This window comes from Rhinolophus sinicus, chromosome 11 (genome assembly GCF_057876585.1).
Source record: "Rhinolophus sinicus isolate RSI-liver-muscle chromosome 11, RSI-T2T, whole genome shotgun sequence".
In the NCBI taxonomy this organism is placed as follows: domain Eukaryota; kingdom Metazoa; phylum Chordata; class Mammalia; order Chiroptera; family Rhinolophidae; genus Rhinolophus; species Rhinolophus sinicus.
The window spans coordinates 230,186-697,850 of NC_142511.1; the positions used below are offsets into that span (position 1 = coordinate 230,186).

General features: G+C 53.1%; 16 protein-coding genes, 1 long non-coding RNA gene and 8 other non-coding genes across 67 annotated transcripts; 16 read left to right on the top strand and 9 right to left on the bottom strand.

Annotated features, from left to right (window-relative positions):
* Positions 1–4,119: 4,119 nt before the first annotated feature.
* On the top strand, positions 4,120–18,335 carry PCP4L1 (Purkinje cell protein 4 like 1). Its single transcript, XM_019712954.3, has 3 exons — positions 4,120–4,364; positions 16,277–16,331; positions 16,929–18,335. The coding sequence occupies exons 1-3, from the start codon at positions 4,356–4,358 to the stop codon at positions 17,069–17,071; spliced, it is 207 nt and encodes a 68-aa protein (XP_019568513.1). The 5' UTR covers positions 4,120–4,355; the 3' UTR covers positions 17,072–18,335.
* A 5,124-nt stretch (positions 18,336–23,459) lies between these two features.
* Positions 23,460–28,169, bottom strand: MPZ (myelin protein zero). Of its 2 annotated transcripts, none has more exons than XM_074322374.2 (6): positions 28,015–28,169; positions 25,723–25,889; positions 25,285–25,498; positions 24,935–25,070; positions 24,760–24,820; positions 23,460–24,233 (listed from the first exon to the last, which is right to left on the bottom strand). In XM_074322374.2, exons 1-6 carry the CDS (start codon positions 28,079–28,081, stop codon positions 24,177–24,179), a joined length of 702 nt encoding a protein of 233 aa, XP_074178475.2. In that variant the 5' UTR covers positions 28,082–28,169; the 3' UTR covers positions 23,460–24,176. The 2 variants fall into 2 exon arrangements, with proteins under 2 accessions (XP_074178475.2, XP_019568570.3); XM_019713011.3 differs by having other exon boundaries at positions 23,460–24,656.
* Positions 28,170–30,832: 2,663 nt separating this feature from the next.
* On the top strand, positions 30,833–51,535 carry SDHC (succinate dehydrogenase complex subunit C). The gene is made up of 6 exons (XM_019712958.3): positions 30,833–30,930; positions 36,528–36,584; positions 38,221–38,322; positions 45,819–45,880; positions 47,839–48,002; positions 50,716–51,535. Exons 1-6 carry the CDS (start codon positions 30,911–30,913, stop codon positions 50,818–50,820), a joined length of 510 nt encoding a protein of 169 aa, XP_019568517.1. The 5' UTR covers positions 30,833–30,910; the 3' UTR covers positions 50,821–51,535.
* A 1,432-nt stretch (positions 51,536–52,967) lies between these two features.
* CFAP126 (cilia and flagella associated protein 126) lies at positions 52,968–56,277 on the bottom strand. Of its 4 annotated transcripts, none has more exons than XM_074322396.2 (5): positions 55,695–56,277; positions 54,490–54,552; positions 54,235–54,339; positions 53,691–53,867; positions 52,968–53,353 (listed from the first exon to the last, which is right to left on the bottom strand). In XM_074322396.2, the coding sequence occupies exons 1-5, from the start codon at positions 55,719–55,721 to the stop codon at positions 53,132–53,134; spliced, it is 594 nt and encodes a 197-aa protein (XP_074178497.1). In that variant the 5' UTR covers positions 55,722–56,277; the 3' UTR covers positions 52,968–53,131. The 4 variants fall into 4 exon arrangements, 3 of the variants coding, with proteins under 3 accessions (XP_074178497.1, XP_019568547.1, XP_074178498.1); XM_019712988.3 differs by having other exon boundaries at positions 54,235–54,315; positions 55,695–56,276; XM_074322397.2 differs by lacking the exon at positions 55,695–56,277 and adding an exon at positions 55,551–55,688 and having other exon boundaries at positions 54,235–54,296.
* A 5,755-nt stretch (positions 56,278–62,032) lies between these two features.
* Positions 62,033–62,105, bottom strand: TRNAV-CAC (transfer RNA valine (anticodon CAC)). The gene has a single exon. It is a non-coding gene; the product is annotated as a tRNA-Val (tRNA).
* Positions 62,106–63,215: 1,110 nt separating this feature from the next.
* On the top strand, positions 63,216–79,654 carry LOC109435240 (low affinity immunoglobulin gamma Fc region receptor III-like). Of its 10 annotated transcripts, none has more exons than XM_088801523.1 (7): positions 63,216–63,382; positions 63,901–64,086; positions 72,759–72,883; positions 73,262–73,282; positions 73,603–73,860; positions 75,641–75,895; positions 77,529–79,654. In XM_088801523.1, exons 2-7 carry the CDS (start codon positions 64,058–64,060, stop codon positions 77,702–77,704), a joined length of 864 nt encoding a protein of 287 aa, XP_088657649.1. In that variant the 5' UTR covers positions 63,216–63,382; positions 63,901–64,057; the 3' UTR covers positions 77,705–79,654. The 10 variants fall into 10 exon arrangements, with proteins under 10 accessions (XP_088657649.1, XP_088657650.1, XP_088657653.1 ...); XM_088801524.1 differs by having other exon boundaries at positions 63,953–64,086; XM_088801527.1 differs by lacking the exon at positions 63,901–64,086.
* TRNAL-CAG (transfer RNA leucine (anticodon CAG)) lies at positions 64,226–64,308 on the bottom strand. The gene has a single exon. It is a non-coding gene; the product is annotated as a tRNA-Leu (tRNA).
* Positions 64,826–64,897, top strand: TRNAD-GUC (transfer RNA aspartic acid (anticodon GUC)). The gene has a single exon. It is a non-coding gene; the product is annotated as a tRNA-Asp (tRNA).
* TRNAE-CUC (transfer RNA glutamic acid (anticodon CUC)) lies at positions 65,631–65,702 on the top strand. Its single transcript has one exon. It is a non-coding gene; the product is annotated as a tRNA-Glu (tRNA).
* Positions 79,655–82,221: 2,567 nt separating the features above from the next.
* TRNAL-CAG (transfer RNA leucine (anticodon CAG)) lies at positions 82,222–82,304 on the bottom strand. The gene has a single exon. It is a non-coding gene; the product is annotated as a tRNA-Leu (tRNA).
* A 467-nt stretch (positions 82,305–82,771) lies between these two features.
* TRNAG-UCC (transfer RNA glycine (anticodon UCC)) lies at positions 82,772–82,843 on the top strand. Its single transcript has one exon. It is a non-coding gene; the product is annotated as a tRNA-Gly (tRNA).
* Positions 82,844–83,545: 702 nt separating this feature from the next.
* TRNAD-GUC (transfer RNA aspartic acid (anticodon GUC)) lies at positions 83,546–83,617 on the top strand. Its single transcript has one exon. It is a non-coding gene; the product is annotated as a tRNA-Asp (tRNA).
* A 639-nt stretch (positions 83,618–84,256) lies between these two features.
* TRNAN-GUU (transfer RNA asparagine (anticodon GUU)) lies at positions 84,257–84,330 on the top strand. Its single transcript has one exon. It is a non-coding gene; the product is annotated as a tRNA-Asn (tRNA).
* A 941-nt stretch (positions 84,331–85,271) lies between these two features.
* On the bottom strand, positions 85,272–92,316 carry LOC109435242 (low affinity immunoglobulin gamma Fc region receptor III-A). Of its 2 annotated transcripts, none has more exons than XM_019712986.3 (5): positions 92,167–92,316; positions 91,555–91,575; positions 90,963–91,220; positions 88,385–88,639; positions 85,272–86,865 (listed from the first exon to the last, which is right to left on the bottom strand). In XM_019712986.3, the coding sequence occupies exons 1-5, from the start codon at positions 92,204–92,206 to the stop codon at positions 86,690–86,692; spliced, it is 750 nt and encodes a 249-aa protein (XP_019568545.2). In that variant the 5' UTR covers positions 92,207–92,316; the 3' UTR covers positions 85,272–86,689. The 2 variants fall into 2 exon arrangements, with proteins under 2 accessions (XP_019568545.2, XP_074178496.1); XM_074322395.2 differs by having other exon boundaries at positions 90,963–91,217; positions 92,167–92,315.
* An 18,248-nt stretch (positions 92,317–110,564) lies between these two features.
* Positions 110,565–124,793, top strand: LOC109435241 (low affinity immunoglobulin gamma Fc region receptor II-b-like). The gene is made up of 8 exons (XM_019712985.3): positions 110,565–110,766; positions 114,423–114,443; positions 115,445–115,702; positions 119,784–120,038; positions 120,672–120,794; positions 122,205–122,252; positions 124,065–124,102; positions 124,256–124,793. The coding sequence occupies exons 1-8, from the start codon at positions 110,676–110,678 to the stop codon at positions 124,337–124,339; spliced, it is 918 nt and encodes a 305-aa protein (XP_019568544.2). The 5' UTR covers positions 110,565–110,675; the 3' UTR covers positions 124,340–124,793.
* A 3,880-nt stretch (positions 124,794–128,673) lies between these two features.
* Positions 128,674–134,164, top strand: FCRLA (Fc receptor like A). The gene is made up of 5 exons (XM_019712978.3): positions 128,674–128,905; positions 131,641–131,790; positions 132,078–132,344; positions 132,721–133,005; positions 133,721–134,164. Exons 1-5 carry the CDS (start codon positions 128,830–128,832, stop codon positions 134,020–134,022), a joined length of 1,080 nt encoding a protein of 359 aa, XP_019568537.3. The 5' UTR covers positions 128,674–128,829; the 3' UTR covers positions 134,023–134,164.
* A 1,424-nt stretch (positions 134,165–135,588) lies between these two features.
* FCRLB (Fc receptor like B) lies at positions 135,589–154,204 on the top strand. Of its 17 annotated transcripts, none has more exons than XM_088801537.1 (8): positions 135,589–136,238; positions 136,878–137,028; positions 137,340–137,360; positions 137,665–137,919; positions 139,331–139,597; positions 140,042–140,317; positions 140,468–140,829; positions 140,881–141,066. In XM_088801537.1, the coding sequence occupies exons 2-8, from the start codon at positions 136,956–136,958 to the stop codon at positions 140,917–140,919; spliced, it is 1,293 nt and encodes a 430-aa protein (XP_088657663.1). In that variant the 5' UTR covers positions 135,589–136,238; positions 136,878–136,955; the 3' UTR covers positions 140,920–141,066. The 17 variants fall into 17 exon arrangements, 7 of the variants coding, with proteins under 7 accessions (XP_088657663.1, XP_074178490.2, XP_074178487.2 ...); XR_016022685.1 differs by lacking the exons at positions 135,589–136,238; positions 140,468–140,829; positions 140,881–141,066 and adding exons at positions 145,536–145,676; positions 145,754–147,791; positions 148,118–148,176; positions 152,314–152,448 and having other exon boundaries at positions 136,355–137,360; XR_016022684.1 differs by lacking the exons at positions 135,589–136,238; positions 140,468–140,829; positions 140,881–141,066 and adding exons at positions 145,536–145,676; positions 145,754–147,791; positions 148,118–148,176; positions 149,848–150,787 and having other exon boundaries at positions 136,355–137,360.
* On the top strand, positions 153,089–158,655 carry DUSP12 (dual specificity phosphatase 12). The gene is given in 7 exon segments (XM_074322392.2): positions 153,089–153,342; positions 154,096–154,209; positions 154,298–154,416; positions 154,759–154,855; positions 155,173–155,359; positions 156,101–156,236; positions 156,239–158,655. Coding segments are annotated over 7 exon segments (945 nt in total). The 3' UTR covers positions 156,277–158,655.
* Positions 158,656–158,952: 297 nt separating this feature from the next.
* Positions 158,953–252,044, top strand: ATF6 (activating transcription factor 6). Of its 3 annotated transcripts, none has more exons than XM_074322377.2 (17): positions 158,955–159,141; positions 159,373–159,647; positions 161,653–161,729; positions 164,846–164,933; positions 167,048–167,154; positions 170,165–170,294; positions 171,113–171,316; positions 175,081–175,295; positions 183,926–184,111; positions 184,853–184,944; positions 194,351–194,479; positions 197,841–197,954; positions 198,914–199,013; positions 202,806–202,873; positions 204,729–204,843; positions 226,363–226,447; positions 247,678–252,044. In XM_074322377.2, exons 2-17 carry the CDS (start codon positions 159,596–159,598, stop codon positions 247,884–247,886), a joined length of 1,971 nt encoding a protein of 656 aa, XP_074178478.2. In that variant the 5' UTR covers positions 158,955–159,141; positions 159,373–159,595; the 3' UTR covers positions 247,887–252,044. The 3 variants fall into 3 exon arrangements, with proteins under 3 accessions (XP_074178481.2, XP_074178478.2, XP_074178480.2); XM_074322379.2 differs by having other exon boundaries at positions 158,955–159,048; XM_074322380.2 differs by lacking the exon at positions 247,678–252,044 and adding an exon at positions 230,834–231,549 and having other exon boundaries at positions 158,953–159,647.
* A 7,099-nt stretch (positions 252,045–259,143) lies between these two features.
* Positions 259,144–278,754, bottom strand: OLFML2B (olfactomedin like 2B). 3 transcript variants are annotated; one of them, XM_088801530.1, is made up of 9 exons: positions 278,112–278,754; positions 276,003–276,266; positions 274,296–274,403; positions 270,384–270,557; positions 265,776–265,983; positions 263,844–264,341; positions 260,594–260,770; positions 259,604–260,175; positions 259,144–259,416 (listed from the first exon to the last, which is right to left on the bottom strand). In XM_088801530.1, exons 1-9 carry the CDS (start codon positions 278,280–278,282, stop codon positions 259,357–259,359), a joined length of 2,232 nt encoding a protein of 743 aa, XP_088657656.1. In that variant the 5' UTR covers positions 278,283–278,754; the 3' UTR covers positions 259,144–259,356. The 3 variants fall into 3 exon arrangements, with proteins under 3 accessions (XP_088657656.1, XP_019568550.3, XP_019568548.3); XM_019712991.3 differs by having other exon boundaries at positions 259,144–260,175; positions 263,844–264,338; XM_019712989.3 differs by having other exon boundaries at positions 259,144–260,175; positions 278,112–278,751.
* Positions 278,755–278,775: 21 nt separating this feature from the next.
* On the top strand, positions 278,776–292,878 carry LOC148756599 (uncharacterized). The gene is made up of 3 exons (XR_016022688.1): positions 278,776–282,655; positions 285,503–285,628; positions 287,090–292,878. It is a non-coding gene; the product is annotated as an uncharacterized LOC148756599 (long non-coding RNA).
* A 206-nt stretch (positions 292,879–293,084) lies between these two features.
* On the top strand, positions 293,085–406,964 carry LOC109435251 (carboxyl-terminal PDZ ligand of neuronal nitric oxide synthase protein). 9 transcript variants are annotated; one of them, XR_012492939.2, is made up of 14 exons: positions 293,086–294,328; positions 331,494–331,565; positions 373,679–373,771; positions 376,873–376,946; positions 380,975–381,083; positions 383,205–383,346; positions 385,608–385,774; positions 386,731–386,910; positions 390,056–390,100; positions 392,380–392,545; positions 393,781–393,912; positions 403,372–403,669; positions 404,199–405,339; positions 405,511–406,964. XR_012492939.2 is itself a non-coding variant. In XM_088801531.1 (13 exons), the coding sequence occupies exons 1-13, from the start codon at positions 294,224–294,226 to the stop codon at positions 404,647–404,649; spliced, it is 2,034 nt and encodes a 677-aa protein (XP_088657657.1). In that variant the 5' UTR covers positions 293,086–294,223; the 3' UTR covers positions 404,650–406,964. The 9 variants fall into 9 exon arrangements, 8 of the variants coding, with proteins under 8 accessions (XP_074178482.2, XP_088657657.1, XP_088657659.1 ...); XM_088801531.1 differs by having other exon boundaries at positions 404,199–406,964; XM_088801532.1 differs by having other exon boundaries at positions 293,088–294,328; positions 376,888–376,946; positions 404,199–406,964.
* Positions 394,511–399,996, bottom strand: SPATA46 (spermatogenesis associated 46). The gene is made up of 5 exons (XM_088801823.1): positions 399,894–399,996; positions 398,731–398,844; positions 397,689–398,226; positions 394,882–394,990; positions 394,511–394,546 (listed from the first exon to the last, which is right to left on the bottom strand). The coding sequence occupies exons 1-5, from the start codon at positions 399,994–399,996 to the stop codon at positions 394,511–394,513; spliced, it is 900 nt and encodes a 299-aa protein (XP_088657949.1).
* Positions 406,965–413,864: 6,900 nt separating the features above from the next.
* On the bottom strand, positions 413,865–427,223 carry SH2D1B (SH2 domain containing 1B). The gene is made up of 4 exons (XM_019747333.3): positions 424,637–427,223; positions 418,293–418,356; positions 416,333–416,498; positions 413,865–415,258 (listed from the first exon to the last, which is right to left on the bottom strand). Exons 1-4 carry the CDS (start codon positions 424,768–424,770, stop codon positions 415,221–415,223), a joined length of 402 nt encoding a protein of 133 aa, XP_019602892.1. The 5' UTR covers positions 424,771–427,223; the 3' UTR covers positions 413,865–415,220.
* Positions 427,224–432,312: 5,089 nt separating this feature from the next.
* Positions 432,313–453,381, top strand: UHMK1 (U2AF homology motif kinase 1). The gene is made up of 8 exons (XM_074322299.2): positions 432,313–432,741; positions 433,748–434,040; positions 434,599–434,790; positions 436,523–436,617; positions 441,516–441,592; positions 441,734–441,832; positions 444,357–444,445; positions 447,025–453,381. Exons 1-8 carry the CDS (start codon positions 432,474–432,476, stop codon positions 447,169–447,171), a joined length of 1,260 nt encoding a protein of 419 aa, XP_074178400.1. The 5' UTR covers positions 432,313–432,473; the 3' UTR covers positions 447,172–453,381.
* Positions 453,382–467,665: the final 14,284 nt, after the last annotated feature.

Below are 467,665 nucleotides of genomic sequence, written 5' to 3' on the forward strand. Positions count from 1 at the left end.
CTCTAGTCACGCTCAAGCATTTAGGGTTTCCTGGACGCCTGGGCTCACTCACCTTGAAACATCTGCCCTTGGCGTCCTGTCTGCTTGGAAGCACCACACATCGCCTCCCCCAGCCTCCTGCTCCTCTGGGACCTTCAGGCCTGAGCACAGGGTCCCCGCTGGGGGCCTGGGAGCCAGAGCTGGACCTCAGCGCCCACCACACTGCAGAGAACTTGTCTTTCTGCCTTTGTCAATCAACTGAATAGTCGAAGTCAAGCACTGCCTTTGTTTTGGATCCTTAGGGTCTCGTATACTCCAGGCACATGTAATAAATGATTGTGGAGTGAATAAATGGGCTAGGACGTGAATGAAGGTCTGATCCCAAACACATGCTTTTCCCATGTGGCATCACGTTATTATTTGTGAATGCTTTCACTCATTCCTCAAATATTTAACGGGTATCTGCTTTGTGTCAGGCCTTTTCCAGCCGCGTGGGTTCCGTGCTGTCACCTGGACCCATCCCTGTGCCCCTTTAGCGGCTGTCTTTCCTACCTGATTACCCTTTGCTGTCCTGACTCTGCTCACTCATCAGTCTTCTAGTCTGATTCCTGACTCCTTTCTGAACCGTTGCTACCTGCCATGTTTACATTTGACGTGCAGCCGACCTCGCTCAGGTGTCCCCTGAGCCAAATTTCCAGTCTGGGCCTGCTCTCTCCTGGTTGGCCCCCCAGGTTCTGGCACAGACACTACTCTGAAGGGCTCAGGTCACCTCTTTTCCTTTGCACCGTGTAGTCTGGTTTATTCTTTGGTGTCTCCATTCACCAGTGCTCTCCCGTGGCCCGTCACATTCCGTGTGTTTCCTCTGTTTCTCCGTCCTCCTTCCTGCTGCTTTTGCCTGCCTGACAACAAAACCGTCTTCTTGGAGACTCTTTTTCACTGGCCTCTGTGATGTTATGCATTCCTGCTTCTCCACCTCTGTTTCTAACCACTCTTTTTGCTTTCTCTTTTATTAGACTCTGCTTTTTCCCTAAACCTATGGGTTAGGAAAAACGATGGGCTTCTCTCTAAGGCTCGATTTTAACCTCCCTACCTTTCGTTGTCTGTGTTCCTCCCTAATAGTTTATCTGTTCACAAGGCTCTGGTAAAATACAAAAATAGCTCATGTTTTGACACTGCAGTTGACAGCGCACCTTATATTCCCGACCTCAGTTATCCCCAACCCAGCATGTGAGTCGGCGTCCCCAGTTCCGTGGGCTCTTCTATTCTTAGTAGCTTCTTCTGATGCCTTTCAGGTTAAATCTCTTTCTCGTCCTTTCTCTGGGCGCCCACTGTACTTGCCCGGATTTATCACAGCACCTGTAACCATATTGCCCTTTTGTGTTCATATGACCGTCTCTCCCCTACTGGACTGTCAGCTCTATGTCATGTGGGCCTTCTTCCCCCAAAACCAGCATAGGTTCTGGCCATGATATGTGCTTAATAGCCAACAAATAATTGAAGAACTTTCCCAATTTCCTGGTCCCGAAATCCAAGAGTCACTTTGAGTTCTCCTAAATCTTGTTAGTCACTAAGTCTTAGTGGTTCTTTATGCCGTATGTGTCTTGATGTTGTCCCTTTTCTTCTGTCACTGTCACTACACACTCAGACTCTTGTACTTTGTACAACTGCAGTATCCTCAAGCTGTTCTCCCTGCCCTGACTATCTTGTCAAATCAGTCCTGTGTTTCCCCCCGCAAGAATAATCTAAATATGCAGTTCGTATGAGGGTCACGTTTAAATTCCTTGTTCTGATAATCAAGGCCCATACATATTTGCGACTTCCCCATTCATAAACCTGTCTTCTTTCATCATTGTTCTCTCATCACCCAGATGCCAGATAGACCCAGCCTTTCCTCCTCCTTCCCTTCCACATCCTACCCAAATCCCATTTCCCCCAGGAAGCTTTTGACGCTTTTGGTCCTTCTTTGACCTAGTAGTATTTATTACTATACACTTTACTGTTGTAATGTACCTGGCCATTTAATCATCTATGGCAGGGGTTGGCAGTTTATGGCCTGTTAGCCAAATCTGGCCTGCTTCCTGTTTTGTACAACCTTTGAGCTAATAGTGGTTTCTAAATTAAAATTTTGAAAGAAGAAGAAGAATATTTCATAGGACGTGAAAATTATACAAAATTCACACTTTCGTGTCCACAAATAGTTTTATTAGCACTATCTGTTTACATATTGTCCAGGACTGCTTTCCAATTATAATGGGAGACGTGGAGTTTCAACAGAGAGTATAAGGCCCCCAACGCCGAAAATACTTTCTCTCTGGCTGTTACAGAAAAAGCTTGCTGACCTCTAATCTCGGATCTTGAATTCCGTTCACAATCTTTGCAGAGCTGTTGAAGAAATTTGGAGAGGTTGTTTCGCTAAAGACAACGTGTTCAGTGCTAATTAGCTCGTCATTAAAAAGGTGGGGGCGGGGGAGCCAGAGAAGGAGGCTGTGAGAGAGCAGGAGCTACCTAGACACTTAGTAACGTAGGCAACCACATTCCCATCGGAAAGTAAGAGTCAGAGGCTCTCAGTGGGGTGGGAGAAAAGACGCGGTGTTTTCCCCATCTTCTCTGTTTCTGACCTGGCAGAGAAAACATACAAACACGGAGGGTGTAGCTAGAGAAAGGGTATTTGAGGTCTTAACCTGAATCTGTTGCTGAGAAGAAATGAGTGGTTGCTGAGAGAAGTTCAGCCATTAAGGACTCAAGCTATTACAGGCCATACAAGAAACGATCAAAAGGGCATAACAGCTAAACTGAACGTGTTTGGCTTTGGCTGACTGAAGCTGTAAGTAGGCTAAGAGGTTTTACAATGTTGGAAGTCAGGGCAAGAGAATGGAAAGGATTGCCTTAAAATAGAAAGGAAAGCTAGATATTTAGATAAACAGGAATCACAGCTGAAGTCATTAGAACGTTCGTGACATTTACCTAGATGTTCTATTTCTTTTCATCTTGCTCTAACCATATTTTTCTTCCCTCGGAACTTTAGGATGCTTTATTATCAAGGTTTTTTTCAATTTGGTTGAAGTTTTTGCTGCTCTTCTTGCAATCTTACCATAATTATTCTTAACAGTTTAGTTGGTAGTTATTAGTTAACCCTGTACCTGTTATTTTTTTCTTTTTCTTAAAACTTATACAACACAGTAACTATTCAGTGAAGTTCCATCTTATTAAAAAATAATCTGTATAGACTGGACAGTGGGTGGGCCTTATCTTTCACATCTGGTCCCTACACCTGGGCAGACTCCACTTGGCTAGTTTTGGTCTTCAAACACGCACCAGTGGGTTGCTACCTGAATTGCAGGAAGAAACCAGCTAGACTAGGAACCAGAACTTGCATGCTGAAATCCATTTTAATGGCAACAGTACGTGCAAGTTCGTAAGTGTGTCTGTCTCCTTTTTTTATAGCTTCAACACCAGGCCTGGCACACTGGAGGCCCCCGGTCAGATTGAAGTGGAACAAAGAAGCTGGGGGGAGGAGCTCATTAGCTGTTTAGGTGGACGCTAGGGGATCGTTATTTTGTTGGGCAGGGTGTTTTTTTGTTTGTTTGTTTTCTTTTCATTATGTGAGTTAGGGTTGATAAATCCTACATGCCTTTCAACTCCCACGATTTATGGTCTTCCAAATCAAGTACTTCACAAGTCTCCTGTTCTTTGCCACAGAACACTGTCCACTTGTCTGTCTGTCTGTCTGTCTCTCCTTCCCTTCCTCCTTTGCGCCCTTCTCGCGCAGACTGCCATCCTATCACTAAATCTTAATCTGCAGTGTCTCTTGGCTTACCCCTTTCGTTCATTGTTTCCTGCATCCCATGTGCCCTCTTGATTTCCTTCCAGCTCTTCTTTCTTTGCTTTCTCAGACTCACTCGCTCCTCCCTGCCGTCTCCCTCCTCCTCCTCCTTTGCTCCCCTACTTCAGGTTCCAGGCTCTCATCCCCCGACAGTCGCCCCTCCTTCCCGCGCTCTGACTGTCTTACCCTAGTTGGAAATGCAGCAGACCTCCGAGCCTGCCTCCATTGGATGCGAGGGACTGTCAGTCGGCGGCAAGAGGAGCTCCTATTGGTCAGGCTGGAGGCGGGGCCCGAGCTGACTATAAAGAGCGGGGCCCGAGGCGGCGCGCGGAGCGGCTGACTGGACGGGCTCTGACGGGACCCGCGGAGCGGACGCCGGGCGGTGAGCGAGCGCCGAGGGCCGGGCGCCGGCTCGGAGCAGCGGCTCCCGGCACTGCTTCCCCTCGTCTGGTCAGGCGGCGCCACCACAGAGCCCGGCCCGTCGCCGCGGTCGCCGCGCAGCCCCCAGGGCCCCGCCTCCCGCACTTGCCGCCCGCTCCGTCCCGCCGCCGCGATGAGCGAGGTGAGCGGCGCCGCCCGGCCCCACCGCTCGGGTCCCGGGGGGCCAGGGGTGCGGCTCCGGTCCCAGGGGGCAGGGCGAGGGGGCCGTGCAGTCCGGAGTCTCCGGGAAGCGACGGGAAGCGGGAGGCTTTACGTCCCCGCTGCGGGTGGTGCTTTGTGGGGGCCGCGGTCGCAGGTGGTGAGTCGCCTCCCGGGGCGCTGCTCCCCTCCACGCCCCGGCTGTGGCCCCGTCTGGCCCCGGTGCTGCTCTTGCGCGCCTGCATCCTACGGGGACTGCAGCCCCCTGCCCTGCGGGGGCGTCCTCCCCTCCATCCTCCAGTCCGGAAGCAACCGCTGCAGGGGCCGTCTGGCATTCGGGACCGGCAGGGCCGGCTCCTGGGGACATGTCCCCTTGCAGAGTGGACCTCCCGCCTCAGTGCTTCTGACCTCCTCGGCCTTTGTCCGGCTCCGTGGTGTCCGTCTCAGCCGGGCCCAGCCCACTGACTGGGGTGTCCTCTTTCCATAGGACGCTGCTCATGGGAGGGGGTCACAGCAGAACTGGGAAGGACCCCGCCCATTGTCCGACTGTATTTGTAGCACCGGCTCATGTTCAGCAACGTGCATCTTCCTTCCCGCTGAACGCAAGCTTGCTCTCTGCGACCCCTTTCCTAGTACTGAGGGTCTCATGTCAAGTCTGACTGCTCAGCTGTCTGCCAGATGCCAGCTCTGAACCCATATACTTACCAGCTGCGTGGTCTTAAGCGAGCTAGTAAACCTTTCTGTGCTTCAGCTTTTTATCTGTAAAACGAGGATAACTGGTGTCCTAATGATTCAATGAGATTGTATAGGAAGGTACTTAGAACAGTAGCTGGCACAGGGCAGGCACTCCATCTCTGTTGGCCGTTCTTATCTCCGTTTCTTTTTCAGTGTCACAGAAATTCTCAAGGATAGCAAGAGCTCGGTGAAGGCATAGGGCCCTGGATCCTAGGTCTGTTTAGTTCGTCATCTTTCGTCGGAGCTCTGCAGGCTCCCACTGAAAGTTGTCGTCCGAGGAGCCAATTCGTGCCAACTGCTATATTGTCCTGGTTGCCATGTCCACAGGGCGTATCCTGGGAAATTCAGCGAGTCTGGAGGCTGCAGATGGCAAAGTGGTTTCTAGTCCCTCAGCTAGTTGTGACCCCGACCATGGCAGCCTTTCAAAAAGAAAAGAAAAAAAAAGTTCACTTTGCTTTCCTCTTGCTTCTTTCAGACCTAATATGAGAAGAGAGTTTTTCTTTGCCCTCTTTTCACTGAGGTCTAGAGTTCAATGCCCCCCCCCCCTTGTGTTTCTAAATCTGAAAGTTGCAAGTCAAGCCTCCCCTGGGAGTTTGTGATCTGAAGGCTATGCCAACGTGAAGATGCGTGGTTAGTCTGAGCTTTTTTGGGGGAAGTGCACGGCCTCCCTGCAGGACACACTACAGGGGCTGACATTTAGGGTGCTATTTGGTGGAGTGACAAAGCTGTTTCAGTGGCAAGGAAAACAATCTGGTGTTTCATGGGAGAGTCAAGTCTTGATGTAGCAGCTGAACTTGGGAGAACGATGGGAGTGGGACGGGGATGGAGACTTGCTGTCAGTGTGTGCGGGGCTGCCCAGCCTCAGGTGGTCAGAGGAACTCGTTCCAACCAGCGATCACCTCCAGAGCCACCTCCTAATCAGAGCTGAGCCTGGCTTCGGGATGCGTATTTGTAAAATCCAGAAGCAGCCACCTGGGTGAACACAGAGACCAGCTGTCTGAACCAGATCCCCAAAGGGTCTCTGCTTCCCTAGAGGCCAGGAGCCAGCCTGTTTTCTTCCTCTTGTGAAAGTGTGATGAAAAGCGGAAGTGTTGCCCAGAGCTCTGGAGCTCCAGGGAGACGCTAGACTCAGGTCTCAGTCCAGCCCCAGGGGTCTCCTATTCCAGGTTGAAGAGCCTGGCTCAGGAAAGCGCTGTGCACCCAGACTCTTCTATAAGCCTCACATCTCCACCTGCTTATTTCCTTACTTGAGAAAATGCATGAACTGAGAGGACTTCGTATCTCTTTAAAGATTCCCATTTCAACAGAACAGAAGCTGGAGAGGACTCCAGACCCAGAACCAGTGAAAGCGCAGGGATTCCGGTGGGGCTGCTGGGGAGGCTTTGGGCTCCACTGGGCCTCGGTGGCCATGCTGCCCCTCGGCACTGCAGCGGGCCATGCCCTGCGTGTGCGTGTGGAGGACGAGCTGCAGGGCACCAGCTGTCTGCACTCGCCGCTGCAGCAGGACTCCAGGGCTGTGGGTCGCAGGCCGCCCTCCCGCTGAGGGGCTCCCTCTGGCTCCCCCACGCCTGGGAGGTGCAGTCAGTCCCTGAGAGCTCTTGCCTGTAACCTCTTGTCGCGGACGTAGCTTAACGCTGTGACCCTCTTGCATGTCTCAGCTGGGAGGAGCCCTGCTGGAGGGATCCTCTGGTCCAGCGGTCACTCTGTTGAAATGGGGGTCACGGACAAGTGGTCACTGTCCTCACGGTATCTGTGCTTTGGCTGCAGGGGCTGGAGCAAGGGACAGGTCAGTAGACTTGTCACTGGGGGAGAGCTTAGAAGTGGTACCCCTCCTTTGTTACTCTGCTTCTGTCCTCCTGGGTCAGAGGAATGGGGTATCACACTTCTGGGGGCAATTTCTCTTTCCTGTGCTTATCTTTCTGGCTTCAGGCTTCCCCATGATGGAAGTTTGTGTTATGTCTTCTGTGAGCCAGGCAGGTAGGGATTTGGAGGGAATCCAGGTTTCTCATTCTCATTGGTATTTCGTTATTATTACGGTTATATTCACATATAAAATCAAAGGACTAGCTACTGGATACCGGAATGCCTTCCACCTCTGGAAATATCTGTCTTCTGAAGGAAACTAGAACTTGGTTCTAGAACTTGCTCTTCCGTTTCTTAGGCAGCCACCCAGGTTGTTGGCTTAGCTGCCTGAGCAGGAGCCTCTGGCTGGTACAAGTGGATGATTTTGTCATCCTGTGACCCGGGAATAGGGACAACTGTTTTCCTGAGCCACAGCTGTGATCAGTCACCTCTTAGAGTGTCGAGTGTTTCTAGGGGAAGACGGCCGTACATAACATGGCTGGAATCCACAACACAAATCTGATGCATCGTTGGTGTCTGTCTGTGGAGGGTCTTAACTGATGAAAGTGAGGCGACAGGGCTTCAGAGGGAGGGGAGGAAGAAGGATCAGGTCAGTAACCGTCTTTTCCAGGTAGTGGTTCTATGAATGCCTCCCCCTGTTTTCTTTCTATTTGTCTACAGTTCCATATTGTCTTTCAAAATTCTATTTTGAAAAACAAAAAACAAACCAACTTAAGTTGGTGTACATTCTTCAAGATACAAACACAGGTGTCTTTCACCAAGAAAATTTCGAATAATATATCAAAACATTTTAGTGATGTAATTTCCAAGTTGCTAAGGGGAGCTCTCAGTCATCTGGAGCAATCTTCCCACTTTACGTGTGAGGAAACTGAGGCCCAAACCTTAGCTGAGTCTCCACAGTCCTAGAACCAGGACGAGGGCACAGACTGCGGACTTCTTGTCCCAGAAGACCTTTCCGTAAGACGACTCCCACATGTCCCCTAGTGAATACGGAATGATTGAATTAACATGCGACTTCTAAGGAATATATTACAAGTAGTTTCCATAGGCAATCTAAGCAGTGCGATTTAATAAATGCTGCGCGAGTGGACAGAGACAGAGAGAAGAGGGACTGACCTGGATGATATTTATCAACCGGGTGCATTTTGGCAGAACACCAGGCGGGCCAAGTCTACCCCTTTGTACAGGGTCACGTGCGGTGACTGCCAGGGTGGGGTAGGCCAGTGAGTGGGCGCGAGGGAAAGCGGAAGCCTGGGGGCCCCCTCTCCACGGGGTCTTAGTGTCCATCACCGATTCGCACAACTGCAGAGCATCGGAGACCAGAGGAAGCACGGAAACGAGAGCACCCTCGGACCAAAAGCGTCTGACGTGGAGGGCGCAGCGCAGGAAGGCGGGCGTCTGTCTACCGACGGCGCTGCGCCCTCTGAGCAGACAGGCAGCGGCGTGGAGTCCTCCCTTTAGCCACTTGACTTCCAAGGAGAGGACACAGGCTCTGGGAGGAGAAGTGTAGGAAGGAGGAAAAGACGAATGAAGTCGGCTGGCAAAGTGAGCGCCGACAGTCTCCTGGGATCCCGGAATCCCACGTGCATGATTTTCTAAATCCATCCGCCAGATCCCGCTGCTCGAAATGGCTCGACTTGCCCCAGAATTGTTTTACCTGCCAGAGTGAGCCCGGTCAGCTCAGGTCTCCAACCCCTCTTTCCAAGAGCTCTGCATCCGGTGAACAGTCGTGTGCCCCCCACCCCCACCCCGCGGATTGCTGCTTCTGCCCAGGCTGACTCCCAGGCACGCCCACGGAGGTTTCCCAGCCCCCACCCGGGAAAGGGGCCACGTTCTGTGGTCCTGGCGCTGCCTCCCTCCCACACAATGCCCTGCGGTTGAGTGTTTGCTGTGTAGGCTGCGGGGGGTATTAATGCATTTATTTTGGGACATTAACGCCATGGGTGGGATGCACATTGAAGATTATAGTAATAAAAGATGCTTTGTCAGCTCCCCCAGCCTAGTATGGGGTGAAGACAGCTGCAAGCTGTATGCAGAGCACCACGAAGACCCACTCTTTGCACTGCGGAAGCCCATGCTGGGGTGCCTGCCGGGGCCTTGACTCATGAACACCTGGGGGGAGGCAAGGGGCTCTGCCTCTGAGTTCAGTGGGGGTGCGGCTGTTCAGGAAAAGGGGTGCGGGGGGGGGGGCTGCAGGGAGAGCGACACACCCGGGTGTGGAGCTCTGCTCCTTTTGGCATGTGGGATATAAGGCATTCGGGTTATACTCCATGTATTAGGAGGAGGACGTGTGTATGCGGAACCTGGAGTAAGGATTCCTAGTTCTATTTCTGTTAGTATCTTGAGGGTGACCTTGAACAAGTCTTTCTGAAGCTGTTTGAAGACTGCAGCTGGTTGCTGCACTGAAAGAATTGAAACAGTTCCAACCCGGCTCCCAAAACAGCCGGTCTAGGGTCTCTCAGGGGCTGCAGGAGATGCGAGGCCTCTGCGGCCCTCTGGCAGTGACCTTCACTTGCCATTGAGGGAGAGTGTGTCAGCAGGGAGAGAGGCGCCCCTGGGGGGCTGAAGCCTCTGTCTCCACTTGGAAGCAGATGCAATAACTCCTGTCTCCCTCACTTTCTGTGCCTCGGAAGCAAACAGAGAGCTTACAAAGCCTAGGATTTATGTCAAGACAAAGGCAAGAAAGAGGTCTTTGGAGCTCATATTTAGGATTTTTAGGATTCAGGCCCTTTTTTGGTTTCCCTGCCCTGGTCTGTGGGACAGGATCCGAGTGCCCGATCAGCAGAACGGCTAGGACGTGCATAATCTGTTTTCACTGCCCAGCATCCAGGAGAGCGGAGCCCATGCAGGGCGCATGCTGGCAGGTGTGACGGCCCCTTCACCCCTGTTGATTGCTGATAATCTGTGAGCCCTTTTTAAAGGCTGAGGATGGGGAAATCTTGGTAGTTTACCCTTCCCAAGGTTAGTTCTGACTTCCTGCTTGGAGCAGAGGGGGAGACACTGTCTTGCCCCTTCTGGTGACAATGGTTGCTGTGTTGCTGTGGCAACATCATTACAGATGAAAGAAACAAAGAAAGTAAGAACCACAGCTAGAGAAGGGGGCAGGGTAAGTGGGGCCCAGAGTTATTGGGAACCGGCTCCCAGTAGTGGCCGTGGGCAGTGTCGTCTAAGGTGCTCCCGCTTGGCCTGTTCTTAGGTGCTTTGCCAAAACAGTGTCCTTCCGAGCCAGCCGCAGCCCACGCGCTCGGCTGTGTGAGACAAAGCCCTAAGGACGCCAGGTTTTTGTGCTCCTGAGCACTTGTCTCAGCTCCCTGTGGTCCACACCTCAAAAAAATGCCTCAGGTTCTTTGAAATGAAACGTGAACATTTACAGAGGTTGTGCTAGAGGGCCCCTCCTGTGCCCCCTCACCTGGGAGAGCTGCCGGTGCCCCAGGGCTGCAGGCCAGGCACTGGCTTACAGAGTATAATCTCCGTCCAAGCAAACCATTGTGGGGCCCTTACCAGAGGTGGAGAGCCACTGCCAGCATTTTGGGGGGGGCTAGACATTGGGAAGACAGGGACATTGTGATTTCGGATGTGGTTTAGAGTAAAAAGAGGCCAGTCCTGAGACTTCTGTGCCAAGGGTCCTTCGAGCCATCCCACGCACACACTCCCACTTAGTGACACGAACTTGTCCAGCTGTTTGACTCCAGGTGACTCCAGGGGGAGTCAGACAGACGTGGGTGTATCCTGCATGAGCGTGGACTCAGTTCGACCGGCGCCACCACTCCTGGTGTGTGACATTGGGGAAACCACAGCCTTGCTGTGCTCGGGCCTCCCATCTGCAGAAGACACACAACATCTACTTGACGGTGAAAGAAAAGAGCTAGAGAAAATATATATGAAATACCTGCATGTACTAACATAGTTGTTATTTTGAAGGACTGCGCCTCGGGTTGAATAGAAGAACAGGTCAAGTTACAAGACCATTCACCATGTTGCTTCTCCCAGCAGTTTCAGGCTTGAGAAAATTTTAATTCACATAAACAAATATCTATTGAGTACCTACTATGTGCAGTATAGAGGTTGCAGTTAATGTGACACAGATAAATGGAAACTAGGGAATCGGATGGGTGGGGGTGGGTGGTAGGACAGATACACAATGGCTGTGCCACAGGTAACCTGAACTAACACTCTTGGGTAGGCCTTGCCCTGCCCTCTCTGCTCGTTTCCAGGCCCATGTGCTGAAGAGAGGAAAAGTGCTAAGCTGGCTCCTGGCACCTTCTCACGGCCTCTGAACTGGCCTCGCAGGCGCGCCCCTCAGCCGTCTGCACTCACGCTGGTTTCAGAAACCTAGATGAGGTGGTGAATAGAGTGCAGCAGGAGTGGTGTCATTCATTCAACAGATGCTGAGTGTCTGTCGCGTGCAGAGGCAAGTGCTAGACCCTGGGGCTACAGTAGTGGTGAGACAGGCACCACCCCACCCTCACGGGAACCCACGTGCAAACGGAGGACACAGCCATTCAGTAGCGAATTCCCAAATTATTTTTTAGTGGTGTAGGGAGCAGCATGGGTGCTGTGACTGGTAATGGGGGCCCTAGTCTAGTCTGGGGAGCTAAGGAGAGCTTCCTCCAGGACAGCTCTGAAGGGTGATTCACCACATAAAAGGGAAGCTGGGGTAAGAGAACCATGAGCCGAGGTCCGGAGGTGGGAAGGGGCGTGGCCTATTCCTGAGATGAGGTCATTGAGTGATCAGAGGTGGCCCAGACCATAGTAGGAATTTTATTCTTCCTCCTCAGAGCCTTGGTGCCCACGTGGGCTCTCGCAGTGATCTCTGTACACACAGCTGTCAGGGTGACATAAAGTGAACGGGCCTCGTACTGACCTGGGCACGCAGTGCGAAGCAAGGAAAGGTGTGGAGAGGGCGATTTCCAGGTTCCTGGCCCGCACGCCTGGACGAGGAGGCACTGTCAGGAGCAGGTCGGGCAGGTGGGGCTGACACCCGCGGGGCCTGCGTTCCTGCGCAGTGTGCACGTGAATGGAGACTGAGCTCAAAGGAGACGTGGGGCGTGGATACCGCCTTCTGAGCCCTCGGCGGGCTGTGATGCCCAGTGTGGTGCCTACCTGCCACAGGAAGCTCTTGGCCTTCCTGACTAAGGAGCAGCCTATTAACTAAAATTCAGCACAAGTATAGGCTTTCTTCCTCAGTGGCGCCGGCCACATTTCAAAGTACTCGATACCACTCATGCTTAGTGGACACATGTAGGATGGCATGGGATAGGACACTTGTTTCACTGCAGAGAGCTCTGTCACGGGGTCTGCCGAGCTGTCTGTAAGGGGCCACATGGTGAGTGATTTGGGCTTTGTGGGCCATGTGTCTGTTGCAACTACGACACCGCTGTTGTCCTGCCGAAGTGGCCCCAGATGATGGCAGTGGGCATGGCTGTGTTCCAGCCAAACCTTGTTTACAAAAACAGGCTGCAGACCAGATCTGGCTGTGGCTATAATTAGCCCACCTCTGTCCTATTGGTCGGCGCTGGGAGAGATGATAACTGGAGTGGTAGGGACAGGTAAGATGGTCGGGAAGAGAGAACACAGGAGAGCCCCACCCTCAGCCTTAAGAGCCTCCATACTAAAGGTTGGGCAGATGTGTCCAGAAAGATAGGTGAGAACCCAGGAACACCGTGGTGTCCCAGGAGCCACGGAAAGGTGAAATGCCTGAGAGGTGAATGCTTCAGGAGGTCAAGCCAGGTGCAGCTGACCTTTGTATTTGATCTAGCAACTTCGAGAGCATTGGGCACCTAAAGAAGAGCAGGAGCCGCAGAGGAGTACAAGCTAGGGTGACGTGGGTTGGAGAGGGTGTGGGAGGTAGGAGATGGAGACGGAGAGTTCTGGAAGTCTAGCTATGAGAAGGAGAGAGACGTATGAGAGGCCTGGCCCCCACCCTCACCCCAGTCATCTTTCTAATTGCTCCTTCTCAGTCTTTGCCGGCTTGTTGACCGCTCCTTAACCCTTTTTCCCTATTTAGGAAATTCAGGTACAATTTACATGCAGTAAATATACCCTTATCAGTATATCGTTCTACGAATTTTGACAACTGTATACGGTCAGGTAACATGTATCTATGCAATCAACATACAGAGCGGTGCCTTCGTCCCTAAATTCCCTTTGTAGTCACTCCTGCCATGACTCAGCCCTTAGCAGCCACTACTCTGTCTGCTGTCCTGAGAGTTTGGCCTTTACCAGAAATGTCGTGTAACTGGAATTTTACAATGTATGTGTGACCTTAGGGTCTGGCTTCTCTCATTGATCGAATGCATTTGAGCTTCATCCACAGTGTCGTGTCAGCAGTTCATTCCTTGTTTGAATCGCTGGTTGGTGTTCCGTCCTATGGCGTCCCCAGTTTGTTCATCCTCAGCTGACGGGCATTTAGGGAATTTCCAAGTGCTGGTGATTTCGAGTAAAGCTGTTATACACATTCACTTACCGCTTTATGTGTAGACGTAAGTATTCATTTCACTTGATACCTAGGAGAGGGAGTGCTGGGTTGTATGACAAACGGATGCTGAAGAAACTGCCCAAGTAGCTGTTTCCACCAGTGATGGACGAGAGTTCCAGATAACTCCCTGTCTTGCCCAGCGTATGGTGCTGTCATTTGACAAAACCGTTTTCACAGCTGTGTAATGGTATCTCCTTGTTTTCACTTGAATTTTCACAGTGACTAATGTTACACATCTTTGCCTGTGTTGATTTGCTGTTCATGTATCTTCTCTGGTGAAGTGTCCAAATACAGTTCTTGCCCATTTTTACAAACTGTATTCACATTATCGAGATTCGAACGTTCTTTATGTAGTCTGAATGCAAGTCCTTTATCAGATACGTGATTTGCAAATACTTTCCTCCAGTCTGTAGCTTGTCTCTACATTCTCTCAGAAGTGTCTTTCAAACAGCAGTGCTTAATTTTAGTGAAGTTCAATTAAAATTTTTTTCTTTTATGGGTTGTGCTTTTGGTGTATCTCCGAAATCTTTGCTTACCCCAAAGTTGCAAAGAATTATTTTCCCTATATTTTCTTGTAGAAGTTTTATAGTTTTAGGTTTTATACCTGTTTTGAGTTAATTTTTGTATGGGTGCGAGGTGTGGATTGAGGACTTTTGTTACGCTTTTTTGTTTTTGCATATGGCTGTCCAGTCATTCCAGCACGATTTTTTCAAATGATCCCCCTAACCTTGTAATATTGAGTTCCTCAAGGCTTGGCCCTAGACCCAGTTCTTCTCATTCTGGTGTTGTCTGGAGAAGGAATTCAGATTGAAACAGCCTGTTTGTTTGTTTTTAAGCGAGGGAGAGGTTTTACCTACAAGACAGTGAAGGGGCTGATGGTGAAGAGCCCGGGAAGCGCAAAGGGGAGCGGGGTCTAGAGCTGGATGGAAGGACAGACATCACCTGAATGCTGACAAGTGCCAGGGAGGAGGTGTGGGCAGAGAAGGGGGACTGCTGTGTCACATCCCTCTCTGCGGTCTCAAAGCCCGAAGGAAACAGACCCCTGAGGCAGCAGGCCTCTCCCCACGAGAAGGGAGGCACACAGCTGTGAGGTGCAGAGGAAACAAAGTACTCGTGGGGAGTTGGCAGACACCGGAGATGAGATGACGGCAGGGAACACTGGGGTCGTCGGGCCCAGAGGTGAGGATGAAAGGAAGGGAGGAAGGTTGGCAAGGAAAGCAACTGGGGCCCTTTGGGGAGGCAAGAGCTGTGTGCCTCCCAGTTGCTAATGCGCGTTTGGTGGTGTTGAGAGCTGAGAGACTGGCCCCCTGTGGGGGCAGAGGCTGAACGGAATGAAGCGCCAGGCTCAGTGGAAACTTGGAATAGCAGCCTGAAGGAACACGAGGGGCTCCGAATGGAAGCAGTGGGATGAACTTGTACTTGGAGTTCTCAGGCTGTGCTGGGAAAGGGGATGTGGCTGTGTCAGAGCCCCCCCTGCTCGCACGTGGCCCCCCTCGCGCACACACACAGCGCTCAGCCTGGGGGGTGTCAGGAGGCCAGCGAGCAAAGGTCAGGGGAAAGCCAGAGTCGGGTGGTCAGGACAACAGGCAGAGCTGGCAGCCGAGTCAGTCAGCCTGGTCTGGGGTCAGGTTCTCACAGATCACGTAGGATTTCCCCTTAACGGAGGGCAGGACCCTGCTCCTGGGCTCCCTGTAGGGTGTCTGGGGACAAAGTGGTGGGGACGGTGGGCTGAGAGACTGGCCCTGAAATCCAGCTACCTGACTGGGCGAAAGGAAATCAGGTCCCTGGGACTGTCCTTCCGACCTGGAGCTGCTCCGCGTGGGGGAAGTTGTCCAGTTAACTCAGCCTCACGTTGGACATGCTCCTCAGGTGTGTGCACACTCACGCTTGCACACACACATTATTACATACACACGCACACACATGCACAAATGCACACACACGACCACATGTGCACACACGATCGTGCCTTTGGCTGGAGATTAAGAAATGGCAGCCAAGTGTTAAAGAGCGTGAACTCTGGAGTCAGATTGTTCTGATTCAAATCCTGGCTTTGCTACTTCTTAGCTGTGTGACCTTAGGCGAGTTCACCTCCCCAGCTCATTTTCTCTCTGGAACAGGAGAGTAGTAGCAAGACCTGCCTTACGGGCTGTTACAGGGATGCAGTGTGTTGATGTGTATAAAGTGCAGAGAAAAGGGGCTGACACATAGTCGGCGTTCTGTCTGTGACTACTTGTAAGACCAGGTGAGGGGCACGGTGCACCCCAGTTATCGCTGATCCACCACCCCACCCCACCCCCGCCTTCCCTTCCCTTCCCGCGCCAGCTGCATCAATCTTGCCAGTCCTCAAACAGGCTGCTCACTCCTCCACGACAGGGCCCTGAAAGCTCTGGCCTGGACACGCACCTCTGCCAGCTCTCAGCTCAGGTGCCGGCTTCCAGAGGCACTTTCCGGGCCCCTCTGTGAGCTGTGCGTCTCCATATCTACCCCAGCACTCACTGCCTTCCTCCTTCCCTGTCTCTCCTCTGTAGCATTTAACAGGATAATCATTTTGTTTGTTCATTTGCCTATACCCTAGAATGCAAACCCCACGAGGACAAGGCTTTTGTCTGTTTTGTCCTCTGCACTTTCCCTAGGGCCAATAAAGACTTGGCGGGTGAATTCTGATGACTTTTCTCCCCCCCTCTGGTCCCAAGATGCACAGCTTCGACTATGGCACGTACCTGGTAATAGGAGGGCTTGGAAGTGACGATGGTGAGTCTAAGGGGTGGCACCGTCAGCTGCCTTGAATGGCTGATGTTCTGACTTTCATTTTCCAGCTTAACACCAAAACATCCCCAGCGACCAAGCAGGCACCTGGGCCGGAGGAAAAGGGTGAGTCGGCTTGGGCGAGGCGGTCTGTAGAGCAGGTGAGTGACACCTGGACATAAGGACAAGTAGGGCTGTCAGTCTGGAAGCCCTGAAAGTCAGGTGTAGCCGGAACGTGGGTGAGTGAAACGAAGCACTGGGTTAGAACGACTACCTGGGGGCTGCCTTCCACTGTTTCCTAAGAAGCACACCTGCCAGTACTGACACTGGGTTTGCAAAACTGGCTCTGGAGTGGCTGGAGACAGGCACACGATAGGAGGAAACTCATCGGTGATCCCAGCCACTGTCTCAATCAGAAATTGAGGGCAAGCTGGGGAGACAGCGTGTGCCCTAGGGCTTCTGTAGGATTCTGGAAGTGGTGAGAGGACATCTGGCAGCTTGGTGGATAGTAGCAAAGCCCCCAAGTAACTCTAGCTAATTTTCAGCTGAGGGGCCCTGATGCGACTTCCAGGGGAGTTACTGGGCAGGCATTCTCAGGGCTAGCAAAGATGGGGGGCTCACAGCGTTCTGCAGGAAGTGGACTTCAGCCCCTGCGTTCGGGGCCTGGAGAGACGGGCGGGCCCGCCCGGAGCACGTGTTCACAGATTTCGGAACCACCTGCAGGCAAAGCCGGCAGTGCCAAGAAGGCCGAGGAGGATGAGGAGATCGACATCGATCTGACGGCACCGGAAACGGAGAAGGCGGCCCTTGCTATTCAGGGCAAGTTCCGGCGGTTCCAGAAGAGGAAAAAGGACGCCAGCTCTTGAGTCGCCAGCCTTGCAGTCCCCTGCTCCTTTCCCCTCGCCACAGCCTGACTCCATGTGTCTTTGTTCCTCTAGCCTGTCGTTGAGGCGAGTTCAACCCTTATGTGTTGTGTTGTGTGGCCCCTGGAGCCATCACAGCATTAGGGGCACAAGGAGCAGAGGGAATGTGAGGGATTCGGAAGCTGCCACTTGCCTAACGGAGGACCAGCCTCTCCCTGGGACGGGCCTGCCTCCCAAGGCTTGGGGGCTGAGAGGAGGGCCCCTGGCAGGGTGGGGGCGGGGAAAGGTGGTCACAGCAGTCCCCCTTCAGGTAACAGCCCCTTCATACCCTCCTGCAGCACCACCTCCAACTTCCCCGCTCCGAGCTCGGCCACAGTGGGGACCGGGTCCCCCTTCCCCGGGCAGACCTGACTCAGGCAGCCTCCAGTTCATGCATGCTGAGTACATGAGCTGCAGGGGATGTCTCTGGGGCTGGTAGCGGCCCCCCAAACTGGGCTTTCTCATCTGGGCTGGGAGCATAGGGCAGAGGCAGGGAAATCGGGGCTCAGGCAGGTGTGGGGAGGAAAGAAGAGTGAAGGGGGATCTCTGAAGACACAGCGACCGCCAGGAAAGCGTGTTATGTGAAGGATTCTTGGGGCTCTGCTAACCTGCCTACCTCTGAGCCCCGACGTCTAACTGTCCCCAGAGGCCACCCAAACCAGCGACCCTGTAGCTCCCACCTGCCCCACTGTGGAGTCAGGACAGGAGAGGAATAGCCACTCTGTGTGATTTTAGCATGTTGCATAATTATATAAAAAACCCTCAAGTGGGGTCATGTAACCTCTACTTCTGTTTTTCCTGGGAGGAGTATGAGTGTTGGCCTGAGCTGGCCTCTGGGGCGGGTGGGGGCGGGTGTGGGGGCAGCTGCATGGACTCCGTGGTGGGAAAGGGGACAGCACTGCCTGACCACGTCCACACAGGCCACGCTGTCTTCGTCTGCTGTGTCACCATCGCCGGCTGCACACCTGCTGGATGGAGCCTGATCCCTTCTGTCCCCGTTCCCTTCTGTCCCCGCCTGGCTAAGGGCGCATGTGGTGTGTATCCCTCTGAGGACAAACCCAGTTTTCCTTGCTCCCTGTCCCCAAATGACTATCCTAGCCGTCCCTGCTGCTTTGTCTCCCCCCTACCCCCCCACACCTGTTTTTCACACTTAGGGGCAAGAGAAGGTGACTCGGTCTCACTGAAGGCTTTAAACCACAAATTAAATAAAATGATGGCTTTCAAGTGAGTTTACATTGCTGAGAAATGACGTCCATGCACTGAAACCAGAGCCAAATGCTTGAAGATCAAGCAAAGAATGCTGTCTCCCCAACTCTCCTCCCTTCCTCGTACTCACCCTCCTTTCTTGAATCAAGAATACAGAAGTCGAAGCCGAGTGGCCGCTAGTGTAGGGAGCCGGGGACCACGTCCCAGAGCTTCTCCACGCCCAGCGAGCCCGTGGCTCCAGGGCATCAGGAGGATGAGCAGTGATTCACGGGAAGGCCTATGTCACAGGAAGTAGCTCCTGATGCCCGAGGAAGGAAGGAGCTTACCCTGGGGTCTGTTCTGAGTGCAGTCTCGTGTTGGTAGTGGCTTTCTGTCCTGGCCTCATGGGCAAATGGGAGGGCAGCTCGTTGCCACACCTGGTGTGTGGCCTGTAACGCAGGAGCATTCCTGTCCCCTCGACCCATGGACATGCCGTGGGGATCGCTGGTCTGGCCTGTGCACGCAGGCAAAGCAGTGCTCCCTGCTCCCGCCCCTGGGGGCTCCCCCATGTACGGTGTCTGCTGACTGTTCCTGCCACAGACCTGGAATATGGTGCTGACATGATTTTTCCCTTTATCATCGCTTGCTCCAAAAGTCGTATACTTGTCCTCAAACATTTTTTTTTACATTCCATATCATTTTATATTAATTTCAGGTGTGCAGCATAGTGGTGAGACACATATAATTTAAGATGTGACCCCCCTGACTAGTCTAACACCTACCTGGCACTATACATGCTTATTACCATGTCATTGACTATATTCCCTGTGCTTTACTTTATATCCCATGACTATTTTGTAAGTACCAGTTTGTATGTCTTAATCCCTTCACCTTTTTTGCCCCCAAACCCCCTCCTGTCTGGCAACCATCAAAATGTTCCCTGTGTCTATGAGTCTGTTTCCGTTTTGTTTGTTTGTTCTTAGATTCCACATATAAGTGGAATCTCATTGCATCTGCCTTTCTCTGTCTGACACACTCCACTCAGCAAAATACCCTCCAAGTCCATCCATGTCCCCACAGATGGCGAGAACGCATTCCCTTCCCTGGCTGAGCAATAGTCCACTGTATATATGTACCACCTCCTCTTTATCCATTCTTCCTGCGATGGACACCCAGGCTGCTTCCACATCTCAGCCATTGTAAACAGTGCTGCAGTGAACGTATGGATGCACATCCCCTTGAAGTAGTATTTGGGTTTCTTCAGATAAATACCCAGAAGTGGGACTCCTGGGTCTTTCTTTGTCTCCTGTTATAGCCTTTGTTTCAGTCTATTTTGTCTGGTATAAGTATTGCTATGCTAGATTTTTTTGTTTGATTCTATTTTCATGAGATACCTTTTTCCAACCCTTTACATTCAGTCTACGTGTGTCTTTCAATCTGAAATGAGTCTCATACACAGCATATGTAAGGGTCTTGTTTTCTTTTCCATTCAGCCCTCCTATGTCTTTTGCTTAGAGTGTTTAATCCATTTGCATTGAAAGTAATTGTTGATAGATATGTAGTTATTGCCATTTGATTCATAATTTTGATATATATTTTTTTCCATCTTGAAGTCCCTCTAACATTCCTTGTAATAACAATTTGGTGGTGAATTCATTTAGCTTTGTCTTGTCTGGGAAGTTCTTTACCCGTACTTTGATTTTAAATGCTAGCCTTGCTGGGTAGAGTAATCTTGGTTGTAGGTCCTTGCTTCTCATCACTTTGAATATTTTGTGCCAATCCCTTTTGGCCTGCAAAGTATCTGTTGAGAATTCAGCTGACAATTTTGTGGGAGGTCCCTTATAAGTTACTACTGTGTTTCCCCGAAAATAAGACCTAGCTGGACCATCAGTTCTAGTGTGTCTTTTGGAACAAAAATTAATATAAAACCCAGTATTATATTATATTACATTAAATTATATTATTATATTAAAGACCCGGTCTTATAGTAAAATAAAACTGGGTCTTATATTAATTTTTGCTCCAAAAGACACATTAGAGCTGATTGTCCTGTTAGGTCTTATTTTCGGGGAAACACGGTAGTTGCCTTTCTCTTGCTGCTTTTAGGATTCTCTCTTTGTCTTTAACCTTTGGCATTTTAATTATAATGTGTCTAGGTGTGGGCCTGTTTGGGTTCATCTTGTTTGGGACTCTGTGCTACCTGGGCTTGTATACCTATTTCCTTCACCAGGTTAGGAAAGTTTTCAGTTGTTATTTCTTTAAATAGGTTCTCAAGCCCTTGCTTTCTCCTTCTGGTGCCCCTATGATGCGAATGTGGGTGTACTTGATGTTGTCCCTGAGGTCTCTTAAACTATCCTCATTTTTCTTTTTTCTTTTTGCTGTCTGATTAGGTGTTTTCTGCTATGTTATCTTCCAAATTGCTGATTTGATGCTCTGCTTCATCTAGTCTGCTGGTGATTCCTTCTAGTGCATTCTTCCTTTCAGTTATTGTATTCTTCATTTCTGACTGGTTCTTTTTTATGGTTTCTATGTCTTCTTTTTTTTTTTTTTTATGCTTGCCATCTCTTTGTTGAAGTTCTCACTGAGTTCCTTGAGCATCCTCATAACCATTGTTTTGAACTCTGTATCTGGTAGGTTGCTGGCCTCCATTTTGTTTAGTTCTTTTTCTGGAGTTTTCTCCTGTTCTTTTTTTTTTGGGGGGGGGGCATGCATTTTTTTGTTTCCTCATTTTTGCTGCCTCCCAGTGTTTGTTTCTATGTATTAGGTAGATCTGCTACGTCCCCCAGTCTTGGCCAGTGGCCTCACATAGTAGGTGCCCTATGGGGCCCTGGCATAGTCTCCCTGGTCACCTGCTCCAGGTGCTCCAGGGGTATCCCTTGTGTATGTTGTGTGTGCCCTCCTGTTATAGTTGAGCTGTGATTGCTGTTGGCACCTCAGTGGGTGGGAATGACCCTCAGCCTGACTGGCTGTGGGGTTTGGCCACTTCCACAGCTTACAGGCTTCTGTGGAGGGGTTACCTCACTGAGTGGATTTGCCCCAGTGGGTTCTGGTGCATATTGAGGCCACCCTTTGTGTATGCCATTTGTGGGATTAATTGGGTGGTGCTCTGCTGTGGTCTGAAGCTAACCTCCATCTATGTTGGTTTGGGGGCCTTTTGGGAGGGGCTCTGGTGCAGGCCCAGGTCACCCACCGCCTGTGACCATCTCAGGACTACCCGGTAGGAGCTACAAAGTGATCCGTGGTTGGTTGCTGCCTGTGCTAAAGTTGGAGGCCCAGGAGAAAGGCTATGCTGTGAACTCTGGATGGCTGACTCCAGTACCAGGCCTGGGGTCACCCCACAAAAAGCCAGGACACCCCAAGGCCTGCTGCCACCTGCCAGCTCCCGTAAGGTTCAGCTGCTGATAAAGTATGCAAACGATGAAGCAGGGTCTTGGAGTTACTAGAGTAGGAAGCGTTGTGGTCACCAGGTTAATGTACACTCTGGTTTGGTGCCAGTGCTGCGCCTGGAGCGACTCAGCAAAAGTCTCAGAGCAACTGAGGCCAGTCACTGCCCACCTGGGGCCTGTGGACTCTGATTGTGTTTCCAGAAACAGTGCAATTTGGGCGGGGCTGTTGCAGAGAAAGTTCCTCCTGCTTAGGCGGAGTTGGGTGGTGTGGGATCCCAGCAGAGTCAGCAAGGCGGAGCTTCAGAGCTCACCAGGCCAATCAGATTCAGATTTGTCCGCAAGCATAGAGGGCGGGCTCAACACAGGAAAGATGGCGACTGCCTGCCGGCTGCACAGGGAAAGGACCCCTCACAGGGGAAATGGTGACTGTTCCTCGGTCCTTGTCACACTCCTCAGTCTGCCCCCCATACGCCTCTGATGCTCTCCAAGTCACCATCCCCACGCCGGAGCCCCGGAGAAGTGCCTGTGAGTGAGTGAGTCTGTGAGCAGGCCCCTTAAGAGGGCGGCTGGGTTTCCCACCACCTTCCATCCCAGCTGGATGGTCTGAATCCCCACTGTCTTTCACAGCCAGATATTGTAGAGGCTCCTCTTCCCGGCACCAGTACTCCAGGCTGGGGAGACTGGTGTGGGGCTGGAGGTCCCGTGCTCCTCCGTGGGGAAGCTCTTATGGCTGAGACATCCCTCCAAGTTCTCAACCGCCACACGCAGATGTGGGGCCTGCAGGTATGGGACGCGTCTATTTTGCATTTCTGCCACTTCTATCAGTCTCGGCACTGCCTCTTCTTTATATCCTTAGTTATAAAACTTCTATTCAGCTAGACTTCAGACGGTTCTCCAGGTTGAATGTCCTATCATTTAGTTGTAATTTTATTATGTTCATGGAAGGGAGCAGGCCCAGTGCTTATCTCCTCCACCATCTTGGATCTCCATCCTTATACATATTTAAAGGAAGGGCCCAGTAGCCAAAACAGGCTGTAGCTTTGAGAAAGACAGTCCTCCTGGGAAGAAGCGTTTAGGCATCTGCAGAACCACTGGTCGTTCTCGGTGAGGGTTCTGGAACCCCCTCTTCTCCGACCAGCTGCTTGCTTCCACTGCCGGGCACTCGAGCCTCCTCTCTGCATGCCTGCAACTCCTCCTGGGGCCCTGGAGCCCCACTTCTCTCCCCTGTCCCTCTAGTTCCTACTGCTGGGGGGTCGGGGGGGACACGGTACTGAATACTGACCACCAAGGAATTGCTCTTGAGTGCTTTGTTTCATGAGCAAAAACTGCAAGTCTTCAGGGGACTGGTGAACTCTCTGTACTAAGTGGTCTGGCAGAAGACACAGGCAAGAAAGTCATGGAAGAAAGCACATGCAGCTATCACATCTGTGTCACGTGTCACTCTCTTGGGGCTTTTCCACCCATTAAGTTGAAAAAGCTGCGCTGGGAGTGCAGCCCTGACAGATGTGGAGCAGTCTGGTGATCTGAGCAGGGAGTACTTGGACTGTCCCCAAAGCCCAAACCGGAAGATGGAGATCTTAGGGGACTTCAGGCAGCTAAAGGTACAGGACCCTGCTTCCCTGACAGCCCGCTGCCGGGGACTTGGTGCAGTTGACCTCTCCTTGACCTTGCCCCAATATAGAGCCAGCTTTCCCACTTGGGTCCTTTCCATCTCTTAACTCTTGCACTTAACCCTTGAAAATGCCCATAAAAATTAGGCAATGGGAGATGGAGGCAGCAGCTTCTGGAAATGTCAGTGTTTATTAAACATTTAAGGACATTTGGGGGTTTGAGAAGAAATATACAGAATGTAGAAAAACACTAAGAACCCTATGGCTGGGGGTACAGCCTCTTCCCTTCCCCCAATTTCCCATTGGTTTTCTCTCCTTTCTGTTTGCTTGTTTAAAAGGCATTTATTTCTAAGGCTCCTTGCCCCCTCCACCCCCGACCTGTGAGGATCCATTGTCTCTCCTTCCCCGTGACCTTGAGTCCCAGAACAGCGCTCCACAGTGGTCAGGGGCACCAATTCTGCAGCTGAGGTTTGAGGGTCAGGGCCCCTCTGCTTGGGCTGGCTCTCCGTTAAGGATTTAATGGGGGTGGCAAAAACCACATGACGTCATCAGTACTCAGTCATGGGGGGAGGGCAGAGCAAGGGCACAGGTAAACAAACAAACAGGAATGGATTAAAAAATAAAAAATAACAGCCTAAATAAACCCTGGAGGACAGTCTGATCTGGATGGTCCGGGTGTTAGCTGGGAGGACACAGTGTGGAGCTGGACCACCTGATGGAGGGCAGGGAGGGTCAGAGAAGAAAGGGGCAGAGGGACAGGCTGGGGGGTGCAGGGGTGGGGATGCAGGTGGCCTGGAGTCGAGGCGCGGGGTATCAAGGTCCCTTTCTTCTCGGTGCCGGAGGGACAGGCACCAAACACACAGTCCTTGGGGCCGGTGCAGGGTAGGATCAGGCCCTGGGCTCCCAGAAAGCCAGGGGGTGAAGGTGGGGGAGGATATGACGTGCCTGGGGAATGAATTTTGGAAAGAAACTTACATCTCGTAGGGATGAGGGCAGGGCAGGGCTGGGAGCTAAGGAGAAGCACCTAGACAGGTGGGAGGAGCCTAGGGCCCCCGCTCAGGCAGGGCCTGGGGGTCACTTGTCGGAGTCCAGGCGCATCATGTTCTTGAGGGCGTTCTTGAGGCTGGTTCTGCTGGGGGACTTGACAGCAGGCCGGAGCTCCGGGCTCTGCTCGTCCTTCCGGAGCTCCATCTCGATGACCACCACCTGAGCGCCTTTGGAGGACTCCGCCCCTGGCCCCCGAGCCCCCGCCCGGCCCGCTAACCGCTATTTCTTATCCTTGCGAGACTCCCCCAGCCCCTTGGACTTCTTCTCACTGGCCGCTTTGGTGCTCCTGCTGTGGTCCAGCATGGCATACAGCACCGGCGTCTGGGGAGGGGCGCGCACGTCAGTCACCCGGCCCACCCCTCGCTCTGCCCGGCGGCTCCCAGGGCTCTCCTCCCCAGCTGTCCAGGCCCTGAGTCCCGCTAACCTGCCGGCCGCGCTTGGACGAGTCCTTCCCAGGCTTGTGGAATCGCCCCTTCTCCATGGCGCTGCAGGGAAAGCGGGGCTGTGGGTGTGGCCCCGCCAGAGCCCCCAGCAGGGCGGCCGCAGCCTCCCCTCGCCTGGCGCCTCCCCGCCCTGCAGCGGGCCCTCCCGCCGCTCACCTGAGCCTCCTCTGCAGGGCCGCCTGCCTGCGGAGCCAGCAGTACCGGACCAGGTAGAAGAGCAGCAGCAGCAGCAGCACCCCGCCCAGAACGCCCCCGATGATGGCGCCCAGCACCACCCCGTAGCGAGTGGGCACTGTGAGGGGAGGGGCACGAGTGAGGGCCGAGCAGGGGCCGTGCCCCGCACCTCCTGCCGCCAGAGGCTGCCTTCCGCCCACCCTCCCAGAACCCGAGGGGCAGTAGGGCTGGCATCTGGCCCCCTCCCCCAGCCGCGCCGCCCTTCCTGACCCCTCCCTGTCCCACTTCCCAGACACCCGCCCCCTGCCCCCCAGTCCCGTGTCCCCTCGCACCTTTTTCAAAGACGTAGAGCGTGACCTTCGAGGTCTTGCCCACTATGTCTGGTGGGTTTTTCACGTCACAGGTGAAAGTACCGTTGTCGCTGTAGTCCAGATTGTGTATGACAATGGAGCCGTCCTTCCAGCGGGGGTCCCCCACCCACTGGATGCGCTCTTTGAAGGTGCCCACCTCATCGATGTAGGGTTGTCCTTTGGCGTAGTGGAAGATCTATGAGTAATGAGGGAAGCATGCAGCTATCGCTGCAGGAGGGGGGTCCTGGGCCGAAGAGGGTAGTGCTGGGGGGGGGGGAACACAAAGATCGACACTTCCTTGGCCAAAGCTGGGGTGGTGGCTTATACAGCATCTCCCCCTCCTTAGCCCAGCCTCTCTTCTCTGTTGCTCTGTGATGCTCCCTTTCTGTCCTCCAGTCCGAGGACCGCCCCAGCACTCACCGAGATGGCGTCGCGGCCCCCTTCGGGCTGGTAGCGCCAGGTGAAGGAGATGTCATCTGAGACCCACTCGCTGGACCAGAAGGAGCAGTACAGGGTCACTCGGGAGCCCACAGCGCCGTGGACCTCCCTGTCCGTGTAAACCACAATGGCCTGGGCCGGGCAGAGCACTGCAAGCAGGGCAGGGGAGGGGGGCACAAGGACCCGGGAGGAGAGGTCAGTGGCGGTCTGGGACCGAGCAGAGGCCATAGCAAAGACGGAGGCAGAAATGACGAGGCCCAGATCTTGGATGAGCTGGGTAGCTGAGTGCAAATGCTGTGTGGGTCCCAGCTCGGCAGATGTTCACAGAGCACATGAGACCTCTGGACGATTTCCAGAAGTTGGACTTTGTCCCCAAGTCTCACTTTCCCTTGGGGTCAGTATCTAACTCTTCACTACCCCTTAGATCTAAGCAGGCTTTACAATTTTTAAATCTTATTATTATAAATTATACAGGTAAGACATGTCACATTCTTCTTACAAACTGTTCAAGCAATGGAGGTAAAAGCTAAAGTCTGTCTTAGTGCCCCCCACCAGCTCCTTTCCTGTCTTCCCCTCCCAGCTAGAACCACAGCTATCACTTTAATGTGTGTGTTTTTTTTTCTGTGAATCAAGCTCAATATAAGCTTAACAAACTCAAGCTATACAGGTACTTGCAAGGAATAGTTTCGTGGCGCTTTCTTTTTTGGCTCACATTGCATTATGTTCTACTACTTGCTGCCTCAGGAGTCTGTCTGGAGGAGCCTCCATGTGGCTTCGTGGGGCTCAATCTTGTCCTGAACAGCTGCATAGTATTTCACAGCACAGCAAACTCAACTTTCTTACAGAAAAAGCATGACGAAACTAGAGAATGTCAGGCTTCTCCCCGGCCCAGCCATCTTCAGTGCTGAACCCCTGGTGGTCATCCAGCTTGCTCTTGACTGGGGATGGGCGGGGAGGACGTCATACAATCCCCAGGGGAAGCCGGGTGCAGAGCAAGACCCCAAGCCAGAGCGCCGAGGACTGTGCGTGGCAGCCCTCTGTCCTTCACCTCTTCTCACCCTCCTCTTGGCCATTCTGGCCCAGTGCCACTCCCGAGACTCACCCACACATGCAAGGCCATTCCAGGCAGATTATGTGTGTGGGCTGGCCCCGGGTGGGGGCAACTGTAGACCCTTTTGTTCTACCGGAGGGGGGGCAAGCAGCCAAACAAACAGAGACCCATTGTCTGAGCAATGTTGGGGGCTCATGGCACCCCACTGCCCCATAGACCTGAATCTCCCACCTCAGCCTGCAGTGTCATTGACCCAGCACCTGATTCCTCAGCCTTAGTGCCTTCTCAGGAATGTTCCAGATGTCACAAGGAAGGTTCTGCACTGGGTCTACCTTCTATTCCTCCTGCTCGAACACCGGCTCTGCCCAGTGGTCCTGTTATTGGCACAGAACTGTCTCCCTTGAATCCCAAGATGCCCTCCCCCCACTCCCTTCGCCATGCCCTTCCCCAGCTCCCTACCCTTCACTTGCTTCCAAGGACTCTAGAATAGTTCACCACAGACGAGATGAGTCCAGGTTTGGGACTCAAGAAGCCGACAGCAGAGCAACCTTGGACATTCAGAGCAGCCCCCCTCCCCAATTTGCCTATCACTCCAGCACAGTGCGGAGAAGGGAAGGGGCCGTTCACGTACCCTGCTCTGACCTTCTCTTGCCTACCCAGCCTCTGCCATAGACAAGGAAGTGGTCGGTCCACGTACGAAGGAAGACAGCTTTAGATAGACAGAATCCTAGAATCTCATAGCCCTCCCGCCTGCTCCTTTCACCCACATAATAGATAATCAATCCACAGAGAGAAACTGAGGCACCAGGAGGCACAGGACCCGAGGAGCTGGGACACAGACCTGGGCCCTCTCCTCAGGTCACAGTCTCTGATTTTTCTCTAAGGTCAGGTGCCTCCTGCAGGTCTAAGGGTGAGGAGGTACCAGCACCAGGTGTGTGATCCAGGTCCTTACCTCGCTCTGACGTTGCTTCCCCCGGGCCCTCAGCGTGGTCTGGGCCAGGTTACCGGGTTCCCACCTGGGTTCAGTCAGGTCCCCTCAGGGAAGCTCTCCATGCCCTAGTCTTCCTCCTTCCTTCACAGAATACCTTTACTGCCTCCCTCCTGACTCTGTTTTGCCCTGCGTATCATGTCACCTTCCCACTGCTGCTTACTCTTGGGTTGTATGGGAAGGTCGCTGAGGACAACAGGAGCCCCAGGGGCCAGGCTGGGGTGGCTCCACTTACCCAAAGAGAAGAAGAGCAGCACAGCCAGAACAGGGCTGGGGCTGGACCACGGAGCCCCAGGAGCCATAGCTGGGGCAGGGCTAGGGCCCAGATCGTCTGCGGGGTTGGAGAGTGGGGCACAAGGAACTGAGCGGGGGTTCCTGGAACCCGCTTAAAATCCCCCAGGGCCCCAGGATGAGGGGGCTGTCCTGAGCCAGTAACCAATTGCAGCCTGGCATGTGCAGTTGAGAGGTGGGGGGGGGGCAGAGTGCAGGGAGCAGAAGGGTCATTGTGTCCTCTGGGTGGAGGGGTGGGGGGACACATACCACCCCATACACAGAGGGCTTTGTATCTGCTGGCTTCCCCCTGCCCTAGGCTGGAATGTAGAAGGGGTGTGGGGGTGGGGGGGGAGGTCAGGAGAGGGACAGAAAAAGGGACCCAAACACACTTCTCTGAGGGGCAGATGGGCAGGGGAATCTGAATCCTAAGGCCATGGAAAGGGATCCCTCCCCGGTCTCCTGAGGTGGTTCCCTCAGAACCCCATGAGCTAGAGGCAGAGATACCCCAGGGAACGTTGAAAACAGGATGTCCTTTGTTACCTTGATGGCCATAGGCTGCATTACAGGCTTCTTGAGGTGACCAGCTCCTTTGCGAGTGTTGCCCCCGCCATTACTCTGATGTAGGATTCTTGTGTCCGGTGCCTCACACACTGGAAGAATGGGGACGTGGACCCAGAGAGGTAAATTGGAGCAGTTTATGGTTTTATTGCAAAAGTGCAAAGCACAAGAGTACAGCTCTCCAAGGAGAGATCCGAGCGGAATACCCCACAGACTAAGCAGAGCGGGAGAGTCAGCTTGAGTCTGTGATCTTTAGGTTGTTTAGTAGGAGCTGGTTGGGCTCCCTCTACCCATCCCCTTCCTGCACCTGGGCTGGTACCTTGGCTGACTCTGCGGTCTGAGGCGGTAGCCCCTCCAGCCTAGTAGTTCCCTTTTCTACATTTCTTTTTCTGTCAGCTGCTGTTCTCTTTGGCCTTGAGGCCCTCTGCTGTGCGTCCCTGACTACCCACGACTTTCCCGTCTCATTTTGAGACTGTTTGTCTGGGTCTTGAGGCCCTGCCCTGTCCCTAACTGTCCATGGTTTTCCTCTCAACTCTGCTTCCTGGGTGATTCTTCCCAGGTAGAAGCTTTGCTCCACTGGAAAATATCCGGGGAAGAATGCCGTAACCTGTACCTTGTCAGGAAATGCTTCGATGCTTCATGCTGCAGTGGAAACCCATTTCAGTTTGGAGCAAGTCAACCAAGCTGTACTGAGGGCCGGCTCCATGTGAAGTGCGGTATGCATGGGACAGAGAGGAGGAAATGAAGTCCCTCTATGAAGGAGTTCAAAGTCTAGTTGGGGAGGCAGAGAGGGGAGAACCAGAGGACAGACCTGCCAACAGCCAACTATAACATTAACCAACTATAATATTAACCAACTATATCATTAACCAACTACAATAAATCGTGACACTTGCGATAGTAGAATGATGAACAAAGTGCGGGGGGTGCCACGGGGGGCCCACAGCTGTACCATCAGGGGCATTGAGTGAGTTAAATAGCAGATTAAAAACAAAACTAAATTTCATGTACTAAGTGAAGTTCTGAGGAAGGGGCATCATATCTTGAAGCAACGTTAGCTGTGGGCTAATCGTGAAGGGTGCTGCCCTTTTGAAAGGGAGGAATGGGGTGTGAGGGTCTAGGGCAGGTAGGAAGAAAAGCAAGGAGAACGTGTGTGTTGGATTGAAGCTGGGTTTGACAGCCCTTAAAATAGACTGAAGAGGGCGGATTTAATTGATATCATAAGAATTTCCTGAAGGTTGTGGGGTAGTGTTTGAGGTTCAAGGTGGGAAAGTCTACATGGTCAGAGCGGAATTTTAAGACCAATCGCACCAGAAAAATCATTGGGACCAGAGCTCTCCTGATTGCTGCCTCCTTCCCTTCCCTGGAATCGTCTGGAATGTTTTGCCTCTCTCGTCCCCTCCTTTCTCTCACCGCAGGCTGTGGCTACGTGCTGCCTCTCCCTCCTGCTCATAAAGTGCAGGAGGGCTAAACATACCTAGGATGTTCTACTGCAGCTGGGGGGTTGCTGCGGCCTGTCTCCTTCACCCCTCCTCTCCCCCAAACAGACTCAGAACTTGTGCCGTCTTCTCACTTGCCTATTTCCCCCCTTAGGTCCTAAGTGCTCTGGAAGCAGGGCTGTGCTTGGGTTCCTCAAAACTGTGCATATACATATATATTTATACACACAAATGAAAGCGCGTTCTCCCCGCCCCCACAGGTTCTTCTGGCCGTGGGTGTCACCCACATCGCCCTGAAACAAGGAACAAGGGAGCGTTGTCTTCGCTCGGTGGGCGTCCAGCTCCCGGAGCAGCTCCAGCCCAGGAATTGCGGGGCGCGAGGCGATCGCGATCGCGCGGGGACAGACGGCTGGGTCCTGGGAGCGGTGGTCTGCGAGCTCGCCTCCCCCACGGCCCATTCTCACACTCCCTCCCAATGGGTCCCAACTGGTGTGTCTCTCATTGGTGACGCCTCAGAGTAGGACGGGAGGGTGTCCGCCGGCCTACAGGACGGCTCAGCCCCACCTTGGGGGTAGACTGACCGAGAAGTCCGCTGTGCAATGGTTCGAGTCCAAGTGAGCATGTGCGCGGGAGAAACGGACCCTGCAGAGCTCCAGCCCGCGGCATTTCGGCCGCAACTCGGGCAGACGCTGGCAGAAGTCACGTCAAGGTGTGAGGACGGGGGTCAGCACGTGATTGGACTCAGCTGCGCTGTTGAGGCTCCCAGCCTTTTATAGAGCCCGACGTCACGTGACAGACCCCGCCCCGCCGCCGTGAGGGGCGGGGCCGCGGGCGTCACTTCCGTCCAGGCCGGAACCCAAGATGGCTGCGCTCCTGCTGAGGTGACTTTCGTGTGGGGCTGGGAGTCGGTGCCGAAGGCCCGCGGGAGAGCCGCGGTGGCCCCCGACGACCTGCTGACGACCGTTTAGCCTGCGCCCGGGCAGGGGAAGGGCCGCGGGTGTGGCGCCGCGCCCGGGGTCGCAGGCCCCCTGCCCTGCCGCTCCGGGCGCTCCGAGGCCTTGGGGTCACGGGCCCGTTATCGCGTCCTCACTTCCTGCGGAGGGTCGCGCGGCTCTGCCCCCTTGTCCTGGCGCGCCCGTCGGCTGGGTCCCAGCTCCCTCCCCGCCGCTCCCGGAGCCAAGCTCGGGGAAGAGAAATGCAGGCGCCCCTCGGAGATCCTGCGCGTTCACTTTCAGACCGCAGTCAAACGAGTATCGGGTGTCGCAGTAAAGCCAGTAGTCATCTTTTTGCTGGTGAAGGGGCTTGCCTTTAATTTGTTAAAAAAAGAGGGGAAAAACCAAAAAAAGGGAAAAAAACAAAACAAACGTCGGTGAAGTGCAATAAGCGGGCGCAATAGAGCGCGGTCTGCCTGCAGGTCTGCGGGGGGCGACACAGGCTCTTGACGGGCTGGGCCCGGTGCGGGGAGCCCGCGACGGGCTGGGCCTTCGCCTCGGACGCCTGCGGACGCCGCTGCTGGCCGTGAGCGGGCTTTGTCCGAGTTCCTCACGGCCCCTGGCCCGGCTGCAGGAGGCCTGGACCCCTTCGGGCCGGCCGATGGCAGTGGCGCCCGGAGCGGTTGCTCTGCTGCCCCGGAGCCACCCAGGGGATTCGGGACTGGATGGCCCAGTTTTTCTCTTCAATGTCAGTTCACCGTCCAGAGAAATAACCTAGATTTTCTTCCATTCTGAACTGCCCACTGCGTAGGCCTCAAGCTCTACTCAGAGCCTCTCTAGCAGAACGATTTCGGTGACTTTTGACACTCCTGGTACAAATCCCAGCCTAGTTTTGTGCCAGCCTTATTTTTGGAAACTATTTGTTATGGAAAGTTAGGTTTAATGCTGTTGAGATTTAATTCCTGATTTCCCCAATGTCGTCTCATTCCTCTTTCCACTTAGGTCACCCAGTATAAAAATAGAGGGACTGTATTTAGTTTTTCTCTGTGACAGAATGATTCCCTTTGGAGTTGAGATCAGGAATGGCTTATCTCACTCCTTCATGTTTCTCCCTGCCTCTCATTTCCAAGTGCGTCTCGTTTTCTAAGGTGCCACAGCCAGTCTTGCCAGAACTGCCTCCTTTATTCCAGTTAGTTTGACCGTAATTGAATGCTTTTGGATCCTTTGATACGTCATATTTTGGTAGTGGTTAAGGGCTTTTGGTGGAATTAACATTTGGCTTGAAGTGATTATATGGGTTCTAAACAATTCTTTTTAGGAGTTTCAAGCTTAACGTTTGGAAGCTGACCGTCATTATACTCATTAAGTAGACAGCATTATTTTGAGTCGAGAAGGACTGTCACCACCAGGATTCAGTGCCAAGAAATAGACTCTTCCATTAGTGTAATCTGAAGCTCTTGTGGGAAGGGCACCTCTCTGTTCATTTCTCAGAGGAGCTTTTATAGGAGAGCTTTTAAAAATAAAATAAATGTCCTGTGAATTTCCAGGTCTAGTTCATTTCACTAGAGGTATTCGGAACTGTCTATAATGTGTGTGTTTAACCTCAAAGGGAACTACCTTCTAAGAAATTCAAGTTCTGGTAGCGGCATTAATTCCATTTATTTTCAGCAAGTCAAGGTCATTGATTCCCTGATTGTAGATTTCTCATTTGTGAATGAAACGAGTAATAACTGGGGCCCCCTTTATCAGAGTGTTGTGTGGCATGGCTCTGAATACTGCTCGTATACTCCCTAAACAGTTCCCGGGTTAGCCAGCAATGGATAACCAGCTGAGGAACGCAAACTCCATTGACAAATGACAAAAGCCAAGACACAGACTGTGTTTCCCCGAAAATAATACCTGGCTGGACCATCAGATCTAATGGGTCTTTTGGAGCAAAAATTAATGTAAGACACGGTCTTATTTTACCGTATAATATAGGACCGGGTCTTATATAATATAATATGACATAATAAAAAATACAATACCGAGTATAACATAAAACTGGGTCTTATATAATATGATGTAAGACCTGGTCTTATATTAATTTTTGCTCCAAAAGACGCATCAGAGCTGATGGTCTGGCTAGGTCTTATTTTTGGGGAAACACGGTAGGGAACTGAGCTGAGAGCAGCCAGGCTGGGATGTTCGTGCTGTTTGAGCACAAAGTCACTGAGAATCACTGACCTCTGGACATTGCTCATCGTATTAAAGCTACGTGAAGCACCTCTAACATAAGTTGTAACTGAATTCATAAGGCTGCTTTTTAAAGTCAGCCTACTCATCCACACCATTTTCTTGAGCCTCTTCTGTGTGTCAGACATCATTACAGGTGCTGTAGGTGCAGAGTATCCCAGCCTATCGTTGAGCTCAAAGTCTAGCAGAGGAGATAAAGAAATGATTATTAAGCGACATAATACATGTTGACATGGAGATATGAACAAGTGGTGTGGGTCATGGCAGGTGCAGCAAGTGAGGCTAAAGAAACGGTGATGATGTGGTCCGGGAGTATTTGGGCTTGAGGGCTGAGTGTATGAGGCTGTGAGGCAGGTTCCAGTCAGGGAACAGCATGGACGGAGGCATGTGGCCCCAAGAAGGCTTGCTCCTCTGGAGTGTAGTGTAGCACCTTGTGTAGATGGGGGGGGGGGCAGAAGGGGACTTGCTGGAAAGTCCGTCCAGAGAGTCGGCCCGGGCAGTGCTGAGAAGGGCCTTGTTTGGCTGCGGTCTGAACCTTACCTCGAAGCAGTGGGGGAGCCAGTAAAGCCTTCTGGGCAGAAGAGTGGTGAAGTCAGTGTTGCTGTTCAGTACGTTAGCTCTGGTCATGTTGAGCGATGGGGAGCGGCTGGTGCTGGGACATCAGTTCATGGGGAAATGAAGAGGGTGTGGACCAAATGCCTGCAGTTGCTAGACTGTACTGGTAGCGTTGGGTGATGCCTTGCATGATGTGGGCAGTGCGAGAAAAGAAGAATCAGGGATGACTTACGTTGTAGCTTAGGCGTTAGCAGGGGCTAATAACCGTCGATCAGAACTTTCACATAAGTGATTGATTGTTCTTCATCGTGCCCTTCAAGGTTATACGTCTGTTTTAGTGTTGCTGCTATCCAGACGGTTATGAAACTTGTTGGCATACCATCAGATTAAGTTTAGAGGTCACATAAGAGAAATTCATTATATTACAGTCACATCTTGTTTCGAACCCGAAATGGTTTTACTCAGTTTGATGATCACATAGACTTGGCTTTGAATAACTTACTGTTTCCAAAAGTCAAATCCATTTTCAGCAGATGAGTATTTTTTTTTAATCACCACTGAGGTTTTTAAAAAGAATGTGATGCGAATTCTAAAGACCTTGGGGGAGGATCGCTTCTCGGCCTTTTGGCTAAGATCAGTGAAGACCTTGGGGACACCAATGAAACGTCAGCAGTGTCTTACATGTATGCGGTGTGTTGCAGTTTAGAGAGTGCTCTCCTGTACGTTTTCTCAGGTCATCTCGGCAGCCAGCAAGGCAGCTGATACTGATCCCGTTTCCTGATTGTGGAGGCTGCAGCTCTGACGCCCCAGTTGCGCGTCTCCTGCAGGGCTGGGACTGCAGTCTGCGTTCTTACTTGGTCTGCTGCTCTTTCTGCATTAAATTTCCAGTCCAGAGACATTTCAGAAACGGAGCAAAGGTTATAGTTTTGGGGAGATGTGATGCATAGTGAAGTGGTCAACACTAACTAGACATTGTAAGTTCTGGCTTGTTAATTAAAAGTAAAATAATGCTGTTACTTTGTAGCTACAACACATAAAGCACTGTTTCAGGGTTGGAAAAGGATGTTTCAGAGCGCCTGGTTTCTCGTGAAAAGGCAAGACCATACCTGCTTCTGTCTGTCACATTTCACTGGAGGTTGTGGACTTTGGGCCGCGGGTGTCTGTGGGGAGTTTCCATTGGTATTTGTCTGGGACGGTTGCACCAGACAGCGCTGTACATTCCAGCCCACGTGTGCACACGGCCGGGGGCTGAGTGACGGCCGGGCCTGCTGCTGGGAGGAATGCGAGCCCCGCAACTCAGAATCACAATGGCTCCAATTGAGTTAAAGAGGTTTGTTCCCACTTCTTTCTTTCTGGGAGCCTTGGGTACACAATGTCTGCATTCACCTCTTGTTCCAAAGCTGGGAAGAGGGAAGAGCTGAAGGAAGTGATGGTCGGATTAGCTTTCCTTCACATTGTGGGCCCTTCCCGTGTCCTAGTGTAAAGCAAAGGGTTCTTGAAATGGTTGTGCGTCTAATAGCAATGGGGTGAGGTACATCCTGGGACCTGGTGAGGTCCGTGTTCCCACAGTGCAGTGCGCGTAGCGGAGACACAGGAAACTTGTAGAATCGGTGTGTTTTAATTTTAGTCCCAGGGATTCATTCTGATAACTTTCTTAAGTGCTTCTGGAAAGAGGATAGAATGTGAGTAAAGGAGTGTGGTGGTCCAGCTGCTGTGTGAACTCGGCCTCAGGTAACGTCTCTTCACATAGGACGTCGGGGCACTTCTCAGTCTTAGACCCGAGCAGCAGGTCTGGTGATGGTGGATACATTCAAAGGAGTTGAAAACTTGTGTGTCCTCTTCAAGTACCTGTTCACGTGGATAGTAAGGAGGTCTTTGGGTCCTCACGTTTTTCACACGACTATAGGAGAGACTTTTTAACTGGAAGTTCCTCCAGGTTGTTTGCAACGTGATGGCAGCTCCTAAAACGAGAGCTTAGTATTTAGGGTCCCCCCTCCACAGACACCCTGTTCTTCACCCTTTCATTCCTCCAGCTGCCACAGGTGTCTGCTGAAGCTCAGCTGTGTACTTGGAATTGCTGGCGGCTTATTCTCTTGTTTTTTTTTAAACTTGTTTTTTTTAACCATCACCTCCTTTAAAACCTAGCTTTAAAATGTCACTTTCTTAGAAAGAAGAAATATAAAATTTCTCGAAGATAGTGTTAAATTAAAAATAGGTGCAAATATATGTCTAGTATTCACCTTTTGTGTAAAAGAAAGAGGAAATAAAAATAGTTATTTGTGCTTGTTTATTTACATGAAAGAACTCTGCAAAACTAAAATATTCAGAAACTAAAATATTCAGTTACTAATAAAGGAAGAAGTAATAGGAAGATTGGGGACATGTGGGAGGGAAATTTTTATATATATAAAATGTTTGAATATATTCCTTTTCAGAATATTAAAGTAAGAAAACAAAAACAAAACAAAACAAAAGTCACTTTCTTTACTTCTCTGTTGAACATTACCAACTCTGATTATTCCTTTACCTTATTTGTGTTCAGCCAAAATTTTATTTTGCATTTGTGGGTAATATTTGTGATTATTCTCAAGGTATTTAAAGTTGTAGCTCTCCAACTAGAAAATGATCTCAAGGACACGATACTGTCATTGCTTCCGTCTTATCCCTCATTCCCCTCCACCCCTAAGTCTGAGACAGACAGAACAGAGAAGTTGGTCTCTAAATGTGTGCTGACTCTTCACTGTGTTGCTTTGCAGACATGTTGGCCGACGTTGCCTCCGTGCCCACCTTGGTCCTCAGCTCTGTGTGAGAAAGTAAGTTTCTAACTCTGCGGGGTTATTATTACCGGACGTTTTTTCCTCAGGGAAGAGCAGTAGGTTGTTGGCTTAGATTTTGGGGGGACGTACGCAAGTGAGTCGTTGTAGGCGGTTGGCGGAAGCCACAGTGACCACGGTCACCACTTACTGGCGGTTGAAGAAGGAAGGACGGAATATTTCTTTGGTCTTTTCCTGATTTTCCTCACTCTCAGCCTTTCATTGATTTACTCCAGTTCTTGATTCCTTCCTTGAGGTTTAATTTTCTTCTCTCCTTTCTGTTTAGTCTTTCTTCCTTTAATGCTTTTACTCCTTGTAACCTTTAATTTGGGGCAGCTCTCAGGAATTAGCCTTTAAAAATATTTCTTCCTGCTATCTTCATTTCCAGCCTATTGACTTCAACATTGGCCTCCGTGCTGTTTTTTTTTTTACTTTTGGTTTTGGAACTATTTTACACATTCATAAAAGTTGGAAGAATAATGCATTGAAGTTCTGCCTATCTCTCACCTAGATTCATCAGTTGTTCACATCTGCTGTGTCTACTTACCGTTTCATGTAGTTTAGGTTGTGCCATAGAAAGTTGGTGTTTCTGTAGGTCTACATGGTCTAGTACTGGCAGCTTAATGTGCTTCAGCCTGATATACATGTAATCACTGTTATTACTTTCTCTGAATTCTTTGAGATTAAACTGCAGACATCATGACATTTCCTTCTAAATACTTCACCTAAGATCACGAACATTATATTATAGAACACAGTAAACTTCTACAAACTCAATTATCAAATTCAGGACATTCATTGATATACTTTTATCCGACATATAGTCGATTTTCAGATTTTCTGTTTGTCCCAAATAATGTACTTTACAGAACTACAGTCGTCCTCTTCCCATTCAGGATCTAGTTAGGCTCACACATTGTGTTTAATTGTCATATTTCTTTAGGATCCTTCCATCTGGAACTGTTTCTTAACCTTCGTTTGTCTTTTATGGCGTTGACGGCCAGTTGTTTTGTAGAGTGTCTGTCACGTTGGGTTTGTCTGTTTCCTAAAGATTAGATTCAGGCTATCAGTTTTGGGCAGGAGTAATACATGAATGATGGATATTTTTTGGAGGGGGATGGAATCATGTTTAATGCAGGCACATAATAAATTGTTGAGCATAGCTGCTTCACAACTGGCTTCAGCCTAGCCCCGTGATGAGGGACACCAAGACACTAGGCAGACATACTGAGTGGAATGCAGTTCTTGATTTTTGAGAATCTGAAAGGGAGACTTGACGAGCCAGAGGCATGTGAGATGGCACGTGTGGCCTGGGAGGAGGGTTGTCCATTCGTGTAAACCATTTGAGGTGTTGTAGTTGCTGGTGCCCAGCGAGACAAGTCGCGCTTGCCTTGGTGGACCTGTGCATTGGGGGGTGGGAAGAAGTTACGCTCTGATATACATCGCTGGGTGACTGAGGTTATATTCATAAATAGCTGACTCAAACTTGGCATAGAACTAAGGTGAGTGGACGAGTGTGCTTTCCTTTCTCAGTGGGTTCATCCAGCACAGCTCTCATTATTTTAACTTTTTCTTACATAAAAATTTAAACCAAGTTTACTTTTAATCATTTTAATGCCTTCTGGTTTTATTTTAGTGCTGTTCCTTTGGGAACCACAGCCAAGGAGGAGATGGAGAGGTTCTGGAGTAAGAACACTGGTTCCAACCGTCCTTTGTCTCCACATATCACTATCTACAGGTAAGGCTCTGGGACCGGGGAGTCTAGAAGTAGTGGCTGGGGGTTCTGGAGACTGGCCCCCGCTCTCCCTGATTATCCCCCAGATATCTTCTAAGAAGGTGACTAAATTTTGTCTTGTGGCCTTAAAGGGTAATCTCTCGTTCAAAGCTACCATTTGGAAAATTCTGGTAAGTCAAAATGCTATTAATTTAAAAACAGTACTTTGAAGCAATTGCAGATTTGTGCGGATGTTGCAGAAACAGCACACAGAGTTCCCGATTACCTTCATGCAGATTCTCGACTTGTCAGCATGTGGGGATGGCCTAAGAGCAAGTGGAGCGATGACAGTGCCCGTTACTCCTGCCTTAGCTTTCTACTCTGTCTGCAGCGAGTGATCACAAACTTGGTGGCTAAGCACAACCCATTTCTTAGCTTACAGCTCTGGAGGCCAGAAGGCTGACAAGGGCTCAGTGGGCAGAAGTTGGTGTCGGCAGGGCTCTGTCCCGTCTGGGGGCTCCGGGGAGAGACTGGGCTTCCTTGGCCTTCCCACCTCCTAGAGGTGCTCTGACTTCCTTGGCTTGTGGCTTCTTTCCTCCATCTTCAGAACCAGCAGTGATGGGTCAAGTTCGTCTCCCATCTCATGACTTTGACCCATTGTCATATTTCTTCTCTGACCTGCTCTTCTGCCAGCCTCTTTTAAGGACCCTTGTGATTCCATCGTGCCCATCCAGGTCATGCAGGATGGACTGCTTGTCTTCAGGTGAGCTTATTAGCAATCCGATTCCCCGTTGCCACGTGAGGTCCCAGGGATCAGAACGCACACAGCTTTAGGGTGGCCCTTACTCTGCCGACCACTGTCCCCTAATACTTGAGCGTGTGTCTCCAGAATTCAAGGGTGTTCGTAGGTCAGCTCTCACAGTCAGGAAGCTGACATTGGTTCGTGCTCCCATCTGGTCCTCGGGTCCCACTCAGATGTTGCCAGGTGTGCTTCAGAGGTCCAGGACCCCACCCAGGCTGATGTATTGCGTTTAGCGGTGTCTAACCTCCATCAGTAGGGAACACTTTTCAGTTGTCCCTTATCTCTTATGACCTTGCCAGTTTTAGGATGTTCCTCAGTTTGGGTTTGCCTGAGGTTTCCCTGTGATTTTTGCGTTTTGGGCGGGAATGCCTCTGAAGCTTTGCGGTGCTCTTCTCAGTGTGTTGTATCTGGGTGGTTTAGTCCGTTGCTGGCGGTGTAAGTCTTTGTCACTGTTAAGGTGCGTCTGCTACTTTGTGTTTATTAGTTAATACGGATTGTGTGGGGAGACTGAGACTATAAGTACGTCATTTCTCGTCATACTTTTACCCACCAGCATCTGTTGATAGTACTTGCCTGAATCAGCTATCACTGTGATGGTTGCCAAATTGTGCTTTTTCTAATTCCATCATACCTTCCAGATTTATTTCTTACTATAGGGTAAAGTTTTCTTTATCAGTATAGACTCAAGGATTCCTGAAAGGAAAAATCATTTCTCCTCTACTCTTGCGATACCAACTGAGGGAAAAACACCACCATTTCCCCCTCCACTCAATACTTCTGACACCAAAGGTGTAGGGGTTTTTCCCACACCAACTGGGTGTCCACACTTCTGTTCTGGCACTAACTTCCGGAAGACCTCACAGATTAGTGGCTCAGTTCTACAAGACGGCACCACTCAGATGACAGCCCCAAGTCCCAGCTATAAATCAGGGGTTCCCGTGACCCTTCCTTGGGTACAGTGATTTGGGCTCACAGAATTTGGAAACACTTAGACTCGCATTAACTGGTTATTATAAAGGGTATTCCAGGTGACCGATGAGCAGCCAGCTGCCTCTGTGTGTCCGGAACGGCCCTGAGCACAGCAGCTTCTTTCCCCATGGGTTGGGGTGCTCCGCCCTCCTGACATGTGGATCTAGTTACCAACTGAAATACTGTCTGAACCCCATACTTTTGGGATTTTTATGGAGGCTTGCTCACATGGGCATGAACAGTTAACGGTCTCCAGCCCCTGTCCCCTCCCTGGAAGAAGGTGGGGGTGGGGCTGAAAGGTCCAAGCTTCTGACCGTGGTTTGGTCTTTCTGGTACAGGCCCCATCCAGAGTCACCTCAATAGGACAAAGGAGGCTCTTACCACCCAGGAAGTTCCAATGGCTTTAGGAACTGTGTCAGGAAGTGGGGCCAAATACCAAATGTTAGAGCTAAGATGCTCCTAGCACCCCTGTCACTCAGGAGATCATACGGGTTTTAGGAGCTCTGCTTCAGGACCTGGAAACAGAGAGAGAGAGAGAGACTGATTTCTTACTGTTTTGCCCAAAGGCTTCCAGTGTTATTCTCATCTATTTGGATGTTCAGATTGTCCTAGATTTGGCTACTGGGAGTTCCTCAAGATGGCTCCTGAGAAATCAAGGTCTGGGTGCGAATGTGCTTGTTGCGACCAGGGTGTCATGGCTTCTAGGCCCTTCCAGTAGAAGGAGCCAGGGTACACAGGTGTGCGGACCCTGGCACGTGCGGAAGTGGGTATCTGTTACCCCCTCAGAAGTAGCTCTGACGGCTGTTATGCTGGTGTCTTCCCCCAAAAATCCTTTGGATCTGCTCTTTTTTAGCTAACCCAGCAAAGTAGCTTGAGCTCTGCTACGCTCTTTCCTTGGATTACTGCCAGGGAGGCCGGCCCTTCCCCGCCTCCACAAATACCACAACCCTTGAGATTTTTTCCAAGCTGGATTCCAGAAATAATTCTGAGTGCAGAAATTGGACATTCTACTGAAACAGAAGGATACTAATAAGTGATCTCAGTCCTTGCTACTTTTTGTTAAGAGAAGAAAGATTTGGGGGAGGATTGCAATGGGGAAGAACTTGCCAGATCATTCTGAGTCTGTACTTACAGCCATGGCCTCTCACGGGCTGTACACAGACAGTCGTGACCTGGTGAGGTGGGTCTTTCACTGCCTATCTGCTCTTCCAGTTTTGAAACTCTAGACATCCTTGTGGGAGAAAACAAGTAGCGGGGAAACATGGGGCTGTGTCCACCGTGACGTGTCTGAGGAAGAAGCTATCTGGGATCCTGTTTTCTGATACTGACTTTCAGAGTTGTTTGGAGGGGGCATGGAAGTAAGTGGTTAAGTCAGCAGTTTCTGAAGCGCTTTTTATCTCTGAATAAATTGAGTCAGCTTATCAAAGCAAAAGTGTATCCAGAGATTAAGTTATCAGGAGAACAAGAGTTTTTCAAAATGATATTAGAAAAAGTTTTTAAACGCTTAAGCATTGGAAGCATTTGAGATTTTAATCTGATCACCAGCCCCATTGGTTCTGAGTGCCACTTGGCACTCTGGGCCTCCCGCTGAGCTTCTGTGGGCACTTTTGAGGGGCTGGCCCTGCAGACTGCACTGTGGCAACAAAGCAGCTGTGCTTTGATCTGTTTTATATGCTGGGTTTTTGCATCTGAAGAAAGGGTGCTGCTCAAAAAAAAAAAAGCTTTAAAAGCCAGTATTGTCCCTAACGAGTGAATTTCCTCTGCAGTATTTTCACAAACGGTTGCCTGCCTATGTTTGAACACCTCCAATGGCAAGGAACTCACTAGCACCCTTTTCCAATGTGGGAATTTCACTTATCAGAAAGACCCTTATTTTCTTTAATTCACTACAACTTACATCTTCTCTCCAGTGGCTCTAGTTCTACCTTGAACTATGTAAAATAGATCTAAGCCCATTTTTCCCCCTCACAACCTTTTGTTGATTTTGATTTTTTTTCATGTGCTTATTGGCACATGTGGTGCTTATTTGTATTAGGGTGGTACAAAAGTCATTGCGGTTTTTGCGGTTATTAACCTTTTAAACTGCAATTACTTTTGCACCAACCTATATATCTTTGGAAAAATGTATATTCAAGTTCTATGCTCTTTTTTAAATTGGGCTGTCTTTTTTTTTTTTTTTAAACTTTATTTTATTGATTGATTAATTGGTTAAGCGTGAAGGAGTTTATTACATTAATGCTGGGAACCCAGATTTGTTGTGATGGGACCAGGTTTGAAGGTGACCTTAGAATCCTGCCTGGGACTGTTTTAAAGAGAAAACTGCCACCACCACCACCGCTACGTCTTGTGAGTCACATCTGTGCTGCTGCTTCTGTGTGGGTGTGGCCTTTCTGTAACTTACTGTAACTTACTGGAGGGTCACTTTTTTTGTTGTGGGTGAGTACACGGAACACGAATTTGCTGTACAGTTCAGTGGCGTTAAGTACACGCGCACTGTCGCACAGGCATCCCCACTGTCCGCTCGTCTTTCCAGACTCTCCCGTAAACAGTTGTTCACAACACTCCTGTCCCCAGCCTCTGGCAGCCCCCACTCAGCTTCATGTCTTTGAAATCTGACCACTCTAGGACCTCAGAAAGTAGTCGCACAACGTTTGTTGTTCTGAGTCCGGCTTATTTCACTGAGCATAATGTCTTCACGGTTCCTCCAGGTTGTACGTGTGTCAGAATCCGACTCTCTCTAAAGCTGAACAGTACTGCATTGTGCCGAGGACACAGTGGTGACCGTGACACGGTGGCTTCTGCCTTTGGCCGTCGTGGGTGGCGCTGCTGCGAACGTGGAGGTGCAGATGTCTCTTTGCATCTCTGCTTTCAGCTCCTCTGGGAAAATCCCAGAATTGGAGTTGCTGATCATATGGGGATTCTGTGTAATTTTTTGTGGAGCCGCATGCTGTTCCCACGGGCTGCACCAGTGTGCCTTCCCTCCAGCATGAGGAAGCTTCCAGTTTCTTCACACCCTTGCCATGAGTTTTTTTTTTTAATCATAAATGCCCTAATGGGTGTGAAGAGGCATCTCACTGTGGCTTTGATTTCTGTTTCTGTGATGACTAGTGACGGGCAGCACGTTTCCATGTGTCAGTTGGCCATTTGTGAGTCTCCTTTTGGTTCTTGATGGTACTTGCAGCACGATTGGTAGATCAGTTGCCGAAATTCATATATCCTGTGTCTCTAGCTTTCTTTGATTACCATTCTACTCAGAGTCAGAAAAGGAAATAGAATGAACACACTGCAAATCAGTCGCTATTTGCAGATGCTCTGAGTGTGCTTGTGTCTTAGGAGTTGGAAATACAAAGGTGAATGAAAATCTGTGTGCAAAGGAGCTCGGTGGTGTTCCCTGAAAGACATCTTTCTTAAGAGAAATCATGCTGTGCCTAGTGATCACCTTTTCTCTACGTGAGTTAAAAGAATCTTGATTTTCTGTACTAGACTCTCACCTAGTGTGCGAACAGGAAATAGTGGAGACAACTTCGTAGCTTTGCTTTGTGACATCTGAGGCCTCAGCGAGGAAACACGGGCTGGGCTGAGTCGCTCTGCACATACTGACTCGCATGTCTGGGGTTGGTGTTGGCTGTCGGGGCCTCCTTTTCTGTCCCCCTGGGCCTTTGCATAGGACTCTGGGCTTCATCACAGAGTGAGGGGCAGAGGGAAGGGGATCTGGGAGCAGGCAGTGTCGGCACTGTGTTTCTGGAGGCAGTCTGTCATGGCACCCTGCCTGGGTTCGAGGTGCCAAATACCTGCCTGATGGCACAAGGAGTGACAAGATTCTGGAAGATCATGTGGGACTGGAAATCATTGCGTGGTTGTTTGGAAAATACAACCTCCCTCGCCTACTCAGCACTAGGTTCACCAGGCCACGGTTTTATCCATTTTAGGAAATTAGGGTAACATTTGGCTTCAAAAGTTTCTCACATCACACAAGATCTCGGGATAGTGCCTGTATTTCATGGTGGCTCTTTCGGTAGCGGATTTAACCGTCTGGCCAGGAGCCCTAGTGTGTTTGGAATACTAAGCGATGTCTTCCAGTTTCCCCACCTCTCTCTTTTTTTTTTTTCCTGTTCTCTCAAATCAATATTTGTTCTTTTTCAGTGTGATAATCATTCTCTTTGATAATAGTTGAGCAATCTACTTTGCACTCTGTCATCCATTAACATAAAGCTGCCCACCCAGTTGGGAGGCCTGCTTCCCCCAGGACAATTTTAAAAGCCCCTTTTTGTTGTCCTTGACATGTTTGCACGCCTCAGCTCATTCTGGGTTTTAGTCTCCGGATTTTTCTAGCCAAATCATGTCATTGTTCTCTGCTTGTCCTTTGTTATGTGGCTCTTCTTCTGCCTTTTATTTTTATCGTGTTAAATCGGTGTTAATCAGAGTGGTGTCTAGTCAGTTGTTTGGTTTCTTTGGACATTACTCCTTTCTTCTTGTGACCGTTTTCACTCTACCGTCACGATTGCTTTTCGAGACCTTTTTAACCCACTTGCGTCGCGTCCCTTCAGTGCTAAGCCTGCGGTCTGCTGAGCTGCAGCATCTGTGTCTAAGCAGACTTTCCAGGATGGGGAGACTCCTGTCCTCCCCCTGAGGGGGAGAACTGGGTGTGGGACGTGGTGGTGTGGGAACTCTTTGGCAGATCAGTAATTTGGAACATGATTTCAAAAGCAGTTTGATGACAGAGTATTTCAAAACTACTGTGCGTTAAGAAACATATACTAAATCCAGCAAAATTGGATTTAAAAATCTGGACTAGGTGATTTATTAAAGAATAGATAGTATGTTCAATTTGGATCTTTTGGGGTATGTAATAAAAGGGAGTTTCATGGATGCAGAGAACAAACTGATGGTCACCAGATGGGAGGGGGTGGGGGGCTGGGCGAAAAGGTGAAGGGATTAAGAAGTACAAATTGGTCGTTACAAAATAGTCCTGGGGGTGTAAAGTACAGTATGGGGAATAGAGTCAACCATATGGTAATAACTGCGTGTGGTGTCAGGTGGGTACTAGACTAGTCGGGGATCGCTTCGTTAATTATATAAATGTCTAACCATTGTGCTTTACACCTGAAACTGATACGATATTTTGTATCAGCTGTAATTGAAAAGTAAGTGTAAAAACAACACAAAGGAGAGTTGAGGGACGACTGCATGTTATATGAAACAGTGAATAAATAAAACTCACGTAGGTTTTTTTCTAGTTCAGTTTTATGATGGGAGAAACGGAAGGACCCAGTGGGTTGTATTCAGGTGATTATTTTCTCACCGTGTACAACTTGAAGTGCGTCTTTGACCCATGTTGTTTCCAAGAGGAGGAGTGTGGGTTATAACTGCTCTGTGCTCTCAGCCCTGCCAGTGGTGCAGTCTGGTACAAGGGAAGGATGCTTCTGAAACAAATCAGCGTTCTTATTTTCAGACTAGAAAGTGGAAACACACGAATGTGAAAGCTGTTTGTTTTTGTGTGTAAATACCGTGTTTCCCCGAAAATAAGACCTCACTGGAAAATAAGCCCTAGCATGATTTTTCAGGATGACATCCCCTGGACATAAGCCCTAAAGCAGCTTTTGGAGCAAAAATTAATACAAGACTTAGCCTTATTTTCGGAGAAACCACGGTAGTGCCTCTCTCTGAGGTGGTTTGATTCTCTTTGCCAAAGTGGACACTCAGAGTATCACCTTCTTCTTTTTAATGGCCTTCGTGTGTTTCTTTGCAGTTGGTCTCTTCCCATGGCGATGTCCATTTGCCACCGTGGCACTGGTGTGGCCTTGAGCGCAGGTATGTCTGTGTGTGTTTATGAACACGCACGCACGCAACACACACACACGCACACACTTCTTTGAAGAACTTGGCTGTTTCTTTGGCGCTAGGCACTGCTCCTTTGCAGCTCAGCAGCTTGGTTTAGAGAGCGACTTGACTTGGGCAGCTTAGTTTATTCTCTAAGCCTCAGTTTACTCCTCCTGACATGGGCATGCTCATGATGACCATCCCAGAATTGATGTGGTCTCAAGAAACTACTCTGGATGCTGACTTCCAGAAACAGGGATGAGAAGCATGACACATTTAGTAGCAACGGTCTCTTAGAAGCTGCTGTGCACTGGGCCAAATGGCAGAGTCGGGTCGTTCAGCCTGAAGCGAAGTTGGTCCTGGCAGCTGGGCCTTTGCCTTCTGGTGGCGCTCCTGCAATCTGTTTTTCACACAACAGCAAGACAAGGAAAACCTTTTGAAAACAAATTGAAGCATGTCACACTTAGAGTCTTCCTTAGATTAAAATTCTGGTCTCCGCCAAGGCCTAAGACGCCTGACTCATCCTGGCCGTGCTCCCTGGCTCCTCTGCTCCAGCCACACTGGTCTTTGCAGCCGTGGCTCGGGCCGTCGTGCATCTCAGCCTGACCTGAAGTGTCCACCCCTGCTGTGCGTGGTTCCTTCCTCCCCTTAGATCTCAACAACATTGTCAGTTCAGAGAGCACTTTGCTGCCATATCTAAGGTAGTAGCTTCTGTTCCTAGTTCTGTTGTCAACTTTCTTGTTAATTTTCTATTTCACACTATTCCTTCACAGTTCTTTTTGCACTGGTGGTTTCTTTCATAGTTTTTACATAATTTGCAATTATTTTGTTTGCTTAATTTTTATAAATCTGTCTCTTTTACTAGACTAAACTCTTAGAGAATGGGGGCTGCGTCTATCCATTTTCCATTCATACCCTCTAGTGCTCAGTAGGTGCTTAGGAAATCTTTCCTCACTAGTGAATACACCCATGTGAACCAGTTTGCTTCTGGTGGGCATTTCAGAAAGAACAGTTCACTCCTCCTACCTTCTAATTAATCCCCTGATGTGCGCTGGGAATTGGGTAGTGACAATAATAGCCTCTACCCTCAAGAGTCGGGGAGTCGACAGAGTAAAACAAGTAAATATTTATAATGCACTGTGGTTACTTTTTAATAGAGATATGAGATCCCAGAGGAGAGACCAGCTGAAGGAGTTGGAGCGCTTGAGAAGGATGAGTAGGAAGTTCATGCAGGAGGCAGAGGAGGGCGTTCCCACGAGACGGCCTCGGGCACGGGCACAGCTGGCTGTGTCGTCTGAGAGCAGTGGCTCATGGGAAGTGGGAAGTGCCCAGACAGTGCAGGACCGCCGGCCATGCTGCGAAGTCGGGCCTGGGTCCTCTAGGCCATGGGAAGTCATGAAGGTGCCTGTCCTCATTTGCTCCTGTCATAGGACAAGCTGGCCTAGACGAAGCCCTGGTGAGGGATCTACTCGGCCTGCCCAGATGGGGTGGCCAGTGAGAAATTGAAAAGGCATGATGACACTAGTGTGACTTTCAAAGAGAATTTATTGAAAAAGAACTTTGCAAGCAGTCCTTTAAAGGATGGAAAGAGATGGCTAGTACCACTCTTGCGCTGCTTAGGTTCTGTAGGGAGTAAAATACTCATGATTTTTCATAGTGACAGATGGTATAAAATCGAGGTGAGATTAGGTCAACTCAGTATGAATGAGACGGGGGAAGGGTAACCGACAAGATGCAGCATCCAGCCATGGAAAGGGCATCAGAACCCGGAGCTGGGATGATGCCAGACGACGGGTGTCAGAGGAAGGCCCCTGCCCGTGGAGTGTGCTGTTGGCAGAATGGGTCCCGAGTGGCCCTGCACGTTTTGGACCTTCCTGGAGCCCCAGTCCTCATGCTGTTAGTGGTCGCTGGAGGGCAGCTGTGACGGGCTTGCTTCTTTATCTCCTCAGGGGTCTCTCTTTTTGGCTTGTCGGCCCTGGTGCTACCCGGGAACTTTGAGTCTTACTTGGAACTCGTGAAGTCGCTGTGTCTGGGGCCGGCACTGATCCACACGGCCAAGTTTGCTCTCGTCTTCCCTCTCATGTATCACACCTGGAATGGTATCCGACACTTGGTAAGTCCACTGAGGTCTGTACCTTTCCCGGGTGAGGGGATCGACAGGCTGCGAGGACTCTGCCCCACTGTCTGCGTTAGTGCCATTCTCAAGGTCGGCTGTGCTGGGCCTCTGTCCAGGGGCCCTTGGGGAAAGCCAGACGAGACCCCGTGCTGCCGATGCAGCTGGGCCTGTGTGGGCCTGGCAGAGACTCACCGGCTCTCAGTCCGAGCACTTCCCGTTTCAGGAGGGATGTTACAAAAACAGGGCCCTGAAGCCAGGTCATAGCCTGGCATAGAAGGCGGGTTTATTAGGCAGATAATTGGTACCTGTTGCGTCAGGCTCTGTTCTGGACACGGTTCAGGTTGCTTTCAGTCCCACACTCCTGTCAGCCCAGAGGGATGAGCTGGGCTTGAGTCAGAGATCCTGACCTCTGTTACCTTGACATTGGGTTATATCAACTGTTTTGTCCTTTGTTTCCAGCTTTTGGAGACAATGGGGCCAACTTGAACAGAAACGGGTTGCCTCTGGTCTCAGACTTTAAGGCTGGCTTTAGGAATCTTTTGATGCCTCCCACGTGACCTTGGGGTCAGTCGGACTGGTGTCCCCTCCTCTCTATGAAGGGGATTAGCCCCTCCTCCAGCCCTCAGATGTCCTGGTCTGTGGTCTCCCTCCCTGGTCTTGCTTCCTCTCTCCGAAGATGAATACGAGCCCCTTCTTGCTGATTTTCCGTTACAGCCTGAGCCACCTCTCACATGGATGCTTTTGCCTTAGTTTGACCTTGTATAACTTCCTCATTAGCCTAGAGACAAGTACTTTCTGAATTTCAGTCCGGTCCGCTGGGCAGTTTAATGGAATCGGAGGAGTGAGAGATCCATGGCCTGTGAGACTAAGCGCATCTACCAGCTGTCCCCTGGGGCAGGGTTCCCTTTGACCCCTGATAACTTGACCTCTCTGAGGGGAGGGCGTTTCCATCACAGCCTTGTCCCACAGAGCCAAGCTCTGCTGAGAACCACTGCTCAGCTTCCTCTGTCACATCCTGGCTCAGGCAGGGGCTCGACCTGGGGAAGGAAGGCGAAGAGGTTTTGCAGAGTCTCAGAACTAAGTTAGGGCTTTTCTTAAGCCCTTAAATATGCCTTAGTTTTTGCTTCTGGCAGGTACTGGTTCTGAGTGTGGGTCAGTGTTGTATCTGTTCTCTGGGACAATTGGAGATTTTGCTCCCTGAGCTTGACAGCCACCTTGCCAGAAGCTCTGGTGGGGGCGTGGAGAAGTGGTGCATCTCGGGCATTCTAGAGCACGTTCCCGTCACCACCAGCCAGCCAGTGGGACTTAAGTTTTGTAAAACACTTGGCCCTAGATAAACAGCTTTCTGTGGAATCTGCTCGACTCCTCATCTGAAGTGGGTGGAAACTCTTTGGGGCTGAGCTGGGGCATCTTCTCATCCGGCCTTTTTCCTGGGCTCTCACTTTTCTCTGAAGTACTGCTAGTTGAGTCAGTTCCACAGACTGGGCGTGGCGGGGGCAGTGATGTATGGGAAGGGGGGAACCTGAAGAGTCTGCTGTTACCACAGGACCTGTCAGCACCTTGAGCACAGTGTGTTACCATCCCTGGGCCACAGGAGTCTAGATCAGGGTTTTTAAAATTGTGGTTTTTGACCCAGTGGGTGGAAAATCAATCGAGCGGGTTGCTGCCAACAAAAAAAGAAATTTAAATAGAATATCACGTGTGGAAGGTAGCACACACAGTACTGGTAAATATTGTTCATCATTCCATGAACTTCTGTACATATGTTAAAAAACAACATTCAACTGAATAAATGGTAAAAATCTTACTGGCTTTATTAAGCAATGCATGAGTCTGGCAGAAAGATCGGAACTTCGAGGGTTGTACAAAATTGAAGGTTTTTATAGGAAAAAGGTGGAGCAAGGGAGCGACTAACAAAAGAAAGAAGTATTTTGGGGCCTGGACACCTTTTCTTTGGGTGAAGGGATCGCCTCCTCTTCTGTGGGGATGTGATGGGATGACCTCACTGGTGCTTGGCCAGAACGTTCCCGACTGGTTAAGATGAGGTTTCTGGGAGAGCTGACACTCAGGTAGATCAGGTGTTACTTCTGGGCCTGGCTTCATGGGCTTGAGCACAAGTGACGCAGTGTTGGGCCTGTGGTTTTCTCTTTAACACGTATGTATACGGGGTACTAACTAAAAAGTTACTTCTTAGTGGGGGTCACAGTCAAAACAAAGTCGAGGGGTAGTTGTGGATCCCAGAGTTCTTCAGAGCACTGGTCCTGTGCTGGATGAGAGGACGGGCTGCCCCAGGAAGTCGCGTGTATCATACCCGCGGTTTGGAGAGTCAGTGTACATGAGTGAATTGTTTGACAAGTCTTGCTGTTAAATGTTTACCATGTTTATCTGACCACAGAACTTTGTTAGCCCGTGTAACGCTTTCGGCATACTGAGGAGCTAGTTTGTGCAGGAACATGCTTTAGGATACAGTGACCTGGCTTTGTCGTCAGGAGGGAAGTGATGTGTTCAGTCTGGAAGTTTCGGTGGAGGCTGAGGATGCCTCTCTGTCACATGCTGAGTGGGTGTGTTGAAGGTGAAGGTGGCCTTTGGGGGCTCTCTAGACTCACCTGAGAGGCATCTCCTGGTCCTTTAGGTGGGGTTGCTTTCTGGGAAGGGAGCTGTGATGGTGCCCAGGGCCCTGATCGCTGCGAGTTGTTTTCTTTCTCTGCAGATGTGGGACCTAGGAAAAGGCCTGAAGATCCCGCAGCTGTACCAGTCGGGTGTGCTCGTCTTGGTTCTTACCGTGCTGACCTCTGCCGGGCTGGCCGCCATGTGAAGAGGTGAAGCTCCCAGCAGCATCTTCAGATCATCCGCTCACCTGTCTTCCTGTTGGGCTCTTACCTCCCCCCCCCCCCCCCGGCGAAGTCCTCCTGATTTGTGTAGACCCTTCTGTGCTTGCACAGCCCCTGCAGCTCAGCATTACAGTACCTTCTAGAACCACAGCAATGGGGAAGGCTCTGCTTTCCCCTTGTTTCTAAAGACGGAAAGACAGCAGAATTCCCCTTCCTGCCCCGCCCCTGTGCAGCCCACTCTGGGCCCCAGGAGTCCTCATTCTCTCTCCGTATTGGATCTTAATTTGTGCTGAGGGTCAGCTTTGGCTCCTTCCTGAGACGGTAGAAACAATGCCAGCTCTGTGGCTGTGCGGTGGGGACTGGGGCGGGAGGGACAGTGGGTGCCACTGCCTGTGGGCTGCTGGCTTAAAGGACCACTCTGTTCATTGGTCAGAGCCCCGGTCTTCAGTGCCCACACAGTGTGACTGAAAGAAGGGGGGTAGGGTGGAGGAAAGCAGCCTGTCCCGCCAGAGGGCAAGGTGGTTTTGGGGGCAGGTACGTTGAGGGGAAGATGCAAAAGGGAGATGCAGAAATGAACGTTGAGAGTTGTTCATTTTCCGTGCATTTCCGGAAAAATAAGCCTCTTATTGTCATGTTTTCTAACCCAAATTCATGTGACATCTTTTTCTGAAACAATTAAAATGATCATTTTGTCTTTGACTTGCCTTGAAACCTGGAAGGACCGAGCGTGGCGGTTGAGAGAAGCCAGTTACCCCTCCCTCTGGTCTCAGGCATTTTCTCCCCCATTTGGACCTTTCTCAGGAGAGAAATGGTTTATTCTACAACTGGGAAAATTTTTAGGGTGTTAGATGCAAGTAGCAAGGATTTACTATCACGTGGAAGCCTCAGAACAGGAAGGAGTGAGAGCAGGAAGTAAGTGCGTGGAGCGCTTGTGGGCTGTGAAAGGATCCAGACCCCACAGAGAGCTGTTTCTAAGCGCCGTGGTACAGCTCAGCCAGCTGTGATCCAGTGAGGGAGCCAGAGGACTGGCGCAGGTGACAGCTAAGGGACCATGAGCTAAGGATGCAGGGTAGCAGAGAGGAGAGATTGAAAAAGCAGGGATTGTGAAAACCTGGCAGACATTTACGGTGAGGAAACTTGCTGCCTTTATCCATAAAGGCCAGGCTTTTGGGTCCTCAACTCCCTTGGCAGCAGTGGTGTGTTGACAGTCTCTGGAAAGTCTGGGTGACAGAACTGTCTTGTCTGCCACTCCGGTGGTGGCCCACCAGTTCAAGCTGTGGGTGGAGAGGAGTCGCAGCGACATCATTGTTTTCCATTGCAGAGGAGACCTTCCATGTGACGCAGGGGTCCCAGGTCCCAGGGTCTCGGGCTCCAAGTGATGATCAGTCTCCCCTTTTGCTAGACTGGCCCTGGGCCGTCTTTGTGGGCGTCCTCAGGCCCAAACCATATGTCCTCTGTGCTTGTCCTTGGAGTGAGGGACCAGTGTTCGCGAAGGGACCCTTTGGCATTGGAGCTGGGAATCTTGGGCAAGGGCCCTGAACGTCACTGCCAGTGGCAGGAAGATGCAGGATGGGGGCGCTGCTGAGCAGGAGTCAGAGGCTGGGAGTGGACAGGGCACTTGTTGCCCGTTTTGGTGGCTTCTCACCATTCGGGTGATTGGGGCCGGGAGTGGCAGAGTGGTCCTCACATTTGTATTCTGTCCTAAATGTCTGCTTACCTTCTCCTCAATGGTTTTCGTCTGTGTCTTCCAATCACTCTGTAGATCTTCAGTTTTCAAACTATTATTTGTGCTTCTGCTTGAGTTTTTCTTTTGTAACTGTTTTCCCCCTGTGCTGTCATCGGACATGATGTCTCAGACAGGACAGTGTCTGCAGCTCTGGCTTTCCAGACCTTTCCTTCCCCACCTGGTCCAAACACATGCAGATGCCCAGCTGACGACTGTACCTGTGCCCTTGGCGGTGGTGTGTGCGCTCAGGAGGAGAAACGAGGGTGAGGGTGATTTTACTCAGGCCTTGTAAAAACGTCTCCTTCCCCAAGCCTCTGCCTCTTCTCCCTGCTGTTTCCCCAGCCCTCCTCCAGGTTATGGGTCAGAAGGGGCAGCCATAGCGGGAGGGAAAAAACCAAAGCAGTGAAAGATTCAACAAGCGATTTTTATTTTCCAAATTTGCCTTTATTCCCATCCCATAATTTCCCTGACTGGGGCTCTTGCTTACTTCCCTCAACCTCCAGACAGGTCTCCTCAGTGTGGTCCCTCGGTCCCTTCTGGAACCCCAGGTTTGTATTTCTGGGCCTCAGCTAGATTCGGACCTGCCCGTGTGCTAGCGTGAGGGCTTCCGGGGGTGTTAGGACATGTGGCTTCCGGGACCTGGATGGAGTGTGACCCGCAGAGGGGTGTGGGCTGCGCAGCTGATCGGGGGAATTGAGGTTTGAGCCTGGGGCGCTTAGAAGTGCGGCCGGCGGACTTGGTGCTTGCTGTGCGGACTCCCTGGGTTTCTTCTGACTGTCTGGACCGTGTGGCTGTAGGACAGAAAGGAGTCGGTCAGGCCTAGGTCGGTCCCAGGGCATCTCGGAATTCTACATTTCTTTCTCCGTGTGCGTGGACAGAAGGTCAGATTCACAGAAGAAGTTCACTTAGGTTCCGCCAACCTCCGCTGAGATCAGATCGTTTTGTACTGTGCTGGGTAAGATGCCGGGAGCTCATCCCTTTGGATCTCAGGAGGTGCTAAGGGCAGACAGGGCCCGGCAGAATCACTTCGGCGTCCCCCTGCTGGACCAGCCCTGCTATAACGAGGGTCATGAGGTGGAAAAGAAATGGAGACAATAGGACTGGAGGTGAGGTGGGAGGAATGCAGACCTTGCCAGTGATTTCGGGGCGCAGCCCATTGGAGGCCTTCAATAACTCGGGATTTTTCTGTATCCATCTGGTGAGGGAGGCAGCGCCAGCAGCTGTACGGGCAGTCAGGGTCGCCCGAGCAGGGGGCACCTTCAGAGGCATCTGCCACGTGCCCATGAAGGAACCCCAAGGGTTTGCCTAAAAGGGGAAACAGGTTTCCTGAAGGGTGCTGCCTGCCAGTGAGCGACCAGTTCCCTCCTCTGCCTGTGGGGATGCACAGTAAAGAGACGAGTCGAAAGGTGTACCCCCCCCATTACCCGAAGTCTCCACCTCTGCTCCTACGGCTGGGTTTGGTGTTGTCACCTGAGGGCATTCGTTTCGTTCAGGTCCATTTAGGGAGTGCTGGCTGCTAAGTTCCACCCCGGCTGCTGGGTGGACTGGAAGTTTGGGGCGCTCGTGTTGTGTGAATCGGCCTGACGGTGGCCACAGGGCCGGCTAGTCTGCCCCCCCCCCCACCCCGCTCCAGTGCGTAGCCGCCTTCATGGAATGGAGATGAGCATCTCACCTTGGAACGGGGCACTGAAGGCAGCAGGTGACCACGGTCGTTGGCGATAATCTGAGTGTAGCCTTCGTGGGAAGAGATGGCCTGGGGAGCGATGTGGGGAGAACGCTCGGGAAAGGAGTGGGAAAGAGGGAGAAGGTATCTGGGGGCTAAGGGCTACGTGGGTTCAAAGAAGGCTGCAGGAGTTAGGGGCCTGAGTTACAGAGCAGGATGGGAAGCACCACAAGGTGGCCTCGGGGGACGTGGGGCGGGTGGTACCTGTTTTGTCGGCTTGGCGGGAGACCAGTTCTGCAGAAACCTGGGTGAGAAAGCTTTTTCGTACTGTGGATAGAAGGGTGAGAACCCTCAGGCTCAGCAGCCCCGAACCCAGGAAGTGAAGGCTCACTCTTCACGTTTGAGGGGCGTGAGTCACCTGCCAGGCTCTTGGGCTGCCCAGCGTTGAGCCACTAGCCACACGTGGCTGAGGAGCTCTGTAAACATGACTGACCAGTCTGGGCTGAGGGGCTTTGCCAGTTTAAATCCATGGGATTTGGAGACTTAGTACAAAAAAGGACGCAAGACATCTGATTGTAGCTTAAAATATTAAATGTCGAAACAGTATTTTGGATTTATTGGGCTAAGTATATTATTAAAATTAACTGTTTCTTTAAAATTTGTTATGTAGCTACTAGAAAGTTTAAAATGACATTTGTGATTCGCATTATGTTTTTATTAGCGCAGGCCTAGGCCAGTGGTCAGCAAACTGGCCCGGGGGCCGGACCCATCCTACTGCCCATTTGCGGATGGCCCGGCCAAACTCAGGATGGCTCTTCCCCTCCCCCCTTCTGCCACCTCCCCCCCAACTCTGGTTCAAGCCGTTGTTTCTCAGTCTAGTTGTGTAGGACACAGCTCCCTGGCCCATGCGGGTATTGTGAGCTTTGCGCTCCCCCGGCTGAAGCAGTCGGTTGCCGGTCATTGGTCGGCTGCTCACAGCAGCTCACGGCGGCCCCAGGACGGCTCTTGTAGGTGAACATTTGCACTTGACTTGATAAAAGGGGACACCAACTTTGTATCCTGCTAGAAGGATTCCATTCTTTTCAGTTGTAGTATAAAAAATTACACTCAGTTGTTATATTTTGAATTTTGTCAAAATATTATAGAGAAATGTTCTCTCTCCTTATGTAAATACCTATATAATATGTGTGATTTTTGTCACTTGGCTCACAGAGCCTAAAATATTTACTCTCTGGCCCTTTACAGAAAAGATTTGCTGGCCTCTGGTTTAGACCGTACACACTGAACCCAGAGCCGCCTTGGGCTTCCCCCTGCACCCTCCCTACCTCGAGGAGCTGAGGAGTGACAAACACACATCACCCCACTCGCAACGGTCTATTCAGTGGTCAGAATCCCGCAGGAGGCATCAATCCAAAGGCAGAGTCTTGGAAGGCGAAATTAAACGTTAGAGAGACGGAGAAAGAACTTACCTGGTTGGCACTGTAGTTAGTGGCCATAATCCTGCAGCTCTGCTGTTTACCTTTGTTGCCTGGCAACTGCAGAAGGCGGACCTTCCAGACAACTTCCCAATGAGCAGGCGGCCTTTTCTTTGTTACTCCCTTTCAGGGATGACACTGCCTCTCGGCTTTTTCCTGGAAGCTTAGGTTTATTTTCATTTCATTTTAGGGGCGGAGTGAGTACACGTGAGAAAAGCAGCTGAATAATGCCCTCTCTGTTTTCTAACATAATTTACCCTGCTTCAAACCTCCCAGGTTGTCTGTGACTGGGGCCTGTAGCCACTGTCACCAACCATGGAACACCAAGGGCTAGCTGTATGCGTCGGGCAGTGTGGTGTAATGTGCCACGGCCCTTAGAGCCAGGCGCTTACCGTGGGAACATAGGAGCTGTGTGATGTTGAGCACTCGGCTTCTGTTCCGTCAAGTTGTGTAGCCTCCTTTGCACTGGGATGCTAGAGCCTGCCTCGACCAGTAAGAAGGGTCTAGGTAAGCTCAGCGCTGCAGGTCCTGAGAGCCGCTGAGACCCCCATTACAGGGTCCTCTACTTCATCCTCTCAGGCAGAATAACAAAGGAATCGTTTTACAATCGACTGACTCAGATTTGTCCATGTTGTGTCCTCGGTCCTAAGTGGTCAGAGGCCAAATATCGGAGCAAAAGATGCTTTTATTAACTAGGAAATTACAAATCCTATGTAAATATATGTGAAAATCTACATTATGGATTATTGTGTATAAAAACACAATTTAACAAAATTGACCCCTGTGGAGAAAGAAAGTCTAAACAGACCATTTAACATAAAAGAACTGGAGAAACTAGTTAGAGTACCCCACAAAACAAATCGGGCCCAGATGGTTTCACTGGAGGAGTCTATCAAACTTTGAAAAATAAAATTTAACTTACTAACTATTCTAGAGCATGGCAAAAGAAGGAAAACTCCCAAATTCGTGTTATGAAGGAAATGTAACATTGATGCCCAAATCTGAATTTTTGGGACCACGACAAAGACAAAGACTAACAAAAAGAACACTATATAGAGCAATTTTTCTTATTACTATTGATGCAAAAATCATATATAAAACATGAGAAAGCAGAATCCACCAGCACATTAAAACCATTTTATCGTGGGAACACCTAGCTGCTAGGTGGGATGCTGCCCGATTCATGAATTGCTTAATAAAGGCAATCAGATCTTCAAATTAGAAACAGATTCTCATGACCAAGTAAGTGATGAATGCAAGGGTGGATAGTCAAGTTGGGAAATCCATTAATCTATCATATTAATTGATCCAAGGTGAGAAAAATGTATGGCTATCTCCATAGATGCATATGAATACGTTTTAATACGTAACAAAAAGCAAAAATGATAACAGAAAAATAAGTTATAAATTATATTACAAAGGGTTGATACTCATTAAAAAAAAAACTTCTAAAAATACAGAAGGAAAAAAACTAATAACCCTACAGAAAACTGGGCGAGATATAATCAGACATATCAGAGAGAAAGAAATACAAATTGCTGTTAACCATATGGAAAGATGTTCCACATCACTTATGATTTTTTAAAAATGCACATTAAAACTACACGGAGACACCATATGTCACTCCCGAGACTGGCGTATTCCAAAACATCGGTGACCTCCGGTTGGCTAGGCTTTGAGGAAACTGGCACCAATACTTTGAGTGTGGAAATGCAAAATGGTAGGACCTCCACGATGGGGAATTTGGCGGTATCCAGCACAATTAGCGATCCATGCCTTTTGGTTAAGCAACCCCACTTCTAGAAATCTACAAATGCTCTGGCAACAATATGGAAAGAAGCGTGCAGCATTGTGACAGCTACAGACTGGAAATCACGCAGTGACTGTGTCGGTAAAAGACCATGGAACCCACACAGCCGAACACTGTGCAGCTGTGAAAGGCAGGGAGGGATGCGCCGCTCTGGAGCGACCACGGGGGGATACTTTCAAGTGAATAAAGCGAGGCGTTAGGACATACGAATAGTAGGCTATAAAAGGAGATGCAAATACACGTATTTGTAATTATTAACAGTGGTGGGAAAATAAGTGGTATAACAAAGACCAGCTTTAGGGCGAGAGAAGAGATGAGGTGGAAAGGGCGGGGGTAGAAGAACTCTGAATACACCTTGTTTTGCAGAGTTCGTTTTCGAACTATATTTTACATAATCATAAAATTAAATTAAAAACAAAAGCAATTCCTAAAATTAAAAAAAAATGACTTCTCATTATTTTCACAACTAAGTTTTTTTTAAAGAGATCGTTGGCTACAATACAAAAACTAAAGAGATCGTTGGCTACAATAAAGAAGGTGACACCTCCTTCCTCTCCGTGACACCTCTTCTCTCTTTCTTGAGCCTAAGTCGCCCTCTAGCGGAGACGAGTTTCACAGCTTGTTGCCCACACCTGCAGCACAAAGGAAACCTTCGCTGCCCACTGTCAGATGCCTCCTTATTATCCTTAGATGACGCAGGTGTGTTAGAGTCACCAGGAGGAAGTGGGGAGAGGGAGACACAAGAGGCCCTAAGGACCAAGAAGATTTGGGTTCAACGCAGCATCGGGAAGCCAGTTCAGCTTCCTCTCCTGGCTGGAGAGGTGATGAGTGAGCCCAGGCACTAACTCCCCGCCAGGGAGAAGCCCATTAATGCTGATGGGGACGAGGAGGGCCAATCCAGGCGTCTCTCTGTCCCTCAGGACTCTCCCAGAGTCTCACCACTGAGGTCAGCTGGTGGTGGCCGAAAGTGCTGGCACAGCTCTTCAGTTCCGGGTAGGGAGGGCCCAGACCAGTGCACGTGGGGAGTGGCCTCCAGGGGGATGATGGTAGGGCCATTGTGTCCTGGCTCCCCCAGGTCTCATCTGGCCCCAGTAGTGGGAGACCCCCCTCAGCGGAGGCCTGTGCAGTGGACCCTCCTAAAAGGATGTGCCCTTCTTCCTTATTCTGTCGCACTGGTCTCGCCCTCTGTTGAGGACGTTTGAGGGGTGCCACCTGAGTGAGTATCTCTGATCTCCGTTAGTTTTCAGTAAGAATACAAAAAGAACACTAAAAATAGTCTAGTTTCCTATATTCATTTTCTGGTCCTATAAAATCTAACTCCTTATACAGTGAGACCGTATGGTATTTGTCTTAGACTTCTTTCACTCAGCATAATGCCCTCAAGTTCTGTCCATGCTGTTGCAAACGGGGAGACTATTATTTTTGATGGCTGAATAGTATTCTATTTGTGTGTGAGAGTGTGTGTGTACCACATCTTTTTTATCCATTCATCTTTCGATGGGCACTTAGGTTGTATCCATATCTTGGCTATTGTAAATAATGCTGCAGTGAACATAGGGGTTCATATACCTTTTTGAATTAGTGCTTTGGATTTCTTTGGATATATACCCAGAAGTGGAATTGCTGGGTTGTGTGGTAATTTTTTTGAGGAGCTCCATACTGTTTTCCATACTGCACCATCTTACATCCCCACCAGCAGTGCACAAGGGCTCTCTTTCCTCCACACCCTCACCAGCACTTGTCATCTCTTGTCTTTTTGATAATAGCCACTCTGACAGGAGTGAGGCGACATCTCACTGTGGGTTTGCTTTCTGTTTCCCTGATGACTAGTGACGGTGAGGACCTTTCCTTGTACCTGCTGGCCAGCTGTGTGTCCTCTTTGGAGAAATGTCCCTTCAGATTCACTACCCATTTTGTAATTGGAGTGTTTGTTTTATTGGTGTTTCACTGGAATATTTGGGGGTGTCCTGCAAGGGGTGTAGGGAGGAGCAGCTGCATTTCATGCAGCAGGAAGGGCAGCCGGCACCTCCACCCGTTCTGGGCGTAGTTTCCCCATTGCCTCACCCTGAGGTCAAAAGGCTGGCCTCCTCCGTGGTGGGGTGGGGATCCCATTCCCGCGTTGGCCTTGGCGTTGGCCCTCACAGCTGCCCCTCCGAGGACTCCAAGACAAAGTGCGCTCTTTGTAGGACTGGTTTCCAGAGATGCTCCAATTTAAAAAGGGATTTTTGAACAATCAGTATAAACGACCTGGGCTTGGGTCTAGCTCCATCACTACAATGGGGCTCAGCCGTGTCTTTTCAACTTTGTTCCTCTGTGACATTTTTATGATTATTTCAGAAGATTGTTAACATGATTAAATGACATCGTAAATTACTTAGTCTGATACAAAGTAATTGAAGACAAATGTTAGTCATTATGACTAGAAAATGTATATTAGCAACTCGAAGATTCCGCGAGCTATTTCATTAGAGACGCGCTTAACTTGGTGAACGAGCACTTCCTAGGTGCGTTCGTCCACAGAACCTCGTAAACAGCACACGTGTAACTGGGACGCGAGGCTTAGGGCGGAGCCCGCGCGACACGCCCACGCAGGACGCGTGGGTCTGGGCCTAAGAGGCCGCCCGGGCCTGGCGAGAAGGGCAGGCGGCCTCTGCAGCTCCTGCGCCGCGCGCCTGGCTCCCCACCCGCCCGCCACTCCTCGCGCGCGGCTCCGCGTCCCTCCCACAGGCGTGTTGCTGGCACCGCGTCATCCTGCCCTCAGCGTCCGGAGCCCACATCAGCCCTTGCTCGCTTCCGGGCCTGACTACGGCGGGACTGACCCGTGGGCTCCGGACCGCACCGCCCAGCACAGAGCGGGGGCGTGGCCGGGGCGACGGGGCGTGGCCCGAGGCGTGGCCAGGGCGGGGGGGCGGGGAAAGGCGGAGCGGGTGTCGGCGCAGCCTGGACGCTTTCGGGAATTTGAAAACGAAAGCACCAGACGACGAATTAATTTTGCGGAAAATGCGCGTTACCGTGTCCATATTTTGTCTTTGTGACGAAAATTTACTCAACAGCTCACGTTTGCCTAAACAGCCTGGGCTCTGCTGACAGCAGCGAAGGGAGCAGGGTGGGAAGACCACCTGTGCCCTTAGGGAGACGCTGACTAAGCGCGGGGCCAGTGCTGGCTAAAACCTACGGCCTTCGTGGGAAGCCGTGGTCTTGTTTACTCTCGCAAACAGGGCCTGTCTCCCTCCCTGCCCGTGCATTTCCCCCTTGGGCCCCACCAAGGGTCAGACTCTGGAAGACCTTGGCCGGTCTGGGTGGTGCAGGCCTGTCCCTCTACTAGTTCCTTGTATTGTCCATTCTGCCCTGAGATATTCTGATCCACGGGACGGGCTCTTTTCAAGGCCGCCGAAGCTCAGGAATTTGCCCTTCCTCTTCCTCCCTTACCGCCCCTGGTTTCTGGCATCTGTTTAGAAAGCAGCCAGTGCAGTGGTTAAGCTAGGGGTGCTGAGCGTGGGAAGGGTGAGGGGGAGGAAGCAGGCACTTGGGGCTCGGGATGGGGAAGACCGCAGGGTCTCCCCGGGAGCTGTGGCCGTCCCTTGCTTGCTGCGTTCGGCTGGAGGCCTCTCCCACACCATCGCTAAGCCCCAGTTCACCACCTGTGCTGGTTATTTGCACTTTCTCTCCCAGATCCATTCTCTGTCCCACTCCTGCCCTGTTCTGCAGGCAGGGAAACGCATTTCCCAGGCTCCTGTTTCACTCACCTTTCTTTACCTGCAAGGTCTCTGCCTCCCCTAGTTCCTTCTGACCTAGCTCCACTGGCCTTTCTGCTATTTCTGGAATATGACAGCTAACTCCTGCCACAGGACCCAGGCACTTGCTGCCCCTCGGCCTGGAACCTTGTCCCCCAGATATGTACAGGGCTAGTTCTCCCTCTTCTTTCAGGTTTTAATTCAAAGTCACTTTCTCAGGGGCTTTCACTTTCCCTTCCTTGGCCACACTATCAAAAACTTCAACCCGCACCCCGCTTCCAGACCCTTTATTTCTCCTTAGTACTTACCACCAAAGAACATACTACAGTCCACGTTTTACCTTGTCCGCTTATCCACCAGAACGTCATCCAGGCGGGAGTTGGTTCTTGAGGTTAGAGGCAGAGGTTAGAACAGTGTCTTACAGCAGGCGTTGTATAAATGTTTGTTTAATAAGGAGTATATGATGGCATTGTTTGTCACAGCAGGGAGTGGGTGATGACCTGGTATCCATCTTGGGGGAAAGAAAAGTAAAATGGGTGCGTGTCCACTAAGAAATTATTTGCAACAGTTAGAAACCAGACTAAATGGTACACAGCCGTATGGCAGACCCTAAAGGCACAGAGCTGAATGAAAACATGCATCGTTTCCGCCTGACTTAGAACCAGGGGCCTTAGGGTTCGGGGCGGGGCGAGACGAGGGCCGGAGGGAGGCAGTGTCCACACAGACGGCTGTGTCACCCGCGGTGCTCGCTCAGCCGCCGCAGCCCAGCTGGCAAAAAGCTAACATCCTGTTTCCGCCCGGTTTCGAACCGGGGACCTTTCGCGTGTGAGGCGAACGTGATAACCACTACACTACGGAAACCGCTGGCAGCTGCTGCTGCCAAACCGCCCTGGAAGCGCCGCGTCCCTGCGTCCCTCAGGGGGCGGCCCCGCAGCGCCTGCGCTGCTCGTGTGCTGTCGCCCCAGAACTGCAGGGCGGAGACCCGGGCGGGGAGCGCGCGTCCCCAGGGTCGGGCGCCGCTGGCCCGTAGCGCCCCTGTGCGGGACTGCAGGCGGCAGGAGACCTGGGGGGCTGGGCCACGGCGGGGCCCGCGGCTGCGATACACTCGCGTTTGCCAGAGCTAGTGTAGGGGGCACGTGCAGGGGAAACGCACTCGGCGCCTTCCCGCGTCTTTCTCTCCTTACTGCGCACACACTGACTTCCGGGCCCCCAGTGTCTGCTGGCTCCTCCCACAGCGGCACGACGCCCGCCAGTGTCTCGGAGCACTGCTTGGTGTGCGGGAACACCTCCGCACACGCGGGGGCGGCGTGTGACGTCCCCTGTGAGAGTCAGGGACAGTCCCCGGGACGGGAATGGCACGGGACTGGGTTTCTGGCGGAGGGTCCCCCTTTTCTGCACTTTCACACTCTCGCATTTAATTAGTTTCCCTAACACCGCTGTGCGGGAACTGTCACAGATGCTCAGAATGTGCCAAGACGGAGAGACTGAACTAAATTAGTTTGACTTGCTTAAGCCGGGACAGCCAATTAGCGCATGAAGGCTCTGCGACCCTGATAATCCCAGGTCCTGGCTGGCTTTAGGGGAAGTGTACTGTACAATCCCAGGTCCTGTCTGGCCTTACCGGAAGTGCACCCTATAATCCCAGGTGCTGTCTGGCCTTACCGGAAGTGTACTGTACAATCCCAGGTCCTGTCTGGCCTTACCGGAAGTGCACCCTATAATCCCAGGTCCTGTCTGGCCTTACCGGAAGTGTACCCTGATAATCCCAGGTCCTGGCTGGCTTTACGGGAAGTGCACCCTATAATCCCAGGTCCTGTCTGGCCTTACCGGAAGTGTACCCTATAATCCCAGGTCCTGGCTGGCTTTACGGGAAGTGCACCCTATAATCCCAGGTTCTGTCTGGCCTTACCGGAAGTGTACCCTGATAATCCCAGGTCCTGGCTGGCTTTACGGGAAGTGCACCCTATAATCCCAGGTCCTGTCTGGCCTTACCGGAAGTGCACCCTATAATCCCAGGTGCTGGCTGGCCTTACCGGAAGTGTGCCTTACAATCTCAGGAAGCGGGAAAGAGAGTGGACACGTAAAGCCTATGGAAGCTGCAGTGAAGGCTACGCTCAGAGGGAAACTGTGGACGCAAGGTAGGACCCCAAAAACTGCCTGTAAATGGCAGCCGAGGTCAAATGACCCCACTTTCTCAAAGGTGTGAAATTGGGGAGGCAGGGAGTGAAGACTGGGGACGAACATGGGAGAAAGGCAATGGGGGGCTGGGAGGCGGAGGCTGAGAGAATTACCGCCGCTGCGGGGCACAGTGGCCTATTGTGGGCGGGTCCGTGCGCCTAGGACATCGAAGGCACCGTGGTGGCTGCCGCTCCAGGAGCTCCATTCCCGCCAGAGCCTAGAGGAGAAAGGGCTGTTCGGGGTGGGGAACAGCAGGGCCAGAGCAGCGGGGGAGCAGCTGACGTCGGGCCGCTGCGCAGAACGGCGGGTGCGCCGGCCTGTCCGTGGGCGGTGGGAGCCCATCAGTGAGCGGCTCTGACACAAGCTCGTAACTTTACTTAAACAACGAAGGGGAGGTATTAGGTCCCGCACGGTCCTGGTCGGGCTGGCCGCACACAGGCCCCAAACTCTCTGCTTCCGGTTGCTCCTTCTTCCTCAGTGTGGACTCCATTCCGAGGGAGGCTGTCTACTCATGTTCTCAAAATGCCCAGGTCAGAACTTGGACTAAGGACCCGCTGCTGGACCCTCCAGCAGGGAACAGCGTGACTTCCGACCAGACTCATTGCTGACCAGTAGTTGCACTGAAGACGCGGGGCATGAAGCCAACTCGCGGCTCCTGGCAAGTGTAGGGGTAGGAATAACCCTGCTCACACTCTACGGCTGACAAAGGGCACGTCTAAGAGGGAAATGGAAGGTGGGAAAGGCTGCCACGGGTGTCACTGAGGCTGGGGACACTTATTGGAGGGGTCAAAAGGTTGCGCCAGTGTCAGGAGTGGGATTCGAACCCACGCCTCCAGGGGAGACTGCGACCTGAACGCAGCGCCTTGGACCGCTCGGCCATCCTGACCGTGGGCTGGGGCACTTCGCTGCTCCTTGGGCAGGGTTCCCACACGACACCTGTGTCCCTGGCCCCGCGCCGCGGTGGGCAGGCGGCCGAGTGAGCCACGCACCGCGCGTCCCTAGACAGGGCGCCAGGCTCCGCCGCGCACGCCCCTCGCCCCTCGCGGGTCGCGTCCCCAGCCTCTGCCGCCGGCCGCCACCGCAGGCTGCCTGGCGTCGTTGGTCGCGCGGCGCGACGCGCGCCCACCGCCTCCTCCCCGCAGCCTCACTTGGCCCTCGGGCCCCTTCCTGCCGGCGCGGCCCCAGCGTTGGAGACAAAGGGCAGCGGGTTCTGAGTTTTCAGCGCCAGCCGGTTCGAGTCCGGGTCCGGGTCTGTCTCGCAGGCGGCTTTGTCGGCGGACACGCTTGGTTTGGTGTCGTGGGGTCGGGCACGTGCCAGTCCCGTGATGGAGCAGAGCGGGTACCGCGGTCAGGGGCAGGTGTTGGGAGCCACGGAACGGTCGGGGCGGGCGGTTGCCCCGCGGTCCTCGTTAGTATAGTGGTGAGTATCCCCGCCTGTCACGCGGGAGACCGGGGTTCGATTCCCCGACGGGGAGACGCGTGTACTTTTTTGGTCGCTGGTACCGTCCTCTGTCCCGCCGCTCGCTCCCAGGAGCCCGTCTGCTCGTCCCTCTGCCCTGCCCCGAGGGTCCCCCCACCCCAACCTGCCGTCTGGCCGGCCCCAAATAGCGGGTGGAACGGGCTCCCCGGGACCTGCCCCAGCCGCCCGGGCGGGAGGCGGGTGGGGATCCAGTGAGTGCGGCGGTGCAGCGGCCCGGCCGGCACCGCTGGGGAAGGGCTTTGGCGGGCGAGCCAGGGCTGGAGCGCGTGCCCGGGCAGCCGCGGCGTGGGGCGGAGGGAGCAGGGGCAGCCGGGCAGCGAGGGCGCCTCCGAGGCGGTCGGGCTGGCGCAGGTGGGGCGCGTGGAGGCCGTGGGAGGGCCAGCGACGGCGATCGCGCGGGTGCGAGCCCGGTGGGCGTCCCGGGAGCCCGGCCGCGGGCGCGGGCGGTGCAGTGGTGAGCAGAGCTGCCTGCCGAGCGGTTGACCTGGCTTCGACTTCCGCCAACGCGGTGGGCTGACCCTTTGCGGGACTCCAGGGCCCTGGTGCCCGGGTGCGTGCGGGAGCCCGTGAGGGAGGGGCGGGCAGAACGAAGGCGCGGGCGCGCGGCCTGGCGGGGGCGCCGAGCGAGCGATGGACGCGGAGAGGCAGCGGGCGGTCGCCGCGGGTGACGTCACTCGGCGGCCCGGCGCTGCGAGCAGGAGGCGGAGGCCCGGCACTCAGCCTGCAGGTCCCTGGTGGTCTAGTGGTTAGGATTCGGCGCTCTCACCGCCGCGGCCCGGGTTCGATTCCCGGTCAGGGAAGCCTTTCTTTCTTGTTCTCCCGAAGCGCATCCGCCCCCCTTTTTAGCCGGCACCACGGTCCTGCAGGCCCCGTTCGTGCCAGGAGCTCACTGTTGTAGCTTTTCCTTTTTGGTAGCAGTCCTGGTGAGGGAGCTACTGGCACATCCATGTTCGGGGCCTTCCCAGCGTGGAGCCCTCGGCTCGCTCAGCACGTGGGGCCGGAGGTGCTGGATGGAGCACGGGTGGTGACTGAGCCCTAAGCCCGGGGACGCCGGCTTGAGCGCCTTTGCGATGTGCTCGCAGATCCTCCGTTAGGCCCTAGGGCCCCCCACCTGGGTGCACCCCCGTCTCTAGACAGTCGAGGTGGCAGGGCCTGCGTGGGGGCCACTGTGGGGTCAGCGTCACTGTCGCGCTTGTCCCACGATGACACTGAAATTCTTGCAGCCTTCCAGTGGCCTTACCTTCAGCCCACTATTGTTTATCTGAGAAGAACAGGCGCTGCCCATGCCGTGTCCCTCATCACCCTGTTGGTGACCTCGCGGCCGCCATGTCAGTGTGTCGCTATCCATGCAGGTGCGGACTGAGTTTAGGTTCTGAGCATCAGGGTGCATTTCGGACAGGTTGTCTTTTGCTTTCTTCATGACGATTATTGACAGGTTCCCTCCCTGGCTGTCCCCAAGTGGGTACAAATGTGGTGTTGGCATCTGTCACCTATGTGGTGGGTGATCCGATTTCTAGTTTGTTGTGTGAATTCTAACCTTTCACATATTTTAAAAGAATCATAGTTATCGTCTATTTCCTAGTTTCCTAGATCTGTCTTTTGCAGTAGCTGGTATCATATTAAATATGTGCATATGTTTTTGTATGTGGCTGGTATATTTCTCTTTTGATGTTTTGACAGTGGAACACTGTTTCTGGTTACTCAGTTGCTTTTCAAACTGGTTCTCTCGGATTATGGGAGTTTTCGGCCCACTGTTTCTTCATTTCCTCTCTACACCTCAATACACTTGTGATGGGTCAAATATTTAAACCTACATATTTCAAACCATGGTACCAGAGCGACTACACTATTGATGTGGGTAGATTACTTCTTCCTATGATCAAAGTCACATGTTTTTAAATGAAAACCATTTAACTGGTTAGAATCCCCATATACAGGGTCAAGTGACAAAAAAATGAAACCACAGAAATGTTTGCAATATTTGAACCAGGGAAACCAGTTGTATTCTCACTCATGTTTTCTCAGAAATCAACAAGAAAAGGAGAGCAGGACAGTTGAAAACATATGCAAGTCCCTAGGGTGTTCATAGAAGAATTTCAGTAGACAAGCCCTATGTGACCATGTCCCATTTCACTGGTAACCTGTGAAATAAGTGCTGATTGAGACAAGCATGTGATGTTTTAAATAGCCCTCTGTTTTAGTAAGAACACTTTCATACTATGCTCGTGTAGTGACTTGAGCGTGTGTGCCTGAGATTCACGTGGAGCCTCCGTCTGTAACCGGGTAGGGAATACTATCTCTGCACATGTAATTAGTTGAGGATATCAAGATAAAATCATTCTGGGTTGGGGGGGGCTAAATCTAACAACTGGTGTCCCTATAAAAGGAGGAGAGGACACACAGAGACACACAGAGAGAGGGCATGTAAGATGGCAATGGAGGCAGAGATTGGCATTATGCTACCACAAGCCAGGAACCGTCAGAAGCCGGGACAGAGGCTGGGAACAGACCCTTCCTTTTGCTTTCCGAGGGAGGGAGGGAGGTGCGGTTCCTTGGTCTGACTCCTGGCCTCTGAAGTGTGAGACAATCCATTCCCGTTGTTTAAGCCATTCAGTGTGGGCTACTTTGTTATGCAAACTTAGAAAACTAATGTATCGGGTTAAATTAAATATTAATTTTACCTTTTTTTTTTTACACCCCCTCTGGAAGAGGCCCCTACGGGACAGGTGCATGAGTTTCCCAAAAAGCGTGCAATCCCATTTTAAACAAAACAAGAGCATATTCCTTAGCATGTGGCATGGCGGCTAAGGTGGTGTGGACCCACACGGGAGACCTTCCACGCCAGCTCCCCACACCTGGAAGGAAGGGATACTTTTCCTGCCCTCATAGCTCCCAGGGTTTGTGAGGAAGACGTCATGGTCAAGAATGACAGGGGACCTGGACAGTGGCCCGAAAATCTGGGAGAGTCAGTCCTTGACTTTGTCTTTGAAATTTTTTGTTTTTTGTTTGAGGAAGAAAATAGCGTAGGTAATCCTCTTTTGTTTAGGCAAATATCAAAAGGCACGAGAGGAACCGTCAGCAAAGTCGTGCAGTGAAACGCCTTTTGTTCTTTCGTTTCCTGTGGTCACACAGCAGCCTCGCCGTGAAGAAGGTGTGGAACGGTGCCTCTCTGGGATGGAGGTTATAATATCCTGGGTCTCTCCATTTGGGCTTCAAGAGAAGGGTTTGTGGTCAAAGACGAGTAAGATTCCTCGAGGGAGGGACAACTCACGCCAGACGGGTCGTAGAGACCCCAGTGAGCTGTTATAAGAAATAATAGGAGGGAGCCCTGCCCCTCCTTCCTCTGGTTCTTGTGGGAAGCTGCTGCTGGCCCCTGCCACTCCCTCTCACCTTGTTGTGAGAGAGGCCCATGAGAGCGATAAGATCTAGCTCTTTCTGCTCAGCTCGTGGGACAGTTTCACCGCGAGAGACTCTCTCCCCCAGGGTGGTGCATACCGCACCTTAGTCATCTTGGGACGACATGCTTCGGCTGCTTTGGGACAAATAATTGGGTATTGAAATCATTGTTTTGAAATGGTGTAAGAGTTTCACAGACCCTGCCTCTAATCATGTGATGCTCATTGTTTGTAATCAATAAATACTGTCAGTGACCCGATTCGGGGCTCCAGTCTCTTGAGGCTGCGAGTCCCTTGGTCCTCTGTGATTTAACTGTATATGAGTCGCTGTCTCTTTATTATAGTTTAACCCTCACCGCTTCCCTCTCCTGCCCAGGCTTGTGTTATACAGGTCGCAACAGTTTCCCTCCTTCCAACCCCCCTCAGAGCACCACCCCCCCCCCCCGCCCCCCACCCCACTACTTCCTCTCCTGAAGCTACCAGCCTGAGCAGCTGATTCTCTCCAACGTGTGAGTCACTGGGTCCTCAACCAAAGAAAAACGTGGATTGCAGGAAAACAAAATGCACTCCAACTAGACTAAATAAAGAAGGTTGATTGTAAGCACGTAAGAGGAAACCTGAAAGACATTCAAAGACAGGAAACATAGCAAGCCACGAGCTGGCTGGGAGACAGGAAGGGAAACTGAAACTGATTTTGTGGGAAGCCAGAGCTGGGGACATGACTACTCTCTACTTCCCATTTCCATCAGTCACGTCTCTCCCTCTCTCACTCCCCTTCCCCCTTCTCCCCCTCCCTCTCCCAGACGCTTGCTTTACTCCCCGCCTGACTCTACCTGATCTTTCAATTAAGTACCTGCCATCATCCAACTACAGTCTCTGCACCTTAATTGCTAAAGACAGAGTCCGATTAGTCACTGGTCATTGTAACGTTCCTTGGGCAGTAATGGGACCTGGCCTGAAGAGAGCGGGGAATAGTGAAGAAATCAGTCCTTCCAGCCCGGAGCAGGCACGGGAATGCAATGGAGGGTGAATGCCAGGTGCCTACTGACCACAGAGCTCAACATTACCTATTTTTAACCCATATTGTGGCTGTTGTATCTGGATACATAACACAAAGTAATATGAAGTTTGTACACTTGTAATTTTATAAGTGCCAGAGAATGATCAGGTAAGGGGTGATTTGTTTGCTTTCAGTGTCTGTATTTTTTACTTTTAAAAAGATGGCTCCTAGAAAACTGGCCTTTCAAGGTGTGGTGGCCAGCACATGTCTGTGGGACAGCTCTGCTCTGGAGGACACCTAGCCACACGTGAATCCTGTCAGGGGTGCCAGGAAGCTGCTTCCTGTTCTCCAGGCCCTCTTCTGGCGAAGAGTGTCTACCACACACTCCCCTAATTAATAGGGAAAGTCAGTCTCCAATCAGCAAACCATCGCCATCTGATGCATCCCCCTAAAACATTCTCCCGCTTATCTGTAACCCAGCTATCAAACCTCCAGGCCTCTCAACCTGTTTGGAAGAATTCCCTGCCTTTGACACTTAATACTGTTTCCAGAACACAGTTCTTAATTTGTACTTTCAATCCATGAACCTCCAGCCATAGATATGTTTGCTGTCGACATAGCAACAGCCATCCATCTGTCCTGATCCCATGGGAACCCCATCTGTTGGGCTGGCCTGCCTGATTTTGCTAGTAGGGAGGAAAACTGAACAGATGCTATTTTATAGTGTCTGACAATCAACGGGAACATTGACAGTGTTCTTTGAGGTAGGAAGCATCTTAGTAGCAAGTACTTTGATGGTTTTCTAGGTAAATGTTATCTTGACTGTACTCAGTGGTGTTAAATTTCAGGGACTAAAGTTGAAGTTCATTTGTAAATTGGTGCAGATACAGACGTGCTCTACAAGTGATGTCCGCCAGCCGTCAGGCAAGGTCTTCCTCTTCCTGTCTCCTAAGGAAACAAAACAACTAAATTTCAGGGAACTATTTCCCTCCAAGACACCATCTTAGAGAAGCTGACATGGCTTCCTTTCTGATAATTACGAGAGAGGAGAGTCAGTACCAGAGGCCACTCACATATACTGTAGCACTTAAGAGAGGTACATCCGGCAACTCACAGCTCTTGTCTGGGCCATGGTTCCTCATTTATAAAAACAAGGGGTTTGGACTCCAGCCTTCTTTTCCTGTAATTCTGTAAATGAATCTTCTGCCCTTAAGTTCTGGTGTCAGCAGCTTGAATCAGCTGTTATCAGATGTCACACTTCACTTTTTTTTCTTTCTTCTTTGCAAAGCAGAACCTACAATTTATCGTAAGTTCAAATTCTGAAACAAGGTGCACAGGCTCCCGTGCCCTTGCTTCCCACGTGAATGGGAATGTTCTGGTGATGATTTAGCCATTGCGAATTTGAACCACTGAGATCCAACGGTAACAATTTCAGTATCATAAGTGGTGAGCACAGCTGTTAGAGGGGTTGTGATCATGCTGAGTCAACAGTTCAGGTTATGCTACTGAGACAGTCGACAAGGATGTTAGAAGCAAAGCTGGATGAGGACGTTTTGAGACGCTGTGGAGAGCCCAGCTGTACTTGTAGAAGTGACAGCTACAACTGTGACGGGGACTTTGTGCCCGAAGTTGTGCCTGCACAGCAGCCTGGAGAGGAGTAAAGGCACTCGGGCTGGGGCCTCCCAGAGGCCGGAAAGTTCCAGGATGATCTCTGACTCTGAGACAGAGAGAAACGAAATCACATGGAGAAGGACAGTAGTGCTTCCAGAAAAATCCAGAGGTTAAAATCTTTGGTACCATTCACAAGAATAAAAGCTACTTTTCACTGAACATTTATTAGGTACCAGACAGTGTCCACCCTACGGATGGGGAAACTGGAGTTAGAGAGGTGAAGTACCTTGTCCGAAACCCCGTGGTCTGACGTAAGAACTCTTTTCGTAACTGCCTGAAAAACCCCACGTAACATATAATTTGCCACCTTCACCGTCGTACACGTACAGTCAGTAATGTGAAGTCTGTTCACACTGTGGGTTGGGACACAGGTCTCAAGAACGCCTTCATCTTGAAAAACTGGAGCTCTGCACCCCTCAACACTGCCCTCCCCGCCCCTCCCCTGGCAACCACCATGCTGCTTTCTGTTTCTGTGAGTTTGACTGCTTTAGACCCTTCATATGCAGTACCTGCTTTCTGTGACCGGCTTGTCTCACGGAGCAGGATACCCCCAGGTTCATCCACGTTGGAGCACACGGCAGGATCTCGTTTCAAGGCCCAGGAACGTCCCATTCACGGTGTGTGCAGACCACGTCTTGTTTACCCTTTCATCTGTCGGGCCATCTGGGCTGCTCCTGCCTGTTGGCTGCTGTGAATCGTGCTGCAGTGAACACAAGTGTGCAAATATCTGTTTGAGATCTTGCTCCGAATTCTTCTGGGTAAATATCCAGAAGTGGAATTGCTGGATCACATGGCAATTCTGTTTTTAATTTTTTGAGGAACCTCCATACTGCCTTCCATGGACACTCGCACCAGCAGTGCATGAGGGGTCCACTTCTCTACATCTTCTCAAATACTTGTTATTTTGTTTTGTTTTCTGATAGTGGCCATTATGAGGTGCTATCTTGTGGTTTTGATTTACATTTCCTCTAACAATTAATGTTGCATGTTGGCTGTTTATCTGTCTTCTTTGGAGAAATGTCTCTTCAGGTCTTTTGCCCATTTTAAAAATCAGGTTATTTTTGTTGTTGTTGCTGTTGAGTTGTAGGAATTCTTTATATATTCTGGATATTAGCTCCTTATCAGATAATGATTTGCAACTGTATTCTCCCATTCTGTAGGTTATATTTTCACTCTGTTGATGAATGTGCAGACGTTTTAAGTTTGATGTACTTCTGTTTGTGAGTTTTTGCTATGACTTTTAGCCGCTGTAACCATTCTTCATGGCCTTAACCCTGTCATGCTACACAGAATATGTAGCCTTTGAAATGACTTCGTGGCTTTCTTAACAAAACTAGTCCTTGCACTTGAAAACTTTCTCTTCTGTTTGGAGGATTGAGGGAGTCGGGGGGTGTGAAGGGCAGGTGAAGGGAGGAAACACAGTTTTTCATGTGATGTAGTCAGAGTGTTTGTTGAGTGTTTCCCACTGATAACGACTATTTTGTTGTGGCTGATTGCAGATATAACTGTGTCTGGGGCAATACTCATTTAGAACTTGTGCCCTGGGAGTGTCATGGGTGGGCAGTGCACGGACAAGCCGTGACAAGGGCTGCACCCCCAGCTTCGTCACCAGCACAGTAACGCCGACGAGGGTTTTCACAAGTACAAAACAAGCTGCCAGGAAAGAGAGTTGGTCTGTAAAGCAGGCTTGTAGGTTGATTTGTTACTGCTGATTCCTCAGTAGAAATAGAATCTGGTGACAGTTGAAAGCTGTGTGACAGCTTGAGACAATTTCCTTCCTCTTTCCTCAGTTCATCTCCTAAGCCCCACGGGATTGACGCCCAGCTCTGGGCTGACTGTGGAGACCAAATGCTGCACAGTGTACGTCCTAGGAGCCTGTGGCTGCTTCAAGCACTGACTGTTTTGCTGCTGCTGGGTGAGTAGGGGTCGCCTGGGACGGGGGTCCAGCCACTGCGACCCAGCAGGGACCAGGAGCAGGCCTGGGCCCTGGAAGCCGGGGACAGATTGAAAACAGAGGGAGAACGCTGAGTTCTTACGGTTCCACTGGTCCCAAGGTCAAAGTGCAGAGGTCCTGTCACAGTCTCTGCTCAGGACAGTGTGTTTACATCATAGCCTTGTGGAGACAGGCATGAGAGGAGGGCCTCGGAAAGGGGTCCTCTTACGGGGGATGAATGGGAAACGGGCTTTTGGGATGGGGCCTGGGAAGAGAGGGAAGTCCATCTCACCTCCCCAGCCCTCTGCACACCCACGTAGCCTGTGTCCTCCCGCGCTGACCGGCTCTCTTCTCTTACAGCTTCTGCAGACAGGGGAGCTGGTGAGTGTGCCGTGCCCTTGAACTCATAGCATCACTGCCTCATATTGTGACTCTCTATTTACTGTGTAGGGATATCTTTGTTCCACCAAGAACCGGGCTTGTGGTCAGCATGGGTGGTTCCCCCACTTTAGTGGTGCTTGGGGTTTGATTTTTGATAAGGTTCCTGCTAGCTCCGCTGACGACCCGAAGACGCCAAGGAAATGAGTCTGCTGCAAGCCCACTGCTCTTTAGCTGGGTCTACAGTAGATCCCTGGGAGCTCCTTTGAAACCCCTGGTCCTTCCAAGGTTATTCCCATCCCTTCCTGCCGTCTGCCCCTCAGCAGCTCTCCCGAAGGCAGTGCTCAGCCTCCAGCCCCCGTGGATCAACCTGCTCCAGGAGGACAACGTGACTCTGAGCTGCCAGGGGCCCCACTCCCTTGGGAACAGCCCCACCCGCTGGTTCCACAACGGGAACCCCATCCCGGCCCAGGTCCAGCCCAGCTACCACCTCCAGGTCAGCAGCAATGACAGTGGGAACTACAGCTGCCAGTCGGACCAGACCAGCCTCAGTGACCCCGTGCATCTGGACGTGATTTCTGGTCAGTGGAGCAAGGCCCCGGGAGGTGTGGGGGGGCGAGGAGAGATGCCAGCTGCTGACATGGCCAGGCTTTCAGGGAAGGGGTGGCTGTTCACTGGGAAGCACGGCTGTGAGCTGTTTGAAGTGGTCGTTTCCCCTTTCACCCCTGCACCTCTTTCTGCGTGGGGTGGGGTGGCAGTGCCTTGGTGTATGTTGGGCTGTTTTGCCTCAGTCCTCATTGAGCAAGAAGGTGGTGACAAGGCCACAAACAGGCCGCCTGGTGTGAGAGAAGCAGAAGGAAATCTTTGCTGTGGAAAGCCATCCTGTCCTCTTGGCAATGTGGCAAACACATGGCTGGAGGCCAGCAGGAGGTGATGGCCCGGCCCTGTCCCTTCAGTGGGCGCAGGTGAGCTGGTTCCACCCAGGATGCAGGGGGCCAGAGGAAGCCACGGGGATCCCTGAGATGAGGTCATAGTGGAGGAGGGCCAGGGAGGTGCAGGGCGGGGCAGGGGAGGCTCTGGTCTGGCGCAGCAGCTTTACCTTTTACTCCTGAATGAGGTGACAATTCGTTAGTGTTGACTAAGGGAGTCCCATGATGTCACTTAGGTGTATGTGCATCTCTGAGGGTTCAGTGTAAGAAATTCACATTTGCGTCTTGAAGTCACAACAGCAGTTTCTGGCCTTCTGTGTACAAGATGTGGTTTTCTTAAATGAGGTTTCATTTAAATAAGATATAATGAATTCTACTATTTCTTTTTATAGTAATTAGAGCAATTGGAATTTTTTTCTAGGCAGTTGTTTTGGAACCTTCTTTAGAGACTTGTTCTCCAAGGCAGCAGAATTTTGGAATCTGATTACTCTGCCCTCAATGAAGGGAGTGGGGAAGGTTGTAGGCTGGGCAGGGAAAGTGATTTTACACTTAAAAGCTGTTTTTAATGCCGCTCTTGTTCAGAGTCACAGTTGCATACCGAATTCAAAAGGCCATACATTTTCATTTCTGTTGTGGATGGAAGATTCTATCCAGGGCGGGTGAGGCATTCATTATTGGGCCCCACTTGTTGCTAATACAGTCAATGGCTGCCACCCTCGCTTCCCAAAATTTGTTCAAAAGTTACCATTAAATTAGTCATCCGCAGACCACAAATGCTGTATCCACACAAATGGAAGGTTTTAGGTCCTGTTCAGGAGCCTCTGCAGTTTCTGAAATGCAGACACTCTGCTCTCCAGTTAGGGTTTGAATTCCTCCAACTCACAGGCCCAGGACCGGGCTCCTTCTCTTCCTGTTTGGAACTTCTGAACACCTCTGTGTTTCAGGGGCCCAGACTCACAGGTAAAGTCACACTGTGCCTGTAAGACAATTGCTCACACCTGCCAGGAAGAACCTTCCAGTCTTCTGCCCACATCCTTCCACATTCTCTGAGTCACACCCCCAGCGCGAGGCTGCCAGGGCCTTGGTATCCAGCCTCAGAAACTGTCCTTTCCGTGGTGTCCTTCTGTGGCTGCAGCCACCTCCTCCCAGGACAGGAAAGAGAAGACCAGCACATCCTGAGCACCTACTGTGTGCCAGGAACTACTGTGCGTGGTATGTCTATGTCCATCTTCACAGATGAGGACACCGAGGCCCAGGAGAGTCACATGACTGCCCCTGACTCCAGAGTTCACGGACGGGCGCCAGAAGAGAGGCCAGGCCCATCTGGTTCCAGACTCAAGCTCTTCCCTCCACACCTCGTGCCCCAGCCATCAGGATGGTCTGGGTCCGAGTCGACTCACCTCCCGGGTCCTGTGCTCCCTTTGTCTTTCAGACTGGCTGCTGCTCCAGACCCCTCGCCTGGTGTTCCAGGCCGGGGAGCCCATCAAGCTGAGGTGCCACAGCTGGAGGAACAGGCCTCTGCACAAGATCACCTTCTACCATAATGGAAAATCCAAGATGTTTTCCCACCAGAATTCCAGCTTCTCCATCCCACAAGCCAACGCCAGCCACAGTGGCGAGTACCATTGCTTGGGAATCATAGGGCACACGCAACACATGTCACAACCTGTGACTATCACCATCCAAGGTGGGGACCAAGACCACCTCAAGGAGCTCCAGGCCTTGGAGGGGTGGGGAGGGCGGGGATTACTGATGTGTTTAGGTCGTCAGTCCCTGCATTCTGTATGTGAGTGTGTGTGTGAGTGTGTGTGTGTCAGTTTCAGGTGTACAAAACAACGTGATAGACATTTACACCCCTCATAAAGTGATACCCCCTCCCCCAACCCGCATTCTCTTTGACCTTAGGGGGACCCTCAAAGCCCTGGCTGACATGCCCTGTGCACATGCAGCCCTGTCCTATAGAAACGGTGTTGTTCTCTCAGAGTTTTAATTCTCAGGGGACAGAGCCAACGCTTCGTCCTCCCCAGTCCGTCTCCAGACACCACCACCCGCCCTCTTTTCCACCACATTCAGACCACTTCCCTTTGTCACATGCCCATCTCTCGCTAGGATTCTCAGGCTTGCTTGTGTTTCCCCACGGACCCCCTCGGCCTGGGCTCAAGTCTGGGCGTGGGGCAGCCACCGTGGCATGAGATTCTCTCCCCACATCCCGAAAACTAGGCCTCCATCTGTTCTTGGGGAAGTGTAGTGTAACACCCAGGTGCCCTCTCAGGAAGCGTGGCGAGCTCCCAGGCCAGTATTGTTCAGCGCCCACCAGGGCTGAGCGGAGCTGGCGAGTGCAGCATGGCTGTGCTCTGTGGGTTCCCTAGTTCAGGGCTCCCCAAAGGAGGTGCCCGGGCCACATACTTGAGAGGCTGTTCAGAATGAAGGGCTCTGTGCTCGTCTCCGTGCAGATTTGTCGTCCTCCATTCGTGATGCTCATTAAAGGCTCCAGGAAACCCCGTTGAATGAGATGTTGAAAGACTTTAACTGAGTTTTCTAAGGCACTTGCCAAACCTATGTGACTGCCACCCCTTTTCCTCTGTAACTTTGTGGGGAGTAAGAAATGTGCTCTACCCTTCTAGCTTCTTTCCTCTGGTCTAATAATTAAATTGACATGAACTGATTAACCAGAGAAAATGAGCAAACTTAATTATACACGTATGTATGGGACAGACACAAGAGAGTCAGAGACCCTACGGACAGACAGGAAACAGGAGGGATGTGTGACATTGTGAGCTAAGGATGAGGTGAGGTGCCTGGGGCTTCACAGGAGAGGAGGTCGCTGCAGCACATTAAGAGCAGACGCTCAGTGATGGGAAGCTTGTGCTGCCCTGTGCACAGGTCATAAGAGTTATTTCTGGTGACAGCTCTTCCTCTGTGCAAGGCCCCTCATTTAAATTCTTTAAGGGAGAGATGAGAGTTTCTCGTGAGCCTGTTGGGTCTCCATTGCCTTCAGCTCAAATTATCCATGTGCCAAAGTAGCACAGCTCAGGGAGGCCTGGTCTGAGCGCCTGCAACGTCTGTTAATACCAATGTCCCTATAAACACTTGTGCCCAGGTCCCCCTAGGAGATGCTGAGCGTTGCTTTCTTCAGGAAGGCACAGAGATGAAGACATGCTCTGAAGACTTCACACCTGTCTGCTCTTGACCTGGGCGGTTGCCCCTGGCTTGGGTGATGTCACAGAAGGTCCCCACTGGGGGCCTGGCTGTGGATTCCTCATCTGTGCCTTAGCCACTGCCATTGCCTCACCCTCTGCCTCTCCTCTTTGATCCGGCAGTTCCAGCCGTCTCTCCATTCTTCCTACTGTGGCAGATCGCATTCTGCCTGGTGATGGGACTACTGTTTGCAGTGGACACGGCGCTGTACTTCGCTGCGCAGAGAGCACTTCGAAGCTCACTGAGGAAGGGGGGAAATGACAATGTCACATGGAGCAGGAGCCCTCAGGATAAGTGACCGCATCCGCGATGTAACAGCAGCCGCAGCACCTTTCCTCCTGCTCCCAGCCCCTCCCCTGACAGCCACCTGGGCTACGGAAGAGCCTGTGATCTGCAGAGCCGGCCGTCGGGCTGGCCTCGCCGAGTTCCTGAGGGCACAGACACAGCCCACCCAGCTGTGCGAGGACAAGGAGCCATAGCGAGAGTGTTGATAGACCCTCGATGGAGGCGCCTCAGATACAAAAAACAGCAAATCCTGCGTCCGCTTTCAGACTATAGCCAGCGTGCTGACCACTTCTTAGTACTGTCCCGCTGCCAGCACCTCGGTCCGAGCCGCCACCGTCCCTTGCTGAGCTGACTGGACAGCCTCCTGACCGGTCCCTACACATCCCCTTGTGCCCTGCAGTGCAGTCTCAGCACACGGCCGAGCGGCCTTGCTAAAGTGGGTGTTGAGGCGCTCACCTGGGTCCTTTGCAGGCTTTGCAGGCACCTCGTGACCTTGATCCTCGCTGCTTCTGGCCTCATCTGCTGCTGCTCCTTGCTTCCTTGAACACACTAGTTGTACTTCTGCTCAGAGGTCATGCTATTTCCTGTTTCTGGAATGTTCTTTCTGACAGATGTCACATCATGGTCTTTACTCAAATGTCACCTTGTTACAGCAGACTCAAGGGGCCCGCTTGCCTGCACTTATCCAAGCCAATATAAAATATGAGCAGGAGTTTGCTGCAGAGAAAGACAAGGTTTATTTAAGGAGTTGGCGCCAAGCCCGAGACGCAGGTGAGCTATTGCTCTCAAAGACCTGGCTCCCCAATGGCTCTAGCAGCCAGGTTACAGGAGGGAACATCATTAATCGTGGTCTCTATGGGAGTGGGGGTCGTGGGCTCCACTAATTGGTCGGGGCCAAAGCAGAGAGCAGTTGGTCATGGCTACGGGTCCTGGTGTCAGTCATGGCCTTGTTTGGTCCAGTTCGCAGGGGATGCGGCTTGTGGGGCTGATGCGCTTTCATGAGTCCAGAGCTGAAACATAACTGAGGCCAAGGTGTTATCTCTGAGTCAAACCTTGTTCTAGTTGGAGGTTTGGTGGTTGTAGCTTGGTCATGATTGATAGACCTGACGCTTTATTCTTAAGTGAATTTGGTGTTGACCATAACCCAGTGTCCTGAGTTCAGTGATTAAAAGGAGTGGACATACAGTGTATGTACAGGTAGGGGGTCTGGGGAAAGAATGCAGGTTACAGTTCTAGAAGGATGAACAAAGCTGGCTTGGATGGAAGCAGAATGCACACTACAGAAATGGCGTTCACGTGCGGTTACACCTTACCAGGGAGGCCTCCTCGATCATTCAGTACAGCCCCACTGCCCACCGTCTCCTAAGTCCCCGCTGCTGCTTTCTTTCCTCCACTGTGCTTATTACTGACTGATGGGCGTTTGTTCACCTGTTTGTTGTCTGACCCCCAGGAGAGCAGGGCCTGTGTCTTGTTCACTACTATGTACGTTGAGTTCAGGTCGGTGTCTGGCACACGGTAAAGATTGCAGTAATATTTGTGGAACGAGTGAATTCTTTGGTCAATTTACCAAAGAATTCTAAACCTCAAGAGTTCTAAACCTCGATAATCCTTAGAAATGATGTAGTCTAATTTCCTCATTTTAAAATTCAGGCAGCTGCAGGCCAGGTGGTTGCAATGACTTGTTCAAGGGTATACAAATAGCTGGTGTCCCCGCCTTTATGTCCAGTTTCACAGGACACGTTTGATTCTATAACTTGCTTTTTGTACTCAGTTTGCGTCATGAGCCAACCCCCCAGCTCACAATGTTTATTTAAGTCAGCACTTTAATGCCTGTTCTGCTTTTCAAGATACTCAAACTAAGTTACTAAACGTGAGTGGAGAAGTTGAAGTGTGTGTAGAAAGCAAGCTTCTCTATCCCAGAGCCTCTTTGAATGAACAAGTAAAGCAGTGAACGACACTGGAACGCCCGTGTGATGCTGTGCTTAGTGTCCAGCTACGCAGGTGCCGGCTTTCGGGCTACACCTGGAACTCCGGGGGTGGGCGGTGGGGTTCTGAGGCTCCCAGGGCTGGGAGGGAGGGTCGGAGGAGCTTTGGCAAGGCAGACCCTCAGCAGGCAGGGGTACCTTTCCCTTCTGAGTTGTGACCCTTGTCTTGCAGGCCCTTGGCTAAAATGTCCCGACTCTGACACCCAGACCTGTTCTCTGAGAGTGAGTTTAAAGTTGGCAGCTTAAAAAAAAAAAAAAAAACTGAGGGATGACGGTCCTGCGCTCTGTGTGGGGAGGCCCTGGGTCTCCCTAGGCCCCGCAGCTTTCCGGAGGGTTTTGAACCATCACAGGAGAAAAGAGTCACTTACGGAGCGAGGGGTTTCAGCTTCTCTTTACGGAAGTAGTAGTTTCCTTTGAATCAGGCAAATTACAAAGGGCACATAAAAGTCAATGTCCAGTGCCTTTAATTACTAGGGTTTTACAACGTATCCCGTGGATAGAGAGCTCGGGGTCCAGGTGTGCGGCCCGCCTGCTGGGAGCCGGGTTCGAGGCCCAGCAGGGACGTCACGGGCGCTGTGCCGCTGACCACCTCTGCCACCTCCACCCGCAACACTGTAATTCAAATGGGACTCTCTGGGCTCAGGCCAGTGAGCCCGAGGCCTCAGGCCTGCTGGGACCTCGCATGGCCCTGTTGGCAGAGCGTGCCCCTGGCGCCCGCCGGAGCCACTCCCAACCGGGGCTCGGCAGCAGTGGGACAGGACCCCACAGCTCTCGGGAAAAGGACTTGGGAGTGGCCACGGCGTCAGGAGCTCGCGTATTTCAGGGTCCTGAGTCCTGCAGTGGGAGAAGCCTGAATTAGGCCCCGGGCTGGAGGAAAAGCAGGGGTTGCATTGGCAGGGAACCGAGCCCGGACTGCAGGTGTGAGAATTCTACCACTGAACCATTAATATTCGTGGTGGCACCTGCTTTGCGGCGCGTCCCTTCACCTCACTGCGGTCTCTGGTTCCATCCACACGGAACCCCGCTGCCTTTTTCAGTGCTAATTTCGAAAATTGCCGTTATGTTTCAAGACGAAACAGTGTTAAGACTTTAAAAGACAGTGATTTAAACTCCTGGTGCGAGGCCACAGCTCTGTTCCACGGTAACAAGCTTCCGGAGCCTTGGGGTTCCGACCAGCCTGTGCAGCCAACCAGGGGGTCCCCTTGGGCCACCGCCCTGGGGCTGGCGGGACCCGCGGACCCTCCTCGGTAGCTACTGGACCAGACTGGCTGATGTTCTTTCTTGATCAGACAGGTGTTTGGGGAAGAAGTCCGCAGGGTGAGTGAGAGCCAGTCTCATGCATTACATCGTGGGCTTTTGGACCCCTGTCACTCACCACTGGTGACGTTAACGTCAACCACGTGGTCCAGGCCCAGCCTTGCTTACTTTTTACGTGTCTCCTGTGAGCCCACGGTCATCCTCATTCCTTCACACACAGTTCCGTCATTTCACTTTGTGTCCTCTGCTCTAAGCACAGTGTCTGACACATTCTAGGTGCTCAAATGATAGCAAAAGGGGGCCTGGTGAGAAGCAGGGAAAGGATAGTCCAAGCTCAACAACCTGCACAAAGATAATTAGCTGGACCGGTGCTTCCCGCAGTCCCGTGCGCGCGGGTCACCTGGGGATGCGCATTCCGGAGCTCTGGAGTCTGCATTTCCATGTGCTCCCAGCTTGTCGCACTACCTCGCACAGTAGTTCTACCTCCATTTTCCTACAAGCAAACCAAGGCTCAGCAAAGTCAAAGGTATTTCCCAAGGCCATAGTCTAGTAACTAACAAAGAGCGCAGTCTGGCAAACTTTTAGTAATGAACCTAAAGGTCCTTCCATCCTCACACTTCCAGACGTCACACATTCAACCTCTTCCCAAAAGGACAAGATTTCTCCATAACCAGCTCCTCCCAACAGAAAGCGGCTTATTTGAGATATTCATGGAAAAGGAGTTCTGGAAACAAGCATCTCCGAGTTACCTTTCCTCTCTGTGAGTCCTCCCCCACCCGCCAACTCCGTCTGTGGCGTTCTCCTGGCCCTTGGCCACTGGGCAAACCTGCTGAATTAGAACGGATGGTGGGTGGTGGCAGTGGCTTGGGGACCGAGGCTTAACAGAGTTGGACAGCACTGCCTGAGCGTTCAGAGACTCAGGCCACGGACAGCAAATTGAGGGACCTGGGTTGAGGCCTTTGCCTTGTGGTCAGGGGAGTCGTGGGTATCTGCCTGCACTAGTGTGTTTGGCACGGAGTAGAAAGAGTTCAATGCATCCTTGTCGGATAAAGCATTGGATAAACAGGCCCTGAGAAGTTGGAGTGTAAAGGGAAGAAAAATGGTTTTCATAGGGGTAGATCTCAACTGCTTCCTGATTTGGGACCAGTCTCCCACCAGTAAGACAAAAAAGAATAGACCCAGTTCCATATTCACAACCTTCGCATGTAGATATGCAGAATACAAACGTAGCGATTGGTTCTTTCTCCACGAATTCAATTCTACTTGGAAAGAAGCAAAAAACACATCTTGTCAGGAGTGGGATTCGAACCCACGCCTCCAGGGGAGACTGCGACCTGAACGCAGCGCCTTAGACCGCTCGGCCATCCTGACACAAGAAACAGGGCTTTTCTCATTTCCTTTTAAGATTGTCACATAGTGTTCTATCACGACGTCAGGTTATAGCTGTGCTGTGTTTATTTAGGGTTTTAAATAAAGTTAGAACTCTCCTTGGACGCCTCCGCCAAGCAGGGACAATGAAGCTGCCTGCAGCCCCTTTCCTGTTCTGTTCTGCCTCATCCTCCTTAACAGTAAAGCCCCGTTTTACTGTTAAGGGGTCTCTGGAGGCGCCGGGCCACGCCGGGTGTACCTCTGTCCGGCCAGTGTCGCTGGGCCCTTTGTCCCAGTCGCCGTTCGGGTCTGACGCCCGGTGGACCCAGTGTTGGGGCGCCGCGCGGCGGGCCGGCCGGCCGGGGGGGAGAGGGCGGGATGCCTCCGTCCCTTCGCGGCGCCGGGGGCACACGGGCAAGTGCCGGGCTTTGCTGGCCTCATGTACGGCGAGCGGCGGCCCCGCGTGTGCGGCGTTGGTGGTATAGTGGTGAGCATAGCTGCCTTCCAAGCAGTTGACCCGGGTTCGATTCCCGGCCAACGCATCCTTTTCCTCCCGCCGGCATCGCGGGCCCAGCGCTCACGCCGCCGCCGCCCGCGCGCTCGGACTCCGGCGCTTTCGTCTTTGCTCTCGTGCCTTTTAAACCCTGAGCTCGGAGCGGCCGCAGTCTGTCCGCGACGCTCGCGGGGCCACCGGTCAGGCACCGCGGTCGCCCAGCGTCCGAGGAAGCGCAGTTTATGCATTGAAATCAACAAATGGAAAATCGTACTCGGACCCGCAGTTCAGCTGCTGGGGACGTTTAATCTCATTAGGAGCAACTCGGGTGAATGACCTCACTTTTTCCGTTGTCAGTGTATGAAATCTAAGCACTGACCACGTTTTTCCCGTGAAAGTAACGTCCCAGCTGAAACGTGCTTTGTGTGAGTGTGACGTCACGCCGCTGTCACACAAGTACGGGGGAAAATCCAGTGTTTCTCTAAGTTACATGTTGAAATAATAGTTTGCATATATGGGGTTAAGTAAGATAACTACGTAAGTTATCACCTTTTTCTGATTACTTTTTAATGTTACTTCTTTTAGAAAATTTAAATTTCTGTAGCGTTCCCATTACGTTCGAGTTGTCGCGCGCCGGTCTAGACGGCGACGGTGCGACCTTGCCAGCAGCCAGCACCTGTCACCGCGTGAAGCGCTGCGGAGCCTCGGAGCAGCTTCCTAGGCGGCGGTTTCGGCGTCGCCAGCGCGGTCGTCCTCGTTAGTATAGTGGTGAGTATCCCCGCCTGTCACGCGGGAGACCGGGGTTCGATTCCCCGACGGGGAGACGCGTGCTCAACCTTTTCCTTCTCCCTCCTTTGGCCCTTATGCTCGAACAAGTTTTCTTACACGACCAGCTTCTCTCCAACCGCGGCTCTCGCGTGAGCGTTCCGCGGTCGGTGGGCGGCCGCTGCGGTGGGTGCGGGTTGACCGGGCTTCTGCGTGACGCGCGTTGTGGGATCGTTAGCGCCGCAGGCGAGCGGCCCGGGACCTGCTCCCCGGCCGGAACCGAGGGTCCGGCCGACCGGGAATGGACAGACTGGACGTCGGTACCGGGGAGGGCGGGGCAGCGCGCCCTGGGCGCACAGAGACGTGGCCGGCCGCGTGGCACAGCCCTGCGTGTTCACCATAGTAAGTTTACTGTGAGTTGCTAGTCGCGCGTGTGCACATGCAGACACGCGTGTGGCCGTAGAGCCGGGTGGTCCCCGAGCCCGCCGGGCGCACTGGCCTTGGCCGCCGGCTCCGCGAGCCTGTCCCGGGGGCAGCGGGTGTGCGGCACCCCCGCCGGTGCCAGCGCGGAGGACGCTGCCGGGCCGGGGCCGCAGCCGCCCGGGTTCCCGCGCCGCCGCCCCCGCCGCCGCGCGGGGACGGAGCGCTGACTTCACTCCTCAGTGAAAGGACTTGGCAGCGGCCCTGCCCACCGCCTGTCTCTGTGGCGCAATCGGTTAGCGCGTTCGGCTGTTAACCGAAAGGTTGGTGGTTCGAGCCCACCCAGGGACGGGGGTGAGCGTTTTGTGCACCGGCGGCCACTGCGGGGCTGCGCTCCGCCGGGAGGAGGGAAACTTTTAGCTGCTCCGAGATGGCGTCTCACCGACCCCGCGCCTGCCTCCTCTTTCGCGGGGGTCTCCGGACTCCTGAAGCCGGTGCTTAGTGGTCCTGCGCGTCCCCAGGGTCACCAAGCTATGGAGCATCGGCCTCCTATGGCCTTACAGGAGGCGCCCTGTCCCCAGCCTGCTGCCTGGGTCACTGCTGGCCTGGCCTGGCCGCCTGTCCTCTGCAAGCAGCTGCAGAGAAGCTCCGAACCCCAGTGGCTCGCAGGCTCCGGACAGTGTCCTCCTGGAAGGCAATGCCCGTCAGCACCGGCCCCAGCCCCCTCCGCGCCCCACTCTTAGACCAAGCGGACTTCTTGCGCCCCTGCTCTGGCGCAGCCTTTCTCCTTTCGATGGCAAACCCCCATCATCCTTGACCACCACCCCCAAATTAAGCTTCTTCTCTGCAGCCCTTTACTCACGCTCTCCTTTACAGGTTTTCTCACTGGAAGCAAAGCCCCCCTCCCCCCCAGGGACCCTGCGTTGTTCCTCTTGATATCTTCAGCACCTGAGCTCAAGCTTGGCACCCACGTTGTGTCCAGGGTGTCCTGGTGCACTGGTCCCTGCCTGGGTCCCACGCAATAGTCACACACTAAGATGGAGTGAGCCTGGCTTGAAACTCACCGTGCCAGCGGGCCCTGCTGCCTCCACACCTGTGCCTCCTCCTACCTGTCCCACCTCCCCAACTACCTGTTCCCACCCCTACTCCACCCCCACACCTGTAAAAGCGCCTGCGCACACGTGTCTCACACTCAAATTAGCAAGCTGACCAATTCATGGGAGTCACCATGAGATGGTTGCTGGTGGCGAGGGGTTCCCACCAGCCCAGACTGACAGCTTCGGACAACGGGAGAAGAGGATTTTGTCATTCAGATTTTATTGCGATAGCTTTTCCACCTTCTGTCTGGGAGTAGCATGCACGATCTTGTAAAATGCTCTACTGGAATCAACAAGCGTTGTTTAAAGTGCCTGAAGCGGAACGGGATAGCTAAGCTTCCTTCCACAAGCAGCAGCTGCTTCTCCTTCCCCACTCCCCTCCCCCTGCCTGCCCAGGGCTTTGAAGGGGTCCCAGTTTCACTCTGCAGGTTGAATACTTTTAGTGTGGCTTTCAACCTGTGTCTGACGAATGACGGGGACCAAGCCACCGACCGCTAATCAGAGAGTGAAGCTGAAAAGCTGGGTGTAGTCCCTGCCCCGCCTCTAGTTCTTACTATCCTGGCCCACGAAAGTGTCCTCACCTGCCCACTCCTTCCTGGCGGTTGTGGCTGGCTCTCACTTGTCCCACTTTCCCAGTGTGGACGTGGAAATCTCTGTCCGCTGAGCTTAATCTGGGACAGCAAAGCCACTCTCTTCCCTGTGGGCACAGAGCTGGTCCTGTGCTTTCTTCTACCCCACCCCCACCCCCCTTGCTGGGACCATTTTCTACTCACACATCAAGAGGGTTCATCATTACATACGTGTAGACCATCCTAATTCTGGCAGGGCTCCCCTGAAAACCTCGATCCTCCATCACCTGTGTGATTTTTCTGTTACCCCCCCTCCATGGCTCACGTTCCAGGGAGCCAGTCCTGGCGGGGTCTCCTCTGGTCTGTCCTGACCCTCCTGCTATTTCTCAGGTTTTGCTGTCGCCCCCAGCCCCCAGTTGTCCCCAGTCAGTCTGAAGGGCGCCCTGCAGCAACAGGCAGGTGCCGACCACCACCAGCTGCCCCTCAACCATTGTTTCTCCTATCAGGTTGGTGAAAAAGAAATTGTGGTTTTGCAATTTTAACCTTTGAAACCATAATTCCTTTTGCACCAACCTAATACCTAGCCAGTTATTGAAGAACAGCGTTCATACATCACGGGTCACCATCTAAGGTCTGTACTGTTGCTTTGCTGGGCTGGATGATTGGCACAGAGACACTGTCTGTGGAGCTCTGAGGCTCCAGTTCCCATGGAGGCTTCACTGTTGGCCCTCGGAGATGGCAGGCCCTTTGTTGGCTTTGTAAGTCACGTAAATGTTGAATTGGTGCACTGTGTACCTGACACTCATGTAACATTACATGCCAACTCTAAAAATACATTTTAAAAACCAGATTGAGCAATAAAAAATGATAAGTTAAAAGAAAAAAATAAAATCACAGGCCCTTTCTTTCTCCTGGAGACGAAGTGAGAACAGAGCCCCAACTCTGAGCTATAGTTTTCCTGCTGCTCCCAGAGGTGCGTGCTAGGCTGATGGGGGTGACCCCAGAGACAGGTTCCCAGACGCAGCATTTACTGCCCCCTTTGTCCTAAGGGTTCTTGCCACATGTGACTTTGTCATTTCTCTTTTTCCTCAGTGAGCTTCGAAGTTCCTTCTGCACAGAGAAGTACAGCCTCGTGTCCACTGCAAACAGTAATCCCATCACCAGGCAGAATGCCATCTGCCACAGTAGCAAGAATGGCGAGACGGCTGGAACTGCCACACCTAAGAGGAGAGGCAGAGGGTGAGGCAATGGCAGTGGCTAAGGCACAGATGAGGAATCCACAGCCAGGCCCCCAGTGGGGAGCCTTTCTGACACCTGCCAAGAGCCAGGCCCTGAGGGTCGTGGGGAGTCGTTGGAAAGCTTCCTCCCGCCGCACCCCATCTCAGCTCTACCAGAGCCCAGCGCAGCTCACCCACCCCTCGGAGACGGCGCACCCTCGTGTCTGGTGGAGGACTGCGAACCAAGCTTGCTGAGCAAGGTAGGCTGTTGGGTTTTTGTGAAATTATGAAAGTTGTCAACATTTAGGTTGATGTGAGAAGTTGTTTCTTAATTCAGAAACTTTATCTTGTGTCTCAAAATTTGACTCATTGTTTTCATCCGTGTTGTTCATTGTCACTAACGAAAACCTGACAAAAAGGGAACCATTGAAATTTGCTACTTATGAGCAGAAAAGTGGTACTGTTTCTTTACCAAGGTTCAGTAACTAAGGACTCGAAAGGGAAAGAGGTGAAATTTGTTGGTTCTCACCCTCTCGGCCCTTGACAGTGTTATTTGCTGTTGTCTGTAAACTGGTAACATTACACAGAGTGGATTTTTAGTGTCAATTTTTTTAACTCTTAATTTTGATGTAATTTCAAACTTTAAAAAAGTTGCCGGAATAGTATAAATAACTCTCATCTATTCTTTACCTAGATTTACTAGTTGTTGCATTTTTCCTCGTGTGCGTCATCATTTGCTCTGTTTCCCTAACCAGCTGAGTGTTTACTTTCAATTTAAATTGTAATGAAATTTTTTATACAAATTCTGGCACTTTTGTTAAAGTCTCAAAACGTGTGTGTCTATCTCGCTGTCTTTCCACATGTGAGCTGCTTACAAGGTGGTTTTGGTGTGGTTACAGGTAGAAGTTTTGTGACAGTAGCAAATCCAGGAGCACCTTGGGGGGTGTCGCTGACCCCGGGGGGTTCACCACAGAAACGAGCTGTCGTCTAGGTGACAAGATTCTATACTGGACGTTGGTGCCTGTCCAGTTGTTTCCTTTCATCGAGTGGTTAAATGGATAGGCTTTGAATCTTTGATGTGACCTTAGGGGCAAATTAATGACCCCCTTTTCTTCCCCTCAGTTGCTTCCCTGTGCATTAGTGTCAGTGTTGCCCATGTCACCACGTTGTTGTGAGGAGACCCTGTGGCAGTGACACGAGGGACCTGGAAAGAGGCACTTGGCACACTGCCCAGCATGCTGCCGGGAGCCCAGGCATGTCAGCTGGTCTTTGTCACAGAACAAGAAATGGAGGCTCAGGGACTAAGTGGCTTAGCAGGGAGAGGTGGGCCAGCGTGGCAGTGATACGCCACCCTGTGGGTGCGGTTTGAGGGGTGAGGAGAGGTGGCGTCTGCTCCTGCTGTCACCGCAGACCCCATGTGAGGGAGCCTGTGGGACAGTCAGGCGTCAGTCCCAGGTGGCAGTGTGACCCAGGTGGCAGTGTGACCCGGGTGGCAGTGTGACGTGGGCCCGCGCCTGCTCACCTTGAACAGTGACGTTCACAGCCTCTGAAGACACATTCTGTTTCCCGATGATCCCCCTGCAGAAGTAGGAGCCGCTGTGTGCGCGCTTCGTGTACTGGATGTGGAATTCGGAATTCTTATGGGAAAACTGCTGGCCTCTGCCGTTCCGGAAATACTGCACCTTCCCCACACGGATGTTCTTCCAGCTGTGGCACCTCAGCTGCAGGGGCTCACCCTCCTGCAATACCCAGCGAGCCGCCTGGAGCACCAGCCAGTCTGCAAGCACAGAGCACAGCCGGGCCCAGCGGTCAGTGCCAGGGGACATGCCCCCCAGGCACTGCTCCTTATTGCGGAAAGCAGAATGGGCCCTGCATGAGGGACTCGAGTGACACCAAGACCCTCTGTCTAGTGGGGAAGAGGGACAGACACATGATGAAGAAGCAGGTTAGAGCACAGGGACCCCTGTCAGGTAGGTGACACGTGGGTCTGCTGAGGCAAGTGACAGGAAGCACAGTATGTTCTAGATCAAACAGTGAAAATGGCATTTGAAAATGATGAGTTGCCCCATTAAAGGAAAGGTAGGCTTCAGACGGCGTAGACGTTGTAGGAACAGATAGGCTCGCAGCCAGTCAGGACTCAGGCCCCTGGGCGGCCACAGCAATGGCTGCAGCTACCGTGAAGGACCCCTCCGTGCTAAGTCAGAGGAGAAAGACAGGCGAGGCCGGTGGCTCTCGGGGGACAGGGATGGTGCTTCCTGGAGGGCGGCACCGCCTCACATCCCTGAGCACAGCCTTCAAGGGAGAAAAGTCTTGTGTCACCAGGAAACTCTTCCCACAACTGTCTCCACACAGAGGACAGGACCTGAAGCATGAAAAACGACATAGCAGACAAATTCTAAAATGACACGAGAAGGATTCATGAGACAGTGTTCAGTTAAAAGGACAGAACGCCCACAGCATGTACGCACAGGAAACAAAAAAGAAGGGACATGCACTTAAATATTAACAGCTTTTCTCTGGTGCTGGAGCTACAGCGTCTTTTACTTTTCTCCCTCTTACTTTCATATATTTTTGAAATTGAACCTGAAAAACAAAACAATAAAACTTACTATCGTTAAAAAATCGACCACCTTATGCTAAACAAATGGGCAGAACATGAAAAATCTGTACGAGGAAAGCCTGCCAAATAAAAGACACCCTTCATTGCTTATTAAGAGAGATTTACCCGAAAGGCCATATGCCTGTGCATCCACTCGTTGTTTGGCAGAGACATGAGCCTTATAAGCATAATGTGACGCTCGTAAGGTCACATGTGTACATACGCAGTCTGCCTGCTTGGGGGACACTCGTCCCAGTGTGTCCTGTGCTGGGCGCGGTGAATGTCCACGTGTACGTTCATTTGACGCATTGTTGTGACTGTACCCCAGTTGTGCAGACTGGGCATCCAGACCAAGGCAGGCCGTCCCTAACCTCAAAGGACGTGTAGGGTGGACTCAGAAATCAGCACAGCGCAATGGCAAGGGCACCACAGACTGAGAGCCAAGCTGCAGGGTATGGAACCGAGACCTTCTGCCAGAAGAACGCAAAGCAGAGGAAAGCCCGAGAAGACGGAGGCACCTCCATTTAATACCTGCTCATTGACTGGAACTCCGAAGCCGGTTTCTAGAGCCAAGTTCAAGGCAAACACATCATTCCCAGACTTGATTTTTCTACTGAATTACCTGGTGGTGGCCCCCCAGTTTTATTTGGTTTGAGTGGCATCTCTCACTAGCTGCATATCAGACGTCCATTCCTCCTCGTAGCTCTGTGGTGTGAGGCCCGTGTCCGCTAAGGGGCACAGCCGGATGCAAAGGAATCCCAGGAATTAGCTTCCGAGGCCTGAGTCCATGGGTGTCTGTCGCAGTCCCATGTCCCTTAGGCCTGCTGCTTCTCCAGCTTGTCCCGCCTGTGTCCCTCCCACAATGGGGCAGCTGTGGAGTCGTGTCAGGCTTAGAAGATGACACTGTGGGTTCCAGGCACGTGGGACACCAGGAAAGATTCCCACCTCCAAACACCCTCCTACCTGCCTCTGGCACCTGGATTCTGTTAACAACACAAAGACTTCCCTTCCATGATGAATGTGTGGGCTGCACGTGTAGATACCTCTAATAGGAGGGAGATCACGTTGCTGCCGTGTAAGTCTGAGTGTGGCATGATAGGAGTGAGAGGCAGGTATGACGCATCAGGGGTGGTGGGGGCAGCTTAGGGCTCTGTGTGTTGAGAGTGGGAAGGAGACTGTGGTCCTAAGAACAGACTCGTTCATCTATGCAGTAAGTACTATTGAGCCTCAAGGTCATGCCCTGACCTTCAGACACCACCGCCGTGTTGGCTGTATTCTCTGAACGTTGCTCCTGGAACCGGGCACGGCTGCAGGTCTGTGCCTATTACGTGCCAGGTTTGACAGGGGCCACGGCCCACTGTGGCGAGGACTACAATGCAGAAATAACCCAGGGGGACCACAGAACGTCTCGTCTTCATTCTAAGCCCCTGCTCATCCTCTCTGGCCCCTCCCACCTCTCTCCTGGCCTCTCGTCTCACGCTCGTCCCCTTCGCCCACTCACCAGCGTGGACCTTGAGCTGCACGGGGTCACTGAGTGTGAAGGAGGCTGTCTGGCAGCTGTAGTTGCCACTGTCCTTCACTCGGGCGTCCGCGATGACATAGGTGGAGCTCTGGCCTGGGAGGGGTTTCCCGTTGTGAAGCCACCGTGTGGAGTTGTCCTCCTTGGGGTAGGCCCCCCGGCACTGCAGTGTCACATTGTCCTTCTCGAGCAACCTGTCCCACTTGGGGTCCAGGGACACCACGGCCTTTGGGAGGTCTGCTGAGGAGACGGGAATGTGGGTGAGGCAGGGGACGCGCAGGGAGGCTCAGAGCCAGAGCCAGCCACTGCGAAGCCACCGTTGATGACGTGGCCTTGGTCTGTCCCTCGAATTTGGAGCAGCCCCGCTTGCAGGCAATCGGCCCCGTTTTTGGCCTCTCTTTATCTTGAGGCAAATGGACCAGAGAAGCCCAGGGCCGAGCCCCGTGTTGTGGCCTTGGCCCCGCTAACCCCCCACCAGCAGCTTTTCACACGACAGACAGACGTTTGCCACGCATGGGCTATTATGCTCTCACGTGCTTCCCTCAGCCAGTCCAACACTACAAGGCAAACTCACCAGCTCTCGTGTCAGCTGAAGCTGCAAGAAAAAAGAGTGAAACATGTCCTGAGCAGAAGCAGAGTGTGTATTGAGCTGCGCCCCCACCCAGGCCACCCATGACCCCAGCAACCGAGATGCAGAGAACGGGCAGCTGCCCCCGCCTGCACGCCGGCCCCACTGTCGCCTGAATCCGTGTTTGCAACACCCTCCTCTTACGCCTTGCTCCCTGTTAAACGCCTAAATCGAGGCTGCAAATTAAATTTCCACAAACCATATCCTAGAAACAACCTCAGCCCAAGTCTCCTGGAAAGGTATAGATGAGCAGTCTCAGAGGGAGCCCTGGAGTGTCACAGTGGAAGAGACAGACCTTGGGGCTCCGTTAGTTCGTACTCTTCAGCCTGCACAATGGGAAGCTGAGAGCCAGAGGAGTGATGTAATGCAGCCTCATAGGCCCTGTTAGCCCTGACGGTGCCCTGATCCCAGGCAGCCTTCTCCTCATCTCTAGGCCCCAAATGGGTTTTAGTATCTAAATCTAGGGCTATAGACACAGTGAGGGGTCCCTCGCCGGCCTGGAAGGGTCTGTGCTGAGCCGGGCATCCTAGCTTCCCCTCCATCGCGACTCTGACTTACTGAGAAGTAGCAGGGCCACGGGCGGCAGCAGCCGGCACATGCTGGGTGTGACAGTGGACAAGTCACCACGGACGTCTGGATCCCTAAAGTGGCCTTGCTGGACTGAGAGAGGAAGTGATCCGCTTTCCCCTACACCCAGCCTGCTGTTTACCAAGTTCCTTTTCCGGAGCTTCATTGATTCCTGGGTCTGAAAGGGCGGGAGATGGGGGAAGAGCCTGGGGCACACGCTGAGGTGGGTGTGGCCTTTTGCCAGGGCAGGTCTGCACCAAGCAGCTGGGGGTGTGTCAGGGGCACACTCAGAGGTCTCAGGGCTGTGCCCCAGGTCCTGGGTTGGGGGCCACCCAGCGCTAAGAAGGGGACAGCAGGACCTTGTGGACGGCACTCGCGAGGGAGGGCGTTTCCCCTCAGACCTGCTCACTCCTGCCTGGCCCTGACCCGCGCCCACGCAGCCAGCCTGTCCACAGGCAGTGAGCAGTCACTACATCCTCACCCACTGGACGTGGCCCTCACCCCAGAATGAGCTCCACCAACATTTTCTTTCAAAATTCAAAACGCATAGAGAATACAGTCAATAATGTTGCAGCAACTATGTGTGGTGCCAGGTGGGGACTAGACTAATTGGGGGACCACTGCATAAATCATTTAAATTCTGATCACTGTACTGTACACCTGAAACTGGTGTAAAGTCACATTGAATGTTACCTGTAACTGAAAATAAAATCAAAATGCATAAGCCCCTGGGGCCTGCAGTCCACAGGAGCTTCTAAGTTCTTAGTGTGAATTTGATCAAGAGATTCACACCCTCTGTTAAAAGAAACTGCCAGCAGTGGGAGAGAAGTGGGCCGTGGGAAAGGTGGGAAGGAACCAGAGAAGGTGTTGGGCGGTGGCCTGGAAGTGGCAAGACTGTAGCCTCTGCTCTGTGCCCTGGGCCCCCAGCCGGGACGTAGACATGTACCCCTCGCCCCAGTCAAGGCCTGAGACAGAATCACACAGCTCTGCTGGGCAGGCCCACGTTCCCAGTGGGTTTCTGGACTCCGGGGGCAGGTCTCATTGGCAGATGCCCAGGAGGGGGGCAGCAGGCAGATGTGGACGAGGGCAGGGCTGGCACAGGGCTGCTGACACGGCAGGCCAGACAGCTGTGGCTCCTCACGTTTCCATTTTGGTTTGGCTGCTGTCAGAGTTCGCCGACCTTCCTCTGTTCCTATCCTTCTGCCCCCACACATCTGGCAGCCGCCCTTCACCCACAGGCCCTCAGACAAGGTGTCGGATTAACACGGACCAGACTGGCATCTATCAGACATGCGTTTGGCCCCGAAAGCAGAAAGAGCCTCCCAGGGCCACCTCGGGCTTCTGAGGTGGGAGGGGCTCCCCCTAGGCTCTTGTTCGTCGTCTTGGTCTCTTGAGTGCCTTTCTGCCACGTGACTGACCTGGCGGCAAGGCTGGCACAAAGGTTTCCTTCTTGGAGGTTTAATTTCTTCTCTGACTCATCTTTGACGGTGGCCGTCAATGGGGGAGGACGGCTGAGCGGGGAGGACAGAGCCACTGAGGACTGTTCTCACTGAACGGTCCTCGCATTGGGTGTTGCTGGGCTTGGAAGGCTTACTTTTGCAGTGAAGGGTAAAATTTGCAAGGAGGAAGAGGCTTTTGGGCTGTCTTGCCCTGGAGTGTTTCCTATCTGGGATCCCCAACCTCCCTTCCCTTCCCTTCCCTGCGCTGCCCTGCCCTGCCCTGCAGCATTGGAGTGGCATGCATGGCACGCGGGTCTGCCATTACCCAGGGCCAGCGTTGTCGTCCCCTGGGACTTATAGTTTCTTAGGGGGCTGCCAGAGGAGTGTCGTGACACTGTGTGCACCAAGAGGGCAGGGGTTAGTTCTGTGTGGGCGGGAGTCCACGTGGACATGAGAACTCTTTAGTTACATCACAGAGAAAATTGTGTGTTCATCAGGGAGGTTTTGAGGGATACGGGCATTGCAGGCAAATGAAGCGGCATGAGCAATGATTTGGGGTGTCTGTGAGCTGGGCATCGTCCCCCAAGATTAGTGAGTGCCTTGTGGGGAAGCACAGTGCCTGAAAGGTTAAGAGGGCTGCATTTCAGCTGAGTCTGGCATGGGAGCCCAGCCCCTCCACTTATCCCTTCCAGGCCTCAGTTTCTGCATCTGTGAAATGGGGCCGACAGTGACATGCTAACCCTGGGGAGTTGTTGTGAGGCTCAAATGAGAGGCCCATTGATCCCTATTGGAAGTGCCGTGTGGGTGGTTGGGGCCTCCCCGGTTTTGTGAATCAAGTCGGGACACTGTCCCCTGACCTCCTGCAGGCCCTGGCCCCTGCCGATTCTCACCATGTCTGGACTGGGAGGTCCCTGAGGGCAGGCAGTGGGCTTCCTGGTCCCCGCCGTGTCCGGGCTTCAGCACAGAGTGGGACGCACTAAGCCCTGGGATGAACATGAAGGATTTTGCACGTCATGTGAAGGACAGTGACAGGCCAGCAGCGAACGTTGTGTGAAATGTAAAACAGATCATCAAGGTTTTAGGCCAGGGAATGACATGGTCAGCTTTACATTGTATTAAAATTTTTCTGATTCCGGCCAAGCAATAGGTTGCATGGAGGGGAGAGAGACTGAAGGTGGAGGGGAAGTTGTTTCCACCATCCAGCCAACAGATTCTTGGGTAAAGAGCTGGAAATGCTAAGGAGAGGCGTGAGGAAGGGGGATCGGGCAGGCCTGGGGAGACCCGCTGGCCGTGAGGCTGCTGGGAAGGAGGGTCTGAGTGACGCTAAGCCTTCTGACTTGGGTGACCAGGACGATGGTCCATTTTGTGGACACAGAGGGAGGAAGAAGCGCCAGCTTTGGTGGGGAGACAATGAGCTCAGCTGTGGCGCAACTGATGGGACGTGGTTGGGGTGATTTCAGGTGCACATGTGGCCCTGGGACTCAGCAGACAGGTCTGGACAAAAGACAAGAGTTAGGAGGAGCCGACATGGTTGATGTTTTAAACTCTTGATAAAAGCCTGAGGCCCTCTCCCTAGAAAATCATGCAAATCATACACCATTTCCCCGCTGCCTTAAGAAGCTCCCTGTGAAGCCCCCCAGAATCTTAGTTAAGATAAAATATGGATGAGATGCCTCTGAGTATAAGAGTGTCAAGTGAGAAAAAAGGGGAACAGTGAGGGAAAGGGAGGGGAAGGGAGAGGACCAGTGACAGAAACTTGGCACAGAGCAGCTTTGACAGATGTGTCCAAACAAAGACTTGCTGACAGAGCATCTTGGGAGGAGGGACCAAGGAGGAGAGAACAAGGAAGTGCAGAAGTCACTTGACGGGGCTGCAGGACAGTCAGGGAGGCTATCCCGGAACTCGGCGGCCCCTTTGCCAGAGCTCGTCCAGGCTGGGGTGAGGGTCAGCAGCGCGATAACTTGTGTTTGGAGGCTGAGGGGAGATAACAGAGTGTTTAGTGAACTGCTACTCCTTTTAAGAATCTGTCACGAGGACAGTGAGCCTTTGTCGTCCCCCCCCCCCCCGCCCCCATCTCGTCGTCCCTGTGAGTCCTGGGAATAGAAAGTGGTGCTGCTCACTCCTACAGAAACCTCAGGCCCACACCCATTCCCACCTGGGCTGGTGTTATGTAAATGGCGTGTCCCCGCCATGTATGTGCTGCTGTCCTAACCCCCAGGGCCACGGAATGTGACTGTATTTGGACACACGGCCTTTGAAGGCTGATTAAGCCAAGATGTGGACAGACATTAAGGTGACCCTAAGCCAGTATGACTGGGGCCTTATTGGACGAGGAGGTTAGGAAAGGAAACTGCCAGAATCAAAGAACAGGGAGGGAAAGGCTGAGAGCGAGACACTGAGACATCAAATGGGGGCAGGAGGTAGGGAAGAGCCATGGGGGGGGGACTGGGAGACACACAGGTCCTGGCAAAGTGAAAACCACTGAGTGCTCAGGTGGGCAGATGATACTGAGTCCCAGACACAGATGGAGCCACGTCCCCAGAGGCACGGAGACAGACACACCTGAGACGTAAAGGCAGCCACGGCGATGACAGAGCCGGTCCAGAAGCAGGAAGAGGTGGATAGACGCAAGGGACAAAAACCACAGGGGCTTGAAATCGATTCTGTGTGTGGCCCTAAGCCCCAGCCTGTTCCCTTTGGCTGGAGTCACTAAAATAATACAGGCTGTTGACATAGAGGAGCTTTCCAGAAGCTCGGTGCTATCTGCTGGCCGACTTCCAAATGCCCTGCCCTGTTATCTTACAACAGGACACACTGAGACCCACCCTCCCCCTGCCCCCCTCAAAAAAATCTGAAATTGTAAAGTTTCAAAACAGCAGTGTTGGTGATGTGTCGTGAGAAAAATAGTGTTCGAGGGGGAAGGAAATCCAGGTTTTGGTTTCAGTCTGACAGTTGCTCTCTGTGAAGCCACTGCTCTTCCCTAAACACGTTTCCTCATCTGTAAGGGAGGTGACAGGGCTACATCGTGTCCACCTCGTTCAGTGTCACACGCTCTATACCTCTGAATGCTGGCTTTCAGTGGAAATTTCCAGGCATTGCCGAACCGAGTAGCTTTTGTCTTCTACAAATCCCAGTGAAGGCCATTGCGTGACTTCTGGGAGCTAAAGGAACTTTCTAGCAGAGCTGGCACATGCATACCTCTAAGATTTCGTTACTTATAAAAACTGCACTCATGCTTTCAGTCACGCGTGAACTCCTCAGACCCTCTGAGGAAGGTAAAAGGCAGCGGCACAGAGAGGCCTGAAGAGTTTTGAGAAGGAAATGGAAAGACTGTTTTTTTTGTTTTTTGCGGGGGCCGTCCCTTTCGGGAGCACCCGTGGGGGTCTGCACAGAGCCCAGAACTGGAATTAGATTCGGTCCTCGTCTCTTCTCCAAGGTTTTGTTGTTGCTGTTGCTTAAACAATTTTTGTTTGAAAAGACACACATGATCGATAATCTGTTCCTGCTGTTAAATAAGTGAAGAGATTCAGAAATAAATAAAATAAAAGTGAAAGGGACATGAAATGACGTTCCTCCCCAACGTGCAGCCCCTCCTCCGGGGTAACCGTGGAGAAGTGTCTTGTGTGGCCCAGAGCCTTGCCTACACGCCCATGTTCACGGGAGCACCTATCTCCCTATACAATGTGTAGCTTGCTCATTTTTTGTTGTCTATGTTTATATATTATATGACTTTTCAGCAACTTGAGTTTTTACAAGAATTCCATATACACATAGGCACACAAATGCACACACCACTCAAAAAATTTATTTGTTCTAAATAGAGAAAAAGTGCTAAGAATTCTTTGGAGGAAAGTGTGAGAAGGAAGGGCCAGTGTCACTGTTTTGTCTTTCTTGCCCCTTAGAAAACTCAGGCCATTATCAGCCCTGGGGCAGGGACCTTCTGCTGGGAGGTGGCTTCCATGCAGCCTTTGCCTCCGTCCTCGCTGATGGGGCCTGATTCTGTTCAGACATTGGGTGGCCATGAGCTCCCGGGACGGCAGGCCTCCTCCCAGCTCTGGGGAGACTTCGGTTAGTCTGTCAGTGGTTCTCCAATTTGAGCTGCCAGAATCACCTGGAAGGCTTGTTAGACATGGTTTGGAGGTGCCAGCGGACGCTCGTGCTGCTGGCCCAAGGACCACACTTTGAGGACCCGTTTGCTTGTTGGGACTGACTTGGGACTGAGCAGTGATACCATTTTGGACAGTCTGCTGCAGGGGTTCTGGGGCCCAGCAAGTGACGAATTCTCTGCCAGTGTTTGGACATAATGTTTAAGGATGTGATGCTCAGAGCTACTGCAGCCGTCTTCCTCCGTGAGGGAAGTGGCTGACACGCTAATGACCAGAAGGCAGAGAGAGGGAAGAATCCGGTTTCTGATGACATCGCTGACTTACAGATTGCCCAGCCTGGAACCGCAACTTGACAGATGAGATAATGAAAGACTTCTTCTTATCCAAGCCATCTGAGTGGCATTTTCTGGCACTTGCTGCAGAAAGTCACCTAACTGATACATACATCTCTCTCTGGGTGCCCAGGAGACTCCAGCTGATGTGGCCACAGGGCAATCTCCCTAAAGCCAGATTTTGGACGTTTTTAGGTTCATTCTAATTTTCATTATTTTCAGTAGTGCTACAAAGGTCAGAGTATTTAAAAAAAATACATTTTGGCATATTTCCCAAGGCCATTTTCCCAGAAGTGAAATTACAATGCCATAAGTATGTACATTTCTAAGCTTTTGATAGTATTTCCACGTTTCTTTCCAAAAGAATTGTTTGAATTCACTCTCCATCCTGAAGTCTGTGAGCATCCATTTGTCACACTCTCAGTCCAGGTAACCGAGTAGAGGAGAAACTGGGTCTCGCGTTTCAATTTGCATTTCTTTGATTACTACTGTGTCGGAGGATTTCCAGGTACTTGTTCACTGGTTGCGTTTCCTCTTTTGTATTCCCATCAGGTGGAGAGTGCAGTGTCTGCACACTTAGTGTTTGTTTAACCAGATGTTTCTGGATGTCTTTGTAGATATCCTGGCCCTTGCCTATTTGTCAGGACTCTACATTTTTTCTCATTAATTTCTCGTATGATAAAAACACCTCTTTTGGGGGGTAACTTACAAAAAATTTGTTTTTCCAGTTTGCAGTTTGCATTGGTTTGATTTTAGTTTTGTATTATTCAGAAATGTCAAAGCTTGATGAGGACCTTTTCCCCCCAAAGCTTAGAAATCTTTCTTCCTTCAGAGAATTTGACACTCGGTTCTGTTATGTTCTGGGCTTTCTGTGGCGGGTTCTCACGGCTCCCTCGGTGATCCTTCTGACTAGTTTCTGCATTCAGACGTGCTGTCTGCCCACCAGTTTCCTGTTATGTGAACAACACATCATGCTAAATTTTCCGTCTTAACAGTTTTTAAGTGTAGTCAGTAGTAAGAAGTCTGTTCACACTGCTGGGTAGGACTCAGATCTCCAGAGTGTCTTCCTCTTGCAAAACTGGAGCTCTGCACCCCTCAACACTGCCCCCCAGCCCCACTCCCTGCCCCTGGCAACCACCAAGTGCCTTCTGCTTCCGCGAGTTTGACACTTGAGACACTTGCTGCGGGTGCAGTCATGCACTTTTGTCCTCTCGTGACTGGCTTATTTTGCTCAGTGTGAGCCTTTGGGGTTCACAGGGGCCTGGGAGAGGAGCTCCTCTTTGTTAAGGCTGCGTAGTCCACTGTGTGCGTCCATGACCCGTTCCTTACCCAGTCAGCGGGTGATGGACACTTGGGTTGTTTCCAAACCTCTGCTGCTGTGAACATGGGGGTATGACATCCCTTTGAAACCCAGCTTGGTGTTCTTTCATGAAGGCGATGGTGGTGGGGTAGAGACGTTAGCAAAGGACACTGGGAACACCGGGTGTGGGCTATGAAAGGGACGAAGGCGACCGTGAGGACCGCAGGTTTCTGGCTCAGGGGGTGCGGTGCGCCCCTGAGGGGGGCCGTGGGATGGGAAGAAGTTTAGCGGGGAGAAGTGACAAGTCCAGGTTTTCTGAGTGTGAGGTGCCCGTGGGACCTACCAGGGGAGTGGTCAGGGTCAAGGTCTGGGCTGGAGCTGGGGACACGGACTGGGCCTGACTTGTGCCCTAGGAAACTGACCGGATGTCGTAGGACTGGCCCCTTTACTCGCCTTCAGGTACATCTGCCGACAGTCTGGAACCGCTCAGCGCCTCCTTTACAACCTTCAAAGTCCTTGTCAAATGGGACGCTGCCCCAGGGGCTTCGGCCTCCGCAGAAGCAGTTTCCGGAGCTGTCCCGCGTTTGTCCTAGGATGGGTCCCCGGCCTCAGTGCCGGGCGACCCCGCACGGGCACCTAGAGGGCAGGGCATGCGAGGGGGCGGCTGCGAGCTGCGCAGCCTGCGCGCTGGGGTCTGACTCCCGGGTTCTACGCGCATGTCACTGCCAAGGGCCCGAAGCCCGTGCACCGGAGTGAAGCAGGTCTCAGCGGCCGCACGCCGCGCACGGAGGTCGAGAGTCACTCCGGCGGACCTTTCGGCCAGAGTGACCCCCGCCGGCCGGCGCTGCTTGCGCTGAACAGCTCAGACCTTCCGTTTCCTTGGACAGACAGTGAGATGCGCGCTCCGCTTTGTTTCAACAGAGGGCGGTAGAGAGCCGCAGACAGCGCGCGTTGGTTTCCAAGCCCGAGAAACCAAAACCAGTGTCTACAACGGTAGCCCAACGCCAAGGTACCAGACACGTCCCCTTCACGCTCATGAACGCGACAGGTCTCTGTGGCCGCAGGGCAGCCCCGGGATCACGACTCAGATTCCCGCGCGTCCTGCACAAGAGCTGAGCGGTGTGCAGTTGATGGAAGGCCTGACAGGGAAGGAGTTTGGTCTTGAAGGACGAGTTTGAGTTCAAGACGCTCTGTTTGCAGACATCAGCGTGGCGAACACACAGCATCCGGGGGAACAGCAAGAGATGTGGTCCGGGGAGCATAGGATAGGGTGGGCACGGCCGTGATATACACTCCGGATGTCCAGATGCTACACGACATCCTGAGGGGCGTACGTGTCACCTTGAGGGACTGAAGAGCGTGCTGAAGGCACTGGCAGTGGCTGAAGGATTCTGAGCAGGGCAGTGATCCCACCTGGCATGCAAGTCTGGGTTTTGGGTTTTGTTTTTAATTGAGGTGTAGTTTGATATTGCCAATCTTTTTAATTTTAGCTATCAGGTAGGTGTTGTAGGGGAGGAAAAATGTTCCCTTTTCGGTTCTGTGGCTGCTGTAATTATTGAATTGACGTAGACAGATTAACAGGAAAAAAACAAATTGAACATTGTACATACTCATGTCCCACAGAGACGTCAGACTCAAAGACGTGACCAGAGAGGGGAGCTTTTAGACCTTTCAGACAAAGAAACGATGAATTTGTGAAGCATTGACGAGACAGAGGGGTTTGGGCTGAGGGTGGATTGATGGTGAAGAATTAAGGTGGTTTGTTTACACAGCCTTCGTGGCCTGAAATTACCCATCAGTGTTTATCAGGACGTCTGCCTTCCTCCTGGCACAGGGAGATTTATCTTCTGCTTCCAGAGAAGAGGGTGAGGTGGGGGAAGTCAGAGTGACCTTTCTGCTTCTGCCATTTTCTCCAAACTCCTTTAGTTTAAAATAGTCAACACGCCACGGTGCCATATTTTGGGACAGTGTGTCCTGAATGTTTTTAGTGACCAGTGATAACTCATTGTTTCTAACTTGCATTTCCTTGATAAATAATGAAGTTGAGTGTCGTTCCTTGTGCTTATTTGGTCATTTAGATATCCTCTCTTGTGCAGTGTCTGTTTACATCTTTTGGTCATTTTTTAATTGGGTTGTCTGTCTTATTGACTTGTCGGTGTTCTTTATGTATTTTAGATACGAATCCTTTGTTGGCTTTGTATTTTTCCCCTCAAGATTGTTTTGGCTATTTGGCTATTTGACTACTTGTTCTTTTTCTAGTTCCTTGAGGTGTAGAGTTAGGATGTTTATTTGAGATGTTTCTAATTTTTCAATATATGCATTTATTGCTATAAATTTTCCTCTCAGAACTGCTTGTGCTGCATCCCATAGGTTTGATATGATGTATTTCCATTTTCATTTATTTCAAGATAATTTTTTAATTTTCCTTTTGCCTCATTGGTTGTTCAGAAGTATGTTGTTTAGTCTCCACATATATGTAGATTTTCCAGCTTTCCTCAGTTGTTGATTTCTAGTTTAAGACCACTGTGGTCAGAAAAGATAGTTGGTATGATTTCAATCTTCTTAAATGTTCTAAGGTTTGTTCTATGTCCTGTCATGTGATCTATCCTGGAGAATGTTCTGTGGGCCCTGGAGAAGAATGTAAATTCTGCTGCTGTTGGATAAAATGTTCTATATGTGTTTGTTCAGCCCATTCAATCTAGGTTATAGGTCAATTCCAAGCTTTCATTGTTGACTTTTGGTCTGGATGACCTGTCCATTGCTACCAATGGGGTATTAAAGTACATACTATTATTACGTTACTGTTGATTTCTTCCTTTAGATCCATTAGTATTTGCTTAATATATTTCAGTGCTCTGATGTTGAGTGTGTATGTATTTACAATTATTGTATTTTCTTGATGGATTGACCCTTTTATTGCTATATAATGACCTTCTTTGTGTCTTGTTACCATTTTTCGCTTGAAGTCTATTATTTTCTGATATAAGTATGGTGACACCCACTTTCCTTTGGTCTCCACTTGCTTGGAATATTCTCTCCCATCCCTTCACTTCGAGCCTATGCGAATCTTGAGAGCTGAAATGAGTCTCCCGTAGGTAGCATAGAGTTGGGTCTTGTTTTTTATAATCCGTCCAGCCACTCTGTGCCTTTTGATTGGTAAATTCAATTCATTTATATTTAGAGTGATTACTGATGTGTAGAGACTTACTACTGTCATCTTATTATTTGCCTTCTGGTTGCTGTGTGTCTCCAGTGTTACCTTTCCCTTTTGGGTCTGTCTAAAATGATGTGTTTCAGAAGTGGCTAAGGGTTGGGCCCCAGTTATGACTATGAAGCAGGAGCCATGCTGTGGTGGGGAGCTCTGCTAGACCTTCTTTCCACTAGTTCAGTTTGAAATCTCCCCTTGGACTAAGCTCTCACCGGTGCATGATACTGGTGTTTCTCTTCTTGAGTCTGTGTTGTTTGGAATACAAACATGGTTTTAATTTGATGACTGTCCTAGCTCTTTGGGGTGCACACTCGCCTTTCTTAGCTCCTGTGTTCTTCAGTGTTTTCTCACAGTTGTGTTATGAGGGCTTGGAACTCAGGCCTCCCTTGTCGCTAACTTGCAGGTGTGTCTGAAATCAAAGCCCTATCGATTACTTTGTCTTTATCATCAACATTCATGTTTTCTGACACACTTTTCCTCAAGTTTGAATCCCAGTCCCGGTTGCACAGCTCTTTTCTGCTTTGCTAATACAAGTGGAACATAGGGTGTGTGTGTGCTGTTGTCACATCTGTCCCCTGCATCTCTCCACTTGCTTGGAGAAGATGCACCCATCTTCTCCATGACAGTGAGAGCTCCTCTGGGCAGACTTCTGTCTCTTCTGTTTCCTCATCGCTCCTCCACCCACGCCCATCCCCTTTAGCAGCATAGAGTTATACAGGGTCAGAGCTCTGAGTGGTGACTGAGTCGCTCAGTCTCTGGCCGCCCCCGTCGCCTTGTGCAAGTTCTCCCTTGCCCAGCATTGGGTGCCCTGCAGCCTCAGTATCAATTTCCTCCAGCGCTTCCACAAAACTTAGCTTCACTTCTGCAATTCTGCCAAGGCCCAGATTTGCTCCAGTCTGCTCCCCTACTCTGCACCCATGCCAGAGGCATCTTCTTCTGGGGCCTCCACCGAGGTTGGCGGCCGCAGTGCTAAGCTGGGACTCCCACTGTCTTCTGTACAGAAGAACTTTTCCTGTTTCTAGACGGACAAACTGAGGCCCCATTGAGCTCCTCAACCAGTCACAGCGCTATCTTTCCTATTTGTGACTTTACTCAACTGCAATGGTCAGAGGTCTCCTTTATGGACTTGCCTGTCCTTTTAGGGTCTGTTTTGTCCAGCAATCTACCAGTCAATGTACAAGAGGAATGCCTGGTGGGAACTTGGTGTTGACAAGATTTGTTCCACGCTGCGTCTGGGCCCACACTTCCGTCTGTCTCTGACTCCTGGCCCTCCAGTGTTTCTCTGGACACCTGATTCACAGGCTCTCTGGCTCCTGACTCTTCTGCTTTCTCTCCGGGTGATGGCATACCTCTCCCCTCCCAGCACAACACCTGTTTAGGATAGCATTTGTGGTGACCCAGCAATTTGTCCCCACCCCTCTGGGCATTGCCCTAGAGAGCAGCATGCCCGGGTGTGACCTAGTTGTGACCTTGTCTTGTCCCTGACAGGTTGTGGGAGACTAGTCACCCTCAGCCTGGAATGATTGTTGAGAGAAAGTAGTCTGGGCCTGAGCTGGGTCAAATTGGAAGCAAGTCAGTGCTCTCTTCATTAACATGTAGGGTCATGAGCAGGAAGAGCTGGTTAGAGCAGAAAGAGCTCTTAAAGCACGTCTGGTTTTCGTCAAAGAACCAACAAATAAGTCAACGGAATACAAACAAAAAAAAGCAAAGGTAACACAAGGGAGGAAGCACTGTCTTCAACAGATGGTGCTGGAGACACTGGACACCCACATGCACGCACAGAAAAACGACTCACCGACCTCACACCCCTCACAAAAATTAACTCAAAATGGATCATAGACTCAAATGTAAAACACAAAACTACGAAAGTCCTAGAAGACAACAAGGGAGAAAAATCTATGTGATGATGGCTTTTGGCATACAACACCAAAAGGATGAGTCGTGAAAGAAATAACTGATAAGCTGGACTTTGTTAAAATTAAAAACTTCTGCTCTACAAACGGCACTGTCAAGAACGTGAGAAGACAGGCTACAGACTGGGAGAAAATATGTGCAAATGTCATGTCTGAGAAAGGTTGTCCTGTTCAAACCCCTGACTTTGCTGAGGTCCAGAGAAGCAGTGTGCCCAGGACCACACGATGGCAAAGTGGGGTCTAAAGGCACATGTGTAGGTGTCTGTCGTAGACAAGTGAAGAAAGAAGATGTCTTACACACATACAACACAAGGTTACGCAGCAGTAAAAAAGAATGAAATCTTGTCATTTGCGACAACGTGGATGGACCTAGCGGGCTTTATGCTGAGTGATGTAAGTCAGACGGAAAAAGACAGATACAATATGGTTTCACTTACATGTGAAAACAAACAAAAAAATATACCAACCAAACCAAACCAAACCAAAACAGACTCATAGAAACAGAAATCAAAGGGATGGTTGTCAGAAGGGAAGGGGTTAGGGCTGGGCAAACAAAGGGGAAGGGGCCTCTAGTCAATAATGTGGTAAGTGTGCATGGTGACAGATGGGTGACAGGTAGGTGATGGATGGGTACTAGACTTAGTGGGGTGATCACACTGTAAGGTATAAAAATGTCAAATCACTGCATTATATACCTGAAACTAATGTAACTAATATAATATTGTGTACCAACTATACTTAAATTAAATTAAAAAAAAAATAATAAAATACATAACTAAGTAAGTAACCTAACCTAGGTCCTCAGAGATAAATGGCCCCTTGTTGTCTAAGCCCCTCCGTTGGACATGGATCTTTGCTTCTTGAGAAATAGCCCTTCTCTCGTATTATTTCTTTCTCCTCTCATCAGAATTCTTCTGCACTCTCCAGTTCTGAAAAAGAGTGATTGGTGAACAAATTCACACTCTGAAGTTAATGTCCGTGTGGCCTAGAGTGTTTGCATTTCTCAATGGTTGTTGAAGATGAGGATGCTTGAACGCAGAGCTATGGATTCCCAGAGGCAGTTTCCAGGCTGGCCTGGTGAGCGGCAAGTAGAGGGCGAGAGTCCTCAGCCAGAACTTCCTCTGTCCTTTCTCCTTCTTCCCCTCTGTGGTTGGTTTCCCCCCAAACTTCCTCCTTCTTCGGGGTCAGCAGTTGATTGTAGTGTAGGCGGTAGGCTCAGTTCTTGAGGAAGTGGCTGCAAGGAGGAAATCCTAGAGAGGACTGATAGCGCAATCACGGGAATCATTGAGATGGGACGATGCTCAGCGTATCAGGAGGAAGGGAAACAAAAGCCAGCCCAGAAGAAAGCACACGGCAGCACCTGTGGGTCAGAAGCTGGACTCAGTGTCTAGAGGTGGAGCCGCTCCGCTGCCCTCCCCAATGGGTCCATAAACACCAGTCCCCATGGGAGCAGTGGGCTAGATTGTTCCAGTCTTTAATGATAATAAAGACTACATGTGGATGCCAGGTTGTGTTGAGCATTGTTAAAAAAAAAGACAGCAGGCCCAAAATGGAGTCCCCTGTGCTAAGCCCCACGTCACCAAACCCAGACTTAATTACAGTCTTGGCTGTCTCAGAAATGGGATCTGACACCAGCCCATCTGGAATCGCCTGAGGAACACTAGCAGGGCTCTGCCGTCCTTTCAGGGAAAGCGGCCTTGGCATGGCACTCTTACTGGCCTCATGTAGCTTCCGTGTCCCCACTCCCTTCTGCCTAGAAGTCTCCTTGTGCACAGATCCCCGGAGCTCCGGTCTGGCTGCTGGATGGGAGGCTGCCCGATTCCTGAATCACTGAATACAGCCAATGAGATCTTTCAGATTTCCTCAGCTCGTTTTGTTCTTAACAGCACTACTCGTGAGTTTCGTCATTTGATCTTCACACAACGCTATGGGCTGAGTGCTGATGTAGTCACCACCTTACGATGAGGCCGCAAAGCTTATGTAGGAAGAGGAAAACATCCAAGATGGTAGAGTGGGTCAGGGCAGAGGCCGTTGGCGGGACTTCACCTCCGAACTCCATGGGCACTTCTGATGTTTGAATCATTTATCTCTTTGCTATTTCCCAATGTTTACATTTTAAATCAAGCCGTCCCTTTCAAAGAATTCTCCTGTTCATGGGCATGTTTGGGTTTTGCATAAATAGTGTGCCCTGTGTGTGTAACCATTTTCTTGTAGAAACATGTCCTTGTATCTTACTCTAGTTTACTCTTTGTTTAGACTTTTCCCAGCTGTGATGGGAAGGAGACACTCCCAGCTCTGTTTTGGTTTTGCAGGGAGGACAAATATTTTCCCTCTACCCGTCTAGGGTCTTGGCAGAGACCCCTCCCCCCCAATAGAAGACAAATTGAAAAATAAACAGTTTCAATAACATGTATTCCTGGGGGAAACCCAGGAAAACTGGGTGGCTCCACCAGTGGCCAAAGCTCTCACCTTAAATACTATCTCCAGCTAAAGACAAAAGAAAGGGTGTTTTTTTTTGGGGGGGGTCCAGTTTCGGGGGATTATCAGGAAAAGCACAGTAAAGGGTGAGACTGTTAGGCAAATTGACATCTGTGCTGTCTCCAAAGACAAGAGCTTGTGATTTAGACGCCTCCTTCTCACGCTGGTACAGAAAGGAAGGCCTTACACATGGAGATTTCCCTTATACAAAAGTGAGCCTCACAGAAAGGAAACTGCTGCTTGGTTTTCAGAGCTTCTCCTGTGTCTGCTGTTTCTTAAAAATAATCAGCTCAAAATAATCGTTATGCGAAAGAGGAATATTTTGGGATGGCGTAGTCTGCTCCCCTTCTCAGCCAATCACAAACAGCCAACTAGACTTTTCCAAAGAGTGCCAATGCTTACGGCAGAGGCAGAGCCGATGACACGGTTTCCGTTTGCTTCCCTTCTCCCCACAGAAGTCTTTCCCAGGCTTCTGCAGCTGGAGGGCTCCGAACTAATTCCGGTCTGGCATCGCTCTATTGCAATTCATTTTGTTCGAACTCTGAAAACTTGTAACAGACCTCGATTCAGCTTCACTTTCTTAATGTGCAAATGAGGATGCCATAATTTACCTTCTGCCGTTGTTAGAGGTACTGCATGTAAAATGCCTCGTCAGAGTACGCATTTGTGTGCTTACACAGTAACTATTAATTAACTGTATGTTGCTCTAGGCTTGTGCTTTGTCACATGACTGAAGAAGTAAGGAATGGTGTGATGTCTTTTATTCAAGTACCAGTCACCTGTGGACTGGAGGGTACAGTGCCTCGCAGGCAGGGAACCTTCTTCCCCGGGGACTTGGGGCAAGAGCGAGCTTTACAGAACCGGAAGGGGCAGCTGGGACGGAGGCAGGACTGGCCGGGAGGGGCCTCCCTGGTAAGGCCAGCAGGTCCTGTTTTCTAGGGCCAGGTGAGCTGACTAAGGCCGAGTGACAACTGGGCTTGGGTACATCAGGACCCTGACAGGTGCGTCCAGTAAGTGCAGGCTGTGACGTGCGCCCAGCCCTGGGGCTACCTCCACTCTGTGGGTCCTGATTTACTGTCTGAATTAACTTTATCACCCTCCCCTCCCTTTGATCCAAATGTAAGGTCTAAGCACCACTCTGGGCCTTCTTCTTGTTGCTGTTGGAGTTGGGCTGGATCTCCGACTGGAAAACACGGGTCAGGGCAGCGAGGTCTTGGTCCCTTAGTTGACTGTTCTAGGCAAAGGGAGGTCACTTGTCTGGGACATCATTTGTCGGGTCCCCAGCAGCTGCACATGAGCACTGAAAGCATCTGAGAGTGCAACGCACCAGGGAGACCGCGGAATGGCTGAGCAGGATGACACCAGTGTCCGGAGGGCACGTCACACACAGCCACGGTCCCCACGACCCAAACTGACAGATCACATAATCCAAGAAAGACAGACTCGGGCTCCGTGGCCTGATGTGCTGGGTGCCGACCCCTGAAGGGCTCATCCGAGGGCAGCAGGGGTCACCACAGACTTTTCCCTACTCAGCAACGGGACTGACCTCAGCCAGGGAGTCTAGGGACTGTTGGGGGCACCTCTTGCTTTCTTTAGTCCCAGCCAAGGGAGCAGGGAACTGCCAAAGGAAGTGAGTAGTGAGGTTGAGTCTCCACTGCAGGCCAAGAGCTGCACCCAGCGTGAACCTGGTGTGGCTGTGGGCAGTTGGAGACGTGAATACGTAGCTCAGACGCCAGCTCCCCACCACTCCGTCTGTAGTCAGACACTAGCTGCCCACACCCGAGGGGCACTGGTCCTGCACAGGTGTAGGCCAACCCAGGCTGTGCCACCCAAACAACTGTCCTGTGCTGGAGGCTACTGGCCTAGGGGTGTAGGGTGGTCAGCCATGGCTCAGAACTGGGGGGTGACAGCCTGGAGCTCAGGAAGACGTAAGGGCCTGGCGGCTATACAGGCAGTACGTTCTGCGTCCTCTTGTTAGTGGGCTGGAGGCAGGGGGCTGACTTGCAGGGTTGGAGTGATGGCTGGCACGGCAGGGAGGGGCTTCCTTTGGTCCTGAGAAATGGAGGCTCTGGAAATCAGGGAGACGTTTGTGACAGGCAGAACTGCAGGGCCCTCAGCACCATGACCCAGCAGGGTCTTCGGTGGCAAAACCAGTCAGTGGACAGGCTTCCTCCTTTGCACGAGCCTCAGAAATAAAGATGGTCGTATTCTGTCTCCAAGCAGCAGAAAGAGAAAGGAGGAACGGCGAAGCAGGTGCACGACGGGAAGGAGCCAGGATTTGTGCTGCAAGGTCATGTGCGGAAGCCGCCTACTTCATGGTACCAGCAGCTTCGCCTGCTCAGCTTGACTTTGAGGTCTCCTTTGTTTGTAGGGGACCAGATGTCAGTGGAGCCTTCATCAGCTGTGACAGTGTGAATCCAAGGCTCCACACCTTGTAATTTGACACCTGTGACAGTGGTTGGGAGTTCTCCCCAGGGTCCTTTCCATGAGTCTCAATTTTGCAGAAGCACCAGAATAAAGCAATAACTGTCTGTCAATGACAAAAGACTTAAAAATGACCACAGATAAAGATCTGGCCTTCTCACCTAAAAACCCATAAGGGCTGGAGGTAGATTGGGGCCGGTAGTAAAAACCTGCAGCCAAGGGGTGGGAGCTGTCGAGGCTTTTGAAGATCACAGGTTTTAATGTCATTTCCTTGTACCACAGTGTGCTTCCTGAGAGGGCATTTGCAAAAGAGGCCCCAGGAGAAGGTCCCAAGAGGGGTGCCAGAAGGCCCCAGTTCTGGGGGTGCTCAGGATATGGACAGAAAGCAAGAGGAAGAAATTAGCGTTTGCTGGATACCCATGCCATATGAGGTGCTTTGCTGGCATACAAAAGCCCCAGGGCCATTGGCAAACCGAGGGGACGTTTGCTGATGTTGAGACATTTTAATTTTCACAGCTAGTGGGTGCCCCTGGCATGAGAGGCCAGCGGTGCTGCCAAGCGTCTGACATGTACAGGACAGGTCCTCACAGCAGGACTTATTAGGCCCCAAATGTCAGTGGTACTGAGGCTGAGAAATCCTGCTTGAAAGGTATGCATGCTGGTCTTCACTGATACGGACCAGGGGCCCCGACTCTGCTCTTTCTTCCGCCATCGAGCTGAGAACAGGGCAGGAATGAGGGGCAGAGCTAGAGAAGCAGGTCATGAGTGAACGAGGGGGGGGAACTGAGAAGGAGTGTGGCCGTCCTCCTGCCAGCAGACACACCTCCTCGTCTCTGGTCCACACCCAAACGGGAGTCAGGGACCCTAACAGAGGCCACCACCTGCTGCCGGGGGCACTCCCAGGGTCCGGACCCAGCAGCTGGAGCTGACCGTCCCGCCCCCACCCTCTCTGGAGAGATAGAGTGGGGCTCAGAGCTGCGTGTGGGTGACTGTCCCCTCTTCTCTTCCTCGCAGGCCGAGCCCAGCTGTGGCCCCAGAGGAAGAGCAGGAAGTTGTTCCTCAGTTTATAAAATTTTGGTGAATTTGGAGTCCGGCTGGGTCAGATTCATTCTGGGAAGGCCAAGTCTTCAGGGAGGGGCAGTTCAGAGGAAAGCGGGTGGAGGGCGGAGCCCGTGATAAAAAGACGCTGCTTCTCACTTCCCCTTTTGGGCTCCAGACTTGGTCTGCCCTCTGGGGTACAACTGTCCAGCGTCCAGAGAAGCCCGTGCTTGCCGTGCTGGTGCTGTCGGAGGCCAGGGTGATGGGGGCCCCCTCATTGAGACACCGGGCTGACCACATGTCCTGCCATCCTTTGGGCCACATGCTGCTGTGGACAGCTCTCCTGTTTGTGGGTGAGTCACGGTCCCCAGGAGGGACAGAGGAAGAGGAACAAAGCCAGGCGTGCTTTCCTGATTCAGCTATGTCACCTGGGTTGGGGCTGAGCTTGGGTGAGCTAGTAGGTAGCGTGCAAAGCATGTCAAAAAAACCTGGAGGGTAACGGTAGGCTGAGGGAGACCAAACTCGGACACCCCTGCTGGCCTTGGCAAATAGTGAAATTGGCAGGGTTGGGGGTTTTCAGTGTCTCTTGCTGAATCCTACTAGGCACCAAGGTCCTTGCCACTCTGCCACCCGCACATGAGAATATGCTCTGAGGAAGGTGCCATGATCTGGACTTGGGTGGCCAGGCTGTTTTCTTTCCTTAGAGGTCTGTGTTTCACAGGGAGCGAATGTTAGGCCGGAGGCTAGCACTGTCTGGGGGTGTGTGTGGGGGGGGCAAACAGGGGGCAGTGACTCTTCTCTGCACCCCTGAATCCACTCCGGGCAGCAAAAGCCTCTTCTCCTGCCCTGGGGAGAAGCAGAGAGGGCCTGGGTTTCCCAGGTATGCGTGGCTCAGAGAATGTGCCACCTGGGCAATTCTGGAACCACCAAGTGTGGGACCAAGACATGGTGTGTGTTTGCTCACACCGCATAGCTACGGGCATAGGTCAGGGCGAAAGCCAGGGTCCTGGGCCAGGACGGATGGCTTACCATGTTGTCAGCTGGGGCCTGGGCCCGAGGCTGATGGTGCTGGTTGCAGGAACGGTCCAGGGCAGGTCACCGAGGGGAGCCCTGGGGCCACGACTGACTCCCAAGCTCACATGGACCTCAGGACGGCCCAGAGGAAGACATGCAGTACCACCCCCACCAGGTTACATGCATGACTGACAGTCAAACCTGGTCAACGCTGGGTGGTGTGGACGGGGCTGCAGGAGAGGAAGCCAGCAGCCCGCGAGCAGATAGGCCATCTCACTGTTCTCTCGGGGACGCGCAGGCCTGCAGAGGCGGCCAGCCCCTCTGCCTCTGCCAATGGTGCTCCCAGGGTGCCAGCCACTGGGCAGGGCTGCCACGCAGACTGGGCACTTTCTTTCATTGGCCCCTTTGCTACGCCACCAAGGCTATGCCCCATCTCTTCCATTCCCATCTGGGCCACCATGTTTGGCTGTTCGTCACTAGATGACTCAGTTCTGACATAGCCTGTGTCTTCTTCCCCGAATCCAGGCTGCACCCTGAGGTCATGACATCTTCGGGCCGTGGCTGAGTCACTGGCCCTCATGCGTGGCTCGGGGCCGTGCCTTCGCCCACTAAAGAAAGCTCCAGGTCTCCCCCACTGGCCTGCCCCTGTGGGTCTCCCCTGCAGCAGGCGCTGTGGGCACTGCCCCTTCTGCTTCCACAGGCACCACAAGTGCCTGGCTGAAGCTTTAAGTAAATGCCGTGTGCGGGCGCCTCTGTGGGACACGAGAGCTGCCACACGGCTGCCGTCTCCCTCCCCACACTCATGACTGTTTGTCGAATGAATACACGATCTCTGGCTTCTCCCCACCTTCTCATCTCTTCTGATCGCTTGTCCTCCTCAGTCTCTCTTCTTTGCCCAGCCTCCTGCCTCGCTGTCGCCCTTGCCGGGCCTGCACCCTCTGCTGTGCAGCTGTCACTTCTGTGTCAGTGACTTCCAAAGCCACCCCTCTCGCTGTGTCAAGTACAGTTTCATATTTCCACCTGCTGCTCGGACACCCCAGGTGGGTTCACCAGCTCAGGAAAAAAAAGCCATTCAAGACCCAACTTATTACTTCCCGCGAGCAGATGCTCTCCTCCTGCTAACGTCTCTGCCTGTGTGCACACACTGACCTTCCTAATCACCCACTTATGTCACCCCCACACCTCCTCACGTGCCGGTCCTCGGTTCTCTCGCTTAGATTTTTCTCGTGCCTGCGTCTTCCTCTGCTGCCTACCGTCAGCACCCTGTCAGGGCCCCTTATCTCCCTCCGAGACTCAGGGATTGTTTCCGGAACATGGGCGAATAAAAGTTGTTGTGGGTCCTGCCCTCTTGGAGCTTCCATTCTGCAGAGAGAGAGAAACAATGAACGAACAAACACAAAAGCATAAATATAAACCGCAAAGGGCTACGAAGAGAAAACAGGATACTCTGATAAGAAATGTTGCCGCGGAGCCGAGAGAGCAGCCTACTTAAACAGGAGGATATGGAAAGTTTCCTGAGGAAGTGACATCTAAGCTGAGACCTTAGGCGCCACAAGGACTTGGCCCCTGGAACATACAAAGGAAGCAGGTTTCCAGAGAGGGCCAGCACACAAAGCCCCACATTTGTGGGATTTAAGGAGGGCTGGTTTTACTGGAGCTCAGTGAGTGGATAAGAGGGCTCGAGACAGATGGGGCTGGAAAGGTGAGCAGGCCCCGTGCCAGCCGTTGTCTTGTCAACACGCGTATTTACATTTTAAGAGCAAAGGAGGGGTGGCCAGTTAGTTAGAGCGCGGTGCTCTTAACAACAAGGCTACCGGTTCGATCCCCACATGAGCCACTGTGAGCTGCGCCCTCCACAACTAGATTGGAACAACTACTTGACTTGGAGCTGATGGGTCCTGGAAAAACATTTAAAATAAATAAAAATTTAACAACAATAAAAAAAGGAGCAAAGGAAGCCACCAAGGGCTGGTGAGCAGGGAGTGATGTTATCTAATTTGGTATTTTCAAAGTAAGTCTAGCTTCTCTGTGGGAGACTGACTGTGGGCAGCACAAAAGAAGTGGGGAGACAAGTTAGGAGGCGGGAGGAAGCTGGCCGTGACCCAAGCTAGAATGGTGGCCATGGCCATGGACAGAAGTCGGTGAGCCAAGATCTACTGTTGTGAAGGGGGCTGGGGTTCGGGAGAGAGAAAGAGAAAGAGAGAGGAATAAAAGGTGGGTTGGCTTCCAGGCCCCAGAAACGGGGCGATGGTGAAGAGACACTTACTGGGAGGACGGGGACAGATGTGTCCACCTGACAGGTTTTGATGTTCGGGAAGGCAGAGAGTGAAAGCTACTGGGAGGACCAGTACAGGAAACAAATGGAGAAATCTGGTATGAAACGGGGAGGAGAAATAATTTTGGAATTATACGTGGAGTCAAGCGAGAGTTTTTCTTTTTATGAAAAATCCTGGAGTATTTTATGTGGGTGGGAAAGATCCAGCTGCGAAGGAGAAACTGGTGATGCCGGACAGAAGGGGAATGACAGAGGGTGACAGGGACGGCCCAGGACAGAACATGAGCACAAGCAGGAGACACCATCCCCGGTGAAAAGCCACAGAGGGAGCCGTAGAGATGACAGCTTACGGGGAAGACGTGAGAGTTCCACGAAGCAGGAAGGAAGGCATGGCCTTTACATGCGAGGGGCTGGCGGCCAGGGCAGGGAGTGTGGGGAGTGAGGAGACATGAGTGTCACTCCCCAGACAAGGCAGCAGGAGCGTTTACTAGAGAAATGTGTCAGAATGACAGCTCAGTATCCTTCAGGGACACCAACCCGCCTGCCCACGCGGTCGTTTCAGTAACACGTGGCTGAACAAGTGAAGGTGTGGACAATATGGGTGACTTAATGGGGACGGAGAAGGGCCAGGGAGTCAGGAGGCTTTGCTAGGAGGGCATGATTTGTAGAGTCAGCGTCGTTGCCTGCCAGCTCTGGACTCATTTTGCTCTCTCCCTACAGCTCCTGGTGCCGGGACACCTGGTAAGTGGCCCCATCCTCTCCGTCCCCCAGCTGCCCTCTGCCTCTGCTCCCAGCGCCGTGCCTGGGGCTGGTCCAACCCCAAGCTCCCAGGTAGAGCCAGGAAGGACAGTTGCCCCCACGGGGGGCCTGGCTCCCTGCCCCTCTGCCCTCCCTCCCAGGGACGCAGGATGGGCACCTTGGTACAGAGGTGCTCCCACATTTCTGTCCTGTTACGCTGGCTGACGTGTGGCCGTGTCGCAGTTGTTGTCACAGAAGAGAAGGCTGCCCCTTCTGTCTGTCAGTCTCCTTCCTCTCCCTACACGCAGTCAGTTTTCCCCAAAAAGAGCCCAGTTATAGTCTTGGCTGCGTGGAAATTGCTGGTCTGCTCTGCTGCCCCCACGTGTCGGTGGGTCTTCTGCTGGGCCTGTATGTGAGCGCCTCGGGCCAGGCAGACACAGAAGGAGGTGGCGGCTTCCCCCTGGCCCTCTGGCCTCCACTCCAGGGCAGCGGGGCGGGGATTCTCCGGGGCCCTGAGCCCAGGCCCCTGCTCGCCCGCCCGCCAGCCTTTCTCCCCCTTTGTTTCATTCTCCTTGGGCGTCACAGGGGCTCCTCTGTGCTTGGTGCGAGGACAGGCCCGTGCTGGGGGATGAAGGGGAGGGACGCAGTCAGGAGGGACCTGCCTTCAGGCCTCACAGCTCCACTGCCTGCCTTCTTCCACTAGTGTCCAAGTGCCTCAGTTCACAGGGGAGGAAAATGAGAGCCCCGAGTGGGGTGTGCGTGTGGGGGGGCCTGCATCCGGCGCCCTCAGTGAGAGCACGTTCCTCCTAGGGTGTGTGCTTCGTCCGACCCCTTTCCACGACCTCTTTCCTGTCCTTCTGAGGGGTCGTCAAATGCCCTAGGGGACTTGGTACCTGGGTCCTGGGGGGTGTTATGTGGAAGAGGAATCGCCCTCAGTGACAAACAGTTCTGGGGCCTGGGGTGGGGGCCCTTTCCTCATGCTGCCTGTGCCGTCTGCCCCTCAGCAACTCTCCCGAAGGCGGTGCTCAGCCTCCAGCCCCCGTGGATCAACCTGCTCCAGGAGGACAACGTGACTCTGAGCTGCCAGGGGCCCCAGGCCCCTGGGAACAGCCCCACCCGCTGGTTCCACAACGGGAACCCCATCCCGGCCCAGGTCCAGCCCAGCTACCACCTCCAGGTCAGCAGCAGTGACAGTGGGAACTACAGCTGCCAGACGGACCAGACCAGCCTCAGTGACCCCGTGCATCTGGACGTGGTTTCCGGTCAGTGGAGCAAGGCCCCGGGAGGCGTGAGGGGGCGAGGAGAGATGCCAGCTGCTGACATGGCCAGGCTTTCAGGGAAGGGGTGGCCGTTCGCTGGGAAGCACGGCTGTGAGCTGTTTGAAGTGGTTGTTTCCCTTTTCACCCCTGCACCTCTTTCTGCGTGGGGTGGGGTGGCAGTGCCTTGGTGTATGTTGGGCTGTTTTGCCTCAGTCCTCATTGAGCAAGAAGGTGGTGCCAAGGCCACAAACAGGCCGCCTGGTGTGAGAGAAGCAGAAGGAAACTGTGGCTTTTATGGCATGAATGGAACACAGCAGAGTTCTAGCCCTAGTACTTGCTGTCTGTAGAAACCCGTGAGCTCCGTCTGTCTCAGTCCCCTGCTCAGTGGGGTACCCAAGCCTTCTCGGCACACAGGTCCGTGAGTGGCAGCACTTCACTGCCCCCACCCTCTAGCAACTTCAATCAAAAGCTTTGCATTTCCAGTCCTGACACAGGGCAGGGCTCAAAAGTGTTTGCTGATGTCACAAAGCTCCTGAGAAAAGCTACGATGTGATGGTGCTGCCAGTGTTTCTCCACTCGGTGCCCTTCCCTCAGCTGATGCCCAAAACTTCCTCGGAAGTTCCGGGTGGGCCAGGTGGGTGTGCACCCCCTCACCCAGCAGGAAGTGACAGGCCTCGAGGGAAGGCCTGCTGTCCCTGCCACTCGGCAAGGGGAGGAGGTGTGGGGACGCCTGGTGATGGACGGACGGACAAATACTTGAGATGGATGCCTCCCTGGAGGACTTGGGTCAGAGCCCCAGCCTTGGTGCCCGGGGCCCCCGTCACGGAGACTGGGAGCCAACAGAATTGTGGCTCCCCTGATGGAGTCCCCAAGGCAGGGGCAGCTGGCTTGTCACTGAGGACAGCGGGCAAGGTGGCTTCTGAGGTGGCACTTTCCCCGCTTGCGCTCCAGCAGCAGCTGAGGTCGCGGACCACCAGCTCATCAGCCGGGGCCAGAGTGAGACACAATTCAGGGTCTTGGGACCGCCACCTCCCCACCCCAACCAGCCCCAGGCCTGCCTGGATCTACAGACCCCGGGCGGGAATGCCTCAGCCTCCCGTTCACCCCGATGCCTGCCAGACGGTGGCCACAGTCCAGCGGGATGTGCCAGCTGCTTGGGGTCCTGGACGCAGAGCAGACAGAGCAGGTGCAGAACTTGGCCGCGAGGGGCCACAGGCCTCAGCGCAAGGCTCCACATAGAGCCCCTTCCCCTGCCTTCAGTCCCCTGTCACTGGACAGGCCATGGCCGTGCCTCTGGTTTCCTCTGGGGCCTCCATCAGCCCTGCAACCTGAGTCAAGCTGAAGGCACAGTGGGACCGCACCCCAGGCTCCATGAGTCCGGCTGGAGGTGGCCTACGCCCAGGCATTTGGGTCAGTTGCCGTCCTCAGGAGCCGCTGCTCTTGGGAGCTGGCCCAGGAGAGCTGGAGCCCCGGCCTGCGGCCCACAGCAACCGTGACAGCAACCCTGAGCCAGAGCAGCCTGTCCGAGGCACAAGGCAGAAGCCGATGGGAACGGCTGCAAGGTGTGCCCGTGACCCTGCCATAGACCCTCATTATCTCTGCCACCCACACAGGTCCCATTTCCAGACTCAGCACCAGTCACCACCTGAGGAGAAACAGGTGGGGATCAGTAGCAGCAGCGTCCCGTCCAGGGACAGTGCCAGCACCGCCGGGCCCAGCATGGCATGTAGCTCGCTGCCCCTCTGTCAGCAGCCAGGTCCCTGCTGCCTCTGCACTGGCCAGCAAACCCCAACGTTGACTGTCAGACGTGAGGCTGAGTCCCAAGAGGAGACACGGTGTCTCCACCCGGGTGCATCCTGCTGAGGGGTCTCCAGGGGCTGGAGGACAGTGGTCTTGGGGAGAAAGCTGGCCCAGGCACTGGCGGGCAGCTAACAGCCGAGCTCCTCCCCTATGACAGCAATGGTGTCCAGAGAAGTGGGTGACTCAGAGCCCCACAGGCTACGGTGATGGCCCAACTGCCACCCACGTCACTGAGGGCCTTGGTGCACAGGAAGTCAGCAGAACCGGAGATGGGGAAGCCGCCGCAGACCGGGCTCTGGCAGAGCTGAGTGAGAATCAGTCAGGGGGCCTTCGGGCGAGGGTAGCGTGTGCCAAGTGGACAGAAGGCGCGTGTCCTGCTAGGGGGGCGGTGGGCCCTGCACAGCAGTGAGCCCTGCACAGCAGTGAGCCCTGCACAGCAGTGAGCCCTGCACAGCAGTGAGCAGAGAGGCTCTGCTTCATGAGCGGCACTAGGAGCGTGATGTGAGCTGGAGCTGCCATTTCTGGCTGAAGAGGAAATGGTGCAGAGCCATTCAAGAAGCCACTGTGCCCATTCACCACCACAGCTGACATCACCGGTGTCCAGACCAGGGCTGCCACCGGGATGATAGGATCCCAGCCAGCATTCAGAGAGCGCCGGGTGTGATGGAGCCCTATCTCCTGGGACACAGAGACCCTGGGGACCCTCCACATGGCCCCGCCTACAGCAGGGTCCCGCTGCACCACCCTGCGTCTCCTGGGAAGCCCAGCCCAAAAAGTGGGGACATGCGGGAGTTCACTGCTTCTCTCTGGGTTTCCCGGAGACGACAGAGGACCTTTGTTCCCAGGGGGTTGATGGAAAGGCCCTTTGATTACTGAGAGAAGGACATCTCATGAGTGCCATGAACCTGCAGCTGGGCCCTGCCCCCAAGGTCTGCACCAAGACAAGCGTCCTCAAGGAGCCCTTGGCTGGCCCTCGGCACAGACCAGCCTCAGGCCGACCCTCCCACTGTCCGTATTCTCACCTGGCACCAGCAGAGACTCTGCAGGGCACAGAGGTGCTCCAGTGAAGTCTGTCTCTGCAGAGCCGTCCCCCAGAGGGACAGGGATGAGAAGTGACAGAATGAGTTGCTGATGCTACATGGTGACAGCTTAGACAGTTTCTTGGGGCTCTACTCCATTTTAAGAAATCTACAGTTCTCAGCATCCCCACCTATAATCCAGTCTTCCTGAAAGAGGCAGTCTGGAGAACCAGGACCACTCAGCCTTCCCCTGGACTGGGGTGTCCGGCCAGGGTCACCCTTCTCCAGGAGGAGAAACGTGCAGGGTGGGAAGGCCAGGGCCAGGTGACGTAGGTGTTCTAGTTTTGTGACACCAGTGGCAGGATCGGGTGATCCCCACTGCTCCCTCTGGATTGTCCCATGGTGGCTGGGGCCGACTCTTCTCTTTGTTGTCACTCACCCCCTTGGTGCTGAGCCCTCCACCTGCCTTCTGGGCAGGCTCACGCTGCTGGCCTGGGTCTGCTGTGCTGCCAGTGTCTGTGTGGCCGCATGTGGCTCTTGCCAAGTCTCTGTTGTCTCCTACCTGCTTTCCAGTCCCTAGTCTGCTCTGTCCCAGAGCTTCAGGACAGAGGTGCATGGCTGAGGCCAGGAGTCTACCCACCTGAGGCTCTATTCCTCAACAACAAAAATGTTAAATATTTTTTCTTCCTCAGTAAAAGGATGAAAGTTGGGGGGAAATTATACAGCAGACTAGTGACCGCCCGCCGTGGCACTGCTGCTCTCAGACAAAGACCCCTCTGAAGAGCGTTCCACATTCCTCACATTTATCAAATGAGTTGATATTTGTTGGGTGTCCGTGGCTTTCTACTGTCCCCAAAGACACGTGTCTCCTGTCAGACTGTATCCTCCTTCCTCCCCCAGGGGAGGGACTGCACTGGGGTCTCTTGTGACCTTCCCGCAGAGGCCTGTGGGGCAGGACGCGGCTGCAGCCACCTCCTCCCAGGACAGGAAAGAGAAGACCAGCACATCCTGAGCACCTACTGTGTGCCAGGAACTACTGTGCGTGGTATGTCTATGTCCATCTTCACAGATGAGGACACCGAGGCCCAGGAGAGTCACATGACTGCCCCTGACTCCAGAGTTCACGGACGGGCACCAGAATAGAGGCCAGGCCCATCTGGTTCCAGACTCAAGCTCTTCCCTCCACACCTCGTGCCCCAGCCATCAGGATGGTCTGGGTCCGAGTCGACTCACCTCCCGGGTCCTGTGCTCCCTTTGTCTTTCAGACTGGCTGCTGCTCCAGACCCCTCGCCTGGTGTTCCAGGCCGGCGAGTCCATCAAGCTGAGGTGCCACAGCTGGAGGAACAGGCCTCTGCACAAGATCACCTTCTACCATAATGGAAAATCCAAGATGTTTTCCTACCAGAATTCCAGCTTCTCCATCCCACAAGCCAACGCCAGCCACAGTGGCGATTACCACTGCTTGGGAATCATAGGGCGCACGCAACACATGTCACAGCCTGTGACTATCACCATCCAAGGTGGGGTCACTGTCCATGTGGAAGGAGGGGAGGAGAGGGATGGACAGTCAGGACCAAGGTCATTGGACCCACATGACCACCTGCAAAGGGCCACAGCAGCAGAACTGGCCATAGGGAGGAGAGACTGGCTGGGGGGCAGAAGTGGGGGCCAGAGCTCAGAGCTCTCAGCTTCCAGATTCAGAGACTGTGGTGTCCTGTTAAGATGCAGGCCCCTCCCCCAGGGCAGTGGCGATCGCACCTCCCTCTTTGGTGCAGGCTCCCTAAGCTCCTGGACCTTCCTGAGAACTGACGTTCTCCTCGTGTCTTCTTAGTTGTCATGTCGGTGCTGCCCATTTGCTCTCCAAAGCGTGGCCTGGGCTGGACAGCTCAAGGCAGTGGTGGTGCATGGTGTTGCACGGTGGTGCTTCCTGGTATGGGGGCTTCAGGCCCCCCCATATCCCTGAGGAACTCTCCCCTCTGTTCTGCACTCAGTAGCACACCTGAGATCAGTGCAGAGACCTGGGGTGGGGGACAGTGTGTGGTGCCCCTGTGTGTGGCCCAGACACAACAGCTCCAGGGGCTGTGCTCTGGGCGATTGGCTGGGGAGGGAGCGGTCAGGGGGCGCCTGCCCATCCTGAGGTCTGTGTTCCTCAGGGCCCAGCTCTGGCAACACTTTCCTGGTGATGCTCGTGGTGTTTGTGATGGTCGGCATCGCTTCTGTGGCAGCCATCACGGCCATGGTGGTCTGCTTCCGCCGGCGGCTACGGCATAGTTCAGGTTTGTGCTTCCTCTTGGTCCCTCTTGTTCTCTGCTTCTCCCTGACCAAGGCCCTAACCCCAAGCATTGCCAGAACCCGTATCTTTGGGCTAGAGAATCCTGACGTTCAGATGTGGCCCCGTGTTTTATTTCTTCATTCATGTTCATTCATTCATTCAACAAGGTTTGAACAGACTCGCGTATGTGTCGCACGAGCACTGTGCTACACTCTGGGTGACACAGGAGTTGAGTCTGGGCCCTCAAAGAGCGCACAGCATGGTAGGGAAGACAGAATGCGAGTCCATCATCATCATCAGAGGGGCTGGAGCAGTGACAGAGGCGAAGGCCCTGGGTGCAGACGAGCCTGCATAGCCACGTGGCTGGGCGCTACAGAAACTTTCACGGGAGGCAGTGTGGTATGTGACTGCAGGCACCGGTGCTGGCCCGGACTGCCACGTGCCACCTCAGTTCCACAGCTCACCGCTGTGTGACCTTTGGTCAGTCACTCGACTTCTCTGTGCCTCAGTTTCTCCATCTGCAAAAGAGGGCATGAGCAGAAGCTGCCTGACAGATGGTCCTGATGAATGAGGCGGAAGCTCTCACAGCGGCATGTAAGGGTGGGGTGTTATCCCCACGGAGAGCATCAGCCAGGCAGAGAGGACTGGGGGGCCTTCCAGGCATGGAGCCATGGAGATGAGGCGTGGCGTGGCCAGGATGGGGCTTGGAGGAGCCGTGAGGAGGGTGCTGTTGAAGTCATGTATTGAGAGGCAGAAAAAAGGATAGACGGGCAGGGGCCAGGTCGTCTTCGCTGCGGACCAGTGGAAGACGTAGGCCCCTTGTCCCTCTCTTTCCCCCAGCACCCAGTGCGGGGGCGACCACTGACTGGGCAGTCAGGAAGCGAGGAGCTTCAGTTCTGGGAACCGGTTTATGGCTAATGAGTGCAGAGAACTGAGAGGGGGAAGGCCCTAGAAATCCAATAAGCATATCGTCCCAACACATCGCCCTGAAAAGCACTAGGGCCACCCTGACACGGAGTCACCACTCAGGAGGAACAAGCACTGCTAACACCTCCCCAAGCACTAACACCTCCCGTCGGTCAGGTCACAGCCAGGACCCCAGTTCCCAAAGAGCAACTGCAGTGACTCAGAGAGACGGGAACGTGGTGCTTTTCAAAGGCAGAGGGGGCCTCAGAAGACCAATGGAGTGGCCTCTGAGAGTCCAGTGTCCCACAGTTGGCGTAGGGACGCCTGTGTCTCTAGACCAGCCTGTTTACGGTCTGGGGCAGTTCCCTGGGCAAGAGAGCTGGCACTGGGGAGGGGAAGGGTCTGTGTTGGTTCTAGGGCGATCCTGTCTCCGGTCCTCGGCCCCGAGGACTCAGGCCTCACCCCATAATCCTACTAACCCCCTGTGTGCCCCTCCTGACCCTCCCAGGAAGCCCTGAACGCAGGGAAAAGGGACAGGCCGCACCTGAGAAACCAGGTGAGTGTGGCCCCTGGGGGGGCTACCGCTGCGTCTGCTCACGGAATGGCTTGTGTGGGTTCAGCTGGGGGCACAGGAGAGGGAGGAGGGCAGGGGCTCAAATCGCTTGGTCAGCTCTGAGGCTCACTCCTGGGCCTGAAGAGGACGTCTCTGGAGACGGGGAGAAGAGGGACCCCTGTGCCGGGTAGAGCAGGGAGGGCTGTGTCCAGGTTTCTGGGACCAGGGCTGCTGGGGGCATTTCCAGAGCAGGAAATGAGAGACATTTGGGTCTTTCTGTGGGGCGTTGGCAGAGCTGGCACAGGACAGAGGCTAGAAGTTGTAAGATGGAGGCAAATAGGATTGAGGGGGAAGATTGTAAGAGGAAAGAAGGAGGCCGAGGGGAAAACCCTGGGTCACTGGACTCTGGCTGTGTGCAGTGACGCCGAGGGGGTCGGGCTCGGCTCTCAGGGACACGGGAAGTCCTGGGGTCTGGAGGCACGAGTGGGCTTTGTGGGCAAAGCCGGGTTCCAGGCTTATTGCGTGTGGGCCTGGCCCGTGCTCTGTCACCCTTGTGCGGGGGGAGCTTTAACAAGTCCTTCCCCCTCGGGGGTTCGGCCGCTCACTGAGGAAATGAGCCCTGAGCCCCTGCAGGTCTGACACGAGTCAGTGACATCCTGCTCTGGCCAGGTGGGAGTGTGGGAGGAGCAGGAGTGTCCCAGGCGACTCCCTGACTAGTTAGAGCCAGAGCATGAAGGACCCGGAATGTTCTCCAGCCGGTCTCCCAGGCAGCAGAGCAGGGCAGGAGAAGAGGCCCTCAGGGGCCTCTGACGGTGGGGGTGACTCAGAGCTGAGCAACAGATTTGAGAGCTTGAGCACGTGGCGCTGTATGGCTGCACTTGGAGCAGGGCGGCCCTGTATCCCTGGGCCAGACCAAGTGGGGGGGGGACTGGGCCCGAGTCCACACGGGCCAGCCCAGGTCTGGAAAGAAACCCACATGCCGCAGGACCAGCCACTCCGGTGTTTGGTTCTGTCTCCATTGGCCTAAATACACTTCGCAGCCAGGACGGGGCTGAGGCTCGCGGGAAGGCATAGCCGCCCGCCCGCGGGGGGTGGCAGGGGGGGGGGCGGTTAGAAAGAGCAGTGAGGATGGGCTTGTGCCAAGGCATAGCCGCCCGCCCGCGGGGGGTGGCAGGGGGGGGGCGGTTAGAAAGAGCAGTGAGGATGGGCTTGTGCCGGAAGGTGGAGCCTGGAAAAAGGGTGCTTGGCACAGGGGAGAGCACACATGCTGGGTGTGTCGCCTCAGACCCCTGCCCTCCCCGCACGGCACGCACTGAGGCTGCTTCCCGCTGGCAAAGCCTGAGGGAAGTCACCAGAAAAGGACTCGCTCAATCGCTTTCTTTTTAATGTCATCGCGGAAACAGCTTCTTCCAAGTTCCAACAAAGATGCACTTGCCCCAGCCACAGTGCGCGTGGCCCTCAGGGTTCTCTGGTGAATTCTGTGGCTGCAAAACTCCAGACCTGCCCTCAAGCTGACACTGAGCAACCCTCCCCACCCCCCATCCCAGGAGCCACCTGCTTCACTGCTGGGAAAACTCAGCTGTCCCTGAAAAGCAAAAACTAAAGCATGGGGCCCAAATGGCTGCCATGTGGCCAGTGGGGCCCAGACTGGGGCTCCAGAGTGGGGTGGGCCATGCATTCACTCATTGGGTTTGGGCTTTGCTGGCGTTGGGTTTGGGCTTTGCTGGCGTTGGGTTTGGGCTTTGCTTGGCAGCTGCCACCTTGGCAGTAGGCGCCAGCAGTAGTGCCCCAGCTGACCTGTTCTTTTGCCCATAGCCAACGTCACTAATGCTGAAGAGGCTGCCGAAAAGGAGGTGAGCCACTGCCATCCCCGACTCAATCACTCGCTCCTCCCCCACCGGCCCCTCCCCCTCCATCACCTGCCCCTCCCCCACCATTGCCTGCCCCTCCCTCAGCCCCCCTCCCCGCTTCCTGTCCAGGGATCCAAGCTGCCTCTCTCTCCGCAGGAGAACACAATCACCTACTCACTCCTGCTGCATCCAGAGGCTCAGGAGCAAGATCCGGAGCCCAATGATTACCAGAACATGTAGCCAGCCTCCCCACCCTCACCTGGACGACTGCGACATGCAGGGCAGCCAGAGGGGCCAGGCTGCCCTCCGGGAGGGGGAGGAGGAGGCTGCGGTGCTTCCAAAGGACGAGGACTCGTCCACACTGATCCCTGTACATCCTGAGGCCCCCTGTCCTGACAGTGCACACGACGCGTCCCAGGTGACTGGCGGGCTGACCCCTGGGCCTCAGCACTTCTCACCATCAAGCCTCCACTGTCACATCCTGATTCCTCTGTAGCCGCACAGGAAATGCTCACGTTACAGGTCGCACAAGAAAAATTGTGTAAATAGACGTGATTGCAGAAATGCTGCAGCCCACTAACCCTTCCCGTTACAGTGGCTGTTTCAGGGGGCGGGCTCTGCTGCTCTTTTCTGTCTTCACCTTTCGTGTACAGACCATGTGTTGCTTTTATAATAAAACTCTGTGATGACAACATTCCCACTATGTCTTAAGGCTCTGTTGCTGGAATGTAGGCTGGTTTGGGGGCTGTTTCTCGTCAGTGGTAAGGTTCTTGGGAAGGTAATGGAGGGAAGCAGATGGGGAGGGAAGGTGGGCTTGTAGGGTGAGTCCCTCTGCCTGAAATTTGCATCCTTCTTTCCTTGCCTTCTCCCCCCCTCCCGCCCCCACAAATAAAACCATCACTTTGTTTTGCAACTCCTGTTCTCAGGAAACCTGTTTCAGGTGTGTCCTCAGTGGAGAGTGCTGATGTCCTGCCGCTCAGTTCTCCTGTCGGTGGCCAGAAGGATATGTGGCCTCAGAGAAGCCGTCCCAGCAGGTTAGACTCATGACTGACAGCTTCCTGGAGGGTTCATGGGTGCCCTTGGAGAGGCCTCTTTTCCGGGACCCTAATACGGCTTCTGGGTACAACATTGTTGCATCCAGGATTTAGCTGCTGCCCTGGCTGGGTAGTCTCCCTGGCTGTCTATGGTATGTTTCATATTTACTCCACACATACTGTTACAATAATGAACAACAGTAATTACAGTGGCCAGGTTACTGGGGGCCTTGCTTTATGCTAAACTCTGTTTTAGAATTAGAGAATTTAAGACTATTAGCCATTTCTATTTCTGCTTTTGTGACTTTCCCGTTCACATTCTCTTGGCCATTTTTCTGGTAACAGTGTATATATCCTTTTATTTATAAATTACATAGTGACAACCTATTTTCTTTGATTCATATGTAAATTTTTTACTGCACTGATGTTTTTTATAAAATTAAAATACAGGTAAATGAAAAAGATAATTAAGATCACCTATATACCCACAAACCAGAAAGAATCAATGCTACCATTTAAAGGATGTCAGTCCATGTTCCTGCCTCGAGCAGCACGTGTTAAGGATACATAGTTTTAGAATTGGATCACATTATATTTTCACATGTCCATAAATACACATAGGCAAGAATTCATGCTCATTGTAAGCACATAAGCTCAAACAATGCAGAAATAGAAAGAGTAAAGATGAAATTCCCCTTTGTCCTTACCCCCCAGTCCTGTTCCCCTTTCTGTGGATAACTGGGGTTGAACATGTAATATGTAATTCTGGATTGGGGGGATGTGCATCTAATACATGGTTATAGTTTTCTAAGACTGTAAATGGGGCCGTGCTGCACCTATGCTTGTGCAGGCCGCTTATTTTGATGAAGAGCGTATTGGGGAGCGCATTCCTTGGAAATGTTTTCTTTTTGAGGATTGTATAGTATTCCAGAGTATAAGCACAATATACCATATTTTATTTAACCAACATTTTCAATGTTTCCAGTATTCATTGTAATCCACACTGTGAGGCTGTAACAAACTACATTGTTGGATGATATTTTGGACTGCATGCATGAGTATTTCTGCAGCATCAATGCCTAGAGTAGAGCCACGGGCTCAAAGGATATTCTCATCTTCTCTTTGAAACAGCAGTTCACACATCCTCCCAAAGTACGTTAGGGCACTGACCCCCGCCAGTGTTGGGCGTTTTTCACTCCTGCCAGTCTGATTATCATGGACTGTCCCTACCTGTGAGCTCCCCCTGATCCTGCCACAGAGCCCCGTTTGGCTTTGGCAGAAGAGCTCTACCCCCCTCTTAGTTGTGTGGGCAGGCGGCCCATCTTTACCCTGATCAGAGGAGAGCTGCACCCCAGGCTGGGCCGGGCGGCCGCTGTTCCTGGGGAGTCGCCTCTTGAGGAGAGTGACACTGTGACAGCAGGCACAGCCCCTCCATCCTAAAGGCCCTGCCCAGATGACACCAGCGTCCTCCCTTCCTGAACACCCCGTTTCTTGTAGCTTCTCCCCCTTAGTGAGCATTAGTGAGTTTAGATTTGGTAGAAACATCCTGGACTAGCGTATGGGCTTGAGGCCTCTGTGAGGATCGCTCTCTAACAAACACGTTTTCTGCCGTTATTGGTCTGACCAGGCTTTGCTCTTTCTTTTGGAGTCAATTTGGAAAAACTTGACTTTCCTAGGAAAGCAGCCATTTTATCAGCATGCAGTTGGACGCTGTATTCTCTTCTAGTTTTTTGGTGATAATTTATGTGTCTGTCCTTACGTCCCCCCTCTCAAACCCGGCTCTTAGGTTTTCTTTTATCAGTTAGGGAGACTTTTACTGGAAATAACAGGAAGTCATGATTCAAATGTGCTTAAACTATAAGGAAATGTATTATCTCGCGTAACAAAAAGTCCAGAGACAGGGTGTCTCCAGCAGGTCAGGTCACTGGTCCACTGCTCTGAACTTCTCTGGGCACTGCCCTCAGGTGGTGGGAAGATGGTGACAGCACTTCTACACATCATGCCCAGACATCTAAAGAAAGAAGGGGGGGCCGGCCCGAGGGCTCAGGTGATTGGAGCGCTGTGCTCTTAATACCGAGGTCGCTGGTTCGATTCCGTGAGATGTGTCTCTTTCTTAAGAGTGAGGAAACCCTTCTCTCGTATCGTTGGTCAGCTCTGCCATAGCTTACTCAGCTCTGTTGGTCCGAGTGCAGTGATCATTGGGGGGCCAGCCACCTTCATCACCACATTTATCTTAATCAGACCTGACAAAGCTTTGTCGGTGTTGTTAGTCTTGTCACAGCTTTTGACTCCATGATCAAGTCTTTGCCTCTGTTTGTCTGCTAACGTATTCTCTCTTCTGCTTTATTGAGACTTACTACGTTATGCATTTATTTCTAAACTTCTGTTTTTAAACAAATTCACAAAAGGATACTTTTCATGACGCATGAGACTTGGGGGTTAGTGGTGGAGGCCATCGGAATGCGTCTCTTTTGCTCCGTCTCTTGAGGGCTGGCCAACCCTTGTGTTCCTCTTCTGGGGCCACTGGGTCTCGTCACCTCAGCTGCAAGGCTCACTGCCTCAGTGCCTCCCCCACACTCGCACTCACCCGCCCTGGATTCCCTGGGGCCTCCTGCACAAACACACAGCCTCTCAGATGATGGAAAATTTATTCTAAGTGCTTATTTTAGATCGAGAAACGCCTGCCCTCTCCGGCCACGCCCCATGCTTGTCTGCTTTGATCTGAGGTTTTGTGCAGTGGGGGGGTCGCACCAGCCCTCCCTGTCCTCCAGCAGCTCTGCCTCCCCCATTCCCGACGGCTCGTCTCATCCCCACATAACCACTGGGGGTCTGGTGGTGCGATGATGGGAGGGCAGAGAGGCTGGCCCCCGTGACAAGGGAGCCAAATCAGCAGCTGACATACAGAGGCAGGGACAGTGGGTCCCCCGAGGCCACCTGGAGCTGAGGGAGCTGCTGTGGCCTCCATGCTGCCCCCTTCCTGGTTCTTCTCAGGTTTCTCAGGCTATCAGATGCCTCCTGCATCTACCCGTAGGGGCAGAGCGGCTGGGCCTGACCCGAGGCAATCTCCTGGTCCTTGGGCAGCCGTGTTCTTTTTCCCTCGACTGTTTCCCTGGGGACTGTCTCTGCCTCGTGCTTAGTTCCCCCTGACACCACACAGCCTCCTGGTACCACAAATGCATGTGCAAACGTGGTCAGAGCCTGTGTGGGATGAGTCCGGTCTGCTTTGGTGTCGTTCCACCTTCTTCCCTGTCTTGCCCCGGTCTGGTCGTCAGAAACATGAAAGGCAGGAGACTGACACCCACTGTCGCTCCCCCAGTGGCTTCCGTGCAGCCTCCAGGCCAGTCCTCGCCTCCTTCCCCAGCAGTCTCACCAGTGACACGGACAGCTGTTGCCCTGAGCGCTCCCGTGTGTCTGTGAAGGCCACTGGGGGGTCAGACAACGACCTGCTGTGGAAGCTCTCTGAGCTCCATGGGGAAATTGGACCACTGGACCACTGTCATCTCACCCCGAGGATGATGAGGGCGCTGGGACCAACCTGGCCGGACCTGAATGACGAAAGCCAATCAGAGTTGAAGATAGGCCCCAGAAGCGAGGCGATGAGACAGTTAGACTTACTTCCTCTTTTCTAATTTGAGAGGTTTCGTGTTGAAGCTGATCAGGGTGTCTGAGGCGGCACGAGAACTACTCACGGCCACCATGGATCTGGGCTGTGTCCTGGCGGCCAGGGCCCCCTTCTCCCCTGCTGTGCTCTGGGCAGCCCAGATGCTCCTGGGTAAGTGAGTGCCTGGATGTTGCCATGGGGACGGGCTGGGCCTGACTGGGGAAGGACCCAAAGGGAAGCAGCCTGGGCAGCCTCTCGCCCTCCATGTGGGGCAGGAAGCTAGACACGGGACGTGTGTGTGCAGGACTGAAGGGCTCTGAGTGTCAAAGTCTTCCAGGCTTTTCCACCCCAAGAGTCCCCTTTACTGTGATGCTCTCTGTCGTGACAACGTCCACCCTTTCCTTCCTTTTTGCAGTTTAGCAGTACTCTGCGCTTGCTCCCTCCCCCTCCTCACTTGTGCTTGCGGTCTGGCTACCACGGGGTCACCTTTGCCCAGGCGATGACCTCTGTGCTGGCGAGGCCTTCACCCGCTTTGCCTTCTTATCCTGTGGGAGGTTGCGCGGTGCGGGCGCCGCCGGTCGCTTACCCGTCCTGGCGCCCTCCACCCCGCTCCCCACGTCGCCACTCCACCCACCTGTAGGTCCCTCTGGCCGGCTTCTCCCCGCGTCCCCTCACATGCTGTGTTTCTGCCGTTGCCTTCGCCTCCCTGCTCTCCTTTCTTTACGCGCTCTCCCTAGTGAGTTTATTTGTCAGTGTCATGTCGCCATTACACCTGCAAATCAGCCTAAATCACACCTGCAACATGGCTCATGCTTTCCGGCTGCAGCTTCACACAGGACACATCCACCTGCACGTGTCACAGGTGTGGCCGCACAACGTGACCGGAGCCGAACCCATCTGGCCCCTTGGCCCCGCCTCTCCCCTCCCCCTCTCTGATCTCAGGGGTGTCCACCCAGACGCACTCGCTCTGCATCTGATCCTTCACCAAGCTGGGCAAAGTTGACCTTCGGCATTGTCCCTGGAGCCAGTCCCTTCCCTGAAACATAAGGACTGTGAGCTCGTTGCTCACTCGGGCCGGCCTGGTGACTTCCTACTCACCCCTGTGTCCTGTACTCTGCAGCCGGTGACTTCTGTGATTCCCTTCTGCCAGTCCACGCTCCGTACCCAGCCCCTGTTTAACCTCTGCAGCCTCTGCTGTCCCCTGAGCCCAGCCCGCTAGAATCACACGTTCACTCCAGACTCCTGCTGGTCCGCAAGTTTTGCTCATGCTGCTCCCTCTGCTGAAATGACCTGTGCATGACTCCTGCCTCCTCTCACACACACACTTCCAGGCAACCCTAAGCCCTCAGCCTCGGCCACCTTCATCAGGACGCCTTCCCTGAACCTTCTTCTCCCTTTCTTGTCACTTTCCTCCTCGTGCTGAAATAATGTCGTCATGTGTCTGAGCCGTCCACTAAACTAGGCGGGGCGAGGCCTTTTGCTCTTGTTTTTAGCCTTGTCTCATCCTGTCTCATCCTGTTGAATTCTCAGGCACAGTGATTTTGTTGTGTTTTTACTGAGCTCACAGCGGCAGGACGGGGTGGCTGTATGAAGACGCAGCACGTGTGTGACAGGGCACAGACAGAACGGGAGACTCTGCTTCCAACCCCTTCTTTTCTTTTTTACCAGCAGCTCTGTGTCCCTTTGGAAAAGTCACTTTTTATACCTGTAGATTTGGCTTTGTGATTCATAAAGTGAGCGTACTGATAACCTACCACAGTTTTTTCAGTGTAAGCGCCGGGTTTTATTGTCAAAAAGGAAAGGAGTCTGTGTCCAGCTGACCGACAGTGGAGGAACTGAAAAGGATGGTGACAGGGCTGAGAGAGCATCTCGTGAAAGCACCTGGTGCCGACGACAGAGAATTAGGAAGCAGCCAGCAACCTGGCTGAGGGAGGCCACAGGGGCAGGAAGAGGACGGGGCAGGAAGGGGAGGGAGGAACTGAGACATGTGAGTGGCTGTGGGGCTGGAAGGGGGGGTGGGGGGCGGTCAGGAGGGATAGGAGCCTCGTGGAGACATGGAATCACGCTGCCTGGGGCAACCATGGAGCCAAGAGTCTGAGGAGAAGTGGTGGGAAATGCACAACGCTACGTCCCAACCAGAAGCAAAGAAGGAACTGTTCCATCCTTACCAGTATAGGCTGGGAGTAGAGGGTCAGGGCAGAGAGGACACAGAAAGGGCTCTGCCATCATCAGGGAACGTTCCAGGGACAGTGGCTGAAAGGTGAAGACGTGACACGGGGAGCAGGAAGCAGGTCCCAAAGCAGTTTGGTTGATACCAGTCAGTGACGAAGAGCCAAGTGGAGTCTGGGAAATGAAAACATGGACGAAAGTCCCCGAGGACTGACGTGTCTGAACGGCGACGTGGAGCCTGCACGCACCTGGGTCCCTGTCCCTTCCCAACTCTCTTTTTAAACTTTGGGCAAGTTAATTGAGTTTTCTCAGCCTGTCTCTTAAGGGGTTATGAAGCAGGGGTGAGGGCACGTGCCTGGAAGCCTTGGGATGATGAACTAATCGCCAAAGTGCATAGCCGCGTGGCCGGGGGCCAGCACCCAGTGGACGTTAGAATCTGACCGTGTCCCGTCCCTGCTGCCCTCTGTCCATCGGCGCTGGGTCTGGCCTCTGGTTTCCTGTGCAGCAGCTGGATGTCATGCTGGTGAACCCCCTCCTGCCACCTCTCCCCACCCTCCTCCCCAAACCACAGTGTTCCCTGAGCATGTGGAACCCAGTGAGGCCAGGCCCGTGCGGGTCTCCCACTGAAAACAACGCTGCACCAGGGGAGGGCGGACGCCCTCTGGAGGGCCGTGTCCTGTCCTCCGTCTCCAAGACTCAGCCCCCTTTTCTCGGTCCACCCCCCCCCCCCCCCACAGTGGCCAGTTCTGAGACGCTTCAGTGCCAGGGACCCGTCAGCACCCGGGACAGCAGCTGCCACACCGGTGCCTTGGAGAACTCAAGGGAAAAGGACTTCCAGGTGAAGGGTTACACCTTCAGCAAGCCCTTCCATCTGATCGTGTCCTACGGTGAGGCCCTGGGGCTGACCAGGGCAGGCCTACTCCCATTGCCCAAATCTCTGCTTTTGGCCCCACAGTGCCCAGGAAACTGGCCATAGATGCGATCCCCCCTTTCCCATCTTCAGCCAGAAACCAGGGTGCCCTCAGTCCCGGGCCCCAGAGAAGTTGTTACACTCGCCCAACCAGTGAGAGTTACCTGGACCCTCAGAGAAAGTTTGGGGGCCTGTTGTGGGCAGCACTGGGGGAGCTGCCAAGGAGGGCAGTCAATGACACTCAGCTCTTGTTTTGGGTCGCAGACTGGTTGGTCCTCCAGGGTCCAGCCATGCCGGTGTTTGAAGGGGACCCACTGGTCCTGCGCTGCCAGGCCTGGCAAGGCTGGCCGCTGACCCAGGTCACCTTCTACCGAGATGGCTCACCTCTGGGTCCCCCTGGACCTCACTGGGAATTCTCCATTGCTGCGGTGCGAGAGGCAGACAGCGGGCAGTACCACTGCAGTGCTGCCTTCAGGAGCCTGGGTCCTGGGAACCCAGAGACGGCAGCTTCCGTGGCCATCACCGTCCAAGGTGAGTGCAGGAGGCAGGTGGGGTGGCAGCGGCAGGGTGGGGGTGGCAGAGCAGGCGGGGGTGGCAGAGTAGGTGGGGAGTGACAGGAGCCTGCTCGCCTTCCCTGAGGTGACGAGGTCACTGAAGCCCAAGGAGCAGGTTGCTGCCTTTTCAAGTCACTGGACCCGTCAGTCCCGATACCCATCCCGCAGACCCACGTGTGTTTTGCCAGTGGGATGACTGTCAGGGTCTTTCCTAGCTCTGCCCACACGATGACAGATTCAGATAGAACTTTCCTGAGAGCTCATTCCTGCTGGGAAGCGTGCCTGGGCCCTTGGTGTGTTGTGTGTCCCCGACGCATGGCCTGACTTGTCCTTCTCGCCTGCCTCTTGCCCAGAACTCTTTCCAGTCCCAGTGCTGAGAGCCACACCCTCAGCCGAGGCCCAGGAGGGGGACGCGGTGACCCTGATCTGTCAGACGAAGCTGCCCCCGCAGAGGTCAGCCACCCACCTCCTCTTCTCCTTCCACAAGGACGGTCGGACAGTGTGTGACAGGGCCCTGTCCCCAGAGCTGCAGATCCCCGCGGTCTCTGCGGCCCACGCTGGGTCCTACTGGTGTGAAGCCACCACCGAGGACAGCCAGGTCTGGAAACAGAGCCCGAGGCTGGAGGTCAGGGTGCAGGGTGAGTTCGCATGAGTGAAAGGGGGGGCAGGATGGCTGGCCCCTGAGCTGGGCTTCTGTGTCAGCGGGGTCACAAGGACAATGGGCCAGGGGCCCTGGTGACGGCAGGGCACACATAGGGGACTTCTCCCTCAGACCGTGGCGACTCCTCACCACACCAAGGCCTGACCCCGCTCCACAGCTGCTGCCCTGGGCCTTGCGCTCCCAGAGTGAGTCCTGGGCTCTTGTGCGAATCCGGCCTCCAGACAAGGACGAGGGAGCTGAGTGTGCGCTCAGCTCTGGGAGCCCGTTCAGGCCGCCCGGGCCCTGGCGTCCACCCGAGGGGGTGTGCAGGGGACTGAGGGGCTTGGGACCATGTCGTCAGACAAATAATGGAAGGGACAGGAGTGGCTCCACCTAAAGAGGAGGTGACTCGGGCCTGCAGAGGTGTCTGCAAACGCTGGTGGCTGCACAGGGAGGGGCATGACACCAGTGTGACGGCCGTGAAGAGGCTGGCCTGGGACAGCTGCCACATGCCTGGCAGGGAACTAGAGTCTCCCTGCGAATGTCCACAGCTCTCCAGTGGCGAGGCCTCATGCAGAGGTAGCCAGGCTTCAGGTCCTGCTGTGGACGCAGCCTCTGCTGCCCTGGGCCCGTGGAGCGAGGAAGGCTGAGCGGGAGTGTGAGGGCAGGGCCGGCCACACTTCACTGGTGCATGTCTCCTGCCCCCCACCCAGGTCCCCCCAGCCCTGCTGCACCCCCCGCCCTGAGCCCAGCTCCTCAGGAATCAGCCGCTCCAGGAACAACGGCTACAGACCCCTCGGAGCCTCCGCCTGCATCACCCCCACTGTCCTCTGAGGGCCCGGGCCAGCCCTGTCCACTGCAGGCCCCGGACCCCCACCTGCACCACCAGATGGGCCTTCTTCTCAAACAAATGCAAGACATGACTGCTCTGCTTGGTCACCTGGTCGTGGAGCTGAGGGACTTGTCTGGCCGCCTGAAGCTTCAGACCTCGAAAGGTCGTGCCAAATATGAGTGAACAGTTCACCTTCAGCATTGCCCCCCACCCAGAATCCAGCTCTTTCTCATTTCCCTTTCATGCATAAAGAGCTCTGCAGGTTGCCCCGGGCCTTGTTAGAGGAGCAGAGATGGGCGAGTATAAATAAATTTGTACAGCTGCAGCTGTATACTTGTGCAGTCTCTCCTGACGTGACAACATACCCTGCTCTCTCTCCACCAGGAATTGGCTTGTGTTGCCCAGACCCGAGTCTGGTGATTGAAGAGAAGCAATGAGATTGAGTTCACACAGCTGTCTCTACGGGGACAATCCCCTCGCCCCCCTCCCCCCAGGGGATATTTGGCAATGTCTGGAGAGTTTTGGTTGTCACATTGTGGGGGTGCTACTGGCATCTATCCAGTGAGTAGAAAACAGGGGAGCTGCTAAACATCCTCCAATACTCAGGACAGCCCTCCCACAACAAAGGGTTACCTGGCCCCCTCCTAATGGAGGCAGTGCTGGACTGGGGGGGGCTTTGCCTTTGAATGAGCTCCCCCTCCCAGCCTCACCAGCGACGGTCATTTACACGCTGGCACCTGACTGGCCTCTGCTACTGCCCGAGTTTATAATGTACTAGGTACACACTGCGTCAGTGTCTGTGTCAGCAGACCCCCCCCTCACCCCATGAAACAGCTAAAGGAGGGTGGGAAGCTTCCCACGGGGTCCTCTGGATGCAGAATCTGTGTGGAGGATGGTGCCGCTGGAGCCACAATTACTTAATTAGGTGTCTCTGAACTATTTTTCTCACAAATATTCATTAACCTATTTCGGCACCATAATAATGCCTCTCTCTGTGTGTGGACAGCTGATGTGCGTTCTCAGCGAGAGCCAGCCTGACGGACCCCACAGGGGCCGCTGGTCACTGAGCTGGTACGTGATGTGGGAACTATCCCAGCAAGGCTGTCCTGAATCATGCCACGTCCCCCACGGGGCCCTTTCTTTGTGTGAGTTATTCTGTGCGCAGTTTTGACCCACAATGGTTTACAAAAGATGTGTATGTGGCCGTCGCAGACATGCCACAAGGAAACAGAGGAGTAGGGTCACCCTGGAGGTCACGCTGCGAGTGTTGTGTAGGAAGCCGTGTGTGTGAGGCACGTGGCCGGGCGCTGTCACACCGGGGCACTCAGTGACAGCGAGCTGCCATCCCTGTCTTCATCATCCCTGAGGACAGTTCCTTGCAGAATTCTTGTCAGATGGTGGCACATCTTGTCCAGAAATTGTCGTGACAGGTAGGCTTCAGCGAATTGCTCAGGTATCGAATGACAGTGGCTAAGTGTCGTGTGGTAAAGGGGCGAGCAGTCGGAAGGTCTGTGGGGAGAAATCCGTGACGGAGGAAAAGATGCCTCTTGGGGAGAATGTAGACAGAAGCTGAGGATAGAGATGTGGGGTGAGAGAATCGTCCGGCCAGTTCTGAGCGCTGCACGCCGCACGCCCTGCCGCCAACTGTGGGGTTTTCAGGGCACTTTGTGACTTTTGGTGGAGTCAGTGTTCTCGTGGGGTCTGGTGAAGAGGCTCAGACCTGTGTCCTGTGACGAGAAGCCAAGTAGAGTCAGTGGGTGTGGACTGGGGGGGCTGCTGGGGGTCTCGCCAAGCTCATCACAGAGCTGGCGCCTGGGAGGAGGGGAGACCTCGGGGCCGCTGTGGGTGATGTGGGCCCCCCCTCAGCTGTCAGGGTGTGGGGGTGCACTCCTGAAGCAGGCAGTCTGTGACCGCCCCTCCCAGGCTCTCATTCTCTCCCTCCCCCACTCCCGAACGCGTTAGCAATTCCAGACCCATGTGACCCTCTCTCGTATCAAAAGCTGCTCTCAAAACGGTCTGAAGGAGCAGCGTACGTTAGGTGGCCGAGCACATTGTCCTAAGAGGCACGTGTGTTTCTAACAAGCAGTGGCCCATTTGGAGAAGCTACGGCAGAATTCCTGGAGTGGAGCTGGGGGCGTCCGGAAGCCAGAGGGGGAGGGGCTGTCTTTAGGAGAAGGGTCTGTCTGGTGCTGTCCTTCCTGCCAGGGTTCCCAGGGAAGGCGGTGCCGCAGGTGGGGCAGGAGACATCCAAGGAGACATACTATCAGGCTGGAAACTTCATTAACTATTGACAGGTGGTTTGGGCTCCGCACTGCTCAGCGCTGGTTACCTGACAGTGGGGCTGGGAAGCAGATCGCAGAGGCTTCTGTGGGGCTGAGGCAGGGACTTCTCTGCCACAGGTGAGGCGTGTGGGCGTGACTGCGGCGTGGGGACAGATGGAAGGAAGGGAGGAAGGGAGGAAGGGAGGAAGGAAGGAAGGAAGGAAGGAAGGAAGAAAGGGAGGAAGGAAAGAAGGGAGGAAGAGAGGGAGGGAGGCACAGTGAGTGGGGTGCACAGGCTGAGGTCACTGGGTGGGCAGGAAAGAAGGGTGTTCCAGTTTCTGAGGGTTTAGGGCTTTGGGAAAGGAGAAAGAAGGGGAGACGTGACATGTCTGTCCATGGTTGGGACACTGGAGTCTGTCTTCCCGCCTGCTCATCTGTGGGAGGGTGTGAGCATGGCTGCAGGGAACCTGCGTCAACCTCACTAGGCCTCGCCCCAATGAAGTGGGCAGGGAGTGGGCAGAACAAAGGCCCTGGGGGGACCTTGAGGACGTGAGGATGTGGCTTCCTCTGTGAGACTCACAGGGGCCCCTGGGCTGGGAGGGGCCCCCGCAGATCCATGTGGGTGTCAGGAGGCACAGGCTCTGCTCAGCAGGCCTCTGCGGCCGTCGGGCTGGTCGGAGAAGTAAGGTTGCTTTCGGGTGGTAAGTGGGACAGCGGGTGCTTGGGACGCCTGACGGCTGACACATAGCCAGCTGTCCCCTGCTCTGTCCCCTGCAGCGTCTTCAGGAATCAGAAGCAGCAGTGTCCATCAGTCCTCAGTGGTCAGCACTGGCCACGTCCTCTGTCCTCCGTCCCATGCAGCGTCCCCATCGTCCTGCAGCTGCCAGCAAGCCCACCATGTGGGTGCTGGCAGCCCTCTTGCTCCTGGGTGAGTCCTCGAGGAGGTGACGGGGCATGAGGACTGCGGACGTGTGGAGGCATGTGGGCACGTGTGTGCCTGTGTGGTCACACGTGTGTGCATGTGTGTGTGCGCGCATATGCTGGGCGATGGGCAACCTCAACGCCAAGCAGTTCTGTGTCTCGGAGACCTAAGGAGGAAGGGGCTTCTCAGGCTGGAAAACAAGGCAGAGGGAGCGCAGGACCGGATGCCTGTTGAGCCTTTCTGGTGCTCAAGAGAGGCCCTTCCTTCCCGTCGTCTCCAACATTCTCCTCCTTCCTCCTTTAATTCTTGTTTCACAGTTCCAAGCAGTGGACACGCTGGTGAGTCTTATGCTCCCCTCATCCCACCCCGCCCACGCCACCCCGAGTGACCTGCTTGTGTCCCCCACCTCTTGGCTGTCCCCTCCTCTGCCAGTCCTGTGACTCAGTCTGTCCATACGCACTTAGCAGCGGGCGCTAGTGGAGGGACTCGGTGTCCAGCCCATGTGGCCTCTCCCCCTGCGGGGATGGGTGTCGCGGGCTGGGTCCTGGAAGCAGGAGTTTCCTGAGACTGCCCCCCCCAGAACAATCTCTGCGCCCCTCACCGTGATCCCCTTTTCCACGTCGTCCCCTCCACACGCCGCAGCTGCGCTGGAGAAGCCCACGCTGTCTGTGCATCCGCCCTGGACCACCATCTTCAAGGGGGAGCGTGTGACCCTGCGGTGTGATGGGTACCACCCGCTGGTCGTGGCGCTCCGGCCCATCAGCACGCTCTGGTACCTGGGCCACCTGCTGCTGCCCTCGCACAGGAGAAGCATCGAGGTGCAGACTCCGGGGGTGTATCGGTGCCAGACACGGGGAGCACTCGTCAGTGACCCCGTCCATTTGTCTGTGTCCAATGGTGAGTGTCTGCGGGGGAGGGGCAGTGTGCCACTCCTCACGTGGCGCTGGCTCCGGTGCGAGGGGCCACTGGGCCACTGCCATCCAGGCAGGAGAACGGGGCTCTCTTGCATCTCTGGAGCAGGTGGGGGCTGCGTGGCCCTTCGTGAGAGGTGCAGTCAAGTTTGCCTGAGCCCGAAGGCTCCCTCCCCTCCTGCCGCAGCAGATACACATTTCTGTTTGTTTATGAGACTAGTTCTGAAGAGCAGAGGCTGTGAGGACCTGGGACACTGACAGATAATTGTGGGGTGAGGGGGTGGGGGGGCGAGCAAAGCAGGAAGAGTGAGGGTCCCTGGGCAGGCTGCTGCAGCTGTGAAGATCCTCTAGGCTGAGGCTTCTCTGAGCCTATCAGAAGGTGGGTTCTGTCATTGTCCCAATAGTAGGACCGACCTCTGCTTGTCGTGGAGATCAGGACTGAATGACCGCATGTCATTAAAGGAAAGAGCAGCAGCTGAACAGAGCACTTAGTCAAAATTCTGTTACAAACATGTGCACCTGTGTCCTTAGGGGTCAATTAAGTCCCCCCCCGCCCCCCCCCCCCCCCCCCCCGCGTACTTAAGGCTTTGACACAGGATAGAGAGATAACAGTGCTCTTCCTGGGGCATAGGACTGGCTGCTGGGTGGGGGTGTGATGTCGTCGTCCGCCGCTGCTTGTGCTCAGAATTTAAAGGCCCTTACTCAGTGCTCAGACTAGCACTTACACACACATCATAGCCACACTCTGCGGTTTTTGGTTGGGCACAGACAGTGCGTGCCGATGAGACGTGGCCACAGGAGACAGTGGGCGCTGCTCGCAGCCCGGGGAGTGCCTCCCGGCTCTGGCTGGTCCCTGCAGAAGTCTTCCTGGGTGTGACACCTGTGATGGCACCGAGGGCAGGCTAGTGCTATGTCAGCGTCCTGTGATGCCCGTGGTGATGTGTAGATGTGGGGTCGTGCCAGGCACCTGGGGCTCCCCCCGGGGGGCGTGTCAGGGAACTTTTCTGGGGGAGATATAGTCTAAGCCTAGGCCTGCAGGACGCGGTGAAGGGGTCTTCCTGGCTGAGGAAACAGCAGGTACAAGGGTCTGGGCTCCCAGCACGGCTCCCTAGGCAGGACTTGGCCTGTACAGGAGTGGAAGGTGTGTGTGTGGGGGTCAAGGATAGGAGGGGCAGAGGCTGAGACATGCTGGAAGGTAACGGGGCGGGTCTGGAAGGCCCTGAGCCGTCCTCAGCTGTTTAACCTGGATTCTGGTGGGCATTTGCCTTAGAGGCTGGGCCCACGTCTCCGCACCTTTGCCCCCCAGGGAGGGGAAGGAGAGCAGCTGGGCAGAGGAGACTGGGGGACCCAGGGCTGGACCTGCTCCTGGAGCCCTGCCGTCTGTGGTGACTGTCTAGATTGGCTCATCCTCCAAGTCCCCTACGCCGCGGTGTTCGAGGGCGACCCGCTGGTCCTGCGCTGCCGCGGCTGGTACGACAAGGCGGTCTACAAGCTGCACTACTACCGCGACGGCCAGGCCCTGCGCTACTTCCCCTCCAGCGCCAACTACACGGTGGCGCAGGCGCGCGCCAGCGACAGCGGGCTCTACCAGTGCTCCGGCACCATGCGCATCCCGGTGGAGAGCGCGCCCATGTTCTCCGCCAAGGTGGCGGTGACCGTGCAAGGTGGGGGAGGCCCAGGGCCCGGGGGGGCGGCGAAGAGCCTTGGGATTCTAGGTCGGGAGCCAGGTGGGGAAAGGGGGCGGAGGGTCACGTGGCGGATTCCTCTGCCAGACCACCCACAGACATCCCTGCTTCTTACTCTGTGGGGAACCCGGTTAGGGGGCAGCAGCAATGGTGGGGATCGATGTGGGACTGGGGCGAGGCCGGCGCAGCGACCCCCTAGGTGGAGAACCCAAGCTGGGTGTCGGGCGGGCTGTGGTCCGGTGCCGCCCCTTTTAAGCCTTCCCTCCCTCGTGGCCCCGTTGCCCCGTTTCAGGAGCCTTTCCTCCTCCGCAGTTTTGGTCTCCTGGTGTCAAGGGGCCCGGCCGGCACCTTGGACAGCGGGTCGGGCTCCTGGGCCCCTGGCGCCGGCCTCACGTGCGTCCTCCGCCCCGCCCCTCCCCGCAGAGCTGTTCCCGGCGCCGGTGCTGAAGGTGGCGGGCCGCGCGGAGGCGGGCGGGGTGGTGGTGCGCTGCGACACGCGTGTGCACCCGCGCAAGCGCGCGGCGCCGCTGCAGTTCTCTTTCTACAAGTACAGCCGCGCCGTGCGCCGCTTCGACTGGGGCGCCGAGTACACGGTCCCCGCGCCCGAGGTCGACGAGCTGGAGTCGCACTGGTGCGAAGCGGCCACCGCCTCCCGCAGCGTTCGGAAACGCAGCGCGTGGCTGCAGTTCCGGGAGCCCGGTGAGTGCCCGCGCGCCCCGGGCTGCGCCCCTCCACCCGGTTCTCCCCGCCCTGCCTTCCCGGCCCTCCTCGCTCCCTCCCGGCCAGCCCGCCCCCAGCGCCCCCGAAGCGGTGGGACGACGCCTCCAGCCGCGCGCCCGGTGTTCGCAGGCTCGCCCACTGCCGCCTCCGGCCCGCAGGCCGCAGCCTTGGCGCCCGGGAACAGGCAGCTTTCCTTTCAAAAATCTCTGGTGTCCACGTCGGGCCTGTCGGTCACTTCCGTCCCTAACGCCACCTCAGTGGGGCTGCGGGTCCCCACCGGCAGAGTCGCCTCCGCAGCGCCAGCCGCCTGCGCTCCGCGGACGCCCCTGGAACAATCCCCGGGGTCCTTGAAACCCGACGTGGACCAGCTGCTCCGAGAAATGCGGCTGCTCAAGGGCCTTCTGAGCCGGGTACTCCTGGAGCTGAGGGACCCGCAGGCCTTCCCCGAGCGCGAGGCGACCCTCCACACCCCCCTTGCGCGCTCGGCTGAGGTCCCGGGAGCGGCGGAGACCCTGCAGACCCCCTCTGCGCGCTCGGCTGAGGTCCCGGGAGCCGCGGAGACCTCCGCTGCGGGGAGCTGAGCGGTGGCCCCCATGCCCTCTCCAGGCCTACGCGTCACCCAGGGCTCTCCCTCCGTATCACCCATACCTGGCAAAGCCATCTGCTTGCGGCCCTTTGTTCTGCTGTGGTTTTTCAGAAGCACATAAAGTGTGGCGGCGGGGATTTCAGTCTCGGCAGCATATTTGAGCAGCTTGTAACCGCAAGGCCTCCCCGGTCGCTTCCTTCCCCTCACAGAATTCAGGACAGAAGTGGGAAACTGTTATTGACTGCTTGGAGGTTTATGTTTGGAGGTTAGTTTAGTCATCCTTAGCGATTCAGGTGACCCCTCCCCCCCCAGGACAGCCTGCGGCACAGGCCAGGTTTGGGTACTTACGGTCATTAAGGAAACTGAGCCCTTTGGGACATTTAATATCAAGTTGTAATTATTAAGAATGAATTTCATGCTAATTTTAAAAAGGCTTTTAGTTTTAGAAACTAAAACAGTTCTATTTCTGTTGAGTTTATACCCTGGAAGTGCTGAGTTTGACTTAGTTTTAGAAGCGGAACGTGTTAGTCGGGCTTCCCATACCCCAGCCTGTAAGGGTCAGAGTTGGGTTAGTTCCTCCCCCCCCTCCGTGGGCCTCCGCCCCAGGCAGCAGCAGGCAGCCGTGCTCACTTTAGCCATAAACAAGTGGCACCATCTGCATCCAGAAATCTCTTTGAAGCAAGTTTAAGGCAAATCCTCAAAATTGCTAAGTTGTAGTTTTTCGCAGTTATTTTGCTCCCTGAGGAGCCATTCCAGCACTAGCACACCAAGACGCACATGTGCACTGAGCCATGTCTCACCCTGCGTGGGGACTTGACTGTCACCTGAAGGAGAAAAGCAAGAGGCCACGTCGCCTGCAGTTCCAGGCATGTGCTCCCTGCAGGGTCCATTTCCATGAGTGCCCCTGCCTTCTGGCACCCGGGTTCCCTGCAGGGCTGGTGCAACTGCTCCCCAGGGGTGTGGTTCTTCCTGGGCCGTGCCCTTTGTCAGCCCAGCTCCGAGTCCAGGCTGCCAGCGGCCAGCAACTCTGCCCTCCTCACTTGATGGATGGGGGGTCACAACACAGTTTCCCAATTCTGTGCTGCCGGCCTCGTTCCTCATATTCTCCTCAGCGTTGCTGCTCACCGTCCCACAGAGTCATGAAACTCACAGGGAGGCCGGTGGGCACCATGCACATCACAGAGCCATGTGGCAGGTGCTCCAGGGAACACCACAGGGCCCAGGAAAGGCAGGCGGATCTGATCGGGAGGGGCGCGTCACAGTCCCCGAGTGGACATGTGCAGAGGGCCGAGCGACCGGGCGTGGAGGCTGGGGACGCAGATGTGTTTGTGGAGATGTGAGGGCCGCTGCATGTATGTAGAGCTGCATGTAAGTGGTGTGGCTGGAGAGCTGTGTGTGTTTTGAGGTGGGAGGGGGGTATCGTGGGAGAAAGTAGCAGGATGCCAACACGTGGCAGCACGAAAGGACCAGAAACGGAAGCCTTGTTAAGAAGTCCTCTAACCTGTTGGATGCCTGGGTGGATGCCCCTTTCCTGGGGCATTGATGAGCCTTCCTGGGGGAGATACTCATTTAAAATTAGAAAAGGAAATAAAATAAGCTGATTTCAGGGTACGCTTGCTTATTCCCCAGAAGGTCTGTCCAGGCCCTTGTGGTCTGGGACTTTGTGGCTTTGACTAACAGCTCCCAGCTCAGCCCATTTCTGAGAACGCTCCACCCAGTGAGCCCTCTGTGCTGAGCCCACTCTACTCCCTCCTCCTGCTCTGTTCCCCTGGGGCTCCAACCACCCCTGATCTACACAGGAAGTGACTAGCATTAGTGCCAAGAGGTTTAGCGATCAAAGGATCTCAAATTTAAAAAAAAATCAGTCGATCATTTTGTAAGAGAGCAAAAAAATGAAGTAGATTCTCACGGGAGAGCTGGTGTGGCTGCCCGTCCTCCACGCACACCCTGGCCGCTCGCCTTCCTCTGTCCCGCCTCCCGGCTCCTTTACCGCAGGAGATGTGGGTGGGACGATAAGGACCTATGTGCAAATCATTCATGACTCAGCTCTTCCTGTGCGTGTGTGCGCAGGTGTGTGTGGGGGGGCGGGGGGAGGATGTTGACTTTTATGTCCTCTAGACTGTTGGGTGTTTAAGGCCCCAGCTTTCACAGATAATGACCTCCCAGGAAGGCCTGCCCGAAGGAAATACCAGGAACCACCAGGCAGGCAGCTTGCTGGCCGTGCTGCTTTGGGGGAAAGGTGCTCATCCAGCTTCGCTCTGAGGTTCCAGCACACACTCAGGAAAGGGAAGGCGAGGAGCCCAGGCTGCTGAGAAGAGGCTTGGGCTCATTTCCCAGCAGCAAAGGGAACCAGGAGGAAGCTGCTTCTATCTGGTTCTCTGATCAGTTGTGTCTCAGACCCCAAAGCTGAGGGTGTGGGTACCAGACAGCAGACAAGCACCCCAGAGAGAAGATGGGCCGGGCAAGTCCCATTCAGGCTCAGTGTCACTCCCTCGTGTGCTCTCTGGGCCTCAGTTTCTCATCTTGCCTTTACTGGATGGGAAGACGGAGTTCTGTGAGTTAGTTCTACTCTAGGACTTTCCCCCCGGAGGTTGGCTCAATCCTGTGGACAAAGTCCAGGTTCCCTGTCGCTGCAGCCACCCGGGCCCTTGCCCGCCCCCAGCACACAGTCTGTCCCATGTCTGTGTGCCTCCTCTTCTGTAGGGGGCTCCTGAGGGAACGACAGACACATAAGCAGATTCTTTCTTTACTAGAGGGTTTAAGACAGGGCTGCTGAGGTGCTTAGAAGCACATAGGAAGCCCAACGTGGGGGCTCAGAGATCACTTCCTGGAGAGACGACATCTGCCAGTCCCTACTGATGGAGATGACACTGTTTCTAAGCCTTTGCTAGTTCAAATTATGCTGCAATGAATATCCTATACCTACATCCATACATATGTGTGAGAGCATATCTGTGGGATAAACTCCTAGAAGTAGAATTGCTGTATCAGAGGATATGAGTCTTTTTATTTTAATAATTGTGGTCAAATTACCCCTCCAAGAGGTTGTATCAATGTGCACGTCCGCTAATTACACAGGAGAGAGCTGGTCTCAAGCACCCAGTCAGGAGAGCACCTCCTCACTTTGCTTAATTAGACCAGGGAACCTCTTGACCCTTCATGCACTGCTGAGCGCCCCCTGCTGGATCCTGGTGGCACGACAACCTCGCCAAGCCCCAGCCCAGCCCCACAACACCCCCTGCTACCCACTATTGCAGTGCTAACCCATCTTTCCGAGTGCCTGGCCAGCTGGTCCTCAGTTTACTAGGGGAAATGCACTCCTGCCTACAATTCCTTATTAAACGCCGACTTTGGCCAAGCAGAGCTCTTATTCTGCTCCAGATTATTCGAGTTCTTCACCAAATTTTCAGCACGTACTACAGTTGGCAGGTAGGGACTCAGCTTGTTCCGTAGTCACGACACCTGCAAAGACCGTGGTCTCAGTGCTTGCATCCTGTTCATAACCGTCAGGGTGCAGCTCACCTCCGAGGGGGAGACGTGGTGCCCCCATGTTAGGCGTTTCCAGTGTAGAGGCGCCAGTGTCATTACAGGGACGTGGGAAGTGGCCATTGTGCCGTGTCACAGTAAGCTTGCGTGCAGCCCCAGCTGGAACAGCCACACTGAGTTGCTTTGCACCTAGAGGTGGCAGGAGTCAATAGTCTTGGGCTCCAATGTCACCTCGTACTTAGCAGCTGTGCAGGCTTGAGCAGGACACTGTCTCTGAAGCTGTTTCCTCATTGTAGGATTGTAGGGACGCCCCGTTGCAGAGCACACTAAGAAAGGAAAAGCATGACCAGGTAACCACACAACGTCTTTCAGGCTTAATTAGAAATAGAATTTTTAAAAAACCACCAATCACATTTACATATGCATAAAAAAGGAAAATATAAGGAATTACGCTGGGTAAGGCATTCCTGTTGTCTCTCGAAGTTTCTTCCAGCTGCTCACACCCATGCTGTAAATTGTGATGCTGGCACGTTAGTGTTCACGCTTCTGTAAGCAGTGAAAACTGCCACAGACAATGATAATATGCATCCTGAGCGCAGAGATGTTAAAACGTAGCTTGGAAAAAATGTGTTAGAATTAATAAAATTCTAACACCCAAAAGGCACCCTGAAAATGAATCTAGGAAAGCAAATTTCAAAATGTTCAGAAAAAAAACGGGGAGCCAGGGACTAAAGGTGGACATCTTTCAAGATGAATGGGAGGTCCTCACAAATCAGAAGGGACTTGAAAGGCTGTTTCTTTCAACCAAGAAGCCACCTCAGGAGACCTTGCTGAGCTCCGGCCGTGGGGCCACGCAGCCATTGGGCTTGACTTCTTGTGAGGACGGGGCCTCCCCAGAGCCCGAGGGAAGCCCACTCGATGTCTGGGCGGCTCTGCCACCCTGGAAGGTCCTCCTTGCAGATAATCAGCTAAGCGAGCTCGGTTTAACCTCTACCCACTGTACCTCCTGGGTGGGCGGGGCAAATCTCCCCGTGCCCTGCTTGGCCCTTCAGATATTTAAAGACCACGCTTAGGTCGTGCTTAGGTTTTGTTAAAGGTCAACTTTACTTTTAACTGTTTTTTCAGTGTTTTCAACTCTTCTGATCCTGAGTTCCTTCTCTATCCTGGCTGTTCTGAGCGCATCGCCAGTGGCTGCATAGTTGGTTTAGGATGTGGGACCCACAACTGACGGCCGTTCCTCGGACGGGTGTGTCCGGGGACAATAAGGTAGGATCTTAGTTTTGTTTTTTACAACCAAGCAGTTGCCCTTGTGACAGGCTGTCCAGAGTGATGTTTCACTACAGAAGAGACACAGAACTCTGAGGCGGGGTCGTGGACTGCAGAGGAAACGGGGGAGGGCCTGGCCCTTGCCATTCAGACTCTGAAGTCACATGGAGGAGGTAAAAAGGGGTCAGGGTGGAGAGGAGAGAAGGTCTGAGAAGAGGAGTCCCCTTCACAGTTCTTCCTCCGAGGGCGGAGGGGCCTCAGGAGTGGGGCGAAGGCTGACTGGCGTTCCCTGCTTTCGGGGGACATGGAACTGGGCCTGACTCATGCCTGCGGACGCTGCGGTGAGCTGTGGCTGTGGGACAGAAGGGCCTGCGTTGGGATCAGCCTGAACTACAGAATATCCTTGGGCAAAGCCATGGGTGTGTGTATTTTTGTGGCCCATGAGAGATGGCATGGGGTTGTCTCGGTCCCTGAACTGCAAGGCCCCGAGGGTGGGTAGCCAGGGGCCCCGAGGAGCTGGAGGAGAGTCTGGACTCCTGAGGGCTGAGGGAGGAGGTGCAAGTGAACACCTTGGAGAGAGTGTGGGGCCAGAGTAGAACAGCCCAGGGGCAAACACCTCCCAGTGCCACACATGCCCACCTGACGGTGGGAGAGAGCGTGGCCTGCCCGTCTCAGAGCAGGAGGGCACCGCAGTAAGGACTTCCTGTCCCCTTCCCTGGCCTCCCTCCCTTCCTTCTTCCTTCCTTCCTACTTAGGTTTAGGTGGGGAGCAAAGGAAACAGATGCAAGTGAGGGGGGAGGAGATGTGGGGAGACAGGGAGAGAGGGACAGAGAGACGGAGAGAGGGACAGACACACAGAGAGACTCAAACTCCTTCCTCAAGCCAGGACCTGAGCTGCGTAAGGAGGACGACAAAGATTTGCCTTGAATGAACACTGGGCATCTGCTTCCCACCCAGGACTGGGCCTGCTAATGTATAAATGAAAGCGATGCTTGTGGCTTAAAACCATTACAGGACTAGCCATTACGAAGAAAAGCAGGGAAAATCGCAGGCCACGTGAAACTTGAACGCACCGAATCACCCAGAACTCGTCTGCAAACAAAGGCAGGCTGTCATTGCGTGGGTCTGGGGTGGGGACTGAGATTCTGCGTTTCTACCAACTTGCCAGTGCTGCTGCTCTGGGGACCACACTGTGAGTAGCAAGGTGCTGGGAGCCGGGGAGATGACCCCGCTGAATAAGGTTTAAATGGATTGTGAAAGATAAAAAAGCGGCATTTTGATCACGCCATGAATTGTGCTTTCAACATGCAAGTTGCCTACTTTATTTAAATTTTTAACCATAGCATTATTAATGAGTATAGTGTTATTAAATAAATATAACTGTATATATAAATACAACATATAAATATAAACATGGCATTACTATTTGGGAAACGTCATAGTACATAGGAAAATGTCTGAGTCTGTTCAGCTGCTGTCCCACCCACTAGTGATTATAGACGTAACCACTGGTTAACAGTTTGCTGTTCACTCTTCTAGGCTTTTTATAAAAAATAACTTTAGAAGTATATTGTTACATTGACCAGGATTCAATTCTCTGAAGAACAGAATCCAGCTAGGAAGGAATTTACTGCATGGTATTTAGTGGCTTACAGAACAGTTGGGAGAGATGAAGAAACAGATTCTAGTTGGAGTTTTCAGCAACGTCTCCCAGTATTAGGCCACTAAGGGAATCGCAGTCTCTTCTGTGCTCAGAAAATCACCAGTTGAGGGCCACACAGCCACTTCTATGAGGGGACAGCCTTGGTAGGAAGGAAGCTGCCTTGTCTGCTTGGGTCCCAGAAACAGATGCTTGGGACCGGCATCTCAGCACACAGAGCCAGTGCCTGCATATGGGGACCTCTGCTGTCGCTGCTGCAGAAAAACCAACAGTCTTCTCAACCCGCTTTCCAGAGGACAGCCTCTGCTTCTCTGTCGCCCCCCATGTGCTGTCCAGGGCTTCAGAGTGGCCGAGCTGCGTGACACCCAGCCCCGGCTGCAGGTGTGCAAGCCCTTTAGATCTGCAGTCCAGTGGGCAGGTGAAGTGGACGCTGACACCTCCATAGACAGTGACGGGTAAGTCCTAAAGTCGACTGCGGTAACAGACCTAGGGGTTTTGACCAGCTTGTCAGTTTTAGAGGTCAGGAGGTGGAGAGCCAGAGGCCAGATGACCAGTTGGTGGTGGGATGGAAATAGAACTGGGCGTGGAGGTCTGTGTGGCTCAGGGGCAGCCGCTTCCCCAGGACTCCAGCCGCGTCCATCGAGCCCATTGCCTGCAAACCCACCGAGAGATTGTTCACATCTAAGGCACGTCTGCACCCCGAACTTATATATTTATGGAGTTCGTTGGGGGACCGAAGCACATAGCCTTATATCTGTCTTTTGAATTTTGTCTTTGCTAGCTTAACAAGGCAATTTGGAGCCCAGTGCCCCTCTCCCAGCTGTAACACCTGCTAATTAGGTAAGCGTGTCTTCTGTGCCCTAATCCAAATGACTAGAAGAAAAGTTGAATAAAACAGATTAAAGAAATCTGGGGGATGGCTGTCTCTCTTGGCTGCCGTTGGCCCACTTCTCACCTTTTCGGTGCAACTGCTTCACCAGTTACAACCACTCTATGGCACTAAGATCCAGCCCGTATTTGGTACATTGTCCACAGGGCGATCTGTCCACCTGCCTGGGAAGTAAGAGTCAGTGTTTAATTCCCCCTCACCCCCCACACTCCAACTGCCCCTATGGTCATGTCAGAAAAGAACAGGCTATCAGGGCCTCTTCTTAGTAGCTCATGCTGGCCCCTAGTGGACGCTGACGCCACTGCTTTTTAAACTGAGATACAATTGACATGTAACATTATGTCAGTTTTGGGTATACAATGTAATGATTCAATATTTATTTTGATTAATATAGATTCAATATATATTTTGATTAATCAGCACAATAAGTTTAATTAACAACCATCACCACACGGTTACAAAAAATGTTTTTTCTTATGGTGAAAACTTTTAGGATTTACTCGCCTAGGAACTTTCAAATATGCAAAACGGTGTTATTAATTATAGTCACCCAACAGCCAACACATAGTTAGTACAGCGGCTTCTTTGCACAAGCACTTACAAGCCTTTTGTGCCGTTACCTGCTCTAGAATTTCATTTTGGGCTGGAGGAACCCTACTGGTTTGATAGCTGGAAGGTAGAGAAGCATCTGGGGCTTATCCACTCTGTACCCAGTGTCCCCACGGAGGGATTCTGAGACCCTCTGTGAGAGGGGCTGGAAACATGAGGGCTGTGAGGGCCGTCAGAGCCTCGTCCCTCCCAGGCTGTGACTGTGTGCCCGCTGTCAGGACTGGATGTGGCTGGTGGGACTGCACGTTGCCCCCGGACAGTTGTGACGTCTCAGAACAAATTGCCCCTTTGGTTAGACACATTGGTTGCTTTTAGTGAAACCATGTCGTGTCTTAGCCCTCATGCCATCTCCCCACCACCTTTCCAGCCCTTTCCCCTCGTCTCCTTCACCTGTGGGAAAGACCCAGCTAAATGCCACCTCTTGGAGAATTTCTCCCAGTTTCCTCCAGCCCAAATGAATGATTTTTTGTCTGAGTTCCCAACGTTTTGTTTGTACCATCAGTTAAACACATGGCTCGGGTAGCCGTACCCTTGCCCCTGTGTTGGAAACTTGACCCTCATCTCATTCTGTGTTGTACCCCTAGCGCTGAGAAAGAACTAGGAAACAGATAAAATTCAGGGGGTTAATTATGTAATTAAAAACTGAATCCCTTCGGGACCATATTGAACATCGAAACCTGGTGTTTTTCTCTTATGGGGGGCAGTTTCCTCCTGCCAACTTGAATGTATGTAAATGGCCATGTCTATTTTCAGTTCTCATGGCTGGAGATGAGTAAATCACCTGTAGGAGTGGGCAAAGAATTACTGGGAGAGGGGAGATAGCAAATCTGAAACGTGTACAAGAAGCAGCAGAGTACACTTGAGGGGAAGGGGGGGCAACGAACAGCATTCTGAAGGATTTGGAAATATTCTGTGGACTGACCAGAAGTTAATGGCATTTCTGATTTTTATGGCTTAAAGTCCCTTAGGGGAATGTCCGAGCAGGCATTAACCAGCCTTGTCTTTTTTGGAAGCTGAAGTGCAGAGGCCTTACCTGCCTTGGTCAAGTCTCCAACATACACGGCAGAACCAAAGCCTAAGAGGAGGGTGCGTGCGTTCAGGTCGGCCGCTCCTTCCATGACAATACCCTGGACATGTTTGGGCAGTGAACTTGGGGAGGGGGCCTGCATTCGTGTCGGTGGAAGAATGGCGGGGCAGGGGCTGTGCAGCTGTGACCATGCGACCCCTGGCATGGACTAGGGGGCATCCCGGTGTCCTTTGCCCCATTCATCTGACTCTCTGTTTACCAGTTTCCCCTCAAGTCAAAAAAGGAACTGAGAGTACAAGCCACAAATCACAGCCTGTTCCTGTATTTCTCAGAAGGCCAGCAGCAAAATGTGATGGTGTGCCAGTTGTTGGGGCGTGGCTGGGTCAGTGGACTAAGCTGTCCCTGCACGACTCCTTCCCCTTGGGCATCTAGTCCGAGTGTTTGTGGAGCTGACGTTATTTCCTCAGAATCTTGATAAAGTCGCAGACTCTCAATCAATGAGTGGACTTAGGGGTGGGCTTGTAGCAGCGCAGGTGGTGGGATCCATTTCCCCCTCAGTGTCACGCTCAGTGCCACCTCTGCTCAGCAGCTTCCTGAGCAGGGCCACCCAGCAGCTGTCCCCCGTGCTCGGGGGGTTCCGCTGAGGATGTCTGTCCATAAGTCACGTCTCCCTAGTTCTCTGTACCTTGGCTGTAGTTGCTCCCACTGTGCAGACGAAGAAACGGAGTCCTACAGAAACCACATGACATCTAAAGGCGTGGGGTCACAGCTCGGTAGGTGCTTTGAATTCAGACCTAGGTTTTCTCTGGCTTCAGGCTGTGCCCATCAAGGCAGTGCCACACGTGAACTCCTCACTCTCCAGGCACCCACCTTCTGCTCACAAACGGACATAATAGTAATAGAATTATGTTATGATCACTCATTTATATCTTTGTCCAATATTTTTATTTGGGGGCCTCAAAGTACGTTTCATGTGTATCTTAGTAACTGTCCTACATCTTCTGTCCCAAACATTTACTGGTGACTCATTGGGTGTGGGAGGGCTTGGGCAACTCGCTGAGGACAGAAAGAAGGAACTTGTTTGGGGGCCATGGTCGGGAGGTGATGGGACAGAATAGGGGAAATTTCCCTGATATTGCTCAGCAAGTATTTTAAAAGATGAAAATGATAGTCGTACACGTGACTGCCAAGTTTCTGAGAAACAACCAGAGTGGGGCACCTAGGAGATGGTCAGGCCGTGTTACATAAGTGGGTGTCTTCTCAAAATGCAATTCACCACGTACTTGATGATCTCTTAGTAATTATAAGAATTTTTGCTTAATACATATTTATCAAGGTTGCAGGTTTGCTGGTGATAAAATGAACAGATAAATTGTACGCACGTGCACGCGTGCGTGTGTGTGCTAATCTTAGAACAGAGAGCCCTTCTCGTCTTGACGGAAAGCAACCCAGATCGCTCTCTAAAGTCAGCAACCCTTCGCTAGGCCTAATGTCCTGCGTATCTTACAGGCCAGATTCATTTTCCCCTACATCCCAAGGGCGGTGCAGAAAAGACACTGTCTCCCCGGGAAGGCAAATGGTGCCACCTAGTGGCTAATAGTGCAAACACAGAAGCTGGAAAATGCGCTTCAGCCTCAGGAATGCAGGTGTTTTCATTGCCCAGCTGTTGATCTTGACTGAGCCAGGCAGGCTCCGAGCGTGCTCAGTAGCAACCAGACGTGTCGTCTACTCCCATCCTTGAAGGAGCTTAGCCATTTTAGGGATCTGAGGAAGGAAGCTCACTTCCAACAGAAAACCAATAAAGCCGAGGGAACGCTTAGGGTATTTAAAAAAAATGTCTAGGACATGACCCCTCAATAGTTTTTTCTCCTTTTTCCAGAATGTAAATATCTATAATTTCTAACAGTGAATAACTTTAATAATACTGCTTAAAAGAAGATAAAAACTACACGGAAAGCGTATAAAGCGTATCTGTCTCATGCAAGCCCCCAGGGACAACCACTGCTAAGAGTTGGATAAATATCCCGCAGGAGCTTTCATTTTGCCAAACAGGAAGCTCACGCAAGCGTTGGGGTGCAGGGTTTTGATTGGGGGCCAGTCACAGAGCCATGCATGACCTGCGACAACTCGGCCTGCAGCCTCCAGAGGCCTGAGGGATCAGCGCGGCCCAGGCCTCTTACCAGGCAGCAGCGGTGGGCGTCTCCCGGCCCCGGTGCAGCCACAGGCTGGGCCTCCTGGAAGCCGCCTGCTCTGGGACGTGCAGAGGCGCCCACCAGGGCCTGCTGGGCGGACCTCGCTGCACAGAAGCCTTTTATACGTGTGGCCGGGACACGGCCCAGGCTGACCGGGCCTTGGCTGTCTGTTCCCACCGGGCAGCTTTCTCGTGTATGTTCCACGCTTCTCAGGCAGACTTGCTTCAAACTAACTATTCTTCTCAAATCTCTGTCTTCAGCATGTAGACTGGACTCTTCACCCAGAAGACAGAAGCCATCAGAAGAGAGAGCCTTTCGCTTCCTGCCGCCTCGCCCCCCACCCTTTCTCCCCCTTTCCTCTGGTTGGGGCGGAAAAGGCTAATTCTCCGGTTCACTCAAGGCCCCTTTCTTCTCCCCCTCTGCGGGGACTTCCCTGTATCGAAAAGAGCCAGAAGGGACACGACGTGTCCCTCAGCTCCGCGTTCCCCTCTGGCTCCGCCCCATCTTTCTTGCAAAGACATTAGTATCTTCAAAACACATAGAACAGTGTATGTGAACAAGGGAAGGATTCCCGTACCAATAAGGAACCGGGCAAAGGGGAAAAGAAAGGAGAAAGTCCCAGGAGAGGACCTGCAAGGGCTCCCTAAGCATTGCAAGAAATGTTTGGCTTCAGACGGATCAAGCTGGGCGGCTGGTTCCGTTGGTGGGACCATCGTTTGGGATCTGAGTTCCGCTGCTCCTGCGGGAAGCCCACAAAGTCTCAACACTAAAAGCCGAGAAACTGCGTTTGGGGCGCGGGCGGGACGCGGGGGGCAAAGGCCGCTCTGAACCCCGCGGAGCTGAGCGCGGCGGCGGCCGCAACAGCACTTTCCCGAAAGCCCGCATTCCGCGGTCCGCCGGGTCCTCCGGGGGCGCTGCTACGCGTCCCGGGGAGGCCGCTCTAGCCGGGCCACTCGATGGCAGGCGCGGCCGCCGGCCCCTGGGCGCCGCCATGTTGGGAGCTGGGGGCTGCGAGCGCCCCGCCCGCCGCCGGGGATGCTGCAGGTGCGGCCCGGGCTGTACCTGGGCGGAGCCGCGGCCGTCGCGGAGCCGGGCCGCCTGCAGCGGGCGGGCATCACGGCCGTGCTTACGGTGGACTCGGAGGAGCCCGACCTCCAGCTCGAGGGCCTGCGGAGGCTCTTCGTGCCCGTGCTGGACAAGCCCGAGACCGACCTGCTGAGCCACCTGGACCGGTGCGTGGCCTTCGTGGGCCAGGCCCGCGCCGAGGGCCGCGCGGTGCTGGTGCACTGGTGAGTGGCCGCGGGAGGCGGGGGGCCCGGCGGGCGGGGGGCGCGGAGGGGGTTGTTAGGTAAGTGACGGGGTCCGCGCCCCCGAGGAGCTGAAAGGCCGGCGCGAACCCGCGGACTGCAGGGCCGACCCGGATGCGAGGCGCCGCCGAGGGGCCCGGCCTCGGGCAGGGGGTTTTCGGCGCTGGGTCGGGGGCGGGGTGCGCCGAGGACGCGGGGAGGCGGGGAGGGAAACGCCAGCACGTGCGGGGCCCCGAGCTCGCCCCCGGGGGAGGCCCGGCAGGTCGTAGCCCTGGCGCAAAGCTGGGCCATCGTGGTGGGTATTTGGGAATTCGCAACAAGTGCCCTTCGGCTGGATCGTGGTGTCCTAACAGCTGACATTCATCGTCGGCCCTTTCACTGTGTGCCAGCACTTGTTCTGAATACTCACGTCAAGGACGGAGGTAGAAAGTGCAAGGAGCTCTAGGACCGCGTCTTAATGCACGAGCGAAGGAGTTTAGATGGGTTCCGAAGCCGTCATAAAATTTAAAAAAAAGGTATAATTGTATTTGAATGGCTCATACATTCACATGGTTCAGAATTCAAAAGGAATAAGGAAATAAAGCGATACTTCTTTTGTACCGTGTGGTGTTTCAGAGGCAAAGCGTTTGAGTGGAAGCAGCAGACGGGTGGACCTGAACCTTACCATTCATAGAGACTGGGGTTTTGTTTTAATTGTTGCTATTTGCTATTTTATTTTAAAGGTCTCTTTTTCAGTCACGCAGGAGTCAGTCGAAGTGTGGCTGTAATGACAGCTTTTATCATGAAGACGGACCAACTTACCTTTGAAAAAGCCTATGAAAACCTCCAGACTATAAAACCAGAGGCTAAGTGAGTTCTTTGTTAGAATAATAATTCTGCTTTTGTGGCGTGACTTTATTTATTTACAGAAAACCTAACTTTGTATTTGTCTTTACAGGATGAATGAGGGGTTTGAGTGGCAACTGAAATTATACCAGGCCATGGGGTATGAAGTAGACACCTCTAGTGCAGTTTATAAGCAGTATCGTTTACAAAAGCTTACAGAGAAGTATCCAGGTAAATAATAATTGCTAGGAGGGCTTTGGGCCTTTTCCAGGTGCTGTTTATATTCTGACATTAAACACTGCAGGTGTATTATCTCGCTTTCCCTTGAGACAGGTGCTGTTATTTCCTTTTGAAACTGTGGTTTAGCAAGAAGTAGCTTGTTCAAGGTCACAGAGATTGTGAGGGGTGGGCTAGGATTTGAACTCAGGCTGTCTGTGCCCAGAACCCAAGGGCTCCCTCACCATGCTGTCCCGCCTCATCCTGATTTCTCAGCACTAGAGACTTTTGTTCTTGATTTTGTCTGAAAATGCAGAGTTGATTCCAACTAATGGATACATTTTAATTGTCATGTAGAACTGCAGAACTTACCTCAAGAGCTCCTTGCTGTTGACCCAACCACCTTTTCACAAGGATTGAAAGATGAAGTTCTCTACAAATGTAGAAAATGCAGGTAAAATATTCTGTATCTTCTGGAGATTTAATCTTGTCTCAGTAGAGCTGAAAAGCACTGAAAGTTTCAGTTTCTTAAATCTCTGTAGGAAGAATTTATTTAATTGAAAAATATAGACATTTCAAATTCAAATCTGCTTTCAAAAAGAATGTAAATTCTTAGAAGTAAAAGCAATCAGGTTACTTGTAGAGATGATGGAAAATTACAGTAGCAGAACCAATGTTGTATTATTTTGTCCTCTAAGAAGTACTGCACGTTTTATCGATTTTTTTCATTTTTGGAAGTCATTCATGTTTTTGTTTGTTTGGGGGTTGCAGGCGGTCTCTATTTCGAAGTTCTAGCATTTTGGATCACAGTGAGGGAAGTGGTCCTGCAGCCTTTGCCCACAAGAGGATGGCAGCGCCCCTCATGCCGGTCACAGGGAGCCAGGCCCAGTGTACGTCCTATTTCATTGAACCTGTACAGTGGATGGGATCCGCCTTGTTGGGGGTGATGGATGGACAGGTGAGGGCACATTCTGTTTTCTATGGTTTCATTAAATCATCTCTTGTCTGTTCCTTCTTGCATTTTAAACCATATTTTAACTAGTGTTTCCTCCACCTTAACTACTTTCTTTCTGAAGAGTCTGTCTTTCTAGTGTAGACAAGAATCCATCAAACATTATTAAACAAAAACCAGCTGATATAAATAGTAAACCACTTTTGGTTGAGAGCTGTTGGTCTAAGTTAATTCTTTTTAGTGCTATAAATACATCGGAAGAAAATACATTTGTTAAGCATTTTTGGATTTATCTATTTTTACTGGAGTATGTTTGTTTGTTTGTTTTTACATAGGCAGGAATCAGTTAATGTCAGTTAATAATAGAACATGAGAGTCCTAACATGTTTTCTTACCCTTTAGCCATGATGGATTTTAGTTTGAAATCTTACCTTGCAGACTGATTTAAAGGCCAATATGTATGCGCGTCCATGAAACCTCTGTTTCATGTCTCAGGCTTCACCTTTCTCCCCTCGTGCTGGAATTAGTGTCCCTCCTCTAGCCTTCCAGGGTACAGCATATCTCGCTCACATTACTGCATTCCACCATCTGTTACAGTAAATTGCCATTCCGTTTTATCTCACCATTAGCTAGCTCATAGACTTTTTGAGGGTACGAGCCCCGCCCTGCTTTTATATCCTGTACTGCCAAAGGAAATTGTTTGGTACAAAAGTGAATGAATGAAGTAACACATTTGCTTTGTTTCAGCTTCTTTGCCCCAAATGCAGCGCCAAGTTGGGTTCTTTCAATTGGTACGGTGAGCAGTGCTCCTGTGGTAGGTGGATTACACCTGCTTTTCAAATCCATAAGAACAGAGTGGATGAGATGAAAATGCTTCCGCTTTGGGATCACAAACAAGAAAAATAGGAACTTGTGACCTTTGACAGCTCAGAAAGCAACTTGCTGGTGATACCTTAGTTTCTTGTCATTCACGGTAGAGTGTCTAGTTGTTAGACCATCAGCATTTCATTTGCAAGGTGGGAAGATACCATCACTTGATGTGACTGGGAAACTGTTCAGGTGGAATACTCAATATGGAAATCAAAACTTTGTAATCATGTAAATTATACTTTATTTGATATAAATCTTCTATGACTCAGATACTTTGTTTCATATTTTAAAGAATTCTGATTTTTGGAATGTTAGTTACGTGATCTTGAGGTCTGGATGGACAAAAGTGTGTACAAAAATTGGAAACTATCATGTTTAAATAGGTATTCTTTTATTTTTAGAAATGTAAAGTAGACTTGTTTGGATATATTTTGATGTTTGTTTCTCTTTCTCGCTTCTAAGAAACATTAATCTGCGTGTATCTGGATCTTTCTTGGAAATGTGGAAGGAAAGACCATTAGAAAACAATGACTAAGATTTGGTTTTCCTATTACTGTTCAGGAATCCCAGTTACCTAAATTTTTATAAAAGAGTATTCAAGGTATCTTTTAAAGTAATCCACTTGAAGAAATGTATTAATGTGAAGTTGTTTCCAATGATAAAGAAAATAAGTGTGGAGTAATTACATGCAACTGCCTTTTAAGCCTGCTATATTAGAGTGCTGGAAAAGGTAAGATGTCCAGATTAGCTTTTTTAACACCATCTCTGGAAACTGGAATGTATTTTACTCGATACCAATGGTTAGAATTGGACCTAATTAGATACCTGAACACTTACATGAGATCAGCATTAGGCAATAAAGAGAAATATTTTAAGACATATTGCATATTTACACATGTATCTATTGTATATAGACACCAAAATGGGCATTATTTTAAATGCAAAAAAAGTGTGAAAATGATCCTCTTAAAAAACTGCCTCATTTAATTTTTGAAATGTGTGGGAGTGTTACAGATGATTCGTGAGACTCAACATGGCCTGAAGCCTTTGGCAACTGTCATGATTTTTTATGAGAAAAACTTTCTCCATTTCTTAGCTGTCACAGTATCTGTTCACCTTTTTGCTTCATTATACGTTATCTAGAAAGCTTTTTAAAATAATTGGGTTGAGCCCATGTGAAATTGCTGCCTTTGTAGGTAAAATGCAGCTGTTACAGCAGTTCATGTGGCTCACATTAATACATAACATCACATACAAGCATCTAGCAGAGAAAATTACTTAGCTTTTATTTGAATTTACATTTGTCAATTCAGTAAATGCTTACTGAACACCTATTGTGTGCATAGTGCTAGGTGATACTGTGAACAAACTAGATAAAACCCTTGTAATTTATATTTGACTTAGGAGAAATAGACAAAATAATACGTTTTGAAAGATAGTTGGTATGTGCCAGTGAAGAATGATTTGGGGGAAACTTGTCTTTATGTAAATTTTGAAATTTTATGAAACATCCACCATGCAAAATTTTCAGATTTAAAGTCCTTTACTGTTTTCATAAAAAAAAAAAAAAAAAGAAGAAAAGAAAATGTGTAAAACAAAACTATAAAACAATGAAAAAATATCTTAATGACCTCAGGAGCCAGAAGGATTTCTTTGGCAAGATACAAATAGCAGAGATCACCAATAAAAGATTGATATATTTGACTACATTGAAATGAAAACTTAGAGGACAAGCCACCACCCCATAGTCAAGTGTCAACCTGGGAGAAGGTATTTGCAACATATGTACCAGTTAAAGGAGCAGCAAGCTAGTGTTGGTGAGAATGAGGAGCTGAGGGAACATCACTGCCAGAAAGGGTGCAAACGGGCATAATTTGGCAAATAGTGACTGTCCTACCCTGAGCCAGCATATGTCTCCCAGGCACTTGCCTGTGTGTGCGAGGAGATTCATACAAGCACGTGCTTTATGTAACAGTAAGAACGGAAACAATTCAAATGTCCGTAGGGAAATGAAAAGAGAAATTGTGATATAAAGGTATATTCGAGGAAATACCATATGACCGTTCAAACACGGATAGGTCATCAAAAAATGAGAAAAGTGATTTGGAGGACAATATACCTTTATGTGAATTTTAAAAACCTCAAACAGCACTAAATGTATGCCTCTGTAAACATGGTAAAAGTGAAAATGGACTTGAATGATGCCTGTAGTATTCATAATAGAAGTTGCTTCTGTGGAGGGAGGGAAATGAAGGAGAGCGCAGGAAAAGCAGTTCAACTTTATCTGTAATGTTTAATTTCTTACGAAAAATCTGAAGCGAAAATGCAAAATGTTAATGCTTCTTACTGTCTGGTGATAGGTAGACAAATGCATGTTTCGTAGTTATCAGCACTTTTTGAATAAAAGACAATTCATGAGAATAAAAAAAAAACCTCCCTGGAGTTCAGTCATGGTGATTTTTAAAAAGACTAAGGTGTCTGGTGGATCGAGAATCGACGACTCTTGCTGGTTTTATTTTAGTTTTTATGTCAGTGTTTGAATTTGCAGTGAGGTGAGAATAAAAGTTATAAATTCACCCCGGTGAACACCGTTGAATGGCGTTGGAAGGACTCCGGCTCGGGGACCGGGCATCTGGGGGGCCCTTTGTGGGCGGGGTCCAGGGCGGCTGTGCGTCGCGGGTGACGTCACGTGGGAGCCGCCCAGCCGGGGCGCGGAGGGTTCTGGGAAGCGTCTGGGTTCCGTAACCATGGGAAAGGCCGCCCTGGGCGCCGAGGGACACGTGTGCTTAAGGCAGAGAGTTTTAAATGTCCCTCGTGACCGGGCGGTGCGTAAACACACCGCCTGCTGCCGCGGTCGCCGAGCCGTCGGGCCCAGCCCAGCTCAGCGGTCGGCGGAGGTCGGGGGGCGCGGGCGTGTGGTGAGCGAGGCGGCACCTGCGGCCGGAGTCCCGGCGAGTGGGGACGCGTGCGGCGGGGCGTGCGGCCGCCTCTGCCCGTCCCGCTCGGAAGGCGAGCCGAAGCCCCGGGCGGGCCGCCGCTCGTTGCGCCGCCCGGCGGGGCAGCAGGGCGCTCGGGGCCGGCGTGGACGCGGACGGGCTACCGGCCCTTCTGTCGCCACTGACGTGTCCCGCTTTCTCCCTTTGGGACAGCGGGACGGGGAGTGCGGCGACCCCGGAGCGGGAGCCCTGCGCCTGGCCCCGTCGGAGCCCCCGGCCTCGGGCGCCGGCCCAGCTCGCGAGCGACCCCCGCGCGGGAGGCAGTTTGTCCGCCTTCGGCCACCGTCCCGGCCGCGTTGCGGCGCGTTTCGTGTGCCGGCCGCCGCCGCCCGGACATTAGTCACCGAGTTCCGGGGCCGGTGGCGTCGCCGGCACCATGGAGTCGCCCTTCAGCCCCGGACTCTCTCAGCGGCCGGATGAGGACTGGGGTGAGTGGGACGCGAGGCCGGGCCGGTGTCCTGCGTGGCGCCCGGACGCCGCGCGCGGGGTCGGCCCTCAGCTCCGCCGGGCTCCGGGGGCCTGGGCCGGGCGGGCGGGCGGGCGGGGAGCCGTGTGGCGGCAGCGAGCCCGGAGCCTTCCTGCCCCTCGCTCGCCACACGCCCGCTCACAGCCTCCGGGCGTCAGTGCGGACTGGGGGCGGCGCGGGCCCCGCTCCTCGGCGTCGCGGCCGGGGACCCCGGGCGCCGCCCTCGTTTCCCGTGGGACCCTCACTCTCAGCAGCCAGAGCGCCATCCCGGCTCCACTGCGTGGCCTGCAGCCCTCGCTGCTTTTCCGAGGGCACGGCTGCTGGTTCGCCGACGCCGCTCAGGTGCGGCCCTGCCCCCGGGAACGGGCCCGGCCTCCCCCTTGGATCCGCTGACGCGCCTGGTCGACCCCCTTTAGTTCTGATAACGTAGGTGCTCAGCGAGGGGGGACTTCGCAGGCGCCGGAATGAAACGCTACGGCCTTCTCAGTGGAATGTGGATTCTTTTTTGACAGTTGCTATTTTGAATGTTCAAGGACTTCACCGATTTGATTTTTTTTCAATATTAGAAGTTCGCCAGTTAAATTTAAAAGTCAAATTATGTAATAGTGTTTCTTGTGACTCTAACAACTTTGAATAATTTAACTGAATTGACTAGCTCAGAACAGCCTGCGATGGGACGTGCTTTTTCTCTTTACCTTGGGTAGTGAAATTTAGAGCCGGGTCGCAAACGTTTTCTGGGACGGTCCAGATAGTAGACATTTCAGGCTTGTGGTCCTGTGGTCTCGGTTGCAACTACTGGACTCTGCGGTTGTGGTACCACAGCCATCGTGACATTGTCCTCTATCCTCCCTGCAGACACCCAGGTTTAGAGCTCCCCTGGCTGTAACATCCTGTCTCTGCCTCCCTGTTACAGTTGTCCGCTGATTCCTGGTTCACTCTTCTCAGCTTGTGGAAAATTCTAGCTCCCAGCTTCCTGTCACTTTCTCTGATTCTTGGGTGACTCCAGTGTCCTCAGGGCGGCCCTTCCGCCGCCCTGAGCTCCGTGGTCTTGGCTTGCACCCTGTCTCAGCCATTCCCTCCCTGAGGACGAGCCCAAACCTTGTCATGACCAACAGCACACGCTCAGGCCAGATGTGCCCTCGGACCTCCACCTCCTGTCTCACCAGCGGCCCTTTGCTGTTCCAGTGGCGAGGGCCCCTTCTCTCCAGCTGAGACTCGGCTCTCCCTCCCTGTGTCTCACTTCCCCTCGCGCAGTGGATGGTCCTGGACAGTCACGGTGACCATTCCGTCATGCTCTCAGCGCCTGTCTCTCTTGCACAGACCGCAGCCGTGGTTGAATCCAGTCTTCCTGCTCCGCGCCTGCACTCCTCGCTGAATGTGGCTGCAAAAACACCTGGCCATGCTGACTGGTCTCCCTTTAAATCTACGGTCCTGACCTGAAATAGGCCTTTACCTGGTGTTATCTGGAGGGTCACATTTGCTGGGTCCTCTCACTCTCCCACTCCGATGATTCTTTGATAGAGTTTCTTCTCTCTTCAGCCCCCCTACACCTCCTCCCCCAGCCTCTGAGGCAGAGGCGCTCCCCCACGGTCTCCCACCCCCTCACCTACGGACCTGCCAGCACATTTGCTTCTCTGGTGCTGGGAGTGGTGGCCTCTTGCTCTCGCCTGAGCCTCTCATCCGTGGGTGCTTGAGACCCCGCCCGCTTTCTTGCAGAATGCTGCTCCACCTCCTCTGGCCCTGCCTCCTGCATCACTTCCCTCTCCACCCGGGCATCTCTGTCAGCTGACACACTGGGGTTGCTTCTCCTTTGCAGCAGCTTTGCATTGGTTGTCATAAACACTGCTGGAGTTTGTCAGTAATAGTAGCGGCTAGTGAGAAACCATAATAGCGCTGGCGTAGGGCCACCGTGCGTACTTGTTGTCAAATGGCGAATTGACACTTCATCTCTATTCTTTTGTCCACAGATTCTGCTCTGTTTGCTGAACTTGGCTATTTCACAGACACCGACGAGCTGCAGCTGGACGCAGCAAGTGAGACTTACGTACGTATTTACTGGAGGAGGAATACTGACTAATGTGGGATTTCATGTGTACCCTAAGGATTGCTAGAAGGCTTCAGGATAACAGGTTCAGGCCAGTTACTTAAATTTAAATAACTTAGCACCAAGGAGGAAAGTTAGTAGCCATTTTGCAGTCAGTAAACTCAGGATTGTACAAACTGCTCTGGTCTTGGTGTGAGAAGACTTGTCTTCTAAGACCACCTTGGGCTCAGGTGGGTGACTTTGGAGGAGTCACTTAACTGCCTGCTGTCGCTTTTGTAGAGAACTTTGCTGCATATGGGCCACGGTGCTGTGGGGTTCACATGAGTCACAGACCCCGGCAGATAGAACTGAGCAGCTTCCTTTTTCAAAGTTACGTATCCTTAGTGTAGAATGCTCTGTACCTCAGCTGTGTGCTTACTTTTTGCCTTTGCGTGGAGAGGAGTCGGTGTAAAAGCAATTGTAATATGCTGAGTCCTCAAAACCATCTGAGCTTTTCTTTTCTGTTGGTGCATACGTGTTGGTCCCTAGTGCACTGGCCTGCAGAGCTCTTATGTGTCACCTTTCATGGACGAGGTGCTTTTCCAGGTGGGCAGTACCATGTTTCCCCAAAAACAAGATCAAGCCAGACAATCAGCTCTCAGCTCTAATGCGTCTTTTGGAGCAAAAATTAATATAAGACGTGGTCTTATATGATAGTAAAATAAGACCTGGTCTTATATTATCTAATTGTTCAGCTAGGTCTTATTTTCGGGGAAACACGGTAATAACAAGTGGACAGTGGTTTTATGTGCATATCAGTCAGACTGGTGGTTACCACTTATTTTTTAAGCCCTTAGTAACCAGAGTGTAAAAATGTGTAGTGCCTATTCAGTGAGTTTCTTAGACATTTCTCAAAGAATGATTCAGCAGTTGTTTTACTATGAAACAAAAGAAGAGAGTAAAAACACGGTATATTTTTTTAATTAGTGCATGGGATTTCAGTGGTTTTTATTACTTTCATGAGATGCTTTAGAATGTGGTCTGTTGATTAAATTGACTTTTATTATTGGCTGGTTGCTTGAGCATCTGATATTCTTTAAAACCATCAAGAACAGAATAGTAAATTTGAAAGATTCAGGGAAATGTCCTGATTTTATAACTAACATTCTTACCTTACACAAGTCACTCGCTCTTGCAGTTCCTTAGTTTTTCCAGTATTTGGAGTGGGTGGTTTCTGAGGGCCCTTTCTAGCTTTAAATTGCGTTGTTTGTCCACATGGTAGCAGGTAGCAGGGTTTCCCAGGAAAAGTCGCTGAAGAGCCAGAGTCTATAAGTACCAGTATATTTCACTTTTCGGGGCATGGACCTGTTACATTTCTAACCAGATGCAATTCTTTTTCCTTTTTTTTTTTTTCAATGAAAGTTTATTGAGGTGACAATTGTTAGTAAAGTTACATAGATTTCAGGTGTACAATTCTGTATTACATCATCTATATATCACATTGTGTGTTTACCACCCAGAGTCAGTCCTCCTTCCATCACCATATATCTGATCCCCTTTACCCTCATCTCCCACCCCCCACCCCCCTTACCCTCTGGTAACCACTAAACTATTGTCTGTATCTATGAGTTTTTGTGTCTCATTTGTTTGTCTTGTTCTTTTGTTGTTTTGGTTTATATACCACATATCAGTGAAATCACATGGTTCTCTGCTTTTTCTGTCTGACTTATTTCGCTTAGCAAAGATGCAGTTCTTATGCTGTGAAAAGTATTTGACTTTCTGGCTGAAGACTGAGTGAGAATCTTTGTAGGTCATTGCTCACTATTGCACCCGTTAAAAATATCGCTAGCACTCAGACGAGCCTCAGTTTACTTAGGCTGGAAAAGTGTAAGGAGTTTTTGGTGGCTGAAATTTCAGGGCTGCAGAACTTTTTGATGCGTGGATTCAAATAAGAGGAAAAAGGCAAAGGAGATCGATTTAAAAAGTGGCTCTTTTATGATCTAAGTAGTTTTTTTTCATGTGAACTTCCACACATTGTCTTTATATAACATGCTGGTATTTACTCAGGTAAAGGGCAGTACGATAAGAAAACAGTTTGCCTTCTTTCTTTCTGTTACATTCCTAATGAAAATAAACCACGTGATAGACGTTTCAAAATGCTAATGTTGTTCTAGAAATTATTACCACATGGTTGTTAATAATCACCAGACTAAGCTTTACTTTTTGCCTGAGACGTACTTTCTGTATTGTCGCTGTTTTATTGTCTGTCACATTAAGTTGCTATTGATTGCCTTTCGACTTTGTTGTCCTGTTTATATATCAAGTTTACTTCTGTTTTTGTCTCCGTAACCCTGGACGCTTAAAATGGTAGTGGTGCTACCTTGGGCTCCAGCTCACAGGGGGGCTCTGACGTCATGTGGTACGTCTTCATTTACGTGGTTACGGTGTAAGATGGTCATCCAGACGGCTCAGAATATGCTTACGTTTAAGTAAATGACCATCTAAATGAAAAGATTCCCTCTAAGAGGGCTGTTGACCTCTGTTTGAGAAACTTAATTTTGTCTTCTGGGATTAAAATGTTTTCGTAAGTTTGATCTTAGAAATTTGAAAAGCAAGGACAGCACAGCAGAGAAGAAAGTGGTCCGTCCCCCTGTGGGTGGTCGCTTCCTCCCAGTGCAACCGCTTTGCTGCTCGGGGAACTTGAACGTTCAGCCCAAGTCTCTGCTTCCTGCTTGGCTTTGCCCGCGTCTGTGCGCCTTCCGTGGCCCACAGAGGTGATGTTGTAAACAGGCATTTGCTTTCCTGTGTTTTCCTTAATGGCAATGGGAAAACTTACTTTGCTGGGTCTCCCTATGGCAACAGACTTATCTTTGTGACCCGTCCTAGTGGTCTGTTCCCATTGAGAAGAATGAGAGCAAAGGACTCTTTTAAATGTGACCTTCGCTCCTTCCTGGTCGTTACTGCTGTGCCTTAGACAACACGTGGTTTGTCTCCAGGATGAACCTGCTGACTTAGGAATTACGTTTACTGGGTTGGGTGACAGCAATTGTGTTTCTCGTGGCAAATTACATCTGGCAGCCTGACTTCTAGACGTATTATTTTATTGTAATATTCTCTTGCTGATTTGAACCCCACAGGAAAACAACTTTGACAGCCTTGCCTTTGATTTGGATTTGATGCCTTGGGAGACGGGCATTTGGGACCTTAACAGCCAGCCCTGTGCAGGTAATGACACGTTTCCTCGGAACAGGCCTGAGACGGGTCCACGTCGTGTGTAGTGTGGTAACAGTCAACGTAGCTGGGGTTATTGGGCTACTTTGATGCATAGAACTTCCAGGGACTGTTACCGTACTTCTGGCGGGACAGTGCTCGCATCAGTTTCTTGCCGTAGGGACGCAAAGAGCTTCATAGTTAGGTTTCAGTCACATATGGGAGTAAAGAACTCCTTCCAGAAATGCCGCTTTTGAATTACATACGATGTCTCCACAAGAGATTAACCTGAGAACCGTACAGAACTTGGGGAGCCAGAGGGAGGAAGTCTGGAGTCAACAGAACTTGGGAACTTGGTGTAGAGACCCCCTGCGTGTGGTGTACGTACTCTGAGGAGGCGGCACTGCCTGGCCGTGGAGGTGGGTTTGGGGGTGCTGCCAAAGCTGGAACCTGCAGCAAACTGTGACCTCTGCGATGAAGCCGGTGGGAGGATGAAGAAAGCCCTTTCCCCTTCTCCGGCCTTTCAGCATCTTTCTCGTGCCCCCTGGTGACGGGCTCCAGGCGGGAGCCAGCGGGCAGGCAGCGATAATTTGCATCTCAGACTGCAGGAGGTGGGCTTGGAGCTGAGAGCGATGGGTGAACAAATAACCAGCACCCCCTAGACATCCGGTCCTCCCCACCCACACTTCCTGTGGCTTCATTTGCTTAAAATAAATGTTTAAATGTCGTGCTCCATGCCTGTCTCCCTCAGAACAGGGACTGCACAGACAAGTGTTCTGTCACTGTTGTGTCATAAACGACCCTAAAACTTAGTGACACAAACAGCCACCATTGTGTTGAGCTCTCAGGATCTGTGGGTCAGGAATTTGGAAGGTGTACCTGCAACGGCTGGTCTCTGCTCCATCATGTGTCGACCTCAGCGGGGAAACCGCAGGCGGGTTGTGTGACGTCTGGGGCAAAGTCCTCTTAAGGTTTCTGCCCTCTCCTGTCTGATTCCTGGTCTGCGATGACCTGGAGGTGACGACTGCCACTCGAGCGCCTGCTGCACGGGCCCTTCTGTGTGGCTTTCTGACAGCGTGCTGCCATGGTGGTCTGGCTGCAGAGGTCCCGGCGGCAGTGCTCCAGGCACAAGCAAGATTCGCTGAGCGTTACTTCCATAATCTGCGGATCGAAGGACTCATGAGCCACGTAGATGCAGACCGACGGGAAACACTCCCTGCTTGATGGGAAGTGGCAGGGTCACAGTCCAGATCACGAGGGATCACGAGTTCTTTCGCAGGCTGAGCTGGAAGACAGTCTGCCACAGACCCCCCACCCCCCGTTATAAATGTGACACCTCGGAGGCTTGCCTGGGCCACGGTTGCTCAATAAATTATTGTAAATACGTTAATAGTTCCAAAGGTAGAAACAGTTTTGTGAGTTTTAATTGTATTGTCAAAAATGCTTTTCAAAATAATTCTTTCCGGTTTCTTGTATTTTAAAAAAATTACATATTGGGGAATCTATAATTTTTTGCATATGGTATAATATTCAGAAAGTGTGTGGAGAAGATAAACGTCTCCTTCCGCTCTTGTTCCTCAGCCACCAAGTTGTGCTCCCCAGAGAGGTCCCATTAGCGATTTCTTTTCTTTTTTTTCCCCTTCTTCCACCCCTCCCCTCCCCCGCTCCAGTTCAAGCCGTTGTTTGAATGGCCACTCATTGCAGCTCACTGGCCCATGCGGGAATCGAACCTGCGACCTCTGCATTAGGAGCACGGCGCTCCAACCCCCTGAGCCCCCGGGCTGGCCCTCATTAGCGATTTCTTATGTTTATCCTTCCAGAGCATTAGAGCAGCTGCGAGTAGGTGTGTCCGTATCCATGTGCACACCTCATCTCACCGGTGGAGGCCTCGCTGGACTCTTTTCTGTAGCTTGAATTGTCACTTGATGACCGTAGCTTGGTGACCGTAGCTTGATGACCGTAGCCTGGTGACCGTAGCTTGATCGCCGTAGCTTGGTGACCGTGGCTCGGTGGCCGTGGCTCGGTGGCCGTGGCTTGGTGACTGTAGCTTCCACATGATTGAATTGTAAGAGTAGGCTTTACCGTCTTTCTTGTTCACTGTGTTGGACATTTTTATGCGTGTTTTGCAGTTGGAGATATTAAGGCAGAACCGCAGCCGCTTTCCCCAGCCTGCTCCAGTGGCTCCGTCTCGTCTCCCCAGTCAGTGGATTCTTACTCTTCAACCCAGCATGTTCCTGTAAGTAGCCAGCCTTTTACGGCGGTTTGGTTGTGATGCTGTCTGGACAGTACGTACGTGGGGAGGCCGGTGACATTTAATCCCGAGGAAACTGAGTCCCGAGGAGGGGCCTCGGGGGAGCTAGAACGTTGTCAGCCTCTGGGTTTTGCCTTCCTGCCTAGGTGCTTGCCTTCGTCATTTCGTTGCTCCTTTGTTTCACTGCCCTTTTCCCCGTAGCCAGTGTTTCTGGTTGTTGGCTTCTTGTCTTTTCTCCCTGCCGCCCTCTCCTCCTTGTCAGATGGACATGCTCTGAGGCCACGGAGGACTAAGGCGTCTGTCGGGCGGTCCTGAGCCGCACAGCCTGACGGCCTCCGGGCAGCACCGCCTGCGGTACCTGCTGTGTGGCTGACAGGTTTGCAAAAGTCTGGTAGCTCCTTAAAGACTCTGCTCTCCATTCAGGTGGAAGGTCTGGGTCCAGGAAAGGAAGTCCCAGAGGATTTAGGTGCTTCTTGTGGTTAGGAAATGGAAAACCTAAGAAGACAAGTTCAGGTTAATATTTCCATGCGTTGTATCTGGCAGGCCTTACATGTGGTCCGTTGGGAAACCCCAACGGGTCTGTCGTCTTATGTCTCTGCCCCTGTCAGGCCATCGTCACCTCACCTGCATTAAGTCAGTAGGACTTCAGCTGGTCTCTGTCCCCCACTCCCCAAACCTCATTAGCAGAGGGGTCTTCAGGGAGGACTCTTTCAGAATCACAAATTGGGAATGTCAGCCCTTTGCTGGGAACCTTGAGTGCCCTCCTCACCTTTCCACTGGTGAGGTCACACCCCCAGTGTGCCGGCTTCCGGGCCTGGCTCCTGCTTACCTTGTCAGCCCTGTTTCTCACTGCTGCTTCCTACCTGCACCCCCACCTTTGCTGGAGCCCCATGAGAGTTCCAGCCTGACAGCTCGTGCAGCGCCGAGTACGTGTGACGCTGCCGGTTTGTCCACATTTCCCTCCCCAGGGGTGGACGGTGTGACTTGTCAGCAGCAGCATGTGAGACGCTGCTCTGCCCGTCGTCCCTCCCACACAGCACATTTGGTTTCCTGTTTCCTTTATTACGAGTGTGGTTGCGCATCTTGTCATATGTTTCATATGCGTGAGGCCTCCTTGCATGTCCTTCATGAGAGGTCAGTTCAGCTTCTGGTCCACTTTTCCCCGGGACTGTGGTCATCACTTTCTCCTCAGTTCTGAACGTGCCTGATTGCACATCATCCAAGTGTTTTTTTCCTCCAATCGGTCATTTGTCTTTAACTTTTATTCCTGGTGTTTATTTTTTCCAGGAATACTTTTTTGTAATAGCCACATTATCGATCTTTTATTGCATTTTTTTGTAACTCAGAGGAAACTTTTCACCACTCAGATGTTACACTAGTTTTATTGTTTTCTTGCTTAGATTAATTTTTTATTTGGAACAATCGCAAGCTCACAGAAATGTTAGAAGTAAATTACAAAGAACTTCTTTCCCTGAGCCATTTGGGAGTCCGTTGCTAACCTGATGCCGTCACCCCTAACCCCATACTTTAGTGTCTACTTGCCAACAAGGCTATGACTTCATAGCCACAGTACAGCCACCCAAATCAAGAAGTAAGCGTTCCTGCATTGCTGTCACCTAACCCTCCACCCTCTGAGGTTGGGCCGCTCGTCCCAGACTTGTCCCCTAGACTAACGGGAGGGTGTGGCGTAGGGTCACGCAGGGCAGAGCTGTCTTATCTCTTTAATCTCCTTCAGTTGCGTCAGTTCTTTGTTCCTCGACTTTCATCACTTGGTCACTTTTGGAGATTAAAGACTAGTTACTTTGCAGAGTGTCCCTCAGTTGGGTTTGTGTGGTGTTTCCTCAGGGACAGTCAGGGTTTGAGTCCATGGCAGGGGTGTCACAGACGTGACACACTGTCTGCTTTTCTGTCTCACTGTTCGGTGTGTCCTGACTCACTGACGGCGTTCGCTGTGCTCCCACATGGCGAGGGCACAGCTGCCAGGCTCGTCCTTGGTGAAGCCGCTGTCCCTTCACTGTGATAGGTACCCTGGGAGCAAGTACCTGCCAGCGTCAAAATGCCTTTTCCCAGCACACTTCAGATTTGTTTCTTTGTTTGTTTTCATCATTTTGGACTCACGGTCTCCCATTTTATGACAGTTATAATCCATCACTTTGTTTATCCTGTTATCTTTTAACTTTATGCTCTATTTTTTATTATAAAACATTTTCATTATTGTCCAAATATGTGTCTTCTTCCTTTATGGTTTCTGGGTCTTTTGACTTAAGGGGGCCTATGTCATGCTGAGAGTAAACAAATCGTCTCTTAAATTTTCTTTGAATAATCTCATAGATTATTTTGAGGAGGGCGTGATGTCGGGACTCCGCCCACTCCATTGTTCCGTGTAGACACCTTTCCTCAGGTTAGAGATCCTGATTTATGTTAGCTTTCTGGATTCTAACAAAGCATGATAGATCCAGTGAATGTTAAAAGACTTCTGGCAAATACTATCTTTGTACAGCACGTCTTCGTATTAGCAGCGTCCTCATTCAATAAAATAGCCCTGCTCCCTGCAGTGTGTGTCCTTCTTACAAAGCACGTGGGACAGACGACAGTGTTAATAATTGAAAAGGGTAAAAATAGTAAGAATTGTTTGTGTTTGAGATTTTTGTGAGACTGAACGGGAGATTGTGGGGAAAGGCTACTGGCCTTTAAGCGGAAGCCCTGCGACAGGTGTGCGTCTGTGACTAGACTCCACGTAGGCCGTGCAGGCTGTGGGGAGATGCAGACGCAGGTGGTGTTCGTGACCCCCTGCGTTCTGAGTGTGTTCCTGTGGGGCGCCCACGTGCCCAGTGTCCTGGCACCTAACACAGCACGTTCCCAGGAAGCACACCTGTGCGTTGCTGTGGCCTGGCGTGTTTCCCTATTTAGATGTTGGTCTCGCCTCTCTTTCTACATGATTATCTGCGCGAGGGTTGTATTCCTCTGCATGACTTTGTGTTTTATTTTGCTGCAGGAGGAGTTGGATGTGTGTCCTGCCTCCCAGATGTCGCCCCTCTCCTTGTATGGGGAGAGCTCTCCTGGTCCCTGCTCGGCAGAGCCACTGAGGGAAGACAAGCCTGGCACTGGTCCTAGGAGCAAAGCCGGTACCGCTCTGTCTCTGACTCGTCCTTTCTGTTGTAGCCTGAGCTTCGCTCCCTTTCTGAGAAGACAGTGTGGGATGGACTGGGTTTCTAATTTGGTGGCATCTTGTTTGTTACGGGTAGCTGATGTGGGGAGGAGGGGTCGGCATCTGCGTGGTGGTCTCTGTCGTCAGAGGTGAAAGCCACTTAGCAGTGGCGCAGGTGCCGTCATCTTCAGGAGAGAATTCAGTTTTTCAGTTAAAGACCTGGAATGTCAGCCATTTGGCGGTGACGTTTGGTAGCACTTTAAGCTCCAGGCTTTTCCAGCAGTCTTAGTGCCCTCGTCCCCCAGTCCGTGGAGCCCCTTCCCAGAGCCGCAGCCCAGCTCGTTCCCGTTCCCATTGTAACATGAACATGAGTGAGTGGCGAAGTGCTGGACAGGTGGTGACTGTAGCTGATACGAGCTGCTGTCTTGCATATTTAAAGTTACTAAGAGCAAGTTTTCATGGCAGGAAAAATAACTGTAACTGTTGACGGAAGTTCGCTGGACTTACCCTGGTGATCATTTTGTGATACAGTATCAAATCATTCTTTTGCACCCCGAAACTATAACAGAATGTTGTATATAAGTTATACCTCAGTAAAAGCAAAGAACGTCCTTACATTAAGGACTTTTCTCGGTCCATAAGGTGTAGAGGAGCGCTGCTTAAACTCTAGGAAAAGACAGTTGCTCAGAGGTCAAAATAACCTACGTCCAAGGTTAAGGTGTAGAATAGAATCTGTTTTCCAAGCTTTGCTTAACTGCCTTCAGATTGATTTGTGGTTTGTTGGTTTTTCTACAGAAAATGGACTGACTCCAAAGAAAAAACTTCAAGTGAATTTAAAACCTTCAATTCAGCCCAAGCCTTTATTACTCCCGGCAGCACCCAAGACTCAGACAAACCCCAGCGTCCCGGCGAAAGCCATCATTATTCAGACACTGCCGACGCTTCTGCCGTTGGCCAAGCAGCCGCCCGTCATCAGTATCCATCCTGCACCCACTGAAGGTACCCGACTGGAATTGGAGGCTGCGTGTGAGCGGTGGCCAGCAGGCCTGGGCCACGCTGTGTGTTATTCAGGTTGTGGGCTCTGAGCATGTGCCAGGTGTAGGGACTTGTTCTGCTAGGAGGTTGCAGAGACGACTAACAGGAGAGCTGGCTCTCTGGATCACTTATCCCCGATGCTGCTTTTTGCTTCCAGTTTAATTATGAAAACACCTGCCTGGAAGAGTGTGGTTTACACAGCCACGTGTAATGAAGAAGAAAATCTGGGAAACTTTCTAGGTGCCATTTTATTCTGAGGTTTTTGTGTCTGTGAACGTTTTTGTTTGTAAGGAGAGGCCAGTATTTAAAATGCTGTAGTCCATTTCAGGACTCATAGGTGTTTTGGCGACAGAGTCAAACTGTTAATCTCTGAGGGGGCGGCACTGGGTCCTACGCAGGCATTCCGAGCTGACCAGAACGGGTGTCTGCAGCTCCGGAGGGCGTGTGTGTTTCCACATTCTGTCCACCAGGTGGCCTCACATACTTGATTCTCCAAGGAGTTGAGGTCAGTGTTGAAAGTTCAAGTTTGAGGCTTTGGTTCTGTTCAGGTTTAGGGCTTGGAGATCGCCAGGGCAGATGACTCATTGTCGTATGTGGGCCGATATGTGTGCACAGAGTAAAGGGAGGCTGTCAAGCCATTTTCCCCAGTTAGCTGGTCGGCTCCCAGTAGGACTGTTAGTGGGGTTTGGGCTGTAAATAAACAGTGACGTTACATTTGCTGTTCTGGCTCTGGTTCCAGCTAAGGCCTGTGAGCGCATTTCTTTGGAGCATGGTTTTAATGAGGGCAAGGTCATGAATTTGAATCCAGGTAGCTTTGTTCTATTTCATGGTCTTAGACAGTAGGAACTTAATAAAAAGAAGAGTAGGTAAGAGATTGGACGGACCGCTGAAAGCCCATCAGCCAATCCCGACCAACCCCAAACAAACCTGAAGTACCTGCCTTCTCAGTACAGGGTCACTGTGCTTTGTTGGCTAAAAGAATCCTGGCATGTGGTCCTTGTCCCAGGAATTCTGTCCAGTTGGGCCTTTAGCCAACTTACACTGGCAGTTAAATAACAGTCAGTGTGAGCACTAAGGAGTTACTAACCCGTGCAGGGCCCTGTGGAAGCGATTACCCGGAAGGAGGAGGAGGATGGCGGCGGCGGCGGCTCACGTGTCAGCCTGGCCGTGTGCCGGACGCTGCTCTCCGTGCCTCCGTGTGCTGCCACCCTAGTTAATCCTCCCAGTGGCTCTGTGCGGGGGCTGCTGTCACTCTCCCCATAGCAGAGATGAGAAAGTTAGGACACAGAAGGCACGCTGCTGTCCTGGGCCTTCAGAAACTGTTTGGTACATTGTGTGAAACCTTCTTAGCTGGTTGGAGAGGAAGGACTCAGTCAGCGACCCCCATGGGCCGTGGCACCCGACATGGCATCCAGCCGCCTCCATCGGGATTAGCACGTGACACCCAAGAGGCCTGGGGTGTGGCGGAGTGGATGACAGCCCTGCTGTGTGCCGCCTGTTTCCACAGGGGCAGCTCTCGCTGTGGAAGGCCCGTGGCATGCCCTGCAGTGCAGCTGGGCTCAGGGCACACTTCACAGGTCACTGTAGGGTGGGCCCCGGGCGTTGTCAGTCTCTCCTTGAACACACTGTGACAGAAGTTCAGTTTCTCCCTGTTCCGGCTTGAACCCGAATGTGCCTATGTTAGAGGCTCCTGGAGTTAGGTGCAGGCACTCAGGGAGGGGAGGGGGGTGAGCAGGGAGGAGGAGGGCAGGTGGCCCACAGACCGTGCCTGGCAGTGGCTACACGTGGATCAGTTTCCTAACTTAGTTTTAAGAAATAGTACAAAGCGCCCTGGCTGTGTCATCTGCCAATGCTGTGGACCTGTGACTCGAGCTGGAAGTAGGACCCTGTCTTAGAAATGACTGGATTCTTTATGTTGACCACACCTTGTAATCTTTGGAATAGTCCCCAAATTTATGGAACGGTGTTTAGTTTGGGGGGACATTTTATCGTAATTTCTAAACTCAGAAGACCTGGAGCACTGCTGCTGATAGTGCTGTCCTCGAAGTGTTGGTTTCAGTCGCTGGTCTGGGCCTGTGGACGTGACCCTGGGGGTGGGTGGTAGGCGTCGGAGCCAGCGCGGCTACAAACCCTGTCAGGCGGCGTCTGTGGTTGTCTCGGGCACCGCTAGTGCTGTTTCCAGATTCTGTGGCTACACTTCTGATTAGTAAAGTATAGATTCATTTTAAAGCATTACTAAGCTCACAATAGCCTTCTCAATGCACGTATCTTCTCAGTCAAAGAAACGGAAAGGACAGTCATGATCGTCGCGGGTGACGTGGTATTTGTGACATGAGAGAGGAGCACTTGTGTTCAGGGCAGGAGCTTTATGCTGAGTCTCTCTCTCTCTCTTGTACCAGGTTGGCTGTAAGGTCTTAGTAATGTTGTTAAAAGCCTAACATGTGGTCATAGGCTATGTATTGTATTTATTAATCATTTTTACTTGTATGTTTGGCATAAGCATATTTGTATCAGCCTCTGAGTCACTTCCTCATTTTACATGCTTTTGTTTCGTAGAATAAGTTATTCCAAAGGAAAATGAGAAGACGAAATATTTAGTCATCGTTTACGCCCAAGTAAATTGTACATGTTACAAACCTATGAAATTATTTTTAGATCTTTCTTACTAATTTGCTAATTTATCTGAGACAAAATACTATTAAATTCTGCTACTTTTAGCATGTTTTTTTTTGAGGCCATGTGAAACTGTCTTTTGATTTTATAGAAGTGATTTTTTTTTTAAGCTAAGACAGATGTTCTTAAACGGGTGTTCTGAAGCATTACTTTTTCAGTTTCCCTTGATCCTTTGAAACACAGTGCTGAGTTTCACATGGGTCATGTTACAGTATCTGAAAGTAGAATGCTTATTTTCCCCTTAAAGAAGAATTATAAATATATATGAGATGTCAGTTGCTGGTTCCTGCAGCACCTTTCTTTGTAGGCTCCCGCAGCTGTGGGCCTTTCAGCACCTTATAAAAACTGGCCAGATCCGAAAGGGGTGCTCAGCAAGTCGGGGTTTAACAGACCACAGTTAGGGGTTACGTGAGTCTTCGCAGATGAGCAGAACTTTAAAACAATGCTACATGTCAGGACTAAGAAACGATTAGGCCATTTTGGGGGGAAGGGAGTTGCTGTTAGCTACAGACTATTTTGAATTGCAGGTTTGTTTCCTGTGCTTGTTAGCTAAGAATTCATCACAAATGGGGTTAACTTTTTTGTGTTTTATAGCCCCTTATTATTCTCCCAAGCATTGAGTTAAGGAATCTCTGTTCATCTGTCTTTGGTGTGGTGTGTGTTTCTAAATGCATTCACGTGACACGTGTGGTTCTCCGTGTTCACTGTGAAGGTTTGCTCTTCATAATATGAAAAATCCTTTTAGCACCAATCAGTTTCAGAGGTCCACACTTACGGACATCTGTGTATAACTTAGCACACTGGGCGTGCGCATGTGTCGCTGGGAAAGTGTATGCAAATACCCTGTTGGTAACTTCAAAGGGAACAAATTCAGATGGTGTCGTTAAGAGCGTGACATGCTGCCGCCGCCCCCAGGGATGATGAGTGTGCCGCTGGGTTGCGTTTGAGTTGGTGGTGGTTCCGGCTCCCTGCGTGGTCTTGCCTCCTGCACGTCTGTCAGCTTCTCCTGCCCAGGAGCTGTGCCCTCTGATCCCACATCGTTTTTCTCCCCACAGCTCAGACTGTGCTGCTGTCTCAGCCTGCGGTGGTGCAGCTGCCGGCGCCTGGAGCCCTGCCGTCTCCTCAGCCCGTCCTCGCCGTCGCCAGGGGTGCCGCACAGCTCCCTAGTCACGTGCTGAACGTGGTCCCTGCCCCCGTGGCCGGCGGCCCTGCGACCGGAAAACTGGCTGTCACCAAACCGGCCCTGCCGAGTGCCATGAGGAGCTCAGATGTGAGTGTGACGCTCAGGGCAAGAGCACGACACTTCTGCTTCCGTTGCCTGGGTTTTGGTTTTGAAAGGGTCGCGGTTTGTGGGTCAGGGTGCTGACACCGCACATCCAGGCTGTGGTGGCTGATGCGGGGCAGCTGTGTTCTGTCCGCAGGCTCAGTCTGCAGTGGTTTGATGTGTGTGTCCGGGCGCCCCTCTTCCTTGGGGCCTGCTCACCCCTCCCATCCCGTCCTCTTCATATTTTACAGGGTCCTAGATGGTTCCTGATGGAAATACTTTTTTGGGGTTTTGTACTTAGCATCTCTCCTGACTGTGGAAGGGTCCTCACCACCGAGCAATGACTCGCACGCTCAGGAAATCTCTCTCGGTGATTGTTGGGTACTTTCCCATCTCTGCAAACCTTCCGATTTTCTAGCACGCTGTAGGGATTTTTTATCATTTATAAATCTCAGCAGATTCTCTAAGACCGGCCTGTCCCTACACACAGTCTCAGCTCCTGCCACTAGCTCTTGCTGTCTTTAAAAGGGGCGCAGAGAACCTCATGGTACCTGTTAAGCGGTACTTGAGCGTCGTGGGTCTCCAGTGTGATGAAAGGGCAAGTCCGACTGTCAGCCCAGCAGGGGCTTCTCTCAGATGGGTGGAAAGCAAACCCTGCACGTTTTCTTTAAAATAAAGCCAGTATTACTGGTTATTAGTGTTGCTATTCTACTTTTCTTCGGTATTGAGAGTACTTTTAAAATCCTGTGACTGATGTGAGGTTGTTTATCAGACTACGGCTGGTTGTGTCCCAGATTGGATCCCAGCGTGTCAGCAGCCCGCGTGGTCGTGGAGTCGCCCCACTGTTGCCCAAACAGCAGTAGCAGCCTCAGTCCACGGCAGTGCTCTGAAGACCCTGGAAGGACTGTTGTCTGATGGAAGTACAGGGCCCTGTCAGCCGCATGTGCCGCGTCATGAGAGGGGACCCTTAGTGTCGCCTAAGAACAGACACGGTCGTGTGGGATTAGGCCTGGTCTGTGTGTTAGTGTGTTCTGAGGCCACGACAAGGCGCATACCAGGCACTGCACCTCGTGTGTGTGTCAGCTGAAGAGGGCCTGATGGTGGGATTTGCTTGAAAACACTGTGGGGCGGTGATGGGCGCAGGAGCCAGGCCCAGGCCCAATGTTGATAGACGTTGAAGGTGGGTGTAAGCGTTCTCTCCTTTTGGTATTTGGGAAGATTTCTACAGTAAGTGAACCACAGTAACAAAAGTCTGAACATACTCCATCATATTTTCAATTCAAAAGTTGTACAACCAATAAAGAATATGCTTTCACAGGATACTGAGAAGGTTCAGAATGATGAAAGAGGATTTAAAAGAAATGATCCTTTAAATGTCCTTTTAGTACTCTTTAAATTATGAATTTCAGTGTTTCTCGTGTAATAGTCCCAAATAGAAGTAGCGATGGGAAGTAGTCAAAGCTGTTTTTATGTAACGTTTTAGGATGTTTAAGGACGTTAAGGATGTTTAGGACATTTGCTATGAAATATCTTAGACATGAGAAAAAATAAAGAAGGTTTAAAAACTATAGGTCAGCCGTCTACCACAGCTTTTAAAAAGTGTAAGTTCATGTCAGTCTGCGCTACTGGAGATACCGCCTCCGACCACGGCGCAGAGCAGGGAAGAGCCCGGACGGGGGCTGTCCAGAACCCGCGTCGCAGGAGGAGACTGGCGCAGGGGGATTGGGTCAGTGAGGAGGCGAAGGCTGGAGACAGAGCCATCGTCCCGGATGTGACGGTTGTCCTGCGACAGAGAGGCTCCTGGCCCTGCGCTGTCCCCGAGGACACCGAGAACGGCCATAAGTCCAGTCCTGAGACTCGTCGATACGGTCGCTGTGTGGAAACCAGAAGGGGCTTCCTTCTTCTCTGAGGTTTCTCTGGTATCGAACAGTGAGCATCTTGATGTCAGCAGTTGTCGTTGGATGCTGAGGTCTCTAAACGTTTCCGTGAATTACTGGCTGGTGTCTGAGCCCGCCGTCCTTTGTAAGTCGGTGTGAAAGACCATGTCTGCTCTGCTTTTGCCCTCGGGAGGGCAGTCCGAGAACATGGTCGTTTCCTGATGACGACTCTCAGTGCTGAGAGGCTGGGGGCGTGTGAGACGAGGGGTCCAGACTCAGCACTCACGAGCTTTTCTTGTTGAGTAGTATTGATTGGCTAGCGTTCTTGTTACTCTTGAGAAGTTAGTTGACAGGATTGCGAGAGGAAGGCTGAAGTAGTGCGTGGCCTGGCAGGAGCCTGGCCACCCCGAGTGCAGTGCCGCTCGCCTGCCCTGGGGTTTCCCTGGCCAGCCCGGCAGCGCTTCAGGGCGAGCTTTGGCTTCAGGTTTATTTCATGTGAAGAAACACCAGTCTGTCCTGTCAGCCGGTCAGGCCACTCGGGGACCCAAAGTGGTCTGTTCCAGAAGCAGCTGCAGAGGACGAGGGCGTTGGACTGCCTATCTTAGACCTGGGTTGGTCTGCGTAGTGCACGCATCTCCTGGGCTCACGTCCTGTTCAGTTAGATAAATTGGAATGAACATACGTTCCTGATTCAAAATGGCCCAAAAGACAAACTTTCATTCTGTGCTTTCAAACAAAAAAAATGTGAAAAAGTTGTAATTCAGCTAAAAGGAAAAAAGCGTATCAGTCTTTTGTGGCTTTGAAATGCTGACATGGCTTCTTCTTTCTACCTTTTTGTTCTTTTGTTTGGCTGGGCTCACTCTCGGGAGGCCTGCTCCTGCCATCAGCGGTGTGTTCAGCGCCGTGACTGCAAACTGCATTAAGGGCCGCGTTTTCTCTGTGAAACACTTGGCCTGGTTCAGATTAGCATCTCACCCTTCCTGCCTTTTGCTGGTAAATCTTTGAGTCTGGAAACCGCACCTAAGTTTTCAAGAAGTATGGTTTGATTTTGGCTCTGATTCTGATGGAAAAAATGAGCACGGCTCTCGTTCAGTGCAGCTGTCTTATGTGCTCGCCTCGTCGTAAGTGGCACTCTTGGACCTGCTCAGATGCCATCGCAGGACAGCATGCTGCTCTGTCTTCAAAGGCTCTGGAATGTTGCCAGACTGCAAACCAGGGGCGTGAAGACAAGTAGCCTGTTGAAATTGGCAGTGCGCTTACCACCTACCCGTCATAATCCGTGACGGTAGTGAAACGTCGCGGCCCCAGTTTCAAGGTCATGGAGTTACATTGTTTTGGTTATAGGGACAGAAGACCAGGGAAAAAAGACGTGGTGAAATTATATTCTACGTCTTCCACAGAGGGCAGAGGTGGAGCAAAACCCCCTCATGGAAACCAGTCAGTGGGAACAATGGACAGGATGATCCGGAGCTGGGTCGGCACCGGAAGCGGCTCAGGTGGCAGCCGGTGGGGGCACAGGCTGTGGTGAGCGGCCTCCCTCTCCACCCATGCTCCCCGCTGAGCGTTTCCCAAACTCTTTCTGCCCTGCACCCTTTTCTGATTCTGTACTTCGTGGCTTTGGCCCCTTCCATCCCAGTCTCTCCCCTGTGCTTTCCCTGCGCTGGGTCACTAGAGCCATCGTGAGAAGCTGGGGGTGGCGAGGGGGCCTTTCCACTGCCTGCATCTCTTAGAAATGGTGTGAAGGGATTGATTCCCCTGGCATAGCACATGCGAACTTTGCTTCTCGTTTCCTGGAGACAGTGTTATACAGTCAAGTTCAAGATTTCAAGTGTCGTGGAGGTGGCCCCGATGGGTGTTGTGAGTGTTCCTTTGTTGTGTGGACGGACGCTGAACTTTGGGAATCTCCTACTTGTATAGGAAGCAGTGACCAAGCCGCCTCATTGTCCAGAGGGAGACGGTACCTCGTCTCATGGGTTCTGGCTGGAAACAGCCTGAGAAATGGCCTCGTCACAGTGGCCAGAGCCTTGTATTCTCACTGGACCCAGGAGGACTTGGCAGGAGCGTGACTCGCCAGAGACCCCCCACATTTTCTTTCAAGAAAAATGTGAACCTAAAATAATCTGTTTACAATGCAGAGAAGCTCCTAGAAAAAAGGAGAGTGCCTATTTTCCATTTCAGAAACAAAGCACAGCTTCTGACATTTAAGCTGCTTGTTTTATTTGTAAGATCCAAGACTAGGTCCTGTGTTAGGTCAGAGTGAGCCGAGTATCCTTAAATCCTGTGGCTGGCTTAGATCTAAGGAGATAATTACTGAATAGTACTTTTCAGTGACTGAATTCTTTAACTACAAAGATTTTGAGACCATGATATTTCTCCACGCTGGAAAGCAGAGGGGTCCATCAGAACAAATGCATCCGGAGGGATGTGGCGATCTGAAAAGCTGTCCAGATTTTAGTAAAAAATTACTTCTTTGTGGCTTTCCTACTACCAGCGACTCTGCAAGTAAAAGAAAAACATGTTTTGTTAAAATATTTGTAGTTTCTCTTTCGATGGAGGTGTGGGGCTTCTAAAATTTGATCTTGAATAAAATTTTTGGCAAGTGATTTCATTTGTGGTTACAGTAGCTTTGGAAAGGGACGTGAACAGAGGTGTTCCGCCCCCCCCCCCCCGATATATTACATTAGGTTAGATTTATGTTGTGGTAACTTCCACATTCTTCTGTATTTTTTAGTTTGGCATCTTGATAAGGTTAAAAAAATAATTATTTTTTAGAAGGATGCTGGTTCATATAAATAACTAACTATGTCTGTCTCTCTCTGTTCTCTGATCTCCCTCCTGCAACGTGCCCTTGGGGACTCGGCAGGAGACAGGCCTTCCACACTGGTGGAAGGTGCTTTCCAGCCACTCGGGTCCCCTGCCCAGAAGCAGTCCTTGGCACTAGTGTTTTGTGTGTCCTTCTTGAGACAGTTCTTGAGTGTATACGTGCTTACAGTTGTACCTATTTACTGTTCTGCAGAAATGGTATACGCTGTACGTAGCCGCCCTGCACCGTGCTTTTCTCAGGGAACGTCTCGTAGCGTCCTGTATCTGCATGTAAAAACCTTTCCTAGTCTTTTAATTGCTGGGTGGTAGTCTGTATCATAGGGGTTCCGTAATTGTTTCAGGTGTTGCAGTCCTTTCTAAACATTCCACCTTGAGGAATGTGGTCTTTGTTCTGTTCACGTACAAGTACACCTGGAGGAGTTTCCCAGAGCCGGAGAGTCAGAAGGTAGATGTCAGCCAGGCGCCCTCCGGCGGGGTCGTTCTAGCTGATTCTTCCTCTTTCAGGTGTGAGAGTGCCAGTCGGGGCTTCTGAAAGGAATGCACGACGGGCCTCAGTGTCCCGTGCACAGGTCCCCGGTCCTCACGTTGCCCTGCACTCGCGTGGTTGTCTGTCAGACTTTGTGTGCACGTGTGTCTGGGGAGAGAGTCCATAGCTTCCCACACAGTCTTTTGTTGTTGGTATTTTTTTAATAGCTTCATTGAGGTAAAATTCACTCACCCTTTGAAAGTACGATTTCGTGGTGTTTCGTGTATTCACAGAGTAGTGCCACCATCACTTCTGATGAATCCCAGACTCTCATTCTCCAAAAAGAAGCTCCGCAGACATGAGCAGTCATCCCCACCCTTCTCCCAGCGCCTGGCAGCCACCAGTCTGCTGTCTGTCTGTACGAGTGGCCTGTCTCGGACATTTTGTGTCAGTGGAGTTAGACCCGGTGTGGCCTTCTGTGAATGAGTTCTCACCCAGCATCATGCCTGTGGTAGCCGAGTGCGGTCAGCACGGGCTCCTGTCACCGCCAAATCTTTCTCCATTGTTTGGACAGACCACATTTTGTTTATCCGTTCATCAGCTAATGGACATTTGGATGGTTTCCACTTCTTGGCTATTACGAATAATGCTGATTTGAACTTACATGTATAAGTTCCATAGTTTCCACAATCAGATGGACAAAATACTATGTGAATAGATAATTGACAAAGAAGAATAGCAAATTTGTCCAATGAAAGTATCAATGGCTATATATTCTTGAAGGGCTTGCCCTCTGAAAGGTTATGATTTTACAAATATGTGAAGGAATATTAGTTGTTAATAGAAGATAAATTTTGATAGGTTAAAGCTAGTTAAAGACTGATTTTCAAGGACTAAAAGTGTTACCCTGTCTCCTCAAAAATAGGACCTAGCTGGACAATCAGCTCTAATGCGTCTTTTGGAGCAAACATTAACATAATACCCAGCCTCATATTATATTATGATATTATATTACAGCTGGTCTTACATAACACCTGGTATTATATTATATCTGGTCATATATTACATTGTATAAGATCTGGTCTTATAGTAAAATAAGACCAGGTCTTATATTAATTTTTGCTCCAAAAGATGCATTAGAGCTGATTGTCTGGCTAGGTCTTATTTTCAGGGAAACATGGGAGGTTAAAATTTTCTGAGGCTCTTATGCCCCTGATCATGAGTTCTAAAGGACATGTGTTTATGTCTTTTTATAACTCCCGAGTGTTATGTGCTTACTGTCGCCGTGTGTGTGTGTGGTGTTTAGTCTGCACATTGTACTTTTTTTTTGTCTAGGAAGTACAGAATACTTTAAATGTTATATATTCAGAGAGCTGAAGGTAGCTTGCTGAGCTATAAAGTTGCAACTCTGTTTCGTGATTCCTGTGGGTTTCATTTATTTTTATTGTCTTTATCCTTTGTATTTATTGGTAGCTTTGAGGATTGACTTTATTTTCAGAACTATTATATCTTTTTCCACGGAAGAAATGAATGTTTGGCCACAGGTGGTTTTCATTTTTTTAGCGTGAGGCATGTGCACTGACAGCCTTTGAAGCTTTAACGCTGTATAACATGCAGGTGCCTTCTTTGTTTATAGACATCCCTAATCCTTGCTTGAAATTGGGTAAACGGTGCGCCGTCTGTAAGCCTCCTGACATTCCCCAGATGAATGAGCCTCCAAAGTGAGGGTCGCCTTTTATGTTGTTTCCATGTAAACGCTTGCCCGGGTTGCCCGTGATGGGCTTGCCCAGTGCCCTGTGCACTCTGTCACTCTACTGTGCAGTGTGTCACGGACTCGGCACTGTCGTGATGGTGACGCCCACAGAGGGACCTGCAGGAAGCAGAGTGGCCTTGTCCACGGACGGGTCTGACACCGCGCACGGTCCCTGGCTTTGCTCAGCGCGTGTGCGTGCGTGTGTGCTTGTGTAGCATCAGGGGAGAGTGGGCAGTTACTACACAGGGAGATTTTATAGGTGAAGGTTGCGTAAGGCAGCACCCTTGTAACAATGTTTCTACTAAAAAAGGATACAAAGGAAAAACTCCCTTGTCCGCCACCTCACGTAGTGTTTTTTTTACTCGTGGGCTCTGATTGGAAGGTTGTTGACAGTGTTTTGCTCAGGGACCACTTGGTGGGCTTCCGAATACCTGTTTCTGAGAAACGTAGTGTGGGCTGGGGGTGTGCTGTTCTGGAAGGAGTCAGTATTTGTTTCATTTCATTTACTGGTCTCATTAAGAGTTACTGAATACCCCACAGTAGAATGTTTATATTTTAAAGTCCATTACAAAACTTAGGTGTCAGTAATTCAGTCATTTGTGTAGTTACAATAATCGATTTAACATTATTTGGTGCTTTTTATGGACTGAATTTTGCTCCCTCTCCCCCTCCCCCGAATAAGTGAGACGAATGCTGTAACAAATAGGTTCCATACTGAGTGTAGAAAACACGAGAAAAGTAATTTTGCTCAGTAAGTTTCGACTATGGTAGGTCTTGTGGGTAGTAAACAAAAAAATAGGGTTACATGGTTTTGGTCTAAATCGAGGTGGAGAGAGAGATAACATTCATGAAACCGGCGAGACCGCGGGAGTGTTTAGGTGCATCTTCCACATTGTAAGGGCCCAGCAAGTTCAGAGGAAACAAGACTCCGAGTGGTTTAGCAGAATTAGAGCTGGGAGGGTCCTTAGAATTACGGCAGCGGAGGAGACAGCATTCCAGGTGGGAATGAATGGTGTGGATAAAGGAACGGGTTAGGCCTGTGTGGCCATCAGGTCAGGCTGTGGTTTGAGTAGTTGTGGAGTTAGCGCCGTCACATGACAGACAGAGGCCTGCAGTGGGTGCTAGGACGCAGGACTAGCTTGTTTTGCCGTAGCAGAGCAACATAAAAGTGATTTGGTGGGAAGGTTTTCTTAGAAATGGTGGATGGGGAGACCGATGACGATGACGGGTAAAATTGTTAGGCGCCTGCTGTGGTGGCCCCGGGCTGAGTTAATGAGAGTCTGCACAGGAGGGGGGCGGGAACAGGAGACGGGGGGGGGGGGGGGGGGGCCGAGACGCACCTTCCCTGGGCAGCAGCGAGTCTTGAGTCCATCTGTAGACCCTGAAGTTGAAATGATAGTGACGTTATAGTACAGGTGGCCTTACGAGTGATTGGGTGTGTGCTTCTGGAAAGCTCTTCAGGGCCTGAGATACCATCAGGTTCTCGGTACACGTAACGTCTATACGTCAGACACTTGCTGAGCCTCTAAGGGGAACTGGAAGAGTAGCGCACAAGCCTTAGAAAGCGCCAGAAGGAATCAGTTCCCAGAAGGTCTCGTTTAATCATTTGATTTTACTGTACTTTGAGTAATAGTTTTCAAAACAATGTATGTTTGAATAATCTGTTTAAAAATAACTGTAAAAATGAGACCCCGCTGAGCAGTGTGACTTTCCCTAGATGGCTGTGCTGAGGAGGCAGCAGCGCATGATCAAGAACCGGGAGTCGGCGTGTCAGTCGCGCAGGAAGAAGAAAGAGTACATGCAGGGGCTGGAGGCCCGGCTCAAGGCGGCCCTCTCGGAGAACCAGCGGCTGAGGGAGGAGAACGGGGCGCTGAAGCGGCAGCTGGACGAGGTGGTGTCAGAGGTGAGTGCTGATGCTGGGAGGGGCGCCGGGCGCCATTCCTCCTCTGTGAGTCAGCAGGGATGTGACAGTGTCAGTTCAGCTGTATGAAGCCAGGGTGCTGGGCCAGAGGGCACACTGAGCCCTGGACAGACGAGCCTGGAGCGAGCGTCTGGTCTGCGCCCCCTCCTTGGTCCCCTCACTCTTTTCTCACTAAACTCAGCAGCCCTCTGAAAAAGAAACAGTGCCAAAAAATTGAATCCTGTCTCTTTCCCCCTGGCCTCCATTCTGCTTCCAACTTTGTTGCCACGCTGGCCAGTGAGGCCCATCCTCCCAGTCCTGCTCATGAAGTATGTGCCCTGCAGGACCCTGCGCAGCTCTGAACCACGAGTCACATGCCCCTGCAGGCTTCCCTCGGCCCCCGGCTGCCCCGACAGCTGTTGTGTTTCTGCGGACAGTGGGCTAAGGGACAGGGCACTCACCACAGAAGCGTCTCAGAAGTTTCTGAGCACCCCTTAGAATGTGCAGTAGTTGAATTCCTTCCTTTCGAGTGAAAAGGCTGCTGTGTTTCTTCGCCACCTTTCTCTCTTTGCCGAGAAGGGAGTTTGGATGGGTCTGCTGTCATCTCGGGAAAGCTCTGCTTCCTGACCTTGAGTTGGGTTTGGTTAAACCTTCACAGGATGGTGAGGGGCGCGTTCCTGTCTCAGGAGCTGCTTTTTGTGAGGTTGAGGTTTCATTGTTTTTCGTGTGGTCATTCTCTTCTAGAATCACCGGCTTAAAGTCCCCAGTCCGAAGCGCAGAGCCGTCTGTGTGATGGTCCTGTTGGCGCTTATCATACTGAACTGTGGCCCCATGAGGTGAGTGAGTCGATACGTGTTTCGATACTAATGCGAAGCCTTTAAATGCTCACCAGTTCTGGTCAGAAGCTAGAGAAGAGCAGACTTGTTTCATTCTTCTCAGAGGTGAGGGGGGCAGAGTGCGGCTCCCCTTCCGTGTTCTCCAGCTGGGTCTGCAGGGTCCATGCTTCCTAGTGTAGGAGCTTCGATCACAAAATGGGTCCCTGCTGGGCGGAGCGAAGAGCAGGGTTCCAGGGCCTGGAGTCCATGTCCCAGCTCCCCCTGAGGTGCCTTGTCTCAGGCGCGTCCCAGCGCTTGCCTTTCCTGTGGGTGTGCATGAGCCCCGCCTCAGTGGTGCATGAGCACCGTGAGGCAGCGGGGTCGTCCTCCCAAGCTGGAAAGCAGCTGCGCTCGTGACTGTTTCTGATGCACAAGGTTCATAAAGACAGTCAAGAATCTCGGTATCTGTGAACGTTCCCCCCCCCCCCCCCCCCCCGTTGATTCTGATGCAGGTTTGTGGCTAAGCACACCTAGAGGGGTGCCGCTTTAGGGGATCACCGAGTACTAGAATTCAGAGGGGTCTCCGAGGACCTCTTTCAGGTTCCCACTCTCCATGCACAGGCAGCGCACAGACACGTTAGCGTCCTAGACCCTGGTGTCGCAGGTGCCGTGACCACTGGGAGGGGAGCCATGTGCAAACATGGCTGCAGGCATGTGACGGGTGTGCTGTGCGGAGGGACCGAGCCCTGAAGGTCAGGTCCTCCGGGAGAAGGTCCATCGTACGGAGAGGCTCAGGCATTTCTGTCGAATGACAGAGTGATAAGGGAAATCCCCGCAGAGGAAGCTGAACCTTGACGTGGGATGACGGTTTGCCAGGTGGAAAGGACGGGAAAGGCACAACAGGCAGAGGGAATAGCGTGCTAATAGGCACAGTTATGCAGTGCCCTGACACTGCCAGCAAACAGTGACAGCTCCGGTGTCTGCTGCGTGAGGGACATGTGGTTGGAGGTATCAGTGGGGCCAGGTCGCGAGGGCCCCGTATCTGCTGTGCCACCACACCTGGGTTCCCAGCAGGGGCCGACACAGTCAGCTCTGTGTGTTCCGAAGGTGGCTCTGAGGGAGGCCTTGAGAAGGGCGTGAATGAGGAGAAATTTCTGGCAGGGTCTTCATGTTTGTCATTCCCACTACCTGGAATGCTTCCCCCAGAGAGTCCCCCGTCAAGGGTTCGCTCACAGGCACCCTCAGGGACGCGTCCCTGACCACCTTCTCGAAATTGCCCCCCGCCCCCACTTCCTCCTGACACTTCTCCGTAGCACGTCTTACATTCCACTTGACTGTGTAATTTACTTGTTTATTTTACTTCTTTCCCCGCAGAGATTTCTCTCTTTGGTTTTCACTGTTAGAACAGTGCCTGGCACACAGGAGTCCCATCGGTAGATACCTGTGCTCTGAGTGAATGAGTTGCCCACAGTTCGCAGTAAGCTGCTACATTTCCTCCTGTCTTCAGCTAGTTACATTCCCCTTTCAAAGGCCCTTCCCTTTGGCCTGAGTTGCTGTCGTGACGCGCGGGTCTGGTCCCTGACGGACGACCTGCTGAGCTCACTCCGCTGCCCTTTACCCACGTCTGCTGCTGGGCCTTGACGCACAGCAAGCATCCCCAGCCTGGAAGAACTTCCTTCTCTCTTCAGCTCATAGTTTTAATTTGGTGGTGATTTTAAGAAAGCTCTGGCTTTCTTCAGCCTCTTCTCACCAGTTACACAGTCTGTCACAGACATTTTCTTCCAGTGTTGAAGTTGGGCTTTATGCTATTACTGTTTCTCATGCGTATTTTATCACAGCTAATATTTCAGGTCGCGTTGTCTGCTTCTTCAGTTCTGTCCTGTAAAGACAACTGTTCCCCCCAGAACAGATCCAGTGTGTTTGTATGTGTTTATTTGCTGTTTCTCAAAACCGGTGTGCTCACAAGCCCTCAGTTCTTACCCAGGAGGTAGTCATGCATTGATTCAGTCAGACACACCGACTGTTTGCCAGCTACTGAGCAGGGAGCCAGGGCTGCAAACATGAATCAAAGTCTCGTGAGAGACACACACGTGTGAACAGCTGTGGTGTGCAGGAGAGTGAGTAGACGTCACGTGAAGATGCGGCCGGTCTCCTGAAGGAGCACGCGACTCAGGTGACAGTGGCCTTCACAGAGGCTCCGCGACAGCGTCGACGGGCACGTGAGACGATGGACCCGCTGCAGGACGCGAGGGTGGTACTGCGAAACGTGTTGCCGCTGAAGCCCTCGTGAGTCGATAGGGATTTGGAAGAAAAGTCAGGAACAGCGGATTTTAATGACTTTGGCAATGGTCACCGCTGTTGAGGTGAAGGGCACGGCACGTGTGGGGCTGGATGTCACTTCCATGGGCAGTAGATGGGTCCATTGTGACAGGAGGAGATGCTGGTTCTGTTTTACCAGCAAAGTTTTGTTTTCAAGAAGTTCGATGGATGGTATAAACTGGAATTAAGAATGGGAACAGTTTAAATACTTGAAAATCCTGAGGAACTGCCAGAGAAGATCTGTGAAGGCTTTAGGAACTAAAAGCCAAGAAGTAGGGGGAGTTTTAGGAACTGTTCAAATTAAAAAAACAAAAAAAAACAAACCACGTTAAAAGGCTTAGACAAAAGAAGAGCAGCACAGAACAGAGCTGGAAGCAGTGAAGTGATATGAGAGCATCTGAGCAAGCTGGATGCCTCAGGCCCCACGAGGGACACCGGAAAGAGACTGCATGGAATTCCGAGCACCAGGAACTGCTGCTTCAGAGAGAACCTGGCGTAGCAGGGGGAGGGCAGAGCCCTGAGTGCAGCAGTGGTGCGGACGCTGTGGCCTCCCCACCCCCGACCTCTGTGGGTGCAGCTGCCCCGTGTCTGTTGTGCAGAAGCCTTTCTTGGTTGCCCCCATCACCCAGGACGGAGGACCTTCTCAGGCTGGCAGGCGGCCAGAAGAGTGGGGACTCTGCAGTTAAACAGCATGAGTGCCAGTTGGAAGATAATTATTGGCCCTCTTGAAGAAGTGTTGTTGTGTTTCAATTGGTCTGGAAACTCTGTAGGCTTCTGAAAAACAGGTAGTGAGTTCTCCATGAACTTTTCTCAGGCACCACAAAACTCAGTGTGGCCAAACAGACATTTCAATCAGAGATTTCCAGAGCATTGTATGTTTAGGAACCTCAGCTATCAGAGCAGATCATGTTACCGCAATAAAGCTGTTAAGGTCTCAGAGGGTCGGTGTAGATGGGGCTTTGGTTCCTTGTTGCTACGGGGCCAGGTGAGAACATATGTACGCACAGGTCAGCCAAATGCACCTCTGCCCTAGGGCGATTTTCCCGAAGGCATGCGGTGGTGCCTGTAAATACATCTCACATCTGAAGGAGGAGAGTTTGGTCAGGGTTGTGCCGCCAAACTGGCCAGTTTGAAGAGTTTTGGGTCACTGAGTAGTTATCACACAGACAAAGGAGATAAGCAGCCTTTAGAAGGTTAATTGTGCTGACTGTTGATGTCATGTGGCTGGTAAACAAGGCACCCAGCTATTTTTGGCGCAGGATTCCAGCATCTGGCCCATAATAATAGTGACTGTAGAGGCAGGGGCCACGTGGTCCGAAACCCTTTTTCCTGACTACCCATTGGGGTTGGTGCTACGAGTTTTAGTCATACTTTATAGTTGAAAAACCTGAGATTTAATCCAGGTTTCTCTTTAAAAAATAGAGTGAAAAATTCTGCCTTCTTTGCTATATCACGAGGTGTTTTTCTTCCCCCCATTGCCCAAGAGATCTTAAGGACTGCTGTTCTGCAACCTGGCAGCTGGAGGCACAGAGCCCTTTGCAGTCCCTACACCACACAGTGGTGGTCGGAAACACATTCTCAGAACTCTTACTCAATGGCTGAACTGAGGACAGAAGAAGGACTTCTCAGAGGCCAGAAATACTAAGATAATATGAATCCATATGGTCAGCTAGCGCTGGAAGTGGTGTTTGTTCTGGGCTTACTTCCTATCCTTTTGGCCTAGAGTTTGGTGACAGGAAAGAAAGTTCTGGAACCAAGCAAGGTAGGAAGTCACAATTGAGGCCTCCTTCTCCTCCTGCCAGATAGACAGTGACATTCTTGGTTGCTAAAAGAGAAAAAGGAGCTTGCGTACTGCATAGGGACTGTTGATAAGTCCCTACCTTGTACTGGCTTCCCAGGCAGTTCGTTTCCACAGCCCCCACTTGTGCCGGTTGGAGCCTGAATGTACATCCTGGTGATGCCCCTAAAAGCCCAGAACGAAAATGTAGTGTGAGTGGCCCTGTGTCGGTGGTACCGCTGGGCTTCTGGCAGAAGCAAGCCCTTGTCAGTGGGAAGCCCTGAAAACACAGTCGCAGGTGCAGTTCCAGCTGTGCATGCGTCCAGCCCCCTCTCATCCCCAGGTCACTAAACGCACCAGGAAACAACCAGCCATGGGCAAGACTTAGAGGAAGTGACAACTGCAGGGTCAGACTCTGAAAGACTGTAGATACTTGAAATAACACATACAAAATGGAAAATAAAAATGTTAAAGAGGGAGTTAATGACAGAGAAAAAAAGTGCTATCGGAATGAAGACATTTTGGAAAAAAAACACCTGCAAATGTGATCATTAATAGTTAAAATGAGAAAAACAGTGCTCAGCTTAAAACAAAATAGGCACATTTGAAGAAATAAATAGTGAATGGGAAGATGGGTCTGAAGAAATTGTGCAGAATGTAACACAGAGACAAAGAAATGGAAACATGAGAGACGCCAAGAGAGACAAGGGTACATCAGGATGACATCCCCAGTCAGGACGCACGCTGACGCCTTGGACCTTCCAGAGGGTGCGCTGATGGGCACGAGGTCACTTACGCCAAGTGCATAACCTGAATTTATCATGAACCAGAGTGAGGGGGCATCCTACAAAATAAGGACCCTGCAATCTTAAACAGAAGGAAAATAACCTCAGAAGAAGGTTTGAGATGCAGAAATGAATGGGCAGCAACAAAAGCAACAAAAGTAACAAGTGTGGATGAAGCTTTAACAAAGTTGCTGAAAGAGAACAGTGAGTCTGTCCGGTTTGTAAGGTTTAATGCAGCGGATGGGAGTGATTTCCGGTGGTGCTGCCTGAGGGCACATTGGAAGGCGTGTATTTGAAGTTAGTGCACTCAGTTGCTATTCCTTTGGGGAAGTAGGCAAAAATATTATTAAATTACATCGGCATTTAGAAAAAATTTCAGTAACCCCTAACAAAACATAATTAGAGCGTATCATTTCCAACTCTAGTAGAAGAACGATCATGGGATGAGGTGACAGACTCGTCCACAAGAAGGAAGGGGCAAGGGGGGGAAAGACGCCACTGGACACAGAAGCTCCAAGTGCAACAGCAGAAATGAGTCTGGGATGATAACTCGAGATCACCGCAAGTGGAAATGGACGGAATGCTGCTCTTAGAAGGCAGAGGTTGCCAGCCTGCAGGGCGGAAACACAAAATTCACCTTTGTGCTGTTTACAAGAGAAATACCCACATGCATAAAGCTACAGAAGAGCTGAAAGTCAAAGGATGGAAAAAGCAAATAGTAGCGAAAAGAAAGCTGGAGTTGCTCTATCAGGCAAACATACTGTAAGAAGAAAAGCGTCATTAGACATAGTCACGACACAGTGACTAAAAAGTGGAGTTGACCAGAAAGGGACAGTAATGCTAAACCAGCACATACCTAATAATATGTCTTGAAAACAGCTGACAGAAGGACGGGGGGAACTTGACATTCCACTGCCATCGCAGGAGGTTTTAGTGAACCTGCCGCTCCATAGACCATAGACCAGAAGATCTGCAAGGCTATTGAAGATTTGCGTGTTAGCATTAGCAGATATGATCTAACGGCCGTGTAAGTAAACACTGCATTTATCAGTGCATAGACTTTTAGAACCATATATGAAAATGTTAAAAAATCAGTCTGTACTAGGTCATGAGACAGGTGTCAACAAGCTTCAAAGACAGAGAGATGCATTCACGGTCAGTGCCGCTAAGCCACGAATCAGCAACAGAAAGGTGTCAGCTAAGAGCTGTCTGACTAAAATGAAAAAGCACAGTGTAAATAACCCACAGATCAACGAGGAAATCACAACGAAATTATCACTGAGTGGTGTTAAAAGTGCTGCTTACAGACCTCGTAGGAAGTACCATATTGTGTGGGAAAAGCAGACTAACTTAGAGTGTGGTTACATGTGTGCCGAGTTCAGACCAGAGCTCTGCGTCATGGGTGTGTGTGTAGGTGGGGGAGCGGTAAAGAGAAGCAAGGGACTCGTGATTGCAGGGTGGCGTGAGCAAGTTCAGCTTGCCCCCAGGCGGGGCTAAGTGTTTCTTCCTGGTGCCCCCAATTACCCCGTTTGCACACCCAGAACTCACACCTGTTACTGGTCGTCGGCTGCTGGGGCTGTGTTCACCACTGTAGACGCTTATGCGGTTTTAAGAACAGAAGCTCCGCCATGTTCTTTGTTTACATCCGCAGCCTCTCGCACAGCGTGTGTAGCACGTGCATGGTGGACAGTCAGAAAGTGTAGCCCCGAGTTGCTCAGAAAGAAGGGTTTTGTCGGGCTGACCGGGGAGCAGGGCATCCAGGCAGAGGGAGCACCCTGGACAGGTGTTTACAGAGGTGGGAGAGGGTGGCTGGAAGTCACAGTTCTTGTCATGCGTTTTCCAGACCTTTGGGGAACTCGAAATGACCTGCCGTGTTTGTTCACCTGCTCCCTTCAGGCCCACAGGCACATACAGTGGTCCAGGTGTATTGGTGGAAGGTTATTTTGTGCCTTGTGGTAGCAAGAAGGAGAAGCATGCTTCTGATTGTAAGAGACACAGGGCCTTGTATTTTCTTGGTGTTTATTAGCTTATTTGAAAGTACTGAGTAGAACCTGATGTCAGCTAATCATGGAAGGAGTTGGATTAGTCTGCTTGCTCATGTTGGGAGCTGTGGTCTGACATGTGCGGTCAGCATCCTCCCCTCCCTGTGACTCTGCGTCCTCGCTTTTCCTCACTGGACATCGAATGATGACGAAACACTCAGGCTGCCAGTCTAAAGGTTCGCGTCAGCAGTGACTTTGTCACAGTCTTTCATACATTTGTCCATTACAAGGCCTGTCAACCTCCTTCCTTAGTATCTGTGGTGTCACAATTGTGCTGAGACAATCTTGAATTCTGGCAGTGAAATAAAGCTGTTGTATGTCTTTCAGATATTAAAAACAAGGGAAACAAATCTGTAGTTATTCAGACGCTTAAAATTAGTTTATGTAGATCATTTTGTAGGGTTCAAGCATTTATAGTTTTTTGAGCTGAATTGGACAGTCAGCTTGTCTGTAACTTAGCTTAAGAGAAATTTCATTTTCATACTTAAAATCTACAGGGAGAGGAGGCCAAATGACAAGAAGAATTTAAAACAATAAGTGAACAACTTTTAAAGATTCTTTATAGAATTTCTTAATATGCTCCCTTTTCAAAATACCTCCTGGGCCAATGGGTAGATAATAAAATTGAGACTCAGAGGCTCTTTGGATCCTGACGTTTGCCTCGTCACTGACGCGCTGCCTGGCTTGACGTGCTTTGTAGACTGTGTGACGGAAAGTGCTGGAAAGGTCATGTTTTTAAGTCCACTAAATGAGGTCGAGTGAGCCCTTCACCTAAGAGTCAAGTTTCTGAAGTAGCCATGCTTACCACAGCTGTCGTCACACTGTGGTAATCTCTAGCAGCGTGGCCGTTGGGGACAATAGTGATCCAGAGCAGTCAGTGTCCAAACTGATGTCTGGCCGGTGTAGCCGAGAAGTGAGAACAGGTGGAGCCCACTGAGCTGACAGTGAAACTCAGGGCATCTGCGTGTCGCAGCCATGAGCTGTGAGCCGAAAGGCCAGTCGTCATGGTGCCGGTAAATCGGGGGAAGGACAAGAACAGTCGGAGGGCTCTTTGGAAACTTCCAAGTAGGAATAATCCCGAGCTGGTTTAACTGACAGGTCATTGGTCAGCCGTACAGGTGGCCACTTTTGGTCGGCCCTCGCCCAGGTCTGAGGGCACAGGACTGCCCCCGGGAGAACCTTCCTTTGAGAGCCACCTGGCTACAGGGGCCCTCTGCTCACCTCAGCCACCTGCTCCCGGTCACACTCTGCGTAGAATCTGGGCTCCCTCTGCCGTGCTGCCCTCAGCAGGTCCCCTTTGTGTTCAATTTCAAGATTATAACTGGTGTAAATTGTGTGCGTGATGTCATAAAACAGTGCACACACACAATCCATGGTACAGACCTCTACGCCCAGGACTAATGAGTTAAAAGTGTTAAAGAACTATTGTGGTCTTTCATGTGTGCGTGTGTGTGTGCGTGTATGCGTGTGTGTGTGTGTGTGCTTGCCCCAAACTACTTATGTCCATCAAGAGGACATACACTGATGAATCAAGGTATTAGAGAGTGGAGCAAAAGAAGTAAAGAGGACATTTTTACATGTAAATAAAAATAGAAGTATTTTTATAATAATTTTTTGTTTGCTTTTTTTGATGCCTGCCCTCTGGGACTATGAAAGGCTAATTAATGTGACTGTTGCTAAACAGAGCAATTCCCATTGCATCTGAGGTACTTCCTTATTGGAAATACCAGCCTGCAGTATCAGGAGACCTTCTTTCAGTTATTATCAGAGTTTAAAATTTGTTTAGGGCCAGCCCGGTGGCTCAGGTGGTTAGAGCTCCGTGCTCCTAACTCCGAAGGCTACCGGTTCGATTCCCACATGGGCCAGTGGGCTCTCAATCACAATGTTGCCAGTTCAATTCCTTGCGGTCCTGAAAGGGATGGTGGGCTCCGCCCCCTGCAACTAATATTAAACACGGCACCTTGAGCTGAGCTGCCTCCCGGATGGCTCAGTTGGTTGGAGCGCATCCTCTCAACCACAAGGTTGCTGGTTCGACTCCCGCAAGGGATGGTGGGCTGCACCCCCTGCAACTAGAAACGGCAACTGGACCTGGAGCTGAGCTGCGCCCTCCACAACTAAGACTGAAAGGGCAATGACTTGACTTGGAAAAAAGTCCTGGAAGTACACACTGTTCCCCAATAAAAAAAATCTAAAAAAAGGAATTTTGTTTATGTGCGCACTGTACTTATTTCTGCTTTATACCCATATATAACAATGTTTTTTAAAAGATACAGAATGCCAACGTTGTTCAACAGTTTGTGAGTAAGGGGTTGGCATACTTGTAACTGTGTTCTCTGAATCATCCCGTGCACAGATGCCGGGCTGTGGGCCGGCCGCACCAGTGTGCTGTGTTGTCCTGCTCTGCCCCTGGACCTACCCAGAAACTCGGGGTTGCGTCAGAGCTACACAGAGCAGGTGGGACACAGTTTTGTTTCACTTACTGTTTTGCATTTTTACACTTTCAGCATTTTGGAACAGGATTCCAGGAGAATGAACCCTGGTGTAAACCCTGCACTTCAGAGACGGCGTCTTCTGGGATTTTCTGCCAAAGAAGCGCGAGACACACCAGACGGTTCCCAGGAAAACAGCTACAGGTAGAGGGCTGTGTGCTCAGCTGGCGTGTAGGGGCTGACTGAGCGTTCTGTCGGGCAGCTTACGTCCCAATTGTTTAGTTGCAGTTGCTAAGTAGTAAACAGACAGGTTCCCGACGCTGTCAGTAGTTTCCTGTTATGATCACTTTTGAGAAGAAATTTCCTTTCGGAGACCTTTCCCAGTGTTAGAATTCCTGTAGAGGTGTGATCTTAAAATCTCAGTTTATACGCACTGACAGACATCTTGAAACACACACAATATATACACATTTGAGTAGGTATCAGCCCGTTAATTTGACGCTCTTGCTTTTTTCATTACAACTGCCGAGTAAGAGACACCAAACAAGTTTGTGCCACATTTGAAAGCACTAAATGTACATTCGTTTTGAACTGAGTTTTAGGCGATTTATTTATATTCTGCCATGACACTTGTAGTTGTTTCTTAATGCAGTCTATTTTATATTATGTTTCATTTTTTAGGAGAGTTGTGAGAACTCGTTCAAATAAAAAGGAAGGAGATTCCAGTCTCATGATTTATAATACTGCATTTGCCTGTCATTTAATAACTAACTGCATGTATTTTTCAGTCTTAGAAGTGGATGGTGTATAATGAGACAACCGTGTAATTTGTTGAGCACATTGGGACATTTCTGAGAGTGGAAGGTGGCCTCGTGGTCCACACTGCCGTGGGCAGACGGGCAGGGAGGTCACGTGTGTGTAGGAGTTCTTCCTGGCACTGTCCTGCTTCAGCGCTTTATGTGCTGAGGTCTTACTCCGAGTGGGTTACTGGCAGCCTGGCACCCGGGCCGTGGCAGGGTCGGCGCAGACCTGAGCTTCCGCAGGTCGTGTGTTGGCGTAGAGTCTCCCTTTTCTTCCCCAGTACCACCCACTCGCTCTCTTTCCTGGTATTTCTGTCAGATTCTTTCTCTCTTCCAAAGAATAGCTTTGGCCTGTAGAACAAAGCCAGCCAGCACAGATGTGCAGAAACCATTACTAGAGTTTATCACATGGAAATAAAATCATAAATCTGAAACGTATTTTCAAAAGCAGCATGGACTTTTCTGAGGGACTGCAGCGCTTGTGTGTTTGTACGTTTGAGATCTGACTTTTAAAACAACGTGGATGAGACACGTCTGCTGGTGGGTTTGCAGTGTGGCCAGCAGCATCTTCCTAGAGGCATCCAGGATTCCGCAAGGACCAGGCAGATTTCTTCCTTCTCCTGAGCGTGGAGGTTTAGCTGATCTGCTCCCGTGTGTGGCCATTGCCTGTGTTGTTACTGGGAGGCGTCGCCTCTGCTCTTTGTCCCACGCAACCTGACCCCACAGGCCACAGGCAGGACATGGAGACGTGTCTGCGTGAGGTGCAGGGAGGAAGTCTGTGTACTTTTAGCAGGTGCTGTTTTTTCCTCGTGTGTGTCACGCGTAGAAGTCTCTTTTACCTCAAGTTAGTTTCCCCACTGTGCCAAATGATTTTGTCAAGGGGCCAGTGATCTCGGTGTTGCCAGAATCAGTGGAAACGCCTGTCTCCATCCTACGTGATCGTCCCTCCGCAGTCGGCTCCTTGAAACTTTCTGCATCTCGCTACGTGTTCTGTTTTCTTCCTTTTTCCGCTGCTGCTTTACCACCTTTGTGGGCGTGGCCTCTGGCCCAGGATTTGGAACTGCGAACCCTTGTTCTCTTCCCTCTACGTGACTCATCGTAATGGAGCACACAGCCCACGTCTCTGTGCCCCCGACTCCCAACTTTATTTCCTGTCCAGACTTGCAAGTCTCTAGACTCACCCAGCCGCCGGTTCCCGTGACGTCTGTACTTGACGTTTCCACCCGGATGCTCACACGGGGAGCACTCGCTCCCGCTCCCCGGTCTGGCCCCGAGCAGTCTGGCAGCCGTCTTCCTCTTCTCTGTTGCTTAAGCTGGACGCCCGGTGGTCCTTCCGACGGGGCCGTCGACACTTTCCCAGAGACCTGAACCAGCGCCCGTGGCCCTGCTGCCCCAGCTCTGGCCTGGGTCACCGTGCTGCTCCTGCCGGGCCTCCCACTTGCCCTCGGCCTCCACGGATCCGTCGGTGTGACGGACGGCACGGTGTGAACGAGCACAGAAATAAGGCCCTTCTCATTACGTGCAGGAGTTCCGTATCATCGCGTGCTTCCCTCACTTGCTCACAGCTCCTTGGCTGGTCAGCGGTCTCTCTAAGTTCCCTGAACCTGCCCTTTCCACCCTCCCTCTCTCTAGAACATTCCTTCCCAGTTGCTTCTTGTCATCCTTCAGGCCCTGGCTGAGATGCCGTCTGCTTCTCAGACCTGTGTAGAGTAGCTGCTGCTGTCAGTTTCCTAGTTGAGCCGTTTATTTATTTCTCCCATAGCTCTTGCCACAGTTTGGGTTTATTCTGTGTGTATTCTCTCACGTCTTTCGTCCATCTCGTACTCTAAGGTCCTGAGGGCACAGCCGTCACTTCTCGGGTTCTCTGCTGGGCTCCCCGCACAGAGCACAGTGCCTGGCACACAGTCGGTGTTCAGTAAATATTTGTTGAATAAATTAATGAAAAGCGTGAATCAAGCCATGTCCAATTTTACATGTTAACGTTTTTTTCCTTCTGGGCTTTAGCTTATCTAATTTTCAAAATCCAGAGCATTGTGTATAAAGAAATTCGAGACATCTAAGATTTCTTAGTGGGAAAGCTTAAAGTAGCAGGTGGAAGAGAATAAACAGCAGCGGTGCCCCAGCTCCACTGCTGATTTCCAGTGAGGTTCTGCCTCCTGCATCGAGCCTGGTGTGAGCTCACATCACGTGGGTCGTGCGGTGGTTAGGAAAGTGTGTTTTGTCAGCTAGTAAGTAACTGGTTCAAGTCACCTCGTGTTTTACGTCCTAGTGATTCAGGTTCCTCCATAGTCCACGTTTCCTATTCAGCTTTTCGCACTTTCATTTTTCTCCTGCCAAGGATTTTGTTCCCCTCCCCACATTTTAAGGAGATGTTTGGTTTTGTTATCACAGAACTGTGAACGACCGCACTGCTTTCGTCTGTCACGTGACACCATTTTTCCTAGCTCGGGGGACTTCCCCAGGTCCCCACCTGGGTCACCTCCTTGTCCCAGCAGCACTGTGTGCGCCTTGAGCTCGTTGAAGACATGCGCCACGTGTGACTGGCAGCTTCTTGTGCAGAAAAACTGCTCCATCACGGGGGCTGGACCCGCGGGTGGTGTGAGGGGAGCTGGAAACCAGAGTGTGACGGTGTGCGGTGTGGGCTGTTCCTGGCTTCTCTTGCACTAGGCTCAGGCTGTGTTTCACCTCCGTAAGGAGCTGATGCCAGCACTGGCTGGCTGAGGAACTGGGGACGCAGGAGACACGTGTGTGCATGTGTGTTTCAGAGCCGACCACGCGGTGTCACGTGACAAGGCCCTGATGGTGCTGAGCGAGGACCCGCTGCTCTTCGTGCCCTCACCTCCATGCCGGCCCCTCATCAACACCACCGAGTCCCTCAGGTGCGTGGGGCGCGTGGTCTGTCTGGGGGGTCCCTGCACAGGTGTCGGGACTGGGAGCATGTGTGTTCAGCCGGTCCAAGCAGCTGAGGACTCGTTAGGTAACAAAGTGCAGGGGTTGATGTCCGGTCCCCACCAGCCGGTAGAGACGGGAATGGCTCTGCTTCGTGCACTGGTTTTGGGGTCGCGTACCTACATACACCTTGTTTGAAAACTCCAGAATGACATCAACATAAAAACTCAGGTGCATGTTAGACTTGCTGGTGGTGACATTCATAGTGGAAGGTGGCTTTTTCTTCAAATTATGGAAGATAGTAATTCTGGAGACACTTGCCCAGTAGAGCACCTTTTCGTATCTAGTTTTCCCTTGAATTTTTTCTTGTGATTTTGGATCCTATCCTTGAACCTCAAAAACTGCTGAGTTACAACTGCTTCACAACTGCTCTAAAAAGTAAACAAAATAAAAGGAAGTTATATGTGGACTAGGCTTTTTTAAATTTCTGGTATTGGAGACTTTGGATTATAGTGCGTTGGAATTTCCTTTCTTTCTCGAGCATGGGAGTTCATTCTTTTCCTTTTCACAAAGGAATGATTTTCAAAGGCTGTGACGCACAGTTGTTGGTGGGTCATGTGCCCCAGCATCTCCGCTGCTGGTGTGTATGCAGCCGAGAGACAGCAGACACGTCGTGTGGAAAGCCTTCGCACCCAGGCTTACACTGGCCAGCTGTGTGGCTCTGGTTTTCTGCAAATTCTGAGCTCGGGATTGAGGAGGCTGCCGTAGGAAAGGTCGCGTCTTCCTGACATGAACTTGACATTCAGTGTCTTAGTTTTTTCAGCCCAAAACGCAGCACTGATCCTCAGGCCCCTGGCACTCTTTGGGGCCTGTACGATGTGGGTAATTCCTTTTACCAGGTGGGACTTATTTCCATGTAGTTTGTCTCATTAATAAAGCTGTTTTACAGGTTAAACCACGAGCTTCGAGGGTGGGTTCAGAGGCACGAGGTGGAAAGGACCAAGTCGAGGAGGATGACGCGCGATGACCAGAATACACGCATCCTGCAGGTCTGTCTCTGTTCATGTCCCAGCGGGGAACACACTCGGTGTCTGTGCCGGAAGCTTCCTCCAGCCGGGCTGCTCTCGCCCCCGGAGGACGTGGGATGCGGGAGCCTGAACTGCAGCACGCCCCCCCCCGCCCCCCGCCCTCCCGCTGCTTCCGCAGAGCTGTCAGGCCAGCCCCCCGCCCCGTTTAGCGCTAGGGCTCCCTGCTCTCCTCAGACTGGCTTTCAAGCCAGGGCTTCCGGGCGTGGGCATCCAGGTGTCTAGGTAGAGTATTGGGCACACATGGTAGAACACACGATGCTGGCGATCTGTGTTCTCAGAGCTCTTCAGAAAGCACGTGTGGAAACTCAGGACCCGTGTCCACGGAGGGCGTTCCTGTATTCAGACATGTAGCTCTGCAGATTAATGACAGCTCTCATTCAGCACCTGCTTAATTGGACTTCCATTGCTGTTTGCCACCAAGCCCCGTTTCTTGTCATTCCGTCATTCGACAAATATGTGTTACTATGAAGCACTTAGCGTGGCAGCTGGCACGCTGCAGGCTCCCAGCGGCTGTCACTGTGGTGGTGACAGTAAGCCAGGTCGTGCTCCAGACCCTGGGGACGTGATGGCGAGGATGAGAAAATCCTCGCCTTACGGGCCTTACGTTCTGGTGGAAGGACAAACAGTAAACAGTATTATCTCAGTTTGCCCAAGAGAATGCTGAGGTCTCTACGGAAGCAGCAGGGAATGGGGAGCTGTGTGGCTCCCAGACATTGCGGTGCGGGGGCTTCTCTGCAGACTGCACTCGGGGAACACACGGTCGTTGCCACAGCTGCCCCCGATTCTCAGTAGCTTGATGGAATCTCAGCGTGCCCCCACCCCTGCCCCCCAGTCTGGTCCAGCTGTCCAGGATGGCTTTCCTCCACACAGTGGCTGAGGAGCCAGGTGGGGAGGACACTGGCTCTGAAGCTCGCACACTTTGACTACCTGCCATGCGCCTCTCTGGGCCCCTCCTCCGCCCTATGTCATGTGTCACGGCAGCTGTACTGGCAGGTAGGACTGACTGCTGGAGGCTGCAGGCAGTCATTGCCAATGTCACAGGTGCCACGGAGCACAGCCCTGCGGAGACGCGTGTCTGCCAGAGCCTCCATGGCAGATGGAGAAGGGGTCTGTCTCTCTCTACTCCCCAAATCTGGTGCAAGCCAGCACATCCTACTGGCAGGACCTGGTGGTAGAAAGTGGGGGTGTCCAGTGTAGGCCCGACCCTGTCAGGGGAGGGGCACAGCTGCTGTGATGGCCTCATGGAGACGGCTTACAGCCTCAGCCTCAGTCACTTTCTTCGCCTTAGCTTCTGATGCTCTCTCATGTAATTTTGTCCTGGTCGTTAGCTAAAGAAACGGAGAGCTCACTGTGTGTAAGTGGTGGTCGCTCTTCCTTAATCGTGAAGGAATTTTAATGCAATGAAAATAATTTGTTTTAATTTCACAGCTTTGGAACATTTGGCAGAGATTGGGAGTTTCAAGTCTTTTGCCTTTCTCTGCTGCTCTGGGGGCATATCTTTGTGTAGTGAGCATAGGTGATGGTCACAAACGTGGGACTCCCAGCTGATACAGGGAGAGGAAGGGCAGGGGGGTGTGTCCCAGGAAGGGGAAGTTCTGCCCAGTCGCAGGGAGGAGGAAGACCACTGAGCCTGCATGGCTGTCGGTACAGAGCTTGTGCACAGCCCGCCTGTCCCGCAGAAGGAGCTGGACGCAGCCCCGCCCAGTCCCCAGCTGGTGCTCCGCTTAGGTGGCCTTCCCTCACTTCCCCCTTTTCTTTCTTTCACGTGGTCTGGGGACCCAACAGTAGAAGGATGTGTCCCGTGGAACGGAGGGAATTCTGGTCGGTTCTCAGCACTATGAACCTGATTGGGCCATTTCACACGTCGACCTTCTTCCTAGACTGAGTTATTAGAAAAGATAAAGGGTCAGATTAGGGAAAGTGTTCTTCAAAGTGAAATCAAAATAAAGACATTGCCAGACAGACAGAAACTGCAGTAATTTGTCTGCAAAAGAAATAATACTCAAGAGGTTGTTTAGATGAAAGGAAATGGTTATCAGATAGGAGCCCAGATAGCACAAAGGAACGGCACAAGAATTGGAAAAATAAATGCCCCCCCCCTTTTAGTATCCTTATTTTGTGTTTGTGTGTATGTACATGTCTTTAAAAGACTTGTTTTTTTTTTTTTTTTAGCTAAAACTCAGAACAGTTTGTTGTGGGGTTTCCCGGTTACGTAGAAGTAAAACGTAAGATGGCAAGAACAGGAGGTACAGAGGCGGTAAATGGAATATACGCTCAGGAAGTTTTCTTACTGTTCAAATAATATTTCAGGGTAGGCTGTGGTAACTTCTAGATCAAAGTGTGGCTCTCTAGAGCAGTCAGTAAAAACCAGCATGAAGAAGTACAGCTAAAAGCCAGTACAGTAAATGAGGGTGGAATACGAAAAAAATATATTTCAACAAAAACAAGGCAGCAAAAGGACCAACAAAGGACAAAAAGGATAAATAGAAAACATAAACTGAGGTAGTAGACTTAAGCCCAGCTGCATTAGTGATAGAATTTAATGGGCTAATAATAAGCACAGCAGTTTGAAGGGAGAAATTGTCAAACTAGATTTTTAAAAAGACGAGACCCAACTATATGCTGTTCATAAAAAATAACTTTAAATATTAATATTTATATTTAAATGTTAAATATAAAGACATTCAGATGGAAAATAAATGGGTGCTAACGAGTGGATGCTACGCAAACATTAGGCGTTAGAAAGCTGGTGTATCTGTATTAGTCAGGCAAGGTAGACTTCCAGACGGAGAATGTTACGAGACTAAGGAGATCTCATAGTAAAAGGGCAGTAAGTCAAGAAGACATAATGTCAAATGTATAGGCTCCTGATAACAAAGCTTCAAAGTATGTAAAGTGAAAATGTGACAGAACTAACGGGAAGAATAGGCAAATAAATCTACAGCTGGGCTGGGGATTTTCAGTCCCTCTCGTTCCGTGTAGCTGCCTCCCTGACAGTTTTGCTGATTACGACCTTTTGCTAAATCCATGTAGTTACAAGTCCTAAAGCTCATTGCCAGTTTTTCAGAGGTTCGTTTGTTCATTGGTATGAATCTTAGGTAGGGAAGTAGCACATCCAATTTCTGTTTCCTTGTGTCTCTGTAACTCATTGTTTTTTTTTGTTGTTGTTTTTTTAATTTATTTTTTAAATTTATTGGGGTGACAATTGTTAGTATAACTCATTGTTTTTAAAGCCTACTCCTTTCTGAGTCTGGGGGAAGAGGGCTTGTTTCTTTGATGACATCTCTTAAATGATGGCTTAGTCCATAGGCGGATGCAGGCGTGGAGACTTTTGTGTTGAACTCAGCAAGCAGTAGGCTCCGGCTTCACATGGCCCTCTCATGCTTCAGGAACTTTTCATTTGGGAAGTCGTTATTTTAGGCCAGCCCAAGTTGTTACGTCTTTAGTAATACATGTACGACTTGGCCGTAAAACTTGGGGAGCTTGCACTGAGCTTTGGGGCTATTTTTTTAAAGCTTTATGGGAAGTGTCTTAAATGTCTTCATCTGCATAAGACACATCTGTCAGCCCAGGACGTGGGCAGAGGAGCTCTGATTTCTATGTTGGTGTTCAGTCGTGTAAACTTACTGTCAGAACACCCACGAGAGAACCCGGAATGCTTTCCTGAGTTTAGTCCACGGCGTGTAGACGGAGTCCCTGGGGGACGGTCTTCATGTCATTCCCTGTGTCACCACCTCCTTCTTGTCCTTGCAGGGTGCTCTGGACCAGGGCTCCGACTCCCAGCTCCTGGCCGTCCAGTACACAGAAACCCCCAGGATCAGGTGAGACGTGTGCGTGCTGTTGGCCAGGAAACTGGACGTGACTTAGGCCGGCCAGCCCTCGTCCCTGTTCGTATCTGGCCCGCCTGCTTTCTGAAGTTGGCTTGTAACCCCAGGCGTGGCCATGTGCAGACACGTGTGGACTCTCCCAGGCGAGGTGTCCGAAGGTAGCGCTGCCTTCTGTTCCAGATCCCCTCCCGTAAACAGTGTCCTTTACCCAGTGTATTTAGTTTAGGGCCATGTTTTTCACATTTTTGTGCTTTTGGTGGCCCCTGAGTGTAGTGCCCATGTGCCACCTGTGTTGACAGCACCAGAAGGCTGGGATGGGCCTGATGGGGAAAGGACGTGTGTCACGTAAGCTTCCTGCAGGCCCAAGTTCCAGCGGGACTTCACCCGGGGGCTCACAGGAGACCCTGTTTTCCCTTGGGAGCATGGCTCAGAATTGCTGACTCAGTGTTTGCACTGGCTTTACAAGCTGCAGCTGCCGTGAGTAGGGAGACTTGGCCATGTGTTGAGAATATTATAGCCTAGTGAGCAAATGGAAGCATTTCCAAGGAGGTTCTATGACTCACTTACAATTTCCTTTTTGGCCACTCTTTTTCTCCTCTTAAGTTAATAAAGATTTTTTTAAAAATAGTTTTTTAGTTTTCAATTACCATTGACATACAGTATTCTATTGGTTTCAGGTGTATAGCATAGTGATTAGACATTTACATACCTTACGATGTGATCCCCCGATGAGTTCCCTTCTGACCCCACACAGTTGTCACCATGTCACTTCCTGCAACTATTCTGTAACGACCAATTTGTCCTTAATCCCTTCCCCCTTTTCCCCAGCCCCCCACCCCTTCCCATCTGGCAACCATCAAAATGTTCTGTGTATCTATGAATTTGTTTTGTTTGTTTACTTATTTTGTTTTTTAAATTCTACATATAAGTGAAGCATATGGTATTTGTCTTTCCCTGACTTATTTCACTTAGCAAATTAATAAAGATTGATTGAAAACATAACGATTGAAAACACAAAGAAGGACATACATGTTTTCTTTTTGGAGAAAAATGAGCATTATTTCTGTAACTCTCTTTTAGCTCATGAGTGTTGGCTTATTGTGCTAAACAGTAAAAGACCCTGGTTAAGAACTATACTAATAAATGGGAGTGAGTCTTTGGGCTGAGGTGAGGTTTGCGGCTTTATGAGGCGCTGCCCCCTCCTTTTAGTAACTTCCGCCAGCGGCTGTGGAGGGCTCCTGTGGAACAGGGTCCACGTGTGCTGCTGCCAAAGGGTCCAGCGTCTCTGCGGAGCCTGCCAGGTCCTGCCAGACCCTTTCAGTTGTGCTCATTCCACTGATTAGGAGACGCAGCCAGCAGTGAGGCTGGCTCCTGCAGGGACACCCAGCTGAGGAGAGCAGGACTCCAGGGCCCGTGGCTTTGTTCCCAGATCCGAGGCTCTTCCCACCGTCACACCGGTGGCCTGACAGGCGCCCACATGTGTCTTCACAGGCCTCGCAGAGCCGTGAAAAATACCTTCCTCAGACTGAATTTTTGTTACCCCAAATTTTGACATCATGCAAACCAGTGCAGAGACAATTTTCTGGTGCTTTCATTACCATTATGTGCTTTGCAATGCACTTGACTGGGGTACATTTTAGAGCCTTGGTTCAGAAATGAGAGTTGCAGCCTAGTGAATTGAATTTTACAGTTCTCCTGACCTTGGGCTTTCCAAAATGTTCTTAGAAAAAACGACCAAAATGCTCCTAATTCTTGGTGGAGATTCTTGTGATTTGGGCGAGCCTTAGGAGGGGGTGTCTGAGTGGGCGTGGGGTTCTGTGTCTGACCCACTGTGCCTCTTCCCCGGCAGTGGGCCCACGGGCAGCGAGCTGCAGGTGTACTACGCGTCGGCTGGTGGCTACCGGGACTTCTTCGATGCCATCCGCAGGAGGGGCGACACATTCTACGTGGTGTCCTTCCGAAGGGTAAGTGCACTGGAAAGAGCAGAGGACAAGCTCTCAGCCCCTGCTCGGTGCAGTAGCGGCGAGCTGGGGGCGGCCTCCATGCGGGGGACCTCGTGCCCTGCGCTCCGCGGTAGGAAGGTGAGCACGGATTGATGTCGGCCGGGAGTTCGGAGTCAGAAAAGACCAAGTCCTCATTGATGTTTTCCGTTATACTGTTCATTATAACCAAAGGAGAAGTGAAAACATAAACATTCCTGTTCAGGCTGGTGGTGGGGTTCCCGTTGGTATTGAGAAGTCGCTCTCCCAGCTGTGGGGTCAGGGTGCACCGTGCGCTCTGTGGATCCTGCTCCCCAGCTGTGTGAGCCCTCCAGTGTTGGTCTTCCAGCAAACGTTTGCTCCCGTGCTGAAGGTGTGCTAGCTGCCCGTGAGGTTATGCAAAGGAAATGTTGATGCACGCACTTTGGAATGTTACGGATGTTAGACTGAGAGGGAAAAAATGCACAGCTATTTACATCGATCTGTTCTTCCTCTGCAGTGAAAATACTTTCTTCAGAGAGGGCCCTTCTGAATAGCTGTGTTTGTGTGAACCCAGGGCACAGAGTGAGTTAGGGTTCCTCGTTGGTTTGCAGCCTGATTTCTCAGTTTTTGAAGAAGGTGGAGGGGCTGTGGTTACAGCTAAGCACATACTAACAAGAGCAACCCGTCCGTCCTCTGATTATTGTCGCCGCTCACAACCACTGCAGTTCTCAGTGAACTCAAGTCTTTCGCTAAGGTCTAAATAGCTAGGAGCTCAGAATTTCAGTACCAGAGAGCTTTGACACTAGAAGATGAGGGAAATCGGACCTTTCACATATTTTGGTTATCAGTCAGATATGCTGGGGGAGCTGGGATGCCCTCGAGGTGGCCTCTCATGGTTTCTGCCTCTTTCACACACCCGCTGTGCTCGCCTGCGCTCAGACCTACGGGTGTGTTTCTGGGCCGCTCCAGCTCACAGTTCACTTTCAGCAGCAAGGGGGCAGCTGGGACCAGGGTTCCCGGAGCCTCCAGCTGCTGGTGATGGGAACAGAGTGTTTGCTGTAGTGTTGGCAGAGTTAGGCTTAAAGTGGGAAGAAAGTAAATGTTTAAAAGTGGAATCCAGCACCACGAAGAAGCGGGTCGACAGATGTGAGAAGGGACATGTTGGAGTGTGTGCCGTGGGATTTACCAGAAGGATGTGTTTAACAATCGAATAGCCGAATACTTCTCTTAGCTCCAGGGTAGTTTCTCTATTGTTTGATCAAAAGAATACAGTATATGTTAGAAGTAGCAGCTGTCAAGCCGTGGGTTGGTTCCTGGGTAGTTGGGGTTTTCTAGGGAAGAGAACAAGTATTTGTCACAGAGAAAGTAACCTCAGCTTTAAAGGGACTGTTTTTACAGAGGAAGATGAATGGTGCTCTTTTGTAAATATATGCATCACATTTCTTGCATTTGTAAAAGCTAGTTCTCATTAGTTTGCTGTGAAAAGTGCTGCTGGAAAAAGACACCCCCCCCACCCCCATACTTCGATATTTGGCAGGAACATTTTGGAGTGGGTTCTTGGTAGTCCCCACTGCTTTCTTTTTGAAGAAGGGATGGTGTCCAGTGTCCACACAGATTCTAGCAGCCTGAGCCAGAAACTTGAAACGTGGCCTCAGGGTAGGAAGGCTGTCATTGGTGCCCAAAGGTTGACTGGTGGTTTTACTGGTTCAAACAGTGTTTCCCATGGAGGGCCACCTACAGGAATGTCACAGAAGCGCAATGACGTTTCCTAAATGAATGCCTAGACTTAGAGCTAATACACGCTTAGAAGAGTGGCCTCGTTTCGTAACATGTGCTCTCTGTTTCTTGGGAGTTTCTGTGTAGCACCTGTAATTGTCTGTAGGCCCTTCAGACGAGAGGCGTGTCCCTGTCGTCAGAGGAAGTCGTTTTCTAAAGTCTGCTTCCCAGGGGACGCGCCGCCTCTGGTTTTGGGTTTACAGCTGGAACGTGCACCTGGGTCCTGGAGTTGGGCCAGTTTCTTATCTGCATTTTCAAGGCCTTTTTGCCAAATTCTTTCTCTAGCTGGAAAAAAATGGGAATGTATGAGTTTGGAAAGATAACTTGCTTTTAAAAAAAAGTATTATCTCAGAAGAGAGACTTTTAAAAGACTTTTAGAAGGCTTTTTAAAAATCAGTTTGTAACTCACTTTGAAACGCACTCGCATTCAGGTCTAAAATACATTACGAAAAATAGAATAGATTGTCTGAGCATCCAGGTAACCCAGGTAACCTGTGCTGACGTCAGTAACATTCTCTACATCCATTTCTGTTTTATTTCAGTTATATTCAAATGCTGACACCTTAATGTATATAATGTGATTCACCAACCTCTTTCACATACGTAATCTTGTTATTTCCTTACACATGATAAAGTAGGTATTCCTAGTCCTATTTACAGACCAAAAAAAAAAAAAAAAAAGAGGCAAAGAGAGGTTCAGTGGGGTATCTGAGGACCCCAAAATGGTAAGCAGTAGAACTAGGGCAATAATTGAAGTGTTCTGATTTTCCCTTTACTTTCTGGTGCTGCATTTAAGATCATTGTGGAATATGTAAATAGAAAATTTACCTGTTCCTCCCAAGCCAACCATGTTTCACTGGCACATGTACTGGCAGCTTTGCTGGAGTTCTGGCAGAACAACTCAGTTAGTTCTGTTTGTTAATTACCTGATTGTAGGTTAAGCACTTAATTAGGTTACACTTTCATTGATGGTAAAGAATAACTTAGTGGTCTGAAATAATACATGTTTGTGTTTCAAACCAGGGAATAGACTAAATAGGCTTTAAGAGTTTCTAGTTTCCTTTGAAAGCAATTGGAAAGAATATCTTTGCTGTTTCTTGAAAAGGAAGTAGTTTAGTCAAAGTAGACGCTACTGTGACAATCGGTACTCCAGAGCTCCTCACAGAGAAGTGTGGTTTTGTGCGTGTGCAAGTGCATTTTACTGTGGATCCTGTGTATGGCATGCCAGCTCCCTGAGATCAGAAACATTTGATCTCAGACGCCTTGTTAAATGACTTACTGCTGTGCTTTCAGGGGCTGAGTCATTTGTTCCTTGGCTCTGGAACAGATTGCTAGCTAACATAAAAAAAATTCTATTATTTGGACTTGTCAGTTGCAAACTCTAAAATAACTTGTTTTGTGTTTGAAAAATGATTGCTCAGTAGTCTCTGTAGCCAGACCTGTGTATAGAATATCCATGGGCACAAAGAGCCTGCCGCTCGTAATAATCGGAAGTCTTCAAAACTCGCAGGAAGGTGGGCCCGTCCCTGAGTCAGGACAGTTTTCTATCCGTTCATCATTTGTGTGCTCTCGTGGTCTTCATCTTCTAATGTCTTTTTCATGTGCATTTGTTTAACCTCCCTTTTAGTTGGCGTAGTTTCTTTGGGCATGGATAAAGTCTGCTCATTCTGTTTCGTCTTTCTACAAGGTCTGTTGCAATTCACTGCAGACAGCAGAGCAAGTCCCACATAAGTGTTCGCAGCTCCAACTGTTGTTTATTTGTGCCTTTTAACCTTATTTTTTATGCCTACCATTCAAAAGATTGCTAGAGGTGGGGATTGCAGAAACAAAACGAAGGACATTTTTCTCAATAGATGTTTAAAATCACTTTTATAATTCAAATAACCATGACAACTTAAAAAATACTTGGTCTCCTTTGATGTGGACCTTTAGCTGTGGAATAGACGCGTTCCTGAGAGACTGCCGAGTCCCCCTGAACGAAGGTGGGGTTTAGTAGCTGCGAGCTTCAAGTTTTGGTAGTTTCCTTCTCATCAAATTTCAGATTTTTCATCACAAGGAAAGGAAACATTTCCTGAAAGCAAAACTGCATTCTAAGAAAGAATACTTCTCCACATCATGAAAATGTGAGGGAAACGTTTCCTCAGCAGTTCGTCACGCAGCCCTCCCACGTGCCTTCTAGCCCCGACGCTGTCCTGGTCTTGCACAGACCACGGCCTGGTCTGTCCTGAGGGTCCGCATCTGTAAAATGATCTCCTTACAGTAGACGTGCACTTGGCTTCCAGCTCCAGAAATCTGTGCTGCTTCTAATTGTGCGTGCATGTGGGGGGGGTATCGTGTGTGTGTGTGTGTGTGTGTGTGTGTGTGTGTGTGTGTGACCACTGTCCTCTTAGAAATCTATAACATTGTGTTGAATTACTAAAGTGATTCAGTCTACTGGAGTTAGTGCATTTTAAGGGTTTTGAAAAACAAACATTAAAAAACAGCAAAAGGTCAAGTTACAAGGTAGGCTCATATATTAATGACTGAGTTTTTAAAGCTGGTATCTCAGAATTTATTTAATAATCACTTTAATAAAAGTGCTTACAATATGCCAGTCTTCAATCCTCAGAATGTCCTACGAGGTAGGTACATCTGGGGAACCTGAGGCCCAGAGAGGTGAATTTCTGGGTGAATTACCAACGCGATGCCATTTGGAAGTGACAGAGCCAGAATGTGGCCCAGAAAGTCTGGCTCCGAGGCCTGTATTTCTCTGATCACTTCCCTGCATTGCCTTTCCAGAACTTTTAGCCCCAAATGTCTCAGCTTTCTAAGTGGTCACCTTGGAGTTTAATTCCATTGATTTCTCTGTTCAGAACATACTTGGAGTTGCTTCAGGTTCGTTTTCCAAGGAGAATAAGAGCAAAGCCAAAGCCCCTTGGAAAACCAGCCACACACTAAAGGGACCGTGTGGGAGGGACAAGTGCCCACAGGGAGCCTGAGGGAGCGGGTAGAGACACAGAAGGAGACCTGCAGCCCATGAGGGCAAACCTGACTTGTTTATTTTATTTGAAAACATGGAGGTCAAGGAAAAAGCTCAGAAAGGAGGTGGTCAGCAGTGTCAGATGTTATAGGGCTTGTGAAGGGTCAGAGATGCGCAAACCCACCTGCTGAATAAACATGGAAGTCACTGGTGACTGGAGATGACAGTGATGGAAGAGTAATCAGAACAGAATCCAGACCCGAGGCAGTTGGGAGGCAGCGTGAAGGAGTAAAGCGGGGCTTTGGTAACTTTGGCATCGGAGGGAAGAGGGGACAGCCTGGAGGGGACAGCCTGGAGGGGACAGCCTGGATATAGAACTATGAGAGGAGAACCGTGTGTGTGTGTGTGTGTGTGTGAAAGACAGGAGGCGTATAAAGGTCAAGTATAAGGTAAATAGAGACTGTTGTGTTCATTTATAGCCATATGAATGTAAGGATGTAGCATATATTTTATTTTTGACATGCTTTAAAGGAAAAGAAACAATTCAGTGTTTGTTCCTCATCTGTATTAATGTTTTCTGTTTAAAGCGAAGCATGGAGAAAGTTGAAAACAATTTTTGTTTGTTTTGTTGCAGTAGGACTACAAAAAATAAAACAAAAGAGAGTATGGAATTAAAACCAGATTAAAAAAAATAGAATCATATTTAAAGTATTGCTTGAGACATCAGAAGTCTTACAAATCTTAAAAAGGAGGTAGTTTTTAATAATGGTTAAGAGTTTTAAAAATAAAAAGTTGACAACTATTTCCAATTTAATTTATATAGAGATGTCTTGGAGTTGTTCCTCACATAAAGTCATAAAACTAGAAAGTAGTCTGTTAACTCGCTTTGTGTCTAAACAGAGTTTGGTGCAAGTTTTTTGATGATGTCACACACTTAATTATGGGACCGTGATCATTGTCGTTAGGAAAAGTTGGTGATTTACGATGTGACTCAGGATTAAGGTCTGAAACCCTTGTGTCATTTTCCTCCCCTTCTCCACACGTGCTGATTTGCTCATTTGGGCTCCGATTTGTTTGGCTTTGACACTGTCAGCAAGCTGAGCACTGACACTTATTTGGTGTTTCCTGAAAACTAAGGCTAAGAGCTGTGTGCCGTTTATTCCCAGGCATCAATGCTAATCTGTAAGGAGCCTGTGGTGGGTGGGCTTGGAGGAAGCACACTGGCAGCCAGAGGGATGGACGACCGGCCGAGACTGGGCATATTGGACCTGTCCCGTAAATAGCTGTGTGGGCATCGCGTAGCGTTTTCCTCCTGCCAGGCCTGCAGCACCCCGAGGGCAAGAGCCACCTCTGTCTCTCCTGGTCCCCAGCGCAGACCCAGGCATGCAGCAGGCAGCCCGTGATTACTGAGTGAACACGCGGGCGAGCTGGGTAGTCCGTCAGGCTGACACCATGTTCTAAATTCATACTATCACCATAACGTGATAGAGAATTTGTAACAGACAAGCTCTTGAGTATTTTTCTCAGGGACATCTGTGTGGCGTGGTAAATCTAGAGATCAGTCTTTGAAACGCAGTGAATTCAGATGCGTTTTGAAAAGGCTCAGTTGGTGCCATTTGCATTAGCTCTGCACCTAGTAACACCTCTGTGTTGCAGAGTTGAAGCACTGACCTTGGGTGTGCTCAGACAGAGAAGAGTAGTTTCCAGTTAGGACGCTAAACAGACCGTGGTGTCATTTTAAGATCTAGAGTGAATCAGCCGCACACTAAGTCTGTATTTACAGAAGCCTTTCTGTAACGTGTGTCTGTGCTGGCCTAAAAGGATGGGTAATGCTAGAATTGTATCCCTCGCACAGTGTTTATTTTGAATATGGAAGGTGTTCAAGAAAAGCTTGTCAACTTCAGTGGTTTTAATCTTCCGTAGTCTATAGTTTGAATAATTTCAGTCGTCTATGTCTGATTATCATACACTTAGAAATAAATCTTAAAAATGAAACTAAAATGTATTGTACAGAATAAACAGGCCTCTGTTATTTAGTTTAAATTTTATAGCAAGTTTCTTCTGATTCCACTTGTTATTGAATAGAAAGTCAGTGACTTTTATTCTGTTAAGAGCAGCCTGCCTTGGAGGGGGTGTCAGGTGCTCACTTTGTAGCTCCTGAAGGAGACTGGCTGTGTTTCTAAATGTGCTTCAAGACAGTGAGTTCATTTCCTGCAGATAAATACCCAGAATGGGATTGCAGTGTCATATGGTGGTTCTACTTTCAATTTTGTGAGGACCCTTCATACTGTTTTCCACGGTGGAATAGTTTTTTTTTAATAGCTTCATTGAGGTACAATTGACATAAGAGAAACTACACGTATTTAAGAGCACTTTTAGAAGATTTGGCATATATTTATATCTGTGACATCATCACATGGTCAAGATGAGCAGCTTGCCCATCATTCCCGAAAGTTTTAAGGTTCCCCTGCCCCTTTGTAATTTCTCCCCACTCACTCGTTCCCGTCATCAGGCGACCACTGATATTTCTGTTACTATAAATTAGTTCACACTTAAAAAATAATTTATATGAAGGAATTCTACATTATGTACATTTTTTCCAGCATAATTATTGTGATATTTCTCCACATTGTTGCTGGATCAGTAGTTCATCTCTCTGCTGCGGGTGACCCACCACAGGGTGGGGGGGGAAGGGGCAGGGTGGGCTGTGTGTGTGGGGGGTCCCACCGTGGGTGGCGACACCACTTGTTCACCTTCCACGTTTGGCTCCTGTGGATATCTGTACAAGTGTTTGTGGGGCACGTGCTCTCACTCCTCTGTGTGAACACCTAGGAGGAGACCGCTTGCTTATACGGCAGCTGTACGTTTAGCTTGGTAAGAAACTGACAAACTGTTTTCCAAAGTGGCTGCATCATTTTACACCCGCCAGCGATGTGAGAGTCCAGTTCCCATGTGTCCTCACCAACACTGGATGTGGCTAGTCTTTTAATTCTAGCCATTCTAGATGGTGTAGTGCTAGCTCATGGCTTTAATTTGCGTTTTCCTGATGACTAATACTTTTAACCATTTTCCCATGTGCTTATTTGTCATCTGTATATCTTCTTTGGTGAAGTGTGTGCTCAAATCTTTTGCCCATTTTTAATTGGGTGGTTTGTTTTCTTATAATTGACTTCAGAGTTCTTTATATATTGTGGATACAAGTCCTTTATCAGATAATGTGATTTGGATATATTTGTTCCCACTCTGTTGCTTGTCTGTTCAATTTCTTGTCAGTGTTTTTCAAAGAACAGAAGTTTTAATTTTAATGAAGACCAGTTTATCTGCTTTTCCTTTTATGGATGATGTTTTCGTTGTCCTAAAACTCTTTGCCTAACCAAAGGTCATAAAGATTTTCTCACGTTTTCTTCTGAAATTTGTATAGTTTTAGGTTTTACGTGTGGGTCTATGATCCATTTTGAGATAATTTTTGTATACGGTGCAAGGAGGGATCAAAATGTGTTTTTTACATATGGCTATCCAGTATGTATGATAGTCAGTGCTATGTTTTCATCCAGTAACTTTAATGGAAGAGTTAAAGCAAAGCCAAGTTTAAAAGGTGTACGAGGCTGTGAGGTTTTTGTATGTTGTCCTTCACTTTCTTGTTAGGTTGTACATTTTGCTGAAACTTCTTAAAACAGTATCCTGTGATTGAACTTCAACCTCAACTTTCCAGTCTTTATACTTAACCAATGAAATGTTATTTATATACTCTTTGGAAACATAACATATACTGTAGATAATTACAGCAAAAGTGTAACGGGTAGAAGAAGATATTGCCAAACCAAGATTCTGGAGACCAGATGAAATAAACACATAGCATGTGTCTGTATGGATCTTAGTGCTAGGAAATACACAGAGAAATAAGTAAAAGAGGAATAAAAAAGTTCTTATGAGAACTTTCTGCTACTTTTGGTCTAATTTGCTAGTGTTTTTCTCTTTATTTAGTAAAAGAGAATTAGACTAGAACTAACCTTTTTAAAATGCATGTGTTACATGTGTGTGTGTTTATACATATATACACATACACATGCTTTAGGCATTAGCTTAAAGGGCAGAAAACGAGCACAGACTAGAGATCATTTATCCTGTAGCGTTGTGCAGTCTTATTCAGAAATTTAGAAAATAAAAAGTGTTTCCACTCAGCTGTGAGTCACTGCTTTTTGGTTTAGTGGAGAAAATAACTCTGGGGGGCTGACACAGCATTTTTTGGTAGGCTCATGTAGGTTGGGCTGTGGAGTCAATGAATCTGGATCCCAACCAGCTTTGTTCTGCTGCTTCCGGACTCAGAAGACTTGAGGGAAGTGTTTCCCACAGCCTCTGGGTCCTTGTCTCTCGTGGGCACTATCAGAGTAGCTCCCTCATCCTAGTGGAGAACTTTCAATGAGATAATAAATCAAGGACTAGCGCAGTGCGTAGCACATAGTAGGTGTTCAGTATGTGTCCATTTCTCTCTCATAGGGGTTGACCTCAGACGCATGTGACTACAGTTTCAAGAACCCGTAGTGGCTAGGATGGGGAGAGAGCTCGTTTTTCATCAGATGTAGCACAACCATCCATGATTCCTCCCCCACCTCCCCAGCTCTCCATAAAGATTCATTGCAATACTGTTACTTTCCTTATCATCCACCAACAGACAGAAAATGAGCACATTTGGGAAGAGTATGAAATCTGCAAGATTTTACAACAGTAGCTTTTACGTTACTGCCCATTATCTAACTAGGTTTATGAAGGCTTCATTTAGATCACTTAGGCCTACGCTTTTTGTCCTTTTGGGAGAAAGGGAATCATAAATTTGAAAAGAGGGACCCTTGCAAGCAGAATCTCCCTTGGTAATCTATAACCTCTTACAGTCGCCTTTAAAAAAGTGGTTTTTGAGTTTTTTGAAACATTCCTATATTGACTCTAATTCAGGGTTCGTTTAACATAATGTCCACAGAAACTCTAGAGACTTAGATTACATACAGAAAACTGAGTAGCAGCAGATACCAGGTTTGCGGTGGTTTTTAGGGCTTATTCAAATTAACGGTACAGAGTATTCCTTTTGATGGAGTCAGTGACGGCACCAGTTGATAATTGAAGAGAAACTATGTGTCTGTAATCTGACCTTTCCACATCAGTCTCAGATTGGAGCCATGGGACTATGTCGTGCTCATCAGGAAGACATAGTGACATCACTTTAATCTGTAGCACAAAGCCAGTCTTGTTTGCATATAAGTATGAACAACATGCACACATAACCGTACACAGATTCTGAAACAATCACATTGGCCTCAGTTTAGGAATTGTTAGTAGATGTCACTGCTCAAGGTTGCGATTCCTTGTTTTCAGATGAAACCTGTTACCTGACATTTTTATTTATAATAGAAGTTATATATAGGTTATTAAGATCAAAATTGAATGATAAAATAGTTTGAATTCAGATTATAAAATAGTTCAGATCTATTCTGATGAAACAACTTTACTTAAGTCTGAGGCTTTGGGAGTCAGTTTTTTAGTTATAAAATACATCTTGCTTATTTTTCAGTAAAAATGTAAGGTCACATAATCCTCTCCCATACTAAAGAAGTGGTCAGCCTCATTTCTGTGTGTATATATATGATCAGTGATTGTTTGAAAGCTATCATCCTCCTAGGATTAGTTTACCAATTTTATGTTCAGCTTAGATTAAGGAGAATATAGTATTTTCTTAAGCAGAATACTTATTAATTAGGGTTGAAACAAGTCCAGACTCAATTGCTTTTATTAGTATTTTTTGGATTTTACTATATTTTTATGTAGTTGACATGAGTTTAAAGTATAAATGTAAGAAGGCACGTTTTCCGTCTACCACCGTGGGAATCTTAATTTCATTTTGAAACAAAAAGTTCTATATTAAGGTAAATGGTAGTAGCAAATACCAAAAATCCCCAAATTTTAAAACTAGTGGTGCCTTTTTTGTCGCTGTCTAAGGGAAAATATAAATATGAGATATCTTCAGAGCATAAAAGGTTTCTTTCTTCATACCTTTTAAGAATTGATTGTATTATCCAAAAACCCATATTCCTGCCAGGTTGTGACTATTTGAATAATTGCTTTTGTAATTATAAGAAATTCTTCCAAATGCAGCTATCCTCAAAGAATTACTGTTTAATCAAGAGATTTAACCAATCTTTCTGTCATTCATCCAAAAACATAGTTGAGTAGCCATTATGTTCCAGGCTGTTCTTACTGCAAAAAATCCAGCAATAAGCAAAACAAACCGAGCCTTTTATGTTCCAGAGACAGATACAACAAATACGCATAAACATATAAGAGAATTTCATTTTGTGATAAGGGCTAAGAAGGAAAATCCAGAAGACACATTAATTTTAAATGAACATTGAGAAAGTACATTTTTTCAGGGTGAAGTATATAAATTCTTTGGCTTTTTTTGTTGTAAAAATTATTTAGAGGAATTAGAAACTCATCATACATATTTTGATTCTAATCTCAAAATTTAGCCCCAACTAGTGAATGTAGCATTTGTAAGTGGAAGTGTCTGTGGAGGAATACAATCCTTAGTTCGCTGCCACTTCACTTTCAGCAGTAAAGTCTGCAGCTCATGAAATCTGTAATTCTGGAGCGTGTTGGGCTTGCGGCAGCCCCTGGGGGGCCTGGTGACACAGCACTGAGGTGGGGATTATTGTTCATCTGTTGAAGTTTTATGCGTAGGCATTTGCTTACATCTTCCTCTCTGTCAGTTGAAATCCTGTATTTGCCAAATAAAACGAATCCCATAGTAACAAGAAGCTATGAGTAAGCAGCAGGAGCATGGGGTAGAGCCAGCGTCACCCTCACTCTGCGGGTGTACCTCGTGGGGCTTCTGACGGGCTCACTGCGCAGACTCGGGGCCCTGATGCTGCTCACCGCTTGTGTCACCTTAGTGAGCGCTCGTTTGGAGAACTAAGCAGCCCTGTTACTACTAGACTGGCTGTTACCACAGTCAAAAGCAGCATGTGAAACTCTGCATCCTGTTCCTGGGAGGAAACCTTTCTTGTGTAAATCTCCAAAAGTTCCATCCAGAAGACTGCTCTTCTGTCTCCAAAATGGATTTTTATAGGATGTAGCATAGTTCAGCAATTTTCAGGGGGAAAAGAAAAAGATAAGTTGCTTGAGAGTCCCATCTCTTCTGCTAGTCAGGTCCTGTCTGATAAACTTTATCCTTTTTGCTTCGTTAATTCGTTGATTCATTCAGTATGTGTTCATTGAACATTTACTATTACCAGGTACTATGCTACCACAGAATATGTTAAAATGAATAAGCTAAAATCCTTGTCCTCAAGGAATTTTTTATAGTATAGAAAAGTGACTTGCCAATCAAAAATTGCAACACTCTGATAGGAACTATAAAAGAATATGCAGAATGCGCTGAGATTACCAAAAAAACACACCTATTCCTATTTATGAAGAATTTACAGTTCTGTTTTATATGTTATCTCATTGAATCCTTCACCAGTTTTATGAGGTAGGTATTATTACCCTCTGTGACTTGTGCTGGGAACACTAACTTCATTTAGGAAGGAGAAGGTGGTGTCGGGAATGTTTTCCAGAAAACAGTTCTTGAGTTGATTATAGAAGGATGAGTGAGGAGGGTAGAGGGTGGGAGGAAGATGAGGCAGTGTGGCATTCCACAGAGAGATGAATATGTGAAAGCAGAGTACGTGTGAGGGAACTGTTCTTGGAATGTAGAGTAGGGTCTGGGAAATAAAAGATGGCAGGATTCCGATCAGGAGGGAACCTGTGGACCATGCTTAAGGAATTTGGTCCGTCCCCTGTAGAAGATAGAAATATGATCAGACGTGCTGAATTTCAGGAAGATAACTGTAATTGTTTTGCACAAGGCATCAGAAGAGTATTTTTTACTTTTAAAGGAAGAAATTCTCCAGCATTGATTTATGTTTATTAAATACATATAAACATAAAACTCGAAACATCTTATACTTCTACTTTTAGCTACAAAACCAAAGTAAATATATAAATTAAATATAAATAATATTACAAAGGTAAAACTCAAGTGAACAACATGAACTTATGTAGCAGGTCATGTTTTTGTGAAAGTCATTTCTGACAAGTGAAGGCGACACTGACTCTCCTGCTGCTGGTCCTTTCTGTTCTTAATTAAGTGTTTCCATATTGTTGAGTACTCTGTGATAACTTAATTCTCCCTCCAGTCTTCTCTGTTTGAACCACTAAGAAAAGCTTTGTTCTGTCTGATTAACAGTTAGTTGGGAGAAGGAGAAAAGGGATAATTGTACCCAATAGGCGCCTCTCTCTCATCAATTAAAGAAGTGGTACTCGGTGCCACCTGAATCGTAAAAAAAAAAATGTAGTGGCAGGCCCCTGAGATTGCATGGCAGTTACAGTATGACCCAGCGTATGCTTATATCAGTTATTTTATCAAAATGAATACACACATAATTATAGGGAACTGATGGACTCCAGTTTGAGAAATGCATCTCTAGAGGATTCATTGCTCATCCAGTATATTATTCATCCAGGAATTTTGTAAAAAGGGAAGCCCTCAGTGTCTTGGGTGTAGAGTCATTGGCCAAAGCATCTTAAAAAGTCAAGAATTTAGGACCCAGAGATCAGTAGATTTTGTTAAAATCAGTGATCATAAGGACCCTTGAGAGTACACAGCATTGTTTCCAAACTACGTGTACCAATTATGTAATTTGTAAGATAAAATAATGTGAATTTGATGAAGTCATGGCTATTGCCAGAAGGGGTTCTGCTCAGAAATGCGCTTTTCAACCAAGGTGGCCAGTAAACTTGACGCTTACTGCACCTGTGCCCTCTGTGATACGCCGTCTAACTGAACACCGATGACTTCAGAAATTCAAGCCGGTTTTTTTTGTTAGTACTTATATTCAACTCTGTAGTGTGGTCAGTCATCACTGCTAAGTAACAAGATAGTGAACAAGAAAATTGTATCTCAGTTTATTCGTGTGGAATTCACAGTTCGCTATTTAAGGGTGAAGGGTGGATGGAAAGACTGTCCTTCAGGGGTGGCTAACATTGAGCAGTTAGTGTGCAGGGCGCCGCGCTGAGCTCTTCACGTGTATTAACCAACTTGATCCTCCAAACAGCTTTCATGAGACAGCCGTTCTTATGACGTCCTTCTACAGATGAAGACAGTGACGCACAGCGCGGCCGACCACTCGGCCGGGGCCACACGGCCACACGCGGCACGGCCGTTACCGAACGCGGCGGCCCCGCGTGCGGCCTTCACGACGATGCTTGACCGCCCCCTTCATGGAAAGGCGCGCACAGGCCGGATTTGGAGATGGACTCGGGACGCTGACAGGGGCCCTGCAGCGAGTGCCTGTCCCGGTTTGCGTCCGCGGCCTCGCGGGCGGCCGCCCGGGGCAGGAAGGGCGGGGCCGCAGGCGCGCCAGCCCCGAGGTCACTGGGTTGTACCGCTAAGCGTAAGTGGTAAACTAAGCCACCGACCTGGATAACAGGACCCACTGCAGCCTAGAGATGAGTAATTTTATAAACACAGGTGGATAAATACTACCACCCGCCAGTCTGCATATTATCTAGACTCAGGCCCATTGGTTCTGTTCCTCCTAACGTCTACACACAGAAATCAGTGAAGAAAGGTACTTTGAAGGATGAAGTTCCAACCCGTATCTCCAGGTGACATACATGTCCAGTAGCTGACACGACAGTCGCTTGGACTAGTTTTACTGTGGCTGCGGCCCTTTCCACCGCGCAGGCAGCCTGGACCCCTGGGTGACGTCACTTCCGGCGCAGCGCTGTGCGTTGCGCGTGGTCTGTTGGGAGTTGGCGGCGCCGGAAGCCCGGCCGCCCGCCATGGAGCGCAACGCGGATGGTGCTGCGCCTGCGCGGGTGGTGCTGCGCCTGCGCGGTCGGCGCCCTCCGCGGCCACGGCTGTGACGCTGCAGCCGATGTGCATGCAGACTGGACTCTAAAAGCTGCCGCGAAAACATTTCCTGTTGAACAGCAAGAATTGTGTAAGATGTCAGAGCTGTTTTGCATATTTACAGAAAAAGAAATATTTCTGAGATTGAACTGCACCCATTACTGGTGGGTGGTTTTGTTTTTCTAAAGCGGTGGTGATGCCGCTTGGGTTTCTCTGAGGTGGTGCCGTTGTCTGTCCAGCACGAGCCTAATGGTTCCCGGCGTTTCTTTCGCGTTTTCGTTTTCCTTGTCTGTCTGGCCTGAAGCCGCGTGAAGACTGTGTTTCTCCGTGGAAAAGGTGAATGCACTGGAGGCACACGATGCTGTTTCAGTCACCGTTGTGTTTTACTTGTATAGTTCTAGCTAGAAGTCCGTGCTTGCTTAGTTTTCATCCACAGTTAATCATCCAAGGTGTAAAGTATCTTCTGAACATAACATGACCATCATCTTTTTGCTTGTTCCTGTTTCTCTTAAGCTGTCAAACCCTGTGTCAGACTGAAATAAATTGTCCCTGATACCCAGGCAGCGTTTGACTGAGACTGTGCCTGTCCTGTGTAGTTCACGATGTTGGGTATTAGCATTTTCTCCGTGTTCTAACACTATTATCGAACTAAACTGGAGCTGGAATGCTTTTATAAAGTCCCTACTTCTGCAAAAATTAAACCCGTTGTGATTTTCTCCTTTCTTGCAAATGGTTGCAAAATCTTTTCTAATAAACCTATCTTAGGAACTGTGTCAAAACATGGTATTTGATATAATTCATTTGCCTATTATTAGTACTTAAATCCCCTTTTTTAAAAAAACTTTATGGAACTCTTACAATAGTGCTTTCTATGTGTCAGTCGCTATTCCAGCTGCTTTACGGTAACTAAGTTGCTGAATCTTTCGACATGACCCGTGCACTCAGTCTTATCACCATCCTAGTTGGCCGGTGGGGAAACAAGGGGACAGACACATGGAGGAACTCGCTTGATCCTGCTGCGGGAAGTCAGGGGGCAGAGGCGGGGCTCCCAGCCTGGCGGTCTGGCTGTGGTCAGTGTAGCCGTGCCGGCCGGTGCTCGTGGTCGCAGTGTCCTGGGCTGTGTGCGTCGGCGTCCCAGGCATCCTTGTTAGATGCTTTGGCTCAGCTCGGGCTGGCCGCATCAGGATTGTTTTCAGGGGTGGGCGCCCTGTGGGGCTTCCTCGTACAGTCTGCAGGCGGCCGTGCTGCGTGTCCTTGGTTCAAAACGTCTCTTTGAGAAGGACCTGCTGTATCACCATGTCCACTTCTGATCTTGGCTTCCTTTGTAGATTTAAATGCGTTCCGAAGGTACCAAATTATTACAGAACTTAAAATTAATGCTGTTATATCTTAGTTTGCCATTTAAACCATTACCACCTGAAATTTAGTTGAAATTTTTTCTAGAACAATATTTGACCCAACAATGAAAACAAAAACTTTAGTCATTGTCCACAAATGCATTTATCACAAAAATTCCCTTTAAAATTTAGTGGAAGCCGCAACTTGCTGTTGCACTCATGATGAGAGTGAAGAGAAGTGTGTGGAGTTCCGGAAAGCACCCTAAGAGACACGAGGAGAGAACTCACTGGGTGGTACCACCTCTTTGCAGCCGGTAGTAAAGCTCTGTTCCCAATGGAAGCATTTTTCACTTCAGCTATTTTGCTAACCCCTGATCCCAAGACAAAATTTGTCCACTAAGGTAGGTAAGTCAGATTACTGCAGCTTATGGTTAAAATTATAAGGGCATTAGAAGAAATTTAAGGAACACGCTTTTTCCCACCACTTTGTAGTTTGCCCTGTCAAGACCAACCTTTCCTAAAATGTACTTTAGGCATATTTCACAGTTCTGCCAATTTCTTCCTGTGAAACCGAAATCAAAATTGCTTTGGAAGGAAAAGGATCAGGACATTTGATGAAGACCGGGCAGTGTCCAGACCCTGACTCATGCGAGCAGAGAGAGCTTCAGAAATGGCAAGGAAGTAGGAGCCCTCTTCCCCCCCCCACCTTCACAAAGGTATGGGATCGTTGCTGTGAAGGAGTCAGCTAGAATAGTATCTTCGTGTTCCCTTCGCACCCTGCCGTGCCGCACACACTCACACACGCACACAACACGCACGTGAGGCTGCTCTTGCACACGTTTACCTCATTCCTACAGTGTCTGCCTAGAACCTTAAAAAATAATTTTTTCCCAACCCAGCATTTTCCCCATTTTTTCCAACAAAAAGTAAAATAACTCCCTGAGATGTCTATATTTAACTTTTCCGTGAGGTTTTGCCCAGAGCTCTCCTCGGAACCCTTGCTGACTCCATTCGCTGCAGCCCCGCCTGCCTTTCCCTTGGTTTGCTTTGGGAGCATGTCTGCAGGATGCAATTTCATCGTCAGGAAATTCACTTCCTACCAGTAGTCCTGAGTGAAGTGATTTCTAAAATGAAACATCTTGTAAACATTATGTTTGACAAACTCATGTGGTCAAACTCTATGCATGGAGTGCTTGATCCTTTCTGTTAATGAGACACTCTCTGAATTGTCACACTATTGGCATCTGACAGACGATGATGAGACAAGTCCCAGGGTCCTCATTTATTTCCTCAGTCACACACCGTCCAGCCTTTGGCAAAGCTCTGTGTGGGAGCTGACGGTGTTCTGAACTCTGAGTAGCTCAGGTTGGCGATGAAGTCACAGGAAGTACCGGGTCAGAGCTTTCCTGGGCCTTGAGCTGTCCAAAGCATGTATGTGTTTTGATGTGATTTCACTATATTATGTAAACGTGCCTTTATCTGCTGGGTTTCAGGGCGGGTCCAGTACCTTTTCCTTGAGTCCAGACCCACGAGAGTTCCTGGGCGCCTTTCTTGTGTAAACTACACTCGGTGCATTAACCATAATTTCCCGTATCAGTTACAGTTTCTTTAAATCAGGATAAGAACTTAAAGATGCTTGTTAAGCAATCTGAGTGCAGACTGTTAGGATTTTGTTCCCAGTCTTTTATGGCTGTTTTGCAATGAGGGAAAATTTTTTTAACCTATTCACTTCTATTAAGTCTTGCTGTCTCTTCACACTGTATTGTATTGGTTTAAATAATATTTTGTTAAGTTACACAATTACCGAATACACATAGCAAGAATAATTTTGGGAAAAAACCCAGCTCAGCTAGTCATGGATATTCAGTGTGCTGTGGGCATTGGTCAGTAAGGGTTGGGGGTGTGAGGGGTCATGTAATCTAGCAGGTCAGTATAAATTGAGGTCAGTTTCTACTGCTCTGCTCGATGGGTAGAATCGGCATTTTGCAGCGCTAAGTGGGCTTCACGTGTTCTGTGAGTCACCTTCACCACCGTCAGCAGAGCCAGTGGGGTTCTGGTCTGTCCCCATGCTGGTCTCCAGAGGGCAGGAGCAGGCTGGCGTCAGCTGTGCGCCGTGTCTGTTCTTTCTGATGCAGGGCTGGGGGGGCGGGGGGGGTCGCTGGGGATGGCGTGCAGATAGCGGCCTTGCATAACATGGGAAGACCCATGCTTTGTTCTCAGTGCATGTTCTGGTGTTTCCCCACCGGTGCTTGTTTCTCTCACATCTGAGACTGGTCCCCATGGCTTCCTCCCTGGACGGACCCCGAAGTGCCGCCGTCCCCTGAAGCCTTTTCAGGAGTCCGTCTGCAGATGTCTTAAAATGAGTGACATTGTTTGGAATGACAGGGCCAGAGTCATTAATCTCTATGGTAACGTCCTTTTCCTTTTTATTTTTAAGTAGCTTCACTGTTGTTGCAGCTGGATTATTTTCACTGACTTAATAGGAAGGAAAGAGTTTTGCTCAAATTCATCCCATTATATCTCTGCTTTTCTAGGATGTAATTTCCTCTACGGGCTCTTTATTAAGTAAGTAAAAATGGGGTGGGGGGACGCCGACAAAGGAGGCAAAATAATAAATACAGTGTTTTACGCTGTTAAGAAAGAGGGACACTTGTCTCTGGTTGCTTGAACCATTCGTTATTCAGATCCCTCTTAACTAAAGACCTTCAGGAGTGTCTCACAGATTGTTACTGTAACTAGTAATTAGGCTTAGGTAGAGCTACGAGTGACAGAAACCCAAAATAATGGTGGCCTAGACAAAACAGGATTCCATGTCTCTGTCCCGGGTCGGTCCGAGCGGTCTTGTGGCAGCTGCTGGAGCATCCGGACGCCTGGTGCCTTCTGTCTGCTGTCACCCTGATGGCACATCGCAGCTGCCACACTGTGTCCGAGGCCCTTCCCCAGGCCCAGCAGTCAGCGGACGGGGGGCACGGTGGAGGCATCGCCACCGCGAGGACCTGCAGACGCCATTTCTCCTTGCAGCCCACTGACCTGAACTCGAGTTCACGGTCACACGTGACGTCAGGAGGCTCAGGAATAGTCTGTGTCCTGCTCATCTGCGCCCAACTCAGCCTACGCTCCTGTTGTTCTTCTGAGGCTGTGGGGGAGAGCAGATCCGGCCACAAATGGCTGTTTCTGCCACAATTAGCATTGTTCCCCAACAAAATAAAAGCTGGAAGAGACCCTCTGTGGCACAGGGCTGAGTACATGTACCGCTGTGCCCAGTGAGTTTGCTTCATGAATGGTAAGAAGGCAGTAAGTGGTTGTTGGTTGAGGAACTAAAGCTCCTGGTTTCTGAAGATGTCACTCATAGAAGAATGTATGCTGATAAAGGAGATGAAAAGTGGAGAGAACAAACGATTCACAGGAGATGAACACAGTGGAGAGAACAGACGATTCAAGATTCATTGTTGGGGAAAGGAACATTTAAGCTGAGGAAGTGAAGGTAGACGTTAAATGAAGCAACTGCACTGTCCCAGGCGTGTGTGTGCGTGTGTGGATTACTTTTAGTATCTGATGAGCACTGTTAGGGTTTGTGGTGCACCAGCTCTGATGCCCTGCGCTCCTGGTTGTTAGGCCTCTTACAAACACTTTAGATTATAGCCCCCCACCCATCCCCGGTTGGAAACCTTTAATTATTAGAGGTAAGGCAGGTTTACTAATTTCATACATTCAGGTGTGATTCTTCTCTTTCATAAATAATTGTTTTTTGGCTTTCTGCTGCAAAAGTAACTACTTGGTTTGAAATTAAATGAAGAAAGAAAGTAGGAGATACTGTGTTCAGAAAGTTCTGTTCAGAACGATGCTTGGTGTGGCATCCAGATCTTAGCAGGAAGTGCAGATACAAATTGGAGCCCAACCTTAACCCGTCGCCATGGAATCTAAGTGTGTTTATTTTTACAGTAGCCTTAATTTGGGGCTTGCAAGTTTGTTGGTTTGTTTTCTTATTCAATTTGGGGGATGCTGAAGTAGTATTTTAATTACAGGGATTAAGCTGTTTATGTTCCGTGGTATAAAGATGAGCAGATTGTGTTTTTCTCTTGGCTGTCACGTGTCACCGTCCTCTCGGAAATGTGTGAGCTCTGTGTCTAGCAATGCATTTAAGAATGTCCCATGCTGCGATGCTGGAATTCTCACAGACCAGCCACACTCTCTCCCCCTTTTAAAAGAACACATTCTCACGGAAATGTTGCCTTGAACGAGACAAAGCACAGTTTCTGGAGATGTTTTCGGTGCAGCTCTGTTCACGTACGTGGATTTCAGCTTGTTCACCTTCTAGGTGTTTTTCTTAGCTTTACTGAGTACCTTCCATAATCACATCGACATTGAAGTTGCTTGCATTGGATTTTGATCCCTCTCAGCTGTGTCCAATCTGACTTTTTGATGCGTCCTTCATACAGAGATTTTGTTGAATGAATGAATGATGAAACAGATGAACAAAGGAATAAGAAAGCAGGCGGGGTTCAACTCAGGTCCCAGTTTTCTGCATGTAATCGTGCTCCTTTAAATGGCAACACTAATGTGTATTTGTTTCTCTTTTTGTTCCTTTTGCTGCGACTATTCCTGTTTCTGTTAGGGAAAAGGGGTTACTGAGAACAGCAGTTAATAAAGTCCTGAGTCACGTACAGTCGCTTTGGCATACCCACAGATGTACACACGTGTCCCCAAAACACTCCTACGCCCCTTTGGAGCCACAGTCCTCTGGGCCCAGTGATGCAGTGTGTGTGGTTGGGGACCAGCAGCTTCGGAGGCCCTGGGCAGCTGACAGGCCATCACGAGTTGGCAGTATTAGATTTCGACCTGTGTAGGTGTGCTAGGCGCGCGTTGACAGTTTTCTGATCGTTGCTGCCAAGCTGCACACCTGCTCTAGCACACAGGTTCCTGTTGCTTACAAAGGAGGTCGAGTGCTGTGGCTGCTCCCTGCAGAGGGAGACGGCAGGCTAAGTGGGGGAGGAGGCTTCAGTCAGGGTCTCGTAATAGCGATAACTTGGGATCAACATTTTGGGGAAAAATGTCCCTCTTCTTTAAGAAAAGGTTTGAAAATGACTCTTGATAGATAACTGCAGTGTCTGTGACATTCTGTAGTCTAGCCCCCTCATTTTACAGGACTGGGAATAGACGCAGTTCATACAGCTCGTCCGTGACAGAACTAGAACGGAAAGCTCTCCTTTTTTTTCCAACTGCCCGGTGGCCTTGGAGCGCACCGGTGTGTCACCAGAGCCCGGGAGTAGTACAGGAGTACGCAGAATCCCCCTGGTAACGACAGGCACCCAGTACCTGTCTACTGCATTGTGAAAGGAACCATGAGGTGGCTTGTGTTGTAGTGCCCCGAAGCCAAGTTCCAGTAAAAACCGTCCCTTTTTATGATCCCAGTGGAATGTTGGCATCTTAGAGACCCTGAATTTCGCCTGTTGCAGGACTGAGCCAATTGTTGCGTGTAACTGATTTTTCATTGTTAATCTTAGGACCACCTGCTGCTGCCAGCGACCACGCATAACAAGACCACCAGGCCCAAGATGTCCATTGTCCTGCCAGCGATAAACGTGAACGGTGAGTTGCAGTTTTGGTTTGTGAACAACCTGAGATAGCCTTGTTTAACCAAGGTTCTCTGGATCTAGTAAAAGACGTTTCAGATATTCCCTTGGTCAGGTATGTATTCACACATTGATTTTGAAATATTTTCCCACTGTTTTCACAAATACTGTTTTAAAATTGTTATACTCGTTTTTAAAAATTACTCGTTTGAAAACTAACAGGTTTTAAATTCCCTTTAAAATTACTGTATTTTAAAAAGAAAGATTCTCTTTTATTTACAAAGCTGGAAAGTTAGCATCTTGATTGCTGTATGACTTGTTGTCTAGGCTTTCCTGCTTTTACATGCCAGATGTGTTCTGAGATGGGGTTGGCTGTGAGTTAGGGGTTTGGAACTCAGAGCAGCGTCCTGCATTGCAGAAATGGTGGCACGATTCCCAGCCCAGACACCGAAGGCCATTCGTATTTAATCAGAGCACTGAGGACTTGCTCTTGGTAGTATTTTCCCGTTAGTGCTGGGTCTTAAATAAAATACAAATAAGGCTGTAATACTTTGAGACCATCCAAAGGGGTGAAGACATAGTGTACTTGCTGGTAGTCGAGAAGGGAAAATAAGACCAGCTCAGAAATCACTACTCTAAAAGACAGGTCCCGGAGGCATTTACAAAGTACTGAAGACGTTTAGCAAAGGCGAGACTGCTCCCACCCGGGTTCTCCGTGGAAAAAAGAGCATCTCAGCCCAGCGCCGCCGTGTGGTAAGTGGGCACATGGTGGTGCTCACAGATTGCCTTCTCTGGGTATCGTACGAGGCTCTGATGAAAGGTGACGGGGTCGTGCCCTCGGGCTGTTTGGCTGTGTCGTGGGACCGCCAGTAAATTCTCTGTCCGGTAGCGAGAAGCTCACAGTGTGTGAGTAAGATAAAAACGAAGGGCCGTTTGAACCGACCTGCTGTTGACCCAGTCCGTATGCTCAGAGATGACCATAATTAAACCACAAGTACATAACCAAACGCTGGGCTCCTAGGTAAATTTCAATAAAATTAGAGAACACGTATTAGATATTCAGTGTACATTTTAAGACCAGAGAGGACTACGTTTTCAGTGAGCTGTTTACAGACAGCTTATTAGAAGTGCTTAGGAGGCAACTTGAAAGACATAAACAATTTTTTGATCCAGCATAAAAGAATTACGACACTTTCTTCGTCTTACGAAGACATTTAAACAATTAAAACAGCCACCCTGACGAGAACTGTCCCCGTTCGTCTTCCAGGAGCCCATATACTGGGGACTCTGGGACAGTGTGTTCCAAAGTGCCCGCTTTTCTCCCCAGAGCGCACGTTCAGGAAACAGCCTTCATTCTCTTTCCACAGGTGCCCAGGGTTCTCTGCGTGAATTCAATAGATTTAACTTCAGGTCACCTGTGGCTCTGAAAGACTCTTGTCTTACTCTTCGACAAGGCAGAACACACTTAGTTTTGTTGTTCTGACATTAGGTTCTTATGTAAGAGGACGCCTGGTTAGAAGAGTGGGCTGTCCATTTTTATGAAGCCAAAAACAATAAGATGCTGTTTGACTCTGTTTATCTTGGCCAGGGAACTAATTTTTGACAATGAGCCTTTCATAGATTTGAAAAACACAATCTTAGAGGATCATTTCTTTTTTAATCTGGCTTGGATTTCTTTGTAAATAGTTTTGTCTTTTTCCTTCTTAGGATAAAATATAGTAACTACTGGAAAAGTTCAGATTCAGACTCGAGAAATACTCATGGAGTATGTTCCCTGCTCTATCCACAGCCTCTTTTCTGAACAGTCCCTTGGCCTTCTCGCTTTAATTGGGGGAACTTGTTGCCCTAGAGCAGGGGTGTCAAAACTGCGGCCCGCGGACCAACTGCGGTCTGCAATCCATTGTTAATTGGCCCGCAGCAAATTCCAAAAATATATTTAGTTTACTTAAATAAACCAGGTGAGGCAATACATACTTCGCCTCGAGTGAGTGGCCCTGCTGTTTGTGTATTTTACTGCATATGGCCCTTGGTGAAAAACGTTGAAAAAAGTTTGGACACCCCTGCCCTAGAGCCTGGTGGTCTTCCCGCCTCGTGGGCAGAGCCTGCAGGGGGCGGGTCCGTGCTCCCAGCTCCTTGCACATCATGTCCCCTCCTTTCTCCTTCCGTCTCCCACACACCTTTCAGTGTGTGACGCCTCTTTCCGTCTTTGTTGGTGTCTCCTGCCCCACTCACTGGTGACTGCACTGCCTTTGTCATGTCTCTACACCTGCATCGCCCAGGTGGAGGACCTGCCAGCACCCTGGCCTCTGTGGCCAGTTGCCTTTACTCAGCACCACCTTGGCCTCCATCGTCACAGTGGCACTGAGCCCTCATCACCACCAGCCGTGGCCCGGCCCTGAAATCTCCTCTTGAAGCCCTCCTCCCTTCCCCGCCGCTGCCCCCACCCTGTCATTCCCGCACTCCAGCTGCTCTCTGACCTCACAGCCTCCTGTCCTCTGACCCCACCCCCTCTTCTGTGCCCATCACGACCTCCTGCCCTTGCACCCCTCCTTAGCTGGCCTACTTCCCTCTCTTGCAAACCGCCTTACTCCCGGGCTCCTTTCTCTCAGGTCCCACCCTAGCTAAGCTCAGCCATGCTGTGTATGGAGCTGGGAATGTCGTCCAGTCAGGACAAGCAGATTCACCTCATCACGAGCACCCACTCCGGAGGGGCATCCGTGCTCCCGGCCCCGCTGGTACAGCCACTTCCTTTTCCAGTTTCCACACCCCCTCTCCCTCCCCCCATGAACTCACCAAGTGGTCAGATGGTGCCCGTCCCCTTCCACTGCCAGCAGCCAGCTGCACCTGTGCCCACAGCCCTGCCCCTCTGCCCGGGGAGGCGTCCCACTCCCGCTGTGCTGCTTGTCCCGTGTGTCGTCGGGCCAGGCACGGCTGCCTCGTGTAAAGGGTGGTGTGCGTAGCACATTCCTCTTGGAGTTGCATGAGAATTAAGTGAGGACACATGCTGTCAGCAGTGCCCTGGCATTTCCAGGTTAGAGGCTGTAGTCCCACCTTCGTCACTGCTGTCACAGTCATCGTCATCATCATCTGAGGTGACTCCTTCCTCGTGGACCCTGCACCCCAACCCTCTCACAGTTTCAATGTCCTGGCTGCCGCGTTTACGCCTTTTCTGTCCTGCTGACTGGCTTCTCTGTGGCTCATTCCGCCAGTGTGCAGAGTGTCACCATGACCTGGTGGCAGGGACACTCTTGCTCTACGTCCTGTTCCTCTGCTCCCCTTCCTGGCCAGTCTGCTGGAAGACTCACTGGACTCGTCACCTCTTTTTCTCACCCCCTGTTCTCCCCGCTGCCCACTCTGGATCATGACCCCTCTCGGCAGGCTGATGTGGTTGACCACGCCCTCCTTTCCTTGGTCCTCAGTGTTTGTTTTTAAAATTTTCAGATCCACAGAAAAGTCAAAAGATGAGTAGTGATTATCTGGAGACTCTACGTAGCTTTCACTGATGGTTAATTTTGCACATTTTCTTCACCTTTATTTATCTATCTACCTGCATATGCTTTTCTCCTGAGCCATTCTAGAGTAAGCTGTGATATTTTTTTCTACCCCCAAATACAGGAATACGTGTCTCCTAAGAAGGGGCTATGCTCCTACATACGCAAAATAAAGTGCCCATACGCACAATAAAACTTTTTGTACATACGCACAATAAAACATACGCACAATAAAACTTTTAAAAAGTTCGGCATTGATACAGTATAGTTTAGTATGTGGCCACATTCAGATAGTCCCATTTGTTGTGGGGGGAGGGGTTCAGAATCCAGAGATTGGACGTCACACCTGCTTGTCACTCCTCTTCAGTCTCTTGCATCTAAACAGGTCCTGTCCTTTTTGTTGTCTTTCCTGACAAATACATTTTTAGAAATAGTTTACTGAAGTATAATGTCCATGCAGTAAAAATCGCCAACTTTGTGTGTGTTGGGACCTGTGTAAACAGTTGTGATGCAAAGGTTTTCTTTACCTCAGAAACTTCCTCGCACCCTTTGCTGTCGCTCCTCTCAAGTGCATTTCTGAACACTTGATGGTGTGGGTTCTCGTGAGTGCACAGCTGGTCTGGTTGTGCTCCTGGGCATCTCACCGGTCAGCTCAGCCCGCTCCCTCCTCTCTGAGGACAGGGCTCTTGGTTGCCGTGTCTGCCACTTACAACCCAGAGCAGTGCCTGACACGGGACACACTGCACCCTGAGGCACTGTGATGTCTGAACTCGTGTCGTGCTCAGTCTCTTCATTCGACGGATGAAGACAGTAGAGCTTGAGAAAGTAATCGTATCATTTACCCAACTGCTATGTAACAGCTAGGATTCACGTTGTATAGATATAGTCTGATTATCACGTTGTGATTTCAGTATTCGACAGACGAGCAAATACTGAAAATATCTGGGACTCCAGAATTAAAGACAGACGTTTATGCCACTGCCCTGTGTATAGGCTGTGCAGTTCACGAGAGCCATTCCAGAGAGACGATAGATGAAAGAGGAGAAATGAGATGCGATGAGAAAGGAGAGATAAGAGACCAGAGATAGGAGAGAAGTCGGCTTCCTCAGGGCTGCACATGCGTGACTCTGGTCATCAGTGAGTCGGGCGTGGCTTTCGCTCTGAAACAGGAAACAGCACCAAGCACTGTGTGAAGACTTAATCTGCCGGAGGTCTGTCAGTGGAAGAAAGTTTGGAGGGAACACGAGCCGGGAGGCAGGGAGCAGCTTTGCAGCTGTCGAGATGAGCCAAGAGACGTGGCAGCAGACGGGGCGGGGGCGCCAAGGCCTGGAATGGAGAGAAGGGGAACGGCCAAAGACGTTTCAGAGGGAACATCTCTAGCGCCTTGCAGCAGCAGGAGGAGGGGGGTGCGAGAGCTGCGTCCAGGACGCTGACACTCGGCTCTGAGGCTGCTTCTGCCCCTCCCCCATTTTCTCTGGTTGACTTTCCCTTTTGTTCCTTGAAGTCATGGCTGTCCGTTTTTCAGTCCTCCCGAGCCATGAGGTTGTCCCCACTTAGCCTAGCCTCTTCTGGGCCCTCTTCTGCAAAGCAAACCTGAAAATAAATTTGTCAAGTGAGAGCGGCTGAATGGTAGGTCTGCCTTTGTGGATACGTGCAGTCACCTTGTTGGAAGGATTATCACTTCGGTGATTTATTGGCAATGGCACAGATAGTTTTTTCCATGAGAACTTTGTCTCTTTGTATCTGACTTACGAATAAGCTCTTTAGTCTATAGTAGGAACGCTCACCAGACTCACTCAGGAGGTGTTAGATCAGCTGGCGCCTTGAGCCAAAGGAGCCGGCTGCCGGGGACCGCACCTGAGTGCCCTCGAGTCCCGTTGGCTTTCAGTGACATCACTTTCACTTCTCCCTTGTGGTAAAATCTGTTTCTACTCAAACAGATGGTTTAGCTTTCAAGTAATAAAAACTAGCGATCAGCATCTGTTTAAGCCAACAGAATTGATTTGAGCCTCCTGCTAAGTGTCCAGAATCGGGGTTGTTTCTCTGTTTTATCCATATGAAGCTCCTCCGAACGGGTTTTTCTTTGTACTGGAAAATCAGGAACCTTGTAGTGAGGGCGAGAAAGTGAGCCAGTGGGGGACAGCACCTAAGACAGAAGCCCGTCTTCTGAACCTGTTCACGAGGTGACATGCTGTCCCTCCTGCCCGTTCTGTTGGTCACACAGACTGACCCTGGCACGTGGTGGGCGGGACTGCAGAGCGTGTGACTGCGGGAGGTCGCTGGGGGCCGTCTGCGATGGGAGGCTGCGCACCGTGCCGGCTCGTCAGTGCGTGCAGAGCAGCTCTGGAAGTCAGGAATGTTCTGGAGAAGGGAAGAGGACAGAGCACCTCACATGCGAGGTCTGACAGTGAAGTTCCCGAACTTGTGACGAGGTTGCTAACCTGTTTTGATACCACAGGGATTATTCATTATGAATTTGTATCAACTGGACCAACAGTTAACCACGTTTACTATTTGGAAGTGCTGAAAAGGCTGCGTGAAAAAGTTAGATGAAAACAACCTGAACTTTTCGCCAATAATTCATGGCTCTTGCATCACGACAATGCACCAGCTCACACGGTACTGACTGTGAGGGAGTTTTTAGCCAGTAAACAAATAACTGTACTGGATCACCCTCCCTGCTCACCTGATCTGGCCCCCATATGACTTCTTTCTTTACCCAAAGATCAAGGAAATACTGAAAGGAAGACATTTGGATGACATTCAGGGCATCATGGGTAATATGACGAGAGTTCTGATGGCCATTCCAGAAAAAGAGTTCCACAATTGCTTTGAAGGGTGGACTAGGTGCTGGGGTTGGTGCATAGCTTCCTAAGGGGAGTACTTCGAAGGTGACCATAGTGATATTCAGCAAAGAGGTATGTAGCACTTTTTCTAGGATGAGATCAGACTTTAATTGTCCGACCTCGTAGAAACTGTCCCACCAGTCATTTCTCCGGCCCCCACCCTCTGGAGCTGTGAAAGGAAGTGCTAGCTGACCAAAGGAAGGGCTAGACAGTTAAGACCCCCTGGGATGTAAACAGCCGTTGCTTTGCCGATGCTGAGTTTCACACTATCAGGTGTGACGCCCTGGCTCCAGATGTGCTTTCACAGTGAGAGGCAATTGCAGTGCAGATGTGCACGTGTTCACTGCCAGCACTGCAGACCTCAGAGCTCCGAATCGTCAGGAGGCAGGATGTGTGTCGATCATGGAGGGTCTCAGGCTGGAAGAAAACTGCGGGACAGTCTCGCAGAGCGGCCTCCGGACCAGGTAGGGAGCTGGCCTGGGGAGGCCCCGGCTGAGCCAGCCCGGCCGTGGTGGGGCTGCGACCAGAGCCTGGCACTTACACATGCAATTTCTAGTAGGTAAACGTTGGTCATTTCCCTAAACTAGCCTGTCCCAAAACACAGATTGGTTCTATATTCAAAACAAAACCTATCCTTTAATAGTAAAAATAAACATTCTTCTCACTAATGAATGCGCTGTCCACATTTCTGTAGTTGTGGCCACGTGTTTCCCAGGAGAAGGGACTCACTCAGGCTCAGTGTGCGAGGCCGTTAGAGCCCGGCTGCAGATGTGAGAAGTCTGCCCACTCTGTTCCCACGTGTTCTAGCAACGTCTGTCCCGTTGCCGCCGCTCTCCCTCCTGTCCCAGGAAGCCCCGTTCAGCTGCTGAATCAGTTACTGGTCAGCACACACTCAGCTGATCAGTAACAGTAGCTTTGGAAACAGCCAGTTTCCTGCCACATCATAGGACCTACTAAGTGCTGAGAGGCTGTCTTATGTGAAAACTTGATGTAGTCCCAGAGAGACTCACACTGTAGTAGATCCCCTCTTTTTTTAAGTTTTTTTTTTTTTAAACTTTTAGCTGCTTATATCTATGGGTTTTCTTAGTTTCAAGTAACAGAATTTAACTCTGGATAACTTAAGCAGAATCTCTAGGACAGCCACAGAATCAGACATAGAGGGAGGTCCCTTAAACAAAACCACAGCCCCACCTTCTACCACAGAGCTGCCTTAGGCCTAGTTGGCACCACCAGTGTCCCTGACGCCACCCTGCTTCCAGCACCAATGCATGGCTGGCTCATAACCCAGATACTGCTGCTTCCAGGGCTAGCGTCATCACAGCCAGGGCCTCACTGCACTGGGGGGGCGGTACCGGGTCACATCCTGCTCCCCGTCACCAGGAAGTCTGGGAAACGCAGCGCCTGGCACCGCACTGGACAAACCCGGGTTGCTCCTTGCTGCCTGGGCTTTCTCCTTTCATACCACACAGAGCAGTCACATTTCTGGTCATGATACCAGCTGGCTGTCCTACAACTTCCCTCACTTCTGACTGTGAACCTAGAAAAAGTGTCAGGTCCCACAGGTGAAGGGCTCAGGCCCTCAGCACTGCCCCCCTGCCCACTTCAGGTGCCAGTCACAGGTCCAGATTGTCACCTGTGCTTCTGACCAACTCGGACATCTCCTCAGGTTCGATTCACTTGCTGGAGTGGCTCACAGAACTTGGAGACACTGGCGGTCAGCAGTTCATTAAGGGACGTGGTAAAGGAGATAGGTGAGCAGCCAGGTGAAGTGACTCAGCGGGTGCATCCCCCCGGCACGGGGATGTGTTCACCAACAGGGAAGCTCCCCAAACCCCTCCCTGTCAGGATTTCATGGAGCTCCCTGTGTCTGCGTGACAGGCCAGTAAGTCCATTTCTAGCCCTTTTTCCTTCGCAAGAAACTGGGAGCAGGGCTGGAAATTCCAGGCTTCTAATCATGGCCTGGGTTTTGTGGGGACCAGCCCTCAGCCAGGGGCCACCAGAGCCCCCTCATTAGAACCAGAGATCTCCTAGCACTTGTGTCACTTAGGAATTCACGAGGGTTTCGGGAGCCCTGGACCAGGACCCGGGCAGAGACCAGGCGCTTAACCTCACGCCGGGAGGTGCACTGCGCCTCTTTCGAGGGGCGACTGAACCTAGGAAGACAGTGAGATGCGCAGTGGCCCAAATCTTGTCTGCAGCATTTTGAATATCAGAGAAGCTGAAGCATAGGTGAGGGGGATGAAACAGAGGCAGTGAGTTTGGCCTGAGTGCCACTAACGGAAGTCAACTGTCTGCTTTCCTAAAGCGTCTGATAAGCTCAGTGAGTGGAAGGCTGTGTGGGAGCTGATCGTCCTGGGAGTGAGTGAGGTCCTGCGGCATGTCGTCACCTCTGGGAAGGGTTGTCCCAGCAGGACGTCCAGGAAAACGGCCCACTCTGGGAGTCAGCCCCTCTCACCCTACTCAGCCTTCATCCCACGGGTGGTCTGTGTGGCCAGTAAGCAGGGGCTTCAGCTCAGCGTCCTTGTGTGAAGAAAGGGGGGAGGGCGGTGACCTCTCCAGGGCCCTGGCAGGCTAATGACAACGTATTCCTGTACTTCCACTGATCGTAGGTTTTGGAAAAGCAAATAATTGTGAGCTTATTTTTTGATGACAGTAAACTTCCATAAGCTAAAAGAAGTAAATCCCCACCTCCCACTTAGTTGTGTGTGTTTTTGAACAATGGCATTTTCCCACACAGTGCAGTTCAGACATTCAAGTTACAGCAGGGGAAATACTCACTGAATTTGTCATCGTTATTCTTGGCTTGCGTTTCTGTGAGAGCCTTTCAGTTTCCCCCTTTCAATACTCTGATTTCTCCAGTAGATGTTAGGCCATAACGTACCTTATTTAACATTTGTGGATTAAGTTACGCGTATGGTTATGAATTTGAATGTTATGTTTCATTCAAAAATAGCTGTCTCAATATGGAATACGAGATTCTGCACATTTACTATAAAGTGGAGACTTTTGGGGATACTCTGTAGCCACTGATTAGCTCTTTTCCTGTTTCGATTCAGTTGATTCGGTGATGGAAATGGTAGCAGATTGTGCATTTCACATAAAGTGAATCAACTGAAGAAACGCCAGCCGCGGTCCCCACTGCTGCACCTGCTGCGTCCCCAGCGTCCCCCCCCCTTCTCGACAGCATGTCCTACTGGCTGTGTTGGCTGTAGCTGTCGTCTCTGGTGTGCGCTGGTGTCCGTGTGGCTTTGCTGTGCGTTTACCGGAGGCTGATATTGTTGAGCATCTTCTCGTGTTTAGTGGCCATTGTATGTCTTTTGTAGAGAACTGTCCTGTCAGGTCATTCGCCCATTTAAAAATTTGATTGTTTGTCATCTTCTAGTAGACTGTAAGAGTTCCCTATGTATTCTAGACACAAGTTCCTTATCTGATGGGTGATTGGCAGGTATTGTCACTGTTGTATGGGTTTGTCTTTTCCTTTCTTGAGCAAGTCTGATTCTTATCTCAGGTGAAATACTGGATTCCTGGACCTTCTGCTTAATTTTACTAGTGGTCTCAAGTTGTGAAGTAACTGATATTCCCTGATAGTAGAGCTGGACTCTGAGACGTCACAGCAAATGGGCATCGTTAGCGGGACAAACGTTTGGTGCTTTCCCATGCGCCAGGTGTCATGCTCACGCAGGCCGGAGAGGCTGGGCGAGCTGTGCAGGCCACAGAACACCGGCCGCACTGTAGCTTTGTCTTTACTCCCCAGTGTCCTGCTTTTCAAAACAGCTTTGCTTTGAAGGCTTCACTTTCCATCCATTCATAGCCCCTATATTTTCCTCAGGTAAACTGGAGCCCAGCCATTCACTTCTGCTTAGATTTCGGTCTCTCTGAAACTGGAATGCCTTAGTTTGTGACCAGATCTTTTCACTAATAAAAACCTTTTGATTTTTTTTAACTATCCCTTCCAAATTGGCCCTTCCAAACTGACTGTGATACTGTTTTTAGTCAGTGTCGTGAAAACACTGTAAAGGTGAACCTGCGATTACAAGATGATCAAAAGTATGTATTTCAGCCATTTTCAATGACTTTGGGACTGGCCACTCCTGAGAGCTGAGCTGACACCTTCTCCACTGACACGTGTTCACTGCCTCCCAGCTGCAGTGGGTCAGGGACCGGCAGCAGCGCAGCGGGGCCTCTGGCTCCAGGTCCCTCATGGGGCTGCAGGCAGCCTGTCAGCGGGAGGCCCAGTGCAGAGGGACACGTCCACATCCGCTCACTGGCTCCCCGAGGCCTCCCTCAGTTCCTGGCTTCTCGGCACAACAGCTCACCGCATGGCCCCTGGCTGGTCGCAACAAGCAGGCGGGTGTGCCCGAGATGGGAGCCCCAGCGACCCTGTCACCTGCCCAGAGCTGTGGCCCATCCCTGTTACCAGGTGCTACTCAGTCATTTCGGCTGCTCCTGGGAGGGTGCGGAGGTGTGGACCCTGAGGGGTTCCCTGTGGGGGGTCTCGGCGCTGCCTGTCCCACTCGGTCGGGGAACACCCACAGGCCTGTGCCCCACAATGGAGCAGCGGCGTGTAATCCTGTCAGAGAAGGCTGGTGTACGGAGGCCACTCCAGCCCTATACACGCTCAGGTGTGCACACAGAGACACAGCAGCATCTTAACTGCGCGTGTCTGCTAACCGCTGGTCGGTGCACCTTCGTCCACAGAAGGCATTTAAGTTGAGACACAATAGAAAAGAAATGTTTCTGTTACTTCATTTTCCCCTTAACTTAGAGAGGTTGCCCTGCCCTCCTTCACTTTTAGTAACGGAAAACTTTGGCCGAAGTAAAGACGATTTTAGTAGAAACATGTCAACGTGCAAAGACTTTCCTTCCTCTTAAACCACACTGTAGGCCTCAGTCCTAACTGAACAAAACAAGTTCTGAGTGGACCTTAGTGAGTCATTTGTCCAGCGAAGCTCGTGAGTTACCCTCACAACTGACGAAGTCCGTGCTTCTAGCTGTGGCCCCACAGCTCAGCTGACCCGTCCACACGTCCAGCTTTATGTCCTCTGTCACCGGCCCCTCGTTCCCCGCTCTCCAGCATGCAGACCTCGCTCCTCCTCACCCTGACTGCTCCCTCGTGCCACAGGCTCTTCCATCTTTCCGGAAACCTCTCACCCTAGGTTGCCCTTGGCTCCATCCGTCACCCCATGTCGTCCTCTGCTGCAGCGTCACCATCAGAGGCAGCATAATAGGTCCACCACCCGTCCCAGCACAGCCAGGCCCAGCAGAGGCCACGTGTGACGAGATGAGTCTGCTGACGGTGTACAAGTGACTTGTCTGCAGAAGAGGCTGGACAGCGTGGATGAGCAGAGGCCACTTCCGCATGCACTCAGGTGTGACTGGCTGTGACCTGAGCTGTGATGTGAGGAGGGTGTTTTCTCAGGCAGAGCACGAGAAGCTGAGCACGTGGCAGGTGACCCTTCCAAACCGCGTGACCTTCTTCACTGCTCAGTCGGCCTCGTGTAAATGGACTCTGCCAGCTGTCTGCATTCGGCTTTGCCCATTGGACAGCCTTTGCCTTGGAGGCTTGTTCATGAGACGTGCTTCCTCCTGAACACAGGTGTTGTGCCACTGGAAGACAGTGGGATGTCCGTGGTTCCTGTGTCAGGTCTGTCCTGCAGGGGAGGCAGCTCTCTCATGTGCTGTGAGCCTTTCTGTCACCTGTCGGGACGACAGGGCCAGCGTCCCTGATTGGCAGCCCTGTCGTGTGACACTGCAGACGCTGTTCCTATGCTGCCTAGAGGACAGCGACCTCCTGTGTGTCCAGAGTCCACACCGGGCACTCGGGGCTGGTGGTCGCCGGGGCTGGCTCCCTGCCTGTCGACAGCCTGCCTGAAGCTGACCGACTCCTGGTATTGGTGTTTCCTGGAATGTAGTGAGGTTTTCTTCACACACACGTTTTCCTCAGCCAGCTGTGCCGAGGCTGTCAGGCTGCAGAGGTGTGGTGGTGGCTGAGGAGGGCAGCTGGCAAAGAGCCTTTCTGTTCCCTAAACTGATGCGTTAGGCAGCCTCAGATTCCAAGCAGTTGATCCTGTCATGAGAATAACTAGGAGAGACGCCGCGGCTCAGGTGGAAGGAGCTGTGGCCGCTGGGCGCTCACTGAGGCTTGTCCCGCACTCCCGCCCTCGTTGGGGACACAAGCCCCTGACATAGCTCCAGGGCGCAGTCGGGGTGCGAAACATGTAAGACTGACTCGTCCGCTGCTTCTGGTCTCCATTCCTCCCCGGACCTCCTGCCCACAGCGCCGTGAGTGACCATTCCCAAAGAACACTGACTGACCCCGTTCCTCACTTCCTGAAAAGTCCTTGCTGGCTCCCCACTGCCGCTGGGGACAGTGCTGGACACTGTCTGCTTGTCCCCTCCGACCTCTCCAGCCCTGTACCCCCACGTCTTGTGTCACCTGCGTGGAGTCCCGCCCCCTGACTGCGTGCACGCCAACGCTTCCCGCTTTGTAGAACTTCTGCACCTCAAACCTGGCCACAGGACCCTCAAGTTCAGGGCGAGGAGGTGTCACCTCCTCGCCCCCAGGCTGGGGAAGGCACCCTTCTCTCTTCCCATCATACCACGCGCGGCCCAAACGCCACCAAGAGAGCGTTACCTGTTTACATAGCTGCCTCCTTACGAGGCGGTAAATCCTTGATCGGGCGCCAGGCCTCACTCATCTGTGTCCCCAGCACCCAGCACAGGGCCAGCACGGAACAGCTGCTAAGTAAATATTTACGGAATTGGGTCATATTGATGGTAGGAGCAGACCCCCCTGGGCCGTCTGTCCTGCCCCGTGTACTGAGGGAAGCCCTGTTTATTACACTCTGCTGGTTGGGAGCTGCTGTGCCACAGAGTAAATTGGCTATTTCAGCCTGGCTTCAAAACTAAAGTTAATTGAGCATATTCACAGCTCTGTTGAGATTCCATTGTGCCTGTTAATGCAGAAGCATGTGGTGACGACACTTTATGGCTGTTGGGATCTGTGGTCCCAGCTGCAGCCCAGGGTAGCTTTCTGTGCTGGGGGTGTTTCGACTGGGTGACCTGAGAGTGTGAAAGAAACAGGTCACTGTCCTGTGGAAGAGGATGGGTGGCCAGACTTCTCCGTTTTAAAGTCTTGGTTTTTAAAAAAATCCCAAGAAAGTAGTTTTTTTTTTAAGAACGTTTATGGCCTGTATTTTTTAAGTCATAAACCAACCTTGTTTTCCGCCCCCCAGCCTGGCTCCCCGAGGGGCTGGCGGTGACCCATACTCACCAGCTGCTGGTCCCCCATCCCAGGCTGGGGGTGGGGATGGGGTGGGAGAGTAGGATTATGGCCGAGGAAGCCCAGAAGTGGGTTCTGGTGCGAAATGCCCATCCAAGGAGTTGATTGGGATAACTTACCTTACAAGTGAGAGAGGAGACCTCGCCAGGTGTTCTAGCATTTTCTTAGCGTCCACAGAGGAGTTCCGCGTTCTGCTCGCCACCTGTCCCCTCCCCCTGCTTTGTGCACTAAGTCGGGGCTCTGGGTGAGGTTTGCAGGGTAAACAGAGAACCCACGTTGTTCCCAGCAGCCTCCTCTGGTCCCTTCACGGTCGGCAGGAGTCGAGGTTGCACTTGTACCAGCAGTGACTGTAGTTTGTCATCATCGCTCCTGTCGCCGTGCCAGCCAGTGTTTGCGTTCTGTAAATGCGTCTTCCAGCTTCCAAACAGCATCCCATCCCTACTGCGTTTGTGCTCGAGTGACTTCACTGGGAGAAATTACGACTACCCTTCCCAGCAGATGTACAAACAGGATCCTGATAGCAGGTCTGGCGAGTGTGCGTTCGGCACACGTAATACTGTTTTCCTGTAATTCTGTCTCCTGAACCGTTACCACTGCTCCTCCTGTTGCCTCGCCAACTTGACTGTAAACTGTTCGCAAGCAGAATACTTGCCAGTCCTGTGAAGGAGCAGAGGCCCTCGGGGATTTGCTCGGATAGCTCGGCCAAGCGCAGCTCCTGCCCTGATGCCACCCTGGGTCCCCCGAGACCCTGGCCACTTCTGTGAGCCCTGTGTGTCCCCCAACGTGTTTGCACAGGTGCCCAGGTGGCCAACCCCACAGCTGCAGCCCCTTTAACCTGGGACAAGAGTTAGGAGGGACCTGCCGGAAAGCCTCGTCCACTGTACCCGAGACTGATGCCTGTGAGGGCACCGGGTCCTCTCAGATGGTCACATTTCTGCTGTGCCAGTGATGCCTACTAGCAGTTGTCCCCTGAGAGATTCTGTGCACTTGAAAAAATCAGAAAGACGTCCTTGACACAGACATCCATGGTTTGAGGATCGCAGTGAAGGAACCTGGTCTCGGAGCCCGTGTGGCATGCCCGGATTCTGCTCTTCAGTGTTGTCTGTCATCGTCACCGCTGAATGGGACACTGGAATGTGACGTGTGCTCAGGCGGCCCGCTTTCCATTCAGCAGTCATCATTTTCAGTGTGGCAGGTCTTACCTTCAACAAACGCTTCCTCCTTTGCTGTTGTGAGTTTAGTTTGTAAAACAAATGCAAGTAGGAGACCTCTGTCTACTGGCCATCACTCTGTGTGTCCCTCACGCTCACTGACTCTTCTCGGCACATCACGTGCATTCATTCTAGAGCCAGTTCGCTGTTAACGTTGCTGAATGCCACTTGTCTTCTTGTTAAAGAGCTGTTGTACTGGGACTGTGTATGATGAGTGCGGCTGCCTCCGTTTTCTGAGAGAAATACAGGTTGGACTGAGAGAAATTACTTTTTGTGGCTCAGAGAATAACAGTATAACCGTAGCAAGAGATGGTCTGTCTGCCCCGCTTTGTAACGTTCAGAGCCATGGTTAATTCCTGGGAAAGAAGCGTGTGCTGTGAGAGTCATGCATGGAGCTGCCTGCAGACTTACGTGTGGGGTGTCTGGACTCGGGACTGGAGAGTCGCTCAGAGCAGAGCGGCGTGTTCCGGAGATTCTGTGTTACGCAAACCAAAACTACCCCACAGCCCGTAAGCCACTTCTCCTGAGCGCTTGAGAGAAGGGTGGCAGCCAGCTGGTCCCTAATTCTTTTGCTTGGGGACATGAGTTCACAGTGCAGTGTCCTCTGTTCAGTCACGTCCCCTAGTCCTTCCCCAAGTAATGATCATCTAGATGGGGGTCTGGTAGTAGCAAAAGGGAAAATCCTTCCTTCCGCGTTTTCCAGAATGAATGTTTTCTGATGACTTCACCTGTAAGTGAAGGGAACACGGACAGTGCCAGGTGAGCTCTGACCTTCCCAGGACTGCCTCAGCGAGGCCGCCAGCACTTCTTTCCCAAGGTGGTATTTCCTGCCAGTAGTAGGTGCATTCGCCTCTTAGCTCAGATCTTTTTAAACCCAGCTTGTTGCCAAGGCCTCCTAGGCCTAAAAGATAAACTTAAAAATGGTGAAATCTTTTGAAAAGCCAACGCTCAGCAGTTGCTTAGACCTCAGCAAAAGGTTGGATTGGGAGGGTTCCTTCCTGCTCCCAAGTTCTGCTCGCAGCTGAGCCATCTCATCGTGACAGCAGAGAGGTTGCCCGGGAGCCCTCATGACGCCTGAGAACGTGCAAGTCCCATACTCTGGCTTTAAATGCAGTGAAAGAGGCCTCAGTCGCCTGCAGGGTACTTACTCCGTGGGTTCTGGAGTTTGTAGGGAAGTGCTTCCGGCATCGGTTGTTTTCATGGGTCTTGACTCAGATTGTGCAGCTTAACAACAGTTTTCTAGTACTTGGTGCCAGTAATGTAATTATTGGAAGCAAGGCGGTTACTGGCCATACCTAGGGTTGGGCCCCAGACCTCAGGCAAGAACTGCAAACCGAGCCTTAGGGCAGCAGATCAGGTCCCAGGGCAGTTTGTTTTCAGTTTCTGAGGCGCTGGTTGAAATTCTGTAATAAGACGTCAATTTTGTAGTCTAGAAACTCAGTTTGAAGAAATGAGTAATACGTTTGTTAGTCATTTCCTGTTTAATGGTCTTCCGGGGCAGATGGAAATCAACGAAATGTAACTGTTTCTACGAAGCTAATAAAAAACTCCACACTTGTGGGCAGCATTCTCCGGCGAAGAGTAGGCAGTTCCCGGGAAAAGCCAATCTGGAACCATTCGTCTTTGAACAATTATGGGATTAGCCAGATTTCCTGAAAACATCCCAGGAAACCACAGAAGCCCTAGAGGAGCTGCACTTGAGCAGAAGTAGGAACTTGGCCACGTAGCAGCACAGGCCCTTGACGTTCCTGGGGGTAGATTCCAGCTGGTCACCTCTGAAGGAGCCATTGCTGATGGTTATGAATTCAAAATACACACTTGAAGTTGGAGAGAAGTGCCCTTGGCCGCGTTTAGAGATGAGGCCTTAGCAGGACTGCTTCTGTGTCTGAGGACGTTAGAGCCCTGTGTTGCCACCACATTCTGGAATGTTCCAGGATGGCGCTTTCTCAAGTGGGGCCCAGACGGTAGGACGTTCAGGCAGTGGGGAGCCACCTGACGACGTGCCGGGGGGGTGAGAGGACAGCCTGCTGAACACGGGGTGTCCTGTGTTTCTCACTGCCTGCTGGGCGCACGAAGGCCCGTGGTTTGCACATGCACTCTTCTAGGCCCACACACTTTTGGTGTGAAATCCTTCTAGATCTTCCAACTCGATGAACTCTCTCAGCCGACCCCATGGCTCGGCGTCCCTCACCCCGTGGTGTAGGTAACAGACCAGACTTGTCTTACGTGTGTGATGTCCCGCCCTCCTTCGCCTGCCTTTGGCCACTCAGCCCACATCTCTCCCCAGCAGAGAAACTCTGGTTTTAATTTCTTCCAGCAAAGGGCGGACGTGGTGGTTGCTAGGAGCTCCCTGAGTCTCCAGAAAGAGTCCCAAGTGAGCAGCACGTGTGTCCGTCCATAGTGTGACCAATTGTCATTCACTTGGTGCTCTTCCTGGTGTGAGGGCGGGGGGACTGGTTCTCCCCACCCCCCAGAGATGCCAGATGTTTCTTAAAGGAGCCTGATCTCTTTCCTGTAAGTTCTTTAACACGAGTCTACAAAATGGAACATTTATATATTGGTTATAAAAAACATCAGTATGGAGTTTTCCCGGAAGGTTCTCTGGAGCGGGACTTGAAGTGGGCCTTAAAGGGTTAACAGCGTTCGCCAGATGCAGAAAATCTGAAGGGGTGCAGCCCCGCAGAAGGGCTCTCCCAAGCAGAGACATAAGTGCCGTGTGTTGCAATGGTCCAAACCAGGACTCGGGTGGAAAATCAGACCAGGTGAGATTGTCCAGGCACAGTGGGGTCAGCTTGTGCAAGTTGTAGAAAGTTACCTGCAGACATGACAGTTCAGTCCCACCTTCCTTTCCCTCTTGCTACTTTTGTGTCCCCTTCCTTACCCTTTTGGGTTACTTCCCGTAATTTTCCATTTGTCCGTTTTTGTTGAAGGTATCTCTTGTAATGTGGGAATGGGTGGTTTTTATCTGCCTTGCATGCGCCCCCCCGCCATGATTCCAGCACAGATACCACAGCCTGTCACTGCCTGTCACCAGCCCAGCTCTCACAGAGCAAACTACCTCTTATTAGGATTAGTGTCTGGTTCTGAAAAAATCTGTTAGATCATAGATGCTGGTTTGCAAAAAGCACAGCTGAAGTCTTGTCACTTTCCTATGAAACCCTCTGTAAGATTCGGGGTATTTAATTCTGTTGCTGGTCAGGGTGCTGGTTTGTGTGTGAGTCCTCTCCAGCCGGCAGCCTCTTGGCAGCCCTTCTGAATTCCGATAGCGTGCGTTTGCAGGCTCCTGGGAACCCCACGGCGCCGAGTTTCTCCGCCTCCGTGTCCAGGCCCTTTCTCCCAGGGTCACACTAGTGCTGAGTTTTGCAGGCTTTCGTCTTCCTTCCTTTTTATCTGCCTGATTCCTTTGGAATGTGAAGCACTCCTGTTTCACACCTTTTTCCTGACTCACGTCAGTGTTTCTTCTCATTCTATTTGCTGACAGAAGAGGGAGAGGGAGCCTTAACATTTCTCTCCATCCTCTTCCTTTTGGTCCCGTTTGTCCCAAACAGTCATGGCCTTTTTCCATTGAGGAAACAAAAGTGGTTTCGCAGTCTCCGCTCTGCTCCCACCCTCCTGGTAGGCCTGGAGCTTTCCTGGTTTCTCTTCGGTGGGCGCTGCTGTTAGACGGTGAGTGCACATCCTCAGGCTGGCACCTGCCCAGCACCACCTGCCCGAGGTGCAAACTGCAGGCAGCACTTGGGAGTGTGCCGTCCAGGGCTGGCCCGTGCGAAGCGGCTCCCGGCCTCAGCCCCGAGGGTGAAGGCGCGTCGTGCGCCACCCGGACAGGCGCCACAGCCCATGCAGGGGCCGGAGGAAATCATGCTCGTCAGCAGCGTCCCACTCTGGCCTGTAATTAAAATAATTAGAACCTCCTTGGCAGTACTGAGACCGCTTCCCCGACTCCCCGAGGGATGTCGTCTGTCACAAGGTCCCGCGCGGTGGCCCGACAGCAATGCCGTGGTCCCTTTGACTGCTTTTCGAGGTGTCAGGTAACTTGGGGCTCCTCAGGGCGTATCAGTCCAAACCCGGAAGGGGCTTCCTGAGTCCAGCTGAAGGCTCTCACGTCCCCTCAGGTAACGCTGGTAGTTTGCTCAGCCCAGAAGTTGCTACCTTCAGAAAAGAGGCTGTCTCAAAGCCACCTGGTCCATACCTCGCCTGAGTGTCCTCGTGCACGGGTTGTGGGTGACAACTGCCATCTCAGCCATGGCTGGGGACTCCTGGGCTTTGGGATCAGGTCTCAGCTTCAGTTTCCCCTCAGAGCATCGGAGCTCATGTTCCCAGGTCTTCCATCTCTTCCTGACATTTAAGGTATTAAATAAGGACTCCATGGTCTGCATTAGCCGTCACGGGCACGCGGGCTCCAGCGACTGGTGCAGGTGGTCGGTCTGTACAAAGCGCGTTGCACACGCGCACACATACCCCCTTCAGTTTTCCTAAAGTACAGAGGGAACCATGGTTCCAAAAGATAACTGGCATCTTGAAACGGGGACCCAGCCCCATGTTCTGAATGAACAGGTTGCACACACATCACTGGCTGTCTTTCTGTTTGGAAAGAAAACACTTTGATAGGAACACATTCGCCCATTTATAGGCATTCGGATGTAATTCTCCAAAGATAAGGAAAGGCTGTGCCGGCTCTTGCAGAGTGGCAGGACTTGTACAGTTGGAGTTAAGGTTTCGTAGCGGTCGCCCTAAAGAGCAGGTGGGTTCACACAGCTGCACGTCATCTCCAGTAGGGCTGAGAGACAAGGGGACTTGCTCCAACCATGACACAAGACGTTTGTGAGGCTTGTAATGGGAAATTCATCATCAGCGAGGCTATTTTAAAAATTGGAACAGATAAGCAGCCAGTAGAAGCGGAGAAATGATGTCTTCTCTTGGCTTTAAACTAGAATGTCTGCTCGAAACACTTAAAATTGATCGATTATTAGCTCTAATAGTTTTAACTTTTGGGTGTTTATAGACTCTGATGGAGTCCCTCTCCAGAAAAACACGCACACAAAGAAAACTTTGCATGCATTTCGGGGAACTTACAGACCTCTTGAAGTCCCCGTGTTGGACCCTGACTTAAGACCCCTGGACCAGAGGGGCCCAGCGTCATTGCTGCCCTTGTGAGTGACGGCTCCATGGCTCCATTTCCTAAACATATGGGAAGGTGAAGGTCAGATGGCAAACTCTGGGTTTTCTTCCTCCAGATTTATAATATTTGGCATGTGCAATGTCTAAGTAAAAAAAAGGTAATGGAGTAGAAAGATTTCTACTTTTAAATTTAATTTTTTGTCCCAGAGAAGCCACATGTTTAATTTTAGCATCCAGCTGGCCTGTGTCGTCCTCGTAACCAGGCAGCCCTGGCCCAGGCTGTGGCTGGGAGCTGCCGTCCTCAGTCCCCACAGCCAGCTTTGGAGTCACAGGTGAGACAGAGGCCACGTTGGTGCCCAGCTCGCGTCCAGGTCCACACATGCGACTGCATTGCTATGAGTGTCCAGCTGGGCCTGAAAGACACTATGTGTTTATAATCCATTTCTTATCCAAGTTTCACTGACTACAAGTTGGCAACTGACCCCCCAGAATTGCAAATCAGGCAGTGATTTGGCGCTTCCTTGTCGGACGTGAGTGTAGCACGGGTTTGCACGCACCAAACCCGTGTACTTAGTACCCAGGCCTGTGCGGCATGGCTCCGTGTGGCTTTCCTGTTCCTTCTGCAAACAGCCTCTAGTTCACCTGCAAGTCCTGCAGCTCTTCTCTTATCCCAGACTGGAAATGTGGCCGGAATCCAGACCTCTGGCATTCTGGAATGAAAGGTTGCCTTCGTATGGAGGGGAGGTGGCCGTGATCGCTGGGAAAGAGCGTAATGGTCACATCTGGAACTTGCTGTCAGTCTCTAAGGCCAACCCTCCCACCTGTCACCAGGGCCATCCTGATGAGTTAGTTAGGACTCTCACTGATGGACGGGGCAGCGGCCTTGGACAGGGGCCCCCGGCGTCCACATGGTATGTCAGCCCTTGGACAGTGGCTCCTCCCCATTGTTGAAGGGGGAGGGGTGCTTGTGAGCTCTTTCCCTGCCCCCACTGAGATCTCCTGGGGTCCCAGCTGCTCCAGCCATGTGGCTGATACGCTGCGTGGAAAGCAGACAGGACCTGACGTCTGGACAGATGCTCCGTGGCACTGACGGGGAAGGTCGTCTGGGAAGCAGAACTGAGGCGAAGAAAGGCCTGTCGGGCTCCCAGCCCCGCTGTGGCTCTGCTTAGTGACAGAGTCCCCTGTCCCTGAGCAATGCACTGCCACCCCCCTCAGGCTCATGCGTATCTTGGTGGGACTGGGCTCATGGCGGAGGTGGGCATGGCTGGGTACTCACTGCGTCCGTCTCCTCTCCGCAGAGAACGTGATCAACGGGCAGGATTACGAGGTGATGATGCAGATCGACTGTCAGGTGACCGACACCAGGACCCTGCACATCAAAAGCTCCTCCGTCCCTCCTCACCTCCGAGACCAGCAGAGGAATCAGACGCGCACCTTCTTCGGTTCCCCGCCCGCGGCCACAGAGGCAGCGCGTGTGGTCAGCACTGTCCCGGAGTCGCTGCAGTAGCCCCGGCCACGCAGTTGGGGACTGCCCAAGAGGAGGGCTCTGCCGCCATCTGTCCCCGACAATGACACTTCAGGGACGCAGATGGAGAGAAGGCGCTGCGTGTCCTCCTGGAAAGCGCTGGACCTGCGGACGGACAGCCCGCCCGTGGCAGCTCCCTCCCGGCTTTCCTGTGTGTGTTGTGTCCAGTCACCACAGCCTTCCCCCCGAGGCCGCTGTGGCACTGCCAGTCACTTTCCGGCACAGTGAGGACCGTCTGCAGCGCAACAGCGAGTCCCCGGCCTCTGATTAGACTGTTGGTCGGTTACTACAAACCCGTTGTGGGTACTGTGCTTCCTGGAAACAGACCTCAAACCGAGAGCAGCCAAGTGTCCCCCAAAGCGTGGAAACCATTGGGAGCATTAGGTGAGGGGGAACCCCCGTCTGGTGGTTTGTCTGTACTGGGATCTGTGTTCACACCTGACCCTGCACGGGAGTCCATGTGGGGGCAGGTCTGAGGTAGAAGGGAAGGGCCGCAGGTGGCCCTGGCACACACGCTCGAGCACGGAAGCTCGGATGTAGTTGCGGTTTGTAGTCGGCCAAGCACCGCCCACTGGGGTCCAGGCCGCTGGCCAGCAGGCCGTGCCGCCTTCTCACCAGCCTGGCGCAGACCCCCCCGGCTCGGGCAAACCCTCCACCTTTCCTGGGAGCCCCCCACCCCGACCCCACACCCCATGACGATACGATGGCCCTGAGTCAGCTGAGGAACTCGATCTCGAGAGTGACAGCATGTTTCTTCCCTGTGACTGCAAACAGCCTGGCTCTTGCCAATAATAGGCCGTGTTTCCAGCCTCCAGTGAAAAGTCAGTGAAGGCCGTCGTGCTTGTGTCCTCCGGTGAAAACAACAAAACTGCTGGAGGTGCTGAGCTCACTTCCGTTTCCATGTGTGTGGGCTGCGTCCCTCTGCTCCTCTCGTCCCCTCTGCTCTGCTCAGATCCCCCCTCCCGCCGCCCCGCCCCGCCCCCCGCAGCCTCTCAGGTTCTCATAGACCCATTTGCAGACCCCACTTCTTACCCTCCTTTCTTGCGTCGCGGTTTTCGCCTTCCACCCCACACTGTGCTGGCTGCGTCCTCCTAAGACACAGAAGGAGCAACTCTGTCACCTGCTCTGGGATGCCATGTGGCCTGACAGCGCCCTGCCTGTGGGGTGAGGCTCGGCTGCACATGGTTTGAAGAACCACTGCCCCTCTGCTCAGTGCTTCCACTTAAGCCTGTCACAAGCCCATGCGGCACGCCCTCTGGCCCGGCGTCCTGAATGACGTTCAGACCCATTTTCCGGGGGGCCCGCTGTGACTGACGGTGCCACACGCATAGGGAAGTTAGGCTACAGGCAGTGTCCTCAGGGAGTGCCCTCCTGGGCCTGCTCCTGGCCCTGTGTCTGTGAATTGGCTGCACAGGAGGCTGGGACCCTGGCTGACGGGCAGTGGTGGCACGGCCACTGCCCAGCCGCTAACCTGCTGGGCCGCCCTCGTTACCGCTGATACAGGCAGCGCGTGCTGGCCCCACCGAGGGGGGCCTGTGAACTGTGAGTTCCCGGCCTGTCCTGTGTTCATCCGCCAGCGCCCACAGCACCTCCCTTGGGTAATGAGAGCAGGCGAGTGTCAGAAGGGCCGCAGCCTCACGGCCTGCGAGGTGACCATCACATGCCGTGTGGGAGCCCCGCTTCTCTGCCCGCTGCCCCTCAGCTCCTGTCCACCTGGACTGGTCTCTGAGACCAAGGAGCAGGGTTCCCTCGGGGGGAGCTTCAGGAAGATAGGGGGTGTCCCTGCTGTCACTGTCACCCCCCCGGCAGCACAGGGCCTCCGGGGAGCTGGGGCAGCTGCACCTCAGGGGCTAATTACGCTGGTGTTTGGCTTAATTTCTAGGTGAGACTGCTGTTTAGAGATTGCAGCCGGGATTATGGGGGATATGAATGTATCTGGGTTATTTTTTTAATTTATCAAGTTCTTACATGGGATTTCACAAGCTTGTGAGAAAATTAGCTCGCGGAGTACTTGTCACTTGTTACTGGACGACCCTTCGGGCGCCACTGCTGCCGTGCTGGGAGATGGGGGCTGCTGGGAACCCGTCCCCGCCTGGTGGCAAGTCCCAGGTGTCTAGGCTTGATGGACTGGACGTTCCTGATCTAACGCCGTAAGAGGTCAGGAACTCTGCCCCCGGGGCCCCCATCAGACTGGGCGCAGCTCCCCTGTAGTGTGGGCTGTTTGGGGAGGCCCCCCACCCCGAGCTCAGGGTCTGTGAAAGGAGCCGTCTCAAAGCCACTGCACTGCTGGTCATGCTCATGGTTATAAACTTCCATTAGGTTACTGGGTGGGGTTTGTGTCTTCACAAGTCAGTGGCCCCCGATTACAACTGCAGAGCAGCTTCTGGTCTGTGAATGCCCACAGGCCCCAGCACGGTGCTGGCCTCTCTGTGCCTCTCGTGTTAGTGAGAGTGGACGAGGGGGCTTGAAAGCAGCAGCGTTACGTGAGTCATCCTAGGACGTCCTGGATAAACGTGGCTGAGACACAGACGAGGAGCTCGGGCTTCAAGCGGATTCTATGCCGTTTTCAAAGAGACCCTGGCCTGCTCAGACCTCGTGACCCAACTCTTCCTCCTTCCTGGACATGTGTCTGCAGTGGTCACAGCAGTGCCACTGGGAAGATGCTTCTGCTGAGGCACTTGGCACGATTAGAGCTGGAGGACTCGCAGCGCCGTTTTCTGATTGTCACCATTTCACTGAAGTTCAGTTGTGAAATGTGACAGAACACCACCCGGGGAGAACTTGTCGCCGTGTTTGATTCCTGACACGCTGAGGCGTTTCCAGGTGGGTCCACCCTCAAGTGCCTGTTGGAGACGACCACTGACCACTGTCCCTGAAGAGCCAGAGGGAGACCCGCGCCCCTTCCGTCTGCTGGAACGTTCTACCCGGGAAGCGACGCCAGGCCCAGCTTCACGTGAGGCTTGCAGGCTCGGGGCCGTATCTTGTGCGTCAGCCTCTCAGCACACGCTGGGGCCTTACGACGGCCTGTGGCCCCGCCTCCTACCAGCCTGGCTCCTTCTAACGCACAGAAGGGAAGGCCCTTTGCTGCTAAGACGAAGACTGATTGTAACTGTTCCCTTGAAACCAGGGTGAGGCCCAGAAGAAGAGGAAGTGTGAGGAGCCTTCATTCCTTCCTGCCCCTGATGACAGTTGAGAGGGGCAGCCCCCCCCCCCACCCCCACCCCCCCGGTTGTGGCTGGTGTGTGATTCTCTGGGAAACGCACCGAGGTGTTGAGCACCGGCAGAGCTGTGCACAGGAGGCACCGTGGGTTCTGCTGCCTGAGGACAGACGTCAGTGAGTCCTGCTGACGACGCTGGTGGTCGCTGCGCTTGAGCAGTCGGCTCTGGGTAACCTCGGCCTGGCAGCCGGTGTCCCGGTACCTGTGCTGCCAGGTTTCCTGCCAGGATCCCGCGAAGAATGAGGATGGTGTCTTGGTCAGGAGAGGTAGTCTTGGGTGTGGATCGGGCCGTGGCCTCTGTCTCCGCCCTGGCTCGCTGATGTGGAGCGTTAGAGATTTAGCACATTGAAGTAAAGACTGCTGGTGACACCGGGTTGGGGAGCCCAGGGATAAATGAATTGTAGTCCGTCGTTCTTCGAGCTCAGCAAACACCACCGTTTTGCTGCCTCCAATGAAGCTGGAGGAAGCCAGGAGGCCTGGCATGTCCCCTGGTGTGGCGATCGTCGATGGAGAGCAGCAGCTGACCTTCTCTGGACAGTCTGACTCCCAACCAGCCCTATTTCTAGGCCAGTCGTTTGGACAAGAGGTAGGGTGTGGACGGAGCTTCAGGGGGGCACCGTCCCCAGGCCTTGGAGCCACCAGCCACTTGTTCTTCCCACGCTGGCGAGTGTGGTCGGGCTGAGACCTGAGAGCTGCAGGTCAGAGCTGCCCTTTCCCCAGGATTTTCCGCCTACGCTCGGATCCACACTAAGGCAGAAATGGGGGTGGGGCAGCTCTGACCTCTCAGCACTCAGGCTCTGCCGTCCCTTCATATTTGTGGTTGTTTATGCTACATGAGGAAACAGTGACGACTACTAAGTGCTTTCAGACAACCTTCATGCTGTTCTGTGTTTAAAGTTCAAATAAAGAGTTTTAAACTTGCCTTGCTTTGTTTTCTGCACAGAAAGAGCAAAAAGACCCAGATGGACCTTCAGTGTTAAGTGATCAGTAACGAGAAGGGGGCCCAAAACCGCTGTCCAGATGAGTTATAAGTTATTGAATTCTTCTCTCCCCCCTCCCCCTCCGCTTGCTGAAGTAAAAGTTTCCTTTATTGTGTCCAGATATTTGAACTACAATCCCATCAAAGAAAGAAATTGTCTAAAAGCTCATACTTGATGCTTCTACCTCAGGAAACTGGATTACTCAGGCACACCGAGGGCCCCCTCCCCGCGTGGAATGACAGATGGTCCCGTGGCGGAGGAGTTAGGCAGCATTCACCGGGCCCCACATAAACCGCAGACACCGCTCGCTGCGAGTCCTTTAGCTACCTGGGCGTTCAGTGCTCGCCACAGCCCGTTTCCTGGGACCGTCGCCTCCTAGGAAGCGGTAGGACCAGTGTTTGGACCCAGGCAGTGGGTCCCTAACCACAGCCTACGAGCCAGACACAGAATATGCAAGGTTACAAGGCCAGGCTTCTCCTAGAGCCACAGCCGCGTCTGTTTCCAAAGATGCCGCCATCACAGGGTGCTGTAGGAAGCGAGACCCCAAGGGGCCCTCATTGGCAGGTGGGGGGCTGAGGAGCAGGCACGGGCAAGTGGGACCCAGTGGCGTGGCCTCGGGCTGCAGCCACAGAGGGGTGCTCAGCCGACGGTGGTGATGGCGGGAGGCGAACCCTCCACTGTCCCAACTCTGCAGGGAAAGCTTTGTATCAGCTGTTTGGGGGAGTGAAGTGATGGGGTGGGACTTGGGTGCAACGAGGAAAGAAAAAGGCAGGAAGATGGAAGCGTGTGGTTTATCACCGCAAAGTCAGCGAGGCAGCCGATGAACGGGACTGAGTGTCCCCGCCCCGCCCAGCTCCCCGGTCCTTCCCGCAGTGCCCTCCGGGATGCCCCACCATGTGTGGGGACGGTTCTGGCAAATCTGGGCATCTCAAAGGATAAGCACAGCTGACATTGGGTTACATGATGCGTGGTGCCATAAACAGAGCGCTGTCCCAGCACCTGCCCTGTAATTTACCTGACTGTCCTCTGTTGTCCGCGTCGAGCCCACTAGCTATGTTTGCTGACCACAGAAATCCACAGCCACTCCAGCCGTGACACCGGCGGGTCCTCCACGTGCTGGGGTGGGGTGGGGGGGCGCCTGCCAGGTGCACCGGACACTGCCGAGCACCTGCATGTGTTGGTTCATCAGCATCGCAGCCACCTGTGCTCAGATGTGATCACCCGCGTGGTACACAAGGGTGGAGAAGTGGCCCGTATACAGCTGCTCTTAGAGCCACGTTCTTTCCACTGCACTGCGTAGCCACCATCCTTTAAAGACAGAAAGGAGACCAGGAGGCAAAGGGGAAGAAAGAAGCACATGTCGTGGGCAAGCAGGGTGCCACACACAGCGCAGCGAGAGTAGTGGGGCGACCCCTCAGGTGAGCTCCCCAGGGGGTGCAGCACGCTGCTGCTCCCGTTACCGAAGGCCCCATTCTGCTCCAAGAGTGACATTCAGCCCTGTCCCCAGGGCATACACACAGTTCTGCTGTCCTGAGAGAACTTGCAGAATGAACTTCTGGTGTGGACGCTGAGCTCCAGGTCCCAGACTGAAATGCTTGGTCCGGAAGTGAAGGACGTGTCCTGAAGTGCATGCAACAGCACCTCAAGGGATGGGTCGTCTTGTAAGTTGAGCTGTCACGCCTACAAGCTGCTCTTGTAGGGCAAACCAAAAAGACCACTTCCAGTTACAGGCACAGCTCTATTTCTGCCAACATCCACTGGCTACAAAGGGCCCGTGACAGCCGCAGGAGCCATCCCTGGCTGTCACTTTCTAGGTGTCCTGTTTGACTTCTGGAGCCCCGGGTTTTCGGGGTTGACCTGGAGGGACTGGGTTCTGGGCTGCATTTATGCGTGGACAGTGGGCTGGAGGTCTCTGCACAGACGCTAAGTGCTGGACCAACCTCGGACATGCAGCTGACCTGTGGGAAGCATGGCAGAGGGACCAGACAACACCCTGTCCTCAGACACGTGACTGATGTCTCTTCCACGGGTCTGTGTGGTCACCGGTCTGTTCCCACAGAAGACTCAAGATCGTTTTCTGGACAGGATAAGATTTCTGGTCAACCCCAGAGATTGGCCTGGACACAAGCTGCTCTTGGGAGCCTTGCGATGGACGACGCATCGGCCAGTGTCTTGGTCATGGCCGCAGGGCTCACCCGTTCACTTGGCCCCTGCTTCTGGGACACACATGATGTGTTTTGCCATGTTTCTGGTTTCCTGGGGATGCTGGGGTTCTGTGCTGAGTGCCTTATTCACACGAGGCGACACATTGTCCCCTCCAGCCTGGCAGCCTCGAGGAAGACGAGTTCCAGCACTCCCTCCCCCGCACCACCAGCCGGCTGTTTCCATCAAATACTCAGCTGGAAGGAACCGGAAATCCATCTTAATTTGAACAGTGTGAGCAGAGAAGACGCTGGAACACCCACACTCTGGCTTTCGGAGGCTCCGGGTCACCCTCAGGAGTCTGCCCCCCCGCCCTAGGTCCCGCGATTTCTGATCTGGTACAAGTAGCACCTTCCCTCCTTTGCAGACTCTCAGCTCTGCGGTTGCTTGTTTGGTACCTGTCACCCCGCGCGGCAGGAAGCTCCAGAGGGCAGGAACCTGTCGGTGTCTAGATCACGGTGTCGTCCCCAGGATGGAGTGACAGTGTGCTCAGGTTGTGGCACATGTTAGGCTGAGTCAGGATTGTTCATTGAGTTGAATTAGCGAACATTTAGTAAGCCGCAGACGGCATTGTCTTTGTAGGCGTGTATGTGACCGACTGGTGTCTGTCCTCGTGCGTGCCTGCAGCAGCCAGGTCACCATGTGCAGACAGGTGGGCACACCGTGGCTCTGGAAAGAAGCTGTTGCCTGGCCTCCTGCACTCAGAGTTCACGGGGGTGGGGTGTGACCTGGCCCCAGGAGGGCCAGCGCTGGCACAGGGGACTCTGCTGGGCAGAGAGGCGTTTGGGAACCTTGGAGGCCCAGCCCGAGGTCACGTTCTGCTGTTTAGGGAGCAGCACAGTCCTGGAGGTGGAGGGCGGGGCAGCGTTCTGGGGATGAGAGAAGTGTCTGAATCCTCAGAGGCAGGACTTAGCAAGGAGCTGGTGAAGTGGAGCCTCGTGGGGGTTGGGCGGAGGCTGGACTCGCTGCTGCAGATGACGTCAGACGTTCCTCGCAGGGTTAGCACCGGGAAACGTGTGCAAAGGACCGTGGCCGAGACAATGGAACTTTCTGTGAAATGGGAGCTGGGGCGGGAGGTCAGGCGGAGATCAGGCTCCAGGCTTCTGGAGACCAGGGAAGACATGCCGGGGAGGAGAGGGCTTGAGTTGGCAGACGATGGGGTGCGAGAGCATGCTGTGTGCTCAGAAGCAGGCAGCGGAAGAAGCCAAGCCGGAGGGAAAGGGGACCCGCCCCACCCAGCCCGCGGGGCGCCCGCCAGGTGGCGAGTTCCCTGGGGAGGCTGAGTGGACAGCTCACAGCTGTCCCTGGGGCAGGGACGAGACACACTGGGCAGGGTGCCCTTTCCTTCCCCCTGGGGCTCCTGGCCTTGCCTGAGCCTCCCCTTTGGGCTGAGTCCTGAGTGTGGCCTCCGAACTCAGCCGAGCCCCAGCCCTGGGTCCTAGCTGTGCCCTGTCGGCCTGCCCCAGGGACAGCAGCCAGATACTAAGTCACAGGCCAAACCGAGAAACGCTGCCTGGGCCCTCATTCCTGGGGGACAGATTGTCCATCTACTTGGTGTGGCGTCAGGAGCCCCTCCTGACTGGTTGTGACCACAGCCCACATGCTCAGGATGAGCCATTGCCACAGTGGCCCAGCCTCGTCACTCGGCGTGCCCTGGAGGCTCGGCTCGTCCTGTCAGGCCAGCAGGCGGTCCCGTCTTCACCAGGGAGGTGGCACAGGACGCTGTGGGCTTGGAGCATGAAGTCCCCACCCTGGGATCATCGGAGCTGCTTTCCCGAGGGGCTCAAGGTGTTCACGCCCTGGGAACCACGGGGCTCTTGGTGACAAATGTCACCCCAAGTGCTTCGAGACGCTGAATGCCATGTGCCAGCCAGCTCTCCCCCAACCACCCAGCCGTCAGCCCCTGCCCAACACCTCCCTCAGGTCCCCCGCTGTGGTGCTCTGAGCCCTACAGCCGGGCTGCCCAGAGCACTGGAGTGTCCGGCCAGTGGTCCCCACAGGAGCGCAGCCCAGGGCAGGCCTCCCCTGTGCTCGGCCTCTGCCTGTCCTGCCCACGCCTGGCCTCACCAAGGAACAAAACGTAGACTGGCTGCCTCAGAGGTAAGCCTGGGCCACTGGCTCAGGGGTAGGACAGTCTGCCCTGCAGGAGTGCCACACCCCAAGGGTGTCCCTGTGACATACACAGAGAGGGTAGTGCCATTGTGAGATCATAGGCAGGGGGCTGGAAGGGGAGGGTCGTCAGCCTCTGTGTGACCAGGCCTGAGCTCTGGTGGCAGCCCAAAGGCCAGCACATCAGTCCGCCTTCTCTGAGCTGGGCCCTGGCTGAGCTCTGATAGGGAGGGAATCAGATGTCCCCCAACCATGGCTGCGCTGGGGAAGAAAATGGGCGGCACAGCAATTCGGGGTGCCCAGGTTGGCGTATGCTCAAACAGGAGGAGAGGGGGTGCTACCCAGGCAAGCCAGGAAGCCTTCCTGCAGGAGGTGGGCTAAGGGTACGGCCTTAGGGAAGGGAGAATTCAGTCAGGCAGGGAGTGGCTTGGGGATACCCGTCTGGACACTCCAGTGGAGGAATGTGCACGTGGCCAGTGGGCCTGGCCTGTTGGAGGCCGTGCTGCCCAGGGAGGCAAGGCTCTGGCTGGCAGGTGACTTTCTGTATCTCAAAGCACCACTTTGGTGCTGAGATCGGTTTCAAACGATCCCAAGTGGTTTCTTGAATGTGGATGCCTCTGTCTCAGGAGAGTCATGCTCTGAGGAGTTCCCTTGGTGGGGACGCAGGCGCCATCACAGGCACCCAGGACATCTCCAGGTCCTCAGCAGCCTGAGGCCCGTGGCCCTGAGCACAGGAGTTCCTAACCAGCACCCCTGACAGAGCCCCTCTGTCCCACGAAGGTCGAAGCGGTCCCCATGGCCCTTTGACGGGGAGCAAGCCAGTGTCGACACCCTCCAGTGGAGTTACCTCACTGTGCCCTCCTATGGGGCCAGCTCCTCCCGGCCATGGTGGGCTGGACGCAGTCCATCCACATGTCTAGCGGACACATGAGCTGGCCAGTCATGGAGTCTGGACAAGGAGCCACGGGGCAGCCAGCTGTGGGTACTCGAGCTCAGAGAGCACATAGGGGCGCTTTGTACAGTCGAGGCCGCCATGCTGGGCCATGAGCAAGACGAGTGACAGAAGCAGAATGACAGGTCTCTGAGGGACAGGGAGGGTTGACCGTTCCTGCGTGTCCTCCCGGTCACTGAGATGGTGACACCTCGTTGGGTATCTGCAGGAGTCCTCACAACGGTCTTCCATCTGCGGAGCCTCAGTGGGCCACTGATCTCCATGCCCGCGGGTCCTGAGCACAGCCCCCACCTCTGGGCCTCCGGGCTGGCCGAGCAGCAGGGTGGAGTTGGGTTCTTCCGAGGGCAGCAGGCACACCTCCCGTCCCTCTCTCTCCAAACCCCAAGCTGCTGTGCGGCTCCGGGAAGTTCACCAGAGTGTCCGGCCCCTTCCTGGCATAGCCGCTGTGGGCTGCACTCTGACACCCCCACCCCCCTGCCCCGGGCACGCTAGCCAGCATCTCCTGCGAGCTCAGCTGAGGTCACATGGAAAATAACCGGGGACCAGGGCCCTGCCCCAGGCTGCCGGCCAGCTTCCCTTTGTGCTCCCTCCCTCCCTCTTGCACTCGCGGTCTCTCCCCTTTGCCCGCCCCCCCCAACTCTGTGTTACCACAGGTCAGATGGCACCCCCTGAACCCAGGCGTGCTGTGCAGGAAAATTCACACCTACCAACTGGGAAAGCTTTAGAAGCCGGGAAGTCCCGGGACACTGTGCCTGGTGTGGACACCACAGCGTGGCAGCCCTTCCAGGCGGAAACGCACGGGGCAGATGGGCCTCGCTTCACACCACAGCACGTTCCCAAACAGTCCCAGACGATCTGCTTGTCTATGGTCTGCCTTGTTCCAGGAAAGGAAACAGAAAAACAAGGATGGCACACACCAGGATGTAAATCAGAGAGAAAGAAAAGGAACATCAGAAATGCAAACTGGAACCAGGAGAGGCAGGCAGCGTGGAGTGCGACAACCCTGCGTGCCTCCCATGCGTGAGACTCGGTTTAGCCGTGGGCTCTCCAGCAGCTAGTGTGAGAGACGTGATGGGTCACACAAAGCATGTGGAAACTGAACTCGGGAAGACGGAGTCCTACTTTAGATCCATTAGTGAGGGGTGTGGGGGGCACGCCAGGCAGCGGCTGCTCCCTACATGGGTGGGGGCAGGAGGACAGTGTGGCTGCCCACAGGAGTCATTTTGTGTCCCCCGTCTGGTGTGGTGTGGAGGACGGGGCTGGGCCATGCTCGGGAGGGGCTGTGGTCTCCCCGGCCTGTCCAGGACCGGCCCTTCCTGGAGGGGAAGTGGAAGGCCAGCCTGGCTGCGTGAATGTCCAGGGGAGGAGAGGATCGTGGGGACAGAGGCTGATGGATCGCTAGGTTGGTGGCAAGCGTCAGGAGGGGCGGGGACTAGGTCACATCACTCAGCTTTGCGTGTCAGCAGTGCTGAGTGCCAGGCAGCTTGAAGGAGCCTCCCACATCTTGGGTAAAATGACCAGAGAAAAGCCAAGCGGCAGGGAGGCTGGTGTGACAGCGGGAGAGGAGTGAAGAGACCAGGGCTGCCAAGTCAGTGAGCAGTTCAGGCTCAGCCCCCCACACACACAAGAAGGCCTCCCCCAGCCCCCAACCCCCAGGAGGGACGGGAGCCCTTTGGGCAGAGGTCAGGGCCACACGGTTCTGTGCAGCACAGACCACGCCCATTCCTGGCCGGGGTCCAGCTCTGGCCAGATCAGCGCCACGCAAAAAAGCATGTGGGTGATTTTAAATTTCTTCTTTATTAAAAAAGCATTTTTCTGGGTTTTTAAAACTTCTCCAGCACATCATTTTTCCCTGCCCCTTAGCTTTCCTTCTTGCCTCCTTCAGCCCTGCTCCCTGTGCCTCTGCCGGGTGGAAACCTTTGCTGCGCGCAGACCCGGGGGCCGAGGGCACCAGGCTGGGGGGAAGGTGGTCACTGGTCAAGAGGACAAGTTCATTTGCACAAAAAGACAGACCGTGGAGGATGAACCAGCACATACACGTACGGGTTGATCTACAACCCACATAAAAAAAATAGACCCAGTTGTCCTTTTACATTATACAAAATAATATAGATTTTCTGGACAGCACGCACCCATCCGCACACGCACACGCACGCACACGCACGCACACGCGGTGCCGGGCCCCTCGCACGTCCGCGCGCGCCGGCGTCAGTAGGCGAAGATGACGTGGTAGGTGACCTGGTGGCCGTTGTCCCAGGCGTACAGCAGCCGGTCCCTGGGGTTGTAGTCCACCTGCGTGGTGTAGGCGTACTCGCTCTCGAACAGCAGGCGCGGCACGATCTGCGTGTGCGTGTGCGTGTCGAAGGCGTAGGCGATGCTGGCGTTGCGCTGGCTGCGGCTGTCCACCGCGTACAGGACGCCGCAGATGACGAAGCCGTTGCCGTACAGGCGCCGCCGCAGCCCCGTGCGCCACGTGGTCTCCTTGCGCGTGCTCAGGTCGGCGGCGTTGAGCTTGCTCAGCACCATGACCTCCTGGCTGAAGCCCGCGTCGTCCAGGGCCGCGTAGATGAGCCACAGGCCGTTCTCGTCCACGGCGAAGTCCACGTCCGAGCGGCCCTGCCAGCTCCAGGGCGCGGCCTCCTCGTAGGCCGCGTCGTGCAGCGTGGCCCAGGCGGCCACGTAGCGCTGGCGCAGGTCGTACTTGATGATGTCGCGGGTGAAGGCGCGGTTGTAGTAGAAGGCGCCGCCGTGCACCACGTGGCCCGTGCCCACCCAGCTGTAGGGCAGCTTGTAGGAGTTGCTCCACCGGCCTGCGGGGTGACAAGGGGCAGCCCCGGTGCTCAGGCCCGCCGTCCGCAGCCCGCGTCTGCCTCCGGGCTCCCCCACTTTCTGCACCCAGCATCCTCGCCTGTCACATAGAAATAACCCCTCCCACTCGCCCCACGGAGCTGCCCCAAGGACACAGGGGCTACCCCACGTGAGCCGTCAGGACCACGGGAAAGGGACCGGTTCCCTACAGTCTCGGGTCCAACTCCAGGCCATCGCACGTCCCCGGGCTGGGAAGCGGGGCAGAGCTCAGAGATGGGAGAGCAGACCATGTGAGGGGGTGTGGACGGTGGGTGTCCTGCTCCAGGGAACGTCCTGTCACCACCCAGAGACCTGGCCGTGACTAGGGCAGAGGACAGTGGGGAGGGAAGGACGGACGGCCCCGGGGACCCACACACGCACCCTGTTTGAAGTTCTCCAGGTTCCGGAACTCCACCAGGGTGTTGCCATAGTAATAATTGGTGACATAGATCCGTTCGTCCTTGGCCAGGGCGTCCTTCATCCAGGCGCCTTCGTTCCGCCCGTAGGTGTTCTGGGTGGTGGGCCCGGTGATGGTGGAGAGGGTGTCTTTGCATCTTCCTGAGGGAAAGGGGGGTGGAGAGGTTGGGATGATGGAAGAAGTACCCCCAGGTCTCTGCTGGCTCCCCCACCTGGAGACTGAACTCCTGGGCAGGTCCAACAGCCCCGTGAAACCTGAGCCCAGACATGTCTCAGCATTGGTGCTGCCTCTCATCCATCCTACACTCGGCTCCATCCTGACGCCGTCCTGAGCCACCGTCACCACCATGCTTTGCTCCTCCTGCCTCTGACTTCCCAACCCTACTGACCTGTCCCCACGGATCACAGCTCCGATTCCTTTTCTGACATCACATCCAGCTCCCACCGTGAATGCTCCCGCTATGAATGCACTTTCTTACAGGACACTTCCTCTTCCATCTCCGCATTGCCAGCCCCCACACCGAGGCACAAGCAGAACTTCTGAAACTGGGTATGACCAGAGGTGAGGACGCTGCAGGTGTGACCAGGAACTTGGAGCTCCACCAGCTCCTGAGGGGCCCCGAGGGGCTTGGTCCAGGCTGTCTGGGGCCCACGCCACTCACGGAGACCAGCCCTGACTGAGCAGTGAGTATTCATGCCCCCGAGGCCAGCTGCCAGGTCCTAGAGAGCTGTCTTCAAGGCTGTGTCCCCATGACTGCTGTCAGCAGGATGTCAGGGCCCCGTCTGGGGAACTGGAGGAGCAGGGAGCTTGCTCTGGCTGTGGGCACCTCCTTCTAAGGTCAAGTCTGCCTTAGTGGCACCGAACTCAGCAGTGTCCTGCGTGCTCTTGGCGAGACCTGCTGCCAGCAGGTTGGGCTCTAGGCCAGGTCGAAAGCCTGCAATGCTTATATGCAAAGTTTTCATTGCACAGGGCCCTGAATGACATTGAAACCACGCGTGACCTCAGGGCACGTGCCCTTCCTGTCTTGCATTAGTGGGTTTTGGAGGAGGGGAGAAGCGAATGGAGGGGGCAGTGGAATCCAGCTCTTACAGCTCCAACGCCCCTCCTGGTGACTGGCACCAGCGCAATGCCCCCCACCTGCCACCAAGCCTGGGGCACAGACGGGCGAGAGTGAGCAAAATGATTGGTCCCTGACATTCACCCACCACTGAGGAACGGGGGCCTTCAGCCCAGATTTGGGGTTCTCTAAATTCCAGGCCACCCCATTTCCAGATTGTTTTCATCTGTTGGCATCTGTTCTCTCCCCCACCCATCAGTGGTGTAGGAAGGAGCCCAAGCTGGCAGAGGGATGGACATGGTTTCGCTGGCAGGCCCCCGTCAGGTGCAGTTGGCAGGGTCCTGGTAGCTCTGTGGAGTTGACTAGGTCCTGGTCTGTAGTGGGGAGGGATTGGGACTGTAAGATACAACAGAAGCTGCCAGTCAAAGCCCCCTCCCCCGCCTGCGCTCTGCAGGAAAACCTGTCATTCCTGGAGCTGAGGCGAGCCCTGCGTGCCATCCCCAGCAAGGGACGTTTCTAATGTGCCCCTTCACCTGGCACAGAGGCACCCCCAGCTGTGCGCTATACTCCTGGTGTCTTGTGGGCTCTGGTCCTTCTCATGCAAGGACACCTCCTTTCTTGGCCCCAACTAATTGTTCTTCCCCCTTCGAGACAGCGAGGTCAGTGTCTTTCCAGAGGGGAGTCTGTCTGACCCCGAGCTGAAGTGACGCTCACATGTCACATAGGAGCTTGCGCTCAGTCCTGTCCTTCACCTGACACCCGAATGTTGTTCCTTCTTGGGACACTCTTGCGCCTTTCAGAATTCAGTCCCGACAGTCATCCCCTCCACCAGGCGCCTGGCTCCGTACCCCCCACCACGTGTCCCAGTGTGTGTCCCCCCGGCCACCCCGACTCCTGCTGTCGGCCCTGCCTGGGGCGTCCTCGCTGCCCCGGGAGCTGGTGACCTCACACATCCGCCACCCTTGGCCTGTGCTCGGCCACCTCAGCACCCCCTGACCCCCTCATCTTGCATTACTGAAGGCCCCAGAGGTTTGGGAGCACTGGGGCGGGGAGGCTGCCTGTCGAGTGACTCAGGGTGTGACGGGGACAGTTCCTGGTCCTGAGTCTGGGCGCTGTGGAGACTCTGGCCAGCACTGCCCGTGACAGCAGCCCTGACACGCCACACAGCCGGCAGGCCACCCCAGGCCCATAGCCCTGCCCCGCCGGGTGCTTTGTGGAGAGACATTCTTCCCAGGTGGCGGTATCTCCTGGCTTCAGCTGTGACAGGGGCTCTCCCTGCTGTTGCCATGCTGACTGTCCCCTGCCTGCGCCTCCCCACCCCCGCCCGACCCCACCAGCCCTTCTAAACCACAGCAGGAACTGCCACCTTGCACATCTGGGACTCCTCGGATGTGTGGCACAGCTGCTGGTCTCAGGAGCGTGTTGTGGGGAGCTGGCTGCCATCACTGCCGGCATCTACCCTCACCCCTGGCCCAGAGCTAGGCTTCAGCCAAGCACTGTTCAAACAACCAAAAGGTACTTCTGATTGACCTTTTTCTGGACTCTTTCTGAGGATAATGGTGCACACCTGGGGAGACGTTTAGAACCGTGGGGTAGGCTGTTCCTTCTAAAAGGAGCCCCCTTAAAACCATGTCTCAATTGCCACAGTCAAACTGCCAGATTCATTAAGCAGCAAGCGAGCTTACGGGCAGTGCACCAGGGCCGTGTCCATTTCAGCCAAACGACCGTTACTGACCTGACGACGGTGACCTGGCCACTCCCCTGCTCCCCTCTTCTGTCCTGGGGTTTCCCCCAAGAGGAGCTCCTTTGATTTTGTGACCTGGCAAACTTGCTGCAGAGGACGTAACTCGGTCAGCACCGTGTACCCACCCCCATGGAGAAGCCGGGCGCCGTCAGTCAAATGCCCGTGACACTGACGAGCGAAGAGGAGGTCTCAGCTCTGTGGATTCATAACATTTTAGAAGGTGCTTCCCACTCTTGTCACTGGCACATTTTGAAAACAGAAACCCTGGACGTTAAAACTGACCACTGGTCAAAGGCGGAACTCCACTTGCCTGTGAAGACGTCTGCCCAAGCCCCTCCGTCTCCCTCAGTGTTTCCATTCTCAGCCCTTTACCTGCGCAGACCGGAGGCCAGGCCAGGTACAGTGCACTCACCTATGACGTTCCGGATGCCATCTTCCTCCTCGGGGCTCAGGGTGGGGCTGGTGGGGGCTGTGCCCCGCCTGGCAGTGGCGTCTGTGCTGACTGTGGTGGGGGGCACTGGGGCCAAGTGTGCGCTCTCCAGAAATGTGTCCTCAGGAGCCACTGGCAGAGAAGCTGGGGTGGGAGGTGGCTGGGCCGCCCTGGTGGCCACAGTGGTGGCTGGTGCCTGAGGGGCAGCTGTAAGGTCTGCCTCCCCCAGGGGCTCTGGAATCAGGGTTGGCAGTGGTGTTGGCGATTGTTCAACTGAGGTGGAGACAGTCGGGGTGGGGGTACGGGGGGCCGAGGGAGAGGCCTCCGGCTGTGCTGAGGGCAGGGCTGTGGCCTCGGTGCCCACGTCTGTGGTCACAGCAGCGCCATGGCGGGTGGCACTGGTCAGCAGGTCGTTGTGTCTCAGGAGCTGATCTTCAATCAACAAATCCACTCCGCTGTCGCCGCTGAAAAACTCGTCTTCTGGGGAACAAGCACAGGGCCGTGTGTGGCTCGGGGACAACAGCCTTTAGATGACCCAGAGCAGGCGATTCATTGCGGGCTCGTTCCCCTGTGGGATGCCTGACTCAGACATGGAGCCCGGCTCGGGTTAGACCAGGGTGGAGGGGCACGGAGGGAGGAAAGCTCCCAGGAGCCACTGCTTCGCCCCACTGGGGACTCGGGCCACTGGGGTCTGCGGCCCTAGGCTTGGGAGCCTGGGAAGAGGTCAGTCACCGTCCACCCATCACTGAGCAGAAATTAGGGAGCAGGCTCAGTGTGAGCAAAGCAAAGATGGCCTCACGGCACGTCTGTCAAGAGGTGGAGACACTGACAGCACAGACGGGGGTGACGGACGCCGTGGTCAGGGCGGACTGGGGGGTGGTGGTGCAGACATGCAAAGGCTGAAGGCGCTGAGGGACTTGGCCAAGCGGCTATGGAAGGGTGTCGGGGAGACAGACAGCAGCCGTGCAGAGGCCCTGAGGTGGGAACGTGCCCGTCGGGCTGAGGGCAGCGAGGCCGGTGTGGACGGAGCGCAGGGTGCGAGGGGAGAGTGACAGGTGAGGGCAGAGGGAGCATGGGAGCTGGTCGTGGGGGGCGTGGCGCTGAGCGTGGGCTTCCCTTTTTATTCTGCGTGAAAGGGGGTGAAGTTGGGGGTCAGAGAAGGAAAATGAGGAAGCAGTGATTTCCTAGAGCAGACACAGAGGTCCAGCCACAGAAGAACTAATAGGGAAATTGGTAAATTCCATCTGCTCGGCAAAGACACCTCAAAGGAACTGAAAACGCAGACCACAGGCCGGGAGAAAGTGTCGGCCACACGCGTGACTGACAGGCACGCAATGAATGGCCCTAGAACGTGCAGGAAGCCTCCCACAAACCAAAGGCGAGAAAAGACAATGGACATGGTTGGGTTACGGATGGGCAGAGGGATTCTGGCAGCGACGGGGTGGGCCTGACTTAGGAGGCCGAGGGGGAGGGCCGGGGAGGGGAGCCGGCTTTCTGGGGTGCTGGCAGGGGTGTGGAGGGAGAGATGAAGCAGCGGTGGGGGCATCTCTGCCAAGTCACGAAAATGGGGAGGGGTGGTGAGTCTCGGTCAAGAGGCCCAGGAGTGAAGGGACAGCTGGAGGCACCCGTGAGCTGCCCCCACCCAAGCCTCAGTTTCTTCGTCTGCCCGGAGAGCCCTCGGGTCCCCCAGCTCTGTCGGGTGGCCTTCTGCAAGCCCAGAGAGGCCAGGGACCTGGCCCAGGCCACTCAGCAAGTGGGGAGGAAATGCAGCAAAACCTGGTGATGGCGTCTCAGGGAAGTCTCAGGTGACAGCGGTGGGCGTCACAGCAGTGAGCACACTGCAGGGGGCCTGTGGTCACCGCTCAGCAGTGGCTGCCCCCACCCGCCCCTGGGAGGCACCGAGACCCCACTCACGCTGCTCTTCCGTGTCGTCCTCCTCAGGATCCTTGGCTTTGTAGTAGGTGACACCCCGAATGACGGTGGGTTGGGAGGCTGGCCGGCCCCTCAGGTGGACCTGTCTGTGCAGCGGCCGCAGCGGTTTCAGCACGGCGGGCGGCGCCAGGGGCCCAAGGGAGCGGACGCCCTGGGACTCGGTCTCCTCCTGTAGAAGTCGCTCCTCATACTGCTCAGAGGGGACAGAGGCGGAGGCAGGTCACCCTCCGAGAGGCCAGGCAGGCCACACAGGGACAGGCCATCCCAGGGCACCTCCTCGGGGCCAGGCAGCTTCTGTGGCCTTACATGTGCTCACTGATTTAACCTCGTCCCGGCCACGGGGGAGGAGACCAAGCCACAGAGGGCGTACAAATTGCCTGAGGCCCCACAGCGGGTCAGTGGTAGACACAGGGTTTGAACCCCGTCAGTCGGGCCAGAATCTGCAGGTCCCCTCTCAGCCCTGGCCTAGTGATGCTGGGTGACAGGTCTGGTGGTCGCCAGCGTGGTCAGGCTGGGACACGAAACCTGGGGACCAAGACACATAGCCTGAAAGAAGCACTTCCGCCATCAGAAGGGACTGTCCCAACCCGCCCCTGCATCCAGAAGTAAGCCCCACGTCCTTGGCCTGGCGCTGTGGGCCCGGCTGGCACCTTCCACCCTGTCCTGCCTGCCCAGTCCCCCATCTCGTCACGGGTCTCCTGCCTCTTGCCGTCTTGAACTCTGGGCCAGGCTCCGACCTCTCTGTCTGGAAGGCCACTCTGTCTCCCCAGGCGACTGCTGTTGAAATCTCCCCGCTTATCCAGGCCGAGGACACGCTCCCCACCGTCTCGCTCAGAACTGCACTCCTGCCCCCCTCACGCTGTGCTGTGTGGCACTGCTCACGGGCCACCCAAGTCCCATCTCCGTCTCCTCACTGGTGGGAAAGTGGTTTGTGGCAGTGCTCGGGGCACCGAGTTCTGGCCAGCGGTGGGGACAGCTTTTGGACAAGGTCCTTACAGGGGGGCTGACTCAGTGGAAGGCGTCTTGCTCTCTTTCTCATTTCTCTGGCCTGAGATGTGGACAAGAGGGCTGGAGCTGAGCAGCCACCATGTGACCTGAGGGCACTCAGGGTGGAGCTCACTAGGGAGTTCTTGCCGCTAACGACACCCACCCTGGACCAATCCACCAGAGCTCCGGGAGAAGGAACAGCCGCCCCGCTTGTGCACACTGGACCCCACTCACTGCCGAACACGCCTGATGGATACAGGTCTGCACGCATCACAGCCCCTCCCCCGCCTGCCTCCCACGGGCATCATGTAAGGATGTTGTCTGGACTGTGACCCCCTAGGGCGGCAGAGACCCCCTTCGTTGATCTCTGATCCCCTGGGTGGATGTTCCTCGTATCTGTTAAGTTTTGAATCATAACAATTCTCCAGGAGCTGTCTGCATCTGTGACTGGCTCCGACATCCTGTCAGATCAAACGATGCCCCTTGGAAAGAAAGCCTCTGTCCCCAGATGCCTGGTGCCCTGAGGGGCACAGCAAGACCTCTGCGGTCACTAAATGCTCGCTGGCAGGGACCCAGCCACCGTGGCCAGCTTTGCACAGGAAGAAGCACGTCAGGCTCCAGGGGTGACCTTTAAAGTCTGGCCTGGAGGAAACACGGAGCCCTCGTTCCCAACCAGCCACACCCCCGAGTCTGCTCTGGTTTTCCCGTGACGAGAGACTTTATCCAGATGGCACAACAGACATGCGTTCCTGGCACCCAGCTCACAATGGAGACTGAGACCTGGAAGGCAGGGGACACCTTTCTGCCAGCGTCCCCTGGCTGGGGCCTGTGAGCCGCCCAGAAGAACCCAGTAGACGTGCCCTGGGCACCCGTCCCCACTCCTGCCGCCCTTCCCGTTTCTAGCTGGTGAGGTGACCTTCGGCTGGTGGTGGTGATGCTGCGGCAAGCACCCATTAAAGTCAGACATGTCCCTTTATACTGTTTCAACCCCTGCAACACCGGGCAAGGTCGACACTATCCACATTTCCTAGATGAGGAGAGAGGCTCAGAGTCATGGAGCAATTTGGTTGAAGGGCAGTTGATTTAAGTGGCTGGACGGGCACTTAGGAAGTCGCAGGGCCATTACGTAGGCCCAGGGCTGCCCGCCTTCGGAGGCTGTGCTCTTCCTGACGGTCAGCCGTGGAGCCCACAGCTGTGACCACGGGACTGGCTCGTGCCCCATCCAAAACCTCGTCGACATGCCCTGGTCTGCAGGGCCGTGGTCTGGCTGCTGCCCAGCAGGCCTGGGGACCCCTCATTTCCCGCTGGAAAGAGCTGCCTGGGAGGCTGACAAGATGCCCCGCCCTCGACTCAGACGCCATCTAACTGCTGGACGCTGGTGTTCCTCTGTTTTGCCACAGCAGCTTGTCATTTCTTCATGGCAAACCCCAGGAACTGTCTTTAATCCCAGGCTCTCAGGGATGGGCGGGGCTCAGCTCTTCCTCAGCCAAGGGGGTGGGGGAGGACAGCACTCAGCCCGTGCCCGAGAACTCACCTCACCAGGGACAGCTGTGTGGGCGGCAGTGGCCCCACAAGCTTTGATCCTCTGTTAGGCCTAGGGTCTGTTGTTTGACGTCCACTCCTGGCTCCCACTGTCCCCACTCCCAGCCTGCCCCCAGAGCCCCTTGCCAACCCTCCAGGCAAGGACCTTCTGGGGGAGAGGCCTCTAGCAACTGCCACCCACCATTCTGAGAAACCTTGGTACCACCTACAAGAACCCTGAAAACAACCAAACCCAGATGCCCCCTTTGCCCCCTGTCATCGTGGGGTTCCCTCCAGGGACAGAGGGACAACAGGGAGGGGAAGAGCCCAGCCTTGGGCCCCTTCTGGGCCTGGCTCTGCCCCCCACCCTGGGCTGGGAGATTCTGCTAATGTCAGCAGTGTGACAACTGGGGACCTCAGAGGGAAAGGGCTTTGCTGAGCAAGGAGAACAAGATTGGTTTGGTTTGCTGTTAGCCCTCGGAAATCTGAGCTGGGAAGTTTGAGCTGAACACACCACATAATGTGTCATTGAGACGAGGGTGGCGCTCAAGCCAGAGGGCAGGGAGCACGGGTGCCACTGGATGGGCTGCGACGGGGCCGTTCGGCCCCTGTGGGATGCGTGGGGCTTCCAGGTCCCCTGCAGCCCGAGTGACTGTGGCTCTTTGGTGTATCCGCCCTGCTCAGGGGTGGCCCACCAAGGAGACTAAACACATGCCCAGTAGCTGGCACATGAGGACACTCAAAATGGGAACACACACTCTTTGAAGGAATGTGTTTCCCAAAGCATAAAAGTAGCCATCACGGGGAAGGCCAGACAATGACTGGCCATCCTTGTGTGGGGTTTCTGGTTGTGGACCGGTTTGCTGGGCAGGTGCTAGCATCACACTGTCTTCAGCAGACCGGCTTGCTGTCCTGCCTCCGGGTCCCAGCGGCCCCCAGACTGCAGCGCCATCACCTGCGGAGCATGTCTGCCCAGAACCAGGCCACGTGCTTCTTCACTGACCCCAGGTCTCAGTGACGGAGGCCAGACTCCCATGGGGCAATGCCATCACCCCTTTCCACAGCTGCCGCACAACAGTTGCAGGGCCCTGGCTGTCCCTGTCCTAGGCCCTGCCCCACGAATCCCTGCGCACTGCTCCAGGGCAGGGGAACCCTGGGGCCCACCTGGACTCTGCCCACCACCCCCCGTGGGGCCTCCTCACTGCTGCCCCCTGGTGGCCAGGCGCCGTCACCACCACCTGCACACCTGCTCGCTGGTGTGTCCGCGTTCTTGCAAGTCCTGCCACCAAAAGTACCGTTTCCCCCACTCCTGGGCTAGCTCCCAAATTAACGCTAGTTTCTTGGACATCGACTTAGGGGATAATCCAACAGGTAGAATCGTAACACACTGAACTATCGGCGCATAAACGCAACTTAGTAACTGGAGCCAAAGGAAACGGGCGCCAAATGGGGAGGTACTTTGAAGCACGTAGGTGTTTTGGCCTCGCTCCAGCCCCATTAGACACTGGCCGGTTCACGCACGGTGACGTCGTGCTCGGGACGCAGCGGGGTTGGAGAGTCCCTGCCACCACGTCCCGGCGGCCGAGCAAGGGCGACCGCGAGCGTGCCTGCGTCTGTCTGCTCATCTGCGAAGGGAGGTACCGGCCTCTGCCCGCACCCTGGCGCCGTCCGCGTGGGTAGTGACCACAGCGCAGTGCGCTCTAAACTCCCTGTAAATAGGCCACGTGGCTCACCCACCGTTTCCAGACTGGGGCACTTTTGAGGGCGGACGGGCTGTGAATAATTATGCCCGGACAGTGGGAGTGAGCAGGACGGTCCCTTACAGGTGACCACGTGTCCTCCTTCCAAGCGCCTGGGGTGCTCACTGAGGCGGGACGAGAGGAACGGAAACACCGGGCCGGAGTGCAGTGCCGGCGTCACACCTGCTCCCTGACCTCAGTGTTGGGTCAAGGGGTCAGCCTCACCCCATGAAACCCCAGGTGACCCGCGCAGGTGTCCCACGCATGAGGTGGGGCCAGGCCAGGGAGGGGCTCGGAGCCGGGGCTGGGGGCGAGCGCGGTGCGGTGCGGGGCCGGGCGGTACCTGTCGGTGCGCGTAAGCGGCCGCCGCGTCCCTCTGCAGGGCCGCGCGCATGTCCGGGGCGCCGTCCGCGCTGCGGGAGCAGTTCTCTCTGCCTCGCTTGCTCATCTCAGTTCGAATTTCCTCCATGTCCTCTTTGATTCGCTCGTTTTCCTTGGTGAGGTTTTTAGAAACTTCCTGAGAAGAGAAAAAAAATTAAGAAGAGGACCCAGTAAGGGGCTCTGAAGAGAAGCAGATGGCAGCCCCGCCGGACAGGCCGAGACTCCGGCCACGAAGCGACTGGGGTGTGTCTGGCCCTGTGCTGAGGACGGGTCCCGGGTCCCAGGTCCTCTGGGCAGCGTGGCTCCAGCGTGTCCCCCTGCTGGAAGCACTGCCCACCACCACCCAGTTTTCCCGATAACCTGTGTGTCTAAGGTTGAACGTGGCCGAAATGAAGGCCCTAAATATGCCTGGGCTTCTGGTCCTGGGGCGGGGAGATGACAGCTGTCGGGGGAGGGCCCGCACTGCAGGACAAAGGTGACTGGCCACGCCAGGTTCTGTGAGTGGCACCTATGAGGCTTCCTGAGCTCAGAGTGAGGGCATGGACTTGGGCACAGAGGTGGCGTCCTGCAGAAGGGGAACGCCGTGTGGGGTCTGTCGGCCAGCTCAGTGGAGCCCTTTCTCCTCAAGTAATTTTTGAGATGTTTGCTATTCTGAGATCTAACATCGTCCGGCGTTGGCTCCGTCCCAGGGTTTCTGACTTTACATGCCATGCTCCCTCTGGGTCCTGTTTAGGAGGGTGGTGGGCAGCAGGGGGGTCAGGGCCAGGTGCCTCTGCTTTCCATCTTTAATGGACAGACAGGAAGTGGAGCCGCTCGGAGGCTGCCAGGCATAGCCCACAGCCTGGCAAGATGCTGCTACGTCCTGCGTCCTAGACGGGAGCCCCGATGACTCAGAGCTGGGGGTATGCATATGTCCAGGCTGGCGGTGACACCGGACGCTGCGGCTCTGGTGCCCACAGAGCCCCCTCGGTCTTGTTAGAGCACTGGTTCCAGGCTCCAGAACCGCTGGCTGTGCCCCTTCATCGCACTGGGCAGGCTGGGCGTGTCCCGTGGCCTCAGGCCGTGCCAGCCTGTCCAGATCGCAGAGTTAACTGTGAGAACTGAAGCCCATGCCAGAGACATCTCAGGACGGCCCAGACGAGCGGTCACTCCTGACGGTTCTCGGGAGCAGCCAAGTGCCAGCGTTAGGAGCAGGGATTCTGGGGATGGTTTGTTTCATATCCCAGTGCTGCTCTTGCAAGATCTGTGACCTTGGGCAAGTCACTAAGTCCCTGTGCCTCAGTGTGCCCACGTGTGAAATGGGGACAATACCAGCACCCTCCCTGTGGGTCGTTATGGGGAGTAAAGGGGTTCATGTGAGAGGACGTGCAGGGCACAGGCTAAGTGGCTGGGAGTTTTCACAGGAGACAGCTGGAATGGGCCCGGAACTCGCGTCTCGCCTTTCACTTCACAGATGAGGGAACTGAGGCCCAGGGCAAGGCTGTGACTGGCTCACGGTCATTTAGATCAACTGGCAGGGCTGAACCCGGCCTGTGCTTCCTGAGTGCACTAGCCATGGCTCTCCAGCTGCAGCCAGGACGTCAGAGGGGACAGGGCATGCACATAGGAAGGCATGGAGACGTCAGAGCCCTGCAAAACCTGCCGGCCGCTCAGTGTGGGCTGAGGCCAGCAGGAGCTGGTGAGACATGCAGGAGCTCAGGCCCCACCCGGACCTGTGGGTGAGCTGCCTTTAACAAGACCCAGGTGAGCCCCAGGTGATCTGCGTGTGTGGGGCGGAGCGTCTGATGCGCAGGAAGTGGGAGTGGCTTCAGGAGAGGCCATGGGAGTGAGAGGCTGCTTTACAGGCGCCGGGGCTTTCGGGGGCCCTGGCGGGACCCAGCGCTTCTGTGGGTCCCTGAGCAGCTGCTGAGAACCGCGGCCCAGCGTCCCCCTGGTTCGAAGTGTTCCTTCGCTACTAATGCATTCAGTTCAGGGGCCAGTTGGAAGCCAGGCCGACAAGGACCCTTCTGTGGTGATGACCAGCCTCCATGAGGAGACGTCAGCGAGAAACGAGGAATGAGACAGCATCTGCCAGTGACAAGTGCTGTGGAGGAGGTGAGTCAGGCTGCGTGACAGGTGCAGGGGCTGCCCTCAGCACGGTGCGTGACGTAGCTCGGGGGCCTGGGGTGTGTCCACTTCCGCTGCCCAGCAGACCCAGGCCTGCACTCTGGGTGACCCAGTGGCCTGGCCTAAGTAGCCTTATTACCCAAACAAGGCCCACCCAGTTCCTGAGTGGCTTGAAGGAGTTGGCACTGGCTGCGAGGCCCCTGGTGCGGGCAGCTCACGTAATCTGAGACCTTTTTGGGGTCTCCGAGGAGCCAGTGTTTTGGGTTTGCACAGAGGAGGGCAGGAGGCAGGCCCGGCGAGAGCCCTGAGTAAACACCAGGCTGGCGGGGCATCACCCACCGGCCGCCATGTGCTCCCGTCCTTGGGCCCCACTCACCCGCACCCTGGGGGCAGGCCTTGCAGGCCCCCCCTCACACCGAGGGCCTTTGCAGGCACTTCTCAGGGGCACAGAGGATGCCGCCCCCCCACCCCCCAGGCACTCTCCAGGGGCAGAAGGGCAAATCCTGTGACCTCATGCCTCAGGCTCGGCTCGGGACAGCTGCCGCAGTGGCAATACAGCCGGAAGGGCAAGTGCACACAGAGGAGGGAGAGAGGGAAATGGGGCAGCCACGGCGGTTGGAGACCTGGGGACTCTGTCATGAGTCCCTGGGGGAGGCTGGGCCAGGGGACCGAGAGGTGTTCACAGAGCAGGTGTCACGCGCTGGAGGGGCCTGCGCTGGGCATGGGGTTGCTGAGAGCAAGCCCACGATGCCAGATGGGGTCAGGGCCATAGGCACACGCAGGCGCCAGAGGGCTCGCTGGCTGGGGAGCCAGGCTTAGGAGGTTGGGGCACAACTTGAACGGGCCAGTGGGGGCAAGTGGGTGAAGCTGTCCCCTGGGTCCTGACTGCATCTGTACCGCGTCCAGCTGCTGTGTGTGCCTGGGTGAGAGTAAGCCAGAGACATTGGGGCCTGGGAAAGGTGACCAGGGTACAGAGCTTGGCAACCCTCAGTGGTCTTGTGTGTCCAGCTGGAGCAGGGGTGGGGTGTGGGGGGCCGTGCTGCTCAGAGACACTCAGACACCTGCAGGCGGAGACCACGCTAGCTGTAGCTGGACCAAACCACAGCCCCAGCCATGCGGCAGGCGTGGGCCCCACGTGACCTGTGGGCAGAGGGAGCAGACTTCCTGTGAGAGTGACACAAGCAAGTGTGGGGTCACTGGACCCAGTGGGATGGCTGGAGTCCAGCAGCTCGCCTCACCCTTCCCTCCTCCAAGCTCCCAGGACACAAGGACCAGGTGGCCGGGGACAGCTGACAGCTGTCTCCAGCCGGAAGCAGCTGGTGCTTAGGCGATCGGACAGGCTGACAGAACAGGCCACAGCTGACAGAGACGGGCCGGCCTGGTGTGGGGGCTGCCAGCTGCCACGTTCAGTCGCTCCCTCCCACAAATAGCCACTGAGCTCTAGCCCACATCAGTGCTGGCTGAGACCTGGGCAACAAGGTGACTTAGCCCCAGACCTCCGGTGAGGAAGGCCCACGGCACGGGGCTCAGCGCGTTGTTGTGTGGTTGGTTCTGTGTGGAAATAGAAGGTATTTACACTTACATTTCACTGACTCCCTTTGTCATCAACAGTTTACCTGCTTTTGGATGAGTGTTTCGTGTACATTTTTTCTTTCCAAAGAGCAGAATGGGTTACCTCTACTCAAGATACGTGCTTTCTGAAGAAGTATTGCGATGCACTCTGGGGCTCGAGCAAGAGAAAGACATGGAAAGCCCGCCCCGCCCTTACCTCCTCCAGCTGTCCCACCCGCCCCACCAGCCTGGTGGTGACGGAGTGCAGCTTCAGGAGGTCCAGGCCGTACAGCGCCCCTTCCAGCATGTCGATGACGGTGGAGAGCTGCGGGACAAGGGCAGGGTTAGTCCAGGGCTGACGACCGGGGCCGCCAGGAGGCCACCAGCCAGGGCCCGAGCAAGTGGGAGAACCTGCGAGAACAAGTGACGCTGTTTACACCGCTGATTAAGTCTGTCCCTTGCATGCACGTCTGTCTTCCCCACTGGACTGTGAGTCCCTTGAAAGCAGTGCCTACTTCGTCCCCATTTGTCAGCGTAGCACCTGCCCACAGCACGTGGTCTCTCCGTGCTCAGCAAGTGGCTTGTGAGCTTCAACGCCAGGCGGAAATGCTTCTGAACACTCAGCTCCATTGTCTACTGGAGGCCTGGGAGACATCACGTTTCCCCTTAGCGCCGAAAGCTAAACTGACCCCCGGGGAAAGGAGACCAGTGACCATGTCTGAGGTGGCACCCACCGCTCAGTTGCCCCAGTACGTCCTTCCTGCCAGTACGGAGCCGCTGGGACGAGGGTGGCTGTGGGGGTATCCGGGGCTGGCCGGGTACAGGCACTGTGGGCAGGTGACAGATGCCGAAACTGAGCTCCCTGCTGAGGGCCCATCCCAGCACAGTCTGCTGGGCACACTTCCCCTTCTCTGTCCCCCCCCACTCCTGGCCTTGCTGTCACGTGGAGGGTCCAGCTGTGAAACATGTGTTTGGAAGGTCTCTCCCTGGCTGGCGGAGGCAGCTGAACCCTGGGTAGGGGACACGGAAGGGTGTCTGGTCAGCATGCAGTGTGACGACATGCCGGTTCCTAGGACATGGTTCTGCCTGCCTGTTCCAGGAGCCCCAAGGGCCCGACCCTGTGACCCATGATAGAAAGTAGTTTCAGGCAGACCTGCGTCTCCGGGGGTGGCTGAGTCCCGGGACACTCACTGTCCACTTAAACACCAGTCTGCTGAAAGGGGTGTCGGTGACCACCAGTGGTGAGGGCGTGCCAGGCGCCAGCACACAGCAGCGCCTTCCACGGTCACTCATGGAGCCCCGAGCCTGGGTCAGCCATTGTCCTAGAGGGTCCTGCATACTGGCATCTCGGAGCAGCACAGGTAGATGTGACTCTGCACCTTCCAACGGGACTGAGGCCGGAAAGTTCAACATGTGGCAAGCAGTGCAGAGCTCGATTAGAACCCAAGTCTGACTCAGACCAAGCTGGTCCTACTGCCCCACGCTGCATGGGAAGGGGGACAGCAGGGCTCAGATGAGGCCCTGGCCACCTGCGGGGCCTCCCCACTTGTGCACCCCGCTCACAGGGTCACAGCGTGATGACTGTACCCCAGGCCCCACCTCCCGGGCTGAGGGGCTCCCTGCTCTGGCCCTCGCCTTGTTGGGTGCACATGGGGCCCTGGTTCTCCTGGAGAAGGGTGGCCCCAGGCCCATAAGGAGAGGTGGGTGCACTGGGCATCTCCCTCACACATCAGAGCTGAAGCGACCGGTTTGTCAGCTCATCAGCCGGGACCCACACACAGTCCTGGGGCCCGGGGCCCGACCTCCTCTAAAGGCCACAGCAGGTCCACCTGCTCCCGGCCCGCGACCCCAGCCCTGTTAGCCCATGTCCCTCGGGCACCCCTCCCGCATGGTGCTGCCCCTTCCCCCCCCGCCCAGGGCCCACCTTCAGGTCCCGGCTGTCGGCCTCCCGAAGCTTCTGGAGCCTGAAGTCCCCCTCACAGGGGTTGAGGGCAGATGGCGGAGCGATGCAGGCGCATTTGCAGGACGGCCCGGACGTGACTGTCTCCACCGTGTAGAAATCCTCCTTCCTGGCAGCCCCCTCGTTGACCCTCTGGCAGGCGTCTCGGCCCAGGGGCCTCACCACACACTTGCACTGGCAGTCGGAGCCCTCTGACACGGCCTTGACCTTGTCATAGTCTCCCAGCAACTGGACAGACAGAGAGGATGGTGGGCGTGTGAACATGGCCCCAGGGAAACGCTCCACCCACGGATGGAGCCCTCAGTGGCCTGAAGAGGCCATCACAGCACAGCCTGCCGACCGTGACATTCCTGAAGGCACCGCTTGTCTTAGGAAGCCGTGTACTCCTCTGGGCCCCAGCACCCTTCCAACGGTCCTGCCCACCCCAGAACCCAGGTGTAGACTAAAGGAGGAGAGAAAGGTGCCACTGCAGTGACCAATGCCACGGACAGAGCGCACCAGCCGGGCACCAGGCGGACTTCTCGGAGGAGGTGGTGTTTGATCTGGGCCTCGAAGGATGGGTTAGATTCGGGGAAAGGGAGCTGGGCGCACACAGGCCCAGAAATCAGGAAGGATCACTGAGATTAAGGCTTCATTTGGCTCCTCGAGCGGCTTCTGCACCTGAACCCCAGGCCCAAGCTAGGAGTGCGACCTGGCACACGTGCTGCAGTGTGAACCATCTCCCCCTGAGCCCTGCCTCCCAGCCCCCCGGGCAGGAAACACGGACGGCAGGCTTCCTGCAGCCACCCCTGGGCACTGGCTGCTTCCTCCTGTCCGACAGACCCTGACCCACCCCAAGCCTCAGTACGGACACGATTCCCTCCCACCATCCTGTCCTGACCCGGCAGGCAGGTACTGAGCATGTTGCCATGGAAACGTTCCTGGGATGCTGTCTGGGGGGAAAGAAGGCTTGTTGTGTTTTTCTGGCAAAAGTTGGGTTTCTTCTAACATTAATGGTGGTTTTAGGGCTGTTGTCAAACACAGAATGGCTCAGTGGACAAAGGTGTGGTGGTTTGGGGTGACTGACACGGCTGTCTGCCCCCCAAGGCTCGCCCCAAATCCCACCTGCCTGCGCTGAGGCCCGCTGGAGCCCTTCCTTCAGAGGTGCGGCTCTGGGAAGCTCTTGCTGACGGCTCTGGTGGGAGGTTGCAGGGGGTGCAGGGCGTGTATTGGCACAGTTATGAAGGGGGGGCCGAGGAGACTGGTGGCTGATAAGTGTCAAGTGGAGCCGGAAGGAGCCCTGTGCCACAGCTTGGCAGAGGTGCCGGCAGCGTGACACTGCGGGGACCTTGCTCAGCCATGCCCCTTCCTCAGTCTCATGGGGACAGCAGCGCACAGCATCGCGCCGGCTCTGGGGAGCACTAGACACTGTCCCTGATGGCCTCGGGGTCAGGGCTGAGCCTCGTCAGAAAGCCGGGCGCTGCCCACCCCCAGCGCCAGCTGTTCCAATCCCGTGTCCTTAACTGTAGCACTGGAATAGGGTGCACGAGGGTTGTCAGATAAACAAGTCTTTTGTAAAGGGACACTTTACAGAGCTGTCCCTGTCAGCTGTCACTCGCCCCCTGCTGACCATCAGCCAGACCTGGTGGACCCACATGTCCACTCTTCCTCCCCAATCAGGGGGTCTTGTCCCCAGCCCCTCTGGTCGGCGTCCCGTCACATTCACCCCGTGCTTCTCCTGGGAGGCTCACTGCTGCCATGAACCTCTTCCCATGGGGCGCACCATCCTCCCCCCCCCATCCTGCCAGCGTTAACGTCCCATTCTGACAGCCACACACACCAGAGATGGCCCTACTTTCCACAGCCCTGAACCAAAACTCTTTGAGTATTTCCCATTTCGTCTCTGCTTTCTCCTGATTCCATCAGCTGGAAAGACCTGGTGCCTGAGAGGACGGTTCATGTCCCTTCCCCTAAGAAAACGCTCCAATAAGTGAAAAGCCAGCGAGTGCCCTTCCCTCGGGCGCTGTCGGCGAAAGCCACCTCTCCTCTGGCCCCCACCCGGATGGGCGGCGGGCGGCGGGGACCTCAGCCTACCTGAGATAACACATTCTCCTGGTTGTCCGCCTCGTTCTGCAGCGTCTCGTCCGTAGGAGCGCCGGTCTGCGTGCCCGGGGTCTCGCTGGTCCCTTTGGGGTCAAGGCCAGACACGCAGCCGGGAGCCACACCCAGAGCCAGGCACAGAACCAGCAGCAGGAGCCTGGCCATGAGGGCGCGACAAGAGGGGTCTCTGCCCCCTGGGAGAACGGCAGGGGTCGGCAGGGTCCCGTCCGGGCAAAGAGTGAGGCGAGGGGGAGTCTCGGCCTGAGCCCGAGGGTGGCCGCTCAGAACGCCGTCTCCCGCTGGGCGCGGCCGAGCGAGGCAGGCGGGTGCGCCCCGGGGACCCTGGTCATCTCCTTCCCGGCGTGAGCAGCCCTGACTGTGGGCCAGCGGAAGGAGGAGGTGGCACGGCCGCCGAGCGCGCTGTCCTCCGCAGAAGGCTCTGGTGGAAGCAGGGGGTCCGGCAGAAGTGGTGGTGCGCGTCGGGCTGGCGGGTGGTGGGGCGCCTGCGGCCGCCCGGGGAGCCTGGGGCTCAGGGCGCACGGGACGGGCTCGGGCTGCTGGGCGCGGGCGCAGCCGAGCGCTTGCAGAGGGAGGGCGGAGCCTCTATTGTGCCGGCCGCCGAGGTGCAGCCAGTGACAGCGCGGAGGAGGGAGCAGCCGGGGAGCGTGTGGGGGGAGGACTCCGAAGCGCCGCCCCACCCCACCCCCGCCTCAGGGCGGTGCACACCCGCGGGGTGGCGAGGAGAGGGTGCCCCTTTCCTTCTTCTGACTGCAAATAAAGGAGAGAAGTGACCCTGAGCCAGGTGCCTGAGTTTTGGGGTCCCCTGTGGCCACTGTCACGGAGAGGAGTCAGTTTCCTGCACAGGAGGCAGGCGCGAGCCGCTGGGTGCTGGACGCCCCCATGCGCTGACCTGGGAGGGACAGAGCTTCTGCTCCAGGCGTCTCCCCAACCTGGCCCGCAGCTTTGAACTTGGCGCCTCAGTGGTTTTCTGGCCAGCCCCGCTCTGGAACCTGCTAACACCTCCCCCCAGAGGACAGCTGTTGAACTCCCAGCTGGAATGCGCCCCAAATTGTGTGAAGAGTGAGTACTGAGACAGCGGCTTTGTCAGTAAACCTGTGACACTGCGTGTCCCTGTGGGTGAGCTACTGCACAAGAATCAAATGATGGGCAAAGGGAATAGCTCTTACTATCCTCGTGGTTTGTGATAAGGTTCAGGGGCTGTCACTACATCTAGTAGACGGCCAAGAAGACATCCATTTTCAACAGTGATTCTGTTACCATGTCCCTTAGTTAGTGTCCCTTTTATAAACCTACCGTGAACCTTAACAGTGTGTGAATTTAAGGAAAGTGCCTTTGGAGACAACTGTCACCCTGGAAATACTGAATAGAGCCAGACCCCTTCAAAGATGGGAGTCCTTGGGAAATTCAAACACCTGCCTCTTATGCTAAAAAATAAGGGTTGTGATGACTGAAACTAAGGAGATTTCAGCTCAAATAAATGATCATAATTGACAGAAGTATAAAAATAATAACCATTATTAATGTATTTTAATTTTTTTTTTTAAATCCCAGCCTCTGGACAAAAATCCAAGATCTGGGTGTCGGGGCAATGGAAATGTCACACACACACACACACACGCACACCTCCATGTACGCTACAGAATCTTTTCTGAAAGTAGATGGGAGTAAACCTCTGTACAATATAACTTTAAATTCAATTAAGTGTTAAACATTGGCTAAGTGAAAGCAGCATGCTAGTTGCTCGACGTTTAATGAGAAGATGAGATAGTCCATGTCTTCCAGGAGGGATGGGTCGGCATGAACAGTAAGCAGATCAAGCACTCACGTTGTAAGGCAGGGTAAGAGCATTTCCCAAGGGGCTTGAAGGAGGAATAGGTCGCTTCTAGTTGAAAGGTCAGGATTTCACGACTAGTGACACTTGTGGATCTTGAGATGGAATATGTTTGCCAAGAAGGACTCTTTGTGGTTATAACTGGGCCCAAATTCATAAGGAAAGTCTAGCAGCCACTGCTAACAGGCCTCTCACGCAAGCTGAATTTCAGGGGAAAGCTGAACACTGACCTGCCAGCCTCCTGCAGGCTGAGCCAACTCTTACAAAAGAATTTCTGGAGTTGTATTTTGACCAATGGGCTGAGACCTGCCCTTCCAATCAGAGCTGCACAGCTATATCCTCATTTGCATCTTTTGTTAAAGATCAGAATGTGCAGTTCTGACCAGTCAAGACAGTGCTATTGGGACCAATCAGATGATGCAAATTTGGTTTCTTAATTTGCATAAAAATGGACCAATCAGGGACCAAGGCAGACACTCTATATAAGCAGGCCTCCCCTTTGTCTCAGGTTTTCACTGGAGGCTGCGTTTCCCCAGTTTACAAACTGTTTACCTGAACAAAGTCGCCCCTTTTACTGCACCTCAGATTGGGGATGCCTGTTGGCAATGGATTGGTGGCAGTGACCTTTTGTTGACAATCCATATAGTCTCTCTCAATGATACTTCTTTCCATTCAATGAGGTGCACGGATGTTGTGGACACTGAGAAAGAAGACACCTACCAAGAAGGGCTCCTGGTGGCTAACTGGGCTCAAATATAAAAGCAGAGCATAGCTGCTGTTTCTAAACAGGCCTGTCGTGCAAGCCATGTTTCAGGGACAGGCCTGCACTGAACTGCCTGCCTGCACTGTTCCTGCCAGCTGAGCCAGCCCTTATAAAGGACTTCCTGAAATCGTATTTCAACCAATAGGACTGAGACTTTTCCCATCCAGTCAGAACTGTGCAACTGTATCCCTATCAGCATCTTCATCGACCAATCAGAGTGGCTCCATTCTGACCAATCAGGACAGCACCTTTTGGACCAATTAAACTTTGAGGATTTGCAGTCCTCATTTGCATGAGGATGGACCAATCAGGGACCAAGGTTGGGGCCTTCTCTCTGGATAAGTCAGCTTCACTTTCCCTTTCCATCAAAGACCCTTTCACTGGCTGAAGCTGAGACACCAAAGAGAAAATGCAGAAGCCGTCTCGCTGGACCAGACTGGAGCAGGTGGAGCAGATCAGAGCAGAGCTGTCTAGCAGGACAGGGGCCTTGTCCCAGGGCTGCCCCACAGCTGTGCTGCTTCAGAGCTGAGCTGTTTCCTTCTTCACTGCACCCCAAATTAGGGATTCCCATTGGCGTCGAATTGGAGGAAACAAACATCAGTTGACAATGTCATTTAATGTTAGTCTCATCCGGCAGCCTGGAGCCACGGGGGAGCCTGGGCTTTGGGGTCAGACAGATGGGCTTTGGGATCTGGCTTTACCATATTTCCTGTTGACCTTGGGTGAGTCACTTGACCTCTGGGAGCCTTGGTCTCTTCATGCCAACATGGGGGCCACGAGAATACCGTCCTCTGTGCTGCGTGCTCACCACGAGTTCTTTACCATTCCAGGCATGAAGCCCACCCCCAACTCTGAGGCTAGAAATAATGGGACTACAAAGATCATGAAAGTCTTAGGAAAGGGTAAGAGGGATTTTGCCTCGAGACACTGATACAAAGGTGAAGGTTACTTGGGGGCAGGAGAGATGATTCTAGTCCGAGCTTTGTGGTCCTGTGCTCTCATCTGGTTCTGTCACGGTGGGTGGTCTTGGACAAGCGTTTCTCCTCTCGCCTTGGTTTTCTAACATTGCGAGCCTGTTGTGGAGATTTGGGATGTGGAAGAACTGCCCGTTGCCTCCCACACTCACAAATATTTGCTGAATGTTGAATGATAAGGTAGTGATCAGTTATTAAAGGGGGATATCTCTCTGTGCCTCAACTTCCTTATCTGAAAAAGGAAATTACCATTTTTGATTCTGTGTTCTTTGTGATTTAGGTAAACAGGTTTTATTCCTTTTTGGCGTTTGCTGTGTTCCAGGGACTAAACTTTAAGAAGGGAACTCTACAGCTTGAGCCGGTTCTGAGGCGTTCACAGAGGCTGGGCCTTGGCAGCTGCCAGCCCCCAGCTTTTGTTGGCAGAGCAGCCCAGGCACGTCCTGCCCAGGGAGGTGCCGCCTGAATGGGGTGGGGGAAGGGGCTTCTCCGGGAGGACAGATGGCAGTCCTTGGCCTGACACTGACTCCTGAGCGAAAACCCCAGGGACACCTCACTCCAGACAGGAGGAAACCCAGCTATGTGCTCTGAGAGCCAACGCACTGTCCAAGGACACACCCAAAATAGTGGCCACGTGACAGAGGCCCCGCCCCAGGGAGCCAGCTGCTGCCGACATTCCTCCCCTCCTCTGAAACCTACTTTTTTCTGTTTGAAAACCCGACTCCTGCTTGTTCCAGGCAGCCTCGGGAGCTGTGCCACCTAACCTCCCTTCACCTCACTGATGTCACCCGTTTCCCTCTTATTCTCCCTTCCTCTCTTCCTTCTTGTAAGGAGAAGACCATTTGGAGCTGTCACCTGAAAGTGACAGGCGAGGTTCCTGAACAACCATGGACTGTTCGGTTTCTGCTCCTCAGGAGGTTTCCGGAGCTACACTTCTCTTAGACCTAGAAGGGTACGTCCCGTAACACACTGCCTCTGCATGAGTCCAGGAGACCACGTCATGTAAATGGGGTCCCCTGGGGCTGTGGGCAGCTGGAGCCCCTGCCACGGCCAGTGCCAGCGTCTCACGTGGTCCTGCAGTGCAGGGGTTGTTGCCCTCAGGCCGCAGGTGAGGAAGCTGAAGGAGAGACCAACCAGTGTATCCAGGGACAAAACTGCAGGACCTACAAGTGGCAGGCCAGCTTCGCTCTCCGTCCGCCTGATGCCCAGCTCACGCTGTCTGTCACACCCCATCCTCCAAGGTTTGACTTTTAAAACCCAACTTCAGCCCCTCACCCACATGCCATCTCCGACCACGTGTGTGCAAAGTGGCACGCCTGCGGAAAATTAACCGCCGCCTCCGGCACAAGCCATGGCAGTAGATGTCCCATCTGGGAGACCTGGCATCTAGTCCCCACGCTGCCACTCCAGCTGTGTGTGTGATATTGGGAGTCGCTGCCTGTCTGGGAAGTCACAGGCCTCCGCGTTGCCTGTTTGCCAAGAGAACTGGTTGGCCTAAGTGATTTCCAGGGTGGTCCCTTCAGCCCCAACCTTCTCAATGCTTTGGGCCAAGCAGCTTGATTTATTGATCTGTCTGTAGTGTGTTCCAGAACACAGCTGGCTGGGGTGTAGCTGCCCACAGAAAAGAGTTGTGCTGTGTGTGTCTGGAAGGCCAGCAGTTGCTGGAAAGCATTGAGTAGTTGAGATATGAGGAGTGTAGACACACCGTGCTTTGCGTGCCTCGTGCCTCCTGCGTTTCCTCAGCTATGACACGGTGACCATACAGCCATCGTGTGCAGTGTACACCTGGAAGGTAGTGGGAGCAGAGGCGGGGGAGGGCTGCAGGGCCGCCCGGATGGTTCGGCCCATCTGGTCCAAAGCGGTGGTCCCTGATCCTGCGAGCACGCTGGCGGCAGCTGAGGCTGCCTCCGTTCTATCGAGGAGAAGACAGAAACTCAGAAAGTGTCATAACTGGGCCACAGTCACAGAGTCTGGCTGGGAGCCCGGGCCCGGCCTTTGCGTGCTGGGTACTCTGGGGGCGCTGGGAACATTTTAGGTGGTGGCCCGGTGTTCACTAGGTTTAATGGTTATGTTTTTTGACAGCATGTTAGGAAAACATAACACATAAAACTTGCTCTTTCGTAGCTATTGCTTTGGAAGGGTCTAAATACACAAGTGAATTGATCTCAGTTCTATTTAAACAAAAGGCTTAAGTTGGTCCAGGTGAAATGGCAAAAATCGTGAAGGTGGGACCATCACAGATGCCTGAGGTGTGGGGACACCGAGAGACGATGCAGCCATGTCTACAGAGTCCATGGGGACAGCAGGACTGGCTCCGAGCCTCCAGCGCCATGTGTCTGGCTCTGGGCCCCTGGAGCCCAGTGAATGTGAGGAGCCGACCCACCTGCCCACCCCCACCTGTCTGCTCGTCCTAGCAGACGGGTGGCTGCAGTGTTTCCCTTAGGCCAAGGCAATGCATGTCTTTAATCTCTGGGTGTCATGTCTTCAGGGAGGGCTCTCCCTCTGCCACTGTTGGGACTCCAGGTCCATGTCCCCTGGTTTACGGCCTGGCCTTCCCCAAGGTCAAGCCCTCAGAAGTCCATAGCCTGGTCCTCAGTGGCGTCAGAGCCCAGAGCTCCCACTGCAGGACGGTTCTGTGCCAGCCCACAGGGGACAGGAGGTCAGGACGTGCTGTGGCACAGCTTTTCATGGTCCTTTGGTGGCTCAGTGGCTGCTTTGCGATGTTCAGACTGAGAGTAGAGTGACACCTGGTGTCTGGTGTGGTTCTGGGAACCCGGGGATTCCGGGTCTGAGCTCATCTGTCCTCCCGAAACCAGCTTCCCCTCCTTGCACGCCCCTGTCCAGGTGCAGGCCACCAGGCTGGCGTCACCAGTCACTTCCCTCGCTTCTCCTGCAGCCCAGTCTGCCCCAAGGCGGTCAGTGTGACTTGCGTTGATTTTAGAATCTTGCCTCTTGTTGGCTCATATTCACTCTCCTGGTGTCCTCACGTCTCTGTCGGGTTAATGTTCTCACAGCACAGGGCCGAGGCCTGGCCCTTCCTCCCCAGCTCCCCGCAGCCTGCCCGTGACGGGCCCAGGAGCCCCATGGCAGCCCCATCCTCCAATCATACTCTGGGCTTCCTGCAGCTTCCGCCCGCGTGGGCTACTGTCTCGGAGAAGTAGAGAGAGACAAATAATAGGAGAGGTGATCCTGAGAGGGACAGAAGTGCCCCGAGGGGATGAAAGGCAGAGGTGAAGGAGCCTGTGCCAGGAGGCGTGACAAGCTCTGCGCCCACTGGACACCTTGGTTTACCAGGAACCACTCCCTCCCTCACCAGCTTCACAAATAGGTGCCATCACTGTTCCCATGTTACAGTCAGGGACACTGAGGCCCAGAGGGGGATGGGCTCATGTCACAGCCAGGAGGCCGGATCACCTGAAGCCTGCTCCGTAGCCGCTCCACCAGGCAGGGCCAGCAGGGGTCGTCCAGCGCCCTGCGGGAGGCAGGGTGCACCTGGCTCACGGACGGGAGAGGGAAGCTGGAAGTGACCCTGGCGACAGACCAGGGGCAGCATAGGAAGTGTCTGTCTCGTCATCATCAGCTCCCTTTCCATCTCCCGAGAGTCAGCCTGAGGGCACCTGGGTCTCCCGCTCCTCTATTTGCAACCCTGGAACGTGCTGGTGGCCCCAAGGGGGCCCTGGGGGACAGCGAAACTGGGGTTACACCTGCTAACACACTCCCCAGGGACAGGCTGCTTTCTAGGTTTTGCAGAATAAACTATGTATCAGTCAAACAATCATTCTTTTTATTTCTCTGGCAGCCGTGCGGCCAGAGACCCCAGGTCTCAGCTTTGAGGGCACTTGGCAGGGGCCGTGTGACATCCTCCCCGAAGACCTTAGGCAGAGGTGATGGGGTGTCACCTCCGGCTGAGCTGGCTGAGTTCCAGGTAGGTGACCGTTCATCTGCCTGTCACCTGGCTGCAGGCAGAGCGTCCAGTGGAGGTGACAGGAGGAGCCTGGTCCTGAGTCACCCGTTTAGAAGACAGTGGCTGCCCAGAGGAGCTGCTTGGCCAGAAACATCCACTTCAAATTTGTATGAGTGAGAAACCAGCTTTGCCTGTGCTCGGTTACCAACATCAGGGCTGTTACCGCGGCTCCCAGCTGCCCTGGCTCAGCCAGTCTTTTCCTTAGCGCAAGAGACACGGGGTAACCAGGGACAGCCCATTGGTCACCCACGTGACACAAACCCCGAGGCCCGAATCCCACACCTCACACGTGGGATCAGATCAGCGTCTCCAGGGGCCCTGCGTGGACGCGTGGCCCAGAGCTGGCGACACATGACAGCCTGGCCGTGCAGTCAGGTGCGGCGTCCCTTCCTCCATGGGTGTCAGCTGGCCTACAGGGTGTGAGCCTCACATATGACGCAGGACACCGCACAGGGCTGTGGGGACAGATAATACAGCAGCTCTGTGTTTGTCAGTGGCTGGCCAAGAAAGGCCACAGTTTCTGGATGTCTCTCGGGGACAAACATGACGGCACCCGGTCTTCTGGCTCTCAGGTAGCAGTGAAGCCGGCGGTGCAGGCGTCCCTGCTGTCACTGGTGCTCAGGGGCTCCCAGTGTCCTGACTCTTCCTCCAGGGCTCCCTCCATCCAGGTCCCCCCCTGCCGACCCCTCCCCCCAGCCCCTCTGCTCTAGGGAGGCACCTTCGTCCTGGTCCTTGCTGAGCACTGTGTCCTGAACACGTGTCCTCTCTGGTCCTTGGACGGGAAGGCAGCCCTGGGGCTCCTAGGAACTCGAGGGAGGGAACCCGCCGTGTGTCACCTGGCCACTCTGCTCTGCTCCCACATTCAAGTTCAGGTTCTGGAGAGGCCCCTGGGAGCAGTCCCTTGGCAGGCCCTGTGTGTCCCCAGCTGTCCCAGGGCCCGGGCCTGACTTGGTCTTTGCTTCTGAGAGAGTCAGGGGTACTTGTGTTGAGATGAATTACATATGTGCCATGTTTCACGATCTTTAAAACAAATGGAAAGCTCAATTACTCTGCCCATTGGGGTGTGGGTGGCTGGGGGTTCATGGATGTCAGCAGGTCGCCACTACTCAGTTAGGCCACTAGAGGGCACCAGAGACAGCTTTGCAGCCTGGAGAACAGAGGCTGAAGGGGAACCAGACAGGTCCTGGGACCAGGCGGCCGGTCATCAGCACGGCCCTGCTGAATCCTGCGAGGCCGCTGGCCAGTAGCCAGGTTGCTGGGGTCAGGCCAGGACCTGGAAGTCTGAGTTTCAGCTCCAGCTGGCTGTGTGGCCTTTCAAAGGTCACTTAACATCTCTGGGCTTTAGTTTCCTTTATGTGGAAGGATCCTCCTTGATGGATCGTGAGTCCCTGAGAACGGATGAAACGGTTCCATCTATTTCAGGGCCATTCACAGGACTCCCAGTCAGCAACCAGGAAACGTCTGGTGAATGGAAGGTGGCGCAGAGTACACACTCGGGAAGTGCACACGGAATGAAAGCACAGCCGTCTCCAGCAGCCGGGACATGTGACAGTCCCTCCCCACCCTGGATGTTCAGATGGAAGCCAGTCACATAATCCTCTGAGTTCTGAAACCTGTGGAAACTTCCATGCAAATTACTGTAAAAGCTGCCGTGCGGTAGCATGTAACATGGTCTCAAATGTCTTTCCACGCATTCTAACATCCCAGAGTGTGTCTTTTTGGGGCTGTTTAATATCCCAACTGGCCTCCAGAAGAAGCTAAGTCTTCTGAAGTAGAGCACGTGTGTGATGACATAAGACCATCCCATTAGGACGTCTGATCACCCAGAATTTTCCCACCTGCCAACAGAAGGACCCTTGGTATTTGTAGCAGTGACCCTCTACTTCCACTAGAAACCCAAACGCCTCCTTTAAAGAAGTGTTACAATATCTTCAGAAACATGCTTTTTGAAAACCATTTAAAAACGTCTAGTTCAGCAGCGTTTGGTGCATTCACCCGATTGTACAACCATCCCCGCCATCCGTCCCCAGAAGTTTCTCATCGTCCCAAACAGACACTCTGTGCCACCAGACACTCCTGCGTCGGCCCCTGGAGACCTCCAGGGCACTGCCCGTCTCCATGGCTCTGCCCCCTGGGGGCATCCACAGAAACGAAGCACAGTGTCCTTCTGTGACTGCTCAGTGCCCCCAAGCTCCCTCCGTGCCATGACAGTGTTGGAATCTCGCTTTTTAAGGCTGAATCACATTCCATTGTCCGAATGGACCACGTCTGTTTGCCCATCACCTGTCCATCGACATTGAGCTGTTCTCACCTTTTTGGCAGCTGGGAACACAGGTGTATAACACCAGGTAGAAATATGCTTTCTGTCATACACTCGTTCTCACCAGGAAACCTGACATCAACGGTAACTGTCCCCGAAGCCGACTTGACTCACCAGAAAACTGCATTCTGCTCTAGCTTGGCCAGCATTTTTCTAGGACGATGTGGGGGCGCACAGCAGACAGTGACAGGGAATGATGCGTCCCTTTCACAGATGGATGTGCCACCAGGAGGCAGACACCAGACCCCAGGAGAACTTTGGTGACGTGCCAGCACGTTGGTGTGGACGGTCAGATTTGCGTCGTGAGGGAATCCCATCCCCTCCCCACTGTTCTCGCTGTTAGACCGGTCTGTTATCGTGTGGATGGAGCTCGGATTACAGGGGCTGCCCTGAGCTTGTGAATGGCCGAGCACGGCTGCTCAGACAGGTGGAAAATTCTGGGGCCCTGTGCACCTTTTCGGGGAAAAATGCTCCGAGTGGCATGGAGAGGGGCCAGCCGGTGATGTCAAGGCATTTATAACAGAGATTTCAAGCCCTTTTAAGGGAATGAGGCAGTTGCTAATGAGAGCAGCTAACGCTGGGTCTGGAGGAAGCTAGTTACCTTTAAATGCTTGTACCTCTTAAAAAAAAACACGCTTGTGCCACTCCCTTTGTGTGTGGTTCAAAAGACAACAGAGGGCGTGTGGAGAAGATCCTGTTATGCTAATCAGTCTGGGTTTTAACTGAAACTGGGCTCTTCCAGCCCACGGAGCCCGGAGTGGTTGACCCAGGGCCTGGGCTGGACATTCGAGGGCCAAACACACCCGGTGCGTGGCACCTCTCTCCCTTTTCTTTTCTTTTCCTACCTTTCCTTTTCTTTTCTTTCTTCCCTCCCTCCCTCCTTCTTTCCTTCCTTCTTTCCTCCCTTCCTTCCTCTCTCTCTCTCTCTCTCCCCTCTCTTTCTTCCTTGATTTTTTAAGCACACTAGTGGGGGGTCTGAAGACAGCTTTATTTTTTAAGCAGCTACAAAGCTGCTTGAAAGCTTTACACCTTCAGAGAGAGGTCTGAAAATAAAATATTTTGCATTTCCAAGCATTTCCATCATCTTCACAGCCCTCCCATTACATTGTCTTAGGAATGTGGGCTTTATAAGGAGGAACCAAGACCCATTACCCTGACAGGCCAGGTCTGGCGGAGGGGACAAGCTCCAGCATTAAGGGCTGGGCTTGCTGTGGCTTTTGTTCTGATTTAGGAATAGAGACCTATGCTGGGAGGTGGAAAGTAAAGATCCCGGAGGCAGTTTCGAGCGGAGCAGCTCACTCTCCCCAGGTTCTCTTCGGAATCACAGAACACTGAAACAAAAAACAAGCCAAACCAAGGACCAGGTCACTAACACTCAAATTGTCACCCAATGAGATGGCCTGGAGCTGAAGAGGGATGGAAGCAAGAATGGAAACGCACCCAGAAGTGAGTGCGTGGAGGTACTTTGGGACCAGACCCTGAGGTGTGGCTGGTGGCAGCGTCATGGGGCCATCACTCTGAGCAGGGGGCAGACACTGCCGGGGCGACCAGGCACCCCTACGATGTGCAGCGTCCGAGGGCTGCGTGGGAGCAAGGCGTTTCTCAGCTGAAGCTTGGCGAGCAGGTCAGAGAAACACGTTTTCTTTTTCTCTCCGTGGGGTCACTTCTCAGTAGTGCGGTCATCTCAGCCCTTCATCATCTCAGCTGAGGAAGCCGCCCTTCTGCCTCGACTCCTGCTGGCCTGTCTGTCACCAGCTGGGCTCCGGGAGGCGCTCTCCATCCTGTGAGCTTATCTCTGTCCCCTGACGACACTGTGCAGATGAGGGGCCCCAGGGACCTGTGCCCACTCCTTCTGCCCCCTCCTCTGTGCCCTTTATTAAACCCTTGCCCTGTTTCAGGGCACACTGCAGCCTCACGTCCTTCTTGAAGCCTTCCCTGAGCAAGAGTCTTGTCCTCCCCCCGGGACGCTGAGAGCCTGTCCGGCCTCTGGTTTTCATCCTTGGAGCTCACGTCTCCCTCTGCACTTCAGTGACTCATGATGGGCGTGGACCACTTACCCCTGCAAACCCCCGCCCCCAGGAAACTCTCAGAGCAGGAATGCTCATTAAAAATGATTTTATTGCCTTGGACCAAAGGGCTTTTGAGCAAATGCTGTTGAATCAATAAGTATTTCTCACCTGGAGTATTAAGCAGTGCCGCGGAACTCAGTGGTTAACTTGAACTCAAAAAAGAACCTTCAGAATTGGAAAAGCAGGGGTGGTTCCACCACTCAGGAGAGATTCCTGGAAGAATCTACACAAGAAAAGGCATCAAACACAGCAGAAACCCAGCCTTTTTCCCTCAGCGAGTTCTGCAGACCTGGCTCCTTTCTCCAGATCCAATTCCCCAGTGTCCAAGAGAAAGAATTTTTGGGGCAGCCTGCAGACCCTCCAAAACGGCACGGCCTTCGATACTCATTTCTTCTGGTCCAGGGAGGGGGGCCGCCCCGCCACAGAAGGACACAGCTCCCCACTCAGCTTGCCCTCCTGTCTCCTCTGACTTCGCCAGCTGTGCAGGGAAGCTTGGAACCCCAGAGGCCTTTCGTCTGCAAGTCGATTGAAAGAGTGTTCAATTTATGAAAACATCATATGTATAACTTTGTAGAAAGAAAGACACCTTTAAAACAGAAATAAATGCCTCCATAGGAAATGCGGCTTGCCCTCGGGAGGGGGGTGTAGGGGGTGGGGGTGTATGTTGGGGGGGCAGCATCAGTTTCAATTAAGGGGAATAAACATGTAGATCAGCATCGGAATATAGAATACCTTTTAGTACAATCTTTCTTATGGGGAGAACATCCCAAATTATTGCTTCCGCAATAAAAGATTATGGTCAACCAAATGCAGAGTAGAGACCATTAGTGAGACAGGGTGCTCTCATCTATGCGGAGAAATCACTTAGTATCGTTACTGTCACCTTCTAACACTAGCTCATGGCTGTGTGTCCCCAGGGAGATATTGTCAGGTAAAGATGGTGCCATGAAAAAAAGCCTTTGAATTCTTTTGAGCTGTGTGTTACCTAAGGGGAGGGCATCATTACCGGTTGTTAATCTTTAATATTACTGTTTATAAAGATCTTGTGGGTTCTCCCGTGTGTGCCTCTGAGCAGTACGGAGTAAGCTGGCACTCTTTGTTCTTTGGCAGTTACACTCATGGCAGGATTCCTAGGACTTGTTGCTCTAACCTACAGACGTTACGTCCCTCTTGGCCTCGGTTCCCTCATCTGTGAAATGGGCGCACTGATAGTACCTACCTCATACGGTCAGTGACATAACACATAGGAAGTGCTTGGCATTGCGAAGCAGGTATTTTATGTTCAAAAATGAATTCATTTTCTCAGTTCCAAATATGGACTAAAAATAAAATTTGCTGTCAACCAATTTATAACTCACTGTTGTGTGATGAGGGAATTAGGAGATCCAGTCTATAGTGACAGTGGGCAAATTACTTAATTTCTCCGGGTTTCTGTTTCTTGCCTTAATAATGAAGGAGCTGGGTTAGAGGATCTCTGAGTGACTTCCAGTTCTAAAGGCCTTATGATTTAGGATGTTTTCACTTTATTTTAAACAAAGTTTTAATAAGATTTAACATAGGAAGTATTGTACACTTTAGCAATTTATATTTTAATTATATAAACTTCAGGTTAAAATTGTATTATGCAAAGTTTAAAATACAGAAGGACATGGAAAGTTAAATATGTATATATATATGTCATTCACGTTGAGATAAAACTTGATTCATTTTTTTCATAAATTTGAAAATGCTGTGGGTGAAACTCAATTATCAATTATATTTAAAGGTGCAAAAACAAGATTGGACTCACTGCTAAAGAAAAGGAAATGAATTTCGATGCCCATTGTTTCTGGAAGTACAAGGGAGTTCCTGTGCCTGCATGGCTCTGACGTTTCGGCAGGTGGAAGCCGAAGCAGACAACACGCCTCTCCTCTGGGGAACATGTCATCTAACTGAAGTGGAATGAACATAACTAAGCAACAACATGCACCTAAATAAAACATGGACTCTGAATTTGATATGCATCTCATTTGCAATAAGAAGCGTTTCAGGCCAGGAGGGAAACACCTCTTGACATAATTGGATTCAAATTCTGGGTCCTTTCCTTTCTAGGTGTGTGACCTTGGGCAAGTTATGTAATGCTCCTGGGCTCAGTTTCTTAAACAAAATGGGGCTACCCTTAGAGTTGTTGTGAGTGTGAATGGAGAAAATACATGAAAGACTCTAAGAACAGTGCCGGCCACAGACAGAGAGCAGGAGCCTATCAGCTGCTGTCACGATTCGATCCCATAACCACTCACTGGTTATGTCTACTAGGTAATGGTCTCTGTACTGGACTCTGAACTACATTTGGGCTTCAGCTTTTGTGTCTGGTCTACAGTGTGTCACAGCGTTAGGTATGAAATTCTGGCAGTCCAGTCCAGGGGGACCCACGTTAGTCTGGAAAAAGGCTGTTAGGCGTCAGAGGACTTCTTCGATCCAGGAAGGAATATGAGATGTAAGTGAAGCCGGTGCTGACGGTCTTGCCTCTAAGTGTTCAGTTCCTGTGCCAGGTTTTCGGGAGTGCATTACGATGCATATTAAAGCCACTGTGACATTCAGAGTTCAGCATGCCTGACGAGGCTCTCGTGTCCTGTGTTTATAAAAAGGTTGGTTAATGGTGTATTTCCTCTGTGCAACTTATTTTTGGCCCTTACTAATATTTATGAATACAGTGAAATCTATACAGTCTAATGCATGAGGTTAATTTGTTCCGGTAATCAGCTTGCTTTTATTTAAGGAGAGCTATTCCAGAAGATGCCACCTCTTGACCACTGATTTCAGCAGACTGAGAGCAGGCAACATATGGGAAAGGACAAAGTGAGACATCTAATTCTGGCGACAGCACTTTCTTCTATAAGTTGATCATGCACATGGTGTGGGAAGACGTGCCCTTTGCAAGTCATTTCATTATGAAGCTTCCTGTGACCCCGTCTTGTCTATTCAACCGGCAATGTCGGGTTCACAGGCCGCCTTGGCTGGATGTGTCCACAGGGCAGCAAAAGCTGCTTCCAGATGGTGACCATTCGGTCGCAGTGACCTCAGCTGGGACTGGCTTTGTCACCGGCTGCAATGGTTGTGTTTTGGTGATTTTGGGTAATACTAAGCCTTATAAACGACAACTATCCTGTACCTGTGCCCATGGGGTTTTGGCAGACACTGGATATTTGGTCCCTGACTCCTGTGGCCCTGCATTTGCACATATGGCAAAGACTCTTGATGTAAAGAGAGAAGAGAAGGGGCGTCAACAACAGGCGCGTTAGCTCCAGGCTTCCTGCGATGCGAGGAGCCCGGAACAGCCAGAAGCCGCCTGGAGGGTTTTTGTCCGGACGGCACAGAGGGGTTTGCTACGAAGGACAGCGGTGGGCGTCGTGGAGTCCCTGGTCCATAGCACCCATTTCCGAAAGGCTGATGGCTTTTACACGTGCTCCCCCAGGACACACGTCAGACAAAGCGCCGGTGACCGTCCACATTCAGGCGGTCTCGAGTCTCCGGAGAAAGGGGACTCAGAATTAATGATTTGGTTCTCTTTGGCCTCCCTGGTGAAACCCAGAAACAAACCAACAAACACCGCCCCTCCCCCTCTCGCAAAACAAAACAAAAACGAAGATCCCAGGCGCTGGCTGCCGCGGCTTTGGCTGCCGGGCCCGAATCTGACCGCGAAACCCAGGAGCGGGATGCGGCCTGGGCTCCCGCGACCCGCCGCCCGCGGTGGACCGAGTGCCGCGTCGGGCCGCAGGGGGGCGCTCCCGGGACTCGCACCTGCTGGGCCGGCGGCGGGAGGAGCCTCGGCTGGGGGCGGGGCCTCGGGAGGAGCCTCGGGGCGGGGGCGGGGCCTCGGCGGCGGGAGGAGGAGCCGCCCCGCGCCGAGCCGGCGTCTCCGTGACAGGCGCCCTCCGCCTTTTCTTCCCGGTCCCGGGCCGCCCGCGCCCGGTCCCGCCTCGGGCCGCGCCCCCGCCGCCTCCCCGCCGCCCGCCTTCCTCGCGGCAGGAACTGCGCGGCCACAGCGCCGCCCGCCTCGGCGCCGCTCCGGCCCCCGGCCCCCGGCGCCCTCGGCCCGCGCCCTCGGCCCGCTCGCCGCCGTCCCCGGGTCTCGCAGCCCTTCCCGCCGCCCGGTCGCCCCGGAGGGGCCGGCGCCCCGCGGGCACTATGCCCAGCAAGACCAAGTACAACCTTGTGGACGACGGGCACGACCTGCGGATCCCGCTGCACAACGAGGACGCCTTCCAGCACGGCATCTGCTTCGAGGCCAAGGTGAGGCCGGCGCTGCGGGCGGCACCGGGCGGCGGGCGCTCGCAGCCGCACCGGGGGGGTGCGCGGGCTGACGGGGCCTTTCTGCCGGAGGGGCCCCCCCGTGTGCGTCCGCGGCCCTGCCGGAGCTGCGGGAGCGCCAGCAAAGTTTGGGCGGTATTGCTGCCCCCACCCGCAGACCCCGTCCTCCCCCTCCCACCTGCAGACCCTCAACCTCCCCTCCCACCTGCAGACCCTGTCCTGACCCTCCCCCCACTTGCAGACCCTCAACCTCCCCTCCCACCTGCAGACCCTCAACCTCCCCCTCCCACCTGCAGACCCTGTCCTGACCCTCCCCCCACCTGCAGACCCCGTCCTCCCCCTCCCACCTGCAGACCCTCAACCTCCCCCTCCCACCTGCAGACCCTCAACCTCCCCTCCCACCTGCAGACCCTGTCCTGACCCTCCCCCCACCTGCAGACCCTGTCCTGACCCTCCCCCCACCCGCAGACCCCCATCCTCATTGGCCCAGGGCTGATGGAGTTATAATACTTCCCAGACCCTCGTCCTGAGGACCAGCCGGTAGGTGAATGAAGCCTGGACACCTGGTGCTTTAGAATTGTTTTAGGGAAGCTCTGGTGTTATTTACCTGCTGGGATCCCATGGGAGAGGTGCTTTCAGGAAGGTCTTTCAAATGGGGATGGCTGCTTCCTGATTGAGGAAAATAATACAGGGTGTATTTTAGATTCCTGGTGACCAGGTCCAGGCGTCAGTCACCAAATGCCTGGTTTGCCACGACTCCTTTGCAAGTCCCAGTCGTCGTGGAAAGGCGGGGGTGGGGTGTGAGAGCCACTCTGGATAGCTTCGTGGTGCAATGTTAAGTTTCAGCAGCTGGCATGGGGCCGCTGGTGGAGAATTTAGGGGGATGACGAATTCTCAGTGCTGGGGTGAGAGAGCCCAGGCCTGTCCTTGGGGAGGGGCGGGTGGAAGCCTCCGTTCTGGACCCTCATGTGTGCACAGCTGCCCCCCACCCCACCCCACGTGCTTCCCGGAGTGAGGAGCCTGGTTTCTGAAATTCCAGCCGGGGTTCCCACTGCCATCACCTGGGAAGAGCGCTTCTCTGTGGAAAAGGTGGCGTTTTTGGTGTGGAGACAGTGGTCCTCTTCGCCGGCCTTTTCTCCTTTGTGACTTTGTAGATGCAGCATCTTCCGTCAGCTGTCTGTGTCCTCCCATTTGTGAACCATCTTTCTGGTGCGTGTGCCCAAAGCCCTTGGTTACCTTGAGATTGTTCCTTCTGTTGGAGATGTGTGAACTGGTTTCGAGATTCAAAAAAAGAATCTTGCCTCTTTTTTCTTTCCCCGAGTAATCTTTCCCCCAACCATCTTGGCTAGAGCAGGGAGGACACCCACTGCCCTCCAGACGTCGACCCTTGCGGTGGAATGCACAGCTGAATTACTGGGTAAGGCTGGGACCAGAGTGGGGCTGCAGCCAAGATCTTATCTCGCTTCTCTCAGAATAGATCTGGTCGGTCTGAGATGGGAGGTTTGGGTTAATTTTTGTCCAGGCCTGTTGCTTTGGTGAGCAGGCTTTTTATTTTAAAGCCTGAGTTTTCAACATAGTCATGACTTCATTTTCTTGGACGTACATAAGCTGGGAACTTGGCTTTTGTCTTGTTTGGTTCACTAGTGCTCTGTTTCACATGAAGAAGGGTGAGGAGAAAGAGAAGAATTGAAATGTTTTTAAGTCATTTATTCCTTTCTCACAATCTCTGCATTTGATCCCAACTAGATCTCAAAACCTAGCATGCCTAGAATCATCATGTGAAGGTATTAGAAATCCGGTGCTTGCAACCCCCAATTCTAACTTGACACACCTTGGGGAAGCAGGACTGTGGACCTTTAACGAGTGTTCCACATGATCTGATGCAGGCGATTGGGACCGGACTTTGGGAACCACTGGACTCGACACTTGCCTGCAGCTCGCTGGGTCTTCCCTGAGTACTTCTCTAACCAAATGTCTGGGACTGCATGAGCTGGTTCCCATAGTCCCTTCCCTGGACTCACATGGTGGTGCTCCGTGAGGAGGGGCTACAGGTGGTGCCAGCTGTGTTCCCAGTGCAGATCTGGGCACAGGGGACCACCGTCCTGCTCTGAGAATGGACAGCAGAGAGGAAAGGACAGGGCTTATTGTCTGGATTGGGTCCTAGCTCCCAGCTCTGTAATCGAAACTAGACAGCCGCACATTCAAGCCATGTCACCAGAGTAGAGGTGGCAGCAGAGGCTTTCCTGTCCCCTGTGCATCTGGCAAGCGCCGCGTCTCGGTGGGTCCATGTCCCTCCAGAGCAGGGTCCAGGGAGCTGCACGGTCACTTCGATTTCAGGGTTAAATGAGCGGCACACTGTCCTTTGTTCTGGAAAAGCGAAGGCTGCAAAATGTATTGTTGCTGCCCCATCAGGTACCCTGGAAGACGAGCCCGGGTCTTTCTCTCCCACGGGCTGGCAGATTTTCAGCAGTAACACTGGATGCGGCCTCTGGCTTTCAGGGCTCTGCAGAGACTGGAAGGTGGTGGCCAGGGCCAAATGCTTCTGGGCGTCACTTCAGAAAAACACACCGTGTGTTTAGTTGTCCAACAGAAGCCAAGATGTTTTCACCAGCAGGGCTTCCTGTGCTTCTCTGTGTCCCTAGAGGCGGGTCCCCTCAGCCTTATAAACAAGGACACAGGCTCAGGGAGGTTGTCATTTGCTTCAGTGACATAGCTGCGAACGCCAATGCCGGGACATAGACCCAGAGCACTGACTTCAGACTCCCAGATCCAGTGCTCAGGCCTCCGTAGTGATTGTGGTGTGTGCACTGCATGCCGGGTGGGGGCGTCCTGGCTCACCCGGGTGTCCTCCACTTGCCTGGCTCTCAGGCTGTGTAGGGAGTTTTCCAAACCTGTAAGGCAGGGCTGGATGCTGTAGGGGCACCGTGTGGGGCCCCTGTACTTGCCGCTGCTCCCTCTCCCCATGCTTTCCTGGTGGCCAGGGCCGACCACCAACCGTCTCCACTTGCCGGACCCCACCTGCAGACGTGTAATGACGATGGTGCAAAGGGTCCTGGAAGTTACGCCTACGTTTGTAGGTGGTTTTTGATTTGCACGGGACTTTCACATAAAAAGAATTTTCCTTGTGGGGAAACAGAAACGTTAGTGTTACCTGAGCATTTTCAGAGGAAAGAAAACAAACAAACGGGGATCAGAGAGATTAACTTGTCGGGAGTCACAGCGCCAATGAGATGAGGAAGTAATGACTGGCTGACACCCAGCGAGCCCTGACTGCGAGCGTGCATGCGCTGGGTGCAGCCTCCTTCCAGTCTCACCCCGTGGCACTCTGACACCTGCCTGGCCCTGGCTCTGTCCCCTGACACGGAAGTATTTGCTCCTCCATACGTGGCACTCGCTGCCCAGGCCCCTGCAGGTATCCACAGGTATGGAACAGGCTGTGGGGACTGGAGAGCATCTTAGCTTGCCTGGTATGACCTCCCATTTTACAGAGGGGGAGACTGCGGCCCAGGGGGGAAACCTTTGGCACAGAACACAGCTCACTAAGGGCAGAACAAGGACTCACCCTAGTTCCTTGGCCTCAGGCTGGTTTCCGTTACCTGTTGCTGCTTGACACATGGCCTCCAAGCCCAGTGGCTCAGAACAGCACCGGCTTAATTGCTCTGATTTGTGGGTCAGGAGTTCAGGCTGGGCTGCGCTGGTCTGTTCTTCTGTTGCCTGTGCTGTGGACGGATCACTCAGGTGGCTGCATTCGGCTGTGGCAAGGCTGGGGCGGAAGGCCCTGGAGTCATTGGTCACATGCCCGGCCTCCACGGGGTGTTCTCACGAGGTCGCATGGTGGCCCTTTCATTGGGCAGCTGGCTTCAGCAGGGAGTGTCCCAAGCAATGGAGGCAGAAGCGCTTAGGGCCTCCAAAGTTGCACAGGCTCACTTCTCCTGCACGTGGAGGTCATGTCAGCCCGTCAGCCAGCTCAGACTCCAGGGTGGAGAAGTGGGCTGCACTTCCCGACAGACGGGGTCCAAGTCGCATTGCACAGGTATACGTGTGACGGGCCTTCTTGCCGGCGCTGTGCTGGGATCACAGTGTGCCACTGAACTTTATGTCCCTTCCATGACACTGAGTGTCCTTGGAGGACTGTTGTGCTTCTGGGTAGAACCCCTGCCTCACATCAGGTCCGTATTTGTCAAGTGGAAGAACCGACCGACTGTGGAAAGTCTGAAAGCAGTAACTGTATTATAGTATTGCTGAGTGAGCTCGTCGTATTGTTTCAGTGATCTTCTGAAGGCCTCGACTCGATCCTATAAACGTCTGCTCTGCTAGTTTTCCTGAAGCATGATTGTTATTCTCCAACTGAAAAACACTAGAAGTTTCTAAGCCTACTAGGAGAGCCAAAATTCTCAGCATGACATTCAGGGCTGTCTGTTTGAACGATTCCCTTTGATCACCGCGCTTCAGTCCAGTAGAACCAATCACTAAACCTGACCCCCTCCCTGTGATGCCCCCCCATCTCTCAGGCCCAGTGCCCTTCACTCAGTGAAGTGGATATTACCAGTCCCTCCTCTGTATCGAAGGGACTGACCAGACCCTGCTAGGATTAGAGCTGCTCGCCATCTGATCGCTTCCCCCATTGTCATTGTCAGGCTCCCTGTCACTGGGCCCCGTGGTTTCTGCGGTGCTGAGTGTATAGAGTGTATTTTGAATGAATGAATGAATCTCTAAGTGCTTCCTGCCAGGGCTCCAGGGCCCCGCCCCGACCCATGTTGCCCAAGACCGGGCGGTGCCTCGCTGCCTCGCTGGCTTGTCTCCTCCCTCCTGCCGGCTGCTTCTCTTGCTTTAGGTCTGCACCTCTCAGTCCCCAGGGAACCTGAGGGACTCCCTGGTGTCCCAAGAGGTAGCCCCACCCCCACCTCACAGTGTGCCACTTCCACAGGAAGTGCTGAGGAAGCATTTTCCCCAAAATGAATGGAATTCCAGTGATGGACGTGCATGCAATGAGACTCTTTGGTTATAGAACATGTGGCCAATTTCAGGAGGAGGAAATTGTCATTTTTGGTAGAAACATATTTCCAAACTGTTGTGTTCTTATTAATGAAGTGATGCCCTTCTCCCAATTCATTGTTTCATTTCCTTTAACTTGCAATATTATAATTTTTATGATGTGAATTTGGTTGACAGCACAGCATAGCATGGGCTCAGGAGCCAAAATGTGTTTGAGCCCAACTCCTGCTCTGCCCTCGCTTGCTGTGTGGCCTTGTGCAGGTCACCTAACTCTCCCATAGTGTCCTCATCTGTAAAAAGTGGGTACAAGTATCACACACCGCAGACGGTCAGAGAGGAGTAAATGAATTATAGGTGTGCGTGCCTCGCAACGTGCCTGCCAAACACTTGGCCGTTTTTGTTGTTACTTAGTCCTACAAATTGCAATTTAAGTTTCACCTGTGCATGGTTTCGATCTTGGAATTGCGATGCACTCTGTTCTTTTATAAGTCAGGGGTCTAGTAGTGTATTAGCTTCACTTTACATGCCTGCTTAACATGGCTAGTAGCTGCAGTGTTACTCTGATTCCTCAAGTTGCAAATCAGCACGTGTGACTGCTCTGTGGACTTAAAGTAGCTGTGAGCTTCCTTGGGAAGGAATGAAAAGGGGGTAACTAGCTTCCGGTGCATGCCCCCACCACATTGGTCCTGCCTTCCAATCCTAGGTAGGATTCAAAATCACAGAAGCTTAAGTACGGTGTGTCTCTCTTCACGGTTGCTCTCTGAATTTCTTGGATAAATATTTCTTTAAGCAGAGGTGATCTGAGCAGAAGGAGCCTTGCATCACGGGATTAATTAATACCTTGTGATGCTTACATTTCCCTTTTAGTTTTTGTATCCAGCATCGTGCTTCCTTTGAAGCACTACAACAGCTGGCTGTAAAAGTTACTTAAAATGGCACTTCCACAGGTCCTGGGCCCAGACTGTTGGAGCACATTGGAACTCCATTCCCCTACCCCTCCGTGTGACCCAGTCGGTTTTCTGCAGCATTTCGGTGACACTTGGTGTCTTACACCCTTCCAGTCCATGCGGGAGAACTGAAGCCAGCGCCACTCCCCCCTTTATTCTGGAAGCTGCAGTGCTCTCCAGGAGAACTGTTGAAATGATCAGCCTTGGGAGTTGAAAGAGACCTGGGGCGCTCACCAAGGGGTGGGCAAGATGGGGGCACTTGCCACCCAGCGCGCTCTGTGTTCAGAACGTTCTGGGTGTGTGCACATTAGAGAGAAGTGCTGTCGTGCGGGGAGGCCTGCGGGGTCTCTGCTCCCGCTCCCCATACAAGAACGCAGGATATGGTGAGGCCAAAAAGGAACACCCACGGAGCCATAGGTAGGGGAGTCATACCACTATATTCTCTCTGGCGGCACTATACTCTCACTGGAGGCTGGATCCACACTGTCCGCAAACCGCCATCCACATTTGCCAGCCCAGCCGCCATCTTCTTGCTAGCCCCCATTCTTCTCTTCTCTCCCTCTCTCCCTCCTCGTAGCCACAGCAGTTATATTGTGGCCAATGGCTCACTGGTTACAGCTGACGGCCAACTAGCCACAGCTGATGGCCATGCAATCACAGTTGGCCATTTACTACCTGAGCCAGCACCTGTCTATGTGAGGCCGAGAGCCTGGAAACTACTCTCTGAGGCTCCGCCCCCACACTCCACCCCTACAGGCTCTCGCCTCACAATCTACGCGACAAGCGTCTTCCGCGAGGGGACCTGTGCGAGGAGCCTGGGGGTGAATGCAATATCCTGGACACAGCCAGGCTCTCTGGGCACAGCCAGGGTTTCTCAGGGCACCACCAGTGCTTCTGGGCACGGCCAGACTTCCTGGACTTCTTAGGGTACCACCTGTCTTCCCAGACACAGCCAGGGTTTCTCAGGGCACCACCAGTACTCCTGGGCACAGCCAGACTTCCTGGACTTCTTAGGGTACTACCTGTCTTCCCGGACACAGCCAGGGTTTCTCAGGGCACCACCAGTACTCCTGGGCACTGCCAGACTTCCTGGACTTCTTAGGGTACCACCTGTCTTCCCGGACACAGCCAGGGTTTCTCAGGGCACCACCAGTACTCCTGGGCACAGCCAGACTTCCTGGACTTCTTAGGGTACCACCTGTCTTCCCGGACACAGCCAGGGTTTCTCAGGGCACCACCAGTACTCCTGGGCACGGCCAGACTTCCTGGACTTCTTAGGGTACCACTAGTTTCCCCGGGCACAGCTAGGATTTCTCAGGGCGCTGCCACTTTCTCTGGGAACAGCCACACTTCCTGGACACAGCCAGGGCTCTCAGGGCACTGCCACTCTCTCTGGGAACAGCCCGACTTCCTGGGCACAGCCAGGGTATCTTCAGGGCTCAGCCAAACTTCCTGGACTCAGCCAGGGCTCTCAGGGCACTGCCACAGCCACACTTCCTGGACACAGCCAGGGCTCTCAGGGCACTGCCACTCTCTGGGAACAGCCCAACTTCCTGGGCACAGCCAGGGTACCTTCAGGGCTCAGCCAGACTTCCTGGACTCAGCCAGGGCTCTCAGGGCACTGCCACTCTCTCTGTGCCTCTCAGGGTACCCTGCTGGAACAACAGCGACTCACAATCAAGGTGCTTACATATTCTCAATGGCGGCCAGTCAAGAGACAAAAGCAAATATCCCCCAGTTCCACTAACAACAGTTCCCAAACAAACAGTCAAGTGGTCCATTAAATTAGGGATGGAAGGCAATTCCCCATAGTCCATAGTCATTCACCAGGGCTGTCCTGGGGGTGAGGGACGACCTTGACCTCACCCTCATCTCCCACGGAGGACTCAGCAAGCGTTACCTCCTGGGACTATAAGTCCTGCATCCGGGCTGCCTGAGCAGGAACTTCCCGGCCCACAGGGCTGCAACGACCTTCGCTTTCTCCGGCCTGTGCTGGTTGGGGAACCGTCCACATCTTTCCACCTCTCCACGGGGCTCCATCTCTTCAGCAGCTGCATGGCTTTTCCTGTGCTGGTGGGAGAACCGTCCACATCTTTCCACCTCTCCACGGGGCTCCATCTCTCCAGCAGCTGCATGGCTTTTCCTGTGCTGGTGGGAGAACCGTCCACGTCCTCCCACCCCTCCACGAGGGTCCAGCTCTCCGGCAGCTGCTCCTCCTGGTCTTCCTCAGACTGAGTGTTCATACACACAAACTGCTCCACCGTCTTTTGGAGAGCTTTGGCTGGCACCATATCCTGCCGACTACGCCATGTGTCATGCGGGAGACCCTGCTCGCTGCGCCATTTGTCGTGCGGGGAGGCCTGCGGGGTCTCTGCTCCCGCTCCCCATACAAGAACGCAGGATATGGTGAGGCCAAAAAGGAACACCCACGGAGCCATAGGTAGGGGAGTCATACCACTATATTCTCTCTGGCGGCACTATACTCTCACTGGAGGCTGGATCCACACTGTCCGCAAACCGCCATCCACATTTGCCAGCCCAGCCGCCATCTTCTTGCTAGCCCCCATTCTTCTCTTCTCTCCCTCTCTCCCTCCTCGTAGCCACAGCAGTTATATTGTGGCCAATGGCTCACTGGTTACAGCTGACGGCCAACTAGCCACAGCTGATGGCCATGCAATCACAGTTGGCCATTTACTACCTGAGCCAGCACCTGTCTATGTGAGGCCGAGAGCCTGGAAACTACTCTCTGAGGCTCCGCCCCCACAAGTGCCCTGTGCATGCTTGCGGGATTGCCACGCACCCCTTGTTCTGGGCGTCTCTTCCCTTCCAGCTCCATCTGTGCATTTCTTGTCTCATCTACAAGCTCCTCAAGGGCCAGGGGGACTCCCCGCACGCCTGCCTCGTGTTATCCACATCACGGAAGAATCACTATCATTTTAAAAGCACTTACTATGTTCCAGGCACTATGCCAAGCTCTTCCTATGAAATGATCACCCTGCCAAACAGCCGTGTGAGTTAAGGTAGTCCTGTCACCAGAGGTTTACAGGTGGGGAAGCTGCAGCACAGAAAGGCGGAGTAGCTGGCTCACAATCCACGTTTAGTAAAGGACAGATTCGCCCAGGGGAACCCAGGCAGTCCAGCTCCGGCAAACACTGTTAACAGCTGTGCAGTACCTTTCAAAATACCGAGAGTGAATGTTTATCGGGTACTCACCACTCTCAGCAGGTTACATATGTTAACTAATTTCATCTTGACAGTGGCCCCATGAGGGTGGGTGTTGTTCCCATTTTGCAGTAGAGGAAACTGAGGCCCATCTTTCTAGGTTGGATAGAAGAGGTACATGGCGTATTGAAAGTGGTGGTCTCAGCCCCCTCCCCATCACGGTTACGCCTGGGACCCAGGGGCTGGTCGGCTGCTGTGTGTCCGAGGCAACAGAAAGGAGCCCTCTGGTGAGCCCCGTTGTTGATCTGCAGATACGGAAATGAGACGTGAGTTAGTAAGTGGGAGAGCTGAGTGGGGACCGGGCAGGAGACAAGCTTCCGACGTCCTCGTTCCTGGAGACGCTGTTCCTTGCTGGTCTCCTGCCCTGCACTTCCGGCCCGCGCACTTCCGGTGCAGTGGTGGCATTCTGCTCATCCTCTTCAGCTTCCAGGCCCTTCCCTGGCCTCTCCCAGCTCCGATCCTGAGGGCCGGTTCTCTCGCTCAGAGCCCCAGGCTCCCACCAGGAGAGGCCGTAAATGCTGAGAAACGTCCAGCCCAGGAGATGTTGCCTTTTGTTGGAAATAAGCCCCCACGCACAATGGAAAAGCTCCTGGGTTGTGTCCTTTTTACTTGAGTATAAACTCTTCCCTTTCTGTTTTGGTCTCTCTGGTGGGAAGAGGCACTCATGTGGAAGCATTTTCTTTTTCTGCCAAAAGGAAGATGAATGTCTCCTGTGGGCCAAGTGACAGGTAACGAATTCCCTTGCTCCCTGCTCTTTTCCATAAACACACACAACCTGCCCTGTAAGTACATTTTCACGCTGGCCTCAAGGCCTGTGGGTTTTCTTTTCTCAAATTTGGCAGCTGGATCAAACACGTTATATCCTCAGCACCCACAGCTCAGTAAGGTTGAAACTTCTTTTTAAAACTATGATTGAAAGTTTACCTTTTGCTTCAAGGTCACTGAAATGCACCTTTTTCCTCATTCAGGTCAAGAATTTTGCAGCCAAAATGAGGGGAGTCACCTGAAAATTTCTTTGGGAAAGCAGAAGTGGTGAAACTTGGTGTCTATCAGAATCACCTAGACACTAATAAAAATACAGAGTCCCAGGCTTGTTGAAGGGGCCGAGGGCCTGGGTCTCCGTCTTTGTCGGGTTTCTGGGTGATTCTGACAGACACCTTAGTTGGAGAACCATGGAGCTGGAGCGCTGGTCCTCAAACGTGGCTGCTCATTAGACTCTCCAGGGAGCTAAACAAAATTACTGCTGGCTGAATCCTCTGAGCGATTTTAATTCAGTTAGTATGGGGCGCAGCCTTTGTGTCGCGACTTTTGTCTTCTCTTTGCCGAGACCCTTTCTACATTTGTTTCAAGCATATTCACAATTGCTTGCTGAGGTGTTTTGTGAAAGTTGCTTTGAAATCCTTGTCAGATAATTCTAATATATCTCCAGCCTTAGTGTTGGCAGCTGTTGCTTGTCTTTTCTCATTTATGTTGAGATTTTCCTGGAATGATGAATGATTTTTGATTGAAACCTGGACATCTTGGGTATTATGCCAGGAGATTCTGGATCTTAATTAGGTCTTCTGTTTTAGCAAGACCCCTCTGGCAGTGGGGCTCATTTTCCTTCTGACGGTGTGCTAGCCTGTGGCCTGAAGCTGGATTTGTGGTTGTGGACCTGCCACGACTGCGTCATCTCTGTACCTGTCTTATAAGGCTTAGCTCATCAAACACTCATTTCTACTGTCTCCCAGTGCTACGTGCACTATTCCTTGAGTTGCCAGAGCACCGTTTGGTGTATCGTCTTAGCATTATTTGTCGGCTTGGATTCACATAGGCTCCGTAAAAGGTGGTTGAACTTGTGTATTTTCTGCGGTACTGGCAGAGGGCCTGCACCTCGTAGCTGCTCAGCACCTAGTAGCTGCTCAGCCCAGGAAGGGCAGCGAGCGTGTGGAACATGAGTGAGAGGCCGCACCCTCAGGCCCTGGGCTGTCTGTTAGGTGCCTCATGGCAGTGATGCCTTTGAACAATCCTTTATTTCCTCTTTCCAGCAGTAGCGTGATTGTTTTTCATAAGAAATATGTCTGAAGCACACACTTGAGGCTGCTGACTCACCCCTTCTGAGGGAAGTCTTGATGCATTGGACGCGCTGCGGGCGGTGCCATCACTCTGTCACCTCCACATTCCACTGGGTTCTTTTCTCCCTGACAGTCTGTTCACTCTGCACTCAGCAGGGAGGACCCGTCCAAGACTCTGGAACGAGGTGTGGAGTTCTGGCCTGGACGCACGCCCAGCCCTACCCTCCATGGGCTCAGCAAGTCACTTTCATCTTCGCATCCCAGCCCCCTCGTCAGTAAAGTAGGGAGTTGACTTAGAAGGTAAATCTTAGGTGACCCGAGGTCCCTTCCAACGTGAATGCTCAGGTCCTGTGTCTTAATCTTCCCACATCTTCTGTAGACCATGTCCCTGTCCCCAGTGAAGTCACATCCCAGTTATGTAGCCCTCACTGGTTGACAGATCCATCAGAGCCAACAGCCAGCATGTGCCCGCACATGGTGCTGACATGTCCCCACTGTGTGCGTGTCCTGGTGCTCTGAGGCCTGGGATGAGGGGACTTGTGCGCTTTCTTCCCTGGGCTGCTCGTCAATGTGTTGCTCAAGCACAACACCATTGAAGCATCACTCAGCCCCTGTTCTCAGATATTTACAACTTTGGCTGCTCTGTGAAAAATGAAACAAAACAAAACATTTAAAATCTCAGCCAGCAATTTACCTTATTGAAGTGAAAGTAAAAATACGATACCCTCATTCTGGAACAATGGCCACAGCACAATTATTGGGACTTCTGAAATCCCTACAAAAATCACAGAGCAGCTAAACAGCACAGTGAAAAACTCATGGACAGCAGACAGCAAAATTGGGTGACAAGCCCCAGAATCCATGCAGATGAGGGCAGTTCGCCAATAGCCAGCCTGATACTGGTGTCTGTGAGGGAGAAAACAGGCAGCAATGGGGCACGTGGTGAATGTGAAAGAAGAGAACCCCACACTTCACTGCAAAGCACAGTGGGGAAGCTCGAGGCCTGCATCGGGGACCCCGAGCGCAAGGCCAGCATGAGGTCAGCCTTGTGAGCTCTTGGCATGGACCCCCCAGGACAGGAGTCCACACACCGTGCAGACCCCTGGGAATAGCATCCGAATTGAGCAGGAAGCAGGGTAGGCAACAGAGACCAAGAAAAGAGAAGGTTCAGGTAAGAGTGGAGGAGAAATAGCCCCCACAGTTTTCAAATCTAGATGGAAACAACAGAAGAGGAGCCGTGAAGTTAGGAAGACTTCTGAGCTTATCATCATTTAAAAATTCAGGAAGACAAGTTCACATAAAAATTGACAACAGAGAAGCATCGAGGTCAAATACATAGAGATTTCTATGAGAAGCAGCAGCAAGATACCATCTTTGGAGATGCGTGACAACGGAAGCATGCCAAAGGCATATATTCAAAACACAGATACAAATATAACATTATTTCTAAATGAGCTAAAAATGTTTTAAATTATGCAAGATGTGAAAGAACATAAATGATAATTATGAAAATTCAGAAATAAAGTGACAGAATTCAAGAATCAGAAATAAAGTTATTTTAGAAATGAAAACTAAAGTAGAAGGAATACAAGGAAAAATAAACCTAACAAATGCCTAAAGAGTCGGGAATGTTTTACAACGACAAAGAAACACCGTAAGAGGTAAAATGGATTTGAAACTGACAAATATTAAAGATAGTCAAAGAAGAGCTAACATACGGTTAAGAGAGTTTCTTGAAAAACAAAACCAAAGCAAGGAAACAGAATTCTAAAAACAGTAACTTGTGAAACTTTCCCAAAGAAGAAAAATCTCTGAAACCTCATGTTGGAAGAACATATTGTATACTTGAGAAAACTGACACAGAACAGTCGATTTCAAGACACAGTCTAGTAAAATCATCAGACTTCAAAGAAAAAGATCACTTGGGCATCTAAGGAAAAAAGTACGTGAATTATAAGGGAAAGGAAAGTTAGACGATCAGGCTTACAACAAGCTTTATACCAGAGGAAAATGGAGTAACATTTAAGACAGAGACCGTGAACCAAGGATTGTGAAACCAGCAGTTTTGACTAAAGGTCACTAACACGTAAAAAAATCAGGGAGTATTGTTCCCTGAGTCCTAGAGAATGAACTTCCGATGACCAAAATGACTAGAGACGTGGATGTAAATATTGGTAGAACGAAATAGGAGTTGTTAAGGGACTTAGTGAAGGTTAAAAAGGAGATTGTGTGTAATGGGTACTGGTTGTATTAGTTTCCTCAGCTGCTGTAACAAATTACCACAGTGCTGGTGGCTAAAAAAACAGACATATCCTCTCACAGTTCTGGAGGCCAGAAGTCCAAGTCAGTTTCGTTGGCCTGAAATCAAGGAGCTGGCAGGCTGCCTTCCCCTGGTGGCTCCAGGGGACCACCCGGCCTTGCCCATCCAGCTTCTGGTGGCCGCCAGCCTGCCCAGGCTTGTGGCCGCGTTCTGCCTCCTCCTCACAAGGACATCTGTGGTGGCATTTGGGGCCCAGGACAGCCTCCCCGTCTCCAGACCCTTAATCGCATCGATGACGTCTTTGCCATGACACAGTAGCATTCGCAGGTTCTAGACACCTGGACTCCTTCTGACAGGCTGCTATCATCTAATACGACCATGTTTTAAATGGTGGAGGAGAGGGATGGTGCATGCAAAAAAAAGTGTTCGTGCTGTTTCCAGCCTTATAATTGACGCTGTTGGTATTGTTATTCTCACGCTGCTGAGTGTGTGTTTTGGGATAAGCAAATGAGTAATTGTGGGACATTTAATGCTGTCACCCCCTGTGTACTTGAACACCAGAATGCCACGTGGAAGAAAGAACAGGCGAGTAGAAAAGGTTAAGTAAAAACCGCGCAGTCTTGTGTCTAATAGGAATTACCAGCGTGAACTCACGCGTGTGTCTTCTGTCCATTTCATTCCTTCCCACCTTCTCTGTGTGTAGTTTCCCAACCAACGCTGTCCCCTGAGGGAGCTCTAAAAACCACGGTGCCCAGATGGTGGTCTTGAAATACCGTTTTGCATTAAAAGGTACCAGGTCTTCCTGGAGAAATGGCTGATTCCAGGTCTGAGGCAGAAAATATCCCAGGAGAGGGAGAGAGAAGACCTTCCAGGCCCCAAAGAGAGGCCAGGTACCAGACATGTGTGATCACGAAGGTAAAGGCAGGATGACAGGAAGAGGAAGAAGCCACCACTCAGTCCCGACGTAGGCACACATGACACACACAGGCAGCTGCTGGCAGCGCCCAGCCAGCTGCTCGGAGGGCGGGAGAGGTTTGACCCAGACTTTGCCTGCTCTGACCTCCCTGGGCAGAGCATCCCTGTCCCACCCACTTGGCCTGCTGCCATCACCTGTTCCCAGCCAAACTTCTGATGGAGCATGACACCCTCGCCTGCCTTACCTGCAGGGCGGTGAGTGTGGGTTTTGTGCACTTCTTACCTCATTCAGTCACTCATTCAGCTCCACGTCATTGGAAGTCCACAGAAAGGCATCTGGCCTAAGATCAGGCTTGTGCACCTGGGTCTTCTCCTGAGTCCCCCTTCCCGCACGTCAGCAGTTCTCCTGGCTGCGCTGCAGTCACGGGAGCCCTTACAGTTCCAGTGATGGTGGGACCCCAGCCCAGACATGAAGCAAGAACCCCCGGGGGCAGTGGGCACCGGGCACCCCACTGTGCAGCTGGGCTGCAGAGCGCTGTTGTAATGGGAGGTTATGTGTCTGAGGCAGCAAAGCCAAGGCCGGTGCCTGAGCCCTGGGCGTGAACGCTGCCCTGCGGCCGAGTGTACAGGCGTCTTCCGGCCGCGATGGCAGCTCAGTCCTTTCCTCCCATGCTTTCCTGCGGGGTTTCACCCTGTCGGGCCTGTGCTTTCCACAGCTCTTCTCTTTTGGCTTCAGTAGAGACAAATTGATGACTCAGTCCTAGAAGAATTTTTCACAGAGCAGCCGGAGGTGTGAACAGAAGTCGTGCTGCGAAGACATGAAGCGTCATTCCCGTGCGTGCACCCAACAAGCTCACAGGCAGAGACCAGCAGGCACCGGGATGGCACAGAGGGGCGGCCACACGTGTGTGCCTCCTATGGAGCCCTGCCAAGAAAACGGGCCCTCACCTCGGCCAGCCTGCAGATTTAGCAACTATTTTCTAACAATTCATGGGGGGCAGACGAATGTGTTAAACAGAAGTGTGGGAATGTAATCAGCAAGATCTAGACGGTAGGGAACCCCGTAGGAAAACAACCTAGGTCTTAAAAATAATTACTAGTAATTATAAGTTATGAGAAAAAAGATGGTGGATAAATCTGTAAGTTAAAATAGACATTAACCAGTTGCCATGTTTGGACCTTATTTGTATGTTAATTAGAACAAACTTAATTTTTTTGAGACAACCAGGGAAGAGTTGAACACTGACTGGCTATTTGATGAAAGAAATTGTGATTTTTTTTCAGGTGAGATGATAGTGTTACGTTATGTTTGAAGAAAGGTCTTATATCTTTAAAATGCACACTGAGTTATTTAGTGCTGGAATACTGTGACGGCTGGGCTTTGCTTTCAAATAAAGAGCTGGTGAAGAGGTGGTGGCTGGGGGGGAAACCAAGTGGCCCTGAGTTGGTGGCGACTGAAACTGGGTAGTGAGGTGGGGGGGGGGGTGTCATTTATTGTACCATTGTCTCCACTTCGGTGCGTGTAAGGTTTTCAGTGGAAAAGCTTTAAATGAAAATGGAATTATTAGCATTACTGTCACTCAGAAGAGGTGGTTTCTGAAAGGTCGTATGTAAAATGCGACGCTGTGTTGCAGCTCGTTTCATGTTGTCTTTGTACATTCGCGATAAATCCCAGGAGGGAAACAGCACACACGGGGTGTCTGGAACTTGTCTGGGTTCCAGTTGGGTGATTCAGCTGCTCCCCACGCCCCCCGAGCCCACGCATGCCGAGGGCAGCAGCCAGGTTTGCTCCCAGAAGACCTTTGGCCCCAGGACCCCTGGGTGGATTTTGACTCGCCTTTGATCTGGCTCTGTCTTCTCTCAGCGTCACCTCCAGCCACCTGCAAACTGGAGTGTCTCTGGGGACTGAACAGAGTCTGTTTCACGTCTCCCAAGTGTTCCAGGAACGTCTGGAAAGCCAGCAACTGGAATCGCTCTGTGACCGCCCAGAGTCACCAGGCAGTTAGGGGGACAGCTGGGACGTCCACGGCCCTGTGCTCTGTGTGTTGCTCGTGTCCCACAAGTTAAATGCTCTGTGTTCCCCACGTGAGGAGAGGTGCGTGTTCTTCTTACTTAAGCTCGGGTGTGCTGTTTGGAGGGAAGAAAACTGGAGGCCGGCAGTGGAGGCTGTGCTGATGTTGGTTTCGGTGGGGGAAGCACGGTCATGGGCGCCGGGCTGGGGCACTGGGGCAGTTCCGGCCTGACCCGGTTGGCAGGACACCTCTGCACAAGCCAACGGGAGTGTCTGGGGTCCCAGCGGAGTCCCGCCAGCCCACAGTGGGGTGTGGTGTGGCGCCCAGGCTGCTTCCGGTCCTGTTCGTCCTCACCCGGGAGCACCCACCCACGTGGGAGAATTTAAAATGTTTTTATTGCTAAAGCTAACATCATCATAGAGCGTTTGGAAAGCCAGGGCCACACACAGGAAGGCCTGACAGTGAGCGGGAGATGCCAGTGGTGAGTGGTCAGTACGGTTTCCGGTCTGCGTCTATCGGTAGCTTGGGGGCACCGTGCCCAGCACGCAGAGAGCTCCTTAATTTGAGCGGAAAGACTGGGCCGTCCACCATGAACTCCAGTGTTGGGCGTGGCCATGTGGCCCTCCATCACGACATGGTCCCCTGCTTTGCTGGACTATGGCCTGGGTTCCACCTGAGAAGCAGACCAGCAGGAAGGAGATAGGTACACGAGGAGGTTTAGTGTGACGACCTGGTTTTGGTGATGGTGGGGGCTGCCAGGCAAGTCCGAGAGCCATGGGGCAGGCTGCAAGGCTGGGATGCTGGCACAGACAAGCTGCTGCCACAGGCAGGACAGCCCTCTCAGGGAGGCTCTGCTGCGCCCTCAGGACTGTCCCCCGAGCCAGTCAGGCCCACACGTGGTCCAGGCCCATCTCCCTCACCTAAGGTGGAACGATTGCGGATTTTCGTCACATCTCCAAAGCACCTTCTCAGGTGATGATGGAATGACCGGGGCCTCGACATATTAAAAACATCATGCCTGGTAAAGCACGTCGACATATTAAAAACATCATGCCTGGTAAACCATCCTGTGTGAAAATTAATCTGGGGGGTGGGTGCGTCACCACCGTGGTGGCCCCACCCCTCCCTCTCCCCCTCCGTGTCCGACGTGCTTACAGGTCTGCAGGAGACGCCTGAGCCTGGTCATGCTCAGTGTGGACTCGTTCTGTCCTGCTGCACTTCTGCGTAGGTTGGCCCTTGTGTGCCCGTGGCCTGTCCCAGGGCTAAGCTGGAGGCCCTGGCAGGGACGGGATGGCATCTTCTGTTGCGCTTGTCTGTCTGTCTGGCCGTCTGGTCTGAATCTACGCTGTGGCGCCGTGAGTGGCCTCGGTGAGCAGTGACGGTGGCTGAAGTCCAGGTCCCAGAAGGCCAGGTTCCTGTTACAGCTCCTCACAGAAGAGCAAACAACTTGGTATTTTGTTTGTTTGCTTTTATTCATCCAACACACATTTCCAAGAGCCCACTGTGAGCTGGAGGTTGTCCCAGGGACGGAGGACACAGCAATGGAGACCTCGCCGTCATCTGGCATTTACCCTGGCCTCAGGATGGGGTGCAGACGGCATTTTGTGTTTTTCTAAGTTCACTAAATCCTAGCGCTTCTTATTAATAAGTGAACCCCCACCCCCAGGGGAGATACTGCCTTTGTCACGCAGCTCATCTCCACGCCACCTGGGGAGTTTGTGCCTTATATTTGGCGTGGGGTTTCGGGACATAGTCATTCAGCTGAATTGTTATTCATTTCCGTTCACTCAGCAATCGCTTCTCCTGTGGTTTCATTCTAATCACGAACTATTCATTCCTTGTACATATTTACAGAAAGGTCATCATACCGGAATGAAATATGCAAAGTTATTTTAAATAGCGATCGTTTTCTTCATCAGTACCCAGTATCCCTGAATGGAAACGCCTCAAAAAACGCTTGTATTCCAAACAAGTTTGTTTGTAACCTTATTTCTGTACGAGGGTATTTGCTATGTAGGAGATTTAAGCGGCAGAATGTAACCTGTGAGTTGTACAAGTGGGAAACACTTGTTGTCCACTCAGCCCCTCCTTCCCTGTATTATTTGAGGGTGTCTGTTTAAGCTGAGGCGTTCCTGGGCCACGACGCCCGCCTGGGACCTCCCCGCCAGCTGATTAGTCGGGTGGTGGCTGTTGAGTCACTTAAGAGGGTCCTGATGCAGCCGCTGCTTCTTTTTACCAGTCTCAGGAGATTCTCATTTGTCCCTTGTAGCCCTGGCAGCTTTGACCCTTCACTCTGCACACAGGGGTTCACGGGGACTCGCAGGTGCCAGTGTGCTGCCTTTGGGGGTGTCCTTGTTACCTGCCAGGGGCTTTCAGGTGGTCAGCTCAGCTTCTCTGACTGTGCTGTCTTCGCTTCTCAGGATGTGCCTGCTTCAGTTTTAGCTGCAGTGTGGCCTCCCGTGAGCTTGCCTTCCTCAGAATTCTGTCCTCTCATCTGGCCATGGTCCCACGTGCCTGCGATAACTGTTTCCTCTGGGTCTCCGCCCCCTAATTGAGTAAGCTGGGCCCTTGTCATCTGACCTCATTTTTCAGTGGCCATTATTGCTCAACGGCCCACAGACCGGGCCCCCTGGCGTGTGCAGCGTCCTGTGCCTTCCTACCACTATGTCCTCGCTTCTTGTCCCTGCCGGGAACGTCCTCTCTTTCCACGTGTGTATTGATTTATCCCACTATCTCAGCTCAAATGACACAGGCTCCGAAGCTGGCCCTGACCTCTGCGTCGTTAGCAAACTGTGCAGCCCCCGTAGAACCCTTCACACGTTAGTGCCGGTCTGCACGGGCCGTGAGCGCCTGGAGGGTGGCGACGCCGTTTCGGTCACCTGCTGTGTCCCTTGGTGAGCCTGTGCTGGGCCCCTCGCAGACACGCACTGTGTGTAGAAGAATGCGTGAACGCCAGCCTGTCCTGGCCACCAGGCCCGCGAGTCCCGCCCCCGACCCCGAGGACTCTGACCGTCCTCACGACACAGGTGGTGTTTAGAGACCTCGTGATGCAGCTGAGCTCAGTGTCATCCTGCACATGTGGTCTGTGATGTGATTTATGCGTGTTCCCTTTTCCCACCGAAACTGGAAGTCTCTTGAGGACAGGGACCTCCGTCACTCTACAGGAGTGAGAACTCGTATCAATTTCTTGAGCGTAACAGATTTACTTGTGGCCACGTGTTTGCGTATCAGCCTTTCAGTCGGGGAGATGCTGTGTTAGACTTTGTCTCTTTCTTGTTCTGTCCTGTAACTCAGCAATAACAAAATAACCCCTGCTACCTTTCATTGAGTGCTCTCAGGAGGGACAGCCAGTGTGTGAGGCCGTCTCTCCGTGGCTTACAGCAGGGTACAGTGTTGTCCATGGTGGGTGGCTGGCAGAGGCCACCTTCTTACGGAGCAGGAGCCGGGGCCTCCGAGACATCGTCTAGTCTGCAAACCTCTCCCAGGCTCTGTGGTCTGTGTCACAAGACGGGTGCCACGTCGGAGCTATTAGAGTAAGGCCAGCGCCTGCACGGCAAGTATAAGCCGGGATTTGTCGGATGGATGGGTTGCTGGTTGTCAGACTCACCTGAGGGACTGAAAAAACAACACTGATTGTCAGGACCACGGGGGTTCAGTGGGTCTCATAGTCCAGGCCTGGCACCTACAAATTTACCCTCCTCCATCTTTCTACAGGTGAAAGAAAAATGAGACCTAGGGCAATGAATTTGGAAAAAAGGCTTAGTCATGAGAGAGGCAGAAACGTTTTCCCATTTTCTTACTGCTTTTGCACCCACAGGCGTTTCCCCTGCAGGTTTCTGTGCTGGAGGAAGCTTGTGCCTTCAGACGGGTGTGTATTTTGTGTTTGATCAAATGTTTGTTTGATGCTTGGTCCATGCCAGGTGCGGGGTGTGGGGATGCAGGAGGCCTTTGGTCTTGGGGGCCCTGGATGCAGTGAGAAGCCCGTAGATTAGCACATAACTTCATTGACATGCTGCTGGTTTCGTGACAAGTGACAGCAGGGCCTAAGGGAAGCCCCGCAGAGATATTAGCGTCTTCGTTGTATTAGCCGCTGAGGTAGGTGGGCCAGGAACAGGTAAGTCTGTGACGTCCCATGGTGATGGGTGGCTGGTTAACAGGCTGAGCCCAAGTACCATGTCCTTGCAGGATGTTTCCGGGAGGTTGGAAAGAACGCAGGGTGACCTGACTCAGCCGCTGTCACACTCAGCAGAACAGCCCTTTTATGGGCCTCTTGGAGATCCCTGGGCGCCAGCGTTAACCGGTAGCATCTCTGTGTGATTGTGATTAAGATAAAGAGGCAAGAAAGCAGCAGGCAGGGAGTGAGGAGCTGTGGCTGGGAGAGTTTGGGCCGGTGCCTGCGTTCTCCCGTCCTCGGGCTCGTCACCTGTAAAGAGCGGTAACAGCGTTGTCGGCTCGTGTTGTCAGATTAGTACAGGATCAAATGACATAACGTGGGAAACACTTTGGAAACTGTCAGCTGCGCAGTGCAGTGCCGAGTGTGGTGGCAGTGGCACATGTGTGTCCCAGACACGTTGCCCCCAAGGTTGGCAGAAACCTCCTCACCCTGGTGGGGGTTGTGGGACTTGTGAGGCAGTCCCTGGGGGGTGGAGGTGCTGCATTGGGCACTGTCCTTCTGGCAGAACGTGGTCCTCACACGTGTGTCCCCAAACACAGGAGTCCGTGGGGCGCTCGGGGTGGGGGACCGGCTCCTGGGTGGGGAGCCTGGGGTGGGGGCTCGGCTCCGTCTGCCTGCTCAGGTCAGAGGAGCGGTGACCTTGGTAGAGAGGAAGTCAAGGACATGTAGGTCCGTCCCTGAGCCTCAGGTGTCGTGGAACGGGGAGGCCTGCTTTGGACAGTCCTCCGATGAGACAAGGCGTCGTTACCGTGACTCCAGTAATAGCACGAACCGTTGCTCCGCTTCCTGTCAGCTCCTTAAGGCAGCTGGGAAGTCCTGGTCACGTGCTCGGAAGCTGGCGGTGGGGTCACATACTGTGTTTCCCCGAAAATAAGCCCCAGTTAAGATCGTCAGCCAGACGGACGCATTTGGTACGTTATGACGATGTTTCAGAAGAAGATGACATGACTGTATTAGAATAAATGTAGATTGTTGTACATGAAAAAATAAGACATCCCCTGAAAATAAGCCCTAATGCGTCTTTTGGAGCAACAATTAATATAAGACCCGGTCCTACTTTCGGGGAAACACAGCCTCTGCCGGTAACAGAAGGGGAGCCGGGAGCCTCCCAGGCCGCGGTCCCCACACCAAGCTCTTCGGGCTGTAGCCGTGATGGCCTCCCACGTCCGGGGCCTGGGCCGTCACCAGTGCACAGACCTGCTTCCCAAAAGCCCAGCTTGCTTCTTGCCAAGGTTCTGGCTTCACCTAAACGTGCCCAGTTTACTGTTGGCTCCGGTGGTTTTCTCTGAGCCGCAGGCGTTCTCGTCTCTTCCTTTGTGGCTCCTTTGACTTGGCGCCTACTTGAAACTTTGGTATCGACAGGAGCTGGTGATGGGAGTGAACCAGGTATCAGGGGTCACGTGTTGGCCGCGATTTTGGGGCCCATCGCTGTAGTTCCGCCTGAGCTCGTTCTCCAGCGGCCGTTTGCCTGGAAGCTTCTCCGGCTGTGAGCGTTCTGTGTCAGTTGCCAACTTAGTCTGTGTCCTTTCTGTCTGAAGTTAGACTCTCGGAACTGAATTCTGACAGCAAGGGCGAGGCGGGGCTTCCTGCGGTGCCCTGCCCTGGTCGCCTTCTAACATGCACCGCAGGCCTTTCCACCTCCCGAGCGCTGCGTCACAGCCGAGCCCGCAGCCACCCTCTCATTGTCCCACCCGTTCTTGATGGAAACCAGGCCAGTGGGTTTCCTGCCTCTTGCTCGCCACTGCCTGACCCCAGAGACCATGTGCCGTCTTCTCCAACAGTCTGCACGCGGGGTCGGGCTGTGCTGCTGGTTCATGGTTCTAACAGTGGGATGTTTTACATGAACCAGATGCAGAATGCTCTCTCCTTTCATGATCTGGCAACGGTAGGAATTACTGATACATATTCTTCTATCTCTTTTATGGGATAGATGAATCTACTTGGTTTTAGCTCTCGAGGGACCCGTTAACGTTCTGCTGTGGCACTGGGTGGCCTTTAGCATTTTATTGCACTGTCATGTAAAACAGCACCCAAAAATATGTTGGAACTGGTACCGAGTGTCTTAATCTTGCTGTCTGCGCTGAGAAGTCCTGGCTAAGTGTTTGCTCAGTGTCTCCTTAATTGCAGTGCGGTTAATTCCTCGCTACTACAGGAAGCCAAGGTATTTATAGACTGTTGTTATTATTTCTGTGGCCGGGAGAATAAGTGGCATTCACCGAGTGCCAGGACCCTGGCAGGTCTAGTTCCTGCCCCATGAACTCGGTGCGAGAGGAGCTGGCCTGGGAGGAGGGAAGGCAGACAAGACATTTCCACAAAACTGTACCTAGTCTAAAAGGGAGAGAAAATGAATTCAGTTCAAAAGGACACCGTAGGAATTCAATTAAATGGGATAACACAGATGACAGCCATCACGACAGCATTTGTGCTAAATTACACAGCTGAGCAGTGAGTCATGGCGAGCACAGATAGAGGGGACGGATAACAGGTCTCAAAGCAGAGACGGTGTAAGGGGTGGGGGTTAAAAAGGGGAGATGCAGTCGGTTAAAGGTCAAAGGAAGGCTGACGGCATCCCAGGGCCCATCCTCAGTGCTCTCCCTCCCTGACTGGCTGCATCTCGTGACCTTCCAAGGCCTGCCCCTCCCGCCTCTGATGTCCCGCCATCCTGTCCCCAGCTCTACTGCTCTGGTCCTGGTCCTTCTTACCTCTCACTGGTCTCGTGTCTTGCCCTCAGTCCATAATGCATGAGGCTGCCACACGAACCTGCCCAGAGCTGCGCAAAACCCTTAGATCCGGGCGTGAGGCCGCAGCATGTGACTGGCCTGTGGGCCATGCCGAGCCCTCTGTCTGCATCCCCTCGTGTTCTGTGTCCTGCAAGCCTCTCTGGCTGCGCTGGCCGACTCAGGAGCACGTCCCTCTTGCTTGCATCCCAGGCCTTGTTGAGGCGCATACCTGTGGGTGATGTGTGCTCGTAGCTCCTAGGTGACAGGCGTGCCTTCTGTTTTTATCTCCGCGGTGGTCGCGGCTGCCGGCTGAGTGATGGGCCGGCCGTGCCGTCAGGCTGCAACCCCCCAAGGACAGCATGCGTGCTGGGTATCTGCAAAGGTGTTTGACTTTCATCTACAGCAAGGGGAAGACAGGCTCTTGGAGTCGTGGGAAGATGCATTTCTTCCTTGTTCTGGAAGGTTTCCAGCACCGGAGGACAGGGACAGCTGGTGTGATCGCCCTGAATTTGTGGATATGGTCTTGGTGGGGGACACCTGTTCTGTTTGCAGAACTGGCGTTTACTTTGGACTCTGAGAAGCAAAAGCCTTGTCCATTTCCCAAGGGGACGGGCAGGTCTGTGCAGGGAGCTGGCAGAGACCTGTTTACTTTGCAGCTTGGCAGTTCCCATCACCATCTGGGGATCTGCCTGACAGCGTGAGGGTGGCTGGGCCCCTTGTGACCTCTGTGGAAACTCAGGGAGGACGGCTGAATTTCAAGACCAGCAGTGACAGACGGGCAGACCTGCTTTCTGGAATGGCATAGGCCTCACCCTGCACGGACTCTGTGCATTTGGGGGGCTACCAGTCACTCGATTTCTGCATGTTACCGAAATTTGTCCCAGAGATGGAACGTTGTAAATTGGCTTTCTCTTGAAGTGGGCACTCTAAACATTTTTTTAAAAATGTGCTCAAAGCCTGTTTGACGTTGAGCCCCCAGTGTGTGTCTGACTGCCATTATGGGTTATGTCGTGTTATGGGATGTGACTTAGGCACGTCCTACCACCCAGGGTCCCGAGATGGGAGAGTCTGGTGAAAGCTGCTAGACGGCAAGTGGAAACATTCCTACAGCCCCAGTTAGTGCTGTGACGATGGTGTCGCTGGGAGCCACAGGTCCCACGAGGGGACTGCTGGGCCGTGTGGTCAGCACCACACAGCTGTGACCTGAGGCTGGGGCGGAGCCCAGTGCTGAGTCCAGCGGGGAAGCCTGTGCACCCAGCCAAGCGGACGGGCCTTCCTTGATGTTTGCAGGTCATGGTGGCGCCTTGACCCACCCCCACCACAGCTCCACACTGGGACGTTTGGGACCCCGCGCCTCATGGCTCCTGAGGGGGTCGGCCAGCAGGGGCCTGGGCTCGGCCGGGCTGGCCCGTCTCGCGCTGTCCCACTGCTCTCTCCGTGGGCACCTTCCTTTCCCCACCTGCAGAGGTCGGCGTGGCGGCTCCTTACCTGGGCAAGTGGGAAGGGGGCTGGTTCTAGGCCATCACTTGGGGACCCAGACCTTTTCTGGGATCTCGTCCCCCCCCTCACCCCAGGGTCCCCATTCATCCGGAGATGAGACAGGCAGCAAGGGTTTCCTGTGGGACTTTTCATAGCAGGCGTGGAGGTCGTGGACATCACTTCCATTCACATCCATTGGCCGGAACTCACAGGATGTCACGAGGGAGGTGGAAAGTGGTGGCAACTGCTCAGGCGGAATGGACATTGGCCTTGGGGTCCTGCCACGTCTCAGAGTCTCACAGACCTGGGATGAAGGCTGTCATTCCACAGGGGAAAGCACTGGCAAGTGGCCGGCTCTGCCGGTGGCAGTGGGTCAGCGTCCCCTTGTGTCCCCTTGCATCCACCATGCGGGTGGCAGGGCTGCAGGACCAGGCAGGCTAGGAAGCCACGCTGCCTGACGTTCCTGCGACTTCCCAGCCCTTCTCCACAGGAAGCGTCCACCCTCCACTCAGTGATGGTGCCCGCTCTGCCCCACACGTGTCGTCCTGCTGACCTTCCACACCACACCCGCCACTTAGATTCACGTCTGTTCTGCAGAGGACACTGAGGATCAGCGAGGATTGGGGCGTCCCCGACACCCCACAGCCACATGTGGTGGTGCTGAAATCGAGACCCTTTGTGCTCCGCCCGCTGCCCCGAGCCCCTGGAGGTGCCGGCTCCCAGTCTGGTGATGCTTCTCTGTGACAGACTTGCCCTGGCCTCCTGAGAACCACCTCTGTCCCTTTCCAGGGGCCAGGTGGTGTCCGAAGACCATCCCCAGCCTGTCCCATTGTCCTGCACTCTGGGGCCACGTGTCCTATTACAGCAGTCACCTCGTGTCCCTGTAGGGCTTTGTGTTTTTTCAATATACGTTCATGTCCAACCACTGGTTTGAGCCTGGCAGACCCCTCAGACGGCAGGAAGAACAGCTGCGCTTACACTTGGGAGGCTGAAGCCTGGAGAGGTCAGTGTGCCCTCCTGGTGGGCAGTGGGGCAGTGCTGATGACGGCTGCGTGGTTTTCCTTTGGTTTGGCTTCAAATGTGGGAAGAGTGGCCCCAGAGGATAAGGCTCTGTGGTGCTGGATGGGGTTACAGTTCTTGGAATCTATACAGAAATACACACGCTGATATTAATGTGCGGTTATTAATAATTGCATTGTGCTCTCAAGCAGTATTTTGTCCACTGGGCCCTGATCCATCCTGGGCGGATGACGGAGGCAGAGCCTGGCATGGCTGAGCGCCAGTTTGCAGAGGGCGTCCCTGTAACCCATCAGGATGGGGCCGAGCCTGGGAGACGTCCCCAGGGGCTGCTCTTGCTCTCCCAGCACCTGCTCCTTCTTTCCTTTCCTACGACTGTGAGAGAGCTTGTGCTTAGCGCCACAGCTGCCAGCGCCTGCAGCACCACCGTGGGTCAGGTCACCAGTGAGACTCGGGTGCAGGGAGGGGACACCACCCGGCAACCAGCCAGCACGGGGTTCGCCCAGGACACGGACCTCTCAGGAGAAACACAGGACAGCTCGAGGCAGACGGGGCGGCCGGTCATCCCGACCACTTCTAAAGACGCTTCTGGCGGGCCCTCCCCCCTCCCACCCTGGCTCCTGCTTCCTGCACCCAAGGCTCCACATGGCTATGGCAGGTGAGCCGCTGGAGAAGGCGGCGTCATGGAGGGGCCCTGGCTCAGGACATGCCACCGCATTTTGCCCAGTGGCTGCCCCTTGTCCTGCCCTGGCTTTGGCCCCATCCTCCCTGTGTCCATGTCTCTGAAGCTCCCAGAACTGCAGGGATGAGGTGGCCGGGACCAGAGGTGTCTGTGTGGGAGCCCCCCTGTCTCCCCCCAGGACAAGACCAGACGAGTCTGTCAGGGGCTCACAGACGTTCATTCAATGGACATGAGCAGCGTGTGGCTACAGGGGCTCAGCAGACTGCAGTGCTGAGGAGGGGCGGGTGCTGCTGTGGGGACGCACGGGGACAGTGGGACGGCCTCGAGTGTGAGCAGAGAGCCGGAGCAGGCTGCCCGTGTGGACGGATGAGGGTGTCCAGCGCACCGCTTGTGTAGCTCTGTGGTGTGCAACGCGACTTTCCCCCCTCTCCACGAAAGTCTTTATTGAAATACCAATTTCTCTTTAAGAAAATCCTTGACAGATGAATAAGAACCCTTGACGTGTCTCAGGACGGGCGGCAAACGGTGCGACTTGAGGTTCAGTTGTTAGGCAGGTGGGGCGCAGTCTTACTCTGTGTCCTAAAGCATTTCCTCGTGCCCCAGACACCAGCCTGCCCCCCCCCTCCAGCTTCTCCCCCCGGCCTGTGCTCCAGGCAGCGGCTCCCAAACCCCGCTCTGAGGAGAAGGCGCGGGCGGCCTCACCATTTTCCCTCTCGCCATCTCGTCTCGTCTCTTCTTCTCGCCTCCCTGAGTTTTGGCAAATAGAAAGCGCTCTGTCATTTTTCATAAAGAAAGCTGATGAAATGCAGTGCACTGTCCCACATGGTCCCCTCTCCCAGGTGACGAGGAGGCTGGCCAGCCGGCCCACGTGTATAGAGCAGCTTCAAAGTGGCAGGGCTGGGACTGGGCCTGCCGGCCGCTTCGTTTGACTCTGTCACTCTGTTAGCTTTAGAGATTGGCTTGGAAGTCAGGACACCTGTGTCATAGGCTCACCTTGACCCAGCACAGCGGCGACAATGAGCAGGTCCCCAGTTACTGCAGGCTAGTTGACTAATGTAGGGGACATTGACTAGTGTAGGGATCAGACAGACATAAACTCAGCCCTGCTAGTGACTCCACGTGTGGTGTGAGAACGGGCTAAGAGGGAGCTGAGAGGAGAGGCAGGCGTGGAGCCGGCTGCAGGCACCGTCTTTTCACCCTCCCAGGCTGGGCGTCTTCCTCTGTCCCGCTGCTGCCCCTCAGTCTGCGCCCCCAGCCTCTGACTGCACAGGGCCGTCCCCTGCCCTCGGGCAGAACAGATGGAAGCTTCCTTGTTGAGACTGGAAGGTATCTCTGTGTCCAGGTGTCACTCTGGTGACCTGACGCTCTGTGCTGGGACGTGCTGCCTGGTGACCAGCCTCTGAGTGCTGGGTCTCCATGAGGGGCTGTCATGCCAAGTGTGTCATGGCCGGGCTGGCGAATGAGGACGTTTGCTGCCACTGTTGTCCCAACACGGCTAGTTGTCTGATTGATCAGTTGTGTGGGATGGAGAGAGCTGAGGGCGTGGAACCCAGGACAGGGCAGTCCTGGTGGGGACGGAGGGGTGGGCCACACGGGGGGAGGGGTGGGCACAGGGGACCTGGAAAGGACAGGAGCGGCCACATGGGAGAGCTGACAGGTCACCAGAGACAGACTTGGCCTCCGCTAGTCCGGTTAACAACCGGTCTGTGTCAGCATCATGTGCCCCGTCGGACACACAGTGTGTATCGTGTTATTTTCCTGACTTGTGTGGGAAGGAAGGAGCCGGTATCTGTTGTGACTGCTGCACACAGTGCAGCCTGGTGTCTGAGCCAAGGAGACAGGCTCGCGTCCCCACCTGCGGGTCTGGAACCCGCTGCTGCTCTGGGCTGAGTCCCTGCCTGGGGGCGCCCCCTGCTGTCTCTCAGCTCTGTCCCTTCTCCCGCTCATTTGCTTGGCTCCTCTGCGCGTCCCCTTTTTTAATCTGCCTGTCCTTGTGCCTGAGCCAGGGCCCTCACGGTGACACTTGGCCTGGCGGGGGCACTTGAGATGCCTCTCTGGGGAGAAGAATGAAGTTTCTCCATAGCGTTGTCTGCGCTGCAAAGATGAGAAGGGAAGGCCTGGGGCTGCGGCAACGAGAGGCTCCTTGAGGAGAGTCGAGTCTGACTCCTCGTGGAGACCAGTTTTCTTCCTTCAGGGAGATGCTCCTAACAGAGCTGTCATCTGAGGTGGTGACCTGTCAGCGCTGGTATGTAAGCGCAGCTGGTTGACCTCGTGGCGGGACTTAGGGAAGACATTATAATTTCAGGTCTAAGCCTGGAGGGTGTCAGGTGACACGGTCCGCTTTGTGGTTTTTCAGCCCTGAAAGTCGGTTTCCTTAGTTTAATCCCCCATGATGTGACCTGCTCTTTTTTCCCTTTCAGTCATAGTCTTTGAATGTTGGAATTTTTAAGTTGGAAAATGTATAATGTATTGTTTTACCGTTTGTTTTTTTCTTGCTGCGTCTTTAAAAATATATCCCTGCCTGGACGGTCGGTACTGTCTCTGTGGGGTGGCCCAGGCCGTTGCAGTCGGGCGGTGTCTGGACTGTCTGCTCTGGAAGGGGCAGCATGCTGCAGACACTGCCTGTTCCCTGAGCGTCTGGCTCACTTTGCTGCATTAGAGAGTGGGAGGGAGTATGAAGTGGGTTTCTGTGCTCTTACAACGAAGAAAAAACTCAGATCCTTGAGGGGACGGAAATGTGTCTTATAGAACTAGAGTTAAAATTCAGTAGCTACGTCTCACTTCCCCAGGGATTTGTTATGTGACGAACGCCAGCATCAGACGTCAGCCAGCAGCAGAAGGGCACAGAAGGGAGGTCTGAGCAGCTCGGCCGGTGCCCGGGCTCGTCGCTGACCCAAGGGCAGCGTGTTAGAAGCTCATCACAGCTCAGCTTGGAGCCACTTGCCCTGTCTGTCCACGGCAGACCAAAGGGGACAGTTATTTCAGGAGCAGTAACAGCTCTGCTGCGATCTAACTCGCACACCATGGGATTCCCGTCAGGTGTGTGCAGCTGTGGTTGTTAGTGCACTGCTGTGCGTGCAGCTGTGCGGCCGTGACCACTGGGTCCCCTCGAATCCCTGGATCCACGAACGCACTGTCTGTGTCTATGGCTGTGCCTGTTCTGGACGTTTCCAATAAGTGGAAACATAACGTGTGGCTTTTTGTGACTGGCTTCCTTCGCTTAGCGTAGTATTTTCCAGGTTCGTCCCTATCGTAGCACGTCGTTACTTTGCACTGACAAACACCGTCACACTGTCTGGATATGCCCTTTGCTTTATCCGTCCATCCAGAGGGACAGTTGCGTTGTTTCCATGTTTTGGCTTTTCTGCGTAATGCGGCTGCAAACGTTCACATGCAGATTTCTGTGTGGCCACGCGCCTGCGTGAGAACTGCTCCAGCCACGGAGCTGCTGGGTCGTATGGTAACGCTGCTTAACTTGGTGAGAACCTGACAGACTTTCCCAAAGCATCGCACTATTTCCTACAGTAACGTGCAGATTCCAGTGTCTGTATCCTGCTCAACACTAGTTATTGTCTGTTTTATTTTAGCCTCCCAGTGGGCGTGGAGTGTATCTCATGGCGACTTGGGTTTCCCTGATGACTGATGAGCGGGACTCGCTCCCTGCACTTACTGCCGTCTGTGCACAGTACACCCTCACTTAACATCCTTCATAGGTTCTGTGACTTTAGGTGAAAGGACATCGAAAGACACCAGTTTCACTGTAGATTAATCGACATAAACAGAGTTAAGTTCCTAAGGGATCTCACCAATGCTACAAAGAAATGACGTTATTTGAGGGCCTGATGTGTCGTCTTTGGAGAAATGATACTTGTTGCTTTTGCCCATTGCTTACTTGGGTTTGTCTCTTATTGAGCCGTAAGAGTTATATTCCGGATGAAAGTCCCTTATCAGATGTGACTTGTGAATGTGTTTTCCCATCCTGTGGGTTGTCTTTTCGCTTCTTGGTATTTTTTGAACACACGTTCTGCCCTCTCGACTCCCCACTCCAGAATGAACGCCCCGGCCCGGGTCGGACCTCTGGCCTGCATCACAGGCGCAGGTGTGGGACAGTTCACGGCCGCATCCTGGCAGGGATGCTGGTGTGGCCAGCAGGCTGCTTCTCCCCGGGAAAAACCAGGGAAGGGGGAGCCTAAGGTGCAGTGAGAAGCCACGAGAAACACTGACCAGAGCTACACGTAATGACACCGTCGCCTGTGGGACAACCAGGAACCCAGGGCTGGAGAGACGCGCGAAGGGGCTGTGAACGCCCCGGAAGCCTGGCAGTCTCTCCAGGTCATCGCAGGCAGGAGCACCGGCCAGGCCCACCGTCCGCGTGGGGACAGCCTGCGCACGCGTCCACTGCCCCTCTGTCCGCCCTCTGTCCCTTCACAGACGTGCATGGTGTTAGCATAAAGACAAGTCAGCACGAGAACCTGGCGCCCGCCCTGAGCACTGAGGAGCAGGGAGGGCTCTGTGACCTCACGGAGCGCAATCAGTAGTCACGCCGTCGCATCCGATGGCCTCAGGAGCACTGCTGTTTGGAGCGGCCGGGGAGGAAGACAGGGAAGCGTCTCGTTCCTTAGACGACAGACACACAGAGACGGGTGTGCAGCTGCTTTCCAAGCATCTGGGAAGCTTTTCTGGTGTGTCTGAGTGTGCGTGTTGTGTGTGAATGTGTGTGTGTGAATGTGTGTGTGTAGTGTGTGTGTGAGTGTGTATATGTGTGTAGAGAGGGTGGGGCCGGCGGGGTGAGGACACTGCTAAATGTCACAGGCCGTCCTGCGTCCCCATGGCCCCTCCCGCACACCTCAGCCCCGGGACCCCAGGGGCCCTCAGCCGTGGGCAGGGGGGGCCTGGGCACCATTTGTCCTTCCCCTCCCCCAGGGCACTTAGCCGAGTGAGTGGCCTAGAACCTGGGCTGCGGTGGCCGCTGCAGTTAATGCTGCTTGTTTGATGCTGAATGAGGCGAGAGCGTTGGCCCAGCTCAGAGTCCTGCTCAGAGGAACGCTGCACTGTGCCCAGGGGCGGCTTCTGCAGGAAGAGCTGCTGTCCAGACACTGACTGCGTCCTGGCTCGGGTCCCTTAGCCTCGGTGGTGCATTCGCCCTCATTTAATCAGCACTGTGACCGGCGCTGTTCTGAGGGCTGAGAGGACAGAAAGGAGCCGGGCAAGGTCCCAGCCCCCAGGAGCCCCCACTGCTGGGGAGGCAGTTGGTGACACGTGAGGGAGGAGAGCCTAGTGCAGACCCAGGGAATGCTGGGAAGGGACCCTGTGGGGGCACCTTCAGATGGCTGCGTGCACTCAGCAAGCCCTGGTGGGGAGGTGACAGCCCCACATGAGTCTGCTGTCCTCTACTGAAGAGACAGGTCCTGCTTTCGTGTCTGGTCTGCCTTTGGGGGGCAGGCAGCTGCCCCTTGTGTGGACTCCCAGGAGCCACCTGCACTTGTGCACTTTGGGGCGTTCCCCGGGCCTGGGCGGGTGGACAGCGGGGGCGCCCCGTGTGACAGCCTGTTGTGCTGGTTTCTGCTTCACTTTCACGTTCCTCGGCTGCCCAGCCTCTCGTGTCGCCCCCCAGGCCGGCTGAGTGAGCCATTCGCTCTCGAGCGCCAGCTGGCTTGAGGGTGGGGGCTGCGCTGGGCAAACACACGTCTCACTGGCTGCAGCCCTGTGTTTCTGGGCTGCGTCCCCGCCAGTCTCTGCCTGCTCAGGTGCCTCTCAGGTGCCTCTCCAGCGCCTTCAGGGTTTCTGCCATTTCAGTTAATAGCCTTTGTCTTCCAGAGGCTGTTAGGGCCAAGGAAAGCCGTGGCGAGGACACAGCCCACGTTCCCTCCCAGTGGCCCGTCACTGGCCTCTTGCCTCAGTGTGGCGCGTGTGTCATCAGGGAGCCCAAAGTGACACTGGTGTTAACTGAGCACCACAGTTCGTGTCCCAGGCCACTCGCGTGTGGCGCACATGCTGCCGAGCAGTTTTGCATCTTCCAGGCTTCACGTTTGCTGTTTGATGCAGGTCAAGTCTGATGACACGGTTTGTCCGACTTCTCAGATGCATTTGGTTGTGATTCGTACATAAGCTTTTTTCTGGTCTCTGGACACATTTGACAGAAATCCTGTAAGTGAAGGGACTTCCCTGAGGGCGGCGGTGGCAGGCAGTCTGACAGGTTGATGACACTGGTGATTGTCAGGCTGCTGCCCGCCGCTTCGTGTTGTGAGCTCTGCATCAGGAGACAGCACAGGTCACTTTAGCACTGTCTTCAGGAGTGAATGCCCAGGCACCAGGTGAGAGAGGCACATGCAGAGCCTCGTGAGGTTTTCAAGGCCCCAGGAGGCTGGGGTTGTCCAGAAACCGCCGGAATGCCTGGAATCCTCCGGGAACCTCTTGGCTGTGAGCGCCTCTTATCTGGAAGATGAAGCCACAGATAAAACTGACCAGACAGGGTCACGTCCTGACCGCCCAGCACAGCCGCTCCGTCCTTCTGGGTTTGCTTTCTAGGTGCTGATGAAAAAGCAGCAGGCCTGACAGCTTTAAACTGCTTCCCCTGCCCCCCTCAAGCTGTGTGTGGGTGTTCTGAGTGGACGCCCTGCCATATGTCACAGCAGGGACACTGCAGGTGGCGGAACCCCCTCTCCGAGTTCTTACAGAGTAGAACGGTGGGCGGTTACAAGTCCACGACAGGGAGGTGGCTGTGCCGTCAGTTCTGGGTAAGCCAGAAATTGGAGGTGCCAGTGTCAGGGCATCTGGCTTAGGTCCAGGCAGGTGGCTGGGCGAGTCAGGTGAGTTTAGAGTCACTGAGGACTATGGGGGGGGGTGGTGTGGCCCGCACACAGGCAGGACCCAGCACTGAGGCCCCCGTGCCCTTCCCCAGAGTGGGCCTGTCCCACAAGCACTTGGGATGGACATGTGTTTGGTCGTGGAAGAGTGCAGTCAGGTGTGTGGAGGGTCTCCTGTGCCTGCACCTGTATGAGGTCCGGTCAGTCAGGAAACAATGCATCATGTGCTTAGCCACGTATGTGCCACGAGGGAGCGCTGAGCGTGTTACAGCATCTCAGCTTCCCTGGGGGCAGCGGGAGGCTGGAGAGGGGAGGCAGAGAGCTGCAGGGTTGCAGAAGCTGGGGGACTGCAGAGAGGGTGTGAGGAGCGGTACTCCAGGCGCAGGGAGGGGACGTGCTGTGTCCCAGGACCTTCTGCATGACAGAGAGGCTGCTGGGGCAAGCTGCAGCTGGCCTGCGGGCTGTGCTGGCCACGCTGGGGGCTTTGATTGTCATCTCCAGAGCGCTGACAGCAAGCATGGCACGTCTTAGGAGAGGGGCCAACACTGGAAAGAGGTGACCCTGGCCTCCTGGGGAGGCTGGTTTGGAGCGGGCCTGGAGTGGAGGGGAGACGGCAGAGTGTCTGTTGTGTGGAAGTGGCACCTCCCTTCCCCAGGAGCTGAGCCGGAGCCCAGCCAGGGGCCTGCAGAGGAGGCAGAAAGGGTCACCGGCCCGGGCATCAGCCTTTGCAGGCAGGGTGCTGGCTTTGCCTGGTCCCTGTGGGAGGTGACAGAAGCCCAGCAGGTAGACGAGGTTCAGGACTGGGAGTGGGAGGTGCCATCCCAGGCTCGCGTGACCAGTGAAGTCGTGGGTGATGGGCCACCGTGCAGCCCTGGCTCTGGTCTCAGGCTGCCTTACGCTTCCTCTGGCTCAAGATGGAGCCTCGAGAGGGACTGAAGCTCGTCATGCAGGTGGTGACAGTTGGTTATAGAGATGCTCTTGTGGCGGGTTAGACACGTACCCCCAGTGTGTACACACACACACACACACACACACACACACAGATACACACGCATGCATACACACACATACACACACTCACACACTCACACTCACACACACAGAGATACACACAGATACACACGCATGCATACACACATGCACATACATACACTCACACAGACACACACACATTCACACACACATACACACACACTCACACTCACACATACACATACACTCACACACACACATACACATACACACACGCTCGCTCACACACTCACACACACTCACACTCACACACTCACACTCACACACACAGAGATACACACAGATACACACGCATGCATACACACATGCACATACACACACTCACACAGACACACACACACTCACACATTCACACACTCACACACACTCACACTCACACACACACACATACTCACACACGCACTCACACACTCACACACACATACACACATACACACACTCACACACACTCACACGCACACCCCCCGCCGTGCCGTCTGGCTGGCCCTGAGCAGTAGGCTTTCCCACCCTGCCCAGCTCCTGGCACTGGTCTGCTCTCTGACTCACGCCGTCAGTCTGGGGGGTTGGCGCTGGGTGGCGACGCAGACCTGAGCCCCACTCCGCTCCTCTCAGTGTCTTCGAAAGACCCTAAGGTGCCACCGCAGTGCCACTGGGTCACCTGCTCCAGACTCACTCTCAGGGGCAGGCTTGTGATTTCCTTCCCATGACTGAGAAGGAGGACGCGAGTGTGTGATGAGTGAGTGTGCAGGGCGGCCGTGTGCGTGCTCTGTGGGGGGAGGTGAGTCACACGTGTGCACTGCGTGTGCATGTGTGTGAAGGTGCAGCTGACGGAGAGAAGGAGGCCCCACAGGGTGCAGGCGATGGACGTCCTCGGGTGACCTTCCCATGCAGAGTTGGCTCTCACTAGGACACCTGTCCAAAGCCAGGCCGCCTCCTCTCCTGTGTTGCTTCTGTCCCCGGTGCCCCGCACCCATGTTTGCTGACTGCTTGGGGGTCTCAGTCCAGCGGCACTTGTCCTGAGGACGGAGAGCCCCGCCGGGCGGGGGGGCAGGAGGGGTGGGTCCGGTCTGGGCAGCTGGGGTCTCCTGGAAGCAGGCCGTTTCCCGAGGTGGCAGGGATCGTGTGGGAGGACTGTCCAGCCCCCAGGCTCCCCTGTCATGGTGACCTGGCTCGGTCGTGACGTCCTGCTGCTCACACGATGGCCGAGGGGACGTGAGCCAAGTCAGTCCCTCCTGCACGGGCTCAGGGCAGCAACCTTCGGCGAGCAGCTTCCAGGGCAGGCGTGTGCGGACCGCCCTGGCTGCAGGGCCTTGGAGGTTGGGCGGTCACAAGCCGGGCCTCGCATCATTCCTGGCTGTGCAGGCCCCTGACACGGTGACATGCCGCAGGGCTCCACAGTTCAGTCTGCCACACTCGTAGATCGATCTAGCAGCCTCGCTTACCTGAGCGAGTGCCCAGGTGCTTCCCCAGCAGGCACGCGGCCCGGCCGTCCTGGTGAGGCTCCTGCGTGGGCCTGGACCCGGCCGCTCGGAACCACGTTCCCCGTGTTTGGCACAAGCGGTGGGCCCATACTCGGGGACTTGTTGTGCACTGTTTAGGTTTTGAAGCCCTGCTCACTGGGGCCAGTCCTGGTCCAGATTTCAGGAAGAACCTGCTGTTTCCGTTGAGCACAGGAAATGGGCGTCCTGCACAGACAGCCGCCCTCTTCTCAGCCCTGATTAGTGTGCTCTTGCATGGGTGCTGGGGCGCTGAAGGTCAGGGTGCCCCTGGGCTGGAGAGGAGAGGTGGCCCCAGGGGTCTGTGTGGGAGGGGTGGCGCTGCCGCGTGCGGCTGGCCTCCGCGTGTCTTGCCCCATCCCGCTGAGGGGCGAGTCTAGACTTCTGACCCAGCAGCCCTGCAGCAGGAACCCAGCCTGGAGAGCTGCTTGGAGGAGGGCTGTGCTCGTGACGTAGGGTGCGTGTTGTTCAGTGGGGGCCATCGTGGCATGTGACAGAGCTGGGAGCGTGGGGAGAAAGGTGCCCGAGCTTTCAGAAGGTGTCTAAAGTAAAAGCCGGGCTGTAAGACGATGTGAATACGATGGGCCTTTCCACGTAACATAAACACCGCGGTGTCTGTGAGCACATAGGTCTGTCAGCACACGGAGACGGACGGCAGTGTGACAGTGGCCGCTGTGTCCTTTTGCTCTGCATGTTTCCACATTACCTGAATAACCTGCAGTGAGGAAGTCCTGATACGCTAAACATTAACTTGCGTTATTTGGTTTTTAAAATAAAAATAGAATCAGGTTAAATTTTTAAATAAATTACAAGCAGTCCATTCCTTTCATCCAATTAGGAGCTCATTCAAGTGTGTTCCCTCTGCTATCTAGGGCTAACTGAATGAGCTGCTGTTAATTAAAAAAAAAATTTTTTTTTTAGTATTTTACTGTGCTCAAGGCACATTTGTCTAAGAGCCTCATAGCCCGACTCATTTGGTCTTTACTGAAGCCCCGCTTTACAGATGAGGAGACTGACACAAAGAAAGGCAGGTGTCCTGCAGGGAAGGGGTGGGAGATGGGAACCCGGGCCTCCGGGTCGCGGCCTGCGGGGTTACACGCGTGCTGGCCGCGCCTCTGCTTCAGAACATGGGGCGGAAGCAGTAACTAACCTCCTTCAGTCGGTTTTTACAAATAAAGTTAGAAATCGGTCCCCTACAACACACCTTTTGGCTGTTGGTCATGCCCCTCTGTGAAATGGGGAGATGACCTGAGTGACCTCCAAAGGCCCTCGCAGCGCTTACACGCTGACGAGGCCCCTCACTACGCCTCTGACCCGGCGTTTGCTTCCCCTGCAGTACGTCGGGAGCCTGGACGTGCCGCGGCCCAACAGCAGACTGGAGATCGTGGCTGCCATGCGTCGGATCCGGGTGAGTGCGGCGCGGGCGTGGGCGGGAGGAGGCTGCGCGGGGTGGAGTCTGCTGGGGGGCTGGGGGGGCTGCGTGGGCGTGGGGCTTAGTGGGGCCACGGCTGTGCTGGGCCGGATGCAGGCTCTTAGCTGCTGCCCCTTGGAAAACCCCAGGGCCGTGGCCCGCGCTGCAGGGAAGCTGTTCTGACTTGGTGTCGCCCTTGGTGAAGGGCCCCGGTTGGAATGGATGTGATGGCTGGAGGGTGCAGTCGTCGCCGGGCCCTGACCTGCTCCTCGCGCTGATGCCTGGAGCACGTGTGCACGGGACAGAGAAGAGTCTTTCTGTTCAAAGACTTTAGTAAAAAAGGTTTGACAGTTGGCTGTTAATTACTCAAGACGTTAAAAAAGTAAAGCCGTTTACTGTGATGTGAGCAAGGTGGACTTGCGTTTTTAAGAGCAAGTGTGGGATTTCCACAGGTTTTCTTCGGCTGGGGAAGCCGTGCAGGGCACTCTGGGAGCTCAGTCCATTCCCACCATCGCTTTCCCACTGGTCCACGCAGCAGAGTGAGCAGAAGCAGCTGTGTGCTGAGCATGGCACATGCCCTCGTGAGGGAGCTGCTCCAGGGCGCGCGTTTGGAGGGCGGGGTGGGGGGTCAGGTGGACCGTGAGGACACTGCTGGCCGGGCTCTGTCCTGAGAAGAATCAGCCGTGTGGCCCTGTGACCTGCTTCCAACGAGCAGCTCATTAGATCAGAGATGAAGTTAACTGGCCAGCAAGCTGTTTGGGCTGCTGTCCAGTCGCTTGTTTGCACTGGCCAGCATTAACGGCAAGAACTCGGGGTGCGGTTTCCTCCAACCCCCCAATTCACTGCGAGGTCGGGCTGCTGTTTTCTTTTCTTCTCTCCCTTTCAAAGCTGTTTTGGCTGCAGTTACGGTTGTGAAGAACAAGGGCCTGCGATTCCGTGGAAAGGACTGTTCCCACTCTGCCCTTTGATGTTGGGGGGGCGGGGCTAACGCTGGGCAGGACGGTGGTGGGGGAGGCCTTCGGGCTCCTGGGTGCTCGGTGGACTCCGGACGCAGGCCTCCCAGCCTGGCCAGGGCAGTGCTGGCCTAGCCCCGATCAGCAGAGTGACGAGAAGGGTCACAGTTCTTATCTGTAGTGCGTCATTGTGCTCTGCCAGCCCTTTGTGTGGCTGCTGCTGTGCGAGGGCAGTGGGTGGGCGGTGCAGACGGAAGCCCAGGAGAAGCTGGCTCACCGTCTGGGGTGGGGTGGGGGGCCCTGCTTGCCTTTCGCTCCCCTGTGCACTCTGAGCTGAAGATGGAGGCTTGTGGGTTCGCGGGCTGGTCATCCATCGCGGGCTCTGTGCACAGGGCTTCATGTCACCTGATCCATGTGGTATGAATGTCACCCCATTTCACAGATGAGGAAATTGTGGCACAGACAGTTCAGTAACTTGGCGTAGGTCACAGAGCTGGCAAGCGATATCTGGGGTTCAGTCCAGAGCTCGCAGCTGGGACGGAGCCCACGCAGGGCTGTGGTCTGCTTGCCCCTGGCTCAGAGAGCCCCAAGAACATGCCGACGGCTGCCCGGGCAGCGGCATCTGTGTCCCCGATGGTGCCTGCCTCCAGTCTGGGAAGGCTGCCAGCACTGGATGTAAATAAGGCCGGCACTTGATTTTCATAAACTTCATGTAGAGTCTGAGGCTGGCGTACCCTGGGAGACACCCCCTTTGGATGTCCCAAAGGTACCTTGAGTTCGTTACGTCGGGAACCGAATTCATCATTTCCACGGCCTCCTGCCGGCTCGGAACCCTGGGCCCTGTGTTTTTCTTCTGATGGCTCCTTGTCTCACTGAAGGGTGTCGTGTCCTTGTGGGGACGTAAGCTGGGGACCTCGAGGTGCCGTAGACGCCTCCCTCAGCGGCCCCACATCAGTCACCTTACGGGTTTTGCTCCTAAGAGTTTCTCAGGTGTGTGTCGCTGTTCCTACCTGGGGAGGCCCATGTCATCCTCCGCGTGGCCCTGCAGACTGCAGTGCACCCTCGGCCTGTCCCCCGGCCCCGCTGCCCACCACCACGCTGCTGCCTGGCTCATGTGTCTGACGGCGTCTGCTTTGGGCCGTTTGGGGGTGGGTTGTCACCTCCAGGCTGGAGTCTGAGCTCTGGGCAAGGCACGTGGGGTCCCGTGGGGTCCCAGGCCTCCTGTGCTCAGTGCCCTGCATGGCCTGGGGCCTCCATGCCTGGGAAGCTCCCCCTTCTCAGTGTGGCCCAAGTCTGTGTCCTCAGCTATCCTCACGAGTCTTTGGACTTTCTTCCCTTCTGGAAGCTTCCCTCTAGAGACCTGTTTCTGCATTTATCATGTCGTCGAGGATAACAGACAGAAGACAGGCTCCGAGCCTCCAGAAAGGGCCTCCTTTGGATGGTGTAGAGAACGGCTCCTTACTGAGCAGCAGGCATACGGCACTGAGGCCACAAGGGTGGGTCACGTCGGCTGGGTTCAGTCCTGGAGCCTAGGCCAGGCCTGCTTTGGGCCGGGTTGTCGCCACCCAGAGATTCCCTCCCACTTGGGCCGTGGGGCTGGGCAGCCTTCTAAGCACGGACTTGGAGGGCACAATACACAGTGGGTTCTCCTGGCCGGGTTCCTGAAGGAATGACGGATGGGACGGCCGAGCAGGACGCTCGCGTGGCTCCAGGCCAGGCTCTGCCTTTCCTGCCCGGGACCCACCGAGCCAGGGCCCCTTGTCCTTTGTCCTCAGCACCTGCCGCCTTCTGATATCCCCCCCCCACCCAGGTTTCTCTGTCACAGAAATCCTTTCTTCAAACTGGATCCGACCTCTGCGTTGGCTTGCACATCTGGTCTTTGTTTAGCAGGATGACACTTAGTTTAAGTAAGACTTTGGCTGCCTTTAAACTAAACAACTGTGCCCTGCTGAGGGGACCAGGAGGGCGTCAGTAGCCAGATTGTTTATTGAAAGAGCTCATACTGATTTATGATTTTCACTTAGATCCTTTCCCAGACACCCCTGCATTTAATGCACGGCTGGGCACTCAGCTAAGAATCCGGCTCCCTCGCCCCTGCACACAGGGCCCTGTATGCACGTGACGTGGGTCCCTCCGACCTCACAGAGCTGGAGGGCTCCTCCCAGCCTGGTCACTGCTCCTGGGCAGCATGAGGCCAGTCACCCCTCTGCTCTAAAACCTTCAGCAAGTCCCCATCGCCTGGGAATGAAACACGCAGTTCTCGGGGCTGGCAGGGGCCTCCCCAGCCTGGCTGCTCTGTGCCTGTCATGTCCATCATTGCACAATTCTATGGCCAAACTGAGTTTCTTCCTTTTTTAAAATTTTTTATTTTTAGAAAAATAAGCTTTTTTTTTCTTTCTAAATTTTATTGGGGAATATTGGGGGACAGTGTGTTTCTCCAGAGCCCATCAGCTCCAAGTCATTGTCCTTCAATCTAGTTGTGGAGGGCGCAGCTCAGCTCCAAGTCCAGTCACCGTTTTCAATCTTTAGTTGTAGGGGGCACAGCCCACCATCCCATGCGGGAATTGAACCGGTGACCTTGTTGTTGAGAGCTCGCGCTGTAACCTACTGAGCCATCTGGCCGACCCAGAAAAATAACCTTTTTAAAAGACGTGTTGGACTGACAGAGTTGTCGCTAAGGTAGACAGAGAGTTCTGTTCAGCCCACACCCCTTTCCCCCTTCTTGACGTCTCACTGCTGTGGCACATTTGTTACAATTGATGAAGCCAGGCTGATACGTTCTTGCTACCCAAACCCACCCTTTGCACAGCTGTGCTTGGCTGTTGCCGGGGCCTGTGTAACACACCACATGACGCACAATCCCTCCCCGGCCTGTGGTGGTTTCCCAGGTGACCTGACCACTCTGACGGGCACCCATCGTCGTGTAGACTGAGCCTCGGGTGCGGTTTGTTGGCTGCTTTTCTCCTGCCCAGAGTGGGACTGTGTGTTTCGCAGAGGACGAGCAGACAGGTGACGCCCTTCTCAGCATCATGTCACGTCATCAGTGTGCCTGACGCTGCTGGTGCCGACCTGGCGCGTGTGACGTGTGTGCCAAGCTCTTCTTTCTTCTTCCACACCGTCCTCTTGGGAAGACGGGCACGCTGTGTGGCCGTAGGATTCGGGGTCGAAGGCAACACAAAACTATGCATGCACATTCTGGAGAGAATGCATGCGTAGCCCCTCCCTTCTCTGGAGTCAGATTTTAGTCCTGAACCTTGGCTGCCACCTCCTGTCTCCCCTTCCAGGAGACCCTGAGGTTCTCGGCTGCTCCTCACACCCCCGGGAGCCCAGAAGGGCTGCGCGTGATGAGCAGCTGCTGCCTGGGGGCCAGAAAAGCAAAGTCCTTCCTCCTCCTCCTCCTGCTTTCCCGGTTGCGTTGCCACCTGTGGATTTATGTTCGTATTTGCAGACGGGAGCCCTTGTAATTACAGCATCAAGATAGGGCAGCCCTGCCGGGGTGCGTGTGTGTCCAGCTCTGTCGTTCAAGGCCTCAGCGAGTCACGCTGAGCTGAGGTCTGGCTGGTTCCCTGCCATCCCGCACGTCCTGGGCTCTTGGCTCTCAGATGAGGAACCGTCCCCACAGACGAGCTTAAGGCCTGTGACGTGTTCCCACAGGGCACCAAATTATTTTTAAATAATAACTTCTCTTTTCTTTAATATAAAGCCTGATTCACATTTATTGTATAAAAGCTTTTAAAAAGAAGAAGAAAAGAAAACAGGACTTCCCAGTACCCCATGGCCAGAAGTAGCCGCTGGAAAGCCTTTAGCATCTGCCTCCTAGGCTGTAATTTTAGCAGAAATGGAATATTTTTAACAAAAATGAGATCTTGCCGTGGAGAAGCTTTTGTAATCTTTCTTTTTCACTTAATACTTTATAAGATCACTTGGTGACATTAAATAATTCCCTCCGGCATTGTTCTTAATGGCTGAATATATTTACATTCTATTAAGTGGATGTAGCATAATTGATTTAAGCAGTCCTGTTGTGTGACACTGAGCTTGTTCCCAGTTTCTCACAGCTCTCCGTCAGCACTGGGTACATTCGGAATTATCCCCTCAGAACACATTATTCAGTGGGATTGTTGCATTTGAGGGGGGTAGAATTCTAAGGCTTTTGATACATATGTTGCCAAATGGCGTAGGCGCAGATGTCGAGCAGTCTGAGTGTCAGGTGTGTGGGGTCCTGTGTGTGCCCCTCCTTTCTGCAGAGGTGTGTACAGACCTGTGAAGGCGCTGGAGTAGAGGACGCTGGGGACATTTCGCGGAAGCACAGGTCACTGGCCAACAGGGCACATTCCTGCCGTGTGGGGTCAGGTTCAGACCGGCCGTGCAGCTGCAGCCGGCGTCCAGGCCCACGCCCACCTGGCTGCTGCCGTCAGAGATTTGAAACTCCCCAAGGTCCGAGCTGCCAGGTGACGTGCTGGGCTGATGCCAGGCTGTGTGCCTGGGCCCGATTCGGCTGCACTCATGCAGCTATGTGCTGATCGGAAATGAGAAAGCGTTTGGAGGTGTTCCCAGGGCCACATAAATGTGGTGGTGTGACATCGTGTTGTCAGCGTCCCTGATGTGCCGTTCTTGCTGTGGGAGAGCGAGCAGCAGCCCGAAGCCAGGACCAAGCTAGACTGTCCTGTCTGCCTGGGGGAGCCGGGCTGCCTCGCAGGTCCTGGACCTCAGCAGAACGGGCCTCTGGGCTCTGGCCAGCGGGAGTCCCAGAGAAAGGTGCTCTGTGCATAAGCCAGTGGTGCTTTGGAACTGCTGGGGGCCTGCTGGGGGCGGGCTCAGTATGCAGTCCCTCCGACTCATTGCGAGAGCTGGGCTCCTGTTTTCCTGTGGCTGCAGCTGGGCGTGCGCAGTCTGATCACGGGCCGCGTCCCAGAGCTCGATGGTGTCCTTGTTCGCGTCCCTCTGAGGCCTGGGCCACTTGCTTTATTGAAACGGGCTTTTCAGGGAGCAGGGCAGCACTCACGTTTGTCACACGGCCTAAGGCCAACTCTCACTCACCGGGAACTGCCAGAGCGACTTCAGCTAGGGCACGAGAGAGTGAGGGGCTGGCTACCGTCAGTCTTCGGGGAAAGCGCCGGAGGTGGGTGAACACAGCGTCGCGATCACGGGCGTCCTCGGACTCCGTGACAGACATTCCCGTTTCCTTCTTGCAGCTGTGAGCGCTAGGGTGGTATTAACGTTCTGTGAGTATCTTCCACAAGTGCAGTTTGGATTTGCATCATAGGATGTGTGCTGCGATGTCTTTATCATGTCTTTTTACCTTACGACGGAAGGGCTCAGAACGGTCTTTTCCTGCTGAACATTTTAACTGTGAACACGCAGAACGTGTCCCAGAACTGCCGCTGTAGAAAAGCCGGAATGGCATCCCTGTCGAGGCCGCCTCCATCTAGTCGAAACATGGAAAAAGTTTACGGCCCTCAAGAGCTTCTGCTTGTGATTTAGTCTAGATAAACTGGGGTATTTCTGTCAGTGGTCTGTTAATTCTTATTTAAGCAAGTGAGTTTTCTGTAATTCAGGTGCAAAAGACCCCACCGTTGCATAGTCAGATTTCTGATCCGTCACCAGGTATCCGTCTCTGACCACATTCTGGGCTCTGGGGACGGGTGGGCGAGTATCTCTTCTCATGGACCTTGTGTTCACATGCGGAAGACCAGTCACAGTTCAGCTGTGTAATAACTGAGGTAATGTCAGCTGCTGGTACGTCCTGTGAGGACACGGGGTGAAGGACCCCAGAGTGGTGGGGGTGGGGGGCGGTGGGCCACTTCCGTGGGCTGGGCAGCCCTCTGGAGCAGGTGGCGTCTGGGCAGAGCCTCAGAGCTGACCAGGAAGCAGCCTCGCTGAGACCGGTTGGTGGCTGAGGGCTCGCGGGGACGGGACGGGCAGGAATGAGAATGGAAGTGAGTGCATGTGGGTGTCGTGGGTGGTGACCTGGCCTGAGTGAGGTCGGAGAGGAGGGCAGGCCCAGGTCCTGGAGGGTGGGCCTCCAGCGCTTCCCACTGTTTAAAACCCAGGCCTGTAAATTGGCAGCTACTGAGATTTGGTGACCTTTACTTTTTGTAGGTGGCATTACAAGGATCATGTGACTTTTACAGCACCCGCCCTCTGGCCCTTCCTACAGGATCTGCCTCACCCCCCTTTCCCATGGTGGCCCCTCAGATGCCTGTTCCCCAGTTGGTCACTCACTAACTTTCTCCTCTCTGAACACATTTTCTTGACCTGAGAACTTCAGGAATTGGAAAAATGCTGGTGCTGAGGAGGGCAATAAAAGAGGGGTGAGACCCTGGGGCGAGCAGCGTCCATTCCCCGCAGCGAGGGGTCCTCCTTCTGCTCTTTCCTGGAGAGCTCAGTGAGGGGGGGCCTGCGCTGGGACCCCTCTGGCAGAACCTGGCAGTTGTTCCCCACCTGAAGCGGGAGCCGCCCGTATGGGGCGTTTGCAGCGGCTCTCCTCTTGGCCTCCGTCTGATTTTCCCTTAGCGTTTCCCTGGCCCCACATGCCGACCGCACTTTCCCAGGACCCACCACGCTCAGGGCGGGCGGCCCCGACTTAGTGGCAGGCACGGCTCCGGCTCTCCTGGCCTGGCCTGTGCCGGGCTGACTGGCGTCTTCCCAGGCTCCTCCTCACCCTTCTCTGAGCACTTTTCCTGGCTCCGTCCTGCTTTCTGCAGAACGCACGCTCATGCAGCGGCCCCCTGGGCAGCCCCCAGTCCCTCCGTGTCCTCCTCACAGCCCAGGCCTGCTCCTGGCCCAGCGGAGGTGAAGTGGGAGAGGCCGCCGTCCCCACACTCCCGGGGTGTGTTCCTGGACTTCCTGAGCTGCTTGAGGATCTGTGTTTGGGCTGGCAGAGGAAGATAAGGGATTCCAGAAATTCTTGCTGCTTTCTCCCAGATGGCTGCGAAATTCCCTTCTTCCTCCTCCCCCATTAAGGAGGGGGGCGGGGGGGGGCAAGAGGGATGAGAGCCTGGCCGATCCTGTAATTGACCTTTGTGTTTGTCACTGACTTTTGATCCCTCTGGTCAAGATGATTTATTGGCCCATTAATTATGATGATGATAATAATGATTACTGCAGCACTGCAGTTACCCCATTCATTTAGCGTTGGCAGTTTCCCGATCACTCAGAACAGAGACCAGAGGCCCCTGGCGTGTGGCTGGTGCCCAGCTAACGGGTGCACTGCTGCTCAGCTAGGGGGTGACTGTCCCCATGAAATGAAGGGCATTGTTTGGGGTTTTCTGTCAGCGATGGCATCTCCGTCTTCAGCCTCCCAACCCTCTGCCCTGGATTACTCGGGTGGTCTAGGCCAGAGGCTCGCAAGTCGTGGTCCCCAGACCTGAGGACGCAGAGTCTCAGGTCCCACCCAAGACCTGCTGGCCCGGAAACTGGGGTTGGGGCCCAGGAGGAAGCCTCCAGGCGATTCTGGTGTGTGTCCAGTCTGAGAACTGCTGGTCTGGGCCGTCCACCTGGCCTCTGAGGTTTTTCAGGATGTGCCTCAGACACCAGCGTGAAAGTTTTGCTGTTAAGCTGGTTCTGTTGAACGCAAAAGGCCTCAGCAGAGGTTCTCAGAAGAGTGTGAGGTTTCGTCCGGTGATGAGCTGGCGGGAAGGAAGGCCCTTTGCGCGTGAGACCTGGTGAGGCAGGCTTGGGTTGAGGTGGGATGATTAGCGGAAGGGCCGTTGGGTTTGCAAATTCAGAGCAAGGGGCACAAGTGACACTTGTGTTAGGGAACCAGGCCCAGGGGTGTGGGCTGCTGAGAAGCAACCCTGGGAGAGCTAAGCGGGAGTGGCCCGGGGCTCAGGCAGCTGGACCAGCACCCAGGCTGAGCAGCGGGAGGAGAGCGTGTCCCCGGAGACGTGCCCACCTGGGTCTCCTGTTCCTCTCGGCCGCTTCCTACGTGTTGGTCTGCTTTGCTGAATAGCAGCCCAAAGACCGACCTCTCTCGGCTTCCCTCTGCATTCAGCTGCGTTGTCTGTTCCCTTCCCTGACAAGTCCCTGGGAAACCTCCCGATTGCAGAGGGGCCAGGGAAAGGGGCGCCTCTCAGAAATGAGGCCCATCTGTCCTGCTTCTTCCTGACCCTTTTCCCAAAGCGCTTCTTTCTCACCGCTGCCCCCAGCCTGTAATATCACAAGATTCTAGTTTCCATTTCTAGATGGATGTTTCTTTCCTTCTTTTTCATTAAGAGATCATCTTCCCATCTGAGCTATTGGCAAGTATTTGCAAGAAGGTCTGAGGCAAAGCTGCCAGCCTGCTGGGGGAGGCGCCCACAGGGCCACCCGGCTCCGCTCCGCAGGGGTGCAGCTGGCACGTCAGCGAGGGCTGTACAGGGACACGGTGCACACGCAGCCCCCAGCACAGCCTCCAACACGCGTGCCAGCTGGTCTGCCTGTGGCCACCTCCACTCCCTTCTCCACCTGCATCTGTTGCTGAAACATGACTTCCCAGCATTGCCTCCACACCTCCCAGGCCCTGCACGTCCCATTTCCCCAGGAAAATGAAGCCCCTTCTCCACGGCACCTTCTCTCCTTCAGTGGGCAGACGGACCGGTTGGCAGGCTGCTTGGCCCGGGCCGGCCCGGCGGGCTGCGAGACCCTGCTGCTCCACCTGTCGGCTGGGCTCACCGAGGACAGGCCCCCAGGCTGAACGAAGCAGGGCCACTGTGCCCTTTTGTTTCAAGAGCTTTCCTCAAGGGCACTGCAGCCCCTATTTCCTTGTGAAGCTCTGTGTCTGTGCAGAGGTCTCTGGAAGCTTTCAAGGCGCGCCCTCGGTTCCAAGGGGGAATGAAAACGGCCTTCTGTCTGAAGCAATCCCACCATCAAAAGGAGCACATAACACGCGGGGCTGGTGAGATCCCAGTGTCCTCACCGTGGTCCAGGCCCACGGGTCCGAGACAGTCTCATCGGCAGCTCTTGGCCGACCTTTGGGCCTGGGCTGGAGAGCCACGAGGGGAGGTGGGGGGTGGTAATGCTTTGAGAAGTGTGACTTCTTTGTTACCCGGGGACAGGCATTTGTAATGGGGTTGAGACACTGAGGTCTGGAAAAGGGAGCTTGCGGGAGCTGGAGTGTCATTCCGGCGTTATCTTGGGGGCTTGGCCAGCGGCTGTCTGGCTGTGTTGCCCGATCTGTGCCCGGACGCTTGTCTGCACTGGACTTGCTCGTGTCTAGTAGAGGAATTGCCAGAGCTGGTGTTCTCTGAACAGGCTGCCACTCAGTAGTTCTGGACTCTTTGTCAAATTTGCTTCCTTCCTCTCTGGTTGAAGTGGGTGGTGGGGGTACTAGAAGGTTCTCTGAGGAGGAAATGAGTGCTTAGCCTAGTGCCTGGCATGTAGTAACTTCAGGAAGTGGCAGCTGCCATTAGGGTAGCAATGTTGGTGACTGTTAACATTAATGCCAGAGTTACTGTTTCTCTTAACAGCGTGAAGCCGGCGCCCCAGCTTTCCTGCCTCACGAGCGCCTTATGCTCACAGCACTCACCACTTTGTCCTTTGGTTGCCACTGTCCTTGCTGTCTGTCTGGGACCTGTGTGCCCCAGTCCTTGGAAACACTGTCGTGCTTACACGACACCCCTGTGCGTCTAGCGCCCGGCACACAGGACGGGCTGTGTGTCCATGTTGAGTGCGTGAATGAATAAACTCCTCAAACGGACTTTTCTTTTCCAGTTTGTCTCAGACTGCACATTCCTCTACTCCTCAAGTGTCACCCTGGACGTCACGCAGATGGGCACCTACCTGAACCCTCCCGCTTCCCCCGTGACCATGATGTGACCGCGACCGTCTCCTTTCCTTTTGTCATGCCTCCCTCTCATTTTGAAACGCTGCTCACCTTTCTCGGGGCCGCTCCCCATTCCTGGCCCTTCTCTCCACGCTGCGCCCCATCCACTCCGGCCAGATCCGCCCCAGTCATTCAGTCCTGTTATTCTAGCCCATAAGCCCTCGTTGGTTTTGGATTGGATTTTGCTGATAGTTTGATATGTCCAGCTCAATGGTCAGCTTCTTGACAGCAGCCCCATGCGACCCACTGTGTGCGCCGAGGTCAGACCAGGGACACGAGGTGAGCTGTCGTCAGAATAAGTGAGTGAATAGACAGCGGGGCTAAGGGGTATGAGGTTGGACTGTGTTTGCGGGTGGGGCCGATGGTGTGCGAGTCGGGCTTGGAGGCCAGCTGGCAGCACCCACGTGTGGAGATTTGGGCGGCCTGCTCTCTTCCCAGGTCTGATCCCGCGTTTCCCGGGCAGCTCTTGTCCTGAGTGTTCCTTCGGGGTGTCCTCTAAGCATTCCCCTGCACTCGTGGTATTTCGCTCTTTGTCACGGAGCGGAGCCTGGCTCTCGTTTGGTCGTGCTGCGGTGTCGCAGGACTGAGTGTGGGGAGGACCTGGGTCGTCTCTCAGGCTTACGGCCTTGTCGTCTGGCTTGGGTGCCGGACCTTCCCTTCTGTACTCTGGATTATTTTTATACTGTGTGAAGCGTTCACAGGTCTTTAAAGATGTGAGGGGAAATGTGGTAAATTGGAAATCTGTCACCTGCCTGTGGGGAGGAAGTCAACCTATTTGGTGGCGATAATGGAAACGGGGACGGCAAATGGGAGCATGGAGGCCACTCGGGCTTCCTTTACCCCGTGCCCCATTCATTCTTCCGCAGGTTGCTTGGTGCCGAGCTTTTGTGTGTTGCACTGTGGTGAGTTCATTCACTCAGCGTATTCGGGGCCTCAGCCTAGCGGAGAACTCCGTGTGTTCTGGGGATTTCAGGAGGGGCAGTGCACAGCACACAGTAGGTGCTTTGTGACTACCTGCGATGAATGATGAATGCACATGGAAAACATGCCATGCAGGATTGTCCAGACGGGTTTGGGGCTGCAGTGAAGCAGCAGTGTGAGGCCGGGGACGAGGGGAACAGGACAGAAGGAAGGAGGCCTGTCCCCATTGGGAGGAGACAAGGGCGAATGGAAACAATGCAACATAGTATTCCATGGTGATAGATACATAGTATTCCATGGTGATAGATACATAGTATTCCATGGTGATAGATACATAGTATTCCATGGTGATAGATACATAGTATTCCATGGTGATAGATACATAGTATTCCATGGAGATAGATACATAGTATTTCATGGTGATAGATACATAGTATTATTCTGTGGTGATAGATACCTTTGTAAGGAATAGTAAATTTTATAGCTCATGGTGGAGGAGACAAGTGGGAACAGACACAATTCAGCATAGTATTCTATGGTACCAGAGACCTAAGGGCTGCCTGGGAGAGCAGACCGGCTGAAGTTAGCCAGGGCTGGTCCGAAAACCGAGTGGATGAATCCAGGGAGAGGGGCTGGAGGCCCCAGGACCTTTGTCCCTCTTCTTTTTTTTCACGCCCAACCCTTCTGCTGGTTCAGGCAGCAGCTTTTCATTTCCAACCGTAACTAGATTAGAAATTGCAAAGCGTGGTTAAAACAGTTCACTGGTGATTCTCCTTTCGTCTTCCCGTTCCCTTGTGGGTTAGCAAGGCCACGTCCTGCGTGCTCATTTACTGGCAAGTGCACAGGACACACGTTTTTCAGGGCAGAGTACATGTCTTTGAGTAATAATTAACTGCGAATGGCATCGTCCTGGGTGCTGTATAGTAAGTAATGAAGAAATACTCGGTCTCTCTTCAATGAGTTTTCAGGCCAGTGTAGAGACCACACACAGGCAAACCTGAAAGGTGGTGTTTTGACTGAATAGAAGCAGAAACAAAAGGGGGAAGTCCTGCTGGTTTTGTGTTGTGTTTAATTGCATGATGGTATCATTTCCCTTGGATTTCTTCTTGTCCGGTGGAGGGTGCCGGAAAGGGAAGGTGTCCTACCATCTTGGGGTTTGCGCCTTGTCTCCCCAGCTAGATAGTAAGCTTCTGGGAGGGTGGGGGGTGGTGATCATGTTTATCCCTCAGCATAATGTCCTGTGAGTAGAGCCACTCAGCAAACAGGGATGGATGACGAACTGCAGCAAAGACACCCCACAGCTGCTCCCAGGTGTCTTGCTGTGTCATCACCGGTAGGTTCCAGCCCCTGTGTCACCAGATCCCCCACCTCAGCTCGAATGCATTTGGCCATCAGATCTCCTAGAGTCTGCTTCTGGAATTCTGTGGAACCTGAGGCAGGAGGGTGCTGGATGGAGGCTTCACCCTCCTCATAGCGTCTTACAAAGATGTCCTGCGATGGTGGGCGGAGAGCACAGCACGTTCGTGGGCGCTGCTGCCACGTGCTGGCTGCTTCTCCACATGCCCACATTGTAGCAAACCCCTAAACCGCTGTGAGGGGCAGTGCATGGCGTGACCCCATTTGCTGAGTGTAAACGGCACACTGACAGAGCTGGCCAGAGCCTGTGTCCCCCAGCCTGTCTCCCCACCCTTCTGGGAGGAGTACAGGGAGGGGCATCATGAACTTTGAGTGGTGGTAGTGCTTTCTGTAAACAAGAAGCATCCCGGAAACTGGAACTCCTGGAAACCCCTTTCTGATCCTGGAGAACAGAGCATGGGTTGCCTGTGACGTGTGATGTGTGTGTGTGAATCCTTGCAAATTCTCCTGCAGGGCCAGTGAGCTCGGATAAACCACCAACGTTAACAGCCAGCCCCCAGCCACACCTATGCTGAGGTACAATTGAATAGACTGGTTTTAACATTTAAGAAATTTGTAGCTAAAACACATAACTCTGGGTTGCAGGACAATTGCAGTAGACTGGCCTAATTGCTTGATTTACCCACTTGAAATGAAGAACTGTGACTTCTGTATGCAAATGAAAGTTAAGTGGGAAGCATGTTACGGCTTTGGCCCTGGAGTCCCGAGGGTGGCTGACGCAGTTAGCTTGTGAGAGGAGGCAGTGGCTGCAGTAGAAGCCACACGTCTGTACACAGAGCCGATTGGCACTGGGGCGCGTCACCATGTGGGACCTTAGGAAACCCGTTTCGTGTCCTCGGCTTCAGTTCTTCCATCTGTGAATTGGGAGAAAAATATTCTTGGCCCTTGCTGTCCCTTTCCCAGTGCCCCTCTGGAAGGGGGTTTCCTATGGGCCAGACGGGAAAGCCTGCCTCTGAGTGTGTGTACCCAGGTAGCTGCTTGTGACTGTTTGGTGGTTTCCACCCTGGTGGCCTTTCTGTGACTCATTCCACCAGGCCTAGAATTCAGCTTTCCAATCCTTTCCCAGAAGGTCACTCCTGTATGATGACGCAGAAAGCACACTGAGCCATGCCGCCTCCCCTCCCACAAGGCTGTGCGTGTTCTGAGGTGTGGAGAGGGGCTCCCTGGGACTCTGCAGGCTGTGGCTACCCCCTTGCCCTGGGCCCACGCAAAGAGGTTGAGTAGAGCTCTGGCCCATGGGCCGTGTGTGTGTGAGGCCCTGCGGCCTGGCACTGGGGCAACAGGCTGTTCTGCAGAGCTTTGAAGCACAGGGCTTCTGCGGTGTCTTCCTGGGCCTCCAGCCCCTGGGGCTTAGAAAGTGCTGGGCTTGATTTTGAGTGAAGTTCAGAGTGATAGCGCCCCTGAGGAATTCTTGGAGTGGGGATGACTTTTGGAGAGTCAGGAGTTCCCCACAGAAAATTCCATCTGTCTCAGGACTTGGGCTGCTCTGTTCACTCTGTCCTGAGCTGGAAGGAACTGGGGAGTCAGGCCACATTAATAGAGATGCTGTATGCAGAACAAGGGAAGTGAGAACCCAGGCCCTGGGCACTGGCTATCAGACCACACCTGGGACAATTGGCATGAGCTCAGAACAGCACGTTTCCAGTGGGATACAGACGCCCTGGAATGGATTCACGAATTGACGAGCCCACTCTGGTCTGTGGGGATGGCTGGGAAACAGGGGCTCTAATCTGGAAAGGGCAAAACTCAGGTTTTGACTGTGTTTTCATATCTGAAAGGCTGTCCGGGGCGCCCATGTGTGCTCCAGTACGTCCTCCTCACGTCGGAACCACAGAACTCCTGTGTGAAGCCTTTAAGGAGAGAGATTCTGTCCAATATGATGAAGAAAGAATTTAATTTTGGGGTATAGTTTTACTGTTTTTTTTTCCTTAACCATCAAAGTGATATGTTCATTGTAGAGCATTTGAAGAGGAGAGAAATCCATGAAATATCTGTAATGCCCTATTCAGAGGCAGCCACTGTTAGCATTTGGCTCATTCTCTTCTAGTGTTTTTGTGAATTTTCATTTTCGTTACACAGTTGAAATCATACTGCATAAACAATTTGAATCTTAATTTTTAAGTAATGTTGCAGGTGAAACATTTAACCTTACATTTAATAACTTGGTAAACATACTATTATAGCGGTTTCATAACATTCTATCCTGAAGAAACGATGTGGTGTGATTTTATCTAACATTTCCTCTAACGTGGGCCGTTCAGTTTATTTCCTAGCTTGTGCTTTTATAGTAAACATCATTATGCATAAATCTTTGCATGTGTTTCGGATTATCTGCTTGGGTTAGGTTCCTAGAAATGAAGCTGTCAGGTCAAAGTATAGGAACAGGATTAGACTATTGACACATATTGTTACGTGGTTCATAGAAATGTTACACCAGTTTATACTCAGTATCAGCTCAGGTGCTTTTGTTGCAAGTGATCAGAAAACTTAATCTCAAGAGCCTTGAGTTGAAAAGTCTTATCTCGTGTCAGTGAGGGCCCCCGAGGGACGGAGCTCTGTCCTCTCTGGTGCAGCGCTGGACAGGGGTTTGGTCAGACGTGTGAGTGTGAGCTCGTGCAGACCCGACTCAGTGTGTGTGGCTCCTTCCTCACCCGCTGCCACCACAGGCCTGGCTCACATCGCTGCCCCCGGCCCCCCTGTATCCTGTGGGGACGCTCGCCCTCCTCCAGCCCTGCTCCTGGGTGATGCGACACCGCTGTCACCTGCCCGAGGGGCACATAGGAGTTTTATGACCCAGTTTATTGTCCACGCACCCCCTCCTCCGTTCCCGCCTCACAGTGGGGCTTCCTTCAGGCCCCGGGCTGGCCCTGGCCCTCGGACTGTCCCACGGTGGCGCGTTCCCTCAGCCACATCCCCACGCCTTTAATCATCTTCCAGATTCCAGCTCATGTGTCTCTGCCTCCAGTTTTGTCCATGTTTTCATTGGGAGACTGAAGAGCTAGTCAGATGCTGGAGGGTGTGAAACGGCTTGTGTGTGTGTTCCCTCTGCCTGGCAGGGGTGGCTGGGTAGGGGACCCACGGGCGTGGTGCTGAGGGGACAGCGGGAGCCGAGAGGGGCTCTGTGGCCTCTGGCCCCTTTGGTGTCACCGTGAGCACGGCTGCTTTGAGCACGTCTGTGTTGGTATCTTGCCACGTGCAGCAGGCTCCAGCTTTCCATCTGTGCAGCTGCTTGCAGCTATTGGGGTGTTTGCAGAAAGGAGTGGGATGGGGGAATGTAGATGGCAAGGCCAGACTTCTCCCCTTCCTGGAAATCATTATGAATCTGAACCACGGGCTGGTGCTGCCCTTATCAGGAGAGTGGCTGTGGGCGCCTGGACGGGTGGGGCGAGGGGGACTGGGCAGCTTCACATGGAGCTGCTAACATTTACCCCAGACTTTGCCGGGTTGGATAAGAAGATATCCGGGTTCCATGTACGCGTAAACCTCCACGAGGCTGAGTGACACAGGCACCGAAACTGGTCCCTGACACTTTACTTCCACGAGCGCACTGCAGGCATCATGTTGTTTGTTAGACCGCTGGTCTGGAGGCAAAACAGCCGATGCCTGGATTCCTGAGGCTGAGGGGTGCGGAGCCCTGAGCACCCGCCGGAAGCTGCTTCCCGGGAGCTCTGTTGCTTACTGAGCTTTCACTGATTCCTGTGTGTTAGGCTTGTGCTGCGTACGCCTTCCCTCACTCCTTCTCATGATTCCGGAATCAGTTTGAGTTTTATTTTAGGGGTTTTTAAGAAGTCTCTAGAATGTGGTTTAGGCGTGTGGAGGTGGGCTGACTCGTGCTCCGTGACTGCAGGACGAAGCGTTTAACACGTGCTCGGCCCCCGCCCTCCCTGCCAGCCACTGTTTTCTTTGGCAGAGGGTAGCTCTTGAGTGGGTGGTGACCAGAGAAATGCACTTACGCAAGATGCTTCTTGAACATGGGATTCAGAGTTACAGGGTTCTCTCGCCTGTCTCTCAGCTGCTGTGTGCTGCCTCCCCCAGGCTCCCACTGTGTTTTTCCTTCAGAACAAGACTTCTCCAGGGAGTAGTCTGGCGTCATGGCTGTCAGTCTCTTCCCTAAGGAAGGCTGTAGGTGTGTGAGAAGGCGACTGGCAGGGAATTACAGGTGTGGGCACTGGCGCTGTCTTGTTGGAGGTCTGCTCTGCGGGTGGGGCAGCCACCCTGCGGGCGCCCTGGCTCTGAGTGAGCGGGGCTTGGGGACCTTTGGGTGGCTCTGTATTCCTCTTAGAAGTCTCCACGTAGTATTGTCATGGCCAGTTTCTCCCCCACTTTGAGTCGATCACGTCCGACTGTGTGACCTGCGTGTTAGCCAGGGGTCAGGGGTCAGCTGTGTCCTTTTGGTCACCTCAGGGCCAGTGCTCATCCCGGTCACGTGAGACCACTGCAAGGGGCCAGGACCGACCGCTTACATTTTGAAAGGCAGATGGTCTAAAGCCTCCGAAGGGAGTGTCATTTGGGACAGGGAATCCAGCGGGTGGGGAGGCGGCGTGCCTGGGCGAGGAGCGACCAAGGGTCTTTATTCAGGGCATCAGGAAAGGGACACGGACGGTCAGAGGCATTTGAAGCTTATTTCCTGAAAATAAAAGAAACGGTGTCATGTTTTCCTGACATAATTTGCCGGAGATTTGACTGCTGTGGGTTGGTCGCGTGGATCTAAGGGGGCTGGGGGTGCTCAGGCCGCAGATGAGTTCTCCAGCGTGGGACACACAGCCCGGAGGCCTGAACAGCAGGCATCACGTCTCACAGTCTGGAGGCTGGACATCCCAACCAGCGTGCTGCCAGGCCAGCCTCTCGTCCTGGCTTGGAGACAGCCTCCTCACTCTGTCCCCACTCTGTCCACGCTCCTGGGTCTCTTCCCGTAAGGACACAGCCCTGCTGGATGATGCCCCACCCCCACCATGGTCTCATCTGGCCTCCTTGCCTTGCTCCATACCCAGCACGTGGAGGCTGGGGCCACAGATGAGCCCACAGGGGCGGCAGGGCCTTGCTGTCACTGGACAGGTTTCGGACACTTCACTGGGGGTGCAGGCCACACCCCTTCATGTGGACAGCGCGTGCGGCTGCCTCTGCTCCACGGGAGAGCTGAGTGTGGCGACAGGCTGTCCTGTGAAGCCGGAGGTGTCTGCTGTGTGGCCTTGTACAGAAAGGGGGCACCCGCCCCGACATTGGCTGAGCCTCGTTCTGTGGGAGAAGGGAGTTGTCAGGTTCTGTATCACAGTGGTTTTTACTGACACGCAGCTCGGCATTCTTTTTAGTGTTTACAAATCAAACAGGAAAGGAAAGGAGAGGGGGAATTGCCCCATGGCCAAGGGGCCCTGCCACGTGGCTGGCACACATCGGGGTCCCCAGAAAGGGCAGCTGGGGTCAGAGACCTTGCTGTGTGACCACGGCAATTTACTTCATGTCTCTGAGCCTGTGAAGTGGAGATTAGCTGAGCTGCATTGTGACGATGAATGGAGGCCGGGAGCGCCCTGTGCTTGGGGGTGGCCGTGTGCTTGGATTGGTTACTAGGTGCCCATCTGTGCGTGCAGCTGAGGCCCATGCCTCGGATACCGCCCGCTGCCCCACGGGGGGTGCTGACGGCCGCTGGGGTTGCCAGCAGGGTCTTCACAGCATGTCAGATGTGCTGCTGAAAAGGGGCCGCTCTATGCAGCCGCTGGTTCGCGTGGATGGGGTCTGGGGCCCTTTCCCAGGGTGTCCTGGCACAGCGCCCTGCTCCGTTCTCGCTGGGCAGCAGGAACTGGGAGGTCCTGGCATGGAGCAGAGCCACAGTGGCCGCAGGACACTTGTCAGATGACCGTGTGCCCACTGGACAGCTCTGCTTTGCTCACCTCGTGTGCACACGTCCTGAAGGGGCAGCGGGACCGGGAGACCCAGGTCAGGAAGCGGCGAGCAGAGCTGCTCCTGCCACTGTGGACACGCGTGTCCATATCCCGTCATTCCGTCACTCGGTTTCCTCGTCGTGTGTACTTTCCAGGGTCATGGGGAGGCGTGGAAGACACACGGCTGACAGCGTGTCAGGGCGTGTAGGTCCGAGGGCCACGTGCTTCGTGCATGTCAGGCCAGCCTCCTCCCACTGAGAGCAGCACAGCTGCTGCCAGCCCTTAGCTCGGCCGGTCATCTGCAGGAGCGCCTGCAGCCAGCCTGGCCAGATGTCATCGGTCCCCCAGCCCAAGCCCGGACCCACCTTCTCCGGGACGCCGGCCACCCAGAAGCGCTGACTCAGCTGGTTCCCTTGGGACCGCGCCCCACCTTGCATTTTCTTAATTGCTTCATGGAGCCTTGAGAGGGGAGTCACTTTACTCTCTCTCATTCCCAAATGCTTTTAATGGTGCCTGGCACGCGCACGTGCTGGCAAAACGCTGAATTGGGTGGATTCCAACTCGATGGAACCATCGCGTGTCGAGCACCTGCCTTAGGGTCCCGATCGCGTCCCTGCTGATGTTTTGGACTCTGTTGTGGGGCCCCCCGAGCACTGTCAATGGTCAGCAGCGTCCCTGCGCCCTGTCCCCGGATGCCAGTAGACCGCCCTCCGATGGTGATAACCAGAAATTTCACAGACGTTGCTGCATGCCCCTGAAGCACACGTCGGCCTGGTCAAGAGCCGCTGCTGTGTTCTAGACCCTGCAGGCGGCTGAGAGCTGGGAACGCTGTCCCTACCCTGGAGGCTGCTCCGGGGTCGGTGTGGGATGTGTTCGCTCACTGCGTCTGCTCAGCTCCCTTTCCGGCTGCGCCACCGGAGAACGGCGCCTCGGAGGCCACATTCGTCATCCTCAGTTAGCATGCGTCAAATACACGCAAGCAGAAGTCACCTTGTCCCCGCCACCTTCTGTCTGTCTCCATGGCTGGCTCGGCTGTGACTGAGAGCCTTTCTCTGGAAATTATTTCTTTCGGGCCCTTGACTGTCATGTCTCTGTGCTCTCTCTGTGAAGTCTTGCTGTCCACGAGGACGTCACTACAGAGCTCCGTGGAGTGCCAGCTCCACCTTCACTGGCCAGACATGTGTATGCCCCTTGCAGTTCCCTGGAGGTGACTGTCCACTGAGGCCCCGGCTGGGCTCCCTTGGGCACCACACCTCACTGCCTGCGGAGCGTAATGGCCGATCATTGGACAGAAGGGGGACAGTGCTGTCCCCAGGACACAGCCCTCCTCTTGCACTGGCTGCCTGTGATGAACGTGGGAGCCCAGGTTTCTCTTCTAGGTACTGACTTCATTTCCTGTGGGTGCACCCAGGACAGGGAACGGGGGGTCATATGCTGGTTTTATTTTTAGTTCTTTGAGGAACCTTCATACTGCTTTCCACAGTGGCTGCACCACTTTACATTCCCACAAACACTGAACCCCTTTTTTCACATCCTCACCAACACTTAACTCTTTTTTCTGTTTTGTTTTTAGATAATAGCCACTCTGACAGGTGTGAGGTGACATCTCACTGTGGGTTTGCTTTCTGTTTCCCTGATGACTAGTGACGGTGAGGACCTTTCCTGTACCTGCTGGCCAGCTGTGTGTCCTCTTTGGAGAAATGTCTGTTCAGAGTCACTGCCCATTTTTAATTGGATTATTTTTTCTATCGAATTATATGAGTTCTTTATATATTTTGGATATTAGCCCCTTACTAGATGGTTTGCAAACATTTTCTCCCAATTCATAGGTTGCCTTTTTACTTGTTGATGATTTCCTTCGCTGTGCAGTTTTATAGATTGATGGAGTCCCATTTGTTTGCTTATTTGTTTGTTTGGTTTTGCTTTTGCTGCCGAAGCTTTTGGTGTCATAGCCAAAAAAATCATTGCCAAAGCCAATACCTAGGACTTTTTTCCCTAATTTTTTCTTCTTGGACTTTTATGGTTTCAGGTCTTGTAGTTAAGCCTTTAATCTATTTTCAGTTGATTTTTGTGTGGGGGGTAAGATATGGGTCCAGTTTTATTCTTTGCATGTGTCTGTCTGGTTTTCCTGGATGGACAGCCTTAGCGAGGAGAGTGTTGTGTCCTCATCGCGTGTTCCTGACATCCTTGTTGAAAATTAGCTGACCATGTCTGTTTGGATTTATTTCTGGGCTCTCTGTTCTGTTCCATTGGTCTGTGTGTCTCCTTTTATGCCAGTTCCATCCTGTTTCAATGACTGTAACTTTGTAATATAGTTTGAAATCAGGAAGTGTGATGTCTCCAGCTTTGTTCTTCTTTCTCAAGATTGCTGTGACTCTTGGGGTCGCTTGTGGTTCCCAATGAATTTTAGAGTTGTTTTTCCTGCTTCCGTGAACATTGGGCTTCTGGACTCTCCATGGAGTGGTCCACAGTGCAGTGGGCAGTGTTGACAAGCTCAGCTGTGCGTGGAGGTGCCACTTGTCAGGTGATCCTGGAAACTGTCCCTGGAAAGTCTGTTCCATGACTACGTTGAGTTCGAGTGACCTGCTGCCAATTCTGGCTCGTGTAACTGTCTCTGACTCTGCTGGGTGATGTGGGTGGAGTGGGGGGCTGTGTCTGTGGGGCTTCAGGCCTGGCTGGCTGCCTCCCTCCCAACTGTGAGGCATCTAAGTCCAGGTGGGGGTCTGGAGCTACCTGGAAACCCTGGCATGTTTCCTTAGCAAGGACCTGAATTTCTGGTCATGACCGCTTTTGTCCCATGCATATTCCAGGCCCTGACCCGCTTTCTGCAGCAGCCCAGGCTGCGAGGACAGCTGCCTTTCCCATGTCAGATCTTCCTGCTCTGACAACCAGCCCTTTGTCTTGCCCCTTGAGCCTGGTGGTAGTTGTCCTGGGAGTTGCCTGCTAGGAATTTCTGCATTTAGGGAGGTGACCCTCCCACTGATCCTGTGTGGGCATTTTTGCTGACAGGTCACTGTGGCTGGAGGTGCCGCACCCCAGACGCTGAGACCTTCCACCTTCACTTGGGTCACATGCTTTGAGGAAAGAGGGATGTGCCCACCGCCCTCTGTGTCTCCAACTTCCTGTCGTCACTGTTTATTATGGGTGACATTCAATTTCCCATCTGCAGTCATACCTGACTAATTGGATTGGTTTTAAATTCTCCTCTGGATGAATTACGAGCTTTCCTGACTTTGGTCAGGCTTCCTGGAGTGAGGCCCAGCTGGCAGGTGTGGTGCCAGCTCCCCGGGCAGGGGCCTGTGCAGCGTGTTTTACTGTTGACCCCTGTGCTCCCTGGGAAATACCACGCCCGGAGCCCTGGGGCCGGCGCTGCCACCACCCAAACGGCTCTGAATGGCCTCCTTGTGCTGGGCAGGAAGGCCTGACGGGCAGCCAACCTTTCTCCTGCATTAGAACCTTGGCCATGGACGTAACTCCACGTGTGTCAGCTCATCTGCTCCATTCAAGCCTGTCTGGTGGTCTCTGTGTAAGACCCAAACTCCAGCGCTGAGCAGGCCTCGCTGTGCCAGGGGGGCCTGGTCCTTCAGGACCCAAGGCTTCTTGGTGGGCATGGCACACACACTCGGAAGCAGTGCCGAGGGTACGGACGGGCGGGAGCGCCTCCTGTGTCTCCTGGCTTTGCTGCCCGAACTTTGCATGTCCTGTAGAGCAGGGCTCAGCCATGATATCAGCTCCCTGGGCGGGGCGGATAAGGGAAGCTTCTGGGCAAGGTGAGTGTGCCAACAGAATTTCAGAGCACTCAAGTAAAACCACGTCCGTGAAAGGCAGGCAGCCAACTCCTCAAACAAGAGAGTCCAGACCCACAGGCAGGCGCAAAGGAACATTCTGGAAAGGCCCTTAAACGTGTGTGTTTACAATCACAGAGATACAGCAGGGGTCGTGTTTCCAGGATGAAGGTTGGAGTCTGTCAAGCAGTGAGTGAAAGGATCCAGGTGGAGATCTCAGATGAGAAGCACCGGGCCCTAAGAAGTGTGTCCGCAGTGGACTAGACATTGTCACACAAGTGAGAAAGTGGGAAGGAGGTGGCCCAGGCACGGGAGGGCTAGAGAGTTTGAAATGCAAAAAGCACAGAGGTTAGGCTGAGAAGCTCGAGCACGCAATCAGTAACTTTTCCTGGGCTGCTTCTGGTTTTGTCCGAGTGGTTTGCTGCACTCATCGTCCCAGCGTGAGAACTAGGGAAGCGAATGTGTGCACGTCGTGCGTGGGTGTAAACATGGAGGGCGCTGAGCAGTGTGGCGGGGGAGGGTCACAGGTGCCACTTCCGTCTGCGCGTCTGCCAGTGTGTGCGTGGCAGCGAGCAGGGTAAATGTGGACAGAGCCTGCGGCAGCCTCAGAGCTGGGCAGACGCATGGCTGGTCGGGGCTCAGCTGGGAGGGTCCAGGTGAGCAGCCACCTTCCCGTTTGGACCTGGAGCGGGTGTCTCCTGGAAGGCAGGGCCGAGTGCACACAGACCCGCTTGCTTGGGGCAGGTGCCTTTTCTCTCTCCACCTGCCCTGGGAGAAACACCAGTCACCTCTGGAGGAAGCAGCGTCATTCAGAGCCTCAGGCCTACTCACTAGGTTTTCACAGGCTGCGCGTGACGGGACACCGTGCTTGACGTGTGGTCAGACGCAGTGCCTGAGAAACAAGAGAAACACATGCACGTAGACGTGCCCAGGGGCGCCACACACTGGTCATCGTGTGGCCTCCGAAGAACTGGTCACCAAGAGCAAGGATCAGGTGACAAGACAGAATTCTGGCAGAGAACTGGGATCTTTTACAAAGAATCATAGAAATTCTACCACTGACATTTCCCGGGAGCAGGCCAAATCCTTCCCCTTTTATTAGAGGCGGGTTGGGTTGGGCTGTCAGTCCTGACTGGTGACAGGGAGCTGCCTCATGGCTCAGGGTTGTCCCCAGGCCGTCCCATCCCTGTCACCGGAGCTGGCCTGCGGCTTGGGAAGGAGGCAGAGGCGAGTGGGAGAATCGGAAGCTGACCGTGCGGTAGCCCCCGAGCTGCTGCTGTCAGCAGAACCTCCGTGTAACAGCCGGTCGGTGCCTAGAGGGGCTCGGGGACCCTGCCGGGAGCACAGACTCACAAAAAACTCTTTCTGTTTTTTCTCTCTATTTTTCTGGGGCCACTAGGGTGTAGCTGCTGCTTTTGTTTTGTTTTTTATGTTGTGTTATTTCCTGTTACATGATAGTGATTTGTCCCTTGCTTTATTTTATTGCTAGGCTGTCAGGTACCAGAAGGCAGTTTCTGTTTCACCTGTTTGCCTCTCTTTTGTGTGTGACCTTTCCGCCCATCCCTTCACCGCTCTCCACCCCCTGCCCAGGCGTTACCGACAGAACAGGAGCTAAGCAAATATTTGGTGAGTGAGCAGAAGGCAGGGCTCTCACTGACTGACGTGGAGTCTGAGCTCCCTGGAGACCATCTCGGGGTGGTGGGGAGTGGACGTTTCTGTTTTAGGGAAGAGACCACAGGGAAGGGGGACACAGTGCCTGAGGAGACAGGGAAGCTGCTCGGGCCCTGTGGACCCCCAGACACTGAGTTTCTTCATTTCTAACTGTACCCAGCAGGTCGAGTCAGGAGACAGGGCACCCATAGTGAGCATGGAAAATTCAGTGGAAAGAATTCCTAACTAGTAAATGAGAACGAGGTTTATAGAGAACTTGAAAGAATTCAAGAGCAGCCCTAGGGCTGAGGGAGCGTACCCGTGGAAAGAGGGTCCCCCAAAGACCTAGGCCTCCTGGGAAGGTGTGTCGGGACCCAGGGCTTGGTGGAGAAGTCCTGGAGTGGCAGCATGACGGGGTGGAGGCCACATGCCACCAGCAGGGAGCTGTGTGCTGTGTCCTAGGAGCCTGGACAAAGCCCCGGTACCCGGAAGAGAACCCCCTCCGGTGTCCTCCGAGCTCCCTCTACTGGCAAGACAGCTGGCAAAGCATCGTGGATTTGGAGCAGCTCCGTCCAACAGAAATACAAAGAAGGTCACAGACGTCATGTAAAATTCCTAGTAGCCACATTCAGGAAGTCGAAAGAGCCAGGTCGCATTAATTTTAGCAAAGCCTTCATTTAACCCAGTGCATCCAAGCATTATTTCAATGTGTAACGAAGATAAAATTCTTGAGGTATTTTTCATCCTTGAATCGGGTGAGTTCTCCACAGCTCACGTCTCCAGTCATGCTGGTCCTTCAGGCGCTCAGCCACTGTGGCTGGTGGCACCGTGTGGCCGGTGCCAGTGTCCCCGAGGTCAGAGCAGCACGGGGCCAGCACATGCTGTCAGTTATGTCACCACAGAATAGAATGTCACATATGATTAGAAGTGAGGTTCTAAAACGTTGCAGGAATTTTGGAGAAAGGCTTATCTTATGTTAAGTCAAATAGCATTGAGAGTGGTGTATAAATACACTATCAATTTTGTAACAACAGCAAAACTTATTTAAAAATATAGAAAGACACCAAAATATTAACGGTGATTCTCTTTGGAGAGTGGTACAGGACTGTTTGGTTTCCCCTCCCTGCATTTACTTACTTTCCAATTCTCTTTAATGAGCACATATAATTCACGTGAAGTCCATGCTCGCAGCTCGAGGTACCCTATCTGTGTGGGGACAGGCCCTTGAGCCTCGGTTGGTGGCAGTTTGAGAAATGGGTGTGGTGGGTGGGGGTAGACTGACTCCTGTGACTGTGGGACCCTCGCTGTGTAAGGCGCAGGGCACTTGCCGTCGTACATTTGAACGTCATGACTGGGAGTCGTAGCAGGAAAACTACTCCCCAAGCTCGTGGAGAAGAGACGTGGTTTTTGCAGTTTCTGTTGGAAGCTGCTTGGTGATGCCTGCGGTTGGAAGGCTTGAAGCTGCGCATTTCCTCCGTCCCTCCCAGCCATCAGGGATTAAAAGGCTGCTGTTGGAATTGGCTTCTTTTGCCGCTTGTAAATAGAGTGTTTTATCCCCTCTGCTCTGTCATAAAAGGGGGGGGGGGGTTCTTTTCCTCTGGGAAGCTGAAAATGGGGAAGGCTGTGGTCTTTTGTGCCCCATGTGTGTGCCTTATGTGTGGTGGGGGGGATCTGCTGACACGGCTACAGGACAGCCTGCCCCTTCTAGGACCCTGGTGCCAGGATTCTGGCACCTGCCTCGGCTTTGTGCTGGGTTGGCCTAGAAAGGCTGCAGGTCCATGAGGCGAAGCCAAAATCTGACCTGAAAACTTTAAAGAATCAAATCCTGCTGTCTGCATTCTGCTCCAGGCCGGTGAGTTCCTGCTGTGAATGATTCATCCAGGGGTCAGAAGGGGCCTCCCACGGGACAGGCACCTGGCCAGGGAAGGAGGAGGCAGAATTTGGGTCCACAGTCGAGCTCCAGCGTCTACACTGCGAAATCAAGCCGTGGCCCTCACCTGAGTGGCCTGTGGGCCTCCTGAGGCCGGCGTGCTGGGCCTGCCCGCAGGTGTGGGGTGGGGCCGAGAGCTGGCCGCCTGCTAAGGTCCCCGGAGCTGGTGCCAGTGGGGGTGCCACCTGAGCACCCGGCCGGCTCGTCCTCACCGCCAAGCAGGCCTCAGGAGGCAGCTGCCCACGGTGTCCTGCAGGCGGCGGCTGGAAGGGCCGGGGGCTGGGCCTGAGTCCCATTGCAGGGTCAGGCCCTGACCTGGCCATTTCCCGGGTGCCCTCAGAATGAGGTGCTGTCATTTGATGTATTTCTTTAAAAATAACTTCCGTTCTGCAGTTTACACATTTAAAGCGTGTAACTCAGTGGCTTGTAGTATGTTCAGAGTTGTGCTCCCGGCACAGTTAAAGGATGTCGCGTCATAGCAGCAAGACACCCTGTCCCTGTAAGCCATCACGTCACTTCCCCGAGTCCCCCAGCCACAGGCGAGCTTCCAGAGCCCTGTGGCCCGTCCCACAGAGCGGTGTGAGTCTCGGCTTGGACTTGGGACAGAGCTTTGAAAGCACGTGCTGTGCTTTCCAGGAGCTCTGCGTGTGGCCAGGTCCTGTGCTGAGCATGTACCAGCCAGCTGTGACCCTCCCCAGGCTCACGCACTCTCGGGGACGCGGGCGGTTCAGAAGGGGCGCGAGTATCCGTTTTCCCTTAAACTCAGCAGTTGGTGGGTCGCTGCACTCACCTTTGTGAAGGAGGCGCCATGGCCGCTGTTGGGACAAGACATGGTGTCTGCCCCCAGGCATTGCAAGTCTGAGGGAAAGACGCACGTGCACAGAGCGCTCCTACCTCAGGCAGGTGTGCAGAGGGCCGAGGGGCGCACGTGGTTCCTGGAGAAGGTGGCATCGTCTGGGCCCTGGGCGTTGGTGGTGGGTGACGGTGGCGAAGTGCCAGGCTGTGGACGTGGGAAACGCAGCACGTGGAATTCTAGCCATAAGTGAGTGTGGGGTCCTGACGTGAGGGGTTCTCGGAGCAAGGGCGGGAAGCTTCCTGCCTTAGGCCTGGGGGGCCCCGCCAGAGAGCGTGCGTCCTACACCATGGATGGGGCGGCCAGTCGTCTAGGACAGGGTGATGGCGTCAGAGCTGAGCTCCAGGACTCTCCTCCACGAAAGTCTCTCTTGTGAAGTAGGCGGATCATTTCGGCATCTTCTCTCCAAAGCTACCCCCGGTCTCCAGCGTCTAAACCAAGGGCGTCCAAACTGCGGCCCACAATCTGTTTTTTATTGGCCCGCAGCAAATTCTAAAAATATATTTAGTTTACTTAAATAAACCAGGTGAGGCAATACGTACTTCACCTCGAGAGTGGCCTGGGTGTTTGTGTATTTTACCGCATATGGCCCTTGGTGAAAAATGTTAAAAAAAGTTTGGAAACCCCTGGTCTGAACCCTCCCAAGGGGCGCCTGGTGTCCTCTGTGTGGCCTGTGTCACTTTCCGTACCGTCCTCCCGGATCACTTCCTCCCTTAGAGTGTGGCTGCTCTGCCGTCCGACCCAAGATACTCACGTGGTGGGGCGTGTTTTACCTCGGGGGCGGGCTGTACCTCTCCAGGTGGGGGACTCTGCGCCTTCCAGGGGCCCCTACACCATCGGGGTCCTCTCTGCTGCCCTCTCCCCAGCCTCTGCACCTTTGGGGGCCCACCAGGAGCTTTGTCAAGGCTGAACTGCCAAAGGAAGCCCCTGGCTTATGTTTCAGACTCTGGAGCATGGTCAGCAGTGCAGAAACGTGCCCCACGGGGAGATCAAAGCTTGGGGCCGATGCAGTCACTGCTCGGCCTAATTAGAACCGGGCCTGTGTGCGTGGCCTGTGATTACAGGAAAAGAGCCTGAACGGAAGGCGGTGGCGGGTGTTGCCGGCTCCCACTGCTGGTCCCTGGGGCTGCTGTGCAAGGAGAACGCGCCGTCTCACCCACGCCTGACACGAGCACGTTTCCCTGTGCACCCTGTGCACACACTCACATGCGTGTGGTCAGATCAGCTGAAGGAAGGATAGAAACAGGCTGTGAGAGCAGGAAGGGACACAGAGGTCATTTAGTGCTGTCGCTTAGAGACAAGAAACGGAGGCCAGAAGGACTCGCAGGGCTGGTGAGGAGCAGAGGCGACGTTTCATGTCACGGGGTTTCAGTAACCCACGTGGAGGGGGGAGGAGAGCAGGGGTAGCACTCTGCGGGGGGGCGGGGGGCGCGTTCAGGCTGCAGGTCTGTCCCCACGCTGCCTCTCTGGGGAGAGCCTCCTTGGGCGACCAGGCACAGGAGAGATGGTGACAGCTGTCATGTCGACAGGAGGGTAAGCGGTCTGTGGGCAGGGAGACGGCCATCTGGGCCACCTGTAGCCACACCTTTTCAGCAGCATCCTTCCTCCTAAGGTCTCTCGTCAGTCCTAACCCCAGGCTCATGAGAGGTGAACATGGTGGCCGCGCTGTAGCAGTGGGAACAGGGAGGCTCGGGGAAGTACGTGACCGTCTCAGTAATTAGCGCCTCACTCGGGCGCCCATTGGTCTTCCGTTCATCTGTTCATCCCGCGTCCATTTCCTGGGCACCTGTGTGCCAACACTCTGCTGGGCGTGACCATCCAGTGGTGAACGAGGCACCCTGGCCTCCAGCCGGGGGTGGGGTAACGTTGGAACGGGCCAGTGTGGGCATTTGAAAACATGCCTGCAAACTCACTGGTCTCGCGCCAGTGGGGGTGGCGGCCTGTGACAAGTCCCCGTGGGTCTGGGACCTGCAGGGTCTCTGGCGGCTCTTGGGGCACCTCTGAGGGGCAGGGCCACGCTGGCCCGTCTTCCTTCATTAATGTTTCTAACTTTCAGTCCGTTTGAACCGAAAGAACTGTCCCCTGGGCTGCCCGGCACGTTGGCTGATTGTCCAGGGGCCCATCGGACTCGTTTCCAACCTCATTTAACCTGAAAACAGCTGTTGCGAGAACCGTCTTCCCCCGGGCGCCTGAGTGGCAGGCTGGTCAGGGTCCTGCTTGCGTTGCCGGGGCTGCAGTGAGCCTGTGGTGGTGAGCCCAGGTCCCTTAGGGGCTGATTTTCCTTCCATCGGAGCTCCGTCTGGATTTGCAAAGCTGCCATTGGCACCACCTGCCCTCGGAGCGGGAGCCTGGCTCTGCCTGGCACAGCCCGGAAGGGCTGCACCTGCTATGCTGGGAAGGCACGTTGGCACCTGGGCCATGTTTCCATCGTTGAGCTGAGCGGGTCAGTGGCCTGCAGGACCCAGCTCGGCAGGACCCGTGTGGGGAGCCCGTCTGTCTCCCCCTGGTTGGGGTCAGCAGTGCGTCCCCACCCTCCTTTATGACACACGTTCTCAGGGATTCTTCCCTTGGACCCAGCAAACTGCGGAAGCATGGGGGACCCGGGTCATTTTCATGCCTTCCAAGCCTGTGTGGTTTAGAGTAATGGGTCGCAGGACTGTATCTTTGCACCTGGAGGGACACGTGGCGGTGACGTAGGGTTGTCCTCGCATTTCACAGTGACACACGGTCTGGGCGCTGAGTGCACTTGTCAGTGACAGAGCGAGGAGGGCAGTTTTCCTGGCTCTTCAACGAGCATTTCTAATCCACGTCACGTCATATAAAACAGTCCCTGCAATCGCACTGACAGCAGCGTTTCCATGTAACTCTCTGGCATATCCAGAATGTATAAAGGACCCTGAAAATTCAATAATAAGAAAACAAACAACGCAATTTAAAAAGTAGGCAAAAGATTTGAACCATCGCTTCACGAAAGAGATACGAGTACACAGATAGCAGACAGGCACGTGAAAAGTCATCAGGAAAATGCAAATTAAAGCCACCAGGAGCTACGGCTCGTGACTAAGAATGGCTGACACAGGGAAGACGGGTCACAGTGGCTGTGGGGGAGGGTGTGGGTTCGGCCTCCCTGCTGGAGGGGCTGTGAACCGTGTGGCCGCTTTGGGGGGGCGGGCAGCTCTTCACGTCGACCACTCACCTTCCTACGGTCCTCGCACCCCGCGTCCAGGTATGTGTACCCAGGCGGCCATTAGCAACTGCTCCTGAGACATCGCTCTGTGAATGGGACGTTGTCAGACCCTGGCAGGCAGAGCAGGTTTGGTAGGAAACGGTCAAACCGGGAGCCTGTGTTTAGGCCCAATACTGGGTGCTTGTGAGTGTCAGAGTGTCACTGGCGTGAGTGTGTGCTGACCCTTTTCTCTGGTCCCCATTGGGCTGTTTTAATGACGGAGGTGATGGATTCTTTAAACCTCACTCCAACCACTCGCTCCATTAAGGAGTTTCATTTATACCAACATTAAAACATTTCGGGGTAAAGATGTCATTGGTTGCTGTGACCTGTCTTCAAGATGACAGGCCAGATGCCCTTGTGGCCAGAATTCTTTCCAAAGAGTCAAGAGCGGGAGCCAAGAAAAGCAGTTGCTTCCAGGGAGGGCGGCGTGGTCAAAACAGGCAGGATTTCTGTGATGTGTGAATAGACTGACTTGCTGCAGAATCTGTTTTTATTTAACTTTTGTGTTTTGAGCCACACGGGAAACAAGACACATCAGGCCCCTCCTGAGGCGTGAGGGGGGCCATCAGGAAAGGCTCCGCCTCCTCCCAGGTCTTAGCTTGGTGCTGGCCGTCCAGCACAAGTGCCCAGACTTGTGCGGAAAAGAGACGATTCTTGCTGTCTGGGCGATTTCAGTCCACCGAGGACACGAAGTTGATGTGTGTGGGACCGAGCGCCCGCGGGCGCTGGAGGGTGGGTGGTGAGGGGAGAGGCGGACCTGCTCCCGCTCGGCTCTTGCCTCGGGCAGCGCACTGCTGGGCACGACCTCAGGCATCTCAACTCGAAGGTGAGAAGACTGATGCCAGCGTGTGGCCTGTGGGTGGCCGGGGAGACTGGGGCAGAAGGAGCCATGCTCCCTGGCTGGACAGACCTGTGTCAGGGCCGCAGAGAAGCGCCTCGGAGGGGACATGACAGCCACGTGGAGTCTGCCGGCATGAGAGGCGGGGCTTGGAAGGTTCTGGAAGTCACTTTGTGGGAATCGTGTTTACAGCATACTGCGTGTCCCCTGGGGCATCGAGGGCATTACTCCTCAGCCGCTGCCCCCCAGGGGCCCTTCCTTCTTGGTTGCGTGGCCTTGACCAGGTGCTGAGTCCCAACGGCTGTCACAGCAGTGAGGACACCGGGCATGTTTTCCATCGTCCTGGTCCCTTTCCTCCTGGCACATAGGACCAGCCAGTGCTGCCCACCCATGGCAGGGACGGCACCTGCTGTCCTCACCTCTCTCCTTAACCCCTCCTGTCTGACATGCCAGGCAGATGCTCGTGGCCTAAGAGTCCCAGCAACGACAGCAGTGTTGTTTGACAGGAAACCATGAACGGGACCTTGTGGGGACCACAGGACTGGATGGCATTTCCTTTCCTCTGCCGGGTCCGTCTGTCCGTCAGCGCGTGGAGGCCCCCTCTGTGTGGCTGTGCAGTACCCAGGCCTGACGTGGGGGACGGCGGTGCTGCCTGGCAGCCTTGCGAGTCTGGCTTTGGCAGGCTAGCTTCAGACTGTTTCTTACGAAGGCCGTGAAGGCCGTGAAGGCTTTCTGGACTGGTAGCAGTGGTGGTAATCTCTACTCTTTTCTTTCCCCTCTGGATCTTTCCCCACTCCCGGGCTCTCCCCTCAGTTCCCTGTGCCAGGTTGGCCATTTGCTTGCTTTCTCCCAAACGGCATCCGCTTTCCACCCTTGCTGTCCAGAGCACTCCTGTCACGTCGGCATCTCAGTCCCAATTGAAACTGAACTTCCCAACACTCCTTGGGGAAAAGGCAGGTCTGATTGTCAGCCTTGGGGCCTGCACATTGTCTGATGGCCTAGATAAGAGAGTAACCAGGAGGCATGGGACATATTCCATCTCGTCACCCGTAATGTTGACGTCGTAGTAATTGGTTGGGTACCAGCTACTTTCCAAACAGAGAGTTGGGTGACACACAAGGATTCACGGCAGCCCCGCTGGGACTCACTGGAGTCGAAGCCTCTGCTAGAACAGGTGTGGTTTCAGGTAAGCGGCACCTGGTGCTGACACAGCAGAGCCAACTCCTCGGAGGGACTGACGCCATGGTTGCGTGGGCCGGCAGTCGCTGTCCCCACAGGAAGACACCACGGCACCGGGCAGGTGTGTGCCACAGTCATGCATGTACCTGCTGATGGCACTGACCTTCACATCTCACCTTCAGACCTGACGCCAAGGCCAGTACGTCTTCCATGACCCGCGTGCGTTTCTGCATGTTGGTTATTTATGGAACTTTCCTAACTAGCCCACGGCTGCTCTCACTGGGTTAAATAAGCGGACACTTGGTTGGTGTGGGTGTTGCGAGGCAGTAGCAGAAAGTCAGGGACTTGTCACTTGCTCCTCTCTTACCGGGGGCAGGCGGGGAGAGACACTGACCTTGGCTCCTTGTGGCCCAGCAGCTTGGCATGGCCCTCACTCCCACCCGAGCGTTTTCTCGGGAGAGCCTCGAGGGCACAGGACCCCGCAGATGGGTGGAGGGCACTGTGTGTGCCCTGTGACTCCCCTCAACCCCACCCTCACGAGTGACAAAGCAGCACTCGCCCCGAGTCACTTCGTGTGCACGTTGGAGGCTTGTGATGGACACCCCACCAGTCTTTAGAGGACACACCCCAACGTGTTTTCCATGTTGCTGTGAATCCAATTCTTCCAGTTTCCTTGTCCTACAGCCCCCCTGCCACTTCCCGCCGCCTTTCTGCGGAGCGCTGATGGACAATGGGTGGTGGCAACAGTTGCTATGGTAGCAGCATCAGAGTGATCGCCTTGGAAACCTGCACAAAGGCCTTGGACCCCAGGCCAGCTCAGTGCAGCGGAGGCCTTTGTCCCCCTCAATGCATCCGCATGGGGCGCGAGCTCTCGGGGTTTGGCCGCCGCCGCTTCCTTTGGGCGCCTTTGGCGCCCGCCCGGCACCCGCGCACTTTGGTACAGAGTTGGATTCGACCAGAGATGGGGGTTGCGGGAGCTGGAGGGCTTTCCCCAGCCAGTCTCGGGGCCGACACCAGGCCCAGAGGAGCGGGACATCGCAGTGTGGTCATGGGGAGGATGCCGTGACAGGACCGTGGGGTAGCGTGGGAGGCCTTTCTGCGTGGGGTCTGCAGATGCAGTCTTGTGCCGTAAACGATGGATTCCAGCAGCGAGAGAGTTAATTCTGGTCCGCGTCCCACCAAACGGCGCTCACAGGCCCTCCTATCGCGCTGTCTGCGCTCGTTCCTGCTCCTGCTTCACATCCAGGAGGCTCTCTGGGCCCATGTCACTGAGGACGTCCCGTGATGTTGTCAAGTCCCTTTAAAAATCTCCAAGTTCCAGGAACAGTACAGACGCGCGTGCTCATCAGTTAAACACAACACATCTGGCTGTGGCTGTGGGTCCGCAGGGTTAATCCGCACCTGTCAGGTGGTCCTAATGTACTAGGAAGGGCTCAAGGTGACCTTGAAGAGCATTTTGAGGTGGCTCCCAGTTTGCATTGTAGATTCGTCTCTTTGCTCCTCTGCAGGAACTGCTGAGACGGTGACTCTGTCCCGGGAAGCTGGGAGCAGCCCCTTGTCTGCGCAGGCCTGCCCCAGCGGGCCCTGGCCTCCGTCCGCACCCTGGCCTTCCCACACACTTCTCTTCTCCCTTGGCCCCCGACTGGTTCAGGCCGGGGGACATGGTGGGTGACCCAGGGCAGGGACTCAGACGTGGGTAATTTAAGGTTGGAGGGTTTTTTACGGGGCAAGCAATGCACTGCTCTGATTTCCTCTTTCGTGGCCTCCCGCTGCTGTGTGGGGTGCTGAGGGCAGGGGTCCAGCCATGGTGACAGCCGTGATCCGTGGCTGTGGAACAAGCCAGGCCTGATGCATCCCGTGGAGAAAGACCTCTGCAGCATCTGAAGTCACTGCATGCCTGTCACCTCACAAACGGGAAGTGTGACAGACTGTGGCCTTGCTTATTTCCTGTGTGGGCCAGACGTCGGGAAGAAGAAGGTGAGAGAGAATTGAGCAGGTTGGAAGAGAGGTAACGACAGGGGACAAGCAGCGTGGACTGTCACGGCCCGCCCGTGGGATTGCGTCTGGCGTCCTGACTGACTGTCCGCCCATCTGCTTTGCTCTGCTGTCTTCTGGGGGCTCGGTGAGCGTCCCTGCTGCTCTCACCCTGCTGTTCTGGGCTGAATTTCATCTTCGAGTGGCTTCGTTCTCCTCCCAAAGTCTTGTTTCCATTCTAACGTCTGGGAGCCCTTGGGGTTGTTGGCTGGTGGCCGGACGGCTACCCCAGTGCAGACGCCAATTTGGTCTGTCCTTTCTGACCTTGCGGTCCATCAGCCATGTGTCAGCGCCAGCATTGCACATGGCATTCTGCCACATTTGCCCTCAGCTCATGGTGTCCTTCCTCCTCGCTTAGACACACACCTGTACGTGCATACCTACATGTGCACACATGTACGTACACATACACACATGCACACACATGCATGCACACATGCACACGTGCACACACGCAAATACATGCACGTACACATGCACACATACATACATGCGCACACATGCACACGTGCCCACACATGCCCACACACATGCACGCACACCTGCACACACACACATGTGGCGTTTATGGGGAATAGCAGTGTCTCTTAAGAACCGAGCTGTTGATGAAACAAAAGTCATTTCTTGTGGAGTTTTGGGTCCTTGTGCGTCTGGTCTGAGTCCAGGACCTGACTTCCCGCCCTGTCACCTAGAGCCGGACGCAGCTGCCTGTGAACGAGCCCTGATGTGGGAAGCAGCTTGTTCTAGGTCCTCTCTGCGCGTCCGGGCCTTTCGGCCACTGCCACCTGCTCAGACCCGGCACTTACCGAGCATCCCCTCCTTGTCCATGGTGCTCTTCAGTGACAGGCTTGTGTTCCCAGCCATCCCTAATATTGGCTGTTAGAGGTGAAGGGGCCCCATGGGAGGGGAGAGAAAGCAGAGTAGGTGGAGCACGCAGGGTGATAACAGCTTAGCTTGTCACATGGCCACCCACAGCAGGCCGTGGCTCCGTAACAGAACCTTCCGGTTGGGGGGTGTTGAGAAGGGACTCCAGCAGGGACCCGTCCGAATCCAGGGAGCTGACACGTGGAGGACAGAGGATGGGAAAGTGGGCTCTCCGTTCACACCTGTGTGTGATTCCTGGCAGCACGTGGGCAGGAAGAAACCAGGGTCAAATCTGATTCAGAGATAAAAACGGTCACAGGCGACCTGGCAGTGATGGGGGAGGGGCGGCCACCCACTGCGCCTGCAGGACCCGCTGCCATGGTCATGTGACTACCCTTCGTCTCTTCAGACTTTCTCTGCTGGCCATACGCGTTTCTCTTTTGTATCCAGATTTCAGCGAGGGTGCTTGTCTTTTAAGCAACTCCACTGTGTCCCAGATTTAAGGCCTTGTTCTGATTATTTAAACAATTGGCTGCCAACTGCCCTTCGGCTGCATTTCCTGCCTTGATTCTAACCACTCCTGGCTCATTTCCTCCCAGCCTGTCTGGTCCCGAGGCCGGCGGCCGTGCCCATTCCCAGTGTCCGTGTCTCAGGCGCTCCCCGCCCCCCGCACCCTTCTGGTCCTCCTTCCACTTTATCACATGGTGTTTATGACACTGAATCAGAATTGCCAGACACCTGCCTTTCCTCACTTGTCTGTGAGATACTTTTGTGCGCCCTGTGCCGAAGCAGTGCCACCTGACTGCCATGCGTCACACGAGGAGCAGGTGGGAGGAGGGGAGAAGTGAGCACAGGTGACTGCCCCCCGCCTCCACCCGCTCTCTAGCCTCTTCCCCACCAGGTCTGCCTCCACCTGCCTCAGTGCACCTTTCCTGCTGGCTCCTGTCCATGTCTGAGCGGTCAGGACTGGGCGATATGCTGCTGCCGGCGGCCACTCTCCATCTGCATTTCTTCATGCTGGTCCCTACGTGCGAGTTCTCGGGGCCGGGGGGAGGTGCCCACAAACAAGTCTACCAGGGGGACAAGTGGGACTCGTCACGTACGGAGCTCAGGTGCCTCCCAAGCCTGCTGGGTTTGGCAAAGGTCAGTGACAGAGGCACCGACGCGCGTTGGTGAGTGTGCAGGTGACCTTTGGGGGCTCCCTGGGGACCCTTCCCTCGGCCTGCCAGCTTTGTGGTTTACAGACAACCTCTGAGCTCTGAGATTCTCACTGTGTGGGACAGGAGCTCGCGGGTTTGTACACACGTGTGCTCCGAGACACACCCCGTTGAATGCCCATCTTTTCTGAGTTGGGTTGCTTTGCGGTGACTGATTTGGGCAACGTTTTCAGTCTTTCAAAAGACCGTCCCTCATCCAGAAAGGCATTCATTCCTAAGATGTTTCTGGAATCAGACCATTAATTATAAACACTTGAAAGAATGCCGTCTCGTAAGCACAACGGGCGGTTTCTACCAACACCATAAGCAGGAGGGCACCAGTGTCTGCCTGCCTTCTGCATGAATTGCCATTTGCGTGATTGCTTTGGAAATGTTTGGTTCACATTTTATACAATCCTTGGACTTTGCCGTTCTTTGCACTCAGCTTCACGTAGCCCCATCGTTTGGTGTCCACACAACTGTGACGTGGTTCTCAGAGTTTTTTGTGGAATTTGAGTGCCTGTGAGATTTCTTTCTTTGTTGAGCTGCCAAAAATTACTCATATTTACTTTCAATTACGTTAAGTTCACAGCATATAAATACATGAAGTCAAAACGCATTTTAAAAGTTTTAGATGTTTTTAGAAGCATTAAAACATTAACATGCACATTTAATAGGGTTACGAGTCTTATTTTGAGAAGAGTAAATTTCTTAGCTTAAATCTGGCTTGCGCAAAGTAGAATGGTTACATTTTAGAAAGAAACGTAGCACGTGTATTTCCTACTAGTTGCATTTCTCCCCGTTTATTTGTAACTTTTTAAATCTGTACTTTGGGTTGTATTTTTTTCTAAAGCAGCCTGTCAGCTCACAGCTCGCGTATTCCAACTGCGTTGTTTGGGTTTTGTCTCCTTCAGAACCCTTTGAAAATGTGGTGACATTTTTTTCTACGGGGATGGTGACGTCATGGGTGTGAGTGGGGCTCAGTAACCACTGAGAGCACCAGGCCGCTGATGGAGCCCTGTTGTCAGCACCGTGACACATTTCTGACTGGGAGGAAGCTGGGTGGCACGCGGTTGTGGACAGCCCGCGTGGGTGTCGGTAAAAGAAATCCCGCTTCCCCGTCTGACTTGACAACCTGGGTTCCCAGGCTGTGGGTAGGAACCTACGAAATCAAGGCCCCACCACCTATGGAAGGAATGAGGGAGAAGTATGTGTCTCCAGAGCTGGTACCCAGCTATCTGTCAGCATTAATACAAACAGGAGCTTTGTGACACGTGGGACCCCTGGTCATCGTGCGAGGAGACGCATAGACCAGTGTAACCTGCAGGCATTTAATGCTCTCTAAATGGAAGTGGCAGGTGATGAGTAAGACATACAGGCTGTCACCCTGGTCAGAGCCGGCTGCACTCAGCAGCGGCCCCTAACTTACACACGCAGAGTGTGGTTCTGTCCAGAGGGGTCACCTGCAAAGGCTGCCTTCTTACGGCAGCGACCTCTCCCGCTCTTTCTTCTGCTTTTCATTTTTGCTCTTCTCGTTTGGAACTGCACCCAGATCTTACCTCTCACTCTTGACTATTACCAGGATCCGTGACACCTGATGCAGAACCGTGTTACTATGTTGCCTGTCCTGATAAGTCACCTTATTGCTACTCCATTTAAAAAGTGAGGTGTGCTTGCAAAATAATGAGATTCATAAGAGGTCGTTTACATATTGGTGCTAAAGTATCTTCTCAAAATGAGAGTTCCGCAAATTTTTATTCATCAGAACTTACGTTCCCAAGGTGACTGCTGAGAGGGTTCACACTTCTTTGGACGTGTAAGTCCAGGTAGACCCGACAGAAAGAAATCTCTCTGACAAACACTGTCTTGGTCGGTTTGGGCTGCTCTAGCAGAATGCCATGGGCTGGGTGGCTTGTTCTCGCAGGAAGTCCCAGGACAAGGTGCCCCGTGGTCAGGCTGTGGTGAAGGCCGTCCTCCGGGTACAGGCGGCCGTTTTCTCATTGTGTCCTCATGGGGTGGAGAGGGCGGGGAGCGCTCTGGGGTCCTTTGACAAGGGCACTCATCCCACTCGTGAGGGCGCCACCCTCATGAAGCAGCCCACGGAGGTTAGGGTTTCGCACATGGATTTGGAGCTATGCAAACAAGGGGTCATAGCACAGAGTAAATCTCACTTGGCAGAGGAATGAGATTTTCCATGGAGTGAAATTTCCTGGTAACTCCAGCTTCCCCCGTAAGCGTCAGTTCTATCTGTCAAAATTGATAGTTACTCATTGGCTATTTCATGGTCTGTCATGCCCCTTCTTAAAGCAAACTTGGCAGGATGACACTTAACTTTTTCTCATGACTCCAAGTCACTGTTTTGAAGTCTGTTTGTAAACGTGGAGCGAAACCGAGAGCTGCGCTCAGAGTCCTGAGCACACGGTGCTGGCTCCTTCCCAGCTCATGTGACACGGGTCACCCCCCTTTTCGCTGTTTATTTTCAGTTCTCTACTTTCCATCTTTTTCTGTTTTTTCCATTGCTTTTAGGTCTCTGGCCATTGCTCTTGTGCAGCTGTCAGTGTGCCTGCCTGTGCTAGACTGAGTGCCGGCCCCGGAGGTGTCCATGTCCCTGTGTGACCTTACATGACAAAAGGGACTTGGTGGATGTGATTAAGTTAAGGCTGTCCGCTGGGAGGTTGTCCTGGTTTATCCAGGTGGCCAAGTAGAACCACCAGGGTCCTTAGGAGAGAGATTCGAAGGTACTACCCGCTGGCCTCAATGACGACAAAAGGGGCCACACACCAGCCAAGGAATGCAGGTGGCCTCTGGAAGCTAGAGAAGCGGAGAAAACAGATTGTGCAGGACACGAGCAGCCCTGCAGACGCCTCAGCCTCGTGACCTCCAGGACTATAAGAGATGAAATCAGTGGGCTTTTTTGCCACTAAATTTGTGGTAATTTGTTACAGCAGCTAGAGGAAGGTCGTACCACTCCTCACTGTCTCCCTCCTAATGCAAAGCATTAAATCAGATGACTGGATTTCTTAGAAACACACCTTCTGTTGCTCAACAGGCATTTGTTAGCAATTATGTGTCAGGTGTTCAGAGTGAAGTAAGACGCAGTGTGTCCCCCTCTCAGCTGTGCTATGCACGCAGCCCAGTGGGAGACGGCTGGGAAAGGCCACTGAGGACATCCCTGCAAGCTGCCGTGTGACAGGCTGCAGCCGTGTGGGAACAGAGGGCTGGGCGTCCAGACGGAGGGCCTCTTCCTGGGGGATCCAGAATGTTCGGGCTTCGTAGAATGAATAGAGGTGTGTTTGGGGGGCAGGGGAGTGTGTAAGAGGTGACTTGCCTGATAGAGAATGTGGTAGAAGGACAGGCCCCATGGGAAGCGCAAATCACTCCCGTGGGGTCTCATGGATTCTCGTAGGGGAGGAAGTGAAGACCCCTCAGGGGCCCACACCTGGCGAGCTTTCTGAGGTCCCCTTGCCTTTCATCCTGCGTGGCGGCTGGACACGTGGTCCTTCAAGCTGCAAAATTTCACCTGTGGATAAGAGAAGCATCAGTTACGATACATATAAACCGAGGGAGCACCCAACCCGTGGCTGGTGTACTTTCTGGAACATTCCAGAAGCCCTCCTTCTATCACCGACCGCAGCACCGAGCAGATCCTGAGAGGATGAGATCCTGAGAAGATGAGACGTTGTCGGAGGTGGTCTGTGACCACGGGTCACCTGCTGAGAAAACCATTCACTTTCTATGTCGCTTGTCATCTTTCTGATGGTGGCAGCCCCTGATGTCACTGAACTTGCCAGCACTCCAAGCTGGTCACGGGAGGGCTGCTCTTTGTCTCTGGTTCCGGGCATTTCCTCCGCACTGAGTCTTAAATCAGTTCTTTCGTCGTCGTCGGAGCCGGGACCGACCAGAGGGCGGGCTGCCTTCGTATCCTGGAAGAGCTCCGTGCGCCCCTCTGTTGGCTGCAGGTTCCTTGCTGGCCCTGAGAGGAGAACCTATTGGTCATTAGAACGTTTCACCAGGATGTGTATCATTCTGCCCTTCTGTCCTTTCCCCCAGAGGATACAGATCCCCATAGTGAGCCCGGGCATGTGAGGCCTCAGTTGCATTGTTGGTAAAGTGACGTCTTAGGAAGGCACGTGGGGAGGGAGGCTCGTTCTAAGTTCCTGCAGACGGGGCCAGGGCCTGCGCGTGGCAGCTCCCTCTCCTGTGGGGGCCCATGCACGTGTCTGTGTGCTCCTGTCCATGTGTTGGTGGCCGTGGTCAGACAAATACAAACACGATAATGACATGTAAGGAGTAACTGTTGGGATTTCTGACACGGGCAATAAAGAGAAATGTGTGCTAGGCCTGGAGTAAGTGAAACTAGCATAGATTCAGAGCCGTGCCTGCTCCTGAAATGATAGCCCCTCCCCAGCTGATGTGTGAAGGGAGAAGAGGCTGCCCTGGGGGAGTCTGGGCGTCACTAAAGCTACACCAGGAAGACCCCCCCCAGAGGGCCTGCGGGTTAGGGAACGGCTGAGAAACCTGCTGGCTTCATCTGTTCTCCCTCCCAAAGCCTCACTGAAGAGCCATTAGGACAAAGAGCAGGAAACAGTCAATAAAGACCCCAAGGACTTCTTAACACACAGGATTTGTGTGAGCAGCTTCAGATGACACATAAGTTGACTGACGTGGGAAAATTCTGGAAAGGCTCATGCCATGAAGGCAATGTTGCAACAGCTGGGGAGGGCTCACGACACAAAAAGACCTTAAGTGGGGCCGGCTTCCTCCGTGCTGCTGGAACGTGGACTGGGAGACTTCTCTCTGGAGACACTGGATGAGCCCCAAGCAAAGGTCCAGGTCTGATGTTTGCAGGTTGCTGCAACTGAACGGCCAGGTTTTGTCCTGATCCGCGAAGCTCACGTGTGTGCTACCAGTTAGAGGGGGTCTGGACGTTAGAGGGATGGATGCAGCCAGTCAGGGTCGGGGTTATTCGTCTGGGCTGTCCACGCACCCCCATTTCTGTTTCCACTTCAAGGCAAGGCTCTGACTGATGTGCGCTCAGCGGGCTGAAAGCAGCTGCTGACCTGACTTCACAAGTCACCCCTCCAGGCCCTGAGTCCCTCGGGTGGTGGTTCAGTCCCCACGCCAACCCAAGGCTGTCCGAGTGCCCCTGTGACACCACCTGCCTCTGCAGCCCGGTGACCATGTGCCCAGGAGCCACGCCTGCCCGGCCATAGCAGCAGGGCTGCAGGCGCTCTGACCTGCCAATGGTGCCCCCGTTCTCTGACCTGCCAATGGCGCCCTGTTCTCTACCTGCCAGTGGCGCCCTGTTCTCTGACCTGCCGGTGGCGCCCTGTTCTCTGACCTGCCGGTGGCGCCCTGTTCTCTGACCTGCCAATGGCGCCCTGTCTCTGACCTGCCAATGGCGCCCTGTTCTCTGACCTGCCAATGGCGCCCTGTTCTCTGACCTGCCAATGGCGCCCTGTTCTCTGACCTGCCAATGGCGCCCTGTTCTCTGACCTGCCAATGGCGCCCTGTTCTCTGACCTGCCGGTGGCGCCCTGTCTCTGACCTGCCGGTGGCACCCTGTTCTCTCTCCCTTGCAGTACGAGTTTAAGGCCAAGAACATCAAGAAGAAGAAAGTGAGCGTCATGGTCTCAGTGGACGGTGTGAAGGTGATTCTGAAGAAGAAGAAGAAGGTAGGTGGGTCTGAACCGGAAGCTGGTGACGCGCACGGGACAGCCCTCCCCTTCCGCCAAGTGGCCTGCTCTGACCAGCGTTGTTGGACAGGCTGCCCTGGAGCCGAGAGTGAGGCGGGCCAGGGCCCTGGTGTCCCGCGGGTGGCAGGGTCATCTCCTGTCATCCTTCATTCACCACCACCTCTCCCCACACACACTTTAATACCTTCACCTTTGAGTCTCAATCTTGGGAAATATGTTAAGTTCCAGTGATGACAAGTCTCAGTGGATGAGAGAAGCCTCCCTCAGCACTGTCCCCTGTCTGAGGTGGCAGCCAGCTCCAGGGGGCGTCCTTGTGTCCTGCTGTCACAGGTGTACTGCTTCAGCCCATCTGCTGAAACGGCCCTCAAGGCCCGGCCACCCCGTGTTCCGTGCGGGAGAGCCGGTGAGGCCTGCCCCCCGTTGGGGTGACAGCAGTGAGTGCCTGTGGTGGGAACACTCGGCTGTTTCGTGTTAGTTGTGTGTGTTGGGGGGACGGTGAAGGACAGCCCCCGGGAAAGGTTAGATGTGCTCAGTCGTGGGCTGGGAGCAGCGCCTGCACACACAGTGGTGAATTTCAGAAGACGGAGCTGGGGCCTTGGTTAGTGAAACTAACCAAGGATAGTTTGGTCCTGGGGGGTCTGCAAGGTACATTCTTGGGACACAGCTTCCTTGCTTGTTGCACAAGAGTTTGGCTCATTTATGGAGCAGGCCTCCCTTCGCGTTAAGCTCCTCTCTGAACCTCACTGACTTTCTAAAGTGCCACGGAATAAGGACTTTGTAGAAAGAGAGACAGAGAAAGAGGAGGGGCGGGGACTGGGGGTGGCTCTGTCGACCGCACACGCCAGCCGTGAGGCATCGGGGAGCCTGGCCTGGCACTGCGGCCGGGGGTCATGAGGCACGGGCCACGGCTGAGGAGGGGGCCACACGCGGACAGCAGCGGACATGTGTCCCCTCTGAGCCCCAGTGGGAGCGAAGCCCCTCCCCTCCCAGCAGCCAGGAGCCCCGTCCCACAGGTGTCAACAGGCCGAGAGGGACATGGCCTGGCAGTAACTAGGTGACGTCATCCCCCGCTGAGCATTGTCACAGGAAGGCAGTTACAACAGAGTTGAAATAAAATCTAGACTCTTATAATACTCAGAATGTCTAGGTTTCAACTGAAAATCACTCCTCTTATCAGAAATGAGGAAAATTGCAACTTCAATGGAAAAACAGTCAACAGATGCCAATACCAAGAGCATCTAATCTAATGCTGGAATTATTCCACAAAGATTTAAAGCAGCGTCATAAAAATACCCCCCTGAGCTGTTCCAGACACGCCTGAGACCGGGGAAGAACTGGAAAGTCTCAGCAGAAATGGGAGCGAGAAGGGAGAGCCCAGTGGAGCTAGGAGAACTAAACACAGTCGCTGGAATAAAATCTCGGAGGGCGAGCTCGGCAGCCGAGGGGGTGCTGGGCAAACATTCAGGCCGAGCTAACTGCACGTTCACAGGTGCAGACGCGGCTTGTCTAATATCATTTAACATTCCCCGTACAAGCTGTGTGCCCCCAAATTGAGCCATTTAAAGAATCCCTGTGGTGAACAATTATATGTGGGTTTAAAGGGCCCGGGTGTGTGAGCTTTTCCTCCGACAAACCCTCGGGTGTCGGTTGGAGCACATGTGCAGTAAGGTCGTGAGGTTCCTGCCAGGACTCGCGGGGCAAAGTGGGCTCGTTCAGAGGCAGGTGAGCACCAGGTCCTGAGGGGAGGGGACGCTGACAAGTGTACTGAGGGGAGGGGACGCTGACAAGTGCACTGAGGGGAGGGGACGCTGACAAGTGTACTGAGGGGAGGGGACGCTGACAAGTGTACTGTGCACAGAGAGAGTGAACCGGTGTAGTGAGGGGTCCAGAAACCTGACAGGCGAGGCCTCTGCAAAACCTGGGACATTTCCTACACAGAAGAGGTTCTGGTGGGGCCGTGTTTAGCTCTCTGGAGGGCTCGCACATAAAGGAAGGTTCGGTCTCCTTGTTTCCGCCTTTGCTCCAAATGGGTCAAAACCCACAGGGCGGTGAGTGATTCTAGGAAGGCAACGTTTGCAAAGATGTCAGTCTTAGTTGGAGCTGAGTTTTGTTGTCTGTGAATCAACATTTGGTGTTACTTGCTTGTAAGGTGGTTGAAATCTAGCTCTGTGGCTGGACTGGTATGGAATGAAACTCCAGGGATTAAATGGCATATGTGTGTGCGTGTGCGTGTGCGCGTGTGTGTGCAGGCCAGGTGTGCACAGTGTGTTCCAGTCAAGCTCCTGACGCACCTAAGGCCTGGATGTGGCCTCCCCTGGTCCCTGGTGGGGTCCCCCCGTGTCCATACCCGCTCGGCTGTGACCTTGGCGTCTCTGAGGTGAATGCAGAGCCGGACACCCTCACTGGACAGTTACCCAGCATGCACCTGCTCGCCTTTCCCCGTCTTCTTTCCTGGAGAGACCAGGGCACCTCCCTAGCTGTCCTGGACAGCCCTGCCTGTGACCGTGGCCAGCGAGGGTGGGGGCAGGCACCTGGGAGCATGTGGCAGCTGCCGGCCCCGGTGTCCCCACAGCACACTGGGTGCTGCCCACCTCATCAAGCATCTGGGGTCCCCAGTACTGCCCTGCAGTGCTCGGTCCCCACCTGTCACCCACTCCTGTGCTCGTCCCCACTGCTCAGGGCACTGCGTCAGGTTCCGAGCCAGGAGGAACCTCCTGTGTGGGTGACTGATGATGGGCCCGTTACCACCCCACCTTTGAGGGAGGGAAAGCCGGGCTCCCTTCTCCCACTCCTCTCTCTGGACAGGCGCGTGCTCTTTTGTTCCCTTAATGCTGGAGTCTGCAGTGCTGGCCTGGGCCGCCTTGGCGCCAGCTGCCCTCCACGCCCTGGGGAGACACTCCTGAAGTGTTGGAGGGCCCGAGGGGACGGGACACATGACATTTCTGCTGTCCTTTCGTGCTGTCAGTTCCAGGCCTCTCAGAGGGCAAGTCGGCCAGGACAGACGCGCGTGTTTCACAGGCCTCCCGGGGTCCGTGTGCCCGGGCCTGTGGTCAGCACCAGCCTGACTGATGCATCTACAGCTTCTCTTGTTGCAGAAGAAGGAGTGGACGTGGGACGAGAGCAAAATGGTGGTGATGCAGGACCCCATCTACAGGTGAGTGTGGCCGGGGCTGGGGGGGTGCTGCCCCCTGCTGTCCCCTGGGGCCACACAAACCAAACACAGTTCTGCGGCGCTTCTCTCCTGAGACTTGTTTCTGCAGCTGTAAGTACAATAAGCAACGTAACGCATCTTTAACTCTGAGAGGAAAAGTCTTCCTGTGCTGCTTTGCGCGGGGGGAATGGGAAGGATTCCTGCTTTTGTCTTTGAGGCCTTTTCATTTTGTGTTAGTTGTGTCCTGACTGACATTTCGTAATCGCATGTGTGTTGATCAGAAGGAGCAAACCCGGTTCCCACCCCCCTCTGCTCACAAGCGCTGCAGCTGTTTGTCTGCTCGTCTGCCTGCCCTTCAGAGGCTGAGCTCAGAGGGCCTTGCGACCATTTGGGAAGCAGAGTCACACATACCCACCCCAGAAATCCCCTGTGGTGACACTGGCGTGAGTCCTGCAGAGGAGCTGGCCCACCCGTGTGCACTCTCCGGGCGGGGGGACCCAGGCTGAAACACCCCTCCGCACCCCTCCGCTCCCCACCTCGCCTCCTTCCCGGGAGAATGGCATTAGCTGTCCCTCTGGGATCCACGGGCCGTGGCTCTGAGCTAGGATCTTGTCTGCTCTCCACGTACTCGCCTGGGCTGACAAAGTGGATTAGGTTGGAACCTGACTGCATGGCTGGCAGCTGGGGGCCCGCCTTCCGGTCAAAGGAGACGCCTGTGAAGCGGGATTTTCATTCCTCCCAAAAGACACACAGAAGGGAATTTGTGCCGCTGGCCGGTGCTGGGGGGGCCGAGATCACTGACATGAGTGGGTCACAGGCCCGTTCTCGGGGAGCTCGAGGCCCGTGGGGAGATGCGGTGCTGAGGCAGCCACGCCTGGACAGCGGGTGACACGAGCTGTCCTCTGTGTCCTGGCGTACTTCCTAACGGCCGCTGCGGTGGCTGTGATCGGACATTCCTATGACTGCAGCGGCCCTGGGGGAACGGTGCCCAACCCGCTTTGCGTTTCTGGCACTGAACTAGCGTCTGGCCCATTTGATGCATTTAATAACCGTGAGGAAGGCAGACGGGCCAAAGCACTGAATTCATATCTGGAAATGAAATAAATCGTATCTGATGGACTCACAGAGGCGAGGAAAGGCTTCAGGAAACAGACGGCATCGGAGCAGAGCCTGACAGTGTGAAAGGACAAGCCCTGCTTGTAAAAGAAAGGGTTTTTTGGTTTGTTTGTTGTTTTTCTCACAAGGCACCTTGTCCATAAAAGAGTGACCTCTCTGAGCTTGGTCATCAGGACCTGAATCTCGCCTTTCATTGGTTGAAAGAAAGGACTTCCCCAAAGTTTTAGCACGCCTCAAACAAGCTGTTGATTTTGATTATTTTTATAACAACTTTGTTGAGGTATGATTGACGTACAAAAATTGAGCACAGTTCAAGAGGGTGGTTGGGTAAGTTCTGACGTGTGTGCACACTTGGAAACCATCACCGCAGTCGAGACGATGAGCATAGCTGTGTCCCCCGGAAGGTCCCCTGTGCCCTGTGGCAACCTTCCCTTCCGCCCTCTGCTGAGTCCCGCCTTCCTGCCTCCACATCTGGCAGCTACCCAGTCCCCCCTGGTATCACACACGAGTGTGTGTCCTTGAATTCTGTGTAGATACGAGCGCACGTTGTATCCCCTTTGGGGCCTGGCTGCTTTCGTTCCGCGTAACTGTCCTGAGAGCCGGCGCTTGTCACTGTGTGTGTCTCGGCAGCTTAGCCCCGTGTTACCGGACAGTGTTCCCTTGTGTGAGTGACACGGTTTGCTTACCATGTACCTGGTGACATGGTTTGGGTGGTTTCTGGCTTTCAGCTGCTGCATTGAAGCTCTAAGGCTGCTCACGTACCGGTCCTGTGAGCACACTTTTGTTCCCCTGGGCGAGCTCCCAGGGCCAGAACACCCGGTCATTCTGTGGGCGGCTGTGTGATCGTTCACGAGCTGCCAACCTGTTTCCCCAAGTGGTCCCTCCGCTCGGGCGCCCTCACCACCATCAGGCTGTGAATTTCAGCTCTTCCAATGGGTGTCAGTTAGCACCTCCCGCGGTTCTGTTATGTTGGCGCAAAAGACATTGTAGCTTAAAAGGTTAAAAAAAAAAAATTATAAAACCACAATGACTTTTGCACCAACCTAATAATTTGCATTTTTCTCATGACTAATAGCGTGAGCATCTTTGCATCAAACATGCCATTCGTATGTCTTTTGTGAAGCGTCTGGTCACATCTCTCGCCCTTTTTTCATTGGGGTGTTTTGTTTTCTTATTATTGAATTTTGAGAGTTCTTTATACATTTTGGCTACATGTCCTTTATCAGATACATGATTTGCAAATATTTTCTCCAAGTCTGGCTTGTCTTTTCTCTTAATAGTGTCTTTTGAAGAGCAGAAGTTTGAATTTTGATGAAGTCCAAACTGTCAGTTTTTAAATGTACGGGTTGTGCTTTGAGTGTAAGGAATTTTTAACTCAGGCCTTCTTTTGTGCTCTCTCCTGAAAGCATTACAGTTTTAGGCTTTATGTGTGTGATCTGCTTTGATTCAGGCTTTTATATGGTATGAGGGACACATCCAAGTTCCTTTTTCTCTTTTTTCTTTTTTCTGCAAATGGATGTCCAGTTGTTCCAGCCTCATTTGTTGCACAGACTGTTCTTTGTCCACTGAGGTCATTCTGTGGGACGTCCATTACCTCTGAATTGTGTGGTTTATTTTAGGACTATTTTCTGTTCTGTGCGTCTAACTCTCTCTGACTCCAAGTACTCAGCGTCTTGATCACTGTAGCTTCATAATAATCCTTGCAAGCAGGACAGCTCCTGGTCGTCCAACTTTGTTCTTTTCAAAGGTTTCATTAGTGTTGGTGTGTATCTTTCTCCATCCATTCACTTTTAAGGAGAAACATGTCTTTTGGTGGGGGGCAGAAAACATCAACGGAATCTTAGTTTAAAGTGAAGTTTTTTTGGCCAATGCCTCTCCCCCAGAAAAAAAACAAACACACCCCAAGCAGCAGACTTTCTGAGGTAGGTGTCTGGCGGATCTCTTCCTGAGGTATCAGAAGTGAGTAGCCTGTCTCTGTGAACAAAGGAGTGAGGTTTAGCCAGTGCTGTTCCAGTCTCCTAGATATTTTTCCCTCGTGTTCGGTTGTGTTTTGGGTCTCTGTGCGTGTGAGCGTGTGTACCAGTGTACTGTGCGCAGGTAAAGAGGGCTCTTTCTACACTGTGTATGTCCCCTGCCGTCCTCAGTGCGAGCATTCAGCGTGGTGATGACATACTAGCACTGACAGATGAGCCTTCCTGGGGCACTTACTTTCCGGCCCTCGGGGAACCACTCTGGCGTGCTGCTGAAGGGTACATCATTTCAGTTTTTATGAAATTCTGGGTTAGTGCAGCGTTCACTTCAGGAAACTTGTTTATGGTGAAATACATTCTTCCAATCAAAAGAGATGCCTGACCACCTCAGCAATGCAGGTTTTGTTTTTTTAGGAAGTCTAATTTTAAATTTAAGTCTTTTGTATCTCTCACGGAATAACAGAATCATGTTTCTTTTATCGTGATGAAACATATAACATAAAGTTTGCCATTTTGCCCACTTTTAAGTGTGCAGAGCAGTGGGTTAATTACACTGCCGGTGTTGTGCAGCCGTCACCACATCTGTCTCCAGAACTGTCCATCACTCTCAGCGGGCACTTGGCACCCGTCAGGCACAAGCCCCGAATTCACCTCCCTGAGCCCGGGGAGCGTCTGTCCTCACAGGAAACTAAGAGGCCAAAGCACTGGTGACATTGGGCCTGGTCCCTTCCAGTATAGGACCCACTGTGTGTCCAGAGCTGGAGGTCACTCACCAGAGTGTCAGTGTCACCTGTTGACAGCGCCGCTGGCTTGTGGCTTTTGGGAAGAAGACCCTCCCAGGACCTGCGTGTAGCGAGCCCTGCCCCAGTGTCCGGAAACAGAGCTTTCCTGGTCAGGTGCTGGCCTGATGGCGTCTTTAGTGCGTTCCCTTTGCTCTTCCTGTAGGATCTTCTACGTGTCTCACGACTCCCAGGACCTGAAGATCTTCAGCTACATCGCTCGAGATGGCGCCAGCAACGTCTTCCGGTGCAATGTCTTCAAGTCCAAGAAGAAGGTAGGGGCAGCCATCAGTCACCCGTCCTTTTCCTCAGATGGACACAGAGTGCCCCCAGCACTGACCTGTCTCCCTGGTGACAGGCAAGATCGGGGGAGGTGGCTGTTGTAACATGAGCTGTGGGGCCTGTCTCAGCAATCCGCCACCGCGCCTGTGTAGTGAGACTGGTTTCTTCTGACCCTCGTGTGGGCGACGGGCCAGCAGCTGGGCAGATCTGCCACCGGCTCAGTGCTCTGAAGGGCAGCGAGTAGACTTCTGCCCTCGGTGTGCGGTAGGAAAGAAGCACTGCCACTTGCCGAGGTGGCCCTTCCTCGTCATTGTGTGCAGTGACCAGGGGTTGCGAGTCAGGGTGTGTGCAGTGGGGCTGAGGTGTACTGTGTGACACTGATGGTCCTGGGTGCTCATGTCTGGGCAGTAACCTTGACCTTGAGTGTGTGCAGCTTTGGCACTGGTGTGGGGCCGGCTTCCTCGCTCCCCCTCCAGGAGTCTAACACGAAACCTGTTTCAAAAACCCGGGATCTCGCCCTGCTTCTGCCCTGGAACCCTGTGTGGTGGTCTGCGGGCCACTGTCTGGGGCTCTGAGCTTCCTCACCTATAAAACCAGGAGGAGCGTCGAAGCCAGCAGCATTTCCTGAGCATGTAGCACCCCGAGTGTTCCGTGTTCAAATGTGCTGGGAGCCCTAGAGTTGGAGAAACCCCTTTAAACTTCGTGTGGCCCAGCATTTCTCAAACCGACGTGGCCATGGGACCATATTTTTTCTGGGTTATGTGTGTTGGTATCCTGGGAACTGTCTGCTAAGAGATTTTGAAAGCACGCTGCTTAGCCTCTGAGGTCCCCAGCCTGCGTCCCAGGCACTGCCCACACGCCTGGCCTTGTGTGGAGGCTGCTTCCAGTTGCCGCTGTGTGCTCCCCCGATGCTGTGTGGCCTCAGGCATCTTCCATAGGCTGTGGGTACCTTGTCAGGTGGGCATAAGAATCATACACGACAGGGTCAGCATCTACTAACATCTGTGTCCCGTGCCACCCAGCCCCACAAACAGTGACACTTTGCGGATTTAGCCTGGTCCCCTCAGGAGATTTGTGCGCTGAGCACCTGCCCCACGCTCTGTAATGCAAATCGCGGACCCCATGGAAAATGCAAGGGGATGAGCACGTGCGAGACCTACTTCTCCATCCAACGAGTGTGTGGGGGCAGAGCTACGCACAGAAGACCCCCCCAGAAAGGGGCAGAAGCGGGGGCTGCGTGAGCTCCGTGTTTCAGGGGCTGGAGGCTGGTGTGACCCTGGGAGGGGCCCGGGAGGGAGGGAGAGCAGGGCGTCCTGAGGCAGTGGGTGCTGCCCAACAGGGGTGACGAGGGTGCCCCGAGCGCTCGGCTGTACATCTGACTGTCGTGTTAGCTCCCCAAGCTTACCGCGGCCCTGGCCTCTGCCTTTGTGCCTCACCAGCCGGTAAACCGCGTGTGTGCTGGGAGGAGGTCTGGGGGCTCTGGGATCAGGGAGCATGTGCCAGCCACCTGCCTGCACACTGAGCTCGTGTTAGTCTTGGGAAGAGCGAGAGCAGACTCACCCAGCCGTTCAGTCTGTGGCTGCCATGGCCACCATGCCCAACCCGCACATGCGGCCTCCTCCAGCCTGTGCGGGTTCTGAGACGCAGACTGCCCTGCTGTCCCCCATTGTCCCTCCGAGTTAAGCAGCAGAGTTCTAGGCACTGCCCGGGTCAGATTCGATCCTCGGGCTGTTTGAGGAAGAAGGGGAGGGAGGAAGTAGCCACAGAAGGGACCCTAGTGGGCGACGCCTCTGCAGCAAGGTGGGGAGGGCTCACCAGAGGCTCCCTTCACTGTTTGTCTCAGCCCTTGTCACCGCAGCCCTGGGCGCGTGGACCGAGCGTGCCTGTCATGCTTGGCAGGGGGGCTGTCCAAGGCGGAAGGGTCCCCTTGCTCTGTCCCTTCTGTCGGCTGGCTGTCAGAACCATGGTGACATGTCTCTCTTCTCCGTGAATGTGTGCTCATCTGGACACCTTAGGTTTCCCGTCTCTTTCTGTGGCTGTTTCCTGGTTCCTCTCCTCCTGCATCCTGGCCCAGGGTCCCTGGTCCCTCACCGTGTCCCCTCTGTCCCTCCCAGAGCCAGGCTATGCGGATCGTGCGCACAGTGGGGCAGGCCTTCGAGGTGTGCCACAAGCTGAGCCTGCAGCACACACAGCAGAGCGCGGACGGCCAGGAGGACGGGGACAGTGAGAGGAAGAGCAGCGGCTCCGGGGACCCAGGTAGGCCCTCAGTGTGCAGACGGAGCCTCTGGGGACTCCTAGCGCCTGAGCTGCTGGCTGCCAGCCCTCGGGTTTCAGCAGTGCTCAGGGCTCCTGTCCCTTCCCCACTGTCCCTGGTCCCTCCCCGGGGAGATTTATGTTCCATGTGTCTCGGCCGCAGCTGCCCCGGCCAGTCCTGGGCTCGGACCAGGTGAGGCCGGCTTGCCCTGTGTGCTTTGACGCCTGGAGGGGGGTTCCTGGAAGAGACGACCCCCCCACCCCCACCCCGGGGCAGACAGCCGCCCTGGGAAGAACAGAGCGTCTTAACAATGAAAGTCTCACCACGCGTCTGAGCATTGGGTTTAGGGGTGTGAACCTTTACACCAGCCGGCGGGATGTCCAGCTCACTCAGAGCAGCCCCACACCGCCCGCCTCCTGCCACCTGCCCGTGTGTCCTTGGTTCCAGCGCCTTCCTTCACCCGGCAGATGGGTGTCAGTTTCTCGACTGGGTAGAGGGGACACCAAACAAGACAAGTGGGGAGCTCACATTCAGAGTCGGGGTGCAAACAAATGACACATCCATCATTTTAGGGACTGTGAACACTAAAGCCACTCAGCCCTGAGAGGCCACGCCCACCCGCAATGCGTCCCCATCACAGCGGGGCCCTGTCAGCAGTCCCTCTGCTCGTCCCCAGCTCCGTCTCTTGTCCAAGGTCAGCCCTTTCACCTGCCGCTGCCCTGCACCCTCCTGCTGTCACCTGTCTCACGCGCCTGAATCATCACCTGCACCTCCCCCCCGTGCTAGCTCTGCCCTGCAGACAGAGCAGCTCAAGTCTTAACAAAAGGGATGGAAACTTCCTGCACCGCCAGCCTTGTCCCTTCCCTCTCCTCACAGCCACGCTTCTGGCCAGACTGGTCTGCAGCCACGCGTCCACTTCCTTGCCCCTCCCCCGCTGGCACTGCCGCCTCCGGACGTGTGTGTGTGTGTGTGTGTCTGCTGCCCGTCCCGAGCAGACCGGGCAGGGTCACTGAAGGGCCCCTCTGCCGCCTCCTCGTCCTACTCCTGCGAGTCCCTGGCCTTCCAGGTCCCAGCGGATGTGTCCTCCAGGCCGCCCTTTTCCCTGAACCCTCCGTGGTGTCCCCAGCAGCCTGAGACGCCTCCACCTGCCTGTGGCAGACTCTTCTGTGACGGCAGCTTTACCCTGAGCTGCTCCTCTTCCCCGACGTTTCCCTCAGTCACCTGCACAGATTTCAAAGCCCCTCCTACAGGTGCAGCGTTCCTGTCCCCCCCCCCCCGCCCCGCCATGCACGTGTCCCCACACACAGCTGGGCACAGGCCCTGTGACGTCTGTCCCTGTCCTGTGTGTTGTGCCCCCTCAGCTGAAGCCTCGTAGTTCCCACCCTTGTGCCGTCTACATCTGTCCTCCACGTCACCTCTGGGGGGACATTTGAAAGAACGGACCTCTTTCCATATTACTCAGCTGCTTCGAATCCTTCAAGATAAAACCCACTCCTCCCGGTGGCGTCCCTCCCATGGAGCGTGTGCCCTGCATCCCGGGCCCGCCTGCTGCCTGCCCTGCCTGAGCTGGGCCTCCCCCTGCCCAGGTGTGGCTCGTGGCTTCTAGTGACTGTCCTGTGCCCCGGGTACAAGTAGTTAAACGTGCAGGTCAGGCTTCCCCCACCTCCCTTCCCGCTCTGTCTGTCCACCCAAGCGCTTTCTGAACTGCCTCCTGCCCCCGGCCCCTACCTGCTTCTGCTCTTGGAGCCAAGGTCAGAGTCAGGCTCAGGGGTGGGGCACTGGTGCTGTGTCGGACGGGGCCTCAGCCCCCTCGTGCTGTTCTGACGCCCTGCGCCCTCCTCGCCCGTCCAGGTCAGCCTCCAATCTCGTGGTTGGAACTGAGGCCCCGGGAGTCAGGGGGTTCACTGACAGCCCCCCAGGGGCGTGGCTGGGGATCCCCATGTCCCCCGGCCCAGGTCAGGGCTCTGCCCCTGGGCTAATTTCACTCCTGAGCTGGGCTGAGGTTGAGATGACTGTCACCCCTCCAGCCAGGTTCCCCACACCAGGCCGGAGGAAATGTCATCTTTGTTTCTGGACTTTAAAAAGATGCTGAAATGGGAGCATCATATTGGATTGGAACTGTAACGGACTGGAGTGGAGACATAGGTGATAATGCTAGGGAGCCAGTGGCCTTCCCTGGTGTGACACAGTGGCCCTGCTGTGGCAGGAGAGGACAGTGTTCTGTGGTCCCACCCCGTCCCCTCCCTCTGTGCTGTCCCTGCAGGCCGCCAGCTCACTGGAGCCGAGAGGACCTGTGTGGTCACCACGGAGGAGACCGACATTGACGCCGTGGAGGCCCCGCTTCCCGGGGGTGACAGCCTGGAATTCAGCCGAGGGGTCACCGACCTCGACGCCGTCGGGAAGGACGGCGGCTCCCACACAGACTCCAAGGTGGGCAGGAGGAGCCCAGCCAGGTGTCCACACGTGGCCACCTCCTGGGACAGCCTGCGTCACAGGCTCAGCTGCCATCAGTCACCTGCCACCCTTGATGGCGTCCCCCCTGCACAGAACCTGTCCTCAGACCTGTGCAGGCCAGTCCTGGCACACGGCACTGGGGGAGGGGCCGGGCCTCTGACGGGCAGAGCAGCGGGCGCCCTGAGGCTGCGGTCAGGGCGCTGGTGCTGGAGAACTGCGAGACCACCAACCTCACAGCTTATGGAGGTGGAGGTGCCGGACATAACAGACTGAGAAACAGAACCCGAGGCCAAATTCCAACCTGAAGACAAATGAAACCCCAGCAGGCGAATCCTGACGCTGCCCCTGGGAGGCTGGGGTGGCTCTGCGGGGTCAGGGGCTGCCTCACACGCTCTGTTCATGGTGGCCTTAGGGCAGTTCTGTCCCCAGTTGTGTGACACCCTCAGCGAGGGCCATAGCCTGTCCCTAGGCGTCTGCCCCGTAGACATCGGGGTGGGGCCAGCAGCAGGAAGGCCAGGAACAGCTCTCTGGCTCACAGGAGCCATCGTAGCGACACTGTCCCCTCCAGGAAGGGCAGCAGGGAAGGCCCGAGACCACTTCCCACCGACAGGAGCTGTGAGCGGGGCAGGGGCGGGAGCAGCGTTCTAGCTGCCTCCTGGCCAGGCCGGAGGGGACCCGGTCGTGGGAGGAGCTGTGTCCACGCCCAGCACCTCCGGGAGCTCACACGGCTGGTTACTGAGCTGTCCCAGCAGCCTTTGCTGCCTGCAGACCCAGCCTGGTCACAGCACCTCTGCCCTGGGGCCGCCACCCTTCCCTTGGGGACACCACATCTCTAGCCCTCGGCTGACTGGGCCGTTGGGCCACATGTCAGAGCCGGTGAGTCAGCCAACGTTGCTGCTGCCGGGTCATGACCTGGCTTCTCTGCTCCTCAGGTGCCGCCCCCGGAGCCCATGCTGACCAGCGCGCCGGGGACGCTGCTTCCACCACCACTGCTGTCCTCGCAGGCCCCGGGCGTGGGGGTGGGGACGCCGCTGTCCTCCCAGCACCAGGTGCAGCTCCTGCAGCAGCTCCTTCAGCAGCAGACGCAGCAGACGCAAGTGGCTGTGGCACAGGTTCTCCTCAGCCCCTCCCCCAGGGCCCAGGGCAGGATCAAGTGGGGGCTGTGGGGCCGTCGCACTTGTGGGGTGTTGCTTATTGGGGCGGGGGAGACAGTGGCTCCTGGGGTCCATGCTCGGCTGGGCTTGGCTGGCTTGTCTGGCTGCGCTGGGGGCCCGGGAAGCAGGTGCAGCCCCCAGAGTTGGCTGGGGGCAGAGGCCAGTGTTAAGGAGCTTCGTGTGCGAGCTTACACCTAACGCCCTGCAGAGACCGGCACGTGGCTCTGACCACCTGTCCACACAGGTGCCCACGCCTTCAGTGGCCGTGATTCTGTGACGCCAGCCTGGCCTGGAATCCATCAGAACGGGATGTGACTTGTGGGACTTGGGTGCAGTGTTTGAGGCATGATGACAAAACCTGGCTTACGCTCTGGAGCTGTTTCCTTTGAGCTCCAGAGATGTGTTGGGGGGGCTGCTACTTTGCAAAGGACGGTGAGCGAGTCGCGCTGCTTCCTCTGCTGAGGCCCCTGGCTCTCCAGTCGCGCCCCGTCTTCACTCTGGCAGTTGGGCAGTGGTGAGGACACGCTCACGAGGGCCACGGAAAGGCTGACTCCCGCGGTCTGACCAGACATGGCGGGACCGGACTGGGTGGGTGAGGACAGTGAGGAGGGTCCTTCATGGTGTGACCAGACTGAGCTGTCTGGCTTCTCGCGCTCGAGAGCGGCAGGGCGCAGACTTCTCCAGGGGCACTTGTGCTCCCAGGTTTCTTCTGCTGACTCTTCTCAGGACTTGTGGGCCGGGCGAACCTCCCGGACAGGGCGGTCCTTTCCAATGTGCCGCTTGAGGAAGCATCGGGCAGCCTCACCACAACTGGCTCTGTCTCAACCTGGGTCTTGGAAAGACCTTGAAACACCTGAGTCTCGCACCGACCTGGGCCTGCCGCCTCATGGTACCTGTGGCAGCCAGGCTTCCCGATGGTGGAGTCAGAGGGCACTGCTCCCAAGTGAGCTGAGCCTTTTGAAGATTTTGACCATGAGCAAAAGTGTGTGTGCTGGTGCTAGGAGGGTTCACAGGTGTCCCCAAGATAGTCACAATGGAGGGGTGTCATTAATGCTTCTTATGTTTGGGGAGAATCATTGCTCTTTGTCCAGGAACAGAACTCACCTCTAGTTAATGCCGTGTGGCTGTCTGGGGAACCCCACCTCCCTGGCTGGTGCTGACAGCAGCACAGTCGTCCCACCCACACAGTCTCCACGCGTCCCCACTGACTGCAGATTCATCCTGCAGCCATCACGCAGTTCTCTTTCGGCAGATGAATTGCCACGTGATTATTATCTACCCAAGAAAGGGCTTGATACATATTCATGATGAATATTATCAGAGACACATTTGAATTTAAGTCACTGCTCAGTACTAAAGGGAAACTATTTGCAATGTGTCATCTACACAGGAAGTGCTGTGGCGGCCATTCGGTCTGCAAAGCTGGGGACCTGGGATGAGACCCTGAGAGTGTGTCAGTGGATGTCACTGCCCTGGCGCTGTCCTGGAAGACAGTGAGCCTAGGGTTGGGGGCGTGCTTTCCTGGGCCCTTCATGGGCCTCAGGCCGGCCACGCCCACGGGCCAGACACCCTGAGCCTGTGACTCGAGTCTGTTGGTCATAGTTGTGCTGCCCTGGTTGACCAGTCGGACAGTGAATGACGTGATTGAAAAGCCACCGCAGTGCGTGGTGTCCCTGCATTGGTGAGGACTCTGGGTCAGGCCGCAGGCTTCCCGTCTTCATTCAGGTCGGAGAGCCCCTCAGGGTCATCAGGCAGCTTCCTGACCAGCTCCTCGAGCCTCCCTGCCATCCCGAGAGCGGCCTCCGGCCACCATCACTGTGTCTTCCTTTGCTGCTGAGAGGGCAGCGGGGGTGTCCTTGCACCACAACCAGCACTCAGCTCATCTGTCCTGCAGATGATTCGGTCCTGACCTGCCCTTCCGCCACCCCTGTCCCATCCGAGGGCCTTGTGTCGGGGTCCATATCTCGGGGAATGGCGGTTGCACAGCCATGTAGGTGGGTTAGTAGGTGGAGCTTCTTGGCACCTTTCACACATTTAAAACAGACGGAACTTGTTGTGCGTGGGGTCTCTGCACGGTGGGCTTGGTCTCGTGTCTTGTTCTGTCGGACTCTGTTGCCACCAAACTGCAACATTTCTCTCTCTTCATTGACACCTGGTCCCAGAACTGCAGTGGGTGGTGCGGTGACGTCACACTCCAGGTGGGCACACACTTCCCTTTGCTCTGGAAGCATCTGTGCCCCACCCCCCACCCCCAATGGCTCCTGGGAAGAGCTGAGGATAAAGACAGTTTCTTGTAAACACATGCACTCCTGGGGTCCCTTGTTGCCTTATGTACACCGCCCCCCATTTACCCTGCCTCACCAGCCAGTCTGGTCCCTCTGTTGTCAGGCCCCTGTCAGGCTGTCCTGATTTGGTCTCACAGCCTGGGCTCTCCCTAAATTGGCTCAGGACTGGTCTAGAAGGGCCACCCTGGCCTTGAAGGGACTCTGCAAAGGTGCTGTCCAGCAGCTCCCCACGTTTATAGGGTGGGCCCCATGTGCACAGTGGACATCAACCCCCCACTGCCTTCCCGCGCAGCATGGGGCTGGCCTGGCTGCACTAGCTTCCTGCTTCTAGGTGGACCAGATGTTCAAGGGTGTGGCTGCGGGTACAGCCACGCCTTAGCCGGACGCTGGGAGGTCGCGGGCACCTGCATGGCCATGGCAGGACCCCGTAGCGCCAGGCTGCTCTGGGCCCTGCGGCTGGGGGGCTGCAGTTCAGTCCGGCCCATTCCGTCACGCTGCCCATTCCTGGCCTAGCTCGCGAGGAAAACACTAGCGCCGCTTGGTGTCACTGCTATTTCAAGCTTCCTCCACCCACTGCCTTTGCGGTTCTTCCAAAATAAGTGCAATCGCGTGTGCTGTGCTCAGTTGGAGGACCAGCGCTGAAACCCCCACCCCCACCCCGCACCCCCGCGTGCCCTGGACCCAGCCCGTCAGCCCCGCCCCCCCAGCACGCGGAGCCACGCTGCCAGCCTCTGCCTGCGTGTCGGGCGCAGGGGCACAAACCGCTCTGGTTCTCTCCACTGCCATTTGTTTCCATGTGCTGGCCTCCCCAACGTCAGCCTGGCCCTGCCCCCACTTCCCGTGGAGGAGGAGCTGGAGTCCAGGCAAGTGGGCCGCGAGCCAGTGGGCCGGGGTCTGGGGTGGGGCGGGTTGAGGGCGGGAGCCCGTCCGGGGGCGGCGTGGACTCGGAGGGCGCAGGGTGGACCTTGGGCTTGCAGGGCTGGGGCGCTGAGCTGGACACGGCGTTCCAGGCGTGGCCACCCCGCCAGTCTGTGAGCTGGTCAGTCGCTGCCGAGACCACGCAGCTCCGGTTGGAGAGGCCCCCTCGCACCTTCCCGGACATTCCTATATGGCCGACGTTTGTGCCCAGTGCTTGACATTCCGTAAGAAAAGTGTGTGCTGCGTACAAACAGTTGTCCGTGTGCAGGGAGGTGAGCACAATGCGGCCGTGGCTGCCCGCCCACGCAGGACGCAGGGCTCCTGGAGGCACCCTGTATGCCCTTGGCTTGGTGTGGGTCCCTGTGGCAGGAGGGCTGCAGCCCCGCGTGGGCCTGACGCCACTGAGGCAGAGCCTTTCAGGGCCGCTTTCAGTCTGCGGCAGGCGTGTGCTTCCGCGTCCTTGGGTCTGAAAACACCTGGGATGTCACCACCTGCGTTTTCAGGCCTGCAGTCTCACTTCACCTGATTGCACGAGCTGGTCTTGAGGCAGTGCCTGTGCGTTTGAGATGCAGTCTTTGACTCAGGACTGTCGCATGTGTTGACGGTCACCAGCCACTGGCACTTGGTTACCTGCAGAAGAAGCTTCTGCCTCCTCTTTTCCCCTTCCGGGGGTACTGAGCACTGCGTCCACTGGACGTGGAGTCATAGGCTGCCCTCCGTCCAGAGGTGGAGACAGTGAGGTCCAGGTAGAAGAATCAGCCACAGCTGCAGAGGAGTTCCCACAGACTGGCCGTGAGGCCAACCCCCCTTCCGGTGCCCCTCCCCCCACCGGTGCCCCTCCCCCCACCGGTGCCCCTCCCCCCTACGGCCTGCTCTGACCGGATGTTCAGATGTGGGTGTGTGTGCACAGAGCCCACAGGCGCAGTTAGTGGTGTGCAGACTTCTCCCCTGTGCACACGCACGGCCGTGTGCTCCACAGAAAACCGAGTCTGTCAGCTCAGTAGGGCCCTTTCCACGACACGCTGGGGGTTGAGTTACCTTAGTTGCAGATGGCAGGTTCAGGCTGGCCTTTCCTCCGGGGCACTTCCCACAGCACCCGCCCTGTTCCTGAGAACCAGCAGGGCCAGGGACTCTCAGGAAATATCTGCGTGCCTCAGTTTCCAAGGAAGATAAAGCCTTCGTGGTCACACAGCTGCTGACATCTCTCCATGCTCTCACCCCGTCTCGGTCTCCCTCCGTTTATGTGACAGCCCGTGACGCTGATGTCTGACCAGCATCAGGTCTGTCCACTGCGGCACCTGCAGAGGACAGACTTACTCCAGACTGCGTAGGCCCACCTTGTGCAGCCACAGATGGAAAGTGGCTGCTAATCCCATTCGAGGCCCTGCTTAGAGGCCAACTGCCAGGTCAGGTGCCGAAAACTAGCAGGAGTGCAACAGCAGCCCCTCCCGAGCTGCTTGGAGGGGCGGGGGTGTCTTTTACTTCCGGTACAACATGCATTTTTCTGGAGTGTTTGTGGCCGAGTGGGATTCAGGTCCTCCCGGGCTCTCCCACCCTCACTGCTCACCCCTGCCCCACCCTGGCTCTGGCTGCCTGACGCTGGGTCTTTAGCCACACCATGTTTTCAGCCCAAGAAAACCCTCTTTTCCACCGCTGGCTTGGTGCTAGTCACCAAGTTTGTTAGCTCCCTTTCTTCAGGGACCTTCTGGAACCCTCCACAGAGACCCCTCTGAGCACTTTTCAGGACACACACGTGTGAACGTGGTCATTGCCTGTGGCTCAGCTTCTTCAGGCCAGGGTCCTCCCCCGAGTTTATCCCCCACCTGATTGCACACCAAGACCTGACAGAGGTCACAGCAGGCAGGAAGCCCAGCCCTACGTGCCATGGCAGTCAGGGGGCGACGCTGACACCACAGACGGGAGAGACAGGCTTTGTTAGGCCCACCAGGCTGGTTCAGAAAGGGCATGTGGGGCTTCCACTTTCTTGGTGTGTTTGGTTGCGAGGAAAGGGAGAGGAAGGGCGGTGCAGGATTTGCTGTCACACTGTTCCTCGCTGGCGTGGCAGCGTGTCAGGTTCTGGTGCTGCCTGGTCACAGGCCCACGCGCCTGTTTTATCCAGGCTGGCACGCGGGAGGCATCAGTGGTCCTGCGCCTGCGACAGTTACTTGCACTCACTTGCACTCAGGGCCTCTCTTCTGTCTGTCCTGCCCCACGCCCTCCACAGGTGCACCTGCTGAAGGACCAGCTGGCAGCCGAGGCAGCGGCCCGTCTGGAGGCGCAGGCCCGTGTGCACCAGCTCCTGCTGCAGAACCGGGACGCGCTGCAGCACATCGCCCTGCTGGTCAGACAGGTGCAGGAGCTAGAGCTGAAGCTGTCAGGACAGAACGCCAGTAAGCCGGGGCCCGCCCCCCGCACGCCCCGCCCCACCTCCCCACGCCCGCCTCCCCACGCCCCGCCCCGCCCCCACACGCCCCGCCCCCCCACGCCCCGCCCCACGCCCCGCCCCCCGGGCCCAGCTCAGCAGCTGCCCGTCCCCAAAGCTTTTGGGGCTGCTCTGTGGCACCGTACCTGCCCCGCCCCGGTGTTCCCGTCCCGTCCATGCACTCCTTGAAATTACAAGTGGCCGGAAGGCGTTCTCAGTTGCCTTCTTGTCCCTGCCCACAGTGGACCTTGAATGTCACTGTCACAGGTTCCCTGCTGGGTCTCTGCCAGCCGTGCCATCCCCTAGGCAGCTCCTGACTTCCTCAGAGGGCTTTTCCCATGGGTCGTGCTCACACGTGGCGATGCCTGGCTGTTTATGGTTTCACCATGCGTTTCACGACTGCAGCATGAGAAAGGCTGGTGCCTTCTTAATGACCTTTCTGACGCACAGGCAGAGGCGCAACTGGCCAGATGCTGTGCTGCTGAGTGGCACGGGGTGCCTGGCTCCCGGCCTCTGCCCAGCTGCCTCCAGGCTGGCTGGGAAGCACCAGAGGGCAGCACCTGTCCTCTGGCAGCACCTATCGGTCCTGCCCTCCTCTGGTGATGCTATGCTCAGTATGGGCTGTGGTCAGCTCTTGTGTCCACTGGTCAGCTCTTGTGGCAGAGACGGCGACAGGACTTCACACGTATTACCTCGCTTAACCCCTGTTGTGGGAGGTGCTGTGCCCATTTCAGAGATGAGGGAGCCCACGCAGAGGGGAAGGATAAGACGATGTAGGACTGAGTCAAATCCGGTCTAACTGCAAACCTGATGCTGTCCCTGACACCAGCAGTCCCCCCACGCTGTGCCATATGCTTTTTAAAACATGCAGATACCCAGGTCTCGCCCTGGGAACTGGACGTCAGTAGGTCCGGGCAGGGCAGGGACTCTACTTGTACAGCGGCAGGGAGGCCTGGATTGGGGACCGCTGCACGCCACAGCCTGGAAGCCTGTCCGGATTGGTACTCTGTGTACTGAGGCGTCACAGGTCACACTGAAGTTCCCGCGTGCTGTGCACACCCTGCGCGAGGCCTGCCTGGGCCGCGCGCCCTGAGCGCCCTGCAGCGCGGCGGCGGGGGTGGGAGTGGGGGGGTGGGGGCCGAGGCGCGAGTGGTGCGCCCCCAGCCGCCCCTGCTGACGCCTGTCCCGCTTGTCTCCCTGCAGTGGGCTCCCAGGACAGCTTGCTGGAAATCACCTTCCGCTCCGGAGCCCTGCCGGTGCTGTGCGACCCCACCACGCCCAAGCCGGAGGAGCTGCCCTCGCCGCCCCCGGCCCACCCGGCCGGCAGCCCGTTAGGTAGGCGCGACTGCTTGGTGAAGCTCGAGTGCTTCCGCTTCCCCGCCGCGGGGCAGGGCCCGCCGCTGCTGGGCGGCCTGGAGCTGCTCAAATTCAGGGAGTCGGGCATCGCCTCGGAATCCGAGTCGGCCACCGAGAGCGACGAGGACCTGCCCCGCCTGCAGCACGTGCGGCGGCGCCAGGCGCTGGGCGACAGCCTGGACGACGGCATCGCGGTGTAGGCGCCAGCGCGGGCGGAGGTGCTGGTTCCAGACCTGAATTAGGCTTTGGCTTCGGAGGGACAGTGGGAGGAACTGGGTTCCCAGAGGCGGCAGGAGGGGCGGAGCGTCCGTCAGAGGGTCGCGCTGGCTGTCGCCGGCCTGACGCCCAGCGGCCCGGGCGCCCCGTCTCCGTGTCGGGCTGGGAAAGGGCCCGGCTCGTGCTCAGCTGCTCTGTCTGCATATTCAGGGCGCGCCAGCTGCCTAACCCGCCCCCACTGCGCTCGCTCTGGGCCGGAACAGGCAGGGTGGGCCCTTCCGTGAGTGTGACTTGGGATGTGTCGCGTTGACGGCAGAGGAATTGGATCCAGACGTTTTCTGTAGCCGGATGTTAGGTGGTCTCACAGGGAGCCTGCGTGTTTGACGTCCTTCAGGCCCTGGGGAGAGCGGCCTCTGCTGTCACCAGTCCTGTCGGTGTGACGCCCCCTCCTGCCCACCTCCCTCCTGCAAGCCCAGCCGTGCACATGCGGCGGGAAGCTGCCCCTCTCCTCTGTGTCCGGCCTGGGGCTGTGCCAGCTGAAGCTTTCAGAGGCGAAAGGCTCAGAGCCCCAGCCCCAGCTCCCCACCGGTCGCCTCCCTGCGCAGCAGTGGTCAGCTCTCACTGCAGGAAAACAAACGAGCTTATGTCTGCTCTTCAAATCACTGCCACTTAGGGCAGGGGCCACCGCATGTCACCCTCGACCCGTCTCTGTGGACCCTGCAGTTCTTTTACCGTCTGGACCTTGACCACAGATCCCGCTCGGTCCCGTGGGCTGGCGGGCAGTGTGGACAAGCTGCTTTGGTCTAGCGAGGTCTGAGTGCTGTGGACAGATGCCAGGTGCCTGTGGAGGACTGGCACATGCCGGGGTCATGTGTTCAGGGAAGTAGGTCTTTATCCCGACGACAAGCTGCAGACCAGGTGGCCGTGCCCTTGGGGGGTCAGTGGTGAGGAGGGATTGCCCCAGAATAGAGCTCTTGAACCCTAACATTGCTTTGTAACCCACACGAATGCAAGCGAGTGCAAATGAATGACAGTGATGCAGGTACATTAGTCCACCCTGGTGCACCGGGGCCCCATGGGGATAGGGCGTGTGTGTGTGTGCACGTGGGCGTGGGAGCCGGATGGAGAGCGCACAGCACATGTCCAGGGTCTGAGTCACAGCAGGGACCTGTTCTTTTCCTAACGTGCATTCGTGCATTTGGCTGGAGAGGCCAGTTCCGCTTGTTTTCTAATTCCCCATTGGAAGTAGGTGCAGGTACAGGGAGAGGCGGAAGCAGGCATGTGAGATCCAGGAAACAGGGAGGGTTGTCAGGAGGCCGGCCTGGCCGAGACTGGCGGTGCACGAGTGGCTCCTAAGTGAGTCCCCTCAAGTCACTGGCGTTGGCAACTTCAGGGAGTGGAGGTCTGGCTTTGGGGCCCGCTGCCCGCAAGCTGGAGCTGAGGGCCCAGGCCCAGGCCAGTGGCTCGGGTGTGGATGTGGTAGGACAGGCCTTTGGCGGATGGGTGAGGAGTGGGTGGGAAGACAGTTCCTAAAAGGGTCATGACAAACTCGAGAAGGGAGAGAAGACAGGTGGAGGAGGGATGAAAGGGCTGGACCGCTGACCCGGCCACTCAAGACGCTTGCCCTGAGTGCTCCGTCGGGGTTCCAGAGCCCTGCCTCCATCCCAGCCTTGCTGTCAGGCCCCCGGAGCGCCCTCCCCAGGGTGACCCAAACCAGCACGCACCGAAGGGCTGAGGATGGCAGACAAGGGACAGATGTAGGAGCTTTGAAGTGTCGCCTGGTGAGCAGCAACGGGCGTGCTGCAGACCTCACTTCCCAGCCTTGTCCCCTGTTCGCCTCCCTCCTCGCTTCTGGCCCTGCTAGCTCAGCTCTGCCTGTGAGGACAAGTGGACACAGGGGTCCCTGCCCTGTTGGTGCTGCCGAGCGCTCCGGACTGTCTGTGGGTGGAAACGCTTCTTACTGTCCCGCTGACGTCAGTGCTGTCTGCAAAGCCTCTGCTCGCTTGCAGCCTCCCGCTTCCAGCTGCTCTTGTGTGGGAGCGCTGTCCCTTCTGTTTCCTCTTTGCCCGACCGCTCCCCTCCCTCCCCCCACCCTTCTGCTTCCTAACACCGTGTGTCACTAACTCTGTTGGGTCAGCTCTCTGGGAAAACGATCTGTCCATGTAAGTGCACTTACTCCCTGGATGTTGTCACTAGTCTAGTGGCCTTTGCTAATAAACCTTTCTGATTTCTGAAAGCTTCTCTCTGGTCTTTTCTTGCTCTTCTGCTCCTTCTCCCCTCACTTCTGTCCCCTCCCCACGCCGGGCACCTCAGCTGCTTGACTCAGGGCTCTGGAGCCTGTTAGAAAGGCAGGAAGGTGATGCCTCCAGCTGAGGCTTGTAAGACCCGCCTGGGGATCAGGCTGTGTGAATAGTTCTTGGCTGGGGTGACTTTGCTTTCCTAGGGCACACATGACGATGTCTGCAGACGGTTTTGGTGTAACAAGTGGGGGAGGGATGATGGTGGCAGGTAGCGGGTGCACCGGAGGCGTCTGGGGGACCTCCTCCCCACCTGTTGGCCAACCAGAGGGAGGGCTGGTGCCAGGGACCCTGAGCGCAAATGCACACCTTGGTGGGAGGGCCCACTGAGTCACAGCGAGGTGAAGTGACAGGTGCACAGGCCTAGTGACATGATTAAGCACTCAGCTCCTTTTTTTTTTTTTTTTTTTACCACATAATGGGCAAAACGGATGTCCTCCCTGCATCCCTGATGCTCAGAGTTGGCAGTGAGTCTGCCTGGAAATGGAACAAGGCTCACGCTGTCTGCGGGGACATTGCTTGGTAATAGGAAGCAATCTTTTCTCGTGTTCACCTGCCCGTTGTCATGACGCCACACAGAGTGTAGAGAGATACGCTCTGTTCTGTTCTGCTTCAGCCAGAGAAGCCCTTCTCCACAAAGGCTTGGTGTGTCTGTGGTGGGGGTGGCCCAGCCTGGCGGTGTCTGTAGTGGGGGTGGCCCTGCCCTTTTGGCCAATTCTCTGCCTCATAAGTAGGGGGGACATAGCGGCCTCCGCATGCCGCTCCTCAGAAGACCTTACATCCTACAAGCTTTCAAACTGCAGAGGTTCTGCCAGTGGCACCTCCCCCACGCCAACCCTGTCTGCTCAGTGCGAGCTCCCCTATGGGGGAGGCAAGGCGTGGCCTCACACCTGAGCTCGGACAGTCTCCCTCGGGCTGCTTAGAACACAGGGTCCTGGGCCCGCCCCCCAGTTTCTGATTCCGTAGGTCTGAGAATTTCATTCCTAATCGTTCCCAGGGGGTGCCAGCACTGCTGGTCCGGGCGCCTTACTTTGAGAACCAATATCTTAGGGCTGTGCTGTCGTGAGAGACTCAGAGCGGGAGGGAGGGAAGGAGAGAGGCGAGGGCCTGGTGTTGCTAGGCAACTTGGCCCAATGGGCTGGGCTGGGCTGTGAAGGGCAGCAGGTGGTACAGGCTGACCTCAGACTCCAGGAGGCTGTGACTGACTGGCTGGTTTACTGGCCTCTCTCTAGAGGCATTTACCTGGCCGTGGGGCTACGTGCAGGCCTGGCCGCTGCCCGCGGAGAGCCTGTCCCGGGCTGCGGCCTCTGCGCCCTGCCCCAGAGGGCCTTGAGCCTGCGGTAGTACAGCTTGCAGCTGAAGCCTTCCCTGGAGCCGCCCTGGATGTGGCTCTCGAGGGAATGCAGGCTGGGGTACATGCGGCAGCAGGACGCGCACTTGTGGCCGCTCTGCTGGGCCGGCTGCCACCTGGAAGCCGTCAGGATGTCCTGGGTCGTGATGCAGTCTGTGGCGTCCAGGCCGGGCCCGGGTTTCTGGGGGGCCTCTCGGGGGCAGGTGTTCTCCAGGGAGGAGGAAGAGGAGCCAGTGCTGTCGGCCTTGTCCGCGGGAAGGCAGCTGTCCGCCCGGCCCTCATCCCGCTGCGCCTCTGGGAAGCTGTGGGTCCCCAGGTGACCCTCTCTGTCTGCGCACGTGAAGTAGCTGTAAGGGGAGAACCAGGGCCGGTAGATGGTGCACTTCCGCCTCAGCTGCGCCCCGCTCTGGGGGTCCCCCAGGATGCGGTCTGTGAAGGAAAGGGCTGGTCTGAGCCTGGGCCGTGGGTCGTCAGCCTGGCGTGGCTGGAGGCCGAGGGAGCAGCCGTCAGGCGTGACCTCCGGCGCCTCTGCCCCACCTGCCCGCAGCTGTGACTGCCCACTGTGGGCAGCGGCGTGAGGCATTCTTCCCGCGCCTCCTTTGTCTCGGCACGAATGGCAGTTTGGTCTCTGGGCAGAGGCTGCCCGCGCGGTCACAGGCCCCGGCCCCCCTCAGGTGCCTCCTCTAAGCACCGACCCAGACAGGTGCAGTGGGCCTCCTGCAGCCCTTCTTCCTGCCACCAACCCCACTGTCTGTCTTCCCTCAACAGCCCACTCAGGCAGACACGGCTGCTCCACCAGCTTAGGGGTCGGGGTGAGGGCGAAGTAGGGGGGTCCTGCTGGAGGACCAGAGAGGAGACGGCAGGAAAGGCAGCACGCAGGCACTTCGCCTGGGTCCCCCCAACTTTTCCCATGTGCCATGGGAGAGGCCTCACCTGGAGAGAGCTGTGCGCTGTGAGCCCCAAGCCAGAGGGTGCTGCTCAGGTACCGGGAGGGCCAGGCCTGAGCTGGGCTGGCTTCCTCTGTGGGGAGCGCAGTCTTGGTGATGTCTGGGGAGCAGAAGGGGCTGGTGAGCTAAGCCAGGCTGGGAGTCTGCTTCCTGCACCCCCCTCCACAACCCCCCGAAGTACCCAGGGCTCAGCCTCAGTACTTCACAGCAAAATGGAAGTAACGGGCCTCGCCTGCCCCAGAGGCGGGCCATCCTGGGAGCCGTGCTGGGGACTCCAAGTGGGCCACTTCACTGAGACCACGGAGAGGTCCTTCCAGAGGACAGGGACCAGAGGACAGCTCCTGCCTGGGCCGCACTTCTCACTCTGCCTGCGTCTCAGTGCACGTATGTGCACGTGTGTGCGCGTGTGTGTGCGTGTGCACTGTGTGAATGTACATGTTGCACGCGTGTGTGTGCGTGTGCACTGTGTGTGAATGTACGTGTTGCACGTGTGTGTGTGTGTGTGCACTGTGTGCAGTGGCCATGCTCACTTTGGGCGGAGACCTAGCAGGGTCTCCTGTGCAGGCCGTGGGCGTCTGGGAGGGGTCCCGCGTGCACAGGCACTGTCTGGATGGCCGGTTGGGACACCAGCTCTGGCTCTGTGGGTCTGTGGCCAGCGGCCGGAGCCTCAGCGTTTCTAACCAGCTCCAGGCAGCGCCCACCCTCATGCCGCGAGGGCCCTCAGCCACCCTCCCCCGAGCCTCCTGCTCATGGACTGACAGGTCTAGACCTTCCCAGGTGTCAAAACAGGGCTAGACTAGCACGTGCTCCACACAGACAGTCTGTCAGCTTGTGATTTCATGCGGGTCAAGAGGAAAAATCTTAGACAACAAATGTCTGCCCGTCGTTCCCTTGCCACAGACGGCTAAACAGTGGGAACCACTTACCATGAGTTCAGCATTGAACAAGTTTCTCCCATGTGTAATTTGCCTTTCTTACTAAATCGCGGTCCCGCACATGCCCTGGCATAGCACTCAAAGGCCAAGGGAGCAGCAGTCAGGTGTGACCACAGGGCGCCTCCGCCCCACCTGCCCGCAGCTCTGAGCGTGGGCAGCGGCGTGAGGCATCCTTCCTGCAGCCTCCTTTGTCTCGGGACAAATGGCAGTTTACCTGGCAAGCTGGTGGCACGTGAGGACATAATGTCAGGAAAAGTGCTTAGGGCCGAGGAAGACAGCTGAGGCCCCGAAATGCTGAGCAGTGAGAAGCCCTCCATGGTCTGACTGACACAGGGCTTCAGCTCCCAGAGGCGCACGTCACCCAGACGACGCGCATTGTGAGTGTGGTGACATCACAATGAGGCCACGTGATTCCATCACTGGCTGGGCCCCCCCCCTTTCAGAGCCGGGTGGGTCGCTGCAAGCGGGATTGACACCTGTGAGCTGTCCCTGACTTGTCACTCCCGGGTGGCCTGCTGCGGTTGGGAATCCCCAGGGAGAAGACCGCGTCGCTTGCGCACTTGGTTCTTTAGTGTAACTTTGAGGTGTCACTCCCAACCCCCAGCTCTGGGACCTCTGTCCTCTCTGAATCCCCTCCTTGCTGTCTTCCCCCTCATCTGCCACCACGTGTTCCTGTTGTTGGCCTTAGGTGCTGGTTTTTGGTTTGGGGCACATTTTTCACCTTTTCTTTGGAAATAATTTCAAAGTTATAGAAAGTTACAAAAATGAGTATAAAGAACATCCTTCTAGCCTGCATCCAGCTTCCTATGTTAACGTTGTAGCCCCTTTTCACAATCCCCGCCCTCCCTCCCTCTGTGGATACGTAGTTTATTTCCCTGGGCTGTTTGAAGGTAAGTTACAAACATAAAATCCCTTTATACCTAAATACCTCAATGTGTGTTCCCTAAGATTAGGGACCAGAGATTTTGTTATGTGGTTGGTGCCATCTGTTTTTAACAAATGACTGAAATATGACTGGGTGACTTACTCAACACCCTTTTGCTCACTATAAGCAATTTGCTGGTGACACTGGACTCGGGAGTGGTAAGGTTGCCCTTTCTGTTTGCTTCACTTTTGTCATAACAGCCTGGCACATGCGGGAGGGTGGGGGGTGGAATCAGGGTAAGAGGTGATGGTGCCACTTTGGAGGTCAGCGGAAGGCACCGCATTCTAGGTAATCACGACAGGTGTCAACTAGGTATGCCCCATGCTTCAGACCTGACAGCATACATCCCTGCCACGTGGAACACTCCGGCCCACTCCATGCATGGCGTGGTGCGAGGTAGCTGAGCCTGCGTGTGTGATGGCCCGGACTTGTCCTCCTGGCAGTTCGTGCCCAGACTTAAGCACCTGCAGCACCTTGGGGAGAACACGAGTTCTGTGCCCCCTGCCCCCACCAGCTTTGGAAACTTGGAATGAGCTGGAATGTGAGGGGACTACGTGCCCCTCAGCAGTTTCACTGGGCCTGGGACCAGCATGTCAGCTGTCACCCCCACCCCACCCCTGGCCCACCATTAGCTCCCGGTGTGGCCCTGGGCACTCTGCCCTTTGGCTTTCCCGCCATGCTCACTTACACAGTTGGCGTGGACGACCGCCTTCCTGGTCTGGAATCTGGCAATTTACGCGCAGGAAAGAGCGCCGTAATGAGTGATGCACATGGGACGAGGGCCCATTGCGTTCCTCGCGCCGCACATACTCAATGTGAGGGGCTCAGATAACTGGAGGGAAATACGGGGGCCCGAGCAGCGCGACTCTTCAGGTTTAGTTGTTGAAAAGCTCATGGGAACCTGTCCTCCAGGGTGTCACACGGCTGGGAGCAGGGCCCCTATCTTGCATGGGGTGTCTTCTTGGCATGCGGTTGCTGGTGACGCAGGCAGGAGGTGACACTCTCTAAGTGGCCGGTCACTACATAAACTGTGTCTCTCTCTTGTTTGTTCCCCACCTGCTTTCCGAGCCCCTTTCTCAGACAGGTAAGCCACCGTCTTTCTTATGGATGACTTACGTCCCCAGATGTCTGCTCCACTGGGGAGCGTGCATGTTGGGGGGTGGGGTGTGGGAGGGCTGCCCAGCTGGAGTCCCACCTTCGCCATTGTTTTCTGAATAACCAAGTCTCTAGTCCTGAGGAAGTGGGGGCAGAGTGTGGGGGTGACTGGTGCCACCCACAGGGAAGGGGCACATCCCTCAGATGTGGAGGGTGAAGGGAGCCCCAGCCGGACCCCAGGAGCCCCTGCAGACCACTCCTGGGGGGTGGGGGCTGTGTGGCTTTTGTAAATGGAAAATGGCTTGGGAAGAGGGTCTCTACAATGCCAGCCCATAGTGCAGTTTCATGTATTCATATCAAAGGTCAATTCAGCTGAAGGAACTTATTAAACAGCTGTGACTTGCGGCTCTGGGCCGAGCCCTTAGGTCCCCTCGAGGGGCTTAGCAGTTCTCACAGGAACAACATGGACTTACCAGGGTCTTTGGGACTGTTGTTAATAGTCCCTATTGGTGGGCTATCTGTAATTACCTGAGAATTCCGCATGTACGTCCCGAAGCATAGTGAGAAATACAGGATATTCAAAATGGTGTGCAACCCAAAAGTTACTTGTATTTCCTAGAAATTGTTTTGCAAAATAATGGGCTCGCCATTTGCAAACCCCTTTGACATGTGTTTTCAATATTTGCACTTTTAGAAATGGGGACTTGCCCTGTCAGACGTTCCACCCCTGAACATTTGCTCTGGTCCCGTTGACCCCAGCACCTCCTGGTTGGGGGGAAACTAGTTAAATGCCCTCGTTTCCCAGGGCTAGTGTGCAGATTTCATGATTAAAGAAGAATTAGAGGGATGGGGGACGTGATAGGCAAATTATGCAAAAGAGTGACAGGCGAGCTGCAATCTTAGAAGAGCCAGGAGGTGACAAGCCTGTTGTGGGGGGGGGGGTGCCGGGTCTCCGCCCAGAGCCCAGCCAGCCTGAACCCCTCAGCTGTACCTGTTCCCCAGGGATGCTTCCTCCACACGTCCCCAGGAGCAGTGACGGGTGAAGGCAGTGGGGTCCGTCCATGGGCGTCTCCACTCCCTTTCCCATAGCTCCCTGCGCTTGTTGCGCCACGTGCGTCACTTGTAAGCAGCGATCTCACCGTGTCCGCCTCACGAGGCCGTCCTGCGAGGGAAGCCCGGGTGCAGCGGGCTGGGTTATCAGGCCCTCCTGCCTCGTTGGCACCAGCACTTGTCGCCTGGTGTGAGCTGCTTCCGAACCACTTAGCACCTGTGTGCAGGTGGCTGGGACGTGTGTGTGGGGGGTGAACCAGCTCAGGCCTCAGACTTGCCCTCCGTCCACCAGCTTCTGTCCCAGGCCTGAGTTGGAGGGCTTAACACGTGCTCAGGGCAGTGTAAAGATACCCTCATCTCTTCTCCAAAGGGCTCGGTGACCCCAAGGTGTGGGGCACACCATGAGTCAAGCAGGCAGTTGTAAAGGGAGAGTTAGCTTTTTTTTATGGCTGGAGTTCATCACTGATTAACTAGACGTCCTGGTACCCCGTCCCGTCAGAGGCTGACCACAGGGTTCGGGGTGTCTTCCTGGCTCTGGGTTTCCAAAGCCGCGTGCGTCCTGGGCCTGGGCGCGCTGCGGTCCACGCCCTCACTCACCATCTGTCTCCCTCTTCGTCCGTAGTCGACTACAGCATGTTTGAGAACTTGAACACGGCCCTCACACCGAGGCTGCAGTCCAGCCGTTCCGTCCCCCACCTGTGCAGGCCAGCAGATGCCCTGGGGCCAGCGGAGCCTGGTGGGCCCGGCCTCTGGGTGGGCAGCAGCCAGCACCTCAAGAACCTGGGCAGAGCCGTGGGGGCCAAAGTGAATGACTTCCTGCGCAGGAGAGAGCCCTGGGGCCCGGGCACTGTGGGCGCCATGGCCATCAACAGGACCGCGGAGGCCCAGCTGGCCGGCGGGACCGGTGGGGAGGACGACAGGTGAGTCTTCTCTACCGGCCGGTTCCCGCAGTTCTGCGGACACTCGGGGGTCCAGGGACAAGCTAGTGTGTCCAGGACAGAATGTCCCTGGGGAGGGGGGAGGGTGCCGTGTGAAGCGAGGCCCACTCGTGGGTTACAGCATCCCCGCCTTGCTGGTCAGCACTTGGGGAGGGACCACAGCCGCTTGAGGCTGCAGTTAGTGACCAGCCCAGCGGATGGCACTGGTGTGGCCCAGAAGCCGCCTGAACTGCCCCAACTGGGGTGGAGAAGCCGCTGGGCAGCCATCCCTCCTCCTTCCCGGCCTGTGTGACCCGCCTCTGTGACATGCCTGTGCCCTGGGGTGCTGGCCTTCGCAAGGCTCACCGCCCAGGTGCAATGTCAGAGGCCAAAGCCTGTACTCTGGCCGCTGAGACCACACGCAGGCCCAGGAGGGCCGGCGAGGTCGAGGTGCTGTGTGGACCTAGAGGCCAGCGTGCGGCGGGACAGGTGGCCACCAAACACACTCCCGTCGACTTTGTCACCTTTGCAGGTTGGCCCGAGAAGCGGTCCCCCGACTGGACCCCCCGCCTCCCGTAACCCGGAAGCGAACCCCTCGGGCCCTGAAGACAACCCAGGACATGCTCATCTCGTCCCAGCCTGTCCTGAGCTGTCTGGAATGTGGGACGGAGCCGTCCCCTGCTCAGCCTGGCCCAGCAGACGCCTCACAGCCCGAGACCACTGTGGGAATGGTGGATGGCAGCGAGGCCGTGCCCAATGGCGAGCTGTCCCTGTCCGTCCCTGACCTAATCCACCAGGACAGCCAGGACGAGCCCAGGCTGCAGACCACGGCGAGCGGGAGGGCCTCCCCCAGCCCCATCGCCACAAACAGCCGCAAAGTCAGCCTGGCTGAGCCGCCAGAGGACAGCGGCCCCCGTCCGCAGGCGCGGACCTCCAGCCTGGACAACGAGGGCCCGCACCCCGACCTGCTGTCCTTTGAGTAGAGCCCATGCCCCCCTCTCCTCCACTCCCGGCCCAGCCTGTGCCCGTCGCTCACGTTACCTGAAGCCCCGTGGTCCTGGGTAGAGGGCCTGGGCCGCGTGGCAAACGGCGGGGCCGTCGTGCCCCTCGTCTCCTGCGAGCCCAGGCTGGATGTGCTCCCGGCTCTGCTGGAGCTTAGAGGGGTCCCCCCACCACCCCACCTCTGCTCTTCCCTCCTCCTGCCTCGGGCATGAGGGGCCCAGAGCCCGAGAGCCGCACGTGACCGCTGCTCAGCGGGGCGGCACCTGGTGGTTACCAGCCTTTGTCCCCGTGGGCGTGCTCCCCAAGCCTGAGGGCCTGAGGCAGCCTTGTCACCAGGCTCTCGGGATGCCCCCACCTGGAAGATGCAGGGCGCAGTGAGCTCTCCCTGGGCCTGCCCGGCACTGCCCATCTGGGAGCGGCCCTCAGGGAAGCCATGACCAGTTCCCCATATTCTGATCTGGTCTGGGGAGCAGCCAGGACCTGGGCGTTCAGGGCGCTGGTCCCAGAGAACACAGAGCAGACAGGAGGGCAGTGAAAGCACAACGAGGACAGAGACAGAGCTGGCACTGGGGACCACGGTGGCTGTCAGGGCAGCCAGGAGCGATGCTCTGAGGTCCCAGCCGGGGCGTGACAGCAGGGTGCAGGCCGCGGAGCTGGAGTGCAAACCACTCGTAAGTCAGGGGCAGCTGTTTGCTGGCACCCAGCCTGCAGCCCCCCAGCCCTGGGTCTCCCTCCAGGCCTCTGCCTCCAGTGTCCCCTCTGCTCCTGCCGACAGGGCCCGTGTCACCCTGACTGGGCCCTGGCCTCCTGGGGTAACCAGTCTGTGTTCCTGTCTCCACCAGGGGTCCTGTTCTGCTGTCTTCCTGTGGCCGGGAGGCCCTGTTGGGGGTTGATCCCTGCACTGGGGGCCTTTGCAGCCAGAAGAGAGCGTCCCTTCCCTTGAGCGGGGGCTCGTTCCCCAGGAGGAGGCTGTAGCGGCCCATCCAGCCGGCGGGCTTTCACTGTGGGCCTCCCGAGACCTCTGCACCCCCTTCTCTGCTCACTGTCCAGCTCACTTCCCGCCTCATGTCACCACTGGCCCCTGCCCCCTCCCCACCACCTCAGCCCACTGCCACCAACCTGGGGCCCTGCCTTTCTCCTGTCCTGTCTCCTGTTGCTCCAAAGCAAGGCTTCACCCCAAGTGCATAGTGAGGTCTCATTGGCCCTTCCCCACGAGGGTTCGTGCATGCTGGGACCTGAGCAGACCCTGCCTTACTGCAACGACGTCACCAGGATGTGACACCTGGCTTGACGCAGACGCTCTCAGGACTTGCTTTGGGGCCTGTGAGTTCTCCCAGAATGGCGTGGGTTTTGTACAGAACACAGAGCTGGGGGCAGAGAACCTAAGTGCACGTGTGGGGAGTGAGCCCAGCTTCCTCGGGGCCCCCACACCAGGGGCTTGTGCGCTTTTCTGATGTGGAACTTGGCTCCTCCCAGGGACCAGTGTGGCTCTGGCCAGGTGACGTGGTGGCCATGGGACAGAGCTGCCTGCTGTCCACGCCCTGGCCCTCAGAGCCAGATCAGCACACGGCTCCTTGCGTGGTGACCCTGGGTCTCTCAGGCTCGTGTCTGACACCAGATAGAGGCTGTGGGGCCTGTTCTAGCTCCATCTGGCCTCTGTGTGACCCCAGCTCACCCCCTGCAGCAAAGTGGTGCTGCTACCTGGGGGGAGGGGCTGAAATCGGCTCCTAGATGCAGGTGGTGCCGGGTGCCAGGGCCGAGTGCCAACAGGTAGCAGGACAAGGCGTTCGATCCTGCTGAGGCCCCAACTCAGACCACCTCCCAAAACGCCGCCTGGTGTCCCGTGTCCATCTCCAGCCTGATTGTCCTGTGACTGCAGCATGGCAGCCCCCTGGCACACACACACACACACACACACACATGCACACACGCGTGCACAGCCCTCATAGTCCAGCGTCTGGGAGCTTGGCCTTCGGTGGCCCGATCCGTGAAGGGGACAGATGGAGGACCTGCCTGCTGGGGCCACACAGCAGTTTCTCTCCCCGCTACACCCCCAAGCCCACTGTACCCCTGAATGCGGCACATGGCTTCATCCTGGCAACACAGGTGAGCCTGCCTGTCACGTGTGTGGATGACATTAAGACACACATGTAACCCACTGGCTTTTGAAGGACGAAGAGGTTGGCCTGGGGTTGGGGGAGGAAGATTACAGAGCGGAGTATTTTCTAGAGATTTTATATTTATACTTTTGGTGATTTTCTGGTAGAAGACGGCACAATAAAATGATTTGTTTGGTTTTGCTGGTTTGGTTTCCTCCTGACGGGGGGGAAGGTGAGGGGTTGGGGGGAGTGGTTGCTCCTCCGATTCTGATTGCCGGGCCCACAGCTTTGGTTTCGTGGGGCCTGGGCGAGCAACGCCCGAGGCCCGAGGCCAGGGGACCTGGACCGTGAGGAGAGGCCAAAGCAGATGGACCACCAGCCTCAGGCCCGTGGGGGGCGAGCGAGTGTCCCTTCTCTGACCCTGACCCGACTTTGGCTGTTGCAGGCGTCAGCGTGATGTGTGCAGGTAAGACGCTTCTCAGGGGGCTGGGAAGGGATGCAGGTGACCGGTCGTCCTCTGGCCCAATGACTCTTTCTTAAGTTAAATTTATTGAGGTGACATTGGTTAATAGCATTGTATAATTTCCAGGTGTACAAGGTTAGCACTTGACGTCTGTGTGCCCCATGGTGGGGTCCCCAACCCTGTCCTCTGGGCACCACTCTTCTGTTGTCTGTGAGCTTGTTTTTGTTTCGAAAGTTTTATGTCCCACGTATGAGTGAAATCGTTCGGTTTTTGTCCTTTTCCATCTGACCTATTTCACTTAGCACGATGCTCTCAAGGTCCATCCATGTTGTTGCAAATGGCAGGAGTGCACCTTTTTTATGGCTGCTGTTCCATTGTGTGTATGTATCACATTCATCTGTTCGTCCGTCAGCGGACACTTAGGTGGCTTCCATGTCGTGGCTGTTGTGAATAACCCTGCAGTGAATGTGGGGGTGCGTGTATCTTTTTGAGTTAGAGTTTTCATTTTCTTTGGATATGTACCCAGACATGGAATTGCTGGGTCACAAGTTAGCTCTATTTTTAACGTTCTGAGGAAGCGCGTATGGTTTCCCAGAATGGGTGTGCCCGTGTGCACCCCACGTATGGGGCACAAGAGTTCCCTCTGCGCCATGTCCCCGCCTGCACTTGTCTCTCGTCTTTTTCCTAAGAGCCTTTCTGAGGGTGCGAGGTGGTTTTGGTTTGCATTTCCCTGGTTCCAGAGCCCTCCTCCACCAAGGAAGGGATAGAGCTGTGTGTGTGGACAATCTCAGGGGGCGATTGGCCCAGAGCTGCTCACTTGTGGGCTCCCCTGTCCTGGGACAGCCTGGTGCTTGCTCATTCAGAGATCGTGCTTGGAGCAGAGCTGGCCTGCGGGTCAGCGTCAGGTCCAGGGGCCCAGAGGACTCACAGCTGAGAGTCTGCCAGGCGTCTAACCTCCTTAAACGGGAAGGGAAACAGTGGGCCTCTGCCCAGCCGTGTCATCCGCCCCCGTGACCATGCCAGGGCTTGGGGTCTGCCATTGAGCACTTAGGGGACCCTGGCTCCACGTCAAGTGTCTTGTGCACAAGGCCAACGCTCTAGCCTTTTCTGTGTCAGATCTAGCCGTCCCCTGACGAGGCCAGTGTGGCGGGCAGGCGTGGCACACTGTCCTGGGAAGGCAGAGTGACGATGGTGTCCTTCATGGTCACTCTTCCTTACGCTAAGCGCGGGCTGCGCCCTCTCCCCCCAGAGGGCTTCAGGGTGGGCTTCTGCCGTCTTCAGGTGTGAACTGTGCCTTTGACATGCTGTCCTCTCCCGCTGCCATGCAGATTAAGTTATTTTTGGCTAAGATCATATATGAAAAATTGCAGTGTAAAAATAAAATCAAGGAAATTTGTAAGTGTAACAGTGGATGCACGTATGTCATGTTTTTAATACTCTGCTCCTAAGCTGAGCCGTCGGTGTGGAAGCTGGGGTGCAAAGACGTATTTGTTCACACACTGCACCCCAGCTGGCACCATGGGCTCGTGCTGTCCAGGGTGCATTGGGATGCTGGTGGCAAAGGGTGCCTGTTCTGTCTCATGTGTGATCGTGGGTGAGGACGCCCTCCTGTTCCGCTGACAGGCTGTGACACGGGATGTGAAAACACAATGGAAGCACAAAGCAATGCCAGCTGAGTGAGTCCCTGTCCTCTGAGCTTGACCTGCCTACAGCAGCTGCTACAGAACGGCAGAGGCCACTGGAGACCCACTTGGTTCCCAGAGTCTGCATGTGCCGGGATACCCGGTTGGTGTTCAGAACTAACGATGGGCTAGCCCACAGCGGCACCCCAGACACTGTCCCAAACTCAGAGAATCCTTCTTGGTCAATTTACTCCGCTCTCAGACTTTAGAATCCCTTTGATGGCAGTGGGTTCTGGGAGTGTTCTAGAACTTTCTATGCCTCAGCTCTCTGTCCTCTTCACCCCCTTTCCACCTGCAGCACTCCCCTGTCTAGCCAGTGGTGCTGGTGGTAATGCACGATGGCGTCTTTCTGAGATTTTGGCCCTCAGGGTCCCCTGGCATCACTCAGCAGCACCCCCTATGAGTTTGGGGTGCCCTGTCTGGAGCTCGCACTGTGGCTCCCCTGTGAATGGGAACAAGAAATTAATCCACATGAAGAAATGTGGTTGTCGTGGCTGAGCGCCCACCTCCCACTGGACAGAAGGGCACGGGACGTCGTCGTTCATCTGCCCCGCGAAGTCCACTCGGCACACGGCGCTGTCCGCTGAAAGCGTCTCCGAGCGCTTCGCCCTCCAGGCCCCTCCTCCATGCTGCCCCTGGCACGGGGGCGCACGGTGAGAGCCGGGCCCCCCACAGACTCCCAGCTAATGAGAAAATTCCTCCACTCTCCGTATCCAGGACCCGACCTCCCGAGACAAACCCTTTTGTGTCCAGCTTATCCCCAGCTGCTGCCATGAGGCACCGTCCAACTCGAGACCCTGGGGAAGCCTGCCTCCCAAACGGACCACTAGGTTATTGGCCCGAAGCCGGGAGGCCAGCAGAGGAAATACGAAGACAGCGGCTACTTTCTCTCTGGGAGGCGCCCGAGGAATCTGTCGGTCACAGAGCAAGAAACTGCCATGTCTCCTCCTGGAACGGACAAAAGGAAGAAAAAGTCCCCCAAACTAAAAGCGCCCTCCCAACAGACTGCAACTTCTTTTTGTTCTGATTGTTCTGTTTGTTCTGTTACTATTTAACCAGGGCCGCCCGCTTCGTACCTGCTGCCCCACGCAGCCCCCCTGTCTGCCCTCGGTCCCGTCCCACACGTGTTCAGTACGTGACTCCAGTCAGTGTGGGCTGGTGTTTGAGCCGAATGTTCACCTGCTTCGCGGCCACTCGCCACCGGCCCCTGTGGCCACCGCGGGAGGGCTCGGGCTGCTGCAGGCTGCCCTGTGCAGGAAGGAGCAGCCTGGCCTCTGAGATGGAGGGGAGTGGACTCCATCGGCCTGAAGGGCTGGCCGCTCCCACCAGTGGACGAGCTGCCTCTTCACCCTGTGCCCACAACGGACGAGCCCAATCGCCCTCAGCACAAGTCTTGATGGACCAACTTGTACTGCCTTCCCGCAGGCTCTGGCATCCAGCAAATTCTGTTCCTGCCAACCGTCCTTGCTCAGTTAAATCCCGGGTCCTCTGTGTCAGGGATTGTCAGAAATCTTTGCAGCAGACCTGGAAGGTGTGATATTTCCAGGAGTCGGGTCAGCTGGAGAGGCCGTGTGGGCCACCTGGGAAGGGTCCCCATGTGTCCCGACGCTGAAGGGTGAGGCAGTGGTCGTGGTCAGGCCTCTGCCCTAGTGGCCCTTCTCACCACTCAGCCGTCAGTAGGTGTGTGTCTGGGACTGGGCTGGGCTCTCAGTGCCCTGTGTCGTCCACAGCCCAGCCCCCTGCCTCCGTGCTCCGACCCCGGTCCCCAAACTCCACACAAGAGGAAACAGCGAAGACGGCATTTTCCAGGGTCACCTGTGCCCACGACGAGCCTTTGCAGGAAGAATCCCCACTTTCTAGAGGGGCCTGGCCAGAGGCGTAGGGAGCCTCAGTAACTTGCTCAAAGTCACTCGACTGGCCAGGGACACAGCTGACGGTGCCTCTTGAGCAATTTCGTTCTTGGGGGTCTGGGTTGGACCCGTCCTATGAGTGGCTGCAATGCCCCCAGGGGAGTGCAGATTCCAGGGAGCCAGGCTCACACCCTGGCCCGTGGCCACCCTGAGCCTGGCACAGCCGAGCTCTGCTAGAACAGAAGCTCAGCGCCTGCTTTCTTGGTGGTCGTCTGACCCCGTGTGGCTGGTTCAGGCATTGTCATTTCTGGTGGCTAATTTCTGCGAAAGGCCGCTTTTCACCATAAAAGTAAGGAGTGTCTGTTTGTGAGGTCAACACTGTCTCCCTTTTAGAGAGGCTGTGGTTTTCCTAAGATCATTCCAGAAATAGTATGTGGCAGAAGAAATAAAAGAGATGACACTTCTTAACTAGGAATTCCAGTAGGAGAAAGGAGAGGGGAGGAAATCTTTGAAAAAAGAATGAGAATTCCCCAGAAGTACAGAAAGATTAACATCGTAAGAATGAGACGGCACACCTACACACATTACTGCGAAATACAAGATCACACAGACAGACTGTCAAAGTGTCAAGGAAGCAAAGGTCGGCTGTGAATGAGAATCAGGGTCAGGACACAGATACCGGCTTGATGTTCTGTTGTTGAGAGAAAAGACCTTTGTATTCAGTTCAGTCATCATTTAAATGAGTGTAAAACACATATAATATGAGGCAGGCAAGACTGTAAAAGGTTTACTGTTCAAAGACCATCTTTGAAAATCCGTGTTTGGAAAAATAGAAGAAGGAAAGACGAGTAATTGACTCTGTAAAGTTTGTTATTTAAATGACAAAGGGCCCAAAGGAGGGGACAATAATTCAAATTTGATGGACCAGAAAAGGAAGTGGGATTGATGACAGTGACAGAAGGGAAATGAACAAGCTTACTTGTAACAAATATCATAGAAAATAGCAAAAATACAGCTCTCAGTAAACTATGAGTAACCACCAAAAATGTTTTTTTAAAAACAGAGCTTTCAGATCAGCAGAAGTAAATTTGATCTATCAAACGGAAAGCAGAGCAAGGGGGAAAGAAAGGAAACAAAATGTATATAGCGAATGGAAAGACGGGAATGACGTTTCGTTAGCTCGGCTGCTGTGATGAAATGCCACAGGCTGCGTGGCTTTAACAGCAGACGTTTGCTTCTCACACTTTGGGTGGATGGGGTCCCGAGATCAGGGTGCCAGGAGATTCGGCGTCTGCTGCAGCCACTTCCTGGGGTGTGTCCTCACAGGCCTGTCTTCCTGCTCGCACAGGAGAGAACTCTCTGGTTCATCTTCTGGATCCAAGGACCCTGGACCCCCCCTCCGCCCCCGGGACCCCACCCTCATGGCTTCCTCTGAGACCCATCACCTCCCAAAAGCCAAACCCCATCCCGCAGAGACAAGAGCTCCAGCATATGACGTAGGGGTCCACAAATACTCAGCCCTTAACAACGGCAGAAAGAAATGTCGATGAACAAATTAAAATAGTGAAACAAAGTAAAATTGTTTAGTGAACTCACTAAACAAAAACAGAACCTTAAATTTGAAAAAAAAGTACATCCAGCAATATTTTATTTACAGAGGACAACATAAAAGATATGGGGAGGGGAGGAAACAAAGGCCTGGGAAATTATATACTGCAAAAGTGTAAATAAAAAGAAAGCCAAGCTAGCAATTTTAATGTGATGTAAAATATAATTAAAGGGAAAGAAAATCTTAAGAGACAAAGAAAAACATTTCATAAAATTAAAGAAACAGATCAAGATAGTAAAATATTTATAAAAAGACATACATCTAAAATATAACCTCAAAATAGCTAAAGCAAGAATGGCAGGACTGAGGACAAACCGTTGCACCAACTATCGTTATTGGAAAGCGAAACTCTATTACAGATTGCGTTAAAACAAGGGACGTAGCTCTCTGACTCTGATAGATCAAATGGATGAAAAACAAGAAAACCTTTAACACTCTTTGTTTTACGTGATCTAGTATCATGACTGCATTGAGGGGTGGTGAACGGAATGAGCTTAAAACAAATAGAAGAAACGATTCTTTCCAAACAAATGAAATAGTCACAGATATTCGCAGGTACCAGGTCTGCAAGGAAGCCCCAGGAATCAAGTTAAACTGTGCTGTCTGACCCTAATGCTACATAGTGTGGGAGCTGTGCTAGAAGGAAAACCGAAATACGTGTTTGAAAACAAGTACAAATTGCTGACTAGGCCTTGGATAGACAAGGACACTTCACAGGCATTAAAAGTACTTGGACCCGAACAGCAGTAAACACCGTTCACTCAGTGTTTGGGACACACTGAACGTAGTCTACGGTAGGGGCTGAAGTCGTGGCTTTAAGCACGTTTATTAGAAAACAGTAAACACTGAAAGCCAGCCAGGTAAGCTCATAACATGGAAGTAAGCTCAAAAACATGAAACTACGTATCTATGAAATAGAGAATAACAACCTAGAAACGATAACAGCAAAGGTCCACAAATCCGAAAGCTGGCTTTGAAAGGACTATTACGATGGATTGAATCGGTTAATAAAAAAGTGAGATGCAAATGAGCTATGGGGCAAAGGGGTGACTATAGTTAAAATAAGAGAAGAATATTGTGAACTACGTGCCAATTATTGAGAGAACAGGCAAAATGGATAAATTCCTGGAAAAACAAAGAATGCCAAAATTGGCAAACTAATTGAATAAGTTAATGAGAAGGATCTAAACAGTTACCTCCTCCCCTCACCACAGCCTCAAACTTAGTTTCACAAAAATACTAACAAATTTTAAAGGAACAAATCATCTTACCTTACAAAGTTGTGACAGAAAACAGACGAAGGAGAAAGCGTCATTCATTTTATACTAATATCGTGAGTGAGTCAGTTACAGTTCCATTTAGTTTATGAGTTTTAAGCAGACATCTTAAATGCAATGTTAATTCACCAAATCCAATGGTTTATAAAAAGTAATACGAGAGAGAGTGAAGCAGTGCAAGGCTGATGTAACACCGGCAGTTTCATCAGTGTCACGTCCGTCTGATGCCGGAGGAGAAGGGACAGAAGACACTCAGACACTTGAAATGGCTGTCGTTTATCCCTCGTCCAGACCTCTCAGCCGTCCTTCACCTGATGCGTCCAGTCCCTGACACATGTCAGGGACACGCAGTGTGACATACACATCAGCTTGTAAGTGGCCTGCTGGCTTGGGACATGCTGGGGCCCCAGTGGAGACCGGGCAGCATTGCGGTGCCCGTGCCAGGTGCGGTGCGCAGGGAGACGGAGGTGGCTTTCATGAGCGCCGCACTGAAAGCTCTTGCTCTTACGAGGAGTCTCGTTCGTGCTGCCGGGGTTTGGAGTGTAACGCTCAGGCAAGTGTCTGCCACCAGCAGTGGCCACATTTTATATTGATTCAGTCCGCCATTGAGTCCAGAAACAGCCGCTGAATATGTTTTCTGTGCCAAGCTTTGCTGTGGGCTCTGGGTATGTGCTTCTCTGTAGCACGGAGAGAGAATCAAAGACTGGCTTCCGGTGCCCTTCACGGAACCAAGCAGAAGGGTCTGGCTCTCTCTGCTCCCTGGATGTGGCTCTAGTTGGTGGCAGCTACGCTCGCTGTGCCCCAAGAACTCAGAGTGGCTCACACTTTGGGTTCTAGCCACAGTGTCTGTTCACATTGTTTGGAATTCTGGGGTCCTCTCCTTACAGCTTTGAAAGGTCAGGCCAGCGGGTGAAGTGTGTAAGAAATGGGCATAGAATTTGGTGCGTCCCACACTAATCAGGTCTTAAAACTCGGAGCCAGCAGGAAAGCTCAAAGGCACTTAGAACCAAGCCTGCAAGTCGTGAGGATGTACTTCTAGCCCATCCAGTCTAGGAGCTGCTGCGCCCAGAGGGGGACATAGGGACACAGGCCATGCTCTGGGGGACGTAATGCCTACCTGGGAACAGGAGCCACCCAGGCTCCTTAAAAGTGCCTGCAGGCGTCACTGTTCAGAGCCGCAGCCACACTGCTGAGTGGGTGGGGCGCAAATGGAATAGGAAAAGTCGGGGAGAGAGTGTCCAGGGACATTTGGCAGGAAGACCCAGATTGGAAAGCAGAAAGCTGGGTCACCCAGGCTGGGGGGAGAAGGCCCCTCCAGGGAGCTGCCCCTCTGGCTGCCTGTTCCTGGTGCAAGGAGGGTGTCACCGAGACGCCTGGTCGTGTCTCTAGCGAGTCAGGGAGGGGGTTCAGGCTGCCCTGCAGAGAAGCGTTTGGAGCTGACGCGGGTGCACAGAGCACCCAGTCTCCAGACCAGGACAGCCTCCTGAGGGCTCAGCTTTCCAGACAGACCTGCGTGTGCAGGAGAAGAGGCTCACCCCGTCGTCTCTAATGGCTTCTTCTGTCTCCTTATCTTCAAGGCAAGACCTGCACGTAGTCACTGCTGTAGTTCTCTGGGGGAAGCAGAGAGCAGTCATGAGCTCAGCACCCAGGACGCAGCCTGCCCACCCGCTCAGGGAGAGGCGGTTCGGATGCCACAGCCAGGTGACATCCGTCGTCAAGGGCAGGGGTACCACATGGAGCCCTCCTGGCAAAACCGGGGTGTCCTGGTGAGTCGGGCGTCAGTGCTCCCGGCTCCAGCAGAGCGCCCGGGCCTGCCCAGGGAAGGACACCTGAAGTTTGTTCTGAAGAGACAAAGGGCAGAGGACACGGCAGGGCTGGTGGGGGGGCAAGCAGGGACGTCGGAGTGGTGGCACTCCCGCCCCGTTCTCAGACCTGTAAGCGTCCTTCTCTGGGAGCTGTGATCATCTGTGAGGCAGTGCTGCCACCCCACCCTCAGCGGCCCGTCTGCCTTTAGCGGCAGCGGTGGCACGGGGACTTCTGGGTTTGTGGCTCTGCCCCCTTTTAGGCTTTTTCCTTCCAAGTCTTGGTGGAAGATGGCCAGGCGACCACACTTGCAGCTGAGCCCACAGGAAGGGACTCTGTGGCGCGGGGGGACCCACGCCCTTCTCCTTCATGAGCACACCAGCTCGACACAGTCCCCTACTCACAGATAATTGTAATCTCTCGTGGGGGTAAACCATACGTCCAACCAAGAGAGAGCAGGCTCACCCAGGACCATCTCAGGAGTCTGAGTTCAGACTACACTGTGGCTGGCGCTTGTCGCATGCTTTTCTGAGAGTGACTTTCCGGTGGCCTGTGGCCTGGAGGCGCCTGACCCCTCATTGGCCCAGCAGCTTTAGGGGGTGTCCTGGGCACTAGACAAAGTGACCCTTAGCAAATACTTAGCAAAATGAGCGGGAAGAGCCCCAGGGACAGTGCCACTGGGAAGTTCTGCCTCTTTGTCCACGTGTCCCCAAGGAAAGGTGACAAGGAGGTCAGCTGCCCAGAACCACAGCACAGGGGCTGTGGGTGTCAGCCACCTCGGGGCCACCTCAGCAGAAAAGGACATTTGTGTGCTGTCTGCAGTGTGCACTGCTGGCGGTGGTATGAAGGTTCCTTTTGACCCACAGAGTGACAGCTTTTACCGTAAGTGCCGTCCAGCTCGATCGTTGACCTTCGCCACCTCAAGCAGGGCCTGCTTCTCTCGACTGCCTTCAAAAGGGGAACCACCAGCCCTTGGTTTGGCTTCTCAAATGTGGAGATTAGTTCCTTTAGGTTTGGAAACACCAGTTTTTGAGTGCCTTCCGCAGTCTGCAAAACACAAACAAAACATGGCTGGTCACTGGCAGTTGTGAGTGACGTGACAGTCCCCAGAGCAGTGGTTTCAGGACGGCCCCTGAGCAGACAAACTTAACACAAGGCGGCAGCTCAGGCCCCTGCTGGTGCCAGTGTGTGAGGCGCCTGTCACCTGGCTCTGTGCTCAAGGTGCAGTGACAGCTGGTGTCACACTGTGCCTCGCAGCCAGGCTCGGTGCTTGGGGACCGACAGAGTGGCCTGCGGACGGGAGCTGCACATAGGCACTCAACCTACTGGGTGAGTTCAGAGCCTCCGGGACCGGCGGCAAGACAGGGAAGGCCCAGTTGAAATTGAAATCGGCATGGCACCGTGGTACGCAACCAACAGCTGTTTTCTGGTCCCCAGCTGCAAAGCAAGGACAATTTCTGACAGAACCTTCTAAAAGTCATTCACAGATGAAAGGAGCTGGTTTCCTCTGCTCTTTCCTTGGTGTGTGTGGGGGTGGGGTGCAGACCTGCAGGGTGGGTCACCCCTCCCCCAGTGGCGGTCAGGGTGACACTGAAGTCGTGCAGGAGGCCCCACACGAGAGTCACGTCCCTGCAGCCCTGATGCGTCCCTGTGTCTGAGCTCGCTGATCCGCACGCAGACGAGACAAAACAGGGTGGAAGGAATGTCCAGAATTTCCCAACGTGTGCACAACAGAGCAATGAATGTTTTAAAATGCGTTACTCTTCAGACAACACTGTATTCTGAAATAATTTCTAACTTGAAGAAAAGTTGCAAAAATATTTTTAAAATTTCCATCTATATCCTTCACCCACACCCCAAATGTTAACATTTTATTATGTTTGCTTTTTATTCTTTGTCAATATATATACATATGTGTGTACATATAGACATATATATTCTTCAAAAATTTTCGAGTAAGCTGCAGACATGACATCGCTTTAACCTATGTACTTCAGTATTTCCTAAAAAGGAGGGAGTGACTTATCCACACTGCAGTTCAAATGAGGGAATTAATGTTGATGCACTCTGACTATTTGCTAATCCACAGACCTTATTCAAGTGTGTCAGTTGTCCCAATAATGTCCTTTTATAGCAAAAGGAAAACTGTGTATGTGTGTCACTGTATATCGTAGTCTCTTTCAGACACACTCAGTGAACACTGACTAGCGTACGGAAGGTTCTGAGAAACCCTGCAGTAAAGTTTGCCTAACCTTGTATGCAATGTTTCAGAAACACTGTTTCAAGATTATTTCTGTTGGTAAATAAAGATCCAGTTATGTTGATTATACTCTACTTCCTAAGCCAGAGAAATAAATTCAGAAGACGCAAAAAGTTCATCTGTGTAGGTCTCAGTAAACCCGAAAATGTGAAGCCATCCATGCGACAGCTTGTTGACTGCTCTTCTCTCTATATTCTCACACCGCTGGGGAGTCCACCCGACTTTCGGAACCTTCAGACCTGCCCACTTTCCCTTACTCCCCCGTCCCGGTCATCGTTTAGTCTTCTAGTCAGCAGTGGCCGTACCTGGAGTCCAGGCTGGTGCAGCTGACCGCTGGGGAATCCCAGCATCCGTCCTTCTGCACTTTGAGAAACAGCCTGGATGACTCAAAGATGGGACCAGATCTGGTGCCCTCCCATTTCTCTCCGAGAAAGGCAAGGTTAGCTATTGATGTGACTCTGCTCTGCCTGGGGCCCCCCTTTTTAGAATGCCTCCACATGGCCAGGTCTCAGGTCGAGAGATGACCTGGGATCTCCCCAACCTTTAGTTGTTGTTGTTGAGGAGTTCTGGGATGTTCTTACCTGTATGCTGTAACACCCGTGTTTCTCTTTGAAGATGCGGTATGTGTAGACGAAACGTTTAAACCTGTGGAAAGAGGACTGCGTGAGTCGTACCGTTCTCATATGCAAACCCAGGTAACATCTGCCATTATGTTTTGTGTGCAAAGCCTTTGTCAGCCTTGGATCCCAAAAGGAAACTGATCATTTTCAGACCTTCTCATCTGTGGGAATTGGAAAGGGACCAAGGTTTGGAAATGGGGACCTTGTGTGATGGTGGGAGTCTGGGCCGCAGCAAAAGGGAGCAGGAGAGAGGATTCAGCCTCCTTAGTCTCCGTCCGCCTGTCTGGTCTTCACTCAGCTCTGAGCAGGTGCAGAGTATTGTTTAGAAAATGATGGGGCGTTGTCCTCATGACAGGTGCTAGTGTAGCTAACAGAGAAGGATGGAATTTTGTCCAAGAAAGTGATGTATTGTGCCCTGGTCCTTCATTGGAACAGGGACCATCGGCTAAGTAATTCAACCAGAGTTTAGATAACAGACCCAACCTAGCAACTTCCAAAGCAAGAAATAGCGTGCAGTACCATGTGCCTCTAGTTCCAAGATGTCATCAGTCATAAGATACAGTATTAATTTCATAATAGCTTTCAAAGAGAAAAAGACACACATTAAATGTTTATTGGCTCTTAAATGGATTCAGATCCCACAGAAATATTAACATGTAAAAAATGACAATCAAAGACATTGACTCCATGAGGTTCCAGGGATCCGACGGACCCCATACTAGTCCCTGTGCCAAAGAATCAACTGGCCGGTGACCTGACAGGATGAGGCCATCAGACAGCTGGTCACAGCCGTACGGACAGGGGGCCTTGTCACTGACCAGAGGTTTTGCATTGGCTTCAAACCTCAGGCCTGTCTGTGGGGTCTCCTGCGGCCAGAATGAGCCAGGGGTGTCCCCAAATCACATGGCAAGCCACAAAAAGGTTCCCGCGAGTCCTCCTCATGTGGCAAATGAAGGTATCCCACAGTCTGGAAAGAGGTCTCAGGAATGCCTTTTCACAGAAGTATTGTTCAAATCAGGGACCGAACAAGGTTCACACCTTGCATTTGGTTGGTCACATGGCTTTTTGAAACCCAACTACCACATGGCTTATGTTAGATTCTTAAGTAAGTGACTTTATTTTTACCCCAGGTACCAAAATTAAATCAAAATGGGCTACATGAAATGAAATGTGCAACCTAAAACTATAAAATGCTAGGAAAAAATAGGAGAAAATCTCTGTGGATTGAATTAGACTAGGACTTATTAGATACAACCCTAAAATCATGATCCATAAAAGAAAAAAATTGATGAGTTGGGCTTCATTAAAACTGAGAACCTCTGTTCTTTGAAATACACTGTTAAGAGGATGAAAAGACAAGTCACAAAATAGGACACAGTATTTGCGAACCATCTGTCATAAAGAACCTGCATCCAAAATATGTAATGAATCACCAAGACTCAGTAAGAAAATAAATAAAAGAAAATAAAAATCTTAAATGGTCACTTTGAATGGACACTTCATCAAAGAACATATATGGATGGGAAATCACCACCTGAGAAAATGCTCAGTATTGTTAGTCATTCACAAGACGTGAATTAAAACCATAGCGTGAGTCCACCGCACACTTGTTAATGTGGCTAAAATGAAAAGAACGGGCCGTGGCACCGTCTGTGAGGAGGTGGAGCCGTCAGAACCCGTGTCGTGCTGGTGGGAATGGCGGTTGCTTTGGAAAACAGATGGATTGTTCTTTAAAAGTATCAGCCTGCACGGAACATGTGACTGAGCCCTAGTTATGTGGCCAGGGGAAATGAAAACGCGTCCCCAAGACCCGGTCAGAGACGTCGGTCGCAGCTTTGGCTGTGATGGCTGTGGATGAGGAAAGGAATCGTGACGTGTCTCTGGAATGAGACTCTGCTCACTCGGCAGGATCCCAAGGCAGTGACTCTGGGTGAAAGCACTCAGAGAGGACTGTCTTTGGAGTTCCGAGTTGTGTCGCACGCTGGGTTTACATGACGCTGCGTCAGTGTGTAGTGCCCAGAAGCTGATGGTGGCAGCTGGGGTGGGAAGGGGCTCGGGAAGCTCGGGGGGCTGTGCGCGTCCAGTGTCTTGGCCGTGCGGATGGCTTCACGGATGCAGACAAATGTCAAAATCCACCCCACAGTACACTTTTTGCCTTAGGTCAGTTATAGCTCTGTAAAGCTGTGACCATCATCGTGACATAAAACGTATGTGGATGAATGGATTTTTGCCCCAATACACAAACTGAGTTTAAGTGCATTTTGCATACATGGCCCTTGCAGTTTCCGTGGTTGGTCTCTGGCCTTAGAGCAAATGCTTCCTGTAGCTGCTGTTCGGTCCTGGCCTGACGCCCAGTGTGGGAGTGGCCACCGTGGAGGACAGTTGTGGGTGCGACAACAAGAAATGCAGTCCACTAGTCATTTGGTCATTTCTAAGGTTTCTACTGCTTGCTGCATTGAAATGCCTCCGTTTTTGGTTGTTCTGTGGAGATCTCCCATTTAAGCCGTGGGACATGCACAGGGCAGTAAGGACCGTTTTCACCTCTTCAGCGTTACGTTTTCAGTTGAGACTTGAAAAGGCTAGAATACAGATCTTCTGAGTTTCTCTTTGCAACAGACGTGTGTAGCCTGGTGAACAGAGGTGAACGGCGGGGTCGGCGGTGCCGTCCCAGGGTCTGTGAGCTCTGGTCAGGAACGGCCTGAACATTAGCGCTGCTCTCACGCAGTGACCAAGGTTGGAGGGAAACTTGTTTATGTTCAAGTTGCAGCGTGATTTTAACCAAACTTCGAAGGTTAGTTGAAGGAAATGGAATTGTGTCCCCGGATGTCAGGCCTGTGTCTGCCTGTTTCTGGGCCACCACAGTGGGGAACCCAAGTCAGTCAAGGGCGTTCCAAGGCCTCTGATTCTGGCCTTCTCACGGACCTTAACTGGCTTGTGCCTCGTACAGCCTTTTATTGTGCTAGTTTGTCAACATGGGCAAAGTTTTAAAACAGCCAGGCTTTTATCCTAAGGAGAGAGTCGGGCAAACTTTCAGAGACGTGCTTGTGAAAATGCTAATAGTCTCAAGTTCCCTTGGGTCCGTTGGAAATAACCCGAGGGAATGATTATGTGTAAGTTATGATATACCTGGTCAGTAAAACACTGAGCATCGAGACAGGATGAATTGTCGGCTGTCTTTCATGTGGAAAGGGGGCCTAAAACCCTGAAAGGAGCAGGTTGCAGACGGTCGTGTAGAATGAACACTACGTACACGTTTCCTTCTGTGTGCACCCGCGTGGAGCGGGGTCTGCAGACGTGTGTGTGCCCAGACCAGACACACTCATTTCTCAGTACGGAAAACTCAGGTCATTTCTGCTCTTTTTCACACCTTTCTCCACATTGGAGTTTTAGAAACAACCAAATGGTTTGCATTATTTTTTCCTTTCTGAACTCGAGTCTAAAGAGCTAAGAATCTGAAAGCTGGAAGGAACTCCCAGGGTCTCTCCCTCTCATCCTTTGCATTGCTGTCGTCCCCTCAGTGAGGCCACGTGCCAAGTCGGCTCAGGTGGGGTTCTCCTCACTGCAGCCTTCCCGTGGCTGCAGAAAGCTGTCACCACAGCCCGTTCCTCACCAGCGCCTGCCATCACCTGCCTTCAGTACATGCTCCAGATTCCAGTTCCTAGAACTCAGCACCAGTCTTGACACATCCCTGCTCAGAAACCATCCATGTTCCCCGTTGTCTACGGAATCCTCCTGTTAAGCCCCCAAAATAATATCCCAAATCTACTTTTCCAAAAGTTGGTTTCCAAACTACCTTCCCAGAACCCTGCACGAGTCACCGGTGCCTTAAAGTACCCACCTTCTAGACCCATCCCTGTGGCCCGCCACCCCAGAGTCCCTTCCACCCCATTTCCAGGTCACCGAATCTTACCCAGTCAAGCCCCAGCTCATCACACCTCCTCTAGAGGCTTTTCTGCTCATCTCTGTCCTTGAATTTGAACACAACTGTCTGTTTTGGAATTTATACTTGACCTTGCTCTGTTTGTTTAGAACGTGTCGGACTCTCCTGAGACTCTGCCCAGGCCCTAGCACAGGGCTGGAATAGGCAGTAGAATTCACTGCATTTTTATAAACATTTTTTGAAATTACAAAAGTAACCCATGCACATAAAACATTCAAACAGTGGAAAGAAGTCATCACATGAAAAGAATAACGCCACACCCTTTTCCCCACTCACTCCTCCTCGATGTCCCAGCTGTACCCACGATGGTAAGTTATATACCTTCTAGAAATTATATATGAATATTCAAGGAGAGAGGCATCCTTTTTTTCAAAACAAAAAAAACAAACAAATGGAATCATACTTCGCATCTTGCCTTTTTTCACATAACAATAGATCGTGGCGGCTTTTCATACCGGGTATGGATTTACCCAGTCTTGTCAGTGTCGATTTGCACATACTTGTGTGATCCTAACCTGGAGAGAATCGGGAGGGTGTCTGGGAGGGGACCCCTCTCCCTGTCATCATAAGGGCCCTGCAGGAACACTGTGCTGACCAGGGAGCTTGTGGTTCTGGCCCCTCCCCTGAGCGTCCTGTCCCCCGAGTGTCCCCTCTGTAAAGGCCTTCTCCATCTCCCCAGCAGAAACCTCACCTGACGTGCACCGGGCTGCAATCCTTTCTTTTCCCTGAATAAATCCTTTTTGTTGATGGAATACCTAGTGGATTTTGTTTTGCAGTGGACACTAACTAGGAGATAGGTTTTTATTAGTGAAATTTGGGGCCAAAGGTTTGATCCAGGCATTTTATGCTTTGGCTACGTGACCGCCGAGATGCTCTCCCCACTCTGACTTCCTCGGGCGTTTCCATAGTTTTGATTCTTGCCCATTGAGCGTGAAAAGGGTGTCCTGTTATTCTGTTCATTTGTACTTCTTTACTTCTCAGCAAGACCTGGCAATTTCTCATGTCTTCTCCACACTTGTGTTTCAGATAATTGCCTCCTCTTATACTTTACCTAGTTTTCTACTGATTTTTTTTAAAACTCTAATTAATAAACTCTAAACTAACAATTTTCCTGGCAGGGAACCATCCTTGATGGCTTAGATTGGACCATACTTGAGCATAATGCATTTTACATGTTACTGGCTTCAATTTGATTAGTAGGTTATTGAAAATTAATACTAAATGAAATTGAAATTGGTCTGTAGTTGTCGTTTATGCATCTGTCCTTTTGGCAAAAAAATGTTTTACCTTCATACATAGAAACTGGAAATAAATCGGTAAAACAGAAGACAGACAACCAAAGCTAAAAGAGGGGAAGGGATGTGATTGCACAAATCTCAAAAGAAGAATTACCCTCTTTTGAGTAAGAAAATTTGACGAAATCGCTGTCAGTATTACCCGTAGCTTGAAAATGGAAACTGCTAGCACCTGAGGGCTGCGTTTCTCATGCCTGTGTCGCAGTGTATAAAGAGGGGGTGCCCCCGACCCCCACCTGTTCTGTCACTTCTGTCCTAACTCCCTCGTCCTGAGAAACACCGGAGCACCCATGCATGCACTGGGTTTTCATTCCTATAACGAGCAGAAGAAGTTCAGTGCCCCCCCCCCCCCAATGCGGAGAGTACTGGAAGGTATGAGACCCCGCTGACACCTCTGGGGTGCTATTTCTCGGGGTGATCAGGTGCCTTCACAGGGCCCTGGGCTGACTCTGGCCTGGAACTTCACCCTGAAGCCAGCCAGACTCTGGAACCGCCGGGTGAATCTGAACACAAACAAGCCAAGTGAGGAACCCACGTCTCTGATTCTCCATCTGTACACGGTGCCAGACTGTGCTGCTTCAGCAGACAAGATGGTGAGAAGGAACGGCGTAAGCGCAGCCATTTACCAATCTAACAGAATTGAACTGTTATTAGCATTTTAAGGATTGCAAGTGGAGCCCGCAGAATCCGTGTAAAAACGGTCTCTCAGGTAGACTTTTCACAAAGGACCCCTGGCCTTTTTCTTAACCAAATAAACAGACTCTGCAAGAGAGGACCTTGGTTGCAAGGCTACCTTCGGGGTGTCCCCTCACCTCCCAGGCTTCCTGCAGGTTCCCTAGCACCCCACTTCTGCGGCCCCACACAGTCTGCCCGTGTGGCCGTGGCACCAGGGAGAGCAGGGCATACTGAGGACGGGAACAGTTGCGACCCTCCCCGCCGCCCTGGGTCCCCCTCGCCTCCCTCTGCTCGCGGGGCTGCAACCTCAGAGTGAAATATGGCTTCCTTTCTGTTTGGTTATCATTACTACACTCATGTAAGGTTTGAAATGTGTGGCAGGCGAGGCTACTTACGAGACGCAGAGGCACAGAACCCCGGGAACCGACTCGCTGTCCCGTAGCAGGAAATTGCCGTCCACCCCTTTGCTGAGCAGCAAACTCTCGCAGTCAGTCTTGGACAGAGGGCCGTGGTAGTAAGGCAGATCCATAGGGACGCGTCCTGTGTCCCTGGGACTCAGGCCGAAGTCAGGGGCGGCTCTGAGGAGAGATGCAGAGGCAGCTAGCCAAATGGAGATACCCCTTCCTGCTCCAGCCAGTGGGCGTGACTTGAGGCTGGTCTGTGGACTCCACGCATCTCACTAGAGCAGGAAGTGCGAAGGGTGGAGGTGGTATGTGACCAAGCCATTTTGGCTGCACGCAGGCCCAAGTGTGACTTATGACTGTGGGCAACAGTGTACTTGAGACGCGAGAGAACCTGAAGCCCCCCTGGGACTGCCATGGGGCAGTCACGCTCCCCAGAGCCTGCGGCAGCACCCAGAGTCACGCGGTGTCACCTGCTCTGGCTCCTGGTGGCCCTTCCGGGGACACAGCACTGCTCATGCTCTAAAGGATGCCATTTTCTGCTGGAGCTGCTGGTCTGTGCTCAGCTTAGAACGGGTGCTCAGAAAGTGTTCAGAGGGTGCGAGGGCCCAGATACGTGCAGACTCACTGGGACAGATAAGGCTAGGACTCCCACGGGTCAAAGGTCACGAGGAATGGAAGACATCATTGGGGGAGGATGCAGTGGGACTCCATGGGGCGACAGCCCACCCCTGCCTCAGGCTCCTTGCCACAGGTGAACAAGGCCAGTTTCAGCGTCCTCAGCTTTGCGCTTTGGGGACAAGTAGCAGGTGCAGGTGGGAGGGACACCTGGGTGTGCAAAGCAGTGACGTGTCCCCGTGAAGAGAGACCAGGAAGCACCTGTCGGGCCAGAGACACTTGACCCCATTTAGACACACTGGTGTTGATGAGGAAATCCCTTTCCACCTTGATCGGCTGATACTGTTACCTGAGGGTCAGAGTGGCCTGAGGGTAATTTCTCAGGCCTTCCCCCAGCTCGGCTGAGACTAATCGACGTGTAAGGTTGTGTAGTTCAAGGCGTACGGCCTGATAACTCGATCTCCCACCGCAGGCCAGCGAACGCTCCAACATGTCCCGTAATTGCCATTTCGTGCTGTGGGGGGACACACGGAGTCCTACCCACTCGGCAACTCTCAAGCAGCAGGACAGTGCTGACTAGTCGCCACGCAGGACACGACACCCCAGCGCGTTCTCGTCTGGCCGCTGGAGCTTATGCCCTTTCACCCATGTTTCCCCATTTCCTCTGAGCAACCAAACCATCCTACAGACGATTGAGTCATTAATCAACGGTTAATTAATTTCAGATAAATAAGCCATGTAAGCATATCTGTAATCCAGTGTCAGCTGGTATAAATGGAATGGAATTTCTCTCCCTGTCCAGCTGCCTTAGTCACATATCTGTGGGAATGGCTCCGTATCTCAGGTGCGTCCCATGGCAATTCAAACCTGTGCTCATGGCCGGTCCTTACTTTAGCCGAGGCGACGGTGTCAGCTGCCCTGACTGCCACCGTGAAGTCTGGCTGCCACTGCACTTCCTTGCAGCACACTGGTGTTCTCCAGGGGAAGTCCCCCTGCTCTGCCTTTGGTGTCATGGAGTGGCATGCAGTGACACAATCAAGAGAGATGCTTTCAAATCTCAATTTCTCTCAAGCAGCCTGGGGCAATTTGCTACCTCATTTCTTGGGAATAAAGGCAGCCGAGGAGAGAACGTTTAATGCTGAAAGAGGGAACTTGCTTGAGTGCCACGCTTGGTGTGAGGCGACTGGTTACAGAAAGGAGGAAGTAATTGGGGGTCTGTTCGTCTGTATCATCGCAGGGGTTTTCCTGCCGTTTTGTACATTTAAAAACCTACCCGCCTCTCCTCACTCATCGTGAGTGATGCACATTGATTCCGCTCTGAGATAACCTCTCTCACCTATCACATTGGTGAAAATCAAAAGTTTGGAAACAGTGGGTTGGCCATGCTGGGGTGAACTAGGATAATGACGTCTTGCTCGTCGATTGGAGTCTAAAATGGTGACACTGGGAAGGAGGACAGTCTAGCAAAGTGACGTGTTTACCCACTGACAGAACCATCTCAAGCCCATGTTGCAATACCTCCTGAAATGAATAATTCGGGCAAAAATAATCAGTGGGTGAAAACTTTAGGCAAGTTTGATAATGACCTTTACAAGTGAGAGGTCAAACTGTCACCACCTGAACCCTCTGATCAGACTTAGCCTGTCCCAGAGGGGGACAGCCAGACTGGGATGCAGCAGGAAGCACAGAGGACCCCTCTGAAGTGGACCCCACACAGCAGGACCAGAAATGAGTCAAGGCCGTACCACTAACTCTTATGGGACTGTCACGAGACAGACAGACACGTCCAGCACTGGGTCATTCAGTAGGACGTGTGTGAGCCGGTGCTCAAATCCCACTGTTCTAAAGACACACCTTGAAATAGTAATGTCCCAAATGGAACGTTCTGGGAGGTCAAGGGTAGGCCCTGACCCAAGATGAGCTCATCAGAGACCCTTCCCGAGGAATTGGGAGGAAATGAGGAAAAGAAAGAGAGGGCACGGGGCCTGGGGCGGGAGTAGGGAAGATGAATGGAGGCGAGTTCTCTGGGAATGGCTGTAAACAGGTGTGTTTTTGTGCTGTGAACTGGTGGCCATAACCTGCCCAACAGCCGGGAGAAGGGCGAGAACTTGTCCATAAAATGAAGAATGCAGGTGACTCATGGAGAGAAACGTCAGGAAACATCCTGCTAAGGCCGCCTACAGAGTGGGCGAGCTGTTTGCGAACCACATCTGATGAGAGGTTAATGTCCACATGTGTAAAGACACGCCACTCACTAGCAAAACAACCCCAAAGAATCCAATTTTAAAATGGGGAAAGGACCTGAATAGACATATTTGCAAACAAGATATACAGATGGACAACAGACAGATAGAAACCTGCTCAACGTGCTTAGGTCTCAGGGAAATGCAGTGAAAACCACAAAGAGGTGTCAGCTCACATCTTCAGAAGGGCTGTCATCAAAAAGACGGAAGGTAACAAGTGCCGGAGAGGCTGTGGAGAAAAAGTAGTCTGTGCACTGTTGGTGGGAATGTGAACTGGTGCAGCCGCTATGGAAAACAGCACAGAGGTTACTCAATTAAAAAATGATCGTCTCCGCTCCTGGGTATTTACCCGAGAAAACCCATGACACTGATTTGAAAATATATATTTGCATCCATGCTCTCATGGAGATTAAAAAAAACAAAACAAAACAAAAAAACGAAAGAAAGGGTCTGGGGATACCAAGAAAAGGACACACTCCTGCCCAGCACATACACACACATGCATGCACACACACATGCACACACACGCATACACACACGCATGCTTGCACCCGCAAGGCTCACAGATCAAGAGACGATTGCCATTCCTCACAGGGGTGTGTGACTGACACAGCTTAGGGTGGGACCCCCCCACCCCCAGCACTTGAGTCAGGAAAAGTCACCTCACCCTCCACAGAACATTTTAAGTGTATTGTCTGTGAAATGTGCAATCACACTGTGGGTCCATGTGGCCATGAACTTGAAGGGGCTGCAGCTGGCCCCACACTGGGGACTGCTCAATGCTAACTGTGGGAAGCCAGCTGGGAAAGACACACGATCCCACCTGCGTGAAGTTCAGATGTGGACACAACTGACTGTGGCGTTGGGGGGGGCACCTGGTTACCTTTGTGGGGGGAGCGCGTGTTTCGTTGGGAGGGGGTCCACTGCTGGTGACTTCCACTTCCTGGCTGAGCCTGGGTGATGCGAATGGACTCACTTTCCAGTGATTTGTATATTCATGATGTGACACAAGCGAGGAAACCCAAGTCCGTAAGGAACACTTTAAAAAAATTCCATCTGGTAAATTGGCACAGTGTTTGGAGGGCAGGATAAGTTTTTATAAATGCATGTCAAGGTTTTAAATGTACAGGTTTTTGACCAAACAATGCTATTTTTAGGAATTTAACATAAAGAGATAGTGGGCAAATTTTCAAAAATATAAGTATGAAAATTTTTATTGTCACATTGCTGAGAAAAACTTACACTATACTTTAATGTAAATTGATGTGTACACTCAGTAGAAGACTAGGCAATCATACAAGGGTTGTGAGTATCTCCTTTTATGGGTGTGGAAAGATGCCCGTGATATGTTTTTGAGTTATAAGAGGTTGCCGATCAGCAAATCAGACAGTTCCACCTGTGCACGTGTGTGATTGTGTGTTTGTAAGTGTGCAGTGCTTGTGTGTGTATGTCAATGCACAGGGAGAAGCCTAGAAAGAATTTTGCTGAAATAGTCCTGAGGATCACTTATGAGTGGCATGAGTTTAGAGGGCTTCTGCTTTCTTCTGTGTGGCTCTGGATTTTGTTTCAGTTTTCCACAGTGACCTTGTATGAAATGTAAGTCTCATTTTCTAGAATCTGGAGACTTTCCAAAGACCTCGTAGGGCCTCTGTCACTGACTTCTTCAGTTGCCACGGTCCCCTCAGTGAGGCCACGTGCCAAGTTGGCTCAGGTGGGGTTCTCCTCACTGCAGCCTTCCGGTGGCTGTAGAAAGCCCCCTCCCTCACCCTGCCCGTGGACCCCTTATAAACCCTAATGTCGCCTCCACTCTGACTCAACTGGCTGTAAAGGCAGAGCGTCTGCCACGCACGAGTCCCACCGCAGTGTTTTGCCTGCTGTTTTCCGGATGCTCTATCAGGCTGTACGATCCGCTACCATTTCCTGTCCAGGCCACCACATGCCTTTTCTCTCTGTGACTTCCTTTATTTCTGACCTTGCCCATAGCAGTCTGATTTAGGTCTGTGAAAGCATGGAAGTGGAAAGCATTCTCACACAGCAAAGACGTAGCGGCTTCAGATGACAAGATTCCCCAAATCAGGAGCCATGGCCATGCCCACAGTCCCTTGTTTGGGCATGCTGTAACGCGGTCCTACGGTGACCACCTCGGAGTTACTTCAGTGGGACGGGGACATTGGTGAGAAAGGGAACGTAACATGTTGGCAGTTTGGGCTCAGACAGGTTATTCAATAAGAAGCTCCAGTGTCTTTTCCCACCAAACAGGGACATGTCACCTGCTGCAAATGGCTTTGCAGAGGATCCATGGGACAATGGAGGTGACATACCTGAATGTCGCAGAGGTCCTTAGAATCAGTGTGCCCCAAACAGAGTCTGTTCTCTTTCCTCTGCCTGTCTAGGCCTCTTTGCACCACTGCCATCCACCTTGCTTCCCACAAACTCTGCACTCATTTGAAACTGCCGCTGTATCACCTCCCACAACTGACCCAACCTGTGAGTGCTGGGACCAACTGGGTAGCTTGGGTTGAGGGAGGGTGTCAGGGTCAGTTTTATAGCTGTTTCCTTCTGTGTTTACAGGGAACCTGGTTCCACAAACCAGCTTAGACCTACTGAGGGTGAATGGGGTGCTGGGGGAGTCGGTAACGCTTCCCCTGGAGTTTCCTACAGAAGACAAGTTCCAGACCAGCACCTGGCTTCATGATGGGACATCTGTCATCTTCATTCAGCCAAAGGAGGCGCCAATCCAGGTGGCTGACCCAAAGCTGGGTGAAAGTCACCGAGTCCTCCTTGCAGACAGACAAGCTCATGAGGCAGGCACAGGTCCGTGCCATGTCCACGTAACCACACTGCCCTCCTCCAAGGTCTCCAGTCAGGGCCCGAGGAGCTCCAGTGGATGGGGGCATGGCAGACGGGTCCCCACTGCTCAGGGTGAACAGAGCCTCCTCCAAGCCTGGGCTGGGGGTGGGGTGACCCGTGGAGAAGAGTCCCTGAGTGTCACTCTGAAGAGTTCAGAGCCTCTGAGCAGACCTTCCTGTACCCTTTCTCACTTGTCCTCTCCAGTCACCGGCAGATGCTGTGGCGCTGGCTGCACAGCGTCACCCAACTCGCTGCTTCCTCTGTTCTGCCTCTCGGGGGCTGGGCATGGAACTCAGGGGTCTTGTTCTCTCCCCTTTGTCCCCTGATTCTGGTCCCCCTGGATGGCCTAGTAAGGGCCTTTATTGCTATTTGTCTCTCTTGAAACTATTGTTTCAGGGAGAGCGGCCACCAGGATTCCATCATCTCTGAGAACAGGGCCAGTAGTGGACCTACAGTGCCACCTTGAGGTGTTGTGTGGAGGAAGGAGGAGAGACCGTGACCGAGGGTTGGTCACCAGTGGGGACGGGCTGCTGTGTCCCAGAAAGGCTCCATCCTCTGACTCCCGGAGCCTTGATGACCTGGAATGGAGCCACACCTGCACAGCTATGAATCCTGTTAGAAAAGCACCTGCAGCCTCATCCTTTCTCACATTGCTGTTTGCATCCATCCCTCTTCAAAAGATCATGAGGAAAAACCTATGAAAAGATACAGTATTAAAATCTATAGCACCCGTACCACACTAGGATGTGGTAACTTAGCTAGGATCAGTAGCTCAGTACCACACGTGAAACCATGAAACACAAAGGACTTATAGAAACTTGTTAGGTGTAGGAGTCAGGACAATAATTCATAAGTAGAGGCTCCCTGAGATGGTATTTGGGAAACAAGGTAACAAGGAGGGGTTCTGTGGTCTCGTGCTCTGGTGCAGGGGTGGTGTCCTGAGGGGGCTGGAAAAGGAGAGGACTCTGACATTTCAAAGGCATGTTATCCCAGGTGCACAGACAATGGACGATTTCAAAGGTAAAGAACATTTGCCAAGGAAGCTGCAGGCCTGGGATGTGACTACCCACCACGACCCGCCTGGCTAGGAAGTTTTATGTTCAGACCATCCTGTGTGGCTACTTTCAGTCACAGAGTGAGTGGGGTCGGTCATGCTGGCGGGCCCTGAGCTTGTCAGGTTAGTTCATTCACAGACCTTAGATAAAATCTGAGGAAAAGGAGAGGGGGGCAAATTAAGACCAAGTTGGGCTGCTTTATCTGAATGGAGCTTGAAACAGAAAAAGTGGAATTATACACATAAAAACAGGGACGGCTACTCTGATTATACCCCCTTGGTTATGGACTAAGATTTCTACGGGAGACCTCCGTTACTCAGTGTGGGCACAGAGCCCCAGAGAGCAGTTTCCAGGCTCTCGGCCTCACGTGGAAAGGTGCTGGCTCGGGTAGTAGATGGCCATCAGCTGTGACTAGTTGGCCATTGGCTGTTACTGGTTAGCCGTTAGCCACTGATATAACTGCCGTGGTTAAGCCAGCAAGGTGTGGTGTGGCGTGGCGTGGCGTGGCAGAGTGTGGATTGCAGGTTGCAGAGAGGCAGATTGCAGCTAGCAAGTGAGGTTGGTTGGCAGAGACAAGTGGACGGCAGGTTGTGGATCGTGTGGCTCCAGCTTCCCGTGTCTCCAACCCAGCCGCCAGCGAGACTACAGTGGTATGACTCCCCTATCTATGGCTCCGTGGGTGTTCCTTTTCATCCTAGGCACATCCTGGGTTCTTGTGCAGGGGGTGGGACCAGAGACCCCGCATGACACCCTGCATGATACTCAGCAAACGTTTGTGGAAGGCGCAGTAAGCGCTCCGCAGGGCCACCCTGCCCCGCCCACCTCCCTGCGAGCCCCGCCCACCTCCCCATGCAAAGCCCCGCCCACCAGAGACCCTGGGCCCGCTTCCTTCCGCCCGCCGGAAGTGCTGGGCCTCCGCTTCCGGCTTCTGGTGTCATGGCGGCCTGAGCCCGCGGTGGCGGCCCCTCCCTGCGGAGCCGCTGTCCCGCGGCGGGGATGTGACCGTGGGCGCTGCCGGCTGCCCGGGCGTCGCGTCAGCTCCGGTGTCGCCCTCAGTCCGCGCCCATGGCGGGGTCCGGCTGCGCGTGGGGCGCCGAGCCGCCGCGGTTCCTGGAGGCCTTCGGGCGGCTGTGGCAGGTGCAGAGCCGCCTGGGCAGCGGCTCGTCGGCCTCCGTGTACCGGGTGCGCTGCTGCGGCACCCCCGGCTCGCCCCCCGGCGCGCTCAAGCAGTTCCTGCCGCCGGGCAGCACGGGCGCCGCGGCCTCGGCCGCCGAGTACGGCTTCCGCAAGGAGAGGGCGGCGCTGGAGCAGCTGCAGGGGCACCGGAACATCGGTGAGTGGGGCCGCCCGGCCCTGCGCTGCCCGGCCGCCTGCACCCCCGGCCCCGCCGCGCGCTCCTGCCGCCGGCCCAGGCCCGCCCGCGCCCTCCCCGGCTGCTGTGTCCGGCGGCGGCACCGGGACGCGCGCTGAGCTCCGGGTCCCCGGCGCCGCCGCCCTGTTAGCGCAGCGGGTGCCCTGCTGGCGGCGGGAGGCGCGGTTCTGCTGCATCGCCATGTCTTGCGTGGGCATTTTTGAGTATTTGCATAGCAGTGAAAAAAGGGAGGCATTTGTTCCCAGGACTTGTGATGTTAGTGCTAGTAAGTCACGTAGACGTTACTTGGCTCTTGGATTTGGGAGCAATGACTCGGTATTGCACAGGGTCCATAGACAAGTCTAATAAGTGACTTCCTTCTTGCCAAGGGGACCTTTCTATGTTACCCTTTTGGAGAAGAATGAACACTAGGTTTGCTTGTTTTTTCTTGTTTGCTGCGTGGTGTACGTACCATGGTAATTGCGCAGTTTTCCAGGGCCTGAGGACTTGCTGACTCGGCAAGATTAGGTTAAAGTGGCATCTTGAAAGGCTAATCTCTTCTTTTAGTATTTAGATTATAGAGAGCTGTTTTCGGTCAAGAACCAATCTTCAATTTTGTTTTTGCACAGTGTGACATTCATCTTAAGAGTAGTACCTAATGTTTGGATTTTTACTTACGATCATTTTTGCTTGGCACCCTAAGTGCATATTCACCCACCACCGAGTGCTTGGTGAAACACAATTGGAATCACTGTGCCATATTTAATGTCTCTGAATAGTAATCAGTTGTTGAAGATTGTCTCATAATTGTTAAAATAACCCAGTTGCCCCAAAATCTACTCATGGGTAAGATTAATTACAGAGGAAGCTTGCTTGCTCTTTAATGTTATCATTACCTGGACTATCCCAGATTTGCACAGTCCTCTACCTTATAGTAACTTTCCCTGAGTCTGATGGTTAAAGTCCTGTAATTTGTCTCTTTTCCTAGTGACTTTATATGGAGTCTTTACAATCCACTTCTCTCCAAATGTGCCGTCACGCTGTCTGTTGCTTGAACTCCTGGACGTCAGTGTTTCGGAATTGCTCTTATACTCCAGTCACCAGGGTTGTTCCATGTGGATGATACAGCACTGTGCCCGAGACGTTCTGGAGGCCCTTGCTTTTCTCCATCACGAGGGTTATGTCCACGCAGACCTCAAACCCCGTAACATACTGTGGAGCGCAGAGAATGAATGTTTTAAACTCATCGACTTTGGGCTTAGCTTCAAAGAAGGCAATCAGGTAAGAAATACTGCCCCCTCCATCAGTGTCTAAGCCAAACGTACTTAAATGACAGAAATGGGTTACTAGAGCCTTCAGAGGCACCTCTCTATGATACTGAAATACCTGGGGATGAAGCGGGAAGAGTTTCACTGCCACCATGTAAAAGAGCGTACGTGTTTGGGTCAGGTCAGGGCACCATTGAGATCCAGGTGGAGCTCTTAGGAGTACTTCACCCACACAGACTGCTTTTTATTCTTTGCACCGTTGGATACTTGCTGAATTACTGCTACTGGTGTCTTCAGTCGGGGCTCATGGGAAAACGCGTGTCAGTTATGGCAAACCCTCCATTCGCACAGTGTCCTATTTATCAGCCGTACTTGACAGGCAGGAGACTGTCTAAGGGAACGAGTGCTGTCTGGAAAGAGAGCAGCTAGCCTGGGAGAGCTGCCTGGTTAAGGAACAAAGGGTTGTGATGGCCGGGGACTAAAGGCTTTGGCGTTCAGCTTGGCGGGAAATGCGCTGGAGGAGAAAGGGAGCAGTTTTCACTGGTCGTTAACATCTACTCATCTTCTTTAGGATGTAAAGTATATTCAGACAGACGGGTATCGCGCTCCAGAAGCAGAACTGCAGAACTGCTTGGCGCAGGCGGGCCTGCAGAGTGACGCAGAGTGCACCTCAGCCGTTGACCTGTGGAGTCTCGGGATCATTCTGCTGGAAATGTTCTCAGGAATGAAACTGAAACACACAGTCCGATCTCAGGAGTGGAAGGTACCTCGCGGAGCGTGGCGTGGGGGTCAGTGCTCAGCTCACAGGGCTTCTGGCCGAGGGTCCTGCCTTGGCCTCCACGCCCCTGTCCCTGCACATCGGGTTCCTCACCCCACAGGTGCAGGTGTGCTAGTAGTGAGCATTGCACGCTCACTGTCGCTAGCCCGTGGCCTGACGTGGAGTGAATGCTCGATAAAGTATTCCAGTGACTGCCTTTTCCTGAAGAAGCAAAAGCGATTGCTTTTGTTCAGTTATTAGTTATACTACATTCTAAAATATTAGTAATAATGTAGTGCAAGTCACGTGATGTTCTTTCCATCAGCTTTCCAGTTCATGCTTCACAGTTAAGGCATTTTAATGCACAGTCTCAGTGAATTCGAACAATTCTGGGAGCATCGTGAGAATGGGTGTTGTTTAACCTGTTCCGAATGAACAGCTGGAGGGAGGCATGGACCCTACAGCTGGATGTCACGGGCCTGTCCCCGAGTGTGGAGGCACGGACCCTACACCTGAGTGTCACGGCCTGTCCCCGGGTGTGGAGGCACGGACCCTACACCTGAGTGTCACGGCCTGTCCCCGGGTGTGGAGGCACGGACCCTACACCTGAGTGTCACGGCTTGTCCCCGGGTGTGGAGGCACAGACCCTACACCTGAGTGTCACAGCCTGTCCCCGGGTGTCGAGGCACGGACCCTACACCTGAGTGTCATGGCCTGTCCCCGGTGGTCCTGTCCACAGGCCCGCACTGCTCCGGATTTATCCATGTCCACATGTGACTTTGCTGGTAGAGTGAGTGCTGCTCATGACACTGTTTCTGAGGGAACCTGGGTTCTTAGTTTCCAGCCTCTGACATAGGAAGGAATGGACTTGTATGTTCATAAGTTAGGAATTAACTATGTAACGTTTTCAAACAGATCGTGAGCCTGTAACGTCATGATGGTACTAGTGCCCTTTAGGCTAGAGGATTGATAAACAATACAACTTGGGAATTATTATTGGTTTCGTATGAAGTATTTGTTTGAGCATCTAATACGTAGTTAGTGTGTGGCTCTTATACTTTGCAGAGTTTTATTTCTTTTAAGCCCCGTCATCAATTTTGTGGTGTGGCAGTTCCTGGAGGGAATGCTTTAATAGCCTACTGGGTGTACCTAATGCTTACTTTTGGCGAAAAAAAAAAAATGCAGCCACGTGAGTAAAACCAGTGTCATTCTTTGTCATTGGTACTCCCACCAGTCAGGAGGCCAGTGTCCTCTCTAATGTCGTACAATTACGGACCGATTCCATCCAGCATCATTGAGCCCTTTGCACTGTTTCTGCTTGGGCCAGAGCCGATCAGAATAATAGAACGTGGTTTTAAAGTACTGCCTTATCTCTTTGATAGTTCATTTCTGTCTGAAAACCAGTTGAACACCCATCACTGAGACCCTGCCTCTCCTAGCACACATTCATTTTCTCACTTCGCATTAAGCTACGTTTTGACGTGGTTGCTTTGGTACTTGTTTCTCATTCGTTCAGGTAGTGTATGTTCCTAAATCGCCAGGTGCTGAGAGCAGAGGAAGAACATTCTATTCCCTAGAAGCATCCAGGTCTGTGCATCGTGTCCCACTAAGACCAAAGCTCTCCGAGGAGGATGCTTTCTGTCACATTTTACTTCCCAAACGGGACGTGCGTGTGCCTGGTGCTAAGTAAATGTCCCTGACTTGCATAACCAAAGGAAGACCGTTCTCCCTCTTTCAGGCGAACAGTTCTGCTATCATTGACCACATATTTGCCAGTAAAGCAGTCGTGAATGCCGCCATCCCAGCCTATCACCTCAGAGACCTTATCAAAAGGTAATTGCGGGTGCTTTCAATTTCTGTTTTTACCAGATAGATTTGGATTATTTATGGTTTGCTTGATCGGGTAGACTTTTTGCCCCCTTAGAAATAAAAATCTTACTGTAGACCTTCTATAAAAACCAAGTGACTTGAGTCATTTTACTAAATTTATTTTCAAAGGAATGGTCTTTTGTTCCTGATGAATACCAGGTGTTAGGCCCTTCCTGGAAGCTGTTACTCAGCGGAAGTTGGGTGATGGGCCGCTGTACCTTTGGCCTCTCGTAACTCGGGCAGTTTTACACACTTGATGGAAAGTAGGTTTTGAAAGAGAGTCTTTATTAACTAACGACCAAGTTGGCTTTGGACTAGCAAGAAAAGTTTCGAAAAAGGTAGTTATGTATTAGGTTGGTACAAAAGTAATTGCAGTTTCTGCAGTAATTTTTAACCTTTTAAACCAATTACTTTAGCACCAGCCTAATATCATACTTTAAATAATTGCCATTGAAAACTCAGGACAGATACAGTGTTTCTGATTTCTGAGTAGATGCAATCACAATAGATGTTTTAAAATAAGAAATAATGTAATTATCCAGTAGTTGATTTTTCACATTTCTAGCGTTGTGGGCCAGAAATGAAGAAAAGTAATTAGTATGTTGCAAAAGGGTGGGTCTTTTGATCAAATCAGAGTATTATTGTTTCTTTGGAATATTGACCCTATAAATCTTCCAATTAGGGTTTTTTTTTTTCTTTTTTTTTTGGATAATTATAGCTTCACAGGAACTTGCAAAATGTTGCAGAGAGGTCTGTGTCCTTTCCCCAGTTTGTCCAATGGTGACATCGCACATAACTGTAGGACATCACAACCCATGGAACTTACTCAGCTCTCATCAATTTCACTTGCACTCGTGTGTGTGAGTGTGTGTGTGTGTGTGACAATTAGTTTTGAATAGCTGTTAGTATCTGATTGATAGTAGATACCCCATGTTGCATTTTACATTGAAAAGAGGCAGTGTAAACTTACCTAATGGATTCTAGTATGATTGAAACTAGTATGACATTGAAACTAGTATATTATATGCCAACTCTAATTTAAAAAATGGGAAAAAGTGTTACGGATTCTTGTTTGGAAGTCAAATGAACTGATTTCTAGTATTGACTAACAGCTTTTTTTTCTTATTGCACAACTAATTCTAAATGCTAATACTACAGAAAACTGTGTTGAGGAAAATAAAAATTCTAAACACAGTTTCTAGTGTTAGCACTTGATTTATTTCCTTTCAGTATTTTTCTGTGTATTTTCTTGTGTGTGCAAGCACATTATTTGAACTTTTTTTATTGTGGACTAAACACAGACCCTGAGAACAAACATGCAGCTCAGTGACGCCTTGGGAATGTCTGTGTCCACCATTCAGGTCGAGAAGCACAGCGGTGCAGTGCCCGGAAGACGGTCGCTGTGCCTCCGTCCCACACTCAGGCTGCTTCTTGCCCCTGAAAGTAACCCCTGCCCTGTCTTTATGCTGATTACTTCTTCTTTTTCATTATCGCTTATTACCCACGTGTGCATCCTTAAACACTGTGGTTTAGTGTTCTAAAAAAAAAAAATTTGTTTTTAATTACTTTTAAAAACATCTCTCTCAATCTAAAAATCCCCTCTCCACCTTTTCCTCTCCTCTCCCTGTTGATCGTTGAACAGCCGGGCTGTTGGCTCAGGGTTGTCCACAGTCTGTCCACAGACATTTGCAGACTGTGTTAGCCTGGTGTCGTTTAACATATTTGTCTGTTTGTGTCTTGTAAACTGGTAGTTGCATCTAGAGGGATTTTTTAAAAGGTGGTTGTTTGTAGGACTGTTGATGGTATTATGTTCTTTCACGAGAAGGCACATAATGTAGCCGTCTTTCTTTGCTGTGTTAGCAGCTGTTACTACTCAGTTCCTAGAGCCATTACCCTGCTTATTCTGTCATTTGTTCTCCATTTGGTTCACCACAGACAAAGGCAGTGCTTGATTCTCTGCTAGTTTTCAGTTTCCCCGTCATCCTCCCAAGGGGATCATCCCCTTCCTGAAAGTTCAAAGTGTCATTATTAACTAATGGATTTGAATATATTTGATATACATGTGATATATTTTAGTACATTGTTCTTTTTATCCTGGTTGAAGCTGAACGTGTCCTCTCTGTGATGAATCTGAGCCTCTGCCAGTTGGTTCTGGCAGACCTCTTGCCTTCGATGACTTCCTTGCTGTCTGGTGTGACAGGCGGTTGCCAGTTCACCTTAGGCGTTTCCTGCCCCAGGCCTGGGAGTATCCATATTCCCCAGGAAGCATGGTTTCTTTTAGGGAAATGGTATTTTTAAGTCACAGTCTTAGGAATACTTCCTGCTACTGTGTGGTCATTGTCTCTAGGCCTGTCAGGTGGACAGAGGTCATCCTGATACTTCCAGTTCAAATTCAAGACCACTGGCAACTTCTTTTTTACCTCTCTGCCTGTCCTCTATGTCAGTAATTCTGGCTGTAAGGCTAGAGGGAATGCCAGAATTAGAATTTTCATAATCACGCATTTGCTTTATTCCACATTACACTGAAACAGCCTCAGAATAATAGTACTCGTAAGGTTACTGAAAGCAGTTATATTTGCATATGCTTTTCCCATTTTCCCCCCATTTGAAAAAGAGTTGTATGTGCATCACCGGGTCGTGTGGCCGTTACGTCCTGTGTGCTCTGTGTTGTTCTCATCTGACCTCCTCTGTGCACGTAGCTGGAAACGGGGGTTCATGCTGCTCCTCGTGCAGCATCTCCTCATGTGAGGTGCTAAGGCGGTTCTCTGGGGCGCAGGAGTGCTACTCGAGAGCTCTTGCACGTCAGTCGTAGTTTACGTCTGCTTTCTGTGCTCTAGGGTCTGTTTATCTGGGTATAAAAATCCTGGGCCTGCAGTTTTCATTTCTTGAGTGTCTTGAACATGTTAACTTTCTTTCCTTCTCGCACGTAGTGTTGCTGTGGAAATGTCAGATGGAATCTAGTGGTCTTTATATTGAAAATCACTGGTCTTTTTATCTAGATGCTCAAAGGATTTCATTTTTTTCTTAAAAGTCTAGTGATTTTACCTGAATACTGGGGGGCCAAAAAAAATGTACACAAGTGGACACTTTGGTCAAAGTTGCTCAAGCAGTATTTTGCCGCAATCAGAAGTGTCTGGACGCTAATGGGAACCACTTTGACCACCTCTTGTAATTGCAGAAGTCAGCTGTGACTTGTATTCATCTTTTATTATCAGTATATATTGAGTATGACAATTTTAATACAGTTTTCCTTTCTTAAGATGTGTGTACATTTTTTTGGCACCCTCTGTATCCTGATTTTGGTTGTTTTGGTTGTTTCAATAGTCTCAGGAAAATGCGTAGTTTCAGATCTTCTTGTTTGTTTTTGAATTACAGTTTTTAGTGTTTATTCTGTTCCCTGCTTAGCTGTTCTTTAGGCTGTCCTGCTTTATATTTACTTGGATAGGGTTTTCTTTGAGTGTATTCAGGACTGTCACTTTCTCTTGAATCTTTTGTCTCTTTCATTCTTCCTTTTTGATTTTTAAAGATTGTCTTTCTGCCTTCTGTTTATTTGTAGGACATCATCTCCTGTGTTTCACCATGTTTGTATTTCTTCTAGTTATTTTATGAAATGATTTTTTCTTTTCTAATTCTTTCCCGGGTCCTATTACCTTATTTTTGAGGTTTTCTAATTTTGATTTGCATTGCTCTTTTATGTCTCGTATCATTTAAAAAAATATCTTCAGCTCATTTTGAAATGGTGGGTTATAGTGTTCATCTGTGTTGTGGTCGTATCTTTCTGACATGCACTGATTGTCTGAAGGACGTTATTTTGCAGTTCTCGTCTTTCTATAAGAGCTGTGTTAGAATAGTTTTATGTAGCTCATTGTTATTTTTGGAAGATCCAATTCGCTTTATTAAGAGATTCATGAATTGGGCAGCATCCCATCTAGCAGCTAGGGGCTCGTTTTTATGTGAAATTCATGTTCCTACACTTACAGAAGAAGGTGTAGTTGACATATCTTTCCTAATTACACAGGGCTCCTTCTTGTGTTGTTTTTGTGTAATGTTAAAAAAATGTTGCTTTTTTCCTGAGAGCTCCTGTTTCTTCCCCACCCCTACTTTTTCCTGCCCTTTCTTCCTCTCCCCCCATCCTACTCAGTTTGGATTCTGTTCCCAAGATTTCTTTCCTCCGCAGGACTGTGCCGGGAACGGAGCCTCAGCAGGTTAGTCCTAGAACCTGGAGGATTCCACCCATTCAGACCTTGTGGCTGCGACTGCTTCTCTGCAGTCGGGTGCCTTGCCTGCCAGCAAGTACTTGTTGGCTCTTCTGGGTTGTTCTTTTCTCTGATCCATCAAGGCAACTGTTGCTTTTCTCTGCTTCCTTCCACATGGATGCTGACAAGCTGCAGGTCTTACTCCTGGGGGTGGTCTGTCCCCCACCTCTTGCGTTTTGGCATTTATTGGTGTGACCTAGCCTTGTTGACACGTTGTCCATGGAGTTTGATTTTGCTGTCAGGTTTCTCTGCTATTGCTCTGAAGTTGTTCTATTTTGACAAGATTCAAAAATCATCTCACCACTGTCTTTTTCTGTTTTTCAGTTGGGTTAATCTATCTAGCTTTTTTCACTTAATGTTATAAAATGTGGATCACTGTGTCAAAAACATGATTTTAAATTAGAATATAGTATGCCCTCGGTATGCATCATCATTTATTGCAGCGTTTGCTCATAAATAGCTCTTAGATTTTTTGTAGATGGCTGATTCAGAAAGTCACGGCCGCATAATTCTTGCGGTGACGGACACTGAGTTCTCTTTTCTTTCCTGGCTGCGTTTTCAAAAGTCTGGGTGGTCACTGTCAAACTCACTGTTCTTGTGCTTCAGCATGCTTCACGACGACCCGAGCAGAAGAGTCCCCGCCGAAATGGCGCTGTGCAGCCCGTTCTTCAGCATTCCTTTCGGTGAGTCGTGTGCGGCTTTCTTGGTTCCTGCTCACTGACAGTCGGATGGGACAGGAGAGCTCGTCTAGCTCCCCAGCCCCTGACGGCCGTGCGTCCGTCTCTTTGGGGGCTTATGTCTAACTGTCGGCATGCGCCCCACAGCCCCTCACCTGGAAGACCTGGTGGTGCTCCCCACCCCAGTGCTGAGGCTGCTCAATGTGCTGGACGGCGAGTATCTTGAGAACGAAGAGGACTACGAAGGTCAGTGCCCTCAACTGTGTCTCGTGTGTCTTTCCTACCGAGTCTGCAGGATGCGTATAGTTCATGAGATTCTATTTCCCGACTTATCAGTGAGGTTGTTGAGCTCCACGAGCTCTAAAATCCTCTCCCTTTCTTTCCTGCTGTCGATTACTTTCCCCCAAATCCACATGGCAAAGCCCTGCTCCCCAGTATGGTGGTATTTGGAGGCGGGTGGAGCCTCTAGGAGGCCATGGGTTAGATGAGGCCATGCGGTGGGGCCTCATCATGGAATCAGTGCCTGTAGGAGGAGGAGGCGGGGCGGCCGCGTGGTCAGTCGGCTAGAGCGCGGTGCTGATAACACCAAGGTTGTCCGTTCAATCCCTGCGTGGGCCACTGTGAGCTGCGCCTGCCTTAAAAAGAAAAGAAAAAGAGGACATAGGAGAGCTTTCTCTGCCTCGTGAGGACATGGCTGGAAGGCAGCTGCCACACCACACACGAATCTGCCGACACCTGACGTTGGATTCCAGCCTCCAGGCTGAGAAATAAACGCCTGCTGCTTAAGGCACTTGGTCTGTGGCATTTGGTTAACGCAGCCCCAGCCTAGGTCCTCTCAGTCTTCTACGCCTCGTAAGCCTTCACCAAATCAATAGGTTCATCTTCCCAGCAACTTCTTTCTCTCTGTTTATACTCGTCCTGTCCTATGCTTTTATCTCTCCTTTTAGCTCTTTTTTGCTTGTAACAACTTACTCATTTAAGACGTATTTACTGTACTTGCCACGGGGGCATTGTTTCCTGTCTTTAGTGTGTAGGGGAAACAGTATGTAAACAGAGTTTTGCTAAATCTGAAGGTGGTAATACACGGAGAGGGAGCGGGGAAGGTTACGTGAGCAGCCTCTACAGAGCTGGTGCCCGAGCTCTGTCAGCAGTTGGGTGGCTTGGGACACTGAGGGGTCGGGAGGGAGCAGCACAAGGCCTGTGATGAGAGCAGGTGGGGCTTGTTCACCCCGTCATCTCTACTGGGGGTCAGTCAGGTGACTGTACCTACTCTTTTCTTGGTATCTTGTGTGTAACACTCTTATTTTTCTTTTTTGCTCCAAATACACTGAGTGTTTAAATGTCGTCTAAATGTAGTTACGAAATCTTAGTGTTTAAGAATCTCACATGAACAGTTCAAGAGATGATATAGTACCATTAAATACCTCTGTTGGTTGTGATTAGCAAGGTCATCGGCAAATAACACCGAGATACTGTAGGTAAGTTTGCTTAGTTAGAAATCGTGTGTGGGAATAACTGCCTTGTAGCCTTGGTGGGTGGGGAGGGGGGAGAAAGTTAGATTCAGACTTTCCACTTTGGACCCAGATAAACTTGCAGTCAAGTACAGATTACAATATTGAAAAATAAAACAAAAAACAAAGAAGAGAGGGAATAAAACAAAGACGGAAGAAAGAAAGATGGGAATAAAAGAAAAAAGTTTTAACTTAAAAAAAATCATGGGAGATTTTTAAAAATGATATTCCTGGAGCAGGAAAGGCCTTTTACAAGTTTGGCACAAAACTCAGAAGCAGTAAAATGATAGATAATTCAACAAATTTTACATTGACAAAAACCACCATGAGAAAGATTAAGACAGATGACAGTCTAGGAAAAAATACTCAGCTCTTACCATGAACAGAGGCCCTCTAAATGAGCGCAGGAGAGAGCGAGTGAAGGGTACATACACCATTTATAGGCAAGGATGTTCCAGAGTCTCACACAAATTTCATTCTCATTTATTGAAATGCTAATTAAAAGCATCACGTTGACAGTAAAGAAAATATTTGAGAACCCTCTACAGGTAGGGTATGGAGAGTTTAAATTGGTGAGCCTTCTGCAAAAGAAACAGGTAATGCTGACAAAACTATAAATCCGTATCAGCTTGACCCAGCGATTCCATCTCTAGGAAGCCAACTTAGAGCGACACAAATGAAACGAGATACGTACAAGCTTATCTAGTGCAGTGTCGCTCATAAGGGCAAAAAGCTTGGGAATAGTTTAATTATTCAGCAGTGGGGGAAATACCAGAGAATTTATTGATCATTCGGAGAGTGAAATATTACACAGCTGTAAAAACAAATGAGAAAATTTCATGTGATGCTATTGAAGGATCTTAAGAATACAGTTACTGAAAAGCAAAGGTGGGATGTTTTCCTACAGCATATGTGGTCATACTTGCTCGTATAAGCTTATGACGTTGATGGCGGGACACTGGAGAAGCAGGGATTGCTGTCTCTGGGAAGGAGAATGGAAGCTGGGAGCGGGAGGAGGGCTGGTTTGGGTTTTCAGTCACGGGGATGCTGTTCCAAACGTTACATTTAAAGTATAAAGAGAAAACTGGTGAACATAAACATGGACTTATGTTATACTTACGCTTGATTTTAGAAGCTATAGAACATGCCGTCATTACTTAGATACGGATTTCTGGATTCTCTGATGATTTAAAGTTTTAAAATAAGGAAGGCTTGTTAATTGCATCAAAGTGATTACTGTTGTATCTTTTAATGACCAGATGTTGTGGAAGACGTGAAAGAGGAATGTCAGAAATACGGACCAGTGGTGTCTCTGCTTGTCCCCAAGGAAAACCCAGGCAGAGGACAAGTACGTGGACGTTTTCATAATCTCAGGGGATAAAATTCCGCGCTGGGTGTGCTCGTCTGGGGGAAGATGGACCCAGGAATGTTAGGGATCGCGACCTTCTCATTCTGGACGCTTTTATTGTCTTATGCTCTTGTTTCCAAAAGTTCTGTAAAATGCATGCATGTTTAATCATTATTGGTTTTTTAAAAAGTTTGAGCCTACTTTTGAGCCATTCGTAACTAGTAATGCCAACTGAATCGTGCTAATTTAGGGCAGGTTCAGCTACAGAAATGTTTTGGCCTGACTCTGTTCTAATTAAGTGGAGTTAGACACCATTTAGGTCACTGGCATTCTGATGATGACGGAGTCACCAGCGATAATGTAAAGAAGGAAGGTGCACTGGACTGGGAGGTCTTGTGTTGAGTTCCGTTCTCGACGCGAGTAGCTTTGTGCCGACTCGGTTTTTCCATCTCTAAAATGTATGGGAAAACTAGGATCACAGAGTTTTCTTTAGAAACTCTGCAGTTAGAAATTAAATTGGGTGACCAAGAAGATAAGAGAAATCTTCCTTTTGTGTGTCGTATTGTCATTTTTCGCGAAACAGAATATTGTTTTACTCTGTCTCAAGGCTTCCCAGCCTCCACACAGTTGGGCTTAGCCCTGGGGCGGGACCCTCCCTGCTGCTGTCATGTGCCTCAGAGGATGGTCAGCAGCTCCCGGCCTCCCCACTAGTTGGCTCCCACCTGCCCCTCCTCAGTGTGACAACCACAATGTCTCTGGACAGTGCCAACTGTCCCTGGCGGGCAAAGTCATCTCTGATTGTTAGGGATTGTGGTTTTAGCTGATGACTGTGTTGTGAAAATCCTCGGCAACTGAAAAATGTGAAAGGAGTTTCACTGTCGTCTTAGTGAAAAGTTATTGCCAACCTGGTGATGACAGCAGTTACCTCATTCAGCGGGAGGAGCTGATGGTGTGTGCCTGCTGCTCGCTTTCCCACCGTGCTTAGGGAGACCACTGGGTGCTGGTGGGGATGGCGGTGCAAGCGGACGAAGGAAGGCAGGTGACCGGTGCTGAGGAGACAAGGCCAGGCAGGGGCTGTCGTGGGGGTGGGGGGCAGGGACAGGCCAGGCTCCGTGTGGAGGAGTCAGGGTGGCTGCAGAGGCTGGGCAGCGGACCTGAGGCCACAGGGAGGGCACGGGGCCAGTTCAGGAGCTTGCTCTGCATGAGAAGGTTTGGGACTAAGGACCAACGTGAACTGACTCAGTGGTCAAGTGCGAGGGACACAGAATAGCAAAGCAGGACGAATATTTTCAGGGCAAGTAGTAGCCAGCTTTCAGGTGACAGGAAAAGTAAGTCTTCGTCTGGGAGAGGAAATCTGCTACGTTAAGAAGCATTTGAAGGGCAGTGAAAGCCTTTGATGCCTCTGGGGTCCTAGGTTAACTTCCTTTGGTTATTGGAAATGGCTGTTTCTCCTGGGCAAAGCTTGTCTTCATTTGCATTTTCAGTCCAAATGAACATAGCATGGTTTTTAAGGAATATGATATGGAAAATAAGTTAGGGAATGCATCTTATAAAAAGTCATCAAGATTGAAATGAAACAGCTCTAATACAGTTGTTTAATTTCGTAATAATTATAAAAATGAGATGCTTTTCTCTTATTTAGTTGGGAGTGATGTAATGTGTAAGATGGTAAGTCACCTGTGTGATGGGATACATGGCACATGTAACTGTCTGCTTCGTCACTGCACTTTGCTGTGTGGATTTGGGAGTTAAGAGTCAGGTTAGGAAACTCAGACAGCTTCCTTATTCTCATTGGACGTCATCTAATTTTTCTCGTGTACTGATGAAAAAGTGCATGTTGCTAGAAATGAACTGGCCCTACACCTAACATAAACTTTTATTTTTGTAGAAAAGGAGATATAAAATATTAAGCATTTCTGAGATGAATAAAACGAGTATTCGCTGATTTGATTATGTGTTTCATGATGTAATTTGGTAATATGGGTCTTAACCAGCTTATACGAGGTACACCGGCTCCAAAAGAAATCACACACAATTGAATTGGTACTGTCTTCCCATGCTGTTAGATGGAAAATATACAGCCTGGCTGACTGTGTTGCTTTGGCCATTTGGAGGTGCTTTTATTTCCAGTTGCTGACACGGTTTAGAGATAGGTTTTCAGAGGGCTGAAAAGCACCCCTGACCTTCCTATGTGTAAAGGTGGTTTCTCGTGCTGCATGGTCTCTGTCGTTAGGAGTAACGCACAGCTCACAAGTTGTCCTGGGAGGAAAGGCCCAGTCTCCCACTCTGGACTTCACAGTCTCTGAGCTCAGAAAGTCCCGTCACAGGCCGGGTGCCCTGGGCCTAATGGCCTGCATTAGCCTTAATACGAGGCGGGCAGTGACCAGTCACAGGCCGGGACCCATGCTTTGTTTACCTTGTAAAACGTGCTTTGCAGTCACGGCCTCGTAATGAGCACTGCTGCTTTGTTCGACCACACACCTTCCCGCTGTGGTCCCGTCGGACCCTCGTGGAGCAGAGGGGCGGTTCTAGACCAGTGCGGGTGGAAATGAAGTTCCGTGTGCTCTGTGCCCTTACAGGTCTTCGTGGAGTATGCGAATGCCGGCGACTCGAAAGCTGCCCAGAGGTTACTGACGGGCAGGATGTTTGATGGGAAGTTCGTCGTGGCTACTTTCTACCCGCTGACCGCCTACAAGAGGGGGTACCTGTACCAGACCTTGCTTTAACCGGTGCCCCTCGGACTGCGTCCTGTCTCGTCTTCTACGTCCGAATGCAGAAGTGCCCCTTCCCATCAGGAGGGCACGCCTTGTCCATGTTTCATCCTGCTACTGTGCGGCCACTGCTGACCCTGGGCGCTGGGCAGGGCCACACCTGCCAGCCGCACGGCGAGGCGTCCCCGTGGACACCTTCCTCGTGGGGGCAGGTGCTGCTCTCCAGCTGGAACCCAACAATTACCCCATGTGACCCTGAAGCAAGGTGGAGTCCCCGTGGCCCAATGACCATGAGCGCGTTTGTCAGCACGGAGACATCACTTACATGCGGCCCCTTTATGTTGTTGGGTGGCTCTTCCTCACCATGGTGGGCTGCGTGCTCCCAGTGACGCTGACTGATAGTGGGGCGGCAGTCACCCACTGTGTTGTCACCCTGAGTGCTGAGGGCTCCAGGGAGCACGGGAGTCCGGAGCCTTCCGTTCAGGGTGCGCAGTGAGCCAGTCTGTCTGCAGCGTTTGAAGTGACGGCTTTGAAAATGGCAAACCGAAGCCTGATCTTGCACAACTTGTGTGTCTGGTGTGTTTGCTTGAGCGGTGAAGGTGTGAAAGAGAACAATGGAGCCGGTGCACTTTTGTGGGAGCCTGCTAAGCGGGTGCAGTGTGTACTCTCCTTTCCCTGCTTGTCTCACACCTGCAGGATGGAGGGTGTCTGTTTTGGAGAGTTGCTCTGTCTGATGGAGAGACAATAGAAAATTGCTCCTTCCTGAGAGGTCCCGAGCAGGCGCGTCGACCCGTGGCTGTGTCCCAGGGGCGCACTGCTGCACAGGGTGGGGGGGCCATTCTTCGTCGGCTTGAGGGCCTGAATTTCCTTGATCACTGCCTGATTTCTCAAGGCATGGCTCTGCCTGCTGTGATGGAAAATCGAGGTGGGTCAGAAAAGGTAGAGATGTCAGCGAAAGGAAAGAAAGAAGAGTCGGCAGGGGTGGGTGGTGACCAAGGATTCTCCTGTTCCCGCTTTCTCTCGCTCGTCCCCCTCCCCGTTCTCTGCCTCGGCCTTCAGCTGGAGAGAAGCTAGAGGAACGGTGTCCCATGTGGTCTAGCTTTTGAAGGCAAGCACGTCAGGGAAGGTGGAGCTGTAAGAAGGAGGTAGAAGGGAAGAAAGACTCGGGAAGAAGTCTTCAGTCTGATGGGCCACGTCGAGGACACTGGTGTCGTGAGGTCCTGGGCCCGGGCTGACCCCATGATTCCTCCCACTTCGTGGCCGGTTGTCTAAGGGTTTAAAGCTTAGGAACCTTGATTAGCACTGATTACACACAAAAAGTTGTATACAGATGATGATTTTTGTCTCGATTCCTTACCTGAGTAAGATTTCTATTTATTTATTTTTTTCCTAAAGGAAAAGTCCTTTGTACCTTTGTCTGCTGGAAACCACGTCGCGCATCGTGTGCCCCGCCCCCCACCGTGAGCCGTGCAGATCACGGAGCCAGAGGAAACCTGCCTTTTAGAGAGGGGGGTACCTTACCCTGTCCAGCAATTACTGCTCGACACCTTAGTCATCAGATGATTAGGAATTCCTTCATACTTATTGTGAAGCCCAGTTTGGTGCCAGGGGACTGATTTATGAATTGCCGAGAGCCCTGTGACGTGGTCACCAAAGGAAAATTCATGGGAAGCTTCTCATATGTGTCCTCAGAAAGAAGAATGTTAGTGTTCATTTTGGCCCTTTCAGAGGTTGGTTAGCTGGTTTGTTTTCAAATAAAAATCCCAGAGACCATAAGCAGTGTGGTGGAGACCTAGGCTTTCCTGACACCGGGTTCCTACGGTCACAGCTTCATGGCCTTTGGAAAGACCAGGCCCTTCCACGTGTGCTCACAGACGCAGACCATAGATGGGTCGTGTCCGGCGAGTGTTCTAGCTTCACACACCTGCCTCTCTCTTCCCCGCCCCCAGGGACTGACATCCCCTCTGGGCGGGGACGCACTGGCATCTGGGCGCTGAGAGGCACGGCCCCTGGGGGGTCTCCTTGCTGTTGCTTTCCAACGATCCGTGGTGTGTGACACTAGATTTTTATTACACAACGTGCTAACTGACTAGGTTGAAGGGAGCTGGGGGACTAATCAATGAGCCCAGGTAACCGTGTGTTGAATGAAATACAGAAAAGCCATAGGATCGAGACAAGATGCCCTCCTGATATTCAAATTCCCTTATTTCCCAGCTCTCAGCCTGTTACTACCAAAGATGACATTTGCAGAGTCTCCCTCTTCTCAGATGATCAGAAGTGTGATACCTTTCTTAAACCTGAACCAAATATTCTCAAAAGACGCGATTTTCCTGGTTCTTTTAGGACGAAATGTGTACACAGGTTTAGATTCTTTGAAGTTGTTCCAGACCCAGAGGTTTCCTCTCTGAGGGGCAGGCTGACAGGTGAGGGCTGGTGTCACCCCAGCCCTACCCCGGGGCACGTTTTATCTCAGGTAGTTTTCTTTTCCTAAATTAATAGCTGTGCTTCCGTCCTGCTTCCTTCCCAGTGTCTGCTTTGTTGTCCCATGGTGTGGCGCGGGGCACGTTTGTGTCCAGAAAAGGCACGGGAAGGGCCTCCTGTGTGGACAGTCGTGGTTCTTGGGGAGTGTCTGGACGAGGTCGCTGGGTGTCCAAGCCACTTTCCAACTTGGCAGCCGTGTGTGGAGGACACGCGAGGCGCACTCAGCGGAGGTTGGTGTGAGGAGGAGCATTTCCCCTGCGATGGGGATGGCGGTGTGAGCTGGTGTCCTCCTTGTTGGGGGCCGTCAGCACGGCACCCCAGGCGCCTTCCCTCCTGCTGCTGTGCCTTGAGCCCGAGCTGTGGCCGCTCACAGAAGAGAAGTGCAAGGCGCGCGTCCCTCGGCTCGCCCTCGGCTCCGAGCAGCAGCCCCCCCGCCCCCCGTTCCGGTGCCCCCGCTGCCGCCTGCTGAGATGCTTAACGGAGTTCAGGGAGTTCCAGGCTGTTTCTGAGCCTGCTTTCTAGATGCCTCTTACTGTCCTCACTTGCATTTTAGCCTTTGAGCACATTTATTGGAGGGAGGGCTGCCGTGGAGAGGCCGTGGAGAGAAACGCCTGAGGTGAGTTTCTACCCCACACTGGGCTCTCGCCTGAGGGGCCACCGTTCCCTCTGGGACGAGTGACCAGCAAAACACTCAGATGCTGGCCCCAGCCTGTCTGAGTTCATTCCTCAAGCGCAGGTCACTGGCATTTTGCCGTCATTTCCTTCTTAGGTCTTCCTTCAGCTTTACTAAATTAGGGCCATCTTACATCATTCCTCTTGTCAGTTGTACTTGGCAGTGTGACATTTAATCTGTTGTAATTTGATGAACATCAGCACCATGGGAACCAACAGCAGTTATAACACCAGTTTCTGCGTGAGGGGTGAGGGGGACGCTCAGTAACCGAGACTTCTCTGCGAGGTGCAGGCTGGCGGCTTGATTCAAATCGGTCCAGGTGGAGCTGCACCCTGACAGTCTGCACCGAGCACGCGTCGGGTGTGAGCAAGTGCCTTGTGTTTCCTGGAAAAGCTCGACACTCACTTGGGCGACAGCTTCCTGCATCTCATCCTTTTCCGTGGAATCACTTTTGGGTTGAGAAATGGATTAAAAAAGTCCAAATTGCCTCGGTTTACCTTTTGTGTGTGTGTGTCTGTGAAGCTATTCATTTAACTTCCCCCAGTAGCACGAGGGTGGAAAGGCAGCGTCATCTGGGAGAGGCTAATTCTCCCTCAGCTCTAGTTCAGTCTTAATGGGAAGCTCCTTCGTATGCTGTCACTGGCTCGCAGACGTAGCCCCTGTCTTGTCAGGTGTGGTCACATACAGGCCAGCCACGCGTCCCTCTTAGCCCAGAAGACTCCCTGTGTCTTCCGCAGGTACTCAGTGAAGGGCCTTTACTTCTCGTCCCTGTGACTTACTGTCCCTTTCTGAGTAGAAAAGTGTCAAATCTCCACGATGGGGACCTCGCCTGAGCTCTTGGGTCATTTTCTTTCTTCCAGAGGGATGTGGACCTTTTAGTTTCTGACACACCCAGAATTTTAAAGATTTTGTTTGTTTTAGGTTAGCTGCTTGTTCCCTGACACTGCAGGACATACTATGTTTGTTTTCTTAGCCACCCCCGCCCCCGCCCTGGAGTCACACAGTCGCATGCAGTTGACAAGTACTATGGGTATTTAAGAAGAAGGTGAAACTGTTTTAACTACTTTTGCTGCAATTTTATAGGAGAAAAAATGTATGTACACCCCAGAGAGCATTAGGAAGTTTTCTATTTCATAGGTGATCGTTAGGGTATAAGATCCCTAGTTTACACAACCCTTGTTCTCCTGGTAAGAAGTTTTTATTCATTTTCCTGCAGCTCAGCACTTTCGTTGTTTCTTAGGCTGCTTTCTGAGGACTGATGTGTCAAATTTGCTTTATTTGTGCTGTTCGGAGAGTTGTCATTTTCATGGCAGTTATGTTTATGGCACCAGAAATGACCAGCTATCGCAGGATCCTAAAGAAAGCTGGTGGCTTTTTGAAGGCCGTGTATGTTTTATGACCTAGGTTTCTAGTATTTTAATTCAAAGTAACAGAGAAGCATCTGATCTTATTTGTCTTGCATGACCATTCATCCTTGTGCAGAAGAGAGCTTATTTTGTTATATTGCTTTGTATTATGAAAATAATCATTCTGGAAAAAAAGAAAAACCCACACTGGAATTGTGAATCCCTTTGTTTCTTTTTTGGGAAACCTTGTGGAAACATCAGAGCTGTTTGTTATAAACTCTGGATTGTCAGCAAGAGGGTTATTTGTGGTCACTTTTCGACCCCAGGATGGAGCTGCCTTGTGCTTCTGGGTGATCTCCCCTTGACAGTGCGATGTAGGACGGTGAGTGTGCGGATGGAGGACGGCCAGTGCAGGGAGGTGGCCGGTCGTGCACGTGGGCAGTTCCTGGAATCCTCTACAGCTGCATTACTTGACGAGCGTGGGCTGTTAGGAGTCTGTCACGTGTCAGTCCGGAGGAGAGACACGTAATGAAAACAGCGACGAGGGGAAGAAACAGCTCCTGACTGGTGTCAGTGGCCTTCCATGTGGCTTGTGACCTAAAAAGATACTTAACTATTAAAATCCGGGTCTGCTACCTGTGTGTAGCACAGATACATTTCCTTCCCTGCACATTCCTCATTGTTGTTTACCCAGGAATTATTGTGAGAGTGTAAGAAACCAGATCCAATGTCCATGTTCAGTGTGGCCTCACTTTTGACAGGCCTTGGACTCCAGCTTCTGTGTGTTTGGTGCACATCAACACTCAGCAGGGCAGAGACGGGGCTGGGAGCCCCGTGCGTGTGGCCCCTGCACCTGCAGAGCCGGTGGCGTTTGTTCAGAGTAAGGAAGGGCGAGTGGCCTTTGTAGAAAGAATAGCTGCCCGTCTTTCCAGCAGGACTCAGGCCTTCATTCTTAATTCCTTTTTGAAAACAATCTGAAGTCACTGAACATTCCTTTATGTCCTGTAAACAGCGTCCCGTCTTGGGTAGAAGGGACTTGCCCCCAGAAGGGCCCCATCTTTGTTGTCTTGTGATCGCTCTTCGGAGTTGAGGCAGGATCAGTAGGGCCCCACGGAAGCACTGCGGTGGTGGCTTGTGAGTGTTGAAACCCACTACTGTTTTCCCTCAGTAACACACATAACGTGCAGCTGCCGTGGTTTGAGAAGGTTTGGCTGGGTAAGTGTGAGCGTCACTTAAACCGAAACCAGTTACAGGACTATTCTCCCCTGTGGGTTGGCCTTCACCCCCTAACTACAGACTGTCACCCTGAACAGCTGTCAGGCACATTTCTGCCAGCTGCTCCTGTAGCGCACTGGTCTGGGGGTCTCGCAGCCCTTGGTTCTCTGTTCCTGGTGGTGTCTTCCTGTGTGTGAGTGTTTCTGATACCTAGTGGGACGTAATGTAGAAGTGGATCAGTACCAAGGAGTTCTTTGCTCAGATCCCTAAGTCCGGTTTCTCTGCAAGTCTTTTACAGTTGTTTTTCATTTCCCCTTTCCTGTGGACCTGAAAAGGGGACGCTGCATTTCAGTCGACTGTATTGCGTATAGTTTTTGCTGAAAACTTCCTATAAACACACTTTGCCTGTTCGGTTGTGTTGTAAACTGACTTTCCATAAGGTGCACTGCTGATATGCTTCCTGATGTGTGTTTGACAAGGGTGATTATAAATAAAGCTTAAACTAAAGGAGTGGCTTTTTTATTTGAACTCTTTCTGTATTTAGTGTAAGTCTTCAAGTTTAGATAACAGGTCAGTATACTTTGGACTTGAAAGAAACAGGAAATCATTTTTGCAGAAGAGCTTATACATATGGCCTTAAAGTTCAGGAATCGGGGTTTGTCCTTTTCTTCTGCAAAACTGTGTATTTGAACAACCCAAATCCTGAGTCCCTGTTTAGCTTGAGGTATTGAACTTGCTATTTAAAACCGTGAGGTGTTTCATTGTGATTGGTCGTTCTCTCCACTCGTCTGCAATCTGTACAGTAGGCTGGAACGTGACGAGTCGTGCGCGTAGTCAGTGAACCGCTAAGCACAGCCCCTTTCCCTGTGGTGTGTGTCACGCACGTTAGTGTTATGTGGCTACACGTGTAGTTTACAATTCATGTGTAATGTCAGTGTCTTCATTACATATGGAGTAAGTAATACTCAGATCAAAGGAGCATGACCACTGAAGGGTGTGTGTTTAAATACCAGCTGAACTACATGTCACCCAGAGTTGGGACGCGCTGGCAGGAGGCTCTGTGACAAGGACTCTGCATGAACCTGGGTGACAGATTCCTTATAAAGCAGGGAGGTGGGTTGTTGATGTTTCTGTTGGAAAATAATCATCAGACCAGAGACAAAAGGTTACTCTTCTCTGTCATCAGAATATTTACATTTTTAAGACCAGAGCCTTTAAAGTGAGATCGGTGATACGGTAAGGAAGATAAAGTGGAGTTTTGCAGTAACTTTTTGAAGACACGGCTCACAAAAGAGAGAACTGCATTTTAGGTGAAAATGAGCAATTTCCAAAGGCTGCAGACACGTGGCCCTGAGTGGCTCAGTTCTGTACAGTTGGCAGTAGACAGCTCCTGGGAGACTAACACGTCATTGTTCTTGTGTTTGTTTTACAAGGCGACCCGTGTGTGTGTATGACACATACTTGAGTGAGGTGTTTGGAGAGCAAGGGTCAGGCACGGAAGGGCTCGTCTTTCAGAATGAAAGCCACAGTAATGGGACAAGGTGGCATCAGAGGGGATCCAAGCTCCGCATCCCCAACCGTCCTGGGTGCTGACATGCGGCGTGACACACAGAGGCCTGGGAGCGGGGCGGGTGAAAACTCCCGTGGGTAAGGTGCTGGGCACACACGCTGCTCACTGCTTGCCTGCTTTCTCGGAGAAGCCCAGAACAGACGCCTGTTTCACGGAGCAGCTGGAAGGGTCGCACCAGTTGACACTAGTGCACCTTGAATCCGCCTGGTGTTGCCATCGGCCACCTGTGGTGGATCTCCGGCTGTCCCCACCTTATGTCCACGGAGATGTTTCTTCTGAACCATCTGAAAGCGGCAGGTATCGTGGCACTTACCCCTACGTCCAGCATGACTGTCCTCAGAACAGACATCATCCTCCGTGACCCTCATCATCACAGCCTTGGGTTTCAGCATCAGCCCAGAAGTAGCTGACACACGACACACAGCACACACTCCGTTTTCCTCCGGTGTCGCGGTGTCTTCTCTAACCTTCCCCCTCCCAGGACCCTGTCAGGACTTCTGTATGTAAAATACCTGTGGAGAATTTGTGGGATGTTAGTAGTGTCATGCAGAACACAGTTTGGGAAAAACTAGCTTAGATTCTGTATTTAAATGTGTCCCTTGGAATTTCAGGCACACTAACCCTTCATTAAAATCTGGTGTTTTCCTTAGGGAGGACATACTGACCGCATTATGTGTTTCACCCTTCGCATCTCAGTGATTGTAAGTATCTGAGTACACCTGACAATCAGTAAACATCACAGAAAATCTTCACTTCTCCAGGAGTGTGCCTTGGAAAGTTAACATGGATTATAGACCCACCACAGATACTTTAAGAATTCTGTTTCTAATGACATCTTTTCTTATAAATTGACTGCCCGTAGAAAGTTTGGAAGAGACAGAGTATGTTTGGTTCCTGTATTTTTTTATGTCACTAAGTATGGATGGGGCGGGGAGAGTGGCATACTATGTTTCTGGGCCTAAACTTTAAGAAAATGTTTTGATGGAAAATCTGACTTGAGAGAAAAAGGAAGGAACAAGTAAGATGCAAAGAACCATCATAATTGACACATGTTCCAGTGATCATTTAATACAAAAGTAAACTTTCGTTCCATGAAGTTCGGTGGCAGGTAATGCTCAGCACATGTGGAGTCACCCCCGACAGAGTCCAGGCCATGCTGCGTGTGAGACACGTCGGCATGGACTCGGCTCGGCTCGGCGTGCGGTCCTCGCAGCTAAACTACCATGGGAAAGCAGCCCATTTCTTTAGGGAAGTCAGTTGACTGCGTCTGAGTTTCTGCGTTCTGTGAGGTGGGTCACCAGGTGCCCACAGCCCTTGCTCACCTGGAACAAATACTGTGTCCAATTTGCACGTGGAGGTTTGTCGGAACGCTGTCCGCACTTAGCACTTAGGTAGTCTACATGGATTGTGTTTACAGACGGCAGTCATGCGTTAGGGTTCTAGGGCACAGTTCTGTTTTAGCCACAGCCACCAATTCTGTTTCAGTCTGCGCCACCAGAATCAGCAAGCCTGACTTCCCTCCTGGCCGTCTCAGCATCCAGATGGCGTGTATCTCTCGTCTCCTTCCCTCGTGATCTACGTGACCAGCAGGCAAACATTTATCTCACCAGCCGTCCCCCCGTTTTTATGCACCAGACTAATCTCTGAAACGTCCCACTGGGCGTCTCCACGTGGGTGTCCTATGGCCACCTCAGCCCTCCATGTCCCAAACCCAGTTTGCTGTTTGTCCCCTGTACTGCAAAGACCAGAAGTGGTGGCTGGACTGAATAGACAGAGTTGTGAGGACACGGAGTCAATGGCACGTAGTGAGGGAGAGGGTAGAGTGGGGTTCGCTGTGACCGGACCAGAGCTGGGAGGGCAGCCACTCGAGGACCTGTTCACGCACATGACATGTCACCTTCCTACCCAGCCAATGGGCTGAGCCCAGCAGCAGGCATGTCCACGAGGCCTGCAGTCCTGCTTCACTGGTGTCCCGTGGACACGGTCGTGTCAGGTGGAGGTCCTGATCCTTCTGATGCCGCCTCTTAGTGCTGTGTTTCCCAGCATCTTTGGACAGAGGGCCAGGGCCACTCAGCAGCTTACAAAAGGCCAAGTTACGTGGGTACAAACGGACGATCAGACGCCAGATGTGTGCGTGCATGTGTGTAGAGTGTGTGTGTGTATGTGTGTGTGTGTGTGTGTGTGTGAGAGAGAGAGAGAGAGAGAGAGGAGGCAAAGGAGGGGATTTGAAGTGAAGACTGGCTGAGTTGAGTACAAAGGACCAACTGCATCGTGGATTTGGAGTTGGACAGACTTCAGCACACGTTCGTTACATGGCGTTTGCTGCTTGAACTACAGGTTGGTTTCCCCACATGGAGCAGAGATAATAATTGTATTTACGTCATAAAACTGTGGTGACTGAGCTCGTTCACGTGGAAAACCACAGACAAGTGGGTTTTTTCTTCCCTTTTCCTCTGACCGTCAGCACCCTCCTCACTCTGCTCACGTCAGGCTGTAAGTTGAACGTCTCAGAGCATTTTCCCGTCAGTATTCTCTCCGTTTCTCTGACGGGGTTTTGTACATAGTCCCTCCTGACCACGTTGGATGTAAAGAACATCCAATATAGCAGGATTTTCTGGCAAACCCACACTTTTTATTTCTAACAAGTTTATATTTGGAAAACTCATTTCTGCTTGCAACCATGGGGATGTGTTAACTACAGTGGGTCTAGAAACAGTCAGCAAGGCCTTTGGCTTCGTCCTCCTGTCGTCACTTTACAGTATCTTCCCTCAAGTTCTTAAGCCTGTCAAGGAATGGCTACATACCAAGTGCATGTTCCTTACCCTTTGCTGTCGTGGGCATAAGGCAAGTACCGCAGCCATCAAATTTGTACTTCACATGAAATTACTACATGTAGAAGTTAACCTAATTAATACAATTTTGCTGTCAGGTCAAAAGGAAGATTTTGGCGAGGTTTTTGTTTAGGATTTTAGTGCTAAAAGAATTTTCCTTTTCCTCCGAAAGGAAATGCCCCCTCCTGTGCTTGTGGCTCAGAGCTGTGTGACTAGAGGAAAGAGGGTTGTTAGCTCAGGATTGAGACATCGGTAGGGTGGCTGGTGGTCACCTGACAGATGGCTGTGCTGTCACCTGGGTCACCTGGGGGTGGCCCGGTTGTTAATGAAGCTGTTTGTTTCACGTGTCAAGAGTGACGTTTTATGGCCCAATTCACAAGCCTGTCCCCAGTGTAACCAGAACTTTGAGCCTTAAGGCTCTTTAATTATGCTTTTCGCGATTGGCTTCCACAAAGGGGGGTCATTTCTTGGCCGTGGCCGTGTGCTGCATCTCTACACAGATCAACTCCAGCGCTCGGAGGGAATTCATACCAAAGCTGTTCTTGGGCTGTTTCTTTGACTTAGTTCCAGGAACATGATTTTATTAATTTTCGAGTTTTTCAAGGGAAAACAAAAACACATGCAAAGGCTGGAAAGACTGACCTCAGAGGATGTGAGTGGAGGCTGACGACGCGTCCCACCTTCCAGCTGCCAGGGCTCAGAGGCCTTCCTTGTTCTGTCCCCCCCCCCCCACACACACACACGGTCAGCCCCTCCGGAGTACCTTAGAACTTGAAACCACAGAGCACGGAAAACAACGTTGTCAGTCAAGGGCAAGCACACTCACTGGGCTCTGCTCGGAGGACCCAGCAGCTGCCCCAGGCCCAGTCAGTCACCCACGCCCAGCCGGGCCTGCCGGCTAAAACCCCTTCTCCTAGTCCCGGGAGTTCGTATTATATATGAAAACTACCTCTCTCCTGGCCAAAGATATTGTTCATAATAAAACGGGCAGCGTATTAAAGAAGATTCTAGATGGGACCACCAAGATCCTAGAGAGAAGCTCTGAACAAGAACCCGGGAAAACCACAGTCATTTTCAAAGTTTCTGGGTGGCCATCATGGGTTGCAAAAATACCAGTTTTCCAAGCTGCATTTTATAGCTCCGGACAGAATTCATCTCTTTGGGGGAAGCAGTTTAATGGGCCTTTGGGTGAGATACAGAAGTTCTCACAGATAATTCAATGGCAGATTCTGGCGAGTGGGACAGTTTGTTTACTTCAATCAGAAGGATTTACTCTGTTCCTGGGTGGCCTGTTACATTTTATCGCTCATTCATTGTAACTGCTGGGAATACAGTGCAAATAAGTTGATTCTTTTCCTATCAAGAGAAGAATCCAGAACCGCTTTTAAAACAGCCTTATGGCCAAGACAAACCCAGTCGGAAGTCACTGGGTGCAACACCAGAAAGGTCACGGGTGCGTAAGCAAACCCAGAATGTCTCATTGGAACTTGTGGGTGAGGCGTGAGCTCAGCCACGCTGGGTGTGGCTGCAGGAAGTCAGTTTGGAGAAGGTCCCGCCCATGCCCCTGGGGAGGATGGGTGGGGGTGCGAAGGCGCTCGGAAAACCTGATTGATAGCTGTGTTATGGGACGGGCCCTGGGCTGACTTCACTTTCCTTTTCTTTCTACCTTTTCTGCCTGCCTGCCCTCCCTCCCTCCCTCCTCCCTCCCTCCTCCCTCCCTCCCTCCCTCCCTCCTCCCTCCCTCCCCCCTCCTCCCTCCCTCCTCCCTCCCTCCTCCCTCCCTCCCTCCCTCCTCCCTCCTCCCTCCCTCCCTCCCTCCTCCCTCCCTCCTCCCTCCCTCCCTCCCTCCCTCCCTCCTTCCTCCCTCCTCCCTCCTCCCTCCCTCCTCCCTCCCTCCTCCCTCCCTCCCTCCCTCCCTCCTCCCTCCCTCCCCCCTCCTCCCTCCCTCCTCCCTCCCTCCTCCCTCCTCCCTCCCTCCTCCCTCCTCCCTCCCTCCCTCCCTCCTCCCTCCCTCCTCCCTCCCTCCCTCCCTCCCTCCCTCCTTCCTCCCTCCTCCCTCCTCCCTCCCTCCTCCCTCCCTCCTCCCTCCCTCCCTCCCTCCCTCCTCCCTCCCTCCCCCCTCCTCCCTCCCTCCTTCCTCCCTCCTCCCTCCTCCCTCCCTCCTCCCTCCCCCCCTCCCTCCTCCCTCCTCCCTCCCTCCTCCCTCCCTCCTCCCTCCTCCCTCCCTCCCTCCCTCCCTCCTCCCTCCTCCCTCCCTCCCTCCCTCCCTCCTCCCTCCCTCCCTCCCTCCCTCCTCCCTCCCTCCTTCCTCCCTCCTCCCTCCTCCCTCCCTCCTCCCTCCCTCCTCCCTCCTCCCTCCCCCCCTCCCTCCCTCCTCCCTCCCTCCCTCCTCCCTCCTCCCTCCCTCCCTCCCCCCCTCCCTCCCTCCTCCCTCCCTCCTCCCTCCCTCCCTCCTTCCTCCCTCCTCCCTCCCTCCCTCCTTCCTCCCTCCTCCCTCCCTCCCTCCCTCCCTCCTCCCTCCCTCCTCCCTCCCTCCCCCTCCTCCCTCCCTCCTCCTTCCTTCCTCCCTCCCTCCCTCCTTCCTCCCTCCTCCCTCCCTCCCTCCTTCCTCCCTCCTCCCTCCCTCCCTCCCTCCCTCCTCCCTCCCTCCTCCCTCCCTCCTCCCTCCTCCCTCCCTCCTCCCTCCCTCCTCCCTCCTCCCTCCCCCCTCCCTCCCTCCTCCCTCCCTCCCTCCTCCCTCCTCCCTCCCTCCCTCCCCCCCTCCCTCCCTCCTCCCTCCCTCCTCCCTCCCTCCCTCCCTCCTCCCTCCTCCCTCCCTCCCTCCCCCCCTCCCTCCCTCCTCCCTCCCTCCTCCCTCCTCCCTCCCCCCTCCCTCCCTCCTCCCTCCCTCCCTCCTCCCTCCTCCCTCCCTCCCTCCCCCCTCCCTCCCCCCTCCCTCCCCCCTCCCTCCCCCTCCTCCCTCCCTCCTCCTTCCTTCCTCCCTCCTCCCTCCCTCCTCCCTCCCTCCCTCCCTCCCTCCCTCCCTCCCTCCCTCCTCCCTCCCTCCTCCCTCCCTCCTCCCTCCCTCCTTCCTCCCTCCCTCCTCCCTCCCTCCCTCCCTCCTCCCTCCCTCCCTCCCTCCCTTCCCTCCCTCCTTCCTGCCTCTCTTTTGTACATACCAAACTTTAATGTTTATAATACTTGCATAATAAAAAACTTAAGAAAAAAACTTTTAGAAACAAATGTTTCTGGTTTCTGAGTTTTCTTTTACTCTTTCTTTCATCCCCAAAAGGAAAGTAAAACAGCATCTCAAACAATACCGACTGTGCACGGGGGTGTTTTGTGCTCTTGCTAGGGCAGCTGGGTCCATCACAACCGTTTCACAGCATAAGAGACGGCTGCCCGTGGGGCGTACAGGCCTGTAACATTAGCAGTCTGTCACTTGTCCCATGTGATAGGCAGAGGAGAGAGGAAGGTGCTTATAAGACGCTCCAGGCCCTGCTGCTCTCAGGACGAGTTCTCAGCTCCAGTGTGGCTGGCGTCTGGGGACCAGGGCAGCATGTGGGGAGCACACGGGGGGAACGTTGGAGGACAGTGTCCTGGGGGACCCTCTGGGTCCTCTGACGGCTTTGAATTTCACTGAGTGACACAAGAAGGCAGCAGAGGTTCAGAGATGCCCGAGTAACTCCAGAGATCCTGTGGCTGCCCCATTGAGGGGCCTGGAGGGGGCGCTTTGCGAAGCCTGCGGAGGTTGCTGCTGTATCCAGGTGAGATGCTGCTGGGCTCACGAGGACCGGAGAAGGGGATGTGAGACTGGCGGGCTTCTGGCCTCAGGAAGGCAGGTCCCGTGGGAGGTACGACAGCCTGGATGTGGGGCGTGAGAAGGTGCCACGGCCGACTCAGGGTTTGGGCTGAGGAACCGGAGCAGGGAGTTACGGCAGCAGGGGTGACTGAGAAGCCGGGTTTGGGCGAGGGCAGAGGAGGGGATGGGGAGCAGACGGGAGCTCAGCGAGAGACGCCATTCCGAGACGCCTGTCAGATCCGGGGTGAGTGACGTCCCTGAGCAGGCGCAGGGCAGGCTCCTGGAGAGAAGCTGAAACAGGCCCAGGTCCAGGCGTGGGGCTGATGCTGGAAGCTTGTGGAAGTTCTTGTTTTCTCCGTGAGAGATGCCTCACGTTATCTGCCGAGAAGGCTGTTAGGAGGACTGACAGATAAGATGCGAAATAGCCACGCAGAAGCTGGCCGAGTGAGTGGACTAGAGAAATAGCATAGACAGGATTTGTGTGCAGCCTGTGAAGCGAAAGCGAGAGCCATCAGGGTCGTGGTTTGCTTTTCTCCATCCTGCTCCGCCTGCCGGGCCTCTGTCTGGGGTGGCGCTGGGCGCGTGCTCATCTGGGCTCTCGGCCGTGCTCACCCCCAAGCCTGCGGGTTTGGGCAGAAGCGATTACCTTGTGGCTGTAGGATTGCCACCTCCAGGGTTTCCTGTTTGTGTCTCCACTGGCTGGAGGCCAGTCCCAGCTCCCAGACACGTGACGTCCCCGACACGTGCGCCTCTCAGGAGCATCTCACGACACACACTGTGTTTCTCTGTCAAGTGTCATGGCAGGGACTTCCTACCCCTTTCCCACTTCCTATCAGATAGAAGCAGGTCACGGTGCTGCCTCACGGAGCTGGGCTCAGTGCGAGTCTGCCACCAGCTTCTGCCACCCAGCGCCTGTGGCCCAAAAGCTGTACCTTATAAACAGTATTTTTAAAACGAAAACTCAGAGAGCTCTTATTCTGAGTCAGAAACTGCTCTAAGCAGGTTAAAAATATCACTTCCCACAGTAACACTAGTAGATAGGTAGGTAGGTCCTAATAGTATCCCCATTTCACAGGTGGGGAAATGAGGCCCATTGACGTCTGAACTTGGAGCATCCTGGGCTAAGTTCTGAGGAATCTTGCCTGGAGACGGCACCACTGTGCCCCAGGAAGACTCATCTGCTGGGCAGGACCCATGTGACCCAGGTAAGAAGACACAGCAACGGACAGCTGCCTTCCCTGCCTTCCGGCTGTGAGCTAACCGCCCACTCTGTCCTTAGGCAAACCCTTCACTTTGGGAGATTCTGTTCTTATCTAAGACCTAAGGGAAGTAGACAGATGCCTCCAGCCTCCAGCACTGGAATGGAATTTAGAGTTTGCTCTCCCACGTGTCAGTCTGGAGTCGTGAGGCTGTGTGTCTGTGTGATTATTGCACACACTTACCTACTTTCTCCCTGCTTAGTTCTGTCTGTTATTTATGTACTTCCTAAATTACAGGCATCCCCCCTTATGCATGGGGGACACATTCCAAGACCCACAGTGGATGCCTGAAGCTGCAGAGAGCAATGAACCCTGTAGAGACTGTTTTTTCCTGCACACGCAGACCTCTTCATTTAAAGGAAGCAGCTTCCGGCTTCTCTGTGGCGTATCCGAATGGCCAGCATCACTGCTCTTGCTCTGGGGGGCTGTTACTAGGTAAAACAAGGGTGATTCAGACACAAGTGCTGTGGTACCAATACGGTCACATAACCGAGATGGCTAATAAGCAGCTAACGGACTGGGGGCTACATCCCTTGGGACAAAGGGGTGAGTCACATCCTGGGTGGGACGGAGCAGGACAGCCAGATTCCATCCCACTACTCAGAACAGGGTGCGATGGAAAACTCATGAACTGTTTATTTCTGGAACTTTCCATTTAATATTTTCAATTGTGGGTAACTGAAACCATGGAAATCAAAACCGCGGATAAAGGGGACCCCAGTAGAGTCAGTTTTGAGGGGCTGTCATTTGAGTAAAAAATCTATCATTTAACAGGGTGTTTTCGTTATTGCACAATATTTTAGAACACACCCTAAGCTACAGAAACTCAGTGTGGGGGGAGTGGTGAGCTGTTAAGTCAGGGTCACCTCCTGGGAGAGTGAAGTACTCATGGCTATGTCAGGTCGACAGACGGTCAGAGCCCCACCCCTGCCACCGCCCTTCATCTCCTGGGAACTGACCTCATGCGTGCTCAGGCCTGGCCTTGGACGGAGCCCTGAACTGAGCCAGACTTCTGGGAAACAACCTGGGCCCTTGGACAAGTTCAGAGGCCTGCCTGAAGCCATAGCGGTCAGGACAATGCAGGGGCCTGCTGGGGTGCAGCCCCACTAACACCAGCCCCTGCGAGGAAACCTGGGTGGGTCGCCACTGGCCGTGACACTCAGGAGGGTGTGGACAGACTGCCAGTACCTGGCACCAGCCAGCAGGCAGCTCTGCTAGTTGGTAAGGAACACACTGTTTTTCTGAAATGACAATAGATGGTCTCCTAATTAGCAAGTAATTGTCACTCTAACAAATTCAGAGAAAGTATCCAAAAGCTTATAAAAATCACTAAAATGTCATCGTCCCTAAAAGACACAAGAGGAGACCTCTGTTGCGTGCCCTTCTGAGTTTTCGAATTTGTGTGCACTGATGGTCCGTTTAGCACACCTTGGAATCCCCACCTGATTACTTTAATGGAGGACTGTCCTATATCCTGCCTTTTATTTTCTTCTCTCTCTCTCTCTTTCACTTTTTTCATTTACTCACCTAACATTTACCGAGCAGCTGCTGTGTGCCCTTCTCTTAATTCTCTTTCCAGCGCTGTCAGGTACATCGTATTATTAGGTTGCTGCCAAAGTAATTGTGGTTTAAAAGGTTAAAAATAATTGCAAAAACCGCAAAGACTTTTGCACCGACCTATATCTCAGTGTTGTAGATGAGGACACTGAAGTGCAGGGGTTTGGGGGTGTCCCCACACCTCACAGCTGTCATCGCATCCATCATCTATTGATCCACCTCAGAGAAGAGAGTATTTTCTTTTAAACCAAGCTGGGGTCGTACGTTCACTGAAGACCCATGCTTTCCGATGCTTCAGACCTCGCAGCCAATTGAATACCAGCCCCTAGGTGGGTGTCTCCCTTCCTAGGTTCTTTACCTGAGGACAGATTCCTGGCTTTCCTTCACTAAGGAGACAGCAGGAGCTGGAAAAGCTGATGGTGTGGCCGGTTATCAAAGCTGAGAACGAGGGCCTCCTGTGAAGGGAGGGGTCCCTCGCCTCGTGACTCTCCAGCGTGCTGGTCGGTCCTTTGGGGAAATATCCACATGCCTTCATCTCTCCCTCCTCTGAGCAAACTCCTGGACATGCACTGTGTTGCTGTGGCCATCCAGCTCGAAGAGCGAGCATCTTCCCGCTTCCTTTTGCTCTAGGAAGCCCTTCTGTGGAGTCCCTGTGTCCTCATCACAAGACTGGCACAGCATCGCCCAGTGACCATATGTCGAACAAACATCTCTTTGTTCTTGATTCAATGCTGGAAATGTGCCCGTTTGTTCTTAAGAGAACAGCTTGATCCCAGGGCCTCCACATGAGCATCCAGGTGACCTCCACCCCACGCGGCGAGGTCACCGCGGCTCATTTTCATTTCCCTGTTTCCACCTGGAGGGTTGAGACTCAGGGAAAAACACTTCCGTCATTATTCTTGTCCCAAGGAGGCGCAGCTGCCACCGCAAACAGCACTGCTGGTGGCATTTACAACTCCCAGGTGATGTGGCATTCTGACCGGGTGCCAGCAGGCATGAGACATGTGACCAGCAAACCACTGTGTTGACTGTCACGCCTCGATGCCTTCCTCCAGAGCTGTGTGCTCCATGCACATTTGTGTTGGGGCTGAAATAAGGAACTCCACCATTGGTTGTATTGTAATTTTTTGTGCTTTTAAACTTTTATACAATTTCAACCTTCCACAGAAATTGCCGAGCAGTAGAAAGAAGCTCCACCTGCCTTCTACCCAAAATCACAAATTGCTAGCATTTCCCCCTAAATATACCCTTCTATCACACACCCACGCTATCTACATCTATTTCTGAATGCAGGTGAGTAACCATGGGTTCACACTGGTAGCTCTGATGGCATCTGCCCCGAAGAGGGCATGCTCGTCTCTCCCTGTCCGTACTTGGACTTGCGTCCCCAGCAGGACATACCCTTTCCCGTTACCTTCCACACCGTAGTCATTTGCTCACCTCTGCTACACACAGGATCCTTTCAGAACTGCTGACGCTCCCACCGTGGAAAACCACACTACGACCTCGAGTTCAACATTTGTTTACAGTTCCTTTTGTCTTTAGATTCAGGAATATAGTTATAATTCTGCGCTCACAGCTACATTCCTATGTCAAAAGCCATCAGATCGTGCACTTTACATGGCTAGGTTAAGTCCGCCTCAGTGAAGCTGTAAAGAAAGACCGTGTTCAAAAGTTACTGGGGGTGGTTGCCCAGCAATCTCTTTAGGGAGTTGAAGTTAAGGTACAGTTAGGTTGATTTGTTTCTGTTTGATTCCTAATTCAGGGCTCAATCACCTTCTTTGTTGGTTTTATGTCATTTTTTGAAGACGTAAAGCATTAACATGGTTCCAAAGTCAAAACTAAACAAAATGTTTTATTTAGAGGAGGGCAGCGCCCCCACTCCCACTGGACCCCCGCCCCACCCCTGTGGGTGACTGACCTCATGGCGTCTGGTTTATTCCTCCTGCATTTTTTCCAGAAACAAGCAGATGGACGTATATTTTTCTTATTTCCCTGTCTTTTCGTTTACGTGTTCATCTATGTCTACTCACTGTCCTTTTTTCTCTTTAACAATATATCCTAAAGTCACTCCACATAAGTTCATATAGCATTTTTTGGGGCAGGTATATACTATTCCATGTTTTCTTCATATTTTACACTTAGATCTCTGATGCATTTGGAGTTTATTCTTGTGAATGGTGTGAAGTGGGGAGCAGACTTTATCTTGTTCTAAGAGGCTGCCCAGTGGTCCTGTTCACGGAAAAGGCGATTTTTTTCCTCCAGTGGTTTGAGATGCCACCTTTATGATACAGTCCTTGGAGCTAGTCTGGACTGTCTCGTTTTTCCACTAGTGTGTTCACGTGCCGGTACCACATTGTTTTAATGGTAGAGGCTTCATAGGATATTCTAATCTCCGGTAGGGAGCCTTTTTATCGGAGCTTTTCTTTTTCAGTGTTTTCCTAGCCATTCTTTCATGTTTCTTTTTCCATGCACTTTAGTATCAACTTGGCTAATTTATACATTTATAATTAAACAAGGAGTGTAATTTATAAATTAACAAGGGCTGTTTTTCCACTTGATCAAGTATCTTTGTGGCTTTTGTATAGGGGTGATTTTTCAGTTTTCCTCATATGGGTTTTGCACATTTGGTGTTAGATTTATACCTAATTCTTTAATTTTCTCTGTTGTTGTAAATGGGACTTTATCTACCATCATGTTTTCTAAGTAGTTATTGCATGTGTATATTAAAACTATTGACTTCTGTCTGTTCATTGTACAGTCTGCTGCCTTACTGAAATCTTTAATTTGGTCTCATAGTTGGAGTTCGTCTTACTGATTTTCTAGGGTTTTCCAGGTACGTTTTCATGTCATTTGAAAATCAGGGTGGTTCTTATTCTTTTCTAATTCTTAAGCCTCTCACAGTTGCTCTTGTCTAATTGTACTGGTTGGTGTCGTCAGTCTGATGGTAAATAAGCATGGCTAGAATGAGATCTGTGCCAACCTCTCTGCTGTTAGCTTGTAAAAGACCGTGCATATAACATGTTTTAAAGGACAGGAATAATCCTTCCGTGTAAGAATTGTCTGGATATTTATCTGGCAACATGAGATTAAGGCCTTTCTTATGCCTCATAACTAGAAAAAGTACAAGTGTGACTTTATAATAGTGCATTGAAAACCCTTGTTTTGGGTCCCATTTCTACCTTTTTTCTTTAAAGGCTTTTTAATAATCATTCACTCATCTAAGATTTACAGACTGCCTCCAGTACTCCAGACACGACCTTAGGTTCCTTCTCAATTCTTACTACACCCATGTGAAGGAGGCACTATCCTCACTTTATAAATGAGGAAGTTGTTCAGAGAGGTTAAATGACACACCGCTTGTCAGGGTGGAGCTGTGGTCTTGAAGCTGGGTCTCCTGGTTGGAATTATTCTAAGCTGTCATATATCTGTTGCTCAAGGAGTGGCGATGTAGAAGAGTAACACTCAGTGTATTTTCAGACAGCAACTGTCTTAAACTCTCTTCCCGGGATTAACGAAAGCCACAGTGCTAGGTTCAGTGACATCGCTGCAGGCAGGCTGCGAGGTCTCTCTAAGTGGGACCCAGGCTTCATCAATGAGAGTGATTTTCTTCTCAGTTACCGTGGAGTATTGAAGAGAAATGTTCCTTGTGGTATCAGGGAGCCAGACACCCAAAGGCTTCCCAGATGATGGGAAGTGTACCAGGGTGTCCGGGAGCTGGACGTGCCCGACAGAGAAGCACCCAAATATTACCACGAAAACCAAGATATATTCAGTGTTCGCTCTGTTCTACATT

Excerpts from the sequence above, each read along its gene's own strand:
- LOC109435240 (XM_019712979.3), top strand. The coding sequence starts at position 69,241 with ATGGGACCTGGCCTGAAGAGAGCGGGGAATAGTGAAGAAATCAGTCCT. Across the intron at positions 69,324-72,758 it reads GCACGGGAATGCAATGGAGG|TTCATCTCCTAAGCCCCACG; the intron begins GTGAATGCCAGG and ends CTCTTTCCTCAG. Across the intron at positions 75,896-77,528 it reads TGTGACTATCACCATCCAAG|TTCCAGCCGTCTCTCCATTC; the intron begins GTGGGGACCAAG and ends TTGATCCGGCAG.
- LOC109435242 (XM_019712986.3), bottom strand. The coding sequence starts at position 92,206 with ATGTGCCGGCTGCTGCCGCCCGTGGCCCTGCTACTTCTCA. Across the intron at positions 91,221-91,554 it reads TTCAGCTGACACGAGAGCTG|CAGACCTCCCAAAGGCCGTG; the intron begins GTGAGTTTGCCT and ends CCGTCTCCTCAG. Across the intron at positions 86,866-88,384 it reads TGTGAACGTCACTGTTCAAG|GTGTGGCAGTTCCAGCCGTC; the intron begins GTGAGCAGGCGC and ends CTCTCCTCTTAG.
- FCRLA (XM_019712978.3), top strand. The coding sequence starts at position 128,830 with ATGGATCTGGGCTGTGTCCTGGCGGCCAGGGCCCCCTTCTCCCCTGCT. Across the intron at positions 131,791-132,077 it reads CCATCTGATCGTGTCCTACG|ACTGGTTGGTCCTCCAGGGT; the intron begins GTGAGGCCCTGG and ends TTTGGGTCGCAG. Across the intron at positions 133,006-133,720 it reads GCTGGAGGTCAGGGTGCAGG|GTCCCCCCAGCCCTGCTGCA; the intron begins GTGAGTTCGCAT and ends CCCCCCACCCAG.
- UHMK1 (XM_074322299.2), top strand. The coding sequence starts at position 432,474 with ATGGCGGGGTCCGGCTGCGCGTGGGGCGCCGAGCCGCCGCGGTTCCTG. Across the intron at positions 434,041-434,598 it reads GCTTCAAAGAAGGCAATCAG|GATGTAAAGTATATTCAGAC; the intron begins GTAAGAAATACT and ends CATCTTCTTTAG. Across the intron at positions 436,618-441,515 it reads CTCAGAGACCTTATCAAAAG|CATGCTTCACGACGACCCGA; the intron begins GTAATTGCGGGT and ends CTTGTGCTTCAG.
- LOC109435251 (XM_088801535.1), top strand. The coding sequence starts at position 294,224 with ATGCCCAGCAAGACCAAGTACAACCTTGTGGACGACGGGCACGACCTG. Across the intron at positions 331,566-373,678 it reads CTGCCATGCGTCGGATCCGG|TACGAGTTTAAGGCCAAGAA; the intron begins GTGAGTGCGGCG and ends TCTCCCTTGCAG. Across the intron at positions 376,947-380,974 it reads ATGCAGGACCCCATCTACAG|GATCTTCTACGTGTCTCACG; the intron begins GTGAGTGTGGCC and ends CTCTTCCTGTAG.
- LOC109435241 (XM_019712985.3), top strand. The coding sequence starts at position 110,676 with ATGGGGGCCCCCTCATTGAGACACCGGGCTGACCACATGTCCTGCCAT. Across the intron at positions 110,767-114,422 it reads GACAGCTCTCCTGTTTGTGG|CTCCTGGTGCCGGGACACCT; the intron begins GTGAGTCACGGT and ends CTCTCCCTACAG. Across the intron at positions 115,703-119,783 it reads GCATCTGGACGTGGTTTCCG|ACTGGCTGCTGCTCCAGACC; the intron begins GTCAGTGGAGCA and ends TTTGTCTTTCAG.
- ATF6 (XM_074322377.2), top strand. The coding sequence starts at position 159,596 with ATGGAGTCGCCCTTCAGCCCCGGACTCTCTCAGCGGCCGGATGAGGAC. Across the intron at positions 164,934-167,047 it reads TAACAGCCAGCCCTGTGCAG|TTGGAGATATTAAGGCAGAA; the intron begins GTAATGACACGT and ends CGTGTTTTGCAG. Across the intron at positions 184,112-184,852 it reads TGGACGAGGTGGTGTCAGAG|AATCACCGGCTTAAAGTCCC; the intron begins GTGAGTGCTGAT and ends ATTCTCTTCTAG.
- MPZ (XM_019713011.3), bottom strand. The coding sequence starts at position 28,081 with ATGGCTCCTGGGGCTCCGTGGTCCAGCCCCAGCCCTGTTCTGGCTGTG. Across the intron at positions 25,890-28,014 it reads GCTGCTCTTCTTCTCTTTGG|TGCTCTGCCCGGCCCAGGCC; the intron begins GTAAGTGGAGCC and ends CCCTGCTTGCAG. Across the intron at positions 25,071-25,284 it reads GCTCTACGTCTTTGAAAAAG|TGCCCACTCGCTACGGGGTG; the intron begins GTGCGAGGGGAC and ends CTCCCCTCACAG.
- OLFML2B (XM_088801530.1), bottom strand. The coding sequence starts at position 278,282 with ATGGCCAGGCTCCTGCTGCTGGTTCTGTGCCTGGCTCTGGGTGTGGCT. Across the intron at positions 274,404-276,002 it reads CCGACAGCCGGGACCTGAAG|CTCTCCACCGTCATCGACAT; the intron begins GTGGGCCCTGGG and ends CTTGTCCCGCAG. Across the intron at positions 260,176-260,593 it reads CCTGGAGAACTTCAAACAGG|GCCGGTGGAGCAACTCCTAC; the intron begins GTGCGTGTGTGG and ends GTCACCCCGCAG.
- SDHC (XM_019712958.3), top strand. The coding sequence starts at position 30,911 with ATGGCTGCGCTCCTGCTGAG. Across the intron at positions 30,931-36,527 it reads ATGGCTGCGCTCCTGCTGAG|ACATGTTGGCCGACGTTGCC; the intron begins GTGACTTTCGTG and ends GTTGCTTTGCAG. Across the intron at positions 48,003-50,715 it reads GGAATGGTATCCGACACTTG|ATGTGGGACCTAGGAAAAGG; the intron begins GTAAGTCCACTG and ends CTTTCTCTGCAG.
- SH2D1B (XM_019747333.3), bottom strand. The coding sequence starts at position 424,770 with ATGGATCTGCCTTACTACCACGGCCCTCTGTCCAAGACTGACTGCGAG. Across the intron at positions 418,357-424,636 it reads GTTCTGTGCCTCTGCGTCTC|GTTTAAACGTTTCGTCTACA; the intron begins GTAAGTAGCCTC and ends CTCTTTCCACAG. Across the intron at positions 415,259-416,332 it reads CGAGCTGGACGGCACTTACG|AGAACTACAGCAGTGACTAC; the intron begins GTAAAAGCTGTC and ends TGCTTCCCCCAG.
- FCRLB (XM_019712976.3), top strand. The coding sequence starts at position 137,120 with ATGTGTGTGTGCGCGCATATGCTGGGCGATGGGCAACCTCAACGCCAA. Across the intron at positions 137,361-137,664 it reads TCCAAGCAGTGGACACGCTG|CTGCGCTGGAGAAGCCCACG; the intron begins GTGAGTCTTATG and ends CACACGCCGCAG. Across the intron at positions 137,920-139,330 it reads CCATTTGTCTGTGTCCAATG|ATTGGCTCATCCTCCAAGTC; the intron begins GTGAGTGTCTGC and ends GTGACTGTCTAG.
- SPATA46 (XM_088801823.1), bottom strand. The coding sequence starts at position 399,996 with ATGGAGGGCTTCTCACTGCTCAGCATTTCGGGGCCTCAGCTGTCTTCC. Across the intron at positions 398,227-398,730 it reads CAGCGCACAGCTCTCTCCAG|ACCGCATCCTGGGGGACCCC; the intron begins GTGAGGCCTCTC and ends TTTCCTTCACAG. Across the intron at positions 394,991-397,688 it reads GCACGTAGCCCCACGGCCAG|GCACCTGGCATCTGTCCACA; the intron begins GTAAATGCCTCT and ends AGTCCTCCACAG.
- CFAP126 (XM_074322396.2), bottom strand. The coding sequence starts at position 55,721 with ATGGCCACTAACTACAGTGCCAACCAG. Across the intron at positions 53,868-54,234 it reads CTTCAGTGCCCCGTTCCAAG|GCAAACCCTTGGGGTTCCTT; the intron begins GTGAGATGCTCA and ends TTCCCCTTTTAG. Across the intron at positions 53,354-53,690 it reads GCCCCGAAATCACTGGCAAG|CCACACGGTCCAGACAGTCA; the intron begins GTCTGCATTCCT and ends TCTGTCCTACAG.
- PCP4L1 (XM_019712954.3), top strand. Across the intron at positions 16,332-16,928 it reads ACCTGGGCCGGAGGAAAAGG|GCAAAGCCGGCAGTGCCAAG; the intron begins GTGAGTCGGCTT and ends AACCACCTGCAG.